Here is a 487,587-nt window from a genome sequence, read left to right on the forward strand (position 1 = left end):
GCAGGGAACTTTGTTTTACTTACTGTTAAGTAAACGACAATTTTTAAAAAAGCTAAGAAACTAAAGGAGATGATAGGTAGATAGACAGATGGGCAGATGATAGGTGTGAATGTGTGTACATGGAGGCAAGAAGGTAAAATCTGTAAGAAAGCCAGAAAATATACACAGGATAGTGTTACAAAGAGATCTCTAATGCCTCCAATGACAGCAAAGACCATATCTGTTAGGTGAATACACTGTCTACTTTCTGGCCAGTAAACCTGAGGGCTAGAGCAAGGGATGGCAAATTAGGGCACATAGGCCAAATCCAGCCCACTGCTTGTTTTTGTAAATAAAGTTTTATTGGAAGCCAGCCAGGCCCATTCTTGAAGTCTTTGGCAGAGTTGAGTAGTTATGACAGAAACCACGTGGCCTGCAAAGTCTAAAATTCTTATTATCTGGCTCTTTACAGAAAAAAATTAAGTTGCCATTATGTAGGATGAGGAAGGGTAGAGATCTAAGATACAGCATGGTGATTATAGTTAATAATAGTGCACTGAATGGTGGACATTTGCTAAGATAGTGGACAGCAGGTGCTCTTAGCACACAAGAAAGGTGACCCTGTGAGGAGATAGTATGTTGATTAGTTTGACTATAGTGTCATTGTGCTGTATATATATATATAAAATCATTATGTTGTACCCCTTAAATACATAAAATTTTTCTTTAAAAATAGCATTTAAAAAAAAAGTTTGCCTACCCCTGTCTAGAGCAACACTTCATGGTATTAATGTACGTCTGTCCCCCTGAAGAATCTAGTCAAAATGCAGATTCTGATTCAGCGGATCTGGGAGGGGCCTGAGATGCTGCCTTTCTAACGAGCTCTCGAGGAGATGCTGATGCTCCGGGTCCACGGACCACACACCTGGGACTGAGCATGCAACAAATATATCATATGTTTTCATCCAGAAAGGGGAATGAACCAATTTACCAAAACCTCCAGCCACCACATACTACACTCGCAACACAGATCATTTAGGATGTTTATTTGTCAAATCAAAGGAGCCTCCACCTTCCAAAAAGCTTTCCAGTGGCCTGTGTCTGACTACCTCCTTCTCCAGCTGGTACGTTCACCCAGAGGATGTTTGATTTCCATGACATCAGGAGCCTCCGAAGGAGCGCCAGTGTACCAGATGATGGGGAGTGGGGAGAAAGCCTCCAAACTTTCTTCCATGTTTATATTTTGTATCAACTTTTTAAAAAAGTCAGTTCGGGGGAGGGCTGTTTTATAACACACGACATATTAGTACACTAAGTTATGCGTGCACATCACTTATATAATAAACGTATGTCGTTCATAAATAAACGTGCGTGCACTGGCGGGCGCACCAGCAGAAAGCTTTGAGACAAGGGGTAGACAGTAGGCGGGCTGCAGGCTGAAACTGGGCCTGGGCTGTGCTCGTAGCCTGAGTCAGGCATTGGCAGGCTTTCAGCCCCAGGCGGGCAGGCAAAGCCCGCTGTGTGGGCACGAGTTAAGTCACTCCGCGCAGGCACGGCACCAGCTGTTCCAGAGAGAAAGCAAGTGACTGGGACACGTTCGAGCCCGGTGAATGCCAGCCGCACGAAGTGTCAGGGCACCTGGCTGAGCATTTGGGGAAAGGAAGTGGAGAGTGCAGGGAAAGCCGGGAAAAGGCTTGCACTGGATCGTTGATCATCATAGCAAAATTTGCCGTCATGTATTAAACACCTACTACTTGCCAGCTTCTATGCTGTTAGGGACAAATTATTACATTTCATCTTTGCGAGTAGGTACTGTCGTTAAGCCCCTATTTTATGAAGGAGGACCCTGAGGCTCAGAGAGGCAGAGTGACTTGTTTGAGGATACATGAAGTGGGGAGAGAAGACTCGATTTTTAGAGATTCATTCATAAATACAATGAGAGTCCAATGAAACACCTATGGAATTTTAATCATTTAAGTCTGAACAAACTGCATGCTAGAACTGTACACTAATGGTAACATTTGCTTCTCTGTGTTGGGAGCTTACTCTGTGTCGAGAACCTTCAACCGGCACCTCATTTAATCTCCAAGAGACTCCGGAGGAGACAACCGACCTGCCCTTGCTCCTCTGCTGCGGGGAATCCAGGGCGCTCAGAGCCAGACGGGCCGGGGGGTGGGGGGTGGGGGGTGGGGTGGGGGAACAGGCTGAGCCGCAGCGCACAGGCCCCGCCTCAAGGGGGCGCCCTTTCTCAGCTCCACACAATTGTTCCCACGTTCAAACGAGGCCTACGTCTCGTCAGATCTTCAGACTGTCAACAGAAGGCAGAAATCTGGACTTATACTTAAAATCTCCTGCTTCTATACCCTGACGACAAGGTTTTAGAAATTTTAAAACTCATCATGGACCTAACAAACCACATCCACGGGTGATGTGGCTTTGGCCCAGGAGACCTCGGCCCTCGATTCCGACCTGTATTTTTATCTCCTGGTACTGCTTCCTCTCGGGGCGCCGAGATGCTGGGCTGTGAGCGCCGTTAGTGTCCCATCTTACAGTCTCAAGGGAAGCAAGCCCGCACCCAAGGCCACTGGGTGTCTCGAAGCAGGGCTGTGCTTTCTCTTGGTTCTCGGAAGGGGGCTGGCCTGGGGCAGCTTTCTTGCTGTCACTCTGAGCTGACTGCAACCGTGCAGAGAGGAGGGAGGAGGGAGGGGAGGGGAGGAGACTGGGGTCTACCCAGTCGGCCGGCCGGAGCTCCCAGCTCCCGGCAGGAGACCCATCCCGGACCGGACCCAGCTCCCGCGGCAGCGCCTCTCTCCTCCACGCAGGCTAAGGGGTGGCTTATCTCCGGGCCCAGGATGCAGAGGTGGGGGCTGTGGGCCGCGGCCATCCTGACCCTCCTCCCTGCACAGGCCTTTCCGCAAACGGACATCAGTATTAGCCCAGGTGAGCACGGGCCCGGGCCAGGAGCAGGGGGGAGAGGGGGACACCTCCCAGACACTTGAGTTGTCAGTGAGGCCTGGCTGCCTGGGCTGCAGGCCTGTCTGACCCCAGGAGTGTGGGGGGCGGGGCAAGCTGAACCTCCTGACAGCCCCCCCAACTCCTCTCCCTCCAGCTCCTGCGCATTGTTCTAGGGCCAGACTCGAAGAGCCCTGGTTTTAAACCCCAACTTTGCATCTTAAAAGCTGTGTGGCCTGGCACAGGTTTCTCTGAGCCGGAGCTCCCTTTGGAAAAAGGTGGTCACAATGGCATCCTTTGGGGCTACTGTGAAGGGAGATGAGATAACGTGGGGAAAGTGTTTCACAGACAGTGCCAGGCACCCTAGGAAGATCTGACAATGGTGCTTTTGTTAGAGATAAGGAAACTGAGGCACAAAGAGCTGAGTTTCTAACAGGAGTCATCTAACTCCAGAGAGCATGCTCTGAAGCTGGAGCACAGAGGCTTGGGCAACTGGGTGCCTCTACTACCTGGAGTACACTGCTGCCCCACCCCACCCCTCCACACACCTCCCCAGTCTGGATCATAGAGTCACATCCTAGAGTGCCCCACCATGGACACTCTAGCCCAATCCCCACCCTTCCTCTATGGTCACAGAGCCAGCTGCATGCTTCCAGAATGTCCCTTATTATATGAGGACTCATTGCCAGGTGTGCTATATATTCTTCCCTCCAGACTGTGAGCAACTTGAGGGCACAGACCTCAAGCCAAATAGGCACCCAGGAAACACTGAATTACTTGCTTAGTTATGTTGGTCTTAGTCAGCTCTAGCTGCTATAACAAAATACCATAGAGTGGGAGGCTTAAACCACAGAAATTTATTTCCCACAGTTCTAAAGCCTGGGAACGCCAAGATTAAGGTGTTGACCAATTCAGATCCTGGTGAGAGCTCTTTTCCTGACTTTCAGGCAGCCATGGAGAGAGAGAGAGAGAGAGCACTCTGGTCTCTCCTCCCCTCATAAGGGCACTAACCCCATCATGGGGATCCACCCTCATGACATCATCTAACCCTAATTTCCTCCCAAAGCCCCACCTCCAAGTGCTATCACACTGGGGGAGGTTGGGCTTCAGCATATGGATTTGGGGGGAGAGACACAAATATTCAGTCTGTAACAGTTAAATTTGGTGTTTAATATATTTGTCTTACAAATAAGAAAACCAAGACCAGGAAAAGATGTTTTCTGGAGGCACTGTAGTGCTTAGGAATTTCTAAGTCTATCAGACCCGAGTCTCATCCTGACACTGCCACTCAACAGTTGTGAGAGCAAGTGACAACCTCTTTGAGCCTCAGTTTCTGCATCTATAAAATGGGGATGATACAGATACCCCTCCTAGTTTGGTTTTGACAGCTATACCAACCATGCAATGAATGGCTGCTGTTACAAGCAATGTAAGAAATCACCCACTGCCGTCTCCTTTGTATAGTGCGACCATGAGAGCAGCCTGGAGAAGGGAAAGCGATGCTCAGGCACAAGAAGCCTGGTCCGCCAGCTCTGCACACTGGAGCCGGGGCTCACTGGGGAGGAGGGCGGTCTGGGAGTGGGATGTGCGGACCAGGAGGCAGCGGGAAGCAAAGGCGATGAAGGTGACTGAGCCTTCCCGATGGCCACCTTCCCAGATGCTGGGAGACACTTCCTCCCAACCCCCTGGGACATCTGGGGCCCAGTAGTGGCACAGGGTGGGGGCAGATGTGGCCCCCAGAGCCTCCCCCTCCTCTCCCAGCTGGCTCCCAAGGCTGATCTGGGCAGCAGGCGGCAGGGTAATGCGTTTGTGGGCGTCTGGATTGGGGCCAGGGGAACGAGCAGCCAGATTGAGTGGGAAGGTGAAAATTTATGCTTTTAAAAAGAGAGTGGGGAAAAAATGAGCCCTGAACTCTGCTGGTGTGTCCTCTTTCCTTAACAAGCTCAGAGCTTCCAAAGGCTTTGACTTCCACCCCAGCTGGGAGACCTTGGGGGCCTTTGGTGCTGCTAATTGAAGTAAAAGACCATGTAGTTTGGCCTCCTGGTTTCCAGAGCAACAGGCTCCTCTGTGCACCCCTTCCACCCCCTCCCCAACACCTGCAGCCTCATCCCTCTCTCAGATTCCCAGCCAGGCTGAACCAACTGCAATTCTCCAAATGCTCCTCCTCTCTCATACCTCTGGGCCTTTGCACATGCTGTGCCCACTACGTGGAAGTCTTTTTCTGTCTTCTTCATCTTTCAGGTCTCAGTAGGGGTCTCACATCACCTCCTCCAGGAAGCATCCTAGATCTCCAAATCTGGGTTATGTGCCACTTTTAGGTGCTCCTGTGGCAACACCCTGTATTTTCCCCATCCGGAAGGGAAATCTGGTGTCCTGTTGAAATCACCAGTGGGCATCCTGAAGGCAAGGTTGGGGTGGCCACCAGTTCAACTGAGGGGAAAAAAGGGGCAAACAAATGGCCAGTTTCCAAAATAATTTGGGAGTTGCTCCCTCAAGGTTTTGCCTGAATGACACAAGTCCATATTAATTGCATATTAAGCACATTTTTATTTCTGTGCTTATTTTTTTTTAATGTCAGTCTCCATAGACTGTAAAGTTCATGAAGTCAGAGGTCACCTCTGCCTAGTTTGCCATAGTATCTCCAGCATACAGCCAACTGCCTGAGACCAAGTAGTTGCTCAAATAAGACTTGTTGAATGAATAAGGGAATGAAGAAGGACCAGACTATTAAGACTGAGACAAAAGGAAATGGGCTTAATTGCAGCAGGAATCTCCAAATTAGATCTGGAGCCATACAGCCTGGCTGCAAAATCCAGCTCTGCCATTTAGAGGCTGTGTGACCTTGGGCAAATTACTCAACCTCTCTGTGCTTTGGTTTCTTCATCTGTGAAATGGCAGTGATCATGGTACCTACCTCATAGGATGTGTGAAGACTAAACGAACTGATGTGTACAAAGCACCTGACACAGTGCCTGGCTCAGATGGAAGCTCAGTAGGGTTGGCCCTGGTTGATATGTTGCCATCACTCCCTGACTATCAAGCCATAAAGCTACAGAAATCCCTTCACAAGACACAGATGAGCAAGGGCTACTTTGGAGTCCAGGTTGATGAAAGGCCTCAGGGATCCTTCTAATCCCAGTTTCTAAAATCCCAGAGATAAAGGAGGTGAGGGGATAGCAGGCAGGTGGAGTTCACGATCATCCCAGTGCAAACGGGAGGCTCCTTTTTGCCTCTCAGGTCCTCCCAATTAAAGGCCTTTGCCTGCCCAGGTGGAAAGGGGAGTAATTGAGCAGTGACCTGTCACAGCCCCATTTTCTGGTATGCTTCACCCCAGGCATCCATAACCACCACTGCTCAGTGGAGAAAATCAAAGGAACCAGGGGTGCGGAGGAGGGTGGGAGGGTGGGGGCTGAGACTCTGCATTGCTAACGAGCTCCCTAGTGATGCTGATGCTGCTCTTCACATCAGTCATTGTGCTAAATAATCTGGAAAGCCAGGCTCAGTCAACCGCCTTCAGTGCTCAGAGAAGTCCAGGCGCACCATGTTAGAGTCAAGAGACACCAGTTTGGAGGCATCACGACACATGGGTGGTGCACACACCTTTCTCAATGCTGTCTCCCAAAGGGGCAACTGACCCAAAGAAACAGTGTTTGATTCCTTAGCATGCGTTTAGTCATTCAAAACTAGTTATTGCGCACCTACTATGTGCCAAGCACTGTGGAGAGGGATGGTCGCAGCAGACATTGACCAAGGGGAGGCCAGACTGAACAAGAATTTACTGGGATGTGTAAATGGTGGGTTCGAGGGCTCCTGGATCTCTTAGAGAGGCTCCTACCTTGTCTTCTCTAAAGAAGCCTCCATGCGGCTGAGACTCAAAGAGGAAAGACAAACTGGCTAAAGATAGGCAGGGAAGACCTGGACACACGTTTGAGAGACCACAAGAGTTGGAGCAAATCTGCAGCATGTTGTGAGTGACGGGGGATAAGCGGCAGAAGCAGGAAGGAGCCTCTTACCCCAGGGTAAAGGGGATGCCTGGAGGGCTTCCGAGAGATGAGATCAGGGTGTTGGAAGGATCCTTCTGGATTTGGAGTTGACATAAGGCATGAAAAACAGCCAAGAGGCAGTTGACAAGGTCTTTGTGAAAGATGACAGGGGCAGGAAGAATGTTGAAGGAAAAGAAAGAGAAGGGACAGAGAGAGACAGGGACAGACAGAGAGAGAGACAAAGAGAGAGAGAAATGGAAAGAGAGAGAGGGAGGAAGAAGAGAAAGAAGGAAAGAAAGAGAAAGGAATTGGAGAGGTGCTAGGAGATGGAATAGACAAGACTTAAAAAGAGCAGAGGTAAAGGTGATTTGGGGCAAACATCCAACACTGCTAGACAATCCTGGCCATTCCAGCCAATTCTTGTAGTTTTGTCTAATTAAACATATGTGTATTGTGTGTGTGTATACACATCTCTGTGCATTTCCCTGAGGAAAGAAAGTTGCTTTAGTCTAGACAGCTATCCTGTAATATTTGATATCAAATAAAACACAAAAGTATTGGAAATATAATGGGTCCTAGGCTGGATCTGGAAACAGAAAAAAAAAAAAAAAAAAAAAAAAAACCCATAAAATCTGAACAAAGCCTGTAGTTTAGGGAAGAGTATGTCCCCATATTAATTTCTTAGTTGTGACAAGTGTACCGTGGCAATGTAAGATGGTGACACTGGGGGAAACTGGGTGAAGGGTATTCAGGGACTCTATAATATTTTTGCAGCTTTTGTGTAAATTTAAATTTTTTCCAAAATAAGAATGTTTTCTTTCAAGTGAAGGAAAAGAAAAAGACAGTGTATACTTCCAGATCAGACCTTATAGTAAATCAGAGAACAGAAAATGTCTCCACTATAGACATCCAGAAATGCAGACAAACTTTTACAAACATCCTTTGAAAGTCAAGCTGTGCTTCCAAGACAGTGAGAAGGGCCCCCAGGGCCCAGAAACAAAGAGATCAAAACTAAAACAGCAGGCGCATGCGCGGCAGAGCCCTGGGAGCACTGTCCGTCTCCCTAATAGATGCTCCGGCTTCCCGTGCTAGCGGGCTAGGAAGTGACGTCAGAGCAATTTGAAGCAGGGACCTGAGACTGACACCCTGTCATAGAGCAGAGACCCCTGCAGAATCCCACATTTTGGGAAATTATACACCAGGTGGGAAGGGAATCCTCCTCCCTTTGTCGGAGAGATGACAAAATTTGTTCTCTTCATCCCAAACTCAGGGAAGAAAAACAAGACTTCCTGTCTGCAGCATCCTTTGGTGAAGTCTGTACCGTTAAATTTAAACACAGTGTTCTAGCAATGTCCAGGTGCTTTTAAGCTGCGGATTTATGGTAGTAATACATTTTAACTCTAAAAATGAGAGAAATAACCGAAACTCTACTTTTCATCAGTGTGTGGCTTAACTTTTGTTAACGAAACTACAGGTAGACTGAGAAGTGTGGGTATTTGCTGTGATGTTTTGTGTTGCTGTACTGCGGGGTTATTTTACATTTTTTGGAGTTCCGCTTCCGTCTAGGGCAGAGATTCTATTGACATCTTGGGTTAGAAAACCCTTTGTTGTGGGCGCCGTCCTGGTCATGGTAGGATGTTTAGCAGCTTTTCTGGCCTCTGCCTGTTGGATGCCAATCGCACCAGCACCTGTATTTTTGACAACAAAGAATGTCTCTAGGCATTGTCCAGTGTCCCCTCGGAATCAAAATCACCGCTGGTTGAGAAGCCCTGCTCCAGGATGATCAACTAAGTGGAACTATGATGTGGGACTTTCAGTTTTAGAACTGAGACAGTCCTGGGCAAACTGGGATGGTTTGGTCCCCTACTTCCATCTCTAATATGAATATTTAGGCTGCAAAATAATTAAATAGGGTGGATGGGAATGGGGAAAGTGGTCTAGCACCAGGAGATATACTCTTGGAACAACTAGTCTAGCCAACTCCTGGACAGATGTGGCCAAGTTCTCACCAGTGTACATCCTTGGTTACAGTGATGGGTGGAAAACAGATGGAAACGATTTGCTGCTTCTCATGCGTGCAAAGGGGGAACCGCTCCAAAAGCAAAAAAGCAAACCCCAGGGAGTGATTCAGCTGAGTCTCTCTGTATAGAAGGCACTGCCAAAAGTCCCCACAGAGAGTCAGCAACACCCGTGTTACAAGGGGTCCTTCAGCCCTCTCAGTATCGAGGCAATGCCCTCCTATCAGTGCACTCAATTCAGAAAGGAGGAGACCCAGGTCCAGAGAGGGGCAGGCATGGGCCAGAGGTACTGAGCCCACCTAACTCTTTAAACAGTGTTACCTCCCTTTGCCATATAGGGGAGGGGTAAAGGCAAATTCTGAATCAGGTGGCTCCAGTTTGGATACTGACATGCATTGAAAGGCAGTTGGCCAGGACTGACGGGGAAGGGTGGGACAAGCCAGGACTGACCAGCGCAGCTGCCTGGGGTGGGGGAAGAGCTGGTTCCTGTCAAATAGGGAAGTCCAGTGGTTCTCATCAGAGACAGATAGCGTGGTTGAAAGCTGCTTGCTTAGCATAGCTCTGTTGATTAAAAAGCAATGATCCATTTCCTTCCCCCTGAAAAATTCAGAGGTGTATGCATGCGTACTTATACACAGAGAAATTTTTTATTTTGCATTTAATTTCAGAGGATTTACTGGACCTCCAAAGCTCATCAACCTTGGTTATGAAACCCTGAGCTAATCATTAATAATCATACTATTAGGGAGCAATCCATATAGGGCATGCACTCAGGAATTTATTTGACCCAATTTGTCGGCCTAGCAACCAAATGAAGTAGATGCTAAAACATGATTAACCGTTCTCAATTCCATTCCCGTGAAGAAGCATCCTATGGATTTTAAGATCAAAGATTTTGGTGTCAGAAGGCCTGGGTTCAAATCTCTACTCTGCCACTTACCAGCCAGATCATCTTGAGCAAGTCATTTAACCTGTCTAAGCCTCAGTTTCCCTCTATGTGCTTGGCACATCACAAATGCTCAATAAAGGCGGTCCACTACTTTCTTATTCATGAGCTCAGCCAGCTCTTAGAGTGGCTTTGAAAGCAAAGATTCCACACCACTGCGCCGCAAAAGGGACCCCAAAGATCAGCCAGTCTGACAGTTGAGCAGGGAAGGAATGTGCCAGCATCACGTGGCATGCCCGGTGCAGAGCTGGGGACCCGGGCTTCTGGACCCCAGTCTAACAAGTGTCACCACTGCCCCGTGCCTGCCCTTGCAGATGAGCCACCGCAAGCCTGCTGAGTTCCAGGCAGGTTCTCAGCTGGCCTTCCTCCCCTAGTCAGCCATGTTCAATCATGGTTTCCAAAAAAAGTATATGCTGAGAGGCTTCCAGAGGGGCTGAGGCTTTGAAGAACTTTAGTGTCTCAAACGTGAGATTTTGTTTGTTCCTTTTCAGAGTTAAGAACAAATCCTGAATCCCAGTAGTTCCATGGGCAAAAGATAGAAATCATCTTGGCTGCAGTTTGTCAATAAACATGTGGGGAAATATCTGCCTTCACCAGAGAGCCGAGAACTGCAGATTGAAATAAGATACTTTTTTTTTTTTTTGCTTATAAAATTTGCAAAGATTACCATTAAAGTGATAACACTCGGCGTGGGCAGGGGCACCATGAGATGGCCACTCTCAGACATTACCGTGGGAGTACAAATTGCTTTCAGGAGGCAATTTGGCAAATTGTATCAAAGCCTTAAAAACAAAAAAAAATCTCTCCCCAGAAAATCATCAGAAACGCTGTAAAAAGCTTTATGTACAAAGCTGTTCATCTCAGCATTTTTTTGTAATTGTTTTTTAAAAAGAGGAAACAATCTAATTATCCCTGAATAGGGGAAAGCTTAAATGAACTCTAGGTGGGGGCCACTCAAGGGAGTATTCAACAGCTATTTGAAACAATGTTTACAAAAATTTATAATGACATGGGGAGAGCTGCTTCTACTCTAAGTTTTAGAAATCAGAATTCTGTCAGGTGTGTATGGTTAATATCACATTTGCATTTTTTAAAAAGATCATTGCATTCAACATGACATGAAGGAAAACACACCAACATAGTAATATTTTCCAAGGATTCTATAATGAGCATATATTACTTTTGTTTAGCTTTTTATTTGTTAGTTTTTATTTGTTCTTTTTGTTCTTTCTTGGGGAGGGGGTAATTAGGTTTGTTTGTTTATTTGTTTAATGGAGGTACTGGGGATTGAACCCAGGAGCTTCAATGCACTCTACCACTGAGCTATCCCTTCCCCCACACATATATTACTTTTATTATTTTGCAGATTTTAAGTATGCATTGATCATAATGGGACACTTGTTACTTTCGTTTCTGAAAAGATGTCAAAAGTGATAGAATCAGTGTTTGCACCACCAACTTCTTCCCAGTCTGTTTTCTGTCTGCCCCCAGCCATGCCAGAGCTGTCCCAGGCTTCCCCATGCCCACTGTTCTGGATGGAATTCAAAGGCCACTGCTATAGATTTTTCCCTCTCAATAAGACCTGGGCTGAGGCTGACTTCTACTGTTCTGAGTTCTCCATCGGCCAGAAGTCCGCCAAACTGGCCTCCATCCACAGGTGAGTGGACTCCTCCATTCTCTGTAGCCCAACCAAGCACCTCCTTTAGAGAATGGTGTTACCCACTGGTGTGTCTCTTTGGTAGTTGATGCTAAGTTTTTTCTTGCCCAATTTGTCATGAAACTGGCCTTGGCAGTAGAGGACAAAACATTTAGGAAGGTAACAAATGGCAGGCTGGCAGGTCATCTTTCTAAGTGCCAATCCTGTGCTGTGCCCTGCTCTGTATCACCGGGATTGGACCCTATGATACAACTCAAATAATATTCATATAAAGAACATGACATCTGGCATAAAAACGGACATTCATTTGCCAAGAGTTTATAAGCATCATCATATTAGAGCTCCCTCAAACCGTATCAGGTAGGTATCCTCATTTCACAGACACAGAACCTGAGGCTCCAAGAAGGTAAGTAACTTGCTAAGTGACACAGCTATAAAGCGGTGGGGCTGGGATTTGCACCTGAGCCGTTGGATTCCATAGCCCACCCACCAGGGCCTCCTTCAGCATTCCTCTATGCCTACTGAACCCCAGCCACACCGACCATCTCAAAGTTCTCCAGTCTGGTCCAGCCCATTTACTCCTGCGTACCTTTGCACATTCTGTTCCCTCTGCTGGGAATTCCCATCCCTGTCTTCTCCTCCAGGTAGATGCACCCTCCAGACTCAGCTCTGACAACATCTCTCCATCAAAATCACCCCTGACTTCCCAGTCTGCACCTGACTGCACTCACCACCCACCTCTCCCGGAGCACTTTTTTCATCACTTTAGTGACTTCTTTTCACATCTGGCTTCTGTGCTAATTTGTGGGTTTTTTGAAGTCAAGTGTGATATGTTCTGTTGCCAACAAACCACAAATTCACAAAGGGGTCCTCAATCTTAGTTTCCAAAAAAAGTCCTGAATTCTATCTTCTACAGGTAGTTTTCCACTTTGGCATACAGCACTTTCCCGAAAACACGTAGAAGAGTTGAATTTGCACAACACATTCATCTGTTATGCATGAAGTTCGGTTCTCATAAAGCTAGACAGTATTATAAAATCTCTAATTACATCTTGTCTTGGAGACACAATCCAGTTCTATAATTCTGCCATTTTTTTTCATGCTTTGTCACTTTGTTCTTTTCCTTTATAATTAAACACACAGTCTTTATGTTCTTGGAGCATCTGATTACAATTTAAGATTCTCATACTTGCAGCTTAGCTAATAATTTCCATCTTTCTTTCAAATGACAGTTGAATTGAATTAAGTTCATTTGATCTCTGCTCCTTATTACATGCAGTAGCACCTTGGGCCTTTCTATCCTCCAGTGATTTTGGACAGAGATGAGGAAAATGCAGAGAATTATTGCAATAGTTTCCTGAGCAAGTGCCACTGAACAAAGACGGCACTAGTGCCAGAAAGGCTGGGCAGCCACTCCACCAGGTGACTGTTCCACATGCATGTTCAGCAGGTGACGTGGGACACCCTGAGTTGTGCATGGCAGGGGCACTCGGGATGGCCAGTGCTGACCCAGCTGGGTAGGACCAAGGGCAAAGACCTGCTGGACCGAAGAACACTTTGTCCCCAGAAATCGTACCACTCTCATGTTAGACAGAACACACAGTCTTGGAACATCAAGAAGAACCTGAAAAGAGCCTTGAAACAGCATGGAGAGAGCCTGCTGATGGTGCGAGAGAAGATGTCAATAGAAACAAGGCATGATCTCGGTCTGTGTGGTCCTTGCAGCCCATTTGGGGAGAACAGACCTTGAGAAATAGAAAACTAAACAAACCAGCCTTTCCTTGGGAGTGTGGAAACTTTGTGCTACGAAGGGTCAAGGATGGATAGAGGGTACTCACAAAAGGTTTCCTGGAAGAACCAGTCCTGGATCAGGACCTTGAAGGTTTGGGAAGCTTAGGGAATGGGGACAGCAGATGTTCCAAATGAAGAAACCAGTGGGAGATGTTATGTGCAGTGATTGAGGGCATTAGAGTCAGGCAGTCCTAGACTAGTCCCCACTCCACCATCCAGTGGAGATTTTCATTGAGTTATTTGATGTGTACAATGCAGTGTCAATGCCTTTCTTTGTCTCTTCAATATAAGCCATCTTGTTTGCTAGTCTTTTTGAGATGGATTTAAATTTCTAGGATGAGTAGCAGTGCTAAATCCTGCTTTGGGCTGGCATGGACCAAATCCAGAGATGTCCGTGAGAGGACATCCCCTATGGGTGACCTAGTTAAGAACGATGAGGAGAAAGTGGGATTGCATCACAGTTACTTTGGTCCAGGAAGGCTGCTTTCAATTTTCAACCCCCTCCTTCACAAAGAGGCAATAAATAACATGCTACCGGGTTTCTTACCTTCGCAGCTGGGAGGAGAATGTCTTTGTGTATGACCTCGTGAACAGCTGTGTTCCTGGGATCCCAGCTGACATCTGGACAGGGCTTCATGATCACAGACAGGTGAGGAAGTCCTGGCCAGGAGGCCCTCTTGGAAGCTCCAGCTAAGATTCCTTTTTGATTTAACCAGCCTTTCCCATGGGACCGATGCATCAGGTCACCGCTATGTGCCCAGCACACAGAGAGAAATCAGATGCCAAGACGCCCCAGTTAGAGTATGATCAACGTTGTGAAAGAGGGTATGATGGGAACGTATTGGGTGGCAATGAAGACCTCTGCTTGGGTTTGGGTTCTCCAAAAAGCAGATGCCAAAACGTGGCTAGATGGGCAAGAGGTTTTTGAGGGAAAATATCTGTTAAGGAAAAAAGAGAGTGTGAAGAGGCAAGATAGGCCTTCAGACCACGATATGGGTCTGAGACTGTGAAAGGAGAGCGGGCAGGAAGGACTGGGAGGGAAGAGCCTCAGATCACAGCACCACTCTGGAAAGTCTCAACTAAGCCAATGGGGCATCAGCAGGCAAAGGACGCCCATTCCAGGACTCCCCCATTGGGCAGGAGTGGACCAGGATTAGCACTTCTGACATGCTGGGTCACTACCTGGGAACAGCATGGAGGGAGCGTGGTCTCACTGTGAGTGCAGTGGTGGGTCTAAGGGGCTGTCAGTCAGCCATACTCCCTCAGCTGGTCCTCCTGGAGAGCTCTGAGCAGTGCACGTCTATGGCTGCCACAGCCTCCATGGGTAAGAGACATTTAAGTTCATGTCTAATGGATAAATAGGAGTCAGCCAGAGGAAGGACATTCCAGGTAGAGGGAACAGCATGGACAAAGGTCCTGAGGTGGGAGAGATCGTGGCACACTCAAAGACGTTAAGGACCAGTGTGTCTGGGATGCAGAGTGGGGCAGAGGTGGGTGGAATCATGGAGAATAAGGCAGAAGAAGATGGCGTGGGCCAGACCTCATCCCCGGCAATAGCACAGCAGACTCCATCTGGAGTTTTTGTCTCCAGCTTTCCCTGGGCCAGCTGCATGCTGAGCATCTCTCCTGCCCGCATGCTTCCAGCCCCGCCTCAGAGTGCCGCAGGGAGTAGGGTTCCAGTTCCAATTCCCGCCCCTGTTCTGCCACTTCCTTGGATGGTAGGTGACTTGGGGCAATTTTTTTTTTCTTTTTTCCTATGTCTTTGAGCTTCAATTTCCTCAGCTGTAAAGTGTGATGATAATAATAGTGCCTGGTTGTAAAAAGTAAATGAGCTACTGTTTGTAAAGGACTTAGCCTGTGCTTGGCACACGGTCGGAGCTCATTAAGGGTGGCTGGAGTTGCTGCCAGAGGAGCAGAAGTAACAGGAGTGGCCAGACTCAGGATGGGTGCTTTTACAAATCAATAGAATTCATCGGACAAGAACCCATGTCGAAGTTGTGACCTTAAAAAACCAAAATGTTGGATTTCTAACCAGCGGGACTGTTTTTAGAGCTTTCTGAGGTGCTCTTCCTGGGTTATAATCCTCAAATTTAGCTTGAATAAAATTTTCCATTTCTTTCTTAGATCAACTGATTATTTTTTCATCAACACCATAATACAATCTGATGCAAACATTTCACAGAAATCCTGGTCACACCTACTGATTCTCCTACACATTTTTACCTTAATTCAATCAAATTTTACATCCCTAATTTTAGTAACCTTAAAATTGACTTATGAATATACTTAATTAGAGTTAAGGACTTTGTATTATAAGACCTAACAAGAATAACAAACAATGCAGTAAAAGGGCTTATTTTTCAATTTTTCTTTTCAGGACTAGACACCACATGCCAGGTATTAGCTAAGTTTTTACATGCTTTTAGTTCATACAATCCTCACAATAATTCTTAAAGGGAGATATTAGCTCCATTTTATAGGTGTGGGAAACTGAGGCTCAGAGAGTTAACTATTCCAGATTGGAGAGCTGGAAATTGGGTCTAGTTGGAATCTCAAGCTCTAGTCTCTCTCTCAGAGGGAGCCCACGGTTTCCATTATATGACATAGTCTCCACAATTATCTGTGCTTTGGGGGAGATCTTTCTAAAAACTTGAATAAATGGAGAAATGACTTTCGTTCCAGGACATTGCAAAGAAGTAGTTCTTTCTGTAGTTAATTTGCACATTTATTGTAACACCGATCAAATCCCCAGTGGGACTTTTCTTGTAATTGGACAAAGTAGTTCCACAGCAGGCAAGAAAAATACACACTACTTGGGCAAAAGAAAAGAGATGAAGTGTGACTCCCATCCATTGGCAAAAAAAATTTTTAAGTGTAGTAGTTGGGGTCTTGAGTACTGGAGTCAGATCAATCTAGGTTTGAAAACTAGCACTAATGCTCTATTAGCTGTGTGAATTTGGGTAGACTACTCTGAGTCTCAGTTTTCTCATCTGCAAAATGGAGACGATGACGCCTGCTTTGCAAGACGGTGATGATAAAATGCGCAAAGCACACTGGCCTTACTCATAATGAGCACATAATAAGCCCCCAACAAATGGCAGTTAGTAAGGTTACCAGCCAGAGCCGGACCCAAACTCAGGTTCTGCTGCTCATCACTTAAAAGTCAATGTTTGAGAGACAAGGGTTGTTGAAATAAGAAAGATACTTTATTCAGGAAGCTGGCAACCTGAGGGAGATAGTGGACTAGCGTCCCCAAAACCACCTTTCAGCTGCCAATCCGGGACAAAGTTTTTTTTTTTTTTTAGTTTTTTGGGGGGAGGGGATTAGGTTTGTTGGTTTGTTTATTTAAATGAGGGTGCTAGGGATTGAACCCAGGATCTCATGCATGCTAGGCATGCACTCTACCACTGAACTATACCCTCCCCCTGACAAAGGTTTTAAAGGGGAAGTTTCAGGTGTGCACAGGTTGGGGTGCTAGTGCAGAACAGCACAGTCAACTCCAACAGTCATCTTGAAACCGGTCATTGAGTGGTCTGATCAGTGTCATCTTGACTGTTTTAAGAACAGTTAATCTTCAACTCCAGGGCTGATTTGTTCCCATTTCCTCGAGGCCAGTTCTTGGAATTGGTGCAAGCCACAGATTCAGTGCTGCTCAAGGTGGAGGCTTATGTCATGGCTACAGTCTGGTCATTGTGCATTTAGCTTTTTCCCTCTGATGGCAGTTATAGTGTCTGCAGAACAACTCAGGAATGTGCATTGGACACTGTTATCCATGTCTTTCAGGGAGGAACTAAAGATTCTGTGACTCTATTGTCCTAACTGTTAACTGCTTGAACCCTCTCTTTTGTGACTCAGAGGAGGCCTGGGAGACTATAGTTTTTCTACAGACAAGAGACAGGGGACACAGAGTGGTTTTTTGCACCTGGGAGGGCCCCACAGGGTCCTGCTTGAGTTCAGTAATGGTGGTCACACTAGTATATCAGATCAAAGTGAGGACTCCTGCACTATTAGAGATGCAGATGTTAGAATGTCTCCCCACGCTGGAGGTGGCTCAAGTGCCTGATCTTTCTCTCCTTGGCTTGCTTCCTTGCCTCTGATGGAACTCCCCAGGAAGGGCAGTTTGAATGGACCGACGGCTCATCCTATGATTACAGCTACTGGGATGGGAGCCAGCCAGACGACGGCGTCCACGCGGACCCAGAAGACGAGGATTGCGTGCAGATATGGTACCGGCCCACCAGCGGTGGGTGCCCCTGACACCAGGGCTCTTGCAGGGGTTCTGGGGAGGCACTGGGGATAGCCTGGACACCGGTGAGTGATTGATTCAGCACCTTGGAGAGTGACCAGAGGTCATTGGGAGCATTAGAGGCATGGCCATTCTCTACGGGGGATACATTTTAAACAGTATTTAATGGTGCTTTGTTGACATGCAAACTGTGATTTGAATGAAAAGGCATTAGAGGTAGAAACGTGGAAAAAAAGAAAAGAAGCTTGTATAGAGACCAAAGGATGGTGCTTTCATGTTGCCTCACTGATGCACCAAAGGTGGCTTGCACTCCTGGGTATTAGAACAGAGGTACGCCTGGAGGAGCGCCCCGGTGTAGTAGTGAAAAGAGTACCCAGCTGGGTTCAAGTTGCTTTTTTAGCTCTGTGTCCTTGCAGGCAATTACTTATTCTCTCTGAGATTCCGTTTCCTCTTCTGTAAAATGGATTCAATGATTGTTCCTCCCCCCAGGGCTGTTCTCAGCATTAAAATGAGGTACAGTTGATACAGCACAGTGGCAAGAGCATGGAATCTGGAGTCAATCTGGCAGTTATATGAGTTTATAGCTCCACCATTTATGAGTTGTATAGCCCAAAGTAAGTACCTTAACCTCTTCATGCCTCGGGTTCTTCATCTGCAAAATGGGGCTAATGACACTTAACTCTCAGGGTTGATGTAAAGGAAAAAGAAGGTAAGAGACATAAAGTGGCTGCAGTGGTTTGCATGTGGTATCAGCAAACACCTCCATCTTCATGAACAACGTTGTCACTGCTCATACCAATCTTGAGAAGTAAAAACTAATATTTCCATTTTGCAGATGAAGAAACTGAGGCTCAAGGAAGTTAAGTGATTTTTTTCGAGGTTGCACAGCAAGTAGGTATGGAGCTGGGTTTCAAACTTAGATCTATAGCAGATCCAAGCACTGAACCACTATTCCCTTTTTGCTCCTTTTTCTTTTTCTGATTAGGGGAGGGAGGCATGGAACAGCGACTTGCTATCCTGGGAGCCATCCTGGAACCTGGTAGTCAGAGCTGGGCCAAGCCTCTGGGTGAGGTTTGTCCTGCCCCTCCACGGTGGCAAGACCAACCTCATGAGACCTTGAGGCTGGACAGTGGCCTTATCAAGCATCAGCAAGAAAGGAATGCCAGCATTGACACCAGGCCTATGGGAGAGAGTTTGACTTCGGTGGGATGGTGGGGTTACTTTTACTGTGTTGGATGGACCTTGACCCAGATTCTCTGCTTTTTCCCACCACAGCCCTGAGGTCATGGAATGATAACACCTGCAGCCGAAAGTTCCCCTTTGTCTGCAAGATCGCGGCCCTGACCATTCACTGATCTGGTCTCGCCCTCTTGAAGTGAGCCCAACTCCAGCATCAACTTATAGTGTGCTAGTGTAAAGTTGACACTCAATGAATGTAAAACACACAGAGGAGATAAATCTCCCAGACAGAGATTTTTAACAAGCAAATCTTAAGATTCAGAGTGATCACTTGGTCACCAGTGACAGGAAACCCAACAGAAACTGACTTAATAAATAAAAGATGGTGGATTTATTGGTCCAAGTAATCAAAATCCAAAGTTTGTTCTAGCTTCAAAGTTGAATCTCATTGGCCTGGCTCAGGGCACATGTCCATTCTTGAAGCAATCTCTTTGGCATATTATTGCCAAATTTGGCATATTCTTGGTTGGCTAGACTCGTGGCTTAGATGCACATGGCTGGGCAGGGAGGGGTGGGGGCCACTATCATCAGAACCACATGGGCCCAGAAGAGGAAGGTGGTTCCCCAAAGGAAAATGAAAAATATCACCAAACTCATACAGTGCTGGTGGGAGTGCAAAATGGTGAAGCCGTTCTGGGAGACAGTTTGGCACTTCCTCAAAAAGTTAAACAGAGAATTATCATATAGGCCCAGCAATCCCAATTCTGGGTAAATACACAAGAAAACAGGTATTCAGGTATGAATGGCCGGAGGAGGGGATAGCTCAGTGGTAGAGCGCATGCTTAGCATGCATGAGGTGCTGGGTTCGATCCCCAGTACCTCCATTAAAATAAATATATAACTAAATAAGCAAATTAACCTGATTACTTCCCCCCAGAAAAATTTTTTAAAAAACATGAATGGTCATAGCAGCATTATTCATAATAGCCCCCAAAATGGAAACATCTTTGGGGGCACCACCCAGATGACCCCATCCCATTGTCAGGGTCCCAACCAGGGCCCTGAATGTAGCGTTGTCTTGGCTGGGCGCTTGACTGCCTTGAAGTTCTGGCACTCTGAGTCCTGGGCTTGGTATGCTTGCTCTCCCGACAGAGGAGATGAAAACTGCTTTGTCTGCAACCAAAGAGACTGTTTGGCTTTCACGCCTGGAGCAAGTGCCTTTTACTCATCCTCAGCTGTTTTAAATCTTTCTGCAGAGCATCAAAGTCGTATAGCCATAGCCACCCAATCTAGTTATGCTTATAGGTACCATTTTCTCTGTTCATCAGCTACCTGACACCTCGCTCCTGCTGGTGCATTCCCTCCCCACTACACCCTCCCATATACTCCATGAACATTTGAACAGTTGGACACCACCTTGTGCCAGTGGCTGCCTGTTCCCCCCACCACACTGATCGCCAGCCCAGGAGTAAGCACCCCAGCCCGGGGGGTAAGCAGCCCAGCTCCTAAACCCCGTGTCACCTGCTTCCTCGACTGCTCCTAGTATCAGTGGTTCCAGATCAGGTTCTCAGGAAGCAGGTGCTGACACAGTAACTTTGAAGTAGGAGACGTTTATTACGTTTATTAGGGATCAATGCCTGTGAAGGGAAGGCAGAGGAAGAAGTAGAGCTGAGATGCAGCCTGACAAATTATCAGCCCACCTGGCAGGGAGATCTGATGCCCATCCGAGTGGGCCACATAGGGCTGAAGGGGCCAGGCCTTTAGACCCTTATTTCATTCAGTCACTAATGTGGGTTCCCTGGAAAGGACGTGACTTCAATTAAGGCAGCTCTCTGCAGCTGAGGCTGACCCTGAAGGAACTGACAGCTGGAAGCCCCTCCCCTTCCTTGAAGGTGAGGATCTGGTGGTGCATCTCTGTGTTACCACATCTGGAATCAAGAAGACATGGGTTCAGACCCCACCACTGCCACTTAACTGTGTGACCTCATGAAAGCGGCTTAACTTCTCTGAGTTTTCATTTTCTCTTGTTTAAAATGGAGACACAGTTCCTTCCAGCTCTGTGATTTATCAGGCAGCTTTGGGAAATAAAGAGCTCTACACAGGAAAAACAAAACTCATTCCTCAAGCATCCCAACTAGCTCTACTTTCTCCATTTTGAGTGGAAAAACTGGTTTCAAATGACATATGGTTTAGAACGATACATATTATATGGCTTAGAAAGCCGTATTATACATTGCTCTGCTTCCTTAAACAGAAGATACTCAAGAGAATTAGTCTTCTCTTGATGACTCAGGGTCATGTGCGCTGTATCGACTTCAGGTATTTTTGTCTCCTGTCATCCTATCTGGGTGTCACTGTGCCAGTCTGACAGCCCACAGAATCCCCCATCTTCTGTAGGTTGTTGCTGCTGAGATGCTGTGGGCTGGGAAGCCAGGCAACCGAGCCTGAGCATAATCCGAGGGAGATGAAAGAAAGAGAGAGAGAAGGGGAGAGAGAATAGATGATAGATCAATGGTAAATAATAGAAAAATGATGGATTCATGGATTGATAGATGGATGAATGGGTAAATAGAGACAAGAAAGAGCTATTTTTAGAGCAATCTAAATGACAGACAGACAGATAGGCTGGTGCTCGTGACAATGAATATATATCACCCATACAATCATTGCAAATGAAGCATAGGATCCCGTTGTGTGGATATTATCAAAGCATATTTAATGATTCTTCAATTGTTAATCTTCTAGCTTGCATCTAATTTTCCACTATTACAAAGTACCCAGTGATAAGCATCTCTATATGCATGTTCAATGAATTTCTTAGAGATATAGTCTTAGAATTGAAGTTGCCAGTTCAAAGTGTATACGCATTCTAAAAATAGGGGTACTTTTTCATTATAAAAACATGTATGTGGACTACAAAAACAAACACAGAAAAAAGTGTGTGTGTGTGTACGCTTGTGTGCAGGATGTACATGTTCTGTAATCCCACCAGCCAGAGGCCACCACTTGTGAGCTTTTAGCAGTGGGCTGTTTTCTGGGCACGTGTACTGTGCTGGCCAAGACAATGCACCTCAAAGATCTCCTACGACTAGGGACATAACTGACTGAGGGCCCCAGTTCTGTGGTTGAAATCCATCCCTTGGTTTGCTCGGAGGCTTAGCTCCCATACGTTGCTCCCAGGCAATGAGGTGAGGCGGGGTCCTGAGGCAGCCCTGTTCCTGGGGAACACAGGATATCCTTGTCGGTGGACTTTGGCTCAAAAACACCCAAATGGCCTTGCTGAACTTGCCTTAGACTGCAGGACAGTCTAGGATGCCCCCACCCTCTCTCCTTCACAGGGGGGTCAAATTTGTATCCAAGTCTGATGGCTTCACCAGCCTTCCCTGGCTCCCTCCCTACTGTCTTTCACACCAGCATTTCCTCTAACAAAATCCTTGCATGCAATTCATCTTGGCATCTGCTTCTCGGAGGACCCAGATTAATACATTCAGTGTAGTCAGACGGCCCCCCCAAAAGTCTGCACTAATTTACATGCCTACCTGTCATGGCTGAGAGCAGGGGAGACACGGATTCCCAACAGGAATTAGAGGTGCTATTTTATTAAAAGAGAACTAATGGAAGCCATGTTAAACAAAACAACATATCTACTACAAGAAGTCAATGAGGAGCCAACTCTAAATTTCAAACTGTGGGGAGGGTTGGAACCATGGAAGGCTAACTGCAGCCTTTCTCAGAGAAGGACGGGACCCCATCTCTCCCCCATGAAGAGTCCTTGGAGAGAGTGTGTTCCTCTTTTTCTCAGTTTATAGGTGGGATCTTCTCTGCAGAGCTGCCAGAGAGAATCAGGAGAGCTATCAACTGTCAAAATGAACACATGGGGCAGAGCTAAGTGATTGGCCAGTTTGAAGGATAATCATAATCATATTTTTTAAAAGCCAGGAAAGTCAGACCTCTGTTACTTTGAAGCAAATTTCAGAACCAAGATCCCAGCATCCATCTTTTTAAGGCGGCTGCGACCAGCTGGAGAATTCTCTTGAGGAAGCCAGACCTTCCCTCTCCCGATCCTCACAAATAAGCCATGTTAGAAGATTCCAGAGCTTTCTTCTTCAACACAGGTTTAGCTGCACAACACCTCCTCCTAACATCTCCTGAGCGCCAGGGACCTTAGCCATAGAAGCTCACGTATTTCTGTCAACAACCTCACTGCAGGGGCTCTGCCTGTTGTGGGAAGGTGAGGAGTGTGGGCTCAGAGTCGGAGTCAGGGCTCAAATCCCAGCTGCACTACTTGCAGGGTGTAATCCTGGGCGAGGTACCTCACGTCTCCAAGCTTCCGGCTGGAAACGCTAATGGGAATGCCAATACTCACCATAAGGCTGTGAGGACAGAGTGACAGACTCCATGAAAGTGTTTACACGGTGGCTGCCACCTAGCAGACACTCAAAAAGTGTTCACACTCATTATTATGGTAATTGGGGTGTCCTGCTTCATCAGCGAGGACAAGGAGGGAACATTTAGCATTCAAGCTGGATGACTTTGCCTCCCCATCCTGAGTACTTGAGAATGTCTTTGTTGCCCTAGACCCTTTCTTCTGTAATACCCCGTGATATCCAGAGGATGTTCATTCCAGTTAATCATCTCTTCAAAGAGAGAAATGCATCTACCTGCAGCGGCAGCCCCAGAGTCCTGGCCCTCTTGGGTTTTTTTTAATATCACTGCTGCAACCCAGGGGGTCCGGAGCTGTCCTCCTTCCCCACTGCCAGGCCACCTGTAGGGACCCCCGCACACAGCTCAGGTGACACCTGGTGTCAAGGCAGCTGTCTGCTTGCCTAGGACAGAGCCCCCCATGCAGGTACTTCCTGCAACGGGTGAGACCGTGAGCACCTTGCCCACGTGGGTCCTGCTCAGTTGGGCTCTCTTTTCCCTGGGCCTCAACTACAAGCAGCATGGACTCAGCTCTGCATTCAAGACATGTGCCGCGGGGTTTGGGTCCTGAGGGGTTCCTCATATTGGTCACCCCCTGTGCCTGGAACGCCTCCTCTCCCCTCTCAATCTGCAGACCCCAAGAGCAGAATTAGCCCCTCACTCTTTCATTCCTACGACTTACTCTCATAGACTTCCATAAGCTGGAATGGGCCGCTTGGCAAACTTTTTTTCTATACAGAGGGAGCCTAGAGTCCCAAATCCGAATGGCCAAATAGCCTAGTGTATAAGGAAGCGTTCAGTCTCGCAGTGGGAGGAGAGGTTTTTCTCTCTCTCCTATTGGGTGGGACCAAGGAAGCATAGACAGACCAGTCATGAGAAATGTTCCAAGCTGTTTAATAATAATGGGAGGTCTGTTAGTGATTACTCATATTCTTAAGACTGAGTTCAAGTTTACCCCACACTAGCAATAGTTACTCTTTGCTTCCTTTCCAATATGCATTCCCAAGAGGGAAGGGAAGGGACCGAGCAAGGGCAGAGGCTCCCAGGCTATGACATAAAACTCTGCTTCTCTAGAGGACTTTATGAATGTGAACATCTTCCACCATCGATGGCAGAGGGAGATGGGGGATAAACAAGGTTGAGAACCACTGCCCTAAAATAAACTACGTTAATAAACTATGACATGTGAGTTCAGTGGAACACTATGCAGTCGTTATGTACAAATATGAACCATGTCTAAGGCATGTTGTTGAGTGATGAAAGCAAGTTGCAGGAAAATGCATAAAATATTGTATCATTTATATCCAAATTCTCCCCCACAGAATCATACTTCACATTTCTATAGACACATATATCTGCAAATATGGAATAAAAAGTCTGGAAAAACACACAAAACTGATAAAATTGAGGACCTCAGAGATGGGAGTGACGGTCCCAAGGGAGAATTTTAGTTTTATTTTTAACGTTTTCTTTCTGACAGTGATCATCTATTCATGTATCACTTGTGTAGTTAAAAATATGGAGCTACTTTTAAAATATAATAAATTTTAGCCCATTCTCTCTTGTAACCTCTAGGACTAGGTTGGACTTGACCAAGGACCCAGTATAAGCTGCAGTGATTGGGACAAACACTGACATGTGTAATATATTTATTGCCAAAATGCTTTCAAGAAGCTAATACCAATTTCCACCCTAATCAGTAGAAAGAGGACAAAAATCATAACATTCAGTGCTGGTACTGGTTTCAATCAATACTTCTTGGGTTAAGTACTGAGGATGAGCATTTTTTTCAAAGTGTTCCTGGCCACCTTGAATTGAGGGAGGGGTGCTTTTTCCCCCACCCACTCCTGGGCTGGGAAATGCCCACCTCCCACAGTCCACGGACTATTTAATTAACACCTGCCCCCCATGGAACCAAACAACAATCAGGCATTCAGTGAGCTTCCCCTCCGCAGGAACCTATACTTTTCCCCACGTCCCCTGGAGTTTTTCCTATTTCTCTTACAATAGAAAGACTCCAACAGTAACATTGCCCCGTCAGAGTCAAGTTTCTAGGGAGCACTGGTCCGTATTAATGACACCATGTATCCACAGGGGCAAGTTCCCAGCTGTGCTGAAGGCATGGATGCAGGGGAGAGATGGGGAGAAGCCCTGCAGGAGTCCTCAGAGGCTCCACGTGCCCTGTTCTCCTCCACGTGGGCGCTGGCAGCTTGACGTTTGCTGGTACCTCCCCCAGCCCCGCTGTGCATCCGCCACCACCAGTGTCATTAACTCATTACCTTTCATCCGTGCAGGCCAGCCCACTGCCAGCCCCAGCCATTGGCCTCATGAAGGAGGATGCTGTTGCAAAAAGAGCCTCTTAATAACAGAGTGGGGGAAAATTGTAGGCATCAGAATTTCTCTTAGGAACAGACCTGTCTTTATTTAGGACAACATCTTGATAAAACACTTGGTGGAGGGGAGGAGAGCCAAGACAACAAAAGTGATGCCCAAACTATTCCACATGCAAAATGAATTGGAAATATATGGTGCGCCTCTGTCAAAGATGTATTTAACTCATCAGTGAAGGAGTCACCAGGATGGCAAAGAGGTTAGAAGAAACTAGCACACATATACCACCATATATACACCCACATCCACACATCCATTTAGTGTAAAAGAGAATTCTGGAATCAATTTCTGAGTCAAATACAAAACTAGTGAATGACCTATGGGACAATAAAATCTTTAAGGCCAAGAATCAGCAAGCTGTATCCTGCTAAATCAAATCAGACCAACCACCTGTGTTTGTACACCCACAAGGGAAGATTGTTTTTACATTTTTAAACAGCTGGAAAAAGAAAGAACAATATTTCATAACACATGAAAATGACATAAAGTTCAAACTTCAACGTCTGTAAATAAAATTTTATTGGAACTCAGCCACGCTTGTTCACAGCAGCCTATGACATATGTAGCTTTCACACTACAAGGGCAGGGTTCAGTAGTTGCAACAGGGATCATAAGGCCCACAGAGCCTAAAATGTTTATCATCTGACCCTTTACAGAAAAGGTTTGCTGACCCTTGCTACAGGACAATAATATGTCAATACCTGGAGATTTTCTTCTCGGCTGGACAAAAGTCATTTGCACCTCCACAGGACAAACATTATTTGCACCCTATCAGTTTTCTACAAGCTAACTTGTAGCTTTTCAGAATCTGGCCCTAATCAATAACAGAGTCAAACAAAGTTACATCTCCTAGAGAGTCAGGTAACTTTTAATCAGACTGTTTTAATTTGATTTTGAAAGGTTATACAGCCGCCTTTTTACTTTGTTTCAAACTTTTGGATAATTGTTCTTGATACTTGAAAACATGGATCATTAAGTTATTCAGACTCAGTGATCTATAATGACCTACCTTTCACGGTCTAGAAGGTCACATCCTCCTCGGGAGTTCTCAGAACTGAGGATCTGAAAGCACCTTCACAAAATGAGGTGGCGTTTCACCCTGAGAAGACAGAGAACACTCCGGAATAGTATGGATTGGGGGGAAAGCTCGCTTACTGGTCTACCTTGAAGGTTGCTATATCAGCCTAGATGAACCGGGAGTGGGGAGGAGGGGCAAAGCCCAAGGTGGTAGCTGAGATGGCTCTGTAGTATGTTGGGAACTGGGTGGCATTTTGATTATTATTAATTAGTGACAATTACAGATTATTTTAGGACTGCCCAAGACTCAGTAGCTTCTCTCCAATAGATTGGGGACAGTTCACACCCCCTCTATTTACTCCCAGGCACAGGCCACACGCATTTAGTGGCCCACACGACATGCCAGCGCTGCTGCCACCACTGGAGTGTGCCAGAAGTAAATCCTGGTGGGTTTCTTTTTTAAAAAGCTTTTTTTGAGATATAATCCATACATTGTCTTAGTTCAGGCTACTGTCACAGAATACCATAGATTGTATGGCTTATAAACAAAAAATAATTTATTTCTCACGGTTCTTGCGGCTGCAAAATCTAAGGTCCAGGTGCTGGCAGATTCAGTGTCTGGTGAGCACTCACCTCCTCACCGTGGACCTGCCAGCCTCCACACTCAGATGAGCCAATTCCTTAAAAAAAAAAAAAAAAAAAAAAACCCTAAAACCTCTCATTCATTCATTCACTCATTCACTCATTCATTCATTTCACACACATCCTGTTGGTTCTGTTGCTCTGGAGAAAGAACCCTGATCAACACACCTTTCCATGAGCAGTGACTCTGGCCACTAGTAATTTGTGCCTTATTATCTTGCCAATCGGAGCAACAGTGCATCTTTGAGACGTAGAAACAGGAAGGTAGTGAGCAGAGAATTAGGTAAAGGAATTCAGTGTCTATGCTTCTCAAAGGAGAGGGCTGCAGGGGTCAGGTGGGGTGTCAGACACTCCAGCCTGTCCTTCAGGGGCCTCAGCTGGCCAGCAGGGCTGCACACCGCCACTGAGCGTGGGTCTCTCTTGTTCTCCCATATGAAAGCCCATCGGCCACTGCAGAGCACCACACAGAAACATAGGAAGAAGTGGATGGCTGGGTGTCCGTAGCCTCATCTTTGGGACTGTGAGCCGGTCAAGGTGGGAGAAAGCCCCATGCATAGCAGAAGGAGGACTGGGCTGGGGAGTCAGAAAGCCTGGTTCCTGCCAGGTTCCCCGCCTTAACTAGTTCTGTACTCTGAGCCTGTTACTCAAGTCTCTCTCTATTTTTCAATAAAATGGGGATCATGGCATCTCCCCTGCCTGTATCTGGACTCGAGTGTAAACGTTAAATGAGCTAAAAGAGGTCTGGGAATCTGCACATTAGTCAGGGCTCCGTCCAAGAAGCAAAACTACCAGAGATACGCATCATTAGGGATTTATGCAGGGATCTGACCCCGCAGCCCCGTGGGAGATGGGCACACAGTCCAGCTGTGGACGGCTGTTGTGTGTGTGTGTCTCCACAGGGCGAGCAGGCAGGAAAGGACAAGGGATGTGAAGGGAGGACGGCAGGGACCCACGGGAACCTGGGAGGCTGAACTGGAGCCGCGAGAACCGCAAGATCCCAGAGGTCTCTCACGACCCCCACCCACGTCTCCGGTGTCCTGCAGGAGCAGCTGGCGCGCCTCATCACGCAGATTAACACACACGCGAGCCGGGAGTAGGAGAAAGGAAAAAGGATGCAGGAATGCGGGCCCCGCCGCTGCCCCTTCGGGCCAGGTGAGCCCCGATGCGCGCTTCGGCCCCCACGCGCGGAGGGAGGCCGCAGCCGCCCGCTCCCACCTCCCGCATCCTGCACGCATGTCTCCGCGGCTCACGTCTCCGGGCGCGCTGCCAGGAGGGGAGTCCTGAGAAAGGCAGTCGCATTTTGGCCAAGCTGACATTAATACAAACCCACCACAATGTGTCAGCTCCAAATTACCAGCCCAATGACAAGAAGGAAAAAAATAATAATAATAACACAAATCACTTCTTCCCAGCAGAGCCAATTTAAGCAGAAGCACTTTAGAACCACGAAATCGCTTGGTTAGGGACAGACTGCGTAGTAGAGGTGATGCTACCATCCCGAAAATTAGACGCACGTGACTTTTCTTTTTCCCCAAGTGATTGTTGAAGCACTCGGAAAAACCCAGGTCCTAATTCCTTCATTTCTTCTACTAAAAATAATTGAGGATACTATTCAGCCATAAGAGGAGTGAGGTACTGGTACGTGCTACATGGACCAACCTTGAAAACATTATGCTTGCCCCATATCACATGTCACCAGGGAAATGCAAATTAAAACGATTATGAGATACCACTACATTCTTAGCATGGCCAACATCTGGAGTACTGAGAACACTTAATGCCAGTGAGAACGCGGAGCAAAAGGAACTCTTATTCACTGCTGGGGGGAATGCAAAATAGTACAGACACTTTGGAAAGTGGCTTGGCAATTTTGTATAAAACTAAATATATTCCTACCATATAATTCAGCAATCATACTCTTTGGTGTTTACCCAAAGAAGCTGAAAACTTATGTCCCCACCAAAACCTGCATGTGGCTGTTTATAGCAGCTTTATTCACAATTGCCAAAGCTTAGAGGCCACCAAGATGACCTTCGGCAGGTGAATGGAAAAATCAGCTGGGCTACATCCAGACGGTGGAACGTTATTCAGCATTAAAAATAAATGAGCCATCAAACCATGAAAAGACATAGAGGAACCTAAAATGAATATTACTAAGTGAAAAGAGCCAACTGAAAAGACTACATACTGTGTGACACCATCTATATGACATTCTGGAAAAGGCAAAACTATGGAGACAGTAAAAAGATCCATGGTTGCAGGACTGGGGGTGGGAGATAACTGGGCACAGCACAGAGGATTTTTAGAGCAGTGAAAATATTCTCTATGATACCGTAATGATGGATACACGTCGTTATATGTGAGCCCAAACCCATAGCATGTACACCACCAAGAGTGAACCCTAATGTGAACTGTAGACTTTGGGTGATAATGCAGATTTATCCTTTGTAACAAAAGTACCATTGTGGTCAAGGCTGTGGGTAATGGGGGAGGCTACGCCTGTGTGGGGCAGGGGATACATGGGAAATCTCTGTACGTTCTCCTCAATTTTGCTGTGAACCTAAAACTGCTCTAAAAAAAAATTAAGTCTCTGGGGGAAAAAAGAACAATAGGTGGAATACTACTCAGCCATAAAAAAGAGTAAAAGAATGCCATTTGCAGCAACATGGATGGACCTAGAGATTGTCATTCTAAGTGAAGTAAGCCAGAAAGAGAAAGAAAAATACCACATGATATCACTCATATGTGGGATCTAAAAAAAACAGAGGGAAAAAAAAGGACACTATGAACTCATCTACAAAACAGAAATGGACTTGCAGACGTAGTAAACAATTTTATGGTCACCAGGGAAAGGGTGGGAAAGAATAAATTTGGGAGTTTGAGACTTGTAAATTTTAGCCACTATGTATAAAAATAGATTTTTTTAAAGTTTCTTCTGTGTAGCACAGGGAACTATATTCAATATCTTGCAATAACCTTTAAATAAAAAGAATATGAAAATGAAGATATGTATGTATATGCATGACTGGGGCATTGTGCTGTACACCAGAAACTGACACATTGTAACTGATGGTACTTCAATTAAAAAAAAAATGAACAATGGGGAATAGATAACCAGAGAATCAATAAATATTCCTGAGCTTGACTGGGATATGGGATGCATTGTACTGTATATTAAAACTGTAGAATAAAATTAGTGTTTAATTTTTAAAAAGTCTTAACCTTAAAACTTTAAAAGAATATTATGTTAAGTGAAACAGTGACATGGAAGGACAAACATTATATGATTCCACTTACATGAAGTGCCTAGAATAGGCAAATTCATAGGGACAGAAAGTGGATTAGCGGTCACCAGGGGATGGGGGTAGGGGTAGGGAATGGGGAGTTAGGGTTTAATGGGTGCAAGATTTCTGTTTGGGATGATGACAAAGGTCTGGAAATGGATAGTGGTGATGGTGGCACAACATTGTGAATGTACTTAGTTACCACTGAATTGTACACTTAAAACGGTTAATGTGCTAAATATTATGTTACATATATTTTGCCACAGTTAAAAAAGAATAAATGATTGATACCTGTTTGTTCCTGGGAAGGCTCCTTTCCTTTCCATGGTATCTGACTTAAAAGAACTTCTGGAGCCCAAATCCAGAGGATTTGCACAGAGAGAAAAAGAACTAGTTGCTAGGCACCCGGGCTGGGTTTCCCAATCCTGCCTCCTCCGTGCGGATGCCAAAAATCCAACTGGGCAGATGGAGGGCCATTTTTACCCTGGTCCCAACGAAACATCTCACCAATAAAAATAGCCCTGCCCAGAGAGCCTCCTCTCAACTGGTCAGGGTTATCCCAGCAGAAGAGGGAGGGACCTCCCCACTGGCTGAGATACCTGCCATCAATTCCCAGGAGGGAGTCAGGAGGAGGCATGGGCCTCTGAGCCCCTACACTGCAGGCCTTTGCAGGATATCCACTGGCTTTCAGAAAGAGTCTGCACAATCCTGTTCACCCACCTACATTTTATCTATCCTCATAGGACAGCCCAAGTTTTATCTCCTCCAAGAAGCCTCTCTGATTGCCCGAGCCTGGAGTTTGCCCAGAACCAGAGGAGATTCTCCTGCCTCCTGCAGGCCAAATATACCTCCCATTTGGCCATATTGTGTTCTTGACTCCCTATCTAGAAAAAATTCTAGAAAATTCTAATTCTAGCTCTGATGATGAGAATGCCAATAACTGAACACTTGGAACGATGCTACCCAATTACATGAACCCCCCCATTTACACAACAATCTTATAAGATGGGCTCAATACTTATCTTCATTTATACATGAGGAGACTGAGGTTCAGAGAGGTTAAGTAACTTGCCCAAAGTCACACAGTCAATAAATAGGAGAACTGAGATTTGGATCCATCTCTACCTGATTCCAGAAACTACATGCAGAACCACTAAGCCGAAGCTTCGTGTTACCAAGTTAGACTGTGACCCTCGGAAGGAAAAAATCACATTTTATACAGTGACCTAGTACATCCCCACGTGCACACACAAAACAAAAACAAGATTTCCCAAAACAAAACTTACCCTTACTACATGTGATACACGTGGATATTTTCCATTCTCTTCTAATTATTTTTTTAAATGGTTAGAACCTACTAAGTTTATTTCCCCACCCACTAACGGGCTGCAACCTGCAGTTTGAAAAGTTGCTGCACAAAGCCATGCTAAGTCTTCAGCATTTAAAAAACTTGCTGAGCATCTACAGCAAGCCAGGTGCTAAACGTGACTGGGGATCTTAAGAAAAATGAGACATGGCCCCTGGTTTCGGAGATTGTACATTCTAGGACAGAAGAGACATGAAGGAAATGACTCATATTATTTCCACATCTGTAATGAACCAAGCTCTTTGCCAGGCACGTACAAATCTGATGTCACTAATTCTCAGAACAAGTCTATAAATTAGGCCAGGGCTTCTCAGACTCGAAGGTGCCTGTGAATTTCCTGGGGATCTTATTACAATGCACATCCCGCTGCAGGAGGTCTGGAGCAGGGCCTGAGATTCTGCATTTCTGACAAGCTCCCAGGCTATGCCTATGCTGCTGGTCCAGGGACCATACTTTGAGTGGCAAGAAGTCATTTATTTTTGAACTATTTATTGCATTCTTCTTACATGCCAGGCACCATGCTCAGCACCTGGGATGTGACGGTGAAGCCACCGCTCGAATGCAGAGCTCTCTGGTTTCAACCCTCATGCTCACAGCCAGGGAAGTGGGAGCAGTCATACTCAAGACGCAGGAATGGAAACAACGGTAGATGCAGCCTGGAGGGAGGGCAGGGGCCAGATCAGGGCAGGTCTCCAGCGCTAGATTAAGACTCACGGGTAATTTTATGGGCGGTCTGGCTGTCATGGAGGGATGGCTTAGTGCAGACTGCCTGGTGGCCAGGGTAGGCTTATATTGGTCCCTTTGGATTCCCCGCATCTGAGAAGCCTCTGACTCTCACAGCGGGTCGCATCCAACACATGCGCTTCCTGCAGTAACCATAGACTATTCGCTCTGTAGCTTCCAAATGAGTCTTCAGGCGCAGACTTGCCAAATAGCACAGCGGGTCCAGCCCACAAAGGGTTCCACAGCCTGTGATCTGTCAGTCTAGACACTTGCCCCTCAGCAAGACACTCTGCTTAACAATCGAAGCCAACGCAGCTCTGAGATGCTCAAATATTTATTCCACTCACTCTTTGCATTTTGTTTTGTATGATTTCTAGAGCTGGAGGGTTTCCAACCCCAGGGAAGAGCTTAGTCAGGCCCTTGCTCACTGCAGAGAGATTCAATGCCCTTCGACAGACACAAATGAACGCCAGCCTTATCCCACGCCCTGCGGCTGAGGTCGGGAGGACAGCGTAGATTTGAAAACCTGAAAGCGAGGTCCCAGCATGGTCATCTGAGCTGCATGTCCCCTCGCCACTCCAAAGTGTCTCAGACAAAAACCTCATGACTAGTAACCATAGGAAATGATGCTCAGATGCCCTAACAAAGTAAAGGGAATCAAAATATCCTTAAAATGGCATGTTTCATCTCTCACATAGGCAAAAAGGCAAAAGACGGAGAAGATCTGGTATCGGAGAGGTTGTGGTGAAATGGACACCCTCAGACGCTGCTATTGGGTAGATTCATTTGTAAAGCTTTTGTGAAGGCAATTTGACAGTTTCCTTCAAGAGCTGGGACGTGTTCCATGTCCTTGACTCAGCCATTTCCTTCCAAGAGACCATCACTAAAGAAAGAGGCAAACGGAGGAATGACATAAAACTGAGAGGTCTGGGTTCTGAGCACACGAGCCTCAGGACTCCGGTTACGAGCCACAAAGGAATTGTTAGCCTGGACGTTCTATAGCAGAGGATGGGACAGATCAAAAGAAATACTGTTTGCTAACTGTTTTATCAACCTGCTCTGGTGCCTGACAGGCTGGTATGGCTCCAAAAACACGGGATTCATTACATCCAGCCTCCACTCTCAGACAGCTTACAATTCAGTTTACATAAAAATAATAGACATGCGGTTGTGGCATGTGGGCTGCAGCGGAGAGGTGATGCCAGGGGCCTGTGCTTAATGAGGGCCCCTGTGTGCCAGGCACTTCATTTGCATTATCTCAACAGCCTCCCCATGACTCAATGGGCTGAGTGTTATTATCCCCATTTTACAGATAGGAAAACTGAGCCCTGGACAACTTACGTAGACTGCCCATAGTCTCATGACTAGTCATTGGCAGAGTGAAGATTCTTGCTCGAGGCTGGCTGGCTCCAAAACCAGTACTCCCTGCTGTTGTAACATCACTGTCCTCCTGGGCAATGCCCAAATCTCACTAAGGTGGCCAAATTCTGCTAACTCCCTGAGAGCAGCCATAAGGAGTCACTGCCCACGAGGCAGAGCTGTCCCTATTTTATATGTTTAACAAGCCCCTCTAATCGAATTCCTGACTTAATTTGTACATCACGCAAAATGCAAGGCCACCCTAAGAGAGAGTAAGCCTGCGTGTAGAGGGGACACAGAAGGACTGGTCCATTTATTTCATCACCTCTTCAGAACCATGAGAAGAGTGGGTGTAGCAGTTGCACATCTAGACTCTGGAGCTGCACTGCCAGGGTTTGAATCTCAGTTCTCCCACTTATGAGCTGGGTGACTTTGGGAAGTTACTTAACCTCTCTGGGCCCCAGCTACCTACAAATAGGTGGGTGAATTAAATGAGTTAAAATTTGTGAAGCACTTAGAACAGGGTCTAGCACACAGAGAGCGCTATTTGTTAAAGGCTTGGTAGCTGGTTGGAAAATTCTTCATTTCACTATATTTATATGGGAAAAATGTTTATTTGGAAAAAAAATTATCTTTATTTAGGTATAATACAGTGATGTTTTAGGATGAGACCACACTATGCCCTTCCCCTAAAGGACATGCTCAAATAACAAAGCAGGTCCTCCTAAGGAACCTTCCAAGATGAGGGGTCTTATCCACCAAGGGACGTCTGTTTTGTTTAGTATCATCATGTGTGTTTGGGTGTGGATTTGAATAGAGAGACAATAAATGGATGAAGAATTTGAATGGAAATTAAAGAGGAGCAGACACGAAGGCAGGGAGCTGGGTGTGGAAAGGGGAGGGAAAGTGTGTGCTCAGAGGCTTCCCAGCTAAAGACCTGGGGAGACCAGAAACACCCACCATGGACGTCTAGGGGGCCATGTGGCTGGTTTATGTGACTCCTCTCCCTTGTGACCCCACAACTCCTCCTTGAAGTCTGTCATCGCCTCCATATTCTTGGAGTGATCAGATCTCAGTGGAAACTGCTGTAGGGCATGGGTTCTGACTCAAGGCCCGGATGGAGGGAGCACAGTGGGGCTGGGGGGAGCTGACACCTGGATCCTAGCCAGGCAAGGTCATGCCACATGGGAAGGCTGCAGAGGGAGGGAGGTGACCTGCCTTCTGTATCCAGATAGCTCATCTGTGATGTGCCCTGTCTCCCTGGCCACTATGGCTGGTTCCAGGGAAGGTGCATGGCTAATTGATGGTTCCCTGAGGTTTTACCAGGAGAGGGAAGCTCCATCTTGCCTCTGAAACCGAGCTGAGATGATGGCAGTCTTGCATAGCTTTTGTCCACCTGCCTCACGGAAGCCAAAGCACAGAGAGAAACTGAGGCACAAGACAGGGAGATTCATGACACTGTTGTTTGAGTCCTTGAGCCCAGCCCTGAGCTTCCTAATTACCTAAACCAATAAACAAACCCTTGTTGCTGCTGCTTTGCTGTGGGTTTCCGTCACTTGCAAGAATTAAAAATGCAGAGGTCCACAGTCATAGAAACAGTGGACGACGTGAACATCACTTTAAATGCCCTTTGCTGATGCCTACCATGTACATAGCTCCATTTACTCCTCTCAAGGAATCAGCAGGCACCACCAACCCATTCTACAGATGACGAAACAGTTTCAGAGGGTAAGAACTGTTCCCACCACCACCCAACTAGAAAGCAGCTGAGTGGAGAGAGATTTGAACCCAGATCTGCCACACATCAATTCCTGTGATTTAAACACGATCTTGTACTGTGGCTGCAGGGGAGCAGGAATCACGTCTGGCAGTTCTCTGGGGTCTGATCATTCTTTGGATTTCCTCTGGGTATTTGGTAAATAAAGCAATGGCTGAATCTCACTGAAACTCTCTCAACGGGAGAGAGTCGAGCCACTCAGTTCTACCATTTTCTGATCGTGTGATCTTCACCAAGCATCAGCTCTCTAAACCTGGTAAAATGGTAATAATAACAGTGCTTACCACATAGGGGTGATGTAAAGATGGAATAAAGTTAATGTAAAGTTCTTGTCATATAGATAGCTTTCCACCAGTGTTAGCTATTATATTATTATTATTATTGTCATTACTGACTAATGTCTGAATTTCAGGAGGATTCTAGACATTACGAAGCAAAGACAGCATCACTGGAAAAAAATGTGCAGCTCTGCATGGCAACTATTATGAGAACATCACAGAGTTGAAACAGGAGGGACTGTGACAAGGCAGCCAGGATCACCAGCTGGGGCTAATATGGTACCCTCTTGGCCAATGTGGTGGGGCCCCTCCACTCTGTTTCTGATGTCACAGTGGTAGCCCCTCATTAGAAGAGCTCCCTGGCCTCATTAAGTAGGTTTTACTTAAATCATTGAATTAATGAGAGTTCCTTTCACTTTGGGCTAAGTCAAGAAAGGGTGCAGGTAACAGGAAGGAAGATAAGATTGGAAAGAGAGAAAAAAAAAGAGATGTATCCTCTATATAAATGTATAAGCTAAGCTGCTATAACAAAGAGATCCCAAAATAGAGTGGCTTCCTTTGTTTATTTCTCATTTTTTAAAAAAAGTTTAGAGGTGAGCAGTCCAGGCTGGTGGAGCAGCTCTGATCCACGCAGTCACTTAGGGATGAAATTTCCTTCCATTTTGTTCCATGTAATGAGCATTGCCCCACCCCATCCACCATTCACCCATGGGAAAGAGAAACAGAAAAGGTACATGGCAAGAAATTTCCTTTTAAGCAACTGTTGCAGAAGTCTGTCTACCTCACTTCTGCTCATGTTCCATGGGTGAGAACTTAGTCACATGACCACATCTCAGTTAGGAAATAGAGCATCAACTCTGTGTCCATCTGACTCCATTATTATGGAGAAAGTGGAGAACAGGCATTAGGGGACATTAAGGATTCAGTGTTATCAGAGACCACTGGTCATTAAAGATGAGAAACTGAGGCCCAGAGAGGTAAAGAGACTTGTTCAAGAGGCACAGCTTGATAGAGGAAGGGTGGGATGAGAAGTAGGATGGCTGATACCCTGTCCCCTGCAGCCCACAGCTTGGAGAGGATGGGCCCCAAAGAGAAGACAGGAACCTGATGGAGACGCTGGAGCTGTGTTCAATGCAGGAGCCCTGCTCATTGGCCTCTTGGTGGGCTGGCCCGCCCTTGCTCTGCCCTCTTTTCATCTCCCACCAGCCTGTGAGCTCCATGAGGGCAGGGATAATCTTGTTCATAGCTGGGTCTCCTGTGTCCATGGTTAGTGTTCAGCAGGTGTTTGTTAGTGAGTGTCTGCATGTATGCAAGGACAGGTCACCCAGGGACACTCTTGCTGTCCCAGGGAAGGAAGGTAATTTTGACCAACTGGAAAAGAAACTTCCATATCCTCCTGCCCTCCTCACCTCCAGTGGATGCAGTGACCTTGCCGGGGGCTCTTCGTGTACCCCATAACCCATCACACTCCATCATCATGGTCTCCCGACCTTGTGCTGTGAACTGAGGACATGGTGCTGCTTTATTAGCAAGAAGCCATCTGGTATAGCAACTAAGAGGCCAGACTCTGAAAACTAGCTGCCTGGGTTCAAACTGACTAGCTCTGTGGTCTTGGGAAAGCTACTCAACCTTCCTAGATAACAGCTTATCTATAAAAATGGGGAAATTATAATAATGGCAATAATTTCTTAGCTCAGGCTGCTATAACAAATCACCATAGGTTGAGAGGCTTAAACAACAGACATTTATTTCTCACAGTTCTGGAGGCTGGAAACCCGAAATCAGGGTGTAAGCATGGCCAGGTTCTGGAGAGGGCTCTTTCCTAGCCTGCAGATGGGCACCTTCTCTCTTCTCTTCTCTGTGGGTCCTGGTCTCTTCCTCTTCTCATAAGGACACTCATCCCACCATGGGGACTCCACCCTCATGACACTTGTGTAACCAAGACAGTGTGATGTCTCCCTCTTTCTTCTGCATTCGGGGAACTTCTGGCCCCTGGGAAATGCCTTCTGGAAAGGCTGAGTATCTGCTTTGTTTTGGTAGCAGACCCTGAAGGATGGGAAAACACTTTTTAACTGCAGTGTCATTACAACCCCAAGGCATTTGCTCTGTGAGTCCACACCCACGAGCTATCTCCATCTGAGGACGTTCATTCATCAAATTCCCAGACTTTGACTCAGCTCCATTAGTCTTTGCTTACAGGGCCTCAAGTCATCTCTTTATGCACAAAAACAATCTTCTGAATACAAAACAGGTGCACATTTCTGGAATTTTAATGTGTCATCCTGAGGAAAATGGAATGAAGATACAGGTGCCCAGCCTCTGCTGACAGGCTAGCTGCCTTCACTGAGCACATCACAGCTCCTCTGTTCTCCCATTGGGCAGGGCTGCGAGGCTGTGGTTGATCAGCCAGATGTCATTATGATCTCCACTGAGTCATGTCATCCACTGTTTCTTGCAGTCCAGGGGACACGGGGCATGTATTTGAGACACAGTTGAGCACACTCAGAGATGCTGGAAGAAACGCTGGCCTGGATATTAAGATGTCTGATTTCTTAGTCTTCAATCTGCCTTTAAACCATGTGATTCTTTTTTGAGTGAAATTGACATCTAAACTAGCTTCAGCAAAAGAGCAGGAAATTTGTTGGTTCATGTAAGGGACAAAGTCAAAAATCAAGGTATGGATGGATCCAGGAACAGCACTTGCCATGCTTATAACTCCTGTAACTCGATGCTTTCACATCTGCCCTGCATGCCTAGCAGAAACACCCTGAATGGGACAAGCACAGGGGCGGGGGGTATGTGTCTCCAGAGCCTGGGGGGAGCCAAGGTGGTGGAAGAGGGGACTAGACGGAGCTGTCTGTGGCTGAGAAGGAATAGAGCTGCCAGAACTGCAGCCCAGGAGGGTGGGGGTGGAAGGGGTGAGAAACAACCAAACCTCTCTTCTCCTGCCTCCAAACTATCCCACTGGCAGAACCCAGCTGGAGTCCAGGGGACAAGGAAATCAGATGGTAGAGGTCAGCCTCCTGGAGCACAGAGCTGAGCAGAGAAGGACAGCAACTGGATCTAGGGGCACAAATGAGGACAAATCTGCCCGCCTGGGTTCAACTCTCAGCTCCTCTACTCACTGGCTGTGCAACTTTGGGCCGGTTGCTTAACCTGTCTGTGCCTTAGCTTCCTCATCTATCAATTGGCAACAGTATTAGTATCTACCTCTTAGGGTTGTTGTGAAGACTAAATAGGTTAACACATGTAAAAGCACTTAAAATGGTACTAGGCATTTTGTAAATGATCAACAAATATTAGCTATTATCAATATTGTCATATAATTATATTAGTTATCATGAATATCTTGTCACTTAGCACCATGTGACAGCCCTGCGCTAAGTGCTAAATTGCTATGAAGTTAAAATAATAAGAGGAAACTATATTCAATATCTTGTAGTAACTATATATAATGAAAAGAATAGATATGTGTGTGTGTGTGTGTGTATAACTGAATCACCAGGTTATCTGGACTTTGATGGAGAAAGTTGGCTGACTTCTGCTCTAGTGTAAACCAAAAGAAGGTTCTCACTCCGTATAAATCTCCAGGGAAAGCTGCTCAAACTTTAGGTGCCAACCATTTAGTGGAATTCGCACAGGCAACTGGTTTGATAAGTTACCTTACTGCTTTGTGCCTCAGGACCCCATCTGAAAAATGGGTAGGAATGTCTCTTTGTAAGGGCTGCCTTGGAGCTTCAAGATTATACTCTTGCACACAAAACACCTAAGGAGGGAGCTGGCCCTCAGCAGAGACCTGCTGGTTGGGGGAGCAGGGCCAGAGGCTGTGCAGATTTCCCTGGATTTCAGATCCAGTTTGTTTCCCTGGATTCTCAGCCAGCCTCTCAGTTGGTGTAGAAGCTGCCTTGAGGCTGACCCTGGGGAAGTAAATTCCTGCTTCTTATCCCAGCTGTTCCTAAATTGCCTTGGAGTTAGTCTGAGGAGACAGCACCATGTTTGGTCTCTGAGATGGGGGGGCCAGAGGCTCCCCCACCCCTGTCTCCCCCCAACCCCAGGGGCCTCCTCCCTCTGAGTGTGAGACAGCCTTAGACCAGTCCACCCCTGACCTTTCCTCAGTGGTCTTCTCAGCCACCACATCTAAGTCCAGCTGAACTGACCTAGATGGTTCTGAGGTCGTAAGACTCAAGTCCTCAACTCAGACTTATAATATGTGAACTTAGACACACAATTATTGCCTCTCAAGCTCTTTGTTTCTAAAATGGGCATAATGGAGGGGGAGGGTATTGCTCAAGTGGTAGAGCACATGCTTAGCATGCACGTGGTCCTGGGCTCAATCCCCAGTACCTCCTCCAAATATAAATAAATAAATACACCTAATTACCTCCCCCTCATAAGACAAATAAAAAAGCAAAAAGCAAAAAAAAAAAAAAAAAAAAGAATAAAATGGGCATAATGATTCTCACCTCACAGTGGGCAGAATGAATCAAAGTGAAATTATGCAGATGGAAATCTTGGCAAATGGAGATGGATTAGTTAGGGTTTGGGGCTTTAAGCCACAGAAACAAACAATGGCTATCTCAAGCAAAGAAGCAAAAATTTATGGAAAGCACATAGGACATCTCATAGGAAGGAAGGAAAAATGGAAGAACCAGGACTTAGAAAAGACAGATATAGGCTCATATTGGCAGATAGAATTCTAAGAATGACCCCACAATGATCCTCATCCCTATATGGTCTCCTCCTCGTGAATATGATGAGACAGCACATTGATGGTTATGTTAGGTTATATAGCAAAATTGATTTTGCAGATGTAATTAAGGTTACTAATCAGTTGACTTCGGGTTCATAATAAGAGATTTTCCAGGTGGGCCTAATCTAATCACACGAGTGCTTTAGAAGCAGAGCAGCAGAAAAGGAAATCAGGGAGAATCCAAGTATGAAAGATATTTGATGCACCACTTCTGGCTTTGAAGAAGGAGGGGATGCTTGGAGGTGAGACTGGCACCGGCTGATGGCCAGCAGGAGACTGGAATCTGTCCTACAACCACAGGGAACTGAATTACCCCATCCACCTGATTGAGCTTGGCAGTGGACTCTTGATCAGAGCCTCCAGAAAAAAACTCAGCCCAGCCAGCAGCTTGATTTGACCCTAAGCAATGAATCCAGCCAAGTCTGCCTGACTTCTCTGACCTACTGAAAGGTGAGCTAATGAATGGGTGCTGTTTTGTTTTAGTTCATAGATAGTGACTTTCATGTTATCTTTGATACAATTTAAATTTTATATTATTACATATTTATCACAGGATTTTTAAGCACAATTTGAAAAGGCAGAGTAACAATTTTCTTTGCTGCATGACAAATTACCACAAATATATTGGATTAAGTCAACACAAATTTATCATCTTAGAGCTTCTGTGGGTCAGAAGTCCACACATGGCTCTGGGTCCCACCTGGCTGAAATTAAAGTGTCAGCTGGGGCTGTGGTCTCATCTGAGGCTGGAGTCCTCTTCCAAGCTTTATTGGTTGTTAACAGAGCTCCTTGGAGCTGTAAGTCTGAAGCCCTGAGCTCCTAAAATCTGCCCACTGCTCCCTGCCATGTAGCCCTCTCCACACGTGGCAGCTGGCTTCTCCAAAGCCAACTGGAGAATATCAATAATACTATTATATCCATTTGACTGACAAGGAGATGGGGGCTCAGAGAGCTTAAGCTACTTGACCAAGGTCACACAGTAAGGGACAAGGTCAGGATGTCCACCTCACATTAGTCCAAGCAGCTGCTGGCTTTCCCCCGCACCCTAACACCTCTCCTCAGAGCTCTCTGGCTTCTCTACCTTCATGGCGAGGAGCTGAGGCAGCCTTGCTGCCTGGAACCTCAGCTCACCTGGAAGGGGAACATGAGACATACAGAAGGCCCTGCCTCTCCCCGCCTCCCTGCCCCGCAGCTCTCGCTCTCTGCTTGGCATTCATGACAACATCAATCTTGTTCAAACCCCAGAGCCCATGAGCCCTGCTGGGCTGGTAGCCTCTGAGTCACCGCACACTGGCAGACGGTGCTAAACTAATTTCCAGCATCGTTGGGAAGGATTTGGTTTCTGTCTCCCCAGCTAAGAGCCATGCAGACAGTGGCAGCAGGCCGGCAGGACCCAGGGGCTCCCTGCCTGGTCTGGGAGAGCCCAGACTGAGACGTGATAAGATCCTGATTAGCAAAGTGTCTGGGGCTTGGAAAGTGTCCAGGCTGCAGCCTGAAATGGATTAAAGGATGGGACATTCAGTGCCAAACCACAGGCGTGGTGCTAAAACATCCCTAGAGATCTAACCAGATAGAGAAATTTGTCATTATTTTTTACAATGATTTACAGGGCTCTTACTATATGGACAGATGATTTAATCTTCATGACAACTCTACAAGGTAGCTACTATTTATTGTTGCCATTTTATAGATGGGGAAACTGAGGCACAGAAATCCAATGACTTTCTCAAGTCACAAACCTGGTAGGTGATGGAGCCAGATTTTTAGTCCTGACCACCTGACTCAACAGGACACTATGTCATTAGCTTGTCAGGTGCCCACACATCTTGGTCCAACCTGGATGACAGCACCCATAGAAGGACAAGCAGTGAGTCAGTCAATACCTTTCTCTCCCTGGAATTGGTTTTGAGTTGGTCCCCAAGTGGGTAGTGATGCTGGGTTTCAAAGCAGGCCCAGACATCTTCCTGGTGTGCATCTTCCTGCTTCCCTTACAAGGTTCAAGGTGCGACTTTCCATTAGTTAAGTCCATCAACAGTGGCAGTAAGGAGTAAGGAGTCAGAGCAGAGGAATCAAGTTCAAATCCAGGTTCTGCCACTGCCTATGGCTTTGTGCACTTACGTCCTTGAACTTGTTTCCTTTTTTACTAAAAAAAAAAAAAAAAAAAAGGCAGTGACAGTGCCTACCTTGCTGACTGTTAGATCTGGCCTCGGGGGTATATATGTACCCTCATATAGACAAGGGCACATGATCAGCCCTCAATCAATGACAGTGGCGGGAATGACACAGAAGTAATTGTTGCAGGTATCCTACTGGCTAAGTACAGACTTCAGAGCCCACCTGGGTTCAAAGCCGTATGGTCCTTCAGACTCCTGAGTTAACCTCAGTGACCTCATCTGTAAAGTGGGGCTACTAATATTGCCCACATATTAATTAGTTAAAACACGTAAAGGTTTAAGACACCAGTGCACACTAAATACTCATAATGTTATTAAAACCACGATAGCAGAGAGACTGCATGTCCATTTCAACCTTGCCCTTGGCTTTGGCGGATGGATATGAAGATTCTGCCACATGGACTCATTTTAACCAAAATCCTATTACAACAAAGCAATTAGTAATAGAATGGATATTGTGTACAAGTCAGGGGCATTTAGAATAAAAAGGTAAGTTTTATATTATATGTATTTTACCACCACCACCACCACCACCACCACCACCACAGCAACAACAACAACAAAAAACCAGTATTCTACTCGTTCATTTGTTCATCCTAGCAATGTCACAAAGTCTGGACTCTTTTGGACAGTTGTTGAGTGATCTTTGGGTTTCATATTATTATTTTATTCAAAAGATATTGCTGGCCACGCAGTGATACTTGAACAAGCAAAAGTGTTCCCTCTGCTATGAGTTTTCCCAGCCTGCAATCTTGGGAACGTGCCTTACTGACTGACTGACAGTGGAATCATTAAGTAAATGCAGAGCTCAGCTCTGTTCAGACCCAGGGACAACCACGGAAGGCGTGACTGTTCGCAGCCCCCTCCAAGCACCATCGCAGCCATGATCGCAGCCATGGGAGGGGCCCTGTAGAAGCCACCTGAATCCATTTTTTAAATGCTTTCTCCATGGTTCACAATGCACCATAAATTTATGAAGCTAAACATGCTTCCAACAAAATGTCAGGCTGGAAAGAACATGACAGGCACCAGTTTGAAACACAGTTTATTTAAAATCCAGTTATCCAAAACGAGCAAAACAAAGACTTTGGAAGAACGCCACTTGTCCCATGCGCCTTCTCTCCAGGTTAAGAGCTGCCCCATGGCTTTTGGAACTGAGACCCCAAAACATCGGGTGTCTGGAAGGTGGCTGCTGCAGGTAAAAGCCAAGTGTCCTCTGTTCATCTTACTTGGCGTCATTATATTTCGGCAAAGTTTCAGCTCAGAGAAGCACTAGTGGTCCATGGGCCTGGTGGCCTCACGTGGTAGCAGACGGGGATCGAACACGTCCATCGGCACCACCTGACGGTCCCAAAGCCCTGCTGGTTCACATACGGCTTGCAGGTGCTTTGAATGTGATGTTCAGTTTCAGTGTGAACGCTGGTGTCTGAGGCCCGCGCAGGAAAATCTTAACGTTGTTTAAACTTTTTTAAAAAACGTTGTAGATAGCAAAGAACTGTCTGTGATTCCCTGAGGTTTTGCTTAACTTTTATTTTCAGAGCTAATCACAGATTTTATTCCTTCCACTTGGAAAGAAGGCCGAGTCCCAGCCGAGCCCTATGGATCCTTATCTTGCTTCTGGATCACATCCACTCTGGATAATTGGCATCGGTGAGCTCAATAAATTCCAGCCTTTTTTTCCTGGGAGACTGTCTCAGAAACACACGGCAGTAAAAATACTTTCTTGATTCTGTGGGGGATGTAGCCAGGCTCCCGGTTCCCCTTGAAATATAAATCTTAGCCTCATCAGGCCACCCCACTTCAGACTCTGGTTCTCAGCATCTCTGGGAACAGCAGGGGTTCTCCCAGGAGCAGAGAAGCTGTATTCTCACACGGAACACAACACCTGCAGCTAGAAGAGACTCAAGAAGTTATTATTTTAACTGTCTCACTGTTAACTCTAACATGTATATTACCAAGTCTTCAACACGCCTTTCACTCACAGAGATAAACTCTGGGCCTTCCTGTTTTCCAACTTGGGGGCTGATTTTTCTTATTTCCAGCTGCGTGTCACTCCTTGAACCCAATTCTTGATGCTCTTTTTCTGGTCAGCATGCCGGGACCCTTGGTTGTGCTGCCCACCCCTCTGTGGGCAAAGGGCTTGCTCAGGTCCGCCAAACCTGAGACCCCACTTCTAATGAGACTTCCTTCCCAGCGGTGGGGAGGGTATAGCTCAAGTGGTAGAGCGCATCCTTAGCATGCATACGGTCCTGGGTTCAAGCCCCAGCACCTCCCCTCAACATAAATAAGTAAACCTAGTTATCCCCTCCTACAAAAAGATAAAAATTAAAAATAAAAAACTCCTTCCCTGTCAGAGTGGAGAAACCAGCTGTACTCTATCTCATTCCTTCATATCTCGTCCGTAAACTTTCAGCCTAGAGCTCGGAACCTCTGGCACATTTATGAAAGACGATGGGAGGGGGCGCGGTTTTAGGTGAGCAAAGGACGGAATATAGTCAAAGTGTCTCTCTCTCTCTCTCTCCATTTGAAAACTCACTGCCAGCCCCCCTCCCCAACTCCTTCCTAACCACTGTTCCATCCCTGACTCTCTCGTTAACCAATCACACACAACTATTCCCGCACCCGCAGGTAGACCAGAGGCCAGCCCCTGCCGCACCTACTTTTAAACACTTTCTATCCTCAATTTCATTAAAAAGGATAATATAAAAATACTACTCCACGTGTACTGCCTCCTATTTCTCCGGCATAATTTGAATTTAATTTTCCTGGGAGAAAAAGAGGAACTCTCAATATCCCCTTTATCCTCTGATTTCACTATAAATTGTGAGAATTAAAGCAGTATAATTATATCATTTAGGGACATTTTCAGGAAATTGACATTAAAAGGGAATTGAAGGGAAAAAAATGTCCATTTTTCATCTATTTAGTGAAAATTTGTGGAGAATGATACTCTTTCACCAGTCTTGCCTGTAATCTCCGGTAGATGCTTTTCCAACACCATTTCGAGAGTAAATGACATCAGTATGAAGAGTGGAAATGTATGCTGCACAGACATTCTCTATTCTAATCAAAAGAAAGATCAGCAAGAAGTTTAGAGCAGTTAAGGCAAATCGGCAGCTTTCAGGGTAGACATGGTTTGTAGACATGGTTTGTAGACACAGTTTGTTTGCTCTGTATGATGGAAACTTTTAAAAAGTTAGTTGCTATGGTGAGGAGGGTACAGCTCAGTGGTAGAGTGCACGTTTAGCACGCACGAGGTCCTGGGTTCAATCCCCAGTACCTCCAAAAAGTTAGTTGCTGTAATCGGTTGGTTACCCCAATGACTATTTCCAGCTTCCTTCTCTCTGCCCACATCCACTATAAAGACTGAAAAAAGCCAGATACTTGTATTTATGTGTCATTTCCTGATTTTGATTATTCTACTGTGGTTTTATATAAGAATAAACTTGTACTTGAGAAATATACTCTGAAATCTCTAGAGGTTAAGAGCATTCTGTTTACAACTAATTTTTTAAATAACTCAGAAGAATAGAGAATTGTAAAGCAAATGTGGCAAAAAGTTAATTGAGGAATGTGGGTGAAGAATATATGGACATTCTTTATATTATTCTTGCAACTTTGCTGTGTTTGAAATTGTTTCAAAATAAAGTTACCAAAAATAAGGAAAATAAGAAAAAAAAATTTAAGAAAAAGAAAAGGAAAAAAGTCAGGTACTCACTGTCCTAGCCCACCTTGAAGCTAAATGTGGTCACACGACCAAAATCTGGCCCATAAAATCAAGGTCATGAAGTCAAGACCTGCTGGGTTTTTGTCCACCCTCATGAGGAGCATTCAGGGATGCTATCCCATCCTATCCGTTGCAACTGGAATGTAGATGTTATGCTGGAACTGCGGTAGCCTTCTTATGATCATAAGACAACAAGCCTAAGGGCCAAAAAAGCCAGGATGTGAAGGATGTCTGTGTAGAGAGAAAGAGCTTGGTCCTTGGTTACATTGAGGAATTACTGAGTCAGCTCTGTGACTACCAGGCTCTGGTTTCTTGTGTCCTTGTGTTTTAAGCTGTTCGTAGTATCTTGCAGCCAAAAGCAATCTTAATACGGTTGCTGTGTTCAACTCTCTTTATTTAAACTCCCCAAATAAGTCTTTATCCCATTTCAAAACATTAGAAAAGGGCAGATATGCACTCTCTCAGTTCCCTGAAAACCAGGGTGCTGGGACATGCAAACCAGGTGTTGCTAACTGAAGCACACACCCCATATTCTGAACACAGGAGGCAGCTGGAAGATGCCAAAGGCATTGGGATTGATGGTCTAGAGGGGCATTGCTCACTGTCCCATGGCAGTGGTGCCAGTGTTAGCTTTTTACCAGCCTGCTCCCTCAACGTGATCTGACTGAGTTCCCAGCTGCTGGCCCTCTCATGGTTCTTGCCCATTTCCTGAGCCCAGTTCCTCAACTCACAGTCAACTTTCTGAGCCACTTCATATACCTTTCCCAGGAACACTTGATCCGCTAAGACATCCTGAGAAGATTCTGTTAGCAGTTGGTAACCCTGGCGGTATAATTGCATACATCCAAAAAAATCAGAAAACTCACATCAAAATCCACATTTCTGATTCGTCTTGAAAAATCGGAAGATTATTCAAGAGTGGAACTTAATTCCCGTGTAAGAACAATCGTCTGGTGCTGAATACCAGCCGCAACCTCCCTTTAATGGTATATTGTGGTCACTTAACTGACACTTGGGCTGTGTCTTCCAGTCCTTATATCCATATTAAATGTTTCTTTGGAAACTTTCCATCATTTATACCTTATCAGAAATACTCAGCAGAGTAACATCCAGTTAACCCATTTTAACTCTGTCAAATTTTTTTTTGAGATAAGTCAAGTTCAGTGACTGCATGTAGTAGGTGCCCATAAAAAATATTCTAAGTGAATGAATAAATGAATATAAAGGATCACTGTAGCATCTGGAAATGTTTCACCTGGAGGAAATAACCTGAATTCTGTAAATAACCAAAGAGATATTAAGTGAAAGAAGAATATGTGTGTTTGGGATTGACCCAAAAGTCAGAACGAGAACTGTGCAGAGTGGCATTTATACAAAAGCAAACTTCCATTTAGACTAAGAAAAACTGCAAATAATTTGAGCTGCTCATCATGGAACGGGCTGGCTAGCCCAGGATCAGACCTTGTGACTGAAGGTGTTCATGCCAAGACTGGGTGGGTATCGGGCAGCGGGTAGGAATTTCTGCACTCTGTGGAGGGCAAGGTGAGGCTTCTCAAAGTTGAATGTTGCAGAAGAAAACACCTGGGACTCTTGTTAATGTGTGGACTGTGATTCAGTTGGTCTGAGGTTCTGCATTTTTAAGACGTTCTCAGGGATGCTGAGGTTCCTGGCCCACAGACCACACTTTGAGTAGCTAAAGATTAGATTATCTCTGCGCTCCCCCTTGGGACTCGGACATTCTATGACTCTACTGTGAATGTCTGTAAGTCAAACCCTTAGGAACCATTATCCACCCTGTCTTTCGTTTTGTCCCCAGTATCTAGCATGGTGCCTGGCATACAGTAGGTGCTCAAAATACAGCGTTATTGAGGAACACTACTGGGTAACACAAAACTGAGTGACAGAGGTCAGTCTCCAAAGCCCACCTAGAGATGATCACATCTACATGACATTCTTGAGAAGATAAATCTGTAGTGACACAACATACCAGTGTTGGCTAGGAGTTAGGGGTGAGAGGAGAATGTAATTATAAAAGGAAGGCACAACGGAGTTTTTTGGGGTGATGAAACAGTTCTGCATTCTGATTGTGATGGTGGTTACAGAAATCTACGCATGTGTTAAAATTCAGAGATCTGCACACCAAAAAAGGTCAATTTCAATGTATGATAATATTTTAAATAGAATAGATATTCTTTAAAATACTAATTATTACTGAAAAGACATTTTCTGAATCACATTCATTGAATACCTACCCTGCGCCAAGCCGGAGACAGGTACTGAGGATTTAACGACGAATGAGACAAACCCCTCACCCCCAACCTGTTTCCTCCTTGTTGTTAAAACTACTCAGTGAAAACAATTACCCCAGATCATAACTGACAAATGGAGGTGCAGAAACCATCTAAGTCTTCATCAGTTTGTAATCACCATTGTTTACACTGGGAATTAAGATGAGTACTAATTACATTCTGTGCCTTTGGAAAAAATTCCAGGAATGCTACTCAAATTGCCTTATTTACTAGCCTGTCCCCACTTAACAGGTCCACGTGTTTGCCTCCAGACTTAACCTTGTAGATTGTCCAATTCATCCAAGGGGAAAGTCAATTTGCATAATCCAGTCTAGCTGCCAAATGACAGATGAAACGGATCCAGCCCAGAGCAGAGGGAATCTTGACTCAGAACCTGGAAAAAGCCAAACAGTACAGAAATTTTAAATGTACAGATAGCTGCTGACGACAGTTTGGTACCTATTCCTCCAGTGGCTGCTTCCCTATGCACATACTGACATTATGTCTATAAATTATTTCACAACCATATGATCATACCGAATAAACTGTTCCACAACACCTTTTCTTCACTTAACAGTATGGTCAGTTTTCCACCTCAGAAACAGAGATGTGGGTAGGGGAATAGTTCAGTAGAGTGCGTGCTTCGCATGCACAGTGTCCTGGGTTTAATGCCCAGTACCTCCATTAAAAAAACAAACAAAAAATCAAGATAGACTTTTTTTTTGCAAGGGCTACACTAATAAACTATTGTTGAAATGGACCATAATTCATTTTTTTGTTGAAGTATAGTAGATTTACAATGTTCTGTCAATTTCTGGTGTACAGTGTAGTGTTTCAGTCATATTTATATATACATATATTCCTTTTCATATTCTTTTTCATTATAGGTTACTACAAGATACTGAATAAAATTTCCTGTGCTATATAGTAGAAACTTATTGATTGTTTATTATCTATTTTATATATAGTAGTATCTGCAAATCTCAAACTCCTAATTTATCCCCTTTCCCCCATAACCATAACTTTGTTTTCTATGTCTGTGAGTTTGTTTCTGTTTTGTATATAAGTTCATTTGTGTCATTTTTTTAGACTCCACATGCGAGTGATATATGGTCCTTTTCTTTCTCTTTCTGGCTTACTTCACTTAGTATGACAATCTCCAGGTTGAAATGGACCATAATTTATTAACTTAGTCCCCTATTGACAGATACTTGCGTTATTTCCAGTTTTCACTGTTATAAACTCAGCCAGGATGGGCTAGGTTAGGCTGCTGTGATGAATATTTCAAGTCTCAGTAGCTGAAAACGAGAAAGGTTTATTTCTTGCTCCTGATACGTTTCCATACTTGATCAGCTAAGGCTCTGCCCTATATGTCATCCTCAGTCCAGGAACCAGGCTGATGGAGCTGCCATTACCTGAAATTAGCAGGACAGGGTGGCATAGAGCAAAGAGAGGGTAACAAGACACATAAAGGCTTATGGCTTCTGCCAGAAAGTGATACATATGACCTGCTCAATTTTTGGGGGGGGTGCCCAAACAAGTCACCTGGTCTTGCCTGAGTTCAAATGACAGAGTATTATCCTCCCATGGGAAGTGGGGGCCAAATTTTGGTAAAGAGTCAGTCTACCAATGAACTTCCTTTTGTATGTACCTTTATATTCCTTTTTTTCCATGTTTCAGTTTTATTAGGTAGAATTGTTACAATTTGACTGCACATATATAATATATTGCGTGTAAATACATATATACAATATACTGCGCTTTTTTTTAGTTTACATATATGTACTAATTATTGTTTCTAGGAACAGTTTAGTGCCTTAGCTTTTTAAACTTACATAATTATCAAAGCAATAAAGCCAACCACAAAATAAGAATCAACAGAATGTGGTAATCCAATCATAAAGGGCAGTCAAATGTACTTACGCATATTCAAGAAATCAACCATCTAAGTTATAAATAATAAGTGGTTCATTTGAGTCCTTTTTTTTTTTTTTAGATTCCACATATAAGTGATATCATATGACATTTTTCTTTCTCTTTCCGGCCCACTTCACTTAGAATGACAGTCTCCAGGTGTTTCCATGTAGCTGCACATGGCATTATTTTATTCTTTTTTATGGCTGAGTAATATTCTATTGTGTGTGTGTGTGTGTGTGTGTGTGTGTGTGTGTGTGTGTGTACCACAACTTCTTTATCTAGTCATCTGTTGATGGACATTTGGGTTGTTTCCATGTCTTGGCTACATGTATCTTTATATTCTTGAGGGAATTTTTCAATAGGATAAATGCCTATGAGTCTAATCACTGGTCAGAACAAAGCACATCACTATGTGTTTACCTGAATTGAATGTTAAGTAGGTGGATGGAAATGGTGGAAGCCAAGTGGAAGATTATAGATAAGCAAGTAGGGGGACCTACAGTGATCTGTGTAGTGATGGGTCAGAGTTGGAGACATCTGTATGAACTCAGATTTAGCCTAATGCATGTTCAGATGGTTCCACACAGAAATACTTACTGTTATGTGTATATACACAGGTTAGTATAAAGACACTTTTCTTTGCACTGCCTGCTCAGAAGGCTGAGAAGCAAGGACACCTTAATAGCAATAAGCATTTTGACCTCTCAGACTAGGTTTTTAATACTATTCGCCAATAAAAGGAAACTAGACTCCTTGGAGAGATGGCTGATTCTAGGGCAGGGACAAGAAATATACAAGATGAGCCCGGAGCACCTTGTAATGCCAAAAAGTAAGGAAGTGCTTGAATGAAAAACCACAATGAAGGGGGCACGTCAAAGGGACACAGGAGCCAACCGAAAGGGTCCCCGTGGCCAAAGCTGGAGAGTAATTTGAGCATCAAAAATAAAGTTGTATCGTATTACAACCCAAAGTAAAAAAATAAATTTGAAAACGCATGAGTCCCTACTGGTATAAATAAATGATCTCATAAAGAAATAAATAAACAGGAAGCCTAGGCGAGGGATTCTCCCAGGCAAGAGAGTTCTGAATAATTTACACAGATGCTCTGCCCTCGAGGAGACAGACTGTAAAGCGGCATGCCTCAGGTGTGAGCTGCACAGGGTGACTTCCTCCCCACGAGCACAGGAGGAAGGTGGGGCGGGGGGGGGGGGCGAGCGCCCTTACCGTGGAGAAACCCAACAAGTGCGTCTTCAGCCAGGTGATGAAGGTGAGCATCCCCAGTGAGAACCCTGGGGATGCTGTGCACCCATGATGAGATGTGATGTGATGTGATGTGATGAGAATGGTGTCACCCACCTGGTCTACCTCCCAAACCCCAGGACCACGGTGTAATTATGAGAAATGCCTGAAATTTGAGACAAACTCAAATTCAGTGACTGTCTATGAAATACCTGTCCAGGACTCCTCAAAACTGTTAAGGTCATCAAAAACAAGGAAAGTCTGAGAAACTCGTCACCGCCAAGAGAAGCCTGAATATAACACGACATTTCTGGGTGGAATCCTGGAACAGAAATAGGACCTTAGGTTAAAAACTGAGCACATTTGAATAAAGTATGGACTCTAGTTAATAATAACACATCAATATTGGTTCATTAATTGTGACAAACAGACGTACAGTACTAATGTGAGATACTGAGAACAGGGGACTTGGGTATATGAGAACTCTCTGTACTATCTTTGCAATTTCTCTGTAAGCCTAAAACTATTCTTTAAAAAATGTATTAAATTTTTAAAAAGAAAGAAAATGGAAAGAGCTAGGACTCCGGGCCACAGACAGAGATAGGACTCCGGGCCACAGACAAGTTAAAGTTGGAATTCAGAGCAAACATCTAATTTTAAAGGAAGACAGGGCAATGGGTAAGAGAATTAGGCAGACAACTGAGTAAAGATGAATCCAAATCTTTTTGCGGGGATGAGGGAGGTAATTAGGTTTGTTTGTTTATTTATTTTTTAATGGAGGTACTGGGGAATTGAACCCCAGATTTCATGCATGCTAAGCATGTGCTCTACTACTGAGCTATAACCCCTGCCTCCTGAATCCAAGTCTTAAAGATAATGCTAACACCGGGAGCTAGCGGATTCTGCAGCCCAGTGTGAAACCAGCTACCCAGGTGTGTTTTTTTCTATATTCCAGGATTCTAGTCTGATTGGTTACCTGATAGGGTTGCCAGCTTAAGCATAAAATGTAAGACATGCAGTTAAGTTTGAATTTCAAATATACAACGAATAGTTTTTAGTATATCCCCTGCACTATTTGGGACATGGTTGTGCCAGAAGATTGTTGCTTATCTGGAATTTGGGTTAAACAGGGCATCCTGTATGTTATCTGGCAACCCTATGCCTGGGCTTCATTCAAAAACCCGCTGGACAGTAGTATTTCCATGTAGGAATTCCTTCTGAGTCTTTCTTGGAAAATTTATACATTTGTCTGAATTGCTAGAAAAAGTAGTCAAGGAATTGGGAGAGTGGGAGAAAGCATTGTAATTCTGTGAGAATTGAAGCTTAATGAGCAATATGGTGATATAACAGGTTTGAAGGCATTGGATCTGATGTCAAAAGTTTGCCTTATAGTAATTCACTAAGCTACTCATTTGTGTGTGGATTTCACTATGTTTCATTTACAATAAAAAAGAGAAAGAAGAAGGGAGAGGAATTTGAGAGGCATAAAAATCCAGTGCAATGTGTAGATCTTGTTTAGACCCAGATTCGAACCAACCAACTATAAAATATAACCATTGAATTATTTAGTCTAAATGAGTGAACTTCATGGTATAGAGATTATATCTTGAGACAGCTGCTTTCAAAAATCCAGCACAGGGAACTATGTTCAATATCTTGTAATAACTTTTAATGAAAAAGAATATGAAAATGAATATATGTATGTATACACATGACTGGGACATTGTGCTGTACACCGGAAATTGATACATTGTAATTGACTGTACTTCAATAAAATTTTTTTAAAAAGAACACAGAAAACTAAAAAAATCCAAACTAAAGGAATAATTGAGTGTTCTATGAATCAATCTAATTACTTTGGAACTTACTCTTATCTGAAAAAATGGTTAGGTATTTACTTAAACAAGTAACACATACTTGTAGGAAAAAACCTAGCAGTGCAGAAGAGAAAACAGATGATCTTCCACCAGCTGTCCAGCTCCTGCCGCTTTTCTCATGAAAAGTATCCTATTGCTCCTTTTGCTTCCCTCTTTCTTCTCAGACCAATACTCTGGGCATGACTTTGGTTTAAAAAAATTCCTCAATTCCCAACAAACTGATGAGTGATTGCCTCTGGGGAACTACAGGACAACTTCCTTTTAAATACCTCTCTATTTAATCTAGAAAAAGTTCGTTTTGTTTTCTTGTTGTTTGTTTTTCACTAACCACTGCACCCAAAGCCCCAAATCAACGTTTTCTCAGCAGTTGCCAGTTCCTGTCTGCTGATGAGGTTATATGGAGGGAGTCTGAAGTCCAGATGTGAACGCCAGCCCAGCCAAGTTATTAAAGTGCTTTGTGCATCAGTTTTCCTATCTGTAAAATGGGGACGTGAAGAAGAGCACTACCACAGACACATTTTCTATGACTTAATAGGGTAGAGCTGAGAACCAAATCTGGCACGTGGTAAGCCAGTTTTATTGCTGTCATTTACTAAATGGACACCTTCCTGCATTTGGAACAGGTGGAGGCAGCTTCCCTGGGCAAAAAAAAAAAAAAAAAAAAAGAGAGAGAGGGTAGTGGTGTATAGCTCAGACATTTACTAGCTTTGTGACCCTTAGCAAACATTGCATTTCTCTGAGCCTTAAGGTACTACTTAAGGTACAGTACTGGGCACAAGGTAGATGTTCAACAAATGCTCCATTCCATGCTGTGTAGAGACACCCCAGAGCACAGCACAGTGAGAATCAGAGGTCTAAGCTGTTGGTGCCATTTCTGCTCTTGGGATAAACTACAAAACCGATGGGAAAAACAGAGACTGAAACGTGAATGTGTGAGTCATTTGGGATGTTCCATCGGCAAGTACCAGAAAACCCAGCTGCCAGTGGCTTAAATGTAAGAATGTGGGCAACAGAAAGCTTCCAGGCCCAGTTCAGTGGTTCAAGAAAGTCACTGAGTCCTTCTGTCTTCCTGCTCTGCCACCCCAGGGTCCCCTTCTCTGGTTGACCTCAGTTTCAAGTATTGTGGGTGGGCAGGACAGTGCCCAGGGGGAGGAATAGGATTTTTTCTTCTCATACATCTCTTTTGAAGAACAAAGAACATTTCCCAGGAGCCCCCAGCAGACTCCCGTCATGTCCCATTCGCCAGATGAGGACTGCATGGCCATTGCTAAGCCCAGACCATCATCATGAGCTTAGACCAATCAGGATTTACTCTGGAGTCACATGGAGAGGGCCGAACGCAGGGTATCAGGTCTCAGGCTGCAGGAGGGCAAATGTGGTCTTCTGCAGAGAGGTCTTCTGAATGCAAGCAGGAATTGAAAGAATACTTCCTTTTACATGTAATTAGAAAACTGAGTTAATAATCAGGCTCCCATCACAACCACATACAACCCCAAAGCTAGATTTTCTCTGTAAACTGGGCTATATAAGGTCCTACCCAAATGCAGAGAATGAAAAAGATTATCAGTTCAAGGCCCTTCTAGTCTAAAAAGACTAAGATTCTAAAATCTTATTTGTCTGTGTGACCTTGGACACATAACTGCCTTCCCTCTGAGCCCCAATGTCTTTGATTATAAAATAAATATTCTATACCTAATTCCCCACTTTTTTAAAAAAATTGAAGTATAGTCAGTTACAATGTGTCAATTTCTGGTGTACAGGACAATGTCCCAGTCATGTGTATGTGTAGATATATATACACATATGTTCATTTTCATATTTTTAATTCCCCACTTTTTTAAACTCACTGCTTACTGATATTTCTTTGAAATGTACAAGTGTAATCATCTTTTAATTAATATTTTGTCATCAATATTATTACATTTATTAAAGAGGCAGTAAATCCAACTGATTAAACGTGCAGACTGTATGAATGTAAATCCCAAATTTATAGCAAATCCATTATTTGTGGCATAGTGACATTAAACAGATTAATTAACCTCTCTAAGCTTCTGTTTCCTTGGCTGTAAAGTAATGACATTTACCCCCTAGAAGAATTATATAAGACCTCTGATGTGCTTCAAATTTGTCTGGCGTATAATAAAGACTCAGTAAAATTGAGCCCTTATATCCATATTAGGATCAATACTGGCATCCATTCTCACATGATTATCTTCTCTCCTGCCATCATGTGCAGATAAATTAGAATGATCAGGTGAGGGCTGGAGGGGGGCTGTGGTGGGCAGAATAATGGCCACCCAGAGATGTCCACATCCTAATTTCCCGGAACTTGTAATATGTTAGCTTACATGGCAAAAGGGACTTAAGTTATGGTCTTGAAATGGGGAGAGTTTTCCTGTGGGCCCAATCTAATACATGAGTCCTTAAAAATGGAAGAGGGAGGTGGGTCAGAGAGGCTCCACAGGAGAAAGTCTCAGTTCACTACCGCTGGTGTTGAAGATGGAGGAAGGGAGCCAAGCAGCCGGAAGCAACCCTCAGCTGACCGCCAACAAGAAAACTGGGACTTTGGGCCTATAATCGCAAGGAACTAAATTCTGCCAACTCGCATGAGCAGAAAACTGAATCTCGTCTAGGACTCCCAGAAAGGGATGCAGCCCTGCAGACACTTTGATTTTAGCCCAGGAAGACCCATTTCAGACTTCTGACTTACAAACCTGTAAGACAGTAAATTTGGGAGGTTTTTATTATTATTATGTATTATTATTATTATTATTGCAATAAAAAACACATTACACAATCTATACTATCTTAATCATTTTTAAGTATACCCAGGGAAGCTGTATTAACCCTATGCACTCTGTTTTCATAGGATGAAACTGAAATTTTATACCCACTGAACAATTCCCCATGCCCCCTCCCACTAGCCCCTGTCAATCACATTCTACTTTCTGTTTCTAAGAATTTGACTCCTTTTGATATCTCATGTAAGTGGAAGCATGCACTGTCTGTCCTTCTGTGATTGGCTCACTTCATTTTGCATAATGTTCCCAAGGTTCCTCCATGTTGTAGTATATGACAGGATTTCCTTCCTTTTTAAGGCTGAGTAATATTCCACTGCTTATAGCGACCACGTTTTGTTTATCCATTCATCGGTTTATCCACATTTAAGTTGCTTCCTCCTCTTGGCTGTTGTGAATAATGCTGCAATGAGCATCGGTGTGCAAATATCTCTCCAAGATCCTGTTTTCAATTATTTTTTATTAAATATATACCCAGAACTGGGATTGCTGGATCATATGGCAATTCTATTTATAATTTTTTGAGGAACCTACATACTATTTTCCATAGCAACTGTACCATAAATTTGTGTTAAGCCACTAAATTTGTGATAATTTGTTAAGACGGTGATAGGAAATTAATAGTGAGCCTTTATTGGCTTTGCTTTTTTTTTTTTTTTTAACTTTTTTGAAGTATAACATACACACATGAAAGTGCACCTATTATTTGGCCAAGTCTTTTTTTTTTTTTTTTTTTTTTTTTTTTTGGAGGAGGGGAGGTAATGAAGTTTATTCATTTATTTAAATAGAGGTACTGGGAATTGAACTAAGGACCTCATGGATGCTAAGCATGCACTCTACCACTGAGCTATACCCTTGCCCTGAACTTTTGTAAGTAGACAGCTTTACACATTCACACAACCTGAGCACAGCTATATAACCAGTGCCCAGATCAAGAATCAGAACTTTTCAAGCCCCTCAACCCACCCAGGATCTTTGCACATGCCTAGAAGGGAACTTTGGAAAACATAGCTTCTGCTCCATTTTGCAGAAGGAAGAACAGAGGCCTAGGAAGGTGCAGGCAGTACCCCCATATATTTATTTTTTAAATATATCAAGTACTTTTCAAAAATACTTAGTAGATGAGATTGTCAGAGGAAAGAAAATCATTCCTCTTCTAGAGAAATTCATTTAACTTTTAACGTACTGTGAACAGAAATTATTCCATAAATTTGTGTAATTGTTCATTAAAAAACAATTTTTAAAAATGGGAAACCCACTCATGACCTAAATGAATGGGAACACAGGTTTTTAATTCTCAACTGTGGCCTGGCCTCTTGCGCCACCTGCTGGTTGATGGAGAGAACCTCATCATTACATCCTGTTGCAGGCAGCTTTTCATGTTTTCAACAAACACGCAGTGTGTTTTGGGCACAGTCTTAAGTGCGTAAGGCTCAGGATCTTGCAGAGGAGACAGACATTCATCCACATATAATTAATGTAAAATTACAAGTGTAATGAATTCCACAGTGACAAGTAATTTCCCAAACTATCTAGTCATTAAATCCCCTGTGAAAATCTTGTTAGAATAATCTTTACCAAAAAACTCACTCCCAGAGATTTGAGTCCATAGGCCTGGGGTTGGGCCCAGAAAATCTGTATTTTCTACTGACATCCAAGAATTTTTTTTTTTAACTGAAACAACTTTATTTTGGTATAATTTCTGTACAGTAAACTACACATATTTCAGATGCACAATTTGATAAATTTTGATAGATGTATACACCTATGAAACTTTTCCATCACTCTCAAAGAGGTGCAAATTTTAAACTCCCAATTTATCCCTTCCCACCCCCTTTACCCCCTGGTAGCCATAAGTTTGTTCTCTATGTCTGTAAGTCAGCTTCTGTTTTGTACATAAGTTCATTTGTGGCCTTTTTTTCAATTCCACATATAAGCCATATCGTATGGTGTTTTTCTTTCTCTTTCTGGCTTACTTCACTTAGTATGACAATCTCCAGGTCCATCCATCGTGCTGCAAATAGCATTATTTTATTACTTTTTATGGCTAAGTAGTATTCCACTGTATAAATATACCACAACTTCTTTATCCAGTCATGTGTCAATGGACATTAAGGTTGTTTCCACGTCTTGGCTATTGTATACAGGGCTGCTATGAACACTGGGGGAGCATGCTGTTCTCTTAACTGAACCATGTTCATGTTTAAAACCGTGCTATAGAGTCTCAGGACGATTTACAACACTTACTTAGAGAGTGAAGAAAATAAACACTAAAGGCATTTTCAAGGGGGAAAAAAAAGAACGGCTTTTTAAAAAAATACCTAGGCCTGTTTTATTTTACCTTTGAAGGAAGCTTACTGAGATGTCCTTTGGCCCTTTTCAGCATTTAAACAAGTTTTTAAAATGTCATTGGCATCAACAATTTTAATTACAATAACTGAAATGGTAAACAGCATATGGTGTATCCCTAGATGATAGGGATTGGGTAGTATGGCCATTTAAATAAGATCCAATAAGATTTCTGATGCACAGATGAATTATGGACGCCACAGATTGGTGTGGGGAGAGTCAGGTGTAAAGGGAACTTTGAAAATTGAATTTGATTTTAAATGCACTAAGAGTAAAAGTCTGAGTTAAGCAAAGATGTCAGGTGGAAATCATTAGGTTGGGAGGGCAGTTCTAACTGGAGAAAGTTGTAGAGTATTTTGAGGAGGAAGAGAGGTACGAGAGAGAGGGTACAAAGCAGAATGGAGTTTTATGTAGCGGAAGTGGAGCGAGAGCAAAGCAAGAGAAAAATTAGACCTTCAGAATTGCAGTCGCTCATTACTGGAAAAGCACATGAGGATACTCACCGCCTACCACTCACTGCATCACTGCATCATATATATTGTAAGGACCCAAGAGGATTGAAACAGTAACCATAACTTCAGCACTGGCTGGAATATAGGGCCGTAACAGGAACTGAGCTCCAGGATACATATTTTGGAACTTTCCCTACCTTACTGCATGACAAATTCTAGCAAGTTACCCAAGACCACTAGACTGTACGCTCCACCAGGGCAGGGACCCACCTGCCACACGTGGGTGCTGTGGAAAAGCGCCACCCAGTGGCCAGGTTGTACTGCAGGCACCTGAGTAAGTCTGAGCCAGTCCCCAACACTTGACTTTCTGATACATTGACTGGGTCAAGGTGTGGTCATATGACTCAGATGAGCCAATCATGGTCCATTCCCCAGCCTTGTGGAATCTGAAGCTGGGACACCTTTACTGAGCACTACCTTGAGGGGCTTGCCTCTGCACCTTACCTTCAGCTTGGGCAATCAGTGAAACTATAAAAAGAAATCCATTCTTAATTTCCCCACTTGAGAACAATTATTTGCTAAGCACGCATTATAGGCTGAGCAATATGCTACTTATCTCTCAACAACCTTACAAGATAGGTCGTTTTTTGGTCTCATTTTTTCAAAAGAAAAGACTAAAATTTACAAGAAATTAAGTAATTTGCCCACGGTCAAACAGCCAGCAAGTGCCCGAGTTTGGCATCCAGCTTAGATTTCTTTGACTCAGGAGTTCAAGCTCTTAATTAATGACTAACCTGACTCTCAGCTACATGATTATGCTCTAACCCATCATTATTTCTTCAAAAACACCATTTTGAATGGCTACATCATTTTCATCTTATCGACGTAGCATAATTTAAGTAATTTCCAGTTGTTGAATATTTAGAATAGTCTCAATATATGCCATTACGAGTGGCATTTTGTTTTAAATCTAAATCAGCCAACTACAGCCTTATGGGCCAAATCCAGCCCTCCAGCCTCTGTTTGTAAATAAAGTTTTATTGGCACATAGCCACACCCATTCATTTGCATATTGTCTACTGCTGCTCTCACAGCAGAGCTGAGTTGTTGCCACGGAGACCATACATCCCACAAAGCGTCAAATATTTATGATCTGCTTCCTTACAGAAAGATTTGCTGATCCCTGTTCTAAGTATTTGTCTACACTGTAGACGATATCCTTAGAACAAACATGTAGCCAGGCAAGGCAAATTGTTTTCCAGGAAACTGGTTTTGAATAACATTGCCACCAGGAGTATGCTTGAGGGGTCCGCTTTCCACTCTTGCTGGCAATGCCCGTTATGCAAATAGATGTCAAGATATTCCACTGTTCTGGGCACTGGAGAGACGGCAGTGACCCGAAGGCACAAGCCACTGTCCTCATGGAGCTTCTAATTCATGAAAGGGGTGAAGAGATACAGTAAACTCTTTGACAGGTAAATATACCATTTGTCAGAAAGTGACAGGTGCTGTGATGACCACGAGAGTGGTAAAGGGGGTGGTGACTATGAGCAGAGTGGAGTGGAGTGCGGTGCTGGTTTACACAGTGTGGTCACCACCTGTCACCGACAAGGCGACTGTTGAGCAGAGACCTTGAAAGAAGAGCATCCCAGGTGGAGGAAAAAGCAAATATAATGAACATGGTATTTTCAGAATTCGGGGGGGGGGGGCGGTATTTTTATCTCCGTAGTGGAGCTGTGCTATGGCATAGATACCTTCACAGCCTGGAAGTCAGAGGTCGTTTCTATTTGACTCTGAAATCCCTTGAACTTGTGCGATGGCAGCAGCTGATTTGCTTCAAGATTAGGTTGTGCTAAAGCTAACACTAAAATTAGTGTTCATTTCCTAAGTAAACAGCAGCTGGCAGTACATTTGGGGGTGGAGAGCAGCCTGAGCGAGCCGGGGAGAAGAGTGGCATTATCAGAGGGTTCGCATTTCCAAGGAAGGAGAAGCATTTTTCAGGGACTGAGGGGGAGTGTGTGTTCCAGACCCCCAGGTGAGGGGTCTTCTTTAACGATAGCACATAAGAAACCTCACTGTCACATGAGATGCTTCCCTTCCCCTCATCCCCATCACTCATTCAATCACCAGCTCCTGCTTTATCTCCTGCAGAAAGAGCACTTGATTCTGGCTCCTTGTCTCCCTCACCATTGTCACTCCTGGGTGGAGAGGGCTGGTTGTCCCTCATGACTAATTACACCTTCCTTCCTGAAGACATGGCCAACAAAAATAAAGACTACATTTCCCAGCCTCCTTTGCAGCAAGCATGGTCATGTGACTAGATTCTGACCTATGAAATGTGAGCAGAAGGAATGAGCAGTTTCCAAGTTGTGCTCTTAGAGACCAGGAACTTGTCCTCCATGGTCCCATTTCCCTCTTCTCTCTGGCTGGAATGTAGGCATGCTGGCAGGAGCTGGAGCAGCCATCTTGGCTCCTAAGGTCAAAGCTGTGTGTTCAGGATGTGAAACAAGAAGATGCAAGAAGCCTGGGCCCCCAACCCTCTCATTCCACAATCCCAGCCCTAGACCTCCAACATGGACTCTTATGTGAGAGAGAAACAAACATCTTATTTTAAGGTCTCTTTGTTATGGCAGCCTGTCTGTCTCCTAACCATCTCATGGTCTCTCCATTTACATTATTACAATAACTCCCAAAGGGATCTGCTGCCTTTGGTCCCTCACCTCTCTCTCCATCTTCTGGAGATATTCCAGGAGCACCAGCATCCTAAAATGCAAACTGATCGCATCACATCCTTGTAATAATAATATTTGTTAGTTCCCACTTAAAACTCTTACATTTGACTTATATGGGTCTCAGAACCCTAGCCCCAAACTGCTTTTCCACCCACAACTCCTGCCACATCTGCCCCTAGATGTGCTGTTTTCTACCAGACTCAACTTCTCCCCTGGAATGTGGCTGTGGTGGCCAGTCTCCAAGATGGCCCCAGTGAGTGTCATCTCCTGGTGCTCGCCTTGAGCAGGGCTGAGGGACCAGTAAGATGGTGGGGAAATGGCAGTGTGGGACTCCCAATCTAGATGCCTTCCTCCTTGCTCTGTTTTGAATCTTGCTGGAGGAAAGTCAGCTCTTATGTTGTGAGGACACTCAAAGAGCCCTTTGGAAAGGACCCTGTAGTGAGAAACCAAGTCGTCCAGCCCACAGGCATGTGTGTGAGCCTCCCTGGAAGGCGGACTCAGCCACGCGACAACCACTGAGAAATCTGCTGAAGTACCCAGCTGTGGGCCAACATCCTTGTTTGGGGCTTACTAATACCCTTGCCTCCCAGGTCCCTAGAAAGCAGCGGGGGAATCTCCAATCATGGCAAAGTGTTCAGGGTTCCAGCTGATGCAACTGTCACCAACAAGGACTTACCCAAAGCTTGAGGTGACCTAGAGTTTCTGCCATATCTGCACTTCTGACTGTAAAATGCAGCCTCATCAGTGAAGAATTAGTCCTGTGTAGAAACAGACTCGCAGACACAGTCAACAATCTTATGGTTACCGGGGAAAGGGGGTGGGAAGGGATAAATATGGGAGTTTGAGATTTGCAAATGTTAGCCATTATATACAAAAATAGATTTTTAAAAAGTTTCTTCTGTATAGCACAGAGAACTATGTTCAATATCTTATAATAATCTCTAATGAAAAAATATGAAAATGAATATATATATATGACTGGGATATTGTGCTGTACACCAGAAAGACACATTGTAATTGACTGTTCTTCAATTTAAAAATTAAAAAATAATTATTCCTATGTAATTTGAGATCATCTACTACAAAGAACTATTCTATGGCCCCTGAGTTTGGCATCATCTGATGAGCACAGAAGGTTCTTGAGTGGCAGTGAGTGCTTCGTGCGTACCCTTAAGAGTGGAGCTCTCACCTGGAATTCCCACAGCTGCTCCAGAGTCCACAGCCAGGTGAAGGCATCAAGGTGCTCGAACATGGGGCGTGGCTACCCTGTGAATTGACTGCCCCTACCACCGGGGGGGGGGGGGGGGTGAAAGATGACTCAGGCTTCTTGGAAGTAAAAATGCTCCATAGCATTTGAACCCAATACAAACTCCCAGTCTGACCTCCCTCTGGAGGTCCAGGACCCACCGCTGGCGTCCATGCTTTGCTAGAGGACTAGACGGCTGAAAAGAGAGGCAGTGAACCTAGTGGTGAAAGGCACGACTCCTGGAGTTTAAGTCCTAGCAGAGATGACCGAATGATGGCCACGGGCCAAATCTGGCCTGTTGCCTGTTTTTGTAAATAAAGTTTTATTGGGACACAATCCGTTCATCTACATATTGTCCACGACAGCATTCCTGCAAAAGGACAGAGTTGGGGGATCAGACAGATGTTTGACCCAGAAATTTAAATTATTTACAATATGGCCCTTTATGAAAAGATTTAATGATTCTTGAATTTAGAGCACTTATTATAATAAGCCTTCTCGACACTCACCTGACACTTTTGGGGAATACAGCTTTTTTGTCACAGGATTTTGATGAACAACCCAAAATTGATCAAACGCAATTCGTAAGAGTGTGATAAGCTATGATATTGTCACCCAGTAGTGAAGTTAAATCTGATTTTTGGGTTTTGCCTTTTAGAAAACTAGCCAGTCGTGTGTCTAACTTAGCAATTTTATTTCTTGCGTCTTTCCCCCCCAACTGATAAATAAATTTTGTCCCTCAAATACTCTTCAAAACAGCTTTTTTGGCTGCTAGTTGGTAGTAACTTAGTAAACGATGACACCTGCTAATGAACAGTTGTGCATCTATGTTTGCCAACAGCAAGGTTCTCAGGCTTTAGTAAATCTAAAAATGGTCCAGGGAGTTGATCAAAAAACCACAGATTCCAAAGATCTGTCTCCAGATGCTTCAGCAAATCTAGGCGAGTCTTGGGAACATCCCATTTTTAAATAAAGACATCCTTCTCCCATACAGGATTCTGAAATTCATGATCTCCAGAGCCCACTCTGAGAGGCCTTGTCTACAGGATGAGACCTATGCTCCCTGGAATGACTGGTAAAGCCCCTGGTTACCTGGCCCCACCCCTTTCCTGACTAGCTTCTCCCATCTCTCAGCCACATTGTTGTCAAGACTCCAGGTGCCTCTCACCTCTGCACATGCGCAAAGAATTTTTTCCCCTTCTCTCTTCCCCTCCACCCCACTCCCCCGGCGCCCCATCCTAGAGAGTTTTTCTGACATCTAAGTCTTGTTGCCTCCTCTAGGATGCCTTCCTGACTTCTCCCAGGCTTGATCACAGCTTTCTTTGGGGCCCACAGTACACTGTGCTCCGACCTCTTACATAGACCATAGACTGTATTACATTACAGTTGCTTATTTACTGGCAGGTCCATGTGCCCAAATACACCGTGGGCACCTTACGGTGAGAGGAACAGTTTGTGGATCTCTGTATCCTCAACTCCCAGCCCAACAACCAAGAGGTGCTCAGTAAATGCTTGTGAAAGGAAAAAAAGAGAAGGGAGAGGCACTAACACTGTTCCCAACATCATTTCGTCTTTATCATTTCCACAGTAATGTGCCCACTGCCAGGAATATGTGCACAGAGATGCAAAGATACAAGGATATTTGATCCCACTCTTTCTCTTTAGAGAAGCAGCAGCAGCGACCATCTGTGTGTTCATCAGTGGGGGACTGGTTAATAAATTATGTACATCCATGAAATGCAAGATGATACAGCCATCAGAATGTATGAAGTCAATCTGTATGTACTCACATGGGAATCTCGCCAACATACACTCTTAAAAGGTGGGCTCAAGGACGAAGCAAAGTGCTGAACAATATGTGATCCCGTTTATGGGAGGAAGGAGGAATGGGGACATGCTTGACATGCGTGTATATGCAGAGGCAAATTCTGGAATTTTCTGAAATATACAATTGATTCCACATGGAATGGGAGAAAACTGGTCGGCGAAACTGACTTTTCACATTATGATCTTCAAAACTATTTGAGATTATAACCATAATCATAATTAGCTTTATAATTACGATTTTTAAAGTCCGTTGACCTAGACAGCCCTCCCTGCCGCGCTAGGTGGCACGTGCTGAGACAGACTTTGCAGTCTGAGTGTGACAATTTGCGGATCCACCCCCAGCGTGGCTGAAATTGGTCCCTCTTTCTTGCCTGGACTGGAGAACGGAAGGCAACTGCCGAACCTTCCACATGTGGCCACGAGAGGGCGCGCCGAAGCAGCCAAACTCACTCAGGAGCCGGACGCGCCCTTGGGAACCACCCTGAACAAAAAGCCGTCCAATTTTCAAAAGGCTGATAGGGGTCCCCACCGGGTGTTCACATTCGGTCTCCTCGTAAGTACACGAACCTAATTGCAATTTAATTTCTTCCAAATTGCATCAACAATTAAAGAGAAATTACTAATTACTCCCCTCGCCCTTTCTTTTTTTTTTTTTTTTTTTGCAATAGGCTTCTGGTAATTTCAGCAATTTAATGAAGTCCTTTGTGGGGAAGCAATTGGATTTCAATGACTTTCTCCCTCTAGCTCGCCGGGTAGGTTGAATCTGCCTTCTCTGTCCCTTATGATTTACTGTGAAACTGCCAACGTCTCAATGCATCATTTTGCCTTTGCTGTCTGATGATAACCTTCTTCCTCAGAACTGGGCGTATAAAGACATCTCTCTGTGGCAGTCAAGATGCACTTTCTCAAGTTCAAAAGGTAGAAAATAGAAAGTTTTTCTCCACTTGGGCCCCTCCCTTCCTCCCTCACAGTGACTTCCAAAGTCATTGCCTCTCTGGTCATTTATCCTTTTGCTCTCAGATTCTATCAGCCTTTTAGTAATGTCCATTATCTATCCGGAAGGATAGAAATGACTAACCCCTGGACCACCCTTTATTCCTCAATTCTAGGTATTGGGGGAAAAGAGTGGACCAAAAAAAACCCTACCTGTTCACAGTCACCAAAAGACCATTCACAAATGAATAGATAAACAAAATGCAGTCTATCCATATAATGGAATATTATTCAGCCATAAAAAGAAATTAGGTACTGACACATGCTACATCATGGTAAACCTCTTTTTTTAAGTGATTCAATATTTTTACAGATTACACTTTTTAAAGTTATTACAAAATAATGGCTACATTTCCCTGTACTGTACAATATAGCCTTGGTGCTTATCTATTTTATACATAGTTGTTTGTCTCGCTCAGTCCCAGACCCCATCTCGCCCCTCCCCACTTTCTTCTCTCCACTGGGAACCACTAGCTTGTTCTCTAGATCTGTGAGTCTGCTTCTGTCTTATTATAGACATTCATTTGCTTCATCTTGTGTAAATCTTGAAAACATCGTGTTAAGTGAAAAAGGTCAGACACATATTATGTGACACATATTATTTATATGAAATGTCCAGAATAGGCAAATCCATGGAGACAGCAGGTAGATAGATTAGTGGTAGCTAGGGGCTGGCTGGAGGGGGTAATGGGGGAGGGACTGCTTAATGGGTACAGGGTCTCCTTTAAGGTGATGAAAATGTTTTGGAACTAGAGGTGACGGTTGCACAACATTGTGAAGGTACTTAATGCCACTGAATTGTGTACACTTTACAGTGAATTTCATGTATGTATTATGTGTCTATACTTCATATATATACCATATTTATATTAAATTAGAGCTCACTCTGATGACCTCATTTTACCTTGATTACCTCTTTAAAGGCGCTATCTTCAAATACTGTCATATTCTAAGATTCTAGGGGTTAAGACTTCAATATATGAATTTTGAGGGGGCACAATCCATACCATAACCCTTCCTACCATCCATAAGTGTCTGGTAATGTTAGGTCCTGAAAAACCAACTCAGAAAGATTTCTGACCCTCCCTCTCTTACCTCCTCCTGGTCCAGGCACATTAGCAAGGCAGTCTGGCCACTGAACACAGATGTCCCCAGAAAGGGGTCATCTCCTCTGGGCCACTTCTTGAGTAATAATCAAAATGAAAGGGGTCAGGGGTGGGTGATCTATTCTGAAGATTCAGAATATCATCTTGTCCACTTCTGGGCTAATAGCCACCTAGGCTAGCTCTTCCTGGAATGTACCAGTGAGGCTCCTCCAGAGAAACAAAAACAACAGATGACACGTATATATGTGACATATATGGTACATGATTGACATATATGTATATGTAAGAGGGTGCTGAAGGAATTGGCTCGCATTATTATGGCTGCAGAAGTCCAAGACCTGCAGTCACGAAGCCGGAGACCAGGAGAGCCCTGGTGGTGGTGTAGTTCCGATCTGAGTCCGAAGGCCTGAGAACCAGGAGGGCCGATGTGTAAGTTCCAGTGTGAGTTCAAGTCCAGAGACTGATGTCCCAGCCGGAAGACAGTCAGGCCGAGAGAAAGGATTCTTTCTTACGGAGATGTTAATCTCTTCAGGCCTTCCGTGGATTAAATGAGGCTCCCCACAGTGAGGAAGGAGATCTGACTGACTCAGTCTCCCCATGCAAATGGACACAGTCACACCCAGAATAATGTTTGACCAACTGTCTGGGCTCCCCAGTGACCCAGTCAAGTTGACACCTAAAATCAATCATTACAAGAGAAACCTGGCAAAAGAGGGGCTGCGAGATCAAACTTCATTCTGCTTGAGCACCTGGACTCTCTTGTTGGATTAACATGGTCCTAGATCATAAGGAGAGTGAACACTTCATGGAGTACCCCGCTCACTGAGTCCCCTCCTGAGGCCCCCTAAAGCGGGGCCACAGTGTTTCTCTAAAAGTTTTATTAAAATGTCATTGTCCATCGTACCAGCCTTGCAGACAGAGGGCTGGGAACACTTTGGTCTTCAGGATTTATGGAGAAGGAAAGGACATTAGCAATCTTTTGTCCTTCAGAGCCACCTCTAGAGCTTTCCTTACAAAGGAAAATACCCTGGTCTCAAACTGCTGCAAATGCCTTAAATCTGTCTGCTGGGTCTGCCGTGCCCTGCTTGGGGGCTCTAACCACGACTGGGCCATCTTTCTCCTTAACCTCACAGAGAAGTCTATTGGGAACAGCAGGGGTTGGCCCCAGCTCCTGTACCTCCCACACAAAGCACCTGTCAACCTCTTGTCCATCTCCATTCCCATAACCATTGCTCAGTCATTCTTTGGCCAAGTGCCCCAGTTAGTGGCCTGAATGAACAAGACAAATTGGACAGACTGTTCTCAGGCAGTTGTTTAATTATTCAAACTGAACTGGCACCTTTAGGTCTACCAGTTGGCCAAGAGAACATGTTTGTGATATTATCACCTTGTACCCTCTGATTGATATAGGTCCCACATGGAAGGCCCCAGCAGTTGAAAACAACACTCTTCTCTTTCCAGGAGCTCCATGAGCAACTCTGGAACTATACTTCTTGTGTGTAAGTCAGGCATTAACTCGTCTCCCTCCTGAAAACACCATGGCTTTGCACCATAGGAGTGGTCATAAGAGATCTTCAAGTGTTTAAGAAAAGAACAGGATAACTGGCATAGTTGCAGGGATCTTGCCAAAATGAGGCCACCCTCATATTCCCAGGATAATATCTGACTCACTATTTCTGACACCCTGTGGGCAGTTATCGCCTAGATGGAAGTCATCCTGGTGGAAGAGGTGGTATGCAACCGGTCCCTGACTTTAGCTGAAGTGATCAATGACACCATCTCAGCCTCAGCCTCAACTCACTGGCCTGGGATGTTATAGATGATGTAGTTGCTGTAGTCTTCTTTTTTGTGGTCCACAGTGGAACATGTGCAAAAGCCAGTACATCTTCCTGTATCTGGACCGATGCTTTCCAAGAGGAAAGGTCAGCATAACAATTTAAGGAGAAAGCCATCTGGCTTTCTAAGATTGACCCAGATGGTTTATGGGATTTGTTCAGCTGGTTGAGTCCGGAACCATGAGCGGAGGGATTGCCAAGGCCAGTACCGTTGGCTGGAGTCCTATTGAGAGTGGCCTTAATCAAGTGCCATGTGAGACAAAGTGAATGGATTTGGGTCGAACCTCTGTTGGTTGGATGAACTGATGTGGCCAATGGAGTGGCATACTCATGGGAGGATTTGCCAAAAGCCAAGATAGTATAAAAACAAAAGGTGGATGTTGTTGGGAGAGAAGTCTTCATGGGTCTTCCCGCGTATCTGCATGTTTTATGAACAGAACTTTCCCGAGTTGTCTTTTTAAAGATGTTTGTATAGAGAACAGCCTTGGAAGATTGAGACAGTATCTCTTTCTGAAGCAAAGGGCAAATTAGTTTACTGTCCAGTATAAGAAGAGAATGTCACAAAAAAAAAAAAAAAAAGAGAGAGAGAGAAGGAGGAGGAGGAGGAGGAAGGAGAAGGGGAAGGAGGAGGAGGAGAAGAAGAAGAAGAAGAAGAAATGTCTCTCTCTGGGCAAAGGTTAGGCAGGCTTATTGCCCATCATAAAAGGTTCGCAGTCCCTAAGCTCAAGCTTCCTTTTCTACAATGCATTCATTGTGCACCAGCCTCCCTGTCCCTTTTGCATCACCCTTTGGGAACTAGGGCTTGGGGAACTGCACAAATACTGGTACACAGTCACCGCTATTGCAGTGAGTGGTAAAGGTCCTTTATCTCTGACCTGGGAGCCTTGCTCCATGAAGCTGCCAGAGGACAGTTTGTTCACTTGCAAGTAGAACAAGATCTCAGACCTTTTAAGGTTCTTGACAAATCTGTCTAGCATGTTTTTTTTATTGAGAACCTCCTTTCTTTCTAGGTGCTGTTGTAAATGCTGGGTCTAGAGAAATGAACAAAGTGTCTATCTTCAGAATAAAGCTTATATTCCAATGGGGTGGAATGTGAGAGGGTAAATTGGGGCATCCCTTGTGCAGAGTAGTTTGGAAGAACAAATTTAAAACCTTAAAAATGTGCCTACCTCTTGAGCAATTGTAAGAATTCATACTAAGGGAAACATCAGACAAGTACACAGAGATATGTGACCAGGGCTATTTCTCACAGCATTGTTTTTAGAAGTTTTTCTTAATTTGTCTCATTCAAGCACTATGTTCGTGATCTGACTTTTATCCACACACTATAATACTATTTTCTTAGTTTTCTAACTGACACAGCATATTTAGTTACATAAGTTTCATTATTAAATTAAACCTTATGTGACTATCAAAAGGCTAGTTACTTTATTTCTAATAAATATATAATATATAAGCAAATACATATAATATGTATACAAAAAAATACATAACTATTTAAATGTTTCATAGTACATTCATCAATGTGTTATCCAAAATCACACTGTATTACTCCAGTTATATGTATCACATTATGAGAAATTATTACTTTTTAACAACAAAAAAAACTGGAAGTGACAGTTAAACAAATTATAGTGTATCTGTATAAATTAAAGGAATGTTAGCAGGCATTGCAAGTAATGATATAATGTATATTGATTTTCTTGGAAAAATCTTTATGATAAAATATAAATTAAAAGCAAATCAGATCCAAAATAATGTTATCCCACTTGTGTAGATAACTATATATTATACATATTATATGCATTTATTTTTGTACATGTATAGAAAATATTCTAGAAGCATTCATTGTCCTTGAGTGACTGAAACCACAGGCAAATTTTAATTTCTTTTGGTTTAGCTAAAAAGAAGTTTAGTTTTGTGGTTTTGTTTTTAAGACTAGAGAGAGGTAATTCATTATGTGCATATGCCCTGGGGGAAATATGATGTCTGTGTTGATCGCAACACCAATTCTTCCATAGTATTAATTTTCAATAGATTGCCAAGTAATTGAATAGAGCTGGAAGGAGCGCTCTTGAAAGTTAATAAATTTGAGATATGAAATTAACAAGCCATGATGGATCAACTTACTCTTCAACCTCAAATGTATAAATAAATGACTGAAAACACTACAGGAAGGAAAGGTGTATGTCTTCATAATTTATGTTAGAAGCAGCACATAAAGTCACAGAACATCGAAGCTTGAAAAAGAACTCATAAAGTTATTCTGCTCCCACCTGGACATTGGGAAGATGCAGAAATTGAAACTCACTCACTGGCTGATACATCCAAAATTACATGTTTGCATTCGTGGCAGAGAGAAAGACAAGAACCCAGGTGTTCTGGGCCCCAGGCCAGTGGGAAGGAGTGATTTGTTGTGCAATGAATGTATTATGTTCAAATCTCAGTCCTGTTATGTCCTTGTATCCTGGCTGAGGCAACTTGGATGAGTTAATTTAACTTTTCTGGACAAGGATTTCCTCATCCTTGGAATGGGAATAATGCTTATCTCAGAGAATTCTTGCGAGATTTCAACAGCATGGCAGACACTACAGGCTGCCTACAGGCTGTCCGTTCCCCCTTCTTCCTAGAAGGACCCCAGTTTTGTTTGGGGCAGTGGGCTTTTCTAAGCATGCTCATTTCCATGATGCTGGAGTGACACAGGTTCTGCCAATGACTAATAAGCTGAGGGTTTCTGGGAACGCTTTTGCCTTATGGAGTCAGGCCCTGCCCCTTTCTGCTTCCTGCCTTTTCCCCAAGACAATACAGGTGTAGGGCTGGAAATGGAGCAGCCACGTCCCAGCCAAGGAAACTTAGGCATGAAGGCAGAAGCCAAAATGCTGATGACATCATGCTGAAGACATCGAAGAGGAAAGAGAAACAGCCTGGGATGGCTTTGTCATCAAACAGCTTCACCAGCCGCAGATTGCCTGTTTCTAGACTTCCTACGGGAGGGAAAAATAAATTCCTATTTGGTTAAGCTCCAGAGGTATATTGGCAGGTTGGTCCCAATTATTTCCTGCTCTGCAGTGGAATTATCCATCTACCCTCTTGGCCTCATGAAGGGCAAGGTATCCTTCCCCATGTCTTGATTTTGGGCTTGGTCAGGTGACTTGAATAGGCTATTGGGATATTGGCTGATTAAATGTTAAGGAGAACCTTAGAATAAATATGCTTGTGCAGCTGGGCTTGTCCTCTTGTGCCTCTGCATCTCCATGGAAGAATAGACCTCAAGAAACCTGATTGTCTTAGAAGAGACGAGAGAAGCAGGACTTAAACAAACCCATGGCTCAGTGCTAAGCCTAACCTAGAACAATCAAATTTAGCCAGTCTGCAGAAGTATGAGCAATAATAAAAGTGTTTGCTATCATATGCATTGAGATTTGGGATTGTTTGTTATCCAGCAATTGCTGATGAATACACCCTGGTCAAGTATTCTATTACTGGTACCCAAAAGCATTCTTAACAAATATGAACAAGGTAACACATGAAGAATGCCTGGTACCTACTAGATGTTTAATAAATATCAGTTGCTTTTTTTTTTTTTTTAATTCTCCCACACAGTTTCATTTCTGGAAAAGGAAGACATTTCTTTGCATGTTAGTTGGCCTTTTGTTTTGGTCTGTGGCTCTTTCAATGGGTTTTCACCTGGAATTCAATCATTCCTATTGTGTCTATTTTTCCAATATAACATTATTCCAGACTTCAAAAAAGAAATTAAAACAAACCTTCAGCAGCATGGTCTATGGACTTAATTTTCTAAGAACTGAGATTTCTGGCATGGAATTAATAACTATAACCAGAAGACTTATGGAAAGCATCAAAATACTCTTTGCTCAGTCACGAGACACAGTTAACTTAAACCAGCCTGTGAACTTTCTCTTCATTTTATTTAACTTGTACCTTTTATGTGGGTACTGAGGTTTTGATACCAGGCAACTGCTATGTAATGATCTCTTGCTGCTAGTAAATGCCCAGGCCAAGCCATCGTGATTGTTCTTATAGCAGGAGACACTGATCTCAAGAAACCGTCCAGTTACAGTGACTGTGTGTGGTATGGTGAGTGACGGAGGGGGCTGAAGTACACTGGACTTCCAAGTCCTGTTCTGGGGCAGCTGCCCTTTCAGGAGCTCCAGGGATAGAGCTGTTGTGTTTGTGCATGCTGAACTGCTAAGTCAAAAGCAGGCTGAAGCCTTCACTTACCACCACTTAGTATGGTTCAAGGACCAGCAGCATCTGCATGACCTGGGAGCAGGTTAGAAATGCAGGATCGCAGGTGCAGCCCCAGACCTACTGACTCAGAATCTGCATTTTTAACGAGATCTCCAAGCAAGTTTTTTTTTTTAGTTTAAAAAATTGAGATATAATTCATGTACTGTAAGTTAACCATTTTAAATGTACACTTTTTACTATATTCACAAAGATGTGCATCCATCATCACTAATTCCAGAAGTTTTCATTCCCCCAAAACAGGCATCATTCCTATAAGCAGTCATTCCCCATCCATCACCCCCTCCCCCCAGCCCCGGTCAGCTTCTAATCTATTTTCGGTCTCTGTAGATATGCCTATTGTGGGCATGTCACAAACTTGGAATCACATGTTCTGTGGCCTTTTGTGTCTGACGTCTGACCCTTAGCATAATTTTTTCTGGGTTCATCCATGTTGGAGTATAAATCAGTAGTTCATTCATTATTATGGATGTGTGATATTCCATTGTATGGATGTGTCACATTCTGTGTATTCAGTCATCAGTTGATGGACATTGGAATTGTTTCCGCATTTTGGTTATTACAAATAATGCTAGAATGAACACTTGGGTACGAGGTTTTATGGAGGAATATGTTTTCATTCCTTTTGGGCATATATCTACAAGTCAAGTTTCTGGATCACATGGTAACTCTATGTTTAACCTTTTGAAGAACTGCCAGACTATTTCTAAACTAACGGCACCATTCTACATTCCCACCAGCGGAGTTTTGGGTTTCAGTTTCTCTGCATCCTCGCCAACACATGTTATTGTCTTTTATTTTTAATTTTCATAAAATATGTATAACATAAACTTTATCATTTTAACCATGTTAAGTGTGTAGTTCAGTGGTATTAAGTGCATTTATATTGTTCTGCAACCATCACCACCATCCATCCATAGACATTTTCATCTTGCAAAACGTAACTCCACACCGCATAAACAACTTCCCACTTTCCTCCTCCCAACCCCTGGCAACCACCAATTTATATTTGTCTCTATGATTTTGATGACTCTAGGTACCTCATATTAGTGGAATCATACAGTATTTGTGTGTGTGTGTGTGTGTGTGTGTGAGTCTGACATTTCATTTAGCATACTGAATTCAAGGTTCGACCATATTGTAGTAAGTGTCAGAATCTCCTTCCTTTTCAAGGCTGAATAATGTTCCACTGTATGCATACACCACATTGTATTCTTCCTTTCATCCATGGATAGACCCTTGGGCTGCATCCACGTTTTAGCAATTGTGAATAATACTTCTATGAACATAGGTGTACAGATATCTCTTAGAGACCTTGCTTTCAATTCTACAAAAGAACTGAAATTCAGAATTTCAGAAGTGGAATTTCTGGCTCATACGGTAATTCTATATTTAATTTTTTTGAGGAACCACCATGCTGTTCTGCATAGTGGCTGCACCATTTTACATTTCCACCATCAATGCATAAGTGTAACAATTTCTCTGCATCCCCACCGTCACTTGTTATTTTCTGTTTTTGTTTGTTTGTCGGCTTTTTGATAATAGCCACTGTAACGAGGGGGCATCTTATTGAGGTTCAATTTGGATTTTCCTAATGATTAGTGATGCTGAGCATCTTTTTATGTCCTCATTGGCCGTTTGTATATCTTCTTTGGAGAAATGTCTATTCAAGTCCTTTGTCCATTTTTGATTTGGTGGTTTTGCTGTTGAGTTTTAGGAGTTCTCTATATATTCTGGATGTTAATCCCTTATTAGGTATATGGTTTGCAAATATCCTCTCCCATTCTGTGAGTTACCTTTTCACTCTGTTGCTAGTGCCTTTCGACACACAAAAAATTTAAATCTTCATGAAGTCCAATATGTCTGTGTTTTCTTTTGGTGCCTGTGCATTGTTGGTGTCATAGCCAAGAAACTGTTGCCAAATCCAATATCATGAAGCTTTTGTCCTATGTTTCCTTCTAAGAGTTATAATTTTAGCTCTTACGTTTAAATCTTTCATCCATTTTGTGTTAATTTTGACATGATATTAAATAAGGGTCCAACTTCATTCTTCTGCACATGGAATTCCTTTTCAGAATCAGTGTAGTGTTGTGTTCTGCCTTACCCTTACCTCCACCCTCCCTATTCTGTACCTTCCTCTGCACTCCAACACTCCTCTTAAGCCTCCTTCAGACCACTTATAAACTTGAATTGTGATTGCCTATTTAGTTATCTGTCTCCTTCACTAAACTACAAGCTCAGTGAAGGCGGGACCCATGTCTTTCTTGTCCCCCACACTGCCCACTCTACCTCCAGCCCTTTACCCAGTCTCTGACACAGAAGTAGATAATCAGAAAACAGGTATAGTGTGATATAATAAGAAATATATTGGATCTTTGCCCTGGGTTCCTAGTACAGAGCTCCTAAAATCCTTGGAATCTCCTGAGTGATAGGAGTGTCTTTTGTTATTTGTTAACAAGCCCACTTCCTTGCATCTGAGTTTATGCTAATGAAATGATTTAGGATGGAGCCTTTAGATAGTCTCAGGAGGGTGCTGGTTACCTGAAAGACCAAATACAGTCATCCCACGGAATCCTTGGGGGTGGGTTCCAGGAGCCCCTCAGATACCAAAATTTGCAGATGCTCAAGTCCCTTATGTAAAATGATGTAGTATTTGCATGTAACCTATGCACATCCTCCCGCATACTTTAAATCATCTCTAGATTACTTAGAACACCTAATACAATGTAAATAGTATATAAACAGTTGTAAATACAATGTAAATGATATGTAAATAGCTGTCAGAGCATAGCAAATTCAAGTTTTGCTTTTTGGAACTTTCCAGAATTTTTGTAACAGAGACTAGAGAATAACCTTTGTTTACAGGGACACCAAGACCTGGCCCACGTGGACGGCTGCAAGAACAAAGAATGCCTGCAGCAAGAAGTTTGCAACAAGCAACCACACCCCCTCCCTTGTTTTTTGTAGAAAAGGAGCCTGTGTTCTGACTAGAGCAGGATGGTTCTCCAAGACATTAGTCTGCCATCCTCTCGGTCTGCCGGCTTTCTGAATAAAGTCACTATTCCTTGCCTCAACACCTCATCTCCTGATTTATTGGCTTGTCGTGCAGAGAGCAGAACGAGTTTGGACTCAGCAACATTTTCTTTTAAAAATACTTTTTACCCACAGTTGGTCGAATCCAAGCAAGCAGAACTCATTGATACTGAGGGCTGATGATATGTGTTTAGAGGGTGAGAACTTTCAGCCCCACCCACTGACCTCCGGGGATGGGGGGCGGATTGGAGATGAGCAGTATATAAAAACTCTTTTACAACAAGATTGAGGTCTCATGAGTTTCTGGGTTGGCTCGGAGGTAACTCCCCCAGGGAGGCCGTGGAAGCTCAAAACTTGCCTGTGCCTCTCTTTCATGTCTGTTCCTGAGTTTTATCTTTTATGGTAAATTGGTGAATGTAAGTGGAGTTCTGAGTCATTCTAGCAAATTACTGAACTTGAGGAGGGAGTTGTGAGAACCCCCAAATTTGTAGCCTGTTGGTCAGAAGTATGGGTAGCCCAGGGCTTGTGACTGGCATCTGAAGTGGGGTTAGTCTTGTGGCACTGGAACCCTTTAACTTCTGGGATCTGACTCTAACTGCAGGTAGTTTAGAACTGAATTCAATTGTTGGACAGCCAGTTGATGTTGAGAATCAGAAAACGTGTTGGAAAAAAACCCCATGCAGCCAGGCATGTGGCAGGTATTCGGTAAATAGTAGCTATTTTTATAATTATTATTACCATCCCCCTCCTCCAGCCTTTGCAAACTTCTGCCGAAGTGTCTGAGCATTTTCCATTTGTCTTTCCTCCTGCAATTTTAAGTCAATTTAGACTTCTATATTTCTGATTAATGAGCCAGAGATAATGATTGAAACTGGGGCCAGATCTTAAGATGGCTCTTTGAACTTTTCTGAAATTGCCTACTTCAACATCTTCGGAAGGAAAATGCACCAAAGTGATAAAATCAAAGCAAAGAAATTCATATCCATTTCGTGATCAAAAAGTAGAGGATAACACATCTTGAGATTAAAGCAGTCTTCTGAATATGGGAGAGGAGGGTGGGGTAGGGGAGAGCACTTGCAGCTCATTTACTTGAATATTTTCTTTCCATCCTTGGCTGCTGAAGATTAGTGTTGGTTTTGAAGGCAGGACACAGCGGCTAGGAGAAAATTCAGCATGAAGTTTGCTGGAGATAACTATAGAGAATGTAGAGACACCAACTTGAAGACCCTTGTGTGACTGCAACTGAATCGGTCTATTAATTCTACACAGCTGAATTGGTCTATTCTAATAGTATTTTTGTGGTGTCTTTAGGGTTTTCTCCATGTAAGATCATGAACTGTACCCTTAAAAATGGTGAAGATGGAAAACTGCATGCTATGTATATTTTATACAATTTTTTTAAAGCCAATATCAAAAAAAAAATAAAAAAGGTGGAGAGAGATGAGTGGAATGTTCCGAGGAAAAAGAGACTAAAGAGACAACAATACAGGCCAAACCTGACTTTCAGGGTCATCCTGGTTGAGAAAATGAAGCAGTCATAAAAGGCATTCTGAGGACAACTGAGAAACTTTAAATGTGGACTGGACATTAGACGACAGCATAGAATTACAGTGACTTTCCTTAGCTGTGATAATGGCTTCAAGATTGTACAGGAGAATGCCTTTATTTCTACAAGATGCGTGCTGAGGTATTCAGAGGTCAACTGTCCACAGTGTCTGCAAGTTACTTGCAAATGGTTCAGGAAAATAAAAAAGTAATGAAAGAAAATAAATACATAATAGAGAGCAAAAATGGCAAAATGTTCATGATTGCTGAATCCAGGTGGAAGCTATATATACTGGTGCTCATTGTATCATTTATTCCACCTTTAGGGATGTTTGAAAGTTTCCACAATAAGATGACAGGATAAAATGATTATGATTTCTCTCTATCCTTTTTCTTACGTAATTCAACATAGAAGCAAAATTGACAGCTAAGTGGGGAGAGGGCGGTGCAGAGGCATGGATGAGTGAAGCACTGGGGATTTGGGGGAATGATGAAACTCTTCTGAATGACACTGAAATGAATGCATGATGTTACGCATTTGTCAAAACCCACAGAACTATACACCTCAAAGAGTGAACCTGAACATAAGCTGTGAACTTTAGTTAATAACCAAACATTTCTATTGAGATGTCAATTATAACCAATGCACTACACCAGTGTCAGGTGTTAATAACAGGGGAAACTTAAGGAGAGAAGGGAGTACGTGGGAATTCTCTCTACTTTCTGCTCGCTTTTTCTATATACCTGCTGTTTCCATAAAACTTCTCTAGAAAATGAAGTCTGGTAACAAAAGAAAAAAAATGACAAAAAGCATATGATAGTTAAGCTTGAAAAATAAAGGTAAAGAATCAAGAAGAAAAATAAAGGGTAAATAATAATCTGAGAAGCTAGTATTTAGAAATGCGTGCAGTGGGCTGCTGCGTAATTATAAAATACGGGCCACAGATTGAACACTGAGCTTCATGGAAGCTAGACCAAGAGGGAGACATGAGGTTAAAGAAACATACATTTATTCAATAGATGTTAAGACTCTGTTTGGAAAGAAGGGAAGAACTATGAAAGAGATCTCTCCTGTGGATCCTAATTGAAAAAGCTAACAACAAATTATATAATTGTTCATGTCCTCCATATTCCAAAAATTTATTCTATAGTAAGTTTCACATGTCAATTATTACAAATAAAATGGAGAACATAGTAATAGAAAACAGAAGCCTAGGCAGTTATAAGATAAGTAAGTACTAAGGATTTCATATACAACGTGATAAATATAATTAACACTGGTGTACATATAAGACTTATTGAGGGTAAACCCTAAGAGTTTTCATCACAAGGAAAAAAATACCTTTTTTCTATTTCTTTAATTTTGTGTCTGTATGAGATGACAGATGTTCGCTAAACTTACCACGATAACCATTTCATGATGTGTGTAGGTCAGATCACTCTCTGTACACCTTAAACTTGTACAGTACTGTGTGTCAATTATATCTCAATAAAACTAGAAGAAAAAATAAAATAAAATGGAGAAAAAGGGAAAAAGAACCCTCGACAGCAAGAGGAATGTAAGAAAGTCCGGCAAAGTTCTCATTTCCTCTGTTTTCTCAGAATGATGGTTTCATGGCTTTTACTCAACTATCACATATCAAATTCTTTCCAAATAAATTGGGGGGAGTACCCATTTGCTACCATCCCTAAACTGGGTTTGGTAATCCAGTCCTGCTATAGCTCCGTTCTTTTGCAAACATTCATTTGCTCAACAAATATTGACGTTTTGATACCTGCCAAGTGTCAGGCATTGCATTTGGTTCTGAGACGACAAATGTTAAAAACTAAAATTCCAGCCTTCAAGAAATTTACACAACGGAGAGGAAGAAGGGGACTGACCAGCACATCTCATCCTAGTGTAATGAGCCCAGAACAATCGATCAGGGGCAGCCAGGAAGAGGCTTCACCCCCGAGGCAGTGACTCCCTGAGGCTTGAAGTGGAGGTGCTACCTGCCACATAAGCAAAAGGAGGGAGGGAAGGAGGAATGCTTGGTAGAAGCTATGTGGTGGGGGTCAGCAGGAATGGTGGAGAGCACCATGGCCTCGTGTGCCCTTGGTTAGAATGTAAGCTGTGTGGGAGTTAAAGCTAGGAAGGTGAGCAGGGACCAGGTCTGGGTGGCTCCAGAACATCTCTTCTCTTAGGTTTAGATTCTGACCTGATGGTGACTGAGGCTGCTCTGCAAGGATGTCTCCTGCCCAGAAATGGGTTGTTTGGGGGAGTGTCCCTGGCTGTTTTGGAGGAGATCAGACTGCAGGCAGCTAGACCAGTTCTGGGCTGTTGCCGCAATGAGAGCCTGACCTAGGAATGGAGCCAGACCAAGGGGTGGATTCATCGGGCACCTGGAGGAGAACCAAGGGGACTTACTGATGGATTACAGGTTGGGAGAGTGAGGGAGAAGGTAGACCGACTCCCACGTTCCAGGGGCACTGGGGAGATCCTGGGCGGTTAAACCAGGTGAAGAACCATGGGAGGAAGGAAGGACTTGGCCGGTAGGTCTGGGACACACTGAGCCCCAGGAAGCCATGATGTCCAGGCAGAGATGGTGGGTTGGCCACTATGTGGGCAGGTCTGGAGTTCAAACGAGAGGATGGGGCTGAGAGAAGACCAGAGTGCCCACCTGAGTGCCCCAGCAGGGGACTGCGAAAGGACCACAGAGGCCCTTCCTCTGCAATGTGTGCTCACACCATCAACAGGTACTGACCAGACACCCTCTGTGCCAGGCCCTGTCCAGGGCATGGAGGTTGTGGAACTAGACAAAGACAATCCAAAGGAGAACATAAAGAAGCTATTTATTCAGAGCTTGCTATGGCAAGGGAGTCACCCAACACCCTTTGCATTTTGGCAGAGACTCAACGGCAGGCAGAGGAGTGGGAAAGCTTAAGTTAAAAGAGGAGGGTGGCAGGAAGGGGCCAGATGTGCTTGATTGGACACTGTTGGCCTGGGGATGTTGGAAGCAGGCTAACCAGAAGCAGGGCATCCTGTGTGATTGGTTAGGGCTGCATGTTTGACTTTCTCTAGTTGGTCATTTGACTTTCTCTAGTTGGTCCCTCTAGTTAGAAGAGGGGACAAAAATTAGGGAAGCTGTCAGTAATTAATCAAGTCCTGGCTATCTGGGACCAGTTGTTATAGGGGTTATTATTTGGCTTCCTGGGCTGGTGGCTGGAGATAGTGGTCTGACTTCCTCCAAGTCTGACTTAGAGATAGCAGGCTGGCTTCCTGGACCAGTTCCTGGAGACGACGGGGTGGTTTCCTGGGCTGGTTGATGCAGATCTGCAGATTGTGAGTCAGAGTTCTATTTTTATACCCGGTCTGGGTTGTATATTCATTGCATTGTCTGTTTGTATATTCAGTCTCTCAAGGTGCAGCGGTAAACACACCTGCAGGCCTGGCTCTCATGGCCCTTGCACTCACAGAGGTCAGTCAGGAATTATGCAAGCAAACAGATGCATTATTAAGACCCTTTTGTCCCGGCCTCAGTCCTTTCACTCTCCTATCAACTCATTTGTTTGTTTTATTTTGTTTTTTTCAGACACTTAGCACTGTCTCAAAAGGTCTTTTTTTGAGGGGGTGGTAATTAGATTTACTTTTCGAGGAGGTACTGGGAATTGAACCCAGGACCTTGTGCATGCTAAGCATGCACTCTACCACTTGAGCTATACCCTCCCCTTCAAGGGTCTTGATACTAGAAATTTGACAGGTTTTCAAACAAGAATATGGATGGGAATGCTCATCAGCCAGGCACAAAAGGCCACGTACTGCGTGATGCCACTTAAATGAAATATCCAGAACAGGCAAATTCATGGAGAGAGAAAGCAGATTAGTGGTTTCCAGGGATTAGGGTCAGGGGAATCGGGAGTGACTGCTTAATGGGTACCAGGTTTCTTTCAGGGCTGATGAAAAAGTCCTGGAACTGGGTAGTGGTTATGGCTGCGCAACATTTTGAATGTACTCGAGGCTACACAATCGTACACTTTAAAGCGGTTAAATTAATTAATTAATTAAATGGTTAAAATGGTAAATATTATGTGTATTTTAAGTGCAGGATCAGCTCTGAAGATTTAATTTGATTATAAACATTTATAGCCAAGTCAAAACTGATCAAACAGGAAAATTTATTTTTTTGGGAAAAAAATAACAATATTAGCTCCTGGATAATTAATAAACTTCGACAGTAAAATTCACAGTGATGCCTTGGAAAAGACAGTTTTCGCTCAGTAAGGACTTTTCACTTTCTAAACAAGCTAAATTATGATTCCTGCTCAATGGGTTATTATTTCCAAGACTTTTCTATGATAACAAAGCCAAAAATTAATCATGAGTAAAAGAATGATCTTGTATTTGCAGCTTTCACATTTGAAAGATAGGTAATGCAGAAGGGTAATTCAATTTGAATTGTTGCAAAGTGACTTTAATGACATAATAATGTAACCTCTTTAAGGGAACAGCAATGAGCATTTTTTTGGTTTTGTTTTACAGATACCACAGGAGACTGTGGGCTGTGCATAGTCACCTAATCTCCATCATCACAGTCCCCTGCAGGGTAAGATTTCTTCGCATTACAGCGAGGTGATGGAATTTGCCCAAATTCTCTCCAGTAGCTAATAATAGATCCAGGTTCAAACCTAGCTTTCTTTGATTCTAAATCTTATTCTCTTAATCAGCAAACTTGTTCTGCAACAAGTAAGTAAATATTTGAGGCTTTGCCAACCACATGGTCTGCTGTTGCAGCACAAAAGCAGCCACATTCAGCACACAAGCAAGTAAGCACAGCCATGATCTGTATTCCAGTATGGGCACTGAAATTTGAATTTTATTTAATTCTTTGTGTGTCATGAAATGTTCTTCTTTCACTTTCTCCCTCAGCAATTTCAAAATGTAAAAAGCCATCCTTAGCTTGCAGGCCATACAAAAACAGGTAGCAATCCAAATTTGGCCCAAGGGCTATGGTTTGCTGGCCCCCTGCTCTTAATCCCTGCGAGGTCCCCAAATCCAACATCTACAGTGGACAGGGAAATAATAAAGTGAGTGAAACAGGCTGGGCAAGACGTTAGGGGTTAGTGGGGACTGTGGCCCAGGACTGCCAATCCTTCCAGGTTTTCAAAGGAAAGAAGCTGGTAATTTAGATTTGTATTTGCAATCTCCCTGTTTCAGTATTAGCAGTGAATTTAAATTTCTGAAAGAAGACACTGTCTTGAATCAGATACGGTCCATAGGTCCTCTTGTTTGCAACCTCTTCACTTGGTTGTGTGGATTCTCCACCCTGGCTACCCTTGGGAATCACTTTGGTCTAAAAAATACCAAAACCCATAGAGCTGTCTGGGCCTCACCGCTAGAAATCAGATATAAATGGTGTGCAGTGAAGCATCCGTATATTTTTAAAGCCCTAAAGCTCTGTGCTCCCCCCCAACCAGATGCCACCCAGCTGGTTCTGAAATGTAGCCACTACTGCCTCCTTTGGCCGGTTTCATGTACTCCTCCCAGAGCGCTGTCCATACATCCTCCGGGAAGGCAGATTTCCAGCTGCTCTTGGTGCAAAAGTCACCTCATTTAAACTGTTCCTACGTCTACCCTAAAGCTACTGCATATAAACACCTCCGCCATAAAGGACTGGAGTCTCCTCTTGCACGTTAATCCTTCTACTTGTTAGGCACCAACACCACTCTTCTTGTTCGGACTGAGAAGCAGTACCCTAGTGACCCCTGGCCAGTGAAGCAGGAACGCACAGGAAAGCAGCTGTGGGGCAAATTTGGGAAATAGTGTGATGGCAGTTTTTCTCTGCACAGTGCTCTGCTTCGTTTAGAGTCCCAGGGTCCTTGAACCCTGGCTGCAGTCAAGGGAGCCCCACCCATAGACACAGGCCACTGCCTGGCTCAGAGGCCTTTGATTACTCTCTTTGTTCTTCACCTTGGCCTTCGTGGTCTGGTCCATGGCATCAGTCAGGGTTCAACAGAGAAACACTATGGATTATGAGATGAGAGATTTATTCTAGGAATTAGACCTTACAGAGCTATGGGGGGGGGGCAGTCCAGGAGGGGAGCCGGGGGAGCAGAGAAGGCACCAGCCAGTCCACCTGGGCAGCCAAGCACATCCGGCCACCAAAATAGGACAGCCAAAGGAAGACCCTGGGGCAAGCTGTGCCCCTATGCAGTGCCACCACCAGACATCTGATGGTGCAGAGCTGGGAGCGGAGCAGAGGAGAGCAAGGACAAGTGGAGACCTCAGGCCTCTCGGCATCTTATTGTCTGACCACAGTGACTTTTCAGCGGTGGCGGCTGCACTTGAGCATGCCTCTTTCAGCCGAGTCTGACAGGGAGGAGGATTCTAGGAACATATTTCCAACTGAACCATTGACACAATACAAACCATACATCCCTGCCTACCTCTCTCAGCCTCTTTTGGCCATCACCCTCTGTGACGGTTCAGTTTAAGTGTCAGCTGGACTGGGCCACGGGATGCCTGGATACCTCGTTAACCATCACTCTGGCTGTGTCTCTGAGGGTGTCTCTGGAAGAGATCAGCATTTGAATAGGTGGTCTGAGGAACGCAGGTTGCCCTCACCATTGTGACTGGGCCTCCTCTAATCAGTTGAGGGCTTTCATAGAACAAAAACTGGAGGAAGGGAGCATTCTTGATCTCTGCCTGGCTTCTTAAGCTGGGGCATTGGTCTTCTCCTGCCCTTCAGCTGGGACTTACACCTTTAGCACTACTGGTTCTCAGGCCTTTGGGTTGGACTGGAACTACACCGACCGGCTTTCCTGGGCTTCTAGCAGATTGTGGGACCTCTCGGCCTCCGTAATTTTATGAGTCAATTCTTGATAATACACTTCTCTTTCTCTCGCTCACTCCATATATATATATACATGTACTATTGATCCTCTTTCTCCGAGGACCCCAAGACACCCTCTCTCCTATACCATGCTTCTTTCAGTTTTCCAAAGTTGCCAAGTTCTTTCCCACCTCAAGGATCTTTCATTTCTAGGTGAAATATTATTCTCCTCACCAACTCTTCGCCTAGCTCCTTTTCTCCCATCCTCTAGGGCCCAGCTGAAGTCATTCTCCCTAGACTTCCAATACAAATTATCTTCTAACTGTATTTCTCTCATATACAACTTGGGGTTATATGTACAACAAAGAGGCAAGTCTCAACACGCAGCTCGCGGTTGTATATTTACTTGCAGCGTCTCTTTCTTGGGTCAGTGCTGAAGCTCTCTGAGGGCGAGGATTGTATCTGTTTTGTTCACCACTGTAAACCCAGTGCCTGGCACGTAGTAGGTCCCAAAACATTAAATGAACAAACATAGCCATTTTCAAGGCCAATGTTTCATTTAGTATTTTGAAGAAAAAAAAGATATCTCTGGCCTAATCCATGGCTTCATTTTGCTGTGTAATTTAGGGTCTGACATATAACATAACAACAAAAAATACAATACTTAAAGTCTCTGCCGGCAGGCAAAAATTAGCCATACCACCCAGCAGCCCTGAGGGACCTCACAGGCCTGGAGAAACCCTTGGAAGCAATTGCTAAAACTTTGTTGGTGGTGTAGTTAAATCACTCACTCTCAGCAGGAATTTTAATGGCCACCACACGAGGTCCAGAAAGTTTCTATGGCTTAATTACCTACATATATTTATAGCTCTACGTGCTTCTTTAATGTTTACATCATTTTCTGTGTGAGGATGCTTTATCTTTAGTTTGCTTAAATTTTTTTTCCAAAAAAAATTGCAGACATTCACAGTTCCAGTGATAACAGAGCTTTCTACTCCAATACTTGAGCTAATAAACACAAAGAGGTTTGTGGAATTCCTGAGACATAGTAGGTACTAAATAAATAGTAGTTTTCTTCCTACATCTCTAGGGCTGTTTTCTTCTAAGTATTAAACAAACTTGTAAAAAATAGTAAATAAATCCTAGAGATCGAATGCATAGCAGAATGAATAGAGACAGCAATGTATCATAATCACCAAACTTGCTAAGAGACGAGATCTTAATTATTCCAACCACTAAAAGGAAATGATAATTATGTGAGGTGCTAGTTAGCCCTACCATGGCTATCACATTACAATAGATAAATGTATCAAATCAACAAATTGTGTACCTTAAATGTATACAATGTTATATATCAGATATATCTCAATTTTTTAAAAAGTGCTACTTAACTCAGACTACTGATTATGAAAATGTCCCTCAAAGAAAATAGACAGGTAAGAAAAGAAATTTTCTTTGGGGAAGATACAAATGAATATTTGAAAAGAACTGCTGGGTCTTACCTCTGCTCCCTGTTGAAACTTAGTTATAAATCTATAGCATGCTTCTTTCTCCCTTCTTTTTTAATGTAAAAAGATGGAGAAAACATTACACTAAAGACATTACATTTAGAAAATAATTCTTTGGAATATAGAGCTCAGTGTTTTCAGGGACAATCCTGGAGGTTGAACATTCTTTTATCTGGTCCCCATAAAAGAATTCTTTCTTCTTCCACCACATCTCAGCATCCCTGTGGTACCTGAGCTCTTCCACCCTTTGCATAAGAAACAGGGTAGCTAAACCATCCCTGTGGAATGGAATCATAGGCTTTTCCTGAGGCAAGGGGGGATGTCCTACCACCGTCTGGACTTGGTGGGCGACCTGCAGCTTGCCCCAGTATAAGACATTCATTCTCCCCATCAGCATCACCTCTCTGAGGATGAGGCCATCACCCTCTACTCCAGAGGGGCTACAGTGGATCTGAACCATGGCAAAGGAGGTTGTCCACATGGAGCAGATGGACAGACTGGCTATCTGGCAAGTCATGCAGCATGAAACAGGGGCCATAGGCTGGCTGTAATTGGTGGACAATCCTCTCCATGTGGTATGAGAAGGACAGCCACTGCAGCTTCCAAACACTGGTAACTTATGCTTCCTTAAGTTCGTAAGTGAAGATTAATGCCACCCCTTAGTGACACAGCTCTGTGTTCCTTCTCCTCTTCCTCAACCCACAGACAGTGGCTCTCAAAGTATAATCCCCAAGCCAACAGCATCAGTAGCACTTTGTTAGAAAAACAAATTCTATTTAAAAAAAAAAGAAAGAAAGAAAAGAAAGAAAAAAAAAGAAAAAAGAAAAAAATTAAAAAAAAAAAAAAAAAGGCCCATTCTCAAGCCCCACCCAGACCAACTGAAACCCTGCAGGGTGGGGTCCAGCAATCTATATGGTTTAACAAACCACAAACCCTCCAGGTGACTTTGAGAACTACAGCTCTAGTCTAAGGCAGTGCTTCCCAAACTGCTTTGTACAAAAATCTTTTGGGAAGCTTTGAAAAATTCTAACACTGGGGCGTCACCCACACTAATTAAATCAGGATCTGGCAGTGAGACTCGGGCATCAGGATTTCTTAAAGATCCCCCAGGTAATTCGCATGGGCAAGTGAGCTTGAAAATCACTGCTCTACTCTAGGGCCTCGCTGCTCAAGCGTGTGGTCTCCCGCCCTGCAGCATCCATTGACATCAACTGGGGGCTTGTTAGAAATACAGGGTCTCAGCCCCCAGGCCAGTCTGCACTTTAACAAGACCTCAAGTGACTCATAAGCACTTTAAAGTGTGACAGGGAGGGGCAAGGGTATAGCTCAGTGGCAGAGTGCACGCCTAGCACACCTGAGGTCTATGGGTTCAATCCCCAGCACCTCCATCAAAAAAGTGAGTGAACCTAATCACCTCCCCTCCCCCCAAAAGATAATAAAGTAAGAAAACTTTAAAAAAATAGTTGGACAAAGTGATTTTAAAAAAATAAAATGAGACAAGCACTGGCCTGGGGTACAAAAAAATGCAATCTGGTGAGCGTCTGAAACTTTCTGACTTCTAGATCAATGATTCACTGAAGCAGGTCCAGAGGTTGCTGCCTTTGTTTTTCTCATTCTCTGGTGACACTCCCCCTCCCCCATCAATGGATGCTCTGGCTGGGGGAAGGGGAGAGTGACTGGGGCAGGGGAATTAAATTCAATGAGCACCTCAGGAGGGCCCTACGGAGCGAGTAAGGGAAGAAGAAGCACTTCAATTAGCATTTGGACGTATTCTGGACATATTCTGTTCACTATATTATTAATTACCACGTTGTCTCATAAGTAGCTACTCCCAGGAGGCCTCCCCATAAACCAGCTGTTTCTTACTCTCTCTCCTCCCCACCCTCCAATTTCTTATTTCATAATTTCTCAGCATCTCACCAGACCACTCCCGAATGATTTAGAAAGTGAAACCAAGGCTGATTCAGAATCGGAATAAATATTAACCTAGACTTACTATTTCCTAAAAGAAGTAGAAAGAGGTCCAGATTAAACTAGAGCGAACATCGTGACCAAAGGCAACCAAATAGAAACTTTACTGTCTTGCAGTGTTTTGAATCTACAAGATCATTTTTTTATTAACCCAATTCACATACTTACCCTTTGTCCTCATCTCAAAGGTGAGGCATGGCTGTACACTCATCTCTGTATCCATGTGTTTGTGTTGTGTAGTCACGACAAATATGAATTCTCAGGATGCCTGTGTCCAGGGCAGTGAGGTGTAGAAAGAGCCTACGGCTGGGAGTGAGGACACCTGGGTCCCTTACAGCAAGTCACTTTTCAGTGCTGGGCCTCAGTTTTCTTGCTTCTATATTAAGGGACTTTATAGTTGAGGTTGCAAATTCAGATGCCTACAGGGGCCTAGGTAAAAATCTAAATGAGGCAAAGACAGCCCCAACTCAGCCCCTCTCTCTCCTTATCAACCTGTGAAAATGTGGGTCCAGTGCTGCCAGATTTCAAGGGAAGAAAAAAAAAAATCTGGATTTTTGTTTGCAATTTCTCAGTTTTTGAATATTAGGAACTAATATAACTCTCTTTTTTCTCAGAATTTGGAAACCACACCAAACACTCCTGAGGCTATAGTCCATCTGGGGCTAGCCAGGTGAGGACTTCTAGACTCAGTGACATCCCTGGGCTCTTTAAAAATTCCAATTCTACTCATTTAATGAATTTGCTGTTCTTTGTGTAGTCATAAAGTTCATTCTTTCAATAAATATTTGAGTACCCATTATAAGCCAGAAAACATAGTTGATTGGAAAAAAAAAAAAACAATGAGGCAAGGTTTTTACTTTTAGGTGAGCAAATGGGAAAGCTAAATGAGATACCCCAGTAAATGATAAGGCTTCGTGAATAATTAGACTTGTTGAAAAGTCTAAGGAAAGACAGATTCGATTCTTTAGCTGGATACATAATCTTTCTGAGGCTTGGCATTTTCATCTGCAAAATGGACAACATAATATGTCCTCATCAAGCCTGTGTGAAGATTAAAATTCTGTCACATACTTGGCACATAGTAGATGTTCAATAAATAACGTCATCCAGTGCTAATACTTTAGTTACATTATAAACTCCTCGGAATTATGGGTTGTGTCTGATTAAAACCATACGATGGTGGAAGGTATAGCTCAAGTGGCAGTGTGCATGCTTAGCAAGCATGAGGTACTGGGTTCAATCCCTGGTACCTCCTCCAATAATAAACAAACAAACAAACAAACAAACAAACAATCTTAATTACCTACCCCTGCAAAAAAAAAAAAAAATCATATGATGGCAGTTCTTGACTTGGAACCAGCAGGCTGTGTCCCCAGTGTGTACCTTCGAGATTGTTTTCCAGTGGAGGCAGCATCAATTGGTTACTTCCGCAAGCAAATCCAAAAAAGCCTATTTAAACTGTAGGATGGCCTAAATATTGTACAATTGCCATTAAAAAATAAACAAAACAAAACCAGAAAATAGCCCTGATGTGATGCAAATGCAACAGAAGAAGCTCTTCCGGGTTCTTTTCAACAAACAACGTTAAAGGCTTTTTGCTTATTGTGAGTGGTGCTTGACCTGTCTAAGGCAGATTTAATTAAAAGACCAAGAGCAAAGAGTTGCATACTTGATGATTCTGAAGGGGGCTTCTAGGGATGTTTAAGGGCCTTTAAGATGGATGATTCTACATTTGCTACTTTGTCTAATGGCACTTAAAAACATATAACTTTCTTTTCCCTTGAGCCAATTATCTCTAACATTGTTTTCACGCTTACCCTTAAAGCACCATCTTTAGGCTGATGACTCTCAAATTTGTATCTCTGGGCCACATTTTCATATATCCAGCTCTTGGCCTGGCGTCCCTACTTGAAGATCTTCTACATGTCTTAGATTTGACATGGACAGTACAGAACTCTTGACCCAAATGTGCCTCCTCCTAAGCCTTTCCTACATCAATAAATGGCATCACCATATGCTGGTTGCTCAGGTCAAACCCTGGGAAATATTCTTAATTTTTCTTATTCCTATCACCACATCCAATCCCTCAAATAGCCCTGTGTATTTTGACTCCAATACTCCATGGCATTATATGAAAAATGGGATAACTTCTCACCATGTGCACTGTAAGGTCAATTCAAGCCACCATCCTCTCTACTCCAGCAGCCTGCTACCCTTCCCTCTGCATCTCCCATTTCTGTCCTAACAGAGCAGCCACTGGAATCTTCTGAAAGCATAAACGACTTCTCTTTCTTGCTCAAAACCCTCCAAAGGCTTTTCGTTGCAAGTGGAATAAAACCCGGACCTGTTACCATACCCCACACACAGGTCTCTACGTGACCTTGCCTCTACCTGTTCTCCCCACGACTGGACTTACCAGCAGCTCAGAGCCCTCGCACATCTCCATCTCCTGCCAGTAACTTCTTTCATGGCACCCTGCCCCCTTCTCATCATTGTCTCTTCCTCAGAAGGGCCTTCCCTAACCTCTCTGCCAGAGCTTCTAGCTGTTTCCCCACTCTTCCCCTTTTCAAAGAAATGGAACCTCCTATTTTTAGCTGAGTCCATAATTAGTCTTCCTTAAACTGGTTATGGCTACCCAACTAAGTTGTCCAATGCAATGTAAGTGGAAATAAAATGTAGCAGCATCCAAGAACCATCCTTTAAATATCTTTGGTATATAACTTTTGGTCTTTTTTCCTCCCCTTTTATTCATTCTGCTGGCTGGAATATGAGCTGACGGCTGGAGCTGGAGCAGCCACCTCAGACCATGAGGTAACCTTGGAAATGGAGGCCAATCACAGCAAAGCAACAGAATAGAAGGAGCTTGGAACACTGAGGACTTCGTGGAATGAACTGCCCTAACAGCCCTGGATTACTTGCTTCTGAACGTCTACTTGAGAGAAAAACAAGTTTTTGTTTTATTGAAGCCAGTTATTTTGAATTCTGTTACCAGCTTAATTCCAACCAATAGACTACTCTAGCTGAGGCGACCCTCTTTCATATTTATGTGAATTTTTCCTTTGAAGCACTTAGAACCTAAAATTACCCTGTATATTTATTTATGCTTTTATTCATATTTTTATTATCTGTCTTCCCCTCTCTGGAATATAAACTTCTTTTTTGTTGTTGTTTTTACTTTTTTTTTAATTGAGGTATAGTCAGTTTACAATGTTGTGTCAATTTCTGGTGTACAGCACAATTCTTCAGTCATGGAATATAAACTTCTTCAGGCCAGGGATTATCTAATGTTCAGTGCTGTATCCCTGTCTCCAGCAAGAGTTCCTAGTACATAATAGGTGCTTAATAAATATTTGTGGAATGAATGGGTAAGTGAACACCTACTGTGTGCTAGGGAGAGAGATACAAAGATGATTGACACATGTTTCCGGAGTCCCTTGCCTCAGAAGCTCACAGTCTAGTGGGAACTGACTCTCCGTTGGAAGGGGCAATCATTCTCATTGGGTTCGTCTAACCGTGGTTCTCAGCCAGGGGCAGTTTTGTTCCCCAAGGAGTGATTGTCGATATCTGGAAATATTTTTGATTGTTACAGGTTAGGGGATGCCACCAGCATCCAGTGAGTAGAGGCCAGGGAAGCTGCTAAACCTCCTACATTGCATGGAACAGCCCCCACAACAAGTAATTATCTGACCCCAAATGCCAATAATGCTGAGGTTGAGAAACCCTGACCTAGCAAAGGTCAGTGTCATTTAGATTTGCCAGGGAGTAAGTTGTTTGGGCTGCGTGAGAGTGGAAGCCATGGAGTGTAGGGGGACACGTGCCATGTGGCCTGTTTGATGTTATTAGTGAGATTGTGGGATTAAGCCCCAAGTAGAGGTCAGCTGAGTTGTCAAATTCTGCCAAAGCTCTCCATTGAGAGGCTGGCTCCAATCATTAATCTTTACTTGTCACAGGGCTATGTTTTGGGGACATTCAGTGTGCATCCAGAACAGGTAAAGTTATGTCCAGAACTCTAGAAGCCAAGCCAGAGAAGCTCTTTGAACAGCATTTTTTTTTTTTTTTTTGGTGGGGGAAGTAATTAGGTTTATTTACCTATTTATTCTTATAAGAGGTACTGGGGATTGAACCTAGGACCTCATGCTTGCTAAGCATGTGCTCTAACACTTGAGCCATACCCTCCACCCACTATTGTTATTAATATAGAAAAATCCTAGATGAGTTCTCAATTTGCCTGGCCTCAGGAAGGCTGAGAGAGCTCAGAGGCTCCACCGCTCTCTGCTGTAATAATTCTCTTCTCTATTTCTGTTCGGCTGAAAGGAGTATATCCACATTCACGGCTCTCCCACAAAATGTAATTTTCTCTTGCAGGTGAACAAATGATAGATGAGGGTAGTTGAAGGGACAGATTATGGAGGAGCTAGTTCTGGGCCACTTCATATTTTAACTTTTTTTTTTTTTTTTTTTTTTTTAGCTTTCCAATTTGTTGGACATGGATGTACTTGGTGACCTTGGGTAGGGCACTTAATCTCCCTGAGCCTCAGTTTCCTTATCAGCAAACTCAAGGGGTTGGGTCAGGCCATGGCTTAGTTGCTTCCATTCTAAATAACCATGATGACTCATTTATCACCTGTTAACCATCAGATAACTGATGGCAACAAATGCCTGGGTTTGAAGAAATAAATTTGAAAATAAGGGGAAGATTAGAGTGATTCTTAGCATCAAGGTTCTTCTCTGCCACCTGCCCCTGACCTGTGTTCAAAAACAAAACGTATCAGCATTAATCTCTGGAATGGTAGTTCCAGAAATATGTTTCTTAGAACATAGCTCCTTAAGATATGAAAATGGAACTCTATGTGAAAAAACAGAAAACAACAAAAGAACTGAGAAGCATACTAGCTCCCATTCTTGGAAAGTAATAAAAAGTCATTTTAACATTTTATAAACCCAATGTTTCTCACTTACTTCACTAGAGAATTCGTTTTTCCTTGAATGATTTTTTTCTTTTTAACATTCTGTAGAACTACAGAACTAGTATTCCTTGAAACTCACTTTTGGAATTTCACCTGCCTTGGTCTATAATGACATTACCCTTTGCTCTGTACCTACTTGGAGGAGTGATGGTACCTGCTAAAAAGTATCCCAAAGAAAACAGAAAATGTGCTTCACAACTTCCTTGGCCTTCAGTACAAACATGGGCATCACCCATATACCTGATATCAGGCGACGATAACATGCTTGGACACACTATTAATAAAATCTACTTATTGGTCTCATTTTGTTTTTACATAGCCTATGATGCTAAGAAATAAAAATTTAAACTTATGCTTCTTTGCTGAATTTACTCCACCAGTCTTATTCACTAAGTGACGCTATTGCACAGATGGCAAATAGGTTATTTTCTCTCATGACAACTTTGATCAATAGGTAGTAGCTGCCTAGAGCTCTGTATTAAAAATAATATTAAGACCTTGAATGGGCTTGGAGGGAAAAATATGCTGTGATTGATTCTTAATGTCTGTTGTGGGTGTACTGCTGTGATTGATTATTGATGTCTGTTGTGGGTGCAGACTAGTGAAAGGCATAGGATGCTTGTTGCATGTTTCCTCACCAAAAATCAGAGGCTTCTTACAAACTACCCACGTTGGCGTGGTTGGAGGGTTAATACACCTAAGTACCTAAAAGAGTGGCTAAGCTAATTCTATAGTGTTCGAAAAGGGAGAGTTCCTCCAGGTCTTGAGGTAAAGATAAACTGTATGCAAGAGTTGATTTGGGCCTTGATGGTTAGAAAGGTTAGGTCTTGTGAGAGAAAATTTTTAGCAGAGACAGTGGAAGTGCTGCCAATGCCCCAGGGATGGCTTGTATCTCTGGAGCTGCCCAGAGACAGTGTCAGCATCCCTTACACAGTGCTCAGTAAAGATGCATTTTTACCCTTTGTCTAGCACAGCTCCGTCCAATAGAAATATAATTTGAGTCACATACTTTTAAGCTTTCTGGTAGCCGCACTTAAAAAGTAAAGAGAAACAGGTGAAATTAAGTTTAATAATATACTTTATTTAACCCAATATATCCAAAATATTATCACTTCATATAATCAATATAAAAAATTATTAATGAGATCATTTACATTCTATTTTTTGTAATAAGTATTTGAAAGCTGGTGTATATTTTACCAACAAATGTATCTCAGTAGGAACCAACCACATTTCAAATGTTCAGTAGCCCCAGGTGGCTGGTGGCTACTGTGTTGGACGATGTCAATCTAAACTACCACTCTTATTCATATGTTGTGTTCTCCAAAAATTTGTTTGAATACAGTTAATTTAATTTCAGCAGTTTTCCCAAACTCTATGCTGATGGACACAACTGGTGCTAGAAATAGTTTTTAATGTAAAAACTATTCATTTAAATAGCATATAAGAAAAATCCATTAATTCATTACTTTAAGATAATTTAAATTATTAATTTAATATTTGAGATTGTTATTTTCGCTTCCTGTTAACATTAGGAAGACAAAGTTATTAAGTAGAGAACAGTAAGAGTTCCTATGACTTGTTATTTCTCTCTCTCTTTTTTTTTTTAAATCATTTTTTGGCCCAGTGTGTAGACGGGGATGTGTGCAAACTTCTTAGAAGGCATTTCATCTTTACGTGGCCGGAAGTGCAGACAGCTGTCTTGCAAAAGAGATAGGGCAGCCATGAGGACAGCGTGAACTCGGTTCCGTAGTAGCAGCAAATATTCCCTTCTTCAGGCCACTGAGGAGCTCCTTGTTCTGTAGGAACCTCTCCAAGTCGGCCTTCACCAGTACATGGCGCACATCCATCACCTCCAGAGTCAGAACAAGGCTCTCTACCTGGTGGCTGAACTCCAGCCACAGGTGATTGGCATCTGGGGCAGCGGAGGCCCCTAGCCTGTCTTCAGCTGAGCCCAGGTCACTGCGTGAGGGGCAGCTGGGGTCAGGTTAGGATGGGACACTAACTGGAAAGGAACCCTGCTGCTCGGTGCTCGGCCTCCAGGAGTGCACGCTACCCGCGCTGGGCCACAGTGGTGTCAACCCTCCTGAGGACCCAGTGGCCGGCTACAGGGCAGAGGTCGCTTCTCTCCAGAGCTGGGCCCAGGTCGTGCTGTGAGAAAGAACTGTCTTGTTTCAGCGTCACCTCCCTGCACGGAGACTCTTCCTCCTCGGACGTGTTCATCTCCTCCATCTTGGCCAAGGTGCGTGCCTTGAGCAGGACCTGGGGCCGCGGGCACAGGGGCTACTCCCTGCATCCAGGATGGATGGGTTGATACAGAAAGTGGACTTGACGTAACCAGAGGAGGTGTTGAAGATGCAAGGCACAGAGCCAAACCCCCGGGCATCCCAACACCTGCCCTCCACAGGCTGCAGCCTCTGTTTCTGCTTTATGTCCTTAATTGAGGTAAAATGTACATAACATAAGATGTACCATTTACATGTACAGTTTGGCGGCATTAAATACATTCACACTGTTGTTCTCTCACCAACGCATCTCCAGGACCTTGTCATTCTCCCAAATTGAAACCCTATACCTGTTAAACAATAACTCCCCATTCTTCCCTCCTCCCAGGCCCTGACAACCACCATTCTACTTCCTGTCCCTAAGAATTTGATCACTCTAGGTTCCTCATATAAGTAGAATCATACAGTATTTGTCCTTTTTTGTAGAGCTTATTTCAATTAGCATAATGTCTTCAAAGTTCATCTATATTGTAGCATATGTCAGAATTTCCTTTCTTTTTAAGGATGAATGATATTCCGTTGTGTGGCTATATTACATTTTATTTATCCTTTCATCCATCGATGGACACTTGGGTTGCTTCTATCTTTTGGCTGTGTGCTATGAATATGAGTGCACAAATATCTGCTTGAGTCCCTGCTTTCAATTCTTTCGGGCATATACCCAGAAGAGGAATCGCTGAATCATATGGTAATTCTATTTTTTAATTCTTTCAGAAACTTCCACACTGTTTTCCAAGGTGACTGCTCTATTTTACATGCCCATCAGCAATGCCAAAGGGGTCTAATTTCTCCACAGCCTCACCAACACTTGTTATTTTACATTTGTTGATAGTGGCTGTCCAAATGTGTGTGAAGTGGTATCTTATTGTAGTTTTGTTTTTAATTTCCCTAATGAGTAGTGATGTTGAGCATCTTTTCATGTGCTTTTGGCTACTTTTATGTCTTCTCTGTTTTATTGAAGGATAGTCCGTTTACAATGTTGTGTCAATTTCTGGTGTACAGCATAATAGGTCAGTCACACATGAACATACATATATTCATTTTCATATTCTTTTTCATCATAGGTTACTGTAAGATACTGAATATAGTTTCCTGTGCTATACAGTATAAACTTGTTGTTTATCTATGTTATATATAGGAATGGTCAGAAAAAGAGTCCTCTTTTATATGCCCCTCAAGTGGTTTTCAGGTATGGGGTGTCTTATCTTTGACATCAATAGCCCAGTGTTCAAAACCAGGTTCTACCCCTTACCATCTGGGTGGCCTGGGGCAAGTTACTCACTAATCTTTCTGAGTTGCAGTTTCTTCCTATGTAAAAAAATCAGGATTTGATACTATTTACCTCCCAGAATTTGAGGAATGGTGGCAGTTAGAAATAAATATAATTAAAATTCTCAGTAAGTAGTCATTATTACTTTAACAAAATGGTGATAAAGGTGGTTTCTACTTTAAAATTAGAAAGGGTGCTCAGGACCAGGCTTTGTCTTTTCTTAGCTCTTTTCCATACCCAGTATTTGCTAGGAATAAACACTTTCCAAACACTTGCTGATGACTTGGAGACTAGGCTATTATTTTCCTACAATCCTATTATTTTCACATTTTTCTGTTTCTCTTACCCAAGGTGATGTCATACTCAGCCATCTGCTTCCCCTGCATCCAAAAGCCACCTCAAGTCATGCTTTTTCTGAGAAGCTTCTTCCGGGGGCCCAGCAGGAGGGTCCTCTGGTAGATGGTATGTCTGGGGGATGGTCCAAACACCATGCAGAGAGCAGTGTGACCTTCAAATCACTGTAGCACAAAAGACCTCCCAGAATAAGCTTTCATTTGCCTCCTTGGCTCTGGACGAAGGTTTCAGTTACAACACATAGAGCAGTCTAGTAAGAGATTGAAGAGTTCTATTTCAGCAAGATACTCTGAATATTTATCCCTCCCTTACTTGGTAGGCTCTTTAACTCTTTAACCCTAGTGAATTAAATTTGTGGCAACTGATTGCATCTAAGAAAATGGCTATCACACAAATTGATAAATTAAGTTGATTGTTGGCTAAAAATTTAATGATAAGGGCAGCATGGGGACTGGCAACTGCATGTGAATTTAAGCTTCATCTCTACTGTGTCACCTTGGGCAAGTCATGTCCTCTGTAAACCTCTGCTTCTTCATCTGAAAAATGGGACTAAGAGCAACCAACCTTATGTGGTCATGGTCACTGAGGATTCCATGAGCAAGGAGCTAGTTCTTGTAGAGACCTTAGCACCATGCCTGAAAAATTGCAAGAGCCCAATAATTGTTAGTTATTGTTACTATAAATTGTATCATTGTATCATTATCATCATCACCATCATCATATTTGGGTGACTTCCAACAGTGACAACAAATGCTAAAGCACCACTCTTCTTTGCCCTGGGTTAACTTCCATTTGTACACGTCCTCTACCCGCCCCCCCCCCCCGTTAATATCCTTTTTCTTCAATCCAATCCTGGTGGGCCCTGACTTTAGGCAAGACGTTTGAAAGGCTGGAGTTTGGTAAGAGACCAGGAAATGACACTTAAAGCCACAGATTTAAAAATGAGGGAAAACCTAAGGTTACACTGATAGGAGCTTCTACTAAAAATCGTGAGTGAGAAAGGAAGATACACTATCTCTGGCCAGACAATGCTTAACATTTAGCATTCGAACTAAAAAGTTTTGCTCACCTACAATCCAATTCTTCATGAAGATATTTACTAGGTACAGGAAGGAGATATATACAGGACATCTTTTTAAACTATTAAATGATAACTGTATAAACAATAGACAGCAATGACTTGCTGGGGAGACTATTTACATAATCTGCATTTTATTTGCATATGAGCCTGATACTGCTTTAATCCTTTATTTTTTTTTTTCCTCCTTTATGATATTGCTTTAATGTTAAAAAGCAAAGGGTCTGGCTCCTTTAGAATCACCATGCAAATCCCTGGGCACCTCAGAGCCAAGAATGGGGGAATCTCACCCTTGTGGTTTCTGCACTTTATAAGTCACAGATAGCTTTGGATGAACATCATTGTCGTCCTATTTTATTGTTTGGAGTGTGCAGGAGTCACTGGGCAACACATCTTGTGCCCTGATTTATAGAAGCTTGGCCTTGCCTCAAGCTGAGGCAGCCTGAGTGCAGATTTCAAATGTGTCTAAAGGTTTCCCAGCCAAATTCCTGCAGCACCAACTTGAAAACTCGCTATAAAAATAGCCCTTACTGAGGGAGCCTGACCTGTGACAAAGCTTTCCTAGCTGGGAGCAGGACTAAGAGGGCTGCTGTTTTTCTTTTCAAAAAATTTACTTTAATGTCTCTGTGATGTGGATTTGCTTTTAACATTGTGTTTTAAAAATCACTCTTGTACTCCAGTCTCTCGTGTGAGAATGAGGTCCTTCATTTTTGGAGACTAATTGGGGTTAATCCTACACCAGGTCTGGGGATTATAGGAAACAAAAGAGCTTTATTGTTTGTTTACTCAGGATATAAATTTGAGAATCTATCTAGGAAATTTGGAAGATCTATCTAGGAAAATCCTGGTGCCTGTGTTCAAATCTTGATGCCAGGGTCTTTCAGAAGTTAAAGGCTCAGGTCAACTTACAGCTTTTTGGGATTTTTTTAAATTTGGGTTTTTTGGGGGGAAGGTGATTAGGTTTGTTTATTTGTTTATTTATTTTTAGAGGAGGTACTGGGGATTGAACCCAAGACTTCATGCATTTTAAGCATAAGCTCTACCACTTGAGCTGTACCTTCCCCGCAACTTACAGTTTTTGAGTTTCTGAGTGTATTAAAAATTTAAGAAATGGCAAACAGAGCACAAAATTTTTGGTATATTTTAAGAGTTTCCTTTTTGCAATTGGCCACTTTTTTTTTACAATTGAACACAAGGAGGGAAAAAACTGCAATGCAATAGAATTACCTACTCATCAGGTGAATAATATAATGTATTATTAAGGGTAAATGCAAAACCCCCCAAGGTGTGTGCACTGGGAAGGGGACACTATTTTTAAAATCTGGGCATCTTTCCTGTCAGTGTGTCTCTGGGACTCTGTGTATAACCTCATTAGGCAATAACGTCAAAGGTCTAATCTGAGGCCTTGACGAATGTGAAATCGGGACCAAATGTCCCTTCTGTCCCTGCCTGTGACAGTCCCTGCCTGCTACCAGCTGGGCAATTTTGGACAGGCTGCTCAGTTTCTCTTGGCATCAGAGACACCTACCTCATAGTGTGGTTTTGGAGAATTCCATGAAGTAAACTGGTAAATTAGGCATTAGTAAATGCTCAATAAATATTAGCTAGATTTGGTCACCACTATTAGAGCTAAGACTCTGTGCCTTGGCCAAAGTTTATTTAATTGGTCTCTGTGGGTCACTGCCACATAAGAGTACTCCTACTATTCATTCATTCGACACATATTTATTGAACGCTTTCTCTTAGTTCTTTTAAATTGTGCTTTCAAATACTACTGCTACTTTTTAATTCGAAAACTAGCAAAAAGCAGGGTGGAAATATCACCCATAATCCTGCTTATCACAGGACATCAATATTAGGTGAATTTAATACAATTTCTTCTAATCTTTTTTCTATGAAACCTCCCCCTCCCTTTTTTAACAGAGCTGAGGTCATAGCACATGTTCACATTTCAATCTCATGCTTTTTTTAAAACATGTAAACAGAATATTTTCCTGATTCCATTAAAAATTCCTCTTAACTATAATGTTTAGTAATCTGCAGAAAATTCCAAGTACAAAAGTACTGTTTCCTAATCAGGTTTCTATTGTTGTGCTTTGAGATAATGCTCTTTTTTTTTTTTTTGGCTACTAATATGTAAAACTGAGACCCACATTTTTATATCAACCTTGGTCCATATTTTAGTTGATTTCTATTTCATTCCTTCCATTAACAACTGTTTTTTGAGTGCTTACTCTGGGTCGGGCTCTGTGCTGTGTGCAGGGGATTGAGGGCCTAGAGGTGGGACAGCTGTGGACTTGAATCTGACAGAGCTCATATCCTAAGGGTGAGACAGATAATAAATATGCAAAGTAACCCAATACTTGCAGATGGTGATGGGTGTTACCAAGGAAAGAAGTAGGGTGTGTGACAGCATTGGACAGCTTTTTGGGGCAAGGAGGTTGAGGAAGACCTCTCAGAAGACTTGACATGAGCCATGGAAAACAGGGCCAGGACTAGGGTAAGACAAATGGGTGCCTCAGGGCCCTCATGTAAGGAGGCACTCACTCGCAGGCCCATGCATTTGCAGGGTTGGCACTTGACCGACCTCGAGAGTAAGTGCCTCCTTGAATTTGGTACCAGAGGTACACTGCTCTTTCCATCCCAGTCCCAACCCGATGGGAACAAATGTAGGAAAGGTATTCCCGGCAGAGGGAACAGCAAGTGCAAGAGCCCAGGGTCTGGAGAGGCTCAGTGTGTCTCAGGAACAGAAATTCTGTCTCTCTGATTGACATGGAACCAGTAAAGCAGAATCACCAAAAGAAATGAGAAAAAATTCTGGGAAGTTTTGATCGTTGATCATGTTTGATGTATATATATATTTGAAGTATCCAAGTAGTTGCCAATGGGAAAAAAAATGGGCTTTTAACTCCTTTTTTCCCGGTGGTTTAGAATTGTCCTCATAACCCACATACATTGAGAGGTAAGCTTGGGGTGGGGTCCCCAATAACTTTTTCAGTGCTTAGGGACTCAAAAGTGGTGTTTCTCAATCTTGGTGGCACATTAGAATCCTCTGAGAAAGTCTTTAAAGTACTGATGGCTGGGCCCACACTGAGAGTTCCTGAGTCAATTGGGGTACAGCCTAGGTGAGAGGATTTTACTATGAAGACAAAATTTAGAACCATTGTTAGAATCCTGTTTTGGGTATAAGCTGCTGTGGGAGGTTTGCAATGTAGGAGAAACCAGATTTTCACAGGCTCTTAGTAATGATGAGTCTGGATTTATCCTAAGAATGGGAAGCCATGGATGGGTTTTAAGTAGGATGGTCACATGATGTGATTTTTATTTTAAGAAAATCACTTTGTCTGTAGTGTGGCAAATTTCCTTAGGACAGATTCCCAGAAGAGGAATTACTGGGGGGAAAGGGTATTAATTTTATGTTTTTGGACCACACACTTTTAAATTCCTTTCCAGGAAGATGCTGCCAATGACACACCCACTTGTGTCCTCACACCTTCCCGGGGCCAACACTGTTTTTGAGGGTTAATTATTTCTGTGAAAGAAGTACAAAAAACAATGATAACGAAGAAGCAATTATTTGAGCCACTGGGCACAACCCCTGCCAGCTCCTTTTTTTCCCCTCCTTCTTCATGGGTCAAATATTATCCAAATAGCCATTTTCTTCAGAGAAGTTGTAGATCTGTTTTTTAGCTAACATTTTTCGATTGCTTACCCATGTGGCAGGTCCTGTTAAAAAGCACTTTACATGCAAGATCTCTATTACTCCTCTCAACAGCCTCAAGAGGTTAGTATTAGTACTATCACTTCCATTTTACAGATGAGAAACTGAGGCACTGTGAGAGTCAGGGGCTTTGCTGACGCTCCCTCAGCTTTCAAGCGGAGGAGTTGGAATTTAAATACAGAACCCTTCCTTGACTCACTCTGCTATTGTTTTTGCAATTTGCAAAGGTTAAAGGACTCCTGACATTTTTCTCAGGGGTCTAAGTTCTAGTTACCCTGCTGCAAATCATTTTGGAATCTGAACAACTGACATAATTTGGTCACTGCTCCATTGTTGCAATCAAGTGTTGAAGGAAGTCAAAATGATTAATTGGCCATAAAATCAGCCATTTGCTCATGAGTCTCAGAGTCCCAAAGAGGAAGAAAGCATCAAATCACTTGGAGCACAGAAAGAAAAGGATTTGAGAAAAATGGGTCCAAGAAAGGTCAAAACTTACAAAAAAAAAAAAAAAAGGCTTTGGGAGAGGGGGCCTTTTTAGTCAGATCATGACACAGGCTGGTAACATGGTGGAGAGAGGGGAAATTGATCAAATATAAATATTTCAGTCATTTCCAGTAATAGAGCTATCTGTTTGATCTGTGCTCCCAGAGTTCTTGAGGACAGGGATTGAGTCTGGATCACTGTCCCTGTCCCCAGGGCTTAGCTAATAGGTGCTCAATAAATTTTCCTGAATGTAGAATGAAAGAGTAGATCATGATTAGGGTGTACATTAAAAACATATGTGAGGACAATGTATTCACTGTTGTTTATGTAATAGACATTAACTACAAATAAACCAAAATACCTTGTGGCAGGATTAACAGTTCCCCAGAGAGGACCATACTGAGTGAGGGGACCCTAATCTTGGGACTCCATTCAAAAGGGACTTTTTCTCTTCATAGGAGACTAGGGAAGAAAGGGCACCTCTCATAGAGCTGCTTTTACAACTGATGGGACCCTTTATCACCAGCAAGTGTGGGGAACCTAGGGCAAATTTCAGGTTGGAGTGTGTACCTGCAGCATATATTCCTCTTCACTCAGGTATTTTATTAACATTTTTTTTTTACACATGTGGGTGACCATGCTTGGGTCTGATATACTGGGACTTTCTCTGTTGAGTCAAATAGCCCCAGTTCAGAGAAAGAGTTTCTTTTCCTCTGAATGGGTGGAGTGGGGGAAGGGGAGAAAAGTTTACTTGAAAATCTAACTTTCCTTTAAAACTGGCAGGATCATAACTTAGTGGGGAGTTGGTGGGCATCAGCAAAGAGCCCAGGGTCTAAGGGGGGATGTGTGGAACACCTCATAGTCGCAAGTACTTTTGGTAACAATTTTTAGTTACACAAGCAACATATATAAAGACTTTCTCCTTACAACATAAAACAGGTTAAGACCCTTGGTGCACATAAAGGTAAGACCCTCTTGACTATCCACTCCCCTAAAGGTAACTTGTGTTACTTGTTTGATGTGCACTCTTGCTGACCTATTCTCTTTATGTATGGCATCGGCATTATGTATCAGAGGCTTTAGTGAAGTCTTTTGGGATGGGGAACTGTCCGGGGTCAGGGGGAGAGTGGTCAGGTTTGCCCACCCCTCCCTCTCCCTTTTTGGAGGGGAAGATAGGTGTTGGGATGAGAGGATTTAAAGGAAATTTCAGGTTGCGGGGTACAGGCGTTGGTGGTCGTTGAGTACTCCACTTTCTTCCTCTATTTAGTCGTTTTTTGCAATGTGAAGAAATGGTGGTGTCAGGAATCCGTGGGCACTTTTCAAGTGGGGACAGGGCAGATGGGTATCCACCCCCTCTCTGTTATTTTCACTTTTCACCGTAGAAGGTGTGGAAGGTGGACGCACGTGAACCTAAGGGCACGCCTGTGTGCGAGCGCACGCCCGCACGCGCGACCACAAGCTCACCCCGGGTTCTTGATTGGATGCCAGTTTACACCTGACTGCCCGGCCCTCAGGGGTCAGGTGCTTTCCCGGGCGTGTGTGGGAGGGTGTGCGTATGGCGGTGGGGGCGGAGATCCCCTCTCCCGTGATCCCTCGCGGCGGGGCCCGGACCTCGGCGCGATTCGCAGAGTGAAGGCGAGCCCTTAACGCGGGGGGGCGGTCCGCCTGCCGCGCTCGGCCCCGCCCTCAGGGTCCGGCCCCGCCCCTCTCCTCTGGCCCGGCGGGCGCCGGCCCCGCCCCTCGCTCCCAGCATGCCGTGCGGCAGCGGCGCAGCGGGCGGAGCCTGGAGGCGGGGAAGCCGTGGCTGTGTGAGCGTGAGGAGCCGCTGCCACCGCCTCCTCCTCGCTGTCCTCCTCCTCCTCCTGGGCCCCGGCGTTGCGGGCCGCGCACGGCCCTGGAAGAGACGTCGCCTCCCCTTCCTCCGCCTCCTCGTCCTGCGCTGCGGGCTCAGGCGGAACCCGGAACGGCCGTCCACCTCCCCCGCCCTCCGCCGCCTCTTCCTCCTCTTCGGCTTCCTCCTTAGCCCCGGGCCGGAGCAGAGTGTCGGCTGCGGCCGGTTCGGGCGGCGACTCGCGCTTCTTCGGGCGGCGGCGCTTGGCCATGTCGTGTCGGGGAAGGTAATGAGCCGCAGAGCCCCGGGGTCTCGGCTGAGCAGCGGCGGCGGCGGCGGCACCAAGTACCCGCGGAGCTGGAATGACTGGCAACCCAGGTGGGTGAGCCGGCGCCCAGCCCTCCGCCCCGACCCCGGGCCCCGCCTCGGGCGGGCCGAGGCCTAGGGCCGCCGGGCTGGGAGGCGCGGCCTAGGCTGTCCACCCCCCCACCCCCCGGGAACCGGGCGCGGCTTCCTGGGTCCCCTCCCGCCCCGGCTGGGGGAAGAAGGCCGCTGGGAGGCGAGGCCTAAATGCCTCCCCTCTCCCTGCATTTTAGCCTCGGGGCTGGAGCCGAGACCCAGGGGCTCCGGGAGGAGGCACTGGCCTAGGAGCTGGGTCAAGGAAGGTGAAGGAAGGGAACCTGGTTGTGGGGGCACTTTTTCTTGCCACCTTCCCTTCAACTTGGGATTTGAGTTGGGGGATCTTGAAAGTACGGGACCCTTTATGTTACCCATTCACTTCCCTGGTCCCTTACTCAGTTCCCACGTGAAAGACCTCCTTAACAGTAATCCCTTCGGTGACCCCCACGTGTTAATATTAAAAAGCAAAAAGCCAAAAAACCCCCAAACACTCCAAGGCCTTACTCTGACTTTAGGCAGGGCAGTTGTGGGCCATGAAATGAGACTGTGGCTGGATTAATGAGGCCGACCCACTCTAGTTCTGGAATTTGAAGTTTTCCCCAAGAGTAGGGACAGTTACTCTAGCTGAGATCAGTTCTTACCTGAACGCTTGAGCGAGCACTCACTTAGAGAGTAGAGAATTTGATTAAACTTGTGACAGATTTGGGGCCTAGTTGACTATGAATATATTAGGAGTTTCGACTTTTTAAAAAAATTTAATTTTCGTGTCTTTCTGATTAATCATGGGGCACTTGTACCTAACTTGGGACTGATTTATTCTTACCTCTCTTACTGAATGAGTACTTGTAATACTCAGACTATTTTGGAACTTAGGCCAATACCTAGAAGAACTCCCTAAATGTATATAATGTTTTAGGGTTAGTTGATTCATGGAGCTTTAATATGTTGAAACACTTGTATTAAGATTGTCCAGGAACTGGCCAAGTAAGTGTGAGACACACACGTTGTTGGGATGACTTTTGCTTCCTGGTGGTTTCATGTAATTCCAGTAGTGTTTGGAAATTGGTATGATGTTGGAATGTTAACACTGTAAGACTTGGTAGAAAAATCAGAATAATCTTTTGAATGATGGTTGGTACACCTCTTACTCTATTTATTAACATGTCTTCCCAAATGCTATGTCTGTTGAGAACTGATGTAGACCTAGATGACTTTAAAAGTTAATGCCTGAGTCTGGAATTGAGATGGTAAGTCATTTTTAAAAAGTTATTCGAAAAGCATCGTTTTACTTTGCTTAGCTGCTTTTTCCTTTACCACTTAGGGTCTGTAAGTGCTTTAAAATCAGTTGACTAGTTTTTGTATTTTTATCTGTAATTGGCATTCTTAGTTGTACAAAAGTACATATGTTGTAATATGTGATTTTTTTTGCATGTAATGAATTAAGTGATAAATGAGCTTGGATTTGGCATTTGAGAGCTTTTTGACAGTGGATTGTACATTATTTTTTAGTATTGTGGTCAACATTGAAAGAATGTACGTAGTATCCGTTTAGAGGACTAAATGAAATGCCCTTCACAGATAATCCTAGAGCTTTTGGAAAAGAATAAATTGTAGCTTGTGGTTCTAAATAAATGAAGTAGTACAGTTGCAGCCATGGGTTGAGAGCACCTGGCTGCTTTTGACAGGTATGAAGCAGAATGCCTTATATAGATAAGGAATATGTGTATGGATTATTAATATTATCTATGTTTTCTTTTTTCATGTACTTTATTTCTTACCTGTGTGTGGGGGAGGATGAATGCATTTTTTGAAGCTGTGTTCTGTAACAAAGTCTCAGAACTTAATGCCTAAGTAGACAGATACTGTGAGATGCACTTGGTTACATGGAGTAACAGTTGATTAGGATGTTGGAAATACTTGACTGTTCTGTAGAGGAGGGAACAGAGAAGTATGGATAACACGCCATACATGATTTCTTCACACAGTTGCCTAGTTGTTTTGTTAAAAAGCCAATAAAAAACCGCAGGTGTTTGCCAAGTCATACATTTTCATGAATTAAATTTGAGGTTGTTATTCTGGCCCCTATTCACTTCAGAAAGGTGACAGACTCCAGTTAACTGACAGAATGGAGCTGGATTTTTCCCCTTGCTAAAATGGGGGTTTATTTTTCTAAATGTCTTCAAACGCAGGCAGATTCCTTACGGTTCATTTGAATCATTTTGGTTTAAAAAAATTATTTGCCTTTCTGTACCATTCCTTCTCTGATTTTTTTGGTTCTATTTTTGTAGACTTAATGCTTTGTAAAAAGTAGGACTTAAAAAAGTAATTCTTGTCCATTTCTTTTAGTGTTAGTTTGTCAGTTAGTCTGGAAACTGACTGTTGGATCAATCATGGCCACACATGATACTTCACATATTGACAGGAAGTGTTCCACGTGGCTGAATAGATTAGTGTCATATGGCAACAGAGGAAGCCCACCTTTGCTAAAAGCATACCTCTAGCAGAAACTATTTATATAGTACTGGCTTATAGTCTTCCTTTTAGTTTTCTTTTCTTTTAGTTTCATCCGTTAACATTTTAGTATTCTCCGTTAACATTTAAAAATGATTAGGCAAATGAGTAGTTTTTTATTGCCACTAGCCATTCTGTCCTTTTCTTGACTTTATTTTGGGAAGTAATCTTCTAGGGGCACCAGTCAAGATAGAGATAAGAATGATTTGTTTTAAAATTACATGTGTAATTAGTTATATTGTTCATTTTAATACTGCAAAGTGACATGATTAATTTGACATTGGAGTTAAGTATAGATTAGTTCAACAAATAAGAGGAACCATTTGAGTCAACAGAAAACAGATTTTACTTCTATACTTGGGAATCTTTTAAGACTTTATTCATTTAACAGATACATATTGGATGTCTTACTGTGCCCAAACTTAGGTTCTTTTTACAATTCTAAAAGGATGAAACTGTATATTAAAAATAGCTTCCATTTTTGGTTAAAATGTAGACAGATTAAAGTTCTCACAAATACAAATACCTTCATTCTCCATCACAGACTAGAAGATGGGGAAGAAATGGTGCTGTGAAGATAGAAAAGCCAGACACTAGTATTCTGACAATGTGAGAAGCTGGATTTTTGAAACCAGAGTTGTCTGTTCAGCCTTTTATGAATCTATACTGTCTGATGTCCATAAGTACATAGCATAGTGAAATACACAAAGGATAAATTAAGTGGAGTTACATATTTTATTAACTATAAATAGGGCTTTAGTTAAATAGAATTTAATGATTGCCAGTTCTCTACCACAGATTTCCAAGTATACTGAGTTTCAAATAATTGTGTATGGGTGTTGAATTTTGGGACAAAGTTTTTTTTCCCCATTATAGAATAAAGTATATTCCTTATGAAACATTTGTCAATAGTATCTTTAAATTGAACCTTTTTTCCCCTTCCCTTTTGGATCCTTTCTAAGTTGGGAGTATAACTGAAGACTTTTTTAATAACAAGATTATGAAATATTCTAATTAAATGAAAATATTGTAATTCAAGAAATAGTGATGCTGTAAGGATTTTTATGACTAGTAGAGTCACTGTCTTTAAGGTGGTTAGTGGTTAATACAGGAGATAAGAAAGGGCTTTGTAAAAGGCAAAGCACTATATGGGTATTAATTGTGATAAAATTCTTGATATAATTATTTTTATATTTTATATTTGTGATTAGCAGAGTTTAAAACTTGGAGAATCAGGAAGGAAAGCTATACAGTTGAGTAGGGGCCAGTGGGGTCATGAAATTGATCCGTACTATTTTGGCAGTAAATTTGGGGGAAATCTCTCAAAAAACAGAAGGAAGTAGGGAGATGGCAAAGTGCAGGTTGTGGTTGGTAAAAAAAAATTCCCAATTTGGTTAGAAGGACAGATACAAAAAGGAGATGAAGCTCAAGAGCTGGAGTGGGGCTGTGTTGTAGGTCTTGAATCAGTGTGTAGGTGTCTTTGGAATGACTTTAGGGAACCATTGAAGTTTTACCAGCATGAAAGTGACATAATTGAGGAAGATTATAATTAGTTGGGGTGTGTGTGTATGTGTGTGTGCATATGTAACCACACTAGGAGGCAGTTGGAACAGTGTAGACGAGAGACTTGAGGACCTGAATATTCTGTTTATAATTCATGGCTTTAATTCAGACAAAAATATTCAGCTCAATATGTAGAATTTCCATAATCAAGAGCCCCTCATTTGTTTTTTGGTGTTGCTTGAGGATAATCACTAAAGTGATACTTTTTGTCTGCTCACAATTAAATTCAGGTTAGTACACTTAAATTATATGGAATGATCATACCCATAAAATGGAGTGTGGTTGCTAGTGGTATTTTTGTGTGAACACTGAATTCTCTGTCACAACGTTCAAATTTAGGATTTCCTGCCTTTGCTGCATGGCATATAATAGGCACTTGCTTATTCGCTTTTCTTTCCCTATCCTAATCGCCTAAAATAAATCCCTGAGGCTCCTTCTTTCAATGGACCTTCCTATATGGATTCACACAAGCTGTCATTTGTTTGGTGTTTCTTCATATTGTTATTCTGGTTACCTGTCTTTGGCTATCTTAAAGTTTTCTCAGGACCTATTTTATTTTGGGGACTACAAAATAAAATATATCCCCTCTCGTATCAAAGTCTGTAACAGTGAAGATTGTGGGTATCTTGTGGTTTAACTCCTATATGAAGTACTCTAGCTTATTTTATTTTATTTATTTATTTAAATGTAGAGGGTAACTAAATTTTTATGGTGACATTTGTGTTTTTCTTTTCTTTATTGAGGTATAATTGACATACAACATACTAGTTTCAGGTGTACGTATGTTTTTATGATCTGCTCCATCTTGTATTAGTTGATTGTACTTTTCCTCTCTTAGTTGAATTCTTTTTGAACTCCATTGTGTTACCTTTTTAAGATAAAACTTATGCATGTATAGGTCTTCAGTTCAATGATTTTGGAAAAATGTATACACTGTGTAACTTCGTCCCCAATCAAGATACAGATACATGACGACTTTGCAGTTGGATTACTCCCCTTCCTGCTGCCCTCCCCCACAAAAAAACTGAAACCCAAAACCCCTGGCAGAATGTACAGGTAGATTTTGCCTTAAAACTTAACATAGAAAGGAAATCTTTGAATACCAAATTACGGTCTCTAAGGATTGATAACATCATCTTCAACATAGTTCTGTTATTTCTCTTTTGCTATAAACATACTTGGGCTATCTGAAGATCCTTGTGAAAACAGTTTTAGATGGTGGATCCACTGTTTACGTTTTCAGGCATTTGAGTCCTTTCCTGAAACACAGAGGAGCTCTTCTAAGTTTGGCTAGGCTGACTAAATTTATTCCTGTGAGCTACAGGTTCATGGGCCTTTCTTGAACCTCTCACACCTGCTGTTGGTTAGGTCTGTTTTTTGCGCTCTCCCCAGTCTAAATCTTGTGTTCCCTTAAGACCTCTACCCTGCTACCTCTGCCTTCTGTGATCCCTCTCGTTTCCATATCTTGCCACAGGTCTGCAGTAAAAACTAACTGTGCTCCAATCTTCAATTTTTTTGGTTCCCCCAACTAGTTTAAGTCCCTGAGGGATGAGCCTGAGTCATTTTCTGTACTGCTTCAGTGTATTTGCCCTAAAGCACTCTGAAAACTCATTTCTGCTTTAGGGCCTTTGCGTATGCTTGCTCTTGTTGCATAGATTGCTCTTCTCAGAGTGCTTGGCCTGGGTGCTTTCATGCTATCTCAGCCTAAATGCCACCCCGTCAGTGAGAAGCAGCAGCCTTCTCTAATAACACTTCACACTGGGCTTTCTTTGTAGCATATACCACTGTCTGAAATTTTTGTGTGTGTCTTCCTCAGTAAAACATAACCATTATATGTGCATGCATCTTGTGTAATGGTTTTACGTTCGTATCCATTCTTGCCTACCTATGCATCAATAAATACTATACACTCTAGTGTGTTTTCTCAAGTAAATACATGAAAATGGAATTCTGCAGGTTTGTTTCTGTATTTATAGTTAACTCTAGGGTTTACCACACTGTTACTATAGGAGGCATTTTGAAGGAAACTATCCCTTGTATAACAGCCTGGTCGGCCTGAGGCAGCAACTTAAAGCTGATTGAACAGGTTCAAAGGGACAGTGTTCTAGTGGACTGAGGTGGCCAGATCTTTCGTAGAAGACTATGGCCATTTAAGATTCATAGGTTTTATCCATTTTGAAAAAATACCTTGGTCACATGTTTAAAATTACTTTGCACATTGACAGTTTATCCCATATCTATTGTATCTATTTGTATATTATTTAAACAGCCTAATCACTAAAAAGTTAAGCACTGGATTGAACCTTTTTGGGCATTCCATTAGAATGCCCGAGGAAACAGCTCTTTTGCCAGTTGTGTGCCTGCTGATTGGGGAATGAGTGAAACCCTAATTTTGCAGAATCAACAAGTTTCTTTCATAGTGAGTTCCTTCTTATATATTGATCTTCATACCTTTTGAAAAAACGAGATTTTATTCCTGTTAAAAGTTATTCCTTTAGAGGTTAACGTTGCTATTCGTAGTATGTCTAGGACCTTATGTTTGTTATTTACAAATCTTTTACCAATTTTTTCGTGTTTATGACTTAAAAACCTTTTTCAAAAGAGAAGTTTCTGGTATCAGAATTATAGATTGCTTTTTGATATGAAACTTACTAAATTATGCTGTTTCTTTCTTTATAAGGAAGGGCACTACTTTTTCCTTTGACCCTTTTTTTCCTTTATTATCGTGAGGAACCTCAGTAGTGCTCTTACAGGTCCACAAGAAAATTATTAAAGGTTCTGTAGTGGCCTAAGGTCATTGTATGTATATGTCCACAGATCTTAAAAAAAGTTGTTTAACTTAGTATTTACTAGATTTTACACACACACACACATACACACATATATACATATACACAGATACTTTTTCTGTTGATTAGGCAAAAGCCTTCACTAATAAATGTCTTGAACTTTGTAGTGATGTGTATTAGTTTTTCCTTCATGTTTGACAACATTGGCAACATTTTATTTTTTACTGAAGCTCTTTGAGTTAAAAAATTTCCCTCTTATTTAATTCTTCTCTTTAGTGTTTTAATCTTCTGATTTTAGAAGATGTGTGTATATGGTTGTGTGTATGTGTTTGGAATTTTAACTTTCATCTTGGAATATTTAGTTCTTTGAAGCAACCTACGACTCTTACTATTCAGCCTCTGAGGGCCTCCCTGGTTTATATTTCTGATAATATGAACCCTGGCATCCTTGTCTGAAATATAACACTTTATTTCCAGCCTCTCTGGTTTGATTCTAACACTGAAAATTCAGATTCATTGCCCTAATAACAGAGTCTATGTTGACTTCCTGCAGTTTGCCAGAACTTTGCCGGAAATATCTATTAATTTGAGGAAAGATGTCAAGATTTTTTTTGTCTGTCCTCTATAGAATGGGACTCTTTCCTGATTAGATGACTAAAAAGATCCAAAAATGATCCCCTGTATCACATAGTACGGTGCAACTGATTAATAATACATATTTAATTGGAAAGAAAACACATCTTGAATTTTCTTTCCTGAAACCATCGATTGTTTTTCTTGCCTGTCCTCGTATTCTTTGGATGAATATGAAGAAAGGTGAAAATGGTTTCCCAACAGTAAGACTATGAAACTTGAGATTTAGTGTCTATTCATTAGCCAAGTTTAGAAGAATCTACCGTGAAACACAGTTGGTATCGTTTTTGAAGGACTTGAGTTAGGATTCTGACTGTTTTATAAATGATTGTCATTATTTGAAATATTGGTGTCATTTTAATATGTGGAATCTTGTTCCTTTTTGAAAATTAAAGATGAACTTATGCTTAATAAAGGTGTATATGGGGGGTAATCAGTTGACCGACTATAAAACAAATTTTTGTAAAAGAAATGTTTATTTAGAGTGGCCTGTCTTGTATAGTTACTATAATAGTAGTATCCCTGTGTTTTTATTCTAATCTTATTGAGGATATAAAAATTACACCATAGTGCTCTTTTGGTCCATTTAAAAATCCACTTGTTGTCTTAGTGTAATTGCATTGGAGAAGTAAGAAGTAGAACCAGAGTGTTTTAGATTCTTCTGTAAGGTGTATTATTTTTAAGAATGTGTGCATTTTTAGTATTGATCTGTCACAAATATTTATCTTAGGAGAGGCTGGTGTCATGAAAATAGCAGTGGACTAAGAATGGGAAGACAAAGGTCTTTTGTACTGGCACTGCCAGCTGTCCCTCTGAGGAGGTAATTCTTGCCTTCCCTAAGACAAAGGGTTATGAAGGTTGAAGGTAAAGTTTTGGAAATTACTTTCAAAACTATAAAGTGCTACCCAAATGCTATTTATGTTGCCACACTTTAAATCAAATTTAGAATTTTAAAGAACCTCCCTCTTTTTTTTTCTCTTCGTCTTTAGAATTTACTACACACATGCATCCACATACTGGTTGAAATTTCACTTTTCTAGTACTCTGAGACTAGAGTGTGTATGTGTATTAAAAATTTCCATAAAAGGTATTTACATCAAGTCTTTTAGAGGATGCATGACTGGAAGCTCACGTAATTGTTAAATTCCTGTTAAGTATGACTTTTGCCATACTTAATAGCAACTTATATGCATTCTTTTAGAAGAATATTGGTGGAGATGCAATTAATTGCTCTCCATTATAGTGGTGGTTCTCTTTCTACATTTTCTACTGTAGGGTTCTAGGGAGAAAATTTCCATTAAGCTGTAAGCCTGTTTCAAGTTAGGTAATAAGGAATTTGGCTGTAGATCTGCATCCTTTATTATTTTTTGCCATGTCTTATTATTCACACTTTAAGAACTTGATAGTCAGTTGAAATTGTGAGCCAGCAAAAATAATCTAATCTTTGTGACTGCATTTGTTGTAGGGCAGGTGCAAATGGAGTTAAATAGAGACAGAGTAGGTTAAAAGGTAGCTTGTACCTTGCTTAACTTTCATTATATAGTTGAAATTTAAAACCTAATTCTTTTAAAAACGTCAGTTAAATGCTGCAGTGCTCTTTCTTCCCTAATGTAGAATGTATGTATATTTGTTTTAAAGGGAGTAGGGAGGATGGTCATTGATCATGGAAAGGATATACTCTGCCAATATCATAGTTTGAAGTACTTTAAGAAAAGAAAACCACATGTATCTTTTAAATAGATAGGAATTAATGAAATTTTGCATCATTATATAATGTATATACAGTATTAAGCTGTCATGACTGCTTAGTACCAATAGAATTTTGGTACCATTTTAAATTATGGTGCTATAAATTTACTCAAAATGAGTAAATGCTGTCTCCTGAGGAACTTCATATATAGAAACATTGATTTTTCTCTTTTATTGCACAAGGGAGTAATGGAAGACTCTTATTTTATACCACTTAAATCAGTCTATCAATCTGATAAAAGTATGTTAATATAAAATGTTACAGGAGAAAAAGATGGTTTGTATAGACCTTGTGAGTTTAAAGTGGCTTAAGTGAGGATTTTGAACTGTTTCATGGCTTTCTCAAACTTAAGGCTGAATACTTCAAATACCTCAGTATATTTCTGGCTACTGCTAAGCACAGTGGGAGCATTGTTTCCTGGCTCTTGATTGCTGCTTACTAGTATGTTTCAGTAACTACCCGAAACTGTCTTAATAGCCCTACAGTTAGAAGAATTAATAGAATTTTTCTACAAAATATCTTCCTTTCCCAACTATTTGACTTAGGAGTCATATCTTTTGAGATTTATTTATGTTTAAGTAGGAGGAAATGGCTATTTCAAGATCACTTCTGAAAAAGAAGTCCCAATGCTTAAGTAGGGGGGTTTACCATACATATTTTACCGCAGGTAGTATGTTGGTGTTTAATAGTGTATTTCCTACCACAGGATACCTAAGGAGATAGGTCCTAGAGGAGTTACTGGAGATGTTGAAAGGAACCAGAGTCCATTTAAAAATCTGCTTGTTGTCTTAGTGTAATTATGTTGGTAAAGTTAGAAATACAACCAAGATGTTTTAGATTCTTCTCTAGGTGTCTTCATTTGTTAAGAGAGTTGGGGTGGGGGTCATGTGTATAATTTGAGAATGCCCTAAAGATATTTCTGGTAATGTTTTTCTGTATTGAGGATCATGTGTGGAATATGAAATATAGTGTCTTTTCCATATTTGCCGTTATATTTAAGATATGTTACATGATAAAGGTTACATGCTAGAATATAGATCTTTTGATGCCCAAATCCTTGACTGTGCCCAGGATTTGAAGGATATGCATTACCATTGTGGCAGTTGGGCCTAACTTGATAATAGTTTTCTTTGAAAGTACTTATATCTAAATGGCATAGTATTTTTTTTAATGTGTTACGAGTGATTTTTGGCAATCACGTAATTTTTCTTGACTTGTTTAAATTAAAAAAAAAGGCGGTATTGTTGTTATTTATTACACTAAATTTGTTTTTAAAAGAGATCACAGTGCTTTTTAGAATAATTCTTTAAAAAAAAATTTTTTTTTTTTTTGTGGGAGTTGAACCCAGGACATCCTGCATGCTAAGCACACACTGTACCACTGAGCTATACCCTCCCCTCTTTTTACAGTAATTTTTAAGGGAAGATGTAAAATATGTAATTGTTAGAGAATCTCACAAACATGTTAGTTCCTTGGGAATATGCTTGAGTCTATTAGCTAGAAGAACTTTATCAGAATAACTCTACAGCATTACTCGCCTGTTTTCAGGACTTTTAAAAGATGGTTGCACACATTTCTTATAAAATACTGCGTTTCCTTAATTAGAGTCTCACTCTGGTTTCAAGACTCTTCCTTTTAGGATTCCTCTAGTGTTTAACTCTTAATATTCTCTGTCCTAAGGGGCTATGTTTGGCATTTAACCTGGAGATTCTGGGTGGGGGAGTGAGGGGATGGGACTTGGTTCTTTGTGGACTTTTCAGTCTTTTTGTCCTTCCTCTGCTAGGGAGGTCATGGAGTAAGAGATTTCCTTTCAATCTTGGCAATTTCCCAGGCTGAATGGGATGTTTCTAAAGTACTTCCAGGACTTGCTGACAAAAGGGGAAGATAAGTGATGCAAATAGTAGCCGAAACAGGGTTTTGTTTAAGGCTGTAAACTAGCTTGGGTTAAAAATAAAGGCCAGGAAGAAAGTGAGTCAAATTGATGTGGAGCCTTAGATCCAGGGGCCTTTAGGTGAATGATTATTTAGCATAAACAGAATTATTTTTGTTAAATGCTGAACATTGAATTCATGTTTGTATCAGAGGTTAAAAGCATACCAACTTTCCTGACTATCAATATTCTTAATGCCTAGTAAGAAATAAATTTATGCCAGATGAGATATAGGACTTCAGAATACTTAAATATGTAAAATAAATCATAAGTGGATTGCCAATCTCTCTTGGCCCATAAGCTTCTGATTTTGTCAGCCGTAGTGCTTTGACTCTTTAAATTTTTTTGAAAGCTATCAAATGGGTAGGCAATAAAATATTAAGAATTTATTAGGTTTTTTTTTTAAAATAAAGTGCTATAAAGACTTATCTCAGGCATTGATAAAGAGTAAAATGGCTATTTTGCTGGAAATTGAGAACTTTTAATATTAGTATAGGTAACAACTCTTTTACTGATATGAGTGCAGTTTTATTTCTTACTGTACCTTGGCTAGGTTAATCCTTGCCAAGCTTTAAAGTTCCAGCTCTTATGCCTGATTAATTCGGACACTAGCAGTCATTGGTTTCATAGAAAGCATGGTGACTTTAAACCAATGATACATTTCTGCTTTTCCATTGAGAATGGCTACTAAAATATGGTTGACAATGTAAGACATGAAACACTGAATTATGAAAAATAAATCAGTTATTAATAACTCAATACTTTTATGTGTTTACTATAAAGAAGTACACTATTTCCTTTAAAATCAGGTTTATTGAGGTATGATTTACATGCTGTAGAGTTCTCGAGTTCTGACAGTACTGGATAGTATTGTAACTGTGACCAACACAATCAAGCCATAGAATGCTTCTGTCATCCCCCACCGTTTCCCTGTGCCCTTATGTAGTCAGCTTTGCCCAGTCCTTGGTAACCACTGGTCTTTTTTCCTTATAATTTTGCCTTTTCAGGAATGTTATAAATAAGGTTCTAAAAAATTTTGGTAAAATGTACTATTTCACAATTTAGTGGTACTAAGTACATTCACAATGTGTGCAACCATGACCAGTTCCAGAATTTTTATCGTCCCAAATGAAAACCCAGTACAAATTAAGCAGTCACTCCCTATTTTCCCCTCCTCTCAGATGCTGGCGACTACAAATCTACTTTTTCTATGGATTTGCCTATTCTGAATATTTCATATAAATGAAATCATATAATAGGTAGCCTTTTGTGTCCAGCCTTTTGTGTCTGGCCTCTTTGATTTACTGTAACATTTTCAAGGGTCATCCATGTTGTAGCAGGTATGGCTGAATAATCTTCCATGGTATAGATATACCAGTTTGTTTATCCATTCCTTTGATGGACATTTGGGTTTCTGTCTCTTTGCTATTGTGAATACTGTGGTGATAAACATTCATGAACAAGTTTTTGTTTGAACACCTGTTTTCAGTTCTTTTGGGCATATACCTAGACGTGAATTTGCTGGATCTTGTGGTAATTCTATGTTTAATTTTTTTGAGGAACTGCCAACTATTTTCTAAAGTGGTTTGTGCCATTTTGCTTTCTCACCAGTAATATATGAGGGTTCCTGTTTCTCTACCTCTCACAGTATTAGTTGTTTTCTGTTTCTTTAAAAAAATTATGGTTATCCTAGTGGTGTGATTTCTCATTGTGGTTTTCCTAATCACTAACGATGTTGAGCAACGTTTCATGTGCTAATTTTCCATTTGAATATCTTTGGAGAAATATATTTGTTCAAGTCTTGCCCATTTTTAAATGGATTGTTTGTCTTTTTGTTGAGTTATAGGAATTCTTTATATATTTTGGGTACTAGATTCTTATGAGATATATAATTTGCAGATATTTTCTCTTGAGTTTTCACTCTTTTTAAAATTTTATTGTATTAAGTTATAGTCAGTTTATAGTGTTGTGTCAATTTCCAGTGTAGAGCACAGTTTTTCAGTTGTACATGAATTGAGTTTTCACTCTTGATAGTGCCCTTTGCACAAAAATAAATAAGGCTTTTAAAATGCATATTAAGTAGGTAGAATTTTAGAATTCATTAAAATATATTGCTGAAGCCATCCCTTTCTATTACTGGCTTTTTTTGTGTTCAGAAGAGTTACTCTGAAGATCATGTACATAGACCAAATTTTAGTTATGGAAGTTTTAACTTAGAAGATGAAATTTTTACTTAATTTAAATGGTTGTAATGGATTTTGATCCAAGGTCATTTTCTAGTCAGTTCCCCTTCCCTCTCCATGCAGCAACCACTGTGCTGTTCTCTTTTCTCTATGAAAGGTGTGTGGTGCTAGGTAACTGCTTTTAATACTAACATCTCAAGTGAGCAAATTGAAGCTATTATATACCTACTAAAATGCAAGCTAGTGTGGTACACACTTTGAGTGCTGTAAGAGTTTGATGAAGGAGCTGAATGATGGGATTTTTTTTCCCCTGAAATCACAGAGCATTTTATACTCCTGATTGGAACTTATGCTGACTTACAGTTCTTTTCTTTTTAGATTGTAAATTCTGAGAGGACTGGAACTATCTTAGTTCACCTTTTGAAGTCATTAGCTTTTAATTACTGCTCGTGTTGTAGAAAATAATCAAGAAAATATTGTTGATTTTATTTTTATTTATTTATTTTTATGGAGGTACTGGGGGTTGAACCCAGGACCTCATGTACTCAGGCTCTGCCACTGAGCTATATCCCCACGCCTTGTTGATCTTAATAGAACATTTTGGAGAGGGAGTATGGGTTCTGAGTTAAGAAAAGTTAGTGTTGGGTTAGGTTAGGGGACTGCATTACAGAGTCAAGAGAAAGGCCTCAGTTATGATAGTAGGGAATCACTTAGACAATAAGTAATTTGTGTGCCATCTCGGCAGTGGGGTTACAATGATAAGCAACATTGACAGACTCCTGCCCTTCTGGTATCTACAGTCTCCTGGCAGAACACAGTTTAAATAAGCTTCTCAAATGATGTAAGAGCTAAGGAAACTATTAGATTCTCCAATGGCACTTATATAGCAGGGACTACTAGCCAGCCTCAAGGTAATCAAAAACTTTGCAAAGAAAAGCTGAAGCTTGAAGGACAAAGAAATTAGCTACGGTCAGGGAGGGCTGAGAATGAGGCTGTGCCAGGCAGAGACTGAGCAAGGAGATTCTTTCTAGGGCACTGAAAGATTGGGATGGATGGGGCATAGAGTGTAAAAGGACTACGGGAGTATAGATATTTAGCTGAAAAGGGAAGTAAGGTACATAAGATGATAAATGAAGGACATCAGATTTTATAAGAATTGTTTGTGTTGTAACATGGAGGAGAAATGGGATAGAGATGAGAATTGGAGGTGGGGAACGTACTATGTCTGACAGACCAAATAGTGCCATTTATTGGAAAATAGCTGATGATGTTACCATTTATTATAATGGGAGTTCTGAGAGAAAAGAAGCCAGTTGTTGTGTTTGAGGCATTAGAACATGAAGATTGTTTTTTTGAACTGTTGGGTATATATAGGTCTGGGCCTCAGAGTGGGCAACTATGATGGAGGCCAAGATTTGGGAGTCAGTGTCATACAAGTGATGAGTACTGCCATCAGCATAGATTGAGGGAGAGAGTACCAAGTGAGATGAGTAGAGGGACCAAAGGCCAGGCTTTGAGAAACTCCAAGATTTAATGGTTTGGTAGAGGAGGCTGAGCAAACCTTCAAAGGTTCCTGAAAAAGCACAACTAGAGAGGTAGGAAGAAATGCAGAGTATAACATCCTATAAGCCAAAGGAAAAGAAGAATTTGGTTACTTTGAATTCTCGGGATCTGAGCGCAAGTTACTATAAGGATTTTAAAAAGAAATTCTCATTCAGCTCACTTCAATCCTCTGCAGGGCACCTTTGTGCAGGCCACAACCTGCTCAGCCGTTCTCCGCAGCCCTGTGAAAACTGCTGTGAGAGAATAAGTAAGAAGCAGCCTGAAATATATCTTGCATTTAGCAACCTGGAGGTCTTAGTTGGTTTTGCCAAAGGTGTGGGGGCTGGAGTTGAATTAGTGTGGATAGAGGAGCTAGTAGAGGTAAAAAAATGGGATGGGAAGTGGAGACAATTCTTAGTTTGACTGCAAAGAGCGAGTGCAGATTGGTTGGTTGGAGGGATATGGGGTTGATGGTTTTCCTGTCTGTGTATGTGTGTGTGTTTAATATGTTTTTATATTTTTAAATGGGAGATATTAGAAAATTTTACATGTTTAGAGAGAGGATTCAGTTTGATGGGAAAGGTAGACTCCATAGGAGAAAGAATATTTGAAAAAACAAAGTAGAAATAGATGGAATCCTAATCAAGGCCTAGAGCTGGCTGCACATGTGTTATGGTATTTTGCCGTCCTTGGTCAAATAGAGGGAATGTTACAGAGTTTGTATGTGTGTTGGTGGGTAGGGGGGAGTGATGTGGAGGAGAGGAGGAGAGAGAGGGGGAGAGGGGGAGAGGGAGGAGGGGGAGAGGGGGAGAGGGAGGGGGGGAGAGAGTGTGTGTGTGTATGTAAGGGATTTAGGAGAGTACTTTGGAATGAAGAGAATGGGAAGGTCTGAATAGTGCATGTAGAGAATGGGGGATGAACTTTAGAAGACCTGGGAATGTGGTGCTTACTGGTGGATGATGGATAATTGATAATTGGGTTTTTCCAGGGTTAGGAGTTTACCAGATCGGTGTGAGGAAAATATTAAGGGAGGTTAAAGGAATTGGCAAGAGTTATTGAATGATAGGCCATGATATCTAAACTGGTTAAAGAAGGAACTGAAGAAGAAAGAAAGTACTTGGATTGGGAAAAGTAGAGAAGGGCACTGGAATTCAAGTTACTAAAAAAAACCCTTTAGAGTGGCATTGAGAAAGAGTGTGAGTAGAGAGTTGTGAAAAGCAAGTCATCAGGGGGCATTGAGCAAAATGAACTGAAAAGGGCTTAAGGGATTTTAGAGGCAAGTAGGCCACCAGCGACAGTTGCTGTTTTGGCAGGAATAGTTTAAGTGGAGTGTTGAGGGTGGGACCCTGGTTACAGTTAGTTAAAAAGCGAGTGAAGGCAAGGAAGGTAAATTTTTCTCAAGAGGTTTGGCTGTGAAGAGTCTATGTAAACACTTAGATTTAGAAGGAGAAAGAGAGTTAAGGTTTTGATTTCTTTCTTTCTTTTTTTTTTTTTTAAAGGAAAGCCCTGAATGTGTTCGTATGTTGAGGATATGATGAGCAGTAGAAAAGTTGGAGATCCAGGACATGCCTCAGAAGAGTGCATGGATCCCGAAGGTTAAAGCAGATAGGAGGTTTACTTGTTCCATTATGTGAGTGTACTGGAAAGAAAGGCTGTGTTTCCAGATATAGGTGAATTTGTGGATTATTGGAAGGAAGTTGTCAGGCAGTGGTGGAGTGTTGAAGAACTTGGGAGTTAGAACTGAGTTTGAGTTCTTGCTCTGCCTTTTAGTAGCTGTGCAACTCTAGGTCATTTATGGAATCTCTGTTACCTCATCTGTAAGATGATAGTTTATCATCTTTAATAATCACAATAGGATTATGTTCCAGATTAAATGATATGATATATGTATGTAAACTGCTTGGGTAGGTTGCTTGCCAGACTTGATACAAGCTCAAAATTTACCTCTTACTATTGAATGTGCTACAGAACAACTTTCTCATGTAGTAGGACTCTGTAGGATCATCACTGGTTGCGTGAGGGAAGGAGGAAGGTGCAGAAAGTTTGAAAGCTGTTTTGGAAAGCAGAGAACCCTGGCTAGGGGATTATGGGCAACATTGAAGACCCAGTTTGTAGTCAGAGAACTACATGGGAGTGGTGTGTTCAGCGTTTTCACCAAAGACAATTGTGCACATGAAGCAAAGGTTAAAATGTAACGTAGTACACTCCTAGTTACTTGGTTTGTTTGTCCCTTCTGGTCAATATGATTAGAGGTCTATCAGTAGGGATTGTTTGAGATTCCTTGGAAGGGAAATAAACTATACTGAAGTTGAATCTTTACTATGTTTTGTAACGATATTATTTTAAAACAGTATTTAGAACCTTTAAAATTTTGAGTTAGAGTGCATTCAGTGATTTTATTTTTATTTTTATTAAAAAAATTTTTTTGGTGCGGGGAGGTTATTTACTTATTTATTTTTAATGGAGGTACTGGGGATTGAATCCAGGACCTTGTGCATGCTAGGCATACACTCTACCATTGAGCTGTACCTTCCTTCCCAGTGATTCTAAATATAGGTGCTGAGTCAGAGGGAGCATATCCATAAGACCACCCTTATTTCTGACAGCAGTTGCAAGTTTGGGGTCTTGAAGACCATTCTTGGATTAATTCACCGGAAGGACTTGCAGGACTCATTGAAGGCTGTTCTACTCATGCTTCTAGTTTATTACAGCTAAAAGATACAGATTAAAATCAGTCAAGGATAAAGGCACATAAGGCAGAGTCTAGGAGAGTTCCAAATGTGGAACTTCTTCTTGTGGAGTAGTGAGCAATATTACTTTCCTGGTATTGATATATGATAATACACATGGTGTATTACCACCCACGGAAGCCAGCCTTGGAACCAACCCAGCCTTGGTGTCCAGAGTTTTGCCTGGGGCTCCGTGATCAACTGCCCAAATGCTTGAACTTAGTCTCCAGCCCTTCTGGAGGTTGAGCTCATCCATGTGACTCAAAGGCCCCACCATAGATCACATTGGTGTGGCCCAAAGTTCCCAGGTAGACAAGGACACTCTTATTAGGCCTTATAATCTTCTAGAAGTTGAAGCTTAAGTCCAGACCTCTAACTGGGCAAGGTAAAATTCTTTACAGTTTTACAACAGTAATTAAATATATTTTGATATTTTGAAGCTGCAGTGACTGTTGAGGTTTGATGGTTAAAAATTGGTAACAAAGAACCTATAAATAGAAAATTAAGGTTTGGTATCATAGACACTTAATACTTAAGTAGCTAAGGAAGTTTCATCACGAAATTATATTAACTGTTAATATTTCATTATTGCATTATTGCAAAACTGAGGTAAACTCATTCATAATTTTGGCATGGTAGTTCAGTTCTGTTTTATTAAATTTGAACTTACAATTGTCTCTGGTGGGAAGAGTTTAATATAATGAAGTCCTTGAGCCTCCCAAATGAATTTTTAGCCATAGACTCACATTTTAGAGCAATGTTTTTAATGTGAAAGTGTGATGTACAGGAGCCCCAGAATTTTGCATAGTTTCACTTTTTCTCTTATCCTTTTTAAAGCATGCCCGAATCCAGGTGAGTAAGAGACATCACAAGGATAACCTTGAATTTATTTCTAAAAGGCAAATCATTTTTAGTGATATTAACTGTTAGTATGAAAAACTCACAGCATATCCTACAACTGCTTTGTGACAGTGATAGTATCTTTGAATACCATTGCTTTAGAGAATAAATGCATTCCCAGCTCATTGGCTTTAGTGCAAATCTCATTTCCTGGTTGATATCCATTACAAATTAGATCTCACCATGTGAGTGAAATCCCTTAATAAGCCTAGTTAAAAACAACTTGAAGCAATATGATGCTTATTTTGGTGGCACCACAAGGTGTGGTGTTTGCATCAAGTCATTTTGGGGCGCTTTATGGAAATCCTTCCTGATAGGGAATACCCTGACTTTATACTTCCAGGGTGGCTTTTTTCCTGCCCCTTAGTTGCTTTTCATAATGCTTATGAGAATTGGACCACAAGACCACATTTAGCCAGGAGATAGTATGTATCCCCGAACATGTGCTAAATTGTTGATGTAAGCTCTGAGGGTTTGGGTCATTGAAAATTTATTACATTTTCTGTATATTGAGAATAGGTAACTAAAATGAGCGGTAACTATATTTGCATGTGATTTGTATGTTATAGTTAACATTTAAATTCTCTTTTGTACTAAAAAATTTTTTGCTGCCACAGTAAGCCTCTATCCTCTAAGGCACAGAGTGGCGTTCCATCTCAATTTTTGCTTCAACATATGAACCCTGGAGGGCCATAGTGCAACTAAAAGCACCTAACCCATGAATGATATTTGCTTCATGTTTGAACAAAAAATGCTTTTAACCCACTGTCTTCACTAATATTATAACTACTGTCTTACAGATTGACTTGATGCAAAAACATCACAAAGGCTCCATATTATACAGTATGCGATTTTTGAGGTATGAGCTTTAGAAACTTACCTCTCATGTGGCATATACATCAGGCTTTAACTTCAGTTTAATCATTTTGGGGAATTTATGCATTTCTTTTTTTTTTCCTCTCTCTCTCTAATATTTTTAGTGTGTTAAAGGGGCTGTGGAGGTATTTTTGGATCCTAGCTAGGATACTTAGTCTTAACAGATAACATTTTCTTTTATCACTAAATTGAGACACTAATTCTGGCAGATGGTAGCTTTTTCAGCCCTTACAACTAGCTTAACATTTATGCCTGCCTCTTTGAGTTCAAATTTTCATTTTCTATTTTGTGCCTTTGATTGCCTTACTATAAGTACTCATTTCCGTTCTTAACAATTTTCTGTTTATTGAACTGGGATGATCTTGTTGGTGCTAACAGCCTGATACTGACTTTTTGAGAACTAAGCCATCTAGATATTATAAAAATTCATATAAATGCTAAACCATTTTGTGCTTTTGAGTTCAGAATACCTAAAACTTGAATTCTGGCTAGAAATGTTTTGTAATAAAAAGAACCTGGCAACCAGGGAGTTTTTAGACAGTTCTGAGACAGTAGTTCTACCCTACTGAATTTTTTGTTATATATCTGAAAAACCAGATTCTAGGGGGGAAAATATTCATGTTTATAACTCATGGGATTTAAAAACATATATTTCTAACAAATTGAGAAGTGTTCCTGTTTTGTTTTATTTTGTTTTCAGTTTAGATTGAAATCAAATGCTTCCTAGTTAGAAATGGATTTGTTGGTAGCAGTAGATTGCTAATTTCTTCAGTGAAGAACTTAAAATTAGCTGCTGTATATTAGAGTGTAAAAACTTGTTTTGATCATATTCATAGGCTTATGAACTGCTTATATTTATTTATCTGTTAGATTAGAAACCTTGAGTATATTTAGTATTATGGTCATAATAACTTTGAGTGTATTTTCTAAGCTAAGTATTTCTTAAGAATTCATTATCTTTAAAGACTCGCAATAGCCTTACATGTTAGATAGGTATTATCCCCATTTTATGCAAGAGACAACTGAGGCTTGCTTGTAAATTAAGTACCCCCTGCAAAGTTGCACATACCTTTTCAGTGCTGGAGTTGGGATTTGAGCCCAGATCTTTTTTTAACCCATATTCTCTCTTGCCTTGTGTTTACTGCTGTGTCACTAGAAAAGGATACAGATATTTAACTCTTAACGGTAAGAGTGGTATGTGTGATACATAAGCATAATGAAAACTGGAAATACAGAATATTTTAGTATTCATTTAAATGTTGATAGACTTCAGTTATCTTGATGTTTCTCAATTATTTTATTCATTCATTTGCTAACAGCTTACTTTTCCAGGTTGTGTTAGATACCATACATACAGACAAGTTCATGTTCTGCCAGAAAAAGTTCATAAGTTCTCTTTTTATTTTTCAATTTCCTTTTAGAAATTAATGGTATGTTATGGTTTATTACAGGTGCTCATTTAGTCTACTGTTTTTAGATACACAGGGAATGTCATTACATTAGTTTTTAAAAGTTCTCATGCTCCATTTAGTGGAAGTTATTTAAATGCTTAGAAAATATCCTCATACATTTTTTTTGTCTTGAAATTCTATAGATTTTACTTTTTCATATCTTGAAAGTTCTGAGCTTTGTCTGCAAATGAACTCAGTATTTGAAGATATTCCACTGTGAAGCTTTAGTTATATTAATATGCTAGGGTTATGGAATTTTGTCAAGTTTCAGATTGAGAGCCTTTAGGAATAATTTAGACTTGTGCACTTAGGTACCTATGTTCAGTTGAATTTGTTTGTCTACGCTCTGTGTTAACAATGGTTGCAGTGGGTACAGCTCAGGGTGTCTGAGCCTATGTAGCGTTTCATATGTAGTATTCTTGGGGGGGAACAAAAGGATGATAAACTAAATGAAATATATACACAAACACTGCAGTCTTTTTACACATGGTGGAGGGACATCGGAGTTGAGGAATAGCTTAGTTTCTGCTTTTGCTAGCATCCTTAACTTTTCCGAATAATTATGGGCACAGAAAGTGTTTCAGTAAGTATCATAAAGTGATTTTTTTTCCAGAAAGATGTTCCTCTCAGAAGAAATATCAGTAGTAGAGGCACTTTTTTTCTTGGTATTTTTCATATGCTGACACAGAGTAGTTAATGTTGCCTTATTTTTTGATACCTTACAGTTGATGGTAGGAAGAATAAAGCTTATGAAATCATAAAGCTCAGTTCCCTATTTTACTGATGAAGACGTTGAGGCATAGAGCTGATTCTTAGATAAAGATACTAATTTTACCCCGGGGCTGCACCACTTGTTTATTAATATCTAAGTATCAGGGATTATTCTAGGCTGTACTTAAATTTCAAATAGATTACAAACTGCAACCTTGAGCTTTATTGGATTCCTGATTCCTTACTTTTGTTTTCATCACTTTTTATAATTTTAATAGATATTATTTATAGACAGAATATTCAATGAAGTCTTCAGTATTGTAGTACATTAAAATAATCTTTGCAGCTAATGTGTTCTTTCGTTTTATCCTGTTTAGCTTGCTTTCAAATTTCATTCTGTAATTTATTTTCTCACCAAATAGTCAAGTTACAAACTTAGGTGAGAGAGAGAGAGAGGGAGAGGGAGAGGGAGAGGGAGAGGGAGAGGGAATGCCACATTGCCATGAGGCAGTACTTTAAAAATAATTTGGTAACGCATTGCCCCTGCCTATTAGGTTGCCAGTGTTTTTTTTATTTTTGTGACTGGGAAGACTGTAGTTTTCCCATGGATTAACCCTCTCCCGGCAGGAGGAAATTTAGGAAGAATTATTCCTTTTATTAAGTCATGTGAAAAAAATCCCAGACCAGGGTGACCAACTGTCTCAGTTTGCCTGGCAATGAGGGAATTCCTAGGACGTGGAAATTTCAGTGCTAAAACTTGTTTTGAGGAAAGCAGGATGAGTTGGTTACCCTATTCCTGGTAGTCACTCATATTTCTAATTGGATCTTTAGAATAGTAGAAGGGGCTAAAAAGCTGGTATTTCATCCACTGACAATCCCTTCCCTGTTGAAAGACTTCTTATTAGACACTGGAGTGCTTATTTATAATAGTAATGAGAAGAGAGATGCTTGTATAAAAGATTATATTTTTGGGTATTATAATTTGGGTTGTTAAAATGCTTGTTTAAAATTGTAACCTTATACCCTTCTCTCTTTGCAGAACTGATAGTGCATCAGCCGACCCAGATAATTTAAAATATTCTTCATCCAGAGATAGGGGTGGGTCTTCTTATGGACTGCAACCTTCAAATTCAGCTGTGGTGTCTCGGCAAAGGCACGATGATACCAGAGTCCACACTGACGTACAGAATGACGAAAAGGGTATATATATTTCCTTACTGCTAGGGGCATTTTTGTGTGTGTGTTTGTTTTTTTAAACAACCTGCCTCTCCCTCCCTTCCTCCTCTTTCCCTCTCTCTCCCTCCCTCACTCCTCTCTTTCTTCTAATATGTTTAAAATATAAATATTAAACACAGCGCCAGTTTTGAAACTTCGTAAGTTTACTCCCTTAACTGAAAAAAATTTTTGAATGTACTTTTCACATGCGCAATATGTAAATGCAGTTTCCTTGTCCCCTGAAATACAGTATTATCACTAAGACCGTAGTCTTTCCTGACTACGGCTTCTCCTCTAGACTTCTAAAGTTTTAAAGTGCAAAATCTGAGTTAATTTAGTTTTCATTTCCCTTATATAACTTCTACTGAAGACAACACAATGGAATCAAGGTATGCATCACAAGGAAAGAGTAGAAGCAGAGGCTGGTGAGCTGCAGGTTGGATCATAAGAATCTAAACTGTCAGGAATTGATTGAGTGAAACCAAGAGCCCTATTGAAATAACGTAAATGTTGCTGTCTTTAGGTGGCTACAGTGTCAATGGAGGATCTGGGGAAAATACTTATGGTCGGAAGTCGTTGGGGCAAGAGCTGAGAGTTAACAATGTGACCAGCCCTGAGTTCACCAGTATTCAGCATGGCAGTCGTGCGTTAGCCATCAAAGACATGAGGAAATCACAGGGTAAGGCTGGGCCAACTGCAGGCAATCACACATAACTCCACCGAGACGTTTCTTAAATGCCTAATTTCGTACCAATACCTTGCACATGTGTGAGTTGGTTAGCTTACTGTGAGTTGAAAAACATGTGCAGGTGATACTTGTTTGCATTCCTTTTCCTGTGAACTGTTTCCTAGAGTAAATTCCCACAAGAAAGGTTTTTAATGCTTTAAAAAAGAGAATTCTCTTAAAATAAGATTGGGAGACTGGGTAAGATGTTAAAGAAAGGATTTTCCTGATTATGGTGGATACTGTGTGGTGTATAGTGGGCTCTTACTGCAGCAAGTCCTTGAACTCTAGGGCATGGTGAGGGTATGGGTGTTTATGGAGTGGGCCCTTTTCTAAAGTTAAATACACAGTGACCTACTTCTGCCTATAACACAAGCCTCAATGTATAGGTAAAGAGTCTTGAAAATTCTTGGGATTAGAGGTAATGATGATCATTTTTTTTTCTAAAAGAGAAATTTGTTTTATTGGTAGAGCTGATTAAGAAATCAGGATTTCTGGTTTATACACTTTGTCAGATATACTTACTCTTGGGACATTTAGATTATGACCATTTTTTCCCAGTGAGGGGTATGAATTGTGTGTATCTTGGTGAACATCTTTGGGTATATAGCTTTATTTAAATATAGCTTTTGAAAAATAATTTCTTTAAGTAAATTTTCAAAAGTGGAATGACTAGTCTAAGCTGTGTTTTTTTTCTTTTTTCTTTTTTAAATTGAAGTATAGTTGATTTATAATGTTATGTTATTTCAGGTGTATAGCAAAATGATTCAGTTATACATTTAAATATGTATTCTTTTTCAGATTCTTTTCCATTATAGATTATTACAAGAAACTGAATATAGTTTCCTGTGCTATACAGTAGGTCCTTGTTTATCTGGTTTATATATAGTGGTGTGTTATCTGTTACTCTGAAACTCGTAATTTATCCTTCCCCCATCTATACTGTTTCTTAAAAGTATTTAAAGTCTTAGATTTAGGTGTGATAGAGTTAGAAAGGGACTTTAAAGCTAATTTAGTCTAGTTCCTCCTTACAGGCTCAGACTTACACAGTTTGATAGTGGTGGAATTGTAAATAGAGCCTAGATGTCCTGACTAGTAACCTAAAGACATTTTTGGTATTCATCCTTACTGAAATACTCTATAAGCTAGGGACTTTCAAAAATCTCATTCCTTCTCTGAGATGTTATACTTTCTTTTATTATCAGTTTTCCTTTCATGCTTTAGAGAGAAATGAAACTGTCAGACCCTTTAATGTAGTTTGTGTTAACGTACACTGGTTAATTATGATAAATAGCACAGCTGAAAATTTAAAAAGAAAAAATTAGTCCTTAAATGCATCTTTATTAGCGTTCTTGCTTGTTCTTGTTATTAAAAAAGGGAAGAAAAGTTTGATTTGCCGCTTTCCTATGACAGTGTGCCTTGCACATGGTAGGTGGTAATTAGACATTGGTTGAGCTGAATGTGTGATTGCAGTGCACCAAAACTTTGTCCTAGGAAAATGATGATGATGTGAACAGGCGACTCCCCTCCAGTGAGAGACCTAGGTGAGAAATAGAAGCATATAGCATGTTTCTGCCTGATAAAGACTTTATCCCTAACCTATAGAAATTTCTTACCCATTCACACTTTTACATGGATGTTGAAACAGTTTGGAACAGATCCAAAAAAATAATTTCTAAGCATTTTTTTTCTCTGTCAATTGATCCTCTGAAATGAGGTACTTGCTTAGGTTTATCTTTTTTGAGGATCTGTGCCTGACAGTGTGCTGGGGCTGGGTTTGTAGTGATGAACAAAAGTGTTACAGGATCTCCATTCACTGAGCTTTTATTGTCCAGTGGACTCTGATTTTTGATATACTTCGAAATATTTGGACTGTAAAATTTCTATGCTAATTCATAGTCAGTGGATAAAATGTATATTATCCACAGAGCGATCGATGTCTTATTCTGATGAGTCTCGACTGTCGAATCTTCTTCGGAGGATCACCCGGGAAGACGACAGAGACCGAAGACTGGCTACTGTAAAGCAGTTGAAAGAATTTATTCAGCAACCAGAAAATAAGCTGGTGAGTATAATATGTTTGGAAATGTTGATAAGTTTTGTATTTCCGTAGTACAGTAGCTAATGTTATCTGGAGTGGTTTAAGAAGGGAAAAAGTTTGCTTCTAAGGAAAAAATAACAGGGATTTCTTACTCAAGGTTAATTTGGCCTGTATTATAATTCTCTATAACTTAATGCCCCTAATGTGTAATTTATCTACAGATGTTGGATCCATGTTGGTTCCTTCTGCAATAAAGTGCTTTTAACCTTTAACACATTTATTCTGCTGTCCTCAGAATTTTTTTATCATGTTCCAGGACAAGACTATCTCTTTGTTTTTCATATGTGAAATTGGGGTAGAGGGTACATACTTTATTCATGGGTAAGTTTGATCTAGTGGCCAGGGCTAAATAAACAGGAAAACAACAAAGTGCAGGAACAGTTGCAAATTTCTTTCCCCTCAAGTAATTCTCCTAATGTTAAATTAAGAACTTGATATGGAACAGGAGAAAATGAATGAAAATAGTATAGTGAATCAAATAACATATGGTCCAAAGCAAGCTTCTACCTGTCCTTCCCCATTTTATTATGAAAATTTAAAAATACGCAGCAAATCGAAAGAATTTTACAGTGAATACCATAGCATCTAAATTCTGTCATTAACACTTTACCATACTGCTTTCTCATATATCTCTCTACTTAATCAATTCATGTTTTTAAAAAATCCATTTCACAGTAAATAAAACAAGCTTTTTGAGCTTATTTTTTTCATTGGTGATCATGGCTATATATTTCCTGTGGATAAATTTCTGTCAGAGTCGGAAAGGAAACTTACGTCACACCTGATATATGCTGATTGGGGCCTGGGAATAATAAGGAAAGTAAGGTGCTGTGCAATTATAATTTGGAGGGGAACACAAGTTAAAAAAAAAGTACACAATATTATTCTTAAAGAATAGGAATCTGAAGTTTTTATTAATTTTTTTAAGGTACTAGTTAAACAGTTGGATAATATCTTGGCTGCTGTGCATGATGTGCTTAATGAAAGGTAAGTAATTTAAAAGACTTTAAAATACATTTTTAGAAATTACTAAACATATACAAGAAGATAAATTCATTGACTTTATATTTATGAACATCTATTTAATGTTTCACTGTGTTCTTTTCTCATCTTTATTTGTTGTTTATACATTAATTACCACTGAATACAAATGGAATCCACTTGAAAGGGAAAGCTATTCTTTTTTTTTTTTTTTAATTTGTCTGCATGACTGAATAATTGAGGATTGACTTATAGAATGACATAAACTCTTAATGCAAGCATGAATGAATGCAATTAACTTTTGTAAACTAGAGCATTTTGAAACTGCTTAGAGAGTAGAGGTAAAAGGGAGCGTCCTTCTTTGGGCAACAGTGGATTCAAGCCAGCTATTCTCTGAGGCTACTGGGGTTCTCCAAAGGTGTGCAGTCATTTTTTTCCTATGCTGATTCCCAAAGAATTGCGGTGTTGGAAAGCATCCAAAACTCGTCTCAGCAGGTCATAACCTTACTGCTTTTTGATGGTTTTATTTTATATAGTTTATCATTAATATTATACTTAATTCAGTGTTACCCTTTTTAAGTTTATTGTATTTAACTATTACCATTTCCTATTTTATAATCCTTACATATTGAACATTACATAGTATGAAATTATATAGTGTGTTTTATCTGATCACTTTTTGCTGCCCTTTTCTATGAATCCGTTAATGTAGTTGGAGATGGAATTTGAAGCCCAAGTTTTATATTTCTAGGCCTATCCTTACTATTTGTAAAGAATTGACTCTATAAAAGAAAATATAAAGTCTAACAAAGGTACTTTGGGGTACTGCAGGATACAGAGAATACTTAAAGTGGTTACAACTTCAACCTTTTGTGTAGTTTGAATAGAAATTAAAAAATTATTTAAGACACTGTGTTGTAAGATGTATCTATCGTTCTTGTCATCTTGGAAAACTTAAGCTTTTTGTGTGTTTTGTTTCTTTGTGTTCTTGTTGTTTGCATTAAAATAAACACAGTAGCAAATTGCTTCAGGAGTTGAGACAGGAGGGAGCTTGCTGTCTTGGCCTTCTTTGTGCTTCTCTGAGTTACGAGGCCGAGAAGATCTTCAAATGGATCTTTAGCAAATTTAGCTCATCTGTAAAAGATGAAGTTAAACTGCTCTACTTATGCGCCACCTACAGAGCATTAGAGACTGTAGGAGAGAAGAAAGCCTTTTCATCTGTAATGCAGGTAAGAGTGGGCTGGGGGGGATTGATGATTGGCTTGGGGAAAAAGTTGTCCTTAACACACAGCCTTGAAGGGGAGCTTGAAGAAAGGAAACTTAGAATAGGGGTTATCTAGTGACAGTACATATGACGTAAATAGAATTCCCTTTTCTGAATTTGAGGAAATGATACACATTAAAGGTAGATTTTAAATATTATTATTATTATTTAATTTTGTCTTTTAGCTTTTTTGGAAGCTTTCCTTTGAATTTACTTGGTACTAGAATCATTTGTAGATTTGGAAATAGAATCTCCATGAGGAAAGCCAGATAGACTGGGACTTCACATTTTTTTGAAGGAGACAAAAACTAAACATCACAACTTACTTCAGGCGTTCTTACGTTTGATAATATGTCAAAAATTCTAATTCCATGTGATATAAAATTGTGTATCTGAATTATTAAAAAAATCATTCCCAATTTAATTTTGAGCAAAGTTATAAGTAATTAAATTTTTATTGAGCCAATGTTTTTAAAAATTAAGATTTGGTATTTTTAGGCTTATTTGATATCTTTATTTTTGCTTTTTTTTTTAACAATTCATGATATATTTTATTTTGGTTAATTAAAAAACATGAGAAATTATTCTGCTCTTTAAAAATTTCATTTTTCCTTGTTTAAGAGATGATGAAAAGAATTTTGGGAAGGATTCATAAAATTATCTGTAATTAACAAGCATGACACCAAATTTGGCTTATTCTGCATACAGTTTTTATATTATGAAGATTTACCCAAGTATTTTGAAAAATTTCAAATCCACAAGAAAACAGATGGGACAGTACAATAAACACCTATGTATCTTTTACCTAGAACTGTTACTTATTAACATTTTGCTACAGTTTTATTTCTACACATACACATATGCACGATTTTTTGTTGAACCATTTGAAAATAAATTACACACATCATGATGGTTTACCCCAAAATGCTTCAGCATACATCTCCTAAGATTAAGACTAATCTCCTGTATAACAACGATATTAAAATCATACCTAAGAAAATTAATTTTATCACATAATACAATCCATATTCAAATTTAGCGATTGCCACTAGATGCCTTTTACAGCTTTTGTCTTACCTGAGCCAGGATCCTATCAAGATTCATGCACTGATGAATCTTTAATCTCTGAAAGATGGCAGTGTGCCTCTTTAATCTCTCCTAAGAAGAACAGTTCTCTGCACCTGTTTTGTCCCCCTTATATTGTAGAACGTTCTACTTTTTTGGGTTTGTCTGATTATTCCTTTTTGATTAGATTCAGTTCAAACATTTTGGTCATGAATCCTTCATGGGTTCATACTTATCATTTTATCGTACTAGCAGGCACATGACTTCAGATTCACATAACTCTGAGATGAACAGTTTCATCTCCTGCTTAAGGTGATGACCAACCAGATCTTCCCATTGTGAAGGCTTATTTTTTCTCCCTTTGTAATTAGTTATCTGGGCATGATACTCTGAGCCCCTCTGAACATCCTGTTTTTCTTTGTAATATTTCACTTGATTTTAGCATCCATTCATGTTCTGTGCCTTGTATAGATTATAACATTGGCTGTTGCAAAATGGTGATTTTCTAGTTTTAGCAGTCCTTCTATATTTATAAAATCATTCTTTTGTGAAGAAGAGATTTCCTTTTGGGGAAAAAATGGGTTTTAACAGCTGCAAAATATTCTATAAGCAGTATGCCATATATTTACATTCATCCATTGGGGCTGTGCTAATCTTCTCTAAGTCATTCCAAATTGAAGCAAGTACTGATACCTTAAAGCACAAATTGTACAGCATTTGCGCTCTATTTTGAATTGGAAAGTAATTCTGGTACTTTAAAGATAAGTTTTGCAAGCACATCTTAGTTTTGTTACTTGAAATTTTAATCACATCCATTGTATTGAAGAGAGCACTTAGAAATAATGTAAACATGTTACTTAGGAATAATGTTAACAGACATTAAAGAAGGAAAAAACAGTATTTGTTTTCAGCCTAATATATTAGTGGATTGAAAAGTATGGGGAACTGGAACCATAGAATTTATTTCTTTGATATCATAGTCAGTTTTGAATATAGTCACTCTTAAATAATGAACCTAATTTGCTTATTTTCTCCCCATTTTCTTAAATGTTCACAGTTTGTAACTTTTATTTTTTAGCTTGTAATGACCAGCCTGCAGTCCATTCTTGAAAATGTGGATACACCAGAATTACTTTGCAAATGTGTTAAGTGCATTCTTTTGGTAGCTCGATGTTACCCTCATATTTTCAGCACTAATTTTAGGGTGAGTTCCCTGACCCCTTCTTTTCAGATCATGAGGTGAGCGATTGGTTGAATGTATGAGGACTTGGGGTAGTAGAAAACAAACTTCTGTTCCTTCACATATAATCAGTGATGTTTTAGGGCCCAGGATTGAATGATCTAATAACATTGTTTTTATAAAAAATACCACTTGTACTTGCTGACACCAATACCTTAAGATATTTAAAGAAAAAAAATAATTTCATTAGTGTCATAAACAAAATTCCATTCTTCTACCCTGTCCCCCCACCCTAACCCCCTTTAAGTTCGTATAATGTCTAGCAGGTAGGATATAAAATGCTCTTTCTAGGATCTCTGACTATGAAATGGTCCATAGGTGGAGTAGCAGTAAGACCTTAAAATGACTGGTTCCCTTCTCTTTGTCTTCATCCAGGATACAGTTGATATATTAGTCGGATGGCATATAGATCATACTCAGAAACCTTCGCTCACACAGCAGGTGTCTGGTGAGTCATTCAGAATATACCAGTCACTTAAATATTGTGGAAGGAGTGCTAGTCCCTTAAAGACCAGTGGTTAATTAACTGTTTTTTGATAATGCAAGAAAAATAATTGCTTCAGAGAAATATTTTGGTGAAGATTACTTGTTAGCTAAATGTATCTTTTCAAAGGAAAAATGTTCCAGGTGCTATAGTTTCTCATAGTTCATTTGGTACAATAAACTTCTGAAGTTAAGATACACAGGTGAGAGTAGTTCATTCAGTTCCGCTGGTGAGTGAGTGGTCCCATTTTCACTGGCGAGATGAATGTACACTGTTGGTGGCCAGGTGTGGCCTTGGAGAAGAAAGCCAGGCTGGTCGTATATTGTGGCATTTTAGTCTAAGCCATGTGTGTAGTGACAGTATGGATATTAAATCTGCTTTAAAAAATGAGAACATGAGGTTGTATTTTAATTTCTGGGGAATTTTTATTTCTGCAGCATTAAAAGAGGTAGTGATTAATCATTAGTATATTTAAGTTAACAGTCCTAATTTTATTTTGTAGGGCATGTTTAAAGGATGGGCAACTTGAAAACTAGATCCCTTTTAAAGGAAGTCTCTTAAATATTTTTTTTACCTTGGACTTAAAAATTTTTTCTACTCTTTCAAAATTTCTTACATGCTTTCTAGGCTGGTTGCAGAGTTTGGAGCCATTCTGGGTAGCCGATCTTGCATTTTCTACCACTCTTCTTGGTCAGTTTCTGGAGGACATGGAGGCATATGCTGAGGTGAGTAAATAAAAAAACTAAGACATTTCCTAAAATTCAGTTAAGAAGAAAACAAAAATAAAAGTCTAAAGCAGGGCAGATTTATTTTAAAATAATTCAGATCCCCTAACGTTTAAGCAAAAATTACAAGACCACTGCAATTAAAATTTTTTTTTCCAGATGCTTTGAAGTTACTAGTAAAATTACCAGAAGGACAAAGAACAATGCAGGCCTAATTTCCCAAAGCTTGAAATAATTTTGATAGCTGGTAATTTTCTGAAGACATTTTCTTCAGCTATATTTCACTTGTATTTTTGGTTATGAAAAGGGCGAATCGATGTTGTATAAAAGCCCCTAAAAACTTTTCTTTTTCTTGTTTTGGGAATCTTGGATCTGGCTTCAGAGGACAAAGCTTGGCTTCAGCCCCTTTTTGAATATGACACTTTTAACAGTGTTGCTGAAGTTTGTTACTGGTTCTCGGATTTCCTGGCCACCGTCATGGCTTAAATCTCATGTCTGAATCTCTTAATGTTTGTTCCTTACTCAGATGGTAATTAGCATGATTCTTTTTTGGTGATCAGGCCTTATGTAAAGATTTAGCTTCATCTTTTCTTTATACTTTCGCTGTTTGTAGCAAACAGTAGAATTCACTACTTTTAACTGTGCCTGTCTGTTTGCTCCCTTTCAGAGAAAAGTGAGGGAATATTTTGCTTTCCACATGCTTCTTTACCCCCACAGCTAGGATGTTTTGGTTCCTAGCTCATCTTTAAAACTGATCTGCTCATCAACCACCCGTTCTAGTTTGTAGAGACTTCCCTTTGATATCCCTCAGATCTAACTTTCTTCGGTTGTTTTGGTGCTTAATTATATGTAGGTATATATTAATTCTAGTACCTCATTTTTTGCTTATCTTTTCCTTTGAGTATATCTAATTTCCTCAGCTAGATTATAAAACTAGGATAGTTCTTATAATGTTGTATAGTTTTTAAGACCAACCCTTTCATTGTTCAGGTTCAACGTATTGTTGAGTTGATTGGCTCAAAGAATACCTGGAATGACATTGTTAGCAAAAACCAATTCAGGAGTGGCAAAAATTTCTGACTTTATTTGTAAAAATCTATCATAAAATTAATTGATTTAAAAGTTGGGAGTTGCTTTTTGTTTGTTTTTTAAACAATGTCCTACTTCAGTAAGAATGCTGTGAATTCACATCTAGGACCTCAGCCATGTGGCCTCTGGGGAGTCAGTGGATGAAGACGTTCCTCCTCCATCAGTGTCCCTACCAAAGCTGGCAGCGCTTCTTCGGGTATTCAGTACTGTGGTGAGGAGCATTGGGGAACGTTTCAGCCCAATTCGGGGTCCACCGATTACTGAGGCATATGTAACAGATGTAAGTTTTAGTAGTCTTTAGTATCATTCAGAAAATTGCTTTTTATTTTAAATTCTTCTCTTTACCTTGTGAACTATGTTATTAACCCTTCCTTTGTTTAGCACGTATGTATGTGTGGCTACTTTCTTAAATAGCCAGAGAAGTATGGAATTCCATATCCCACTCTCCCTCATCCCCCTAGTCTCCCCATGAAAAAAAAGTCCACTCTGAATTTTTAAATGTCCATGAACTTTTCTTTTAGGGGGTCCTTTGTAGGTCCATTTAGTCTTGTTCTTAATACATACTTTTAAATTCTTCAATTTTTTAATAATAATTAATTTTTGCTTTTAAATTATTGCATCTCCTTTTAGTTTCCAAATACTAAGAATAACATGTATAGAGAAACTCCCAAAAAATAATTTTCTTTAAGCATAACAGGATTAAATAACTTGATAGCCTGACATCAAAGGCTATAAAGATGTAAGAACTTAAAATATGTAGTAGTCTGAGACCAATTATTGAGGTGGCTAGATTGCCACATTTCAGCAGCCCCAGATGTCAGCTGTATGATATTACAGTCCAGTGAGTGGTTCAGTATAATGGATGTGAGAAATGAACCTCCATCCTTAAACTCTACTTGAATGAATAAGAAGGGCGAAACCTGTGTGATAAAGTCATAAAAGATTTAACCTAAATGATTAAACTTTTACGGTTAGAATAAAATTTTAGTTTTTATGACCATTTACTTTTTTGAACACATTGCTAGATAAAGTTGAACATTAATTACATATGTAATTCTTGATAAGTTAATTGTGTATTTCAGCAGAAATGTCAGATCCTGAAGATAATTAAAACCAGCATGTTGATATTTTAAAACTGGTTAGAATGGCTTAATATTTTTACATGACTTTGTCAGTAGTGAAATAAAAGTGGATGTAAACCAAAAAGGAAGGAAACATACTATTTCTAGGATATTTTATTTATTAAATGTACTCTTTTATAAAGGTCTTTTAGACCTTTTAAACTTACATGTAGGTTTAAAAAAACTTCTGTGATAGTGGTTGTTGAATATTACAGAAAATTTTAAGAAATACTTTTTGTATCAATTTGTTCTATTTTTTCCTAAGTTATTTTTAATAGAAATTTAGTACATTAATGTTGACTATTATAGTTTAGTGGGGTTTTTGGTAGGAAATGATAAGATTTTCATAATCCTGAAATAAGTATTATATATTATGAATGAGAGTATTCATCTTTACAAAGAGACCATCAGCACATGAACTTTCATAAGCTAAAGCTGTCTTGGATAACTAGTTTTAAAGGGTTGATTAAAAGCCCAAATGCTGCAGGGAGCTATGTTCAATATCTTGTAATAACCTTTAATGAAAAAGAATATGAGAGTGAATGTGTGTATGCATATACATGACTGGGACACTGTGCTGTACACCAGAAATTGACACATTATAACTGACTGTACTTCAATTAAAAAAAAAAACCCAAATGCTAGACTATGGAAAGTTATTCTCATGTCAGGTTATTCCCATGCTATTCTGAGTTCTGGTTTATTTTATGATTATTTTAAGGATTCTCAAGTTTAGCCATTTAGTGACTTCGATGGGGTGTAGGAACTGGGTATGAGGGAAGTACAGGATGGCAAATTCCATTTCCTGTCATTATAGTACTTGAGAATTCTTTAAGCAAGATCCTTTTTGCGTACTGTACCAATGACACCCTTGTTATCCAACCACTGAGAACTAGAATATTAAGAGACTATTGAGAAGGCAGGCAGTTAATTTTCAGTTAAAACGGAATTAAACAGAAACTATTTTCTTACTCTGTGGAAGAATAAATTTTTTTAAAAAGCTGCTTGTTTTCCCCATTTGCAGGTTCTGTACAGAGTAATGAGATGTGTGACGGCTGCAAACCAAGTGTTTTTTTCTGAGGCTGTGTTGACAGCTGCTAATGAGTGTGTTGGTGTTTTGCTCGGCAGCTTGGATCCTAGCATGACTATACGTTGTGACATGGTCATTACATATGGATTAGATCAACTGGAGAATTGCCAGACTTGTGGTACAGATTATATCATCTCAGTCTTGAATTTACTCACATTGGTACATGAATTCTTTTTTGTTGCCTTTTAATATATTGATTCAGACCCTTAAATTTAAATTGATATGGAAGAAATTAAGACCTTGTTGGGTTTTTTGCATTAATTAGTCTTATTTGTATAACCTAGTTTTTTGCCCTATTACCTATTTAACTTGTAGTGTTTAATAGCTCATCCCAGTGTAGCTTTATTCATTTTTTTGATGAAATTATCATCCTTCACAAGACTATCTAGCATTCCTGATAAACACTTTATAGAGAAGGTACTTGATAGCTATTTTGAAAAACCCTGTTATGTTTTGTTTCCCATATTAAACTTCTTTTTACAGTTTTTATTCTTTTTTGACCATAAATATTCCCCCTCTCTCCACCTTTTACTGTGGACATTTTGAACCATTTTTTAGAAAATGTAGAATAGTGTAATGAATCTCTGCATACCTAATACTCAGTTTCTGTAATTAAAAAACAAATGGCCCATGCGGTTTCACCTAGGCCTCCTACTCTCTGCCTCCTCCTTGCTCTCCCTCCATCCACAATGGGATAATTTCAAAGCAAATTCTAGAAGACATTGTGCTGAATGTTTCTGCCATAGTTAACACTTAACCTTTGCCAGTGTAAAAAAATACCCCTGATTAAGTGGAAATATAGATACATGATTTAGGTATCTAAACATTTTAATGTCAATAATGTTAAGGCCTTAAAATATAACATTATTTTTTAATTTAATAGACCATTTTCCAGAGCTGTTTTTAGGTTTACAGAAAAATTAAGCAAAAAGTACAGAGTTCCCATATAACCTCTCCCCATAGTACTTTCCTCTGTTATTATTAATATCTTGCTTTACTGTGGTACATTTATTATTACTGATGAGCTAAGTTGACACAGTATTATTAACTGAAGTCCACAGTTTACTTTAGGATTCACTCTCTGTATTGTGCATTTTGTGGGTTTTGACAAATGTGTGGTGCTGTGTATTCACCATTATGCTGTCATACAGATTAGTTCCACTGCCCTAAAAGTCCCTTGTGTTCCTCCCATTCCCTCTTCTCAGATGGCTGACAACCACTGATCTTCTTACTGTCTTCATAGTTTTGCCTTTTCTAGAGTGTCATACAGTTAGAATGATATAGTACGTAGCCTTTCCAGATTGGCTTTTTTCCTTTAGCAATATGCATTTAAGACTTGTCCATATTCTTTTGTGAATTGATAGCTCATTTCCTTTTATTTTGTTCTTTTAGATTGTTGAACAGATAAATACAAAACTGCCATCATCATTTGTAGAAAAACTATTTATACCGTCATCTAAACTACTATTTTTGCGTTATCATAAGGAAAAAGAGGTAAGTGACACACTGATTGGACTTTTGATGACTTAGGTCATTGAAGAATTTGACTCATGTTACTTAATAGGCTACATAAATCAAATTGAAATGATAAATATTTGATTTAAATACAGGAATTATAATGATTCACTTAATATTTGTTGATTGCATACTGTGTACCTGGATGGAGTGATGTGCCAGATAGTTTTTCCAGATTTCCATCATTTGTTTTTGTTAAATTTATTTTATTAAATTTTCATAAAGGCCAAACAGATGTGTTTGTAAAATTATAAATGCAGAAGTTCTGTGTATGTTTTAAATATAACTTCATTATTTCCTAACTGACTCCCAGTCAAAGCCATTATATAGACTTTCCAAGTAGCTGTAGTAACACCTATCTTAATGAACTGCTGTTTGTATATGTTTTAATACTGGCTTAAAAGAAAAAAAGACCTTTTAAGAAATTAAACATCGTCATTTGTAATTTAGAGGACCTTTTTTTGGTAATAAAGCTTTATAGATTTTAAAAAGTTTACTGATATATGTAGGTTCCCTAAGTTACTTTTTTAAAATTTAAGGTCTTTGGTGTTTTGGACAGTGAATTTATCAATCTTAAACTGATTTTCATCATCACCATTATGCAGATAGTAATTTGCTTTCCATTTAATTTTCATTTGCCTGAATTCTCTTTTTAAGGTTGTTGCTGTTGCCCATGCTGTTTATCAAGCAGTGCTCAGCCTGAAGAATATTCCTGTTTTGGAGACTGCCTATAAATTAATTTTGGGAGAAATGACTTGTGCCCTAAACAACCTGCTACATAGTCTACAACTTCCTGATGCCTGTTCTGAAATAAAACATGAGGCTTTTAAGAATCATGTATTCAATGTAGACAATGCAAAATTTGTAGTTATATTTGACCTCAGTGCTCTGACTACAATTGGAAATGCTAAAAACTCACTAATTGGGGTGAGTCTTTACTTGTAACGGCTTTGCTTTATCCACATTTAAGCCTCTTTCATTGCATGTTAAATGTTTCATTTGCTATCACGGCAGTGCGTCTACAGAATCAGAACAAATGGCTAATATTTTGGACATACCTGGATAACTAAAGTTGACAGGAATATTTTCTTGCCAAGTTTAGCTCTCACCTTCCTTAATAGGTTTTTTTGTATTTGTTTTATTTTTTTAGAAAATTCTTAATGCTTTCTCCTGTTTACTCTAGCATGCTTGTAGAAAATCTGTCAACATTTTCCACAGGACAGATTTGTATAGTTCTTTTAGTATGCAATCCCTTCTTTCTTTGGTATTTTTTTCCTGCTCCCCACTAGAGTTAGTGCTTACATATGGTCCTTACTTTTTTACTACCTACGTTTTTCTAGGTGCATTCATATATTCTTGGGAAAAGATTAAAGATTTCATTCCTTTAAGAAATTTGAAGTGACCCTGCTTTTGATTTATAATTATTGCTATTATTGGTATATTTCTCCCTCCTATGGGACCTTGCAGGATTGAAAAACATATTATTTATAATGAAAAGTAATAGGATATAATTAAGTGGAATAATGTTTTCAAGAGAGAAGGAGGGAAGAGTCAAGATTTGATGTTTATACTTGCATGCTCTCCATATTGTTAGATTAGGTTGCCTTGTGTCCTTCCATAGCTGCTCTTTCCCTCTTTACTAGGTATGGCTTATGTTGGAAGACTGCAGTAGACTCTTCCTTTCTTTGCATTCTAAAAATTTGGTTGTTGAGGAATTCACATTGTGTTCAGATTAGAAGAGGTTTACGTCCTTCTGGAAATGAGGAGGCCTGGGGATAGGTCAGTCAGGTGGAAAGGAGTATCTTAGCAATAGAAAGAAAAGGATGGAAAAAGCTTAGTGTGGCAGGGTGTGTCTTTTTTCTCATTGGACAGGGCAACTTGCCATTTGCAGTATATGGAAAATTAAGGAAGTTTGATCTGCATGGAAGGGTACAAGGGCTTTGTTTAACAGACGAGGGATTAGCAGACCACAACCCCGGACTAAATCCTGCTCAAGATCTTTTTTTTTTTTTTTTTTAATCTTATTGAGATAAAATTCACATATACAGTACCCATTTAAAGTTTACAATTCAATAATTTTTCAAGTATATTCACAGAATTGTGCAACCATCACAAAATGTCACCCATTTTTGTAAAGTTTTATTGGAACATAGCCACTTTCATTCCTGTTTTTTTGTCTGTGACTGCTTTCTAACTGCAGTGGCAGAGTTGAGTTGGACATTGCAACAGAGGTGTCATGTGGCCTGCAAAAGCTAAGATGTTTACTCTTCACAAGAAGTGTTTGCTGATTCCAGGTTTAGTGTACCTAGATTGTTTCCAAATTTAAATATGTCATTTTAATTTTTCAAAATGTGTAGAGATATTTTTTGAAAGATAAACTCTTTCTATGCTTATGTATGTCTTGGAGGAGCCAAACATTTACTTTTTCATATCTCATCAGATGTGGGCACTGTCTCCAACTGTCTTTGCCCTCCTGAGTAAGAATCTGATGATTGTGCATGGTGACCTGGCTGTTCACTTCCCTGCCATTCAGTATTCAGTGCTCTACACATTGTATTCTCATTGTACTAGGTAATGTATTTACAAATACTTCTTATGGAAAACTTTTGCTTTTAAATTTTTTAAGGGGAAGATGGGCCCTTTAGAGTATACATTTTTAAAAAAAAGTGTTGATTTAACTTTGGAATTTCATTTTTTTAAGTGATAGATGAAAAGATTAAATTTTGTCTTGCAGGCATGACCACTTCATATCTAGTAGTCTTAGTTCTTCCTCCCCATCCTTGTTTGATGGAGCTGTGATTAGTACCGTAACTACAGCCACAAAAAAACATTTCTCAATTACATTAAATCTTCTGGGAATATTGCTTAAGAAAGATAATCTTAACCAGGACACAAGGTAACTAATATTTTATAATGTATTATTAACTGTTTCTAATTTCTCTTAATTTGGCATTATAATTTGAGAAACGAAATGAAGACTATCAAGGTGGGGTAGAGCAGCTGCTTTACAATGAAACACTTTAAAATTTTGTTTTATTATTGAATCTAGAATTTCTTGTTCTTGAAAGAATTACATGAAACCTCTCCATCCTGCAATATATTACAGACAAATGTTTCTGTAGAGATTTTAAAAGTTTTTTTGTTATAATATATGCTAGTTTGGGGAAATACTCTCAAAAGACAATTTTGACAAAGTGATTTCTATAGTTTTAATGTTTGTTTCTTATTGCTTGAGGTATTTAAAAAACCAAAAGAAAGCTAATGTAAAAATAATAGGTTATTTAGGTTGTTTTTCTTTTTCTTTTTTTTTTTAGCTGTAAAATCAATTGTATATTTTGCATTTCAGGAAACTATTGATGACCTGGGCTTTGGAAGTGGCTGTTTTGATGAAGAAGTCTGAAACATACGCACCTTTATTCTCTCTTCCATCTTTCCATAAATTTTGCAAAGGCCTTTTGGCTAACAGTAAGATTCTGTGTTTCTTTAACTTTGTTAATCAGTGCTTAAAAGGGATCTTTGATAATTGGAGAAAGATAGTCACTTCAGTGCTTTTCATGACTGGAAACGTATACTCCCCATTTTAATGACAGATGCGTAGTCTGTCTTAAATTTTTTTTTTTGCCATTCTTAATATGTGAAAAATAAGTTGTTTTTAAGTTGTTGTCACATTTTTAAGCTTATGTGAATGTTTATACGTTAAGTATACTTTAAAAACTTCCTTCAGAAAAAGATTTGGGTGAAGGCTAGTCACCTTAAGTGGATTTTGTTGAATATAACATTTTCCGAAATGTTACCGCAAGTGAGGGTTCCAGGCAGGAGCAGCCCCTCATTCATTGTAGACATTCATTGTTTGTTGAAATGAATGGGTTCAGAAAATTATGATATGCTGGCATATAATTTCTTTTGGCAATCTGAAAATATCTTTTAATTTTTAATAGCTCTTGTTGAAGATGTGAATATCTGCCTGCAAGCATGCAGCAGTCTGCATGCTTTGTCCTCTTCCTTGCCAGATGATCTTTTACAGAGGTATGTTTTTTTTTTTTAATTTGAATTTTCTAAGATAATTTTTTTTTTTAAATGAAGGTCCTGGGGATTGAACCCAGAACCTCATGCATGGTAAGCATGCGCTCTATCACTGTTCTATACCCATCCCCCTATAGAGGTATAGTTTAAGGATCCAATCTTTTGACCCTGGCCCTAATAACTTGGAAATATTGCCACACTTGTCATACTCTTTTATTTTTTTTGTAGGTGTGTTGATGTTTGCCGTGTTCAGCTAGTCCACAGTGGGACTCGTATTCGACAAGCATTTGGAAAGCTACTGAAGTCAATTCCTTTAGATGTTGTCTTGAGGTATAACAGTTGTGTTGGGGCAAAGACATCCTACTATGTTTAGTTTAAGAAAAGACAAATTACCTATTAGTGGAGTAATGTCACATCTTGTTTACTTCTTAGTGATTGAAGAGATGTCAAAAGATCAAATTATGCAGATCTAGAAGAAAATAACAAAATTTTATAATTTTTGTAAACTTCTAGGCTTGTGATAATTAGTATAGAATAATATGTATAGTGCCAAAATATGTTTCTCAGTAGCTCAGTTATTTGAAAAACTAAACTATCTTCTTTTATAGTTTTGATTAGGTAAATTTTGGAGCTTTAAGAACCTGAAATTTCAAAGTTGTAATAACATCTCTATGTATTTTTAAAGTCTTAATTTTATATTTTTAACTTTCAAATTTAGTTGGTAGGGAAATAATTCATTTACAGTATGAGCTAACCTTTTAACTAAAACATTTTGCGTAACAATGTTTTTTATTTTGTCTGCAGCAATAACAATCACACAGAAATTCAAGAAATTTCTTTAGCATTAAGAAGTCACATGAGTAAAGCACCAAGTAACACATTCCACCCACAAGATTTCTCTGATGTTATTAGTTTTATATTATACGGGAACTCTCACAGAACAGGGTAAGACATTTCTTTGACTCTTTCATCTGGGAAAAGTAATTGAAATACGCTTGAATATCTGAACCCTGTGCCCAGTTTTGAGGAGAAAATATGTCAGGGGTGGCAGAGCAGAAAATAATATTCTTCTCAAACGGGTTATTTTAGTTTTCAGCAGTGGAAAGAATTGCTTTGAAGTTGGCATCTGAAGAAACAAAAATGGGCTTTGAAATTGATTGTGAAATGCGGTGACAGTTAACTGATCTGACCTGGTAGTCATTGCTCTGGGGAGAGGCTTGGGGGCATAGGCATTCTGGAGATGTTTAGTTGCAGTGCGTGTTTTGTCCTGATGGCCAGATTATCTTGAGCCTTTTATCCTAATAATCCACCCGCATCATACCCCATTCTGTTTCACTTGAAAAGACCTCCTCAAAATGAGAGGTGGGGATATAATGCTTCCCAATTTTATATGTTTTGCCTTTTTCAAGTAGAGAATATTGTTGTCCCTTACTCCCATTTCCCTTGCAAATTTTTTTTTTAAATGAAGTTGTCATTGTCTGTTAAATATGAAACTGCTTTTCCCAGGAAGGACAATTGGTTAGAAAGATTGTTCTATAGCTGCCAGAGACTGGATAAACGTGACCAATCAACAATTCCCCGCAATCTTCTAAAGACAGATGCTGTCCTTTGGCAGTGGGCTATTTGGGAAGCGGCACAGTTCACTGTCCTCTCTAAGTTGAGAACCCCACTGGGCAGAGCCCAGGATACCTTCCAGACAATTGAAGGTAATCGACTCTGTGCTTTTTCAAACTTTGTTATGTGAATACTTTTAAGCTTATATTAAGAAATAATGAATTTTTTATCTTTGGTAAAAATTTGAGAGTATATAATTTTTTTCTTTAATACTTGAACAGTTAATCTTCTTAGATAAATTTGTTAGAATAAGCGTCCATTGAGTAATTGTGTTGGCAACATTGTTATCTGTTTGTGTTCACAAATTTAGGAGATTTATGTGGGGAAAACATTTTTTTCCTCTAAAAATGAAAAGATTTTTCATGGTGGGAGGTTTGGTTTTAAATGATGGATATACAGAGGATACTGGATATATGTGAATTTGTGAAATTATCTCCAAGAACTTCTAGACTCTTTGAAGATTCCTTATAAATTTAGAATGTTGTCTTTGGTTTTAGGTATCATTAGAAGTCTTGCAGCTCACACATTAAACCCCGATCAAGATGTTAGTCAGTGGACAACTGCAGATAATGATGAAGGCCACAGTAGCAACCAGCTTAGACTTGTGCTTCTTCTGCAGTATCTGGAAAACCTAGAGAAGTTAATGTATAATGCATATGAGGGATGTGCCAATGCATTAACATCACCTCCCAAGGTTGGTTTCAGTCGGCTGAATGTTGCTTTGCAGCAGTTTCAGGGTCAAATCTGGTAGTGTGTGCAGAGCTGAAATCACAGTAGACATGTGTATGTGCTTTATGTGTATTTGAGATATCTCTGCCTATAATTTGAACCCGTTCTGAGCTCTTTTCTCTTAATTCTAAAGGTCATTAGGACTTTTTTCTATACCAATCGCCAAACTTGTCAAGACTGGCTGACTCGAATCCGACTCTCCATCATGAGGGTTGGATTGTTGGCAGGCCAGCCTGCTGTGACAGTGAGACATGGCTTTGACTTGCTTACAGAAATGAAGACAAATCCGTCTCAGGTAACGTGTGTGTGAAGTTAATTGTAAACCTTTAATTAGAAAAATTAGGGCTTAATTCCTTTGCTGTGATTTAATCTATTATAAAATAAGTTAAAGGTTCTGTTCATTTTTAAAGCTTTTGATCTAATATTTTTGTATAATAATTAACTTCCAAAGTCACCTACTCATATTTTTTGCTCAGAACATGTGAAAATGCTCATTACTTATGCTTAAGGGTTGTGTATAGAAGACAATATTTTTATAATAATTTGTAATAACTGTAATGTATAAGAAAATATAACGTTATATGTGGAAGTATAATACTAATAATGTTATAGTGTACGGAAAAAGTGCTGCCTTGTAAGTGGGCTCAGTTAAGTGGAATCCAAAAATTGCAGATGTTTGCTGGTAGAGTAATGTCAATAGGCAATAAATCAAAGACATGCAATTAATCATTCTTTAATTCATGGTTATTTATATTTAATTTTTGCTTTATATTTATTTCACGTGCTATTCCTATAGATGCCACAGTTTAAATGTTAAGTACCTTTTTAAAAATTTTGTAAAGACTAACACCTTGTGCTATTAAGGTGTATCATCCTCCTTTTGTAGTTACATTATATATATTTAGGAAATTCTAATAATGTAATATTGTTGTAAAAATAATTGTTAAATAAATTGGACTTTAAATAGGTTTTATTTTTAAATTTTATTCTTTTTTTTTTTTTTTTTTGGCATGGGGAGGTTTATTTGTTTATTTAATGGAGGTACTAGGGATTGAACCCAGGATCTCGTGCATGCTAAGCATGCGCTCTCCCACTGAGCTATACTTTACCCCTAAATAAGCTTTAGATTATGAACAGTAGTTGTAAATTTAGTAGAGACTTGAATTTAAGGGTATTGAGGTCTGTGATTGATTTTTTCCTAATTCCACTTTCAGGGGAATGAATTGGAAGTAACTATCATGATGGTGGTAGAAGCACTGTGTGAACTTCATTGTCCTGAAGCTATACAGGGAATTGCTGTCTGGTCATCTTCGGTCGTTGGGAAAAATCTTCTCTGGATTAATTCAGTGGCTCAACAGGCTGAAGGGAGGTAAGTTGGAGGGCAAGAAATGGATGATAGGATTTCTTTGTGTTAAAATTTATTACAGACTAACATTAAATGTTAAAAATATTGTTCAATTTCAGCAGTTGAAGCTTAGGAGGCATCTTTAGTCAAAATTAGCAAAATTTAGGTACTTTTCCTCTTTATGAATTAATAGGAAATCTTCCTTAAAACAAGATCTGCCACATTTGTTTTATAAATTCTTTTGAACTTGATTCTTATTTGATAACCTTTCATGTCAGAGTCTGTTACAAATTATCCTTTATGGCCAGAGTTCTTACTCATTAGCCTTGTGCACTCAACGTTCATATTCACTCGATTTCACTAGGTAAATAAGCATGTACCAAAAAAGCCTCTGTATATTTATGTAAATGTTACCAAATCTGGAAAATGTAGGGAAAAATTTTAAAATGGTTCGTAATTCTATCTCCTACTGGTAACTTAGTTTTGGTGTATATGCCTTTTGAGTTCTTTTTTCTTTCATATATAGTTTTCTACCCTCTTTTCACAGAAATAGCAGTGTTTCTGCTGGTCACATGGTTTTTACTTTTTCTACTCAGCAATGTTGTAAAAAATATTTTGCCATGTTAAATATTCTGCAGTGTGATTTTTAACAACACATCTTTGTGGTGTGTGCACCATAATTTAACATTCTTTACTGTTGGACAGTAAGATAATTTCTAGTGTTATAACTCATCTTACTGCACCATGGCACTTAATTCTTTGCTCATGGTTGTGATTATTTTCTTTGAACACATTCCTGCAAGTCGATTTACTAGAAGAAAGGCTATAGACCATAAGGCTTATGGTACATGCTATTGTTGATTTACCCTACATAAAAAATGGTTTCATTTTGTATCCCTAGCAATAGAGTATCCCCTTCCCTTCACCTTTGTGAATATAGAGGACTGCTTACTGAGGAACAGGACCCCTAGCACCGTATTAGTGAAAATATATGTTTTAATTTACAGTTTTTAAATTAATCAATAATAGGACTTTCCCCATAGGTTATTGACCATTTATGATTTTTTTTTAAAACATAGATTATGTCTTTGTGGCCTCTTATTTTTTTGGTTATTGATCTGTGAAATTTTATTACACACTAAAATTATTGATGCTGTCTAATTTCTTGGTTTGTAATTTGTTTTTGTTTTTTTCTTCTGGGACAATAACTTTTTTTTTTTAATTGAAGTATAGTCAGTTACAATGTGTCAATTTCTGGTGTACAGCATAATGTCCCAGTCATGCATATATATACATGTATTCGTTTTCATGTTCTTTTTCATTAAAGGTTATACAAGATACTGAATATAGTTCCCTCTAATTTGTTTTTAATGTTTATGGTGTGGTTTTTTTATGACGAGAAGTTTCAAATTATGTTGTTCTTTATGTATTCTTCCTTCTGTTTATTCTTCTGCTTAGTCTTTGTACACATTGGGATCAGATACTTGCTGATATTTTGTTAGTTATTTTATACTGTTTTTTTTTTTAATATTTAATGATCTTTGTACTTATTTTCATTTTTTGTGAGAAAGAGATCTGAGTTTGTGCCTCAACCTCATACAGAATAATCAACTCATTGTCTCAGCCCAGCTTATTGAGTAACCCATTCTTTTTAGTTTTTTTGGAAATGAAATATGTGGGTAATTGACAAATAAAGCTGTTTGAACTTGCATTGAAGGTTTGAAAAGGCCTCTGTGGAGTACCAGGAGCACCTGTGTGCCATGACAGGTGTCGACTGCTGCATCTCCAGCTTTGACAAATCTGTTCTCACGCTGGCCAATGCCGGGCGCAGCAGTGCCAGCCCCAAGCATTCTTTGAACGGTGAGCATTCAGGGTTTAAATAAAAAGTTACAGCCAAATAGTTGGTACGGATGATCTTACTGTATGTTTTTAGATACCTGTGCTCTTTGAAATATTTATAACTGCTTCAAATCTCTCTGACTTTATAAAAAACTGTCAGGTGAATCCAGAAAAGCCGTGCTGTCCAAACCAACCGACCCATCCCCTGAGGTAGTCAACTACTTGGGGAACAAGGCGTGCGAGTGCTACGTGTCAGTTGCAGATTGGGCCGCTGTGCAGGAATGGCAGAACGCTGTCCATGACTTGAAGAAGAGCACCAGCAGCACTTCTCTCAACTTGAAAGCTGACTTCAATTACATAAAGTAAGAATTTCTTTTCACTTATAAACTGATCCTTAACCCCGTTAGACAAATTTTCGGTATCTTTAAGGTCTTCCTTTATGACAGAAAAATATTAAAATTGTCCCATATTTACTATAGCAAGATGGTTGTAGTTTTAGTAATACTTCCATTCTAAAGATGACTGCAATGAGAAACCAACATTTGTGGTGAGGAAGGTATTCATGCAATGAGGAAACAGGTTTGTAACTGTTGAAACAGTCATTTGGTGCTGATTCTCAGAAGCTGTCATAAAATCATAATGAGTAGAAAGAGAAATTTGTCATTGCTTTAGAAAGGATAACATATGATGACTTTGTTCCTAAGTTAGGTGTGACTATATTAAAAACATTTGTTCTAAGGAGGACAGAGTTTATGACATTTGTAAATTAAACTTCCTTTCCTATTTTTTTCTTCTCCTTATTCTTCTGTGCATTTATTAATCCCTTAATTGAAAATTTGAGTATAGGCTTTGTCCCAGACATTTGGCTGGGAATGATAAGGACCACTAGCTGTCCTGCCATCGAGGAGCTCAGCTTCTAGTGAGGAAATGAGTAGGGTAATTTCTCCATTGAACATGTGCTAAGTGCCAGCCAGTGGCATGCAGCACTATATAAAACAGACACAAATTCTGGTGCTTGAGGAGCTGACCTTCTAGTGAGGGAGAGACACACCAATAGACCAGGTTGGGAAATGCCATCAGGATGTCATTTGAACACAGACTTGAAACATACCTGATGCAAGAATGATGGGCTTTTGAAGGGAGGATATAGCTCAGTGGTAGATTGCATACTTAGTGTGCTCGAGGTCCTGAGTTCAATCCCCAGTACCTCTATTTTAAAAATAAATAAATAAACCTAATTACCCCCCCAAAATTAAAATAAAAAAAGAAAGATTCGTATTAAGAAAAAGTAATTGTTATAAAAAAAAAGAATAATGAGCTTGGAGTGTTCTGGAAATACCTGGGAGGCCACTGTGTTTGGAGCAGAATGAATAATAGGAGACAAAGGTTAGAGAAGTAGGTGGGAACTGTGAAAAAGACTTGGGCTCCCAATAATTTAGAAAACTTTAGGTGGGATTTGAACAGGAGAGATCTGTGGGGGTGAAGGAAGAGGGAGGAAAACAGATGTTACTGAAGTAAGAACACACAGAGACCAGCGAACTATGTTTAAGTTACTTGAAACGTGCAGGTGAGATTGTTTTAGAAAGCAGTTAAGAATTGGATTTGGAACTAAGGTGAAAACAGAGAGAGATTTAGGGATCCTTAGTATACAGGTGATAAAGGCCCTCTTCCTTTTCATGCTTTATACCTCAGAGCCTTTGTAAGCCACAGGTAAGGGGGAGAGTGAGTGAAAAAGAGAGAAGACCAAGCTCAGAGTCCTTTTGAGCATCTTTGTTAAGGGATGGGAGAAGAAACTGTTGAAGAAAACACGGGAAGGACACTGAGGAAGGACATGTCTGAGATGTAAAAGAAATCATCAGCCTTGTAGAGAGATACAGAGAAGCAACCAGGTTGAGTACTACAGAGTGGTGGAGAAATTTGAAAATGAAAAGCTTTAGTTAGGTTAATTGGGTAATGAAGTCAAGGAGAGAGAGCTATGGCTAGAGGAGAAGATTATGTGTTTATTTTAAATATTGGGGAGATTAAGTGTTCTTTTGAGCCAAGAGGAAGGAGCCACTAGAAAGCAGGGGTTGAAGAAGCAGGAGAAAGAACATTGAAGCATTAACTGGACCCCATCTTTCCTGTGCCTCAAGGAAAGCAGTTAAAGTTGGATACAGACAGTTTTGGGAGTGGATGGGGGTGAGGAGGATAAGGGTAGAGGAAATGAAAGTCTGTTTTTATTTCTAAGGAGTCAGTCAGTAGTGGAAAGTCTGAGGGCATCGTAGAGCATAGTGGGGACACAGCAGACCTGCCATTGGAGAGGATGCAGACCCCGTGGTGGCAGAAATGATAAGTGTGCTCATCTCCAAACTGACAGTTCATCAGTGTCCAGTGATTATGGCTCACCTGAGAAGGTGATGGTTGTATTGACCGTAGCTTGGGGCTTATTAAGGTAGAAGCAGGCACAGTCAAGTAATACACATTTCTAGTGCTGTATTCAGGTTGAGTGGTAAGGGAGGTGACGCAGCGAGAGGGACAGGAAAAGATGAGAGATTAATGGAAAAGAGGGAGATTGAGAAGCTATAAGTCTTACAGGCTGGAGAGCAGCTGTAATAGGAATGGGAACTGAGTGAGAGATCTGAAAGTAGCAGTGGAGAGCTAGGAGGATAAGGCCTCTTATGCTGGCAGTGACACTGCAGACTGTAGAAGGAGGTTCAGAGGTGTCACCTTTTTCAGATAGAGAAGGTAAGGAAGAATTCTTTGAAAGAGAGATAGACGCCATGAAACAGTGGAAGGGAGAGGAGGGAGGCCAGCAGTGAAAGAAGGCAGAATGAGGATATCAGGTCGAGATAACAGGATAGAAGACCTACTGGGGCTTATGCTTTAGGTGAGGAATGAGGCCATGATGGGGATTTAGTGGTAGCTTGGGGAGAAGTAGCTCTACTGTAAGTTTTTTGACATGCCCGGAGGATAACAGGCTGCAGAAGAGAAAGGAAACGTGGAGGGTTGAGTTTGCTAAACTGAATGTCTATAGCTATGACTTTCCAGTTTGCCACTCCAGTTTTAGTGCTAATTAAGACAGTGGTCACGTCTTCAAAATAAAAATAAAATGATGCCTACGTGGAAGGAATTTCATCAAAAGAATGCTGTATAATTGCTTTTTTCACCTAAAATTTGTTCTACTTTTTTGAATGTCTCCAAAGGCTGGATAGAGTGTAGTACAAGCTAACCAATATTTTAATTACAGATCGCTGAGCAGTTTTGAATCTGGAGAATTTGTTGAATGTACTGAGCAATTAGAATTGTTACCAGGAGAAAATATCAATCTACTTGCTGGAGGATCAAAGGAAAAAATAGGTATTTGAGATAATAATTTTAAAACGAAGGATTTTAATGGACAGGTTGTTTGAATATTTTTGGCTTAGTGCATTTTACTGGAAAATCTGGAATTTTTTTGTATGTTTATTGGGGCAGAGTGTGAAGCAAAAAATTAGGGCTGTTCTCTTTACATTTGATTTGACAATTGAAAAAGTTTAATTAGAATTAAGCAAGCTAAAAAAGGCTACTGTAATACTTCGATATTTATCTAGCCATTTTCTTTGAAACAGTACAAATAGTGTTTAAATATTTTTCTTGCTTGACATCTTGATATGGTTCATTAACTTCTTTATCACAAGGAACATTTTGTAAAATGTTATGCTGAATAGTTAGTATTGTATTTTGTGTATTAGCATTGATTTGCTAAATTCAGTAAGATTTGCCAAAAATAGGTCTAGATTTGCCCTTTTAAATAGTAGGTTGACCTACTGATTTTTGAACCTTTGAAAATAAACTCATTTTTGTGGGCCTGAGGTATTATTTTACGTGAAGAATTTTTATATATCTATCAGAAATGCTTAATCATAGTGACTAAACTTAATATGAAACTGCCTGAACTTAAATATGAAAGGAGGTATTCATTGGGTGATTATTTTTTAAAACTGTTAAGGTATCTTGTCACTCTTGTGACAAGCAAAAGTAACTTACTGGAACCTATTTAATATCTGTAGATATGAAAAAACTGCTTCCTAACATGTTAAGTCCAGATCCAAGAGAACTTCAGAAATCCATTGAAGTTCAGTTGTTGAGAAGTTCTGTCTGTTTGGCAACTGCTTTAAACCACATAGAACAAGATCAGAAGTGGCAGGCTGTAACCGAGTAAGTTTACTCCTAAGGAGGTGAGTGTGTGCTCCGTGTGCTGCATGATGAATGTGTGCACTCTGGCGGGGGTGGGGCAGTTACCAGAGCACTGCACCGCAAGTCACGATAGCTTCATTTTAGTTGCAGAAGTTGTGGGATATGTGAATGCAGCTTGCCAACATACAGAGGTTGAAACTGAAATGAAACGTCTTATATCCCCAAAAGCATACATCTTGACTTGCTTACGTCATTTTACTTAGGAGCAGGCTTCTCCTTTTCCTTCCCCTGCTTTGGATGCCAGAGTAGTAGCATCTTGTCAGACTGCTTTGTCCCTTCAGTGGTCACAAGTTGGAAAATACTATTTATTGATTAGCGATTAACACTCTGTTTCAGAAACGTGGTGAAGTACTTGAAGCAGACATCACGCATAGCTGTCGGGCCCCTGAGACTGTCTACCTTGACCGTGTCGCAGTCTCTGCCGGTCCTGAGCACCTTGCAGCTGTACTGCTCTTCTGCTCTGGAGAACACGGTGTCCAGCAGGCTTTCGACAGAGGTGTGTGTATGTGCTTCTACCAGGATAGTCTTCTGAACATTAATAGGTTTTAGGAACAGAGACTGTTTTTTGCTTTCCAGGTAGCATTTGTATCATTTGTTGGACAAGCTAGTAAACCTGGAAATCTAAAATGCCATTTTCAGAAAATTTTCATTTGAGAAGTGTGTGAGGAAGATAAACTCTAAGATCTCAAGGATGGCTGATTGTCTAATTGTGTTGTTTTGTTTTTCTATTTTTGGAAGAGGCGTTGGGTATGTAAATACATACCAGATGATACAAATTTCAGACTTGACTGAAATGAAGACACTATGCCTCCTCCTCCAAAACAGGTTAAAGTTTAACCAAAGATGGGCCCTTTCCAAGGGAAATAACCTTTGAGAGTCTGTTTATGAAGCAGTGGTTTTATGTTTTTCTGTAATTTAGCTTCTGCTTTATAATAAACATGCTGTTTATTTTTTATAAATATGTGCCTATTTTGTTGATAAATATATTGATAAGTTGGATTTAATTTGAAAAAAAATTTTTTCTTTTGGCAAAAAACAAAAAGAGTTTTTCTCTTAGAGTGTCTTCTCTTGTGATTAAAAGGTACAGAGAAAAAAAGGAAGAGTTTAATTGATAAACCTGGAATAGATAAAGTAGCTTACCTTCAGGAATGTAAGTGAGCTCAATCTACAAACAAATAAGGAGCCGTTTATGTTAAGCAGTTTTGGTTTTTATCTGGCAGGACTGTCTTATTCCACTCTTCAGTGAAGCTTTGCGTTCATGTAAACAGCATGATGTCAGGCCTTGGATGCAGGCATTAAGATACACCATGTACCAGAGTCAGTTGTTGGAGAAAATAAAAGGTAACTAGGTTGTTTTTATGTATTTGTTTATTTATTGCTTTGTTAAGATATACTTACACATTTTAAGTGTATAGTATAGTTCATGAGTTTTCACATTTCTTCACCTGTGTAATCACCAGTACAATCAAGATATAGGAGGTTTATCTCACCCCAAAAGGTTTTCTTAGGCCTCTTCCCAGTCATTTCTCCCATCTGCCCTGCCATGGGCAACTGCTGATTTGCTTCCATCACTATAGATTATAGGCTTGTCTTTTCTATAAAGTTGTGTATAAATGGTGCAGTATGCTCTGTATCTGGCTGCTTTTGCTCAGCATTTTGTTTTTTAAGGTTCCCTATGTTGCACGTCAGTAGTGCCATCCTTCCTATAATTGAGTAGTGGTGTTCACTTTATATGGCAATTTATCTAGTGAGCCTTTGTTGGATGTTTGAATTGTTTTCAGTTTTGGGCTATTATATATAAAGCTGCTATGAAATTCATGTACAAATCTTTGGGTAGGCATTTGTTTGCCTTTCTCTTAAGTAAATGCCTAGGATTGGAATTATTGGGTCATATGGTTTAACTTTCAAAATAGTTTGGCAGTTTCTTATAAAGTGGTTGTACATTTTACATTTCTTCTGACATCTACATACTTGCTATTGTGGGTCTTCAATTTTAGTCACTGGAGTGAGTGTATGATAGTATTACTGTGGTTTTATTTGCATTTTCCCGATGGTTAATAATGTCGAGCATCTTTCCATTTGTGAAGTGACCACTGTAGATCGTATTTTGTAAGTGTTCAACTCTTGGCCATTTTTAATGAAGCCATAAGACTTGTTTACGAGTTCTGCATTCAAATTCTTTGTCCGATATGTTTTAAATATTCAAATGAGTAGTCAGAGAATTGGTATGTGTATAAACATTTACATGTCTCATTTTTGAGAAAAATAACATGTTAAAGGGATGTTAACAATTACTTTATTGCTTTAAAATGGAAACATTGCCAGAATTCTGTAGAATTTTAGTCAAAAATGTGATAGCTGCAGTTACTGAGTAAATGTGAGTATTGAATTTCTGGTAAACTAATGCTGGGATATTGACTTATACTGCAGGTTGATTACTGGCAACTGTGACTCACCTGGACCCTCAGTGCCAGATAGACCTGGGTTTGGATCATAGCTCAGCATTTGCAAATCGAGGGACCTTAGGGCAAGTCATCAAACTTCTGAGTCATTTAAATTCCTTTTCAGTTATGGGGATTGCCCCTCTCATGAGATTCTCGTAAGGATTATAGGAGATGAGAAAAGGTATATAAAAGCCCTAGCACAGAGCATGGCATATAATAGGACAACAAATACCATCTCCTTTCCCGTTCTGAACAAGTTTTAAAATTGGGAAGGAAAAGTCAGCAAACCAGCAGTTGCATGTGGAGACAGAACTTCACTGCTCCTCACTTTTCTTTCTTTATTCAGCAAGTGTTTATCAGGTATGTGCTTTAAGCCAGGTACTGTGTTTTAAGTTGAGATGTAATGGTGAATAAGACAAGCCTGTTTTCTGCATTCCTAGGACTAAAGGGATTCTAGAATCTTGCAGGGAAAACTGTCATCAGACAAGGAACAGCAATATGGTGTGCTGAATGGAAGTGCACATGTATGATGCTTAAAATAACACAAGGGCACCGATTTAATCCTAGAAATCAGAAAAGGACTTGGGGAGGAAGTAACATGTAAGCTGAGATGGAGGGGAAGTAGAGATGAGAAAGAAGGCAGACTTATTAGAGAAAATACCATATGTGAAGGCCAGCAGTCATAAGAAAAGATTCTCAGATGACTCATTTCACTAAAGGAAGAATGGGAAGAGACAATCTGGGTGAGATTGAGATTAGAAAGGAATGAAAGGCATCAGTGCTTTGCATAAGCCAAATTGAGGAGTTGGGGCTTTGTCAGAAGGGCTGTAGGAAGGCATGAAAGGAAGTATTTAGATTTACCTTTGTGTAAGATCAGTTCAGTTGCAAGCTGGAGAATGGATTAGAAGAGGCTAAGACTTGGGGCAGAGAGACCAGTTAGGCTGAAGTCCTGGCTAAACGTAATCAAGGTAGTAGCAGTAGCGACAGAAAAAAGCAGATAGGGTATGAGGGTTGAAAGTAAAGTCTAAGATGACTTCCATGCACCCGCTCAGGTAGCCAGGTTGATCATATGCCTTTCCTTGAGAAAGAGAAAACAAGAGAAGGAAGTAAAAGATTTGGAGGATGGTGGAGAATGGATTCTACGTGACACAGGTTAAAGTGCCCTTGAAATATCTAAATGTAGGTGACTGGTAGGCGAGTGGGACTCAGATGTCAGTTCTGGGCTAGAGATAAAGATTCAAGAGTCATCAGCATTTGTATGGTAATTGAAGCCACAGGAGCAGATGATATTGTCCAGGGAGAGTATGCAGAGTGAGAAGAGTAGAGAGCCTAGGACCGACCCCGAGGAACATCAATTTTAATGGATGGGTAGTGGACGAGAAGGAGACTGAGAAGGATTCTTCAGAAAGGTAGGATTAAACCAGGAGAGCATGGCACGGTAGAAGGGCAGAGGGTACTTACTCAAGAAGGGAGGATGGTCTAGTCTTACACTTATCCCCCATCCTTTGCCCTAGGCACTTTACTAAGAAGATTCAGAAACTATAAAGTTGATTTCTTAGAGTGAACGATTTTTACTTCTGTCTGCTCCGGTCTATACATTTATTTTAACAAACATTTGTTTATTGTATGCCAGGCACTATGCTAGCTGCTAGGAATTTAAAGATGATAAAAAAACAATTTATGTTTATTTAGGGAGATGGTGGGGAAGGGCATAGTTGGGGAAGAATTTTTTTGCCCATGTTTCCGTGAAGTCTGTGATTAGACTGATCAGGGACTAACAAAACATTTTCTTCTCTCCAGAACAAACAGTTCCAATTAGAAGCCATCTCATGGAATTAGGTCTAACAGCAGCAAAATTTGCTAGAAAACGGGGGAATGTGTCACTTGCAACAAGACTGCTGGCACAGTGTAGTGAGGTTCAGCTGGGAAAGACCACCACTGCACAAGATTTAGTCCAGCATTTTAAAAAACTATCAACTCAAGGTCAAGTGGATGAAAAATGGGGGCCTGAACTTGACATTGAAAAAACCAAATTGCTATATACAGCAGGTTAGTAAAATGAATTATTGTTAATACTAGACTATAATAAAAATCATGTGTATGAATGTTATTGTGTATGGTGTAAGGCGGTAGTGGAAAAGTTGATTTTTTTTTTAACTGTTGCAGAACATTTTGAGTCCTGAATAATAAGTTATGTGTAATTGGCTTATCTCTATAATTTGGTGCTTTAAAAAGAGGTAATTTTGTTATTATTAAAGAAATGTTTTCAGAGATTATTGATTATCACTGAATTTATAATATTATTTTACCCTGAATGTCATTTGTTTGCTGGTAAGGCTTTTAAGGGCTTTTGGTTTTTCTACAGGCCAGTCAACACATGCGATGGAGATGTTGAGTTCTTGTGCCATATCTTTCTGCAAGTCTGCCAAAGCTGAACATGCTGTTGCCAAGTCAATTCTGACATTGGCCAAATGGATCCAGGCAGAATGGAAAGAAATTTCAGGGCAGCTGAAACAGGTTTACAGAGCTCAGCAGCAGCAGAACTTCACAGGTCTTTCTACTTTGTCTAAAAACATACTTGCTCTAATCGAACTACCATCTGTTAATACAATGGAAGAAGAGTACCCTCGGATCGAGAGTGAATCTACAGGTAGGATTTCATTCTATTAGCTTTAAAGTATTAATTTTAGAAGTTATTTTCCACTATATTAAAGTTTACAATGTTATGCTGGCTATAATTTGCCACAGAAACCGTCTCTGTGGAAATTTATTATATTTCCTCGAAGTGACTAAAGCACATTTCTCTAGCATCTAATACCACTGTGAAAGTCATTGAACCTCACCTCCCAGGCCATACTTCCCACCTCGCTAATTCAATGTGACTTAGATGTTTTTGCCGGCAGTAAGATCCTGCCCGTGATATCTGAAATTCCACCTTACACTAGGAAGAACAGCAAAGATGCAGAATAGTAGCCTTTGGTCCCCTTGAGTGGTGAAGCACAGAAACCACAGAAAGATTCAAGTTTTACATTCTGACACTAGTGCTAGGAACAGAAAAGGTACTCAGCAAATAGTGCAGTTAATTAATTCCGTCTTTGAGTGTTGTGGTGGACACCATTGTCCAGGTTTTACACATTGGGAGACAACTAACCTTTCTGCTAAAACATGAGAATTTTGTTCCTGTTGTTCATTTCATTGTTGTGAAGCCTGGAATTTTAAAATCTTAGAATGTTGATGGGAATGCCATTAGAAACTTAGGAGTATAACATCATTATTTTTTTCTCCACCATGGCAGTACACATTGGAGTTGGAGAACCTGACTTCATTTTGGGACAGTTGTATCACCTGTCTTCAGTGCAGGCACCTGAAGTAGCCAAATCTTGGGCAGCATTGGCTAGTTGGGCTTATAGGTGGGGCAGAAAGGTGGTTGACAATGCCAGGTATGTATGTTGAAATGTATTCATTTACTTTAATGCATTGCAAAATAGAGATTTTAAAATGTCTGCTGGCACAGTAAAATTTTGGTAGCTGAAATACTGATGACTTGTTTTATTTTTATAGTCAGGGAGAGGGTGTTCGTCTGCTGCCTAGAGAAAAATCTGAAGTTGAGAATCTGCTCCCAGACACTATAACTGAAGAAGAAAAAGAGAGAATATACGGTATTCTTGGTCAGGCTGTGTGTCGGCCGGCAGGGATTCAGGCAAGGAAAACATATGCAGTGTTTGGGGGAAATAAGTGTCAAGATCACTGTTCTAAATCATTGCTTTTGAGGAATTTGATCACATATTCTTGGTTAAATGTTTTCTTTCAAATAAAATTTTGATAAGATGAAAGTTAAAATATTTTTCTAAGAAGAATGATTTCTTAAGAAATCTGTCATTTCCTTAGGGTTCTGTTTAAAAAAGGTGAACTTCCTTTTATATAAGGTAGATTTCTCTCTTAGTTGCTCTTCTGATCAGAAATTAGGTTTTCAGTTAGAAAAATTTTAATTGGAAAATTAGCTTGGAAGCTTTTAAAGTATCTAATGCCAGTATCTAAGCTTCATCCTACATATTCTGGATGGAATGTTTGTGTGTAGAGGGTCAGGGGATGTCTTTAAGCTTGCTAGGTTATTCTAATATACAGCCAGAGTTGAAAACTAGCAGGCTAGATGATCTGTAGGATTTACTCCCTCCCCTCTCAAAGTTCTCCCACTTCTAGAATGCTACAGTTGTAGACTTACAAAAGAGTGGATTTTATTTGCTGAGCTGAAACCGTCTTGACTCAGTTCTTGCTCTGGACTTCAACATACGTCGCTGTCTGCCAGAGCTGGTGTTAAGTGCAAGTGCAGCACCGTGAAGAGAGCGAGGCAGGTCTGTGCGGGCAGAGTGTTGCACCTCGGAAGTGCTTGAAGTCCCAGCATCAGAATCTTTCATCTTTGCCCAATGATTGTGTTCTCCTTCCTTAGCTACGTTAGTGAATATGTCATAAAGAGAAGCATATTTAACACTGATTTAGCGTGTGTAACACTCTCTGGAGTACTTGGTCTTTCAAAATGAGAATATGCTTACATATGACGGGAAAATTATGCACCCTTTTCCCTTTTCAGTTTGTGCTTAAAAATAGCATTTTTTGCCAATTTTCCTTCAGGATGAAGATATAACACTTCAGATAACAGAAAGTGAAGATAATGAGGAAGATGACATGGTTGAAGTTATCTGGCGTCAGTTAATATCAAGCTGCCCATGGCTCTCAGAGCTTGATGAAAGCGCAACAGAAGGAGTTATTAAAGTGTGGAGGAAAGTTGTGGATAGAATCTTCAGCCTGTACAAACTATCTTGTAGTGCGTATTTCACTTTCCTGAAGCTCAATGCTGGTCAGGTAGGTGGCACAGTGTTCTGTTCAGGGAAGTTTATTTGGAATTTCTTTTCTAGTGGGTGAAAACAGTATTCTGAATTGTTTTCTTATTTCTTCCTTTTGTCTTTCATCTTTAGATTCCTTTAGATGAAGATGACCCGAGGCTACATTTAAGTCACAGAGCGGAGCAGAGCACAGATGACGTAATTGTGATGGCCACATTGCGATTGCTCAGATTGCTTGTGAAACACGCTGGTGAGCTTAGACAGTATCTGGAACACGGCTTGGAAACAACACCTACTGCTCCATGGAGAGGTGATGATCTAAATAAAAAGTTTCAGGAAAAATTATTTCTGGATGGGATTATATAAGACAAAAAAAAATAGTTCTATTGTAAACTGAATATACTTCAATAAAAATACATATATACAAGAAAAAAACCAGAGACCCCACAACAATGTAAACTGACCATACTTCAATAAACAAATAAATAAATAAGTAAATAAATGTATACACACACATACATATACGAAAAAAATAGTTCTTTTATGTTTACTATTTGAATGTTATGGAATAGCTGTATTAGTCCATAGGATACCCTGGACTGCTTGTTATACCACTTCCCTCCCTCCTTTCAGAGAAATGAAAGGCTGAGAGGTAGAAGCTTTTAATTTGCAAAAGGGATTTTGAAGAGGGTGGTAAAATAAGTTTCAAAAAATTTCATATACCCTTCGTAAAAATTGTCTATGTCTGCCTCCTTTTATAGGCATTCACAGAAAAGACATTTCTCTGTAACATTTTTGAATTGCTCTAGATTTTGAGTACAGCTCTGTACCCTAACTAAACCTGCAGATCAAGAACTGTTGTGTATTGTTCTTTGTTATCACAGGGAGAAATTTGTGGCTCTTAGAACTCATGCTGACACATACTAAATTTTATCCTTTTGCATCCACTGTGTTGACAGTTTTTTAATAACTTTAAAGTATTTTTCTTTCTTCTTATCCTGAAGGAATTATTCCACAACTTTTCTCACGCTTAAACCACCCTGAAGTGTATGTGCGCCAAAGTATTTGTAACCTTCTGTGCCGCGTGGCTCAGGATTCCCCACATCTCATATTGTATCCTGCAATAGTGGGCACCATATCGCTTAGTAGTGAATCACAGGCTTCAGGTACGGACTATTAAAATACTGCTACTTTAAGTATAAATTAGTTTGCAAATAATGTTTTGTTAGGTAAAATTTTTTGAGCTTTATGTTCCAGAATTGATAGAGCTTGTAGTTTTTTTCCAATAATAATAACAGTTATTGAGCGAGTGCCTGCTATGTCTGGTGGTAGGATACGTGCTTTACACAATATCTTCAGTCGCACAATAACCCACCAAGGCTTGGAGACATTGAGTCACTCTCTCAGGTTCGCTGAGCTGAGTAACTGGCAGATAAGGATTGAAACCAAGTTCTGGGGTCTGGATGGGAGAACACTATTTGTTTGTTGTCATTATCTTTTCCCCTGTTTATCTCCTATTAGCTTATAATATTAATAAAGATAAAAGCTCAACCTTTATAAAGTCAAAATGTCAATGATGTTTAGTCAGGTTAGTGTACAAAAGGCAAATTGGTTTAATGAGTGCTCTGGAACCAAATAGGTTATTGTTTTCTCTAAATCAAGGTATGCGTGTGGGAGAAACAGCCAATGTATACCTTATTCTCCCATGTTATTATAGGAAATAAGTTTTCCTCTGCAATTCCAACTTTACTTGGCAATATTCAAGGAGAAGAATTGCTCGTTTCTGAATGTGAGGGAGGAAGTCCTCCTGCTTCTCAAGATAGCAATAAGGATGAACCTAAAAGTGGGTTAAATGAAGACCAAGCCATGATGCAGGATTGCTACAGCAAAATTGTAGATAAACTATCCTCTGCAAACCCAACTATGGTGTTACAGGTACAGAAAGCCCCTACTCTTTTTATTGTAACGAACTCCTTCCTTCCCTCTAAATCAAACAAACAAATAAACAAAAAAATCCCCACCTAAAAACAAAACCCTTAAAAACGATCCTGGAAATTATATTTGAGGACCAAAGCTTTAAAAAAAATTCAAAATCGATTTTATATATCTGTACTGGTAGAATTACTAATCAGGGTTCTCTAACTGGATAATGAACAAAGCATGCAAACATTTCACTTGCAATTTCCAGTGTTTGCAGAACTGTTCTATGTGCAAACTTGTAGATGAGCATATTTGAATGTGCCCTGTGTACAGGTTCAGATGCTTGTGGCTGAGCTGCGCAGGGTCACTGTTCTCTGGGATGAGCTCTGGTTGGGAGTTCTCTTACAGCAACACATGTATGTCCTGAGACGAATTCAGCAGCTCGAAGACGAGGTGAAGAGAGTCCAGAACAACAACACCTTACGCAAGTATGTTTCCAAACACTTACACTTCAGAAAAGTAGCTGCCCCCCACCCCATGTAAAATGCATATAGCATAAAGTTTGCCATTTTAACCAATTTTAAGTGTTCAATTCAGTTGCAGTAAGTATATTCGGTGTTGTGCAGGCATCACCACTGTCCAGTTCCAGAACTGATTCTTCATCCCAAACAGCAGCTCTGTATCCATTTAACGGTACTTCTCCATTCTCCTCTAACCCCAACCCCTAGTTACTGCTGCTCTGCTTTCTTTATGAATTTGACTGCTCTAAGTACCATGTGTGACTGGAATCATGCAGTATTTGTCCTTTTGTGTCTGGCTTATTTCACTTATAATGTCTTCAACGTTCATTCCATGTTGTAGCATGTATCAAAATTTCCTTCCTTTTTAAAAATGCTGAATAACACTCCATTGAGTGGATGTACCACATTTTATTTGTGCACTCACCTGTCAGTAGATCCTCACCTTTATTTTGGCTGTGGTAAAGAATGCTTCTGTGAACATTGGTCTACAAGTATCTGTTTGAGTCCCTGCTTTCAGTTATTTTGTGTGTATGTGTGCGCACGTGCGTGCCAGTGGATTTGCTGGGTCGTATGGTAATTCTGTGTTTAACTTGTAGAGGAACTGCCAAAATGTTTTCCACAGTGGCTGCACCATTTTATATTCCCACCAAGAGTGCACAGGGGTTCTAATTGCTCCGTATCCGGGCCAAGATTTTTTTTTTCCTGGTAGTAGCATCCTAATGTGTCTGAAATGGTATCTTATGGCTTTGATTTTCATTTCCCTGACAATTAATTATGTTGAGCGTCTTTTCGTGTGCCTTTTGACCATTTGTGTATCTTCTTTGCAGAAGTGTTTATTCGAATCTTTTGCCCATTTTTGAGTTGTTGTTGCTGTTGTTATTGATTTTTAAGAGCTTTCTATATATTTTGGGTATTCTCTTATCAGATACATAACTTGCAAATATTTTTTCCCATTTTGTGCATTGTCTTCACTCTCTTGATAGTGTCTTTTGATGCACATAAGTTTTTAGTGTTGATGTAGCCAAACTTATCTATTTTTTTCTTTTTTTGTCTGTGCTTCATGTCATGTATAAGAAATCATTGCCAGATCCAGTGTCAAGAAGCCTTTTCCCTCTGTTTTCTTCTAAGAGTTTTAAATAAAGTCCTAGATCTTACATTAAGGTCTTTGATCCATTTTGACTTGTTTTTTGCATATAGTATAAGGTAAGAGTCCAGCTTCCTTCTTTTTTGTAAGTGGATATCCAGTCTTCCTAGTACCACTTGTTGAAAAGAGAAGCTGCTTCTTTTATATGCTGGATTCTTTACTGTTTAAGTTATTTTGCTAATGTTTTATTACTTTATTTTGACAATTCTTTGTTACTGCTTACTTACATATGACAATTTAAATTGTTCCTTGTTTGTATTAAACTCTTCATGTCTTTCTGGTCAGAGAAGAGAAGATTGCGATCATGCGGGAGAAGCACACGGCTTTGATGAAGCCCATTGTGTTTGCGTTGGAGCATGTGAGGAGCATCACAGCGGCCCCTGCAGAAACGCCTCATGAAAAGTGGTTTCAGGATAACTATGGTGATGCGATTGAAAATGCCCTAGAAAAACTAAAGACTCCATCAAACCCTGCAAAGCCTGGAAGCAGCTGGATTCCATTTAAAGAGGTATGGAAAAATCTCAAGAATGCTACTGAAATGGGAAATTCCCTCGGATATAAAATTTAAGTAAGGGGGCTCTTTTCCTTAGAATATAAGAGAAGATTTTATAAGCCTGTGGAAGGCAGCCAGTGACCAGTTGCTTGTAAGGAATTCCTTATTTTGAGAATTTGAGGGTGAGTGAGCCTAGGGTGGTTTATTTTTATCTCTTGAGGATTCACACCAGGGAAGGATACACTGTAAGAAATTAGACAAAAAGGGGGCTCTGGCTTTGAGCTAAATATTGACTGCCTGCTGTATTCCTCTTATAAAAGATTAAGAAATTTAATCTTGTACATACGTAGTTTTTCATGGCAAACAGGGATTTAGTATTTCTAACAGACAAAATACTCACATATAATGATGTCATCTTCTGTATATATATATATATATATATATTTTTTGACAGCAGTTCTGCATAGGCTATTTGGGAGATGATTAGTGTATTTAAATATTTGAGAATCCTTATCTTTTACGTTTTTGTCCCCTTAATTCTGTATTTCCTTTGGTTTTTGTCTGTTGAAGCAAAAGCACCGCCAGTTGGGGGAGCTATTTATTACCTGTAACTTTTTCTTTTTCTTGCCTCTTCTTTTTCTATCCCATACTTTTATTTCTCTTAATTGATTTCCTTACTTTAGTAATGAGAAAACTATTAAAAGATACAATTTAGAGACAAAAAGTACACCTGACTTTAACCAGTCTAGAGAAAAGGCTAAATTCAGAAGAAACGGCTAGAAGCACTAGACAAGAACACTGACATGTAAGATGAAATTTATTACGTGTTGCCTAGCCAAAACTTGTTTCCTCGTGTTTCAGCAGTAGGTTTTTGCTTCTTTGTCTTCTTAGTAAATCAACTAAGAAACACAGAGGAGGAGACAGGAGGAATACTTCTTAAAAAGTGTGTGTGTGTGTGTGTGTGTGTGTGTGTGTGTGTGTGTGTGTGTGTTTGAGAAGTAAGTCATAGAGAAAAAATTTAGAAGTCCCATGTCCCTCCGTAATTATATTTCCTTCTCCACAACCACTATTCTGAGTTTTGAATTCATCATTATTTACTTTTTGAAAAATAATTTTTGTTGATACATTTTTAAGTGGTGTGTTGTTTAGATTCCCCTGTTTTTCAGCTTCATATAAATGAGCTTATTTTATATGTGCATGTCTGTGTTTATTACTTCCATAGTTGTTGGATCAGCATTAGGTCCCCCTGCAAATGATTCATCCATATTTTCTATGCAGCTAAACATTGATGAATTATGGGAAAATACCACAGTTTATCCACCGACAGGGCATTGGGGTATTTCCAGTTGTCTTTTTCCTTTTATGAACACAGGTTGTAAGCATTGATTAAAACATTTTCACGTAAAAGCGGAGCCTGGAGTTCATTAATTAGGTGTAGGTTATTGGATTAGCTACAAGTAGGGATACAATTATACATGTGACCCACTCCCTGTGAGTTATTAGAAGGGATTGTGGTGGGTTTTTTTTTTTTTTTTTTTTTTTTTTGCATATTTCAAGTGGTCAGAGCTCTAAATTGTTAACACCTTTTTAAATGGCTTTCTAAGGGTGTGTACCTGACAGCCATCAGCTTGCTATGGCTTTTGCTCTACTGCAACGACTGAAGTGACTTGTTTTGGCATTGATTGGACATAGCTTAATAATGGGGAATTAGTGTGCTACAAGCCTTGAATCTTGTGTTTACAGTAGTGATTTCCTTCTATCTGCCGTGATTTCATTGCTGTTTGTACAGAGGAGGAGGGAGAGGTCTGAACAAAGTAGAAATTACCTGGAGTGTATCAGCACACCAGTGTTTCCCCTCTCAGGATGGCTCAAATATGTAACATCAAGTTAAATGTAGAAGCTAGACAAGAGGTGTTTGGTATTTTAAATTTATCTTTATGCCAAATTCAATGCAGAGGAAAGTAAGTGTTGCAATGATAATGTAAACTTTTCCCATCTTAAATGTAGATAATGCTGAGTTTGCAACAGCGGGCACAGAAACGTGCAAGTTACATCTTGCGTCTTGAAGAAATCAGTCCATGGCTGGCTGCCATGACTAACACTGAAATTGCTCTTCCTGGAGAAGTCTCAGCCAGAGACACTGTCACAATCCACAGCGTGGGTGGAACCATCACAATCTTACCTACCAAAACCAAGCCAAAGAAACTTCTCTTTCTAGGATCAGATGGGAAGAGCTACCCTTATCTTTTCAAAGGTGGGATTTAAAAGAAGAACATTAGTGTGGTTATTAATGCTGTGTGTGTGTGTGTGTGTGTGTGTGTGTGTGTGTGTGGGTGGGTGGTGTGGTGTGAGGTGGACTTCTGTATGTCGTAAACAGCCTGGAGTGTCCTGTGTTTTGATGGAAGTTATTGGAGGCTGTGCAGTAAAATTTTCCATTCCCTCCTCTCTTTTGCTTATGAATTTATACAAGCAGAGCACCTGAGGTACAGTTAATAATGCTAGTATCTAATACTTTGTGACTGAACAGAATGTTCTCTACTGCTCTTAGTGTGCCTCTTTGGTTGTCAGTTCTTGACTGCTGTTGCTAATTGAGAGGGGCATAAAAAGTGGGGTTTCCAGTCCCATCTCCATTGCACTTCACCCCATTTGGTCACCTGCTTTAGCTACTTTAATTTTGTTTCCACAGGATTGGAGGATTTACATCTGGATGAGAGAATAATGCAGTTTCTATCCATTGTGAATACCATGTTTGCTACAATCAATCGCCAGGAAACACCCCGTTTCCACGCTCGACACTATTCTGTCACACCACTAGGAACTCGATCAGGACTGATCCAGTGGGTGGATGGAGCCACTCCCTTGTTTGGTCTTTACAAACGATGGCAGCAGCGGGAAGCCGCCTTACAAGTACAAAAGGTTGATTAAAATTAAAATAAGTACTCCTATTTGAATGTTCATAATCTAGTCTATTTATTAGTCTGTTTTCTGTTATACATGAAATAGTTCTAGGCTTGTTGCACTTGAGCATTTTTGCAAGTTTGTAAGAATTAAGGAAGGAGTAGATACAACTTTAAATTTGGAGTTAATCATTGTGGCATCCTGTTTTGTACCTGTTAAATTTATACTTTGATTTGGACCAGTTTTTTAGAATTCGTTTTAGCTAAGTTTCTGAGTATTTAGTATATGATAGGAGTAGTACTGAGTGTTACGGAGATGAAGATACATTTTTAAATAGCCTCAACTTCAGGTTCCCACATCTAGACAAATAAAGTGATTCTAAGTAGGGTAAGTATGGGAAGGAGCAAGAGTTTCAAAGGAGTCAGATTTTTTATGTAGGCATAGGAGACTATAGGACAATTACTGAAGGGTAAATTGGAGATGGAATTGGGGAAGGGCTATCTAAAATTTTGTCTAAGGTGTTTCTGAATATGTTATAATTGATAATTAAGTCACATTGGTGAAGAATGAACTTTGTGCATAAGTGAATGATAAATTTTAAACAGAATTGTATGTTACAAAGAAGAATGTAACTTGGATGTTGAGTTTGAATTGAACTTCAAGAAAGTAGAACAGTGGACCAAATTTTCAGTAAAGTGATAGTATCTGATTAAGAGAAGGATAACGTAGACGGTAAGAAAGATCCGTAGTTCAGAAGAGTTGGCTGCATGATGCATGAAATTTGGATGGCTAGGTGGAGAATGCTGTTGAAAAAATGAAATTTTAGAATACTGTTTTACAGTCAAAGTGATCTTTATACTCATTTAACTAAAGCTGATCTTTCCTTTAAAGAAAAATTTTTTTTTTAAAGGCCCAAGATTCTTACCAAACTCCTCAGAATCCTGGAATTGTGCCCCGTCCTAGTGAACTTTATTATAGTAAAATTGGTCCTGCTTTGAAAGCAGTTGGACTTAGTCTGGATGTGTCCCGACGGGATTGGCCTCTTCACGTAATGAAGGCAGTGCTAGAAGAGTTAATGGAGGCCACACCCCCAAATCTCCTTGCTAAAGAGCTTTGGTCTTCTTGTACCACCCCTGATGAATGGTGGAGAGTCACACAGGTGTGTGTTTTGTTTTGGACTGTCATCACTGTTATTGCTTCTTTGCCTGCTTCCTGTCTTGTCTTGTTCACTCCTCTTGCTTTACTCCAGATTTGGTAGTTTAAGATGTGTATTTGAATCTTACATTATGCTTTTTTTTATAAGGCTTGGCCATGACTGTATGAGGGCAAAATGGAGGGGGTTATGGATGAAATGAAAAGGAGAGTAGAAACTTTAGAAAGGGAAAAACTAGAGAGAGGCTGAAGAATAGTTGTTTTGTTTTTTTAAATCCTTCATTCTGATAATGATTAAGTAGGACCTTGGTGTTGTATGCAGCTGGTCAGTGACCACATGCTGCGTCTCTGAAGACTGCTAGCTATTTATTTAGAAATAGGGAGTAGGATTATGGAGATTTGTAAACACTTTAGAGAATCAAGCCCATGGTGGAAAGAAATTTACTAATGCTGCTTAACTTGCTCCCCCAACCCCTCTTCTTTAGTCCTATGCCAGATCTACTGCAGTCATGTCTATGGTCGGATACATAATTGGCCTTGGAGATAGACATCTGGATAATGTCCTCATAGATATGACGACTGGAGAGGTTGTTCACATAGATTACAATGTTTGCTTTGAAAAAGGTAAAATTAAACTGGATTTTTTATATGAGGGTCAAGTGTATTTTGGTGAAAGGACAAAAATATAATGATTTGTCTTTTGAAGGTAAAAGCCTTAGAGTTCCTGAGAAAGTACCTTTTCGAATGACACAGAACATTGAGACAGCACTGGGTGTGACTGGAGTGGAAGGTGTTTTTAGGCTTTCATGTGAGCAGGTATGTGGTTTCTCTTACAGCTCTTAGTATACCTGTTAAAGTAACAAGTTTTGTGGAATGAAAAAGTACATTTTAATGAGGAAACTTGTGATAAAACATTTAAAACTCTTCTGGAAACAGGTTCTACACATTATGCGGCGTGGCAGAGAGACTCTGCTGACGCTGCTGGAGGCCTTTGTGTATGACCCCCTGGTGGACTGGACAGCTGGGGGCGAGGCCGGGTTTGCTGGTGCCGTCTATGGTGGAGGGGGCCAGCAGGCCGAGAGCAAGCAGAGCAAGAGAGAGATGGAACGAGAGATCACCCGCAGCCTTTTTTCTTCAAGAGTAGCTGAAATTAAGGTGAAGCTAATGATAATAAGTCGTCATTATCTTTCTGTTAATAGAATGAACATGTCCATAAAAAGTTGAGTAAAACTTTTTCTGAAAATTGTTTTTGCAAGACTGTAGTATATAATATTTAAATGGCAGTGCAATAGGGCAGTCTCCTGTCATCTTTTATTAAGAAATGCTCCCATGCAAAGACATACAGTCATACTCACACTTAGGAGGTGGTTAATGATTTGAAAAAATTATACCTTTTTTAATAGACTGAAATGTGTTTACCAGTGACTATTTTAAGTGTTCTTTAATTGGGTAGCCTCCCTGCTTCTTGATTTTAACATCCTGGTAGCCAGTGATGCTAATCTTGTTTTGTGTGGTGTGGTGGTAACTATGTTATCGTGGAATTGAGTCTTCATTCATGGCCGTGTGAATTGAACGCATTAGTATTTTTGTAAAAATATAGGTGATGCCATCCACTCCTCAGGGCTTTGTTGAGATTTAAATAGAATAATAAGTGCAGGATGTCCTTCTAACATAATCAGACACCATCTGACAGGCACCATCATATCTCAAAGTTGGCGCTGTAAGAATCTTCCTAACCATAATGTTTGTTTACAGGTGAACTGGTTTAAGAATAGGGATGAGATGCTGGTTGTACTTCCCAAGCTGGACAGCAGCTTAGATGAATACCTGAGCTTGCAAGAGCAACTGACAGATGTGGAAAAGCTGCAGGGCAAACTGCTGGAAGAAATCGAATTTCTAGAAGGAGCTGAAGGAGTGGATCATCCTTCTCACACTCTGCAACACAGGTTTAAAACAAGTGTTGAGCTCTTATTTCTAAATATATACCATTAAGGCGAATTTTCATATAAGTGTAAATATTGTCAACTTGAATTAGAATTATTATAGTAAGTCACATAGGTAGATAAAGCTCTCCCAAGAACTGCAGTTTCATAGTGTTAATAAAGCAGAATTCACTTAAATTTTCTGCTTTATTGTACTTAATTGTTTGAGAAATGGGAGATGGTGGACATAGTAGTAAGCATACTGGACTTGGATTCAGAAAATGTGGGGTTTGGTTTTCTCTCTACAGTTTGTATCTGGATACTTATTCATTTGTACAATGGCAGTGATTTTGTCTACTTGGCTGAATTATTTTTGAGCAATAAACTAAGAGTGATATAAGTGAATGAGCCTTACACAGAGTAGGTACTCAGCTCAATGAAGGGTAGTTAAAAGTGCAAGTGCCAAACACCACAGAAGACTCTTGAGATTACAGAGATTTGTCAAGTCTCAGTCTTCCACACTTCAAATAGTTCAAATGCTGGCAAGTGTGGTAGAGTTTTGTTTCAAATGTTGTGAGTATATAGTTAGGGAACTGTAGGGTTAGGAAAAACCAGGGAAAGGAAAGGACATTTGAGCAGTGCCCTCAAGATTGAAAGGGAGCTTATCAGGCAGTCCAGGTGTGAGCAGAATATCCTTTCAGGGTTATGAAAGTACACAGAAGGAAGAACAGCAGCTGATTTTTAAATCTCTCCCTCTCCCCATTAGGTATTCTGAGCACACTCAACTACAGACTCAGCAAAGAGCTGTTCAGGAAGCAATCCAGGTGAAGCTGAATGAGTTTGAACAGTGGATAACTCATTACCAGGCTGCTTTCAGTAATTTAGAAGCAACACAGCTGGCAAGTTTGCTTCAGGAGATAAGCACACAAATGGACCTTGGTATGGGTTGACTTATTTTAGATGCACATGTGAGCATGTTGTGTATTTATGTGTGGGGTTCTGCTGTGTTCTCCCGTTCAGTGACTGCTGATTGGAAATGATTTCACTGTCATTAATAATTATCTCTTACCAAAAGGTCCTCCAAGCTATGTGCCAGCAACAGCCTTTCTGCAGAATGCTGGCCAGGCCCATTTGATTAGCCAGTGTGAGCAGCTGGAGGGGGAAGTTGGCGCCCTCCTGCAGCAGAGGCGCACAGTGCTACGAGGCTGTCTGGAGCAGCTGCATCACTATGCAACCGTAGCTCTGCAGTATCCAAAGGCCATATTTCAGAAACATCGAATTGAGCAGTGGAAGACCTGGATGGAAGAGCTCATCTGTAACACCACGGTAGAGCGCTGTCAGGAACTCTACAGGAAGTAAGTTGATAGCTGTCTGTTTTCTTTACTTCTAATCGGGACTAGAAACAAAGTTGTGTTCAGATTTTTAGCTGCATAATATTCTATTTTTCTGAAGGAAATGGTTGATAGATGGAATTTGGGTGGAGTTACTTTTCTCTTGATTTTAAGAGGATTTGAGCTCATGTTTTCCTTTATAAGACAGTGTGTTTCTTCCTAATTAATGAAAATGTATCCCAGTGTTAGAGTGGGGCATCAGGGTAAAGAGAGCTGAATTGAAACATTGACTCTGTCACTCACTAACAAGTCATCCTAGGAAGTTACCTTCACTTTTGAGACCTTATCTGTAAAATGCAAATAATGATTTCTACTCTTCAGGGATTGGGGATCAAATGCAGTATCACATGTTATCTTTTTTAATATTTTGTCAAATGTGAACTTTATTTACAAGCACCTCTTTCCATTTTTATAGATATGAAATGCAGTATGCACCCCAGCCACCCCCAACAGTGTGTCAGTTCATCACTGCCACCGAGATGACCCTGCAGCGGTATGCAGCAGACATAAACAGCAGACTTATTAGACAGGTGGAACGCTTGAAACAGGAAGCTGTCACTGTACCTGTTTGTGAAGATCAGTTGAAAGAAATTGAACGTTGCATCAAAGTTTTCCTTCACGAGAATGGAGAAGAAGGCTCTTTGAGTCTAGCAAGTGTTATTATTTCTGCCCTTTGTACCCTCACAAGGTGAGTTAGCTGACCTCATTTTGAGATGCTTTCACTGTCTTGTAAACATTGATGCTTATTGAGACGTCATGTGTGCTTTGTTTAATCCCAAACTTAAGATATCTTTTTATTTTCAGTAGTTTTGCCCAGTGTAGGAATGCTTTATTTCCCTTCAGATTTTGAGATATCTTTCATTTGTGTGTTTAGCTAAGTCCGTTTGACTATACAAGTATTTATTGCATTCAGGCGTAACCTGATGATGGAAGGTGCAGCTTCGAGTGCTGGAGAGCAGCTGGTTGATCTGACGTCTCGGGATGGAGCCTGGTTCTTGGAGGAGCTCTGCAGTATGAGCGGAAATGTCACTTGCCTGGTCCAGTTACTGAAGCAGTGTCACCTAGTGCCACAGGACTTAGATATTCCAAACCCTATGGAAGCATCTGAGGCAGTTCACTTAGCTAATGGAGTGTACACCTCACTTCAGGTGAACAAACATAGCTTACATTTTATAAATTTGTTTTAGATATTGGATATTGTATTTCTCATCTCTGGTTCAGAAAAGCAGTTTGACTGCATCCCCCCCTCAAAGACTTTTTATTTTGAAATAATTTTTACAATTACAGAAAAATTACTAAAGTAATACAAGTTACTAAAGTAATACAGAGTTCTCTACAGTTTCCTTTATGTTAACATCTTATATAACTATAATGCAAATACCAAAAGTAGGAACATCTTATATAACTATAATACAAATACCAAAAGTAGGAAATTAATCCTTGTACAATATTGTTAACTCAACCACCGACTTTCTTCAGATTTTGTCATTTTTTAATACTGATACCCTTTTTATGTTCCAGGGTCCAATCTAAGACCCCACATTGTGTTTAGTTGGCATGGCTCCTTAGTCTCCTCCAGGCAGCTCCTCAGTCTTTTCCTGTCTTTCATTATCTTTACACTTTTGAAGAGTCTTGGTCATTTATTTTGTAGAGTGTCCCTCAGTTTGGTTTTGTCTGATGTTTTCTTACGATTAGGTTTATGTTGTGCATTTTTGTTGATACCACAGAAATGTATATGCCTTTCTCAGTAGTCCATCATATGAAGGGCTGCATGATATGACCCACTGTTTTTGATGTTACTCTTGATCACTTGGTTAAGGTGGTGTCTGCTGGGATTCTCTAATGTAAAGTTACTTTGTAGCTTTATTTTTTTAATTTGTTTTAGTTTTTATTTGGGAGGGGGTAATTAGGTTCATTTATTTACTTGATGGAGGTGCTGGTGATTGAACCCAGGACCTTGTGCATGCTAAGCATGCACTCTACCACTTGAGCTATACCCTCCTCCCCTCTAATGTAAAGTTACTTTGTAATTAATATCTTGGGGAAGACCTTTATTTATTTTTTATTTTATTTGTTTTACAGTAGTCAGTTTATAATGTGTCAATTTCTGGTTTATAGCATGATGTTTCAGTCATACACATACATACATACGTTCTTTTTCATATTTTTCATTATAGGTTACTACACTGCATCCATTTTAATGTTGCTTTATCTAAACTCAGAAAACATTAAAATATGTTTCTCACATATTTTTAGGAATTAAATTCAAATTTCCGGCAAATCATATTTCCAGAAGCACTGAGATGTTTAATGAAAGGAGAATACACATTGGAAAGTATGCTTCATGAACTGGACAGTCTCATTGAGCAGACAACTGATGGTGTTCCTCTGCAGACTCTAGTTGAATCTCTTCAAGCCTATTTAAGAAATGCAGCTATGGGACTTGAGGAGGAAACACATGCTCATTACATCGATGTTGCCAGGCAAGTGAATGCTAAGCTATGCTCTCTTGTGAAAGAGATAAGAAGCCACGTAAAAGTTTCCTGAACACTTACTTTATTGTGAGCGTACTTTTAATTTTTGGAGCAAATATGTATACAAGCATAGATAAATAATATCTTAAAAAAAACTTCTATGTGGAAATATTACAGATTCATAGGAAGTTGTAAAAAAAAAAGAAAAAGTGTGCAGAGAGGTCTTCTGTACACTTCGTTCCTCCTCCAGTGTAGCATCTTGCATACCTACAGTACAGTAGCAACTCCAGGAAATTCACAGTCCATAGAGCTTACTCAGATTTTACCAGTTACTCATGTGCTCATTTTGTGTGTGTGGGTGCATGCGTGTGCATGTGTGTATAGTTTTTATCACATGTACACATGTATCCTTTTAGGGCTGTAGTTTTACAGTATGTTTGCACACACACAAAGTGGAGTGTGGTATTTTTTTAAGCCACCCTTTGGAACTCCATGGAAGCATCTGAGCTAGTTGGTTTAGTGAGACACCACGCTTCCTCCCATCGGAAGATTCCAAGATGAAAGACAATAGAGAGAATAGTGTAATGAACCCCCATTTTACCCACTTCAGTAATTTTCTGCCCCTGGTCAGTCTTGTTTAAATTGTACCACGTGCGCTCCCACCTTTGCCAAATAAATTGTGCTGCCCCAATTACTTTGAAGCAAATATCTTTTTGTTCTTAAGCTGCCAGAAGTATGTATCTAAAATATACTTACTTTTCTCAATTATGGTGCTGTTATTTCACCAAAAAAAGGTAACAATAATTCCTTAATGTTTTTTGTTATCCTGCATTCAGAATTTTCCTATTTTCTCATGTTTCTTTAGAGTTGTTTTACCATAAAATTTTAAAAATGAGTATAATTAGTATAGCATAAATGTCAGCTAAACAGTGATTTAGATTATTTGCATTAAGAGCTTTATCATAAAATTTCAAGCATTGTTTGAAAAGTTAGATGTTAGATCTATATACTTTTCTGTCTCACAAAGTTTCAGCCCTATCTATTTTCCCTTAGTATCTAATCCACATTCCCTTTACCCTCAAAGAGGAATGTTTACTTTCATGTATGCATTGTGTGATAGACTTCATGTTTGATTCTGTTACAGCCTGTTTGTACCTTCTTTCAGAGAAACTTTTTGATAATGTCAAGGAAAATTTTATACCATTATGCTCTTTTTCCAGTAGAAATTTCTCTGGTAGCCTAGCTTTTTAACTTTTCTCTTAATAGTTTTATAGTTATTTTTGTAAGTGTGTGTAATGAAGTTGAAAATCTAGTTAACATTAGTTTTACTGATAGTAGTTGTAAGTACTGGGAATTGTATGTTTGCTTTTTTATATAAAATACTTAGAATAGTGCTTGGATACATAAACACTGTGCAGCAAGTCTAAAGTAATGATGTGAGGGGTGAATTTTTGAAGACCTACATTCAAACTGTGCATGATTCAAAGCTCAGCATGCCAGTAATGACAGGTATTTCCCTTCACCGTCCGTGCTTGGCTCTGCCACGTGACAGTAGTGTGAACATCCTTGACAACCTTTGCTAGATCCACCAGCTTTAGAGTTTTGTGATTCTTGACATTAAAAAAAATATATTGGGGGTTTATATTGTTTTACATTCTGTGTATAAAGTGAGACTGTAGTGTTTCATATAGTTCTTTTTTAAATTGTCATAAGTTAAATTTACATAAAATTCAGTCCCATGAACAATTGCTAATACTGAATTGAAATCACTGACTTCACATGGTGATTGACTTTAGATACCATTTTATCATAACACTCCTTCCTTCATGCAAAGATACTTTTTTCCTAGACTTTCCATTGTAGCTGTTGGACTCGTTGATCTTACATTTCCCCACAAAGTTATTACTCTTCAGCGAGGATTCTAACTCCCTTTTCTTTTCCTCTAGAATACTTCATGCTCAATATGGTGAATTAATCCAACCAAGAAATGGTTCAGTCGATGAAACACCAAAAATGTCAGCTGGCCAGATGCTTTTGGTAGCGTTTGATGGCATGTTTGCCCAAGTTGAAACTGCTTTTGGCTTATTAGTTGAAAAGGTAAATTGGGGTTTATGAAAATGCTGACTTGGCTTTATGAATAAGGCAGGTGTAGTAAAGTAGCTGTTCAGTGTGTGAAGAGCGGCGAGATGAACTCTCTCTACTCTCACTTACACAGCTAAACAAGATGGAAATTCCTGTAACTTGGCGGAAGATCGACATCATAAGGGAAGCTAGGAGTACCCAAGTTAACTTTTTTGATGATGACAATCACAGACAGGTGCTAGAAGAGATCTTCTTTCTAAAACGACTACAGACAATTAAGGAGTTCTTCAGGCTCTGTGGTACCTTCTCTAAAACTTTGTCAGGTAATATTTCACACTTAAACAAGCTGGATTCAGTCGTGTAGTACTTTGGAGGGGGACAGTATAGAGTAGGCTTAATTGTAAATTAAATTAAAATCTTAAGTGTTTAAATAAGCAGCATTATTACCTTATTTTAGTTTTGCATGAAATAGTTAAAGAAAAATTTCCTTTTTTAGGATCAAATTCACTTGAAGATCAGAATACTGTAAATGGGCCTGTACAGATTGTCAACGTGAAAACCCTTTTTAGAAACTCTTGTTTCAGTGAAGACCAGATGGCCAAACCCATAAAGGCATTCACAGCTGACTTCGTGCGGCAGCTCCTGATTGGCCTCCCAAACCAAGCCCTGGGCCTCACGCTGTGCAGCTTCATCAGTGCGCTAGGAGTAGACATCATTGCCCAAGTGGAAGCAAAGGATTTCGGTGCTGAGAGCAAAGTTTCTGTTGATGATCTGTGTAAGAAAGCCGTGGAGCACAACATCCAGATCGGGAAGTTCTCTCAGCTGGTCATGAACAGGGCAACTGTGTTGGCCAGCTCCTACGACACTGCCTGGAAGAAGCATGACTTGGTGCGCAGGCTGGAGACCAGCATCTCCTCCTGTAAGACAAGCCTGCAGCGCGTTCAGCTGCATATCGCCATGTTTCAAGTAAGTATTTTTCTTCATTAGGTGTTTTTCCTCAATGTAGGAATTTGAAAAACTGGAGGATTTTAATATAAAACAATCTAAAGAAGAAAAAAATATAAACTTCCTGAATTGTGCCATCCCAGAGCAAACCCTGCTTTAGCATTTCTGTGCTTGCTTTCCCAGTATTCCTTGTTTCTTTTATGTAAGTTGAGACCATTTTGTGTTTACAGTTTGTGTCCTATGAATTAGTTTCCATCAGTGTTGTATGGTTCATATTATCATTAAGTATGACTTGTAAATGTAATTTCCAATGGTTGAGCTTATTTGTGAGTGGATATTTCCCCCTGTACTGTCTTACTGGGCATCTCTTCCCCACACGGTGCCTGTTTCAACTTCTTCACTGGAGATTATATTTTAGAGGGGTTGTGTAATAGTCTTTTACGTAGACTAGGAAACTTCTTCAGACTTGAGAATTACTATTTAGTGTTGCATATCACTGGTCCAGGAAATTTATCAACCATTTTCTACCTCAGAAAATTTTTCACCTTGTTGATTCTTTTATGATGTTTCTTTTATTACGCTTTCCTACCCACCCCACTATGTTACAGCTGGGTTTTTTCCTCTCTTCCCCCAGCCCTAAATCACACCTCCCCTCCCTTGTTTATCTAAAGGTCTTCTCTGTGTTTATTTTATTGCATTTCTTTTTCTTTGTACAGTGGCAGCATGAAGATCTCCTTATCAATAGACCACAAGCCATGTCAGTCACACCTCCCCCTCGTTCTGCCATCTTAACCAGCATGAAAAAGAAACTCCATACTCTGAGCCAAATTGAAACTTCAATTGCAACAGTTCAGGTGTGTTTTTGTCAGATCTTCCTTTCGGCACATCTTACTGTGGTGAAGTGTTAGTGCTCTGTTGTTCAGTCTGTACTTGGCTTTTAAGCCAAGGTGCGTAATTCTTTTTCACTTTTATTTTTAATTTATATCTTTTTTCTTACCCTCCAGGGTAACTGATTCTTAGCAGTATATTTTGAATAGAGACATACTAAATATTTCAGGTTTTTAATTAATTTGATATTACTATGCCTTTATACATTAAGGGACCCCTGGTGATACTTAATTTGTTTTCTGAAATGTATATAAAGCAGTTATATTTGGCTTACTACTAATACCCAAGAAACGTAGGTATTTCTCACTTCTATGTGTAGTTAATGGAATTTTGTAATGTCACAGGCAGCAGAACATTTTCCCAAACCATTACTATTGACTATTTCTTTGTCATTTCAGCAAAATACTTAGTCTCACCTTCCTTTTTTAAATAAGAGAAACTGGTCTTGATGTTTTTATATGTACCTCTATAGTGTGTATTCTTATACCTCATACACTCAGTAGTAACTGACATTTTTCTGCTCTTTTTATAAATTAATATTGGTACAAAATCAAGTTTTATTACTTATATAATTTAAAACTTTTTAATAAAAATTTTCTGGTGTTCACTTCTTTAAAGATTGAAATGCCTTTTCTTTACACCATATTAGTTCTAGTTTTCAACTTAAGAGAATGAACTCTTCCCCTTTCTTTCTGATTTTAGAGGTGTATATGTATGAGAGAAAGAAACAGTGTGGGGGAAGACAGTGTGACTGCTTCCACTTGAAATGTTGAAAAAATAATGAAGTAACTTTGTTATATAAAACTTCCTTATCATAAGCTGGATGGATTTTTACCATTATTCATAAACTTTTGAATTTGTAGAAATCTAATTTCATCTTTCACAATCAAAAGTGTAAATGGATTTTCTTGTAGATAGCACATGTAGTGTTCTAGGAATTTAGTGCAGCAGGCATTTTGTTTTGTTTTAGAAACTATTTAAAAATGAAAATGAAACTTCTTTCTGAAAACTTTAAGGCGATAAACTGAAAGCCAATCTTTACCTGTCCCCAGACAAGTTTAGCCTTAAAAATTCAAAGTAAAATCAAGATTAATTCCAAAAGGTGACTGTTAAAAATATTTCCTAAATTGCTTATGCTTCACCCTGCTTCTTTTGAATCCCTTAAATTTATATAAATTGCTCGGTAAACAGTAAGTGGAGAGTGTCAAATATTCACTGAGATTCTCCTGGCTTTTATAGGAAAAACTGGCAGCACTTGAAGCAAGTATTGAACAGCGACTCAAGTGGGCAGGTGGTGCCAACCCTGCACTGGCACCTGTACTACAAGATTTTGAAGCAACAATAACCGAAAGAAGAAATCTTGTCCTTAAAGAGAGCCAAAGAGCGAGTCAGGTATGGGCACCCATGTGTGCCACCTTGTTTTCAGTTACAGGATTATTTCACTGATTGGAAGCTACATGTGGGATAATTAGAGGTAGCCTGAATGCCCACCCTCTAGTTCACAGCACTGCGGGGAGGGACTGATAGGCCTTGGGTGGGGGGCATCCTTAGGCTGACTCACAGCCAGTTATTTCCCTAGATGCTTATTGCCTCCCGGTTAAATATAAAGTGGATTCAGCCTCTTGGAAAATAAAGAGTTTAATTCCATATTTGTCTGAGATTCTCTTTATATGCAACTAATATGATCCAAAGATTTGAATATTATTTTTTCCACATGGCAATAAAATATCTTAACCTTGGGTTCTGCCAGAGGTTGTGGATTAACTTTGTTGTGATTGAGAGTAAAAACCCTAAAAACTTCTATGTAGTTTTTAATCAGGCACAAAATTAGACTAATATGATTATAAGAACTATATGAGAAGAGAATCACAATGCTGTTATCATGCCTTAAAAGATGTGCTTAATATTGTCAAATATCTGGTCAGTATTTTGTGATCTTTCTGATGAAGTTAGGCAGGAATAGAAGCAGAAGGCGGGGAACATTTCAGATTGGAATTTGGACATAGCACAAAGTGCAGCTGAATATGATAACAGTTTTACTATGGAGTAAATTTTTTGCATAAAAAACAAGCATGTAGAGGGAGGAGGTATAGCTCAGTGGTAGAGTGTATGCTTAGCATGCACAAGGTCCTGGGTTCAATCCCCAGTACCTCTGTTTAAAAAAAAGAAATTATACCAGAAATTGACACAACATTGTAAACTGACTATACTTCAATAAAATTTAGAAATTATTAGAAAAAAATTAAAATCATAAATAAACCTAATTACCTTCCCCTAAAAACAAACAAAAACAATCATGTAGAAGATGTATTTACCTAATTCTGCTTAGGTGCTTTTGGCCATCTCAGACTTAACAGCATCAGCCAAAAAATGTGCACCTGTTTACAGCCTTTATAAGGAGTAGTTCTCTTTCTCACAAGGATCATACTTCATACATTTTCAGGGCCGATTGTAGTCCTGAATTCTGGAAATGAATTGGTAGTAGATTTTCATTTCATTAATTGCAAATTTTTTCCTCATTGTGGTGGTTCCATTCCTCTTTTGTGTCTTCACAGGTCACTTTCCTCTGCAGCAATATCATTCATTTTGAAAGTTTGCGAACTAGAACTGCGGAAGCCTTAAACCTGGATGCTGCATTATTTGAACTAATCAAACGATGTCAGCAAATGTGTTCATTTGCATCACAGTTTAACAGTTCCGTCTCTGAGTTAGAGCTTCGTTTATTACAGAGAGTGGTGAGTCTTGAATCTTGGTGGGAGTAAAGACACTTGATAATTAAAGTAAGACCAATTATATACCCGCAAAATCAACTGAATATATTCACTCAGTTTACCTTTATTGAGCACATGCCATATATAAGATGCTATAAGATACAATGATGACTGAATCTTGCTCTGAGCCCCTGAGGAACTTATTTACACAAATAATACGATGAATGAAAAAGTGAAAAGAACTCTCAGAGCTATAACTGGAAATACTGCGGAGGTTCCAAGGGGAGGAGAAAGTGAGCAAATGACTCAGGCGCACTGAGAACAGAGTAGCAGACAGAAGGCCAGCAGGAGATGAATACTGGAATATCAAGTTGATAGATTTGGCATTTATAATTAGTGGGAAGGCCTTAGGCTATGTATTAGGAAGCTATGGTTTCATTTTAAAGAGTGATTTATAGTAGGTTTAGGGTCTTGGATATGGATCATCATTGTTTTTCTAGATACATTTTCTTAGGTTTAAACTTTAAGCATTTATTCCCTGTATGGTTGTGCAGAAAAGTTAAAAACCTTTCGTCTGTATCTCATAGATTTTAAAAATTATTGTCAGGTACCATTTTGTAGGTAATTAATTCATGACTCAGCAACTGAGTTTCTTTGTGTCACCCTGAGTTATGAATATCTTTTGATGATAATGAAGAAGAGAATCTCATATTATTCCAGCTGATATTTAAACAAATGCTTGTTCTTTTTAGGATACGAATCTTGAACATCCCATTGGCAGCTCTGAATGGCTCTTGTCAGCACACAAACAATTGACCCAGGATATGTCCACTCAGAGGGCAGTTCAGACAGAGAAAGAGCAACAGATAGAGACGGTCTGTGAAACAATTCAGAATCTGGTTGATAATATAAAGACTGTGCTCACTGGTCATAACCGGCAGCTTGGAGATGTGAAGCATCTCCTGAAAGCAATGGCGAAGGTAAGACTAATACCACTGACACACAATTACTCCCTCTTTTATAAAATTACAAGTAGCTTTATTTATCAGGGGAAAACAGTTTCTCTCAGTTCACATCTTTCACTTTGTTTGTAACTGAGTTAGTTTGTGTTTTCATCAACTATTTTTTTTAAACAGATAATTAAGCAGTATTCTGATTTTGTGCACAAAGAAACCACAGCTTAGCAAAATGGATTCATCCAAAGTCACATAACTTATAGAAGAGCTGAAACTTGAACTTAGCCTCAGAATGTGTAGATCTCCAACCTCTCTTCCATCTCCCTGTACAAATTCATAATAGTTTGCTTCCAAAATAAATGAAATATTGCCTCTTGTCTCCAGTATTCTATAGACTCTAGATAGTAAGGAAACTAAATCCCCACAAAGGGCTGTGTTACTTCCTCATTGCAAAATAGTAAATCATTTACTTTTGGTATTTATTTTTACCTGGAGTTTTCATTTGTGCTGGAAACAAGATTCCTGCAGAAAAGAAGTTAAACTGTAATGAGCAGATTAAACACATTGATATTTGAAAAATACTTATTACCTGTTATCCAAAGGTGACTGTCTTAAGAGTAATTACTGACACAAATACCATTTTTCTTAATCATTAACATACTGATTCTAGGATGAAGAAGCTGCTGTGGCAGATGGTGAAGATGTTCCCTATGAGAACAGCGTTAGACAGTTCTTGGGTGAATATAAATCATGGCAAGACAACATTCAGACCGTGCTGTTTACATTAGTTCAAGCCATGGGTCAGGTTCGAAGTCAAGAACATGTTGAAATGCTCCAGGAAATAACTCCCACCTTGAAAGAACTGAAAACACAAAGTCAGAGGTAAGAATGCCTTCTGGCCTAAATTTAAAACGTAAGCAAAACATCTGGTATAGTAAGTTTTGTTTATTTAATTCATTTAATTTTTTTCAGTTTTGTTCATGTTTATAAGTGGTTATCTGCTAAAATATTTCATAAATGAGCCATTTATTTTGTATTTCAGTGTCTATAATAATTTAGTGAGTTTTGCATCACCCTTAGTCACCGATGCAACAAATGAGTGTTCAAGCCCAACGTCATCTGCTACTTACCAGCCATCTTTTGCTGCAGGTAGGACTCCCCTCCTTCAGAAAGACCTGAATCTTGTTCTACTAATAACCTATACATAGATAGTAAGGTGTTTAATATGTTTATAGTCGTCACCTTTTTAAAGGATTTCCCTGAACTGTTGTCATATCTCAAGCTGAACAAATTTTGTGTAATTTGAAAAGTATTTATAGGAGAGAATAAAAATACCATGTGTTCAAATACTCTTTAAATAATTTATTTTATGATTATAAAATATATGTCTGTTAGGGAAATTTAGAAAATAATTAATATACAAATTTGTAGTTAGATTCCAGTAGAGGTAAAATCACTATGTATTTGTTAACTGACTTCTCTATGTGCATGCACACACACAAATTTGGATTATTCTGTGAATGCAATTTTTGTTGCTTTTTCCCACTTAATAGTAAATTGATCATTTCCCCATCATTAAATAGTCTTTTAAAAAATGACTTAATGGACAAATTTAATGTGCTATTTTATGACTTTACTGTATTAATTGTTGGATATTTAAGATAATTATACTTTTTTAATGCCACAACAAGATAGTGAACATGCATCATTGTACAAATTTGTATCTGAATATCCAGCTGTTTAGGCTATATTTTTAGGAGGGCAATTTTTATTTTAAGGGACAAGGACTTTAGGGTTGTAAAATCATACCTATTTTCAGGGTTGTCCAATTGTAGTTGGTGATTGAGAGAGCATTGCCCTGCTCCTCCATTTTCTGTCTACGTGTAAATTGAGCTACCAACTCTTTCTCTGTAGCAGTCCGGAGCAACACTGGCCAGAAGACTCAGCCTGATGTCATGTCACAGAATGCTAGAAAGCTGATTCAGAAAAATCTTGCTACATCAGCAGATACTCCACCAAGCACCATTCCAGGAACTGGCAAGAGTGTTGCTTGTAGTCCTAAAAAGGCGGTCAGAGACCCTAAAACTGGGAAAGGTAATTAATTAGAATAAGGATGCCTTAAATATTTATACAAAGTGGTGATTTGACTTAACACATGTTTCCGTTGCTTCATAGCTGTGCAGGAAAGAAACTCATATGCAGTGAGCGTGTGGAAGAGAGTGAAAGCCAAGTTAGAGGGCCGGGATGTTGATCCGAATAGGAGGATGTCAGTTGCTGAACAGGTGACCGTTTACTAAACTTAAGCTACACATTTTAATGCTGCCAAAACAATATAGGTTTAAAGATCCCCTCACCCGTATCCTTGGTGGTTTATTGGGAAATAAGGAACTTAAATCTGTTTTCAGGCCATGGGAAGATTTTGAGTAACCATTTCACTCTGACTTTACCCTATTAGTACTTTTCCTTTCTTCCCAGCCCTCTTTTAACAGATATTTAAGGTGTGACTTGACCATCTCCTGCACAAGAGGATGGTTAATTTGCATTTTTAATGAGGACTTTATGAAGGTTTCAGATGAAATGAGGATGACATTTTGGGTGCCATAGTATCTATAAAGTGTTCTTGGGTGTCAGTTTGTCTGAAGTTACTACTGTGAAATTTTGTCATTAGTATTATTAAAATTGTATATATAAATTCTAGAACAAATTCTTTTCCCCACAGCTGTTTATTTTGAAAAATTTCAAACTTACAGAAGTGTTGTAGGAATGCTCATTTACTGTTAACCTAGACTTGGTAAACCAGTTGTTAATGTTTTCCTACATTGGCCTTATCTTTCTGTATATATGTGTGTGCACACACAGCTTTTCAGAACCATTTGAGAATTAGTTGCAGACGTTGTGACACTTCATGCCTAAATTCTTTGTCTCTTAAAGAAAACATGAAACATTGTAATAATATACAGCTATGATTATAATTATATAATTATATAGTTATCAACTCAGGAAACCTAACATTGATGTTAACATTGACTTACCCAACATTGAGTCCATATTCAGATTTCCTTAATTATCATCTTAAGTCCTATATTATGTAGTCCTCCCTTGTTTAACATCCATGCCCCCCCCCCCAACCCCTCCAAGATTTAGTCAAGGCTTACCCTGAATATACTTGTGCTACTTTTAGCCTCCTTTAATGTCTAGAACAGTTCCCGAGTCTTTTTTCTTTTTTTCTTTTATGATATTTACATTTTTGATGTGTCCAGACCACTTGGTTTGCAGAATGTGCCTGTTTGTATTTGTGTGATATTTTCTTCATAATTAGATTCAGAATCAACATTTTTGGCAAGAATACTTCACCAATGATATTTTGCATCAAGGGACACATGTCTCTTTGTGCTGTCTTTGTTGTTATTAAGTTAGGTCAAGGGCAGTGTTCTCTTAAATTCTCCAGTACAAATACACCTTTTCTTTAGTGGGGTGAACACTCAAGACTGAATTTTCTAATGGTTTGACATCCACAATTCAGATTTAGAATTAGCAAGGAAAGTTTTTTTTATTTTGAATAGTTACTTTGCTGTATAGGACCTGAGCATAAACTCTTCTTGGTCAAGAGTCATTCTTTAGAAGGAGTTTGTCAAAAACCGTGCATGATGTGGGCTAGGGTATCTTTTCTTTCAGAAGCTTTCTGGTAGGTTAATGGGTTGTGTGCTTTCATGACTGTCAATCTTAGGTCTCTCTCCATGTTTTTAAAGGATGCTTGGCTATTGTGCTTTTTATTCTGATAGTTATTAAATTTTATATGAAAGAAAGTTAAAGGGCTCACAGGAGTGTGGTAAGTATAGAGTACTTTGCACATGGCTTTTGGTGTAGGTTATAATTCAGCTGTATACTGAGCATTTACCACATAATTGGACCCTCATGGCTGCTTTGGATAGAGAGATGATTATATCTCAATATAAAAGGAAATTTAGCTGAGTCAGAACCAACAGATATTTAACACCAAACTGTGTTCCAGAATCTGCTGGGCACTTCTTAAGACACCTAAACATTTACCCAGTGAATTCACTTGTTTTAACCCCAAGAGCACCTGTGGGCTCAGTGGCCCTCTCTCTTCATCTGAGCGTTCATAAGGCTCAAAGAGGGTTGTGACTTTCCCAAAGGCACACATCTTGTATGTTGTGGAAGTAGGGGAGCTCAGATACTTTACTCCTTTTCCCACCATAGCAGCTATGCGTCTTTGGGTGATTAATATGGGTGATTAGAAATACTCTTAAACAGTTCATATAACTCATATGAACCTTTTCCTTTCAAGTTTTAAGTGGCTTTAAATACTATTCTGCCTATTTTTACAGGTTGACTACGTCATTAAGGAGGCAACTAACCTAGATAACTTGGCTCAGCTGTATGAAGGGTGGACAGCCTGGGTGTGAGTGGCAAGACAGTAGATGAGTCTGGTTAAGCGAGGTCAGACATCCACCAGAATCAACTCAGCCTCAGGCATCCAAAGCCACACCACAGTCGGTGGTGATGCAACTGGAGGCTTACTCTGAGGAAACCTAGGAAATCTCGGTGCGCTAGGAAGTGAATCCTGCAGGACAGCTGCACTCAGGGATACGCCCAACACCATGGCCTGCAACCCCAGGGTCAAGGGTGAAAGAAAGAAAGCTCACCGCCTGAACACGGAGATTGTCTTTCTGCCACAGAACAGCTGCAAACGTGTCAGGAGGTTAGCTGCAGAAAGAAATCAGGATGCCGCGGAGCACAGAGTGATTTGGAACTCCATTCCACCTGACCCTGTGTGTACAATCCAGGAAAAAACAAACCCCGCTCAGAAACAGAGAAAATTGGGGCCGCGAAGAAATCACAGCCAAGGAAGATTTGATGCATTCAAATTCTTGTGTAACACTTGTTGCTTGGCAACAGTACTGGTTGGGTTGACCAGTAAGTACAAAAAGGCTATGTGATATGAATTTCAGAAATGGACTGAAGGAGAGCTGTGTAACAGATACACTACATTGGAAGAACTTACTTCTGAAATGAAGGGAGAAAACCCACCCCATCGTCCTCCTCCCCAACCCGCACCCTCATCCACCACACCCTTTTACCTGATCTAGTAGATTAGCCGTCCTTCACATTCACTTTTATTTCAATCCTTATATTTCATAAACTTCTGTCTCGATGCTGTTAACAACTTACATTTGGAGTGATAAACAGAAATTTCTCCAAAACCACTGATAACATGGAAAATTCAAGGATTGTTTAAAGGTCTGATGATCACATACAAAATATAATTCTGGTTATTTTAAGTCATTTCTGTGATTCTATCATGTACAGTTTCCAGAATTGTCACTGTGCATTCAAAAGTAATGAATCTAACAGACATTTGATTTAGTATACACTCCCCTTTGCTTATAGTGTGCGTTTTTGGGAGGTCATTCAAATTTTCCCTCTTCTGTGATTGCTGTAGTTTCTTTCATAGAAAGTAGCTAATCCAGTGTAATCTTTTACCTTTTTAAAAACCAGGATAGAGTACCTATTAGAATTTTACATTGTTGATGACAGATTAACAATAAAGTGATGTTCTGGTGGAGGTAGAGTGAGATTTTTTTTAATTCAGTTTTCTCATTTGATACTTTTAATTTACAATTTACAGGGTGTAAATTAAAAGTGCTTTAGTTTACCTGGCATTTTAGGACATATACATGAAACAGCAAAAGTTTGAACCACCAACATCTTTTATTAAGTTAAATTATTAGTCTGTGAAGTACTTTACTTTTTGCACAATTTTAATAGTTTCCTGCTCAGTAATACATCATAGTGAAGTCATGATCAAGGTTTCTTTCCTTAAATTTAGCATTGCATTTCAGTACTCACTGGCTGTGTAAGCTCAATTGTTGACCCAAGAGAAAAATCCAGACTAGGATAGGATTCTTAAAATCACGTATGAACACAAAGTAAAACATGATTAAAATCTTGAGTACATTTTCCTGCATTTTAGAGATTAGGACTGTGATCACTTAACAGTTGCCAGTCTTCACAGACAAACTTGAAAGGTATTAAGAAAAAAAAAATTCACATAGCTCTGGCCTTTTCTGTATTCTGATTGCCACGTTAATCTGTAATCTTTAAATACTCATGAGAGAATGCATTTCAGTATCAATGCTTTTTTAATACTTTGATAAGTATTACAAGAAAGGCGGTATTTTTGAATACTCATGTGTCTAATAACAAGTTAAGGAAACTAGTGCATCGAAATTTTATTTCTTCATTCACTTTGAACCTTATTTTCACAATCAAAACAACCTATCTGGAATAATAATGCCATATTGTGTTTTGCACACTGCTTTATTTCCTAGAGGCTGTGGGAGCTGTTGCATTCAGCACTTGCTTACCTCTGCTCTCTCAAGATGAAACAGTCTTTTCAACAACATTCTTTGTCATAAGGAAAAACTTTTATCACGATGATAAAACTAGTTCACACTAGTTTGTCCCTATGGGTAGTATTCAGAAATTGCTTCCTCTGTATGAAATAGGTGCATTTTATTGCCTGTGAATTTCAGGCTTCAGAGGTACCTGGCACCTTGTCCAGTTGAAAACAAAACAGCTTTATATTAAAAACATGTGCCTCTGGTAAATTATTCATTGCTTTTATTTTAAAATGGTCCCTCAGAGAGTACTGTAGCATATACATGTTTGGTTGTGGGCAAATAGGAATAACTGGTGATTTCAAAGCTTGCTCTTTACTGCACTCTGGACAGCAAGACCCCAGTCTGTAGAGTTTGGCTGCTTCTGGGAAGTCATTTGGCAAGTAGTCTTTCCTTTTTTGAATTGTCATAAGAGAACTTAATGGTTAGAGATTTAATCAGAGGTGAAAGGCCTTGGTGATAAAGCAGATTGAGAAGACAGGGCTATATATTGGGGATTATCCTGTAATGTGAAGTTCAGAGTGCTGTGGTTATGAGGTCATATACTTTTGATGATACAAAAATGCCTGTGGAATACCAGGGATCTTCTCTCTCTCTGTCTCTGTCTCTCTCCCCCTCTCTCTCTGTCTCTCTCTCTCTGATCAGGGGGTACAGAATGACTTACAAACTCTTCAATTCAAAGTACCCTTGGAAACTGAAGTTTAAGTGTTTTGTTGTCTTTAATTTTCTACAGTTGCCTGAAGTTTAGCTGGTTTCTCTGCAGAGCTGTGGAGGCTTAGTAGTTTATGGAGCTGTCTGTGCTTTTTTTTTTTTTTTTTTTCCCCTTTGGTGTTCTTGCAGTATCTCATTATTTCTGGTCATGATTTCTTAACACAGTTTGCTTGATGATAATTAAGATTCTTTTGTGTCTGATACTTGTGCGTTGTTTTTGAGACATGTGAGGTTTCCGTATGAGAACTGATAATTAAGCTCTTGATCTGCTTCCCCTAAATTGCTTTTTTAGAGCCCAAACCCCAGGTTCAGGGTTTGTAATACAAAGACAAAACTTCCATCACTTCTGCCCTTAACACTTGCCTCTATTACCTAAGCTTAATATGTAGTGTTCTTAATATTGTCCAGTGTTTGGTGTTATCTGCATTGTTTTTGTTTTTTAACTGTGGTTGTTCTGATGTGTGAAATTTAAGGAAAGAGCCATTAAAAAATGCCAAGCAGGGCAATGCAAGTACAGCCAAATATTAGAGTTGATGTGCAATCTTAGATCCTTTTAAATTTGGGGTAATATAGGCAGTACTTTAAAATGAAAAGTCTTCCTGGCCTATTTTCCTCCATATATTTGTAGTTGCTCTGGGGGCTTACTTGTTTTGGCAGTACTAAAATCAAAGGAGCTGGTTCTTCTTTTCTCCCAGTTCTCTTCATATTAAAGCACCTGCAATTAGCTTGTTAGTCCTATTCATATACATCAAAAATCAGTGAATACTTTACTATTAGCCCATTTAAGTACCTTTGTTTTACATAAAATTAGATGAATATGGAAACCAATGACCTTACATTTATGTATCTTGAGCTTGCAAAAAAATGCCAGTAATTTAGAGCTAGGATTTCCCCCCCCTAAAATCGAGGAGGTAGACTATGTTAATGTAAGTTTCACTTAAAGAAGGCAGATTCTGTTTTTGTTTTTGTTTTCACTTTTGGGTTGTTTTAGATTCCTCCTATTGGGAAAAACTAGCTCGCATTACAAATTTTCCAAACACCGGGGAAGGAAATTCACTGTATTATGAACCCCAAAGGGTTTGTTGCACTTTTCCTGCTCTTTTAGGTCGGGGTAACAATATCACCATCTCTTACTTACAGAAGGGCAAATGGACTCCAGTTGAGAGAAGCTTTGTAGTTTCAAGGGTTAGTTGTACAACATGAACCCTTTAGTGTCTTGCTTTCCATGGGGATTTGACTGGGTTTACTAGAGAAAAGCTGTTTGTTGTGCTAATGTGAAAGTGTGATACAATTAGCTCAACTTTTGAAGATGGTAAACTTAAGGACTTGCATGTTCTGAAATGCAGACTTGCAGAATGTTTTTCTTTCAGAACAGGCTGATTTTTTTTCCCTTTTCCCGACAGTCCAAGTTTCAGCTCCTGTTTAAAGTTCTTGTGTCAATTATTTTTCTGGTTTAAATTTTCCTTATATTTTCACCTGTAATGTCAGTGGCAACATCATACATCACTTGTTAATTTACTTTACCCTTATAAAAGCAAATTGAGTTGAACTGAATCTTCCTTGTTCTAGTAAACATTGTATAAAGTGGCTTCTCTGTACAAAAGGTTGTAATGCCTCCTGATGGATATAATTTTGTGATTGTATTTAAAATTAAAAGTTGAATAAATCACACCAGCTTCCTGAAAATGTTCATAATGATCTTTTGGAAAACAAAAATACATGCCTACTTTGTGCATATTTGCATTAACATGGCAAAGACTGTATGAAATACCTGTTTTTCAAAAAATAAAGTCTTAAAAGACGTAGCATTAAAGCTCTGAATTTATTGGTCAAAGTAGGATCCAGAAAATTTTGGAATACAGATAGCTTTGTTTTTTAAAAAAGCATTAATACCTCCAAAAATTTTTTTAAAAATTTAAATCTCAAAAAATATTTTTTTACCCTCAAAGTTCAATAGGATTTTTGAACAGCAGTGGAAGTTTTACTTTGACGGGAAAGTTCTTAGTATTAAGGCACAATTGATTAGGCTTAATTTTGTAAATCTTTAAAAACTGTAGAATATTATTGACATGAATATTCCCTAGTGTATGAAAGCTCTGAAGGAAGGCAACTAAAAATGTCTAGCTTTTTTTTAATACCTGGAAATAGATTGTATTTGTTGCTGCTAGATTTTGTTAGGAGGATTACTGTTACTGTTTAGTCATCTGACATGTTTCAGAAGATTACATCCTGCCTTTGTAGAACAAAAAACCGAACAAAACAAAAAGCTCAAAACAAAAACTCCAGAGAACACTACACTAAGGGTGGGTGGTTTTTAATAATCAGGGCAATTGGAAGGTTAAAGACCTTACAGCAGCGCTCCCAGGCAGTTAAATTGCAAATAAGCTTGGAAACACTTTCCCTAAGCAGCATTCTCTATGGAGAACCTTTAGTTCCTTCAGTTTTTCTACTTAACCTTAATTTCACAAGCTGGTGGTCTTTCTTCTGAAGTTATACCTAGGGAACTTGGGTGAAAACAAACTTGGGGGCACATTTTGTAGCAAGAAGTGTTTTCCAAAGTACAAATGGCAGTTTTTAAAGTTTAGTAACACCATGCCCTCTCCTTGGGAAGTGGATGTTACTGTGCCCACAGCAAGATTTTTGCACTCAGTGCTCTATATATTCACGAACGATGTGGCTGCTGATTGGGACCTTTTGATTTTCTTTTGAAGAGGTAGCAGAGGGCCTGCTCCTAAAACTTAATCTTTAAAACCTCCACCAAATGGGGTATGTCAAACAGCTGCATTTTACCTATACACCTGTTTTCCCTACAACATTCCCCTAAGTGGAACTTTACTGAAGAGTTCCTCTTCCCCTGCAAAGGCTTTTTTTCCCCCTCAAGTGTTTATTACATGATCAGATGCTTTTATTTTTTTCCCAAAGATCCATGGCAACTTTCACAGCTTTCATGAAATTTACAATGCTCTGGTCTCCCCAGCTTTCTTAGGGGCAGCACGTGGTCTGTAGCTGTGTTGTCTCACACTTCTTTATACATTCCCTGAACTCTTAAGAACCTGGTAGTTATGTAAGGAATGCTTTTAAAATAAATTCGATGGCGTAATATAGATGACTATAAAAGACTGGAAGTTAAAAGCTATATGATAGGTTTTCCTGAAAAAGACATCTGACCAGGTCAGCATTTGACATTATTTTGTGTTGAGTAATGAAAAAGAAACCAGTCCCTTTTAGGAGAGGGAGATCGTAGTTTCTTAAATGAAGTGCCCCACAAAGAATTTACCCAAAGACCCCATGTAAATAAGCCAATTTTGTTAAGTCGGTATATTTTTCACACGGTCTCAAACTGCCTAGATTCCCCACCTCTACCCCCGCCCCATCAAACTAAACCCTTATTCCTAGTGGGTAGGAAGGAAACTGCAGAAAATCTACATAAATAGCCCCTTGATTTGTTCTCAAAACCTCATTGAAATAGGCACGAGTCTCCGAGTCACAGATCTGGGCTCAGCTGCTCAGTGGCCTGGCTAGGGCTGCCAGAGCAGGGATTAGAAGAAAGGTAAAGCCGACTAGGGGCACAGCGAGGGCAAGGGCCACCGGCTCAGTCTGGAAGCCGACCCCCTTAATGAGCTTAGCATCACATGCACATCTCTGCCCTCCGCCTGATACTGCGTGGCATATTTCCTCGAGGACTAAGTTCCAGAGAGGCTCCTTAGCTGCTTCGAGGTCCCCTAGAAGAATGTCTGAGAGCTACAGTGGCGGCAGGCCCCGGGGATGCTGAAGCCAGACCAGGCCCGGGCAGCGGCGGTTCAACCGCTTCTGAAAGGCCTGGGAGGGGAGTTGCACATCTCCTGGTAGCTGATTGGTCATTCCGTATCCCCGCCCCCTTGGCCTGGGCGCGGTCTCGCTCTCCTTTGACCTCGGTTTCAAGACATGCGCTGGGCAGCGGTTGGTCCGATTGGCTAAAGTTTGATCTCGATTTGCCCAATGAGGAGCGAGCTTCGCGGGGTCTGTCGGGAAAGGCAGCGAACCTATATAAGCAGCCTGAGGGGCTGCACCCTCACGCTAGGGTCGCCGTGAGGGACGCTGCTGGAGGCCTGTTTTGGGGACGGCTTGCGCTAGCTGAGGCTGCACATCGGGGACGATGGCGGAGGGAGATAATCGCAGCACCAACCTACTGGTGAGTTCTGGCACCTGGTTGCGAGGGAACCGAGTAGGACCTCCGCACTTTGGTGGGGTCCGTGGGACGACACTGCAGCCTCGCTCCTATCACCCGCGGTGGGTCCGGCCCTCCTCTCCCGGTTTTCAGGTTCAGGCGACGGCTCCTGCCCTTGGGACTTATTGGATAACCCCTGCTTGACGGGCACTAGTCATGTCGACTTTAACATCCCCTGGGGAAGGTGCGCAACGGGGCGAGGAGGGCGCGTGATCTTTCACCGGGAATACGGGTTCAGCGGGAGAAGGGAGGGGCTGTGACAGTTTGGGGTGTAGTCAGTGTTAGAGAGCTGCGAGGGGCCAGTCGAGCGCTTTTGTGGCCCAGGTCCCAGCCGTATCCGGGTTTCCCCTTCCTTGATCTTAACCAGAATGCCCCTTCGTCCTTTTACCCCTGTACTTGGGGATGGGGGTAGGTCAAAAGTCTGCTGCCGAGAATTTCTGTTAGAGCTGGCACAGCTTAAAACGGCAGGGAGGCTGCGAGCTCACCGCTGGGAACTGGGACTGGGGTCCTGCTGGAAGGACAATGGGAGGTTCTGGCGTTTGTCTAAAGCTTGTAAATCTTGGGGAGGGGGTGTCTACAGGACGACTTTAAAGTAAGCAGGGGTCCGAAGGAACTGCAGTGAGGTTGTATCACAGGCGGACAATTTTAACCTGACTACAAATCTCACCGCAGGATCTAGGCAAAAACGAGAGAAATACGTCCATCTTCTTCGTTGCCTTTCCCCAGAGAAAGGCAAGCCATACACCACAACCACCACAATGAATAGAGAAACCACAATAATTTAATTTTGACCTTTGATTTTCCAAGAGCCGGGGTCCTAACGAATTAAGTGAGTTTGCGGGGCACTTTTGATTGTGTGTGGTTTCATTTTGCTTTGTTTTTTTAGAAATGCATACCTGGAAAAAAAAAAAGAAAGAAAGAAATGCATACCTGCACACACACACCCCTTCTCTGTAGTTAGCCTAGTTAACCCCAGCCAGTTTCCTTTTAGAAACTGATCAAAGCACAAAGAAGTTGCCCAGGTTCACACAGCTATTGAAACAACAGATCATGGCCTGGAGCTGAAGAGCTCTTTCAGCAGAGCAGTGTGACTTTAAGAACAAGGCCTTTGGCCTTGGATTTCCTGGATTCAGATCTGTAAACCTCTCTGTATTTCAGTTTCCTTATTTGTAAAATGAGGATGCTAACAACACCTTCCTTTCAGCTCGTTGAGAGAAGTAATGAAAGTATGGTATATAAATGTTTAGCAGAGTTTCTGGCACATGGTAAAATCTCTTATTTAGCTATATTAAATTAAGCATGATATACCAAGTCAGAAATAGTGAGGTCACTTAAGTGGTCAATGTGGCACAGATAAGCATCTTTATCAAGATTAAGCTTCACTGTCTCCTGTCATTTGCAGATTTCCCTGTGATAACTGTTACAAGGACACATAGGTTTCTTGTTACAATTTTTTTTTCCTCTACCAAAATCAGCTTAAGGGCTTTTTGCCACTTTAGCTCATCAGAGAAGTCTACTTTCAGCTGATTGTCAGATTTGTGGAGAAATTTGAAGTCTAACCAAAATGTCCTGATTAGTGTAAGAAGCATTTTATTGAGATATATTGGGCTTAAAATGCCTCATATAATTTGTTGAAAGCACAGTAGTTTTCCTTAGTTGTGCAAATGATGCCAACATCTAAATGATTCCATTACACAAAGAGCTGTTTTGGAAATTGAACGCTGTTCATGGAGAGGCTTTCCTAATGGATTCAGAAGTCCAGGTTAGATCAATGAAATGACAAAACAACAGATCAATTGTAACCACCCAAAATGAGCAAACTTAAAGTGATCTAATTTTATACTCAGGACGCTGCCACTTAGTAGTGTATGGCTTTGAGAAAGTAACTGTTCTGAGCTCCATCTGTTTAATTGTAAAATGGACCTAATTATTCCCAGTTTAAGGGGCTCTATAAGGATTATGTTACATCTTGCGTGTAAAGAGTGGCCCAGTGCTTGGACTTGGAAGGCGACCATTAAATGATAGATTTTTTTTCTCCACCGATTTCTGTCTTTGGTATCAAAATTGCAGTTTTTTTTTTTTTTTTTTGAAGAAACTGACTTGTTTGATAGTGATTTGTAAGAGCTGTTTCACATACTTGGTGCCTTAGAAGAATTTAATTCTCCAGGAGCCACAAAAATGTTGAGATTAGTAAAATGATCACTTTAAATGTTGCCCATATGTAGGCTGCAGAGACTGCAAGTCTGGAAGAGCAGCTGCAAGGATGGGGAGAAGTGATGCTGATGGCAGATAAAGTCCTGAGATGGGAAAGAGCCTGGTTTCCACCTGCCATCATGGGTGTGGTTTCTTTGGTCTTTCTGTAAGTGAGCTATTAAATTACTACAGATTGTGTTTGTTACTAAGAAGGGCTCGGGTTCCATTTATAGAAATGCCTGAAATCTTTCATAATCTGTAAAGAATGCCTTAGAGCAGTTTGCCTAGTTTTCAGAATTTGTAGTACTTATGTAAATTTGGTAATCCAAGGCAGTTAAATAAATCTGTGGCTCAGACTTTTTGGCCTTAGGACCCTTTACACTTCTAAAAAGTGTTGAAGACCCCAAAGAGCTTTTGTCTCTTGATGTTTATTTTAACCATTGCAGCTATGATGTCATCGTGTCTTGAAGCTTCTGGGAAACCACTTGCGAGAAAATTAGAGTGAAAAGGGCAAATAACATCTTTGAGAACCAGAGGACCAAGTGGATAAACATTTTCAGCTAGGAATAATAATAAGTATGTTTTTATAACCTTTATTAAAAAAATTTTTTTTTTGAACAGGACTATCTACTATCTGGATCCATCTGTTCTTTCCGGTGTTTCCTGTTTTGTTATGTTTTTGTGCTTGGCTGACTACCTTGTTCCCATTCTAGCGCCTAGAATTTTTGGCTCCAATAAATGGTAGGTGGCATATTGATTTGGCATTCTAGTTTCTGAGAGGTTACTGAACCTGGTGGTTGTGACTCGTATGCTGTAATTAAGCACAGAGAGTTGACTAACCATCACATACCTAGGGGTTAGATTACTGCTTTGATGTAAAGAACTTCTTACCTGCTTCAGGTATAAATCATGAATTTCCAGTACTTAATATCTCCATGGCTCTTTTATAATCTAGCATTTATTGTGACTTTTTTTCTTTCTAGACCTTATTGAAGTGAGTTTTTTTAAAGATAATGTTTTATCAAGGATTGCAGAATTCATGAGTGTTGCATAAAAGTCGTATGTCTACTTTTACATTTTCCATTGATATTTAAGATAATATGTTAATTTCATAGATTACTTCTGAATAAATACAAAAACAGTAATGTAGATTTTTTGCCTATTCATTAAGCAACTGTTCAAATGCCTACTTTTACGTTAAGCACACTGTCGTGGGTGCTGTGAAATACTTTGACTTTAAAGATTGATGCTGTGTTTCAGGTTGAGATGGTGAGTCAGTGCAGTGGTGGTGAGCAAAATGTGTACCAAGTGCTTTAGGATAGGTTCAAGCTGTGTACAAGTGGGTTGTCGATTTCATTTGTACCATTCTTTGACCTGGTTACTTATGAGTTGCCAAGATACAGTTAAGTGGCTGTGCATCCTGTTAAAATATTTTTTAACTTCCCTCTGGAACGTTGCATTTCTCACTTTCGATCCAGATAATGAATAAAAGTAGATGATGGAATGGATTTTTTTCCTCCTACCTGCTATTCTCCCATGGCTGTTTATTTTAATTTGATTAATGGTCTGCTTGTGCTTTTAGTTTTTTTGTTTCCCTGATAACAGTAAATTATAAAATAATTCTGTAAAAATAAGAATTTTAAATGTATGCCCTCTGGATCTTTGGGAACAGATTCACACATTTGGGGGGATTAAGTTACGAGATAATTAAACATGTTTATTTAAAGATGTTTCTGCCATCCTCAAATGAATTACGTTAGGAAATGTCCTTTGAATTGTTTTTCACATGGAGTAATGATGTATGCTGCTGTTTTTTGGGCAAGTTTGTAACTGCAATGTAACAATTTAGCAGAGAATCAACCTCAGACTCTGACTTTATTGGCCAGATGACAGTTCTAATCTGCTAATTCATAACTCCTGGAGAAGAGTTTTCAGAAGTAAATACATAAAGTTTCATGGTAATCAATGTGTGGTTCAGTATTATTGACGGAGCAGTTTTATTTTTTGACCTTTATGAGGAAGGAAGAACACCGTTGCATAGCCACAGCCCAGCCTTGACCATGGGCAGCATATGAGGTTTAATTGTTTACAGGAAGTTCCAGAACCCAAGCAGAAACCATTCTACTGTGTCTGTCGCTGCAGGTTTACAGTGACAACGACTAGAGAAAAGAAAGCAAATGTTTGTACAGCAAAGACAGTATAAAAGCAATTCTTTTTTTTTTTTATCAGAACCCAGAATACATTATAAGTTAAAAAGGGCTTTCTTGGAGGATCTTTCTGTGTTTTCACTGCTGTTTTGTTTATGATTATACTTTCCCTCACTGGGACTAAATTTATAAGGAATTTGGATTTCAGCTGTTTGTTGCTGCCTTGACATCAATTGTATGAAGCCCAGTTGAGGGTTCTGTGCTTTGATTGTTCGTAGTTATTACCCTACTGAAGAGTGCTTACATACAGCTGTTTGGCAGAAACTTCACATCTTCCTCAAAAAAGTGGGACTCTGATGGGCTACAACCCAGGATTCATTGGAATTTGCAAAGTAATATAGGAATAGAGAAATTAATTCATACTGATTTCTGCATGGCTCATAGTAGTCATGAGTTTTTGGTTACTGTCATTGACCAAACATGGCCTTAGAACCCTAAATACCCATTACTTTGTACACACACGTGTCTGGACACTGTGCTGTACACCAGAAACTGACACATTGTAATTGACTGTGCTTCAGTTTAAAAGCAGCAACAACAACTTACTCCTGTTCTATAGAAGAAGTCTGAATGGTACAAGAACTTTTCTATGAGATAATGGTGAATCGTTTTTTAATTTAGATTTTCTTTAGAAGATAACTTTTTAAATTTGAGAGAATGGTTTGTTTCTGTTTACTGTTAAGATTTGCTTATAGTGAAGGGGAAAATTCTTTTTCTAGGACCACTGAGCAACAGCAGAGATTCCATGAAATTTGCAGCAACCTAGTAAAAACTCGACGCAGAGCTGTGGGCTGGTGGAAACGCCTTTTTACGCTAAAGGAAGAAAAGCCTAAAATGGTACTTTTTTGGTTTTGAATTATTTAAGTAAAGCAACATTTTAAGGTTGAGTCAATTTTTACTTCATTGTAGTGTAAAGCCTTTTCTGCTTTACTCTAGTTATAGTTTGATGTTTATCATTATCTGTTGGTGTAACTCCTGAGTGCATTCATAAATATTTATCTGTATTAGTTAGGCCTGAAGTTAAAATTACATTTCACATTTAATTTTTTACTCTAGTGGAGTGAATTTTTTGTTTTTTTTTTAATTTACTGAAATAAATGTAAAAGACATATACCTAGCATTTGTTCTCTTTTCTCTTAGCTTCACTTGAGTTTATTATGTGATTTTTTAATTGCAAAAGTAGTATAATTTATAGTATAAATTATTTTATATTTACATTATATATACACTATATATAATTTTTATATGGAATTACCATTATTGTAGGAGAGAATGTATCTAAATTCTGTAAAGTAGTTGTAAGGGAGTTTTCTATGGGCTTTGTATAATATATAGATACTATTTTTAAAGAAAAGTGATCATAAAAACTGAGTTATTTTCCAACCTTCGAAACAACCTCCTAAAGTGATGCCTCTTAGTCTGTTTCTAGGAGTTGACACATTCTTATTATTTTCATTGTCAGTACTTCGTGACCATGATCATTTCTCTTGCTGCGGTTGCTTGGGTGGGACAGCAAGTCCACAACCTTCTTCTCACCTACCTGATAGGTAAGTCTTTGAGGAAGAACTAACCACAGGCACATCCTGGCCAGTGAAGTCTACCTGGAATTTAGTAAACAGTATATTTGTGCTCACTAAGTTCCAGGCAGTGATCAAGGAACTGTGTGAGTACAGAAGATGACAAAAGCCCAGGTCTTGTTTTCAGTTAGTTTGTGATCTTAGAGGAGATTAAGACCAAGAACTAATGTCCAAGGTAGAAAGTAATGTGCACAAGGGAAAAATAAGCAGTGTGTGTTATCTGAGGTTGGGAGGCGTGATAGCGGAAGCTTCTGGGGATAAATACCAAAGGAAATAATGGATTTTATGTTGCTTCATCCCATTAGAGTGTGTAATAGTCCAAGAAACTACCTTCTTTAAAATGTAATAATCTTCAGGAAGTTAGTTGCTGCCTTCTTAATTTTGTTTGTTTGTTTGTTTGTTTTAAGTGACTTTCTTACTGTTGCTTCCTGGACTAAACCAACACGGAATCATTTCGAAGTACATTGGAATGGCCAAAAGGGAGATAAACAAGCTTCTCAAACAAAAAGAGAAGAAAAATGAATAAAGCACCTGCTTTATTCAGTGTGATTAATGCCGCATACATTGTCCTTGGGAACAGTGTGTGTTGTGTTGTCTGGATACTAAAATGTTAACAGAAGTAGCTCTTTGCTCTCCCTCATCCTGCCCTTAGTAGAAATTCCAACTTTCCAAGAAAGGCTTTGTGTCCAGTGTCTTCACGGGTGCCTTCTCATCAGCTGGCCCCAAGTGAACAACTCATTTGTGAGTAACCACTTCTCCCGGCTTTTCTCACCCAGGGTTAGTTGAACTCTTCTTTTAAAAAAATACAGTGGTGAACTTCACCCTTTAGTACAGTTTACAGTGACATGGGATAATTGTTTCAGTTGATCTTTGCTTTAGCTGGATACAAGATAGTGGTCTCTGGCTATAGGAAGCTGGTTTTGCCACAGGTTAAAAAACTGGTTTCGTGAATATAGAGACCAAGTTTACCATTTCTGATGAAGAGACCATTTCAGATTCATTCCTCATTCTGTTTCGATACCATGGGAGAAGTTTCCTCATGGAATAAAATGAAACTAATTCCATGCCCTAGAATGTGTTGTGCAGAATTTAGCAATTTGTAAGAAACAAGGATCTTTCTTCCCAGATGGAGAATCTGACAGGCTTAGAACACTTGTCCCTTTGCACTTAAACTTGAAATTAGTGTATCCTTAAAGGCGTTTTAGTAGCAGGCTTCCAAAAGTTGGTATTTAGGATTTTTAGCATACTTTTAATTTCAGATTTTCAGCTAACTGAAACTAAAGTACATAATAGGTTAAGACTCACGTCTATGACCTTCACTCCAAGACCAGCCAATGAAGGACAAAAGTCTTCCTGTGTTTACTCAAGATTAATTTCAGTAGAGAATAATCTTATCCTACTAATTGTTCAAGACCAGAATAAGCCTTTAAAGGTAAGCCTCAAGATTGTCATTTTATGGTAATGCTGGCTGCTTTTGGTCCCCATAGATTTAGCATAGGAGGTGGAGAGGAGCTAGCAGCTGACTTTTTCCCCAGCTATTTCTCTGAAGAATGCAAGGGCTGTTGGTGGGAGCAGACTTGTTGGTGATAGTTGGCCTCTGGTTTGCAGAGACTTCGTAATTCTTTGGAAGGCATCTTAGAATCATTCTCCCTTTCAGTAGCTAGAGAGTTAGAGTAGTTGAAATCTGTAGGAATGAACCTCTGAGGACTAAAAATGTGACGGATTTGGGAACAGTTCTTAAACTCTGATTAACTAGTTGTAATATAGTTTTGTGGATTTATTGCACTGATGCTGTAAAACCTGGACTTTGTGGTATATCTGTCCCTAAGTAAGTGTTGTTTTCTCTCCTTCAATATTGCTGTAAACAGTGGCACCCATGTAGCACATGTTTGATTTTTCTTTTTTAATGTTTCTATGAAAACTACAAACTACCTTAATTTACATGTTTCCTTATTGTAAATAAGCTTGTCTTCCTATCCGGATTTTTTTGTGTATGTGTGTTCTACCCATTAACTACTTTTGCAGTTTTAATCCTATATGATTTCTTCTACTTTGTTTTGTGTAAAGGGGGAAAAATAAAAAAGCTGGAATCTCTCCTTGTGTCCTACTTTTTTTATAGCTTAGCCAATATAGTGTTTACATGACTGGGTTTATGTACCCAATTAATGAACTACCCTGTGTGATCATTACATGGCCAAAAAGTGCTCTTTAAGAACAAAAGTAAGTAAAAGGTTTAAATTCATTCATTCAGCAAACATCCAGGCACCACGCTAGATGGAAAAGGAGATACAAAGAATAAGTGATGGCCAAAGGTGACGTGTGAGGGGGCCTGGCTGGAAGATCAGGCAGGGAGTAACGCGGATTCGGGAGATCACTTGCCCCGGGCCTCCCAGTACCCGACCTGGGCCTGGCTCAGAGTCCCGTCCATGAGGTGCTTAGTAAGTAACTGCTGGGTGACTTTTGTCTGCACTTAGAATTTTTTAAAAAGTAGCCCAACCCCTACAAAATGTCTGGATCCTTCTCTGGGGCCTCCTGGGGGTTTGACGGTGTTTAAAAAACAGAAATCTCAAACCAAAGTCACCATAGGTCTCCCCTGGTCACCTGATGCTCTGACATGCCATCTTCATGTGCAGCTGTGATCACTTTCCAGGTCAGCTTGACTTCTCCTGTGCCAGCTCTGGCCACAGCATGAGTCCCCTTTCAACTCTTGCCTTGGTACCACCTCTGGCAGAGGTCCTATCATCCCAGAGTTCACAGGATGCCAAGAGGCAATTTATGCACAGCCCTCTGCTCCATTTCCTCTCTACCCTCTTCCCACATCCAGACAACCATTGAGATTTCTAACCATCTTTATATGATTCCATGCCCTCCTGGCTCTTGGTTATAATATCTCTAGGCCCAAGCACCCTCCCTAACGTTTCAGCATCAGGAAAGCCCAAAACCCCACCACAAGGAATTTATAGCTTAGACAAGTTACAAGTGACCACTTTTTTTTTTTTTCTCTGACTTTTTAACCTAAAGTAAAATCTCAAGATTGAGTTAACTTCAGATTGAATTTAGTTTGCTTCCTCATTTGCCAGGTGAGGATAATAGTACAGATCTCACAGGGGCATTATGTAATTGCATGTGTTGGTTGGAGGAGTCAGAGTTCATCTACAGGAAGCACTTAGTGGCAGTTAGGAATTGGAAATTGTTAGTAACCTTCATGACACAGATCGAATGACAATTCCTCTGTGAAAGCTTTAGCAACTTCCAGGCCACTTCTCCATTCTCACGGCACTTCATATTGCCGCCCTATATGGTACACACCTCGGTATTGTGCTGTTATTTACAGAGGTGTCTCTACTGGGATCTGTACCTCTTGAGGGGCAGGAGCTGGTATTTTTATCCTCTCACCCGGTAAAACACCTGGCACAACACCTGGCACGTGGTAGGCACTCATGTTTGCTGAATGAAGGGATGAGTGAATGAATGAAGTGTGTGAAGAGATAGTGGATGGTACTGTTTTTCTATTTACAGTAGGGCTCTTGAAGTAACCTGGGTTTATCTCTCCACTGTTGGGGGGAGGGTATAGCTCAAATGGTAGAGAGCAAGCTTAGCATGCACAAGGTCTTTGATTCAATCCCCAGTGCCTCTTCTAAAAGTAAAAGTAAACCTAATTACCTCCCCCTGCCCAGAATAACCCCCCACTGTTGCTAAAGTCCTCAATTAAGGTAAATGCCAAACTTTCATTAAACAGAAAGTGTTGTAAGTGTACAGGGAACCAGTTCTTCAAGGAAATTTTCATTAAGAAAGCCAATGTCCTTTTGTAATGTAAATTATGGCCAGAGAATTTTATATCCCTGAGATGTTCATATTGGGACTTTGTTCTCCTCAAGGTTCTCAGGATCTGAGAAGTGGTGGGGGTGGGTGAGGTGTGCTGAGACATATGCTAATAACACGTTGATTGAGCACACACCCCTGTCAGGTTTTGTATGAGTCTCTTTTATTTGGATTATTTCATTTATTCTCCCAGCAACTCCAAGTGATTGGTAGTATCATCCCCATTTTACAGATGGGAAACTGATTTGCCCATTTACTTATTCATCAATAGGTATCAAGGGCCTACCATGTACCAGAAAACTTACCTAGCAGTTGTGGGTATAGTGGTGAACAAAACCTGCTTGCTTAATGGAGACAGACAATAAATACACTTCCAATATGGGGGTGGGGGGAACAGGGAGGAGGTGTGTGAGTGTGTGTGACTGAATATAGAGCTGAGGGAAGTGGGGGCAGGGAACAACCTCCCGGCAAACTGGGGGAGGAATGTTCAAGTTAAAGGGAAAAGCAAATGCAAAGGCCCTGAGGCGGAATGTGCTTGGAATATTTTAAGAAAAGCAAGCCAGGGGAGAAAGGTGGGGGATGAGGGCTGCTGTTCCCACGCAAGGAGGCAGGTGTGCAGGTCAGGGAGGATCTTTTAAGCTTTTGTAAGGAATTTGGACTTTACTGAGGATAATAGACACTGTTGGAGAGTCATAGACTGCCTAAAGTTTTAAAAAGATTATTCTGGCGGCCATGTGGGAAAAAAGGGGAAGAGTAAGAAGGGAGGGTAATGGTGAAAACAGAGAGGAATGAAGTCTATGGCAGAAGTTTCAGATATTAGGCAGCTAGCCTGAGGTCACTCAGCTCCACAGAGGGCGGAGCCAGAATTCACTCCCACCCAGGGCTTCAAGCAGTATCTATTGGGTATTTACTCTGCCAGACATTTTGCGAGCCCTTTGCCTCCATTATCTCGCAATAACCTTTAAGAGGCTGAGCGTTTATTTCGAAACAGTGTGGCTTTCTTGCAAACTGTGTATCTCAGAACTCGAAAGAAAAGTCTGGACCTCTAGTAAATAATTTCGAATATTTAAGAAGAGTCAGAAAGGAAGCACTGATTACAAAAAATATTTTTAACTGCTTTAAAAAAATAATCTATACATATGTTTCAGAAGATAAAACGAAATAGTTTTGGGTGAAAAGCAAGTATTTCATCCCAGTTCCTAACGCCCTCCCAAGCGGCAATTACCGATTTCTGTGGGCCTTCCAAAAATACTGTAAATACGCACGTATCAACATTTATTCTAAATGGTGAACAGTTATTGCAATAAAAATTAGCAAATACCTAGACCCTTGTCAGCTTTTTATTTCTACGGATTAGGTGCTAGAAGGTTATCGAACCTACGGCTAATGCCGCACCTCTACTCACCTGGGTTATGTTCGATTCCGTCGACTCTCTACTATCCACCCCTGAGGAGGCTCCGCCCCTTTGCCCACCTCCTTCCACTAGGCAATCCTTTTTTTGTTTTTGGCGGTCCTTTGAAAGTCTCGCGATAGCCTGACCGCTTCCCATAATTCCGTGCGCTCGCCCCTCCCGTCCTCTTTCCGCCATCTTTCCGTGCCGGTGAGTACCTTTCTCTGAGCTGTCCAACATCATCCGTCGGTTATCAGTGCCATCCTGCCACCTGAGGTTTGGCTTCGGTGCTCTGCGAGGATGCCGGAGGCCTCCTGGGCCGGGGATGCTGGCCTTGTGGGGGTTTGGGCAGGCGGAGGGGAGAGACATGCCCGGCCATCCCATGCTCTGCACTCTGGGGAGCTCGGCCTTTGGGGTGCAGGCCGCAGCACTGGCGGGACCTGGAGCTTTCGGCCGTCCGGAGGGGCCGTAGCCCGGAGTTGATTGACTGCCTCAGGACCTCTCATTAGTGGCTGAGGTAGCTCCTTGGCTCCGAGAAGCTTCGGGGACCGTGGCGCTGGCTGGGACGTGCAGCTTCCCATTACTGCTACCGCGCTGGGAGCTTGGGAGACTAAACGACCCTCAGCAGGGAAAACTGCTTCCTGCCTGGGGTGGCGGTTTGCTGGGAACTAACCTCATCCGGGCTCCAGGGTCTTCCCTCAGACACTTTGTTGAGCTTGAGGAAGTAGGTTGAATCCCTACTATTTGCATTTGAGACGTGCTTTGGTCTCTGCCTTTAGCTTTCAAAACTTTATTAAACATAGTTCGTGCTCATTGGGATGGAGTCCAGTCCTGTGCGTTTAGGACGTTCCTATCTGCCACTGTGGTACGTTTGCTGTTGGATATAGCTTTGGGTGGCACAAGAACGGACGTTTTAGTTTCAACAGTAATAGATGAAAGTTAAGCAGTGTCTTTTGCATATTAGGACAAGGCTGATATCGGGCTAGTTGGTTTAAAGGACAATGTTAATGGTACAGACGCTGCTGGATTCCTGTAGTTTGGGAAACATTGTTGGTCATTATCAGGTCCCGTTCTGAATAACTAAGTACCTTAGCTGATACTCTTGGTAGTTGACATGTTCCTCTGGGGAACCAGCCTGCTTAAAGATAGGGAAATTTCGTCATGACAGAGGCAGAAAGAAAAGGATGTATTCGCAGTGGAATAGTCGGGTGTCTGTTGATGGCAATGTCGCTAAAATTCCTGTTCTGTCTTCCCTGAACAGCCATAATGGTGCGCATGAACGTCCTGGCTGATGCTCTCAAGAGCATCAACAATGCCGAAAAGAGAGGCAAACGCCAGGTTCTTATTAGGCCGTGCTCCAAAGTCATTGTCCGGTTTCTAACTGTGATGATGAAGCATGGTAAGTGTGTTGCTGGGTTTTATGTTTTGATGTAAACATACTAGGGTGTGGGTCCTGTAGAAATTAAATGTTCGGGGAGAGGACTGGGAAGATAGGGGAGCAAGGTATCCTTCAGTTGACTTGGGCTGTGGACAGGATAGTCTGGGTAAATCATGCTGTTCAAGAAACTCTGAGTAGATCAGGACTGTGGAGGTTTGTGACGGTTGCCCTGCTAGGTGTTTGGCAGCTAAAATGGTCTTTCTCTAATATTGCAGCTGCAACATGTCATTGAAAGGGCCCCTGGGCTCTTCTAAGAGCTTGAGATGGAAAGGAGGATTGTTGCACGTCTTGGGCACGAGGTAGCCTTTGGGAGTGGGAAGCTACGAAGGGGCAAGGAGGAAAGAATCCCCTTTTTGGAATTGTTTTGGGTGTTGTCCCGTAAACCTTAAATTTATAACAGTCAGTTGTATTCTGTAGGTTACATTGGCGAATTTGAAATCATTGATGATCACAGAGCTGGGAAAATTGTTGTGAACCTCACAGGCAGGCTAAATAAGGTAAGAATTGATTATTTTCCACATTTGAGAACCTTAAGAATAGTCTAACATGGTGTCGTAATTGCTGTTGTAAAACCAAATAGCAGTGTTGTGCTTGTTTTACCTAGTTAGGTTAAAAAATTAGAAATTGATTAGAATCATTAATCTTTGTATCACGTTTTACTTCATTGGTTCTCCAGGTAGAATTGTGAGTTGGCCTAGTGTTTGTGGAATAGGCTGTCTGAAGGGAGGGAGACCTGGGAGGGTGGGGGTGAAGCAACAACTGGTGGTACTGGTGTTTTGAATCTTTAGTGGTGTAAACTGTCCACCTCAGTGGCTTGAACCTGGGTGGCTCAAAGCCACTAATCCTGTCTGTGTAAATATCTTTGGTCCTTCCTCTCGGTTATTGTATTGGATGTTCTGAGCCAAATATGGGATTTTCTAACAATATAATACTTATGGTTTTGCTGTCATAGGTTGAATGTTTGCCTTTGAGGTTTGTTCTCCCTTTCAGTTTGAATTGTAAGCATAACCTAGTTTGATTCTTTTCACTGTGGTTTAACTACCACGTATTTGGGGGGCAGGTGTTTGTCTACTAGCAGATTAGGGTCTCTGAACTGCTACTTTGCTTTGAGTTCAGGTTTGTAGCTTTCACATTTGCAGGGAGTCTGAGATCCTGCTGACCAACTGAGTGGGGAAAAGCGGCCCAGAAAGTGAGTGGTTAGTGGTGGGGACAGATTGATTGGTGAAGTTATTTCCTGGTCCAACAATTTCTACTTTACAAAGTTGCTTCCCTAGATAGTGAACTTGCTTCATGCGTGGTTAACTTCTTAGTGTCAGGTGAAAACTACTGGATGCGAAGCCTTTGTGGAGAGATTTGAAGAGTTTTCAAAGGTAATTTTGGATCTGTGTCTTGTTCTGTTGTATTGTAGCCATTAGATCCCAATCCCAGAGAAGGATGTGGATTTACTATTCTTTCTCCCCTGACCCTCACAGTGTGTTTCTGAGGTAGAAGAGAATGTGTCTGTTGTTTTTTTCTTTTCTCTATTTTTAGGAGTTAAGCTGAGATCTGAGTCCTGCTCAAGGTCTCTGAGCTAGTTAGCCTGGGAAAGAGCTGCTTCCAGTGTATAGTTTATAGTACATCTGAAAGATTGGGTTGATGTTAAAAAGCAAAAAACTCGATTGCAGAAGTGCTGTTTCAAATTCCTCTTGAACGTTCACTATACATAATAGCTTGAGAAATAAGTTTGAAAAGAGCATTTCTCAAATGGAACTCATCTGTGGCATCCTTGTTCTGGGGTATACTAGTTTGAAAAATTCTGGCTTACTGGTAGTTGGAATCCAGACCTTGCCACTTATTTAGCTGACTTTAGCAAAACAAACTTAGTTTGGGGTTTCTCTGAATTTCGGTTTTTTTCCTTTATAAGAAGGAATTTGCCCACTCATGCAACAGATGAATGTACCTTCCTGAAAATGTAATGGGGCTGGAAAGTAGGTAGTGTTTAAACACTGTAGATGAAGAAAATTCTGGCCTTAATCATATCCTCTTAAGATTGCGAGAGGGAATTCTGGAATTCTGCTAGAGGGATTTTTGCTGCTGGAATAAATAAAAGCCTGGGAGTAGTGATGTGGTGGCCTCAGAAAGGCCTTTCACTTAGCTTCCTTGGGTTTTCCTTATTCCTGTCCCTGTATTCTTTCCATCCAGTGTGGGATTGCCCTTGGCACCTGTAGCTGATAGTATAGTATTACAAAAAGAACCTGAGTGGGCTTCCTGCCAGAGGGCAGTTGGGCCTGATAGGTCATTTTCAGTTTCTGTGGGTTCGTATCTGTTCGGTGATGTGTAACTGCTCCAAAGACTTAAGTAAGTTCTAAATTCAGTCTCTTTACTGTCTTGGGATCTTTTTAATGATACACAAAACTGCCTGTCTGCTTTTTTAGCTGATTGAAGTATACACTTCAATGGTACTAATCCTGAGTGCTCACGTGATCGTTTGCTGTGTGTAGATAGTGGGAAACCTGCTTTGATATTTTTTAGTATGCTGGTGATTTTTAGAGTAGTGATGTGAGCGGCTGGCGGCGGGGGATCATGTTTAGCCCAGATTAAGGCACCTTTGGATCCCCTCATCTTCTTCCCAGTTGATCTAGTCATAGACCTCGTGAACCCATGGGTAGGCTCATGTAGCCTGTTAGAGGATGTTTGAACACTTACTGTGTTTTATGGCTTAGATATGATTGATTACAGTGCTTTGGCTCTTAGAGAACTCTCACTTTGGAGGATAGTTGTTGCTGTTTTCCCAGTAGCAAGCAGATGGGATAACAAAATCCTTACCGCTTTCTGCTTTCCTATCCATTTTGCCAGGTAATGTTAGTTTGAGAAGATGTGGGGTTGTGGGATAGTATGCTCCAGAAATGGTTACTGGTCCTTCATCGGTGTGGAGCAGCAGTTCTTCGTTTTTAGTTTAGTGCTTGTGGAGCTTGTTTAGGAATTCTGACGTTACGCGTTTTAACTTACAGGAGGAGGATTTGGGTTCTCACGATAATTTCAACCTTAAGTTAAAAAGTTTGACTACAGTTTTATTTGTCTTAAGACTTCGTCTCTTAGCTCTTTAAAATTTGGTCATTTGTCTCCAGGCTGTAGGAATGCACACTGGTGACCTGACACTGTCAAGAGATGCCTTGTGTTCTACCTCTTTTTTGACTTTTCCAGTGGTTTGGTTTTTCTTCCTGGTGTAGCCTTAATTCAGTATTTTTTTTCAAATGGCATTTATATCAAAGATGGCACGGCATAGTTACCTATTGAATGTTCAGTTGGTTGGTTTATATGACTTCCGTTATAAATACTTTTTAGTGTTACTCAGTTTTTCTGTTATTGGTGAAGTGTGAAAAGCATTTTCTGTTTTGTTTTTACAGTGTGGAGTGATCAGCCCCAGATTTGATGTGCAACTCAAAGATCTAGAAAAATGGCAGAATAATCTGCTCCCGTCCCGTCAGTTTGGGTGAGTTGATTTTCCTTTTGTAAAAGAAGTTAATGCTAAGGATTGCTGTGATGTAATTTGGCTTGAGTGGAGTTATTTTTTAGTTACAGCAGTAATTGTCTCCATTCCAACCAGCTTGACCTCAGGATTAGCTCCTGTGTTGCCACATTTCATGTGTTAGGTCCAGGTTCTGGGAGGCATGTGAAAGCTGAGGCTATGGTTTGTGCGCCTTTCAATGTCTGCTCTTTCAGCTCAGTGCATATAGTTCATACATGTTTGCTGTGAATCCCCTTGTGTGGCCAGAATCACTTCTAACCCTAGACCTTTGGGGAAACTCAGTTTGAAAATATTCATCTTTGATAAGAGACTGAGTTCAAATCCTTGTTTTTCTTTTAAGGCTATGAGGCCTTGGGCAAGTCATAGCCTTCATAGCCTTGATTTCTTCATCTTAAAAGTGACTCTTAAAAGGTATCACCTGATTTAGTTCTGATAAAGCACTTTAGGATCTGATGCAGTGTTTATTTGTCTGTTGTTGATAACTTAGCCCCCAGTCATATATTTGGCAATGTTGGAATTTGCTGTCGCTTCATGGTTACTCTATGTGAACAGTGATTTCTGATTGTATTTATGATACTAGTTCTAATGCCTCACAGTTGGCATACCATCTTACATGCCTTATTTTGATCCCCATGGTAATTTATGGGGTAGCTGGGCCAGGTGGGACTCCTTTGTCCAATTAGCTGTGTGTGCAATAGTTTGTGATCATGTGTACATTAAGTGGCAGAAATAGTTCAGTCAGATTTGTATCAGTACTTCCTTAAGAGTAGAGTGACATTTTGAAGCTAAAGGAGTTTGTTCTTTCTGTTTTTACTTTTTTTGAGTTAGTCAGTTTACAGTGTTGTGTCAATTTCTACTGTAGAGCACAGTTTTTCAGTTATACGTGAACATATATATTCATTGTCACATTCTTTTTCGCTGTGAGCTACCGTAAGATCTTGTATATATTTCCCTGTGCTATACAGTATAATCTCATCTATTCTACATATGCCTATGGTTTGTTCTTTGTCTTTGACTAGACTGAATAGCATTGTTTCTTGCTGTCAGCTGAGGGCAGGGCTGTATGAGCGCGTGTAGCTGAAGCCTCTGTTTGCGTCTAGGAGCCAGCCCGCAGGCGGCAGCAGTCTGTCCGTTATGGGAAGGCATCTTAAGCACTGATGAATGTTGCTGTTTTTTTGTATTAAAAAGCAGCTCTGTGTTGAACTATGTTTAGGAAAACTCACCAACATTTTTTTTTTAACTTTCCGTAGTTTCATTGTACTGACAACGTCAGCCGGCATCATGGACCATGAAGAAGCAAGGCGAAAACACACAGGGGGGAAGATCCTTGGATTCTTTTTCTAGGGGTGTAATACATACGAGCAAATAAAATGCCTCAGTGGACTCTGGTGCTTCCCTCAGTCGTTTTGAACTTTGTACAGCAGAGTAGCAGGAGCGTCTGCGGCAGTGTACAGCCTTTGTGTTAATTGGTGAATGCTTTTTCCCTGAAGTAAACAAGAAAGTTGATTTGGGATAACTTACCCCATCACTCTACTGGCTCACCACAGAGGAGGGTGTCTGACCCCGGATGGTTGACTCTGGCTTGAGGTCCAGGTGGTGAAGCTGACCCTTTCTGGAGTCTTACTTAACCCTGGAAGGAATTGTGCCTTTCCTGTTTTTAGCTTGAAAGAGTACACATTTCATGCCCTAAATATATGATATGGCTGCAATTAACTATGTAAATGCTTATAAGGAAAGGGAGCAGATAACGAGAGCCCACAGTTCACTCAGACTTCTCTTGAAGTAAATTTAGATGGCGTATCAGTGACTTTAGCAATATGTGTTTATAAAATGTCATTTTAAAAGAATGAGACATCTTTTAAAAACTAGTTTTACTATAAACCTGTCATCAGGTGTATTCTGGAATTGGGGAGAATTCGTGTACTGGACCACTTCACCTGGGAGATGCCCAGCGTAACCACCAAGGCTGGCAGGCTGGCTTCTGTGAAGCAGACCGGGGCTGCACTACCGCTTTCTAAGAGCAGTGCTGTAACAAGAGCAACATGCGTAGTTAAGCCTTCTAGTAGCAACAGGAAGACAAGTAAAAAGAAATAGTTGGGAATGATTTTTAAGTAACATTTTGTGTTCAGAAGGTTAAAAATTTTACATGTAATTGATATGAAAAACGATTGGGATTTTTACTCTTTGTAATGTCTTTGAAACGAACACTATAGTTATTTACACCTAAAGCACATCTTATTACGACTAGCCTCCTTGTGGCTGGTGTTCCCCATTGGACAGCACAGGCTGGACTCTTGGTAGGTCTGAGGGTCTGGCTAAGGAGAAGGGAGGCTTGGAAGAGGACCTGGATGTGTTAATGGTGTTCCTAGCCACCTGTATTTGCCTGGCATAGGAGTGGGATGAATGTGGCAGAAAATAGCCTTACAGAAAACCCAGCACCTATTTTTTTCAATTATTTTCTGGTCATGTGGGCCAAAGTATAAAAGGCTACCAGATTGCAGGCCTTATTACAAGTTAAGATGTTAGGTACTATAGACCTGTTTGATGTATAGGTTTGATTTCTTTTTTTTCCAGAAAAGGGTAAGTTTCACTGTTCTCTCTTGGGATTGTCCCGATAATTTTCCTAAAGGGCTATTTTCTGACTTGTGGGCTGAGCAGTTAAGTGAGCACTCAGGTATCTCAGCCTGGGTGGGGATGCCGACTCATTGCTGACCTGGTATAAGCTGAAGTCTGGCAAGTGACAACTTCTTTGAACCCCCCTTTCTGTAAAAAGGGAGAAATTAACCTCATGGGGTTGCTGACAGTGCCTGGAGTATGGTTAGTATTCAGTAACTTAGTAACTTTCTGAAGGGAGGGCCTAGGTGAGGCCAGTGATGACCACATGTGGTGGTCCCACTTGCTAAAATGTAAGAAGAAAGCAAGTTGAGAGGCACGTCTGGGTTTGGAGCCTCTGATGCTGGAAGGCCATGAATAATGAACATGGGTTTGGAGGGTTCAACAGACCAAAACAGAGGTCTGCTTTTCTGCTTAATAGCCTTGATCTCCTCATCTCTATTGTAGACAGTGGAAAACCTACCTCAGAGTTGAGGTAAAGATGAGATGATGTAAAATGTAGTTATTAAGCACTGGACAGTCATATTAATGCAGTATTTGTCAGGCACAGAGGTGAACTGAGTACGGAAGGTTCTTCAAGATCTGATAGTTGATTATTTCTCTTTAAATTTGTAATTTTCAGATTTATACATATCTCTTAAAAATTGTAGTTGATTTATAGTGTGTTAATTTTTGGTGTACAGCAAAATTTGACTACGTACTAGGACTACATACTAGGACACAGCAAATTTAAGAGAGTAGAAGTGATTTCTCTTAATGCCAAGATTGTAAGCTCTAGGTGGACAGGGGCTGTGTTGGTTTTGTTCACTGCTGTATTTCTGGTCCCGAGCCCAATACCTGGCATGCTTCCGTAAGCATGTGCTGATTGAATCATCTTACTGGGCATTGACTTTAAATACTGAAGTAAGGACAAGAAAATGCCCCATTTGCCATCACCATTTAGTGGGGAATCCTGTGTCCTTTGACATCAGGAGTGAATGTTAGTGAGGAAACAGCCTTAGTCCATGTTTCTGAGACCACAGTAAATCAGTTGTGACCTGACCTGGGGCTGGTTGGCTGAGGCTAGACCCTTGGGTTTTGAGTCTGGAGACAGTCTTGCTGGCAGGATGACTTGGCTCCGAAGCCAGTTATACTTCCCTGTGGTGTGAACCCAGCCTTCCCTCGTGTGCTACTGCTGCCAACAGGCAGAGAGACCTGGGGCTTGGTGTAGAACAGTGTCTAGATCTTCCGGGTACACCAGATGCACAGAGTCATAGTGTTCAAAGGGGCCCAGCACCTACCCAGACCCTGGATTCTTAGCCTAGACTCTAGATGGCTGTCAGGGAGGTGATGAACTTTCTGAAAAAAAAAAATTGATAACCTGTGTATTTTTCTAGAAAGATGTTGCATAGAGCACAGAGGCTTTGATCAGAGGTTGAAAGAAACTTGTAGTTTGATAGGTCATAAAGAACACTGCCAAGGATGTCCACATCTTAGCAGTAAGTCCATGGTCGTATCAGTGCGTGCTGTGTCCTCGTTTAGAGGCTGTTTTGCCTTGCCTCCAGGTAACAGGTAGAAGAGCACTCATTTCTCTGGGCGAGCCAGAGTTACAGTCTTGGTCAGGTGAACATCTGAGGAGACTTTTTTTCTTTATCCCAAGCTAGGAAGTTTGCCTTCCGCTCCTGATCCAACAGAAGACGAGTTCTAGGAGAAGCGGAATCTGATTCTCATGTGGCTTTCCAGTCTAATCCACTGCCTCCCAGGACGTACCTGCCAGGACCAGTTGTCTCATCTGTGATACATATATATAGGGATGATGCTAAATCCTAGATCAGCCCTGAGTCTGTCTTTATAGCTTACCCTACCTGGAATCCCTTTGCCTCTCCCCTAGCTTAAATGTCACTTTTATCCTAAACCTTCCTCCAAAAGGAACATGTATTATTATACTTTATCTTTTCTCTCCTAAAAATACAAAAGCCTTAAGACTAATAATAGTTTTTAGTGTTTGTTGAGTCTTTACTACGATGTGCCAGGCCTGGGACCAAGAGCCTACATATGTGTATATCATCTCATTTTATCCTAATTCTTAATTCTGCATCATGGCTACTATTACTGGCTTCAGTTTTCAGGTGGAAAAAGTGAAACCCAGAGCTGTGATGCCATTTATTCAAGATGCTAGGACGTGGCAAGGTCAGGATTTAAATACTTCCACCAGTCTCCCTGTGTTGAGACATTTATGTTCTGTCGCACATTCTCCTTGTCTTCAGTGTAACTAGTATTTATCAGATGATTACTATATCCGGGCACTTGGGGTACAAGGGTGCACAGACACCTAGTCCAGGCCCCACAGTGGGAATCCTGTTACTCATCTCCATCCCCAGCATCTAGCCTATCCAAGACAGTGTCAGCATGTTTAAAAAAGTCATCTCTGACCCTCATGGCCACGGGAGAGAGTATGGTTTTTAAAGTGTAATCATTCAGCACCTGTGTTACAGTGTTGTGTCCACGGAATCCCATGGTCCCCCAAATCAGTCTCAGGTTGCATGGGAGTAGAGTGGGACACGGGCAGGCTTCAGTTCAAGGTAACTGTCTTGGCACCCAGGTCCCCATTTTTATGTTTTAAGAGATCTAATGGCCAATGGAAGTGCTGAAGACCACACAGAAGATAAGCCAAGGGAGGCAGTAAAGAGATAAATGGTTAATAGAATGGACTGTAGAGTCAGATGCTGCCCTCGCTAGTCACACACATGCTGTGTGATCTTGGGCCAGTTGCCTTGCCTTTCTGCGCATCAGTTTCCTCATCTTTAATGTGGGGATAATGGTAAACTTCCTGTGGTGAGTGTGAAGATTCAGTATAACGCTTGTAAAGTTCTGGGGTGGTAATTAGAGCTGTTGGCAAACTATCCAGTTTCTCCACTTGCCAGGCATATGTACTTTCCAATGTGGTTAATTCTGGCCAGTGAATGAACTGTGAGTGGAACTTCCAAGATGAAACATTTAGTGGTTGGTGAGAGACCTCCAGTGTGCCCCATTTCTTTCTGCCATGGAATGGGCGCTGGGCTCCATTAGGCCTGGCTTGGGAGTGTGGGTGACAGTGCAGAGATCCAGCCATCCAGCAATGGGAGTGTAGGAAGAGCAAGAAATCCCCCGTGGTTCGGGTTTGTTACTGACCTACTGATACAGGTTCCTAGAGCAACCTCTGAAACTTAGTCAAGGCTCATCAAGTTACACAAAGGAAATGGATGGGCTATAGAAGAAAAGGGATTATTTTTCTTTTAGTGGATGTCAGGAGACTATAGTGCCCTCTGTTCTCAACGTAGCTTTTCCGTTACCTACCGCAACTCCCTCCATGCGTGCACGTGGCTCTTTACCCCTACCCCCCAGCCCTCTGCCACAGATGATCCCTAGGTGGGGCACCTGCCTCAAGCCAGGTTGAAGAAACCTTAGGATATTTCGAACCTGGGAGATGTGAGATTTGTCTCTTTAAAGTGGTGGAAATTATAATATTTAAAAACCTTGAGTGCTGCTGATTGTCATGATTTCTGCCACGTGGAAAAAGCTACTTGGCGTGATAACAGAGAAATGTCCGTGAGCAGACAGACAAGATGTGTCAGGTCCTCATGGTGTTTGAATCTGGCTTCCAGTTTTCCTGAGATGCAGCTGCACTCCTGCCCTTCCTGTTTGTATTCTGTGAGCAAAGGATACCACTTTCTCTTTTTTTTTTTTTAAAGCACTGGTTTGAATTAAATTTAGTATATTTAAAGTAAATTAATAGAGCTAAAATTAAATTTACTGGTTTGAGCTAAATTCTAGTCACTTGCAAGCAAACTAACATGGCCCTACTTCCAGCTCTTTCATTGATCTGAGACTTCCAAGGGATCAGTCTTGCCATCTGTCAAATGGGGGCTGGGATATTGGTTCTACCTGCTTTATTAGTCAGTGTTCTCAGTTGCAAAAAACGGAAACTGCTCTAGCTAGTTTAATTTATTGTAGGATATAAGGTAACTCACAGAATCTCTGGAAGGGCCAGAGAATTAGTTTGGAGGCTTTCAGCCAGGAATGGTATTTCCATTATACCTCTGGCCTATTCCACTGCAGAATTTAGCTCCTGAGTTCTTTGCCCCTGCTGTTTCTGGATGCTTGCAGTTTCGCTATCACCCTTACCAGCATCAGTTCCACACTGACTTTCTTCATGTTATCCTCTGATGCAGGGTTTCTCAACCTTGACACTATTCACATTTTGGGCAGGGTAATTCTTTGTTGTGGGTGTGTGTGTGGGGGGAGGGTGGTTGTCCTGTTCATTGTAGGATGTTAGCAGCATTCTTGGCCTCCTCGTATTTCATGCCAGTTGAGACAAGCAAAAATGTCTGTAGACAATGCTACATTCCCCTGCAGGGCAAAGTCACCCTGGGTTCAGAAGCACTGTTCTATTGGATCAAAGCTTCATACTCTTAACTGCAAGCAGACAGTGCCAGGGCAAGAGCTGAAAAAGAGGCCTGTGTGTCATACATTTAAAAGTTATAAATCAAGCTAACAACAAGATGTTTAGTAAAATATGTTCTATTCTATACTGACAGCTTCATAACAACAATGAAACCCTAAACAAATTTGGTTTTATATGATGAAGTTGGCAGAATGTCAAAACTGAATTATTGCATATATTCTGAACAAGTTGATGGGACAGCAGTATTTGGCTGAGAAATAAATACATTCATAACTCATAAACTATTACATATTCTGTAAAATTTATTTCTCTTCACTTCATTTTCATAAAACACTAAATATGTTGTTACAATAAAAGTTTGCATAATTTATGTTGTAAAGGCAGTAATGACCCAAGTGATGAAAAATAAAGTATAATTCACTTCAAAATATAAAAATTTGAATATGTTTTCGTAGAAAGTATAAATGAAAGTAAATATAAAAATTTAAAAAATTTAAAGCTTGAAAGCCTCAATGAAGTTGCTTTTCTAAAGTATTCAAAAATATTAAAATTACAGGGCAAAATACAAATTATGTAAGTACTGAATATCAAAGTTTTAAATCAAAGTTGTTAAAAGCTGAAAATTTTTAGTATTTTGAGAACAACTTTATTAACAGTTTTATTATGTAGTATTTCTGTTACATAATGTTTTGCAATTCTCATATTCAGTGTCAGTCTAGTTGCTAATATAAATAATTGCTGTCACTTTCACATCTTGTGTGAAGAAGATAGAAACTTCTATCCAAATAGAAATCCTGGATCTTGTATATACAAATGCGAGAGTGATATGAACTACTTAAATCGCTAAATGTTCCTCAGAAACAACGAGCAGGAACATGAAGAGAAACAGAAAGATGGATTCTTAGTGCTGCTGGAAAGTGATGCTTGTTATGCTAGAATCTATTTCACACATGCTACTTGAGGATAGGAGTTAATTAAGAAGTTAATTAATTTGTCCTCTCACTTAAGTGTTTTCAGTGCTCAAATGCTTCCCATACTCTGAAGCAGTGTCAGTCAGCAACACTGCAGAAGCCACGACCCACAAACCTTTGTGACATTCAGATACAGTTGCCTTTTGTTTAGAGATTTCAGGCTAAGAGGTGCGGAGAGCATTATTGGGGCCTGAACAGTATTATGAAATGGGATGTTTAGGATTACAGTTCATGCTGAGCCAGTGCTAAGCATACGATCCTGAGTGACAGGAGCACGCTTGTACACCCTTAATACATTTATTCGCAGATGGATTTCTGAGATACGGGGCCAGTCTTGCTAGGATCTAAGTCCACTGCTGGGTGCGAGGAAGATGGGGAAAACAAGTCCTGGGCTTCCATCCTGGGGACTCTTTAGACTCACAATGTAGGAATTTCCCCAGAGAAAGAGTGCTCAGAAGGTGCTGGGCAACCAAAAATGGTGGAATAGGAAACCCAGGGCTTTATCCCTCCCCTCAAACAACTAACAAGCTGGCGAAAACTGTCAGAACCAGCTTTTGAAGAACTCTGAAATCTAGTTAAAAATTTACAACCACCAAGGGAAAACTTGGTGAAGAGAGAAACTGCTGCTTTATGGTAGGAGGGTGCAGTGGCATTTTTAAATTGCCTACCCATCATCCCCCACACTCCATGACCATGAGGACGGTGGCCCAGACTTCTCGTGCTGGTGGCTAGTGCCAGAAGAACTTGTTCTGAATGAAGTGTGGTGGGTGTCAGCCTGCCTGGTGGCTCCTTCAGGACAGATGGAAAGGCTTCCTGTTTCTTCACTCAGGGCATTCCCAGGGCTGGGGTGACTTCCCAGGTGGCTTTTGCTGAAATTGTTTAAAGGCACAGGTACTGGTCTAAGCAGTCTGGGGCAAGGGACAATACTTGGGACAAGTAACTGACCAAGAAGCCCGGGAAAGAGGTGTGTGTGGGAATAGGGCTTTTCAAAGTATCCACGTATGCCAGGGAATCAAGAAAGTCATGTGCAGGCTAAGAGTGAGACACATGCTCAGAAAAGGCCTGAGAAGACTGAACGTTCATTTCTTGCTGGCCTTCAGGCTCTGTGCAAGCAGGAAGTGAAGCTAAGGCAGAGTTGCAAACAGCCTGCCCAAGTGTTAAAGGAGTTCCCTGACGTGTATCTAGTTTGCAAAGACTAGGAGTGTAGTTTTTCTTTCCTTTAAAAAATTTCTTCTTCATTTCTTTTTTTGGCTCCAGACATTTAAGGTTAACTGTCAAAACAGCAGTTGTCCAATAAGCTAAAGGAACATAGAATTTAGTGGCAAAGACTACAGACCTTACAAAAATAGTTTAGAAAATCACAAAACAAGCAAACAATGGTAACCTATAATAGGCAGCAACAATAAACCCTGGAGAGGAAGGAAAATCTGACTTCCAGGGCTGCCACATATTCAAAATATCCAGTATTCAGAAACAAAACAAAACAAAAAATCACGAGTCATGCAAAGAAACAAGACATTGTGACCATTCACAGGAAAAAGATGACCATTCACAGGAAAAAGATAAGTTAATTAATAGAAAGTGCCTATGAGGCAACAAGATTGGACTTATTAGATAAAGACTTTAAATCAGCTATCTGAAATATGCTCAAAGAGCTAAAGGAAACCAGGAGAACAATGTCTCAATGTATAGAAAATATCAATAAAGAGACAGGCATTTTAAAAGGAACCAAATATAAATTCTGGAGCCGAAGAGTATAATGACTGAAAGGAAAAATTCACTAGAGGGGTTCACCAGCAGATTTCTGCAGGCAGACGGAATCAGTGAACTTCAAGACAGGTCAGTTGAGATTATTCAGTCTGAGGAGCAGAAAGAGAAAAGATTGAAAGAGAATGAACAGAGCCTAAGAGACCTGTGGTACGCAGTAATCCTAGCATGTGCATAACTGGAGTCCCCGAAGGAATAAACACAAACATAGTAGATCAGAATAGAATAGGATGACAGTCTAGAAATAAACACATACATCTATGGTCAGTTAATTTTTGGCAAGGAAGCTAAGACCATTTAATGGAGAAAGAACAGTTTCTTCAACAATTAGTGCCAGGACACCTAGATACTCACATGCAAAGGAATGAAGTTGGACCACTGACTCACACCATATACTAAAATTAATTCAAAATGGATCAAAGAGCTGAAACTGTAAAACTTAGAAGAAAACATAGGGGTAAAATTTCATGACCTTGGATTTGCCAATGGATTTTTAGATATGACACCAAAAGCATGAGAAACAAAAAAGTAGATAAATTGGACTATGTCAAAGTTAAAAACTTTTATACATCAAAAGATACCATCAAGAAAAGGAAGACAACTGACAGAATGGGAGAAACCATTGCAAATCATGTATCTAATTAGGGTCCAGTATCTAGAATATATAATGGACTTTTATATCTCAAGAACAAAAGACAAGGTAATTAAAAAATGGGCAGAGGATGTGAATAGACATTTCTCCAAAGGAGATACACAAATGGCCAACAAGCACATGAAAAGATACTCAACATCATTAATTGTAAGGGAAATGCAGTCAAAACCACAACGAGATATCATGTCACACTCAATAGGATGGCTGTAGGGCACTATATACAATAGTCAAGACATGGAAGCAGCCTAAATGTCCATCGACAGATGACTGGATAAAGAAGTTATGGTGTATTTATACACAGGAATACTACTGAGTCATAAACAGAATAAAGTAATACCATTTGCAGCAATATGGATGGACCTAGAGATCGTCATTCTAAGTGAAGAAAGCCAGAAAGAGAAAGAAAAATGCCATATGATATCACTCATGTGGAATCAAAAAAAAGAAAAAAGAAAAAAAAAAAAGGACACTATGAACTCATCTACAGAGCAGAAAAACTTGCAGACATAGTAAACAATGTTATGGTTATTGGGGAAAGGGGGTGGGAAGGGATACATTTTGGAGTTTGAGATTTACAAATGTTAACCACTACATATAAGAACAGATTTTTTAAAAAGTTTCTTCTGTATAGCACAGGGAACTATGTTCAATATCTTGTAATAACCTTTAATGAAAAAGAATGTTAAAAAGAATATATGTATATATGTGCATGACTGGGATCTGGTGCTGTGCACCAGAAATTGACACATTGTAACTGACTGTACTTCAATAAAAAAACAAAAAAAACCCACAATCACCTGAAAAATTAATTAAATTAAAAAAAGATAGGATGGTTATAATCAAAAGGTAAAAAATAATGTGTTGGTGAGAATGTAGAGAAATTGGAACCCTCAGACATTGCTAATGGGAATGTAAAATGGTGCAGCCATTGTGGAAAACAGTTTGGCAGTTGCTCAGTAAGTTGAACATAGAATTACCACATGACCCAGCAATTCACTGAGGTATAAACCCAAAAGAATTGAAAACAGATGTTCAAACAAAAACATGTACACAAATGTTCATAGCAGCACTATTCACTACAGAGCCAAAATATGGGAACAACTCAGATGTCTGTCGCATGATGAATGAATAATCCAAATGTGGTCTTTCCATAAAATGGAGTATCATTCAGCTATAAGAAGGAATGACATACTAATACATCCTGTGATGTGGATGAACCTCAAAAACATTATGCTAAGTGAAAGAAGCCAGACACAAAAGGTCACATATTATATTATTCCATTTATGTGAAATATTCAGTATAGATAAGTCCATAGAGACAGAAGACAGACTACTGGTTGCCAGGGCCTGGGAAGAGGGCAGAATGAAATTGTCTGCTTAATGGGTGTGGGATTTCGTTTTGGGATGATGAAAATGTTTTGGAATTAAGTAGAGGTGATGGTTTCACAACTCTATGAATGTGCTTAATGTCACCAAATCGTGTATGCACTTTAAAATGCTTAATTTGGGAGGAGGGTATTAGCATATGCTTAGCATGCACGAGGTCCTGGGTTCAATCCCCAGTACCTCCTCTAAAAATAAATAAACCTAATTACCTCCCAGTGCCTCCCCCCACCCCCCTGCAAAAAAAGAAAGCCCATTTTTAAAAAAGATGGTAACCACAATTTGTAAGCCCTACTTGGGTGCCCTCTCACAGAGCATAAGACACCAGAGGAAGGACTCATCCTCCCCCAGTCTCCCAGGCTGCCGTGGGTCTCTGACACAGGAGGTCCCCAGGGCGTTGGAAGCAGCCCCTCAGGGGGTAGGTGCTTCCTGATGGGGCAGGACTGACTTGTGACCATATGTAAGGCACCACGTGGGGACTCCGAGGGGTACTTAGGAGCACTGTGGGAAGTGTGGACCCCTGGGAGCCAGCAGGGCCCTAGGCCAGTGAGATGATGAGTTACCATTACATTACGTGGATAGCAAACCCTCAGATAACAGTAAGTCTCTGTTGTAAGTATTTCAAGGATTGCTTTAACCTGGGCAGAAACTACTCTCAGCAGAGGTGAAGTCCTGAACTTGGCCTGGTGCCTGGCACGTAGAAGGTCCTCAAGAAATATTTTTTGAGTAAATGAATTCTCTCATGTTGTGTAAGTTCTTTCTAATGGCCAAAATTTCTTTTCTATTTTCTTCTATGGAGAGGAATTGGAGGAATGGCATAAGGGAAAAGTGAACCAAAATAGTCTTGAATTACCAGATAGTCCTTCTCCTGTCTCCTTGCCTTGCTAAAAATATAGGCCTGTTTTGGGGCCGTGAGGATGGGATGTGTTTACAGTAAATGTACACATGTGCGGTGACACTGAGGAACCACTGCTTCATGCGTTCTCTGGCTGTTACGGTAACAACATGGGCTGGTCTGGATGGATTGTATTTCTGTATCCTCTTAGAAAAGCACGCAGTGTGGCAAGGAGGAACCAGTGAGAGCTCCGAGGAGTGCGTGGTTCCAGCCTAGAAGGTGGTGTTGTGGATGGGTGGGTGGGGGCCCAGCTGAGGTTCCAGAACGATCGCTTCCAAAGCAGAGAGAAGACATGGTGTCCCTGCTTCCTGAGGCATCTAAAGGACGGGGGCTTATAGAGTGTAATCCAGCCGCTGTGTGCAGGGAGTGTAGGGGAGGACAGGGACTTGACCGTGAGGTTGACGGTAGAATGGACTGTGGGGGTGGGGCTTAGCCTTCCTGCCTTTGAGCTTCCATTGTATCATCTGCGAAGATGGACGATGGTGATGGCAGCCATACTTGTACTGTGCCTGCTGTGTTACGGACACTGTTCATGCCATAACTCATTTAATTTCCCTCTTAGTATTACAAGGTCGGTACAGCTGTTATATGCACTTTAAGGATGAGGAAACGGTCAAGTCACTTGGTCATACAGCTGGAGGAGGTAGCCTCAGACCCTGGCCTCTGTCGTAACCACTGCACTGGCGTCATGGGCTTGTCACGAGGGTTAAATGGGTGAACACATTAAAAGCTTAGTCCAGTGTCTGGCACAGGATACGTGTTCAGAAAATCCTCACCGCTGCTGTTACCAGTATCAGAATCCAAACGTACACGCGGTGGCTTTCTCCAACTCCCTAATGTCAGGTGTGCTTGTGTAAATAGCCACTTTTAAAGGGGAGTCGGAAACATCATTTTGCATCTATCTGTTGAACTGGTGGATCTTTACTAAGAACAAATACAAAAACCTCTGTGCCGTGTGGAAGGTAAAATTTGCTCAAGCCTTCCCTTGTTTTACCCCAGCCGAGTGGGCTGGGTGACTTGACCCCGCTCTCTGCCATCCCCACTGGGCACTGATCTCACAGGTGTCTGACTTTCTGGTCATGAGCTAGCCTCTCCCGTTAGCCTTCAAAGGATCCAAGAAGTTCACAGGAGAAAACACAGGCTGTGGCTGGTCCTCGGTGGGTGATTCCAAGGGACCCCAGTGTAGGTACTGGGAAAATGTGGGCAGCCCCTTCCCCAGTCTGCTTGTTAGAGCAAATCCAGATGTCAGAGAATTTGATTTTCTTTTTTCTTTCCCATGAGATAGAACGTGAGTCTGGTGTGAGGGAAAGAATCTTGTGATTCGTGTTTTCTGCTTGTTTGGCTCTGGGTGAATGGGAATTTGCATTCCTTTATGTCTGGCTTTGGAATCAAAATAAGTTTCCTATTCAATTATTAAGCAAATTTCACAGCTAAAGAATCCTCCGGTTTTTACAAGTGGGATTTTCCTTGGTGGAGGGTGTCTGGATTCTCTGAGTATTTGATCCTTCTCACTGTCCCCATCTGTCTGTGCATGAAGATAAATTCCTTCATTGACAGGCTGGGAGCTTCTAAGAGGGAGTTTGGGAGACTTTGGCCTTTCAAGCCAGGGATGAATTCTTTGTGTGTGTGCGTGCGTGCGTGCGTGCGTGTGTGTGTGTGTGTGTGTGTGTGTGTGTTTTCTAAATGTAACATGCAGTATTTGTCTTTTTGTTTGGCTTATTTAATTAGGACATAATGCCCTCCAGGTTCATTCGTGTTGTTGCAGATGGCAGGATTTCCTTCTTTTTAATGGCTGAATAATATGCCATTATATACATACATACCACATTTTCTTTATCCATTTATCCATTGATGGACACTTAGATTGTTTCTGTATCTTGGCTGTCGTGATTAATGCTGCAACAAACATGGAAGTGTAGCTGTCTCTTCTGGATACTGACTTACTTTCCTTTGAATATATACCCAGAAGTGGGATTGCTGGATCATATGGTAGTTCTAATTTTAATTTTTTGAGGAACTTCCATCCTGTTTTTCATAGTGGCTGCACCAGTTTACATTCTCACTAACAGTGTATAAGGGTTTCCTTCCTTCACTTTCTCGCCAGCATTTGTTCTCTCTTCTCTTTGATAATAGCCATCCTAACAGGTATGAGGTTAGCTCATTCTGGTTTTAATTTTCTTTTCCCTGATGATTGGTAATTTTGAGCACCTTTTCATGTACCTGTTGGCCATTTGTATGTTCTTTGGAAAAATGTCTCTTCAGATCCTTAGTCCATTTTTTAATCAGTTTTTTTTTTTTTTTTTGCCATTGAGTTGTATGAATTCCTTATATATATGAGGAATATATCAGATAGATGGTTTTCAAAGATTTTCTCCCATTCTGTAGATTGCTTTTTCATTTGTTCATTGTTTCCTTTGGTATGCAGAAGCTCTTTTGTTTGATGTTTCTTTTTGCTTTTGTTGCCTATGTTTTGGTGTCATATCCAGAAAAATCATTGCTAAGACCATGGCAAGGAGATTTTCCCGTATGTTTTCTTTTAGGAGTTTTACCATTTCAGGTCTTACATTTAAGTCTTTAATCCATTCCAAGTTAGTTTTTGTGAGTGGTGTAAGATAGGGGCCCAATTTTATTCTGCATGTGGCTGTCCAGTTTCCCCAAAACCATTTATGAGGAGATACCAGAACCATTTATTATCCTTTCTTGGTGCCATTGTCCAAGATTAGTTGACTATATATGTAGACGCTCTATTCTGTTCCATTGTTCTGTATGTTTGTTTTTAATACCAGTACCATACTGTTTTGATTACTATGGCTTTGTAATAGAGTTTGAAATTAAGAAGTGCAATATCTCCAGCTTTGTTCTTCTTTCTCAAAATTGCTTTGGCTATTCAAGATCTTTTGTGGTTCTCTACAAATTTTAGGTTTCTTTTTTTTTTTCCCATTATTTCTATGAAAATTGTCTTTAGAATTTTGATACGGATTGTGTTGAATCTGTTGATTATTTTGGAGGGTGTGGACATTTTAACAATGTTACTTCTTCCAGTCTATGAACATGGGATACCTTTTTTTTCTGTATATATATATATTTTATTGAAATATAGTCTGTTTACAATGTGTCAATTTCTGGTGTACAGCATAATGCTTCAGTCAAACGTGAACATACATATATTCTTTTTCATATTCTTACCTTTTCATTTATTTGTATCTTCTTCAATTTCTTTCACTGTCTTATAGTTTTCAGTAAACCAGTCTTTCACCTCCTTGGTTAAATTTAATCTTGAGTATTTCATTGTTTTTGATGTTCTAGTAAATGCCATTGCTTTCTTAATTTCTCTTTCAGATAGTTTGTTGTTAGTGTATAGGATGCAACTAATTTTCGCATGTTGATTTTGTATCCTGCAACTTTACTGAATTTGTGTATTAGTTCTAACAGTTCTTTTGGTGGAGTCTTTAGGGTTTTCTATACATAATATTCTGTTACCTGCAAACAGAGATAATTTAACTTCTTCTGATCTGGGTGATTTTTATTTCTTTTTCTTGTCTAATTGCTCTGTCTGCAACTCCCAGTACTATTTTGGGTAGGAGTGGTGAGAAAGGGCATCTTTGTCTTGTTTTTGATCTTAGAGGAAAAGCTTTTGCTTTTCACTATTGAGTATAATGTAATCTGTGAGCTTGTCATTTATAGCCTTTATATTGTTGGCATATATTCCTTCTACACCTAATCTGCTGAGAGTTTTTAATCATGAAAGAATGTTGAATGCTTTTTCTACATCTATTGAGATGACCATATGATTTTTATGCTTCATTCTGTTAATGTGGTGTATCTCATTGATTGACTTGTGTATGTTGAACCATCCTTACAGGCCACAGGTAAATCCCACTTGATCATGGCATGTGACCCTTATAATATGCTGCTGAATTTGGTTTGCTTGTATTTCACTGAGGATTTTTGCATCTACGCTCGTCAGGGATAATGCTGTGTAAGTTTCTGTTCTTGTAGTGTGCTCATCTGGCCTTCTTATCAGGGTAATGCTGGCCTAGTAAAATGAGTTTGGAAGTGTTCCTTTTTCTTTAGTTTTTTGGAAGAGTTTGAGGAGGATTGGTGTCAATTCTTCTTTAGATGTTTGGTGGAACTATTGAAGCCATCTGGTCCTAGTTTTTTCTTTGTTGGGATATTTTTGATTTACTGATCAATCTCCTTACTAATTATAGATCTGTTTAGATTTTCTATTTCTTTATGATTTAGTCTTGGTAGGTTGAATGTTTCTAGGAATTTATCTATTTCTTCTAAATTATCCAGTTTGTTGGCATATAAATGTTCAGAAGACTACTTTGATCCTTTGTATTCCTGTGGTATCAGTTGTAATGTCTTCTCTTTCATTTCCAATTTTATTATTTGAGTCTCCTTTCACTCTTTAGTCCAGGTAAAATGTTTGCTAAACTTGTTTATCTTTCCTAAAAACCTACTTTTAGTTTTCGTTGATCTTTTCTATTGTTTTTATAACCTGTATTTCATTTATCTCTGCTCTGATCCTTGTTATTTCCTTCCTTCTGCTAACATTGGGTTTAGTTTGTTCTTTTTCTAGTTTCTTGAGGTGTAAAGCTAGGTTTTTTATTTGAGGTTCAGTTTTCTTAATGTAGGCATTTAATTAGAACTACTTTTGCTGCATCCTGTAAGTTTTAATATGTTGTGTTTTCATTTTTGTTTGCTTCAAGATTTTTTTGATTTTCCTTTTGGTTTTTTTGATCCATTGATTGCTTAGGAGTGTTGTTTAATTTCCACATATTTGTGAATATTCCAGCTTTCCCACTTACAACTGTGGTTGGAAAAGGTACTTTGGACTAGACACATATCAAGTACTCAGTAGCCACATTTGGTTAGTGCAAATGGAAGTGGAAGGTGCAAATCTAGGTGATTTATAGCTTCCTACCAGCAAAAGTCTCTCTCTCTATTCCTTTTCTTTCTCCTTTACAAATTCAAACAGGCCTGAGTTCAGGTCACTTTTTGGCACTTCCTAGGTGTATAACTTTGAGCCTGTTATTTAATCTTTATAAATGAGTTTTCTTTTCTGTGAAATGGGCACAATTAAAGATGATCGAAGTCAGGATTGAGATCATCAGTGTAAAGACAGAATGGTGCTTGGCATACAAGGCTCAGTCAGTGTTGGTTGTTACTGTTTCCTGATTGCAGAGGGCAGGACAGCCTGTGTACTCAGGAGGGGAAGACTTGGAACCAGAAATCCTGGGCTCGAATCCTGGTCCTGCCATGTACAAGCTGGCTTGTAGAGGAGCCAGTTAAATCTGCATACGCTCCATGCCCAAAACCCCTTCAGAGGGGTTCTCTGTTCTGAGTTATCCACTTTGCACCTTGGGACCCAGGATACAACTGTTTGGACAGGAGTGGAACCCCGCTTATGGACAGGTAACATCTAGGCTGATCAGAAGATTGTGAGGCAGCTCAGTGTGAGAAATTCAAGCCACAGGGATACTGGGGACCAACTGAACACTTCAGATCCTTCTGCAGATTTTGAGTATAAGACATGGAGAAAGGATTAGTGTCAGTATTGGGGCAGAAGCAGAGAGACACACAGAAGGAAAGTTCTAAGTAGAAGCCTTGAGTCAATATAAGCGATGGGTGAATAGGAGCCATGAATTAACAAGAACTGTGAGTCAGCAGAAACTGACAGAGGAGAGTAAGGACAGCAGAGGAATAGGCCAAGACGCAGAGGTGCTGAGTCACCATGATGGCGGAGCCCGAGTGTGCCAGGTTAGGGTGCCCCTGCGGAGGGTCTTCCAAGGGGGTCCCCCCGATTTACAGAGCTGCTGTTTGCTGTAAACCAAAGCTGTTCCAGCCTCTAGGAGGCTGGCTGGGTGGCTAAGGCTTTGCTTTCCCCCATCTTGTAATGAAACCTGAGAATGTTTCTTTTCCTTACAACCTACAAAAACCTGTCCAACAACACCACCCCTATCAAAGCTGAGACTGAGTGTCCTCACCTGCAAGATGGGGACAGCTGCTGCTTTCGGGTTCAGCATCCCTTCCCTGAGGCAATGACTTTTATCTGACACTTTGCAGTTCTGGTCTGCCAGCCCTGGGCCCAGCGTATTAGGTGGCCACATAATCAGGCTGCCTGGACAGTCCATTGCAGGGGTTTGCCTTTGATGTAGAGACACCTCTGCGGCAGGGGATGGAACCCCCGAGAGGGCTCTTGAGTCCCTCCGCCTGGGATCTTCTGAGCTGTCCTGGTTCCTGTTTTCTAAGTCCTGTTTATTCAGCTCTTTTGTTCTGGGACTTTCCAAATTGCCTTCACAGATTCTCTTTCCTTTTTTTAAGTAACAGCGCTAGCTGGACACACTCCTTGCAGGGTTGTTTTGAAGTGAAATAAGACAGAGCTCCTTCCTACCCGTAGTTGTCCCCTCCCCCTGCCCTCTCCTGCTCTACCTGACTGAACATCTCTGAACTAGCCCAATGTTTTCCTCCTTTGACAAAAGATTCTAAACCTAAACCAGCCCTCGATTTACTGTGGCCTTTACCAAGTCCTTGCCAAATGCCCTTTTGTGCTTCAGTTTTCCTTTCTGCGTAACATAAGATCTGAGTCAAACAGGGCTCCTCTCTGCAGTAGCTCAGGACTCCCCATAGGTGGCAGCACATGACCGCAAATGTCCTGAAATATCCCTTGCAGAACTCAAGACCAGCTGGAGAGAGGGCGTGTGTGATGCTGGGGCAGAGCATTTACCAGGTCTGGGAGAGAGAAGGATGCAGGAGGGAGAAGAAAGGAGAGTGGGCGCCCTCTGGCCTTGAAGCAAGATTATTGGCTTGAGGTTTGAAGGATAGGAGTAGTTGGTGCAGCCAGTCCATCTACCCGTCCTTCCATCTATCCATCCATGCAACAAATGTTTCTGAGCACCTGTTCTAGGCTCTGGAGATGCTGCAGTGAACGAGACAGACACAGGCAGTCCCTGTCCTCACTGAGCTGGCTCCTAACTTAGAACAATCTTTTTTTTTTTTTCAACCCTGTGGTACACCCCTTTGCCTTCTGGGCTTGTTTCCCCATCTGTAAAATGGGATAATAAACTGTGTACCTCACAGATCTATGGCGGCGAGGCTTAGGTGCTGGCACCCAGTCTGTGCTTCTTCCCTTTCCCTCTGCCCCACCCCCCTTCACAGGAGCTGAAGACGCTGCTGAACCCTGTGGTCATCGAGTGGGGACTCAGTATCCTCTCTGTGTCAGAGGGAAGCACCAGCCAGTCCACCCCTTCTGCAAAGTCTGGTCAAGCCTTGAACCTGAAGGAATCCCCCAGGCTGGTGAGAAACCTCAGGAACCTCAGAAGTTTGAATTTGATGATTTGTTTCTATATTAGGTTCAGTGAAAAAAGTGTTTCTAAGTTTCTAAACAAGATGGAGATATTACTCTATTAGTAAGTATTATGTATGCTGACAGACAGGTTTACATACCAGTATATGCACACACCAATATATGCCATACACACAGATACGCACTGACATATCATACATGGTCACATACATGCAAATATGTGTGTATACACATCCATACGTGTATACACACTGATATATATGCTGACATACATGCACATGTATATTCACATGTATATACACATACATGCTGATATATATCATATACCTCTATACACTAGTTTATATCATACATGCTGATATTTACATATATATATTTACATGTATATACATATATACACACTAATATGTATGGTTTATACACACATATGCATACACATGAGAATAACTGGTACTACCTTTCATTGAGTGTCAAAGTTGCTTTTAATTTTTTACTGATTGTAAACATCTTTGGGCCTGTCTGTAGTGCCCCTATTACTAGCATTTCTAATATTATTACCCTGTTTCTATTATTATGGTATCCTGCCCCTTCACTTCTTAATGTAAACCAATGTTATCTGAGATCTTGTGATCTTAGTAAGATTTCCCCAGATGTCTCTCCTTCTACGCCTGCCTCTATCTGGTTTCTGAGACCCAAGGCCTCTCTAGGATTTCTGCTGACTCTTGGCTTTCCTGCCCTGCGGGCTCTGTCTGTAGGATGCCTCTGACCTGCAGCACATCACAGCCTCTGTTTAAAAGAAATTTTTTTAACAACACTAAAAACCACAAAAATTCACTGACAATTGACACTCAGCCTCTGTGAGTTGAGCCAGCTCTGAGAAGGCCTCTCATATGGGAGGCTCCCTCAGCCCTCCCGTTGCTCACACTTTGCCCACCCCCGCTCGCCTCCTCCCCTTGGCCAGTTTGCAGCAGGTGCACCGCGCCCTTCTCCGTCCGCTGTCCACTATCCCAGCCCCATCCCTGGAGGGCTGGGGATTCTTTGAAGCTGGGGTACTGGCTGGCCTGCTGGAAACTCACATGGGATGACAGATTGCACGGGCTCTGAAGTCAGAAATTTGGCCTGAGAAAGTGGAAAAGTCAGGGAGAAAAAACAGCATGGGGGAGAAGAACATGAAGAGTTGGCTTTACCACTTTGAGTTTGTGATGCCAAGTGAGAGATCCACGGGCCTAGGTCTGGCCTGCAGGGGAGGGTCGGGGTCAGGCACAGATTCAGGAGTCCGTCATCCTGACAACCGGGGATCTGCAGCCTTGGGAATGGGTCCACCTCTTAGGAGGCAGCTACACTCTGATCTCCAAGCCCTGGCACCAGCTGGCCTATGTGCCACTTCTCTCTCCACTTGGCCAGCTCCTGGCCTCCTGTGGAAGGAAGGCTTTCTAGTGCCACCTGGCTGGACTGGGTGACACATAAGAGGTCTAAGGCCTCAGGCAAATGTGCTCTCTTCTCTTGTGGCCCCGAGGCAGGCTGGTTTAGGGCCAGGAGTCCTAATGATAGTATCACTTTGCTCCTCTCCTTATCAGTTACTTGAGTGAGATCCTGTGTTAAGGGGCCCTGCCTGCTGGCGCTGGAACCTGTTAGGAACCCTCTTTGAACAAGGCAGAGTGAAACAGGTCAAGACTGTTTATTTCTCCCCATCTGAAATCTAGGGAATTGAGGAGTTTTGTGGTCTGACTTAGAGAACTGAGGAGGCCTTTCATGGCCTAATGGGATATCAAATAGGAGTCCCAGTCATGAATGCAGAGTAGTGGTTTGAAAAAGCAGGCTCAGAGAGGTGAAGTGATTTGCCTGAGACCACACAGCTAATTGAATCAGAGCTAAAATTCAAACCCTGGTGGAGATTCTGACCTGGTGCTGGGTTCTTTTCAGGGCAGGATCCATCCAGCCCCACACACCTATCCTAGAAGAAGGGAGGTGGGGGAGGGTGGGCACAGGGAGAGGAGCTTGTTGGGTGGGGCTGTATCTGGTGCTGGATCCCATGGGGCTTTGGGGTCAGGAAGTGGCAGGGAACACCCCTAAATTGAGATGCAGGCCCAAGACTGGAGGAAGGAGGAGCTGACAACAAGAAGGCCTATATCATGGGCACCCATCAGCCGGCCTGTAAAAGCGGCAGAAGAGGTAGGTGGCAGAAGGGAGGTGGTGCTCAGCTGGGACCACAGGAAGTTCCAGATTTTGGTTAGAAGTCGGAAAGTACCAGCAAATTCCTATTTCAGCTGGAAACCAGGTGATAAGGTTTTTCTTTTTATAACAGAGATGAATACAGACTTTGCAGAGGAAACAGTGATCTGCAGAGCGGGGCTGGAAGTCACCACATAAGTGTGATATTCTCCGGAAAAGGGTCTTAAAATTCAGTTGAAGCAGGTCAGAGCCCAAGCTCTTCAAAATGGGGCCCTTCCAGGGGAACCACCAGGGTAACAGAGGAAGAGATTAGATGTTGGAAAAAGCATAAAAAAGAAAACCAAAACTCCAACACAACAACAAGAAGGTCCATCACAACCACCATTATAATCATCATCACTATCATCACCAGTATCACCATCACCACCACCACTACCATCATCACCATCATCACCACCATCACCGCGATCACCACTACCACTATCACCATCATCATCGTCACCACCCCCATCATCACCACCACCATCACCATCACTGTTGCACCACTATCACCATCATCACCATCACCACCATCACCACCACCATCACCGCTATAACCACCACCACTGTCACCATCACCACCATCACCACCACCACCACCACCATCACCACCATCACCACCATCACCACCATCACCATCATCACCATCATCACCACCACCACCATCATCACCATCATCACCATCATCACCATCACCATCACTATCACCACTACCACCATCAAAATCATCATCACCACCATCAGCAGCAGCAGCTGCTGGAAGGTTCCATCTTTAGCCAGAGTTTTCTTGATCCAAAGGGTGTGGGACCAGGGAAATTGTGGAGGGATGCAGACCTGGGATTAGTCCACCAGACCTGGACCCCAGAGGCCTAGAAGCTGCCTCATTGAAGGGACATATTCTTGGACTCTTTACTCCTCACATAGAATCTGTCACCAAATCCCATCAGTTTTGCTTCCAAAGCATCTGCTGGCTCTGTCCACTTCTCCCCACCTTCACTGCCACTGTCACCTCTCGCCTCTCTGCTTCCTCTTATTCATCCCCTACCCAAGAGGACACAATGTGATGCCCAATACACCTGCTCAACACACTTCAGTGGCTCCCGTTGTCTTGAGCATCAGAACCAAAATCCTTAACAAGGCCTAAGAGATCCCACACCATCTAGCTTCTACCTCCTTCTCAGCCTCATCTTTCACCGCTTCCTCCAGCCCAGCTCATGACTGAGTATGCTATGTACACATTCCTACGTTGTTAAACTCTAGGACTTTGCCCTAGGACTTTGTTTCCTTGGTGTGAAATGAGATTGTCCTTTTCCAAGCCAGCTTCTGGTTGTCCTTTAAGCCTCAGCTTGGCTATCATTTTGTCCAGGAAGGCCTCTCTGACAACACCATCCTTTTCACCCCAAGGGTTAGGTTGGTGTGGCAGACTGCATCTCCCAAAGATGACGGCAACAATGTGTCTCATCCCACAGGCTCTTTTTCACAAGGTGATCTTGATCCTCCTCCCACTGAGGGCTGGGACTTAGGTCCTGTCCCCTTGAATTCAGGTGTACCTTTGTGACTGCTTCCATTCAAAGAATGCAGCAGAAGTGATGCTATGTGACTCCTGAGGCTAGAATAAAATCATAAGTCACCACACACTCCTGTCTTCTCTTGGGGCCCAATCCCAGCCTGGGAGGCAGCCCAGATAGCCCACGTGGAGAGACTTCATGGAGAGGCTCCTGTCAGTGTTCTGGACAATAGCCCAGGGGTTGACAGCCAGCATCAACCACCAGATGTGAGTGAGGCTGCCACCAGATGATTCCAGATGGCCACCTAGTCACGCCCAACCCTTTAGATTTCTCAGCTGGAGCTCCAGACATCATGGAACATCCCTACTGTTACCTTGTCTGAATTCCTGGCCCAAAGATCCTCCCTGGCAGTGTGTGAGCGAGTAATGACTGTTTTGCATGAACCAGTGAACACAAGTCACTGCAGCACTGTGAACCAGACCCCTCGCCCACTGTGCAAATGGCCTCCGGGTGGCCCATCCCTTGGCCGCTGCCCACATACATCTGGGCAGCGGCAGGACTGAAATGCTTTGCGTCCTTAGGTGGCAGTGTGGTACAGCTGCGAAGGCGCTGGGCTGGGACCCAGACTCTACCTCCCAGTGGGTCTGCCCGGCCACTCTCCCACAGTGAGCCTCGCTGTCCCTGCCCTTGAGAGGGGCAGCTGGCAGTACTGGGCCCGGGTAACTCACCTTCGGTCTAAGATGAGAGCTATTCCCAGCCAGGTGGTCAGAGCATGGGCTCCAGAGCCTGGTCCTTAATCTTTTTTGTGCCTGGGCCCCATTTCAGAGTTATGTTTTTAAATATAAAATCCATAGGATTGCAAAGGCAGTCATATATATATGCTTTATTGAGGTTTAATTGACAAATTGTAAAAGTTTACACGTGCAACGTGATGGTATATGATATGCATATCCTTTGTGAAAGGATTCTCACCATTGAGTTAACACATCCATCATCTCACAGATTTACCTGTTTCTTTTGTGTGTGTGTGTGTGAGAACATTCAAGTTGTCCTTCTTAGCAAATTTCAATGACATACAATACCATGTTATCACCTATAGTTACCATGTTATACCTTAGATCCTCAGAACTTACTCATCCTCTAACTGAAAGTTGGTATCCTCTCCCTAACCCTCTTCCTATTTATCCCACCCCCTAGACCCTGGAAACCACTTTTCTGTTCTTTGTTTCTATGAATTTGACTTTTTTTTTTTAATTAAAAATTTTTTTTTAAGATTCCACATTTAAGGTATAAGTGGACCCTGCAGTATTTGTCTTTGTCTGGCTTCTTTCCAGCAACCAATTACATTAAAACACATTTAACAAAATACTAACAAGTCAAGTTGTGATGTAGCAGTGTGTGTGCTTCTTTATTAACACACCACATAAGGTTTGTTGGTGGGTCGGCTGCATTACTATGATTGTAATTTCAAGGAAGTGATTCGTGTAAATGACGTTCTAAGATACCTGCGACAAATGTAATGGGACATGGAAATATCTTTGATTCCACTTGGTGATGGAGTCGTGGGGGCTGCTGACTCCACTGCAGTTTGTTGTCAACATTCATGATGGAAGAAAATGCAATGTTTCAGTTAGATGTTTGGAAATTTAAGAGGTAATATTTTTTCCCATCCGAGTTCACTGATTCCAGGTTATAAGCTCATGGACCCCAGGTTAAGAGGTGTTGCTGGAGTTAGGTGGACTCAGGTGCAGGACATGTGTGTGGATTGCTTTTCCTCCTTGCCCCTCAGTTTCCTCATCTGGAAAATGAGTGTAAGACTAGTGAGCTCGTAGGGCTGCCAGGAGGAGTAAATGCAATAAACCAAATTCAGCACACGCTTGTTTATTTAAACTTTTATTTTGTTGTGGTGAGAACATTTAACACGAGATCTACCCTCTTGACGAGAAGACAAGTCTTGGCCAGGACATGGAGAAATCAGAACACTTGCGCCTTGTTGGTGAGAATGCAAAACAGTACATCTGCTGTGGAAAACAGTATGGAGGTTCTTAAAAAAATTAAAAATAGAACCACGATATGATCCAGCAATCCCATTTTTGGGTATTTAATCCAAAAGTATCAAAATCAAGATTTCAAAGAGATATTTGCCCTCCTGGGGTCACTGCAGCACTGTCCTCAGTAGCCAAGGTACAGAAACAGCCTGTGCCCATCGACAGATGAATGGATAAGGAACACGTGGTATATAGTATATATGACGGGTTACCCTTTGGCCTTAAAAAGGGGAAAAAGTGCACTGTGACAACGTGGATGAACCATCTCAACATTCACTGAGAACTTTCTGTGCGCCCAGGCTGTTCCAGGTGCCGGGGACTCTGTGTGAATGAGAGAGGCGAACTCCATGCCCTTGTGAAATTTACATTCCAGGGGGCAGAGACAGTGAACAAGCAGGCAAAGAAAAATAGATGGTTTCAGATAATAATAAGGGCTGTGATGAAAATAGAACAGGTGATAGGACAGAGAACAAATGCCTAGCGCGGGCAACATGAGCTCAGGCAATCAGAGAATCCTAACACACAGAAAACTTAATTACGTTAACGCGTCCGAGGAGGGAACGCACGTGAAGTGGTACTTGGCCCAGGGCCTGGCACGCGGCGTAGGCTCCGTACTCGTCGGCTGTGGTGCTGGTGACGATGCTGGCAGCTCCCCGGGGCACAGACCTTGCAGGCGCTGTGGCTGATGCTGGTGCTGCTGGCTGTACTGGGGCCGGCTGAGCACCGGGCGATGGGAGCCGGGGAGGAGGAGGCGGTGGCCCTGTCAGAACTGGAACTAGGGAAGCAGGTCTGATTAAAGGAAGATAAAGCCTTCTCTCCGCTGTGGCTTGCTGAGAGAGCTGAGCAGTCAATAGGTCTCTCAGATCAGTGGAGGGTGCTTGCAATCTGGCAGCACGGGGCTTTTTAATTAAACCTGGAACTGCGAGAAGAGGTGACTGCATTCTTTCTGCAGCTTGTGTTTCTGTCTGCCTGCCAGAATCTGAACAAATCAGTGCACTTCCGGAGGTTCTGAGGCTCGGGATAAGGTGGCCTCTGGTTTCAGGAGGGTCAGGATGGGCCCCTGGATAGCCAGGGTGTCAGGCACTAATCTCGGGGGCTCAGGTGTTGCCTTTGGCATTTAAACACCTGCAGCAGGTGTGATATTCAATTGCACTTCCTGGGACAGGCCATCCCAGCCAGCAGGATTTGCTCCCCAGATCACTGAGTCTGCCCAAAGATCTCAACATCACTTGAAATAAATACTTCCTTTTATTATGAAATAGAGCTTGGCCATCTAATGTGTGGTCCACGGACCAGCAGCAGCACATCACCTGCTGGGCCATGTCGGGAATGGATACTCTCAGGCCCTGCCCCAAACCTGCTCAGTTAGAATCTTCATTTTAACAAGATCCCCAGGAAATTCACCTACAAGTTAAAGTGTGGGAAGCGCTGAAATCTGAAACCCGGAAGACGAACCAGCCCCTTGCCAAGGTGCAGACCTTCTGTAAATCCTGGAGGGAAAAAAGTTAAAAAAAAAAAAAAAAGCATTATGGCATTCATGAGACAATCTGAACACTTATTGGATATTTAAGGACCACAAGGAATTATTAATTTGTTAGCTGTGATGATGGTAGTGTAGTTGTATTAAAAAAGAGCTTTTATCTTTTAGAGTTACCTGTGGAAATACAGATGAAATGATTTCACATCTGGCATTTGTTGCAAAATACTGGTGGAGGCAGCGCCTTGAGAATGAGGGGGCAGGACTGGCCACGGTTGGGTGTTTGGAGACCCGAGTGGTAACACACGAGGATGCATTTTACTCATTTGTTTACTTAGTGTATGTTTAAAATTCTCCTTAATGAAAAGTCAAGGCTGTGAATTATACTGAATGCACATAAAACTTGAAAGTGCTGTGAGTGAGTGATGACTCAAGTGGACATCCCTGTATCTACTACCAGGTCATCGCCAGCCACGCCGCCCCCCACCAGAACCCCTTCCCCACGTTAACTCCTCCCCTCCCACTTGCTCGGGGGTTCTCACCGCTGGCCGCCCCCGTAGGATCACCTGGGAAAACTTCACACAGAAATGATGCCGAGACCCTCCAGGCAAATGTAAACAGAATCCCTGGGGGGTGGAATCAGTGAGCTTTTCTGACTCTTCAGGTAATGATGTCTTTGCGCTTGAGTTTTTCAATGAACTTACTGTTTCACTGCATCAAACAGGCCATTAAATGGGTGGTTCCTCGTGGAGGACTGAGTGCTGCATTGTTTTGTAAACGTAGGTGACATTTGGCAGTGGGCACTGCAACTCATTTTTGAAAACAGTGACAGTAGGTACCACTTACTGAGTTCTTTCTACCTGCCTAGCACTGCACTGGGTACTTTATTTCCATTTATTACATTTAACCTCCAATGTGAGGTTGGCATCTCTATCTGCATTAAAAAAATTTTTTTTAAATTGAAGTATAGTCAGTTTACAATATTGTTTCAATTTCCAGTGTACAGCATAATGTTTCAGTTATATATATACACATATATTCATTTTTATATTCTTTTTCATTATAGGTTACTACAAGATATTGAATAGAGTTCCCTGTGAAAGAGAAAGAAAAATATATCACTTCTGTGTGGAATCTAAAAAAAAGACACAAATGAACTTATTTACAAAACAGAAAGAGATTCACAGACATAGAAAACAGTTATGGTTACCAGTGGGGGAGGAGGGTGGGAAGGGATAAATTGGGAGTTTGAAATTTGCAGGTGCTACTATATATAAAGTAGATAAACCGTGGGGAGGGTATAGCTCAAGTGGTAGAGTGCGTGCTTAGCATGCACAAGGTCCTGGGTTCAATCCCCAGTGCCTCCTCAATAAACAAGTAAACCTAACTACCTCCCCTCAAAAAAAAAAAAAAAGTAGACAAAGAACTACTCCCATTTCCTTGATGAAGAAACCAAGGCTGGAGCTGTGTGCCTTGCCCAGGGTCACCCAGTTTAGAAAGAGCAGAGTGTCTGACTCTGTGCTTGTCACCATCACCTCATGCTGCTCACAAAGGGTCTTTAGGGGACCATGAAGAACCGAGGGTGAGCACGGAGCCACCTTTACCCCTGAGTTCCGTGCCTTTGGTAACAGTCACTTGGAGCCGAGTTTCCGTGTGTGTCAAACGGGGACATTGCTGCTCTGTATTCTCCAGCTGACAACAAGCGCTTACTCATCTCTCAAAGGTGCGTCAGTTGTCACAGGATGGAAGGCAGGAGCCACCTCTGCATTTCAAGTGACCTCCTGGCGAGACAGCCGAGTTAGTCACTCCTTCTTCCAGCCTCCCGGAGCCCTGGGCCAGGCCCCATGAGCCCTTGTAGGACAGGCTGTTGGTAAAATTATTCCTGCGTCTGCAGGACCCAGCCCACCAGGGGGTGGCACATGTCTGTGATCTGAGTGACAGGACCAGGCCCTGCTCCGCCACCAAAGCTGTGGCTGGAGCACATGATCTAATGATAGAAGACCCAATGGGCAGAGCTGCATCATCGAAGGGCCCAGGATTGTGGTAGGAACTGGGTCTCTCAGTTCAGATGGCCCGGGTTCCACTCCCAGCTCTGGCACATGGGAGCTAAGCCACCTGGGACAAGTTACTTCTCTTTTCCCCCTTTTCCTCATCTGAACGCTTGCAGCTATGTCACTGGGTTATCACGAGGGCCGAATGCTGATTATTTGAAGTGTTTACTTCACAGGGTTATTGTGAGGATGGGATGGGTTAATATTTGAAAAGCACTTAGACCATGCCTGGCAGTGTCCGGGTTGGGGGGTGGGGAGCTGGAGGCAGAAGGAAAAATTGATAACACTGGCTTTGTCTTTATTTAAAACTTGGATTTTTGTTTTTGTTCTTCATGGATATTTTTGCATTCCTTTTGATTTTTTTAGAATATTGCACCAAAATATTGTTTATCTTGATGACTGTTTTTTTTTTTTTTTTTTTTTTTGCTGCCCCCTTACATCTTGCACCCAAGGGGAGTGCCTCACTTGCCTGACCCTCCTGGCCTTGGCATGTGGGGAGCAACTTGCAAGTTTTCACTGGTCTGGGGGGCTCAGTATCATTACATTAAAATGAGTGTTTTTATATATACAATGCTGGTTGTGTAGCACCTACTATGCGTCTCTGGTATTGCAGATGGAGCTGTGAATGCAATACAGTCACTGTTCTTGTTCTCAAGGAGTTGACAGCTAATAATCACCATTTATTGAGCACGTACTGTATGCCAAGCACGGTGCCTTTGATGCATTCATTAATCCTTACAGTGACCTCTCAGGAGGGGATCGCTGTATATTTTTTACAGGTGAAGAAACTGGACTCAGAGCGATGAAACAACTTGTCCAGGGCCAAGAAGTAAGGGGAGGGGGTACCCAGGCTTCCAGACTCCAGCATCCAAGCTCTTTCTGTTGTGACCTTTGTGGGAGGCAAGAGCTCTGGCCCCACCTTCTGCAAGAACATCTTGGAAGCCAAAGAAATAGGTTGGATTTTTCTGGGTGTTCCATGGCTGAGTTTCTCTAATTATTTATGTCTCAGGAAGCTCGAGTCTAGACCAGGAGGGGCTGTGGGAGGGGTCCTCTCCCTTTAAGAGTGGATTTGAGCCACCAGCTGCCATCCTCCATTCCCTGTGGGGAGAGAAACATTGCGTTGGAAAACTCTGAGATAAGGGGCTGTCTATAAACAGGCTGGAGAAGCAGCTTCAGGATCTCCTAGCAAAGGGGGAGGGAGGGCAGGAGAGGGTGTGGGAGAGGAGGAGGAGGAGGGGGAGAGGGAGAGAGGAAGATGGGAGGGTGGGAGGCGCAGAGGGAAAAAGAGCAGGAAGGCCAGCAGACAGCCGCCCAGGAGAAAGTACCAGTCTTTGAAGATAACTGAAAAGCACGGCTGTATTTCCCAGGGTGGTTTCTGTTGGACAGCCATCCTCCCACTGCCAGCAGGGAGATGGGCTCCTTCCAGCTGCCTGGGAGTTCAGGGGGGCGGGCCAGGTGGAGGTGACAACTCCCACCGGGAAGGTTTGCTGGGCAGTTGGAGACAGAACACCTGCAGCTCTGGGCTGGCACACAATAGGTGGTCCATAAATGTCAGTCCAGTCTCCTTTCTAACCATGGGCTCCTCCTTGGAAAGACAAGAAATTGCCCCAGGGTAACAATAGCTACAATTTATAAAGTGTTTACTGTGGACCAGTTACTTTCCACTCATGACTTCATTTAACCCACAAAAATAGCTACTATTATCACGCCTGTTCTGTACATGATGGAAGGAGGTTCAGAGAGCTTAAATAACATGCAAAAGGTCACATTGCCCAGGAGAGTTTGCACCATGGGGCTGTGCTGCCCAAGACGGGAGGGCCACTGGCCGCATGTGGCTACTGAGTCCTGGAAACTTACCCAGTGCCGAGAAGGGAGTGAATTCTAAATTTTATTTAACTTTAACTCATTTACATTTAATTTAAAAACTGAAGCCATGTGAAGTATTTTTCTGAGAAAACAGCTTGATGGTTTTAGTGGGATTCTGTTTCACTTTAACTGCTGAAAATCTAATGTCCACATTGAAAGTACCATAAAAGATGCATGGGCGTTTAAAGACTTAGTATACAGAAAAAAGAAGGAGGAAGAAAACAAATATCTCACCAATAATTTTTAAAAATGGATTACATGTTGAAATTATAATGTCCCGAATACATTAAGCCAAATACAACATATTAAAATTTCACCTTTTAACAAACCTTTTAAAATGTGGCTGCTAGGAAATTTAAAACAATGTAACAGGCTTGCAATGTAATTCTGTCGGACACAGCACTGAGCTAGGGTATGAACCCGGGAAGTCTGAGTCTCGGGCGCAGGCTTGACCACGACATCGTGTCCTCCACTGATTGCACATGTGTGTCCTGTTTGGAGGGTGGTGGATGGAGCGACCCCAGGAGTTCTCTAGAATGTCAGACTCATCATCTTCCAGTGCCTGGTTTCTTCTCCAAGACCCTGTTCTACCCAGAGCGGCCCTTCGGATGAAATGACCTTCCAGCAACCTCAGCTGACCGAGGGTTTCTATTTGACAGGCGAACAAAAGCCCCCTTCATTCTCATTCCTGTGTCCATTCATTCAACAAAGGCTTACAGAATTCCCGATGCATGCCAGGCACCGTTCCAGGTACCGGGGGTGTGACAGTGGGCCAAAGAGACAACTCCTGTCCTCACGGAGTTTATCTTCTGTTAGGGGAGGCAAGAATTAAAAAAAAAAAAAAAAGACATACAAAATTACAGGAATTTGGACAGTGATGAATGACAAGAAGAAACCGATCAGGCGGTGGAGGGGAGGTACTGGGGCTGTATTTGTTTCTGATGGCTGTTGTAACAGACTATATGTGGAGTGGCTGAAAACAATCCATGTTTATTGTCTTACCATTCTGGAGGTCAGAAGTCTAGGCCAGTCTGCCAGGCTGCACTCCTTCTGGAGGTTCTAGGGGCAGATCCATTTCCTTATCGTGTTGTCCAGCTTCTAAAGGCTGCCGAGTTCCTCGGTTCTTGGCTCTGCATCACTCCAGCCTCTGCTGGGTTGTCACATCTCCTCTGACTCTGACGCTGCCGCCTCCCTCTTATAAGGACCCATGTGATTCGATTGGGCCCACCCAGATCATCTCCTCATCTCAAAATCCGTGACTTAAAAACATCGGCATCATCTGTGACCTCCCTTTTGCCAGATAAGGTCACATATTGACAGGTCCCAGGGATTGGGATGTGAACATGTTTGCAGGAGGACATTCTGTCTGCCACAGGGACTGAAATTCTAGATAAGGTGATCAAGGAGGGACTCACTGAGATGACATTCGAGTAAAGACTTGAAGGGAGTGAGGGAGGGAGTCAGGTAGGGATCTGGGGACAGAGCCTTCCAGGCAGCGGGAGAAGCACGTGTAAAGGTCCTGAGGTAGGGGTAGGCTGGTATGTTTGAAGGTCAGCAGAGGAGCCAGAAAGTCGAGCAGAGAGACCCAGGGGCAGAGGGGTAGGACCTGAGGTCAGAGAGGTAACATGGGGGTGTGGACACAGATCACGGAGTGCCTTGTAGGTGATTTTTAAAAAATGCATCTTATACTCTGAGAGATGGGAAGCTTTTAGAGGCTTTTACTAAATATCTAGTCAATAATTATGAAAAAAAATCTAAGCTTAAGTGAAAAGAGAGATGCAAAAATAGGGAATAAGGAAATATAAAAGGGCCAGAATTGACTGCAGGCGTCAGAAAATGCAAAGAATCAAGCCTTTCATGTATGAGGGGAAAGGGCTAATATCTTTCTTTTTCAAAGAACTCAAACAAATCAATAATCTGAGTCTTGCAACTGGGTAGAAAAACAAGCAAAGGGGTATGAACAGACAACTCAAAAAAGATGAAATGCAATTAGCGAAGCACACGGGGAAATGATCAGCTTGTATCTCGTAATCAAAGACATGCAAATTAAAACAACAGCTACACTTCCACCCAGGAAGGATTTTAACAATGATAATGCTGGCTCTGGCCAGGGTGGAGTGAGGTCGACATGGGAACCTAGGATGCAATGGGAATTGGTAGAAGGGGGTCTGACCCTTTTGGAAAACAATTTGGCGCTGGGTATCCAAAGCTTAAACATGGTATTCTCCTCAGCTCAATAAATCCACTTCTGGTAACCTAGCCCAGGGATGTCATTCTAAATCTGGAGAAAGCTTTGCTCATTGCAGCCAAACAGGAGAGGCAACTGAACTGTAAGCAATAGATTAAATAAGCCACGAGGGTCATTCCTTTGATATTTTTGTCAAGTAATATTTGTTAAATGCCAGTTGTGTTGCCAAGTTGCTGTTCCTTGTGTCAGGTATACAGTCGTGAACAAAATACCCAAACTGCCTGCTCTCATGGGACTCATAGTCTAGTGAAGGAAAAAGAAAACAAAAAAGCAAAAATATGAACATGAGATATGATAAGAAGAATAAAGCAGGGTTCTGTGGGAGGGAGGGGTGGGGACTGTAGGATGAACAACTGTTCCGTTTTACTGGGGACTGAAGAGGGTTCCCAGCACAGGGGGTTTTTGGTTAAAAAAAAAATTTTTTTTTTCTTTTTGAAATATAGTCAGTTTACAATGTTGTGTCAGCTTCTGGTGTATAACACAATGCTCCAGTCATACATATACATCTGTATATTCATTTTCATATTCTTTTTCATTATAGGTTACTACAAGATACTGAATATAGTTCCCTGTGCTGTACAGTAGAAACTTGCTGTTTATCTATTGTATATACAGTATTTTAGCATTTGCAAATCTCAAACCCCCAATTTATTAACACTTTCCACCCGCTTTCCCTTCTGGGGATTTCCAGTTTTAAAACTGGGCAAACTGGGACGAGTTGGTCACCCTAAGAAGGGCAGCCTTTTCGTGGGTGGTCAGGGCCTCTCTAAGGAGGGGGCATTCAAGTAGGAACCGAATGAAGCGAGGGGGTGAGCTCTGGGCCTGTTGGCAGAGTAGCTTTCCAGGCAGAGAGAATAGGATGTGCAAAGGCCCTGAGGCAGAAGCATTCTTGGGGACCTTGGAAGGACTTGGAGAAGGCCAGGGTGTATGAAGCAGAGCACGGGGAAGCAGGAGTTAGGTTTCAAAGGGGAAGATGGGGCTAGCCTCTGACCCTTGCAGGAAAAGGAAGACATTTGATTTTATTCTAAATCCAGTGGAAGTCTTTGGAGGTTTAAACAGGGAAATGAAGCAGTATGACTTATGAATTTAGACATGTCACTTTGGCTGCTGTGAGGAGAAAGAAATGTTGGTGGGTATATGTTGGGAGGAAAATGGCATCTGGTAGACCTCAGAAGAGGCTGTTGTCATTGAGGGCAGTGGTTCTCAACTCAGGTCTGCATCAGAATCTCCTGCAGGGCTTGCTAAACACAAGCGCCTAGGTGACGTGAGGCAGCTGGTTCCAGGTGACTTTGAGTAGCAAAGTGCTAGAAGAGAGATGATGGTGACTTACACTAAGGTGGCATCCATGCTGAAGTTAAGAAGGAGTTGTGTCTGGGGTGTGTTTTGAACTATCAGTCCTGTTTAGGTTCTCTTTTAACCTGGTTACACCAAGGTGAATATCTCAATTTGATACCTGTATGGCTCTGACATTTTTCTGCCTGCCCCCTTTTATTTTAATAAAGAGAGAGCAGGCCTCATAGCATAGAGCTTTCAGCAGAGAATACTAGTTAAAATTGAATTTTGGGGGGAGATCTTCATTGTGTTTATTTTTTATGATTGCTGGCAACTTATGACAAATGATACTGGCTTTCCATTTACAGGAATGTTACAAAGCTTCCATTTTCAATAAGTGTATTTAATTTTTTAATGGTGAGAGTTGCTTTATTATAAATTGATGAAGCAAATAATAGTATAGGAGAAACAATATTATATACACACACACACAACTAGAGATGGCGGTTCTTGAGTGACTGCAGTTTGGGAAATGCTGGCCTAAATCTGGATTCTCTTTTGGTTCTGAAGCTCGGCATCTGACATCATTGGGCCCTTCATAAACCCAGGCAGTGCCCAGTGTCTCCAGTAGCCCACTACACTTCATCAGTTCCCTTTGCCTACTGATCATGCCTTTATTTATTCAACCTACGTTTACTGAGCACCTACTAGTTTCTAGGTTAAAGTCTCAACCTTGGTTCACAGCATTCCGTTGGGAAGCATTTTACAAGTGGTGATGGTTCCTGGAAAGAAGCTTCCCGACAGTAATAGTGTCCCTCTCTTGTACTTGCCTATGAATGTGCTGCTTTGAGTGGGAGAGAAAGAGACAGGATTGGCATGCTGGGAATGACACCCCTCTCTCCCCACCATGTGTCCAAAGATGGTCCTGCTTATGTGAATGTGACCTGTCTTGTATGTCCAGTTGGGTAAAATGAAGATCAGGGTCTGGGGTAAGTTATAGGGCAGCATCAGAGGATTTTAAACAGAAGATAGGATTTGGGCATTAGAGTATTTCTTTTGGTGTCTGTGAGGAAGGACTGGAGGGAAAGACTCTGGGTGGATGGTTAGGAGATCTCTTTGGTCAAGTGGTGTAAGCTTTTTGGGCCTAAATATCTCTATTGGTTCAAGAAGGCACATAATAATTTCTCTTGTAACATACAAGAAGTCTTAAGATAAAGTGACACCAAATCACAGGAGTGTGGGTGGATGGACTTTCACCGAATGTGGAGTGTATATCAGGATGGTCTGACTCCGAGGCAGACATGCAGTAATCTGGAGGGTCCTGGGGGACACTGGAGGGTCCTGGGGGACACTGAAGAGGATAGGCAGTCGCTCTTCCAAGCTGCTGATGCTTGAGCAGCAAGGAGAGCACGTGTGATGCTGGTAAAGAGAGATGTACTCTGGCCAGAGAAGTCAAAGGAGAGTGTTAAATACGACCCCACAACAGAAGTCGTGAGGACACTGCCACCGAATTGGTGTAAAAGGGAGCTGCTTCTCACAGCAGCGGCTCTCCATAGCCTGTGCTGGGGGGAGTCGCTGCAGGGATTTATTTAGTGATGATGAGTAAGGTGAATTTCACCTCAGTTCACAAGGGTGAGATTAAGCATGCAAATGTTTTAATGGGTAAAAGTCCTTATATGTATAATGACTGTACCTAAGGATCAAATGTGATGATGGTAGACATGATACACTTCATGGGCTACAGAGCCCTTGTTACTCATCCTGTTTGCTGATGCATCTTGGAGGTAGGCTGGGGACACCCCCAGACTCTCAGTTCAGTGCTCCCTCTCGTGTTGTATGGCCTGTGCTTCCCTGCTGCCCTGAGGGAGGGGGCTGGCTGGCCCTCAGTGCTTTGGGAAAGGCGCATCATAGACTTATGTCCCCTCGTCAGTCGCCTGTGCTTCCTTCCTTGGGCTCTGGGTAGCCAACACACTTTCCTGGTCACCATGGCAACTGTGAGGAATCCCGGTGTGTGCATCATGCCTGGCTTTGGGGTCTGAAACTCCCTCTTGCCTCTGGCTCACTCTTAGGTCCAGATGGTGATTTCTGGTTATTCTGGACCAGAAAGAGTTTTGAGAAAAGAAGAGCCTATAGCAGGAAAAAAAAAAAGTGGGGGTGGCTGAGGTAGTGGTTCAGAGCTCTGGCTTGTGGGGTCTGGTGGCCCGGCTGAAATCCTGGCTGTCACTTGTTAGTTGTGACCTTGGGAAAGCCTCAGTGTCAGCTCCAGGAAGCAGTGTTCTGAGAAGCAATGTGCAAGGACTTTATTAGGGGAGGTGCTTGTGTGATAGAAATCAGACTGCTATGCAAGTCCAACCTCCAGTGAAGGAGAGGAGAGAGAGAAGGTTGCCTGGGAGTGTCCGCACTGTGCCGCCTGAGGAAGGCTGGGGCATCCACGTGGGCTGTCAGAGGAGCCTGTGTTTTCTAGCAGCAGGCCTGCTTTAGTGTCCCTGTTGCACTCATCATTCTTGGGTGCAATGGATCTCAAATCCAGTAAGTGCATTCTCACGGTCACCACACCACTTAACCTCTCACAGGACTGTTGCTACGATCAGATGAGACAAAGCACTTTGTACAAGATCTGGCATAGAGTAAGCCCTTAACACATTTAAACTATTATTATTACCCAAATACTCTTTTGAAGTCAACAAAAAAAGAGTTTCCTTTTCCATTTCCTTCTGCTACCAAGCATTCCTTACATCAGAGGCTGCTAATTTAGATTCCCTGTAAATGAGTGGGCCAGATGGAAGGCATTAGGGAGTGGTGGGGACTATGGTAAACTAGAGAGCACATACTCCATGTAAAACAGTTTGAAAAACAACCTGATTCAGCCAAAGCCAAACATACCTGTGGGCCGAATTTGGTCGATGGCTCTCCACTTTGAAACCTCTGCCTTATACGCAGAGGTTTTTGTTTAGAGTAATTCCTGATTTGGTGGCTTTGCACAAGCTGGGAGGTCAATTTAATTAAAATATAAGAAAACAAAAATAGCTGAATTGATTTTTTCCCCCCTCACTGCCTAATTTATGGTGTGTTCAACCAAACAGAGATCTGACTTGTTACTTTTTGGTTTTATACACGGCATTGGTGTTGGCTTGTCCAAGAGGTTTAGCATGTGGATGGAGGGAGCTGAACAGTGTGTACTGGAAATTTGGCTTGCCCACTTTCCAGCTATGGGATCTTGGGCAAATTCTGTGATCTTTCTGTAACTCAGTCTTCTCATCTGTAAAATGGGTATAATAATAATACTCCCTCAAGGGATTGCTATGAGGATTTAATGCACGGAAGGAGCTTAGAATGGTGCTGGGAACAGGGTAAGGCTGAATAAGTACTGATGTTATTTGGGGTTGGGTGAAGGAGAGAGAGCATGGCTTTTTCTTCATCACTTTATTTCATGTAAGCCTAAAACTTAATGATCGGTATAACACCCAAGTAGGAATGAGTCTCTCTTACCCCAGTGATATAATCATATATAATAATGCCACTTACATAAGCTTCCTTACCTCCTTGTTAAATCCACCCACACTCTGCTCCACTTCACGCCATTAAAGAATTTTCTCCCAGAGGGAAAAGATACCCAACTTTATGCTAATTATCACTTTAAAGCAGGGACCAGTGGGGGTGCTGGAAAAGGTGGATTTGGCAGTTCTCTTGATTTGGGGGTGTCAAGTCTTTAGTCTGAAAGCAGTGAGTCAGGCTTGGAGACCTCAAAGGGGCCAATAGACTCACAGAGCCAGAGGCAAACCATGGCCTCCCCCAAATTAGGCAGGTGTGTCCACCAGCCAGCCCTCTGCAGACAAATGCTGATCTGCTGTTTCCTTCCTTCCTTCCTTTTTTAATTTTTGCATCTGAAACATGTTTTACATGTGATACATCCTCATTGTGGACAAATGTAGAAAACAGAGGGGAACAAAATAAAAGTATAAAAGTCAGAACTTGTTCAGTCTAAGTGTCAGGAATCAATCTCAGACTGATTTAGGTGATTCAAAACAATACATTGGCTCAGATAACAAGGATGTTCCAGGGATAAATCAGGCATGGCTGTGTCCGAGGCTCAAAATACTCAAAAAGGGATACTCTTGCTCTCTCTCTATTCATTTCTCTAATAGGCCTACTCCAGATGGGGGAAAAGGTGGACACTATTATCCCCAGGTTAATCCCTATCAATTGAACAATCTACTAGAAGGGAAATGTCTTTTCTCAGAAGAGTCTCAGGGAGGGACTTGATTGGTTGGAAGTATATCACATGTACATTCTTGAGCCATTCCCTGTGGCTACAAATAAAGTGCTCTGATTGGTCAGTTTAGTGAGTCAATGGCCCAGGGAGGTGGAGCCAATGCAAATCTCACTTGACATACAAGAAATAGGTTTCCCGGAGGAAGGATGGATTCTGTTCTAGAAGAAAGAAGAGAAAGGGATGAAACACTATAAGAAGCAAATACTCCCACCAATTTCCAATACTACTACCTCCCAGAAATAATGACTTCTGACTTCTTTATGTAGAGCTTTCTAGAATTCTCCACTCCCTCCCTTATGTGTCTATACTTACAAGCATATATTAGACATATAGAACATTGGAATAGCCTATGCAAACATTTGTACACTGATTTTGACTGCTTTGTTCAAAACTGTCAGCTAGATACCTTGAAATCCAAGTGGTCTATTTTCTTGGTAGAAAAATTAAATAATATAGATAAGCTAAAGTGACATATCACTCATGACTGGCTGGAGCTGAAAGTAAGACTTTTGTGGCAAGTTAAGAGGAGGGTTGAAATAGAGGAATTTGTTATGTCTCCACTTATGACAACCTATAGTCCTTCTTTGCAGTACTGGACATATTGATCATTATTAATTAATTACTTGCAATGGCTTTTGTAAGTTTTATTATGAAATGTTTCAGGTACACAAAAAACTTTAAAGACGAGTAGAGTGAACAAACGTTTACCCATCACTCAGTCTGAGAAATGTAACATCACAGATGCAATCTGATTCCACTGTGGACCCACCTAAAGCTTGTGTCCCTTCCCCTCTCCCTCCTTTCCCAGTGGTGACCTCCACCCTCCAGTTGTATTTTTATTCCACGCATATTTTAATACTTCCGCTGCATATGTACCACCTGTTATTAACATATAGTATTATGTTGCGTATTTTAAAACTTTAAATAGAATCCCACCATCCATATCATTCCTAGACTTGCTTTTTTGGTTAATTATGATGATTTTTCAATTGATCAAAGTTGTGTTTCATTCATTTTCCACTTCTTTCGTGTTAGTTTGTTACTGATGGCGTTCCACTGTACAACTCTATCACGATTTGTTTATCCATTCTCCTGTAAGTGGACATTTAGGTTGTTCCTGTATTCCTGCTTTGTGGACAGCGCTGCAGTAAATATTCCTGTGCACTTCTCTTTGTGAAAACCGATGGAGCTTCTCCAGGCTTAGGATATAAACCTAGGAATGAAATTACTAGGAGCTCTACGTCTTCAGCTTTACTAGATTTCCCCCAGTTGCTCCCCAGAGCAGCTGTACCATTTCCACTCTTACCAGCAGTACATGAGACTTCCTGTTTCTCCAACATTTGGTTTTGTCAGACTTTCCATCCTTACCAGTTTGATGCATGTGAAATGCAGGTCTTTCACACCCAGTGTTCATCCCTGGAGACCTGGAATCACATGTTGTGTTTGCCCTGATACCCCTGGAACTTAGCACAGCACCTGGAACATAGTAGACACTCAGTGTTTTTTGGTTGACTGAGCAACACAGTTTTATGGTTCCTCATGTTAAAACTCCTTTGCCATTTGCTGGAGAAGATGCCCAGTCTCCAGGGAGTCTTACTTCTGCCCCATTCTTCTCACTTGAACACCAGAAGCTTCTCAGGGGCTAACTGGAGAGGACAGTTTGTGGCCGCCCTCTTCGGCTTTCATTAGAGCAGCAATTCTCAAAACTTACCCATGCAGCAGTCGCCTGGAGGAGCTGTTAAAACTCTGATCGCTGGGCCCCACGCCCAGAGTTTCCTGTTCAGGAGATCTAGGGTGGGTGAAGAATTCACATTTCTAACAAGTTCCTAGGTGTCACTGATGCTGCTGGTCCTGGAAGCACACTTTGAGAACCACTATATTTGAGAAACATTCAATCCAGGCCTTTTGAATAAGCTCTGTGGGAAATGTCCTAAAAGGGACTAAATGTCAAACTTGAAAAGTCATTCCCAAATTGGACAGTGGAAGGAAAAAAAGTCACATCTAACTCCACTTGTCTGGACTAGGGAAAGTCGAAGCTTAAATTCTGAGTCCTTAGAATGTTCAAGACAGATAGTGGCTCTTACGGAGACTGCGCCAATTCAGTAAGAATATACTGGGAAGTTTTCATCTACCCAAACAATCTTCCACATAGTTTCAAACCAGGATCTTTTTTCCAACTGATGCTCCTGAGACCATCCTGATCTCTCTCCTCCTCCTCTTCTTTCATCTTCATCATCATCAAACATTGATTCAAGTGTAGGCTTGACCATCATGATTCCATAATAGAAATAACTACCATTTATCGAGGGCTTGATTACAAGTACTTTTGTAAGAACTTCTCCTCCAATCCTCCCTCAGATCCAGGAGGTGGGTTCCACTGTTAGATCCATTTTGTAGGCAAAGATTAGCGATTACACGGCCGGTAAATAGTAGAGCTGGGCTCTCACTCAAGTCTCTTCACCTCCAATGTCTTGTTCTTCACTACTCCTATGTGCTGTATTTCTGTGAGACTTAGTTTCCTTATTCACTCATTCACCAAATGTTTACTGAGCACCTCCGAGGTGCTAGGCATTCTGCTGATGGTGTGGGCACACGAGCAAACTCCCTGCTCTGATGGAGTTCACAGTATCCTATTATTCTAACCTATGAAATGAGATGAGCTGCCCCTCTCTCAGGGATGCTGTAGGGATTAGGGAGATGTGTGCCAGGTACATAGTAGGTGCTCAGTAAGTGTTGGCCCTTAATCTCCTTTCGCCCTAAGAGCGAGCAGCTTTCCATTCACATATGTGGGGGAGAACTATTGGACACTGTGTTCTCCTAGAATGAGGCATTGTACTGCCCTTAAGATTCATGCAACCCGCACCCTATTGACCCACCTGAGCGAATGCTCATATTCCTGGCCTCTCTGGGCAAGACTCAGGCTCTTGCTCCCTTCTGCCTTCTCAGCCTCCCATCTCCCTTTCCGTTCTAGCCAGTATGTCAGACTATGTATGAGTCTTGACAGACCAAAGGCAATGGGAAACTCTGTGTGCAATTTTGAGAGCTGAAAAATGGACAAACATGGGCTGAGGGCAACCGGTGTGATGGAGAATGGAGAAAGAACATAAGGAAACATGTAGCTTAGAAGGATGGGTTTGCACAGGCAATGAGGGAAAAATATATAGCAGTTTACCTATGGGTGTTTTCCTTCAAGCGTCTGGAGGTTTGTTTTTTTTTTTTGAATATATATATATTGAAGTATAGTCAGTTTACAATGTTGTGCCAATTTCTGGTGTACAGCATAAAGCGTCTGGAAATTGTGAAGAACTTGGATGGGAGAAATCTACATTTGAGGAGTCTAGGCTGCTGTTTACGTAATTTCCATCTCCGACGGCTTTGACACCACCTTCGTTGCCTGCGTGCTAGTCTTTTCTTTTTCAGGCTCAGTTTTAATGATTTCCTCTTTTTCTTTTTTTTTCCTCCAGGAAGAGGGTTTAACTCTGAAACATAATCAATGCACTTATGCCCAAATCGGAGATCTCTGTCACTCCAGGCGAGATAGTTCAGAATGGAAACGTCTCAGGAAAATTTCTGTGCTTTGATCCCACCTGAGAGCCTTTGCACTTGCTGTTCCCGGTACCTGGGATGCCCTTCCTCCATGTAGCCACGTGGTCCTCTCCCTCACTTCACTCAAGATTCTGCTCAAATGCCACCTTATCAGGGAAGACTTTCCTGACCACCCTTTGGCATATCACACCGGTCCTCTTACCATGTGTTATCAGACTATATGTATCATGCTATATATAAAATCTACAGAAATATGTATAATGCAAATCCTACCTTCGCCAAGTGAGAGAAAGGACCAGAGCTTCTAGAACACTTTGTGCACAAAACAGGCTAAGAGCTGTGATTAATAGTGGTAATTATTACTATTAATTTTATTATTATAACACCACCGTGTGAGCTTTAAATCCTCTCATGGGAAAGGATTTAGACTGTGAGAAATTATATAGCTACAGTTTATGGCGGATGACTCTGCCAGGCACGTGCTGAGGGTCATTTATTTATTTTTAACTCCAGCTCATTTAACCCTCGCCGTCACAGCCACATCTTGAAGTTTGTATTGTTTCCAGAGGGGGAGTGAGCACAGAATCAATTTTATGAATATTTATAATCATAGGAAGAAGGGTTATTAGATGATTGAATGCGAGTGCATGTGGCCTGTTCTGAGGTGGTTTTGTGTTGTATCAGGAGACAAAGCCTTTAGCTCTAAGAGCAGATTGAATGGTAGAAAGTTGGGCAGTTTGGAAGAGGAGACATCCAGTTACTCCCAGAAGAGTCCTTATCTAGGATCAAACTTGGAGGCACCAAGATCTTTATATTAGGGAAGGCAGCCTTTCCTCGTCCCCACTGCCCACAGATTCACAGCCGAGGAATCTAAGAAATGGCTCCCCTAGTCCTTGGATGCAGTCTGTCTGCACTGGACTGTGAGCACCACTGGCATGTGGGATCTGTACCTTTCACTGCGTCGGTGATAAACCTTAAATCAAATCAGAGTCACCAGCCTTGTGTTCTGTCATCTGGGACCTTCCAACTCCATGCAGTGCACTCACACCCATGTGCCCTTTTATTTATGACTTTTATTGAGTCTTTTGTGAAGTCGTAAATTGACCAACCCTCCTGCCGGTTCGAGCCCTCATCAGGAGGCTGTCATCGAAGTGAATCACCCTTCTCAGTGGCCGCTCTGTCCCCCAAGGTTCATTGTAAAGGCTGGAATGTTTCCTGCAAATTGCTTATAGAATCTGTCAGCTCTAGGCAGCCCAGACCTGCTAAGCCAAGGGTTTTTTTTTTTTTCCATTAAAAATATGTAAAATAAAAAGTGGAGAGGAAATGCCTGTATCTGGTCAGAGGCTCTTTTATCTGAGTATAGCATTCTGGAAAAGCCTCCGTTTCTGAAGCTGTGATGTGAGTGAAGTTGATATATTTTAATTTCTGGCCCAGAAATATTCTAAGTAATTTTTGTATCTGGGATTTTGGAACAAGGCAGTGATCGACATATTCCCAAGGGTATCTGGGAACCAGCAACTTAAATACAAACAGGGACTGGACCTTGGTCTTGGGATGGACTTGGAATGACGTGATTTCCCCCAGAGCACAGGGTGCTGGAGAAGTCACAACAGCTCTTCAGACACGTGTCAGGCCCTTTGCTGGGGGCACAACAGGCGTTATCTCACTGATCCCTCAATAGTCCTCTCTTGTCCCCATTTTACAGATGGTGAAATTGAGGCTCATAAGGTTATGTCGCTATATAATTCACTCTGGGTCACAAGGATAGTAAGTACAGCCAGGATCTGAACCCGGATCTTCTTTAATTTTTATCATACTTCACCCATTTGCATGTATATTTCAATGATTTTTAGTAAATTGTAAAAGTTGTGCAATCAGTATATCCCATCATCCCTCAAAATCCCTTGTGCTCGTTTGAAGTCAATCTCCCTTTCCATCCGGAGCTCCAGGCATCCCAGCAATCTACTGTATGTCTCTATAAATGTACCTCTTTCTGGACATTTCATATAAGTGGAACCATACAATAAGTGGTCTTTTCATTTGGCTTCTTTTATTTACCCAGAGGTATGTCTGTGCTGTATCAGTAGCTTACTCATTTTTATTGCAGACGAGCATTCCGTCATATGGGTATGCTACATTTTGTTCGTCTGTTTACCATCTGATAGACATTTGGATTATTTCCATTTCATGGCTGTTTTGAATAATTCTGCTCTGAACATTCACGTGCAAGTCTTTGGGTGGACGTGTATGTTTCTTTTGGGTAGATTCCTAGGAGTGGAATTGCTGGGTTTAATGGTAAGTTTATGTCAATCTTCTTTTTTTTAATTTTTATTTGATTTTATTTTGGGGGGTTGGTAACTAGGTTTACTTATTTATTTATATGGAGGTACTGGGGATTGAACCCAGGACCTCATGCATGCTAAGCATACACTCTAACCACTTAGCTGTCCCCTCCCCTATGTCAATCTTTATTAAAAAAAAAAAAAAAGAAACTACCAAACTGTTTTTAAAGTGGCTCTTTCATTTTGCTTTTAGCTCAGATCCTTGTGAGACTAAAGCCCGAATTCTTGACCACTGTGTTACATATTTCGTCTCACGTTGTTCCATGCCATTCATAATCAGTTTCAGCAATCATTGCTTGTTGTCTGTCTGCACGGATCCTGGTACTCGTTGGTAGGAAGAGAGAGATGAAAGAGATAGAGTTTGTTTTCTGCCGTCTGTGGTCAATTGGATTATTAATCACAATTCTTCTGCCCGATGACCTCCCAGCGCTACTGCACTGTGGAGTGGAGTGGATTCCTCACCCAGGGTGTTGGGCGTTGGGAAAGGCAGTCTCTGTGTGCAGTCCTTTGCCCCCAGCTTGGCCACATACGAGTGAGCTTGAGGCTGGAATGTCCTCTCACCGGGAGATAAAGCGCTCTCACAGCCCGTGCTGGGCTTATGGCCTTGGGAAGGAGTGTCTTTCCCTGTTCCTGGCTTGGTGTGCACTTCTTTGTTCTGCTTAAGCTCATGCACCAGTGGCCCTCAAGCATGCTGCAGCTTTCTGTGTTCCAGACCCCAGGAGGATGGGTTGGAGTCCTTGTGTTGCAGTGTGACGTGGGGTATGTGTTGCATCAGCTGTGGGTCCTCTGGCCATGTGGACTGACACATTGCACCGGGCTGCCTCTGCTCTCGTGCTGCAAGTAAACGCTGGACCACTTGAACCTGGTGTGCACTGCAGTTCTGCTTTTAGTGACATGGTCTCTTCCTTGGCTGACCCTCATCTGCCTTTAACTTTGGCTGCCCCCATGGTATATAGTCTAACCTGAGGCACAGCCTGACCGCCCAGAGAATCGTGAAACATTGGCTGTGGTCCTGTGATCTGTTGTGGCCGATGGAACGTTAGCAGCCGCTATGATGTAAACAGATGCCTCGGATGTGCTGTGTGCTTTGGCTCACCTTCTTGCACTCTTACAGTCCACTCTGGAAAAGCATGTCCCGGGTAGCTGCTGCTCCTTCAGCCTGAGGCTTAGAGCAGGCATATGTGGATCTGAATCTTACTCACAGCTCAAAGCTAAGTGAAGTTTCCCTGTTTACTGAACAGAAAGAAGAAAGGTGGTGGGTCATGTTGTTTCCATTGCTGACCACCAGGTGGCACTGTCAACCTGGGACAGCTTGGTTGCTGGGCTGGTAGTAAACACTTGCCCTTCTGTAATGGGCTCTGTAGTGCTGGGGCTGGGAATATGCAAACTGTATTTCCTTGGCTTCTCTGCCTCCTGGCTTTTTCTTGAGGTGCACTGGATGGAGATCAAAAGGCAGGAGTGGAGGGAGATTTCTGTAGATGTAACAGCTGCAGAAGGGGAGTGATTCCAGCACCAGTATCCCAGGTGGAGGCAGAACCTGGTGGAGGCGGCCCCTCTTTGATAAATCCAGAAGTGATGCAGCAGAATCTCTGCTGGTGCAGCATCAGGTGCAGGCCCATCGAGCCAGCCTAGGGGTGTCAGCAGCTTCTGATCTCTGGTTATCATCCCTTCTTCTTTTTGCTTCTCAGACTCCCTTTTTCAATTGATCTTCCACTGATCTCTAAATAATCAATTCACTTACTTGAAATACCTAGAGTGGTACCTGCTTTGCCGATGCGATTGCTTTCTGAGACACAAGCATAAGAAACCACTGATCATGGGGTGGATGGAAGGCAGGGAGTGGTGAGAAGTTGTCCATTTCCGTGTATGAGAAAAACATTGGCCAACCCTCATCGTACAGGTCCAGGAGGACTTCCAAGCTATGTTTATTAACTCTTCTTCTTCTTCTTCTTTTTTTTTTTTTGCATCAGAATGCATTGAACTGAGCTAGTCAGTGATGCTGAGATTTTTCTTGGGACTTTTGATTTCTCATTATCCTGAAGATAGCTCGAAATGAACCAAGTGATCTATTGGATTAGTTTAATGGAGCATTATTCCAGGAATTCCGCTTTTTTCTCTCCTACCCTGGCCTCCTACATGAAGATAGTGGCTGTCGGAGGCAGGTAAGCCAAGTGCTAAGATACACTGTCCACACAGTGGTGATCTTCCTACCCAGTGCCCGTAGACTTCCAGCCTTTCCCCAGCTTCCCTGTTCCTCAGAATCCATGAGGTCCCTTTTACTGAAACCCATCAGGACCCAGAGTTTTATAGACGCTGTCAGGAGGAGTGAGAGAAACATACCCTGGCACAGTTGCGAGAACGTCTCCTGGGGTCTGCAGAGCGCCCAGGCCTTGGCTGATTACTTGAAGCAGAGCTCTTCAGTGTCTCTGCGGGGAACTTCTCTCTAAGTGACTACAATCAGGTTAGGCGGGTGGCTGAGGAAACAAGGCTGAACAATGGGGTTTTCTGTTCAGGTTAGTTCATATCAGCAAGAAGCCCTAAGTCTGTTTTTTTTCAGCCTCACTTGGAGATGAAGGGAAGAGTTTGGTCACCCTGCTGAGGAGAAAAATAGATCATTATTGCCCAAAGAAGGCACCTGTCCTAGATTTGAGGGATGCACGTTGTCCTGGTTGGTTTCTAGGTCTCAGCGGGATGGACTGTTGACATCATCTCACCCCCGCGTGCCCAGGAAGGATATGAATGCGAAGGCGGGGTCTTCACGGAGCCAGACACGCAGGATCTGAAGCTTTCAGCATGGTGTCAGCCTACCTACTTTCCCCAGCTCCCCAGTGGAGACATCCTGTTTCTTTTCATGCCCAAGTCACACTGATTTCCTTTCAATCACATGACCTGCCTGGTCCTTAGCAACACTGGTTCAAAGCAGCTGTAGAAGGACCACCTTCCTGGAACCAGGCAGTCAGCGTTCAAGTCCCAGCTGGACCCCACTGGAGTCCTGTGGCTTTGGGCGAGCCACTTCACCTTCTGAGAGCCTCAGTTTCTCCACCTGTAAATTACCTGGCAGCTCTGTGGTGACTGTCAAAGAGGATGATATGATGTAAGTGCAGGGCAAGCAGTCATTCTCAGCTGTCTGAGTCTGTGCCTGTTCCCAGAACATCAGAAACCACGGCAGCACACAGAACAGGTTGCATTTTATCTACCACTGTTCAACTTTACCCACTGATCACCTGGTCGACCCTTGGATGTCACTTGGCTTGCTTAATGTGCTGGCCAAGGTCTCTTATACGTTCATATGAGAGAGGTCTTCTGTGGTCGAAGCTTCTGCTTCTCAAACTTCTACGTGCACACAAGTCACTGGGGATGTTGTTAATATGCAGGTTCTGATTCATAGGACTGCGGTAGGGCTGGAGATTGTGCATTTCCCACAAACTCCCGGGTCACACCCAGGCTGCTGGCGTGACAGTCACATTCTGAGTATCAAGTATCTGGGAAGTATGGTATCTTGTCTTGGCGTACCTTTGATGTTTGGCTCCACTTGGATTTACTTGTTTCAAGTTTAACTCCATCTTTGAACGTCTTGCATGGCCCATTCAGCTCAACAGAAATCATACAGAAATCACTGTTAACAGTAAGTGGTCCAGCTGTAGGAAAAGAACAAATGAAGTTTGCACAAAGACCGACTCGGAAGTGCACTCTGAAGGATCTGCAGGGCACCGTTGGTGTCAACATAGCACAACATGAATGGAAGCTATCACACTGCTCAGGGCAGGGGTGGCCATTCCCCCTTTATGAGCAAAACCCTGAGAGCATGCCTCCCCAAATGGCATTGACTCTCAATAAATGTTGGATGAGCTAAAAAGTTATCTTCAGTGAGTAGCAAACTAAGCACCCCGCTCCCCCGTTGGAAGGCTGTCTGTGCTCCAAACCTCAGAAAAATGGACGATAATGTCTACAGAACCTCCCCTCCCCTCGGCTGTTTTACTACTTTCCACAGATAGCTGAACTCATCACCCAACACTGAGCCTCCTCCCATCTTGTCCTGTAAGATCAGATTCATGAGGGCAGAGCAGGGAGAGGAGCCTCAAGATCTGACAGCTAGTGTCTCCTGCAACCCTGAAATAACCACGGTGATGCCTTTTAGTCTCAGGGCTCATTTTGCAAGTCAAGCCTGGTGTTCATTTAGAGGGGATGAGGCCCCCCCCCATCAGATTGGCACCCTTGCATCTCTGCTTCTCCCCATCCACCCCAGAGCAATGGTACCTCATGATGACCAGATCCTTTTGACATGAACAAGTTCAGTGTCCAAGGGTTGGGTGACTCAAAAAAACCCTATGCACCAGAAGATAGAAGACTTGTGTCTTTACATTATGAAGCATGGGGAGTATAAGAATCTTCCTTCCTTTTGATCCTTCCTTCACTTTCCTCCCTCCCTCCCTCCCTTCCTTTCACCCAAATCTACCACTTTGTTAACACTCGTATATCAAAGATTATTCTTTAAAGAATAACAAGGAAGAGGAAGGGGAAAAGGATTTTAAAAAGGGAAAATGGAAGGTAAATAAATGTAATAATTTTTGAAGTTATGAGTATCAAGACTTCAGGCTTCTCTCAATTAAAAGAAAAAAAAAAAAAGATTTCAGGCTTTTCTTTTACTCCTCACAAAGCAAGCAGGCAGGCAGATAAAGAAGCCCTGCAGGGATTGACACAAAATGAACAAAGTTTTAGAAGATTTTCCTCTGGAAAAAAAAATATGCTGATTTACAAGCAGCGGTGTTGGTTGTGTGGATTTGGAAGGAGATGAAAATGTATCACTAGCCATCTAGACATTTGTCAAAACAACTACATTCTGTGAAGTGGGAAGGGTGAACAAAAGGCCCAATATTAGGGGAAGAAGTTCACCACGCGCTCTGTTGTGCCAGAACTTTTCTACAAAGACAGGGAAGCTTTCAGGCTCACGCTAAATGAGAAACCATCAGACCTTGCAATGGGGGAATTTCACCTTGTAGGGCATGTAACTTTGTCACCTCTGGATATATGGTCAAACCCCTTATGCTCATACTGTCTCAGTATCCTTCTTCAGCTTCCTTCCTGGGTCCAGGGGCTCCTGTCTGATTTGGAGATTTAGCACCTACCTCTTGGATTTGAGGAGGGGTTTAGGACACCTTGGTTTACAGTCCCTCTGTGACCGTCCACAGGAAGGCGAGGTAATTCCTTTTTCCTGCTGTTGTTAGATGAATGAGGAGTGGGTGCTGGTCATCTGAAAAAACAAAACAAAACAAAACAAGTACGTCCTGTACTTGGATGGTACCTGATTCCAGCATTGAATTCAGCCTCTGCTGCTGTTGCAGCTGCCTGATGCCTTTGGCTTTGACTTCCCATGCCGGGGTTGTTAAAAGTGCATTTGCTCTACTGAAGCATGACATCCCAGGAGCAATGAGCACTCTCCCTAATCACATCTTGGTTTCTAAATAGCATTTTCCACTAAAAGTTACCAGGGCTTCTTGGAGAAATGGCTGGTTCTAGGGCTGGGGCAGGAAAAGTACAAAGTATACTTGAAACTTTTTTTTTTTTTAACCAGAGAATATAGTGTTCTTAAAAAAAAAAAGGAGGCATGTCACAATGAAACAGGAATTAGCCTGAAGGGGCTCCCACTGGCCAAATCTGGGGTGATATGAGCAACTAAATTAGTAATGATAGTAGAGGATTATAACACATAGAATTAATGGCAAGTCCATGAGTCCATACTGATATTAAGATAGAAAAAAGGCAAGAGAGGGGAATGAGAACGTGCTGAAGAATATCAACTAATAAATGTGGAAAGAATGGTAGGCTTAGAAGCTCTTGTTTTGGAACCATCAATGGAATACTCAGTTCATGCAAGAATCCATAACAAATCTAAGAACCAGTAGATGAAATATTGTGGGGAAGGGTGTGGCACAAGCCTCAAATTACCTACCTACAGATCACTTTTCAATTTAAAGTAAATGTCCCTTTTGAATGGAGAGAGATGCAGGCACCACCTTACCTGGGTAATAAATTTTATCATCATCCACCTCCTGGGACAACAGCACTAACCACGTCGCAGCAGTCCTTATGCAGTGTTCTTGCCAAAAATGTAACCACGAGGAGACAATCTAACAAATCCAAGTCGAGGGGCATCGTGCCAAATAACTGGCTTGGACTTTAAAAAAATCAATGCCGTAAAAACAAACAAACATGTTTGGAAACAGTTTTAGATGAAAGAAGAATAAAAGGAAAGGACAATTAAATGTGATATGTGATCTTTGATTGGGTCCTGGACCAAAAAAATAAATCCAGCTTTAAAGGACATTATAGAGACAGTGGGAAAATTTGCATATAGACTGAAGATTAGGTAACACTATTGTACTGATAGTGATTTTCCAAAGTGTGATAACTGTACTGTAATTTTGCAGCACGGTGTTCTTGTTCTTAGGAAATACACGGCAAGCTTTTTAGGATTCAGGTGTCTGCAACTTGCTCTCAATTGGTTTAGCGTAATATTAGATCTATGCATAGATATTTATTTATCTGTGTGTGAAGACAGTGATTTTTAAGAAGGGACAAAATGCTAACAGTCAAATCTAAATTATGGATGTGTGGTCTTTTGTTGTATCATTCTTACAACTTTTCCATAAATTGGAAATTTAAAAATATTGCAAGTTGAGAGAAAAGTGCATCAGTGTGGTCCCTGTCTTTGGTTCATTTTCAGCCTTTTTTGGGGCCCCATCTCTCTCTCCGCAAACAGCAGCACTGGTGATGGTCCACTTTTTCAGATTTTCATGGTAAACGGTGTTGGCGCTCTTGGCTAACCAAAGAGTGACCAAACTGTGTCCAAAGGATAAGGTCACCAAGTCCCAACTGGAGAGAGAAATGAACAGACACGTTGGGAAGATGGATTCTGAAATGGCTGGTGGTGAATTTATAGACTCACGCCCTCCCGGAGTTGCCCAGTGAGTTCTCTGAGATGTGAAGGTTAGTCTTAGAATTGAAAGTCAATTTATGTCAGCAAGATGGGAACCCCAGAAGCCTCAAAAGAAAAAAACTGACAGATCTGACCATATTCTCATAAAAACTCTTGGGGCACAAGACGGAGTGAACTATAAATAATGAGAACATATTCGAAACTCGTGGCAAAGACTTACTATCCCTAATGCCCACAGTCACTACAAGTGGATTTAAAACAACAGCACAAGCTCAAAATAAAAACAACCCAATAGGAAATTAGGCAAAGGAGACCAATGGAAAATATTAAAATCGTTGATGTTATCTAGAGTAGGGAAAGAAATAAGGAAGTTTTATACACTGCTGGTGTGATTGCAAATCATCACAACCTTTTAGGAAAGGCATTTTTTTGTTAAAAAAAAAAAGATGGGGGGGTATAAGCTGTGACGGAAATTCCACCTTGAGGAGTCCTACTACAGGACCAATGGGATTAGCAGGTAAGGATATACTTCAGTAGCTAAAGATACGTTGTGTATAACAGGAGGCATCAGTAACGAAACCAGTCTGAACTGGAGACCATCTGAAAGTCTGTCAAGAATGGTTGACTGCATCATGGTATTTCCAATTCCGTGACTCATTCCTTCACTCACCATGTATTTTTTGAGCCAGACATTGTTTTAATATATGCCAGGCATTTTTCTAGGTACAATTCACTTCTAGGGAAGTGAATAATACAGACTTGACCCTTTTATCATGAAGCTTACATTCTAGTGTGTGTGTGTGTATGTGTGTGTGTGTGTGTGTAGCAAGGAAGAGACAAAAATGATAAACAACAACAAAAACAATAAAATAAGTCAGTTAACCTTAATAATAATTGCCTGCTTCTAGAGGCAGGTACCTTGGGTTTTTCACTGAAAAAACTCTATCCAGAGTTTTCTTCTGCTTTGAAATCTTTGTGTCCTGATTAGTGGCTCCCGTGTGTCCTCTTGCTGCACCTTGGAAATTTTTAAATATCACATATCCAACTTTATGTTTATGTTTTTAAAATGGAACTTCGGACTTTATCTGGATTTCCCTCGTTCTTTCCACTAATGTTCTTTCCCTGTTCCAGGATCCCACATAGGATGCCACATTGCATCAATTTTTATTTTTCCAGGTTTATTGGGAGAGAATTGACATACAAAAATTATATAAGTTGAAGGTGTACAATGTAATGACTCAATACACGTATATACTGTGATGTATATTGTGATACACAGTAAGGTGAGTTACCACTTCCATCACCTCACATGATTACCACTTTGTTGTTGTTGTCATGGAAGAACATTAAACTCTACTCTTATAGTAACTTTCAAGTATACAACACAGTATTGTTAACTCTGGCATCTTAGATCGTCAGAACTCACTCATCTTACAACTGCATGGCTGTGCCCTTTGACTGACATCTCCCTTCTTCCCCAAATCCCCAGCCCTGGTGACCACTAGTCTGCTCTCTGTTTCTATGAGTTCAGTGTGTTTAGATTCCACATATAGATGAGATTGTACAGTATTTGTCTTTCTCTGACTTACTTCACTTACCATAATGCCTTCAGTGTTCGTCCATGTGGTCAAAAATGGCAGGATCTACACCTTTTTTGTGGCTGTATAATATTCCATTGTGTAAATATACCACATTTTCTTTACCCGTTCATCTGTCCATGGACACTTAGGCTTTTTCCACCACATGGTATGTAGTCCTGGTGTCTCCTTAGTTTCCTCTGGCCTGTGACAGTTTCTCATTCTTTCCTTGGTTTTTGTGAACTTGATGGTGTTGAGGAAGACTGGTTGGGTGTTTTATCAAATGTCCCTCAATCTGGGTTTGTCTGAATCTTTTTTTTCTCACAGTTCAGACTGGGGAATTTTGGTGGAGGAATAGCACTACCCACTGGACATCAGTAGGGATGTCAGCCAACCTTGATCACGTAGTTATGGCTGTGTCTGCCAGGCCTCTCTGCTGTCAGCCTCTGTCTTCCCTCTTCGCACTCAAGCTAGTCTCCATATTTGTTAGAAGCCAGTTATTCAGTCCAGTCCACATCCAGAGGGAGTGGAATTGGTGGTGGTGGGAATCTGTAGCTATTATTTGAAACTTTTTTGCACAGAAGATTTGTCCCTTTCCCCCTCAATGCATTTATTTATTCAACCACTTATTTACATAAGTATGAAAACTCATGTATATTTATTTTATACTTTGGGTATAAATTGTTCCAAATTGTTCTCAAATTGTTCCAGCTTTGGCCACTGGGGGCTCTTTCAGATTGGCTCCTGTGTCCCTTTGATATGTCACTCGCTCTTTTTTTTTTTTTTGAGCATTTCCTTACTTTTGCTCTCTATAAGATGCTCCTGGCTCATCTTGTATTTTCCAGCCTGAGAATCAGCTATTTCTCCTGGGAACCCTGGTTCCTATTATAGGAATGATATTGAGAAAGCAAGACTGGCAGGCAGATGACAAACTTCACTGTTCTTTAAACATTCCCATGTTCCCATTAGGCAGAATCCTCACCTTGGGCTTGCTGTCTTTCTCACCATATTATCTCCTATAACTAAAATATTAGTTATCTGTGGAATGAGTAAAGTTTATTGGAACACATTTTAGCTTTTTCCTTTTTTCTTTCAAGGTTGCCACTAAATTTATGGTCGTGTAATGCTGTCCTATAGCTGGATCAAGAAATCGTGCACAGCCTTGACTTTCCATCCTTATGGACTGGCTGGGATCTCAGACGGTGGGGACGTGTGCAGTGCATGCATCGTGTGTGCACTATCGGGCGTGCAGTTCACCAGCAGCCACCTGTAATCGATGCATATTTGCAGTTCAAGGTTCCTTGTTTTTATTCCTGGCCAGGGATTTGAAAAAGAAAGGTGTGTTGTTCCCCCTTCTCCTCCAGTTCTTTTCCTTCCACCCATTTCCAAGTGTCAAAATTGGACCTGGGTCTCAAGACCTAACTCCAATGTCATTGCCTTCACGTTGCCTTTCTATCCTCCTGTCCCATCTCTGAATCCTGCGAGTGCAGCACTTACGTTTACACTGTGGTACTTATTTTTTTTTTAATTGTACTTATTTGAGTAAGTCATGATGCTCCTGTAAGACTGTACGTTAATCACAGGTAGGACGCATATCAGATTCAACTTCTTGCCTCCAAATAATAACAAGACATCAATTGTTCAAAGGGGGTTGGAAATTAAAAAAAATCAATGTACCTTCTAATCTGTACTAGCTGTCATTAGTATGTAATGATGGCTAGATGCCAGGAGAAAAAAAAAAGCAAATAAATGAAAAGGAATGGGGAACTCTAAAAATTAAGTTCTAGCTATAAAATGAGAGGTGTTCTCTATGTAGAAGATGGCTAAAGAATCTGATACCTCAATGACGTTCCTTTGTCATTCATAACTCCTCGGATTTCATCAAACAAACAGCAGCAGTAGTTAATGACATTGGGCGGGGACAAGGGTATGGTGAACAAGTTAAACGCATACATATGCAGCGGAGAGGAATCTGACCTAGAACTACCAAAGATACACACACAAGAAAATCTATTACAGCGATGTTCGTGACAGTGGAGAAGTAAAACAACATGGGGAACACCTGGATATCCACCCCTAGCCAACGATCGGATACAATTTGGTACGTCTAAATTATGAGCTGTTTTGTAGCTATTAAAAATAAATGGAATCTCTAGCTACTTTCCTGGAGAGATGTCCGTGGTGTGCTGTGAAGTGAGAAAAGGAAGGGATGGAGTGATGAGTCGGGAGGTCTCGTAAAAGCACCCTCCCCATGAAAGTGCGAACCGACGAGGAGAAAGGCGTGGCAAGAGGGGTGGGGGCAGAGGTGATAGCGCTCACCTGCTGGCCAGGTAGCCCCTCATTCAGGAAAGGACACAGGCACTTCCTATCTTAGTCTGTCAGGCTGGGTGGCTCACAAACAACAGCAATGTATCTCACAGTCCCAGGGGCTGGGAAGCCCAAGGTCAAGGCACCAGCAGATGCCGTGTCTGGTGGGAGCCTGCTTCCTGGTTCGCAGGTGGTCGTCCTCGCGCCGTGTCCCCACGTGAGGGGGAGGGTAGGGGCTCTCTGGGTTCTCTTTTATAAGGGCGCCAATCCCATTTGTGAGGATTCTGCCGTTATGACTTAATCACCTCCCAAAGGCTCCCCTCAAAATACCGTCTCCTGAAGGGTTGGTTTTTCAGCAAGGGTTATGGTTTCCACATATGAATGTCGGGGGGACATAGTCATCCAGGCCATTGCACCTTGGCAGTGGCCGCCATCTGTTAGTCTCATTGATTCCCATGTGAAGATAACACGTGTGTCTCGTGTTTCAGGGGCCTTGGGTGTCGTTTGGGGTGTTCCCTGTAGGTTGTTCGTGTCATCACAGCATCTGGTGTTTAGATGAGAGAGAACAAATTCGTGCTGATTAATTTCTCGTTTGTGGCGTTTGAGGATTCCGAGCTTGATCTTTCAGAGGGGCGAGGTGGAAAGCGCTGGGCGTCTGCCTCTCCTTTTTACTTAACTCGGAAGGGTTTCCAGAGCATTTGAAATGCCACGTACAGCCGTTCAAATGGGTGTCCATTCAAACGGACGACCGACATCTGAAAAAAACGCTCAAACTCACCAGTGTCAGAGAAATGTAAATTAAGGTAACAATGAGATGTGTCTCTCAGGCTGGGCAAAAAACGGAAAAGGCTAATCACAACTATTACTGGTCGGGGAGCAGGGAAAGGGTTGCTCTTTTTCTGTCAGTGAGGAGACAAATTCCTTCACCTGTTTTGGCCACATTGCTTCAAACTAAAATGTGCAGATTATTTAAAACTATTAAATCATATTTGATACACATCAAATAATATACGTAATAACGTTACATGCAAATTGTAAAGAATGATGTTGGAATAAGCACTCGTGAGCCCATTTCCACCCGAAGAACTGGATCACCCCCAATGCTGCTGATGCCCCCGCAAGCTTCTCCCTAGATAACCACAATTCTACTCTCTTGCCTTGGTCTATTAAAAATAGTTAAAAAGAAACACAAATACTCCCTGATCCAGCAGCCTCCCTCCTGGGACTCCATCTCACAGAAGCAAAAAGCCATACATAGGACATAAGGACATTTGTAGAAAGGCTATTTATTGCAGCATTGTTGTTAGCTGGAAATGAGGGGACATAAGCACATGCTTGTTAATGATGGAGTAAATTACAGGACATCCACGCCATGGAATTTTGTGCAGCCATTTAAAAACGATGAATTAGAGTAATACCAGATGCCTTGGAGGGATTTCCAGGGCGTATTGCAGAAGGAGAAAACAGGAACCAGGAATGTGAACAAAATGACAAATGCCCGTGTGTCGTACAGCGTGTGTAAATACCTATAATTGCGTGTGACTCTATGAATCCGGAGACAAATTTGGAAGAATATACTCTTTGTTGTCAAAAGGGATTACCAGAGAGGGGCCAGATGGTGTGATGGGGAGGGAGGGAGGGAGGGAGGATTGGACAGGCAAGCAAAAAGGGAAGAAAAAAAAAAAAAAAAAGAGAGATACTGACCTGGGTCTCAGTTCCTTCATCAGAGAAGCTGGGAGAAAAATTCCTGTCTAATTTTTGTCCCAGGACTTCTGTGACGATTTCACAAATGATGCAAAAGCTTTTTGGAAGATGTTCAAGGCTCTGCCCAAATGTGTGATGGTGGGATTTATTATAATGTGCAAATGATATTTATAATAATGATATGGTGTTGAGACAATAATTCTATTGTTCTAGGTCTAATATGGTGGTTTCATCTATGAGACAGATACAATAAAAAGTAACCTAAGTGATGGCTGCTGTTCTTCCAGGTGACTGCTAAAACCACCCTGCTGGATGCCTGGATGTCTGTATACTCCTGAGTTCCCAGTCCTCAGCCGTAATGAGGCTCGAAGTATGACCTGTTTGGCCTGACTGCTAAATCATTCCCCTCTTTTGTGTTTCACCCACATCACCTTGAAAACAGTACTGCTGGGTCTGCCACCACCATTGGAGATGCGTGCTCTCTCAGGCACGCCATCCATGGGTTCTTTTGATCACGATGAAACAGGGGTGGCCAGGCTGTGTGGGATACACACAGTGGATTCGTTTGTTAGGACTGCTGCAAGCTACCTACCTCAAAGAGGTGGCCTAAACCAATAGAAATTTTTTCCCTCCCAGTTCTGGAGGCAGAAGTCCAAAATCGAGGTGTCAGGAGGGCCATGTTCCCTCTGAAGTTTTTAGGGGAAGATCCGCCTTCTCGGCTTCTGGTGGTTGCTGGCGGTCCTTGGCTGTCTGGCTCCTGTCCATCACTCTGATTTCTGGCTCTGTTGTCATGTGACCTTTCCTCCTGCATCTCTGTGTCCAAACCTCTTCCTTAATAGGACACCTGCCTTCCTCCAGTATGACTTCATCTTAATTAAATGACACCTGCAAAGAGCCTAGTTCCAAATGGGGTCGCATGCTGAGGTTCTGGGAAGACATGAGTTTTGGGGGATACTCTTCAACCCAGTTACAGACACAAGAGGGGTTGCCCTCTCCATTCTCTGCTTCCTGTCTTCTGAAGGTGGTCTTCTCATGGAGCCCTGGAGCTGGCATTGCCCAATCTGAGATGAATTTCTGTGGGTTTTACTAGAGATTTGTAGCTGAGCCCCTTCCAGCATGACCCAGCCACCATTGTGAGGAGGGATGTGGGAAATTTTTTTTAAAAACACCTGTATTGTGGTCTGGTTTCCTGTACAGTCAACTACACATATTTAAGATGTACAGTTTGATGAATTTTGATAGATGTATACACCCATGAAACTACCACCACGATCAAGATAGCTAACATTTCCATTGCTCCCCAAGAGGTACAACGTTCAAATTCCTAATTCATCCCTTCCTGGGGTGGGGACTGTTACTGTTGCCCTTGGGCAGGGGTTATCGACCTCTGGCAATAGCCAGCCACCATTTTTCCTGACCTTATTTGGTACTCTAATGAGCAAGGTTTTCCATAATTTTTACAGAAACGTGAAAAACAAACAGGCATGAGTTCTAAAACTAAGAGAGACTTGGGGACAAAGATCCTTTCAGTACAGCATAGTTGTTGAACAAATTCAAATTTTCTGCCAAGGACCTCCAGACAGTACACACGCCCTGCTACAGATCAGCTGGTGGTTTCATGGAAGGGTCTTGGATACGGCGACGGTCCTACCTAGAGCCAGTGTCTGTTAGTCTTGTCCCCTCCCCACCAGACAAAGGTAGAGTTGTCCATCGGGACCTGCTGAGATGTACTCAAGGCCCCCGTTAACAAAAAGTGAGGTTTCACAATGAGAACCTCAAGGAAAAGTCTTTAAAATTGTGTCAATCATGTCAGTAATCATGACACAACTATTTTTCACTTTAATTGTTATATTGTAGTAGACTGTACATAACATAAAATTTACCATTTAAGTCATTAAAAAATGTATAATTCGGTGACACTTCGTACCTTCACGGTATCCTGCAACCATCACCTCTATCTGGTTCCAGACTACTTTCATCCCCCAAGGAAAATCCAGTGCCCGGTAAGCAGTCACTCCCTAGTTCCTTCTCTTTCCAGCTCCTGGCAACTACGAATCTGCACCCTGTCTCTACAGATTTTTTTATTCTGGATGTTTCATATAAATAGAATTGTGCAGTATGTGACCTTTGTGTCTGGCTTTTTTCGCTTAGCATACGGTTTTCAAAGTTCATCCGTGCATCAGTACTTCAGTCTTTTCTGTGGCTGAACAACGTTCCATCGTATGGATGTACTACAATTTATTTATCCCTTCATCAGTTGGACAAGCCTATTTTTAAGCTTCTCCTACCCCATAGATAAGCAGTATTTAACAAATTTTTATTTTGGAATAATTTTATTTTATTTATTTATTTAAAAAATACTTTATTTTTAAAAAAAATTTAAAAAAAATTTTTCTTGGGGGTAGGTAATTAGGTTTATTTATTATTTTATTTTATTTTTTTAATGGAGGTGCTGGGAATTGAACCCAGGACCTCATGCATGCTAAGCTTGTGCTCTACCACTGAGCTATACCCACTCCCTGGGAGTAATTTTAGATTTATAGACAGTATAGCCAGTCCTCATAAACTACACTCCCCCACCCTGCCCCCCGCTTCTTCCATCGGTCACATCTGACATCACCAGAGCACATTTGTGAAAACGCAGAAGCAGACACGGCACATTGCTCTTAACGAAACTGCAGACTTTATTTGGGTTTCACCAATTTTTCCATTAACACTCTCTTTTGGTCCCGTCCAGGGTACCATGCTGCATTTAACTGTCATGCATCCTGTCACCTGTGGTCTTTTTCACTCTTTACTTTTATGACCTTGGCAGTCTCGAGTCTACAGACCAGGTATCCTGTAGAAAGGTCCCCGACCTGGGTTTACCAGATGCTTTTTTTCTTGATTACACTGGAGGCGTTTGTTTTTTGTGCATGTTATCCAGACAGATCTCCGCTGGGGATAATTTTGCCTGTAAAGATGTGACCCCCCCCCCCCCACAGGAGTTTAAAGAGGGCATTAACTTGTTTTTTCTTCTTTCTTCAAGTGATTGCAAATGCTCTCCAATCTACCCCCTCATAGGCTCAGCGGGGAGTTTCCCATTTCACAGGTGAGGCAGCAGGTGCCTTGTGAGTGGCAAGAAGGAGACTGCTCCCCAGAAGCCAATGCCATGATCTGTCCAAGAACCCACATGCACATCACTGATGGGCCGCTAACAAATTGGTTTGTCCAAGGGCATGTTCGACTGTACCCTCAGTTCCCCTTCGGAAGAGTTTCAGTATCATCTAATTAGGTAACGCGGTAACTGGGCAGCCATTACTTTATAATAGACATGGAGCTGTAAATTATTCTATTTAATTAAGAACTGCTCCTTTCCTATTAAAGAAAAGCTTATCATAGGTTAGTAAATTTATTGGGAACACTTAACTTTAGCTAATTAAGTTGTTTGAACTCAAGGCAGGGGCATTCATTAATAATCAAGCCTGAGCAGTTAAGGGCAATTAGTGAAACAGCTGGTTTTTATCTCACTGATAAAGGATGGTTATTAGAGATCTTTACAGCTGTTATAAACTTCCTCAAAGCAATATCCTCTTCAAAAGTTTGCATTTGTTAAGAATATAGAAGAAGGAACTAAATTTAAAAGGACTGAGTTGGTAGCAGTCTCGGTCTCCCAGCCCCCAGCTGAGGACCAGAAGGACCATGGAGTTGATCAGCCGTGGCCCCATTCCAAGCCATCTCCATTCTCCCAGGCAGAGTCTGATCTGGAAGTCAGCATCGTACATCGAGTCCCCATTGGAATCCTGGCTGCCCGAGGAGCAGAGGGCAAGGATTGGTCATCTATCTATGCAGAGATGATATTTTCTGAGAGAAAAATGGAAGAATGCGGTCTGACAAAGTGTTTTTTCCTGATCTGTGGATGTCTTTATATAGAAAGTCTCACAGGGTTCCCCTTTTAAATGACCTTGGCTTAAAATTCTTCTTTTTCAACTGAAGTTTAAGCGTTGACTCTTTGAAAAACCTTGGCCAGGAGTCTTGTCGAAGGTCCCACAGCAGGACTTGCCTGGCGTTTCCTCCTGGTGGTGTTTAACTTGTTCTTCCATCCCCTGCATTTCTGGTAAACTGGAAGTTTCCCTCAGAGCCTTGATTAGATTGAGGCAAAACATTCTGACAAGAATCCTTCTGTGTGATGACACGTGTTGCACATTGCATCATACCAGGAGGTGCATAATTGTCTCCCTGTTCCTCTCCAGGTTATGCCAAGTTTGAGCCTTGGTTTAAAGACGTAACGCCAGACCACTCCATTGTAAAGGGGCGTTTCCCCCTCTGGAAGATTGGTACGTAACACACGTGGGCTGCTCCCTTTATCTGTGGTGCTTTCTCCATGGCCTCCCTGTACTTAGCCTGTTCTCATCATTCTGGTCTCAAGTGTCACCTCCTCTCACTGGACATTAGGCACCTGCTCTCAGGTGGCCTGCAAGGCCCTGTGTGCTCTGGCCTTGGCTGGCTCCTGGACTCATCTTGAACAAACCTCCTTCCCTGTTGCAGCCCAGCCATCTTTCAGTGCCTGGAGTGCACCATGCTCCCTTCTGTCAAAGCCTTGCCTGGAACACGAGGCTCTCCTTCTCACCCAGTCACCCACTTCTCATCCTTCTAGGGTGAACGAGGGTCCCTTCCTGAGGGACGTCTCCCTGGACTATGCACACCACCCCATGTTATCCAGTCTGGGTAAAATCCCACTGTCGAATGTTCCCAAGGCACCATGGAAGTTTCCAGTGCAGTGCTCAACTCACTTGGAATTTTCCATTTTATTTGTGTGATTATTGTACTAATTTCTGTCTTCCCCTCAGAAGCTGAGCTCCACTAGGGCAGGGCACCTGCTTAATTTTGTTCATCCTTGTAAACCCCAAACACTTAGCACAGTGCCTCGCACATAGTAGGTGCTTGATAAACATTTGTTGAATGAATGAATGAATGGTCACTGATTGAGTGGCTTCCGTGAGACCCTATGTCAAGGACATCCTGAAGGAGCCTGGTCCTACTTGGTACTGGGAACTTTCTAGACTAGGGGTTGGCACATTTTTTTCTGGAAAGGGTGAGGTAGTAAATATTGTCAGCTTTGTGGGCCAGACAGTTGACTGGGTTGGAGGCTGAGGGCTTTGTCTCTCCATCTGTAAAAAAGGAATAATAATAATTCCTAGCTCATCGGATTATTATGAAGTTTCAATTAGCTAACCTAGGGGAGATGCTTAGTGGCTGGTACCTGATCTGACTTGGGTTTTAGCTGTCACTGTGGTGCTTGCATGTGGTCAGGACCCAGGCAACAACCACGTACATCAGGAAAAAAGCGCAAGTTACTATCAGTTGGAAGGAAGCATGGCAAATGGAAACCCTACTGGATTCCACAGGCGTGTCAGGGACAGCAGCCTGGATTAAAGATCTGAGAAGTCACAGTGGGAAGAGCTGCCTTGTTCCCAGAGGAAAATGACAATCTGCAGAAAGAAGTGGCACAAAGCTTAGGGAGGGGGAGACGGTGGCCCGAGGAAAAGAGAGGCGGGGGATGCCTCCGTCACGGTAATATTTTCCCTAGGAAAGTCCCAGGGGTCCTTGCCGGGGCCTTAATCGCCTATTCTAGGCATCAGAAGCCTAGCTCCTCACTCTCTGTGAGCTGTGCTCCCTCTGGCCTCTGTCTGTCTCCCTTAGAGCCTAATCATATTTGAAAGTAGTTTTTATCTGTGATTATTCATCCGTATGTGAGGAGCTTACGTGGCTAAGCCGTCACTTCCATCAAATCCAAGGACGTGGCCCCGTTAATACACACAGGCCTAGCGTTGGCAGGGAAAGCAGTCCCCACCCCGTCCACGCAGGGGGATTTCAGGGAATTAGAGGGGACCAGCGCTGGGGAGGCAGACGGTGCTGGCGCTGAGCGAAACAAACCGGAGAGCTCTGATGGCAGGGGGGCCGCCAGGCCCCTGAATGGACAGGTGCGCTCGTCCTAAGGCACGACTTCTCAGACTTTAATGAGATGGTGTCTGTGAAGATTACATATTAGCTTTTGAGAATAATATTTCATTTTCGCTGGCTCTTTCTAATCTGCAGGAGATGATGTGCTGGGCTGGGTTTAACGCTCACACACACGTGTCAGGTTAATTCTCTGTTAAACTGTGGGGGTTAGAGCTGGCGTGGGGGCAGGGAGCCAGCCAGCCAGCCGACGGGACAGGCCAAGGACAAAGCTGCAGGACACCAGGCTGTAACAAAGACAAGGCCATCTGATTGCCCTGTTTTTCCTTTTGATCTTTGTCTTTTCTTATTTATTTTTTTCAAACCGTGTTGATATAATCCATTACCCATTTGAAGTGTCTAATGCAATGGTTTTTAGCATAGTTACGGAGTTGTGCGCCCATCACCACAATCTGTGTTGGCCTCTACTCAAGTGTCACCTTCTCTCACTGGACATTAGGCACCTGCTCTCAGGTGCCAAGAAAAGTTTCATCCCAAAAAAGAAACCCCATGCCTGCTAGCAGTTGCTCCTCATTTCTCACCAACCTCCCAGCTCTGGGCAACCATGAATCTATTTTTGTCTCTAAAGATTTATCTTTTCTAGATATCACATATAATTGAAATCATATGTAATATATGGTCTTTTGTGACTGGTTTCTTTCACCTAGCAGAGTAGTGTCAAGATTCATCCGTGTTGGCTCATGCATCAGTATTTCATGCCTTTTCATGGCTGAATAATAGTCCATTGTATGGACAAACCATATTTTATTCACCCATTTATTTGTTGATGGACACTGGGATTGTTTCTAGTTTCTGGCTGTTATCAACGCTTGTGTACAGGGTTTTGTGTGGATGTGTGTTTTCATTTCTCTTGGATATATATCCAGGACTGGGATTGCTGGGTCATATGGTGTCTCTGTGTTTAATTTTCTGAGGAACTACCAGATTGTTTTTCAAGGTGGCTGCCCTGTCTAACATTCTCGCCAGCACTGTATTTCTCCACATCCTCACCAACATTTGTTATTATCTCTCTTTTTTTTTTTTTTGATGATCACCATCCTAGTGGGTATGAAGCAGTGTCTACTTATGGTTTTAACTTGCATTTCCCTAATGGCTTGAATTTGAGCATCTTTTCATGTGCTTATTGGCACATGAAGGATTATATATCTTCTATGGAGAAATATCTATTCATATTCTTAACTCCTTTTGTAATTGGGTTGTCTTTTTTATTATTGAGTTGTGAGAGTTCTTTATATATTCTGGATGCAAGTCTCATAAGGTATATGGTTTGCAAGCTTTTTCTCCCTGTTCTGTGATTGTCTTTTCACTTTCTTGATGGCATCATTTGCAGCACAGATGTTTTCAATTTTGATGAAGTCCAATATATCTATTCTTTTGTCACTTGTATTTTGGGGGTTATATCTAGTAAGGCTGCTTAACAAAGATTTACTCTACATTTTCTTCTAGGAGTTTTAATAGTTGATCTCATTTAGGTCTATGACCCTTTCAGAGTTAATTTTTGTGTGTAGTGTGAGGTAGGAGTCAAAGTTTATTCTCTTGCACATAGAATTCCACTTGTTACCGTACCAGTTATTGAAAATGATGTTTCAGTTTCTTGTGGCCATCTCAGTTAATGGCAACTCCATCGTCCAGTCGAAATATTTGAGATTTAGTTTTTAACATTTGAGTTAGATCTTACTACATATTTTTATTTAAAAATTATCCCTACTACTAATTTCCTATATCCATTCAGTTGTCAACATCAAGAATCAGTATTATGGGTCCTACGTTGTGCCCAGACTTCTATGTATATAAAATTAAGAGTAATGTGAATTATTTAATACTCAAGCATTTTTCTCAGCCACAATATGCAGCTATTGCAGATGCCCTACTGATTCCTGCCAAGGTCCAGAACCACAAGTTGGAACACAAAGAGAGGGAAGAAATAAGCGTCAGCATCACAGGGAAATGGTACTATGCTATGCAAGAACCTATTGCAATGACTCTGAGAAGGCATATTCGACAAATCAATTAATTTGTCCTCTCTCTTACCTAAACGCTCCTGCCACTCAGATCACCCCGGCACTCCCCAGCAGTGCCTGTCTCTGCTTTGGCATTGGCACCACACCAAAACCTTCCAGCCGTTTGGTGCAGTTGCCTTGGGTTTTGAGAACAGAGGTCAAGGTCTTAGAGAAGCATCTCTAGCCCTGAATGGTATTGCTCATGTGAGTGGATGCTTCAGGTCATGCATGGTTTGACTGCTAGGTGCAGACCCCTAGTGACAGAGGTGCCCAGGACAGGACCCCCTGTTGCTCAGGTCTGAGGGCAATCTTGCAGGTGTGTGTGGGTGAAGAGGGGTCTGAAGAAGAGCTTCAGGGATTTAACATCTGGACAGCATCTTGGAGTGCATAAAACATCTCCTTTTGGTGTTCATGGGAACTTCTCTCCATATTTCTTATCTGGGCAGTATTTTCTCACTTCTGATTTGATTGTTCTGTGAATAATCTGAGGGGCTGAGACTCTTATGGGTCAAAGAGTGGTAAGCATTACCATTTTATTTAAAGATGCAAGTATTATTTTCCTAATAACTGTTGGTTTTGTGGACCAAAAGCATTGCTACAAGTACCTATTATTAAGTATTCTTTCCTGCAGATAAAGAACTAGGCAAACGCTATGGTATTTGGATGGAAAAAAAACAGCGAGCCACCCAGCCTCTCTTGATCAATTTTATTTGAGCTATCAGCAGAGAATATTTTGCACTAGAGACTTCTTACATCGAGTAATAACTGAGTGTTAAATAAACAGATCATCAATTATTAAAAGGCAGTTGCATTAATGTAATCCTTTACATTTCAGTAGCACCAGCATTCGGAGGTGGGATGTAAAGCTAGTTAAAAAAAAAAAAGCATCTGATGTGCGAAGTAAGACCACAGTCCCTTGGCACAAAGTTTTTGGAGGATCTATCTCCAGATTTTCCGTTTAGGAGTGGGGGTTGTGACTGGGAGAGGCGTGAAATCCAGTCTAACGTAGCAACATCTGCTGAAGCTATGCCAGTAAGAGCAGTATTTTGAGGGCTTAGGGCTCTTGCAAAGCTAAAGTTCACCTTTAATACAGGATCTACACACTCTTCATTACTGGCTGATTTCAGGACAACTTTTTGTGAACACATTTTCTTTTATTTATTTTTTGGAATACAGACAACTCGTTTGAATGGTTAAAAAACTAAAAAGTAAAAAAGAAAAAAATACAGTGAAAACTCTTCCTCTCATTCCTGTCTCTGTCTCCATTGTCCTTTCCTGAGACAAGAAATCATGGCCATCATTTTAATGTATCTGTCCAATGTCCCTTTGCATATATCAGCAAGTAATAATTTTAACTCTTACCTCACACCATTCTGCACCTTGAATGTTTTTGCTTTTGATCTTATTTGCTAATATACCCTGGCGATCATTCCGTATCAGCACACAGAGAGCTTCCTCATTCTTTATTTCTACCCACAGACTCCCTATTATAAGTTACACTGTATTTTATTTAACCAGTCTACACTAGACGGGCATTGGGCTGTTTCCAGCTATTTTCTTAGGCTAACACACTGCAATGGATAACGCTGTATATGCATGATGCTACATATATTTGGGATAAATTTCCATAAATGGGACTCTGGGTCAAACTGGATATGCATTTGTGATTTTGATAGATAATTGCCGAATTGTCCCTCCATGAGGATAGGGTAGCCATTCACGCTCCCAGGAGCAATGAATGAGATGTCTGCTTCCCCAGGGCTTGCTCATGTTTTGTGGAACAGCTCAAGTGGAGACTGTCCCACTCAGCACCAGCTTTGTAGGAGAGAATTGCTCTAGCACATCAGCCTCCTCATCTGTGAAATGGGGCTGTAAGAGTCCCTACAGTCTGGTGGTTGGGAGAGTCCCATGGACTAATGCACACAAAGCACTAAGCACAGTTTGGACAGAGTGAGTGCTTAAAAATGCCATCAGTTTTTATATGGGTCAAATAAATACCACTGAGAGACTGTCCCATCTCTGCCTCCGTTAGGAGATGGTGTGTTCACATCTATGTCATAAAACTGCAGAGGCACTGAACATTTTCTTGGAGGAGGAGGAATCTTGGTTCTAGGTAAGCAAACATGAGCCCCTCTGTTGGGTACAACTGGAGACGAGGAAACTGGAGGTTGGGAGTGAAAGAGGGAGGCGATGGGTAATAGAGCAGGAGCAGAGATTCTGCAGTGAGCCTTGGAGAAGAAAAGCAAACCTGTACTTAGGCACCAAAACCCCGTCTCCCTGAGGAGGATCTGAAATGTGTAGCAGGTGCCGGGTGCCCCAGGGCACTGTCTAGCCTGGAGTTTTACCAGGACAGCCACAGTTCTAGAATCCTGAGCATCGAGGAGGAGTTGAAGAAGAAGCTATTTCCTTGGACCAAGTGGACTTGGCAGCATAGCTCTGTGGTTGAAGGCTCTATTTCCGGAGTCAGCTAGCCCTGGGTTCAAATCCTGGCTCTACCGCTTGATGGTGGGGGCGGTGGCGGCCTCGGGGGAATTCACATTTCTGATCCTCACTTTCTTTCTCTGTCATCTGGGGATAAATAAAAGCCACAGTATGGGCATTCCCAGGCTGCTTGTATGTTCACAGGGAGGCTGTGAGATTTCCATGATGTAATAGTTCAAAGGCACGGATCACCACGCCTGGCACACATTAAGCACTTAATCAACATTAGCAGTGATTAAGGACATCAAATGAATAGGACTTTACCAGCTCTGTCTCTCTGTGGCAGAAGAGAGTCCCTGAGGGGGTGAACATAAGCAAATTCAAGTCAGAAAATCAAGAAAAGCCCCTTCGGATAGATGTACATTTATACAGAGGGAAAAAAAAATGCCTCTTAGCATGCATGTTATTTGTAACAAAGCAAAACGAATTTGTAAGAGTCTTATGGATGCAGAGGAGGGAGATCCGAAAATTTTCCTGCAGTCTTGAGGCAGCAAATGGAAAATGAGTTGTATGGTGCAGACTGCTGCTTATTTAAGACATAGAAAAATCACGGATAATCTCTTTACTGCTCTCTGCCTGGTTATGTCGTTTACTGAAGGTGAAATAGTCAGACTTTTCCATACACTGTCCCTTTATCTCATTTTAATGTTAAGGACATAACGTTCCTTCAACACTTCTAACCCTTCTACTTTTTTTTTTTTTTTTTCAGCCCACCACTCTCTGTAAGAACTTAATCCTTGTGTCTGGGATTCATCCGAAAGCCCTAATCTGTCTGCTTGCTTTGCAAGCTCCTACTCTTAACCAGCTATCACCTTCTTCGTGAAGTGTTCAGTCTCACCAGCCATCAGTGGCCCTTTCTTCTCCGATCCCCCGGGGGCTCTGTTGATGTTTCCTTTGTAGCTTTTTGTGTATTGGGCTCTAGTTCTTTGTGTGCGTGTCTGTCTCTCCCACAACTGGGAAATCTTTGTCAAAGATCGCATTCCTCCTTCTCTACTTGCCAAGTCCCTCAAACTTGTATCGTGTCAGGCCCTGTGACAGGATCTGTGGGTACAGAAATGAATTAGACACAGTTCCTGGTCTAGAAGGAAGATCTCAACACAGTATGGGAGCCATTAGAGACCCAGGCACTGAGCTTAACGTGACCCAATTCCCTCATTTCATCCTCTGAACAACCCTAGAGGCACCTGTTATTTTTCTCATTTTACTGCTGAAGAGCATGTGCCAGAAGGGAAGTAGAAGTTGCCCAAGAACATAGTTGGTTGCAAGGTGCTGCAGATTGGTGTCTGGTGAGGGTCAGGAGGCCTCCCTGGAGGAGGCAAAGCCCGTCAACACGATGACTGTGAGAAGGCTTTGGCCAGGTGATGGAGCACCGGGAAGGAATTCCAGGTGGTCGGAGCAGGCGTAAGTCTTAGGGGTAAGAGAGAGGCTGCCCTTTGGGGAACCACAAGAGTCTTCGTCATCTCCACGTGCCCAGTCTTTGCACGGAGTGTGGCACGTAGTTGGCGCTTACTAAGCATTTGTTGTAAGAATGCATTCCTGCTATGGAAGTCCCCACCACTGTAGTTCAGCTCTGGGTTCCAGCTCATGACATTCTTCAGGACTCTGTCAATAACCCAGCTCTCATTTTTTGCTGAGGTCCCTGCGATGCAAGGACCACAGTCCCATCTTGGGAGAGCATGTCCCCAAATTGTTTCCTTTCAACCCCCCAGAAATACAGTGCAGAGTCTCATTCATCTACCTTTACCCTTTCGAGGTCCAGAGAGTGTGTCCTACATTCATGTCAGTCAGACTGAGCAAAGCTTTGAGCACAGATGGGTGATTGTTGGATGAACAGCTGGTAGAGTCACTTGGCTGAGGCCATCTCCACAACTCCAGGATGCTCGAAAACTGCTCCTTACAGATGGGAGACCACCCCCCCTCCAGGAAACGTGAATCTTAGGGAGTCTGCTTACGGTCTGGCCATACTTCCCACCTCCTCCTTCTCCTCCTCTCTTCGCCCCAGAGCCCCGGGGAATATTGTTCTAGTCTGAACGTGGGGAAGGGGGGAGGGAGGTAGAGACTCTCTTCTCTCCCTCTTGCTTTGGCTCATGCCTCTTTGTTAAGAACAGGAACGTTCTTTCTTTTATACCTTGGAAATTAACAGTAAGGACCCTGGAGCCAGACTTCTCGGGGTTCACATCCTGGCTCTGCTACTTACCAGCTTTGTGACTTTAGGCAAGATGTTCATCTCTGTGCTTCAGTTTCCCCACTGGTAAATTGGGGTTAGTAACAACACCTATTCATAAGATTTTATAAGAACTTAAAAGAATTAAGGCATTAGGGTAGCACACTATCTGGCACATGGTAGGTACAATGTATGTGATGATGAGGAGGAGGATGACAACCGTGATAATGGTTAAAGTTACTCTACACAACCCCCCTCCTCTCTTCTGGTTCTTTCCCATGAAAAGTTGATGACAAAAAGTCCTATCCAAATGGAAATTAGCTCTTCTCCTCTGAGGCAAGATGAGCTTAGACTTGTTTATTGTCGAGTGCAATCAACAAAGGGAAGAAAAACAAAATCATTACATTTCACGTTAAAATAGGAGGGCTGATCCTATGAATGCTGTGCCTAGAGTTGTTTGAGTTGATATGTTACTCAAAACTGGAAAAAAACCTGATCTAGTCCATTTGCTAAAATTATGATGGGTAAACTGAGGCTCAGAGAAAGGAACTGACTAATGCATGGTCCACAGACACAGAGCCGGACCTTGAACACCCGTGTCCCGGTGCCTGTTCATGCTCCTTGCACTGCCCCCCAGACAAGTGTAGAAATACAGCCATTTTTTGAAGCATCTCTGATTTCTTCTGTGACAGTGGTCAGCAAATATTTTTTTGTAAAGAGCTTGATAGTAAACCCACCTACCTCTGTTTCTTTTTACTTCTAATTTTTTTTTAAAAGAGGGAAGATAGAGATGACAATTGTTTTCTACGTTAACAAATGAAATTAAGGGAGAAATTCACTAAAATGGTGTTGGTTACGATGGCATTCCTGGTACAACTTACCAGAAACTCTAAATTTTAAAGGGCAAATTTTATCTGTCAGTGTGACTCAAGTACTTTTTTTGGAGTATTTTAATTTTATTTTTATTGAGATATAGTTGATTTACATTATTATATTAGTTTCAGGTATACAACACAGTGATTCAAAATTTTTATAGATGACACTCCATTTATAGTTATTAAATATATTGGCTACATTCCCTGTGCTGTACAATATATCCTTGTAGCTTATTTATTTTATACATAGTAGTTTGTACATCTTACTTCCTCACTGCTATCTTACTGTTTCCCTCCCCACTGGTTTGTTCTCTGTACCTAAGTCTGCTTATTCTTAGTTAGATTCACTAGCTCCTTATATTTTTTGGATTCCACATGTAAGTGATATCATACAGTATTTGTCTTTCTCTGTCTGCCTTATTTCACTAAGCATATTACCCTCCAGATTCATCCATGTTGTTGCAAATGGCAAAACTTTATTCCTTTTTAATGACTGAGTAGTATTCCTGTGTGTGTGTGTGTGTGTGTGTGTGTGTGTGTGTGTATGGTGTAGATAGATGGATAGATAGATAGATAGATAGATAGATAGATAGATAGATAGATATAGATATCACATCTTTATCCTTTCATCTGTTGATGGACACTTAGACTGCTTTCATGTTTTGACTATTATAAAAAATGCTGCTGTTCTTATTTCTTTTCACTATTTTTTTTCTGTTTAGCGTCAGTAATTTCCACTACTCCTATCTTCCAGCTTGCTGAGCCATTCTTCTGTATCATTTAGTCTACTGTTGATTCCTTCTAGTGTATTTTTTTTATATCAGTTATTGTATTTCTCATCTCTGTTTGGTTATTCTTTATATTTTCTAACTCTTTGTTTAAAACTTCTAACCCCTTGCTTGGTTTGTCCATTCATCTCCTGAGTTCTTTGACCATCTTTATGGTTATTTCCTTGAGCTCTTTATCAGGTTGTTTGATTATCTCCACTTGCTGCCTATGTTTCCTGGCCTTGGAGAAGTGGCCTTTGGTAGGAGACCTCCTATGCATCTGAGCAGTGTCCTTCCCTCTGGTCACCAGAGCTATATGCTCTAGGGATGTCCCCTATCAAGGCTGTGGGGGCCTTCTGTTGTGGTTGGCTGGCTACTCTGGGCAGTCTCATAGTCATGGATGGCACCCAGTCCAGCTGGTTGCCAGGCTCTGCCTTGTGCAGGGGCTACTGGCTGCTGCTTGGCAAGGCTGGGTCACAGAGATCTCCAGGGAGCCCCAGGGCTAGTGCTGGCTCATTGGTGGATGGAATTGGGGTCCAAGAGCTCCCAGGGCTGGTGCCCAATCACTGGTGGGTGGAGCCAGGTTCTGGGCTATTGCTGGCCCAGATCCAGCCCTGGGGTCTGGCTGCAGGGTCCATCAAGTAATTTTAATCTATAGCATGAGAATTTTCCCCTTGCTCCCAGATATTAGCTTCTTTATTAGGCAATTTTAAAAATAAGCAGAAAGAAGAGAAAACGTGTTTAGAGATGCTTTGCTTTAGTCTGAAGAAATCAGTCTGCAGAAGAGACCACAGGCAGGTTAGCAGAGTGAGGTTTAATCTTTATCAGATAAATGTGCAGTTAAGAAGATGCCAGGAGACATCCTTTCTGTGAGGTGCATAGTCGCCTGCATCTTTTGAAACAGTTTGTGGGGGAGGGGGTGTATTAATTATCTTTTGCTGCATGATAATTAGACCCAAATTTAACAGCTTAAAACAATGCACATGTATCATAGCGCATGGTTAGGGACCCAGGTACAGCTTAGCTGCCCTCCCTGCTTCAGGGTCTCTCACAAGCTGCAAACAAGGTGTCAGCCAATCTGGGGTTTCTTCTGAAGTGCCAGCTGGGGAGAGACTCACTTCCAAGGCCCTGAGGTTGTTGGCAGAATTCAGTTCTTCAAGGATCGTTGGACTGAGGGCTTCAGTTCTTCGCTGGCTGTTGGCTGGATTCCACCCTCAGTGCTTTGCCATGCAGGCACCTCCAGTATGGCAGCTTGCTTCATCAGAGCATGTAAACCAAGAAGGCAATAGAATCTCCTAGCGAAATGAACTCCCAATCTCATGCAACCTAATTATGAAAGTGACATCTCATTGGGTTTGCCATTTTCTACTGATTGGAAGTAAGTCACAGGTCTTGCCCAGGCCAAAGCACACAGGTTTACACAAGGACATGAGTCCCGGGGGGTGGGGACGCTTGGGAGACATCTCAGGGTCTACTTGCTACAGGGAAGGAGGAGCAGTGATGTCAGCCTTAATGAGCACAAGACCTTCCGTGCTGGGAAGTTCTCCGAAGCCATATTTCTCTGAAGGCTGAGTGACGATTGGTGACTGTCATGGGTAGAAGAGGGGATTATGTGCACATATTGCACACTTTCCATCTCTTCCTCAAAACCCTGTTTTCTTTTGGGGAAATTTGAACTGAAGGGAGACCATTCATTCTCATCAAATCTGTGTGCTGGATAAGACAGGGCCTATGTGATGGTTAGGACTCTTAATGGCAAGCAACAGAAAATCTAACCCAGGTGGCTTAAGAAAAGAGAGAATTACTATCTTATGGAACTAGAACACCCAAGAATAAATCTCAGAGGCTTAAAGCAATGTATTTTATTTGTTTGCTTATTATTTTTATTCTTTGGATTAGGCTTAGTATATATGGCAAAATCCACCCTTTTTTGTGTGCAATTCGTGGGTTTTGATAAACACATCCAGTTATGTAACTGCCACCAAAATTTAGATATAGAACTTCTCCACCCCCCCCCCCCAAAAAAAAACCCTTTCTGTCTCTTTCTAGTCAACTTTTCCAGCCACTCTCAGCCCCCGGCAACTATGAATCTCTTTTTAGTACCTACAGTTTTGCCTTTTCAGAATAGCTTTTAAGTGGAATTACACAGTATATTGCCTTTTGAACCTGGCTTCTTTCACTCAGCATAATGCCTCTGGGATGCACTCATGTCACTGAATGTATCAGTAGATCATTCTTTTTTAAATTACTGAGTAGTAGTTCCTTTTATGGTTGTGCACAAATCTGTTTACCCATTAACTAATTGAAGAAAATTTGTCTTGTTACCATGTTTTGCAACTATGAAAAAAACTACCATAAACATTCACACATAGGCTTTTTTTGTGTGTGTGTGTGACTATAAAATGGTGAAAATGAATTCCACACCTAGTAGTGGAATTGCTGGGTCATTTAGTAAATTTATGTTTCATTTTATAAGAAGCTGGCAAGTTATTGTTCCAAAATAGCTGTACCATTTTGCATTCTTGTCAGCAATGCATGAGGGTCCCAATGGCTCCCTATACGCACCAATTCTTGGTATCATCAACTTTAGCCCTTCTAATGGGTGTGCAGTGGTAGCTCTAGGTGGTTTTAATTTGCATTTTCCTAATAACTAATGATGCTGGTTATCTTTTTATGTGTTAATTTGACATCTATATAACCTCTTTGGTAAACTGTGCATGTCTTCTGCCCATTAAAAAAACTGTATTCTTTTCTATTTTGAGGATAAACACAATGCTTGGCTAAAATTCTCATAGGTCAAGTTTGAGTGAATAGAAACAACTATAATAACAACATAATGGGACCCTAATTGTAAAAAATCTAAAGTATGCAAAACAACATAGAACTCCAGAGGCAATAAAATGACATAATATTATATAAAATTATATTGTTGTTGTTTTATTATTATTGAGTTTTCAGTGTTCTTTATATATTCTAGATACAAACCCTTTACCAGAAATGTGTTTTGCAAATACTTTATCCCAGTCTGGGGCTTGGATTTTCATTATCTTAACAGAGTTAAGTTTTAAAAAGTTAATGAGGTCGAATTTATCAGCTGTTTCTTCTATGGATTATGCCTTTGGTGTCATATCTAAGAAATCTTTGCTTAACATGTGCAGGAAAAAAAATTGCCTTCTATGTTTTCTTCTAGAAGACCTCATTTGGTGTGGAGGGTATAGCTCAGTGGTGGACTGCACACCTAACATGCATGAGGTCCTGGGTCCAATCACTAGTAACTCCATTAAAAATAAATAAATAAACCTAATTACCCCCTCCCCCCCCAAAAAACAAAAAAATTTTAAAAAGTAATTTTTATGCTGAGTTCTAAACCATAAATCAGTTTTTGCCATTTTAAAAACAATATCCATGCAATAAATCAATGTGAGATTCATCCATGTAGTTACAGTTAGTTAATTTTCATTGCTGTATAGTATTCCATCAAATAAATATACCACCATTTACTTATTCACCTTATTGTTGTTGGACCTTTGTGATTATTTCCTGTTCTAGCAACAGTGTTGCTAGAACATTTTTGTACATGATCTTTTGGTTCATAGTTCTGTTGGGTATATAATCTAGGAGTAAACTTGCTGGATCATAGAATAAGCATACATTCAAGTTTACTAGATTCTGCTACACAGTGTTCTAAAGTGCTTGTATGAATTTAAATTTCCATTTGCAGTGTGTAGGAATTCCAGTTGCTCTACATTGTCAACACCACTTGATATTGTCAGTCTTTTTAATTTTAGCCATTCTAGTGGGTATGTAGCGGTGTCTCATAATGATTTAAATTTGCATTTACCTAATGACTAATGATGTTAGTTATTAGCTAAATGCATCTTTTCATCTGCTATTGACTATTTAGATATCTTTAAAAAGATTTTTTTGGGGTAAAAGACTCAGTCTTTTGCCCATTTTCTATAGTGTTATTATTATTTTTCATGCTGATTATTAGAAATTCTTTTAAACTCTGGATATGAATCCCTTTCAAGTTATATGTGTTGTGACTATCTTCTCCCACTGTGAGGCTTGCCTTTTCACTCTCTTAATGGTATCTTTTTATGCACAGATGCTCCTAATTTTAACAAAATGCAACTTATCAGTCTTTCCCTTTATGGTTAGTGGTTTCTGTGACCTGTCCAAGACATCTTTTTTTACCTGAAAGTAATGAAGATACCTTTCTATGTTATCTTCTAGAATCTTATTATTTTACTTTTAACATTTATATCTACAAACCGTTTGGGATTTATTTTTATGTATGGTGTGAGGCAGGGGTCAAGTTTTATTTTTTTTTCCCATGTAGATATCCAATTGACCCAGCACCACTTATTGAAAAGACTTATTTCCTCATTGTCCTGCCATTTTATCATAAATCAAGTGTTTTTAGCTGCATGGATCTGTTTCTGAATTCAGTTCTCTTCCATTCATTTATTTATTTTGTGCCAACACTACTGTCTTAATTTTTATTCTTACAGTAAGTCTTAATACCTGGGAGAACAGGCCTTTTTATTTTGTTTATCCTCTTTAAGATTGTCTGGCTAGTCTTGACCCTTTGTATTTACATATAAATTTTAGAATTAGCTTCTCAATTTCCATAAAAACACCAACTAGGAATTCAACTGGAATTATGCTAAATTTATAGATAAACTTACAGAGAATTGACATTGTTACAGTATAGAGCTTCCTATCCATGGCGATGATTTGTATGCATTTATTGAAGTGTTTAAAATTTTTTATCAGTGATATTTTAGAGTTTCCTATGTACCAGTTTTATACATCTTTTGCTAGATTTATACCTAGGTATTTGATATTTTAAAATATTATTATAAGCAGACATTTTTGTTATTGAAATGTTTGCTGGTATATAAAAATACATTTGATGATTTTGTATTTATCTGGACGGACTGGGTTTTGAACACGTTGTTTTCTCTTGGGAGGAAGGTTGAAGTATGTATCTCTCTGAGCCTCCCAGATGCACTGCACCTGGGACTCAGGGTTTCCATATTATACCACCAGGGGCCGTATTCAAGATGTAGTCAAGGAAGGCAACATTTACATAGAGTAGCATGTGATTGGCTCCCTATGCATTGTGCAACCTTAACCACCTTGTCTGATATATATATCTATCAGACATTGATAGAATTACCCTTGAAGGTTGACCCAGCTCTAAGTTGACCATCAATGTTTGCATTTATCAGCTTCTCTTGGCACAGATGTGGTGTTGCCAGGATGCTGACAAAATGTTTCTGGAGAACTCCATGCCCCCTCTACATTTTCTGTTTGCCTTTTATTGATTCTTCTCTCCTGTCTTTCTAAGCCTGAGCCAGGAACCCTCCTGTTATTAAAAGCAGTCCCAGTTGCCCATACCTTTCATTTCCTTTGAATTACATTAATTGCCTGACAGCTAAAAAGTGAGCTGGTATTTTCAGATTTCAGCTGCTGGTCGGCAAGAAATATTTACCAGCTCCTGCAGATTTATAAAGATGCCATGGAGATGCCTGGAGACTAACAATCAGAAAATATAGCAGCAAAACAACACTATTTTTCAAGGTTAAATGCTCGGAATGCTAAAAAGAAATTGTCCATAAAGCAGAATAGGGATTCGGAAGCAGGCAGCCTGTACCATGGACAAAAGAAAGGAGCTGGAGGTTTAAAATAAGATTTCACAGCTTCACAATAATTATGAATTTAACAAGGGGAGCTTTATTTTTAATTTAGTTCCAGTCTGGCAGCCTACATCCCCCCTCCCACCCCCTCTCCACAGCATGGTAATGCTCTTTAACGTGGTCCTAAGGTTGAGGTCACAGTGAGAGCCAGGAAAGGCCCCCAGCCGTAAGACTTTCTGATGAAGAAGTATTAGACAGATAATGTTCCTGCTTCTCTGCAGGCAGATGGGACAAACTCCCACTGGCTTTATTCCCTCTTGGCAGTCAGAGATGTGTCTTTATGCAGAAGGACAGTAAGTTCTAAAAATTCTGAAACAGGAAGATTTTTTTCTCTGATAGGACCCCAGGCTTTTCTCCTGTTTTCCATGAGCAGAGTAATAAAACTCATCTGAGGCCCCCAAGAATGGTCACAGACTCCCAGGCCAACATCTGCTCCAATGCTTATGTTTCCTCCAAACAAGGTAATTTATATGTGGTTGGTAAAGGACCACAGAATTTCCTGAAATGCTTTTTTTTGTATGAGCTGTTTTCAGGACCATATGTATTCATTTATTTGTTATTCATTCATTCATTCATTCATTCAACAAATATTTGTTGAAGACATTTTTTTGAGATGCTCTTTTTTTATTGAGATTAAATTGAATGAATTTAACACAAAATGAATCAATTTAAGGTGAACAGGTCAGTGGCATTTAGTACCTTCACAATGTTGCACAACCTCCACCTCCCTCTATTTCCAAGACATTTTGTCACCCACAAATAAAAACCCATTAAACGGTTACTTCCCCCAGCCTCTGGTATTTACCAATATGCTTCCTATCTCTATCGATATACCTATTCCAGATATTTTATATAAGTGAAATCATGTAATATGAGACCTTTTGCTTCTGGCTTTTTCACTGAGGATCATGTTTCTGAAGTTCATCCACACTGTAATGTGTATCAATATGTCATTCTTTTTTATGACTGAATAATATTCCATTTAATGGATGTACCACAATTTGTTTATGCACTCATCCACTGCTGAACATTTGAATTGTTTCCTTGTCTGGGATATTGTGAAAGGGATGCTGTATATTTATATACCACTTATTTGAATATCTGTTTTTGATTCTTTGGGGAGTGGAATTGTTGGGTCATAGAGTAATTCTATGTTTAGCTCTTTGAGAAAATGCCAAAGTGCTTTCCCCAGGGCCACACCATTTTCCATTCCCATTTCAAATGTTCTTCTATACCCTTGGACACATTGTGAACAAAACTGACTCTTACATTTTCTGCTAGCTCAAAAGCAAAATGATGGTTCCTAGTGGTGTATCTATAAATTATACTGGACCAAAAGGAGAGGAATTGAGTCACTGTGGGTTCCTACAAAATGGTAGGAATGAGACTGGTAATACTGGCTCACAGGGAAGACACCATCTTGAAAGGCTGCTGTGATGAGGTAGCTGACACACAACAGAAATACAAGACACACACCTTCCTCTCTCTCCTACCTCCCTTCTGTCTGCATAAGTGACTCCTGAAATCCCTTGTAGATCTATGCTTTAATTACTCAGGGTTTGGGACCCACCTAACCTGTAAACTCCCTTGCTGTATTTATTTTCAGAACCTGGGACAGTGCTCAGCATGTGGCAATTAGGAAGTAACTGCTGAAAGAATGAACAAATGTTCATCCTCCTATGTCCATCCTTAGACAAAGGAATCTGCATTTTACATTATATTCATTATTTGTTGGGGAGGGGCCTGTGTAAGACATCCTATATGAGTCTGGAAAATGCTGAGAGATTTTATTTTTGGTGTTCAATTTTAGGTTCTTATTCCCACCTGGGCCACAGGACAGCTCCCTCTTATGGAATATAAAAAAGCCATGTTCAGATTTCAGGTTGCTCATAAATCTGCTTCCTGCGTTATCATTTTTTATCTGCCTACTTCCGTTTCCCCTGGGTTGGAAGGAAGCGCTTTACTTTAGAAATGATTCACTACTCCCGGGCCACCGAGGACTTTGAAAGCCACACAATAGAAGTTCCACTTCAAACCTCCCCATTTATAATTGTGGGGGAAAGCTGGGTGTTGTCTTGGGGGTTAGCAATGATTTTACAAAAACTCAACCTTTGTTTCTCATGTGTCCATTTTTCAAAAACTTACTACTCACATCTCTGAAAGTCGTTGCCCCCGAGGAAACATTTATTTTTGGTTTGACATCTTTTGCACTGTACCCCTTTTCAGCCCTCCTTTCTAACACAGGATAAATAGCTCTGTGGGGTTTGGAGAAAGAGTTACATCTTGCAGGATGTTTGTGAGTGCTAGGAAATCCTGCTCCCCTCCCCCAAACTCCTAGGTCAGAAGATGAAAGGATAACCAGTTAAGACAAATGGGTTTGAGTGGTGTCATGGGTTGAGTTGTGCCCTCCTGCCCCGGCCCCCACCATTCATATGTTGAAGCCCTAACCTCCAGGACTTCAGAATGTGGTTTTATTTGGAGCTGGGGCTGTTGCAGGTGTAATTAGTTAAGTTGAGGCCATATTGGAGTAGGGTGGACTCCTAATCCAGTATAACTGGTGTCCCTATAAAAAGGGGAAATTTGGAAATAAACATGCACACGGGGTGAACAGCACATGAAGACAAAGGTGGAGACAGAAGTCAAGGAATGCTGAAGATTGCCAGCAAACCATCAGAAGCTGAGAGAGAGGCACAGAACAGATCTTCCTTACAGCCCTCCAGAGGAATCAACCCTGCCAGTACCTCCAGAACTGTGAGACCATCAGTTTCGGTTGTTTAAGCCACCCGATTTGTTTGGTCTTTTGTTACAGCAGCCACAGGCAACTAAAGCAAGTGATATGTTTATGATATTTGTCTAAGGGTTTGTGTTTGCTTGGGAGGTGATGTAGTATGGTGTTGAGTACTTGGATTTTCAGAACCAGATATCTTGAGTCTGAATTCCAGCTGGGTAATCTGGGAAAATTACTTATTATCTCTAGGTTTCCAGTTTCCTCAGAATAAAATGGGGAATTATAGAGACTTAGACCTCATAGTACTGTCACGAGGATTAAATGAGTTAATAATGTATTTAAAGCGCTAAGTCGTATATGTGCAGTCAAATTGTAATGACTCTACCTAATAAAAATTAAAAATAAAAAAAAAGCGCTACGCCAAATATCTGGCACATAGTAATCACTTGATGAGTGGTAGTTATCATTAGTAATAACTGGCAGTATTTACTGAGTCCAGAAGAGACCTCTGCTACCCAAGATTTAAAAATTGCTCTGTGGACCACATGTAGTTGGAACTTCCACTGTCTCTGACTGCTGCTCTCAAGGCTAATGGTCTGGGGATCTGTGACATCTCTATTCCCTTTCAAGGACTTCATCTCTCTCTGTCAGTCAGGGCTTGTCGTAACTGACACATCAGAAGATCTACTGGCCTTTTAAGTGAAAGTAAGAGGGTTCAAGAAACTGAATGGGAATTCGGAGTGATCAGTTGCCAGGATCACATATTCATTCACATTCAAACAACACATGTTTATTGAAAGCCAGTGGGCTCAATGCAGGATCTGACCCGGAGTGGGTTGTTTCCTTGATCTCCCACGATCAGGGGAAGGGATACCGTATAATAATCGTTCCACAACAACCGCCACTTGTTGAAATGTATGTCAGGTGCTGGGCATTGCCTTAGAACCATCACCCTTTAAAGTTCTGGAAGTCTAGATAGTATTTTTTTAGATAGTGTTTTTATCCCCATTTTACAGATATGGAAACTGAGACACAGAGCGATTAATGGCTGTTAATCACATGTAGTTAATGGCAAAATGAGAATTTGAACCCACATCTCTCAGACTCCAAAACCCATGTTCCTATGAACCACCGCCTTGACAGCGCCAGGAATCCAGTGCCCATAGGTGTGTACTGAAATAGATCGCAAGGAAACCCGTTAGAGAATCCAATGCTGGCATGAAAAACAAAAACAAAGCAAAGCAAAACCAAAACCAAAAACCTCTCATGGATTGATGGCTGGAGCAAAAATGTGCATTTTCCCAATGTTTAAATTCAGTGACTGAACCTGAGATTTGCTTTCATTTTCAATTGTTTTGAAGCCGTTAATCTGCCAGGCATTATGATGCAGGTGCATTTTGCCAAGCTGTTCCTCAGAAGCATTTTGTTATGATAATAATCACAAGTGTGACCCCCAGTCCTTTCATTCTGTTTATTCTCCATCGTTTCCTCCTGTGATAAGCGCTATTTCGGTAGTTCGCCAACCTCCTCGATCCTTACTCGTTTAGGGAAAGAATATTAATTAGTGATGCTAAGGAGACTATGAGCTGCAAATGAAATTTTGATAATGAAATTCCTTGGACTGTCTGCCTCCCAAGGCACCCTCTGTTTAAATAGTCCCATTGAATGTTGTTATTAACATAAATAATAATGCTAATAATAATAATAATTAGCATTGTTTCCTGTTGTTATTCATGGAAAACAGCAAGCTCCTTTCCAGCCATATTGGCCTCAGTTAATAGTGGAAAATAGATTCTCATTTTATGTTTTTTTTTCCCTATCATTTTTGCTTTGCTCAGCTCATTCTAGGCCTGGCCGCTAGAACCTTAATGATGGTCTTTCTTGAACTTTTTGGAAAAACAAACAAACAAAACCCTTGTTCCTATTTGAAAGAGCAGTCTGTCTGATGTGGAAAACCTCCAACAGGCCACCTTTTCTTTTCCATGAGAAATTGCCTGGAAGCTCTATGTGGGTGCTGTAAGTCATTCCAAAAAAATTTTTTTTTTCTCTTTCAAAACCTCTCCTGGTTTCTAGTATCTTTCCCTCCTAATCTGTCATGTGTACACGCTGAGAGCCATGCTTCCAAAAAAAGCAAATCTGGTTTTCCACCTCCTTTGGTGAAGAACCTAGACAGGATTCCCAGTGCCCTCAGGATAAAATCCAAATATCTTAACATGACCTCATGTTGTGACTCTTATGTTCCTGCTCAGCCTTCTCCCCCCTCATTCCACCTCCCTCTTTAGCCCAATGTTAGATGTCTTTTGGTTTTGCAGAGAAACTAAGCCATCTCACCTCTGGCCTTACCATGTACTGTGAGCACAGGGGTACCCTTTCCTCCTTAGCAAAGGGTGTATGAAATACAAGGTCGTGTATAAAAAGTGGTCCAGAAAATTGGGTAACAGGAGTGATGTCAGCAACATGGCTGAATAAGCTGTCTCTCATTGTATTTCCCTCAATAACAACCATTTGGCATCCATCCTTGGACAAAAGTCCTTTTGTGGGAGCCGAGGGACCCAGCACCATATGCCAGGGAACCGGGAGGAGTGTGTGTCGGGTAACAGGCACACAGACCTCAGTTGACTGTGGACCCCGAAGTGGCCCGTGAACTGGCTCCAGCCTCCCTTGGCCGTGGACCAGGAGCTCCTGCAGAACAATGACACGGACAATCACTCATGGATCAGGGAGCCTTTTGGAAGTCCAGGTTTCCAGTGAAGAAGTTCCGGCACCCTAGTGGAGCAAAAAAATACAAGTTTAGACACCCTGGAGAGGGTGAGAGGAAGAACCTGACTTAAGCTGCTTCACTCCTTTGCCCAGGCAGCGCCCCCCAGTGTCAAGCGAGATCTTCTCAGCCTGTGACTTCTCCTGTGGGGTAAAGTGAGGGTGTGTGAGGCAGCATCCAGCTGTGCAGGACATTGTCAAAGAGGCCCATTTCTCTCTCACCTCATCCAAAGTACTGAGTTGTGAGCTGCAGGACTTGGGTGGGGAGAGGCTGGGACAGCAGCAGAGAGGACTCTTGGAAGGCATTAAAAGGATGCAGATTCTGTGTTCTGGACTCCAGCAAGAAGCCCACCCATGAGCTGCTGGAAATGCCTTGCCCATGGATCCCTGCAACTGCTATGTGGGTACCTCCCAGGGCTCTGCATGCCTCACCCCCACAGCCCTGACACCTTGCAGCAGGCTCTCTGTGCGTGCTCCTGATGAGAACGGGAGAAAAAGCTTTGGCAGGTGGCTAGTGAACGCGCACAGAAAACCAGCCAGAATCTGTAGGCCAGGGAGATCTAAAACCTGAGCTTTTGCTTTGGCTTTGGGAAAGCAAAAGGGAGGCTGTCAGCACCCAGCCTGGTGCTTTGTAGGATTCAGAGAAGGCATTCAAGCTTAAGATTTTGGCCATAAGAGGGAGCAACAAGCATGGAGCAGGTGTATCCGAAGACAATCTGGGAGAGCCTCAGAATCCCCAGCAGGGCGGATGGGAGGTGTTTCATGGTGGCTGCACCAGTTAGTAAAGACTGGCGGAGGTGATGGCTACTGCAAACATGGAGACAGCAATGTAGGACTTCAAGGAATGTGAAAAATCACGGGAAGCATGACAACATTGAAGGATCACAATAACCTTCCAGTAACTGTCCACAAAGACATGGAGATCTGTGATTTACCCAGTAAATAACTCAAAATAACTCTTTGAAAGAAATCCAATGAGCTTCAAGAAAACACAGGAAGACAATTTAACAAAATCAGGGAAACAATACACAAACAAAACGAGAAGTTCAACAAAGAGGTAGAAATTGTAAAAAGGAACCAAACAGAAACTCGGGAGCTGAAGAGGACAATAAATGAAATGAAAAATACAACACAGAGCATCAGCTGCGTAATAAATGAAGCAGAAGAAAGCATCTGTGAATTAGAAGATAGGAACTTTGGGGGAAAAAAAAAAGAATGAAAAGTAGTGAAGAAAGCCTACTGATCTATGGATCCCCTCAAAAGAAGCAATCTGTGAATTATTGGAGTCCCAGAAGGAGAAGGGAGGGAGAAGGTGGCAGAAAGTTTATTTAAAAAACAATGCCTGAGAACTTCCCAAATCTGGGGAGACATTTTGATAGTCCCTGTGTTGTACAAAACATCCTTGTCACTTATTTTATGCATACTGGTTTGTACCTCTTAATCCCCTTCGCCTATTTCACCTGTCCCCCAGCCTCTTCCCTCTGGCAGCCACAGTTTGTTCTCTGTATCTATGAGTCTGTTTCTGTTTTGTTTGTTTGTCTGTTTTGTTATTCAGAGTCCACATGTGAGTGAAATTGTACAGTATTTGTCTTTCTCTGTCTGACTTATTTCACTTAGAATGATATCCTCCAGGTCTATTCATGTAGCCACAAACGGCAAGATTTCATTCTTTTTTTATGGCTAAGTAATATTCCATGTGTATTCATATATCACATCTTCTTTATCCATTCATCTATTGATGGGCTCTAAAGTGGCTTCCATATCCTGGCTATTGTGAACATTGCTGCAATGACCATTGGGATGCATACATCTTGTTGAATCAGTGTTTTTGTTTTCTTCAGATAAATACCCACGAGTGGAATTGCTGGTTCATATGATAGCTCTATTTTTAGTTTTCCTGAGGAGTCTCCATACTGTTTTCCACAGTGGTTGCACCAGGTTACATTCCCACCAGCACAGCATGAGGGTCCCCTTTTCTCCACATCCTAACCAACTTTTGTTATTTGTGGTCATTTTGATGATGGACAGTCTGACCATTCTGACAGGTGTGAGGTGATATCTCATTGTGGTTTTGATTAGCATTTCCCTGATGTTTAGTGATGTTGCACATCTTTTCGTGTATCTGCTGGTCATCTGTATCTTCTTTGGAAAAATATTTATTTAGGTTCTCTGTCCGTTTTTAATTGGCCAAATAACCCCTTCTTGATGAACTTTGTGCCCTCATCATGTTCTCCTGTCATCGTTTCACATGTGTGGCCCCTTGACCACACACTATAAGACCTGGGTCTGTCTTTTGCAGTGCTATATCTCAGGAAGTCCTGAGGAAGTCCTGACGAAGTCAGGAAGTCTCACACACTGTAGGCACTTAAGATTTGTTTACTTGAGTGAAGCCTATTTATAGATAGAGGATTGAACACAATGCAGAGTGGTTTATTCAGTGTTTATACAACACACAGTGGATGTGGTAGCATATGGGTAAGGAACCGTGCCAAGTAACTGTGTGGATAGTCTACTTGAATTCAGAGTCTTGATCTAGGAGAGAAGTTTGCAAACTATGGCCCACAGGCCAAATCTCCCCCACTGCCTGATTTTTTAAATGACGTTTTGTTGGAATAACGCCACGCCCATTTATTTACATATTGTCACTGGCTCTTTTGTGCTGCAAGGGCAGAATTGAATGGTTGTGACCGAGACCATATGGCATGTAAAGCCTCAAATATTCACCATCTGGATCTTTACAGAAAAAGTCTGCCGGCTCCTGGCTTCAATGACACTCCTAACACGTCTATTCCTTTAACAAATATTTACTGAGCACCTACTATGTGCCAGGGACTCTTCTTGGGATGCACAGCTGAAAGACAGACAGGAAAAGTTGTTTCATGCAGGGACCTTATGGTGAAGTGGAAGGCGGGGAGGGGAGGAAGTCAGCACATAAATAAGCCAACACGATGACAGCAGATTGCCCAGGCGCCCAAGTGCTACGATGCCCTGAAAAAGGGCTGATGTGATGGAGGGTGGCTGTGTGGTGGGGCTACTTTAGAAGGGCACATCAGGGGCTAAGATCTGAATGAGGAGACGGAGCCAGTGCAGGTAAAAGAGGTGAAAAGTGCCAAGACCCTGTGGGACAACACGTTTGTTCTTGTCGGAACATAGAGATGGTGAGCATGGCTGGAGTGGAGTTGAGTGAGGACGAGGATGGCCCGAGATGATGTTGGAGAGACAAGTGCAGCCAGACTGAGCTGGACCTGGTGCGGTCCTGGGGGGTAGTGGGGACTTTATTCCTGGTGTGATGGGAAGCCAGTGGAGGGTTTTCAGCAGAATGATGCGATCATCTCAGCTGGTTGCTATCGGAAAAGACAATTCTGCTAGCTGACCACTGGTTGTGTAAAGCGATCTTCAAGACGCAGTGATGGCTTGCACTGTCATTTGAAGGTGGATTTGACAGCAGCCAACCTGGTAACAGATGTTCCGTTTTGGGTGCCATAAATGGGGCCAGAGATCAAACACATTGACTTTCTGCTTCTGGGACCCCCAAGAGCAGCACAACCTAACCCTCAGAGGCCCCACATTAGGTTGACCAGACATCGTTTACTGGGGTTATGGGCGATGGAGTAGCTGTCTAAATTCTGCCCAGATTCTTTTCTACAAGCAGTGAGCTCCAAGGAACTTCTTGCTTCTGCGAATATTTTGCAACCAGGGAGGCTTTACTGGGGATGAGAGATATACCAAACTTCTTGGCACCTGCAGCCCGTTCTTGTTTTGATTTTTTGAATGATATTTGGAGGAGAAGAGGGAGGGAAGCCAATCTGTGGGCATTCCTCTCTCACTCCCTCCCCTTCCTGCGAAAGAGTATCTAGAGCCATTCATTTTTCTGGCCTTGGAAGGAAGGAAGGAAACCAAAAGCTACTGAGCAGCAACTCAGGGCTGGCCAGCTATGGTCAGGAGCTACTGAATTTCAGTAATTCATTCATTTTTCAAGAAATATTCACTGAGGGCTTTTTATGTGATCTGGCTCTTGGGGATAGGCAGTGAACACCATAGACAAAGCCCCCAATTCCCCTGGACTTAATCTTCTGATCAGGAAGACAGACATTAAACAAGTAAATATAAATTGAGTGGATAGGTACTAAGGTGAAAAATAAAGTTGACTAACAGGATGGAAAGAGAGTGTGCATTTTATATATGAAAGGGCTAGTCAGGGAAGGTTTCCTTGAAAAGGGGATATTTGAGAAGGAAACTGAAGGAAATAAGGGTGGGAGGCATCAAACTTTCTGTGGACATAGAATATAGTTATTCCTTCTTAGGAAAGGGGATGCTATGGGCTGGGGGAATTAAGTGGCTTTCCCAAGGTCAGAAGGCAGTGGCAGCTGTAGCAGTTGCAGTAATAGATGAAATCTAGAAAGTGCTTGCTCCATGCCAGGCACTGGATTAAATATTTTATTTATATCTTCTCATGTAATCCTCACAACAGTGTTTGTCCTTCTGTGACTAGCTTATTTCATTTTACATAAAGTTCTTGAGGTTCATCTGTATCATAGCATGTGACAAGACTGATTTCTTTTTTAGGGCTGCATAATATTCCTCTGTGTGTGTGTGTGTGTGTGTGTGTGTGTGTGTGTGTGTGTGTGTGTGTGTGTGTATACACTACATTCTGTTTATCCCTTCATCTGTTGATGGACATTTAAGTTGCTACCACCTCTTAGTTATTGCTGCAATGAACATGGGTGTGCAGATAGCTCTCTGAGAACCTGCTTTGCATTCTTTTGAGTATATACCTAGAAGTGGGATTGCTGGATCACATGATAATTCTATTTTTAGCTTTTTGAGGAATTTTCATGCTGTGTTCCATAATGCCTGCACTGTTTTACACTCCTACCAACAGTGCACAATATTACCATTTTTTTTCTGCATCCTTGCTGACACGTTATTCTCTTTTTCTTGATGGTGGCCATCCTAATGGCTGTGAGGTGATAGAGGACAAGGATGTTTAAAGCTAACATTAAGTAACCTATAGGAGAGGTACTACACAGATATGGCAACAATGAACCAATGCATAAAGTTTGGGACATGCTCAATCAGACAACTTGTAAAGCTGTTCAAAGTGTAGGCTGCAGACTATATATATATATATATATATATATATATATATATATATATATATATATATATATATGTTTTTAAATTGAAGTATAGTTGATTTACAATGTTATGTTAATTTCTGATGTACAGCAAAGTGATTCAGTTATACATATATATATATTCTTTTTCATATTCTTTTCCATTATGGTTTATTAAAAGATGTTGAAACATAATCCCCTGTGCTATTCAATAAGTCCTTGTTGTGTATCCATTTTATATGTAATAGTTTGTATCTGCCAATCCCAAACTCCTAATTTATCCCTCCCTACCCCTTGCCCCCCAGTAACCATAAATTTGTTTTCTATGTCTGTGAGTCTGTTTCTGTTTCCTAAATAAGTTCATTTGTGCTCAGACAGTATTGGCCTGAGAACAGTTTGCTACCTGTCAGTGACTAGCTAATACAGACACTGAGAATAAATGTTCAGAAACTTTTCTAGCAGTTTGACATGGGTGCAACATCTAAGTGCATGATCATTATTCTAGTAATTTATTTATATTGTGTGATATAAAAGTAGTGACACACAATGCATTGGAAAACAAAAGAGAAAGGCCAAAACTGGTCCGAAACCACAGAGAGTTTGAGAAGCTCTGCTCTAAAAAGCCCCTTACAACCATGACACTGTAACTCTTTTGTTTACTTTGGCCTCAGATTTTCCATCTGTAAAATGGGGACGAGAAAGGGAGAACGCAGTGCTGACCGCATCAGCTGTAGCTGGCCTGGTGCTAGCAGCTTGGCCATGGTACCCCCACCCAGAGCGACTTCACTGGACAGCTGTATATGGGAAGACTTCACGCTGACTGTGATGAAACAAGACAGAAATAAGAGCATTCTGTGATCACGTCTGAGTGCGTAAGTAAGAATACCGTGCAAACCACACAGATGACCAAATGTTTTATCTTTCCTGCTAACATAAATGGGTGCTGCTTCTTTCCAACGACATCTTTAGCCCCACTCTGTTCTTCCTGCTTCCTAGATAAAAATGGCTAAGATGCACCATCCAGAGCAAACCCAAAACCTATTACAAGCCCCTCTTCACACCTTCTGAGACACACCGCAGTCTCCCCTGGTGTGCGGTCTCCCTGGTTGCAACACGTCCCCAACCCCAACTTTGTTTCACTACAGGCACGTTCCTGGTGGGTTCTGGCTGGTGCACGTGGGCGGGGATAATGATAATGTAGCAATAGGTGGCTATGGGATTAGGTGAGTTGATGCATGCAAATGCATGCAAAGTGCTTAGAACAGTGCTTGGCTCCAAGTAAGGCTTATATAAATACCAGCTGCTATTATTACTACTACTAGCATTAGTATTACTATCATCACCATCTCTGTGTCTCTTGTAATGACTGGTATCGCATCTTACTGTAGAAGGAGCCCACGCTATATTTGTAGTTTAGTTTGGAGTGGATGATGTATTAGATATCTACTGCTGCGTAACAGATCACCCCAAATTTAGCAGCTTAAAGCAACAAACATTAATTATCTCGCAGCTTCTGTGTGTCGAGAATGCAGGAGCAGATTAGCTGGGCGACTCTGGCTCAGGGCCTCTGACGAGGTGGCAGTTAAGCTATTGTCCCACTGGGGTGGAATCTGCTTCCATGTTCACTCACGTGGCTGCTGGAGGCCACATCCCCTCCCCCCGGCCTCTCTCCACTGGTTGCCTGATGTCCTCACAATGTGGGTGAGCTGGCTTCCCTCAGAGTGACTGATTCAGGAGGGAGAGTGAGAGGTCACCTGTGTTGTATTTACTGCTCAGACCAGTGTTGGTACCGCGGGGACAGGGGAGACATCACACAGGGGTGTCAGTACCAGGGGCCAGTACCCTCGGGGGCCATCTTCGAGGCTGGCTGCCACAGATGGCCTCCTTGCTCCTCCAAATGCCCCCAAACTTTTTCGTCCTGGCTTCAACTTTCAGTCCAAGAAGACATCTTCATTCTCTCTGAATGGCGCTTGAGAGACAGACAGGGAATGGGCGTGAGTGAAGCTGGGCCGGGGTGGGGCCTGCAGGTGTCTGAGAAGCCGTGGGTTTCATTCTGTCTGTTGACACGTGTCCAGGCCGGTCCAGGGACCGTCCCGGCCCCTGGGAAACTCAGCAGTCAGCTGCACTTCCCTGCCCCGCTTCCCCTCCCTGCAGCAAGAGCCTTGCCTCTCTCTGACTGACAGTGACAGACGACCTTATCAAAACGGGGGCCGGGGACCACTCTGTGATTGGCCGGGCAGAACCATCGCAGGGCTGGCGAGTTCTCGGAGAGAAAGGATTAGAAGGCATTTTAAGAACAGAGCTGAATGCTACTCACAGCTGGCAGTTCTTGTTTCTGACAAGTAGTAATGGCCTCAGGTGCAAAGGAAGTGGGGGGGGGGGCTCAGCGAGTTTATTTAGAGGAGGCTCCGTGCACGGGGGTTGGGCTCTGGATAGAAAAGGGTGACTGAGAACAACTGGGCTTGGGGACCTCAGACTGACCGGCTTTGAGGCTGGGGGAGCCACGGTGGTCTGAGTGACAGCCCGCTTCCCTCTGCGCCCCTGATAATACCTTCCGCTATCCAGGCGGGCAGAAGTGGTGCCTTGCAGGTGTGGGAAGGCCCGGATGCTGGGCGGGCGTCCTGCACTGGGGCCCAGCCCCCTTGAGGGTGATGGGTGAGGGGCCTGCGCTGCCAGGCGTTGGTGCCAGGGTGCCCTGGAGCTCCCACAGCATCACCTAGGCTCTTGCTCCCCAAAGCCTGGTCCGTGGGCCAGCAACATTGGCCCCCTCATGGGAGCTTGTGAGAAATGCAGAGTCCCAGGCCCCACCCAGGACCCACTGAATCGGAATCTGTATTTGACACGGTGATTTACAGGCACGTCAACGTTCAGGGGCCTTGTTCTAAAGAGGTGGTGAATACCGGAGGGGCGACCCTTTGCCTCTCTCCAGCTAGATGGAGGTTCTCAACCTTGCCAGCACCTTCGAATGATGGGATTAAAAAAAAAAATCCTTCTGCCCTGGGCGTCCTCCCAGGCTAGTGAAGTCAGGTCTCTGGGGCTGGATTTGGGCACCAGAATGCTTTGCAGCTGCCCCTCTGATTCCAGTGGGCACTGCCGTGTGGCAGCATTTCCTCCGGAGCCCAGGAACTTGCCTGGACAGTGTGCTTCCTGGTCCAGGAGAGGATGGACGGGGTCTCTCCTCTCTTTGTGGATCCACAGCGTGGCTGGGGCTCCCTCCTTTCCTGCTCCCTTTATCTCCTCTGTGGGACCCTCCTCTGTCTGAAGAAAGCCACCTCCCCCAGGAGTCTCCTTGCCAAACAGACTTCCTCTGCTCAAAGAAAAAAGGCAGAAGTATCCCCAGTGTTTTTAGCTTTAAGCAGAAGAAACCCACTCTGCCAAACTTAAACAAGGAAGTACTAAACTGGAAGAAATGAGAGCAATGTTGGTAACAACAACCTACTTCGAAGGTTTACTGTGCGCCCACTGTAGACGGACTAACTCTCAACTCTCAAACGCCTCTGTGAAATCAGTATTTTTTTTAATTTAACTTTTTATTGAAGTGTAGTTGATTTACAATATTAGTTTCAGGTGTACAGCAAAATGATTCAGTTATACATATACATACATATATATATTTTTAGATTCTTTTTCATTATCGGTTATTACAAGAAGTTGAATATAGTTCCCTGTGCTGTACAGTACATCCTTGTTGTTTACCTATTTTTGAAATCAGTATTATTATTATTCTTCCCAGTTTACTGATGGGGGAACTGAGCCCGAGTGAGGCTGTGTGATTTGCCCATAGTTACCTATGTAGGGACAAACCCAGCACTTAGACTTCGCTCTGCGTCCACGGTGTTTAAGAACGTCCAGCCCCTGTGCTCTCACACTTCTCTCAGTGGCAAGAAAATGAGTCCCAAATAGGCACGCATGTGATGTTTATCCTAACACCAACCAAGTACGTTGTTCCAACACCAGTTTGATTCTCTGACTCCAACTAGGCATCCCAGAACTCGTAACAGTTCTGACGCTAGCCACCCCAAGTTAGCACAGACCCCACAGGTTAATGGCCCCACTTCAGACACCAGCCACAAATGGGGTGCCCAAGCTACCCACACTTCTGCCTGGCGGATTACAAATTCTGGGGTTCCCGTGAACCCCTTCCCCACCTCAGGTTTAATAATTTGCTAGAAGTGAGACAGGAGGGAAGCGGGCAGGGCAGAACCATTAAAAGAATGAGGCAGCAATTAGCACCAAGATGGTGGAAGATTCAACTCCAAGTAGAACTTGAACTTCAGCATATGCTCATTGAAATACAGTAGCTGCTGAATGGTGCTCCCACAGGTGCCAGGAGTTCCAAGGCTGACCATAAAAGTCAAAAAGTGGGTAATGGCCCAGTTCCTGGGAATCCCAGCCTCTTCCCTCCCATGTGTTAGCCTATGAAGTTACTGAGCCCATGAAAACTAACAACCCCGCACCTCGTGGTCACTCTGTCTTGCCTTCAGAGGCATCCTGCATTCTGTCTCTGGAGTGTGCACTGACTTTTCCTTTAAACACCCCTAGGCCTTGTGGCTTCTCTGGCCTTTTGAGATGGTCCGCACTCTGCCTATGGAGTGTGCATCTCTCTGAGTAAATCTACCTTCACTCTACTATGGTTCTTTCTTAAATTCTTTCCTGAGCAAAGCCAAGGACCCGCACTTGGCTGGGCACGCACGTCCCAGGGACTCGTCTGAGACCTGGGACATCATCCTCTCACACCCCATTTCCCTGTGCCATCTTGACTCATATAACTCAGGAAGGCGCTCTCCTTACTCATAGTCTGTTATAAAAGAAACAGGCGAACAGCCAGGTGAAGAGGTACAGGGGGTGAGGTCTGGGGATGCCAAGTGTAGGAGCCTCTCTTGCTGTGAAATTGGAGCGCACCGCCCTCCTGGCATGTGGGTGTGTTCACCAACGTGGAAGAACCCCCCCCCCCAACACTGTTATTTAGGGGTTTTTGTCAAGATCTGGTTGCCTAGGACACTGGTGATTGAACTCTGTCTCCAGGGCCTCTTCCCTCCTCCAAAGTCCATGGGTGGGGCTGAAAGTTCCATTCGCTAATCAGGTGCGTGGCCTTTCTGGGGACCAGCCCTCACCCTGTAGCTCTCCAGGGGCCCCGTCATGAGTCATTTCATTAGCATGAATTCAGGTGTGGTCAAAGGGGTACTTATGAATAAGGGAAGACATTCCTATCACTCAAGAGATGCCACGGGATTTAGGAGCTCTGAGCCCACAAACACGGATAAGGGCAAATACATGTTTTTTTTTGATACCACAGAATGAAAGGTGAACAGGACACACCTGAACTGGTCAGGGGTTCGAGGTAGGAGGGGCTCTGCGCCTGCCTCATTATGGATGCTGGAAGGCGCGAAACCAACTGTTTCCAGCCTTTTCACTTCTGCATGAGCTTCAGACCTTAAAATGAGAGGATAGACCTCTTTTATCCCTCTAAGCAAAGAACCTAATTGAAGAATCAGTACAGGCATTTGATAGTCAAGAGCTTTCTTCTGATGCACCTGCATTGGAGAGCACGAAACTATAGTCACGACCGTGATGTGCTATGAAGAAAAAGCACTGTAACAACCCAGAGCAAATCTGCATTAGACAGTGAAGCCACAGAACTAACAGTTATGACCTGAACCTGAGTGAGCAGCTAGAGGCGAGAGCATTTCAGCAGTGGGATCGGCATGTGCAAAGGCCCTGTGGCAGTGTAAAGAGCTGCATGTTTGTGGAATTGAAAGAAAGTCGGTGTTGCTGGCAAGCAGTGCATGAGGGAGAACAGGTGTGGACCACTTTACCAGGCTCTATTAAAGATGGTTCATTTTGTCCCTAGGTTGAAGAGTTTTAAGCAGGAGAGTGACAGCAGTTTTATAGATGCACACTCCGCTGCAGTGTGGAGAACTGATCAGATGTCTCCTTTCTGAAAAGAACTCCATCATAACCCTCCCTTCTGCAATTCTTCCTTCCCACTTAGGGCCACTTTTGTTTGTGGGATAGAAAACAGGAAAAACAGCCTGGTGGCAGGAGGAGGCGAGTAGCAGCTCTAACTAGAACAGCAGGGCATGTGAGAGCCCCGTGGAGAATGGGTGTAATTAAAAGACAAAAGATAGAAAGCGCTGGCTTGGTTCCTCTTGCCAGGAATGATTATACCACATATTCCTTTTTAACACCGACCTGGTGTGAAAGGTGAATTAGTCCCCAGTTTGAGTTCTCAGCCCAGGGGTGGTATGGAAATGTGAGAAGCAACTACCCTCTTTAGGAGATAAAATTCTAGTGGACTTTTTATGTCAGGTCTCTAGTCCGTTGACATAAATTGGCTTTCTCCAACTGTCAGCCAAAACCCCAGTGCAACCGTTCATTTATAGTGGCCTCGGCTGATGGCTGAAGGTATTATTTCGTAGCTTAAAACCTCAACAGCTATGTCGTTCCTCCTCCAAAGTGGTAATTAAACCCGGTCAGATGTGACCCTTGCCAGCTGAGTTGTGCTCGATGCTGGTAAATTGTGCTGGGGAAGTTTCCCTGATGAGGGACAATGACCGAGAAATTTTGTAGGGTGAGAGTTCTGTCTCGTGTAAAGAGAGAGCACATAGAGAGAGTAGAATTGTGTTCCAGTTTTGAGCCATTCATCCAACAGATATTTACTGAGCGCTGCTGGACACTATTGGTTTCCCACCCGGATGCCTCTGCAGAGGCCGAGGTACCCATCCCCCGGCGGCTGTGGGTGTGCTCCACTGATGGTGCTCAGAAACGCCCAGGGGGTTATACCTTGCCCTCGGCTGGGGACGCCCTCTGCCGATGGAGCGGGCATCCAAAAGGCTGGTCCCTTGAAGCAGACTGGATAGTTGTCGTGTGACTCATGCTCCAGAACTCCCCAGGGATCAGAATGACACTAGGCTCCCGAAGAACCTACATCTTCGCCCACCGTCTTCTGCTCCCCTATCTCACCTCCCTCACTCCCTCTCTCTTGAGAGTGTGCCTTTAATAAATCAGAGCGTACGAATCCCTGTTTGAGGCTTTGCTTCATGGGACCCTGACCTAGGACAAGCACCCACTGTGTACCAGGCTCTGGGTCTACGCCCTGGAGACAGACGTTAAACAAAATGAGCAAAGTCCTTTCCCCAGGGCAGCTCCGTCGCTAAGGGGTCTGATTTTCCATCATACGTTGGTCTTGTAATTTTGAGAAGCCACTTAAATTCTGCCACCTCCAAATTTCTCATCTGTCAAATGGTGGTAAGAATACTTGCCTTGTCTCAAAGAACAGAGCAACAGCAGCAGAAAGATGGTTTTAATTCCCTCCAGAGCCCGTTAGCTGCCCCCTCCCATAACTGTTTCTAGACGAGAGTCCCGTCTCCTCCTTCTGGCTAGGTTGCTACTCCCGTATATAGACATCCTGGATCTTCCACTGCATCTTTTGAGCCATAGGTAGATGGAATATTGGATTCCTTTTGCAAACGCTTAGGTGTTTGTTGAATGAATATGTTATAAGATGAACAACAGTCCTACCCTTAAAGCGCCACATCTCTAGCTCTCACTATGTACCAGATACTGGGATAAACACTTTATTGCCTCTTTTTTATAGAGAAGGAAATGGAGGCATTAAGATACCAAGAAATGTTGAATACGAGAGCAATTTGAAAATGATGTAAAACACAAATACAGAAGTAAAATGGTAAAAGAGAAGGCTTTGCGCGGACAGATTAAGTCACAGCACTGACTTTTCCCAAGAAAACTGCCGGAAGGAATTTTTGTTGTTGGAGTGTTCTTCTGTCATTTGTTCCTTTGTTCATTTCGTCTGTGGACAACCCCTTTAACCCGTTGTTCAAAGTCATGGATGTTGATTTTGAACCTTTAAACCAAACATTTCTAGCTAATTCCCCTCAGGATGGAAAAAAAGAAAAAAGGAAAGAAAAAAGAAAATCAGAGCCACCTGCTTTTCTAAAAGGAGCCTTAATGGTAAATTTTTTATTGTGGAAGCTAGCGCTGGGGCTTCCGTGAAGGGAAAATGCTACCAATGGTGATAATTTGCTTGATCATTAAACTTTGAAAGAACTTCAGTGTAAGGAACTACCTAAGTGTATGTATGGCGGAGCCTCTGACTTTGTGATCTGGGCTTTATTTACCATTGCCCCAGGAGAGGGGTATGCTAGTTTGGTTTAGTGACTTTTCCACGCTGGTTCTGGGATCAAAGATGCTTCGTGGAATTCTTGGCTCTTCCACTTACTGTGTGAATTTGCACATGTTATGAAGCCTTTTGACACCAGTTTCCTCATCTCTAAAATGGAAATCACAATAACTACCGGCCACAAGTGCTCTGAAGACTGAGATAACGCACAGAAAGCACTTAACACGGTGGCGCTGGTGGAGGAAGTGCTCCGTAAAAGGCAGCATCTAACGTTTTGTACCGTCTTCTTCTGAAAAGGGTGTGATGCTTATCAAAACTGAGAGTTCTTCCCTGAAACGCGGCTCTCCCGTGAGCCCCCAGCACCTCCGTGGGGGCGGACTGTCAGTTCCTGGAGTTGTCATTTCTGTTGCCTTGTCTCTGTGATTGTGACGGCGTTTCTCCCTGTGAGCCTTCATTTCCCTCAATTGAAAGGGTGCGGAAGAAGGCTTACTTTTGGTAAAAACAGGAATCAAATTTCCGAAAGAAGTGCAATTTTGGTCTACCCCCAACTTCAGATGCCACTTGGCAGAGGCCAGTAAGTCTTGTGTAGATAGAAACCTGGAATGAGATGATGGTGGTTTGAGCTGGGAAAACAAAATAGAATGAGGTCAAAACGAAAGAAGGGATTTCACACGTTGGGCAGGACCTATGCAGGATTTTTACTCAAACCAGTGATACAGGCTGACTATGTAAATATAATTAAAACTATCCAGGTAAGCTCAAAAATGATATATTTTAAAAAAGAATTATGTTCAAATGTGAGATTTGAGGAAGGACATGATCTCATTCTTTCGAAGTCAGGTTCTGGAATTGCTTTTTACCGATGCGTCCTTAGTTCCTCTGTGAGAGTTTCTGGCCCCAATGAAACCATCCATTCTGTGATGCTGGGAGTTTTCTATATTCTCACTATCCAATTGGTAGCCACATACCCACATGTGACTACTTTGCCCTTTGAATGTGGCTAGTGCAACAGGCAGTTAAAATTTTTATTTTGTTTTAATTTCAATTTAAATAGCTGCTTATGGCTAGTGGCTATGGTGTCGGGCAGCCCAATTCTGGATCTCTGGTCTAGTCTTCTGTAGCTTTTCTGATGCTTGACGTTTGGACATTACGGCTACTCAGTGAACCTAAAGACATTGTTAAAAGGGTAGCGTTAGGCAGACCAAAGTCATAACAATAGCTGTTTTTCTCATAGCACTTTTAGTTTACAGGGGATTTCCAAAAACATCTTATTTGATAGTCATCATGGCAATCCTGATCTGTGGGTGCAAATATATAACTGTTTTTATCACTGTCTTATCAGGGTGCTGATACCATCAAAGTAGCTTAAGAACCAAAGGGGATTTATTCCAAGAAAACGTGGACGTCTGATGGGAACCGCAGGCACCGGAGCTCAGGTTGGCAGGCAGGGGCCAAGGCAGCCTCTTGACATTTCTCTTTCTCTGGGTGATGTGTTCACCATCTCTGCTTCTCTTTGGCACACCTATTCGATTCTCTCTTGGCAACGTTTTGGATGCACGTGGCTAAAGGTGCTGAACTGAGTCACTGAAGCTCCGTGAGCAGAGAAGCACCCCTTGTCCCCTGATCTCCAGGCTTGCCTAGCTGACCGCCGCCTTGGCACCTCTGCTTAGATGTCCTACAGGCAAACTAAGGTGTTTAGAAGAAAGCACTTCTTTCCTTCTTTCAAACCTGTTCATCTTCCTTTCCTCTCCATCTCAGCAAATGGCACTACCATCCACACAGTTTCTGGAGACAGAATTCTGATGTTCAAACTGATTCCTCCCCATTCAACCCATCTCTAAAACCCTTCATTTCAACCTCCAAAATATGCTTGGAACTCCCTTATCTTCAACTTTACCATCCCTACCTTGGTCTAAGTCACCATACTAGTTTTCTATTACTGTGTAACAAATTACCCCCAAATTTAGCAGCTTATAGTTTCTGTGGGTCAAGAGTCGGGGTGCAACTTAACCTGGGAGAGACCCTTGGGCTCAGGGTCTCCCACAGGCTGCAGTCAGGGTGTCTGTGAGGGCTACAGCCATCTCCAGGAAGGACTTGGGGGTGGGTCCACTTCCAAGCTCATGTGACTGCTGGCTGGATTCAGTTCCCTGAGAACTGTGGGGCTGAGGGCTTCAGTTCCGCGTGGGCTGTTGGTCAGCTCTTTACCTGATGGCTGTCTCCATAGGGCAGCAGACAATATGGCAGCCTGCTCATCAAAGCAAGTGTGTGAGCTGGGGTTGTGGGGAGGAGGAGGATGGAGAGAGAGAGAGAGAGAACAATGTTGGAACTTGGATCAGTCCCATCCACAGGTTTAGAAGAGCCAGGAATTTTCCAGTTTCGCTTGGGCTGGCTTGAGTTGAATTTATGTTGCATGCAGCCCTTCCCCCTCTGCAGTGACTCCCTGTGTTTTTAGGGTAAAATCTAATGTCCTTACATTGACATGCAAGAACCTACATGTCCCAGCCCCTTTGCTTCAGTGACCTCATCTTCTATCCCTCCTGCCATCACTCATTCTGCTCCCGACACACTCGCCTTGCCAGTCCCTATTTTACACTGATTAAATCAGACTTTTTGGTAGGGTCCTGATATTTAAAACAAAAAGTACTCAGTGATTCTAAGGTGCAGCTAAGGCTGAGAACCGCCCTTCAGATTAATAAAGAAGACCATTGACTATCAGGGCTGCTGCCATAAAGAATTTAGTGAAGTCTATGTATAATTTTGTCTCTTGTCAGCATAGAGTTCAATTTCTTCCTAATTTTATGTATAAAATAGGAAAGCATTTCCCCATATGATTAAGAAGTTTGTTTTAAAAGTCCCTAGGACTGTTAACTTGTAACCTTGAGATTAAAAAATAAATGTGAACTATTATTCATTCGAATGTTTGTTGTAGAAAAAGTCCAGTTGTCCTCCTAAGGTCATAGACTAAATTAGTCACAGGAGGTTGATTTTGTGCTCCAATCTTGTGATCATTAACTCCTTTTCGAGTCTTCTAGCTAGGATACTGAGCTGCTTCTTATTTGGTATTCAAATTAAGTCTCCTTTACAAAAATGTTATTTTGCAAATAACTAAGTGACACTAATGGATTACCTTTAAAATACGATGCAAAAATCTCAATTTTCTACAAATCAGCAAATTTTAAAGAAATTCGTTTATTCATTACACGTATGCCAGAAAGAATCGCAGCCTTGATTTTTGATAGCTTTTCAATTTCTGGTTCAAATTTCTTATGAGGCCAAGTCCCTCTTAGTGACCTGGACTTCTGTGAGATGTCCTTGGTTCCTTTAATAAAATCCTTGGTTTGGTTTGTGCTGCTTGAGTGAGTTCCTGTTAAAATTTTTGACCAGGCAATTTTTTAACACTGACAACAGCCCTGCCCACTGAGTCTTCTTATTCCCATTTTACAGATGGGTAATCCGAGTCCCAGGGGGATCAAGGAACTTGTCCAAGTCCACACAATTAGACATTGGTTAATTCCTGGATGACAACTCAGACTTACTTGACCCCAGGGCTTATGAGTTCACACTCTTGCAGAAGCCCCTCATGTGGCATGTTGCTTTTAAAACAATGTTGAAATACAATTCACACCCCATAAAATTCACCCCTTAAGCATGTACAATTCAGTGGCTTTAGTATATTTGCAGGATTTTTCAACTCTTATCACTATCTAATTCTTATGTATTTAATTGCCCCTCAAAGAAACTCTACCCATTAAGCGGTCACTCCCCATTGGCCCTGTCCCCATCCTTTGACAACCACTAATCTACTTTCTACCTCTCTGGATTTGCCCACTTCTGGGTGTTTTATACAGCTGGAATCAAGGGGGAGAGTAGAGCACATGCTTAGCGTGCATGAGATCCTGGGTTCAATCCCCAGTACCTCCATTAAAAATAAATAAATAAATAAATAAATAAATAAATAAATAAATAAATAAATAAATAAATAAATAAAAATTTAAGAAAGATGGAATCATACAATGTTTGGCTTCTTTCTTTAACATAATGTTTTCCTAAGATACTCACCAGTCAGAATGGCCATCATTCAAAAGTCTACAAACAATAAATGCTGGAGAGGGTGTGGAGAAAAAGGAACCCTCCTACACTGTTGGTGGGAATGCAACTGGTGCAGCCGCTATGGAGGACAGTGTGGAGGTTCTTTAAAAAACTCAAAATAGACTTACCATATGATCCAGCAGTCCCACTCCTGGGCATATATCTGAAAAAAACCCTGTAATTCAAAAAGATACAGGCACCCCGATGTTCACAGCAGCACTATTTACAATAGCCAGGACATAGAAGCAACCTAAATGTCCACCTACAGATGAATGGATAAAGGAGATGTTATATATATATAACTTAGACTTAAAGAAAGAATGAAATAATACCATTTGCAGCAATATGGATGGGCCAAGAGATCATCATATTAAGTGAGGTAAGTCAGACAGAGAAAGATATATCATATGATGTTTCTTATATGTGGAGTCTAAAAAAAAAGATACAAATTTTATTTACAAACCAGAGATAGACTACAGACATAGAAAACAAACTGTGTTTACCAGGGAGGAAAAGGGGGAGGGAGGGACAGATTGAGAGTTTGGGATTGACAGATACACATTACTATATGTGAAGTAGATAAGCAGCAAGGACCTACTGTATAGCACAGGGAACTATATTCAATTTCTTGTAATGAGCCATAATGGAAAAGAAACTGAAAATATATGTGTGTGTATGTATATGTATAACTGAATCATTTTGCTGAACACCTGAACCTAACATTGTAAATCAACTACATTTCATTAAAAAATAAGAACTGAAAAAACCATAATGTTTTCCAGGTTCATCCATGTTGTAGCAGGTGTCAATAATTTGTTCCTTTTTTATGGCCGAGTAATATTCCATTGTATGGCTTTACCACATTTTGGTTGTTCGATAGTCATCAATTGATGGACATTTGGATTATTTTCACCTTTTGGCTATGATGAGGCACATTGTCTTCTGATTAAAATTCTGTCATAGGAGTCTTTTTAAAGTAGACAGAAGGGCAGATTCTGTTTCATACACTTAAAAAATCACTCTTTGGGGGCTCCTCCAGTTACTATTTCTATGTAACAAATCACACCAATATTTAGGGGTAATGACAATAATTTTATTATTCTCACAGATCCCCTGGGTCAAGAATTCAGACTCAGTGCAGAAGGGGTGGCTTATTTCTGCTTCATGATGTCTGGGGACTCAGCTGAGAAAAATTCAAAAGTTGAGGGTGACTTAATGGCCAGGGGTTGGAGTCATCTGGAGGCATCTTTTGTTACACATCCAGTGTTCATGCTGACTGCTAGCTGGGACCTCAGCTAGCCAGTTATTTAAAACATCTGCATGTGGGCTCTTCATGCAGTCTCCCAAAATGGGCTAGTTGGGCTTCCTTATGGCATAGTGGCTGGGGTCCAAGAGTGAGCACCCTGTCTCTGGAAGTCAAAGAGCATCTTTCCTAGTATAGTCTGTTGATTAGAGCAGCTGTTAAAGTCCAAGGGAGAGGGATCACGGACTCCGTCATTCAACATGAAGAATATCAAGTTTGCCTTATAAGAACACGAGGCAAGGGAGCTACTGTCTTGACCATCTTTGGGGAAAAAAGTTAACAACAGGAGACTAGGGCTGTGCTGGGCCCATGGTAGGTATCCAGTAGACCCCTCCATATTGAATCGAATGGAATGCATTCTCACCAACAAATTATACCTATAGGTGTAGCCTTCTGATGTGCTCTTTAATCTACCTCCTCCCTCAGAAGTGACTCTTTTCTGGGCATTATTCTAAAGCTTTGCTTTCTTAACTCCAGCTTAAATTCCCTTTTTTTTTTTTTTGTAATTTACTGGCTGTGTGGCCTTGGACAAGTCACTTTGCCTCTCTGAGCCTCTGTTGTCTTACTCATAAAATGAGGGAATATGTTTGTTCCTACTCCACAAATTATTTTGGGCAATCAGTGGGCCAAAGCCTAAAGAGGGCTTATTACAGAGCCTGGCTGGAGGTAAGGATTCAATAAATGATAGCTATTTTTATTGCAAATGTAATCCCCGTTTACTTATGCTTTCCAGGATCCAGTCTGAACCTTAAGGATTACAGACAAATTCTATTTGCGAAGAAACAGCAGGTATCGGAACTCCTCTGTTTTTCTGATTTCTCATTTCTTTCTCTTTCTCTTATTACTAGTTCCTGTTGCCTTGCTGAGAACCCAGACAAGTCATGGTGGATGCTGTCGACTTAAAATAATAAAAATGATCAAGCTCCAATCGCCGGGAAGTCTCCATAGTCCTAAAGTCAAAACTTCTGATCTTGCCTGGCATGGGAATTATCCCCAATTAGCACCCCCAGTCTCCCTGCTGCTTCGCTTGTCACTGTAATTATTCTGTCATCATTAATTCAATGAAGCCTATTAACCCACACCAGATAGTGTATTTATCTACAATGTGGGTTACCTGCTCCTCTAGACAAGGCAGCTGTTGTACTTCAGTCCTGCTGTCTCTTTGTTGAGGTCCAATATCTTCAAGTTGGCAAGTGTTTTATGTATAATATAGAATCTTCATAAATGGTGTCCTTGTAACGTCCCAAAGGTCAGCTGTTGCTGGCCCGGCGAGGCCCCGCACTGGAGGGTTGGTCTGATGCTCCATCCTCCTGCTGGGTGGGAGCCTTCTTCCCTCTGCCTTCCCTCCTCTTTCTCCCCATCCATCCTTCCCTCCAGGGACTGAGGTCGTGGGCTCTGGAACCAGACTGCCTGCATTTGCATCCTGGCGTGGCCTGGTGACCATGGGGAGGAGGCTTAGTCTCCCCGAGCCTCTGTTTCCTCATCTGTAAAGTGCTAGTACCCACTCGTTGCGAGGATCATACGTGTGACTATGCGTGAAGCACCGAGACCACTGTCTGGCTCAACAATGTGAAATAACTGTTGTTGTTCATATTCCTTTCTTTTTCTTCCCTTCTGTCTTAGTCAGGCTGCTATGAAAAATACCACCGACCGAGTGGCTGAAACAACAAACATGTATTTCTCACAGTTCTGGAGGAAGTCTGCCATCAGCATGGTTGAGTTCTGGTGAAGGCCTCTGCCAGGTTGCAGATGGCCATTTTCTCCTGTGTTCCCACATAGTGAGGAGAGAGCTAGCTGGCGCTCGGGGACCTCTTTTTCATAAGGGCACTAATCCCCTTCCCGAGGGCTGCACCCTTATGACCTAATCACCTCCCAAAGGCCCTGTCTCTGTATAGCATCACACAGGGGTTAGGATTTCAAACATGCAATGCATAACACCTCCCTCCCAAGGAAGAAGGCCTTTTTCAGAAGCATGTCTATGTGGTAGATGCTCAGCTCGGTGCTGGGGACTCACTGATGAACTAGTCCCTTGTGGTACCTCTGATGAGGGGGACAGGTGTTAAATAATTGCTAATAGCCATCAATTGTGATAAATGCCACAGGGTACTGTGAATGGGTATAACAGAGATAGCTCACATTCTGTGGAGGAGCTCGGGCTGGTCAGGGAAGACTTCCTGGAGGAAGTTACATCTGAACAGAGTTTTTAATGAAAAACAAGGCATTTCCAGGAGGAAGACTGTGCCTCTCTCTGTGTGTGTGTGTGTGTGTGTGTGTGTGTGTGTGTAAGGCAGAGCACCTCTGACTTTAGGAACACTGTGAAGAAAATTGTGAAGTAGGAAGGAGGCTCCATTGGTTTTTTGAGTAGGAAGTATTTTCACGTGGTTCCAACTTTAAAACGTTCAAAAGGATGAACAGTGGAAGGTCTCTTGCTTTTCTATTTTCCACCCCTCCATCCTCGAGGCAACAAATGAACCATTACGTACATATATTTTCTCCCTCTTTTTTTTAATCATAGAAGATGCCCACTTTTCTGTTATGTGCTTCCCACCCCCTTCTCTTAAATACATACCTTAGAGATGCTCCCATCCTCAGTACACAGAGAACTTTCTTTTTCTTTGTTCTGGAGCGACAGAGTGCACTGTGTAGGAGGCTGTAGTTTATCTAAGCAGCAGCCTACTGGTGAATGTTCGGGCTGTTTCCACTCTTGCAATTATAAACAAGCTGCAGTCGATAATCTGATACCTGTGTAATTTGCTCATGTGCAAATACGTCTGTGGATTAGATTCCTAAAAGTAGAATGGTTGGGCCAAATGATACACTTTTTAATAGATATTGTCAAAATGTTCCCTGCAGAAGCTGTACTAATTTACACCCCAACCCCAGCCATGTCTGAGAGTGTTTCCCTCCAGCTGCATCAACCACAGTGGGTTATCAGGTTCTTTTTAATTTTGTCAATCTGATAGGTGAAAACTGATATCTCAGCATAGTTTTAATTTGCATTTCACTTACGAATAGAGCATTTTTCCATTTGTTTGGAGCCACTTGCATTTCTTTTGTTACAAATTGTCCTTATGTTTTGCTCACTTTTTTTTTGGTCTACTTTTTTTCTTACTGATTTTATACTTTACGGAAATTAGCCTTTTTCTACGCTCAGCATCTCAAACATTACTTCCTGGTTTGTTATTTGTATTTTGACTTTGCTTATCATAGTTTTGGGTCTGCAGACTTTTTTTAAAAAAACTTTTATATAATCAAATATATATATACATAAAATATATATATTTTTACAGCTCATGGATTTGTGACTTATTAAAGATGGCTCCACTCTTTTAAAAAATATCTTCAAGAAAGGTAATTCTAGATGCTGTTTTAATTATGTTTTCCTGTTTTTACTGCCCATTATTATGGTAGAAACGCCTTCCTTATATCCAATGAATCCCCTGATGCTTTAGCTTAAGCGCACGCTGGTGGTACTTTTTCACCTCAACAGCAAATATTTCCTGAGCACCTCGTATGTGCTAGCATGGAGCTGAGTGGCACTGGAGCTACAAAGATTAATAAACAAACCAATAAAAACCAATTAAAATCCTACTACCCAGAAATATCTACCATAAACATTTGGTATTTATCATTAAAGTTTTTTTTTTTTTTTTTTTTTTTTTTTTTTTAACGTCTATCATGTTAGTCAGAGTTTGCCAGAGCAACAGAACCATTAGATTACACAAGAGGAGATTTAGGTTGGGAATCGGCTCACATGGCTGGCGGGGAGCATCCAGGCTTCTCACCCTCTGTGCTATTGACTTTGCAAACCTGATGATTCTTTGTTGTGGGGGCTGTAGGATGTCCAGCAGGACCCCTGGCGTGGGAGATAGAATAATGGCCCTCAAAGATTTCTGTTTCCCAATTCCCAGAATCTGTGTATATGTTACGTTACACATAGTAAACAACCAAACCAAACCAAAACCCTTGCAGATATGACTTAAATTCAGGATTCTGAGATGCAGGAGATTATCTTGGTTGATCCATGTGGGCCTGATGCAATCATATGTGTCCTTATAAGAGACAAGGTGATGTGATGATGGAAGCAGAGAGGGAGGAGAAGATGCTGGGGCTGTTGGCCTTGAAGAGGGAGGACAGAGCCATAAGCCAAGGGATGCACACAGCCTCGAGAACCTGGAAAATGCAAAGAAATAGATTCTTCCCCAGAGCCTCCAGATGGAGGGGAACCTCATGGACTCACATTCGTCTTCTGACCTCTGGAACTGTGGGAAAATAAATTTGTGTTGTTTCCAACCACTTAGTTTGTAGCAACTTGTTACAGCAATAATGGGAAGCAAGAACTTCTGGTATCTACCCATTAGATGCCAGTAATACCCCACCCCAAGTTGGGATAACCAAAAATGTCAGCAGACATTATAGCCAAATGTCGCCTGGGGAGCAGAATTGCTCCCTGATTGCTACCACCAGGTGTGGCTTCAGGTGGGCACACAGTCAGCTGGGCGTGCAGAGCTGGGCGATGTAGACCACAAGTCATGTTCATTGTCACTCCTTTCTGCTCCCTCACCCCAGGGGGATTCACGCCTGGGTACTCAGAGCGTGCGGCTGGGCGGCTTGAGAATCTTTACTGAGTGTGACAGCTTGCCCTGCTGGGTCCCTGCCTCTCTGCACGGGGATGACAGCTGCTCTCTGTGGCAGCCTTTTCCTGTGGGTCAGACTCCTCTGCCTGAATGACCAATTGCCTCCGCGCTGGGCAGGGAGGACTTCTTTCCATCTGAGCCACAGTAGTGAAGTCTCAGCTGGTTCCAAGCAACAGAAATGGACTCTGGCTACTACAAGGAAGATCAGTCATTGACTGTTAGGATGGTAGGGGCTATCACGGAAGGAAGGGAGAGTTGTTTAGGGAGGGAAATACCGGCAAAGCTCTGGAGAGCTCGGTAGCAGGTGGAATTCATGGTTGACTTCTCGAGTTCTGCCATGAATGTGCCTCAATTCCCAGACTCAGTTTCCAAGTTTCAAAATCCCAGGGGGAGAAAATCTTAGTGCTTGGGTTGAATAGATCAACCATATGAGACATGAAGGTGGACCTGCCCAAGGTCACACAGCCCTAACAGCAGAGCTGGGCACCCCCTCCTGACTTCCGGACTCGGTCATTTCCCATACCATGGTACTAGAGTCTTTGGGGAGATCAAATTGCCCAAAGAGAGCTAGACAAGAGCTCCTACGCCAAGGAAAGTTCTTTGCAAGGCTGCTGAAATGCCACCTGAACTGGAAAATGTGGACAAACACTAGCTTTTTATCTTCTTCTTCTTCTTTTTTTTCCTACCCGGTATTGGGCATCTGGATGCTTTTAAATATCCAGAAGTGACATGCGTTTCACTGACATATTTGAAATTAGTTATAATAGAGTTTGGGAGAGGAGTTATTATGCTTCTCAGCAGAGTGGAATTTTAAAAACTTCTCCACCATTTTCAACAATTTCTGATTCTTACCCAAGTTCTCTGGGATCCTTTGGTAATTGGCACAGCCTGGCTGAATATTCAGTTTCAAATGCCCTTTCTGGGCTTGCTTTGGGCTAGGACTGAATTCTGCCCTATAGGCCTCTTTTTAAATAAACATGACCATCTCAATAGGTTTAAGTTTAGTTTTAATCCACCAGTCAGTATAGATTTATTATGTAAAAATTTAAAAACACAGATATGTCAAATAAAATATTAAAAATCACCTAGAAGCTTAACTACATTAAAAATCTGCTCACATTTTGCTCTATTCTATGTTCTTCCAGCCTCTTTTTCTTAAATTTTATGCCTTATGAAAAACTGGGATTATACCACATCTTCTGTTTTATTGGCTTTGTTCATTTAATTATCAAAACATCTTTCAGGGTGGGAAGGGATAAATTGGGAGTTTGAGATTTGCAGATACTAACTACTATATATAATATAGATAAATAACAAGTTTCTACTGTAGAGCACAGGAAACTCTATTCCATATCTTGCAGTAACCTATAATGAAAAAGAATATGAAAACGGATATATGTATGTATATGTATGACTGAACTATTTTGCTGTACACCAGAAATGGACACAGCATTGTAAGCTGACTATACGCCAAAAAAAAAAAAATCTTTCAGTGGCTTTAAATACATGTTGATTGCACTTTCTAGTAGTTTAAAAATATTCCATTTTACAGTTATACCACAATCAATTTAACTTACCCATTATGGAAAGAACATCTTTGTTTTGATCCTGTTGAAAGGTTTGTGATGTCTGCAAGACTGCAGGATAAATCAACCCATGACTTAGGTTTCATAATTTCATGAACTGTCATGCTTCCTGTTTATTTCATTTTGGAATTTTTGCGGGGCAGGGTATGTTCATTTGGAGGGTTAGTTATGACATCCCTGTGTGAGACAAGATGCTCCCTGTGGTGTTAGGGGAGGAACATGCTCTTTCCTTAGGTCTCCTCTATGCATTTGGGCTCCCATTCAGCCTTCTCTGAAAGGCGTGGCCTGTGAAGAAAGATGGATCATCTTATATAAACATGCATTTCCCGATGCTGACTTATCCCACCTGACTACTTATGGGGTAGAAAATGAGTCAATTACTCCAGCCAAGGGACAATGCTTTGTACATATGTCATTTCCTGGAACCCTCAAAACAATCCATAAGAAGTCCCATTTTTCTTCATTCATGTGAAAAAAATTTTATTGAGCATCTAGTATGTGCTAAGTGTAATAGGGAAGAACAGAGCTGACTCCATATTGGATCCGTTTCTTTTACTTTAACCTTTGTATTCTATTGCTTTTGCTGCAAGTAATCACTAAAGGGATGTAGCTTAAAGTATGCATGATGGCCCATCTCCCATGCCTAAGGGTTAAGCTAAAACACCTTCGTTTAGCTCACAGGGAACATCCTGACCAGACCCACCCATGAATGCCTACAGGAAAGAAGAAATTAACACATCCCCTCAGGAGTCTGGTGGGAACCGGGGAGTATTTGCAACAATGTACCTCCTTTTTAATGTTACCTCCTTACCTCCTCCTCTTTGTTCTATAAAAGAAACTAGCATCCAAACCTGGGCAAGATGGTTCTTTGGGACACCAGTCCACCATCTTCTGAGTCTGCTGGCTTTCCAAATAAAGTCACTCTTCCTTGCCCTAACACCTCACCTCTTAATTTATTGACCTGTCATGTGGCGAGCAGTAAGGGCTTGCACTCAGGAACATAAGCAGTGTACCAGACAGTGGAAACGTATACGGCCAACTTCGGGGCATGCCAGCATGAAGTCTTTTTTCTTTCTTTCTCCCTTCCTTCCTCCCTCCCTCCCTCCCTCCCTCTCTCCCTCTCTCTCTCTCTCTCTCTCTCTTCCTTCCTTCCTTCCTTCCTTCCTTTTCTTTCTTTCTTTCTTTCTTTCTTTCTTTCTTTCTTTCTTTCTTTCTTTCTTTCTTTTTTTCTTTCTTTCTTTCCTTCTTTCCTTCTTTCCTTCTCTCCTTCTCTCCTTCTCTCTCTCTCTCTCTCTTTTTCTTCTTTCTTTCTTTCTCTCTTGGTGATCAGGTCCAATTCCTCTCACTCTAAACCTGGGGTTTGGGAGTATGCAGACCTTGGACACCCATACCAGCTGCATCATATTGAGCAATGATCACTCTTTGTTTACATTCTTTGTGCCTATTTTCATATTATATTAATAAAATTCAATGGGATCATCTGTGTAAGGCACGTAGCCTATAGGAAGTGGTTCAATGTGCATTGGCCATTATTATTATCAACATTGTTACCATCATATTTCACAGAAAGTCTTGCATGTCAAGTAGAGGAAGTGTATCACCTGCTCATTTATTTTCCCGAGCAGTTGATGAAGAAAGGGGAATTAACTAGCCCAAAGAATGTGCAAGGCTATAGGAAGAGGCCATTGGCTGACTCTCTGGGTTTAATTCAGCCATCATTTTGGAATGGATCCGATTCATGTGGAGTGTGAAAGGAACATGCTGCTTATTGATAATTAGTCGGTTTTAATGAGTTATCACATGTTAATAACAGCTCAAGTGCAATATATTTTCACAGCCTTCAGAGATGTTCAAGATGTTTGCTGGGTTCTCACTTCTAGGAGGTTTACGTGGGTGTTAGAAGTTCATCCCAGGAGGGCCAGATAGGCTGCTTCCATCTCCATGGATCCTGAGAAAAAAAGTTTCAACGGTGGCTGCAGCACAACTGTACTCAGGATGAGTAATACGCATACCATGTCGACTGGGATGGACGCTGGACTTTTCTAAGGGGGCAGTGCCATCTCTTTACCAGTGGGAGATATTCCTTCTTGTCTCAAACAATTATGACAATAAAACAATTTAGAAAGGGGAAAAAAATAGCCCGAACTGGAAACAGGGTAAATTTCTATCCACAGAGTACTTGCTAAATGCACCTTAGAATATCCATACAACAAAATGCAACGTAGCCATTAAAAAGGATAAGGCAGATCGGTCTAGAATGTTGTCCAAGAGAAACAAAGTGGGAGAAAAGCTGCAGAACAGTCACTCGGGTCTGATTTGATGTATAGAAAGAGAAAAGAAGGAAGGAAGTGGAGAAGGCGTGGCAGAGGTAAATAAAGGGGAAAAGGGAGTGAGGAAGAAGAGGAGAGAGAGAGAGAGAGAGAGAAGGAGATGGAAAGAGAAAGGGGTAGAAGAGAAGTATCTTTCCTTTGCAGAGGCACCAGTTACTCCAGAAACCATGAGAACGAAGGCAGATTTTTATGGCAGGTATAAAAGGGGTATGTGCGGTGGTTTTACACGGCACCATGTGGAAAGACTGAGTCCTTGCCTGTCCTCCACTGGGAGAGCAGGTTCCCAGCATTGAATTAATCGTCCTCTGTGGTTCAGTATACATCGTGAGCATTGACTATCCGTAGCCCTCTCATTGGTTTTTTATAACAGGATAGATACGCATCCTTATTGCGATCAGGTCAGTCAATATTTTTCAGTTCTATGAGATACACTTTATAATCACCAATACCCATTTTAAGAGTATAGACTAATAAGATTTAACAATGAGGATACAGAACATTTCTATCACCACAATGATTCCTTCGCTCCTCTTCCCACATAATTCTTAACCTCCACCCCTGGTCCCGGGGAACCACTGATCTATCCCTATCACAATACATTATATTTTTCTTTCCTAGAGTTTCCTGCAAATGCAATCATGTGGTATGTACTCCTGGGTTAGGTGTCTTTCGTTCAGAATAATGCTTTGACTGCTCACCTGTGTTCTTGTGTGTATCAGCACTTCTTTTCTGTTTTCAAATTTTGGCTGAGTCATATTTGATTTTACAAATATGAAACAAAATGTTTATCCATCCATCTCTCGAAGAAGATTTTATTCGGGGAAAATATCTGTCACCAAAAAGCTTGAAAATCACATTTTTAGCTTGATTCCACATTCTTGAGAGTGATGGAGAACTCAATTCACACCATCATTTTTAGTGCGAAAGCAGGTCATATGTTAAGAGATTAGGTGATATGATGACTGAAGGTTCTTGTGACCTGATTGTGAAAACATTAGGTGGCAGGTGTCCTACTGTGGTGGCCTCTTGTTACCCTCACCTCCTGGTGTTTGTGCCCTTGTGAAACATCCTCCCCTATAGGGTGGGCTGGACTTACTGACTTACTTGTAATTAATTGAATATGGCAGAAGTGATGGGCTGTCATTTCTGAGATTAAGTTATTAAAAAACTATTACTTCTCTCTTGGATGCTCTGACTTAGATTTTTTTTGTCCTGTAGGAAGCCAGCTGCTGTATCATGAATCAGTCCTGTGGAGAGGTCCATGTGGTGAGGGGTCAAAGCCCACCAACTGTCACGTAAAGGTGCCTGGAAGAAGAGCCCCCAGTTGAACCTTCAAATGGGACCATGGAGTCTGACAGCTTAACTGCAGTTTCATGAGAGATCTTGAGCCAGAGGCATCCAGAAAAGTTAAACCCAGAATCCTGATCCACAAAACCTGTGAGATAATAACTGTTTATTGTTTTCAGTTGTTAAGTTTGGGGGTCACTTGTTAGGCAGCAATAGGTGACTAATACATACAATACAGGAAAATGTGGGATGAGGGGATGGCCATGTCCCAGGTCTCAACTGAGTCTCTGGGGTGTGCCTCACCAAGTGTGGGTCCTTGGCTTGGCTCAGGAAAGAATTCAAGCGTGAGCCACAGTTGAGTAAAGATAGATTTATTCAGAGAGATACACACTCCATAGACAGAGTGCAGGCTGTCTCAGGAAGCAAGAGAAAAGCCATGAGGTATGGGGTTGGGTGCTCAGTTTAAAGTAAGATACACCCTCCATAGGCAGAGTGCGGGCCGTCTCACTCAGAAGGGAGAGCGGGCGACAAGGTGTAGGGGGCTGTTAGCTTTTACGGGCTTGGTAACTTCATATGCTAACAAGTGGGAGGGTTATTCCAACTACTTTGGGGAAGGGGCTGGAATTCCTAGGAATTGAGCCACTGCCCACTTTTTGACCTTTTATGGTCAGCCTTGGCCCTGTCCTGTTGCCCATGCATGTGCCATTTTGTATGCTAATGTATTACAATGAGTGTATAATGAAGCTCGAGGTTTACTGGAAGTCAAATCTCCCGCTGTCTTGGACCTCAAGGTCTATTGAGAGTTGAATCTCCACCATCTTGGTGTTAATTGCTGTGTCATTCCTTGAATGGCTGTGCCCTGCACCTCTTCCTTCCTGTCTCACATACAAGAATACATTGTTATTATTATTATTCATATCACTACCGTGAACTTTACTCCTCCCTGTTTCAACCCCAGGTTTAGCGGAGCCCTGGGGATGCATTATAGAAATAATCACCATGTACTGATCGTGGAGCCAGGCACCTTGCCAAGCACTTACTTTCATTTCCTCACTTGATCCTCACAACAACTCTATGAGAGGGAATGGTAATTATCCCTCTTTTACTGACCAGGAAAGCAAATGTCAGCAAGGCAGAGGGCTTTAAGATAATTAGAGTCATAGGGGAAGGAGCTGGGGTTTGCATCCAGGCAGTCTGAGCCCAGTGTCCCAGGTCTTGACCATCATTACACCACCCTGATGCCTCGGAGACCCGCATCCCCTAGCCATCCACACGTGGTCATGGCTCCACCCTTCTCCTTAGCTCCACTCTTGCCTCTTCTTTTCTGTACTCTCCCCCTTTCAACCCTGGCCTGCCTCCCATCTCACCCACTCACAGACCAACTTCCATCAAAGACATCAGATCTAAGTGCCTAGACGGGGACCGTGTACATTTCTCACATTGTCCCTCCAATCCACTCCCTTCCTGACGTCCTCCTCATCTCAGCATCTGTTCTCCTGTAGTCAAACAGAAATGTAAAGGGTTTCTTTCTAGCCCTTCCCCATCTCAGAAATTTTAAAAAGTCCCCAAACACAGTGAATATTAATTATATTTGAAAGATAAATAAAGCAGTGACTACATCACCCACTTACTTAGAGACGCACCTCAGGTCTGGAAACAGGCTTGCTCTTTTGCTTCAAATTTGTGTTTGAATTCTAGCTCTGCTGCTCCTTGGCTGTGAGATCCCGGACATGGGACTTAACATTTCTTATCTCTAAAATGGGTACAACAATTCTTATGTCAGAGGATTAAGTGAGATAATATATATTATGTAATAAATATATATATATATGCCTGGCACAATATAATTACTCCTTTTATGATTGTTGGTGTTGCTGCTTAATTCTTACATGTAGCTTCTCCGGTGTCTTCTCCCAGAGTGTGGGGGCTCTTCTATGAAGGAGACTGTCTCCACCCCTGGATCATCTCGGGGACAGATGATTCTATGATACCATCTGCCTTATTTCCTCTTTCTCTCTGTCACGGTGTAAAAGGGCAGGACGGTGCAGAGGTCCAAGAGTCTTGTCTATGCAGTCAGAGAACCTGGGTGCAGACTCTAGCTCTTCTGCTGGTGAACCAAATGACCTTGGACAAATTACGAGCATCCCCAGGCCCACTGGGAACGTGAGGATAATAATAGCTCCAGCCTCGTGGCGCTGCGGCGAAGGTTAACTGAGATAACTAGTGCGTGTAAGATGCTTCGCGTGGTGCTGGCACGTAGTGACAGCCCAGCAACCGTATGCTCTTCTTCTTCTAGGAGTAGACGGAGGATGCCGAGGCCTGAGGCCACCCCTCTTCCAGCTTTTAAAGTCCAGGTGTTTAGTATTAAACGTTTTGCAAGCACCTGCAGGGACTTCGCTTTCCTGCTGCACTTCGGACAGCAGTGGCCCATTTGGATCAGTGGAAGGTTCTCTTCCCCCTTGTCCCTCCTCCTCCAGGGATCTTCTTTTTACACAGTGGGCTTCTATTCATGGATCATCTGCCAGAGACATGGACCAAGAATTCTCACTCTTTACAGATTTTCTTGCCTTCATGGTCCTGTTCTGGGCTGTCACCCTGCCGCCCTCCCTCCCCTCCAGCCCTCAGCAGCTGGCAGGAAATGCTTATAGAAGAAGCTTTTCTTTCTCTTTTTAATGGCCTCCTAGGCTGCACCCTCCCAAATGAGAACCTTGTTAACCAGAAAGACTCCAGGCTACTGATTTATATTCCAGTCATACCGAGAGAAAAAAAAAATTACAAAGGGAGAAAGAAAATGCCAACGAATCCATGGACTGGTTCCAACGCCCTCTCTGATGAGGAGTGTGTATGTCTATTTATGCACTGGGTGCCAGGGGACGTCTTCCAGATTTTAGTATTTGACCTATTGTCCTTGGATCATGTGGATTCTTTGTATCTCTTATGAGTCTGTTGAAAACAAGAGTAAAAATTCCATACTCCCGCTGTTTAAGCAAGAGCTTTGTTACTTTCAAATAATAAAGGCACTTGTTTCAACAGAAGTGCTGGTATCTCAGTGAAGATGGCATCCAAGCTCACGGTGGCTTCAAAGGTGACTAAGGGCTCCCCTTCTGTCACCCCGCACAGACACTGACGGGCCAGCATCCCCCCAGGTAGTCATGCAAGGACCATGAAACATACAGGGAAAAAGCCTTAGGGGTCGGAATTCTAGCCGATGATTCAGCGAAGGCTCCCAGGGGGAGGAAGTGCATTTGGAACTGGGCTTAGAGAATGCAGGCTGTCCCCCAAAATTTGTTCCCCTTTACTTCCACAGTAGTAGAATCCCTAATTTTTAGCTGGGTCTTCACTGCGCCTGCCACACACACAGAATAAAGACTACAGTTCTTTGGAAAACTGCTTGTAACAATGGCTACAATGACTCCCCTTCCTGTAGGCATATATCGTCTTGCAATGTGACTTCGTAAACTCTTCTGTTTAGCGATTGAGTCTCTGTCCCCACTCCAATCCAGGCCAGACCTGTGACTTGCTTTGGTCAATACAATGTAATGGAAGTGGTGTTGTGTCAGTTTCAGGCGCAGGCCTCCACAGGCCTTGCACACTTTCATCCAACCCCTTGGACTTCTGCTTAAGCCATCCTGTGCACAAGCCCGAGCTAACCTGCTGGAGGACAGCAGCCCACTTGGATCGGAGACACACTGTCCTAGCTGAGGTCATCCGAGATCAGCCAGCCGGTCAGCCAGACCAGCTAAGTGTAGGCTTATGAGTGGACTAGATGTGTTCTTTTAGCTCCAACCCTGGGCTCTGTTTCCTGCACTCAGTCATGCTGGTTCTGCACCTTTTGTAAAAGAATGTGGCCTGTAGCCTGAAATATACAGGGTAGCCCATTCTCAAGGAGGGAGTGAAGATTTGGAAAATAAAATTCAATCTATCACACCACCCAAAGAAATCGTACAAATACGTCTGAATAGTTTCACTATTTTTTTTCAAGAAATCTTTTGTTTCTTGTGAGATTTAATGTAAGGCATCGCATTTATTTTTGTTTAAAACTTTACTTAAAAAATTACATATGCATACATGGTAAGAGCTTTAAAAAGCAGTGCTAAAAAAAAAGGAGTACTAAAAGACATAACAGATGAAATAAGGCTGGCCCCCCTTTCCCTCCACAGAGGCAAATTCTGTTTTTTTGTTTTTTTTTTTTGATATTTTCTGTGTGTACAACCAAATATTTGCATACATTTAAAAAAATACAAAATGGCATCCTACCATGCTTGTTCCCCGGCGCCATCACTTTCTTCCTATTTAACAGCATATTTTAGAGGTAATTCCATTTCAGTTTAGCTAGAACTGTCTCATTCTGTTTCACTGTTACATCGCTTTCCATTGTGAGGCTGTGCCATAATTTATTTAATCAGAGCCATGTTGAAAGGCATTTGGATTGTTTCCAATCCTTTGCTACTGTAACCAAGGCTGCATTAAACATCCTGGAACATCAATCTTTACGCCCATGTGTGAGTCTATCAGTAGGTTAAACCTCTAAACAGAAATTGCTAGACTGAGGGATACGCATCTTAAAGTTTGATGGATATTGACCCTCTGTTTCTAAAAAGAAAGATGGATTCTTTCCAGCACGTCTACAGATCTTTGTTTCTCCTGTCTTCTGATTCTTGTCCCACGGTGTTAGTTGGGGCTGAAGCAATGGAATAAAGTAGCTCAAAACTTCTTCCTCTAGGATGTCTGGGGAAACTTTGAGTTTTCTTTGAATCTTGGCACGTGGTCCCTGATTTGAAGAAGAACTGGGCACTGCTGTTGTAACCTAAAGCATCCCTTTCATGAGGGCACTGGAGAAGCACTAGATGATTTCGCAAACATGTGTTACTGAAGAGCTCCGTGGTGCGAGTGGAATGATTTATATCCCTGCGAGACCCCAGTAAAAAAAATGCGCACAATACCCTTTAATTTGATCTGCTTTCCCTGTAGCACCTACATATTTAGGGCAAATAGAAAATAGTTCTGATTTACAATCTCTATAAAAATTTTAAACAACCTAATAGGACGTTTGATCATGAAATTGCCTGAAATAAAGCTGGCCCGAGTCAGCCACATTTCTTCGAAATGGCCTGTAACTTCAAAGCAAACCCCCAAACATGGACTTTTTTTTTTTTTTCCTGCTAATAACAGTCTGATTAATAAAAGAATGATTTTTTTTTTACTGATCCTCGGCAGCTGTGTCCCAGTGACTTTGTTCAATAAAGGTAGAGATAATAACTGTCAGTGGAAAGAAAATGTGCTGAGATTCCCACGAGAAGGGGTAGGAACAGATCTTTTATTAAATCGTATCAAATTGTGTTTCTTGTTTACTTTTTTCATTTTGTAAGTCACAGTCCTATCTGCTAGTCTTTATAAACCCTGCCTCGCGTTTGTCAAAAAAGACTTGGAGGCTTGGTGTTCTTGAGGTTAAATGCTGCATGATCAATCGTGGTGATAAATTTCACATAATTAACTGCCGTAATGGCATTTCTGAGTCTGTTGCTCTGTTTTACCCCTGCTGGCATCATCTGAGGACTGGTTGACTCCTGAATGTGTTCGCAGATGTTCTAAGGATGCCTAGAGAAAGAGCAGTGGGAAAGTAGAGTGGCTCTCTGGAGTTTTCACCTGTCCACAGACTCGTGCCCCAGGGCAGGTGGCTCAGGTGGGCCTGATCTATTCCTCGTGCTAGAGGTGTGCATGTGACCCAGACCTGGCCAATCGAAACATCGTCACTCAGGTTGGACCAAGCAGAGGCAGTGAGAATCCTGGGACTTTTACTACAACGACTGGGGTAGAGGACACTTTCTGATTGGAATTCTTAGAAGAATAAGCTAGAAAACTGTTTCGGGTTATCTTTCCTCTCCATGGGAAGCACACTCTTGAAGGAAGACAAGACAGAGAAAAACAGGCAAGAAATGGGGGAAGACAGATTCTTGGTAATAACCACTTAAATGCTTGAATCGAGCTCTGCCTGAAGTCCTACCCATCAATTAGGCAAGCTGATCAATTTTATTTGTTTATTTATTTATTTTTGCTTAAATCAGTTTCAGTTGGGTTTCTGCCACTTGCCGCCAACAGGGGCTTAAACACTTCTGTTTTCCAGCTTTCAGTAGAGTTCCATGCACAGGAGAGTGTGCTCAGCACCAACATTACTCATATCCGAGGTAATGATGTGGTATCAGCTCTCTTTCCTTCTGCCGTCAGTGGTCACTTCGGGATGATGGACAGTCTTCAGGCTGGAGCGACTGCTCTAGTCCACAGCTCAGCAGAGGGTCTCAGCCCAGCAGATCTCCTGTCTTTCCAAGGATTCCCATTGCTAGAATTAGGCATAGCTGTCCCACATCCATGCTCTGAAGCTGTGGTATTCGCCTGTGCTCTGCCCTGTCCTCTCTACCTTGCCCAGTACTTCAGTGGTTCCTCATGAATGAAGTTGTACTTCTCTCGGCCCCAGGGAGAGTCCCGCCTGAGATTTCCAGGCAGTCAGCTATTAGCATCTTCTCCCAGCTTTGGACCGCTGAGATCTTGGGTCCCTTTCTAGCTCTTCCTTTGCCTTGCTCCAATTGGGTAATGGCCTTATTTGTGGGAGAAGAGACGACATGGACCGGGATAAGGGCTAATGGACTAACATTTATAGTGAGTCTTCTGCATATCAAATGCTGTGCTTGGCTTACATACACTCCTACGGTCTTGTGTTTCCATAACATTTTTTTGATTTGCTTTCTTTTTTATTTAAAAAAAATTTTTTTTCCTTAATGGAGGCACTGGGAGTTGAACCCAGGACCTCATGCTCACCAAGCATGTGCCCAACCACTGAACTATACGCCCCACCCCCTCCTATAACACAAGGTCATTGTCTACTCCATACTTTTTATGGTCTGGACACTGTGCTAAGTGTCTTATCAAGTAGTATCTAACTTAATCCTTATAAAATCAGGGGAAAGACATTATTATCTCCATGGATAAGCTGAGACTCAGGAAGGTGCAGTCATTTCCCCAGTGTCCTACAATGAGGAAGCAGGGGAACAAGATTTCAACGCAGCCTGAACGGCTCTGAGTCTAGTTTTCCTCCTTCCTGCACCAGCACTTGTGCTGTAACTGCTTGTCTGAGCCTCTCTCTCGCCCATGAACTTCCTGACCTCGTGCACTCGGTGTTATCTTTGATCCCCAGTCCTCACCCTAGGGCCTTGCATAGGGTCGGTTCTCAAGAACTGTTTCCCAAAAAAGGAATCTTTACAACAACTTTGTAAGATGAGTATTTTCTTTCCATTTGCACATGAGCAAATTTAAACTGAGGAAGGTTAAGGAACTTCCCCGAGGCCAGGAACTAGCTGGCATTCATAAAGTTATAATCCTATAATCCTGAAATTTCCTCTTTCAATTGAGAATTGAGAAAGACATAAGTTGAAGAGGGGAGTCTTTGGCATTTTCGTACATTTCGATGTAGGTGGGTTAGTGAATGTTATCTTAGGCTGGATTACCGTGCAGAAAACAGCATAGACATTTGTGTGGGAGGAAGCTGCATTTGTGTTACTGAATCTGTTCTTTATAGGCAGGACCTTGCTTAACGGCGCCGGACAAAGCTCAGGTGAAGATCACCGCGGTGGGGAAATCTTTTATGGAAACGGAAATGACTGGTTTAGGAATCTGAATTGTAATTTTTTACGTCTTTTGGTCTCCGGTTTCTTGAGCTCTGGTCCATATCACAGACACATGTGACATGGAATTCTGGTGACTCTGGCTGTGTACGGAGACCGTAAAGGCAGGCACACACGCTCAATGTGTGCTGAGAGGCGTGAGTTAGATATGGAGCCGCAGAAGCTGGGACTTTTTTAGATGGAACCAACTTGTCCAAAGGACAGCTCAAGGAAAGACAACTCCCAAGGTGTTTAAGAACACGAGCGCTGAGCCCAGGGTCTGCTGGAGCTCTCTCCCTGTTTGAAAGCTCTGATGTTCTGTTAAACTAATGGTGAGTTTTCTCTTTATTTTTCCTCTCAACACTAAAACTAGGCAAAAATGGTGGGGAAGAAAACGCAAGAAGCAGTTTCTAAAGCCTTTGGGGTCTCTAGGATGGTTTTTGAACTAAGCCACACTGCTGTCACCCTCCAGGCTGCTTGTACTTCTGGAGGAGTTGCTGGCAGATTAATGAGTTTTCTGAAAGTTAAGAGAAATACCAGCTTAAAATAGCGCTATTATTTTCAAGGACAAGTTTTTCTTTTTTGGAAGAAGGTGAAATACTATAATCACCCTGATGTACCTAGGGACACATCTTGGTTATGTCATTAGTTAAAAATCCCTGCCGTGGAGCCAAGAATGCATATAATTTACTCACTCACTCACCCACCCTCCCATCCTCCCATCCATCCACCCATCCATCCACTCTCTCATCCACACATCCTCCACCCGACAAGCCACTCATTTTACCTATCCACTCAACCTTTATCAAGCATCGATAATGTGCCATGTATTATCTAAGGCTATCAATATTTGGTCCTCAGGGAGTTCCAAGACTGCATTTTCTGCTATAATATAATTTTGGAAGGGAAGTTTGCCCTTGGGGTTTTCATTAAGGTGAAGCAAAGTGTTGTGCTGAGTTTATCCAGATTTTGACTCTTAAACAACTGTACACTTGGCATTGAAAATCTTAGGCAACTCATTCGGGAAATGATGGTCCATGGTACAAGCTGCTGCATCACACACAAAAAAATGGGCCACAGGAAATGGTTTTTGCTTAGGCTTTATTTTTCATTAGAAGCTGTGAAATTGTTGGGCTCAAGTTGTTGTTTTGCTGGATCAGGTGTTGCTACTTGACTAAAAATAAGCCCGTATCAGAAGTAATTTAATATCCTTGCCTTTATTATGTTCCATCACGTTGAACATAGAGGCCTTCTCTGAACACAGGTGGTAGACAGTGGTGCTAGGAGTGCAGGATCCGGAGACACACGGCTCTGGTTCGAATCTCACTCGGTGGACTTGGGCAAACTCCTCATCCTCTCTGAGACTTAGTTTTCAAAGCAAAAATGGGACAAACAATGATACTTACCTCCTAGCATTTTTGTGAGAGTTAAATGAGATAATGCACATCAAGCGATTTCCCCACCATTCCGGTGAGCATGGTTGGTACCGCAGGGCCACAGAGTAGACTGGGTCGCATTCACTGGTCGGAGCAAGCTTCTCACGTTTTTATTTCCTTTCATTATGTTTTCTCCTCCATCCCCAGGCCTCCTTACTCTCTCCTCCCATCCCATAGGCACTCATTTTTTTTTTTTCAGTTTTATTAGGTAGAATTGTTACAATTTGACTGCACATTTACAATGTATTGCATGTAACTACATACACACAATACACTGCACATATTTTAAAATTTACATCTATGTACTGTTCATTGTTTCTAAGAACGTTCAGAGCTTTAGTTTTTTAAACTTACATAGTTATCAAAGGAATAAAGCCAACCACAAAATAAGAATTAATTCAAAAAGATACATACACCCCACTATTGACAGCAACATTGTTTATAATTGCCAAGATATGGGAGCACCCTACGTGCATCTCAATAGATGAATGGATAAAGAAGATGCAGCATATAAGTATAATGGAATACAACTCACCCATAAGAAAGAAGGATATTTTGCCATTTGTGGCCCGTCATTCACTTTTTTTTCTTTTCATTTCAAAAGCCAGAATTTTATAACTGCATAAGCACTCATTTTAGTATACAGAACATGCACTTTCTCAGTTCTCCTTTCATATGTCAAGTGCAGATAAATGTACATAATTGATAAACTGTATAGAGTTGTTTTTGTATGTTTTTGAATAATTTACATAAATGGCTTGGATCCCCAGACCTTACTTCTCCCCTCTCAGCACTATATTTTGACCTCTCTTTATTTGTTCTATGTAAATCGAATGAAATAAAATCTGACTGTGGCCTTGGGGTCAACATATGTATAGACCACTATTTGCTTATCCATTCCCCTAGTGATGAAGGCCACCGAAGTCTCTGCTATCATAAAGGAAGCTACGGTGAACATCCTTATGCATGCGTCCTCGTGGTTTTGTGGGAGAGTTTCTCGGCGGTGCACATCCAGGCAAGGGATTGTTGACAGATGATTAGTGAATTGCACTGAGTACTGAGGGGCTGCTACTTGGAATGGCTGCTTACTTTACACTTGTCCCTCGCGCTTGGTGGTCTCCGACTTTGTAATTTTTGCCGATCTGATGGGTGTAAAGTGATACATCATTGTTGGTTTAATTTGCTTCTCTCTGATTACTCATGAGGTTGAGCATCTCTTGATATATTTATTAGCCATTAGTGTTTCCTCTTCTGTTAATTTTCTTCTCATAGACTTTGCACATTTTTCTATTGGGTTTCCTAAAATTTTCTTGATTTTTGTGGGTAGACGTTTCTCTGGCTATCAATGTCAGCCCCGTTTTAGACATCTTCTCACAGTCCACGAGTTGTGAAATGCGTGGAGGTTGTCCTTTTCTGAGCAGAAATCTCAGTCTTAATGTAGTCACACACTTCACATTTCTCCCTTATGGCTGGCTTTTTTTAGATCTTGCTTTGGAACCTGCCCACTTCCAAGTTGCCAAGATTATCTCCTCCATTTTGTTACTTCTATAGTTTGTTTTTTTTTTTTCACATTCAGGTGGGAAGGAAGGAATCCAATTTTATTTTTCCCATATAGTGAACCATGAAATTCTACAAAATAATTCATTCTTTCCTAAATGGGGTATGACACCAAATCTCCTTTATATGTAGGAGTGTTTCTGGAATCTCTATGCAGCTTCTTTGATCTATTTATACCACACTTAAACTATGATTTAAGAGGGAGGGTATAGCTCAAGTGGTAGAGCACATGCTCAGCATGCATGAGGTCCTCGGTTCAATCCCCAGTACCTCCTCCTAATAGAAATAAATAAACTGATTACTTCCCCCTCATTAAAACAAACAAAAAGCAAGAAAAAAAACTATGATTTAATAATATGTCTTAATATTTAGTAAAATAAACCTTTGCTCTACTCCCATTTTTCAAAATTACCTTAGATAGTCACAGCTTTTAAATTTCCGTATAAATTTTAGAATCAATTTTTCAAATTTCTAAAAAATTTCTGCTGGAATTTTCTTTAGAACTGTATTAAAGCCATGGGTTAATGTTGGTTGTTTTTTTTTTTTAAAGGGTCTTTATAAGAGTTTTACTTTTCTCCATGAAGCCCTAGTGCATTCTTTTTTTGGGGGGGAGGGAAGGGGTTAAATCCATGTGTTGACCTAAAGCAATAAAAGTCAGTTATTTTATCAGTGAATTGGGTTTATTTGGGAACAGCAAAGAATTGCAATTCAATACAGGCAATGTATAGCAGACCACAGGCAAGTCCAGAGAACAAAGAAGTGGACCATTCTTTTATAAAGGAAAAGGGGGAGTTGGGAGGAAATGCTATAAAGAGTCCATTGGAAGAAACTGGGAGTTCAGAGTGTAGCGGCTTTCATCGGCTGAATTGTGACAGTCTCTCATTGGCTGGGCTGTTGCTAGGCAAGGAGAAATTCTTCCTTCCCTGGGCTGAGTAGTAAAATAGTAGCCGTCTTCCTGTCACAGATGCAAGGCTTGGCTCTTCCCACTGGGTCTGCAATTGAGGTTGAGTGGTAGGGTATGAGAGCTCCCCCTTCTGGTCTCCTGACTCTATTATAAATGAGGTTTCTGTTTATTAAATTTTCACAAATGATATTTTTGGCTGCTATCGTATTTTCAGTATTCTGTACAATGCTTGGCACATAGCGAGCGCTCAGGAAATCATACTTATTGTTGTAGCTATTGTAAAAGGGGAGGAAATTGTGGAGGGAAAGATTCTGTCTTTAGGAATCATCATGATGTGCTGGAAATAATGTGGATGTGGAGTCAGACACACTGGGGTTCTGGTTCTGACTCCACCATCTACTGTGTGACCTTGAACCTATTTTTTTGAACCTCTGGGCCTGTTTCTTCTACAGCGAGAGTAATGATTTTCCTACCAGTATTCTAGGCAGGGTGTGAGGATAAACCAGTTACTACAGACTGGTAACACACACAGTGACTGGTGCATGAAAGCTCAGAAAGGGCTTCCTTTCCTCTTCTCTGAAGAGGTTAAAAACTTTCTCGTGGTTGCACCATCTCAAACAATCTTCTTTTCCTCATTTGAAGTCAACTTCCAACCGTTACCTTTTCTGACCATATGGTCACAGAGAACATACAGACATATGCAGAGAAATGAAAAATTAAAAAGAAAAATCTACCCTACCAGCATCCCCGTTTCAAAGGTACCTTTGCCTTTGCATTTTTAACAATATAAACCCCTTGAGGACAAGAAGCATGGAGGGCACTGTGATGGACCCCACACATTCATTTCCCTCCAGGTGGTTTATCCAGACCACAGTCAGTCTATCCTCCTCGTCAGTGATTGGCTCAGGGGTGGGCAGGCCCGTGCCATTGGCCCAATCTAGGCCAATGAGATGCTAGAAGAGCCTTACTGAGGGCTTCTGGGAAAAGAAGTCCAGTTTTCCTCCTTCACTGTACTGGAATTGAAGCATCCCACTGCCCGGCTTCTGTGGTCAGTCCTGTCAGTGAGGGAAGCCAGGCTAGGGGGTGAAACCCACTGCTGTGGAGTTGGGCAGGGGCACAGTGTGCAGAGAAATTCTGGGTTTCCGATGTCAGTGTTGAGCTGCTGCATCAGCCAAACCTGAAGTTCCCACCAGTACCCTGTGAGCTTCCTGTTAGGTCATAATAAGTAACGCTGCTATTGATTTAGTCAGTTTGAATAGTTTTACAAACTGAATCGTGTTCTCCCTAGTTCGTAGGTTGAAGCCCTAATCCCCAAAGGTAATTGTTTTTGGAGATAGGACCTTTAAAGAGGTAATTAAAATCGAAAGAGATCATAAGGTGGGGGTGGGGGCTAGTCCAATAGACAGGTGTCCTTTTAGTAAGAGGAAGAGGCACCAAGATTGCACGCACACAGAGAAAAGTCATCACGGCAAGAAGGTGCCGCCTGCAAGTCAAGCAGAGACCTATCATCGGAAACCAACCCTGCCGGACCTTGATCTTGGACTTCCAGCCTCCAGAACTGTGAGAAAAGAAATGCCCATTGTTCAAGCCACCTGGTGCGGTATCTTGTTCTACAGCCGGAGCGGAGTGGGAATATATTTGCTTGAAGACCAAAGCGCGATGGCGGATGCAACTCTTAAGTCTTTGGCATGAGCCTGCGAATAACTGATGCTCAAGAAATGTATGATAATGATCATGAATGTGAGACTCATACTGAATTCACAGAGTGCTGTGAAGCCCACAATTCTGTGTGCTCTGGATGGTCTGAGCTTCCTAACGGCCTTCGGTCCAGGTATAGGTTTACTATTGTCTGCAGCTTTCAGATGAGAAAACTGGGGATCAAAGAGTAAGGGATGTGCTTGAGTTTGAACAGATAGGTGGTCCAGATGCAGTGAGAGCCTGGGTCTTTTTCCTCTTATTTTAGTACCTTCCCTAATATCCTCATTCTCCACTAGTCTGTGAGTAACGTTGAGGGTGGGAGCTACCTCGTACATATTTTTGTAACTATAGTGCCTAGCAGAGTCTATTTCTTAATGGTTGTCAATAAATGTTAGAAGAATACACACATAAATAAATGGCTCACCATTTCTTGAAAGCCACCCTCATGATGGAAAGACAGGGAAATAATCTCTCCTTCCAAAGTGGGTTTTTTGTTTTTTGTTTTTTATTTTTGGTATCTGTTCTCTCTCTCTCTTTTTTATTGAAGTATAGTCAGTTTACAATGTCATGTCAATTTCTGGTGTACAGCATAAAGGTTCAGTCATACATATATTTGTTTTCATATTGTTTTTCATTATAGGTTACTATAAGATATTGAATATAGTTCCCTGTGCAGTACAGAAGAAACTTACTGTTTATCTATTTTATGGACAGTAGTTAGTCCTTCCAAAGTGTTTTAATATTGTCCAGCAATGGCCGTGTCCCATGCCAGGGGTGTGGTTCCCTCTCCGGTACACCATTATGTCCAGCTTTCAGCACAGATGTAACAAGCAATGATGACACAGCAGAGGTTGTACTGCCTAGTGAATCCTTTCAGACGCAGAGGAAGGAGTCAAGAAGCAAAGACACAAGAGGTAGTTTAGACCCATCATTCTGGGTACCGCTGGGAGCAATTTGCACTCAACACATAAATCAGGCTCAGGGTCTGCCTAGTGAATACAGAGACTTCAGTGCCATTCATTTCTCCTTCAGCGTATTGAATTGTGACACATGGAGATTGGGTTTATCAATAACGTGCCCCATCAATCCAGTTAGTATTTTCTTCTAGGTGTTGCACCATGGGAAACTGCTTAAGTACCTTGAAGGTCCTTACCCAGCTCTGGCCTTGAATCTCACAGAGGGTCTGAGACACTTCAGACTCTTAGCCGAGTGTATCATTATCTTTGTTATTTGAGCGCTTTGTGCCTGTCTGGAAGCTCTTCCAGTGATAGATCTTAAAGCTTAGATGAGAACCTCTCCTCCCAGGAGGTTCTGTCACTTTTGGAAAGAACCCCGGTACTATGGGAGCAGCTCTGTGTGGCATGGGTTGTTTCTGTTTGCTCAGTGTTGCTTTCTCCCAGGAACTACCCCTCTTGCGTTGCGAGGGCTCTGATGGGGCTGTCAATCATGGAACTCCGCCCCCTGGCTAGAGGGCTGGATCCATGACCCTGGCTGGTCAATCCAAGCTCCCTTTTCTGGGAATCTGAGTCTTGAACCAAGACATACAGGGCTGGGAGGTGACTGAAGCAAAGCCATTTACTTAAAAAAAAATTTTTTTTTGAATTCTCTTAAATGATTCTGCACATTTTTATTTAATTCTTTTTGGGTTTTTTTGGGGGGGATGGGGGAAGGAGGTAGTGAATTAGGTTTATTTATTTATTTATCTTTAATGGAGGTACTGGGGTTTGAACCCAGGACCTTGTGCATGCTAAACACGTGCTCTACCACTGAGCTATACCCTCCCCTCCAAAGTCATTTACTTTTGAGACTGTTGATGAGTTTCTGCTCCCCTTCATTTCTTTAAAAATTTTTCAGCTTTATTGAGGTACAATTAACAAATTAAATTGTGAGATATTTAAAGTGTACACCATGATGGTTTGATACACGTAAACATTGTGGAAGGAGCCCCTTTTCCGGGTAACATATGCATCTATATCTATATCTTCATCTGTATCTTTGTCTTTCCTTCATTTCTGTGATCTTCCAAGTATCCTTTCAATAAACATTAATTCTTTCTTGACTGTGTTAGGGTAGGTTTCTACTGCTTGCTTTTAAATACCTCTAAGTGATACAGATGTAAAGAATACAAGATAGTTCATTCTATTAATGTTATTTTCCCTAATGAAAATATTCGTGTCAAATCTTCTGACAATGATGGTATTGATGATGGAAATTTCTCCATTATTAATCTCTCCCTATTAACATAGAGAAATAGCGACAAAGGCTGACGTGATTGAAAGCTTTCTCTTCGCTGAGTTCAGTGTTAAGAGGCAAGGGAGGGGCCGAGAGCTTGGACTTTGCCTGTTTTCAAATGTAGGCTCCGTCAGTTCCTGGCTGTGTGACTTTGGGTAAGTTAGTTAATCTCTCTGAATTTTAGTAATCTCATCCATAAAATAGAAAGGATCGTAGTACTGCATAGGGATTGTATACAGCTTAGATGAGTTAATACATGTAAAACATGCTTGGCATATGGTAAATACTCAATGCACGTTAGCCACGTATTGTTAGATGTTTTGGCTGAAAAAAGGGGGTCTCATGGAGCTGCTGTAACTTGCCCAAGGCCATGCACTGGGGCACAGTGGGAGCTAGGATTGAGTAAAGCCATGCTCCTGGGTGCCTAGCATGGAGCCTGGCACTTCAGGAATGTTCTCGAAGCTGCAGTTGCTATTATTTATTCTTTTAAATGGCTCATCAGCCCAGATTTGAGTGAGATGTGTATGGAAACCACGCCCCAGGAAAAACTGAGAGCAGAAATTAGGCACCCTCTCCTCCCTCTGCAGTCACCTGATACGCCCCCCTTTCCCTTCTCCCTCCAGAGTCCCCATCCGGCCCGATTTCAGATAATCCCTGCTGCTGCGCTTAATTGATAACGGAGCTATTAGCTGGGGTTTAAGATAAAGCCCTTCGTAGGTCCATTTGCATTTCAAGGGGGAATTCTGGAGACCCTGGTGGCTTCCTCTTCCAAAGCATTTAGAGGGCATTGGTCTCTCTCTCTGGGGTGGCTCTGGAGATGTCCCTTTGGAAGAGTGATTCATCCCTGCTCTGGTCTCTTTAATTAACATCTTGCCTCAGGAGCGCCTGTATGCCTGAGCAGTACTTTCGTCCGCTCATTTCCACTGTGGTTTATAGGAGATGTATGATCGTCACAGAAGGGGAAGGCAAGAATGTCAAGGGCATGGCCTCATGGAATTAAAATGTTGGAACACAAGGATGTGTGTGGGTGTGTGTGTATGTGTGTGTGCAATAAATAATTTATTTTGTGCCTCTTGGGCTGTTAGAGCCACGTGGTATTCTATCAACATACATTATTTAATTCTGTTCTCACAGAAGACCTGGAAGTTTGATACCATTTTCTCATTTTGTAGACTAGGGAACTGGGTCTCGGTGGAGGTCATATGCTGCAGGGGTCATGTCTTTTCTTATCCAACATTTCCCCCTTCTTTTGTTATTAGCCTGCAGCTCAAGTAGAATGGACCCTCTCTCAGCTCCTTGTGCCTTAGAACTGGCCAATCTGAATATTCTACCCCTCTGGCCCCTGTGATGGGCTCAGAGAGGGATGCGTGAAGCCACTGAGAGCCAGATGTGGGCTTTTGTTGGAGACTCAGGGAACATGCTGTCATTTTTCTTGGGTCAGGTGGCTCAGTCTATAGAATGTGAGACTACGGGAGATGGAGGCATCCTAGTCTGTGGGAGAATAAAACCAACACTGAAAAAAAAGGTGGAAAATGAGGGGATGGTTCTAGTTGTTACCATTTGAGCCTCTAAATCCAGACACGCCTCAAGCCAGAGTATCTCTGGATTGTTCTGTTTGTGAATCAACAAAATCGCTTCTGTGCCTGGTCCAGTTTTGATCTGGGTTTTCTGTCTCTTGAGATGGAAAGAGCCCTGATGGATACAGACTTAGAGAGCCTGTGGACCGAAGGCTTGTGTCCCCTGCTTCCCCCAAAGTTTGCACGTTGAAGCCCTAAACCCCCATGTGAAGGTATTTTGGGGGCCTTTGGGAGATCGTGAGGGTGAGCCCCCAGGATGGGATTAGTGCCCTTAGAAGAAGAGGAAGAGGCCAGAGCTCTCGCTCTCAATTCACCATCTGAGGACACAGAGGGAAGGTGGCTGTCTGCCAGCCAGGAGGGTCTCATCAGGAACTGAATGGGCCGTTACCTTGATCCTGGACTTCCCAGCCTCCAGATCTGTGAGAACTAAATGTTTGTTAGGCCTCCCGGTCTGGATTTTTTTTTTTTTTTTTAGTGGCAGCCTGAGCTAAGACGAAGGATAAATAAACGCCTTGTGTAGTGTCAGGCTAAACAGTGGCAGAGTCGGGATTTGAACTCAGGTCTCCCTGACTCCAAAGTCCATGATGTCTCAGTGGAAATGTGAGCTCCGACAGAGGAGAACGGATGGAGCAGATCCTGACTTCATTTTCAGCCTGGAGAAGAAAGGTTGGGTCCTTGAGGGTTCTGTAGTGGGACCAGGGTCTGGGAGGAAACATGGGACCCCCCCAAATACATCCAAAATCACTTCGTTGCTTCACTGAGTCCACTCTTGCTTGAACTTCAGTTGCCAATCTAAATAAAAGTGGCAATTTTTTGAAGTGTTTACTATGTGAGAGGCACGGTGCTAATCCTTCTACAAGCATCACCTCATCCAGACATCAAAGCCACCCTGTAAATTAGTTCTATTATCTCTATTTGACAAGATGAGGAAGATGAGGCCCAGAGAGGCTGATTGACTTTCTCAGAGTCACACAGATAGTTGGAGCTGGGACGGATCTTTTCATGAACAGAACTGTGTCCCCACCCTCCTCCCCTTTGCCACCAAGTCATATGTTGAAGCCCTAACCCCCAATGTGACTTGACTGTATTTGGAGGTAGGGAGGTAGTTAAGGTCAAATGAGGTCATAAGGGTGACGCCTGAGTCTAATAGGACTGGTGTCCTTATAAGGCCAGAGGGCAATATTGTCTGAGTCTGGTGTCCTTATAAGAACAGAGACACTAGAGATCTCTCTCTCTCTCTCCACCGCTTGAGGACACAGAAAGAAGGCAGCTTTCTCTGCAAATCAGGAAGAGAAGTTTCACTGGAAACCGGAATTTTTTTGACATCTTGATCTTGGACTTCTTTTCTCCAGAACTGTGAGCGGAAAAGATGAATTTCTCTCATTGAAGCCATGCAGTTTGTGCTCCTTTATTATAGCAGCCAGAGGGGACTAAGACAGAACCCAGCCAAGCCTGCCTGCGTCCAGATCTCACCTGGACCCGCCCCCACCCCCCATGCCCACTGGCTTCTACCACCAGACTCCCCACCCACCAGTGCACACACATTTAACACATGAAAAAGGGGCCTTTACAGAGAGTGGCCTGAGGGTGGGGCTGCCTCCTCAGCAGGGCTGGGATGAATCCTGGAGTCATAAAGCTGGAAGGCTAGTGTAAGTTCACGTCCGCTTGGAAGGATGGATCCTGTCCCATGGGCTAGAACCCCACATAGCTCCGTCTCATCAAGAGAACACAATAAAACTCATGGCTGGGGAAAGGGACAGCTTTATTTCTGTCTCAAAGGCCAAACTGAGAGCATCAGTAGCAACTCTCCTTGCAGGAAAAGAGAAGGGAAATGGAGTGTTGAACTAGTTCCTCACAACCCACTAGCAGACTGATGGATAAACGCAGTGACAGATCCCCAGTTGTATCTTTCTGCAAGCCTCCCCCAAAGAAAAGGGCTTTGTCCTTCTAGACATTCTCTGAAAATGGGGTGAAAATATGGCAGAAAGCCCACTGCCTGGACAACATATGTTATTATTACTGCTGTAATGTAAGAGCCAGGATCCAGGTGTTAAAACCCAGACATGGAGTAATTATGGTCTCGCTGAGGCTCAGGTAATATCCTTCCTGCATCTCTCCTGTTTTGATAGCTGCCTGTATTGGCAGAAGCCCTCCATCACTCGGGGTGTAATAAAGTTTAGGGTTATACTGTTCTGACTACCTCCCTTTGAGCCCCAAATAAACAACACTATAAAAATCAACGTAGAAAACCTCTCTCTCTCTCTTTTTTTTCTCTAAAAGTCCCTGCACAGAAGTCTTATTTTTCTGCCTTGAAAGCAGTTTTTGATCTGAGCTCCCCATTTAACTCTGGAAATTCCTGAAATCCTAATTCAGTGCTGGATTCCAGTTTAATTCTGCGGAAGATCAAGTCTATTTCTATGCTCTCTGTTACCGGGCAGGGAGGGACGCGGGCACGTCTTTGGTGGTAAAGACAAATTTAAACCTTGAGCCAGGGTTCTTGACCTCAGCCACACGGTGGAATCACTGAGGAGCTTTTCAAAATACTGACGCTCAGGTCCTAACCCAGAGATTTTGGTTTGGCCTGCCTGATGGGATTGTGTTTTGTGTCCCAGGCGTTTCTACAGTGCAGCTGTGGTTGAGAACCATGGCTGTAAACCTCTTTCAGATTCGGCATTCCCCCTTCAGAGGTTTAAAGTATAGAAAAACCAGTGCTATACCTGCCATATGGACACTAACTGTACCTCCTGCGTGGAGTGAGACCGTGGACAAATGACTTGATCTCCGAGTGTCCTCAGTTTTCTCATCTATAAAATTATGCCTAACTCATAGCCTTGTAGGGTGGATTGAATGTAGTCAGTGGTTACAATGCAGCTGCTAGAGGGTAAGCAGTTCATAAATGTTGGCTTTATTATTGCTGTTAGTCCTGGTTTTCAAAATCTTTGATAGTGGGTGATACAAACTAGTTTTATTGAAAAAGGGAGGATATTTGCTGACTCATATCACCAGACCTAGGGAAAGGCGGGAGTGATGCTGGCTTCAGGACAGGGTCCAAGGACTCACATCGTTGATTCGCTCTTGCTCTTGTTTCTGTTTCTCTCCTTCATGTCAGCTTCAAGCTCTGGACCAGCTTCTCCGCTGGAAGAAGGCATTGCTTCTGGCTGATCTGACACACTGTCTGTGACCATGAAGGAAAATGTACTTTTATCACTAGTTTCAGTTGGAAAAAGTCCTGAGGATATTTTCTCACTGTTCAAATTTGTGTCACGTGCTCACGACAGCAGGCCAGATTGTTGTGGCCAAGGAGGTGGGACCTATTATCAGAAGAGGAGTAGGGAGTGAGGTGCTGAGCAGACAAGAACCACAGCCACTGCAGTGATGAAAAGTCAGTTCTAGTAACAATGACTGTGTCCATCCATAAATATTTGTTAAGATCTATTATGGGCCAGACAGGGTTCTAGATACTACTTTATGTTACAGGATGAGAAATAGACATCACATTTAAAAAATATTGAGGTATAGTTTACACATAAGAAAATTCATCATTTTAAAATTGAGATACAATTCATATACTGTAAAACTCAACCTTTTTGAGATATGACTATTTCATGTCTGTTGGTGCTGTTGTAAATGGTAGTTAAGTTTTGAAATCAGAAAGTGTTGGTCCTCCGACTCTGCTCTTTTGTGAATTTTGACAAACACACGCATACACCAACACAATCAAGATTTAGGACGTTTGATCCACCCCCACAAACTGGCTCCTGTGTCTCTGTTGTCAGCCCCTCCCTCTGCCCCGTCCCCCTGGCAACCACCGATCTGTTTTGTCTCTATAGTTTCTCCCCCTCCTGAATGTCATTTAAATGGAATCATATGGCACGTGGCCTTCTTTAACTTAGCATTTGAAATTCACAAAGTTGTTGCGTGTATCTGTAGTTCCTTCCTTTTCACTACAGAGTCCACGGTATAGCTCTATGTCCTAATTTATCTATCTATTCACCAGCAGAAGGGTATTTAGGTTGTTTCCAGGTTTGACTGACTATAAAAAGGTTGCCAGAATTTTTGCACACAGGATTTTGTGACAAGATGCATTTTTATTTCACTTGCTTTAGCCTAGGAGTAGGGTTGCTGAATCATATGATAAATGTATGCTGAACTTTGCAAGAAACTTCCAAAATGCTTTCCAAAGTGACTGTGGCCCTCTGCATTCCCACTTACGACGTATGAGTGTTCCAGTTGCTTCACAGCATCGCCACCGTATGGTATTGTCAGTTAAAAACAAAGGCCTTTCTAATCGGTGGGGAGTGGTGTCTCCTCGTGGTTTTAGTTCATGGCTAATGATGTCGAGCTGCTTTAGGGGAGCTAATTTGCCATTCACATATTTTCTTCGGTGCAGTGTCTGTTCGACTCTTTTACCCATGTTTTGCCGAGTTGCTTGTTTCTTATTATTGGATGTTGAGCATTTATTATATATTTTTGAATATTAGTCCAAATATCAGATATGTATTTTGTATGTCCCAGTTTGTGACTTGCCTTTTCATTTTTTTGCAGTGGATATTGAAAAGAAGTTTTAAATTTTGGTCAAGTCAATCTCACCATTTTTTCCCCCATGGATTATGCTTTTGGTATCAAATCTAAAATATCTTTGCTTAACTCAAGAGTACAGAGATTTTTCTGCCATGTTTTCTCCCAGAAGTTGTATAATTTTAGGTTTTGTATTTAAGTCTATGATCTATTTTGAGTGAATCATTGCAGATGATGTGGTGTATGGGTCAAGACTGATGTATTTGCATATGAATATCGGATAATTATTTCAGTACCATTAAATTGGTCTCACATCTTTATGAAAAATAAGTTGACCATATAGTGTGGGTCTATCTCTGGGACCCCTGTTCTGTTCTATTAATCTATGTGTTTATCTCATCAGCAGCACCGCACGGTCTTGAATTACTGTAGCTTTGTAGTAAGTTTTGAAATCAGGTAACATGAGTTCTCCAACCATGTTCATCTTTTTGAGAATTGTTTTGGCTATTCCAGTTCTTAAGCTTTTCTGTATAAATTTTAGAATCAGGTTGTCGATTTCTACCAAAAATTCCTACTGGGAATTTGATTGGAATTGCGTTGAATTTATAGTTGGGAAGAACTAGCAACTTAACAACAGTGAGTCCCTTAGCCCACGAACACAGGTTATGTTGCTATTTATTCGGCTTATCTTTGATTTCTTTCATCAGTGTTTGTAGTTTAAAGGATTCGGATCTTGCATATACTTTTTTTTTTCCCCTAAGGGTTTCATGTCCTTTGATGCCATTGTAAATGCTCATCGTAAGTTTTAAAGCTTATGAAGTGCAAGTAATACAACTTTGTTCTTCTCTTTCAAAGTTATTGCGGAGATTCTAGGTCCTCTCCTTTTTAATATGCAGGTTAGTATCAGCTCTCAGAAAAAAAAAGTCTCCTAGGATTTCGATAGGAATGATGTTGACTCTGTAGCTCAATTTGGAGAGAACTGTTGTCTTAATCATTTCAGGTCTTCCGATCCTTGAGACATGGAATTTCTCTCTATTTATTGTGATACTTTAAAATTGTTGTCAGCAGTGTGTTCATAGTTTTCAGTTGTACTTTTTGGTTAAATTTATCCCTAAGTATTTTATTCTTTTTGACGCTGCTGTGAATGGAGTTGTCATAACTTCATTCTCAGACTGTGCCTTGCTGGCATACAGGATGCAACGGGTTTTTGTGTGTGGATCTTCTGTGTCTTCTTGAGTGAGTTCAGTAGCTTGTGTTTTTCAAGGAATTTGTCCACTTCATCTAAGTGGTTGAAGGTATTGGCATAAAGCTGTTCATAATGTTCCGTTGCTATCGTCTTAATATCCGCAGGGTCTGCATCTGCAGTGTCTTTGGTGCTGTCCCTTCAATACTTGATATTGATAAATTACATCATCTCTCTTTTTTCCTTCCTTAGCCAGATCAGTCTGGTTAAGGGCTTATTAAATTTACTGATTTGTTTGTAAAAGCCTTGACTTTTGGTTTCAGTGATTTTTCCCTACTGCTTTTCTGTTTTCAGCTTTATTGATCTGCACTTAACTTTAGTAGTTCCATCCTTCTGCTTGCCTTGAGTCTGATTTATTTACCTTTTTTCTTTTCTAGTTTCTTAAGATGTAAGCTTAGACCATGATATGAAACCTTTCTTATTTTTTGCCATAAGTATTTAATGGTGTATATTTCCTTCTAAACATTGTTTTTTTCTGTCCCACACATTTTGATATGTCAACTTTTCTTTTTTATTAAATTCAAAATATTTCCTAATTTCCATCATGCCTTTTTTTTTTTGATCCCTGGGTTATTCAGAATGGTGCTGTTTAATTTCCAAGTACTTGTAAAATTTTTAGATATCTTTATGTTATTGATTTCTAATTTAATTCAATCATGCTCACAGACCATACTTTGTATCATTTCAACTTGGTAACGTTTGTTTAATGGCCCAGAGTAACTTGTTGCGTGATCCACGTAAACCTCAGAAGAATGTGTGTTCTGCTGTTGTTGAATAGGGTCTTCTGTAAGTGTCAGTTAGACCAACTTGGTTGATAGTCTTATACATCTTTAGTGATTATCTGTCTACTTGTTCTAGCAATTACTGGGAGAGAAGCTGTAAAGTCTCCAAATGAACTTGTGAATGTGTCTGTTTCTCCTTTCAGTTTTTGTCGCATGAGTTTTGAAGCTCTTCTTTTAAGTACATACACATAATTAATATATAGTTTTGAATACCACTTGCATGGCGTATCCTTTTTGATTCATTTGCTTTTAACCTATCTATGTCTTTATATTTAAAGCAGGTTCCTTGTAAACAGCATATCATTGGGTTTCACTTCTTTAAATCTAGTCTGTCAACTTCTTTCTTTTAATGTGTGTATTTAGACCACTTACGTTTAATGTCATTATTGATTGAGTTGCATTAAAATAGAACATCTTACTAGTTGGTGTTGTGCTTTCTTTCCATTCCATTCAAATTTCCTGCCAATTCTCAGAATGGTCTCTGCTGAGCTGTAGTGAACAAAGGGGAGGAGCTTATTCCATTCAGGACAGTGGGATCTCCAGCAGAGGCCAGCTGTGCTCAGCTCATTCCACCGCTAGCCGGGTCTCAAGCCACAGAAGCAGCAATATGGCAGAATGACAAGGTGGCAGGTTCCTCAACAAAATCCTTGATGAGTATTATCGCAGTGTGGTGGATAGAATTGTTACACCTCCAGAGTATGAGAAAACTGAAGCTTAGAAAGACTTGTAAGTGACCTGACCATGATTATTCAGAGCCAAGATTTGAGCCCAGGTTTATCGGAATCCAGAGTTTAAAATCTTAATCACCATGTAAAAAAGTTATGCATAATAATTTGAAGGCGTGCACTATTGATCTCAATCCAAATTGTTATCAATATATATAGGCTGAAGGGTGTAATTAAGTTTTCAGCCCTGTGAGTGTCTGTCTCTTCAAGGTAAGGCAATAAAAATTTGTTATTATTTTGTTTGCCTTCCTAGAAGGCAATTAGAAAGCCAGTAATTTATGGGAGACAAGGAAACACAATAGAGTTGAAGACTATTAACTTGTACTGATGAATTGGCCAAGGGACACATCTGCTAATTTGCCCGTTTCTTGAGTTTGTATTGAAGCAGGATACAGATGAGTGCTTCAGTGGAGAAAGAAGTCTATAAATGAAGATAGCTAGTGGTGAAGCAGAGTGGTTCTGACATCTGCTAACTGGATAAGTACACCGACTCCACCAGCTCGTTGCTGCCTTCTTGTTCTACCCTGAGGAATCCCCTTTTAGCCAATTCTTGATCAAATAATGAACCCGTTGCAGAAATAAATTGTGGGGAAGCATGTCCACTGCTACCTCCCTAACTCAGAAAAATCAAGTTTTTTAATTCCCCCTGTGCTATGCTGTTTCCTGTCATGCATAATATAGCAAATTAATTGGTGAATCTGGCGGCATTTTGCTAATACAATTTCTCTCCCTTGCTTGAGGTGAATTATGTTCATGCTTCAGTCACTTGAACATTACTCTTCCGTGTTTGACGGAATTATGTCATCAGGTGATGACTATATTGCACACTATCTGATTCTAATTAAACCAGAGAATAGCGACATTGTAAAAGAGGAGAATGTTTCACAGGTGACACTCTCCACCCCCTTGCTGCTAATTCCATTTTTAAAGCTCTCCGACCTGTGCTTGGGCTGTTTTCTGAAGCTTTCATCATCTTACTCTTTCCAGACACAATGCCTTCTTGGGCCTGCTTCATCTAAGATGCAATTTGTGTAAATTGAGTCTTGGAAACACAGAATGTTTACACTTGCCTTTTTTTTTTTTTTAATCTGAAGCACGATGCACAGTAGTGACTGTGGTTATTTCGGATGGTATCAAAGAGGAAATGTGTTGTTATGCCAAAACCATCCACATAACTTGAAAAGAAAACATCCTTGTTCGAGAGAAGAGAAACTAAGATTTTAGGGGAGGAGAACCGGGCTGCCGAGATGAATGAAGGAAGCAACGGGATGCAGCGGTTAAGATCACAGGCTTCGAGGGGCTTCAAGAGCTGGGTTTGAGTTCTGGCTCTGCCTTCAACGGACGTTCCTTCTTTCTTCTTAGCACAATAATAAGTGCCCAGTGGAAGGGAGGTCCAGAGAGGTTGATTGACTTGCCAAAGGTCTAATGATGAAGTGAAAAAGCCAGTGCTGGGACTGCCATCTGAAACGTTGCACCCCGATTCTGCCAGGATGGAGAGCACCGGAGGGTCCCTGGAGACACCAGTTAGGGAGGTCACCAGACGGCAGAGTCTCTTTTCTCATGAGGATAAAGATGTCCCTTTGAGTGAGGTTACATCCACCCTCCGTGAACCCTGGGGACATTGATGGTGGGGAGAGGCTTCTAAAACCTTGACGCTTCCAGGTGAAACAGGCACCGTGCTGCAAATAAAAGGCACTTTCATGGTTGACTGGAAAAATGAGTAGCATGCTGCGTTCAGCTTCGAGAGCCCGAGTGCAGGGTCCCGGCCAGTGTGGTCTGCAGGCTTCGGTCACTGTCCTGTTCAACAGGTGCGAAGGCTGGGAGGGCTCATTGCTGAACGGGTAATACTCCTCCGACCGCAGGTCTGCTTATTTTCCAGGCTGTTTTTCTTTGGGAGAAACAGGCTCATACTTTGCAGTCACAAACTGTGTAATTCCGGTTGAGCCTGGCTGGCTTTCCCGCTGATTTTTATCGTCCTCCATGAAGGCCGCGTGGCCTCGGCTGCCTTGTGAGACATTATTCCTGGCCTGGACGCACAACCAAAGGCCTGACTTTGCCTCGTGGGGAAGATGGACCTCTCAGTAACTTCTGGGCTGGCGGAAGAATAGGGCTGTTCCTCAGGGCTGCTTGAAAGACCCAGAAAGTGGAAGAGAAATTGTGTTTTTCTTTGCAGAATGTCTGCTGCGGGAGGAGGCAAGGCCACGCAGCAGGGCAGGGATACTTAACATGCATTGATTGAACATCTACTGTATCCCAGGTCATATTGTGAGTGCTGGGGAGAGAGCAAGCAACAGAAGGGGTAAGGCCTCTGTTCTGGGGGCAACAGAAATGGTCATTTAAGATGGTGTGGCAGAAAGACCACTGGGACTGGGGTTCCGCTTCTATGTTTTTGCTCTTTTTTTCTTTCTTTCTTTCTTTTTTTTTTTTTCAGCTAGTTATAGTCTAGTGAGGAGAGATAGATGTTAAGCAAAACAAAAAAGAAAAGCATACAGTATATTGGAAGGTGATGTGTTCCATGGATAAAATTAAGCAAGGGGAGGGAAATAACGAAAGCAAAGAGGGAGTGGAGGAGGGAACAATTTTATTTAATTAAAAAATTTTTAAATTGGAGTATAATTGACAAAGAAAATTCTAAAATATTTAAAATGTACAATGTGACTATTGGATGTATGTACATCTTGTGAAAGAATTCTTCCATCAAGTTAACATCATCCCCCACCCTACATATTCATCCTCTCCCTCTTTTTAGTGAAACCATTTAAGTTCTCCCCTGTTAGCAAATTTCAATTACATGATATAGTGTTATCAACCACGGTCATTCTGTTTCACTAGATTCTCAGACCGTATTCACTTTGTAACCAGAAGTTTGTATCCTTTTACTAAACTCTCCTTAGTTTCCCCACCCCTAGTCCCTGGCAACCACTTTTCTGCTCTCTGTTTCTATGAGTTTGACTTATTGACTCATTTAGAGCCCACATAGAAGTGATACGATGCAGTATTTGCTTCCTCTGCCTGGCTTATTTCACTTAGCATAACGCCCTCCATGTTGTTGCAAATGCCCAGCTTTCCTTCTTTTAAAAGGTGGAATAATATTCCATCATAAGTAGGTACCACTTTCCTCTTATTTACTTATCCAGTCAGCGAACACTTTGGTGGGTGCTATGCCATGGCTATTGTGAATAATGCTGTGAAGGACATGGGACTACAGATATCTCTTCAAGAGGACGGTTTTGTTTCCTTTGGATATAGACCCAGAAGTGGGATTGCTGGATCATATGTAGTTCTGTTTTTGATTCCTTGAGGAAGTGAGGAGGGTTTGATTTTAAACAGGGTTTGAGAGAAGGTCTCCTGGAGAAGGGGACTTTTGAGTCTCGAAGAGGCAAGAGAGTAAGCCACATGTATGTTTGTGGTAAGAATATTTCAGAAAGTAAAACCAACAAGTGCAAAGCTCTTGGGGGTGGATGTGTGCCTGGTGTGTTTAAGGAAGAGCAAGGAGGCCAGTGAGGCTGGATCAGAGTGAGCAAGAGGGAGGGTGGTGGAGAAAGAGGTCATCCTAAACAATTATAATTTCTTTTCATGGTGGCTGCTGGAAAGAGGAAGACAGTGGCTAGAGGTATTCAACTAGCAAGGATTTACTAGACATATGGCATCAGACTAGGGGTCCTGCTGGACCCACGGATAGGAGGGTGGCCCCACTCTCAAAGACCAAGTAGCCTCATTCAAGATTTAATATTAAATCACGTGGAAACTTAGAGGACAGTGAAACCCAGTTGCGCTACATATGGATTTCTGGAAGGAGAGAAAATTTTAGAGTACTGAAGGAAAGAAAAGGCTGGGAGATAGGTTACCTGGGTGTAAATCACAGCTTCATCCCTTATTAGTTGGGTGATCTCGGAAAAGCCCTTTCATTCTTTGAAGTTCAGTTTTCATTTCTAGAAAAATGGAGTCCGTATTGCAACCTACCACTGCAGGATTGTGTGAAGACTTAAGATAGCACATACAACCCGCTTAGCCAATGCCACTCGCAGAATGGGCCCTCAGTAAATATTCCCTGACATTGTTATTATTTGGGATACTTAGAGAAAGATTTTTTTAAGGCTTGTAATCATGGAGGTAGTGAGGTGCTATGGGTGGGGTAGGGGGGGAGAGCCCTCTGTGTAAGATGAAAAATGGAATGAAATGTATCAATGTGGAGATGGCCAAAGGCGGTGAGGACAACGGTCATAGCCGACTGCCTGGAGTAGTTAGCAATGAAAATGACACATAGTATCTCATTGAGGATATGTTGCAGTCCTATGAGGTAGGTACTGGAATTATTCTCACTTTGCTGCTGAAGAAGTGAAAGCTCAGAGAAGCGAAGCAATTTGCTAAAGGTCACACAGCTAGCAAGAAGCAGATCTGGGACTCAGTTTGAGGGAGTTTCCACCACACCACCCATTGTCTAATTAACTTCTCTTAGATGGTGTTTGTAGGGCTTGGATGAGGCTGAGATGGCCTTTTGTCCCAAGCGGTATCATAAAGAAGAGGGTTCAATGGGTAAGAAATAAACAGGTGATGGCCGTGCCTTTGTGACCAGCATATTGAGCTGTGATCAGTTTATGCTCTCATGATCTCTTAGAAACAGAGACTGGGGTCTTTTCTGGCTTCAGAAGGAAGATTTGACCACTGGAATGTGGACATCCCATAAAATATCGGAACAAGACACCGATTTCCATTTTCTCCTCACACTTAGGCGACAAGGCACCTCACGCGAGGAGAATGGACTTTTCTTCATCAAAGCCAACTTTCTGACTCAAGGACAAAAACATTCTTAGGTGCCTCAATTATGATATGGGATTTCATGGGCAGCTGGACGGAGCCCAAGAACATCCCCACAGGGAAGGAAAGCTGCTTGGATTCTTTGAGTAAGTGGCCTGAGCAATATGGCTCAGGGAACAGATGTCCTGGGCCAGGCTGTGAATTTCCAGAGCCCAGGGGTTAGAGCAACCTGACATTAACTTTAAGGTGGATTATAGTGTCTTACATTCTGTTTTTCACTAATACTTTTTATATCTGGAGTAGCTTCCAAGAATTTTTTTTTTTCCATGATAGTTTGAAGTCCTACCTCTTCAATGGTTGACTTCATTAAGCACTTACTGGGTGGTGAGCACTGTTCTTGGTTCTGAAGATAGAAAACAAGATAAGGTTCTTGTATTCCAGAAGCTTTATATTTTAGAGAACAGCATGGTAGCAGATACGTTTTTAAGTGTTTGTTATTTATTTCAATGACTTTTTGTTTGTTTTAGTGATAAAGACAAGTCATGGGTTTTAAATAAGACAGATTCAAATTTGTCATTATATTGTCATGAAACATTTTGCTTAATCAGTAGGTGGACATTTCCTTCAGTGGTTCTGGTAGAATGAAGAAAGTTGGTGAAAATGTTACATAAAACTTCAGGCATTAGGAATCTTGGGCTTATTCTGAAGATAAGAGATTTTAAATTCAAGACTAGAAGATCTTGGGCCAAATTCTAGGCGGAATGTTGAAAAAGATGAAAGGAATTTACCAACGTCTGGCTGTGTGATCTTGGGAAGCCCCTGTGCCTCGGTTTTTTCATTTAGAAGTGATGGAGTTGGTCTGGATGCTTTAATTATCCTTCAGCTCTAAGATTCTATGACTTTGGTCTAGAACTGAAGTTACCGTGACAAGGAATTTTAATAGACGTTGCCAATCGCCAACCAAGGAAATGTTTTCTATGAACACACCCATCCTATTTTGGCATTTCATCTTTGTTAAGTAAAACATGATATGTGTTGTTTGCATTTTATTGCTTTAATAAATTGGAGAGGTTGGATGGCTTTTCATCTACATTAAATTTGAGTGCTTGTTCTTTTTCTTTAAAAAATTCTATGATTTTGTGACCCAGAGGAGGCACTGTAGCGTTACCATCAAGTTCTGATTTATTGGAAGCCTTATTACTCCTTTTCCTTGTGAAATAGATTCCACTATTAAAAAAAAAGGAGAAAACTGCCTGGAGGGGAAAGCCCTAACGTTTCAAAAATAACTTTAACTTATCAAAAAGAAATAAAAATATGGCTCTTATACAAAGCTACTTAAATAAATGGAACCTAAAACAACCTAGACGCAAAACAAACCTAAAGCTGTTTGTGATTCCTATACCAGCATGACTATTTTGATCAAGAATCTGAATTGAAATTCACCAGTGTCATTGACTGTTGTCATCCTTTCAAAATGTTAATGCCAACTATTTTTTTTATGCTCTAGAGAATGACTGTGTTCACTTTATACATGTATTTGTAAATGAAAAAATTTTTGGATAAATTATTCCTTTACTGAAAAATTTAGTGACTTCATTTATTATTACACGGTAGGGCTATCATATTCCTCTGTTGACATCTGTTGATTGAAAATGCTTTCCTCTGTCGTAGTTGGTTAGTAGACTGTGGTTTATCAAACTCATAATGCTTTTTAAACATTCTTCAAAATTCACACAATTGTTATTACATCACTTGTATTGTCGATAACAACAACTTTCTCTTTACCCTTGGTTGGAAAGACTAAAAGTGAAGTTCCAAAGAGTAAATTTGATTTTCAGGGCTGCTGGGAACCCTGAATTTGAATTGAAATCTTGCTACCCAGCTGCTTGGGTGACCTTCCGCAAACTGCTTAATCTGATCCTCAGTGTCATCATCTGTAAATTGGGAATAATAATAGTAAAATCTACCTTAGAGGTTGTTGACAGAATTAGCCGAAACAGTGCATGTAAAGTGCTTAGATTATTGCTTGGAAATTTATTAATGACTAGTAAATGCTATTTATGATTATCTCACTGGGAAAAATAATAATAAAGCACTCCACTGCCCTGGAAAGCTATTTCACAACAACAGTAATGATGGTGATGATAATGAAAATGGTAAGTCACTGTGTTTGCTATAAGTAAGTGGTATTGTTCAAATGATACTCAAATTTGAACAGGCATCAAAATTAGTTGGAGGGCTTGTTAAAACAGAGGTTGCTGGGCCCTATCCTCAGAGTAGGTGTCAGGGGAAAGGCCTGAGGATTTTCCTTCCTGACATTCCTGGGTGATGCTGGGGCTGATGGTCCAGGGACCACCACTGTTCCAAGCATCTCACTAGCATCGTCTCATTTGGTCCTTATCGCAATAGTCCAGGAGGCAGGCTGTCTTATGTCTTTAATAAGTGAGGGCACAGGGAGGTTTAGCAGCTTGCACAAGGTCACACAGCTCGTAAGTGGTAGAGCAGCCAAGAGTTCAAGCCTTGTCCTTGACTTCCGTCTACCTGTGGTTACTTACGTGGGGCTCTAAACCGCTGCTGTTTCACCAGCTCCTTGACGTCCTCTCTCCCCCACCTTTCCCAGCTCAGAGCCATTGCCGATAATTACAGTCACCTCCCTGCCCACGCTCTTGTCTCCTCAGTCCCTCTCTTGCATTGTGTGCTTGGCAAAGTCATAATCTTGGTTAAATTCAACTCTGTCTACTCTGCACCTGCCCTTGAGAAAGCTGAACATGGCTGGAGAAACACCAAACTGCAGCGACCTTGCCAGGTACCCCAACTGGGCCCTTAACGCTGCCAGGCAACCACGCTGCACTTATCCCCATCCATTCACTCTCTTGCTTTCTTTGTAATTTAATTTAATTATGGTAAGATAATTTAACATGAGATATACCCTCTTAAATTTTTAAGGGTACAATGTAGTATTGTTAACTGTAGGCACAATGTTGTACAGAAGATCTCTAGAACTTATTTAACTTGCATAATTGAGACTTTATGCCTATGGATTAGCAACTCCCCATTTCCCTCTCCTCCCAGTCCCTGGCAGCTGCCATTTAAATTTCTGACTCCATGAGTTTGGCTATTTTAAATACCTAAAATATCTAAATCACACAATATTTGTCCTTATGTGATTGATTCATTTCTCTCAGTGTGATGTCTTCAAGGTTCATCCATGTTGCAGCACGTTGCGGGATTTCCTTCTTTGTTGAAGGCTGAATAATATTTCATTGTATGTATATACCACGTTTTCTCTATCCACTCATCCATTGATGGGTGTTGAGGTTGTTTCCAGATCTGGGCTGTTGTGAATAGTGCTGCAAGGAACATTGGAATGCTAATATCTTTCAAGTTACTGATTTCAATTCTTTGGTTAAATACCCAGCCGTGGGATTTCTGGGTCATATGGTAGTTCTCTTATTAACATTTTGAGGAATAGCCATACTGTTTACCATTGATTCTCTTCCTTTCTTAAGTGGTTATTTTATACCTCTTCTGTCTTCTCAAACCGCATCTCCTCCCCATTCGCGCTCTCAGTTGATGATCATGCTTCTTATCTCATTGGAAGAAACGAAGCGGTCAGAAGCGGGCTCACACTGCCTCCCACAACCTCATCTCCCCACGTTCTGACGTTGGCGCTCAGTCGTTCTGACTTCCCACACTTGCCCATAGGGGAACTGTGTGTGCTCCCATCTAGAGACATTTCCTCCACTGATGCCCTGCAGCCCTCCTCCCTTTGACTATTTAAGAACATCACTCCATCTATTCTTCCCTCTCCTCCTACATCATTTTTTTTCTTCCTTTCCAGATAATTCTCATCATTATATAAACAGACAATTATTACTTCCATCTTGAAAAAAAACCCCACTCTTTTGAGCCAGACTCCTTAGAGGTTCTGATTCTAGGGCTTGGGCAGGAAATACACGAGATAAGCCTGGAGCATCTAGGTTGGCAGCAAGTGAAAAAATTCAAAAGAAAGAAAGAAACAGAAAAAAGAAGAAAGAAACTACCTCAAAATGATGGGAGTGTGTCCAAGAGATACAGGAGCCAACGGAATGAGCTCCCAGCCGCCAAATCTGGGACAATCTGAGCAAGAAAATCAAGCTATATTGGATTAGAACCCAATGCATAAAATAAATACCCATGAGTCCATACTGAGCTCATCCAGCCTCATGGCTTTGGATGTCAGCTTTATGGTGAAGACTCTAACTTATTTCTCTAGTTTGGACCTCTCTCTTGAACTGCAGAATTATAGATCTAAACTTCACTTGGATATCCAATAGACACCTCAAACTCAACACATTCAAAATGAAGCTTCCGATCTCTTGCCCCACCCAAACCTACTCTAGCCTTCCTTGTGTTAGTTGATGGCAACTCCATCCTTCCAAACAATGAGATCAAAAATCTCTTTCCTTTGCATCTCATGCCCAGTCCTGTGGAAAATCCTCTTCTGCCCTTCCTTTGATATATATCTAAAGTTCAGCCTCTTCCCTGCCTCCAATGGGCTTGGCCACTATCATCTTTCACTTGGGTTACGGCAATGACGTCCTAATTGATTCTCTTGCTTCTCCCCTGTCTCTCTTCAATCTATTCCCAACACAGCAGGCAGTGGCTGTTCAAATGTGAGGTCATGTTGTTCATTTGCTCCACAACCTCCTCATTTGACTTCAGTTAAGAGCCAAAGTCCTTAGAATGGCCCATGAGGCCCTCCAGGATTGGATGTGTCCCCACCACCTCTCTGACCTCATCTCCTATTACTCCGCCTTCACTCGCTCTGCTCTAGGCACTTGTCAACTCCCCTGCCATCTCACGGTCTTTGCATTGATGGTTCTCTCTGGCTGTAATGTGTCCTTTCTCTCTTCCTCTTCACTTACCTCCTTCAATTCTTTGCTCAAATGTTGCTCTTCAGACATCATGACCTGCCTCCACTCCACATTCTTAGCTCTCTTGATCCCCCTCCCCTATTCTACCGTCTCTTCCTTCCTTCCTTCCTTCCTTCCTTCCTTCCATCACTTAATAAGCCATACTTGTACTTATTTTGTGTGTTGGTTGTCTCCACTGCAAAAATGTCAACTCTGTGAAAGAAGGGATATTTTCCTGTTTTCTTCACTAATGTACCCCAAGTGTGTAGAGCAGTGTTTGGCACATAGTAGATGCTCAATAGATGGTTGGCAAATAATAAATCAATTAATCCTGCCATTTGTGACAACACGGATGAAGCTTGAGGGCATTATGCTGAGAGAGCCATCAGACAGAGAAAGACAAATATTATATGGTCTCACTTAAATGTGGAATCTAAAAAAGCTGGACTCATAAAAACAGTGAGTGAAGTTGTGGTTACCAGGGGTTGGGGTGTGTGGAAATTGGGGAGCTCTTGTCTAAGGGTACAAACTTACAACTAGTTGGTAAATAATTTCTGGAGATGTAATGCAGGGCAGAGCGATTATAGTCAACAATACTGTATTATAGACTTCCAAGTTGCTAAGAGAGTAGATCTTAACTGGTCTCACCACAAAGGGCAATAATAACTATGTGACACGATGCTGCAATATATAAATGTCTCAAATCTACATGTTGTACACTGTAAACCTACCTAGGTCAATTACAGATCAATTAAAACATGCTGGAAGGAAAAAAAAATCAAAACAAAGTTATCTCGCTGAGTTTAGGATAAATAAAGTAGAGACAATGACTTCTTTGTCTTTAAAACAGTGGTTCTCAACCAAGGGAGATTTTTGTCTTCCTTCCTCCCTCCCCCTCTCCCCCACCCCCGGAACATTTGGCAATGTCTGAGACATTTCTGGCTGTCACATACTGGGGGACGCTACTGGCATCTAGGGATCTGGTAAGCATCCTACAGCGCACAAGTAGCTCCCGTAATAAAATTATCCATCCCCAGATGTCAGTGGGTCTGAGGTTGAGAAACTTTTCTGTAAAAGAACCTGTCTGAGAAATTCCAGATCACTTGAACATTAATTTCATCCATCACAGCCTTTGCTGACACAGAGGGCCTTATTTACTTGATTCAGACAATGTTCCCTTTCCCAGGGGGCCACGTCTGAGAGTAGGAGCGGATTTCATTTGCCTCCTCGTAAATCTCTGAAATGGAAAACAGGTCTCCATCTCCCTCCCCGCTCGCCAGCCTTTGAAGCCCTCCAAAGTGGGCCTCGGTGGTTTGCTCACAACAGATTCCCCAGGCACAATTTAAATGTCATTTCAGGGCTGGGGCCAGGGCATGAACATTTAAGATGTAAATTGTTTGGGTCGTGCCTCAATCTTTTCTGGATTTTACTCGATGAGGAAAAAATGAGTCACTACTTTTTGATAAAGTTTGCTTTCCCTCCATATTATTAACAAACCCAGCCAAGTGAACCAGACTGCATCTGCCAGGGAGAACAGAGATGCTCGTTTAGGGGACAATATTAGATTCTGTTCTGTTCCTGGCATGCCATGTTTATGGTTCAAAACCCAAAGAACGGGTAGGCTATTTGTCCTAGGTCACTGTGTCCTGGCTTGCAAAAGCATTGCGGCATACCAAATACATCTAAGGAGTGTTCGGAAGTGAATTAAATAATCTAACCCTGGGTGGAAAATTAGGTGCCTTGATAGTTGATCACATAGCAATATTGAAATTACCAGACCCTAACGCCGGAGATGAATCCTTTTCCATTCTGCAGATTGAATCTCAAAGACGGGGTGTAGATCTGTATATCATAGGCAAAGAAAAAGGTACAAAGGACGGAGGGGAGACAGAGAAAGAGAGAGAGAGAGAGAGAAAGAGAGAGAGACAGGGAGGGAGGAAGGAGAGAAAAATATTTAATGCTTTTAAATTCCATGGACTCCAGAAAGAATTTCTATTTTAATCTTTTTGCAAGAAATTATGCTTCCTGCATCTCACTCCCAGCCTCGACCCAGAAATTAATTTTGAATGTTAATACGAAAGCAACCTCTCTCTTCTCTGAATGCTGCGTTTGATTTTGACAGGGTATCTAAAAGGCTGCTATTAGACAAATTTTCATTAACTAATAAGCTAGTTTTGGGACAAAACATGAATTTTTTGTCATCTCATGTGAAAATTGAAAAAAAGCCATAATTAGGGAAAGAATCACTAATTGTAAGGCACAAGGCTTGTTTGCTAAGAGTAGTCATTAAGAGGCGACAAAAGCATTAGCGACTTCAGGATCAGAAAACAACTATTAAAATGCAAGTGAAATTGAGGTATTTGCCCAGACATAATAATGGCTTTACGCTTACAGGTCTATAATTGTGGTTTGATTTGAGGTGTTGCTGGTTCTTTTTTAAGGAACACTATGCAGGAGGCCTAAATACTTAAAGTACCAAGGCTTTTGGGTTCCAAATTACAGACTCAAGGTTTAATTTCTAGGGAACAGGACCCAGAGAGAGTTACTCAGCTATGCTGTCAATGCTGTGATTGCTTCAGTTGTGTGATGAATTGGGCACAAACAGGACAAAGAGTAACGTTCCTGTGGCTCAGACAGTTCACGGTATCAGTTTTGCACGTAAAGTGTCACACGTCCGACATCCGGGTGACGTTTGCACATCACCGTCTGATACATTTCCCTTCTTAAGAATGACTTCTATTGCTTTTGCTTCCTGACAAATACACCCTTTGTAGAAAATTGAGAAAAGGCAGAAACTTGTAACGAGGGAAATAAAAAATTCTTCTTAATTCCATCAAGCAGAGATAGACCCAGTGTTAACATTTTGGTGTATTTTTCTCTCCTTTGTATTGCATTTTAAACTTTTATTGAATCATAGCAATCGTATGATAAAGTACACAAATTTGGAGTGTCCAACTTTTAATAAATTTTTACTTATTGATGCATCCACCACCTAGATCAAGATAAGTAACATTTCTAACAATCCCCTCCCCCCACCCCCATTGTCTTTTCAATCAATACTCACTTCCCTGACCCCAGTCCCAGGGAACCCTTACTTTGGTCCTTCGCACAATAGATTCCTTGATATTGAACTTAATATAAACAGATTCAGACGGAATATTCCCTGTGGGTCCAGCTTCTTTGACTCAACATTATATACTGGGGAGACGCATCCATGTCGTTATACTGTGTGACTATATTCTTTGTTATTACTATTCTGCTGTTAACTGTGACTCTGTTGTATCCTTTCCCACAGTTTATTTATCCATAGGTGAACATTTGAGTTGTTTCCAGTCTTGAGCTATTATGAATAAAGGAACAAACATCCTTGAAAATGTCTTTCGGTGGAAAGGCACTCATTTCTCTTGGATTCCTCTCCTTTTGTGTGTGTGCACGTGAGTGTATTCTATTTGATAGGAAATTAAACTCCTGTCATAGCTATTTCTCTATCTCCATATCTATCTCTGTATCCTTATTAATCATAGGAGTCCAGTGTCTCCCAGGAAACAGGTCTGTCTTAACAACCTGGACGGGCACAGGCATTGGCTGGGGCAGCCTGTGGGAAGCAGCAGGGCTGTCCATGCTCGATAATTCTTTCAGTTCTTTAGGTATATATTCTCTCTCCTCCTTCGTCAAACGCAGCATCTCTCCAGCCATTTCATCCTGGGCTTCAGCCCTAGTTAGCGGCAGGGAAGGAGGTGAGGGTGGTTCTGATGGGGAGCACCTGTTGCCTTGTGAGGGCGAAGCTCCCGCAGCACCTTCCAGTACCATGGAGCTCTTACTAGAGGATAGAGGGCCACCCCCCCCTGCAAAGCCAGAGATGCCAGCGGAGTTTGCAGCATCCATAGCCTCCATACCCTGGTGGGCATCCATCCAGGTGTCTCTGTCCCGTGCTTCAGGGTTCCAGCTTGCCCCTACCAGACCCCTAACCTTTGCATAACAGACCTGCCGTGGCTGAGCGCTCGAACATCTCCGGAGCCCTGCAACTTGGAGCACTTAGGTTATTAGCCTGTGTCTGCTCTTCCCTCGTTGATGGCAAAGGCTTTCTGGGCCTCACACTTTGCCATTAACTATTTGTTAACAGCCTTCAACCTGTCCGTGTTCTTTTGCAGGGCATCAGTGCAACTTGGCAGTAACCGGCCAACTCTGCGTTGCTGGCCCCCTATTTCTAGACTGCTTGTGTCCCTCCACTTCCCACAGCATTTCCCTCCACTGGGACATTTTCCCAGGCCACCATTAGTGAAATTTTCCTTAGCGATTCAGCCACCACCTCCTGATGGAAACGACCCATGTTCACTTACCAACCAGGAGACCATCTCCACCCACCAGGCGGTGGATGAGCCAGTCTCATCCCCACCCTACTGCCTGTTGTCTACTGAGACTGGCCTCACTTCTGCTAGTTCCAGTGCCCCGAGAAGCAGACATCAAGACAGGGTCAAGGATTTTATTAGGGGACACCTTCGTGAAAGGAAAGCATGGAGGAGCTGGAGAAGGCTGGGGGAACCATTGGACCACAGTGCAAGTCTGACCCTGAGTGAAGGAGGGAAGGACGGGAGGGTGGGTGGAAGCATCCTAGACTGTCACGCAGTCTAAGGAAGGTTCACAGGCTGTCAGGGATATTGTGAGCCAGTGCTGGCTGTCAGAGGAGTCTCGTGTCTCCCGGGATGTCCTGTCTTGCTATCCTGCAGCTCTCAGACTTTGGCTGGAAGCAGCCCAAGGTTGCCTAGCTTCCATGAATTATAGTGATAGATTTCCAGTGGCAGCACTTGGGCCCTTGGTCAGTTACTGTCCCTTTAGCTAGAGCTCTGTGAAGTGCCTTCTCCTGGTCACCAGAAATGGGATGAACACAATATCCGGAATAAATGTCCGTGCGGGTTAGCTGTGGTTGCTAAACATTTCTGTACATCCCTACCACTTAGAGTGTTTTTGATTTTTAGTTTCATAAGCAGCGCTGCTTTGAACATTGCTGTACTTCACTGCTTCCTTAGAACAGATTCCTGGAATTGGAATAGTGGAGTGAAAGAGTGTGAACATTTAACACTCTCGACACAGGCGTACTGATTGCCTTCTTGAAAGGTGGGACCCATTCCCATTCACACTCCCCACTTTGGAGCCAGAGGTGCCTGCTTCCTCTTACCCATGTGTGCCATACTTCTGTGCTCTGGGTACGTGAAAGCTCATGTTGCACGGTGTAGAGCGCGTGGCTGGGCCTCATGACCCGGGCTACCGGGAAAGGGAAGAGGCCAGAATGATTCGTTTAGCATGGGGTGGTTTGTGCATGGGCTTCCTTGACCAGAATGGTTAGGTGAAGAGGGGGCGTGGATTATCCGGGCTCATAGCCTCCTCACGTCATCTTCATAGTAGATATTTAGTTGATAGAACAGCTATCTTCTATTTATACCTAATTTTTGGAGGAAGTGATATAGAAGCCGAGAGCCACCGAGTGGCACAGTGCGTGAATGTCAGCTGGAACAGTGGGGAATGCCCTGTAGGTGGACCTCGGGTTGAATCCTGGCTCTGCAGGTGGATTGCTGCATCTCCCTGAGCCCCCGTCTGTCCAACTAGTAGCAACTGGAAGTAAGCATTTCCTTCTTCCTTCCTTCCTTCCTTTCTTTCTTTTGTTCTTTCTTTCTTCTTTCCTCCCTTCCTCCCTTCCTTTCCTCCCTTCTTTCCTCCTTCCTTTCCTCCTTCTTCCTTCCTTCCTTTCCCCATTCCTTCCTTCCTTCCTTCCCCTTCCTTCCTTCCTTCCTTCCTTTCCTTCTGGCTGCCTGTTTTCTAGTCCCACTTCCTTACAGAAATCAATCTGCCTTTTGAGGAATTATCATCTCTCCGTGATGATGCGATCACTGTGGGGCAATAATACACAAGCCCTTTTCCCTTTGGAAAGCCCTTATGCAGGCACTTCCTTTTAAGAGTCAGGAACAGACAAGGAGCAGGCCATGTGACCTAGGATATGGAATTCTGAGCAGAGAGATGCAACCTCCGTAGGTGCCAATTCAGTCCTGTTGGAGGAGGGCACTGAGGTGAGAATGATGAACAATTTCTTCTGCCAGGAGCATCTCTGTTTAAGTCCTAGCTCTTCAGTCTTCCCCCTGATGAACTCTTTAGTAAATTCCTTCTCTGCTTGTGTCAATTTCTGTTGCTTGCAGCCAAAGATCCCCCAACCAATCAGCATCTATGCCCTAAGGTTTCTGGTTTTGTGTGTGTGTGTGTGTGTGTGTGTGTGTGTGTGTGTGTGTGTGTGTGTGTGTTTTCAAACGAGAATTAAATGAGAGTGCATATTAGTTCAATCACAGTCTAGAAAGGTTGAATTTGGGGTGGGGGGAAATCTTGATTTCTGTTTTTCTCTCATCCTCCAACTTGTGCCTCCTTATTTTTGCTAGCAACTGGCCTGTTCCTCCACCAGCAATTTTTCCTTACAAAATGCTTTATAAGCGTGATATAATTATCCATGCTGATATGCTGTGCTGTGGAATTCCTTTGGAGAACAGACAATATGAATTGCAAAGAGCTGGAAATTAACTTATCATCTGTTTTGAAGAGATGTGGCGGGGGATGGAGTGGGGCTTTTTGATTGTGGCTCAAAAATTGATTTTAATTGCTGTTTTTATTGCTGGTGTAGCTGATGCTGCCATTAGTTCTTTACCTTTGCTTCTGTTTCTTTTCTAAGTGACTTGGGAAACAGCATACTTGACTCCACCCCAGATGTATTTATTCAAACATTTAGAACATGTCTCCGTTCTCATGCGGTCAGGTGGTTTGGGAAACATTGCACACCCAGCAAAATTCCAGTTTTACTTAAAATATTGAGACCAAAGTCTCATCTGACAAGAGTAGTGCTTGACAATCTGAATAATGTTCTTAAATACTGAACTACTCATTTTATTCTGAATACAAAGATACATCTATGGTACAGTGCTTAACGGAATTGGCTTTGGAGTTAAAGCTTGGTTTAAATTCTAGTCATGCCATGTATGAACTGTCAATGTAAAAACAGTTTTCTCAGTGGTGAAATGGAATGATAAAGCTATTAGCATAGGTTTATCTTACTTTATTCTTCAGACTTTGGATAAAGTCTTGGGGACACTTTCCCCAACACGACACTCCCATCCTCAGTCTAGACTAGATTCCCTTTTGATACACATTCACAGAATGAATTCTTTCAGAGACACAATTGCAGTTTGAGTCAGTAATCTTTAAAAAAATGTTTTAAATTGAAGTATAGTTTACAAGTGGTTTACAAAGTCTGGTGTACAGCATAGTGATTCAGTTATACATATATATTTACATATATTCCTTTTCACATTCTTTTTCATTATAGGTTACTAAAAGATATTGAATAGAGTTCCCTGTGCTCTACAGTAGAAACTTGTTGTTTATCTATTTTATATATTAGTAGTTAGTATCTGCACATCTCAAAATCCTAATTTATCCCTCCATCCTCTTCTTTTCCCCAGGTAACCATAGGTTTGTTTTCTGTGTCTGTGAGTCTGTTTCTGTTTTGTAAATAAATTCACTTGTGTCTTTTTTTTTAGATTCCACGTATAAGTGATATCATATGATATTTTTTCTTTCTCTGCCTGACTTACTTCATTCAATATGATAATCTCCAGGTCCATCCATGTTGCTGCAGATGGCATTATTTTATTCTTTTTTTATGGCTGAGTAGTATTCCATTCTGTGTATATAGACCACAACTTCTTTATCCAGTCATCTACTGATGGACATTTAGGTTGTTTCCATGTCTTGGCTATTGTATATAGTGCTGCTGTGAACATTGGGGTGCATATATCTTTTCAAATTAGCATCACCTCTGGATATATGCCCAGAAGTAAGATTGCTGGAGTATATGATAAGTCTATTTTTAGTTTTTTGAGGAACCTCCATACTGTTTTCCATAATGGCTGCACCAAATTATATTCCAGTCAACAGTGTAGGAGGGTTCCCTTTTCTCCACAGCCTCTCCAGCATTTATCATTTGTGGAACTTTTGATTGATGGCCATTCTGACTGGTGTGAGGTGATACCTCATTGCAGTTTTGATTTGTATTTCTCCGATAGTTAGTGATAGTGAGAATTTTTCATGTGTCTATTGGCCATTTGTATGTCTTCATTGGAGAAATGTTTGTTTAGGTCTTCTGCCCATTTTTTGGATTCGATTGTTTATTTTTTTGTTATTGAGTTGTATGAGCTGTTTGTATATTCTGGAAATTAAGCCCTTATCAGTCTCATTGTTTGCAAATACTTTCTCCCATTCTGTAGGTTGTCTTTTGTTTTTGTTTTTTTTATGTTTCCTTTTTGAGTCAGTATTCTTTTATTAGGTTATTTGATTACATCTGCCCCAACACCCTACCTCACACTAGATATTAAATTAATGATCCTGCTGTTTGGTGAAGCAGAAGGAGCGGAAGAGAGGCCAGAGAGACAGGGAGGATGGTGGATACAGGACAGACTGACTCTCTGTGATGTCATCACATACGTGACACAGGGGTGATGGAGTGTGTGCCAGGGATGTGTTTTTCAATGTTTACGGATTGAGCCGCAAAAGGCCAGCAAAGTAGAAAGAAGGATTAGGAGAAAGGCTGTTGGGGAGGGCGGTGAGGTGGGAGGCGGAAGGACTAGGACCCAGCAGAGTCTTTTCCTGTCATCTGTGTGTCCGTTACAACGGGAAGCAGAAATGCAGACTTGGACTGCCCACCCCGGCCCCACCAGCCTGCCACTCTGCCAGACGGCCGCCCCTGCCAGGTCATTGCCTCGGAGACTTATTCATTGCTCCGAAATCTGGGGCCAGGAGGAGTCGCTGCCGGGATGCTCAGGTGGAAGCTTCCATCTAAATCCTGGGCTTGGTCTCGAAAGTCACTGCGGCTGAATGGGAGGAGCAGTGGGAAGACAGACCTTGATCTGTACCATGGCAGCTTTTCAACCTGGGGAGGGTGGTGTTTTTTCTGCAAGTGGCAAGGAGAGCCCTTCCTGCTACCTAGGGTTGAGCCTTAGCCTTATTCCTCCCTAGCAGAGAAACACCTTTTAAGACCCACACAAATTTCCTAATTCAACTCTGGCTATTTTTAACCAGAGTTTAAAAACTCAATTATAAAGTAGATTCCAATGATTAAGAAGTTACAGTGTTAGGGTAAATCAACTATACTTCTATAGTGAAAAAGAAAAGAAAAAGAAATATAAGAAGAAATAAAACTTGATTAATCTATTAAAAAAAAGAACTTACAGTATTAGGAATGCTGCAAGGGTTAAGTCACTTGGTCCTGGTACAGCGTTACGAGGGTGGCACTGTAACTTCCCGCTTTGCAGGTGAGATCACTGAGGCTCGGGGACGGGGAGAGACTCACCCAGGATCCTGTTTCTGTGTGCAGATGAGCCCCTCTGTCTGGCTGCATTTCCCAGTCACTGTGCCCCGCCCTGCCCACCCCACGCCCATTATACAGATGAAGACATCGAGGCTCAGTGCGTCTAACCACTTGCCCAAAGTCCCATTAACAGAAAGTTGCAGAATGAGGACTTGCACTTAGGTCTGTTTATCTCGAGGGCCTCTGCTCTGACCCGTGGGGTTGGGGTCTTTTAGAAACAGAGACTCCCTCCAGGTGGGGGTGTGCTGCACGAAGAAGGAAAGAAACAGAAAGCTCCAACGGAACTGTGTGCACACTTAAAAATGGGCAAGACGGGAAACTGCGTGCTATGTGTATCTTACTACAATTACAAAGTTTTTTGAAAAGAAAATAAAAAGCTCCAGTGGTCACCCTGATGGGAGTGGATAATGCACCTGGGAGTCGTGCTATTTTTATGATGGATGGATGACTTCTGCACATTCATGGCTTCTATTGCTTCTTGCAGTCTCTGTATGCCTCTGGGCTTCTACCCAGCCCCTCTCTTCTGTCTGTCTGTCTGTCTATCTACCTGTCTGTCTGTCTATCATCTATCTATCTATCTATCTGTCTATTTATCTTCCAAGTCAACCTTCCTAAGACAGAAGATCTGATTGATTGGCATCTTAGTTCTGGCTCCCTGGAAACAGGCTCTCAGATGGAGATTTGCCTCAAGGAATTTTGGAGGGAGAGCTTTTAGGATAAGCAGCACGGAGGAGTTAAGCAAACAGAGCAGGGTAGAGGAGGAGTTGCACGGCGATGCAGTCTTGACAAAGGCCTCAGAGGACCCCATGGCGCCTTGAGCTGGGATGAGTGGTTCCCTTCAGACAAGCAGGTTACAACTTTACACCTTGACCTCGGCCCATCGTTGGATGCGGGTTGCCCTCAGGGTGGGGTGGGGGTGGGGGGACATGACCTTGGGCGAGGTGACTCCATTCCACTCAGGGCGATTCCCAGAGAGGGAGGAGGCAGCTGAGAAGTGTTAGGCACCAGCACTCCCAGTAGCGGGGAAGATGGGAACCTGGGAGGGAGACCTGGGTGGTCCCCCAGCCGCCTCTACTGAATACGGCTGCCCCAGCGGGGCTCCCCAGCTGCTCCTGGTCTCCCCCGCTCCATCCTACAGAGGGCTATGTTGGCCTCAGGTGCTATTCCTGGTCCAATCAGGTGTGATTACGTCCTCAAGTCATGTGACACGGAGTGAGGCAGCCACGTGCAGGGCCTGCCTGAGGCTTTGCTCAGCAGGGGCCAGGGGCAGAGCAGGGTCATCAAGCACAGCCATAAGGCCTTTCCTGCTTCCCCAAATCCAGAGAACTCCTGTCCTGCAAGTTATTCATACTATTTAAGACCTGTTGTCTCAGCTAATAAGAGCAGAGCGCGAAGGAGCCTCTAAAACTGATCTCCAAACAGCATGATTTCTCCCTGCCCCACAAGCAATTTCCCCTGGTGTCATCCGACCCCAAAGTACTGGCCGCTGGACACAGATGAAGCATTCTGAGCACGCAGGTCAGTCCGAACAAAGCCACCGCCCCTCCGGAGCAGGAGCTGTCCCTTTGCTGTTCAGCCGGACTGCCATCTATAATTCCCCAATTCCTCTGAAGTTTGCTTGTGGACAATTTTTTTTTCCCTGCTTAGTCTAGGTCTTTCTTTCCTCTCTATCTATTTCTCTCCATGAAGTTAACGGAGGTGGAGACACATGCTACACGACACCAATATAACGCTGTCAGTCAAGCTGCACTCTCCCCCGGCTGCAGCTAAGCTGTGGCAGGGCTCCCATCCTCTCTTTCCCCCTAAGTGATTTCCAAATTCAGCCTCCTGGGATGGTGCCTTGGCTGGCTTTCCAAGTTCAGCCTCTCAACCTTAATTTAATGCTTCTCGGGTGGTGAGAACTTATGTTTCCCACCTACTAGTTGGCATCTGGCTGATTTCCTCATCCTGAGGAATTTAGTTTGATTAATGTCGAACCTTCGTACGTTGCGTTCGGGTTGTCAGAAATTATGCGTACTCATCTTGTTTCCGGTCCTTCTGAGGAGAGAACTTGCATCTGCTCCAGGTCAGAACTGGCATTTGGAAGGGTCCGGTCGTGACCCATACCCAGATTATCAGCTGCAGGATTTGCTCCATGAAACCCAGGAATCAAAGGACCCTGGCTGGGAAGATCTGATGGATGCTAAATGCAGTCTGGGTGATTCAGAATCTGCTTAGCTTTGCCCAACCAGCCTGGTGTGAGGTCTTGGAATGAAACCTTCCCACTTTCTCCTTCCAAGATTGAGCCAAAGAGTCTATTCTTGGAGCAGATAACTTCCAGCACCGAGTTGGCAAGTGTTTATGATTGGTTTTTCACACGTCCTCCTGGACCTGAGACAATTTTTGTTATAATTAAAATTTAAATATAGGGTTATGATAACCCAAGGCACCTCAGAAGGGCGGGCTCTTGGCAGAATAGCGAGTGACATGGTGAGACATGCTTTCTGTATTTCATTTCCACAACTTGATTCTTTTTAACCATTGAGGAAACTCACTTTAAGATAAATGTCCAGGCGACATGGGCTCATAGCTTTTGCTTCCTCCTGCTGGACCCCCATGAGTTTCCAGAAGCCCTCCAGGAATGTGTCATGTGTATAGGAAACAACCCCACTCAGTTTCTTTCGTCCAAGTCTTTCCCTGAAGTGCGCCCTGCAGACCGTCTGAGGGCACCCACTCTCTGCTGCACTGCTGCTGAGGTCTTCCACGACAAGTCTGATTCCCTGCCACTCTGCTGGGCGCTGTGGGCACCGTGGGTTCTTGCACAAATGTGCCACAGTCCCTGCTGTTGTGTCCCCCTGCTGCAAGGGGGAGAGCTTCCCTCTGCCCATCCTTGCACTTAACTGGGCCATCAGGCCCCCGGAGCAGTTCTGCCTGTGTCCAGAGCCTCTCCACTCAGACAAGTGTCAGTTTCTCCTCTCCCATCCGGGCTCAAGCCATCGAGACATAGATCAGTATTGCTTCTCAGGTCTCAAAGCTCATGAGAACTTTACCGAAAGGGTGATTGGATCTCTGGGCTTTTCTCCCTTGTGTTCAAGGCATAGAAGACCCTGCATTACTATTAGGAAGAGGGGGAGGGGACACCAGGGGGAGATGCGCCATCAAACAGCCGCTAAACAGATTTAGTGATTTATACGCAGTAACATCCATCAATCTAGCTCTCCAAGCTGTTTTTCTAGTGACGTTGTCTAAGCCACACGTGGTGGGGGGAAAGGACTTAATTCGTGCCAAATGAACCACAGCAAAAATCATGACATCATGGACAACAATAAAGTAACCCAGCAGCAACAGATGGAAAGGAAGAATTCCAGGTATGCTGGGGAAATGCATAAATTGTTTTAGGTCCTAGCTGGTCATTTCCACTAGCCAAAGAGTTATAAGAGACTGTCCTTTAGCCAGAAACACTAGCCAATCAATTCCACTGTCCAGCAAAGTTGTCCTTCAGGGTGTGTGTGTGGCGGGGATGGGGAGGCAGGGCAGCAATTTCAAAACCTCTCCCTCCGCTTGGCGTCAAAGAGCCCTGGTTTTTCACTGACACCTAATACATCAGAACCAGGGAATCAGACGAATTTTTCTCTTGCCTTTTAGTTTCCTTTATTAATGGGCGCTTTTAGAAATCTGTTTATATTTTTACTTGGACAAAATCACAATCCTTCACACAAAGGGAGCAGATGGTACTGAAAGCTGGAGATGGGGCTGGAATACATCTCCCATAACTGGTGTTCACAGAGCCTTGTCTTGGGTATAAAAGAGCTGGAATCTAATTGTGGGGTTGGGTTTTCCATTCTATATAACTACGTGTTTCTTTGTCTGCGTTTCTTCCCCTCAAATTTAATGCTTCTCCTCTGAGCTCCTGTCAAATAGAAATCTGAGTAGAGTAACCGAGATTGAGTTTTAAGACGACAGTTTTCCTGGAATGGTGTCTCTAAGACTCTCAGAGCACAGCTCCCTTCAGAGGCTCCTGTTGAGATGCCATCTTAGCAGTCAGGTGAACCCTCCACCTGACCACAGGTAGCTGGGCAGCGACTGGCACCTGAGCCAAAAGCAGCCTACGAGGTGGCCTTTTGTGAGAATCCTGCCTCTGTACAGGATTATGATTAATTAGCCCAATTAGATTCTCTTTCTGAAGGATCTGAATATGAGACATTCTCAGAAGGAGTGAGGTGTAAGTTCATGCCAGTAGGAACCTTGTCTCTTTACTGACTTATCACCATTGTCTCTCAGAGTATAGGTACATCCAGTGAATACTTGCGAAAGAAATCAAATGCATGGGCCCTTATGTAGCAGTATTTTCTTGTCAAAAAATGAATCTGCATCCATCTTCCTGTATTTTACCTTTTTCTTCTGCCTCCAGGGAGCTAGGAGCCCCCCACCCCCACCACACACACTTCTAATTATTATTTTAAATACATTTTATCTTTTAGAGCAGTTTTAGGTTCGCAAGAAAATTGAGCAGAAGATACAGAAATTTCTCGCATATCCCCTGCCCCTTCCCACGCACAGCCTCCCCTATTAGCAACATTCTGCAGCAGAATGGAACATTTATTGCAACTGATGAACCTACACTGACACATCGTTATCACCCAAAGTCCGGAGTCTACATTAGAGCTCACTCTTGGTGCTGCAGATTCTATGGATTTTGACAGATGACACATATTGTCATTATAGTATCGTACAGAATGGTTTCAGCGCCGTCAAAATCCTCTCCGCTCCACAAATGCACCCTTCCCTCCCTCCTAACTTCTGGCAACCACTTTTACTGTCTTTTACTTTCATTTTACTGTCTCCATAGTTTTGCCTTTTCTAGAATGTCATGCAGCTGGAATCATACAGAATGTAGCCTTCTCAGATTGTTTTTTAGTGATATGCATTTAAGGTTCCTCCGTGTGTTTTCATTGCTTGGTAGCTCATTTCTTTTTCGTGTTGAATAATTCCGTTATCTGGATGTACCCCAGTTTCTTTATCCGTTCACTGCAGGTCATCTTGGTTGCTTCCAAGTCTTGGCAATTATGAATAAAGCTGCTGTAAATATCTATGTGCAGGTTTTAGTCTGGACGGAAGTTTTTAACTCCTTCGAGTAAACACTGTGTGATTACTGGTTCATATGATAAGAGCATGTTTAGTTTTGTAAGAAAATGCCAAGCTGTCTCCCAAAGTGACCAACCAAATCATTTTGCACTCCCACCAGTGATGAATGAGAGTTTCTGTTGCTCCACATCCTTGCCAGCATTTGATGGTGTCACTGTTCTGAATTTTGGCCATTCAATTAGGTGTGAAGTGATATCTCATTGTTGCTTTAATTTGCAATTCTCTGATGACATATAATGTTGAACATTTTCCATATGCTTTTTTTGGTCTTCTGTCTGTTTTCTTTGGTGAGGTGTCTATTCAGGTCTTTAGCTCACTTAAAAATTATTATTATTATTTTTTCACTGTTGTGTTTTAAGGGTTTTTGTATATGTTGGATAACGGTCCTTTAACAGATGTGTCTTTTGCAAATATTTTCTCCCAGCCTATGGCTTGTCGTCTCATTCTCTTGACTCTCCCTCCTTTTTGTGACTTTCTACTCTGAGGGGCAGTACAGTGTAGTGTCTAAGGATTCAGATTCTGGAGGCATCTGCCTGAGTTTGAGTCCTGATTTTGCCACTGGCTCAGGCAAATGATCATTCCCTTCTGACTCACCATTTCCTCACTGGTGAAAAGGAGATAATAATAGGGCCACCCTGTAGGGTTGTTACGAGGAGTTAGAACTATCCTGGCAGGTAGCTGGTAAGTACTGTATAAGTGGTAGTCATTATTATTGAAAAAATTTTTTTTTGCTGATTTGAACCCAGGCACTAACTCGGTCTCCTCTTTCACTCATTTTCTCCCTCCTTCACCCACTCTATTCGAGTCACACTGGCTTGAATGTCTTTTTCCTTTTGTTTCCTCCTCCAAATGTGCGTTCCTCCCGATATCCTCGCTCTTGCTCTATTATCTCATGATTCAGGATTTTTGGCAGTCTAAGCAAATGCAGTCTAAAGGCAACGGAGTTTCCTGTTTTTATAGAAGCTGAGCCCACTGATGCCAGGTGTCCCAGAGGGGTGGGGTGTACTGGAGAAGCAGGGAGCTGCGGAGGAAAGATCCCATGAGACTGGAAGGAAGAGGGGTCTCTGGATCAGAGAGCAGTGGGGACTGAGCCCGGCCCTCTCAGGATGTTCCTCAGGGGAAGGATGCTGATGCTCCCAGGGGAACTGGGTGCCCTTAGCCTGCCAAGGGTCCTCAGTCCCTGGGTGTGGTCTATAAACCGTAGAACCCTTAGAACTGAAGGCACCATGGGGACTGAAGCAGCTGGTACCCTGGTGGTACCCAAGGGGGCTGATGCTTGGGGAGACACTCTCTAATGCCCCTGCAACATGAAACCGTATCCTCTGTCTCAGCCTTGAGTGAGAGGCTAGCCTTCCTGCCAGTTCCAGGGGTGGGGTTTCAGAGCCGGAGGGAAAGCCCACATAATGCCGATTTGTAACTGCAAAATACAGAAAGTCCTGTTTCCTTTACCTGTAAGTTTGGACTTGAGAATTGCAAATAAAATAAATCTGCTCCCAGGTTCATCCCTGCACGTTGTAACTTGAGACAATCCAGTTTCTGGTAAGGTGGCCTTTTAGACAGCTTTCAAATCTGCTCTTCCCCGTGTCTTTCTTCCTTTCCTAACCCGCTCCTCTAATCCTTCAGTTACTGGAAGCAAGTTCCCTTCTCAGACCACACTTTTTTCCCCTAAATGCAAGCTCTTAAAAAAAGTGATATCAAGATACAAACTTTAAAAAAATTCAGTATTTTCCATATTTACCTAAAATTATTTTTTCCCTCAGTGTAAGCCCTAAAAAAAAAAAGTGCTATCAAGATGCAAATTTTTAAAAATTCAATATTTTCCATATTTACCTAACATTATTTTGCCAAAATAAGTTACATAGGTTCTTCCTATGTAAGAAAGAAGTGAAAAAGTGAAGAGCCACACTATGCGATTAATTTTAGAACATGACCCTTGTTCTAGCTGTAATGTAAATTAAAAATCATACCTCAAAGTACAGTGAAGTTAGAAAAACATGCTTTGGAAACACTGTAGCTTGGTTTTTGCTTCTGCGTTTTGTTGTGTTGTTCATTTTTTCAGATCACACTTCTGAATTGCTCACCTGCCTGGGACAAGTCTTGGTTATTGTGGGTTTATCAAGCCACTTTTTTTTTTTTCCCCAGAGGGAGGTAGTCATTACCGCTGATCAGTGCAGATTTCTAGTTCTCCTCCCTATTGGATACTTGACTGGAACACTTCTCCTGGCTTCTTGTGGTTGGAGGAGACCTGCTAAGGCATCCTGACCAATGACCTGTGAGTGGACGTGACGTTCGCCGATCCGGCATGGGGTGGTTAGTCCACGACTCTCCGGAAGTCTTCCCCCTCGCTGGCATGGCGCTGGCAGTGTCTGAGATGGGAGCTACTCTGTCAGCCTGCCCTGAATTAACTAAGATGAGCAGAGCTGCCCCTAGCAAGCTAGGGGTCGAACTCTGGGCAAGAAATAAACTTTGATTGTTTTAAGTGAGTGAGATTTGGGCATCTTTGTTATCACAACCTCAACCAGCTTATCCTGGCTGATACCCACATGTTACTCTCTAAAGACACTGTCCAAGCTGTTGAAGCCAAAAAAAAAAAACCCCCCCCCAAAAAAACCCAAAAAAACCCAAAAACCCAAAAACATTGGAATTGGCATATCTCTACAGACAAAATATTTCGGCTTGGCGAACATGTCCGGGAGGAAGTGGATGTTGCTGTATTTAGAGCATGAAGCAAATGTACTATTTTGGAATGTTCAGACAAACATGCTCAAAATCATGTTCAAAATGGCCCACCTAATCGCCTGATTGGAAACAGTAACAAAGTAGAAAAGTTGACAGTGTTCCCCTTTGTACGTCGCACGCCCTGCACCCGTGGACACACGCACATGCATATAGCTAAGAGTTGTGTGGTTGCAAGAAACAGAGAGCCTTTGATCAAATTTAGAGAAGCTGTATTAATTGTTCATGATCAAACTATGACGTGGTGGAGGCCACGCAAAGACCCAGATCTTCGGCCTTTTGTGTCCCCTGTTGTCATTTCGAGGCTTCCGAATTTGATAAAACCATGAAGAGTGTTTTCAGTCTCTCCTATCATCACAGTTGGTAGAATTTTCACAGCATTTGCGTATCAGTTCCTTGTTGAATTTTCCCTATTTGACCGTCCTGTCTTATCCCCTCATTTCTTTTTATTAGATTCTTTACCCTCCTGGGACATTTTTCTCCCCGTTTTATGATATACTTTGTAGTGTTTGTATGTCTGTTATCCAAGGTCAGAATTTCTATGAAGGATGGGTTTAGGAGTCGAGTTGGAAGGAAGGTTTGGACTAGAGGTACGTTTCTACAGCACTTAAGAATGAGAAGGTGTCAGTTGTGTATATCAGGATGCGGGAGTTGCTGATGGAGGTTATGGGGGAACAAAGCCCTCCTTACTCCAAAACCAGCCCTCAGCACCATGACTGTTATCATCCCAGAGATTTTTTTGTTCTACAGGGTCTGGTCCCTTTCTTCTGTCCGTTCTTTGGAACAAGACTCTCACCAGCTCGTTTTGGGTATTGTCACAATGGATGGAGAGTGGAATGGATTGGTATCTGGTCAGTTAGCGGTGAGACTTTCTGGACAAGTTGCTTAGCTCCTTAGGTGGGGGGTCATGCTATGACTTTACTGAGTTATTATACAGATTACACAAGATCATGTCTGGGAAGGGCTCTCTTATGGTGGGTGCTCAAGAAACACTTAATTCCATTTTTTTTTTCCCCCTACAGTTAAGGAGAGAAGCCCGTAGCCTAGTGCTTAAGTGTGCAAGCTCAGAAGTCATACAGCTGGGTTTGGGTCCTAAATTCTGCCTTCTGCATAAACCGGTGGCAAGTGACTTCACTTCTGTAAGCCCCCTTGCCATGCCTGCACACAGAGAGTAAGACGGGCCCTTGCTATGTTGTGGGAATTAAATGAGATATTGAATAGATGACATTCAGTATGTTGTAAACACTCAAAAGATGGTAGTTTTCATTAGCTCTGCTATTAGAAACAAGTTTTTCATTTCCAGTCTCTGTCTTCCAATACAAGCTCCCAAGCCCTGATCTGGGAAATGTGGTGCCTACACCATGCATTCTGCTATGCCCATCCCCTCCCCTCCCCTCCTCCCCCCTCTACCCACCGCCGCCCGGGGTCTGCGGTTGCCCTTCGGGATCGGCTCACCACTGTGGTGACACACGTGAATGCTCGTGCTAACTGGGACGTGGGATAAAGGGTATAAAGCCTCATGTCCGCTCTAGTCCAGTTTTGCTGCCAGATGAGTTCGTGCCAAAGTTAATAAAGAAATGTTTGGCTGCCTGAGCTTTTTTGAAATTCAGAGACCTGTGCAATCATTGTAATGTCTCCTGTTCTGTGTTTATAAGCGATTTCTAGTACCCATTTCTGCTTTAAGCTGTGCTTCGCCTGCATTTCTGTGCTGCTATTTAATCCTTCAAGGCTTCCTTTGAAGGCTTAGCTCCCCTCCCTCAAAATCCTGTGTTTTACTTCGTCCTCTCATCTCTGACTCTGTTCTTTATCTGCTCCTGGATTTCTCCTCTCTTTCTGGGGCTCACTGGCATAAAGCCCATTTCACTTTTTTTTTCTTCCTTCTGTTACATTCTCTCTGGGCTCTCATCCCTGCTGCCTCTGCTCCTCTGGATTTCAGACAGTCGCGCCTCTGCATGGAGGGCTTCCTGCCTCTTCTTGTGGAAGGGTCATCTTCTAATTGCCCTTTCTGTTTATTGCTAATGGCTTCCCCTCCCCAACTACCATATCATCATCTCTCTCCTTTAATTTCTTCATCTCCTCCAGATATTCCTCTCTGTCCAGTCTTCATTTTACAATGCCAATAATATCATTATGATAATTTATTGAGCTCTGACTGTGTACTAAGCACTTTATATGGATCATTTAATTTCATCCTTACAACTCACCAAGAGGTAGGGACTCTCTTAATCTTCGTATTTCAGATGAGAAAATTCAGGCTGAGAGATAAAGCGACTTGCTCGACTAGTCAAGTAGCAGAAATGGAATTCAAACCTTGTTCCATTAACTCTTTGCATTTAATCCTCATTGCATTAAGCTAATTCGGAAGCTCATGATTTCAATCACTGTGCGTATATTTCCTCCACTGCCGAGAATATTACCAATTAAGATATTAAGAATCTTGTAGATTCCAAATTTGCCTCACCTCTGCCTGCCTCCTTTTTCAGTGTGCCATTTTACTTAGGTGGGTTGTTCAAATGTGTCCCTTTCAATGGTTGGTCCTTATCTTTTCCTGGTGATACACTGAAATTACTTCATAATCCCCACATACTTAGGGTGGACTATAGAGAGAGCCCCAATTTCAAATATTCTTATTCTCACAAACCACTGAGGTGTCCTGGAAATAGATACTGGGCTGCAGAAGTAGTATCTGTTTCCTTTGCTACCATATGCCTGCCTCAGAACACATCATTCAAAGTCACCTCTGGGCAAAATGGCCTCATATCATAGACTTGCCAGGCATCTGTGAATAACTGGACCCCTGGCTATTACATTAGTCAGTCTAGGCTTGGCTATGCTGCAGTAAAATAAACCCCATATTTCTGGCTTAACACAGCAAAGATGCGCATCTCTTTCGCATCACCATCGGAGTGGTTCAGGCGGCTCTCCTTGGCTTTTCTCATTGAACAGTGACTCAGAGGTCCGGGATGCTTCCATCTTGCAAGTCTACCATCCCAAAGTTCTTTGCTTCCAGCCACTTGGATGGGAGAGCAGGCGTGGCATATTCATAGACTATTAGGCACAAGAATGGTCATTATCATTTTCATCTTTCAGATGAGGAGACATGTTCATTAAGATGACTTGCTCAAGGTTTTCCAAACTAGTAAGTGGTAGATTCCACACCAAAAATCACAGCTCCCATTCTTCTTTATGTTATGTTTTGTACAACTAGAATATTTTATTTATGTTGCTGCTTTCTGTCTTGGTCCATTGATTCACAGTAAGTTATTAGAATTTCTCTTCCTTTTTCCTGATAATTCTAGCAGGGTTTTAGGGAAGACTCTCATTGGTTGAACCTGGGTCACATGTTTATCCTCAGACCAATCAGCATGGCCCAAATATTGCAGTGTTCTGACTGGTCAGGTCTGTGTCAGGTGTTTAACTCTAGCATGGAGGAAATGGAGTAGAGGGTGTGAGCAGAGCATTCACTCCTACTCTATGTGCCGGGAACAGTGGGGAACTAACCCTCTCTATAAATCCAAAGTGCTGTTACTAAAAGAAAAGTTGGTAGGTGTCAGGCAGGCAAATCAAGATAAGGTTCATCACACTGAACAACTGAGTGAGGAAGGAAATGTAAGATAAAATTAGTGACTAGGGAAACAAGTTAATGGAAGCATGACCTGACCACTCATAACACGTCATTGTCCTGGGCCATTGTGATTGGCTTGAGGGTGATCATGTGGCCCAAGCCCAACCAATGAGAACCCTCCCTGGAGTAAATGAATGAACAAATGATGCTGCTTTAGTGGAGGATGGGAGAATCTGTCCAGATGGTGAAAAGTGAACAAGGACAAGATGATGGTACAATGAAGATAAATTTTGCCCATGGCATAGTTTTTTTGGTGGGGCTTATCTTGTTTAGGGTGAGTTTTCAAGAACCCAGAAAGTTTTTGGTGCAGAAATGATCACGGTCTCCCAGTCCCCCTTTGACTTCTCTCAATCCCACTGAAGTGGGGACAGCTTTGGCTGTTAGTCTGTTCACCCCCCACAGAAGGAACTTTGTGAAGAGAGGGTGGTCCGTCCCTTCCTCGCCACCCCCCATGCTTATCCCTCCCCTTCAATTTCCACGGGCCTCACCCTCCTCTTTAGAGAATGCTTTCTCATCAGCGAGGCTGAAAAACAGCCAGGGGGCCCATCAGTGTTCACTTCCATGGGCAAAGTGACTTCTGCAGCATCAGGCCTGGAGTTTGTGTATATTCCTCTGAGTCAACGAGATTTTGTCTATAGGCCTTTGTACTATGTTTCTCCAGAGAGAGGTAAACTGCCTTTAAGTAATTGCTGAAGAAGGCATAAACCAGTGAAATTTGATTTGAACATGGAATTCGAACTGGGAGATGCTCATATAAATAACCAGGGCCGCTGAATGCGGCGGGTTTGTGCTCTATAGGTTTTTTTTTTTTTTTTTCCCCTAATCTCTGGGACTTCAGAATAGAAGTTCTGCTGCAGCAGCTTAAACCATCCCAGGCCTTTGCTCTCTGCTCTCGTGCTAGCTAGTTTGGCATTGTTAACTGCCTGTCTGGAGTTTTGTAAGTTTGCCTAATTAACTTGTGTAGTTGGAAAAGGAAAAAAAAAAAAAAGATTGAACCCCCAAACAATACTATACTCTAGAAAAGTGACACAATCTTAACCAAAACCCCACAGTTTTTAACTAGGAAGGAGTTTGGAATCATCTAGTGCAAATCCACCCATGAGGAAATTAGAAACCAGAGAAAGTAAGTCATTTGCAGGAGGTCACTGAGACTTTGGAAATGTCATAGTCAGCTTTTCCTGCTTTATTCATGGTAAGTTATTAGAATTTCTCTTCCTTTGTCCTGATAATGCCAGCAAAAGTTTCAGGGAAGACTCTCATTGGTTGAACCTGGGTCACATGTTTATCCTCAGACCAATCTCTATGGCCCAAATGTTGCAGTGTTCTAATTGGTCAAACAGCCTCCAATCCCAGAGGTGTAAGTTTCTAGCTTATATTCTGTCAGAGCTGCAGGTTGCCCCTGGCTCTCCTGGGCTGGGCCAGGCTGGCCCTGCTCCATGTGTTTTCTCAAGGAACAACCATCGTCTGGGGCGCGCTGATCTCTTGCTGGGTGATGGAAGCTCAAGAGGGGCAGAACCAAACCGCAGGAGTGTACTTACAACTTTTGTTTGGATATGGTGTGCCTCACATCTGCTCACCTTCCACTGGTCAAGACAGGTCCCCTGGCTGCCAGGCCCAGTGACAACAGGGCAGGGAAAGCTTGGTAAGAGTGGGTAGGGTACAAATCGTTGTGCACAAATAATGAAGCCCACCACTGGAAGACGTAGAGATCCTTGCTGTGATGGAAATCCAAGGAGAAAAGTGTTACCTAGAAAGTCTCTGAAGTGTCCAGAGTCTACTTATTTGATGAAGTCACCCATTTCGATCAACGGCTAAATTTACCCAATGATATAAGCTTGCTATTCGGGCATCATCCCAGATTCCTCCCTCGTCTCTTCTTTTCACATCCAGTGACCACCCCAGTCCTTATCAGTTTTACTTCTCAAATATAACTTAGAAGTCCAGCTTTCCTTCCTGCACCCCATTTCTCTGGTCTCTCTTTCTCTAGTCCAAGTGCTGCTCTGTGGCCAGAGCAACTGTACTCACATCATCTCTTGGTCACTCCCCTGCCTAAAGTCCCTACACAGATACCAGGATAAAATGCCCTACTTCTTGTCTCCTATATTATAGATTCAGTTCTTGCTACTCCCCAGCCTGCACCCAACCCTGCTTTCAATATGTAGTTATCCAAGGCTGGCCAGCCGAGTTACAGATTAACCAGGTTAACATGGGGGCAGGACTCAGGACATGCTCACATCTCCACTGAGATTTGCAGTGTAGGCAAGAATTGAGGAAGAACTGATTGCAAGTCCCAGGGAACCTGAGCCAGGATCATAGACGCTCCATTTGTAGAGGGATGGGGTGAGATCCTATTCTTCCACAAGGCTCAGCTGCAGAATGAGATTCTCACCTCGCGATACCCTGGGACCAAAAAATGTGACTCATCACCTCTTGCAGCTTAAGCCCCATGAAGTGGTCCCAGGACTCCGTTATGTTCTGAGTCTGAACCACTCTCTCCCAGGTGCTGGAGCGTTGACTCTCATTTCCGTCCCCCTATTCGTGAGGTGGTGACTGAGCTTGGAATTAGTTGTAAATTTCACTCTCTCCAGGTGACTCTGTGCCTTGGGGCGCGTTCAGTAGTAGATCTTCGGCTGTGAGGCATTTTACCCTCCATTCTGTCAGTCCTCTGTCCTCATCCTGCTCCTGCTTTTCTGCCTTTGTTCATCAAGAAAACTCCTTTTCAACGTTTTGAGCCTAGCTCATAGCACCTCTTCATTGACAGCTCCATCCTGTCTGGAGCTTTTTACATCCTCTCCTGAGCTCTTAGACTGCCCTGCACATCATCACCTCCATTCATCCGGCCAATTAATGGTTAGTTGTTGGGAGTTTATGTGCCAGGCACTGTTCAAGGCACTGGGAGTACAACTGTGAATGAGACAGACAAAGGCCCTTCCATCGGGACTGGCGGGAAAATGATGTCCAATGAACCAACAGATGCCCCAGATGGTTATCAGTGGAGAGAATGGTGTGTAAGAAACAAATAGGTGTGAGCTAGGGAGTAGCTGGGAGAAGTCGCTTACACAGTGAAGTCTTTGAGGAAGTAACATTCCGACTAAAAGATGGGAAGGAACCGGGCTTGTGAATAAATGGAGAAAGAACAGTGCCCAGGGAACAGCAGGGCAAAAACCTGGAAGCAAGAAAAGGCTTGATGAGCTGAGTCAATAATCAGGAGTGAATTCTGGGGGGAGGGTGTAGCTCAAGTGGTAGAGCTCATGCTTAGCATGTATGAGGTCCTGGGTTCAATTCCCCAGTACCTCTTCTAAAATAAATAAATAAACCTAATTACCTCCCTCCTCTGTCAAAAAAAAAAAGGAGTGAATTCTGCGATGAGGTTATGGGAGGAGGTGGGGACAGAGCATGTGGAAACCTGGAGGCCACATCAGGGATTCTGGAATCCAGTATCAGAGCAGTGGGAAGATGTGAAGTGTTGTCAGCGGAGGACCGGCATGATGTGATTCATGATTCATGATGTGATTCTTTTAAAAGATCTCCCCAGATGTTGTGTGCAATGCAATGGGATGCAGGTATAGACACAGAAAAAAAACCACTTTTTTTTCTTTTTTTTTTTTATTGAGGTATAGTTGATGTACAAGGTCATAAAAGTTACAGGTGTACCACATAGTGATTCACAATTTTTAAAGGTTATGGCCCATTGATAGTTATTGTAAAACAAAGCCACTTTTTTTTCTTAAGGGTGGCCTTTGCTGAGCTGGTACCTTGGACTGGGGGTAGTGGCCATGAGCCTGCGGAGCAGAGAATGGAATCAAGAGCTCTCATGGTGCTGGATCCAACAGGACTTGATAGATTGCAGGTGAGGTCGCGTAGGAAGAGAGCACTCAAGGATGACTCCATGGTTTTGGACATGAACAGCGGGACAGAGGCAGAGGTCTTTTACTGAAAGATGGAAGACGGCGGAGGGGCACGGGGTTGGAAAAAACTAGAGCTCCGTTGGAGACAGAATCAGTTCAAGATGCGCATCGGTGGGCCAAGCCATCTGTCTTCCACTACACTGTGCTGTGTCCCCAGTGTTGAGCCCAGTGCTTGGCGTGGATCGGGCTCTCAGAAAGCATTTGTTAATGAGAGAACCGAAATGATACGCTTAAAAGCTACAGATGACTAATGGCTTCTAGAACAACAGATGATCCAAAGTCCGTAGCGATGGCTAATTAAACCACTCCAATCCGATGTCCAAAAAACTGTATGCTAGACACCGCCCTTCCATTCTCCCCTTTAATTGAACAGGCTTGTAGCCTGCTCTTGTAGCCCATTGTTCTTCAAATGTAATTAGCCTTTGTGTTTTGACAGTAAACAAGACTCTGGTACACCACTTTGACAAATGCCTTGTTTCTGGGAAAGGAGTGTTTGTGAACACAAAACCCAGCCTTCGCCCTGCTTTCTCCCACCTCTTCCTCCTACATCTGGAGGCCCTTGGGCTACACTGTTACCTTCAGGAGGACCACGTTTCTTAGGGAAGGATGGCAACACAAAAATCGTAGTTATCATGTCTCGAACATCTATCACATGGCAGGCAGATACATTATATGTGTTAGGACAATCTTGAACAGTAATTTAAAAAATCCATGTGTTCCAGCTGAGTAAACCAGAAAAAGCTCAGAGAGGGTTAAAAATCTCCCAATAACCAGGAGGCTGAGCTGAGATTCAAAAGTGTCCAGGTGTGTTTGATCCTGGAGGCCGAGTCCTTTCTGGGATTCTGTGTTTCCCTTAACAGTAAGTACCTGGACCTTATGGAAGAAACTGTAGGTGCCTCATTAAAAAAAACAAACAGTTTATTGAGATATAAGTCACAGGCTGTATAATCAGCCTATGTAAAGTGTGCAGTTCTCGGAGCCTCATTTGTTATTGGAATAGTTTCAGCTCCCACTCTGAGCAAGGAACAGCACCCTTCTGGCGTGTGTGTGGGGTGATGAGCGCCTGCACCTCACTGCTGAGAAATGGACGACGTCACGCACGGCTGTGGTCAGCATGTCTGAGCACGGAACCTCGGGTAGTCTGACCATCAAACCCGCTCGCTTAGCCTCTACATGATCTGGCCTCCAACAGCTCTGTAGCCCTTCTCCACTGACAAAGGTGGTTTTGTCATGTCCATGATCTCATTTGACCCCCCACCCTGAAACTGATTTGCCAACTGAGATTTTTTTTAGAGCTGAGAGCAAGATGAAGGATCTCCCGAACCAGTTCGGCTGGTTTCCCTTGTCCTGACCCAGAGAGGGGTGCTGAGTTTCTCAAAACTCTCTGTAGTGACCTCATACACATTAGGATGGCCGCTTTGAAAAGAACAGAAAAAGACAAATGCGGTCGAGGATGCAGAGATATCGGAAACCCTGTGCCCTGTTGGCGGGAATGTAAAATAGGGCAGCCACTATGGAAAGCAGTAAGGGGGTGCCTCAGAAAATAAAAAATAGATCTCCCACATGATCCAGCGACCCCCCCCTGCTGGATGCGTGCTACTCAAAATTCAAGGCGGCACCTTGACTTTTTTAGATGCTACATTGAAGTGAGATCATACGATGTTTGTTTTTCTGCGTCTGACTTATTTCACTTAACATAATGTCCTCCAATTTCTTCCAAGTTGTCACAAATGGCAAAGTTTCCTTCTTTTTTATTCCACTGTATATATTTACCACATTTTCTTGCAATCTAAACAAGTCAGACTCATGGAACCAGAGAGTAGAATTGTGGTTTCCAGGGGCTGGGGCTGGGGGATGGGGAATGGAGAGATATTGATTAAAGGAGAGCTTGTTTGTCAAACTTTCCGTTGTAAGGTGAATCATACAACCTGGTGACTGTAGTTAATAATACTGTATTGTGTACTTTTTTTTTTTTTAACATTTTTTATTGATTTATAATCATTTTACAATGTGTCAAATTCCAGTGTTCAGCACAATTTTTCAGTCATTCATGGACATATACACACTCATTGTCACATTTTTTTCTCTGTGAGTTATCAATTTGCTAAAAGAGCAGATCTAAAGTGTCCACAAAAAAATGGTAGCTATGTGAGGTGAGGGATGTGTTAATTAACTCAACCGTGGTTATCATTTCACAATGTATATGTACATTAAATCTCACGCTGTATGCCTTAAATAGATACAATTTTCATTTGTCAATCATATCTCAGTAAAGCTGGGAAAATAAATAAATAGAATCATACAGCATGGAAAACAAACTTAGGATAAATAAAACACCAAAATGCTAAAAAAGTGCAGAATCTCGAAGAGGTCTTTGTACAGCCATGTTCATTGTAGCCATAGTGGCAATAGCAAAGAAGTGGAACCAACTCAAATATTCATCAATAAATGCGTGGATGAAGAGAAAGTGATACATACGTGCAAAGGAATATTATTCAGCCTTCAAAAATGAAGGAAGATCTGATACTTGCTGTAACACAGTTGAAGCTGGAGGTCATTAAGCTCAGTGAAATAATCCAGCCACAAAAGGACAAATACTGCATAATTCCACCCACGTGCAGTATCTGAAGCTGTCCAAGTCATAGGAACAGGAGATGGAGAGATAGGGGCTGGGAGCTGGGAGCAATGGGAATTAGTGTTCAGTGGGTGCAGAGTGTCAGTTTTGCAAGATGTAGAAGTCTTAGAGATGTGGTGCCCAACAGTGTGTCCATGCTTAGCACTATCGAACTGGACACTTAAAAATGGTTAAAATGAAAAATTTACTGTTATGTTTGTTGCTAGCATAATCAAAAAAACTGTCTGTGGTGGACTTAGGACTTGAACACATGTCTCTATGATCCAGTGTAGTTAGCCCTGAGGGAGAATGCTGTCTGCACATTTTTTTGCCAGGGTTGTACTTTTGTCTCAGGTTGGGCTTTTTAAAAATTTTTTTCCTTTGGCCCTAGCATCTTTGAGAAATAAAAGAGTGCTTTTGCCAGATCTCAAGGGGTATCAGGTGAGCGGGGTGGACCTGCCAGAGAGTGCCTATTGCAAAATGGATTCATCTCCCCTAGGATGGAGGCTGCAAATGGCCCTGTGAGGTAAGCAGGGGTGGCAGTATTCATCCCACATGGAAAAACCAAATTCAGCATGATTAATGGGGCATCCAAGATCATTTGGGGCATCGGTGATGGAGTGGAGACCAGATCCCAGAAATTCTAATGCTGGGTCCAGTGTTAGTGAAGTGGGCAGTGTAGCTCATTTTAAAGGTTAGAACTTAAGAAAGAGGTGGAAAATTTGCATGCTTTCCTTACTTTTATTATTTTACTTACAGAAATTTCTAGAACACCAAATTGCACAGTTCCGTTGAGTTGTTCAGCCCTGACTCTCAATCCCAGTGTGAATAGTGGCCTTAGGCCTGCCAGACCACGGGACAGGTACGAATGCACTTCCTCCAGGCCCTGGGGCCCTCTGAGCCCTCTCCTTCCAGCTGTAGACTTTTCTTTTTCATGCTTGAACTCCAGAGGTCCCCAAGGGCGTCTGCCTTAATTAAAATTTAAATTCACAAATCATCTCTTAAACTGTCTCATAGGCAGCCAAATAATCACCGACATGAGCAGCTGGTTGGAGTCACTTCTGCTTTGATGCTTTTCGAGACATCAGCTGAGTCCCAGCCGGTCACGACAATCTTCCAGCAACCTCTGTCGCCACAGACCTTGCCAGGGAACTCTGCTTGAACACTTTCCACTGTTCCCAGTTCAGAGTGTGCTCAGGTGTCCTGGTCTGTCCCCATCCCTGTCTCCCGGAGCTTGTTTGTGCCCTGGGGGTGTATCTGGGGAAACATCCTGACTTGGGGACCAGCTAGGTAGCGGAGAAGGTCTTGAAGCCCAGGCAGAGCGAAGACCCACCCCCAGGCTGAGCAGACCGGGGCCCTGGCCTCCGCTCCTGGGAGCTCACAAGCTGCCCGTCACAGCCTCCCACCCCACCCCGCCCCCCGCCCCAGCCCAGGGCTTCTCGGCCTCCGCGGCACTGACATTTTGAACTGGATTGTTTTCATTGTGGAGAGGGCTGTCCTGTGCATGGTAGGATGTGTAGCCACATCGCTGGTCTCTGCCTACCAGATGCCAGTAGCAGCCCCCAGTCGTGACACCCAGAAGTGTCTCGCGACAAGGTCAGATGTCCCCTGGGGGCAGGGCCGCCCAGCTGAGAGCCATTGCCCTAGTCCATTGGCCTCTCTAAGGCCAGTCCCCTAGATTCAGAGTCCTTTTCTCATTTCCCTATAGGTCTGTCTTCATATCTCCAGACCCTGACATTGTGTAAAGTAAGAAAAGTGTATCCTACTGCCTTCCCGCTACAACAAGGTCTTAGAGCCTAAAAAGAAGGACTCAGACCTTGGAGACCCGAAAGAGTCTGTTTATTCTTTGTGGAGGGAGGGCCGGCCTGGGTGGAGGCGAAACGTCAAATGCCTTTCACTCCTCCTGGAGAAGCCGCCGCTCCGCACCACTGAGGGTGGCCAGCCAGGACCTCGGACCAGGGCTGTCTGAGCCTGGAGCCCATGCTTCTTTCATTTTCAAATTTTTTATTTAAAAAAGTTTTTTTTTTTTTAAATTGAAGTATGGTTGCTGTACAATGGTATATAAGTTACAGGTGTACAATACAGTGATTCACAATTTTTAAAGGTTATACTCCGTTTATACTTATCTTTAGTAAGAAGAGAAAACTTCATACAACTATGAAGAGAAACATGAGTAAGAATTCCATTTATACTTATTATAAAATATTGACTATATCCCCCATGTTGTATAATATATCCTTGTAGCTTAATTTATATCTAAGGGTTTATAAACCTCTTACTCCCCAACCCTTATACTTCCCCTCCCCCTTCCCTCTCCCCACTGACAGCCGCTAGTTTGTTCTCTACATCTGTGAGTCTGTTTCTTTTTTTTGTTATATTCACTAGTTGGTTGTATGTTTGAGAGTCCACATATAAGTGATAGCATACAGTTCTTGTCTTTCTCTGTCTGACTTATTTCACTTAGCACGATGCCCTCCAGGAACTAAAAATAGAACTGCCATATGACCCAGCAATTCCACTCCTGGGTATATAACCAAAAACAACCCCCCACTAATTCGAAAAGATACATGCACCCCAATGATCATAGCAGCATTAATTTCAGTAGCCAAGACATGGAAGCAACCTAAGTGTCCACTGACAAATGACTGGATAAAGAAGATGTGGTATAGATACACAATGGAATATTACTCAGCCATGAAAAAGAACAAACTGGAGCCCATGCTTCTAACCTTCCTGCTCCCTGCCTCCTCCTTGGACTCACCTCAGTGGTGGGGTGGAGGAGCTGGCAGGGGGGCACTGGGCCTAGCTCACTAGCTAGCTATATCTCCCTGGGTTTTTCCATCCTCCTCTCAGGGCCTGGGAAAGTGTAAGAGATGAGATAGATAGTCCCTTCCATTATTTCCAGCTCTGATGATTCATGCGCCCTGGCTTCCAGGCCCCACAGAAGGGAGTCCTCGCTGAGTGGAGGCAGAAATCCATCCACCAAACAGGTCGTGGGCTCCTCATGGGCTCCAGGGGCTGGACTGGGTCCCAGTGCTCTAAAGATGAAGGAGAGAGGGCTCTGTGACTGAGGACCTCCTAGTCTGGAGGGGGAAACAGACAGGCCAGCAGGAACAACAATGAGTTATTGCTTGTACAGGCAAAATAAGGCGTAGGTCAGCTGGGGCAGTGAGAGATCATCTCAGCATGAGGGGCGAAACAAGTTCCTGGAGCAGCTCTTTTCTTAGGGCCATGGGAATCGGGCGACTTCATTGTCCCAGCATCTGCCTGTCCCAGCATACAGCTCCATTGCTGCATCTATCCGGTGACAGACCACCCCACATTTAGTGGCTTAGAGCAACTGTTTCATTACAGATTCTGAGGGTCAGGACTCGGGGCAGGAAATTTTGGGGCTACCTTGCCTAGGACCTCAGGTGGGAAGGTTTGGGTGGGATCTGGAATCACCTGGAGACTTCTTCCCTCATAGGTCTACCATCTGGGCTTGACTGGGACTGTGGACCGGGGCACCTGTACGTGGTCTGTCCCAGTGACTTGGGTTTCCTTTCAACATGGCGGCCTCAGGGCGGTCAGACTTCTTTCAGAGGGGCTTGTGGCTCCAATAGCAAGTAGAAGCTGCCAGGAGGAGGCTGCATGGCTTTGGATGACCTAGGCTTGGAAGCCACATGGCATCCTTCCTGCCACATTTCATACATCGAGGCAGCCCTGTCTCACTCAGATTCAAGGGGACGGGACACAGACCCCACCTCTTATGGCTGGGACATAAAAACAAAAACCAAAAACCAAACTTGCAGGCATCACACCATTCTTATTTCCACGTTCAGGGGTCTGAATTTCTTCAAATCTTGAGCAGAGAATCCCACCTTGAAAAATATCTCTCCAGGTGTATTTACACCAAAGCCTACTTCAATTAATCAATTCTAATGCTCCAATTACTCAGCTTATATTTTCAGACACTCTAACAAGCAGCACAAATGAATAGGAATTAAACTGATGGCGCAGTCACCCTCGACTATTAGAAAGATTACACTCGATTTCCCCAGCAGCCTTCCCCTTTGGGAGATGAACTTCCTTTTCTCACTTCTGTTTAGCACAGGGGAGTGTTTCCCTGGGGCTGGGATGGGGTTGGAACCGGTGGGAAGGCTTCTAAAAAAAAATACAGCAATTGTAATAAAGATAAGTTTTAAAGGACGGCTGGAACCTTTTGGGCGGGTGTCTTTTTCATGGTGGGAAGGACCGGGGTTCCTACCCAGCCTTTGGCATTAAACAACCTGGGCTCCGTTCACTCATCTGTAGAGTAAGAGGGTTGGGTTTGACCATTTCTAAGAACCCTTCCAGCTTCAAAAACGTCTGTGATTGTAGGAATATTTACCAAGGGCAATTTTCTAACACCAATACCCAGAGGGAGCACCCGTGTAATAATCACATTCATTTGCATAACTTGCGTTCAAGAAATACTGCCGCACTCCTGGTAACCAGACCTTTTCCTCTGCGTCTACATAAATACACACGTACGGTAGGTTTTTTCCTGCAATTTCCTCCTTTTCCCCACCACGATAATATATACTGAGAAGTTTCCATATCAGTACATAAAATTAAACTTAATTCTTTTCTACTGCTATGTAATAGTCCACTGTCTAGATACACCATAGACTATTTAAATAGGCCCCCTTTGATGTAAACACAGATTCCTTCTTTTTTTGTCTTTGTTAATAAGATTGTAACAAATAATCATGTACATACGTCATTTTGCCCATTATGCAGTGTGTCTATAAAGTAAATTTCTGGAAGAAAATTTGTTGGGTCAAGGGCTTTTTGTCATTTTGATAGATATTGACAAATTCCTCATCATAGAAATTATACCAATTTATTCTTCTATCACTAGTATATGGAGGAGCCTTTTTTCCCTCTCTCATAATAACCGACCCAACTTTATAATTCTTGTCATTCTGACAAGGTGAAAATGGCGTCTCATGGTGGTTTTAAGTGGCATTCCTCCTGGGTGAGAAAGCTAGCATCTTTTCTTATATGTGAGAGTCCCTTGTATTTCTTTTCCTCAGAAATGCCTCTTTATAGACTTTGGAAGGGGATGCACTTAAAAGAGTTTTAACAGATATTGTTCAGTTGGTCTGATGGACCCACTAAGTGGCACCACTTCGGTGTCCTCTTTCTACTAGTTTCCAAAATTATCCATGAGCCCTTAGGCAGATGGTGGCCTCTTCAGCTCAGCAGTCCGCCCCTTTATAAGAAGCTTTGCCTATAGGTGGGCTGGAGCAGGACACCCCCAGCCACCGAACTGGTTTCTATTTGCTACAGAAACATTTTGTAGAGAATATGAGCCGCCAAAGCCTCTCTGACTCCCCCACGCGATCTTGTCCACCAGTCTCAGGAAATGATTGCACTTCATTTCTGATGAAGACCGTTTCTCCCAAGTACATTTTGTTATCGTGATGGGTTTTGTCATTTAGAAAAAAAAAATAAACCAAGCCATCGCCCTTCTAGAAAAAGGCAGACATTGACGGGTTTCAGCCTTTATTGGCATCAGTTTTTCTACTGGCGATGATGGTGACAAACCGCTTTTTCTTGACACCTGCTTCATTCCTGCTTTTCACGGTCGACACATAGAGACAGAAGGAAGGCTAGGTTTGGCCGTAAGCCTAGGGCCACGCTCGCCAACATAGTGGAGCCGAATTTGAGGTGAATGGCCCTCTGCTCAGCCAGGGATGAAGATGATAACTTTACTTAGGCTGTCATGTGGTCTTGCTGTCTGGTACTGTAGACAGCTAGGGGAGGTGGTTCCCAGAGCCAGAGAACCGGGCGAAGCTTTCTTGACATAAGAGAAGCCATTTTAAGCCTAAGCCATTTTGTGACCTGAGCCTGGCCGCAACGCTCACCTTTGCAGGGGACGGGTCTCAGTGGTTAATTATTTTAAGGGAACAAAATGATGTAAAAACAAACAGCTATTACCAGGCCCTGGAGATAACCACATCGGAGGCGATCTATCAGTTGTAAAGACCCTCAGTTGGGTTTGGAAGGTACGGATTTGCCCAGAGCACATTCTTGAGCTGTTTGGCAGGACCCTGACCCTTCGAGCACTCGACCACCAGATTAACTGTAACCCAAGGAACGATGATGCTGATCTTCGCTGACCCTCAAGTGACTTCAATTAACTATGCTTGGACTCTGTCAACCTTTGTCCTGACTCTAGGCTGAATTCTCCTCTGCTTAAGCACCTTCATGAATACACACGCACCCTTGCCTCCTCTGTAACTATGTGCGTCCTCTTAGTTTAAAACTTCCCCAGTTTTCTTGTCCGGGGAGACACTGCTTTGGGAAATATTCCTGGTGTTCTCCCTTCTTGCTGCAAATAATAAATTCCTCCTTCTTCTTCTCTTTGGTTTGATTGCGTATTTTGGCTTGATAGCCACCAAGAGGCGAGCCGACTAGCTAAAATCCTAGGGAGAGGAAGTGCAGACAGTTAGCCGAGTTCCAGCATTTTGCACACTCCGGGTTCTGTGTTAGGGATGCAAAAATGAGTTGCTGAGATGCAGCCCTTGGGCTCAGGTAGCTCAAACACCAGCATAGGGCAACCCATCAGCAGAGATTTGTAACACAGTGTGGTAAGTTCCAATCTAACCCAAAGAAGGATTCCTGGAGGAGGTACACCTCGGTCATACTGTCAGTGTGCATTGCTGTTAGACAGGGAGGCAAGACCGCGTGGTCAAACACATGGAGAAGAGAAATAAAAAAGTGTGTGGATGTGTGTAACCGAAGGTGGTTTGGCATTTTCTGGAGCAGAAAGCATGTCACGGGTAGTGGTTGAGGAGGTAGACAGAGCGTGGCGTGGCCTGTCTGCTCTCTGGAAGACTTGTGATTTACCCTGCAGGTGAGCTTGTGTTTTCCGCAGGGCCAGGCACACAGGAGGCGTCCACTGTGTAAAGGAGTCTCTCGGGTGAGCCGGGTCCCACGCACAGTTACCATCTCAGTGTCTCCGTCTGCACTCCTTCCTCTGTCCAGCAAGACGGGGAAAAGATGAGGCTTTCACAGTCCTTCTAATGCCTGGACCCACCAAGTTTGGAGCTTGAAGAGGAGTTGAGGTCAAGGGAAGAGAGTCGAGCAATAGGTGTCATGTCCCAGAAGCTCAGACCCCTTCCTATGGAGTCAAATCACCTGTGCATCTTGACTTGATCTAACTCAACTTTTCACGCCCAGCAAAGAACACGAAAAAGTGAAAGACGGAGACCCACAAGGGAGGCTGTGGGCACAACATCAATGGTCCAGCAACTCCATCCTTCACTCCCTGCACAAAAGGGCACGGGAGGGGAGGAGCGAGGTCCATGTCCCCAGCATCAGGTTTCTCGTGTAACTCTCATAGATTTGGGCAGTAAACGCAAGATAAAAGGCTCACCAAGGAACCAGTGAGTGACATAGCCATCGCTGGAAGGAAGGCTGGCAGGGTGGGCCATATACAAAACCCAGCCTATGAGGGGCTTTAAAGAGGTAATTCAGTTTAAATGAGGTCATTAAGGCCCTAATTTAATAAAACTGGTGTCTTTGTAAGAAGAGGAAATTTGGAAACAGACACACGCTGAAGGAAGACCATATGAAGGACACAGACAGAAGAGAGTCTACAAGGCATCTCAGAAGAAACCAGCCCTACTGACGCCTTGATCTCAGACTTCCAGCCTCTCAGACCATGAGAGAATGCATTTCTGTCCTTTAAGGCACCCAGCCTGCGGCAGTTTCTTGTGACAGCCCTAGGAAACTAAGACATTTTAGAAGGGGGCTTGTCACATCAACTCTGTCTGTCCCACCCCTCTCCAAACTGTTCAGATTTATACACAAAAAATGAAGCCACTCACAAACATTGGCACATTAGTTGCTTTTGGTTGAAAATGCCTTGTGATGCCCCTCCCAGCTCATCAGAGTGGGAAAACATTGTCGTGGGCGAGGGGGCCGTGAGATCATTGAAAGCAGAGAAGAACAGGGTGGATCTGAATTTGGGGTAGATCACACACGTAGTCACAATATGTGACTGAAAGAGGGCAAGACGGGAAATGGAGAACCGTTAGAAAGCTTTCTCATGCAGTAGCAGCACGGATGGAGCTTTTGGAAGGGGTCCGAGAAATACTTAGGTATGAGAAGAGTATTGGTTCATGGGATGGGGAGTGAAAAGAGGGAGGAGAGAGGGACGACTGCTGCGTTTCTAGCTTGGGCGTCAAGTATATGGTGGCGCCATCGACTACCGGAGAAAGAATTTGTTTATCTGCATGGCACCTCATTCCAGAAAGAACTTAAGCTGGCTTGCACAAATACTGACCATGTCATCATGAAGATAAGTAGATGAGGAGAGGAAACCAAAGAGCAGTTGAAGTAGGAAGGAGAAGATGAATCCTCATCTGCAGTTTCTAAACACTTGTCAGAGATGGGCTGTATGTTTCTCTTTAGCCCAACGAAGGACATTATTCACGCTTGTTGGTTTGATCAGTGTTGTCCACCTTTTCCAAGAACCTAGAGTCTGGAAATCCTAGCTTGGTGAAAATCTGGCTTTTGAGGTTCTAGGCGTCAGAGGCACCAGGGATATGGGGAGAAGCATAGATCAAATATTTGGAGAGTCCATACAGAGAGGGTTCAAAAGCCATGAGCATCCCCAGATGCACCCTAGGGCAGACTGACATCTGAACACTGAGCTCAGAGACTGTCTGAGCAGACAGGGTGTCTGTGCTTTGATGCGACCACGTAAAATCTGTTTATTTGGGGAAATGACATGGATATGTCAGATGTCTTCCATGATGCCACTTGACTGATTTGCATAGTGTCACTGTTTCTGCTATGTGAACATACAGGTTATATAAGCAATCTGGCAGCTTAAGTCTGGTTCCTGTCATTTCTAAGGTGGCAGATGGTTCAGAACAAGGGGACCTTTTCTGTCACACAATCGAGCGTGAATGCATCGCCAGTCCAGGCACATTTCTATTATCCCTTCATGATTGCACCTTTGGAATACGCCCAAACCGCCAGTGTGAAGGCTCTTGGGTTGGGAAAGGAAATGGTTGTCCCTGTGCTCTGTTTCCTAGAGAGGCTTCTTTCTGACGGATGTTCCGGGGTTGTGTGCAGAGTGTTCAATAGATTTACATTCTTGCTGCCTGTGGGGTCCCTTTCTCTCCAAGGAAGGGCCAAGAAGAGGGACTTTGGAGAGTGAGTTCTATAAAGTGGCTCTTGGCACTCGTATTACTTGACCTCACTAGGTCCAGAACCAGCTGGAGCTTGATTTGCTAATCTTTGCAGCTCACGAATGTGTGCGTGCATGTGTGATGTGCGTGTGGACATGTGGGGTTGACTTGCTCTGTTCCCTGCCGTGATCATCTGTTGCTGCTGCCTGCCTGCATCCATCCCCTCTTCTCCAGCGAAATTACCCTGATTTCCTCTTGGACGGTCACCTTCTCCAACTTTCAGTCCAGAGGTGGTGACGTGACTCAGGTCACTGGCTCCCATCTTCCTGACTTCTGTGACTGGTTCAGGAAGGGACACATGACTTCATCCAGGCCAAAGAGAGCAGTAGTGGCCCTTTTGATGGAACTGTTGGAGATGAGATGTTCTCATTTCTTCTGGGGCTGCTGACCTAGTACCATATGAGCCGGGAGTTGCTGGCCGCCATCTTGTCCCCTCGAGGAGAGGGCATCCTAAGGATGGAACAAACACAGGGCAAGTGAGACCTGAGATTTGGGAGAAGACAGCCTGCATTGAGCCATAAATGAAGCCCGATGGCATGTGGACTTCCCAGAGTCGTGAACCAACAAATGTATTGTTGTCGTTGTCATTCTGCTTACACCAGCTTTATTTCTGTCACTTGCAACTGTAAGTCTTGCCTAAGACAATCTCTCTACCCTCTTATGTTTGACTATCTCCAGACAAGCTCCCGACTGGCAATCAGCAATATCGTGGGGTGGGTAGCTTCACCCTTTACAAATTTATTCCTCCTTTACCCTCGACATGTACCGGGTCAGTCACGTTGGCTTTGGAGTCACAGAGATCTGGGTGGGAATCCACACCATGTTTTTCTTTGTGTAACTGATTTAACCTCTCAGGACCTCAGTTTCCTTATCTGTAATGCAGGGGAAGTAACTCATGGGATGGCTGCAACTGTGACAAGAATGTAAACGGGTGGCTATGAATTTGCTGCATGGCATTCAAATGTGACAAGTGACAAAATATTTTATTCACTTTAAATCAAATTAAATCTGGCTCCAGACCCCCACTAGGTGGAGTGTTGAGACATTTATTTATTTATCTGGGGGGAGGTAATTAGGTTTATTTGTTGATTTGTTTGTTTGCTTATTTAAATAGGGGTACTGGGGACTGAGCCCAGGACCTTGTGCATGCTAGGCACGCACTCGACCCCTGAGCTCTACCCTCCCCCACTACAGCGCTGAGACATTTAATCAGAGGCATGTTTAGGGTCATTCCCTGCCAATCCCTAAAGATACACAAAGTCCAAGGAACTTGTGGCTTAAAAATGAGGGAGGGGGTTGGGTCTCAGTCTTTGGGAGCCACCAGAGTTACTGATGCCCTTTCTGCTCCGTGATATCACTGCCCTTACCTCACTTTGTCCCTCAGCCTTTGTCCTCTCCAAGGACCCAAGGATGCCCCTTGTTGCTGCTGTATTTTCCTCTAGCCAGAGGTTTGGCCAGAGTTTTTTTGCCGGCACTGTCAAAGCCTTAGCAGCTGAACACTGGAATTTGACAGAACATTGTAAAATGATTATAAATCAATAAAAAATGTTAAAAAAAAAAAACCGAAAAAAAAAATCTCGGCATCTTGTCCAACCTCCCTGGTATCCCACAGGGATCTCTGTTCAAACAGAATACCAGTTCTAACACTTGTGAAGATCTCAGCCTTCATATTCCTCCTGTTATGGGGAAGCCAATGCTTAATCTACCTCCCCGCCACCAGTCCCCACCCCACCTGCCTATTTTCCCTGCCCGTCAATGAGCGTCCGCCTCCTAAACAAAACGAGGGTGAAGGTTCTCTTCTGGATGTCTCATAATTTGTGTCTTTGGCCCTTTGACCAGAATGCTAGTTGTCTCCATCAAGTTTCTCTTTCTTTCTTGCCAACGGAAGTTTTAGCTGTCTAAGCACATGCCCAGAATAAGGCTGATAATTTACCAGCCTGACTTGCAGCTGAGGGAAGCTGTACAGCTAAGTTCTGGTCAAAGGGATGTAAGTAGAAAGGGTGGGTAGAAACTTCTGGAAACCTTCTTTAAGAAAGGGTTCACACCTGCCATTTGTCCCTTCTTCTTCCTTTTCCCCATCCTGCTGCCTGCAATGTAGGTGGTGCCATCTTGAACCAAGGGCATGGTGGTCATATCCTAAAAGATGTGAGAGCAGTGAGTTGGGAGGGGACTGATACTTCAATTATAGAAAATACGCAGAGGAGGAATCTCCCCTATCTTTGGCTTAATGTTATGATGATTGAAATGGGCAGCTCCCATCTTGTGACCATCAAGGGGCAAACTCAAGGATCGAGGCGACTACTGAGCATGACAGAACTGAAGGAAGGAGAGAGCCGAGTCCCCTGGGGCATCACTCCCCTGAGCTTCCCACCTCCAGACTTCTTGTGATGTAAAATGAAGTCGTTCGCTTACTGTTTAAGCCACGTTTATTTGGGTATTTCATGACCTAAAGTCACCCCAACTGATGGGACATGAAGGAGCGCAGTCCCAGAACACCAAGGCTTGGTGGCTTGTTTTTAAGATGAGGCGAGGAAATTCCCTCTTGATCTTTTGAGCATCCTTTCAGCAATGAGAACAGAACACAAACAGATATCACAGTAAATTATCCGCCCCTATGTAAAAAGCACAGCATGGAACCTGACACATTTAAGCAGCCAGTAAAAGGTAGCTATTTTTCTTTTTCTTATTAGCATAATGCCTCAATAAATGTTAGTTTCCGATCCTATCTCCTCGAGTGTCTCTCCCTCTGCTGCTAAATTCCCCAGTACCTTTACATTTATCTCCCTTCTCCCCTATTAAACCTGACTCTTGAAAAGACTGTCAACTCACTCTCATTGAGGTGTCAGTGATAGATAAGGCTTAATGTATGACCTCATTCCCCAAACACTACCAGCTTGCCAGGGAGATTTACATTTAATAGAGGATTAAAGCCTTAAGCCAAAGGAATGAATCTTTAATGGTGAAATTTGAGGCATGGGAAAGCTTATGAAAAACCAGTATTGCAGGGGAGGGGTCTCCCTGATGATCCCAGTTTTCCCAGGGGTTCTCATAACATTCTCCAAACTTTCCCAGATTTAAAAGCATCATGCCATAGAGCAATTCACAATTAGTGTTTGGCCAACAGTAGATTCTCGAGGAAGCTTTGTGGAACTGAACTGGAGTGGGAGGGGGACATGTGAAATCAAAGGCACGAGAAGGGGGTGTCGGGTCCAGAGGGGGTTGTCTGTTGGCGGGGTGAGTCAGGCTGCCTGGCTGTGTGGATGGAGCTTCCCCGGGGGCAGGTGCCGGCTGTGTTGAGCCACATTTGTTTTTTGAAGCAGTGGTTTCTTGCTTCCTCTTGACATCAGTGCTTCAGGGGCTGTACCAGTTATCTCCCTCCCCACCCCCATCCGCACCCCCCCCCCCCCGTGTCTGCACTTGAGTTTTCTCTCCTGGGCTCATCCATACCTCCAGTCTTCCTTCTGCTTGTCCTGACCTCCCGGAGGGCTCTTTGCCCAGGCTCCTCGAGTTCTGTGAGTCTCTCCTTGGATCCACTGTGAAATCTCTGGGCATCTTGGTTGGACCAGCAGTGCAGACGGGACAGGCTGTGTTCTTGGTCTCCAGGATTTCCTCTTTGAGCTCCAGCCTGCACTGTTTCCTGCCCAGCATCTCCTCTTGGATGTCTCTCTGATACTTTAAACCCAGCACGTGTGTGCCAGATATCTCCCACCTGTCCCCCAGATCCGCTTTCTCTGGAAGACTGAGCCATTTGAACCTCATCAACTCTGGCTGGGTTAGACCTGTTAGGAGGAGGGAGGGGGGAGGCTACAGTGTTTGTTCTCCAACCCTCCTCCTGAAAGCTAGCTCCTGCCTCCACCAAAAGCCTGCCCCGTTCAAGGTGGCCTTCTCTATGACACACCCTCTTTCCAAGCTGTGGCAACCTCCGGTCTCCTTGTCCCTGCAGGTTTGGGGTGGTAACAAGCCCTCCACCGCTGCCAGCCCCAGGTTACTGCTCTCACCCTCATGTAGTTCCCCTGAATGAGCTAAGTCAGCCTCGCCTGGGAATTTACTCAAAATGCAAATTTGGGGGCCACCTTGGGAACTAGCAATCAGGTGTGGGGCCCCACAGTCTGCATTTTAACTTATCCTCTTAAAGAGCAGGATTCTGATACGTGCGGAAGCTTGGTGTCACCACACTTTAGCTTTCCACGCTTCTGTGCTTATTAACAATTTCCGCCAATGAGGCGAAATTGAGTGCTACCTCTATTTTCCATTGAGATTCGATCTGAATAACAATAATGATGATAATAACAGAATTCTGATCCTCCTGCACAAAAGTGACTCTCCTAGGGCCTCTATTTCACCGAAGGGAGCACCATGGGATTTGATCTTACAAGTCTTTTTACTCTCAGCACTTGTCAGCCTGTCTAGTACCTGGTAAGTGCTCAGTAAAGCTTCATTTCAATGGAAGTTTTTTTTTTCTTCTTCTTAGTTTTGTGCTTTTCACAACACACCATCCATCGATTCAGCCATCCACCCACCAGGTACCACCATGTAGGTAGGGGGGATAAAAGCCAAATACAATACAGGATTTGGTGTCATAGGTTCCATGAGTAAGTGGGTGAGACGCCAGTTCTCGGAGCTTTCACGGAGGATCATCATATTGTCTACCTCGGGAGGGGCTGGTTGTGAGGACTGAATGTAGCAATGCATGTGGGATGCTTGGTGCAGTGCCAGACATCAATGTTCAGTGTCAGTGTTATTTATTACGATCACAATCGACAAATTATGATACAGCTTAGCAGGACCCAGACAGAACTTCATGGAGCCATGCAGGGTGGGGGAGTGGGTGGGAGGGAGTTGGGGGAAGGGGCAGGGAGCGCTTTGCTTCCCAAAGGCTCATCAAAGCACTTTGTATATTACTTGGCGCTACTCAGTATAAAGGCTTTGCTTAACTGCTCCGGCTGATATTCTTGACCTTGTGTGACATTTCCTCTCTGCTTTCCCTCTTCAAGGCTACTCTTTAGTTTCCTTTTGACCTGGTTTTATTTCTATTAAAAGATTAGCCAGTACATAGGACTGACCCAATGATTTATTACCATCAATCTCTGCACTTATTTTTTTCTCTCCAAAATGAGTATAATTTTATCATTTTCGTTGGTTAAGAAGGTTTCATGTTCACTGTTTTAAAAAAATCATTTGATAAAAAGAAGTGCACTAGAACAAAACACACATCACTCAGAAATACTACTTGTAACGGTTTTGGTGAGCCTCCTTCCAGATGTAGCATGGTACATTCAGCTTAACCTCTATAAAACTTTTAAATTTTACTTAAATGAGGTCATTTTGTACAAGCAGCTCACTTTTTTGATAGAAACCCATCAGCAGAAGCGCTAGGAAAATTTTATCAAGAGATGCTCCCTGGCTCTCTCTACTATGACCACCAGATGGCGGTGGTTCTGAATTTATCAGACTTTCCCGTCCGCGGTGCTGGCTGCAGAAAATAAATGGTCCACGTCTCAGGTCCTGGTCCTTCCCATCACTCTGGCCCGGGGTTGAAGACGGATTGATTTTTGTCTTCAGCGACGCCTGTGGAGGGAAAAAGCCATGCCTGCATTCTGACATGGAGCAAAGCTCTCTCCTCTGTGCCGCCCCACCTCACCAAGGCAACTCTCTAGGACTGAACAAATTCTGACTTGTCGCCTCCTCTCTCAGCCTCCTGTCCTTAATCGGATTGAGCGATCCCTGCAGGAAGAGAGCCCTCACCCAGAGCTTTGGGCTTGTAAGGCATTCGATACCTGTTGAATATTTCAGTGAAGAATAAGGTGACTTGGAAAATAGAGTTTGGAAAGAAAAAAAAAAGTGTGTGTTTCAAAGCAAAAAAAAAAAAAAAAAAAAAAAAAAGCATAAGAAGAATATTGGACTGGGCATCCGAAAATGTGATTTTCAGGCTTGAATTTGGTATTAACAGACCAGCTGACTTTGGACAAGCCATTTGATCTCTGTGGGGTCAAGGTGGCTGATGTGTACCAGGGGGAGACTGGGCAGAATGATCCCCAGTCCCCTTTAGACTTGACATGCCTGGTTACAGAGGTCTCTCTAGCTTTTTTCTTTTTCTCTTCGTCCTTCCTTCCTTCCTTCCCCTTTCTTTCTTTCTCTCTTTCTTTCTCTCTTTCTTTCTTTCTTTCTCTGTTTCTTTCTTTCTTTTTGTCAAACTGCACCCAGAAATGAGTCGCTCTGGGTGCTGCTGGGAACCCAGAGAATCAGGTCCGGTGGCGTCCAGAACCCATTATCTACCCACCCGCGTGCAGAGCCTCACGCACCCGCCGCACGGGCACAGCCCATACATCATTATTAGATTCCCTTCATCGTGCTAATTGACACAGGATAAGAAATATCCAGCCAAGGAAGCAGCAAACGCTTTCGCATGCAGCCGGAGTGGCTGGCAAATGGGGGAAACTGCTGTAAAAGTTAACTGAGATTGAAAACAGGCCTGCTCGCCTCTTGTAGGGCGAATGTTTCCTGTTCCAGGGAACAGGGTCCGATTGGCAGTGGGAGTGGTGGGGCTGGGGCGGGGGAGGGCGGCCCGGGGGTTCCTCGTCTGAAGCCTCTCCAGCAGCTGGGGTCCAGATCCGTGGAGAACCAAGACAGAACAAACAGAGAGGGAGCGAGAGGAGAGAGAAGGGGCTGCTTTGTCACTCCCAAACTGCAGTGACAATCACAGCCCCTGTTGAGGATCATTTTCTCGTGAGAGTCTAGTTCTGGGCAGAGGGGAGTGAGGTAGTCCTGGTTTTGGCTTCAGAGCAGTGCTTCTCAACTCAGGGGGTGGGGCTGTCTGCCCAGGGGACATTGGACAACGCCTGGAGATGTTCCTGTTTGTCATAACTGGGGTGGGGGTGACACTAGCATCTTGTGAGTAGAGGCTGGGGTGCTGGTAAACACCCTACTGTACAGGACAGTCCTCTCAACAGAGAATCATCCAGTCTCAGATGTCAGTAGTGCTAGGGATGAGAACCTCTGTTCTAAAACATCTTGGGATTTTGGACAAGTAACTGAACCTCTCCGGATCACTGTTTTGTTAAGCTCTGTTATTAATTTCAGATGGTGTAGTAGATGGCTGAGAAAAACACCCCAGTTCTCCAGCCTCCTGCCCTGCCCTTTGCAGTATGACTTCATGGCTCCTGCTCTCCAGACGTGGAGTCTGTCTTTGCAGCCCTTGGATCAGGGCTGGCCTTGTGATGGCTCCAAGCCTAGGCTTTGCACAGTTCTGCTAGTTCCTTTGGTGCCAGCTCTGCAACAAGCCTGGGCTGGTCTGCTGGAGGATGGGAGGTCTTGTGGAGAACAGACAAGATGCCCTATCTTATGGCCGGCCACTCCCCCCAGATGTGAGAGGGAATCCAGCCCACAGCAAAGCCACCTACCTGACCCACAGATGACCAGACCACGGACCCAGCTGAGACAGGAAGAACCACCGGCTGACACATTGTCTCAGGGGCAACCAGAGATTCTTGCTGTTTCAACCCAGTGAGTTTCAGGGTGGTTTGTTATGCAGCAAGAGATAACTGATACACATGGCCTGGAACTTCAGATTCAATTCATGGTGAACTCTCAGGGCCACGGAGGAACTGCTCAAGATTTGCCCTCTTTCCTAATATCTGACATTTTCTTAAATCAGATAGCTTTCCATGGCCCGAGATGCACAGAACTGCATCTGTGACACCCAGTTAATGGAGCTGAGCAAGAGCTATCTGGATAAATCTGGTCAGATTTATCCACTTGTATCATGAATCCAACTCTGACATAAACACTGGCCAAAGGGCATCTGTGAGAGGGACCTGGGGAAGCCGACGGATGAACAGTTCTCAGGGACATGAGAAGTCAGTTTCCCTCCAGGGTGCTCAGCAGGAAGGATGTGTGATTTTCCTTCTGGGACACTGTCAAGGGTGACCACAGTGTCCTCAACCCTTTCATTAAAGTTGAGGACCAGGATGGGAGACGCTGACAGACTTTCTTGTGCACCTGCCCTGTCGATTGAGGTGATATCATTTCATTGGCAGCTCTGCCAAGCCCAGATGGAGAGGGACAGGGGCATCAGACAGAAGCCAAAGGTGCCCTCCCCTTCCCCTGCCCTTCCAGCCCCAGTGTGACAGACTGGGACAGGGGAAAGGAGTATGCTTATGATTTTTGGTATATGGTCTGGATGGTTGGGACATTTCATCATGACCCAGTTGGAAAATGAAAAAGCTCAGTCAGAAAATAAAAAAAGTCAGACTTGGCTGTGCTGCTGTAACCTTCCCCGGTGACTCTCGCCTTGTCACATGGATGTCAGAATTCGGGGTGATGTGTTGGAAGTCGATAGGGCAGTGAGAAGGGAGCTGGCCTCATTCTGTGAAGGTCTCACTCATTGAATCACATTTGGACCAGGACATTCTCTGCCATTTATGCCACAGCAGACGCCACATATTATCAGGACCTCCTGACTCTCTTGACCAGACATTAAGTTCTACTGTCCATGAGTCACCCCGAGATCCCAAAGCGTCCCGGCTATAGAAATGCATGAGGCCCTATTTCCCAGCTGGAGATTAAGGAAGCTGAACAAAATCAGTGGTTTCCAACTTTTAATCTTCCTGAATCCAACAAGGGAAGGTGGAGCCCTTCTCAAAGAAGGGGCAGTAGGAGGAGGAAGGGGCAGCCTGGGGACCTCACCTGGCTTCCCCCTGGCTCCACCACGGCTCCAGAGACATCTCTGTGGTCCCTCCGGGGTCAGGAGACGACTCTGTGAAGATCGTGGTGCCACTAAGCAAGCTTTGAGTGTGATGCTCTCTGAGCAGGTTCGAGGGACTGGCCTTCCTTTGTGCCGAGGATTGAAGGTAAATGGGAGGACGAGCCCCAGAGACGGCAGACGCTGGACCAGGTTCCCGAGACAAGGAAACTGACAGTTATTCAGTGTTTTCGCCAAGGATGAGAGTGGCCTCTGGAGAGGGTTTAAGAGTCTGGGATGTGAAAGAGGAACAGTCTCGGGTTCGAGTCCCCTCGGTTCCTAGAGCAGGAAGTAGATCTGCATGTAATGGTGAGGTGCTTGGCGGAGTGGTAAGTCCTCGTGAGTTCTTAGTGCTGCTAACATTACTGTGTCTGCAGGCAGGCGGAGAGCTGGCTGGAAGCAGGATCAGGCCGTGAAGTCTCTGCTCTTTGCCCCTCCCCACACCTCCTTTCGGGTAAAGGAGATGAAGAAAGGGGGGGGGGGGGAGCACCCCTCCCGCGAGGGGAGTTTGCTCTTGGCATTCTCGTCGCTGAGGCTGAGGTCCGGTCTCCTTTCGCTCTCTTTCCTGGGCCATTTTCTCGTCCTTTTGTCCCCTGGGAAGAACACCAGGAGAGAATTAAAGAAAAAGGGCTCAGCTGTCCGCAGTAAGAGGACAGAGCGTGCGAGGACGACATATAAAGCTAAATGCGCTAAGTGGGCAAAACCAGTGCTCCAGAAGCGAGTGAGACCAAGCGAAAGCCGTCCCCGAGAGCTGCAACACGTAACCCAGCAGGAGCAGCGGGGGCCGCGGGCCCCTGCAAGAGCAGCTCTCACTCGCGTGGAGCAGGGCCTCGGCCCGGCATCCCTAATTCCCCGGACGCAGCAGACCGGCTGCAGCTCCCGGCCCCCGGGGTTCCAGCCATTCGGAGCAGGGCTTCCGGCAGCAGAGATCCAAGGCCCAACCTTAGCCCCGTTACGGAAGGAAGGGAGAACTGGATGGACCCCTGGGAGACCTGGATTTCAGCTCTGCTTCCCTGCTTTTGTGCTTTGTGACCTTGATCAAGGTGCTTCACCTCTCTGAACTCCAATTTTTCTCTCTCGTGGAGGTTGGATACAGAAATGTCTACCACTGTGGGGACGGGCAGAAGCCCTTTCAAGCAGGGTGGTCCCACAGATGTGATTTTTGACATTCTATTTAGAGGACTGGGTCTCAAAGTGGAGCCCTCGGGAGGAACAGTATCAGCATTCCTTGGGAAGTTTCTAGAAGTGCAATCTTTGGGCCACACTCCAGACACACTGAATCAGCAATTCTGGGGGTGGCATCTGGCAGTCTGGGTTTGAACAGGTCATCTGATGTATGCTGACATTTGGGAACCATCCCTTTGTAGGAAAGAATCCCCAGCTTGTTTTCTTGTTCCCTCGCATCCTAGGTGCTAACTTAATTTAGAACAGCAGAGACAGCGCAAACTCAATGTCTGGGGGTCCAGCTGGGCTCCCACGCAGTCCCTGGGACTGGTAATGAGAGTCCCTGTTCCAGGAGACATTTGAGGGGGGCTGGGGTGAGCTCTGCACCACTCAGGGGGTTTTCCGCATGTGTGTGTGTGTGTGTGGTCCCTTCATCCCAGACCCGATCAGCTTTCCTCCCTTTTCACTGCCCTTGGCTTTAAAAAAAAAAAACTTTTCCTCTCCCAGACTCAAAAACTGCTTCCAGTCAGGGAGGTGAGAACTTTCCTTTGCCCAACTGCAATTTTTTTTATGCTCCGATTTTCTTTAGAGATGCCCTTTTGAAGCTCAAAAGCCCAAGTTTTGAGATTCACAATATGAGCCATTTGAAGCTCACAGGCTTCTCTCTGCTCTTCTGCAATCCCTTCCTTAAATAAATAAATGTCATAAAACCTAGTTGCCGCTAGATTAGGGGAAGGAGTTAGCAGCAACAGGAACCCATGGAGGAGAGAGCACAGGCAGTGATTTCAGTGGCAATGTCTCGCCACATGTGCTTGTAAGACAGAGGGGCAGGCCACTCCCCTGAGCATCGCTGGGCAAGCTTACTCTTTATTTAGGAAACTCCGCACACATCGCTTTGTTGGGAGGACAGGGGCCCACGATGAGGACGCTGCTCTGGTCAGCCTCTTAACCCACATTCCATGACCATTGATTGTCAGAACTTTCTATCCTGTGCATAACCCGCGTCTCTCTTCCTCTAATCTTACGGAAGACCTCATCCTGCTGGAGTGAACCATCCCCACTTTTCACGATCCTTGTCCGGGTACTCCTTTGATGAGAACTACAGGGCAAAACTGCTTTGTGTCTATTTTAAAACCTTGCAATGCTGGTTTCAATGTGGTTTTTAGTAGTTACACTAGAGAAGCGTTGCTTTTATGGTGTCACACTTTTAAGTGTGATCTCACTGTTGTTGTGAATCCAGTGGGGTGGGGACTTAAAGGCACTGCAAACAGCCCAGCTTCCACATGATTAGAGATGCAAAGAAGATTTGAAGAGACTCGTTCCTGGAATCCTACATTCCTGGAAGTGTAAAACTCCACATTCAGCAGGAGTGAGAGAGGGGTCAGGTGGATATTTAAATTTCACATGTGTATGATGCATTAGCATTTATAAACTGTATTAATATATATTAAACATTTGATGGGTAACTAATATGAGCTGGGTTAAAGTAAGAGGGGTTGCGAGTCTGTTTCTGTTTTGTACATAAGTTCATAGTGTCCTATTTTTTTTTTTTTCAGATTCCACATATGAGTGATCTCACATGGTATTTTTCTTTCTCTTTCTGGCTTATTTCACTTAAGAATGACTATCTCTAGGTCCATCCATGGTCGCTGCAAATGGCATTATTTTACTCTTTGTTATGGCAGAATAGTATTCCACTGCATAAATATACCACAACTTCGTTATCCAGTCATCTATTGATGGGCACATATGTATGTATATGCATGACTGGGACACTGTGCTGTACACCAGAAACAGACACATTGTAATTGACTGTACTTCAATTAAAAAATAAAATAAAAGAAAGAAAGTTGAAAACATAAATAAAAAGAGAGGGGTTGATAAGATTTAAGGACCAGTCAGAAAGTTATCAAATGGTGTATTTTTGAATCATGCCTTCAATTGCATATGATCTGTGGTTAGAAAAACTCATTGAGGATTATATTTAACTTTTTAATAAAATGTTCTGTTTTATTTTATATAGAAAAGACATATTAGAGCAGACTACCCTTAGTAATAGTAAGCTGAGGTAAGCCCCAGCTAATACCACCTTCTAACTACTGTACAGGAAGAGCTTTCTAGAGGGTTTCCTTGTAGAGATTCAGCAATGCCACAAGGCTGAAGCCAGAGCAACTGCAGGAAATACAATGAGGTCAACCAGCTGGTGCTTCAGATGACCTTGGTTCCAGTTTCCCCATGGTCCTCTGTCCAGTCTTGACCAATGGCACGATTCTGGTTCTAGGTGTAGTTGAAGGTCTAGGTCAAGGTCTAAGTCTATGTCAAGGTCTAGGTCAAGGTCAAGTCTAGGTCTAGTTCTAGTCATGGCACTGACGTGCTCTTCTTGCTCAGCAGAGAAATGCTGGTTATTCCTTTACCTGGGAGGTTGTGCTCTAATTCAGCAGAAAGAGGATGAAGAGGCTTAGGAGGTGACAGCCTGGAGCCAATGTGGCTTTTGCTGGACATCAGCAATGCCAAGTCAGGTCCCATCAGAGGCACACATTCTTGTGTCCTATGGACACATCCGACTGACTTGTGTCATGGAGAGAAATTAGAGCGGGGCTTTGGCTGTCCTTTCTGAGTGTGATGAAGGATTTGCCCCTCATCCTCCATGCCTGGCTACAACACACCAGCCCAAATGACCTGCAGTTTGCAGCCCAAATTAGACATCAAATAGTCAGTGACTTCTCTCTGGTCAGATAATGAACAGCCTCGATACCACTGTGGAGGGTGATTGGTATTCAGCTCTCATGGGAAATTCTACCTTAATTGCTGCATGCAGTGACAGCAGGGGTAGGGGGCCCAAATAACGAGGTGCATCTCTAAATCCATTCCGTTTTGGCTTGGCAGGCGTGTGGGTGGAGCCTGATTCTGTCGGCCCCTCTCTCAGGACTTGCTAGAAAATATGATCAGTAGAGATTGAGGAAGATGGGAAAGGATTATTGACCAGAAGGGGTGCCTCAGTGATGGTGGGTGGAGAGAGATACATGATGTTGCTGCCTCAGAACATTTCCTGTGAGGAGTGCTCTCCCTCCTTGGACCCACAAAGATGGCTTTAAAGTGGGGAGTGAGAGAACAGGCAATGGACTAGGAGTCAGCAGGTCTGTGCCCTGCCACTTATAACCACCTGATTCTTGGACCCCGAATCCAACCCCTGAAACGACTGTGTCCTGGTAAAACCCCAATCATTGGCGTGGGAGCTATGTTGCCAGCGCATGCTCAGACTGTCCCTTCTGATTCCTTGTTAACAGCTTCTTTGTCCTCCTGATTCACAGGTATCAGAACTTGTCAGGAGCAAGAAATAGAAAACTCAGCTCAAACTGGCTCAAGCAGAAAAGGATATTTGTTGGCTTAGGTCACTCATTTAGATCAATGCACTGGGGATCTAGGGACTCCAATGGCCTCATCAGGACCCAGTTTCTTGCCATCTCTCAGTTCTGCTTTCCCCTGTGTTGACTCTATTTTCAGCAGGCTCGCTCCTCCTGGTGGCAAAATGGCTGCAGAAATGCTCAGCTTATATCCTCAAAGCTTCAACTTCTGTGTAGTAGAGAGCTAGCCTCTGACCCAGCATTCTCGGCAGAAGTCTCCTTGTGTTTCACTGGCTTTGGAAAAATCACAGGATGCTCCTGATTTGGGAGGAGGTCAAAGTTTCCCCCACCCCCACAACTGCAGGAGGTGAAGGTCCACTTGAATCACTTGGGCTAAAACTGGGGGTAAGTTTGATCCCAAATGAAAAGCGGGGGTGTGGCAAGAAGAGGGAATGGATGGATGCAGTGGTACCTTCATTACTTTACCTCCCAAAATGAAACCTGAAGGCTGACAAAGACTCTTTGACCAAACTTCAGTCAGGCTCCTCTGAGCCCTCTTCTCAGCAAAGCCCTAATCTTGAGCTTCTGTGTCCACCTTTTCTCTGCCTGGTTTTAGCAAGAATCCTGCTCAAGTTGGTTTAGATGAACCTCCACCCTCGACATCTGGTGAAATTTTTCATCCTCCACCATCCCTCAGGTGATGATCACCCTGGCCTTCCTTCAGCAAGAATCCTGTCAAGTCAGCTTAGCCAGAAATCCCTCCTTACCCTGGCGTTTCCTCTTACTAGTAGCTTTCCATCCATTGACCCCCACCCTGCTCCTTGGCCAACCCCCCTTGTCCATGCAGTATTCAGAACCGAGCCCACTTCTCTACTGAGGCCTCTTCCCCCCATTGCAGTGGCCCTCAATGGAATCTGTTTTCACTGCTTTAACTACTGCCCAGCTCTGACTTCCCTTGGACAACGTTCTCCAAGAGCTGGGATCTTCAAGCCACTTGATGTGAGCTCTGGGAAGTGGTGCACTAGTTTCTAAAATTCGCTAGAATTTGTAAGAGGTTTTTATGTTTTAAAATAAGTTAGAGTGAGTTCAGTTATCCTCGGCATACTTCTCAGTGATGGGTTTGTGGACATTTATTATACTGTGGTTTCTCTTTTTGTAAAAATTTGAAACTTTTGGTAATGGGAAAGATATATCCTGTAAATAATGTCAATGTCACTCACTCGTTTTTCAAAACACTTCCTTGCAGGGGCGTGAGGAGGCTGGAGCGGGAGCCCTCAGACCTGCCCAGTAGACCTGCAAAGGCTTCCCGGCCAAGTGATGGCTAAAAAGATTCCAGAAGGATGAGGGAAGACGGAGCACCCAGGTGAGTGGGTGAGCGTGCGCTTCAAATGCAAAGTGGGAAGGACTTTGCAAACTGTAGAGCGCCATGAAAGTATTGTAATTGTGCAGAGGAAGAATATTTTTGAAACAAAAGTGTGTTTTTTCCTTATTCACTTCCTCCCCTCTCATTACCTTTGCTTTTCACCTACTCAGCCAAGCCCTTCAGTGTTCGCTCTGCCAGGAGAAAGAGGATGACAGCAAAATGAAGACTAGAGAGAGTCTGTTCATGGCGTTTGAATGTCAAAAGCAGAGGCTTGTGGGGAATAGAAAAAAAAATAGAGTTCGATGGTCTTCCCCATCTCCAGACGGGGCCGGGGGAGGGGGACATCCACACGTTCTGTGGCTGCTGCTCTCTAGTGGTAAAATCTGGGCTGGGGGAAAGACAGTACCCGATGATGCTCCAAACCGTGGACCATTACGCAGCCATTAAAGTGAATGCCGCTGTAAATCTGTGAATTTCTTAGGATGCGTGCACTGAACCATGCTTTCTGGTTCATGACACAAGCGAGATGGAGAAAATGTATGTTACAAGACCCCTTATGATAAAACCAACGATGATCACCCTAGTGATTAACATATATTTGCATGTTTACAGATATTATTAAAAATATGGACAAAGGTAAGGAAAGGTATGCCTTGTTTCCTGTCATTGTTTTCCTGAGGAGAGAAAAAAGATGGAAGGGGAGGAAAGGAGAAAGAAAAGAAGTGTTCATTCTAACTGCTGAGAATGTTCCTCTCTGGTTGGCTAATTTGTGCTAATAGTGGTGGAAAAGCCTGCCTGAAGCCGGAGCTCTTACCATGCTGGTGCTGGCTGCCTGGGGAGGGGGGTGGAGGGGGCTGGGTGGGCTGGAGTTTGGGAGAACTTTCATGTTCGACTTACACATTTCTGTATTGCTTGATGCTTTGCAAATGTTAAGGCATACATTGTATCTCTAATTGTAACAAGCAATGCATATTATATACATAGAGAGGCACGTATATACACATCTACACATGTTAAAAAAGTATGCGCAATAAAAAAGCGTTTGTGATCATTCCATTTATATTAAATTATATATATTTTTATATATATATATAAATATATATATAGGAGAGAAATGGAGAGAGAGCTGTGAATATATTACCACCAACTCAAACGGAACAGATTTGTATTAGGAAGCTCGAGATAAAATAATAGTTTTTAACATTTTCAGTAGTTGAGTGTCCCTACACTTCTCTAAATTGTTTGAATTATTTTTTTACAAGGCTCATTGATTCCCGACTTTTAAGCAGGCATTAACAGCACCCATCCTAAAGACAACACATGTGGATTTACCGACGCACAGTAGGAACATGATAAATGGTTTAAAGGGAAGTAATACAACTCTTAAAATCCAGTCAAGCTGTTGTCACTGTGGAGAAAAAAAATTTTTTTTTGCTTGGAGAAGCCAAGGGTGGCCAAGAAGAAGCTCACACACCATCCTCTCATTAGAAAGAAAAGCAAAGGCAGGTTCAGCTCAGGAAGGTCCAAGAATGATGGAGAGTGGAAGAGAGATTTTCAGCCCAATATCTTACAGCCAGAACTTTGCAGCAAGGGCTGTGGACCTTGTGCATCTGATGTGCCAAGAATCGACCTTCTTACCACGAACAAAGTCAGAGACATGAGATGGACTTTCAGTTTCCCGCTACTGCTTGGAGTGTGCGAGGCTGGGAGGCTGCATAAATTAATGGCTAATGGTGCTGCTTTCCCGATGCCCTGGCTAAGCTGGGAGCCACTCTTTCGTCTTCTGTCCATCTGGTGAGTCTGTGGGGTTGTGTGCACTATTTTATTCCCAAGGGCCAAGCAGAGCGTCTGGTGCAGGGCAGCCACTCAGTGATTTTTGGGTGAGACACCAGTAAGTCAGGGAATGAGTGAAGGGAGGGTTGAATAACTGAGTGAATAGGTGAGCCAAGTGAATAAACACGTATCTAAGAAGAAACCCCGACGCGGTTTTGAATTATTCCTCCAGGCGAGGGTGGCGGTGTGTACAGCTGTCCATCGTCCTTACCCAGTCTCTCCTGGCACAAAGATGCACTCGAGGACCATGACCTGTTGGCTCGCAGCACATAGATGGCAGCCGTGGATGGGAGCAAAATTAACTAGCCTCCATCAGCCTCCTTGTCAAACACCGCTGAACCCTTATCACATGCATGGCATTGACCAGAAAGATTAAGTGAGAGATGGAGGAATTCGAGAAACTCCTGACTCTCAAGGAATGTTCAGATTTACAGGGTAGCTATTCGATAAAGGCATAAGAATATCCCCTTCTAAAATGCAAAACTGTATCTGGGTAGATGCTGTCATCCCTGAAGACACTCTGGGGAAAGTGGTGCTGGAGGAATGACTTTGGAGGTCACAAAGGTTCCCCAAGGAAAGGAGGAACAGTACAGCATAGCGGTAAAGAGCGCGGACCCCGAAGCCAGGTCACTTGCCTGGAATTCCAGCTCCCACTAGTGCCTGAATGTGGGCAAACGATTTCACTTTCCCCACCTGTAAAATGGGTATAATGACAGTAATGATCTCCCGATATTGTTGTGAGGATTAAGTAAGCCAACACACAGGAAAGGCTTAGAACAGTGCCTGGCGCATCATAAACATGATAGGTGTGAGCTGGCAGCCTTACTCTCTGCCCTGAAGAGCTGGTTAGAGAGCACAGGGGGACCCTGGGAACAGAGGGGTGCAGCACAAAGCAGTGGCGAGTGTTTGGCTGGCAAGTTAAGCTAACCTGGTTTGAAGCCTGGTTCTACCATTTTATACCCTGGGTGACCTTGACCTAAACTCTCTAAAGCGCAGTTTCCTCACTTACGAAACGGTAACAATAACCCCACCTTCCCTGAGAACATATGTTAACCACGCCACGCTAGAGGGTGGTTATTATTGAAGAGAAGCGGAGTCAAGCAGCTCCCGGGGGGAGGTGAATGAATTAAGCCTGATGACACGTCCTGCTTCTTCTCCGTCCTTCCCTTCTTCCCCCAGGTCTGTTCGAGGTTTCATCATTACCGGTTTGCAGTTCTATTTTCATCATGTGAAAGGTTTACAGTATTTTTCCCCCTGCATCTTTATCTGCTATAATTTGGGTACTATTTTTACACAACGAGGCCATTTTTAACCGAGAACAGATTCAATTGTCTTTCAGCATATATCATTGTTTATCTTAATTAATGCTAAAATATTCTTAGGGGGAAAAACACATCCCACAGAGTATTATGCAAGGAAACTTAGCATTCATTTTTGCCTCCCTCTTGTCTGGCATATCAATTTGTAAAGGTTTTAGTATCCTGTTATTTCAGTGACAAGAAGGCACGCTCTTTAACACAGACGCCCATCTGTGGGAATTAAGTCGCAAGGTGTCAACAGCAGGTTGGGGATCAGCACCAGCAAGGTGTGTGTTGGGAGATGGAAGATTGACAGCTGAAGGAAGACAGGAACTCTGCAGCCGTGAAGTCTGCAGTCACAGGCTTCGCCTCTGATTGATCGCGGAGCGTTCCTTAAGTAGAGCTGATACAGTCCTGGCTCTGGGCTTGGCATGCCCTAGTGGGGTTGTTAGAACTCCCAGCCACTGATGGCCACCTTCGTTTTCACTCAGCATCCTCAGTGTTCATTCCCCTTCCTTCTAACCAGATGCCCCGCTTGACCCTGGGGGAATCACCCCTTCCGCACTCAGCCCAGTTGTTTTGGGGGAAGCTGACTCCCTCCTCAGTTCCCAGGGTGGACATACAAGTCAGAGCTGATCAATCGATACATATTAGCTCCCTGGCCACCGTGACTGGGGGAGGGGTGGCCATGTTCTAACCCAGCGGGACCCTACGGGTCCTTCCCTGGACAGATTCCTCACTTACACAATGGTAACATCCTCTGCCTCTTGTTTGTAGAAAAACTTCAGCCCCCTAGGCCTTCCCTGGGTTCCAAAGAGCAAATTTAATCAGTGAGAAAATGCAGAAATGAAGGAAAATAGTCAAGCAAGACAAAATAATAATAGTTTAGCCATTAAACAAAGTCAAGGACCTTTAGCTCTTCCTCAAGGGCTCTAGATAATATTCTGAGCCATGTCCTTGAGCTGTTTTGCAGATAGAGCAACCCCCACCAGAGAGAAGAAGTTAACTGTATCCTGACCACAAGCACATAGTGCCCAGGCTGGTTGGAACCAGAAGGTTGATAATGTTGACTCCTGATTGCTTCACCTCCCACCGATCAGAAGAATGTTCACAAGCTGATCATGCACCCCACAACCCTCTCCTTCACCCTATATTTAAAAAATTTCCCCTGAAAGCTATCAGAGAGTTCAGGTCTTTTAAGCATTGGCCATCCATACTCCTCTCTTGGCTTTGTAATAATGCTACACTTCCCTTCACCACAACCCAGTGTCAGGAGACTGGATTTACTGCATGCAGGCGAGCAGACCCAAGTTTGGTTCGGTAACAACATGACCCAATCAGAGCCGAAGAGACTCCCTTTTAGGACTTGAGATGGAACCACTGGGAAAAGGGGTTCTCTTTCCATTGGGATGCTAAGCTGGTAGAAGTATTACCTGGAGCTGTCCTCTTTACTATGAAAAGAAGTGAACTTGTCTGAGAATGAAGCCAACATGAAGCAAAGAGTTGAGGAATGGAGGCAGATTCTTGATGCCATCTCCTGGACTGTGGATCAAGTCTTGCTCAAAGCTAGACTACCCTCTGGACCTTTAATGTAAGCCAATTGATTCCCTTTTTTGCTTAAGCTAGGTTGAGTTGGGTTTCTGTCACTTGCAACCCAGAGAGCTCTGAGGAGTGCAGAGTCTCGATAGGGAACCAGGAGAAGCTGGGATATTCTGCTGCTCAGAGGAGAAGGATGTGGTCTTGACTCATTCTGGGGGCATCTCTCACCCAAGACCCTGCTTGTCTTCCTAATATTGGGCAATGGTTTGGTACCTGGAAAGTTCCAAGCAGTCTTTAAATCACACAGTTAGTTTAGAGGAACTCCCAAGAGGCTGGGTGACCCTGAGATATAAAATGTGAAACTTTACTAGGTTATGCAAGAGCCTCTGAGGGGGATTGAAAGGGAGTATGTCAGGGTATAAAGAACTCAGGCTGGGGAACTAAGATGGCACGAAAGGGATGTGGGGAACTTGGGCTGTATCCTGCTGCAGAAGACGTTCGGGGGCTTGATCTGAGTGGCGACGTGAGGGCTGAGTTATGGGAAGTGTCCACAGGAAGTGACCAACTTTTACTGCCAATTTAGCATGAACTAGATACTGTTCTAAATGCTTTGCACACAGTGTTGTATTTAATCCTCCCAATAAGCCTGTAAATGATAGGGCTTATTATTTCCGTTTTTATAAGTAAGGAAACTGAGGCTTAGAGAGCTGGAGCGACTTGATCAGCCAAAGCGAGGATTTAAACTCATGTCTGTTTGGCTCAAAAGCATCTGGTGGGTGGTGACCTTGGGTTCTGGACTTCATATAGGATTTTAGCTAGCAGCTAGGGGATGTGGAAGAGCGGATGTGTCTAACCTTCCAAGTTGAGAGGGCTGCCAAGACTAAGCCCTTGGTCATACATACACTCGACAATACAGGGAGACCCTGATCCCAGTGGGGGGACAGAGTGTGACAGTGTTGGCTGGAAGGACTGCCATGGGGGTCAACGGTCATCTGGGGGCTTGTGGCAAAGGACAGACACAGGACTCCAAAATAAATTCCAGGACCTCTACCAGAGCTTGTTCAGGGTTGATTCAGGACTGGGAAAGGCTGGGAAGGGACAGAGACTGACAGAGGAGGGAAAGGAGAATCTTGCGGAGTCTTGAGATTAAAAAGAAAGATGCCTTTTTAGCACAGGGAACTATATTCAGTATCTTGTAATAACCTTTTATGAAAAAGAATATGAAAATGAATATGTGTATATAAATGTATGACTGGGCCATCATGCTGTACACCAGAAACTGACACATTGTAACTGACTATACTTAAAAAAAAAAGATGCCTTTTATTCATTAAACAAGTACAAATTACCAAACACATGGCCATCACTGGACTAGACTCTTCCTCACATGCTGTGATCTGAAACTCAGAGAGGTCAACTGAGTTGTCGCAGGTCACACAGGAGCTGAGCAGGCAGTAGAAGCCAGATCTGCTTAAACATAAAGAACTTTCCACAGAGCCAGACGGAGCCTACATCTGCTCGAGAAGTGAAGTAGTGAATTGACCGTCAGCTTGAAAAGATGAATCCTAAAGACAACTCACATTTACTGACAGGTCCTCTGGTTGAGGCAAGTTGCTAATTATCTCATTTCATCCTTAAAACCATCCCATGACATTTCTCATCATCATCATCATCATCTCTATTTTACTGATAAAGGAACTGAGACTCAGGAAGGTATTTTGACCTCTACTTGGTCAAGATCACACAGCCAGTGAGTGAAGACTCAAAGAGTCTGGCCTGAGGCAGCATGCACTTGTAGACAGGCCCCAGCTTTTAGCCATGACACCACTGCCTACAGCTGGGCCTCAGTTTCTCCATCTGTAAAATGAAGACAGCGGTAATGCCGACGTTCTAAGGTTATTAGACTGACCCGATACATACAAAGAGCTTGGAAGAGCGTCTGGCACACAAAGCTCAATCAACGTTGGCTTTCACTAGGGTTATTTTCATTTTTGCATCACCTGCTCTAACAAAAAGGTACTTCTCCCTTTCCCACGGCTAGTCTGCGGTGCTCAAGTGTGCCAGGAAAAAGGCGAGGTAGCGTGCATGTGCCAGGCCTCTTAGGGTAATCCCAAGGCAAGAGGTAAGAGAATCTCACTTGACATAACTTCATAAACCCACTTTAGTCCAAACATTGATTTTCCTTTGGAGTAATCCCCTCCCAATTCACACGTGTAGTCCCTCCACAGAGTCTGCGCCTCTAACACAGACGTGGGGTTCGCTGACATTATTGAGATAAAACAGTCACCTCTTTCTTATTCCTCTTATTCATCAGTCACCCGGGCCTGTCTCTGTCTTTTTTCACCCTCTGTTACCCAGCATCATTCACGGAAGTGCCTTCCTATCCCTCACCAGTCGTAACTCAAGGTGAAGATTTCAAATAATGACAAGAAGTAAAAGATGAGCGATTTAAGCAAATTCAACTGGAAATAGTGTGAAAAAATATTATTCGCTCCAGACACGTGCCTTTCTTTTGATCTTCCTTGTCCAGGACACATTTTTTTTTTTTTCAGTGCTCCTTTGATAGCCAAAAGCGAGCAGATGCGAAAAGGAAATCTTCTGTCTTTGTTGGGAAATAATTAGTCGATCGAGTTGCTTGCTTTCTGGTGGACAAAAGAGTCTTTAAAGAAAATCATTTGTGTTTTTTCAGCCCCTTTCAGCAGCAAGGCCTTCTTAGACTTGGGGTTTTCGGGGACAGTTGGGGAATGGAAAATTTCCTTGAATAAGAAATCAGGAAATTTGACCTATACAGTTACGTCACTCTTAACGTGACAATTGGCAATTACTTTTTGATCCGAAGTGTGAGGGTGAATATGGAGAGTTAGGGCAAATCATTCTCCTTCTTCTGCAACTGACTCTTTCTTTAGCTCAGCACCTGAAGCTGATTTCCTTTTTTTCAGTCCCAAAGATTTAATATAATCTCTAGCTGGAAATACCTATATTAGCTGCAGCTGGGGGGGAGAAACAGTTGGTAAATTCATGAATCAGAGTTTCTTTTCTTCTCTTGCAAAGGGTATCTGTTCTCATAGCTCAAGGATGATTTGAAATCAAGTGTGAGCTGCTTCCTAGTGTTAGCACACTGCACAGTAGTTTCAACCAGCCTGCCTATAACTGAGGGTGGCATCCACCCATGCTCCCGGCGTCACAGAGACACCAATGGCTCTAATGAAGGCAGGACATTGAGTCTGATGCCTAAGCATGATTGTTTATAGGTCTGATGGAAAGAGAGGCTCTGAAATCCATCAGACTTGGGTTGAGACTCTGCCACGTCTGTGGTTTGGAGCTGATTGCTTAATTCTTCTGATACTCCGTGTCCTTGACTACAGGACAGAAATGCTAAGAGCAGCAATCTTACAGAGCCAAGTTTCTCAGCCTTGGCACTGTTGACATTTGGGACCAGACATTTGCACGGTCCTGTGCGTTGTGGGATGTTGAATGGCTTCCCGGGCCTCTACCCACTAGGTGCCAGCAGCACAATCTCCCCACCCTCAACCCCAGGTTTGACAACCATTAATGTCTCCAGATATTGCCAAAAACGTCTCCTGGGAGGCATAGTCCCTCATCTCGCCCTGCACTGAGATTCACTGCCCTGGAGCTATTAATGAGGTTGAATAAAGTGGTCCATGTAAAGCTCTCAGACCCCTCCTAGCACATACTACATAGCAGGTGCTCAACCAATATTAGTTTTTACTATGTCATCATAACTGTAAAACAGAAACCTAACACAATCTTTTTTTCCCCTTTCCTCTTAAATTCTAATGGGATTCTTGAATCTCTGGGGTCCCCAAATTTCCTGGTCTTACACACGAATCCCCGGTCACCCCACCTGCCACTGGTATAATAGTTTGCTTCTTTGCAAAGCCACCAGCTGCTAGGAGTAGAGAAGTTGATTTTCAGGGAGTTCTGTGCATGAGGGCTGTCATCTCCCCTTGGTCCGAGGGGAGTAGAGAAGAAGTTTAGGAGTCATGAAAGGAGAAATATATTCCACCTCAGCAGTGGCAGTAACACTGAAGATCTGAGTTATTAGAAGCATCCATGCCTGGGGCCTGGGGGAAGACACAGCGTGTCCAAATTTTAGTTGACTGACTGCTCAAAATTATTAACATGTTTAAATACAGTTATGGGCTGAATTATGTCCTACTAAAATTTGTATGTTGTGGGGAGGGTTTAGCTCAGTGGCAGATTGCATGTTTAGCATGCACTGGGTTCAATCCCCAGGACCTCCATTAGAAATAAATAAACGTCTTCTGTATCAGTGTCTTGTAGTGACCTATAACAGGGCACTGCTGCTGGGAGAAAAGAGCTGATGTCTGGTCTTAAGAAGTCATGGGAAAAGTTTTTAAACTTTACCTTTTCTACAATTTTAATCCTACCAAGGATTCTGGGGATGCGTCATGGGCGAGGAGAAGGTTCGGGGATGAAGGACACGGGAAGACCTGAGTGGTGGTGAGCTCACTCCAGAGCAGGAGGCGGCCAATGCCATTTATTAGTGGTCGCAGGCTTGTTTCTCGGGAATCTGCATTTATGCAAATTAAAACCAGAGGTCTCAGCCTGGGGAAGGACAGTGAACGCCCCTTCCCCAACCAATTTCATTCCAAGTTATGTCCTTCTCCTGTTGGGGGCTTAGCAACAAATTGCTTCTCCCTCCTTCGTTTCTATCCAAGGACAATGAATAGTGATGACTCAAAGCAGCGCCAAAGAGCCTACATTTGCGTGGCGCAGGTCTCCAGTGTGTTTCGAGGCTGACTGACTTTACCTTCTAATCACCAAGAGGCAGGTGCTTTCTGGCAGATGAAGTCAAGGTACAGAAGTCAGGACACTGGACCTCAAACCGCTGTACTTTGCCCAGGTGCCGCCACTGGGCTGGTGGTAGGGCTGTGGCCGCTTGGCATCCCGTCATGGTGAAGGGCGGATCGAAGCTCGAATCCTACCCCTAGCCACCTTGCTGGCTTTGTTCACAGTTACCTGACCTCTTTGAAGCTGCTTTGGATAAAATAAAGATGGAGACAATCATCATCTCCCAGGGTCCACCTCACGCAACTTGGGCTTATGGATGGAAAGCGTAGTGCTTGGCATATGGTAGAGGCTTAGTAGCTATTTTCACTGCTCTCGGTGGATAAGAACTTTCTAGAATGTGTAAGGTCAGTACTCATGATCCTTAGGCATTCCCAGGTTGGGGGGGGTACCCTGAGGGACCTTGGAAGTTATTCTTATTTTGTCTGGGGTTCCCCTTGGGTAGGGAAGATGACATAGTTCCAAATCAGGCAGTATCTGATCAGCGATCACCGAGCTGCCGGCCAACAACTCTGATGCCTGAGAGTCAATGTGGCATATCATTGATGAGCCACAGGCTGGACGTCAGACTCAAGTGCCAGCTCGTTACTTACTAGCTGTGCAACTCTGGTGCACGTCCCAGTGGGTTGTTAGAATCTGATGGGGTGTGATGTCCGGAGCCTGCCTGGCACGCAGTAGCTGGTGGGCTGACTCGGGCTGCCCACAACCCCCCACCTCCCCGTGACCTCCGGGTGGAAGGTGGACAAAAGTAACCCCACAAGTAGGTCTGGTTTCCTATCTGTTCCTCCTTGTCTTCCCTGCTGGGGGACAGCTAAGGTAAAAGTCACTTGCTTTTCCTGAAATGACCCAATATGGTGCCTCTGCTCCACCCAGTTGTGTTAATGGTCACCTTTCCTTCTTAGAAAGGAATTTTGTATGAAAACAAATACATGTATGTATACGCATGACTGGGACACTGTGCTGTACACCAGAAATGGACACATTGTAACTGATGGTACTTCAATTAAAAATAAACAAACAAACAGAAAAGAAAAGAATCTTGCAATTTTGCAACCAGAAGTAAAGATCGCTCCTCCTTAGTGACAGATCTGAGGCATAAGAACAAATTTAGGATTTGTTTTGGATTTTGACCAACTTCATGAGGACTGAGCACTTAGACTTCCCCCAGGCTCAGTTACGTTTGTGATGTAAGCATGGAATCTGGTGCCAAGAACCCTGGAGTTCTTGGCCAACACTTGCCTCTCACTTCACACAAGCTGGGTGAGGGCATCCTGCGCACTTGAACCTCAACTCAAATGGCCTGAAAGACAAGGCAATGTCTCAGATCCACCCTCATTTGGATATTCTGTGTTTCTGCCATTCCCTTGATAAGCAGAGAGAACCTTAATCATTCCTAAGACCTAAGGTGGTGAAGCATTCATGCCATGTCTTGTGTGTCATCCTCTTCCCTGTCTCCTTAGCTTAAGTCTGTATTTTGATTAGGAAGACTTGTGACAAGTGATGGTATGTTCTACCCAAAGCTCACGTTACTTAAGTCTGACCACACCCCCCGCAGTGGGTTATGGTCATTAAGACTGGGGGTTTGGAGTTCAAACCCTATTTCTGCCACTTACTGGCTGTGAAGCTGAGACCTGGTACTTCTTCAACATTCATTCATTCCACAAACAAATAGTGAGGGATGCCTTCAGCTTGTGGATACAGTGATAAGTAGGGTGGACCCTGCCCCTGTCTTCAAAGGTACGATCTAATGACAAAGACAGCACTAGCCAAGTGTCACCGATGCCAGGACACGGGAAGACCTGAGGCTATGAGGTCACATAGCAGAGGCCCCTAGTGTGGCCTGAGCAGGGGGAAGGTCAGGGAGGTCACCAGTGGGAGCAATGTCTAGGCTGAGAGTGAAGAATGAATGGGACGTTGTGGCAAAGAAAGCCCCACGAGTAGACGCCAGCGGGCTGGAGAGAGTGGGGTGACATAGACTCTAAAATAAACTCAGAAAAGTCCAGATGAAGGAAAGCAGAGTCAGGAGTGTGTGGTGGAGAGCTGGGTCATGAGAGGGGTTTGTAAATCATATTAAGGAGCCTAGACCTTAATCCTCAGAGTAATCTGAACCCCTCAGACAATTGTGAGAGGAAATGACATGATCACATTTTTATTTTGGAGAAGTCAGCTGCACAGCAGAGGAGGGTTTGTGTGGGAGGAGAGACGAGGGGGAGCACCCTGGAGGATGTGGCAGGGATCCAGGCAAGAGAGCGCTGGAATGAAGCTTCCCTGAGGGCTGGGATCTTGTTAGATTCGTTTTTTCCACGTGTCCCCAGGGCGTGGGCCAGGGCTGGGTGCACAGCCGGTGATCAGTAATTGCTTGTTGAGAGACAGTCTCCTAGACCAAGACAAAGGCAGTGGGGCAGAGGGGTAGAGAGCCATGCATGTGGATTTGAGACCTAATTTGTAGACCAAAGAAAAGATTCATAATTTATTATTTGGAAATTAAGAACAATTCCCAGTCCTGTGACTTGGACAACTGGGGGGAAAAGGGTGGCACTCTGGGAGATGGAAAATCCTTAACCTCTTTGAATCTCTGTTTCCTCATCTGTAAAATGGGACCAATAGCCCCCATATGACAAGTCTGTACAGGGCGTGGCCTGGCGCCTGGTACACATCAGAGGGAATCAGCACATCAATCCTGCATCCCCCGTGCTCGGACCCCAGCTCTCCAGAATGCAAACCCCCTCGGTGGGTTAAGAACAAAGCCCTACACATTTCCCCAGGGTCTCCAGGCTTGAAGTCCCCACAGAGATGTTGGCGGTGGCGGCAGCAGCAGCACAAGTGAAAAATGAACAGCCAGGAAATGAAACAAGCAACCGAGATTGCTAATTGGAGTTTATTTTCTAAAAATGAACTGCAATTCTCAGTACAGCTCAGTCACCTGCAAACCTGGTCCTTGATGAGCTATTCTGCTCTTTGTCAACGTGAAGAATTTTATTGGACAGAGGAGGAGGCTGGTAGTGAGGCTTTCTGGAGCTCAGGGGTATTTGGGGGGTGGGGCGGGAGCAGGGAAGTAGCTGAAAGGAAGTACGTTTGTTTCTCAAACTCAGGATCCTCCCTGGAATGCAGTTATTTAGGATCACTTCTCCAGTTCATTTTCTGGGGAGGGGAAAATCCCACCTGGTTGTCGGCAGGGATGGTATTTTTGAGCTGGTTTCCGACAGAGAAGATGCAGCCGCTGATGCTACAGAGGCTGAGAGGCTCAGTCCAGCAGAGCCATCACCACCCCGCCCCTCCTGCCCGCTCAGCGAACGGAGACTGGGCGACAGCTCTGCCATGCGCCACACTGCCCTAGCACAGGGGATGCTGAGATGCACACGTCCCAGCTCTGCCTTTTACAGGGAAAATAGACCAGCAAAGGGGCAATTAAAATCCTGTATGATGGGTGCACGTGTGAGCTTCCTGGGGCTGCCGTAACAAACGATCCCAGGCTCGGATGGCGTAAAACAACAGGAATTTATTTTCTCACAGTTCTGGAGGCCAGAAGCCCAAAGCCAAGCTGTCCGTGGGGCCATGCTCTCTTTGAAGTCTCTACAGGATCCTTCCTGGCCTCTCCTGGCTTCTGGTTTTGCTGGCAATCCTTAACATCCCTTGGTTTGTAGATGTATCAGTCTCCGCCTTTGACGTCACATGGCCTCTCCCCGAGTGTGTCTGTGTCTAGTCTTATCAGGACACCAGCTGTATAGGATTTTGAGTCCAACTTGCCCCAGAATAACCTTATATTTACATTTGTAAAGACCCTACTTCCCAATAAGGTTGTATTCACAGGTACCAGGGTTCAGGGCTTGAACATATCTTTTGTGGGGAGGGGGCCACAATACAAAATGCAGCCATACAAGTGAAGGAGTATCTGATGATCTGTTTCATCAGATTTCACCTTGTTACCAGTGTTATGGGAGGAACCCCAATGATACGATCCACTCTTCCTCCTCCCTCCCTCCCTCTCTCCCTTCCTCCCTCCCTTCTTCCTTCCATTTTTCCTTCCCTCCTCCCTCCCTTCCTCCCTTCCTTCCTTCTATCCTTCCTTCCTCCCTCTCCCTCCTTCCCTGCTCCCTCTCCCTCCTTCCCTGCTCCCTCTCCCTCCTTCCCTCCCTTCCTTCTTCTCTCCCTCCCTCCCTTGTTGTTGGCCTTACTTTTTTACTTGTTTCTCCCCTTTCAGTGCTTCAGTCAGCACGTGCCTGTAACTTGTCTTCTGTGGACTGGGCAGTATGCTAAGTGTGGAGGGGGTGGGGAGCCAGAACAGACCAGTTCCGCCCTCTGAGGCTTACTGTGCTGTCGGGGAGAGACAGTAACCAAACAGCCACACAAATACATGTGAGATGACAGCTGAGATGTTTGGAACTGGAGCCCTTCTGAATACTTAAGCTAACATCTTGAATTGACTTTCTAGAGTCACAAGACTTCTAAAGTCATAAAGACCAATGTCTAGCTATGGACTGTCTGTGTATTTCTGCCCCTAAACTTCAACATCTCCTTATTGCTAAGGCACAGAACAAGAGAGGCTAGAAGCTTACTTATTTAGGAGTGACCATCTGCATGGAAACTTCTGGCTAAAGAATGGGCTTGAGAAAGGGGCTTTCCAAGCTCAGCAGCTGTCCACATCCCCAAAGTGGGCAGTTGGAATGTGACATCCACAAGAACCCCTCTGCAAGAAGCCACTAGGATGTAACAATAAACTGACCATCAGATTAAACCAGGGGCTAGGATATTAGAAATGGTGTGAGGCATCCTGGGTAGTGGGAACACTGACAAACCTGGCATTTCCTAGGGGGACCCTGAGGAAGCCTCTGGGAAAACCATCGTTAGTGGTGAGGCTGCAGTGGTGGGGTACATGGTGTGTGGGAGCAAATGATGGCCTTGGCCTGGTCAGGGGAGGCAGGGGGCTCCCCAGGAAGTGATGCTTGCCCTCTGTCAGACCCATGAAGACAAAGGTGGTAATAAAAGGCATTACCTGTGGACGACACAACACGATTGGATCTCTGGGTATTACACACAAACGAGTTCACGCTGGATGATTTCAGTACATGAAATTCTAGAAAAGACAAGAAAAAAAATGTATAGAGATAGAAAACACTGAGGAGGGATTTTCCGGAAAGGAACAGAGGGAACTTTTTGGAGAGAGAGAAATACTCCATGGTTTGATTATTGTGGTGAAGAGGAAGGTTGTGTTTATCAAAACTCACCAGAATGTACACTTAAAATGGGGGCATTTGATTGTTTGTAAATTAGACCTCATTAAAGTGGATCTTGAAAAATGCTGGTCAGGTCCTTGTTTTAAATCTAAGTCAAAACCATGGTAGAGGTCTTCCCAATCTTTCCCCCAAGTCATTGGGTCTTGTTATGACACATGTCAGCGCCAGGAGAGACCCTCTAGACAATCAGGATCAAACCCAGCATTTCATACAGGAAGTGATTGTGTCTTAGGAAAGAGAAATGATGAGGCCACGTCATGGAGGTCAGAAGGATGCACTGCAGACTGGAAAAATCCGGCTGGTGCTCACGCCACTCACACCGCATCTGTTAACAGTCACGCACACTGTTTGCATTTCTTTTCATATCTCTTTGCGAATGTTCTTCCACACCAAATATGTCTTGATGTGGCTCCTTGGCCTCAGTGGTTTGGGTAACGATGTAGATTCAGCTCAGGCACAGAAATCAGTTGGGGGCCAACATCACGCAATGGAAGAAATTACAAGCCCAGAGTCATAGTCTACAGCAGAGGTCCTCAAATTTCCATGTGTATCCGAATTAATGTCCAAATCCCTGGGATTCATGTCCTAAGAGTTTTGATTCACCGGGCCTGGGTCATGCCCAGGAATCTGCATTTATAACTCACACTCCAGGTGATTCTTGATGGAGGCGGTTCGAGGACCAGGCTTTGAAAGTCACTGTCTTCTAGGGAACCTCTAAGTAGGTGAGACAAAATATCAGACCTGTGTTGTTGACTGACCAATCGACTGTCAAGGTGGCCCAAGTTCAAAAGCAGATTTTTCTCTCTGTCCAAAGTGAGGCTGTGGGAAAACAACAGTGGAAACAAAACTGAGCACGTGCTTCTTTCTGGCAGTTTCCCAGAAGTATATTATTTTCTAATGATGGAGTTATTTGTTTTTCTTCTTCTCTGTTAAGCTTCCTTTTTTTGAAAAAGAGCTTTATTGAGCCATAATTCACATACCATACAATTCATCCATTTAAAGTGTACAATTCAATGTATTTTAGTACAATTCAACTCACGGAGCTGTGCAACCATCACCACAATCAGTCTTAGAGCAGCTTCTTCACCCCCCTAAAGCCCACGCCCATTAGCAGTCACCCCCCATTTCCTCCCAACACCCCTCCGCCTAGGCAACCACCAATCTACTTTCTATCTCTACAGATGTGCCTGTTCTGGGCATTTCATGTAAGTGCCCACAGGCAAACAGTACATGGTCTTTTCTGATTGGCTGCTTTCTCCCAGCATCATCTTCTTAAGGTCCGTCCATGGCGGACTCCATCTCCATAGTTTGTTTCTCTTTATTACCAAGTTACTTTCCTAACGATGGATTTTAAAATGTTGGCCTCTCTCTTTTTCATTAATATCGCCAAAAGTCGAGCCATGTTATCCAAGGCCCAGGTGACTTTTCCATCCCTTCTCATAATGTCCTAACCACACAAAAGGCCTCTGGGGGCCCTCCTGTTGGCCTCTGCTGGGGATGACATGCCCCTTGGTCTCTGCAGTCAGTGCATCCTCTAATCCTGAACACAAGCATCTCTTTCCATGGGCCTCCTCCTCATTTTTGACCTTTCATCTTGATATGCATTAAATCTCTTTCCATCTTGTGTTATAATGGGCGATGGGCTTTCCCTCTGCATGTGGCTCCCCCAAGACAGAGCCCAGGGCTTGTTTATTTTTGTATTCTAAGTGACTGACTAGCTCTTGGCAAGTCTGAGATGTTTGGTTCATACTGATTGAATGAATGAATGAATGAATGAATGAATGAAAGAGACCCACGGAAGCCGGCATATACAGCCTGGAAGCCATTTCTCCCGGCAGGTTTTAACACAGCAGTTTTAGCTCCTCCTATTTGAAATGACTTGTTTGAAAGAGAGTGGGAATGAGAATTTAACAAATATTAAACTGCATAAGCATGAAGTGGTTATTTCTGGGGGAGGGGAGCCGGCCAGGCTGGGGGTGGCTGTTACTCATTCTTTCATTATAAACCTCAAAAGAAGAAAGTGGTGTCATAATGGGTGACTTTTACTCTTATGATTTGGGGGGGGGCATTTTTCACACAAAGAAATATAAAAGGAGCACATGAATAAATGAGGAATACTGTTTTAGGGTTGGATCTGAATACTAGGCTGGCTCTGGGCGACTTGGAGAAGAATCACTTTCCCCTCTGAACTTAGTCTCCTCGCCTGGGGAAGGGGAATGAGGAAACTTGCCTCGTGGGTCTGTTGTGAGGACTGAAAAGCATGGAGCCCAGCACAGAGGAGGCGTCGAACAAATGACGGCTAGTCTTACTGTTAATGACAACAGCAACAAATAGGCAAATGATAAACCAGGGTGGACGGAGGTCTGTGCCATCTGGGGCAGTCCTCGAATCCTATTTTATTTCGAGCCTGTCTCCTTACACTGAGAGGCTTATCAGATGGATTCTCTGAAAACCATGTGACTTAGCCCTAGAATGGAGGCTTTTTAAAAAAAATAAACTCTACTTCCTGGGTGATTATGCAGAAGGCAGCTGCAATGACCTCGGTGACCAAGAGAAGTACTGTGGTAACAGTAGCTGCCATGTACTGAGTCCTTACTGTGAGCTGCTTGGTCCTTAACACAATTCCATGCGATCTTATAATCCCCATTTTACAGATGAGAAAGATGAGGCACAGATGGGTTAAATGCTTTAAGACTGCACAGCTAGTAAGTGACTTACCCAAGATTCAAACCCAGGTCTTCTGGACTAAAGTCAGCGATCTTTTCATTAGACCCGATGCCTCTCAAGTTGCAGATAATGTGGGATAAGAAAATGGAGGAGATGGTGCAGAGGGGCCATGGGGATTTGCAGAAAGGTTTACAATTTCCCAATTTCTGATGGCTCACGTTATGCTCCAGTGAGTCCTAGAAGTCTTGGAATGAGGCATAATTACTTCTGGCTGCTGTCCCTCATGCCAGGGGTGCTGTGAACTCTGTCAAAGAATGCAGGCTGCGTAGGTAGGAGGGTTGCCATGGATACCTGAGGATGCTGAGCAAAGGACTATCAGTTGTCCCTCTATCCAGTCTTCATTTCTTCTAGAGTAAAAGGATTTTTCAGGGAGCACATGGTCACCTAGAATAAAGACTACGTTTCCCAGTCTTCCTTGCAGCCACAGGTGGCCCCATGTCTGAGTTTTGGACAAGGGAATATGGGCGGCGACATTCAGTTTTTACTTAGGAGCAGAGCATTATGGTTTGCAAAAACCATTTCCCAGGAGTGACTCATTTAAAGTTGAGCTTTTTTTTTTTTTTTTTTTAATCCGAACAACTGTTCTTCACTGAACTTCCTTGATAGATTATAATAAAAACTCAGAACAGAAGGGGATGCTATCAGGCAAGTCCCAGCTCCTATCTAGAGACCAGGGAGGGGTAATTCTTAGTCTACTGGAGTCCAGAGTTCCAGTTCCTTTGCTGGATGGTTGATTTAAGGTCAACTTCTCCTTGACCTGAAGTCAAGGGGTAATTTTTTAAAAAAACATTTCTCCTTCTGGGTCAGATCCATGGAAATGTCCCAACAGGAGAGAAGGAGGGAGTCTTGCTCTCCTGCCTCACATGTCCGTGTATCGGACTTCTAATCACATTCATTTAAACCAGTGCTCATGGGCATCTACGATGAGCCATGCACTGCATTCCGCCTGGGGGTATAATGGAGAACACGACACAGACATTATCCTTACCAAGCATACAGTCTAGTGGGGAGACGGACAAGCCAAAGGTATAATACTGGGCTGGGAAGCAGGGAAGCGGAGGTTGCACTGGGTCCACAGAGAGACGTTGAAGCCAGCTTGTGGGATTGCAGAGGGCTTCCTGGAGGAAGTTCTGTCTAAGCTGAGACTGACGTATGGGAGGGAGCCGGCCAGATGAGATGTGGAGAGAGGAGAATGTTTCTGGGGGAAAGGGGAAGAGAGAGGGCAGCTCAGCACTGCTGGAGGGAGGGTGGGACTGGTGAGGGGAGGGACACGGGGCCAGAGTGGCAGGATGGGGTCAGACATCTCAGGACCTTCTCTGTCATGTTTGGCATTTCAGACTTCTAAGAGCAATGAGGAGTCACCGGAAGGTTTTAACGTGGAATGATAAGATCAGACATAAACTTAGAGCCTCCTCTGAATGCAGCGAGGGAAGAGATCGGAAGGGCCGAGGCCGCGGGTCTGGAGCCCAGTTAGGTAGCTATTTTAAGGTGTGCGCACCCACACATACCTTGACACCAAAGATTTATGCAAGCACCAGAGTAGGTCCACCGTCAGGGGCTGGAAAAGAGTGTCTTAAGCCCTTCCACCGTTCAGTGCTTAGTTTCCTCATCTGTAGAATGGGAGCAAGCACAGCTGTCTCTCAGTGTCTCCCAGGACTTCTGAGAGAAGGGAAATGTACAGCTCAGCGTGGATCCGCACCGAGGGCTGCTTCTGCCCCGTCTCCCTTCATTGCCTCCAGGCCTTCAGTCCCCAGCGCGTGAGGCATCCCTGAGGGCTGCACATGGAAAAGGCATTCAGGAAAGATGTCCAGGTGTCAAGAAAGGACAAGCGTTGATTAGATCCCATTTGGTGTCAAAGTTGAAACGAGGGTGGGGAACTGGGGCTTTACCTCTGACACTAAATTCTAGAAATTACATAATTGGCTGGAGACTCGCAGGCAAGGGTAGGAGTCCATCCGGCCTGGGATTCCCTTGAACGGGCAGTTCCGGTGATTATGAGGGTGCGTTCACGCTGTCCGTGGTGGGGAGCGTGCATGCGTTTTCTAGGACTTCCATAAAAAAGCGGCACAGACCGAGTGGCGTGAACAGTGGAAATGCATTGCTTTACAATCCCGGAGGATGGGAGTCCAAGATCAAGGTGTCAGCAGGGTTGGTTTCTTCTGAGACCTCTCTCCTTGGCTTGTAGATGGTCACCTTCTCCCTGTGTCCTCACGTGGCCTTCCCTCTGTGTGCTCCGTGTCCTAATTTCTTCTTGTAAGGACACCAGTCTTATCCGATGAGGGCCCAACCTAATGACCTCATTTTACCATAATCACTTCTTGAAAGACCCTATTTCCAAAGACAGTCACATTCTGAGGTACAAGGGGTTGGAACTTCAACATGTGAACTTCGGGGGGTGGGGGGGACACAGCTCAGCCTGTAACTGTGCCCAAGTGGCTTATTTATATAGTCTGTGTAAACAAACTGCCAGGAGACCCAAAGACTGTGAAAACTCCGGCTGAAGTTTATCCCCAGACTCAGAGTCCCCGACCGAACTAGATTCGCTGCCGCCTTGGAGGGGGTACCACCCACCATCCACGTTTTCCTGTTCTTCATCCCGGCTGCACTGCGCTGTTGCAGAAAAGTGCTGGTCTCCACCTGGATTTCTCATTACTGCTTTGCTGAGCAGGTTTTGCTATGGCAACCGCTGGCTGGGAAGTGGTCACCCGGGGATGGCTGGTCAGCCCACGCTCGACTCTTCTCAATCTCGGACAGCGGATGGTCCGGGGTGCACTCTAGCTGCTGCAGAAATCTCCAGAGTGGAGTTTATTGCTAATAGTTTCGTGTGTGTGTGTGTGTGTGTGTGTGTGTGTGTGTGTCTGGGCAAAGTGGGACCTTCAAGAAAGCAGTCACATGGACAACAGGATCCCCCAAAGAGGGAAGCCTCTCATTCACCAACTGATGGGTCGTGTTGGGTTTTCTGCCTCACGCGGACCTGCACTCTGATTATCTAGCAGCTGTGGCTCCAGTGACACTTCCTGGGAGTTTCAGCAGGGCTCCTCTGCCTCCCCTGCAGCTGGAAGTAATGATCTGCAGACTTCAAATCCTCCTCAGTCCTTTGAAGATGGGTTTCACCCACGGTGCCCCTTGGGGTTTGGAGTCCGGGTCGTTCACAGCATCCCCTCTGATGTGTCAGGAGGAGCAGTTCAGCTGTGGGTGGAGGAGGCTGTAATGCAAAAGGATTTGACGTTCAAAGGGGCATGGGACTCAATGATTCACCTGCCTGAGAGCCATCCTCTGTGTCCCCAGGGCCCTGAGACTTCGTAAGGCAGGTCTGTGTGTTGGGGGTGTGGTGGCAGGAAGTGTGCAGAGCAGAGGGAGTTCGTTCAAGTCTCCTGATATGAGCCAGATCCCTGTTGTGTGGTCCCAGGGGTCCTGAAGCCTCTGGAATCTGCCCTGATGCCAGGATCTCCTTTGAGTGTCTTCTGTTTGCACAGTGATGTCGGCTGCCAGCTTTGTGCAAAGTTTGCCTCCCCAGCTCAGCTCCTCCGCCGCAGTTTAGGAGACTTGCTAGTTGACAGGCATAGCCTTAAGCCGTCCCTGCAGCTTCCCGGGCATCTGTCAAAGCAAAACGTGTGCACAGAAGCCAAAGGAGGCCTCGCTCCCCAGGAAACCAGACGTGGCACTCATGATGGACACTTTCGATCTCTGGGCTGTTTCTCCACCTCCCCGCTGGCCCTGTTTAGATAGTTTTAGCATTTATTGTTCATTCATTCATTTCACGAATACTCATTGAGCACTAATGGTGTGCTAATTACGATTTCGATTTCCTGCGGTTCATTTTATGGGTCAACTTGTCTGGTCCCCAGGCACTTGGCCAAACATTATTCTGGGTGTGTCTGTGAGGATGTTTCCAGATGAGATTAACATTTGAATCCACAGACCGCGTAATGCAGATTGCCCTCCCTGATGTGGGTGGGCCTCACCCAATCAGTTGAAGACCTGAATAGAACAAAAGGGCTGACCTTCTTATGAGTAAGAGGGACTCCCCCTGCCTGACAGCCTTCAAGCTGGGCCATTAGTCTTCTCCTGTCTTTGGCCTCAGGCTCAGACTGGAACTTACTCTACTGCTCTCCTGGGCACCCAGCGTGCCAGCTGCAGATCTTGGGACTCCTCAGTCTCTGTAATCTTATGGGTCAATTCCTTATAATAAATTAATCTCTCTCCTTGCCCCCTGCTCCCACCTTCTCCTTATATATACCCTATTGCTGCTGTTTTTCTGGAGAACCCAGACTAATACGTCTGAGAAAACAGAATTAAAATAAGCAAAGCTTCTGCCTTTGGGTGCCTACATTTTGGTGTGTGGGAGTGGGGTGGGAAGAGGCCTTTACCCTTAGTTTGTCATGTATTATGACAAATTTGCACAGCACTTTTAGTCACATAATACTTTCTAAGTAGAAAAGGAATTCTCTGAACACACACCTCCCTGCTCACCCCTCACCTCCATCCCAAGACTCATACTATTTTTTCAAGTTGATCTAGTTTTTGTAAACCTAGATCCAAACTCAAATGAATATCCAAAAAGCCATAGAGTGGGGGAAATTAATTGCCAAATATGTATGTGATAATGGTCTGGCATCTAAAATATGCAAAGAACTTTAAAAACTCAAAAATAAGAAAACAACTCAATTTAAAACTGGGCAAAAGACCTGAACAGACACCTAAGCAAAGAAGACGTACAGATTAAAAATAAGCATATGAAAGGATGCTCAGTGTCATCTGTCATTAGGGAAATGAAAATGAAATTAACAGTGAGACGCCACTCCACATCTTGCTGTAGACTGAATGCTCATATTCCTGCCCCATTGATCTACGGAAATCCTAACCCCCAATGTGATGGTCTTTGGACGTGAGGCCTTCGGGAGGTGATTGATCAGGTCATGAAGGCAGAACTCTCACGAATGGGATTAGTGGCCTTATAAGAGAGACCCCAGAGCGCTCTCTCACCCGCTTCTGCCATGTGAGGACACAGAGCGAAGATGGTCTTCTATTATGAATCAGGAAGTGGGCTCTCACCAGGTACCAAATCTACTGGTGACTTGTCCTTGGCTGTCCCAGCCTCCAGGGCTGTGAGGAATTTCTGCTCTTTATAAACCACCTAGTCTACGTTATTCTGCTATGGCAGCCTGAGTGGACTAAGTCCACCCACTAGAATGACTAAAATCCAGAAGCCTGACAACACCGAATCCTGGCGAGGATACGGAACAACAGGAATTCCCATTCATTGCTGGGAGGGATGCAAAATGGTACAGCTCTTCGGAAGACAAGTTAACATTTTCTTACAAAACTAAACGCATTCTTAACATACAATTCAGCAATCAGGCTCCTTGGTATTTACCCAAATGAGCTGAAATGTTACACCTGCAAAAACCTGCACACAGATGTTTATAGCAGCTTTATTCATGACTGCCAAAACTTGGAAGCAAGCAAGATCTCCTTCAGTAGATGAATGGATAAACAGACTGTGATGCATCCGGACAATGGAATATTATTCAGCTAAAAAAGATAGGATCTATCAAAGTATGACATGACATGGAGTAAACTTAAATGCATATGGCTGAATGAAAGAAGCCAGTTTGAAAGAGCTACATGCTGTACAATTCCAATTATGGGACAACACATATACGGCTTGTAGTCTCTCAGCAGAGTCCTGTAGGTGTGCTCTGCTCACACTGCCTGTCTACCTGTCTTTCCTTACTTTGTCTTAAGCTGTGTAGGCGCTGGGTTCACGTCTCCCTCATTGTTCTGTCCCAGATCCTGGCCCATCATAAATAAACAGCAAATGTTGTTGAACAAATGAATGGATGAGTGCGCGAACTAAGGTTTCTGGAAGCCACTCTTTGCAAATGTGCTTAGGGTCCTTCCCTCTGTGTCCTCCACCATGTTTGATGTCATCCAGGGTGCTGGCACTGGGTACGTGGAAAATCAGTCTAATTAGTAGAAAAGTTGAAAAAATCCAATAACTGTGGGATGTTTATTCCCTAAGGGCTACCTTATTCCCTCCACACGTAGATGGTTTATTCAGCGAAAGTTGTAATGTTTTGGATAAACATCCGGGTCTCCTCGTAAATCCATCTCTTTTGCCAGCTAACTGCCACTCCACTTCTGGGCTCAGTTTAAGTGCCACTTCTGAGACGCCTTCTCTGGCCACCCCACCCCCTGCCTGCTGCCGTTCGGCCCCAAGTTACCATTTTCTATAGTGGACGTATCACAATTTATAGTTAAGTATTTATGTGAATTCATCCTTTCTAATGTCTCTCTGGCCCAGGACACTGTCAACTCCAAGAAGTTGAAGCTCATCCTTGTTGTGTTCACATCTTGTCTCCAGGACCCTGCACGGAGCCCACTGCGTAGTAAGTGCTCGTTTGTCATCATTGGATGAATCTTGTTGCTGATGGCAGGGGCTTAGCTGCAACACATGCTCCAGGGGTTTCCAAAAAAAAAATTTTTTTTTAAAACAGCAGAACTCCTTTCACTAAATGAAATTGTTTAGACTTCTTTATATAAACCAACTCATTTCTGTGGTTAAATTGGGGGGTGACTGGGGAGACCTGCTGGCCTGGTTTCTCCTTGCTGCTCTAATGGGATCCCAGAGGCACCTCACACAGTGCCCCTCGGCAAGCTTTTCCAGGCGCTCCCTTTGAAAATGCCAGAAGGGTCAAAGGGTCTCTTCGCCAAGGTGACGCCCTCTTTGTAGGTTGAAAGGCAAACAACGTGTCCTCTTCTCCCAGCTCCCTGGGGAGCCTTGTGGGGCACTTTGCTAATAGAGCCATAAAATCCCCCCTCTCATTGAGCATCCCAATTTGATTTGCTCTTCAGATGACCTCTTCCTGGGGAAAATGATATGTTTTCCCTGCGTTATGGCAAAGACCCCAGTGGGCGGCTGTGCTGTGTCCTGCCTCCGCCATCTGATAGTCTAATTCGTCTCCAATTTACAGGCTTGTCAGTTCCCCAGCCAGCTCCCACCTCGCTGTCGCTGACCCAGTAGCAATATTTACCTGTGTCATCTTGCTCAGACAGACACAGGCGTCCCCGCTGAGGAGGCAGCCATCCCAGCCCTGTCATCTCACTGACCGACCCTGGCTGACTCCATCCATGTCGGGGCAGGAAGGACCAGACATCAGAAGGTGGAGCAGGCACAGCTCCCACGGCCAGGGAGGTTCTCCTGGTCGTCTGCTTCCCCGCCGGGAATTCTCAGGACAACTTCTACCTTTCAAAGGCGTGGGGCTGCTTCCTGCCCTCGGTCCGGTCCTTTCTTCCTGCTGGGCTTTCTGACTTCCGTATCCTCTCCTCCTTGAATGCTTACTTGCACATTCTGTGGCAGGTCAGGTGCAACCCCCTTGCTTTGAATCTGACTCCAAGAGTGGCAAGAAATGGAACTGGCCGTACTGTCTACGTGCCTCCATTTCCTGGCCTCTGGAATGGGCACAGTCATGTATATCATACCACATTTTGTCTTGTAATCTTGGGCAGAAAAAGAAAACAGACACACACATTTTGCATGTCATGGCAAGGGGCTGACAGAAGCTGTTAAGTCCACCCACTAGCCCTAGGCTGAGATATGATGAGCTAGACAAAAATTGGACACAACCTAAATTGTCCATCAACTGGTAAACGGATAGTCAGATGTGATACAGCCTTAGCATGGAATACTACTCAGCAATGAAAAGGAACTGTTTACAGATAATGCAATGACACAGATGAAACTTCAAAAATATTATGCTCAGGAAAGGAAGCCATACACAAGAGACCTGTATAGTGTATGGTCTATTTATATAAAAGATCCAAGAAAGATCCAAAACTATAAAGACAGAAAGTAGACTAGTGCCTGCTTGGGACAGAGACAGGAACTAACGGTAAATGTGCATGAAGGATCATATGGGAATGATGAAATGTTATAATACTGATATGGGGATGGTTGCATAACTTAATAAAAAAAAATACAGGCATATCTTGAAGATACTTCAGGTTTGGTTCCAGACCACCGCAGTAAAGTAAATATCACAATACAGTGAGTCACATGAACCTTTTTGGTTTTCCAATGCATATAAAAGTTATGTTTACACTATACTGTAGTCTATTAAGTGTACAATAGTGTTATATCTAAAATACAATGTATGTTACACATCTTAATTTAAAAAATACTTTATTGCTTGTGATATCCAATGGGGAGTGTGTGATTGTCCCAGGGGTTGGGGGCATACATAACGGACTTTCAGATGTGGTAGATGCAGGGGCTAGAAGTCCCACAACCTGCAAGGAGTTTCAGGAGTAGAGTCAGGATGGAAGTATCTCAGCCCATCGGGCAATGTGTTCTCTGTCATGCATACCTGATGTTGCCGTTGGAGTGTAGAAACATTGCAGGGCATTACTGAATCCCAAAAAACCTTTATTTAAAACAATACTTTATTGCTAAAAAATGCTCACCACCATCTGAGCCTTCAGCAAGTCGTAGCAGTAACACCAAAGATCACTGACCAGGATCACTGTCACAAATATAATTATATTTTATAAGATATAAAGTATAATAATAAGGTTTTGAAATGTTGTGAGAATTAACAAAGTGTGACACAGAGACGTGAAGTGAGCCAGTGCTTTGGAAAAATGGCACCAGTAGACTTGATCGATGCAGGGTTGTCGCAAACCTTCAATTTATTTAAAAAAAAAAAAAAACAGAGTATCTGTGAAGTGCAATGAAATGAGGTGTGCCTGTACGTTTATGTGTCTCACAGGGCTCCACGAGGTGCAGGATTTAGGAGTGAAGTGTCACGAGGGCTGTAAGCACTTTTGAAGTGGTTCAGCCTGTGCCGACAGCTCCGGCAATATCTGTATTTAAATCAGTTTTAGTTTTGTGGGGTTGCCTCAACAAATTAGCACCAACTGGGTGGCTTCAAACAGCAGAAATTTATTTTCCTATGGTGCTGGAGGCCAAGTCTGAAATCAAGATGTTGGCAGGACCATGATCCAACTGGCTCCAGAGGAGATGCCTTTCTTGTTTCTTCTGACTCTCATGTTCCTTGTTCTCCTTGGCATCATCTCTGCCTCCATTTTCACGTTGCCCCCTCTCTTCTGTCTGTGTGTCTCTTAGAAGGACACTTGTCATTGGATAATCCAGGATGGTCTCTTCACCTCAAGATCCTTAGTTAAACCTGCAAGGAATTCTTTTCCCAATAAGGTAACATTCACAGCACCAGGGATTTGATGCAGTTATATTTGGGGGGTAGGGGGCTACAATAACATCTATAATCAATACCATCCACCTCTGTAGCTGCATCATCTACATCTTATCATCTATATCTATAGATTGATGGAAAAGCAAAGATGCTGCAAAGGTAACAGTGTCTGGATCTAAGTTGCGTGTATATGGGTGCTCACTGTACATGTAAACAATTGCTTGTCCAAAACTCTTGTGTTTTCGAATTAAGATGTTTCTAGATTTTAGGAAGGCATTCAGGTGCATGCACTGCATGTTCCATCACACCCTTAACGGGGGTCTGAGCAGCACCTCATAATCAAATGTATTAATATGTCTGCAGAGGTATTTTTGGAATAGTCACACTAGGTGGATTAAATACGGACATAGGTAATTGTAAACTTATTTGGGTCAGGTTTTGCTACCAAAGGACTTTTAGCACCAAATGTGGATACACTTCTGGATTTCAGAGCTTTTTGAGTTTCAAACTTATGAAGGTGGGGAGCTGTGCTATTCTTTCTCCTTTTTGGTATGTTTGAAAAATTTCGTAAGAAAACATTTTGAAAATGAGATTGTGAGTGTAACACGCTTAGTGCGGTGCCTGGCACATAACGGGAACTCAGAATGTATAAACCTTCAAATTAACTGCATAATTATTATTCTTTTAAAAGATATTTTTAAAAGCTTTTTGTAAGATTTACTTTTTTAAGCCTTATTTTATTTATTTATTTTTAACTTAATTATTTTGGGGGGGAGGCAATTAGGTTTGTTTATTTTATTGTTATTATTTTAAAAGGAGGTCCTGGATTGAACCCACGACCTCATGCATGCTAAGCATGGGCTCTGCCCTTGCCCCCATAATTATTATTCTTAATGACAGTATTAGACAGCAGGCCGTTAGGAGCTGTTGAAGATTTTTATGCAGGAGAGGGATGTGATCAGGGAAAAGCGAATTTAGAAGGATCCCCAGAGCGGTAGCACAGGAAATGGGTGGGGCAGGGATGGGAGGGAGACTGGCTAGGAGGTTACTGTCCAGGCGAGACACAATGAGTAGGAAGAAAGCTTGACTTAACCTGACAGCACTTGGCGAGCCTTCTGGGAGAGCAGGATGGATTCTTGTCAGCTTCCCTGATACGCTTCTGAGTGACAGCGGAAGCGAGACATACAGGGTGCCTTTAGGAGGGAAAATACACATTAGACAATTCAGGAACAAGTCAAGTGGGACTCTCAGGGCTACCTCAGCCTCCCATTTTGGACAAGAGCCTTAGTAAGAGCAATGTGTTTGATTGTAAGGGTTAATATGAGGCGGTGGGCTTGCTAATCAGGTCCACCTGGGCACAAAAGACAGGCTAGTGCTTTTCTGCAGAAGAAGTGTCACTCCAGACCTCACTCCTTTTAGCCCTACGGATGCCATGTGGATTACAGGGGCTAAGGTATGGCTTCTCAATGCAGGCTACACATTAGAACCACTTGGGAGGGTTTAAAACTCTCCACTGCAGACCAAGTACATCGGAGTCTCTGGGAGGGGGGCCTTGGCATCCTAGTTTTAAGACATTCTTCCAGGTGATTCTAAGATGCAGCAAGTTTGCAGGCCACCAGATTTCGTGTTCGAAAGGGAAGATGCTGCTGCCAGCCTGAGGGCTCTTGGTCAGTAAGGAAACTGTGACCAGCTGGGAAAGGATTTAAAAAGTGACAAGGAGGGAGAAAGAGAAGACTAACTGAAACTGGGTGATACACAAAATGAGCAGGAAGGCAACACTGTCGTCAACGGTCTCTATGGTAAGCGTGATGAACTACTGCAAAGCCATAGCCCCTGGGGCGATGGAGGATGGAGAAGCAAGAAAAGGACAAACAGAGAGTGAGGTGGTTCATAGGGTCATTGAGACCCTTCGTCAATGCACATGGAGTGTATTCTAGAGGTGGGATTAAGACGTTAGGTACGTGACAAGGTGGGGGAACTATGTCGCTGTAGTAAGAACGATTATGACTGGGAAATCACTCTGCAGCCTTTTACAACATCTCTGGAGCATCCCCCAAGGTCTTCCTGGTGGAGAGCTGTGAAAGAGTGGGGTCTGAGCCTTCACCCCTCTCACAAAGCCCAGGCAGCTTCCTATTATTTCTTTAAAATGGTTTGGTTATTTACGAAAGCCGTGTTTATCCTGGAAGAGCTTGAGAAATACAGATAAGCCGAAGTAAAACAAGACCAAAGCCACATCCAAGGGTCACTCACAAAACCATCGCAGAAGTTTCTTTCCCATGGTCTTTCTTCTCCTCTGAGTGCATACTTTTTCTTTTTAGACAAAAAAAAAAAAAAAAAAAAAAAAAAAAAGATCCCACTAGATCCAGTTTTATAGTTTTTTTTAAATTTAACAATAGACTGGCAACATTTTTCCTATGTTAAAAAAAATCCTTATGACCCTTTTTAATGGCCATCATTTCACTGCACACATGTTTCAACATTCTCAGTTCTCTCTCTTTTTCATGGTACATCTGTTTCAACACTCACTACTCAACTCTCTCTTTTTTAAAAAAATTTTTGAGGGGGGAGGTAATTAGGTATCTATCTATCTGTCTATCTATCTATCTATTTATTTAGAAGTACCGGGGATTGAACCCAGGACCTCGGGCTTGCTAAGCACGCACTCTACCACTGAGCTATACTCTCCCTCCCATTCAGTTTTTTTTAATGAGCATATACGTGATTTCCAGTTTTTCACTTATAATCATTATTGCAGTAACAGCCCGGAATGCCCATCTTCATGCTGACTTTTGCTTTAGGATAAATTGATCCAAGTGGAATGGCTGTGACAGAAGGTAGATACGTTTTTAGGTCTTTTGATATGTAGCACGAAACCACCTGTGATTGCCCCCCCCCCCTTTAACCAACCAATTCAAACTACTTTAAGCATTTTAAACTCTTCCTGCCCTCGGGCACGTATAGTCCAAGCAGCAAATTCACAAAGGTGGCTATTGCATCAGCTCAAAGAAAATTAGACTCCTTTCATGTGAAAGTTCCCCTCTGCCAATGCACTGTTTAAATCATCACTTCCAGACAATTTGTTTTATAATCACCAGACCTAATAAAGGGAACTTCCTAGAAATTAATCAGCTGAGGAAGAACTGCAAGGGTTTGGTTGGGTTCTGAGTGGGTGTTTTGGCTGGGGACATACTGGCTCCTTTTGAAAAGTGAAATTTCCAGAGCGTTTGCAAGCCCTAGTGGATTTCATGCCTGTGGGCCCTTGTTTTACGTCAGCCAGAGGTCCAGCTCGGGGTCACAATCTTCCTCACCAACCTTCACTTTCCTGTCCTCTATGCCTTTGCTCACAAGGTACTTTCCCCACCTGGAGTTTCCTCTGGGTGGGGTTGCCAGATTTAACCAATAAAAATACAGGATGCCCAGGTCAGTTTGAGTTTCAGGTAAACAGCAAATGTTTTCAGGGATGCTGCCAGTTGCTGAGCATGTCTGTTCCATTTATGCATTCCAGAACTGAGGAAATAACCACAGGACGGGGTCAGGGACCCACCAGACCTGCTGTGAAATGGACCTGAACTAAAACTTTGATTGATAGCCTGACCTCCATAAGACCCTTCTCTGGCTGGTGGACCACAGTGATGTCTTGAGTCTTCTGGAATTTGTGTTAGTTCACAGCCAGTGTCCAGTATCCCCAAAAGGTCTGATTGCTTCCTTTTATCTGATGCACAGTCATCCTGGTAAAAGGCTGTGTGTCCCTCTGGGGAAGGCTGGGGGAAAGGTTAACCACATACAGTTTTGGCAGCATAGCCTGATTCTTTCATGAGGGGACTCAGCCCCCTTTTCATTCAAAGAGTTCTGGTCTATTAACTGGCTCAAGTCTGGACATTGATTGGGGGGGCCATGACTCTCTGTTTTGGTGATTCAAGTTAGGCTTCTGTTCACGCGACCTAAAACTCTTCTGCTTGTGCAGATCAGGTGAGAATTTAATAGTCTGCCCATCTGTTTATTTTCCAATTATACTGTGATCGGATAGCTAACGGCATACATCTCTGTGAATCAGACTATTCTGATTACTGCTTTGACTCTGCTGTCTATTACTGGAGCCACGCCCACCTTGACTTTGGTGATTAAGTGAGGCCACTTGGCCCCCAACCCCCAGGACACACTTATCCCCATCGCATGTAGGGATCTCAGCGTAGTGGCAGTAGTTCCCACTGTGACTTCTGCCACACAGAGAAGAGTGACCACAGAACTCCTCAAGGATGCTGGGGCTCCTCTCACAAGTTTACTTCCTACAGTTGTAGTGACCCTCCCAGGGCAGGTGAGCGAGTCTTACACAATAAATCTGCTCTGACGTACCATTCTCCCTAAGCCTTTGAATGCCCTCCTCCCCTGTCCTCTGCAGCACACCAAAGCAGCTCTGGAGTTTCAGCTTCACTCAGTGTCGGCCACCTTTGGCTCCATATTTCAGCCAAAAAACCACCAACCGACCAATCAGCCAACCAGCCAACCAGCCAACCAGCCAACCAGCCAACATACCAACCAACTAGCCAACCAATTAACCAACTAACCAAACAACCAGCCAGCCAATTAACCAACTAATCAAACAAACCAGCCAACCAACCAACCAGCCAACCAATTAACCAACTAACCAAACAACTAGCCAATCAACCGACCAACAAAACCATAAAAACCCTTTCTAACCCCCTCAAGCTGCAGCAGTGCATCTCTTAGTGAGCTCATATAAATAAACTTGGCCTGATCCAACCCTAGATTCCTTCCACCATTATCCCACACCCTTAATATCCATTCTTACACATATTTCCCAGATTTCTGTCTATACATTGTATAAGCCAAACAGTACACTTGGAGTGTAGTGCCCCTCCACATGGGTCCCATTTTGCACCTTACTCTTTGGAATCTGCTAGGACTTGAGTCTAATTTTAGGTCTAGAAGCAAAAGGGGGTGGTGGGGGCAGGTGTTGAGGAGAGCAGCAGTGTTTTGCAAGGTAACTACCTCAGGGGAGATGGTTACAGTTTCTTGCAGAAAAGCAGGGTTAACCCCAAGACCAGGATAGAGTGCAGTGGGTAGGAAGTGAGGAAGAGCTGTATCTATTGGTAAAGTAGACTCAGCTAAGTTTAGGGGTCCCATGTCCCCAGATTCAGTGGGATCTGCTCATGTGGCCCATTCCAGGTTTCAAGTGGCCTGTCTTCCTAATCAATGCGTCACTTTAACAGTAGCCGCCTGTTGGGTTGTGAGTTCAATTTGTGTTATAATCCAGCAACTCTCAAGTCAAGACTCTGGATTTGGTTTCCAACAATCTCAGCCCTACAGGAGAGACAGAGAGAGGGATTTCTTCCAGGGCAGATACAAGGCTTGCTGGCCATTTATGCAGAGCCTGAGCTGGGATTTGAAGTCCTGAAGCCTTCCTTTTCTTTCCCTGCTTTCTCTGGCTCAGTTACGAACAACCAACCAATCTCATTATATTCATCAGTTTGACTAAAGTGTTCTAAGTTATCAGGAATACACAGTCTTCTAGAACCTTGCCTATTAGAGGTTTTTGATTTGGAGTGCCCAGTATTTGGGACATGCCTATACTATGGAATTATTAGCTGTTTATTTGAAATTCAAATTGAACTAGCCATCCTTTATCCAATCTGGCAACCCTACCTAAGGAAATCACCTGGTCCACCAAAATCTAACTAAAGTGCTACGTTCTCTACAGATTGCCCCCAGACACAAGTTATTTTGTTTTACTACTTGTTCATATCATTTATTGACAAAGCACAGTGTGCCAGGCATTGCCCTAAGTGCTTTACATGGACTAACTCATTCAAACCTGACTATAACTCAGAGGTAGATACTCTTATTATTCCCATTTTACAGATGAAAAAACTGAGCCTCAGAAAGGAAGAATAACTTGTCCAGTAGCTCACAGCTAAGAGGCAGTTGAGTTAGAATTTTACCCCAGTCAGGGACCTGGACTCACAGAGATGACCACGGATAACACGATGCAACTCTGTGACCTCTTCTATCGGGAGATTCCGTGGAGCTGTGCGTGTACATCTCCCAGGACCCTTCCCTCACTGTGGTCTGTCTGTACTACCAGGCTGTGTAGGTTGCTGGCTGACAGCAGAAATGATGTTTTATCTATCATCACACCCCCAGTGTCAGGACACTTTCATTTGCACAGTTATACTCATTATTTAGTCTTAAAAAAGAATGAAATCCAGATACACGCTACAACAGGGATGAACCTTGAAGACATTGTTCCAAGCAAAATAACGCAGACACTAAAAAACAAATACTGTATCACTCCACTGATACGAGATTCCTAGAATAGTCAAATGCACGAGACGGAAAGTAGAACGGTGGTTGCCAAGGACTGGGGGAGTAAGGAATGAGGAATTATTGTTCAATGGATATATAGAGTTTTAGTTTGTGATGATGAAAGTCCTAGAGAAGGCTGGTGGTGAGGGGTGCACAATAATGTGGATGTACTTAATGCCACAGAACTGTGCATTTAAAAATGGCTGAAATGGTCAATTTAATGCTATGTGTATTTTATCACAAAAAAAGTTACAGCCATTATGGAAGACACTCTGGAGTGTCCTCAAAAAACTAGAAATAGAGCTACCAGGTGATCCAGCAATCCCACATCTGGGTATACATCCAAAGGAAGTGAATCTGGATCATTGCAGCCTTGTTCACAGTAGCCAAGCTATGGACACAAGTCAAGTGTCTGCTGATGAATGAATGGGTGAAGAACATGTAGCATATACACACAATGGGATATTATTTAACCTTAAAAAAGTAGGGAATCCTGCCATTTACAACAACATGGATGAACCTGGAGGACATTATGCTTAGTGAAATAAGCCAGACACAGAAGGACCAATACTGCACGATCTCAGTTATACGTGGAATCTAATAAAGTCAAACTGATAGATGCAGAGAGTAGAGTGGTGGTTACAGAGCTGGGAGGTGGGGGACATGGGGAGATGTTGCTCAAAGAGCACAAAGTTTCCATTAAACAAGATGAACAAGTGCTGGAGAGCAAATGCACAGCATAGTGACTATGGTTGGAGACGCTGTATTGTATACTTGAAATACGCTAAGACAAGAGGTTGTAGCTGTAACCACGGGGGGTGATGGATGTGCTCATCCGCTTGGCCATGGTGATTATTTCACAACGTATATCAAAACATCACATTAGACACCTTAAATATATACAATTTTAACTTGTCAATTATACTTTTATAAAGCTGAAAAAAAAAGTTATACTTAATCTAACATCGGAGGTTAAAGGACCCGGGCCCAGAGTTCAGGTCGATCTGGGTTGAAGTGTGGCTCAGCTCCTTTGCAGCTGTGGCGTTTGAGCCTGTCACTTCAGTTCCATCAGCTGGGTGGGGATGGGTGATAATGCACACGTCTTAGGTTAGTTGTGAGGAGTAAGTGAGATAAAGTCTGCAGAGCGTTTGCCCAGGGGTTCCCATCCCTGACTGCACAGTGCCATCACTGCGGGGAGGTTTTTAAGGCTGCTGATGCCCAAATTCTCACAGGCCAATTAAATCAGAATATCTGGCATTGCATCTTTAAAACTTCCTGTTATGAAAAATTCCAAATGTGCCCAAGTAATATAATATAGTTCCCATACACCCATCACACAGATTAAATATTTACCAATATTTTAGCATGGGGATGTATCTTTTTTAAAGACCAAAGAATTACTGGGATAACACAATGTTTGGCACAGAGTACTTGTTCAACAAATTTAGCTATTATTATTACTTTTATTCAGCTTCTAATTATGGAGTTTGGTCCCTTAAGTATCTTGATTTTGCAAAGGATGCTCTGAGTGGGAGAGGTGCCTACTGGCTTCACTGGCAATGTATGGCCTCTACTTAAATTTTCCAGAGACAGTTTTCTTCTGTCAATCATCCTTGAAGGATTCCTCTTTGCGAATGGAAAGAAATCAGTCGAACTAATAGTAAATTTATTTTTGAACTGCCATGCTGCAGTGGATCGGACAGGAAGGTAAGCTGGGGAGAAATAAGCAGCATGTGGAATATGGAGAGGAGGTAGAATGTTCTAGGCCTCAGGAAAAAGAGCTTTTCATCTGGGGACGTTCAGTTCCAGCATTCCCCACCCGCGCACCCATGGCAGACATTACTAATCAACCAACATGCTCTTTCCCCCTGAATCTAAAGCTGGGTTGGAATCCCTCTTAAGATGATGCTCCAGGCATCCACTAACAATCAAGGAGAGGTGATTTAAGAGAAGAGACCTATTTATTATTCCTTTTATACTCTCTTATTGTGCCTCAGGTAAGCAATACTATATCCTAAGAAAGAAGAAAGAACTTTTTGAGACAGAGAAACAGCAACTGTCTTTAACTTCCTCAAAATCCACCCACAAAAGATAGAGCCTTTCCCATGAGATCACCACGGGGCCACAGGTCATTCTAAGACATGGATCCTTAGAATCCATCCAAAAGCAGCAAAAGGAAAACTGCAGAACTGCAGGTCCGGCCTGGCTTGCTGCTCTGTGTTGGCAATTGGTTTGAAATGAATGCGTTCCAACGCTCTTCAGGTTATAAAAAATTTGCTCTGCCTCATGGTGTCAAAGTAGCTCCGAGTCTGCAATGTGTGTTGAGGCAGTTAAAAAAAAAGAAAAAAGTAAATAGGGTCCACAGAACTGGGTCAGCGAGGGGCTGAAGATGGCCATAATAACTCCAGTGAGAATGGATTGCGCATTTTCCATTTGCCCTGCCTCGTGCTAAGGTGAACCCTGTGGGGTTTACTCATTCCTCCGAACAAACAACCCTTTGAGTCAGATGCTATTATTATCTGCCTTTTACAGATGAACATCCTGGAAGCTCAGAGAAGTTAAGGAATTTGCTCAAGGTCATACAGTTTGCAGGTCATGAATCTCGCTGTGGGATTTGAACCCAGTTTCAAGAAACTATAGTCTTGAAACTGTGCATTTCAGATCAGCCAAGTCTTTTCTTACAGCGTGAAAAATGGCAACTTGGAGTTTTAAGCATCTCTCCTACTGCCTCATTAAGGGCAAGGACTTAGTCACCTTTGTATTTCCTACTGCATAGCACAGTGCCTGGCGCATGATCCAGTCACCTGGGGTTGGATTAATACTCAGTACAATTCAAGGTTTTCCAGTTCAGCAGTGAGCTCCGCCGTAGAGCAGTCATGGGTTCTTCTCAGCCTTCCATTGCTCGTCCCAGAGCTGGGGTGGGTACGGTTCCAGTGACCGTGCCACTGGCACTCTTGGTGCGTGCATTCCACACACAGTTTTTGTGCACCTACTATGTGCTAGGCAGTATGCTAGCAGGACAGCAGTGAACAAGACAGATCCAGTGTCTGCCTTTAGGCTTGCAGACCAGAGGGAGAGTCAGACTTAAGCAAATGATAATGGAAACATGGGAAAGAACTAAGAGCGGATGCTCAGAACTGCCTAGGAGGGGCTCTTCAACCCAGACCTGGGGGCTCACGGAGAACATTCTAGTGAAGCCTGAGCAATGATACGTGGAATGCTAGACAGGTGCCAGGCACAGATCTTAGAACGGGACATGATCACTTTTTGGAAACCTCCCATCTATTGTCAGTTCACACAGTGATCCTCTCACCGCCAATGTAGAGATGAGAAAATTAAAACCCAGAAACGTTAGGTAACTCTCTCAAGTACGTGGTAGAGCTGGATTCAAAGCCAGCCTGTGACTATAATTCAACCGCTCTCTTAATCTACTGCTCTGATCTGATCTTCTTCTTTTTTTTTTTTCCAGTGAGAGCTGAAAAATGAGTTGGAGTTAGCTTGGAAAAATAGGCAGAGAGGACTGTTTGAGCAAGAGGGAGTGGCAGCTGTGAAACTCAGTCTGGACAGGAAAGGAGGGGAGAGAGGTAGGACGGGAGGCAGCTAGTTGGGCATGAGTCAGATCTGAAGGCTTTGTAAAGCCCTGCCAGGGAGTTCAGCTTTCATCCCGAGGGTGCTGGTCAGCCATCAGAGGGTTCTTATCAGAGGAGAGACAGGATCAGATTTATCCTCTAAAATGATCACTCTGGCTCTAGACGAGGCTAATGAGGAGAGAGGTTGGGGAGATGCTAGAGATGGAGGTAGGGGACCTTTTGGCAGGGCTGGGACTGGAGTGGGCAAGCGAGGTGCCTAGAGCATTTACACAGCCCCAGGAGTCAGTGTCTCCTTAAATTTTGTGGCCTAGGTGCCTCCTTGTCTCACCCTAAGTCCAGGCCCTGCTACTTGGACAGCTGCTGTAAGAATCTAGGTCAAGGTCACATACACCAGACCCACATCAGGGAAGCTGGAAACTCATAAAAATGGAACAATCTTTTTCACCTCTTGGGTATTTATGTTCGTTTTTGACTGTTAGCTCTTATCATTACTCAGCTCGTTTTCGCTTTGACATCAGAAAGGGTGGAAGGTTTTATAGAACGGAAATCTCTTTGAGGTCCAAGAGTTCTTTTTTTTTTTTCTAATTGACAGTGGAGGAGGGGGAGGCAGGAGAGGAGAGAACGGTGGTGGGGGGGGAAGTTACGACATAGGCTTAGATTTGAAAAAAACAAAACCACCTCCTTTGCAAGAGTGGAGCCGAAGGATAAATAATAAAAGCAACTTCCAGCAGAGTGGAAAGAAAGCACAATGCAACCTTGAAATGAATGACCTGCTCTAAATGTGTTAACTGCACTTTCTCAGCATTATTACAGGGTGTTTGAGGTCCTTTTGTGAAAGACACTGTTCATTAACTACGCCTTCATCTCTGGGCACATTTAATCCAAAGGCCATAGGAACCTGTGGGGTTCGCTGGGACTCAACTAACTTAGATGCACTCTCAACAGAAACGACATTTGAGGTCGCTCGCTAGAAGCCCCAGGAAGTTCCTAAAAATCATAAAGATTAAAGTGCTTTTGAAGCTGGTTTTAAATACGCACATCAGGAGAATAGGGAGCCGAGTACAACAGAATTTCAATAAACTACTCTTTGGAGATGCTGAAGCATGTGGGTCTGTAATCTGGGATTCTGAATTGGGGCAGCTTCCAGACGGTGACTTTCTTTTTGTTTTTCCAGATTTTTAAATTTTCAATGTAACTAGTCAAGTAATTTCATGAATACATGTTCAATGCAAAAAACATTACAATGACACATAGCTCTGAAGAATTAAAAGAAAATAAAATGTATTCTTCACTTTCTGTTTGCACTCGATTCCATTTCTTTCTCCAGAGGTCACCACAATTAATAGTGGGTGTGATACTTTTGAGATTTACACACACACATGTGTATGCACAAAAATACACTATTTTGAAAAGTAAAGAAGCCACATTAAAAAAAAAAAACAACTGGAGGTTTATAGCAGTTTTATTCACCATAGCCACAACTTGGAAGGGACCAAGAGCTCCTTCACCAGGTGAATGGATAAACAGACTGTGGTACATCCAGGCACTGGAATATTATTCAGCACTAAAAAGAAACAAAGGATCAAGCCATGAAAAAAACATGGAGGAAACATACGTGCATATTTCTAAGTGAAAGAAGCCAATCTGAACAGGCTACACCTGTATGATTCCAACTATATGACATTCTGGAAAAGGCAAATCTATGGAGACAGTAAATAGATTTGTGGTTGCAGGGGTTAGAGGGGAGGGAAGCATGACTGAGTATAGAAGCTTTTTAGGGCAGTGACGCTACTCTGTGTGACACCACAATGGTGGATACCTGTCATTATACATTTGTCCAAACCCATAAAATGTACACCGAGAGTAAACCTTATGTAAACTCTGGACCCAGGTGATGATGATATGTCAATGTAGGCTCATCACAAATGTACCGTCTGGTGGGGGATGTTGATAACAGGGGAGGCTGTGCACCTGGGGGTGATGGGGAAAAATGGGAGAAACCTCTGTATCTTCTGCTCAATTTTGCTGTTGACCTAAGTCTACTCTTAAAAAAGGTCTTTTTTTTTTTAAGTAAGAGGGATCACATTACACATAAAACTTGCCTTCCTTTTCTTAACATATCTTGAGTTTCACTCCATTTCAGAACATAAAACCCTATATTGTTCATGACCACAGCTGCAAAGCATCCCACGTCATGGCCGTACATGTCCTCCTATTCATGGATTTTTAGGGAGCCCCCCCCCCATGTAGTAGCCTCCTAAGCCCTTTAGCAGTGGACAGCTTTGTGTGCACACCTCTGTGGCACTTGGGTGAGACACAGAACTGGGCAGGGGTTGAGAGCTGGCCGTCTACCATCCCAGAATCTGGGCTGGAGCTTTAGTTCAGCTACTTGCTGTGTTATCTTGTGTCAGTTAGTTCTCCTCGCTACACCTCCTCTTTATCATCTGCAAAATGGGAATATTGATAGCCCTTCCAGAACTGTTAAGCATTTGTGAGAAAAGCCACCCCTTAGCACTGTGCCTATGCATAGCAAATGCTCAGTGATGGATAATAAGTACATTTATTTTTCATGCAGAGTCCAAGGGGCAGGACACCATAGTGACGGGAGCACAGACTCTTAAGAGGGATCTCGTGTTTATAAAGTGCCTTGCAATGTCCTAATCACTGCATAACCATTTCCTATTATTACTAGTATCCTAGGGGTAGAATTGCTGGGTCAAAAAGATATGGTCGGGGGAAGGGTATAGCTCACTGGTAGAGGGCTTGCTTAGAAAGCATGAGGTCCTGGGTTTGATCCCCAGTACCTCCATTAAAAACAAACAAATAAATAAATAAACCTAATTACCTCCCCATCCAAAAAAAAAAAAAAAAAGATTAAAAAAAATCATAGATTGGCCACTATGTGAAAAATAATTACAAGGCTGTCATTAAAAGCAAGAAAAAAAGATCTGTGCCCTGAATATGTTAGGACCTACTGCCAAGCCACAACCCCCTCATTTCAACCTCTAAGGCACGACCAGTTTCCATTCCCACTGACGCACGGAGACTGCCGGTTTCCCTACACCCTTGCCAGTACCGGGTACTACCAGTTGGTTTAATTTTTGCCAATATGATGGGCTCATTTTTCCTTTACTGAGTCTCTTACAACTGGATCCTGCCATAAAACCAGTGTCTGTGGGCCTTTGAGAAGGCTGTCGGTGAATGCCAGCAAAAGCACGCGTCCCTCTAATTTGCCACAAGTTCATTTAGGCTCTTTGAAGGATTCACAAATGGTTATCAGGGTAATTCTGAAAAGAAGTGGGGGCAGAGATCCTCAAACAGAACCTAATGGTTTCCCGGGGGAGGAGGGGCTTTGCTTTGATTGGCTGCAGGACCCCTTCTGCCAGATGTCAGCAAATCAAATACATTCATCCAGCTGAAAACCAACCCATTCAGCCTTTCTGGGCAACATATTCAGATAGAACCCAGCATGCCGGGCTCAGGGTGGTGAAATAAATAGGACTTAATTTATATTTTAAAGCCTTTTATCTCTCTTTAAGCCCCTGTGCCTCGCTGAAATAAAACTTGATCGAGCTGGAGAGAGGGCAGAATGCAGCTTTAATAATGCATATGATCTGCAATCTTGGCCCTTTCTTTCTTCACCTTAACATTTTATAGGAGGTTTGCCATTTCCCTGTGCTTTCTCTGCGTGATTCTTGAACGACAGTCCTGTCCCTCTTCTAAACCAGGTTGCCTCAGCGTTCAGATGGTTTCAGGTGGGACTGGCAGGTTTGATATCCACTCCGCCCAATGAGAGACTCTAGGGGCAAACTGCGGTCCTTACCCTTCTCTCCATGAGCCACGATCTGCCAGTCAGCCGCCATATTGATAAGATTAGCTGGTAATGAGCAGCCCAGCCCAGCCCAGCCGAGAGGAAGACTCAATTAGCAGGATGGCACTGCATCTAATTCACTTTGCTGATCAGAGCTTGATTCTCTAATGACTACAGGAAGAAAAGCAGGGCGCCTTCAGTGCAGAGATCTGAGGGGTTTAAAAGCTTAAATGTGGTCTAACCTCTGCCTGCTGGTTTGCTGGGCAGTAAGGAGGATCCTAATGCCAGTATGGACAAGGGATTGCACTGATATGTGTGCCTTGAGCTCAAGACAAAGGAGATGGAATGACTCTCAGCATGAAAGCTGGTGCTTAGATTACAAAGTCTTTGCTCCTTGTTTGTTGCTTAAATCTCTTCTCCCTTTTTTTTTTTAAAGCTAAACTTGTTTATCATATTTACTTGGTGTGGAAACTCCTTCCATGGCTAGTTAGCTTTGGTTATAGTAATAGTAGGAGCAAAAATTCTACCTGCAATAATAATAAAGAGATAACTATTGAAGTCCTCAGGTATGTCAGGCGTTGTATTCAACCTTCCACATTGAGTGAATAACTTCACCTTCTAAGCAGGCGCTGGAAAACTTTTTCTTAAAGGGCCAGAGAGTAAATATTTTAGTTTTGCAGAACGGAAGGTCTTGAAGCCACTACTCAACTTTGCCATCGTATCAAGAACGCATACATAGAATACACGTAAATAAACGAGCATGGCTGGGGTCCAACAAAGCTTTCTTTACAACAACGGGCATTGGGCCCAGTTTGGACCGTTGGCCAGAGTTTGCCAACACTTGCTCCAAATCGGTGTTTCTCAAGCTTCAAGTTGGGCTCCATTAGTGATAGAATCAATTTAGTGTGCTGCAAAATGATTTTTTGAAAATATGAAACAAACCAAAATAGAATGAAAACTGTGGGAATGCATCACATCGCATATGGATAAACCCCTATTTGGGAAATTTAAATTTCAGATATGTGCATATATACATAAACATGTATGCATATATGTGTATACGTGTGTGTGTGTATTTGTTTGTGTGTGTGTTCTGGGCTTTGCTGTAAAATGTATAATCTTATGGATTAGGATCATAAAATTTCAAAAATACTGTTCTCAACACCCACACTGACATGTGTCAATACAATATGTGTTTTACAGCCAAGGAACCAGAGACACGGAAAAACTTTGCCCAAAGTCACACAGGTGGAGGGGCTGGGATTCAAATGATACTAAAATACATCGCCTCTCATACAATCAGCGGTTCCTGGTGGTGGAGAGCTGAGTCTGGGGAGGAGAACAAAGTGCCCAGGCTGGTCTAACAGGTGTTCTATTCTAAGATGACAAGCATTTGAGATAAGCTTTTTCCCTTGCGCATTTTGGAAATGCTAATGAACAGTCAAATGGTTAAAATTCTTTCCAGAGGAAGGAGAATAAAGGAAAACAGGGGACAAGATTTTTCCACATATAGAACGGTTTCCTGCTGAAACCAACCGAATGTCTTATTTCCTTCCTGGCATTTCCACCGCATTTGCTCTTTATCACAATGTATTTTTTTTCCCCCAACACATTTTAGAAAGTCAGTTGGAATTGATTGGAGACTCTAAACAGTCTCTTGAATGAAAAAAGCAAAGTGTAACCTATTCAAACAGCCCCTCTCCTTTAATCTAGTAACTCTGGGAGATGCAATTTAAATGATAATGTTAACCAAAATGGGAGAAACTCAAGGCTACAGTATAAGAGTTTTTTATTTTAACCCCCACTGAAAAGACAAATGGCTGAGACATTTATATCTGCAGTGCTTATTAGGTAGAAAATGCTCAACCCATTAATTTTATTGCTCCGGTGCCAAATATGGAGCGAGAATGAAGTTCGGAGGCTGTTACAAGACTCTAGTGGCTCGTGCAAGATGACAGCCGGCAGAGAGGGAAGCGCCAACAAAATCCAGGAGTTTTTTCAGAAGCTCTTCCCCCAACTTTCATCCTGGTGTGCAAAACAAGTGTTTCTCTAAAGTGAGATTCTTTGGAAATTTTTTCTCTTAAATGGAGACTTGAGAGTCAGTTTGTAAGTTTTTGTTTTTAAGGCAACCTTCCATAAGATGCTTGCTGATTAATTTAAAGATGGTCTCCCTGGCAACTGTGTTTTACAAGGGCGGATTATGCAAGCAGAAAATAGAAGCTGGAGTTATCGCAGATCATGTAAGTACATGCTAGTTTCAGTAAGAAAAACAAAAAAGAAAGGGAGCATATTTTTTTAAAAAAAAGTATTCCTAAATTTAAAGACATATATAGAAAAAATAAGGAGGAAAATAAATTATGTGTCATAATGCTACCTAATGAGACCGCCATTACTATTTTGGAACGTTTTTTTTTCCCTAGACTTTTTTCCTACGTGCTTTGGTTAAGAAGCTTCATGGCTCTTCAGAGTTAGCATCTTAGTAAGCAAAGCGAAAAAATGTAAGATGGAAAAGGTAGCTCTCTGCACTCAGTTTTACCTTGTGCCCTCCTGCTTCAGAGCCTGGGATTTGTGTTCAACAACCAGGGAGGCTTAGAAGAGTGCGCCCTAACCACCTCCACCCCAAAGCCTCCTCTAGAGCATCTGGGGTATCAGTACCTCGCCATAAACCTCTTACACATGCCTTGCGGGTTTTTGTCTACCAAGGCTTTGTTTGCAAGAAATCCAGAACTGAGAGACCCCCACTTAGTGTATTCCTTCTGGAGCTATGCCTTCAAGTGTCAGGCTTTGCTATCCACGTCTCATTACCCAACAAATTCAGTTTCTCCCATGGGCATGTGTGGCTCAGCGAAATTGCAAATCCCCTGTCCTATGCATGCCTGTTGACTGATTTTATATACATACATACAAATGCACACGTATATGCACATACAGGCGTATTAGTTTGTATATGTATATATATCATATATATAAACATGTGTGTATATGATCAAACTTAGATGTCATTTAAAGAATCGAGAGTTCTACAAGCTTGTTAAAAAAAAAAACAACAGAGCAGAAACTTGCTTCCCTTCATTTCTTCCCATTTCTCCCTCTCCAGAAGCAACCACTGTTGACTCTTTCCACTGGATCATTGGGGCTCTCCGGATATCTCAATAACATGCTTATAACGTTACATACAGATTCGTCGTATTTAGGCAGTAGCTCTTTCCCTCAAGGAAAATGAGGATTTAGCTCTCTGGTCACCCCTCCTGGCTTCCACCCCAACCACATATCCTATGCACATTTCTTGCCCCTGAATCTTCCCACTGATTTTTTGATTGTTCAATATTTGTTTGTTTTCTATGCCACGACCATGCCAAATAGCTTCCACGGTTGAACCATGTAACACATAGTCCATGATTTTTTTTTTCTTCTTTACGGCACAAATTTCCATTTTCCATGAAGTTAATACTTGCCTTTTTAAAATTTGCTCAGTTTTCCATGCTCTTGTCACAAAGTTGACCTCCCATTTTTGGCTAGCAATGACATTTATTCTCATCAGGTAAGTTAGCAATTTTACCCTTTAGGAGTTTGAAGCTCCTCGGGGCTTCAGATCTGCCCCTCTGCTCCTGATGTCAGGGAAAGCAGCTTTCATTCTGGCTCGTTTGCCCCTCCACCCTCGCCCTTACTCCCAGGTTCTCTGCAGTGGATGCTCTATTTCTCATAACCCACGTGATCAACATTCCTGACGTATTCTCTCAGCATAGTTGAGCACTACTTTCACTAGATTTCTGAGAAAGGAGTTATCATTATAGTTTTTATTATTGGAGATATGGTACATAAATGTTGCACATAGAATCCTAGGTTGGAAATCAGTTTCCTCGAAATTTAAAGACATTTCTCCGCCATCTTCTAGCTATTAAAGTTGGAACCGAAAATTGAAGCCGCTCTGTTCTGACTCTTTGCACAGGACCCGTATTTTCTCCTGGGAACCTTGTGCAATTTCTTGGAACCAGCTTTTTCAAATCCCATGGCCATGGGCCTTGGTCACAGCGCTGGCCCTCGGAAGCTGGAAACGCATGCTCTTTGGGTCGGGAGAATTTTCTTGAATTATTTAATGAGTAATTTCTTCCCTTCCTTTTTTTTCTGTTTTTTTTTTCTTTCTTTCTTACTAAAACTCTTGTTATCTAGCTGTAGATTCTCTAGTCTAACAATTTCTTCTTCTCTCCTATTTTGCGTTCTTCTGCGTTTTTATTCTGTTCTGGAAATTTTTGTCAATCTAATTCTCCCAACCCTTTCATATTTTTCAAAGTATGTCTTTATGCTCTCAAATCTTTTACTTCTGAGGGCTCTTTTTCACTCTCTGAATGCTCATGTTTTTAACAGCAAGTAGAACAGTCAGCATAGTGCCCAAGACCCCTAAGAGTAACAGCAAAGAGGAGGACGTGCCTGGAACACAGTGAACAAGAGTGAGTGTGGGAGCCAAAAAGTTCAGAAAAAGTCATGCAGAGGAGGGGGGCACATCAGACAGGGGCTATGGACCCTGACTTAAAGGCATGCAAGCTAGTGTCCATGCCTAGCTTTGTCCTTCTTTGGAAAACTTGCTAACCTCTCCGAGCCTTCGTTTTGCATCTGTAAACTGAGCTGTTTGAATCTCTGGGGAGCCTTACAAGGCTAATGTTCTCCTGGATCTTTAACTGCATCAACATTCTTTCCCCAAGGGAGGAACATCAAAATATTTACATTTGTGTCTATGCACTCTATGTTTTTCTAAATGCCCATGTATATCTGACCTTTACCTCACCCAAGAACAGAACTTTGACCCCCGAGGCAACTATGGATTGGTGGTTAAGTGACTTGCCCAAGGTCACTCAAGGAGTTAATGGCAGGGTCAGATTAGAATGAGGGTCTTTGGTCTCCCCAGCTGAACTTGGATGCAGAAGCCATGAGCAAGTCAAGCCTCTCAGTCATGACCAAGTAGAAGCTAATTCTTTGGAAGGAAAAGTTGAGCCTGCCTTCAGAGTCCTTCCAAGCAAGCCTGCTTCTCCACTAGCCGAAGGAAAGGACAGTGCTGGGAGTTTTACACCAGAAATTCATCATTACTCAGCCAGGAGCTGACACGATATGAATGGCATACATGTGGAGCTACTGAGATACAGCCCATTAAGAAGGCACCTTCTTACCCAGCATGGGTTTTACAGCCACCAAGAGCCTGGCGGGCTGGACAGTCTGGCGGTTCAGTTTTCCCCACTGTTTGAGATGGATTTGCCATACTGGGGACTGACCTCTGCTGAATCCTCTCTCCTTTAAAGGGCTGTCCTCTCTAAATCTATCTAGTTGATAGTGAGAGCAAAGAGGGCCAAATTGATGGCACCCAAGTCCATTGGGGAATGAGCAGAAAGTGCCAGGGACACCGTAATTTGCATAATTAAAAAGTATTGTTTTAAGGGAACAAGGATCAGGGTTTTCCATTTTGAAGTTGAAAAGGCCCCATGATTAATTTCCTCCAACCTCTTCCTTAATGATATGAAAAGCAATCAAAATAAGCGATCAAGACAATCAAAGTGTCCTAAGTACTTTAAGATAATAATGCCAGCAACAGCCAATAACAGCAATAACCAGAGCTATATTTGACCTTTGCATTTTTAAAACTAGGTGTCAGGCACTGTGTTAAGTCTGTCAAGGTCTTATTTCATGCCCAGAGAGTGTCATGATGTGGGGACAATTATTCTTGCCATTTTACACACGACTTAGATGCATTGCTTGGAGCTGAGCTGGATGTCCAGAGTCACACAGCAAGTAAGGGCAGGGCTGGAGTTTGAATCCAGGCTGTCAAAATGCAAATTCCAACCCTCTCAACTTGCTCTGCTATATTGCCTCTTAAAGAAAGCCTGCTTTACTATTGTCAACTCTGAATGTCACGTTGAGTACCCGAGAGGAAGTTTACCTTTTCTTTACCAGTCAGCAAGAAAAGTTATTTATTTTGCAATTTGTAAAATGTGGCCACATACACCTAACAGAAAATTTACCATTGTAAGCAAGCTTGAGTGTGTATGAAGTACATTCACAATGTTGGGCAACCATCACCGCCATCCATTCCCGATCTTTGTCATCATCCCAAACAGAAAACTTTAAGCTTTAAACACTAACTGTCCATCCCCTGGGGGAACCCCAGGCCCTGGTCAACTCTATTCTACTTTCTGTCTCTATGAATTTGCCTGTTCTAGGTACCTCCCGTCAGTGGAATCATACAACATTCGTTCTTTTGTGTCTGGCTTATTTCATTTAGCATACTGTTTTCAAGGTTTGTCCATGTTATAGCATGTAGCAGAATTCCATTCCTTTTTAGGCTGAATCATATTCCATTGTATGCATGGATGGATCCCATTTTGTTTATCCGTTCATCTGTCGATGAGTATTCGGACTGTTTCCACCATTTGGCTGCTGGGAATGATGGTTACTATGAACACTGGTGAACAAGTGTTTGTTTGAGTCTCTGCTTTCAATTCTTTTGGATATTTCTCTAGAAGTAGAATGACTAGATCCTATGGTAATTCTATGTTTAACTTTTTGAGGAACCACTACATTGTTTTCCCTTTTCCATTCCTACCAGCAGTGCACCAAGGTTCCAATCTCCAACACGTCTTATTTTTGGTTCTTTTGATAATAGACATTCTAATAGGTGTAAACTGGTACCTTGTATTTTGATTTGCATTTCCCGAGTGACAAATGATGTCAAACATCTCTTTATGTGCATGTTTGGAACTTGAATATCTTCTTTGGAGAAACGTCTACTCAAGGCCTTTGACCGTTTTTTTTCCCAAGTGAAAATATTTTATTTTATTTTATTTTATTTTATTTTATTTTATTTTATTTTATTTTCTAACATTTTTTATTGATTTATAATCATTTTACAATGTTGTGTCAAATTCCAGTGTAGAGCACAATTTTTCAGTTATACATGAACATACATATATTCATTGTCCCATTTTTTTCTCTGTGAGCTACCATTAGATCTTGTATATATTTCCCTGTGCTATACAGTATAATCTTGTTTATCTGTTCTACAGTTTTGAAATCCATTTGACCATTTTTGAATTGGGTTTTTTTTTCTTGTTGGTGAGTTGTAGGAGATTTTTTGTTGTTGTTTGGTTTTTTGCATATTCTTGATATTAATTCCTAATCGGATATGATTTGCAAATATTTTCTCTTGTTCTGTGGGTTGTCATTTCACACTCTTGATAGTGTCCTCTGATGGACAAAAGCTTTTAATTGGATGAAGTCCAATTTGTGTATTTTTTTCTTTTGTTGCCTGTACATTTGGTGTCATAAGAAATTATTACCAAATACGATGTCAAAAGATTTTCCCTTACTTTTTCTTCTAAGGATTTTAAAGTTTTAGCTCTTAAATTTAGATCTTTGATTCACTTTGAGTTAATTTTTGTATATGGTGCAAAGTAAGGGTCCAACTTTATTCTTTTGCGTGTGGATATCCAGTTTTTCTGGTACCATCGGTTGAAAAGGCCATCTTTCCCCATTGAATGGACTTAGCACCCTTGCCAAAAGTCATTTGACCATGTATGTGAGGGTTACTTCTGGGCCCTCTGTTCTACCCCATCGGGCTATGTCTGTCCTTACGCCAGCAACACACTATTTTGATGACTGTAGCTCTGCCGTGTGGTTTTGAAATCAGCAACTTCGAGTCCTCCAGCAAAAGTCATCTTAATTCACATGAGATGAAAGTTAAAGTGTGTATTCATCTTAGATCAGTGAATGCAGAGATGTCAATCAAACTAGTTTGAACACCAGAGTTTCTGTTAGCATTACGCAAGCTGTAGACTTCCTTGGAAGCTGCGCCTACCATTTTTCAGTCTTTTAGATGGAGGAAGGGGTCAGGATGAAGACCAGGGATAGTGGGCAGGTCTATGAATTGATCCGATCATTTTGGGAGGCATTTGGCTTTAAGAATCACAACCCTCGGCAATGGGCTACCATGACCCAAGAACAGCGTTTTCAGGTAGATTAATAACAAATGGACTTACGCAAAAATTTGCCTGCAAAAACGTCTAACCCAGCATTGTCAGCATAATGATAAACAACAATCGAAATTTGAGTGGAGCTGATTAAATTATGGTACAACTATACAATGGGATTCCAGGTGGCTGTTCGAAACATTTTCTTGAAGTATGTTTGTTGACATGGAAAGATGATGATAACTATCTAAGTTAAAAAACAAATTTTATGTGCTATGCAATTTCATAGTCGTCAGATTTAGAGATAATAAAATATCCCAACACACACACACATGCTGAGAGGATAGATGCCATTATTAATCATCACTATGTTAGGTCTCACCTTCCGGACAAGATTTTGTGTGCAATGAATTTATTAAGGAAATGCTTCAAGGAAACACTGGTCAGGGAATGGGGGAAGTGGGACAGAAAAAGGGAGGAAGCAAAGTGAGGATACAGTTTCAGGCCAAATCCTCCCAAAGTGACTCCAGACTGATCCCCTAGAAAACCTCTGGGGTGTACCTCAGCCTTGTCCTAACCTAAGGCAAGGAAGGGGGGTTTGCAAACTCCCTTGCCCAGCAGTCATTGGCCAAAGACCACCCTGGGGGGATGTAAACTCCCAGGCATTCTGGATAAAGCCATTGACAGCCTAAGGGCAACCCTCTGGGGGTAGAGCCACAGGTGACCAAAGTCTGCTGGAAGAAGTCTGCAGAAATGGAAAAATGGGTTCTAGGGTATCTGGGTGGGGCACCCCATTTAGCATTCTCTAAACTTTCATAGGCAAAGGCATTATTTTTGTAATGATGACAAGTTTTTTAAAATATATATGTCAAAACATATACCTTTCAAAGTCTGCAATCTCACATCTGTTTCATAGATTTATGCTCAGTCTTTAGTGACAAAAGGCTCTCTTCTTAGCAGCCATGCTGGATTGGCTGTTCTAGCAACATTCTAATAAAGCTTTGAGGCTTTAAAATCCTCATTCCAGGGAGACAATATTTGTAAACCATATATTTGACAAGAGGTTAATATTTAAAATATAGAAGGAACTCATACACCTCAATAGCAAAAAAAAAAAATAATATGACTTAAAAATGGACAAAGGACTTGAATAGACATTTATTCTCCCCCCTCAAAAAGATGTACAAGTGTCCAACAAATGCACAAAAAGAGACTTGACCTCACTGACCATCAGGGAAATGCAAATCAAAACCACAATAAGATATCACCTTCCACATGTTAGAATGGCTATTATCAAAATACAAGAGATAACAAATGCTGGTGAGGATGTGGAGAAAAGGCAACCCTTGTGCACTATTGGTGGGAATGCAAATTGGTGCAGCCACTAAGGAAAACACTATGGAAGTTCCTCAAAAAATTGAAAATAAAATTATCGTACAATCCAGGAATCCCACTTCTGGGTATATATCCAAAGGAAATGAAACCATTTTTTCAAAGAGGTATCTGTACTTCCACATTCACTGAAGCATTATTCACAATAGCTGAGAGATGGAAATAACTCATGTGTCCATCGACAGATGATGGATAAAGATGTGGTGTGTATGTATGTATATTTCATCTGTAAAAAAGAAGGAAATTCTGGCATTTGGGACAATGTGGGTGGATCTTGAAGACATTATGCCAAATGAAGTAAGTCAGACAGAGAAAGACAAATGTTGCATGATCTCACTTATATATGGAATCTAAAAAAAGCTGAGGTCATAGAAAGAAAGAGTAAGTTAGTGGTTGCCAGGGGCTGGTGGTTGGGGGAAAGGGAGAGATACTGATCAAAGGGTACAAACCTCCAGTTACAAGATGCATAAGGTGTAAGGATGTAATGTACAGCGTGGTGACCATAGTTAGCAACGTTGCTATGAGAGTAGATCTTAAATGTTCTTACCCACCTCCAGAACAGAATGAAAATGGTAATCATGTGAGGTGAAGGATGTGTTAACTAAACAATTGTGGTAAATATATACATGTATCAAATCATGTTGTACATCTAAAACTTACACAATGTTATACGCTAAGTATGTCTCAGTAAAACTGAGGGCAAAATCCTCTTTCCAGGGACCAACATGTTTCATTAGTAATGAAAACAATAATGGTAACAGTGACGATTCTTGGAACCATCCCGTGCATTAATGTTATTAATAATAGTAACGTGTATTGAAGCTCTCTGTGGACTGGGTCATGGGTAAAGCACTTCATGCATTATCTCACTGAATCTTCATAATAACCCTACGGGTTAGGTACAGATATTAGCCCTATTTCCCTATGGGAAAACTAAGGCTGAGAGAAGTTGAATAATTTGCTTCAAAAAAACCAGTAAGAGGCAGAGCTTGCCCTTAACCCAGGCTTGCCTGGTGCCACAACTGACGTTCAGAATCACTGCAGTGCATTAGATCTCAATCCACGGGCCTTTCCTCTTACGTTTTAAGAGAACGTAAATCTTGAATTCTGATCATGGGCCAGTTCTTCTGCTGTTATATTGTGCTCTTTCTTTTTATATGTAATCCTGAGACTATTTCTCTGTTGGTTTTCCCAGACTCTTTGGACAAGCCATTTTAGCTTCTTTCTGTTCATAATCTCTTGGGAGAAGGGCTGATGTATTTGTAAAATTATAGGCAAAACCCATTCTATTATCTATGGAGAATACCTGCCCCAGTGCATGCTGGGTTGAGCATTTTGTAATATTCAAACTTCAATCATTGCATTCCCTGAATGACAGCTTTCTCTGATCTAAGGGGAAACCTCACCTTTTTGTCTGCTGCAAATATACATGGTAAAAATGGACAGAGGCCAAGAGGCAAATTATAATGTGAGAAAAGCATTTTCTAGGACAGTAGAATAAAGGTGATAATTTTAGAAATTGCCACATAGGCTAAATGGGTGGCTTCCTTCTTTTCCTTAACAGTTTTCCTTTCATCATCAGCTTGAGTCTAAATTCCTGGCATAGAACTCAGCATGACACAGGCTGAAAGAAACAGGTTGAAAGAAATGGAAACAAACAGATAGTTCAAAAGAAATGGAGAGGATTTAGTTGACTTTTATAGGTTAAATTTCTATCCAAAGATTAATTTGCTCTCACCACAGTCATAACTTTCCAGATTTCTGTTTACTTATGTATGAGGAAAAAAAAAAAAAACCAGAAAGCAAGCTCAGCTAGGCTGAATCTAGCAATTAGTTAAATTACGCAGACATCCATTATTGAGGAACCTCGATTCCACTTGGAGTTGGGGTTTGTTTAGTGCCGCCTGATAATAACTTTCTGCTTGACTGATGGCTACTAATTCTGACAGCGCTAAGTGAATGTCAATCACAAATGGAAACAGACATGCAAACTCTAGGACCCATTAAGCCGGTTGCCATGATCGCGCTCCCAAATGTGTGTTGATTCAAAATACAGGCCAAAGAGATTTAATTGCCTTCTGGATGGGAAACATCTATGCTTTGAGTTTGCCGTTTGAGGTGTGCAGCAGAGAAAAGAGCTTAGCAGAGGGGCCTCGGGGGATCGGGAGAGCATCGTGCCCCGCTGACAGGTGCAGGAACAGACTAAACATCTGTGAACGGAAAGCCGAGTATTTAGAGACAAGGTGGTAGGAAATTAAAGCACCAAGAGATACTTCAGATTTTCAGGGAAATAGGCCGGGAAACTGATTGTGTTTGTGTTGATCAGGAGCCGCCGAAATGAAGACAGAGCCCACCAGCCTTCACTATCTCCCTCCTCTTTGAGCCCACTGGTGGTGATGTGGGCTTAAAGCGTGGAAGGACGCCTCCAGGAGCCCAGCTACACTGTCGTGGGGTGAAAATGAGCACTTAAAATGTAAACGCTTCTCCCAAATTCACGCGCTCCAGGCAGATGGGTTTGGAAGATGTTCGCCCGCTGTTCTCATGGAGTGGCTGCTCTGTGGGGCTCCTCTGGGACCAGCTAGGCTGGGGTTTTTTTGCTTTGTGTGTTTTTTATTTTATTTTTCAGATAAGCCAACTGAGGCTTGGAGAGGATGGAGAATTTGGGTGGCAGTCTAGTGTCACGCTCAAGCAGACAGGCTCAAGTTCTGGATCTGACACTTGGAATTTCACTGGGTGGTTGGGGCAAGTTTCCATCTCCCTAAGCCTCTGCTGTTTTTTCTGTAAAGTGGGGGGTGAAGATAAGAATATTGATGACAGAGCATTTACTATTAGGATTAACTGGGAGAATGCATGTAAAATACACTGTATTTATTTAATGTAGATTTATTGAGCACCTTCCACATCTCTGATCAAGTTCTAGGGGCTACATAATTTTGCTTTTTGCCCCTGGGTGGACAAACATAGCTAATCGAGGCAGCGGCCAACTTTTATTAGATGTCTACTGTGTGCCGAGGTCCTATGCTTACCTTTTACACACACACATCTTATTCTATCAGACGGTAACCCTGAGAGGCAGGTACTATTCTGAATCTCCATTCTGAGGTTTAAAGAGCAGAAGCAAGTAACTTGCCCAAGGTCACACACCTAGTGGGCTGAGCTGCGATTCATTCAATTGATCCTTTCAACTGATATTTAACGAGCACCTACTATTGTGCTAGAGGCAGGCAAGGCAACAGCGAACGCTGAGCAGGACTCTGTCCTAAAGGTGCTTCTGTTCCAGTCGGGAGGCTCACTGTACAACAAAGATTTAGTTCTGACGGGGACAACTTTCAGGAAGAAGCCATGTGAGGGCTAAGAGTGAGATCTGACCTGGTTTTAGGGCGTGACATTTAAGCTGAGCTCTAAAGAGTGAGCAGGATTGGAGTGAGAGGGTGGGACGGAAAGAACATTCCAGGCTGGAGGCTGTTTTCACGGTATCGTGGCTCCTCTTGCTTGTCCTCAGTCTGTTGACAAACAGCGTTGGCTCCGGCTCCGGGTGTTGGCGGCTCCCGTCCCACGTTTTGCCAGCTGGGCTGACAGCCCTGAGCCCCCACAGATGCCTTTTCTCTGTCAAAGGGTTTTGACATCACTTCTTAGAATGAACCTTTTTCTTGACTGAGGGCTTGTGATTGGCCCTTGGCAAACTGCAAGACTAAAGGCCTTCTGTGTGTGCGCATGTGTGTGTGTGTATGTGTGTGCCTTGTAGCTGTAGAAATGCCATCTTCGGTTATATCCCTTAACCATCCCAATTCTCAGCCCTTTTGCAGTGGGCAGGCAGTGAAGATGGTTGTTTTGAGTGATAAAGAAGCTGGCTAGTTCCTGGCAGTAAACCCTGAATAACCCCCCTCCCTGCATAACCGCAGACAGAGAAACCCACTCGGCATCAGGGCTGACAAACACCAACTTGTCAGAAACGCCCAGGACACGGACAGGACCGTTTTCATGATTCCTCGTTGGGGAAGACAAAGAGGACAGGCAGCCGGCTCAGAGCCGGAGGACTTTGAATTAAACAGGAGGAGGTATGAGATTTTTTTTCACATTTCCCCCACTCAATTCTATTAAAATACTTTGCGACTCTTGGCTCAGAATTAGGGCCTCAGACATTAAAAGGGTTTCTCCTCCCTGTCCTCCCAGCCCTCCCGGAGCTCTTAATCTAATGCCGGAAGGAGACGTGTTTCAATAAGCAACTTTAAAATGAAGTAAGGTGTGCTCGGTGTCCATTACAGGGCCCGCCCCCAATGGGCACCTAATAAAGTTCTTTTGAATGACTACACGAACAAATGAATGCATGAATAAATGAATGAACGTCTATGAAGAAGCGTAAGACACCCATGTGCAATTAATAAATCACATTATTAAATTTTGCACTGAGAATGGGGGGCGGGGCTGGAGTACGTAGGACTTGAACTGATGAAGAAGAGAAAAAGGCAAGTGATGGGGACACCCTGATCTTCAGGTTTGGGGGCCCCATTTCAAGCTTGACTGTGTCCCCACCTGCCTTAGAGTACTGTGGTGGTCGTGTAGTGTCCTGCAGGGGTACTCAAACTTGAGTATGCTTTGGATTCACCTGGGAAGCGTGTTAAAACCTAGATTTGGGGGCCCCACCCACAGTTTCTGATGCAGTAGGTCTAGGGTGGAGCCTGTCAACTGAAGAAAAACACACGGCCTAAAGCTGCAGGTTATATTTTCTTCGGGGAACTTACTGAGGACTGTAGCCTGGGAGGCAGCCTTTCAGTTGGCTCTGAGAAACCGATCCAAAGAGGTAAGGGAGGAGCCAGGATATATAGGCGTTTTTGCTGAAAAAAAGATATAATCAAATGTCAAAAGATTATTGCTAATCACAAAAAGCAGACATCTCAGGTTAATGATTTTAGTGCTCTTATATGTATGGGAAGATGCAAGAATCCGGGCTCATTTAAATTATTCCTTAGATATGCACCGTAAGTATCCAAAGCACATGCTTCCTGTTTTTCTGCACCCTAGATTCCCCTCAGGGTGCACCCTCAGTGGGTAGAGGGTAGCAGGGTGGGGTGGAAGGCGGTAGCTACAGTGGCTGATGGCTTGGGTGGGCAATATTCCTTGTGTGCTGGAATGGCAGGCTATATTCTTTGTCCACAGCACTTCCTCTTGGTCATAAATTCACCCAAGGTTTGGGAGGCATTTCACGACCAATTTGTCCCACGGAGCTAGGGATTCTCACTCCTAGGTCGAGCCGGAGAGCTTGCATTTCTAGCTGTTTCCCATGTGAGGATGACAGTGTTGGTCCTGCGACCACACTTGGAGAACCACGGGCAGAGTGCCTTGGAATAAGAGGTTTGGATTAGGGTTGCTAGATAAAACAAGATGCTCTGTTAAATCTCAATTTCATATAAACAGCCAATACTTTTGTAATGTACGTTATGTCCCAGGCAGGAGACGTTCTGTATTTTCATAGGCTGCATCTGCAACCCTATTGGGCTTAACTCCCAGCATTACTGCTCTGGAGTCTCGTTATTTAAGGCAAGTCTTTGTGCTTTAGTATCTCCAGCTACAAAACGGGGGTGGCAAGAATGCCACGTGTCTCCTAGGATGCTCGAGATGACGAAAAGACTGTGTAAGGACCTACCGCCGAGCCGAGCCTGCAGCAAGCACTCAGTAAATGTCAGCTGTTACTATTCACCATTAACCTCAGGTGAGTAACTTCGGGGAGGAAAAAACATTATGCAGAGGGTGCTTTGTGAAAGGGTTCTATGATTCAGCCTTTTTCAGTTTTAAGCAGGAAATATTTCTCTTCTTAGAAAAGGTTCTTTTAGTCACTGCCCCCTCCCATTTCTGTCATAGTAGATTAGGGAAAAAAAAATGGGTTGACTGATTACATCTAAAAGCTGTCCTTTCAACAACTCCTACTCTGGCTCAGGGCAGGATTTGGTTGTCCTTTCTCTTGTGCCCGAGTGTTCAATTTCTCAGAAGCTGGCAAGGGCAGGTCTTCAGGGGCAGACCTAAATCCTGCCTCTGGGAAGTACAATCCTCAGCAACCTGCTGCTTGCTATTTAAAGAGAGACAGCGAGAGAGGTGGTGGGGGAAAGAGAAAGAGACAGAGAGAGAGGAAATGTAAAAATGCTTCTAATCCTTTGTATGTAGAATCAATCTGAATGTGACTCAGTTCCTTGGAATTAAACTTTTTCCCTCAATTATTTCAAATTTAGGTCTCTCTGGTTAAAAGCTACTAACTTAGCATCACCCAATAGCAACATCGGAAGGGGTCTTAGATATCACCTACTCTCATGACTTCCATGTAAATGTGTGTCTGTTTATACGTATTACACATAAATCGAGAGCTAGGAAGAGGCTGGGATGCTGATTGTCCCTGCACTGCGTGGAGTCCTGGCCCTTTCTGGAGGCTGGAGAGCTGGTGAGGGTCAGCCTGACATGCTCATGTGTAGAATGAGTGATCTAGTGGGCCCGGCGTGGGACGGCAATGTCTGGAGATTTCACTGGCCCTCGGTGAAATAAAGGTGATTAGGTCTGTCATTTTCAACCTGTAGGTTGTAACCTATATGTGGGTCATAAGAGGGTCTTGCCGCTGCTAAGACAGTGATTTTTGACCACGGGCAGTTTTGCTCTTCCAGAGAGATTTAGTGACGTTGAGAAGGTTTTGATTGTCACAACTTTGGACGGAAGGAGGCATGCTATTAACATCTAGTGGGAGGGGCCAGGGATGCTGCTAAACATCCCCCAGGGCACAGCTCAGCGCCCCAACAGCAGAGAATTATCCGTCCCGAATGCCAATAGTGAAGAGGTTGAGAAATACTCTCTAGCATTTATTGAGCATTTAATATATGCAGGCACACTGCTAAGTGCTTGCATTAATGAGCTCTTTTAATTCCTACGACATGTGGGAGATAAAATTATGTTCTCATCCCCATTTTCAGATAAAGAAATTGAACAGAGTGATTCAGGGTTACCTGAGGTTGCACAGTTAACAGAATTAAGATTCAAATCCAGGAATTCTGTTTCCAGATGCCTTGAATCAGCCCAAAGGTAAAATATATACAACATAAAATTTGCCATTTCAACCACTTTTAAGTGTACAATTCAGTGGCACTCATTTGTGCAACCATCACCACGCTCCCTTTCTACAATTTTTTACCACCTGAAGCAGAAACTCTGTACCCATTAGTCACTCCACGTTCCCTCCTCTCCTCAACCCCGCTGTGAACCTCTACTCTCTTTCCTGTCTCTATGAATTTGCATGTTTTCGATATTTCACGTAAATGGAATCATATCATATATGATCTTTTGTGTCTGGCTTCTTTCACTTAGCACGCCTTTAAGTTCATCTGTGTCGTTGCACTTACCAGTATTTCATTTATTTTTATGGCTGATTAATATTTCACTGTGTGAATCGGTCACATTTTGTTCATCCACTTCTATTGATGGACCGTTGGGTAGTTTCTACCTTTTGGCTCTTGTGAACAACGCGACTGTGGACCCCAAGTTCCTTTACACAGCTGCGGGAGAAGGCTGATGTCCCTCAGAACAGAAGAGAAGCTAAGTTTCCTTTGGTTTCAGATACTGTGCCCTGCCCTCTCTCATGTTATCTCATTCAGTCTTCACAATGGCCCGTGATGCTCCCCCATTTTTTACCTGCATGAAGGACAGAGAGAGTGAGTCACCTGCATAGGGTCACACAGCCAATCTAGGTGCATCATTCCATGTCACAAAAGAGGAAGCTATGTATGACGTAGCAGAACTCTGAGTGGTGGCTGCCTTCTGGAGCGGGAGCTGAGCTCAGTTCTGATTTGCACAGAAATCTTGGTGGGCAGAATTCCTTCAATACTCATATTGTACTGTTTTCTGGTGCTATATTTAGACATACGTGAGGAAACCTCAAATGGGAAGAAGGAATGTTTTCACTGTGCAAGAAGAAAGCGATTTTTTTTTTTTATCCCTAAGCTTCAGGGCCATAATTTCCGCTCCTTCTCTATTTGGTGAGGTTTCCTTCAGTTCATTCATTCCTTCAACGTTGGTGAGGGCTTCCTACGCGCCAGGGACGGCTCCAGGCACGGAGTATGGCTGTGAGCAGGACAGAGTCCCTGCCCGCCTGAACCTGTGGGGGCATCCAGGTCCTGAACACATGAACAAACACAGGAGCATATCAGACACTGACACAGGCAGAGAGTTCCACCTTGCTCTTTATTTATTCCTTGTGATCTTACTTTATTATTTTTTATTGAAGTATAGTTGCTGTACAATATTATATGAGTTACAAGTGTGCAATATAGTGATTCACGATTTTAAAGGTTATACTCCTTTTAAAGTTATTACAAAATACTGGCTATGTTCCCCATTTTGTACACTAATATATCTTTGTTGCTTATCTTATACCCAGTAGTTTGTACCTCTTACTACCCTAGCCCTACCTTGCCCCTCCCCTCTTCCATCTCCCTACAGGTAACCACTAGTTTGTTCTTTAATATCTGTGAGTCTGCTTCTTTTTTGTTATATTCACTAGTTTGTTGTAATTTTTAGAATCTACGTATAAGTGATATCACACCGTATTCATCTTTCTCTGCCTGACTTAGTTCACTTAACGTAATGCCTTCCAAGTCCATTCATGTTGCTGAAAATGGCAAAATTTCCTTCTTTTTTATGGCTGAGTAGTATTCCATTGTTTATCTATACCACATCTCCTTTATCCATTCATCTGTTGATTGGCGCTTAAGTTGCTTCCATATCTTGGCAATTGTAAATAATGTGCTACTATGATCATTGGGGTGCATGAATCTTTTTGAATTAGTGTTTTTGTTTTTTTTCAGGTATATACCCAGGAGTGGAATTGCTGGGTCAGATGTATGTACACCTTGCTCTTTAACTTATCTACAGACTTGAACAATAGAAAAAGTCTATCCACAAAAGAGGACACTGAGCCCTGAGGCTGGAGGGCCAACCTGACCTCTTCAACTTTCAATCTCACTGTGTTTCCAGAAATGACAATGCGTTTATTGCAATCAACTGAGCAATAACATCATCCTCTGATCCTTGGTGTCGCTTTGGTGGGAGGAACAGAGCCTAAAGCTGGACTCATGCTTTTTCCACTCACTTTTCTGGAGTGCTGTCAGTTTAGGGAAACACTCTCAGGGTTTAGGCTTACCTTCTATATCAAGAATTAGCAGACTTTTTTCTATAAAGGGCCAGATAGTGAATAGATTTGTCTTTGTGGGTCATAGAGTCCCTGCTGCCATTATAACACGAAAGTAGCCAGAGACACTACACAAATGAATGGTCATGGCTGTGTTCCAAGGAAATTTTATTTAGAGGCCCTGAAACTAAATTTCATATAATTTTCCTGTGTCTTCAAACATTATTAAAATATTTCAATCTTGCATCGAGTCGAAATATACCTTCTTGTATCATTCATTCAATAAACATTTCTACAAAATAAAACATTTTAACTGCATATGATGAAAGTTTTGGAATATACACGGAGGTAGAGAGAACAGTAGAGTGAATCCCTGTGTCTGTCGTCCAGCTTTGCCATTATCAACACGTGGCCACTCTTGTATTACCTTCCTGCCTCCGCCCACCCCACCGGCCATGCATGGTTCTTCCAAGGAAATCCCAGAAATCGTATCACTCCATCAGCCAATCCTTCAGTACACACCTCTGAGAGATAAAGATGCGATGATTAATAACTAAAAAAATTAACCCTTATTTCTTAATACCATTTATATCCAGTGTTCAAATTTCCTTGACTCATTTTCTTTTATAGTTGATTTGCTTAAATGCAGATCAAAATAAGATCTACGTGATGCATTTAGTTAGTAACTCTCTTAAGCCCCCCTTTTAAACAGCAGCTTGTTGAAGTATAATTGGCCCACTGTCAACCGCACATATTGAAAGTGTACCATTTGATAAACTTCCACATGTGAATGTAACCATGAAGCCATCACCACAGCCAAGACAGTGAACATTTCTCTTGCCTCCTAAATTTCTTTGACCCTCTTGGTACTCTCCACTCTGCTCCTCCCCACTTCACCTCACCACCTTCCAATCCCAATGCAACCACTAACTTGCTGTCTGTCATTATACATTAGTTTGTATTTTCTAGAGTTTTATATAAATGGAGTCATATAGCATGGATACTGTGTTTTGTCCAGCTTCTTTTGCATTCATGATTGGTTTGAGGTTAATCCATGCTGTTGAGTGTGTCAATAGTTTATTCCTTTTTCATGGTTATTGACAAGCTTTCTACTGGATGAGCTTTCTACCATGGTTTATTTATCTACCCACCAGCTGATGAACATTTGGATTGTTTCCGGTCTTTGGCTATTCTAAGTAAGGCTGTTAAAAGCATGAGCCACAGACAGGGGGAGAAAAAGATTTGCAAAGCATATATTCAACAAAAAGGCTTGTATCCAGAGTAAAGAAAGGACCCTCAAATTTTCATAATAAGAAAACAAACAACCCAAGTGAAAATGGATACCAAATTTAAATTGCCACTTCACCAAAGAAGATACACAGATGACAAATACGCACATGAAAAGATATTCAGCACCTTTACTTAGAGAAAATGCAAATTAAAACCAGAAATGAGGTATCAATGCATAACTATTAGAATGGCTACAGTCAAAAGGGCTGACCGACCAAACATTGACAAGGATGAGAAAGAACTAGAACTCTCATTATACTATTGGTGAGGATGTAAATGGTACAACCAATTTGGAAAACAGTTGGGCAATTTCTTAAAAAGTTAAATATACACTGTGGTAGGCAGCATAATGGTCCCCCTGAAGATGTCCTCATGCTAATCCTTGCAGCCCTTCAATAGGGAACCTTATATAAGGAAAAGGACTTTGCATATATGTTTAAATTAACAATCTGGAGATGGAAGAAATACCCTGGATTATCTGGGAGGCCCAATATAATTCCAAGGGTCCTTATAAGAGAGAGGGTCAGAGAAAGAGACTTAAAGCTGCTACAGTGCTGGCTTTGAAGAGGAGGAAGGAATACAGGTAGCTTCTAGAAGCTGGAAAAAGTAAGTAAGAGAATGGATTCTTTTCTGGGACTTACAGAAGTAACTCAAGTTTGTCAACACTTTGATTTTAGTCCAATAAAATGCATTTCAGACTTCTGACCCCCAGCACGGTCAGATAAAACCTTTGGGTTGTTTTAAGTCACTGAGTGTGTAGTAATTTGTTGCAGCAGTCGTAGCAAACTAACTCATACACCTACTTGTAGTCCAGCTGCTCCATTTCTAGTTTCTTGCCCAAGAGAAAAGAAAACATATGTACACTTGTACACAAATGCTCTTAAGTCTTTTTAAATCTGTGAGAGTTGCCTCTCCTTTGGCTTCGACCGTTTACAACAAACATTGAGTGCCTACCACATCCTTGATCCTACTCTTTAGAGACATAAAGTAAATAAGACTTATTTATCTTTCTTTATGAAGTATTTCATAGGTGCTTCCAGGCCCTAGAGGTCTCTCACTGGCTTATAGTTTAAACAAGCTCTGTTTGTTTGTTTTTTTCCTTGTTCTCTCTCTTTTCTTTCTCTCTTTTTCAAATTGAAGTATAGTTGATTTACAATATTAGTTTCAGGTGTATAGCACAGTGGTTCAGTATTTTTATAGATCATACTCCATTAAACGTTACTACAAAATAATGGCTATATTTCCCTGTGCTGTACCATATGTCCTTGTTGCTTATCTATTTTATACATAATAATTTGTACCTCTTAATCTCATACCCCTATTTCGCTCCTTCCCTCCCCTCACTCCCCACTGGTAACCACTAGTTTGTTTTCTATATCTGTGAGTCTATTTCTGTTTTCCTATGCACATTCATCTGTTTTATTTTTCAGATTCCACATATAATTGATATGTATTTGCCTTTCTCTGACTTATTTCACTAAGCACAATATTCTCTAGGTCCATGCATATTACTGCAGATGGCAGAATTTCATTCTTTTTATGGCTGAGTAATATTCCATCGTATATCTATACTCATCTTCTTTATTCATTTGTCTGTTGATGGACACTTGGGTTACTTCCAGGTCTTGGCTCTCATAAACAAAGCTCCTATGAACATTGGGGTGCATTACCTTTAGCTCTGTTTTCCCACATGGTCCTCATTTGATTGTGTGGAATTTGATTAAAGGATTGTGATCCTGAGCCTCATACTCAGAAACCTGGTGTGATTGTTCAGGGTGCTCATGGTACTTAAGGATAGGCTGTGTAGTGAACATCTGTTTTTTTCCCCTCTTACCAGGGTCCTTCAAATTCTTTGTGTAAAGACACCCCCATTTCCATTTGGGGCACCATCCTCCCTCTCTTTCTAGATCATGTGACTTTGTTGTGGCTTGACTGACCTCACTCTGTGGTAACAGAACAACCACATGTCCCAGGCTTGGCTAATCAGAGAACTCCAACACCCTGGACAGAGGGGCTGGTTTCAGAATGGGTACTTGGCCTAAGCTGGGTCAGTATGGAAATGCTTGGGGTGTCAAGTCCCTCATCAATGGGTTTCTGGTGAACAGAAAATCAGAGTAGAGGGAATTAGGTTAACTTCAAGGGTGCTAGCTCATGCTGGGGAAACAAGTTGGCAGGTGAATCGTTCTCAAGAGACGCTGATGATGTGTTTCTCGTTTGGGGACATTTTTGGAGCCATCTGGGAAGAGCCTGGCAATGTCAGTGGCTTCGTTCATGCATTGGATCAGTGCACAGAGACACATCAGCCTCCTTGTATCCATTGGCTGGGCCACTGACAATGGATTGAGATTGGCTTTCAGCCCTGCTCAGGTTTCCAAGCTGGCTGATGCTGACCCTACTTTCCCTCTCCAACGACACCTTCCATCCTTTATACTCCCTTAAACAGACGTCTTCTTGCCTTACCAAATCCAGATCTCTGTCCAAGCCCTGCTCAGCTTTTCCTTCTCCGTTAAGAGTTCTCTGATTCTTCCAACCTCCAATGGCTTCCTCTTACTTCTAACCAGACTGCAGTCAAAGACAGCATTGTGGCAAATGCTTATTTTTGACTGTTTCCTGTATGCTACCCTTATCTTTCAACCACATTTCAGGAACTTTGAGATCAGATGTACCTCTTGTTTACTTAGAGATCTTGGCAGTCGTTTCATAAATATTTACTGAGTACTAAAGATTCCAGGTAGACAAGATCCATGTCTTCATGGAGGTTGCAATAGAGCAGCTGGGAAAAGATTGTAAATAGGCGAATAAATAAGAATTTATCATATAGCCATGAAATTCAAACAAGATGATGGGATAATGAGCAATGGGAGGAGGGACCACACCAACATGGTGGCAAAGAAGGCTTCTTTGAACAGGTGGCATTTAAGTCAACACAATTAATAGATTGATTGGCTTTTCTCCCTCTTTTTGATTTTAGTGTGGTGGTTTGTGGCAAGGACAGTGGCCAGAAGAATTTCTAACTTTCCTTTCTTCTTGTGCTTTCGCCAAATTCCTTCCAAATAGCATGAGATGCTCCAACAGAGTATGGAAGACAGCCTGTAAGAGGGTCCCCAGTGATCCCTGCATCTTGGTATGCATATCTTTGTGTAATCCCCACCCCTTGAGGGTTCGCTGGACACACTGACTTTCTTCTAACAAACAGAGTATGGTAGAAGTGATGGGGTGTCACTTCCAAGTTTAGTTTATAAAATGACTCTGGTTTCTCTCTTGCTCTCTCTCTCTCTCTCATGATTCACTCCGGGTAAAGCCAGCTTCCATCTCAGGAGGCAGCTCTATGTAAAGACCCACAAGGCAAGGACTATGGGCTGTGACCTGCAAATCCATCTGAGTGGCCTTGGACATGGAGTCCCCACCTTGGGTCTTCAAGCGAAATTGCAGCCCTGACCGACAGTTTGAGCCAGAGGCCCTCGGCCAAGCTGCACTCAGGCTTCTGAGCAACAGAAACTGTGAGATGGTAAGTATTTTTTGTCTTAAGCCACCGGATTTTGGATAATTTGTTATGAAGCCACAGGTAATAAATAGGGCCAAACAGGTGTGGTCATCTGTGGGGTCAGTCTGGGTTTGCCTGTGTCTACTGATGAGTGGGGAAGATACCACAGTATCCAGGCAAATCTTCTTCATCAGACTAAACAGCCATCCCCAGGAGCCCCTCTGATGGCCTTTCAAGCATTTGCACACTGGATTGTAATTGTCTACTTAGGGTATAGTTTACATTACTAGAATGTAAGCTTCACGAGTAACCTTGAATGTGTTCTTTTTTCCTTACTTCCAGTACCTTGTTATCATCATCAACATGCTGAGAATTGAGAAGGCTGTACACCCAGTAACTCCCTTTACCTTTGTAACAACCCTATGAGAAAAAGTATTAGAGCATCACTCTGCAGATGCAAAGCCAAGACAGAAAACAGTTCAGTTGCCTAAAGTGATGCCACATGTAAGTGGAGGAGCCGGGATTTGAACCCAGGCAGCCTGACCTTAAAGCTCTTAGTAAACTTTTGTGTTTCAGTAAGTGAGGGAGTGTGACTTCTGAGTACTGCCCCGGGGAGCTGGATCCCTCTCTGTACTTTTTGTGGGTGTTTTTAACCCCTTGAACGTCATTTGTTGTCAACATCTTACAGGCTAATTTTGCTGGACCATTTGTACACATTCTCGGGGCATCCTGTGCCCTTTTCCATCTCCCTGTTCACTCTGCTAAGCCCTCCCCAAAAGGCTGGGCTCTCTTCTCTCTTTTGGAGTTGTTCATATTTTCAGATACTTTCTTCACCAGGCATGTTGATATGTGAGTTGCAAGCAAAGCCTTGCAGAGACAGATTTTTGAGCAATTATCAGTTTAGGGACTCATGTAACAATAAACTTCTCTTCAAACAAATCAGAAGGTCCCAGAGCAAAACTCTTTAAGCTCATCATTTTATCAGAGACCCTCAAAGGGCCTTTCTTTAAAATTTTTTTTTATGGCTTATTTTTTTTAATGAAATATAGTCAGTTTACAGTGTGTCAATTTCTGGTGTGCAGCATAATATCTCAGTCATACATATACACTTATATTCCTTTTCATATTCTTTTTCATTATAGGTTACTACAAGATCTTGAATAGAGTTCCCTGTGCTACACAGTAGGACTTCGTTGTTTATCTATATTATGTATAGTAGCGTGTATCTGGAAAGGAATTCAAGGGGCCTTTCTGACTCTGGGTTGCCACACTGAGACATTTCAAACACAAACTCTTATCACTTTGGTTGCTGAGAGCCAGGCTTCTTTGGAACAGATAACGTGGCTTCATGCCAGTTCTGCAAGAATGTGCCTGCAAAGGGATGATTACATTTCTTTTTAAAAGTATTGACAATTTTCCCCCCTAGTGGCTTAATTTGGGTTGTGATGTAAAAGAGAGGCGTGAAACAGAATTTTTCAATAAAAAAACATGACTCACACTCTGTAATGTCGTCTGGGCTTGGTTTGGCCTTGATGAATTCAGCGCTTTAAAGGGTATGTCAACACAGCAAATTTTATGCCCTCAATAAAACTTGTGAGTGAGCTCAGTGAGAAATTCCAAGGTCTGGGAAGACAATTAACGTTTGAAATATATATTGAGTTGTTTACGGCGACATTTTATGTGGCCACAGAGCGGTCCCCGGGATGTCATGAGGGAAGAATTTCCCTAGGAAATGCAAGGTTTGCTTTTCAAATAACACTGGCGTGTCAGATTGCTCCCTGAGCATAGGGGCAAGTAAGAAATGGCTACCAATGGACATCCAGTTCTCTAACCATATCATGCCATTCTGCTTGTTTTCCGTTCCACCTGGCAATAATCTCCTGGAGGGTATTTGCTGTCCGCATCTTAGCAACTTAATTTCATTGGGCCATTTGTACCGCTTTGTGGTAGTTCTGTATGTGTATGTGTGTGGGGGGAGGTTTTCTTAATCAATTCCACTTGAGTTCAATCCCCAGCCTTGTCTCTTAGTCAATGTGTGACCTTATACGAGTCATATTACCTCTCAACTTCATTGTCTGTGGTGAGAATTAAATAATACAACATGTTATAAAGAGCTTTATTAATTATAATATGGCTTATAATTTAGGAAACCACTATTACTTCTTTGTGTAGCACTTTCTGAGGATGACACACAGAATGTGGGAAGATCTAAAAATGTAATCTGCATGTATTGGTCAGTTATTGTTGCATCAATGCTGTGTGACAAACAGCCTCAGAATTTCATTGGTTTACAATAATATTTTAAAATTATATATTGTTTTATTATATACATACACATATTTGTTTATTTTTTTGCTCATTGGTCTGTGGCTTGGCTGAGATAGCTCTACTTCAGGATGCAAATTGAGTTTAGACGTGCTCTACGTGTACCACCTGGGATATGCCCTTTCGTGGATGATGATAGCAGTGCAAGAAGGGTGAGCAGAAACACAGGATGCCTCTAAGTCCCAGGCTCTAAACTCACACACATTTTCCCATATTCCATTGGCCAAAGCCAGTCATATTACTGGCTCAGCATCACTGGGGCTAGAGAGTATACTCCGTTGGTAATGATCCACTTCAAGAAAGAAGGGAAACTTGGGGAAATACAATATCACCTACCGCAAAATATTTGTATAAATAAAAAGAAGAATCTGAGGTCATTATGTAAACAAAAGTCGCCCAAGAAACATGTAGTTTTCTCTCTTCTATATTTAAGCCTCAAATTACTTGAATTGACCTTCTATGCTACAATCTAAATAAGGGTTAAGTTCTTTCTTTTCTTGCGTTTGACGAAGTCATAGATTGAATGACTCACTTTTCCTTTCAGAAAGTCTTGTACTTATTAGTCAAGGTTTCGGGAAAGTCTCTGGCTGACTGTGAAATGTCTGTTATATCAGTTCTTCTTGAAATGTCAATGATCCGTCAAGATAGGAAAAGAGTTATGTGTTTACTCATCTATTCAAATCAAGTGATGCTATGGTGTGCGTGAGACCAGGAGTCAGGACGAAATCCAAGGTTCCAGTCCCAGCTCTGCCACTGAATTTGGACAAGTCTGTGATCTTCTCTGGGGAGAAAAGGAGAAAAGAAGCTGGGGGCGCTCCAGGGCACATCATTTTATGATGCTAACTCATCTCAGTAATCTCTCAGCACAGAAGTCATTGCCTAAATAAGCATTCCTTCCCAACTGCAGTCTCGTCATTTCACCTAAAAGTTGGCAGATGTGACTTGCCCTCGGGTGTGAACATCTTCAGGAAAATGTTTTAAATGTAGTGTTTAAAAAATCTATAACAATTATGCAGGGTTTTTTTTTAAAGTTCATAGAACAATTTCGCTGCTTTTTGCTCATTAAATATTTCTGTTTTTCTCATTGTTGATCCAGTAATTTCACTTCCAAGGAAATAATCAGCGATGAGGAAAGAGGTTTATGTACCAAGATGTTCACTGTGGCACTTTTAAAAAAATTAAAGTGAAAAATTGAGCAGAACCTAAATGTCTAATAATAAGGGACTGATTGGGTAAATTATTGTAAATCTACTTAATGGACTATAATGCAGATGTTAAAATAATGTTTTAATGACTTGAGAACATTCTCATAATATAATAATAGATGAAATATGTAAAATAAGTAAACCGTGGTCTTGTATAAACATCAATTCTTTAAAAATGTACATAATAAGATTATAAGGGAATTCAGAAACGTGAGTAGTGGTTGTCTCAATACTGTGAGATTGTTAGTGCTTTGTATTCCCTTCTTTATGTTTTTCTGTATTTTTTGGCTTCAACAAAAAACATTACATTTTCATTTTTTTTCATTTTTATTAAAGGAATACATGTATGTGGTTAAAAATCAAAAAAATCTTAAAATGCCTAGAATGAAATAGATCAAGTCTAGCCCCACAGAAATTGCTGTTCATTCTTTTTCAGCTATTTCTTTGGGTATTTCTCCCATGTGTCTATATCATGTACTTAAGCCTCTATTACTGGAATCATGAGTTTTAGGAATTCCTTATCGACTTCTGGTTGTGACGGTTGAGGATTTAGTCCTCTAATCAGCTTCGCCACTTTCTCTTCCCACCCTTCATTGTCTCAATTTACCATGTTTCAGTTTAATTATATCAAAATGTTTGGTTAAATCAATAATAATGTTTACATTATTATGACTGTGTAAATATTGTTTACGGCTGATATGTGTTTAGTTCCCTCTGTATGTATTCCTTTTCTTCTGAATTCCCCAACTATGTTAATACCAGTTGACAGTTTTCCAAATGTAGGGACACAGTCCCGGGTGCTCTGTAGCTTCTGTCCTTTTCCCCTTCCCTGACGACATGTCCCTGACCACCCTTATTGGATGGCTGAGTCTTTAAGTCCTTAGCTCAGTACTGTTCTGGGACTTACTGTCCCTCGTCTGCCATGTTGGATTCCTCAGATCCTGTTTCTTCCCGTTCCTTTATTTACTCGCTCCTTTAGGTGGAGTTTATCCATTCAGCAGCGTCCCAAAAAAGAGTGCATGAGAGACAAATATTTTTGATCCTTCCATGTCTAAAAATACCTTGCTTGTAGACTCCCATTTGACTGATGGTTGAGCCTGAAATAGAATTTCCCCCCAGACAGTTCAAGAACTTTCCATCTCCTGGCACTCACTGTTGCTGATCAGAAGTGATGAATTTATGGGTCCTGAGCCATCAGGATGCAGGCTGAATGGGACAGAGGTGAACAGAAAGAGCCTGGACCAAGAGTCTAGCTGGGAGGAAGAATATGAATGGATACAGAAGAAACATAAATAGTCGGCGCATCACAGAGGTCGAACTCCGATGGATTGTTCAAGAGTCGAGCAGGGACTGCTGTGATGCAGGCGAGAGAAGTAGCTCAGAGAAGTCAGCTCAGACCTGCCCCACGGTTCCCTGGGTTCAGAGCTCAGGCTGTCAGAGATACAGAAGGTTCCAGGTAGCGGAATAGCTGAGGTGGGCTCCGATCGGAGGAGCGGCTCTGGACTCAGGTGTGCGCTGTCCTGTGCTGCCTGCTCCCACCGGGAAGTCAGAAGCCTTCGGTGCAAAGACTTCTGACCGAGACAGACAGGCAGAGCTCCTGAGACCCAACCAAAGGCTCTGAACTTGATCTTGATTAAGGTATTACTAAAGAATCCTACATCCCTCACTCCTTCCAGCAACCTCTCCTTGAATTCCAGTTGGAGGAAAAAAAAAAAAAACAACTGGCTTTAAACACAAGGCTTCCCCAGCCTCAAGGTCAGCTCACACTCTGCCACCCGCGTCCGTGGGGAATAGTCAGCTCCGCGGGGTTGCTGATGGTAAGGGTTAGGTACACTCAGGAAACACCACTGTGATCTCCACTGAAACAGCGGTGCCCTGCCATGGAACCTGTCCGTCTGGCCCTATTCTCACAGTGACATAGGGGAGAGACAGACATAAATAGGTGTGGGTCTGAGGTCACACGTGGTTTTCATGCTGAAAGCGATTTTGGTGGAAAGGAAACAGCTGAAACCCTCCTGACGCTCTTTATTGTTGTCAAAGAGCCTAAAGCAGGAAATACAAGACTCCCTTTTACAACACTGACCTTCTTTCAGATTAGCTTCCCCAGAAGTTTGAACAAGGAATCAGCGGGAAAAGAAAATGATTCGGGATCACTGTTGAATGGTGGGCAGTTTTTCAAAGTGTTTTATTGTCTTGCAAGAGTGGATCCGCTTGACTAGAGTTGGCGGCTGGCTGCCAGGGAGGGTTGCAAGCTCAAGAACTCGGCACTTCGGTCTTTCTAGGGTTTGATCTGCTCTAACACATTATACTTTTGCCAAGGTCATTGCCACCCTTTAGAAGATGATGAGACAATACTGTGTTTAAGGCAGACTTGCAAGTAAGTTACCCACCCATGGAAGAAACTTTTGGTAACCAGCCCCAGCTTTTTTTAAAGCTAAACCCAGGTACCTAGATACAATGAAGCAGCATTTCTTTGTTTCCTTAATGTTGTGCTCAGTTGAAGTGAGAGTTTACAAATATACATTTTAATTTTGTTGAGCCCCTGTTATATGCTAAATTATGGAGAAAAAGGTTTTCCAAGGATTCCTAAGGTGGTCTTAGATGCTAAAAACTTATGAATGAGAGAATAAAGCCGGAAGAAGAAAGTAGAAAAATATTATCATTGGTGCTACTACCAACGCCACCATCATTACTATTATCTCTTCTGGACCAGTATGAAATCCCACAAGGAGAGTCTCATTATAAGGACACGGGCAGAGGGAAACCCGTCCCTTCACAGCTCCCCAGCTGGGTCTCTCCCTTTCTTTCTTCCTCTCTCACACACACTCACAACTCAGAAGTGTACAGAAAAGTGTCTTTGATTGATCACACAACTTCACTTAGCTGACCTATTTTAGTCTAAAAGGAAAATCAGCGAATGCCCTAGATTTCGGAGAAGACTGGCAAGTCTCCGTTCATCTTTCTGCTCACGGCTCTCATTCTACACCCCAAACTCAAGATGACAATTTTTCTTCTTAATAGGCTTGGGGAAAGGAGACCTGGGGGCTCCCATCTGCCTTCCCCTTCCTCCTTCCCCATCCTAGTCCCGACATGTATACGTTTACTGCCAAACAGAGCCCACGGAAGGGAGGTCTGTTAATTATTCCATTTGATAAACATGCTGACTGAGCACCAATAATAGTAGCTCATACTGCACTCTTACCATGACCCCTTTACACATCGCATCTCCCCCTCACTACGGTCCTAGGAGATGGTCCATAATCACCCCTCTCCAGAGGGCAGACAGTGAAAGTTCAGATGAACTTGTTCAAGGTCACTCAGTTTTAAGCAGTGGCATTAGGACTTCACTGTATTGTGCAAAATAGTAATTATATTTTGGTGGGAATCGTTGTGTGTATGCAGGGGAGAGAAGATACAGATAAATAACACTCAATTCCTCACTTCAAAGTTACCTAGAACCCAATCAAGGCATAAAGTGGGGATGCAGGTAAACAAAAGCTTGACCAAAGGACAAGGTGGAGCTTTGGAGGGGGGGGGTCGGGGGTTGGTAAGAAACCGGGTGCTGAGTCTGGGCTGAATATGAAACTAACCAGCTTCTACGCCTCAATATGTGAGTGTAGGACCCAATGGTGGGTCACAGCATTGAGAGGCCACTGGGTTAAATCCGGTCTGGGGTAGAAACAGGCAGGACAGGAGAATTAGCCGACTGATGGTGTGAAAGCTGATGCAGACAGAGTTTTAAAGAGTCCAGCTCCCTGCGTGACCCCAGGTGCTGTTTTTCTTCTGTATGAAAGACATATTTCCCATGCTTTATAAGCAAATGTGAAGTCACAGGCAACAGCTCCTTGTCCCAGTGCAGAGGCCGCAGGCTCTCAGCCTTTGGAAGAAGCAGTCTTTGGGAAGGAGGCCCTTATAGAGGTCCACTGGGCCATTTCAAATTATACCTCTCCTGTGCTTACTTTAAAAAAAAAACAAACCTCACTTCATTGAGATATGCTAGTTCTGAAATGATCTTGCACTGTACACTTAAAATTTTGCGAAAAGGAAGATGGAGACCTTACATTATATGGTCTTGCTACAAAAGAAAAAAAATGTTAAAATAAATAAATCAATAGAAGTAAAAGAGGTAAGAGGGAACTTTTGGAGGTGATGGGTAAGTCTGTGGTTTCCTTCTGAGGTCTGAGTAAGAACGTATCAAGTCAAGAGGAAACGCTGTGTCTGCAGAAGAAACAGAAAGAGTAGCTCTTATCATCCCCTGTTCTCCCTGTTTAGGGAATGGTGCCTTCCTCTTTGTCTGCCTCCTGCACCGACCTGCCCTGCCTTATCCTCTCTGCTGATTTCCTGCTTCAGTGCAGGGAGAGTGGCCCTGACCAGGTGAGCACATAGGTAGAGGAGAGATGGTACAAAGGTTCAAAGCAGTGGGGTGGTTAGTACAGCAACGTGGGAGGAAATGAAAAAAAAAATAAAGGTCAGTGTGGGCAGAAATGAGTGTGTTAGGGCCAAAGAGAGGAAGGGAAGCTGAAGTAGTAGGGGCTTGAATTTTCAGGAACATGGTCAAGAGGCTGGTCTAGAGCCCATGATCATGAGCTGGGCACAACGTAAGAGGCTCCCTGGATAACCAGATTCCTGAGTGATGGAGGGTTTGGTCCTCCACCCAGGAAAGCTGGCCCTTGTCATCCCTGCAGTGTTTGCACGGATGAAGTGGGTGTGGGTTATCTTTTTCACAAGTCAGGGATCCCTCTGTGATGCTGAGGACGAAATGATAAACAGAGAAGATTCAATGATGGTGTCTTTTTTTCTGTAGCCTGCCTTGAGGAAGGTAAAGGAAATATGGTTTAGAACCGGGAATGCCTTCATTTCCATAAGCAAGTGCAAAGGAACTGAATTGGTCCAGGGCATCTTCAACACTGTGCCCATTTTTATGATAATGCAGACTCTCTCGGCTGACTGGATCCCTGCCCACGAGCATAGGGTGTCCTGTCTGGCAGAGAAAGGAACACAAATATGGGACCCTCTCTCAGGCCAAACTCTGCCTACCTCCTGTCCGGATCTGTTGTGAAGAACTCTTGATCTCATTTCTCATCTAATATCAGTGAGGGCAAGAGGAGGGCAAGAGGAGGCTGAGAGGAAGGGTGGAATCAAGGATGGCTTCCCTGATGAGTGTTGGGTGATTAGATGGATGTTAATGCCACAAACACAGGGAGAGATTTGGAGGAAAAACTGATGAACTCCATTTTTGATTTACTTGGCTTGAGAGTCTGCAGGACATTTGGTTGGACACCAGAAGGTAGTTGGAAATACAGCTCTGAGCTTGTGAAAGCAGAGGACTTGGAAAGTTGAAGCAATACCTTCTAGGGCAAACTTTCCCCTTCTCCTCCAAACTCTCCCAGCTCCACCTCTCAGACAGCTCCAAGTGGCATTTTTGGAAATTGTTTTCCCAACATCCTAAAGAAAGAGTCAAGCCGTCTAAGCAAAGGTAATCTTAGCTGCATCCACACAACGCTTTCCCCCTTCCCTGACTCTGTCATCAAGCAAAGCAGTGAATGACTTTTTTCCCCCTGAAAGAGATCTGTGGTGTGTGTGTGTGTGTGTGTGTGTGTCCCACATTGACAGGCAATTCTCAGACGCTAGCTGGGTGTCCTATAGTTCAATTCAATTCTGACACCGTCTTCACTGGACCCTACAAGGCGGCCCCCCCCCAACCCTCCTTCGGACGCCAGTGGGGGGTTGCCCCCTGTGCTTCTGCCCAACTGGCTCTAGACTGAGGGTTCCAACAACTCCCTCCTTGGCTTTGTTTAATTTGCTAGAATGACTCACAGAACTCAGAGAACTATTTTACTCACTAGATCGCCATTTATTACGAAAGGCTAGAACTCAGGAACAGCCAGATGGCAGAGACGCACAGGGCAAGGCGTGGAGAAAGCGAGCAGAATTTCTCCACCCTCTTCTAGCACCTTCTGTGTTCACCAACCTGGAAGCTCTTTGAACCCTGTCCTTTTGGGTTTTTATGGAGCCTTAATTACTCAGGAACTATTGGTTAACTCAATGGCCATTGGTGATCGGACTCAAGTCTTCAGCCCCCTCCCCTCCCCGGGCAGGCAGGGTGGGTGGGACTTAGGGTTCTGACCCTCTCACCACTTGTCTGGCTCCACTGGCCAGCAGCTGCCATCCTAAGGTACTTTCCAAAAGTCACCCAATTCACATAACAAAAGACACCTTGATTGCGCTCCACGCTTAGGGTTTTAGGAGCTCTGTGCCAGAAACGGGGATGAAGACCAAATATGTATTTCTTATTATAAATCACAGTATCCTGCTCCCTAATTCATCATTGATTTCAATTTTCATAATTTCTTAAAGGTTTCTGATTTTTAACAGTCCATGAGACCTCCAACTGTTTCATTCATTCATTCATTCATTCATTCATTCATTCATTCATTCTGTGTGCCTGTCACTGAGGAACAAGAAACACAAAATCTCCACTTAGATCTCAAGGAGAGGGAGACACACATTAAACAAATAATAATCAAATAACCATTTAAATTTGGATTTTTCGTAAATATTATAAGAAAGAAGGACATCTCTCAGACTGGAGGATTTAGTCCAGTCTGGTCTCAGTGTCTACGTGGAGAGTGATCCCATTTTCTGAGATGGGACACCCAGGAGGAGGGCCCAGTTTGGGTGTGGCTCTTGGGAGGCAAGTAAGACTCAAATGCATTTAGAGCTCACTATGCACCGAGCACCATTCTACGCCGGTTACATTCATATGATCCTCCCAGCAACCTATGAAGGAAGGACCAACATGATCCCCATTTCACAGACGGAGGCTCAAGCAAAGAGGGTTAAGTGACTCTCCCAAGGTCACACAGCTGGTGAATGGTAGGGCCAGGACTTCACACCCACACTGGCCGGCCCCAGAATCCACACTCTTTACCATCTCACACAAAGCAGACTCGCTCATCAAGCTTTATTTAGATGTGCTCAGCTGAAGATTCTGGTAGGACAGCTGAGTGACAATTTGATAAACAAGCTCCTTATCACTTAAACCGGTCTGAGCTGGGATTTCTGTTATTGCTGGCAAAAGCATCGCAACACAGGCAGAAGTGAGTGGCTGGCTGAAATCGTCAAACTCAGGAGAGAGGGCTGGTGATACCTTCATGTTCTACCTCCAGCAGGGCATTTTGGGTTCTCCCCTCTGCTCCAAGGTGTCTAATCCTTATTGGATTTGCAAGGACTATAGTGTCTTCTGGGAGACAAAGACACATAAGTGATGATGCTTCTTTTTAAGATTAAATCCAAAGAGCGTGTCTGCCTGCTGCATGGATAACAATACCCATTTGCAGATTCTGCCTTGCTGCCCCCACTGATACACATACACAGAAGCCATAAGGCCCTCTGAAATGACTTTATGTGTAAGCTAAGTTGGATGTGGTGATGGATGTGAAAACTGGCAAGTCTGAACAGCAGAAAAGCAAGTGGAGCAGAAACAGCTCTCAGAGCAATGGATGCAGGATGCTCAGGCTTCCTGTCCTGGGCATCTCGCATCCCACTTGTCTTGCAGCAAATATTGTACCTCTACCTTGTTCCAGACTGACTAAGACTGATTAAAACCCTTTAAAAGGCTCTTGTTGACAAGATTTGCTAAAGAACATTCTAGTGACTAAACAAAATTATGGTGCAATTTCACTTGATTAAAGACAAAACCAAAGCCCGTGCAACTTCCAGTGGATAATATTAAGATAGCAACTTAAAAACATCTTTAAAGAGAGAGAGAGAGAGACACCAGACACATGCACAGAAAGAGAGACCACCATGTGAACATCCAGCATGAAGGCGGCCACCTGCAAACCAAGGAGAGAGACCTCAGAAGAAACTAGCTCTGCTCGAATCTTGATCTTGGACTCTGGAAATAAATTTCAACCGTTTGGTCTGTGGTATTTTGTTAGTGCCAGCCTAGCAAATTGATACATCCTTGCCCCTCTTAGACAAGGTCAGGAGCCCCTTCTCCGGACAGCCCTCCTGCTTTCTTCTATCACAGCACCTATATCTCTGTAAGACCTGCCTTGACGTGTGAGGGGGTTACATCCCAATAAACCCATCATGAGTTGAAAAGATTGAAATTTGAAAATGCGCTTAATACGCCTAACCTACCAAACATCATAGCTTAGCCTAGCCCACCCAAAACGTGCTTAGAACACTTACTGCATGAACCTACAGTTAGGCAAAATCATAAAACGTAAAACTCATTTTATAGTACAGTGTCGAACATCTCATGTAATTTATTGAATACTGTCCTGAGAGTCAAAAACAGAATGGTTGTCTGGGGATGGAATGATGGTAAGTGTGTGGGCTATTCACCCTCGGGATCACGTGGCTGATCGGGAGCTGCACCTGCCGTGGCCACCCAGCTTCGTGAGAGAGGACCGTATCATCTCTCGCCAGCCTGGGAGTAGACCAGCATTCAAAATTCCAAGTACGGTTTCTACTGAAACAGTCACTTTGACACCATCACCAAGTTGAAAAATTCCAAGTCGAACCATCATGACTTGGGGACCACGTACAGAGGAGGAGTTGGTAGGAGCAGGAGATGCAGTTAGAGGGGGCACAGGGGCCAAGACAGACAGAGAATGAGAGGAACCCAGTGTTGCCAACTCATCTGAACTTTACACAGAGAGACCAGAAATCAGGATTTAAAGTGATATTCCTTGATTTTATTTTATTTTTTTTATTTTTTAAAACATTTTTTTTATTGATTTATAAGATACTCCTTGATTTTAAAAGGTAGTCCAGTGTTTTGGAAAAAAATTAACTACTCCATAGCTAAAACCAGTGGTTCACTGCTGGAAGTGATTTTGCTTACTGGCCGACGCTGGCAATGTCTGGAGACATTTGTGGTTTCACACCTGGGGAGAGGTGTGCTACTGGCATCTGGTAGATAGAAACCAAGGATGCTGCTAAAATTCTGCCATGCGTGGGACAGCCCCCAACCACAGAGCACCACCCAGCCCCAAATGTCAACGATGCTGAGGTTGGGAAAACTTGCACTAAGGAGAACATGCCCACGGATGGAATCTGTTGGTGTGGTCAGCAAATCTTTAAAAAGGAGCAGATGGGCCAGGAGCTCAAGGATGGCCCTCTTCCCGCCAGGCTCCCCCAAATGCCGGCCCACTTCCTTTATGCTTCAGCAGAAGTGATTTTTCCACCACACGCCTAACACTCCTCATTAAGTAATCACCACCCACAGCCCCTTATGTCTACATCTCTAATCACCCCAGGTACAAAAGATGCCCTGTTTACAAGAGGCAGCTGGAGATCAGCCACTTACAAGGCTATTAGACTAAACTCAGTGCCTTCCTTATCTCATCTCTGTGGGCTGCACACTTCAGGTTGGTAGGTTTTGCCTACTCAGCCCTTTAGTCCAATGACTGCCCAGCCTGGTTGCTGAAATCTTGCTGGTGGAGCACAATTTCCTATCCGAAGCCTAAATAGTTCCGTTGATATGTTTTAAGCAGCAGCAGCAGCAACAGCAGCAAAATCCACTCTTCCACAAACTGTATTCATAGCAGATTGTATGAATCACATTTCAATAGTCTTTTCCTCATTAAAATGAGAGGAAAGATAAATAATTTTGGATAAACCTTTGTTGTTATGCAAGAGTATGTCTAGAGCAACTGTTTTTGGTCCAATGAACTAGAAGCTGCAAACTCAAAGATGCCTATGGAAGCCAGGCAGGTAATGGGAAGGCAGGAAGCAGGCCACTAAAATAGAGAGTGGTGGGAACTGGGACAACCTGGAGGGGGCTCACCCAGGCTAGAAGGGGCATCTGTCGCTCGTGTCCAGCCAATGCTGCAGGATGGCAATCGGGTCCAGTGTAGCGAGAGCTTTTGACATTTTAATAGAACTAGAAATCTGAAGTTTTAAATAAATGTATTTGTTTTAAGATACCCTGCAGAATTTCTCTAAAACCATTCATGCTGCTTAGATGTGGCTTGTGAGTTACCGGACAGTGATCTCCATTTAAATTCTTAGGAGCTGTCTGCTTTCTGCATATGAGAGTAAATCAGTCCAGAATGTTAAAAATGGACCAAGTTAAGAAGGAAGGGGTGGTGGATTCCAGACTTGGAAAAAGAAATGGTTTTCCTACCCCTCAAGCAAAACCTCATTAACCTCGTCAGCATTATAATGGTCACCTGTGTACTAGGCTGCCCACTCACATAAAAGCCTGATCACAGTGCTTTTTATGACACTCTGGGAAATACTGTCTCCATTTTGCTGATGCAAAGCCCATGTCTCAGAGAAGTAACTCCTCATGGTCACATGACTAATAATAACTGCTCACGATTACATGACAGTATTTGAGCCCAGGTCTATGTAAGCTTTTATCCATTACCCTCTACTGACCATGGATGTCATTTGGAACTGAGGATGAGTATTTCTGAACTTTAGAAAGGCATTTTGCAGTTTTCTACCATATTCATGGAGGTGGAGTGGTCCATGGGATGATCACATGAGAATTCTAGACTCTTGAGATGCAAGACAACGTAAAGGACAAAGTTGGCTAATTCATCACTTTCCGGAGCAGCTCTCAATCCACGTCTGAGGGAGGTTGGTGTATACATACCCCAGTTCCCTCACGCCTCTTAGGTACCTGTTCTACATCATCACCCAGGGTTGCCTGCAGGAGTAACTTGCTTGATATCCTATATTGGTTTCTTTCTCTTCTCAATCTTACTGCTTTCCCCACTTTTGCCTCTCAAATCAACTACGCATGTACGAATACTTTTCTGGGGATCTGCCTTTGGGAGAACCCAAACTAAGACATGAGGGCACCTCAAGTTCTTTGGTTTTTGCAAAACTTGGATTGTGTTTGCTTCAGTTGAAGCTAGTCATGTCACCAAGTTTCAGTCATCTGTATTTATTATATAAAGTCTTATGTCATCAGAGGGCAGATTACAGCAGAATTTAGCACTGGTTTTAACTCAAACTTACTGGTAGGACAATTCAAAAAAGGGGAGGGAAGATACAAATCAAAAGGATTTGGCCGCAAAGAAGATACTTAACTGCTGTGATCTCTGCTGGGTTCTCACTGGCTAGATTATGATTGATTGTCTACAGTGCAGCATTGCCAGTGATGAGAAGCTCTTTTCTTTCATCTTTCTGTTTAATTTTCTTTCTAATGACCTTAAAGGAAGAATTCTTTGGCCCTGGAAATTACTTTGGATTGTAACAAGAGAAATCTGGAACCCTTTTACTATTCCTTTTAATAGTCATTCGGGGACACAGTGTAATTGAATTAAGACACTTCCAAGAGGTGAATTATAGGATAATAATTCAGACCTTTCTGTTTAATAGGAGCTGGCCTGTGGCCTTGGGTCCACTAGATCTAAAGGGGTGAATTACTGCTCCATAACTCACAAGGTCCCATTTAAAGAGACCCTGGTTAAAGAGAATTAACATCATCAACCAAGTCTGGCAAAGGCAATTCAAGATCTAACAGTAAGGAGTGAGAGGAACAAAGAAATGAAATTTGGAAACTTGGCACTTCACTCAAAGAAGTCAGACATCAGAGAATAATGTCAGACCGTCAGTAAAAATGAATGGCCTCTCAGCCCAGCAGAGCCCTGGGTATTTTCCACCAAAGCCCTGACATGCGTGTGTGAAACTCTTGAGCATCTTACCTTTTCAGAACTGATAAAATAACTCACTGGGCTTTAACCCTAACCAGGACACAGGCCAGGTGTTCAGCAGGTACCTGCATCTTGGAGGCAGAATGGACAGTGACATCCTCAGGCTCCCTGATATTTCTCTTCCTGGCATCCCTACAAATGTTTTTCTCGCTGATGCCTGAAATTTCACCATTCACAATTCATTTGTTTGGGCTGAACGTGTGCATCTTTCCATTTTCTCTTTTTAAAAAGGCGTCGATGTTGCACAAAAATAAATGTGAGGCACTACACTTGTAGACAGATAGGAGTTCATATCTAAACTCCGCAAGTCACAATCTGTCAAATCTTGGGTAAATTGCTTTCCCTCTCTGGTTTCCAGGTTTCTCATCTGTAAAGTGAGGGTTGTAATAATACTACCTTCTTAAGGCTGTCAAGAAGATTAGATAAAAGAATGGATATAATAACACTTAGCAAAATGCCTGACATAGACATTTTGATAAAGAATAAACATTAGTATTGAAAAATATCCTTCAGAGAGCAACGTGCATGCCAAGAATCACTTATCTGACTGTGTTCTTCTTTTAAATTCTAGAATGTGAATGTTGTTCCATGTAAGAAAAAAAGGATGATGAATAGAGTATATTTCACAGGTAGCTTTTTCTAATATGGCACTGATAGGTAGTTAGCCACCTCTGAGGTGAATGTAACTTCTGGAAATTTCTAGAAACCTAGAGAAAACCACCTCAACTCCATAGGTTTCCGTCCAGTTCAGGACGTCAGTACCAGCTGACAGGATCCGCCCAATTTTTACTCCCTCTGAGGCTTCCTGCCTCTCATCGGCCAACCTTCTGCTGTCTGTCCCAAACTTTTACCTAAAGATTAAAAAAAAAAATGAGCTTATAATTCATTACAGTTCATTAAAATGAAAATAAAATTTATTTTGCATCAAAATGAAAAAAATTCAACTCATTTATTATTAGCATATAAATGGCATTTTTTAATGTCACTCTGCCTCAAAATCACTTACATTTTCAATGATCACAGCACACAAAATTAATTTTTGATCGCCTTTTGTGATTTGGCTGAAAACT

The 487,587-nt window shown here is 42.4% G+C and overlaps 4 protein-coding genes, 4 long non-coding RNA genes, 1 other non-coding gene and 1 pseudogene across 14 annotated transcripts; 8 read left to right on the forward strand and 2 right to left on the reverse strand.

Moving 5' to 3' along the window:
• The first annotated feature begins 2,696 nt into the window (after positions 1 to 2,696).
• On the forward strand, positions 2,697 to 19,140 carry CLEC19A (C-type lectin domain containing 19A). Its single transcript, XM_032460965.1, has 5 exons — positions 2,697 to 2,919; positions 11,370 to 11,535; positions 13,882 to 13,975; positions 17,437 to 17,569; positions 18,848 to 19,140. Exons 1-5 carry the CDS (start codon positions 2,832 to 2,834, stop codon positions 18,925 to 18,927), a joined length of 561 nt encoding a protein of 186 aa, XP_032316856.1. The 5' UTR covers positions 2,697 to 2,831; the 3' UTR covers positions 18,928 to 19,140.
• A 46,764-nt stretch (positions 19,141 to 65,904) lies between these two features.
• On the forward strand, positions 65,905 to 76,648 carry LOC116657609. Its single transcript, XR_004312790.1, has 3 exons — positions 65,905 to 65,939; positions 66,055 to 66,138; positions 76,455 to 76,648. It is a non-coding gene; the product is annotated as an uncharacterized LOC116657609 (long non-coding RNA).
• Positions 76,649 to 95,028: 18,380 nt separating this feature from the next.
• LOC102508174 lies at positions 95,029 to 95,788 on the reverse strand (annotated as a pseudogene).
• Positions 95,789 to 104,388: 8,600 nt separating this feature from the next.
• SMG1 (SMG1 nonsense mediated mRNA decay associated PI3K related kinase) lies at positions 104,389 to 192,513 on the forward strand. 3 transcript variants are annotated; one of them, XM_032460968.1, is made up of 64 exons: positions 104,689 to 104,822; positions 124,174 to 124,232; positions 127,451 to 127,611; positions 128,150 to 128,305; positions 130,279 to 130,415; positions 131,380 to 131,438; positions 132,448 to 132,661; positions 134,840 to 134,965; positions 135,377 to 135,449; positions 136,113 to 136,210; positions 137,406 to 137,579; positions 139,445 to 139,669; positions 140,903 to 141,004; positions 141,683 to 141,952; positions 143,466 to 143,596; positions 143,760 to 143,921; positions 144,372 to 144,490; positions 144,964 to 145,051; positions 145,277 to 145,378; positions 145,853 to 145,993; positions 146,555 to 146,754; positions 147,160 to 147,356; positions 147,525 to 147,686; positions 148,606 to 148,760; positions 150,454 to 150,596; positions 150,736 to 150,937; positions 153,802 to 153,911; positions 154,604 to 154,751; positions 155,127 to 155,286; positions 156,011 to 156,131; positions 159,035 to 159,283; positions 159,600 to 159,884; positions 160,530 to 160,674; positions 160,796 to 160,934; positions 161,864 to 162,094; positions 162,208 to 162,385; positions 163,080 to 163,241; positions 163,793 to 164,010; positions 164,329 to 164,483; positions 165,946 to 166,168; positions 168,161 to 168,407; positions 168,840 to 169,069; positions 169,962 to 170,210; positions 170,689 to 170,827; positions 170,910 to 171,019; positions 171,140 to 171,358; positions 171,959 to 172,149; positions 172,892 to 173,064; positions 173,201 to 173,480; positions 173,932 to 174,204; positions 174,430 to 174,664; positions 175,773 to 175,999; positions 177,937 to 178,087; positions 178,206 to 178,395; positions 178,569 to 179,038; positions 179,734 to 179,871; positions 181,145 to 181,297; positions 182,461 to 182,640; positions 183,369 to 183,596; positions 184,243 to 184,454; positions 184,615 to 184,721; positions 185,487 to 185,666; positions 185,748 to 185,854; positions 187,922 to 192,513. In XM_032460968.1, the coding sequence occupies exons 2-64, from the start codon at positions 124,183 to 124,185 to the stop codon at positions 187,997 to 187,999; spliced, it is 10,938 nt and encodes a 3,645-aa protein (XP_032316859.1). In that variant the 5' UTR covers positions 104,689 to 104,822; positions 124,174 to 124,182; the 3' UTR covers positions 188,000 to 192,513. The 3 variants fall into 3 exon arrangements, with proteins under 3 accessions (XP_032316858.1, XP_032316857.1, XP_032316859.1); XM_032460967.1 differs by lacking the exon at positions 124,174 to 124,232 and having other exon boundaries at positions 104,389 to 104,822; positions 185,490 to 185,666; XM_032460966.1 differs by lacking the exon at positions 124,174 to 124,232 and having other exon boundaries at positions 104,390 to 104,822.
• A 2,206-nt stretch (positions 192,514 to 194,719) lies between these two features.
• Positions 194,720 to 202,983, forward strand: ARL6IP1 (ADP ribosylation factor like GTPase 6 interacting protein 1). Of its 2 annotated transcripts, XM_006177269.3 has the most exons (6): positions 194,720 to 194,876; positions 197,138 to 197,271; positions 197,727 to 197,846; positions 200,032 to 200,149; positions 200,775 to 200,859; positions 201,297 to 202,983. In XM_006177269.3, exons 1-6 carry the CDS (start codon positions 194,841 to 194,843, stop codon positions 201,413 to 201,415), a joined length of 612 nt encoding a protein of 203 aa, XP_006177331.1. In that variant the 5' UTR covers positions 194,720 to 194,840; the 3' UTR covers positions 201,416 to 202,983. The 2 variants fall into 2 exon arrangements, with proteins under 2 accessions (XP_006177331.1, XP_032316860.1); XM_032460969.1 differs by lacking the exon at positions 197,727 to 197,846.
• Positions 202,984 to 206,205: 3,222 nt separating this feature from the next.
• On the forward strand, positions 206,206 to 212,435 carry RPS15A (ribosomal protein S15a). Its single transcript, XM_006177267.3, has 5 exons — positions 206,206 to 206,311; positions 207,363 to 207,500; positions 207,957 to 208,036; positions 210,926 to 211,011; positions 212,298 to 212,435. Exons 2-5 carry the CDS (start codon positions 207,368 to 207,370, stop codon positions 212,389 to 212,391), a joined length of 393 nt encoding a protein of 130 aa, XP_006177329.1. The 5' UTR covers positions 206,206 to 206,311; positions 207,363 to 207,367; the 3' UTR covers positions 212,392 to 212,435.
• A 17,701-nt stretch (positions 212,436 to 230,136) lies between these two features.
• Positions 230,137 to 461,416, forward strand: LOC116657610. Of its 3 annotated transcripts, none has more exons than XR_004312792.1 (9): positions 230,137 to 231,053; positions 272,663 to 272,746; positions 299,696 to 299,896; positions 322,328 to 322,546; positions 406,425 to 406,958; positions 407,508 to 407,624; positions 431,396 to 431,480; positions 432,144 to 432,407; positions 461,165 to 461,416. It is a non-coding gene; the product is annotated as an uncharacterized LOC116657610 (long non-coding RNA). The 3 variants fall into 3 exon arrangements; XR_004312793.1 differs by having other exon boundaries at positions 406,425 to 406,666; positions 461,165 to 461,412; XR_004312791.1 differs by lacking the exons at positions 406,425 to 406,958; positions 407,508 to 407,624; positions 431,396 to 431,480; positions 432,144 to 432,407; positions 461,165 to 461,416 and adding an exon at positions 380,994 to 381,620.
• Positions 329,171 to 329,242, reverse strand: TRNAT-GGU. The gene has a single exon. It is a non-coding gene; the product is annotated as a tRNA-Thr (tRNA).
• A 278-nt stretch (positions 461,417 to 461,694) lies between the features above and the next one.
• Positions 461,695 to 467,423, forward strand: LOC116657611. Its single transcript, XR_004312794.1, has 4 exons — positions 461,695 to 462,170; positions 462,927 to 463,079; positions 464,320 to 464,428; positions 466,207 to 467,423. It is a non-coding gene; the product is annotated as an uncharacterized LOC116657611 (long non-coding RNA).
• Positions 467,424 to 470,924: 3,501 nt separating this feature from the next.
• LOC116657424 lies at positions 470,925 to 472,801 on the forward strand. The gene is made up of 4 exons (XR_004312503.1): positions 470,925 to 470,943; positions 471,121 to 471,327; positions 471,646 to 471,807; positions 472,446 to 472,801. It is a non-coding gene; the product is annotated as an uncharacterized LOC116657424 (long non-coding RNA).
• Positions 472,802 to 487,587: the final 14,786 nt, after the last annotated feature.

The sequence above is a fragment of the Camelus ferus genome, chromosome 18 (genome assembly GCF_009834535.1).
Source record: "Camelus ferus isolate YT-003-E chromosome 18, BCGSAC_Cfer_1.0, whole genome shotgun sequence".
In the NCBI taxonomy this organism is placed as follows: domain Eukaryota; kingdom Metazoa; phylum Chordata; class Mammalia; order Artiodactyla; family Camelidae; genus Camelus; species Camelus ferus.

What these genes read in the sequence shown, in the direction of transcription:
- SMG1 (XM_032460966.1), top strand. Translation starts at nt 104,734, where the DNA reads ATGAGCCGCAGAGCCCCGGGGTCTCGGCTGAGCAGCGGCGGCGGCGGC. An exon ending in GCTCAACAGGCTGAAGGGAG is followed by an intron (nt 148,761 to 150,453) that starts GTAAGTTGGAGG and finishes CTTGCATTGAAG; the next exon opens with GTTTGAAAAGGCCTCTGTGG. An exon ending in TTGGCTTATTAGTTGAAAAG is followed by an intron (nt 178,088 to 178,205) that starts GTAAATTGGGGT and finishes TCACTTACACAG; the next exon opens with CTAAACAAGATGGAAATTCC.
- CLEC19A (XM_032460965.1), top strand. Translation starts at nt 2,832, where the DNA reads ATGCAGAGGTGGGGGCTGTGGGCCGCGGCCATCCTGACCCTCCTCCCT. An exon ending in GGACATCAGTATTAGCCCAG is followed by an intron (nt 2,920 to 11,369) that starts GTGAGCACGGGC and finishes GTCTGCCCCCAG; the next exon opens with CCATGCCAGAGCTGTCCCAG. An exon ending in GGCTTCATGATCACAGACAG is followed by an intron (nt 13,976 to 17,436) that starts GTGAGGAAGTCC and finishes GGAACTCCCCAG; the next exon opens with GAAGGGCAGTTTGAATGGAC.
- RPS15A (XM_006177267.3), top strand. Translation starts at nt 207,368, where the DNA reads ATGGTGCGCATGAACGTCCTGGCTGATGCTCTCAAGAGCATCAACAAT. An exon ending in AACTGTGATGATGAAGCATG is followed by an intron (nt 207,501 to 207,956) that starts GTAAGTGTGTTG and finishes TGTATTCTGTAG; the next exon opens with GTTACATTGGCGAATTTGAA. An exon ending in CTCCCGTCCCGTCAGTTTGG is followed by an intron (nt 211,012 to 212,297) that starts GTGAGTTGATTT and finishes AACTTTCCGTAG; the next exon opens with TTTCATTGTACTGACAACGT.
- ARL6IP1 (XM_006177269.3), top strand. Translation starts at nt 194,841, where the DNA reads ATGGCGGAGGGAGATAATCGCAGCACCAACCTACTG. An exon ending in GTGGTTTCTTTGGTCTTTCT is followed by an intron (nt 197,272 to 197,726) that starts GTAAGTGAGCTA and finishes TTTTTTGAACAG; the next exon opens with GACTATCTACTATCTGGATC. An exon ending in AGGAAGAAAAGCCTAAAATG is followed by an intron (nt 200,150 to 200,774) that starts GTACTTTTTTGG and finishes TTTCATTGTCAG; the next exon opens with TACTTCGTGACCATGATCAT.